The sequence below is a fragment of the Nuphar pumila genome, chromosome 1 (genome assembly GCF_984573655.1).
Source record: "Nuphar pumila chromosome 1, dmNupPumi1.hap1.1, whole genome shotgun sequence".
Classification (NCBI taxonomy): Eukaryota; Viridiplantae; Streptophyta; class Magnoliopsida; order Nymphaeales; family Nymphaeaceae; genus Nuphar; species Nuphar pumila.
Genome location: NC_143249.1, coordinates 11,165,219 through 11,624,493, shown reverse-complemented (window position 1 = coordinate 11,624,493; position 459,275 = coordinate 11,165,219). Strand labels below are relative to the sequence as shown.

Sequence of the window (459,275 nt, the reverse complement as noted above, 5' to 3'; positions counted from 1 at the left end):
ATTGCACTAAAAAAAATGAACCTACAACACATATACACGAAAATGAGATAACATACAAAAAAAAGGAGAAAACAAATATACACAAAAAGAGAGTACATAATTAAGTAAATTATATTATCGTACTATTTGTTTAAGGTTTTTATCTACTAAATATGTGTTTGGCATAGAATTGTACAACCTGAAGTCATTTTTCTTCATGTCCATTTTCCAAAGAACCCAATGCTCGTTGCCCAATTTAAAGGAATTAAAAGTTGCAATATAAATCTAGTGTAACATTGTTGTGCACATGAAAATTTATTTATAAGTACGCAAACTTGTGTAAAAACATACCGCGTGAGCATCAAAGAAATGATATGGCAAGTCACTGCTCTCCAAGCAGTCAGTTGACCCACCTTGTCGCCCTTTAGTTGCGACCATTTATTGTGAATAAACAAAGTTTACCGGTTAGTTTTTATTAATCGGTAGTAAAACAATATAAACATCCCTTTTATAACTCATTGAGAAGTATGGGGTAAGGTAAAGGGTCTTTGACAAATTGTCTTTTTTTCTGTCTTCGTTGTGAGCCACTTGAATTTTTTCTACAAATCTTGCTAGATGCTATATAGTAAATCCAGTGTGGTAACAAAAGAACAAACAAAATTACGTGCAAACTTAACAAAAAATAAACAAAATAACATGCAAAATTAAAACTTACGTCACTTGCCAAGAGAGTTTCTTTGCTAAACTCATACTCTTTTGGCTCTAGGGTGTTCTCTTATATAGTTTTTCCTTTCTCATCAACTTATTCTTAACCATAAAATAAATTGTATACGATTAATATTAAACATACACACATGATTTGAGATATTGTTTATACCTCATGTACGATTGATTGTTCCTTGCTCTTCAAAACGTAAAGCTCTTTGAATTCCTTTATTTTATTAGAACGTATATGACTATACATCTTAAACTACCTAGATATACAAATAAAGAAGTAACTAATTAAAAAACACTGGATATACACATAAAAAAACAATTAATTAAAAAATATTGAAAATACACATAAAGAAGCAATTAAATAAAAAACACTGAATATGCACACAAAGAAGCAATTCATTAAGCAACACTGTATATATATACAAAATGTTATTTATGATACTGCTTGTTGTGGCCATCCTCACCACATACACTACACTTGTATGGCATAACATCACTGTGCTATGTTCTTCGTCTATTAACCTTAGGTTGTAGTGCTTTGCGAGCCACTTTTGGTGGATAGACAACTACAAAAGTAGGTAGAGCGATGTGTGAGACATTATCCGCCATCAAGAAGAATAAATATTGATTATATGCATCTCGATACGATGAACCACTTATTGCAATAATCTTATGGTAGGTTGCCCTGATACAAAATGCATGTGATTGCATGTTTGCAAGAAATCTCACTAACCTGCCACTCTTTACAAGAGCACAAGTACCTCTAAAGATCAACACTGTAACCGTGAGATCGGTCGTAGGCTTCATGTCAATGTCAGAGGCAATGCACTACTTGCATACATATTTGTTGTCTTTTTCTTGAGTTTCTCTAGTTTTTTTTTTTTGACACTCGACACTACAATGCCTGTCATATGTTGCCTGCAATCTTTCTTTTTTCAAAAAGTTTCATCAGCATGAGACAAAACTTTTCAATATGTAAAATTAGGGGCTTGTCACATATAGCGAATATCCATGAATTGAAGCTCTCCGTTACCATATATTTTCACTTGAAAGTGACATTTAGCCCAATGTTTGGGATCCACATCAGTGGCAATATAATTGGATGTAACTATGCTTTGTTCCTTAACTTTGTCAAGAAAATAATTGCATTATTATTTCGTGACAGCTCGAGCTGCACTCTACCAAAGTGTATTAAGTGGTAAACCAAAAGTCTTTTAAAAGTTCTTCATCAAATGCTTCATGCAAAATCCAACATGACATGTAGGACATGTGTGATGGACAACATACTTTAAATATGGATGCCTATCTGAGATAATTATCAATACTCCTCTATCTCTAAACTCAAGTATATGAATTCGTGCTTTAATACCTCTAGAAACCATGTCCGTGAATCTTTGGACTCCTTATTAACAACTGCAAATGCTATTAAAAATATTTCACTACATGGATCAATACTATGAGCTTACAACAATATACTTGCATGTCTTCTTTTTAGGAATGTGCCATCTACCATAAGAACTGATGGGCATCATTTCAAAAACCCATCTATGCTTGGCCAAAAGGATAATAATATGTACTTAAATCGATCTTTCCGATTAATCTTAATATACCCTAGTGATCCTCAGATAGCATTCATCAGATGATCCAAATAGGCGGGAAGCATCTTGAATGACTGTTCGAATGAACCATATAATGTAGCCTTAGTATGTTCTTGCTCATGTCATGTGTGTTTGTAAATACTTCCTCGCGATTGATGTCATTCATGATTTCTCTTAAAGTTATTTTCTTGTTATCCTATATGCATTTGTGAATAACACTTGAAATCTACTTGAAAGACATTTTCTCCACTACAAGGTTACCCGATGATCCACTACATGTATGCTAACTATCATACCTCTTCACTTGAAAGAAACCTACTCCGTGTACCTTTATAAAATGGATCTTACTGAGGCACTCAACTATCATATAAGCGTTCTTCTTCGTGCATATGACAATGACTATGTTATTACAGTTCTTTAAAAATTTTGCTCTATAGTTATTCTTGATTACATGGTCTTTTTAAAACTTTTTGCATAAAGCAATTTCTCGATCGTTTGAGTGTGTTAATAGTCATTGTAATTATTCACAATCATTAAGTCTTCCATTACACAATTGCTCATACAAATCAAATGTCTCTGCTTTAACAATTTTCAATTGTTCTTCATTGTATGAGAACCCATTGAACGAGAACGAAAGGTTCACATTTTTCAATGTCACTGGTGCATCGCTTTCACTATCTCCTATAAATGTGGTATACTCATAATCATCGATATTATCTGATTCTGCACTATCAACGTGATCATTGCTATCACTAATTGATTGTTCGGTTTCACAAACTATATCAAATACTATTGTATCTATCGCTTTATTTGTTTCTATGTATGCATCATTCCTGCATTTCAAATATTCAAGATTAATCATAAAAATATCACATTCATCATCATATCTACATCTCAATCATAAATTATATCAAAATTACAACTTGTACCTAGCATTGTCGTATGCTTGAAAAGGCTACATGTCATTTAGATTACTCAGATGAAGATCATTGACACTGGTTTGCTCATGTAGTTCTACATCCTTTGTAGCGATCTGTTGATCATATACAACATCAATATTGTCTACTGTTTGGGATAGTTGGATAATTGGCAAAAGAGTTAGATCGATAGATGATGCCTCGGATAAATGCACATTCTCCACATGATTCACATAATTTCATTGATCAACTTCTCGTTGTTTAACCGCTCCTTCATTAACTTTGCATACTTCCAAGTAAACATCACCACTAAATAACATTGATTCTACATCCTTATCCTCAACATCTATCCATATTTCTTGGTTGTTTAAGTTTACAAAATAACTATACCAAAAGCTTAATAAGCCTGCGGCATATCCAGTTTTATAAGACATCAAAACCGTAAATTTCTTAAAGGTAATATTTTTGGAGACCTTTCAGACGCCACCATTGAAACATAATTAATTAAGTATATAGTAAGTTGTTAATTATTATTACTTAATTAATTGCATTAATTTTGTAGAAAATAAAAAGATAATTTCCTAGGTGCATGGGACTATTGATTTATTTACAAATTAGGGATTCTGGCATTTGAAAATAACCTACAAGTGGGTCGGGCAAAATTGTCCCGCTTGCCTACAACAACCATGATAATGTACTTTAGCCCTTTTAATGCTTGTGCACAGTGAATCCTAGTTCCAGTACATAAACACAAGAACAACAAATATTAACTAAAGGACAAATAAACAATCATAAATCATCTACAACAATATATATTTTTATGAAAAAATCGTAAACATAGTAAATCCTAAATGCAAGTCGATCACAAGGATAATAACACAACCTCGTAAGAAATACACATGGGGATACACAAGTATATATTGTATGAAACTCATATTTCGAAACTGTAGATGGGAAAGTTGATCACAAGGATGATACCACGACCTCTTTGGAATGTAGTAATCATCACAAGAGTTCTACAGAGAAGTTCTTTGAAGACAGAAATGAGAAGAAGAAACCCTAGAACAAATAGGAGTATATATATGATTCGACAAAATCACAACTATTAAGAAAATTCGCATATAATAAAAATTTTGCAAATACGTAAGTAGCATATTTAAGATTTTGTTGGTTCCCATTAAGTGTAGTTTCATAGATAAATTTATGTAAACATATGTTATTTGTGAGAGATGTTTCACAAATATTTTTATGTAAAAATATTTATTATATGTGAAAGAGTATGATATTTACAATTTTGGATGGTTTCAGTTTCATCAAGATTTTGCAAATAAATTTATGCAAGTTCTTGAGGTCTAAATTCACATAAAAAAGCTTGCAATTCTGGATTTAAGTGAGTGTTGGACATATTCTATGGGCATTATAATTTTATCTAAAAATGCATAAATTCGCAATTGTGAAGGGTAAAAGTGCCCTAACGATGTCGAATATTTGTGATTGGACCTTAGAAAAATATAAAAAGTTATAGGGTTTTTAGGGAATCACATCAAATTAGCCATACATTGCAGTCATTTTATGTTTAAATTACTAGCTCCACCTTTGCCTGAAACACAAAATCCCATGTATCCACTTAGGGGTGTCAACCGTTCGGGTTTGGTTAGGACCTAGGTGGTACAAGACTTAGACCGAGTTTTTTTGGGTATGGTATCAGGTCCACTATAAGAAAAACTATATCCAAACCCGATAAGAATTACATAAACTAGACCCAGACCATATCTAGTAAAACCATGTTTTTTTATCATTTTTATATTGAAAAATTGTGTCTTAATCAGAACTCGGGTCGGGTCCGGGTTTGGTATAAAAATTTCACAAACTATGCCCGGGTCCATGTATTAATCGAACCTTCGGGTCTGGACCTGAATCTTAATCGGGTCTTATTATTTATCACCATACCGGACCCTATAAGGTTTGATTCGGGTCAGGTCCTGGAAAACTTGACCCGTTTCCCCTATATCCAGCAAGACACTTTTTAGGTGTTCCGCCATTTCTCCTGGAGCAGTGGTGTTCGGGGCATCTGGCACAAAAAAAAAGAGCGAAACACCTAGGACTAAAACTAGCGTTGTCTAAGACATCTCCATGCCCAACCAGTAGTGTCCAGACAGATTTGTTCTACATTGTTATGCCTGCACAATAAAAAACCGTTACCATCAAGCTGCCCAAGTATGACAAAATTTCTCAATAAACCAAATTGCCTAACGTTGAAGTTGAGTAGCACCAACTTTCCTGCTGCATAATTTGAAGAACAATTGCACAAAATTGGCCAAATTAAATGACGAGTGTTACCTAGGATACGACATTACGGGCATATGGATTGATGCAAGTTGTCGAATTGCATGCCAAAAAAGGAATTTAGTGACAGTTACAAATGTTGCTGAAGTTAGAGGGCAGATGAGGTGCAATGGAATTTCACACTCAACTGGCAGATTATCAAGTTCAACAGCACAATCAAAGTGTGAAATCACATTGCACCTAATCCTCCTTCCTGAAGACAAGGTACTGTTTAGAAAAGTTTAGACTGCCGTTATTTTTTTTTTTCACACGATTTTGCATGCCTCGCCCGTACTGAACACACATACATACGCATGCACAAACTTATAGAGAAGAGCGTAACAGTGGATGCGCAGTGACAAAAAAATTGTGCGCAATTGAATGTGCCTCGTTTGTCCGATAGTTCGATGCTTATAAAGCATCAACTGTCGCACCTCTTTTCTATATATAATTTATGGATCAAGTGTAACCTCGAGCGCTGGGCGTCGGACGCGGTCGGTTGGACCCAGCGCGCCCAAGTTTTTTTTGTTTAGTGTACTACAGTTTTAGCGTGGTCTAAGACCGCCGCGAAAAGTATAAAAAGCATAAAAAAAGTGTACCAATGATCGCAAACACGATCAACAACACGCTTTCATCGGAAAATCCTCAAACACTTTATCTGATGATACACCCTACCCTATAATTGATTTATTTAAATACATAAAATATTCTTAGATCAGCCAGGTCTAATCGGCTATATACACAAGAAAAATCATATCTCAAACCCGCATTCAATAAAGCATTGGATGATATTAGCAATGTCACCCAGCCTTCACAACCACAAACCCCGCCCCTTTCTCCTATAGCTCAGTACAAGCCGAACCCACAGAGAGGTGTGGTTTGCGGTTGTGAACGCTATGTGACATTTTAAATCCGCTCTCCTTTTCTTTGTGGTCCATGAAGGGGTGATCAAATGCTGCCAGCCTCAATGACGATGGGTGCCTACTATCAAGACCTTTAGGGTACGTTCGGGTGCCACAACTCGACTGGATTTAGAATCAGAATGATTTCATATCATTTTGATTCTAAATCCCAGGGCAACCCATGAGATTTGAAATCTCACGGGTTGCCTGGTTGAACATGAGATTTCAGGTTATTAGAATCGCTTTCTCAGGTTCCCGTGAGAAAGCGATTCTGAAGGATCCAACGGAACGTCCCCTTAGATTCAAAGACAAGTTCCCGTGAGAAAGCTATTCTGAATGATCCAACCGAACGTTCCCTTAGATTCAAAGACAAGTGCAAAATCTAGTGCCAAGTTCCCTTAATTCAAAGATAAGTGAAAAATCTAGTGCCAAGTGCAACCACCATTCATCCCAATGATTAGCTATGCTTATGGTGGTCCTCCAGCAGTCCTCAAGGGGAAAGGATTGACGAGCCGTCCCTAAAGACTGGTGCTATTATTGATTTAATGCAACAGGTTCTTCGGATTAACCCTTCTTCCATGTGAGTATCAATCTCCTCTCATCTTTTTTTTTTATGACGATGAACCCTTGCTTAAGTGAGGAAAACCCCGAGTGGGTAGGTGGCCCACCTCTGAAATCTCCTCTCATCTATATTCATTCTTTCATCCGCCTCCCCTCTCGTCACTCTGAGTACTAGGCGTCTACCCAAAGCTGGTTTTAGATGAGTGGGACTCAAATCCAAATATGGGTATCATAGAGTTGGATAAATTGAATCCACCAAAACTGTGTCTGGATCACAGTCGAAACACAAACATGGTCATCAATTTAAGTGGGGGAGAGCCCTTACCACTTACCCAGATCTAGATCCGATTATCATCCTTAGTTTCGGATTTTATTAGGTTCGAATCCACTGCTTCTATTGGTTCATTTGGATATCAAACCCAAACCGGTGACGTTCAGTCATTTGACATCCCCACCAGCCCGCCAGCCGTTCGTAATAACCGTTTCAGTTATAACGCCACCATCCATCTCCGAGATGAACGTCTAGAAATTATGGTTCAGTTACACCACCAAACATGTTGCCATCACCTACAGGTATGGAAAATATCGTTAGATATTCGAAAATATCACAAACACCGTAATATTTATCACCCATTTCAATGGTCACAATATCGTGACACATTTAAGATATCGCGATAATATATATTTTTAAATATCACACATTGATCACAATATTTCAGTTTTATTGACTACCTCGGAGAAACGATATTTATATGTTTCTATGTATTATTTTAATCTATTTAGTTCAGACGATATTTTAAATAAAACGCAAGAAACGTAAACTCATGATTCAAGATTCTCACCGCCCATTCAAGGGCTTGACCGTAAAGATGCTCCATCGCTTCTCAGAACCTACAAAGAAAAGTACCAAAGAACAAAAAAACCAATCGTAGCCGTCCATTTTACAAATGGACGGTTGAAATGTTACTGACGATTTACTCGCTTGTCCGCTCGCCACAGGTGTCTCGTTTTCGATCCCCCTCGTGGAGATCATCGCTCGTAATCGCTACCTCCTAATTTTAATCCGCTCCCTGTGATCCCACCAACACTCTCTACTGATTTCCCTCCGTCTCTTCTGCTCCCGCGGTGAGTTCCATCATCGATTCTACTCCCACGAACCGATTCGATTGCTAAAATCACACGAGGTTCTCTATCGAAGTTAATCTAATCCACTCTCTTGTTGAATTTTCGCTTTCTCTGATCGTGAAATGGTTTGTGATTTCAGATCAGGTTCTTGTTGTTTCTGGAGAAAGAATGGCGTCTTCGATTCTCGCTACGGTCTCCGCGCCACCATCGTTATCAATGGCTGCTCGTGAGAGCTTAAAGGTTGATTCCCAGTTTGTAGAATCGAATTTCTTGATGTTGGTATTCGAATTCTCAAACTCGTTTGGTCGTTTATATCTTGCAGACGACGAAGGCGTCGTTGGTGACACCGGGGCACAGCGCTTTCGGAAAACCAAAATCGATCAGCCTTAAAAAGATGCTGGTAAAACACAACTATACAATCATACCAATTTGGATCAACTGCCCCTTTGATTTATTTTTGCATAGTTTTGGTTTATTAATTCTGGGTGTTTTTGTGACGACTTTTCTTTCTCTTATTTCAATGGGTAGTATATACACTTAGTTTTGAATCCACCCACTTATCCAGAAAAGTGGGATAAATGTTCTGCTTTGTGACTTGATGGTGTAGCTTATCCTGCTTATCCACAAAAATTCGATAACTTCGGATGTTTTGTTGATTTGTGCGATGAAATAGACGATCTTATGATGAATTTTTTGGATAATTGGTGGCATCCATACACCACTACTGGTGATCTGTATTATTGATATCCCGTGCTAAGAGCTCTCAATATGTTGTGGATGAAAAATATGAAAAAGGGTGGTATATATGCACTGAGCTTCCAATTTTTTCCCTCTGTAGAAGAAGGAAAGTAGAAAACAAATTCGTTACTTGAATGTTTAGCTAATCTGTAGCTAGTTTTATTCATTTTCTTGTTGGTCTTTCTGATGGGAAAATATCTTGATTCACTGGTTATGCAACTTTGCAAAAGTAAAAAGAGGGACGAGGAAAGTGGATCTCTATCAGCATTTCCACTAAGAATAAAGAGAAATAATGTACACAACAAGTAGGACTGTAGGAGTCATAACGAAGACGCAGAATCACAAACCGCTCTAGCATTGGGACGCAGCACTATTGCAGCATCGTGGCTTATATGGTTGTTTTCTAGCGTGCTTATAGAAATGCATGATTAACGGTAGGCATAGAGGAAATTTCGAAAGGAAGTTATTCAAAAGTTATGGCTAGGGTTTCAAGAACAAGAAACAAGAGGTTTAGTACTGTTATGCATGTGAAAGAAAGTAGGATCATTTAATGACAAGTTAATTTTAAAGAAGCTGAAAGAGAAGATGATGGATAACATGTTTGATGGACATGAAGATGGAAGGTCTTCAAACGTAGCATAATGGATCTAAATCTTGTCTTTATCCAGAAGAATCAAGGTTGATCCATTCTGAGTTCAAGCCTTGACCAAGTGAAAAGGAGAAGGGTCTGATGTGGCTCTGTCTGCCTTATTGGCAGCAGCAGTAACGCACTGGGCCTTTGGTCAGTATTCTTCTAGCCTTTGTATATGATAAGAGAATGTTCTTTTATCTTTTCTCAATAATTATGTAGAGGAGCATGCATATGTGCCTTAAGTGTGGAAACTCAGATATTAAGAAAGTTCCTCAGAGGGACGTGGTCTTCTGCATGACAATAAGTTCCATTTCACTTAACAAGAGTCTTTGACTTTATGCGGTTTTTGAAATCGCTGTCTGAAAGCATTTTTGAGATGGCATTTTTGAGATGAATTAAAATAAACAATTGAATGGAGCATACATTTTGTGATATATTTCTGTGTTACAGCCTTACTTGTGAAGGAAAAGGTTCTTGTTAATTGTGGCCATCTCATATTAAAGTTTGCTTGGCTTCTTTGTAGATCCTTGTGAGGAGACTATTGTTTGTCTTAAGTGTTACCAACTTACCATGAATGACTTCTGCACTTTTAACCTTTTCCCCAGTCTTCTGGCAGAATAACAATGACAGTTGCTATTAAATTTTCTCGATTTGAGGGGGTCACAATGGCCCCACTGGAGTTTCTGAAGCATTCAAAGCATACACAAGTGATCTGAAGCAGACATAAGAGAATGTTCTTTTATCTTTTCTCAATAATTATGTAGAGGAGCATGCATATGTGCCTTAAGTGTGGAAACTCAGATATTAAGAAAGTTCCTCAGAGGGACGTGGTCTTCTGCATGACAATAAGTTCCATTTCACTTAACAAGAGTCTTTGACTTTATGCAGTTTTTGAAATTGCTGTCTGAAAGCATTTTTGAGGTGAATTAAAATAAACAATTGAATGGAGCATACATTTTGTGTAACGCCCCAAAATTTCAACTTGTAAAATTTTGAAATCATTTAGAGAAAACCTTTCAAAGTTCAGGATTTTGATCTTTTAAATCGTAAGCGGAAGCAATTTTCTTTTAGAGAGGAAAACAAGTTGACAATTATGGGCACGTTAGCTTACAAACCAATCTTACTTACAGAGAATAGCGAGGATGCCAGCAGAAAGAGGGTAATCTCGAGTCATATTGCATCGCGCCATCGGTTGTCTGTAAAGTCCTACTTGACACCTGCACATGAAATGGGTCAATTTCATAACAAACTGGTAGGTGAACAGATAGACAATGTAGAATAAAATAAAGTACGACATTCATGAGATAAGCAGTTTATTTCATTGAAAGAATAATAACATTTGTAATTGCGAGAAATTAAATCTGAGCAACATATGCAAGAACATCTAAACTGAAGGAAAGACACAACACACGATGTAAACAACATTGTGTGCAGTTAACTAGCATGGTTAGCTAATTAATACAAGTAAAGAACATGCCATCATCCGTCATATTCATCTATATGTATGCATGCATGAAAATATCAGTTGTTCTTATCTCAAGATTCAACTACTTTATTTAATTCATCCAGAGTCCTCGTGCGACTTTTCCTTACCTCGGGAGGTTGTGTCACTGCCTGCGCCTACTAGTGTAGGTGATGTAGGGCTCGAGTCGCAGTGCACGAGCGAGATCCGTTGCATAAATCTATAAAAGTGTGAAAACTTAGAAAGCTATAGTCATTCTAAAGAACAGAAAGGGACAGGGGTACAACCCCTATCAGCCTATTAATAATTAGCGAAGGGACAGGGGCGCAATCCTTACCCGCCACTCTGATTATAACTAAAAAGGAAAGGGGGCAGGGGCGCTGTCCTGCCCGCAACAAAGGCGGGGGTAGGGACAGTGTGCCCCTGCCAGCCTAAAGATAACAAAGGGAAGGCGGCAGTGATACACACCCTGCCTACCGACAAGACAAACGGAGGCAGGGGTTGCACCCCTGCCTTCAGAAATATGACAGAGGTAGGGGACTACACCCCTGCCTTCCGAAAGTTGAGCGTCGGCAGGGGCCTCGACCCTACCTAATGGGAACATACGACAACAGGGGCGCACCCCTGCTTGCAGGGAAGACAAGCGGCAGCAGGGGCATGCCCCTGCTTAACAGGAAGAACCACGATAGCAGGGAGCCGAGCCCCTGTCTGTTCGGAACAGGGACAGCAGGGGGAGGGCCACAACAGGGGCCACCGACCTCCTGCCGACCCGGGAGTACACAGAAGACAGGGGGAGAAGGGGGAGAGCGCGGCAGGGGCCGCCGACCTCCTGTCAGCTTTTCGTCAACCACAGAGGAAGAGGGAGGGCATGATAGGGGGTCGCCGACCTCCTGTCGGCCTTCAACGAGCTAACCGAGGGAGAGGGAGGTTCCGACAGGGGGCCGCTGACCTCCTGACAAGCTAATAAGGGGAGAGGGAGGGTGCGGTAGGTCCGCTCCCCCGACGAGCTAACAGAGGAAGGAAAGGTAAAAGGAGAAGAACAAAGGAAAAAGAAGAAAAAAGGGGAACATGTTAGATTTTGAATCTCCAGGTCCTTCCACGCGTGAGAGCTGAAAAACAGAGAGAGAGAGAGATAGAGAAAGGGAGAGAGAAGTTGGGAGAAACCGATGCCCATCAGTCCTAGGGTCGGCTGCTGTGTATTCCTTTATATTAACATGTGATTACAAAAATAATTAGGGTACTAAAATACCCTCATTACAATAATCAGTATTATATAATGCCATTAATGAAGAAGTGGATGTCACGGGTCTGGATCTTCAGATCCATGACCCGTAACCAGAGAAAACACTTCTTTTCACCCTCCCTCAAGTTGTGCATGATCTTGAATCATGAACAACTTGCCTTTTAACGTCCAAAATCTGTCTTTTGTCAATCCTTTTGTAAATATATCCGCCACTTGATCTGTAGTTCAAACAAATTCAGGCTCAATCTCTTTCTCTTCTACCTTTTGCCTCACAAAATGCTGGTCTATTTCAATATGTTTGGCACGACTGTGATGGATTGGATTAAAAGTCATACTAATGGCACTCTGGTTGTCACACAAAAGAAGTGATCGAGATATCGATTCTCCGACTTCTGTCAGTAGATGTCTAACCTAAGTAGCCTCAGCAGTGGCGGCTGCCATTGACCTGTATTCAGCCTCTGTACTGGATCTGTAACGCCCCAAAAATCCAGGACTTGTAACTTTTTAGAAAAGTTTAGAAAGCTTTGAAATCATACAATAATCAGAGTTTAAATAATACTTCAGCGAAAAATGATATTTTTAAAACCACAAGTCAATGGACCTTGAGCACATTACAGCGTAAACTTTCCTTTTGTCAAATCCCGCACAACTATTGAAATCAAATGGTTTAGAAACGGAGTTTCAATAATTGAGAATTCGTTTGTTGAAACCAAGAAGAAGCTTACTAAAACAGTTTTATTAACTCACGGTGTAATAAAAGAGAAATTTTGAAACACACTTTATACCAAATTTACCAACATGTCCTCAGGAGCGAAACATCAGGGAAAGAGCTCTATCTTGACCTCATCACGCCATCGTGCCATCGCAGACTGTATTACCTATCCAAAACCTGTCCATAAAATGGGTCAGTTTCACTAAAAACTGGTAGGTGCACAGACAGGACAATATTGAACATAATTAAGCAAAATAATTTAATATGTCAAGTAGACAGACAATTATATAGCAATTTAATTTCAACAGATTCACAGAGCAACTATCATGAGCACAATGCTAAAATTATTACAAGCATTTTACTGACACAAGTAGGCTAACTATTACAAGCAAAGCACTGTACAAGAAAGTTAACTAGCAAAATACAATGCTTCATCAACCACACACACAATTCCATAAGTATTGAACCTGTTGTACCCTATAACTTTCATACGTGCATAATTGAACACATTGTGTGATCAGATTTAAATTATTTTTCGATATTAACTGGCCAAGCGGGTACGCACAAGGCACGACTCTAGAAACAACCTAGACTGATCCGTGGGTTTATTATGCTATGTATTTTATGATAACCCGGATAGCTGACTGAGTCCGCACCTAAGGGGACGGTCGGTGACCAAGAGAGAAATCCCCAAAGCAGCATAAACAATGGATGCATCCCAAACATGGAGAGCTACCACCTAGGATAATTATGGTAGTCCCATTCCCCTAACTCCAATGACTGGGGAAGCCGAGTCTTTTGCTCGTAACTGCCATTAATGGCCTGTCCATCGAAGTTTTGTACCTTCCTGTCCTCTCTCCTGACAAGAGTCAACGATTCGAATGAGTACATCAGGGGTAGTTAACTGAAGACCCATTCTGCATACTCTGGTCTTTCGACCAACTCGAGTATCTTGCCGGTGAAGGCGAAAACATCACTTATTTAGGTGATCACAACATTTTGTTATTTGCACTCATCGAGGTTGCCACAACCTACTTATCCAATCATCGCAACGTAAGAAGACGTACTTGTCAAAAAGTACGGTCGTACTTGTCAAAAGTACGACTACGATGAAAGAGAAATGGTTCCACAAAAGAAACCCCAACAGATCTTATCTGCAAAAGAATTAATACAACACAACATGGCAAGATAAGTCTTGAATTCACTTCAACAACATTTTTCATATTTCATAATGCAAGGTCATCTCGGATCTCTCGTCCGATCAACAAAGTACTTAACATGTTGTGCATGTCTAAAAGTACGCTATACTGAACCAGGGAGGTGTGTGGGCTTCTCAAAAGGAACACCCAACACAACTTCATAACGATCCAAAGAATAAAGGAGTGCTCATTTGACACGATTCATCCTTAAAAGCCATAATGCCACATTAAGTCATTCACGCAAGACACAACACTATCAAACTTACATCCAAAATTTATCTTAGTATCGACATGTGACACTAGATTGATAAATAAAGAATGGGTCCTTCAACAGAACCCCACTCATCCATAGACTCATGCCCCTGATCGGGGTTATTCGAATTGGGTCGCAACTCAAATCGGGGTTATAAAATATTTCTCCCAAGTGTGTGGACCTGGGAGGGCCTATACGTGACTTCGAAATCCGACAAGACTTAAAACTTAACTTTGCAAAAGTTGTGCACTTTGAAGAGCGCTGGGTTTGCAGAAGGAAATCCTCTTTAAAAGAACTATAGCGCACAAGTGCAACTTCTAGTATTTTGAAAACAAGTGATAACAGGATAGGCACAAGACTACATTTATGTAAGTACATAATTACCATGAGTGTGAGCATATGCAGGTTATAACATGTCAACAAACAACTCTCGACTTGCGATGCCGCACATCGAGGGAAAAACACATAAGTAACACACGAGGTGCCAAACCATACCTTGACCACTTAGATAGGCAGACACATAAGGTCATAAGTAATACATGAGACACGAAGTCGTACCTCACTCAAAGGAAACGTGCTGGCAAAAATATATGCAAGCAAACGAGAGCATAGGTATTGCACGAAGTACGAAACCACCCCTCAAACTCATAAGCAACTATGCAAAATAATGATCGAAGAATGAAATTGTACCTCGACCTATGAGCATACAAACATGATAATACGCAATGCAGAAGCAATGTAACTCTAAGCATATCTAGCATGGCATCTTAATCATTTCAACTTAAATACATTCATCAATTGCCCTTTGTGCGACTTTACCCTACCTCGGGATGTCGTGCAGCTGTGTGCGTCTACGAGTGTAGATGATACGAGGGTCAGGCCATGGAGCGCGAACTGGACCCGTTGCGTAAATCTGCAAGAGTGTGAAATATTCAATTATGCTAATATAATTAATGGTGCGACCGAGGCATTGGTAGAATTTGGCGACAGGGGACCTCGGCCCCCTTCCTGGCCAAACAACAAATGGCAGGGGCCTCGGCCCCTACCCGACAACAACTGACAGGGAGTAAAACCCTGATTGTTGATGACAGCGAGGCGGTAGGGGACGAGCCCCTGCCGACGGCACTAAGGCGGCAGGGGGCAAGCCCCTGCCGACAGCAGCGAAGCGACAGGAGGAATAACCCCTGCCATCGGCAGCGAATCGACCGGGGGGACAACCCCTGCCGATAACAACGAAGCGGCAGGGGTCGCTCCCTTGCTGACGGCAGCGAATCGGCAGGGGTCGAGCCTTTGTCGACGGCGGATCGGCAGGGGTCGAGCCTCTGCCGACGGCGGATCGGCAGGGGGTCGAGCCCCTGCCGACGGCAGCGGATCGGCAGGGGTCGAGCCCCTGCCGACACCGGCGAATCGGCAAGGGTCGAGCCCCTTGCCGTCAGCATAGAAGCGGCAGGGGTCACGCCCCTGCCGATATCACCGAGCTGGCAGGGGGCTAGCCCCTGCCAAAGAGAGAGGAATCGGGGCGTCAGGAGCCATCAACCTCCTGCCGACCCCTACGCAGGTCATGGCTGAGGGGAAAGTGACAGGGGGACGACCGACCTCCTGTCGGTCGCCCGATCTCCCACAAGGAAGAGAAAGGGGCTCCGCAGGGGCCATTGGCCTCTGCCGGCACTCCGACGCACCCCAAAAGAGAGAAGGGGACGACAGGGGCCCTGTAGGCCCCCTGTCGGGTCTCCAATGGGCAAGGAGGGAGGTGGGAGGGCGCGGCAGGGGCCGTGCGCCGCCTGCCGGCGTCCTGGCGAGGTGACAGAGAGGGAGATGGGAGGGGGAGGAGGAGAAGGTGGAGTGGCGTACCTGGGAGGCGGTGGCCGGCGTCGGCGTGGGGCGCAGCGACGACAACGGTGGCGAGCGCAGAGAAGGAGGAGGCGGGGTCGTCGTGAGGGGATCGAGGGCGGGGCTGGTGGCGTGCGCAGGGAAGGTGGAGGCGGCACAGGGGTGGCGAAGGGCTTCGAGAGGGAGGCGTGACTCCCCTCGCCCTCCCACGAGGAATTTAAAGGCCCCAGGGGGCGATGAAAGGGGAAACCTCGGTGGGTTTCCCCAATCCACCCGAACACAAAGGGGGGAAAGGGGGGGCGGCGCTCGGGAAGAGGATTTAAAATCCTCTTCCTGAGTCAGGTTATTAAAACCCTAAAGAAAAGGGGCCCGGGTCGGGTCCGGACCCGACCCGGCCCGGGTCCAAAACAAGTTTTTTTTTTGCGGGTTTTACATCCTACCCCTCTTAAAAGAATTTCGTCCGCGAAATATCATTAAAAGATTATCTGCATCAATCTGGTTTTTAGTTAATCGTTGTTAATGAGGATACACTTTATGTGTGAGTGATCTGAAACACGTATGCTATTAAAGTAATCAGGATAGCACATAATAAATTCCTGAGAAAGGTTCGAAGCCAACAACTCGACCGAACAAAATGTGGGTCATTTTGTTAATAATTTATGTCTTCGCAAGAGTGTATACGGAGTCTCAAAAAGGGTTTGGCAGAAGACTGTAAGAATTTTATTCATCACCTTCTACTAGATTCGATACGAATGAAGAGACACAACAAGATATTGCTCTAGTTTGTTTACGTTCCTTGAACGGAGGTTTCTGTACTTTATCATAATCAGGTTGTCGTTCGTTACCCTTACTATTTCTAACAGACTCTATGTCCGGAATAGCCTTAACTTATCCCCATAACTCAAGGCCTTACATGGCCAGTTGTCTTATCTTCGCTTAAGTTATCATTCGTAGAATGACCCTAACTTTCATAGAAGACAAAAACATAACCTCGTAACAAGATCTAGAGTCAGCAAGGATCCAACTTTCTAATCTAAAACCAATATATAATCATGCTACAAAAGAAAGCCAAATTTAAAGATTCATAACTAGCTATATCAAATGCTCTCAAAAGAACATCGAAACACACCATAATTCTCTACGAAATCAAAATCTACAAGTTTCACGCTGGATCACCTGGTCTGGGAAATGTACGACCTCACAAGGAATTACCACCCTAGAAGGTTTACCTGGTCTTGGACAATATACTTCCTCACAAGAATTCACCGTCTTTGCGGCCACCCGATCTTGGACAATGTACTTCTTCACAGAGATTCACCACTCTAGTCGGATTACCTGATCTTGATCATACATACCCTCGCAGAGAATCCTTTGCGGACAAGGTCCTCAACTGGTACCCAAATCAGTGATGCATACATCAAAACAAACCACTGCTCTCAGGGTCGATAGCCACCAATAATAGGCACAAGCATATATATATCCTCAATGAGCATCACATCACTTCGTCAGGTATTCAATTCATGAAATCACCCATTTCACCAATATGGTTCCATGAACCATAGCTCACTTAAACATATATCGCATACTTTCAAAATTTGAGGTCACATGCATTTCAATCATATCATACAAAAGCATATTATCCTATGCATTATATCATTGCCACCAGGAGCATTTCATTATCCAAATCTAACCTCAAAGCATGAGTTCCATACAATGTGATCATGTATATAACAAGGATCCACTAAAACTCAAGATACGTAACTTCTACGCAGTTCGAGTTATGCACACAGAATTCAAATTCTATATGCATCTAAGACAACCAAATCATGACACCATCATATGCATACATATTTTTACCTCAAAGCACATCGCATTCGACCATATTAGTGTGAAACATACATACAGATCTGCAAGACATTTTAGTCCAATATGATATCCATCAATCATGCTATACAGGTATGATATATTCTCACAAACAATCATAATGCAACTCCCTGCAACACCGCTACGTAGGCATGATGTATCATAAAAACTAAGTGTTTGTAGTCATGAGGTGTCATTCCTCTAAATAGTCTAACTAATGATTTGTAGGCGTATAAGTCAACCACCTAAAAGTTAATCATTTGTAGGCGTAACAAGTTAACTACCCAAAAACTAATCAGTTGTAGGCGTAACATGTCATTTACCTGCATAAGCATCATAATCATAAGGGTCTGGGTTAGACAAAATTCATACGTAATTTCATTAATAAACTTTTACTTGACAGGATCCGTACTGGAAAATAAAAAGTCTTACCCAAACTTATTAAAGTGTATATTTGCTAATTCTCTACCTAACCCGTCATGACGAAAATAAACATGGTTCCCTACTTTCATTACTACTAGTGAGGCAGCTTCGGTTGTTGCTGACTTTCCTTCGCGGTTCGCTTCTTCAGATCTGCTTCCTTCTTGCGACAAACTCTGGCGAAATGCCCCATCTTTCCGCAATAGAAACAACCTCCAGTGTCTCGAGGGCATAGTTGTCCCGGATGACCATAATTACACTTCGAGCATTTACGACTAGACGATCGATGTAGTTTAATTCCTTTGCCTTGCTTTTGTTTCTTAGGTGGGGATCTTTGCATTGCATCGTTGGCAAGTCGGCATTTGCTAACTTCCTTACTACCAACTGACTTATTGTTTTGAATATCTTTAACTTGCTTCCCTTGCTCCAAGCCTTGTGTGGCCAGATGCCACCTATCGTACTTTCGCTTATGGCAGCATTCCTTCCCTGAATGGTCCACCTTACCACAGAAAGAGCAAACAATAGAATTTCGGGGGTACAATAGATTTGGGGGAACTTGATGGTTATCCATGTTAAAATGTAGACTGTAATATATATATATATATATATTATTTAATATTATTATATTTTCTTTTATTATTTTCTTTTTCTATTTTTCTTTATTTTCTTTTTTAGCATCTAGTTCAATAGAAACTAGATATTTGATCCAGTCAAGTTCCTGTTGGAACTTGACTGTGCAAATAGCTGTTGGACTGTAGTCCAACAGCTATAATAAATGCTGTTGGACTATAGTCCAACAGCTATAATAATAAATGTTGTTGGACTGTAGTCCAACAGCTATATTAAGAGACGTTGGAATCCAACGTCTCTTTTGGAGAGCTCAAAATGAGCTCTCCTCTCTCTTCCACTTTTTTGTATATATAGGGGTGAACCCCTTCAATGTAAACCATCCATGCTTCTTAAGCATTTTGTTCATGAATAAAGTATTATTTATTTTTCAAGTGTTCTTCCTTTTATACCCTTTCAAGGGTAATGCTTGTAGTGTCTCCAATAGACACTTGTTTGTGAGTTATTTGTGCATTTGTTGAAGACACCATTTCATTACATGGTATCAGAGATACGAAATCCTTAGATCTTGAAGTGCTTCCGCCTTGATTTCCGTGCCACATTTACAAAAGGTGTTTCATCACCTTGTTCTTGGCTCAAGAAGATTTGTTTGAAGAAAGGCGAACTTGTGTTACAAAAATTTTTTGGTTTTGTATCCTCTCTTATTCCTTTGTCTACTCTTTTTCTTTTCTTTTTATTTTTCTCTCTCTCTCCTCCTATTTATTCCTCTCTTACCCTTGTAAAAGATGGATGACAATGATAAGATCACCATCATTCCTATGAAGCTAAATGATACTAACTATGTAATGTGGGCTTCGATTATGAAGCACCACATTTGGGGAAAAGGTTTATAGGGTATAGTGGATGGTTTCGATTTGGAACCTAAACTATCTCTTACCAAGAAAGAGGGTGATAAAGAGGTTCCTCTAACGGAAGAAGAGAAGAGTAAGGCGTTAGCCACTTATGAAAAGAAATGGAAAGAATGAAGGATAGGGCATGCAAAAATTATGTCATGGCTCATCAATAGCATAGACATTAAAAAATGCTCTAGTCTAGCTAAGTTTGAGCATGCCGATAAGGCTTGGGAATACCTCAAAAACATGTATTCCCTTAAAGATATTGCACATGTATGCAATTTAAAAGATAAAGTTCGGACAATGACTCAAAAAGATAAAACTATTCGAGAATATTATAATGAGTTGTCCGAACTTTGGGAAGAGTTGGCTCTTCTTGAGCCCAAATGGCATTGTGCCGAAGACATCGAGCTTCGCCAAAAGCAACTCGATATGGAACATTTCTATCAATTTGTGAATGGTCTAAGGCCGGAGTTTGAATCCACCAAATCGGCCCTTTTACATCATGGAAAAATTCCTTCTATTGTTGATACTATAGAAGAGCTCACTATAGAGGAAAATAGACTTAGAAAAAGTACTCCAAAAGTTGATGATGACTCCGTTTTAGCTGTATCTAGACCGGGGAATCATACTCGTACTTACAAGCTGCCTCATTTTGGAAGGCAAAACGGCGACTTTGATAAAAGAAAATTATTTGTCATCATTGTCATGAACCGGGGCACTATAGGCCTCAATGTCCAAAGTTAAAAAGAAGAGAAGAAAAAAGAGTTGCATTTGTTGAATCTGAGTCAAAAGATCAAGATGCACCTGTGTCTATGGCTCAACTGATGGAAATCCTTCAACCTCTTCTCAAAGGGGTATCCTCCTCAACCGAAGCCTCAACTGGAGCGGCGGTTGCATATTTCTCCGGTCCAGGTAACTTTCCTTGGCTTTTAGATTCTGGTGCTTCTTTTCATATGACCCCAAATGTTAATAGTCTATCCGAATGTCTTAAAAATAACTCAAGTGTGTCAAAGGTTTTTACAGCCGATGGCACATCTCTTGAAGTAAAAGGAATAGGATGTTTTGAAAATCTTCAAAATTCCAAAAGATTTTTTATCCCAGAAGTTAGATATATCCCTAAACTTAATTTGAATCTCTTATCTGTCTCGCAAATATCTGATTATGGATGTAATATCTCCTTCTCTTCTCATGGTTGTTGGGTACAGGATCGCCAGTCAGGGAAGTTGATTGGGGAAGGCCATAGAGAAGGAGGATTTTATTACATGGACTTTTTGGAATTATCCAAGAATGCATTTTATTATAATATTCAGAAATTAGAATTGGATTTATGGCACAAAAGGCTTGGCCATCCTCATATGTCTAAAATTCAATATTTTCCAAGTTTGGAAAAATTTTGTAATTCTGAAAATTTTTCTTGTAAAGACTGCATTCTTGGCAGAATGAAAAGGTTACCATTTCTTAGTAGAACTTTTGTTTCCTCACGACCGCTTGAGTTAATACATTCGGATGTTTGGGGCCCCGCACCAGTTATTTCCAAAGGTGGTTATACATATTATGTTATTTTTGTTGATGACTTTTCTAGACATACTTGGATTTATTTTCTTAAACATAAATCTGATGTCTTTGCTAACTTCCAAATATTTCATAAAATGGTTAAAAATAAGTTTCAAAATGATATTTCTGTTTTTCGCACTGATTCAGGGGGAGAATTTATGTCCAACGAATTCAAAGACTATCTCAATTTACATGGTATTACACATCAAAGATCATGTCCACACACTCCAGAACAGAATGGCCTAGCCGAACGCAAACATCGGCACATTATGGAAACTACTAGGACATTGCTAATTGCAAATCAAGTTCCAAAAAGTTTTTGGGCTGAAGCGGTCCTAACTGCCACCTACCTCATTAATAGGATGCCATCTTCCTCATTAAAGAATACAACTCCAATAGAAAAGCTTATTAATTTAACTCCAGATTATTCTAGATTAAGAGTCTTTAGATGCAAATGTTTTGTTTTCACCAACAGAAATGACAAACTCTCTCCTCGTGCAATCCCATGTGCCTTTTTAGGATATGCTGATAATAAAAAAGGCTACAGGTGTTTCGATTTTCAAAATGACAAATTATATGTGTCAAGAAATGTATCTTTTTTAGAAGAAGAAAGCTTCTTTGAATTTGAAAAATCCAAGGATGTCACTGAATACTCGTTTTTAATTGATCCAACTTCAAAATCCAATGAATGCGATGTTGGATGTGACCTTGACAATGATCAAAGTCCTATTGTTGTTGAAAATGATGATAATGAAGAGCAAATCCATAGGGATGTTAGTCTACAATATTCTAGACGTAGAGAGCAAAATCTTCCATGTGCATTACAAAAATACTCTGAAGTCTCACCTAGAAGAACGTCTAGAATCTCTAAACCTCCAGAAAAATTTGTGTCTTATGAATCTTTTTCACCCACGTATGGGGCCGCCATTACATTAATACAATCATATGTTGAACCATCATCCTATTCTCAAGCAAAAAATCATATAGAATGGATAGAAGCCATGAAAATAGAATTGGATGCACTAGAAAAGGCCAATACTTGGACGATACAAGATATTCCTCCGGGTAAGAAACCTATAGGTTGTAGGTGGGTATACAAAGTCAAAATCAAAAGTGATGGGACCCTGAAAAGATATAAGGCTCGTTTAGTAGCAAAAGGATATGCCAAGAGTATGACATCGATTATAAAGAAACATTTGCTCCTCTGGCCCGTATGGCCACTGTTAGAACTTTAATAGCCTTGGCCTCCATTAAAACATGAACTATCTTTCAATTAGATGTCAAAAATGCTTTCCTGAATGAGAATCTCGTTGAAGAAGTATACATGGAAGCCCCACCTGGTATTAGTATCCCTAAGGGTAAAGCTCTTCGTCTAGAAAAAGCTCTTTATGGTCTTAAACAGGCTCCAAAAGCCTGGTATGACCGATTTAGTCATGTTATGCTTGATATTGGTTTTCAACCTTGTTTAACTTACACTGCTTTGTTTGTTAAGAAATCTGATGCAGGCATCATTATTCTTCTTCTCTATGTGGACGATATGATAATCACCGGAGGCGACAAACAGGGAGTTGCAAATATCAAATCTCTTCTTAAAACTCACTTTGAAATGACTGACTTAGGTTTATTAAGATATTTTTTAGGCATTGAAGTTGCTTATTCCCCTCGGGGGTATTTGATATCTCAATCTAAATTTGCTCTTGATATCGTTTCCTGACAGGCCGAGCCTACAACAACCATGATAATGTACTTTAGCCCTTTTAATGCTTGTGCACAGTGAATCCTAGTTCCAGTACATAAACACAAGAACAACAAATATTAACTAAAGGACAAATAAACAATCATAAATCATCTACAACAATATATATTTTTATGAAAAAATCGTAAACATAGTAAATCCTAAATGCAAGTCGATCACAAGGATAATAACACAACCTCGTAAGAAATACACATGGGGATACACAAGTATATATTGTATGAAACTCATATTTCGAAACTGTAGATGGGAAAGTTGATCACAAGGATGCTACCACGACCTCTTTGGAATGTAGTAATCATCACAAGAGTTCTACAGAGAAGTTCTTTGAAGACAGAAATGAGAAGAAGAAACCCTAGAACAAATAGGAGTATATATATGATTTGACAAAATCACAACTATTAAGAAAATTCGCATATAATAAAAATTTTGCAAATACGTAAGTAGCATATTTAAGATTTTGTTGGTTCCCATTAAGTGTAGTTTCATAGATAAATTTATGTAAACATATGTTATTTGTGAGAGATGTTTCACAAATATTTTTATGTAAAAATATTTATTATATGTGAAAGAGTATGATATTTACAATTTTGGATGGTTTCAGTTTCATCAAGATTTTGCAAATAAATTTATGCAAGTTCTTGAGGTCTAAATTCACATAAAAAAGCTTGCAATTCTGGATTTAAGTGAGTGTTGGACATATTCTATGGGCATTATAATTTTATCTAAAAATGCATAAATTCGCAATTGTGAAGGGTAAAAGTGCCCTAACGATGTCGAATATTTGTGATTGGACCTTAGAAAAATATAAAAAGTTATAGGGTTTTTAGGGAATCACATCAAATTAGCCATACATTGCAGTCATTTTATGTTTAAATTACTAGCTCCACCTTTGCCTGAAACACAAAATCCCATGTATCCACTTAGGGGTGTCAACCGTTCGGGTTTGGTTAGGACCTAGGTGGTACAAGACTTAGACCGAGTTTTTTTGGGTATGGTATCAGGTCCACTATAAGAAAAACTATATCCAAACCCGATAAGAATTACATAAACTAGACCCAGACCATATCTAGTAAAACCATGTTTTTTTATCATTTTTATATTGAAAAATTGTGTCTTAATCAGAACTCGGGTCGGGTCCGGGTTTGGTATAAAAATTTCACAAACTATGCCCGGGTCCATGTATTAATCGAACCTTCGGGTCTGGACCTGAATCTTAATCGGGTCTTATTATTTATCACCATACCGGACCCTATAAGGTTTGATTCGGGTCAGGTCCTGGAAAACTTGACCCGTTTCCCCTATATCCAGCAAGACACTTTTTAGGTGTTCCGCCATTTCTCCTGGAGCAGTGGTGTTCGGGGCATCTGGCACAAAAAAAAAGAGCGAAACACCTAGGACTAAAACTAGCGTTGTCTAAGACATCTCCATGCCCAACCAGTAGTGTCCAGACAGATTTGTTCTACATTGTTATGCCTGCACAATAAAAAACCGTTACCATCAAGCTGCCCAAGTATGACAAAATTTCTCAATAAACCAAATTGCCTAACGTTGAAGTTGAGTAGCACCAACTTTCCTGCTGCATAATTTGAAGAACAATTGCACAAAATTGGCCAAATTAAATGACGAGTGTTACCTAGGATACGACATTACGGGCATATGGATTGATGCAAGTTGTCGAATTGCATGCCAAAAAAGGAATTTAGTGACAGTTACAAATGTTGCTGAAGTTAGAGGGCAGATGAGGTGCAATGGAATTTCACACTCAACTGGCAGATTATCAAGTTCAACAGCACAATCAAAGTGTGAAATCACATTGCACCTAATCCTCCTTCCTGAAGACAAGGTACTGTTTAGAAAAGTTTAGACTGCCGTTATTTTTTTTTTTCACACGATTTTGCATGCCTCGCCCGTACTGAACACACATACATACGCATGCACAAACTTATAGAGAAGAGCGTAACAGTGGATGCGCAGTGACAAAAAAATTGTGCGCAATTGAATGTGCCTCGTTTGTCCGATAGTTCGATGCTTATAAAGCATCAACTGTCGCACCTCTTTTCTATATATAATTTATGGATCAAGTGTAACCTCGAGCGCTGGGCGTCGGACGCGGTCGGTTGGACCCAGCGCGCCCAAGTTTTTTTTGTTTAGTGTACTACAGTTTTAGCGTGGTCTAAGACCGCCGCGAAAAGTATAAAAAGCATAAAAAAAGTGTACCAATGATCGCAAACACGATCAACAACACGCTTTCATCGGAAAATCCTCAAACACTTTATCTGATGATACACCCTACCCTATAATTGATTTATTTAAATACATAAAATATTCTTAGATCAGCCAGGTCTAATCGGCTATATACACAAGAAAAATCATATCTCAAACCCGCATTCAATAAAGCATTGGATGATATTAGCAATGTCACCCAGCCTTCACAACCACAAACCCCGCCCCTTTCTCCTATAGCTCAGTACAAGCCGAACCCACAGAGAGGTGTGGTTTGCGGTTGTGAACGCTATGTGACATTTTAAATCCGCTCTCCTTTTCTTTGTGGTCCATGAAGGGGTGATCAAATGCTGCCAGCCTCAATGACGATGGGTGCCTACTATCAAGACCTTTAGGGTACGTTCGGGTGCCACAACTCGACTGGATTTAGAATCAGAATGATTTCATATCATTTTGATTCTAAATCCCAGGGCAACCCATGAGATTTGAAATCTCACGGGTTGCCTGGTTGAACATGAGATTTCAGGTTATTAGAATCGCTTTCTCAGGTTCCCGTGAGAAAGCGATTCTGAAGGATCCAACGGAACGTCCCCTTAGATTCAAAGACAAGTTCCCGTGAGAAAGCTATTCTGAATGATCCAACCGAACGTTCCCTTAGATTCAAAGACAAGTGCAAAATCTAGTGCCAAGTTCCCTTAATTCAAAGATAAGTGAAAAATCTAGTGCCAAGTGCAACCACCATTCATCCCAATGATTAGCTATGCTTATGGTGGTCCTCCAGCAGTCCTCAAGGGGAAAGGATTGACGAGCCGTCCCTAAAGACTGGTGCTATTATTGATTTAATGCAACAGGTTCTTCGGATTAACCCTTCTTCCATGTGAGTATCAATCTCCTCTCATCTTTTTTTTTTATGACGATGAACCCTTGCTTAAGTGAGGAAAACCCCGAGTGGGTAGGTGGCCCACCTCTGAAATCTCCTCTCATCTATATTCATTCTTTCATCCGCCTCCCCTCTCGTCACTCTGAGTACTAGGCGTCTACCCAAAGCTGGTTTTAGATGAGTGGGACTCAAATCCAAATATGGGTATCATAGAGTTGGATAAATTGAATCCACCAAAACTGTGTCTGGATCACAGTCGAAACACAAACATGGTCATCAATTTAAGTGGGGGAGAGCCCTTACCACTTACCCAGATCTAGATCCGATTATCATCCTTAGTTTCGGATTTTATTAGGTTCGAATCCACTGCTTCTATTGGTTCATTTGGATATCAAACCCAAACCGGTGACGTTCAGTCATTTGACATCCCCACCAGCCCGCCAGCCGTTCGTAATAACCGTTTCAGTTATAACGCCACCATCCATCTCCGAGATGAACGTCTAGAAATTATGGTTCAGTTACACCACCAAACATGTTGCCATCACCTACAGGTATGGAAAATATCGTTAGATATTCGAAAATATCACAAACACCGTAATATTTATCACCCATTTCAATGGTCACAATATCGTGACACATTTAAGATATCGCGATAATATATATTTTTAAATATCACACATTGATCACAATATTTCAGTTTTATTGACTACCTCGGAGAAACGATATTTATATGTTTCTATGTATTATTTTAATCTATTTAGTTCAGACGATATTTTAAATAAAACGCAAGAAACGTAAACTCATGATTCAAGATTCTCACCGCCCATTCAAGGGCTTGACCGTAAAGATGCTCCATCGCTTCTCAGAACCTACAAAGAAAAGTACCAAAGAACAAAAAAACCAATCGTAGCCGTCCATTTTACAAATGGACGGTTGAAATGTTACTGACGATTTACTCGCTTGTCCGCTCGCCACAGGTGTCTCGTTTTCGATCCCCCTCGTGGAGATCATCGCTCGTAATCGCTACCTCCTAATTTTAATCCGCTCCCTGTGATCCCACCAACACTCTCTACTGATTTCCCTCCGTCTCTTCTGCTCCCGCGGTGAGTTCCATCATCGATTCTACTCCCACGAACCGATTCGATTGCTAAAATCACACGAGGTTCTCTATCGAAGTTAATCTAATCCACTCTCTTGTTGAATTTTCGCTTTCTCTGATCGTGAAATGGTTTGTGATTTCAGATCAGGTTCTTGTTGTTTCTGGAGAAAGAATGGCGTCTTCGATTCTCGCTACGGTCTCCGCGCCACCATCGTTATCAATGGCTGCTCGTGAGAGCTTAAAGGTTGATTCCCAGTTTGTAGAATCGAATTTCTTGATGTTGGTATTCGAATTCTCAAACTCGTTTGGTCGTTTATATCTTGCAGACGACGAAGGCGTCGTTGGTGACACCGGGGCACAGCGCTTTCGGAAAACCAAAATCGATCAGCCTTAAAAAGATGCTGGTAAAACACAACTATACAATCATACCAATTTGGATCAACTGCCCCTTTGATTTATTTTTGCATAGTTTTGGTTTATTAATTCTGGGTGTTTTTGTGACGACTTTTCTTTCTCTTATTTCAATGGGTAGTATATACACTTAGTTTTGAATCCACCCACTTATCCAGAAAAGTGGGATAAATGTTCTGCTTTGTGACTTGATGGTGTAGCTTATCCTGCTTATCCACAAAAATTCGATAACTTCGGATGTTTTGTTGATTTGTGCGATGAAATAGACGATCTTATGATGAATTTTTTGGATAATTGGTGGCATCCATACACCACTACTGGTGATCTGTATTATTGATATCCCGTGCTAAGAGCTCTCAATATGTTGTGGATGAAAAATATGAAAAAGGGTGGTATATATGCACTGAGCTTCCAATTTTTTCCCTCTGTAGAAGAAGGAAAGTAGAAAACAAATTCGTTACTTGAATGTTTAGCTAATCTGTAGCTAGTTTTATTCATTTTCTTGTTGGTCTTTCTGATGGGAAAATATCTTGATTCACTGGTTATGCAACTTTGCAAAAGTAAAAAGAGGGACGAGGAAAGTGGATCTCTATCAGCATTTCCACTAAGAATAAAGAGAAATAATGTACACAACAAGTAGGACTGTAGGAGTCATAACGAAGACGCAGAATCACAAACCGCTCTAGCATTGGGACGCAGCACTATTGCAGCATCGTGGCTTATATGGTTGTTTTCTAGCGTGCTTATAGAAATGCATGATTAACGGTAGGCATAGAGGAAATTTCGAAAGGAAGTTATTCAAAAGTTATGGCTAGGGTTTCAAGAACAAGAAACAAGAGGTTTAGTACTGTTATGCATGTGAAAGAAAGTAGGATCATTTAATGACAAGTTAATTTTAAAGAAGCTGAAAGAGAAGATGATGGATAACATGTTTGATGGACATGAAGATGGAAGGTCTTCAAACGTAGCATAATGGATCTAAATCTTGTCTTTATCCAGAAGAATCAAGGTTGATCCATTCTGAGTTCAAGCCTTGACCAAGTGAAAAGGAGAAGGGTCTGATGTGGCTCTGTCTGCCTTATTGGCAGCAGCAGTAACGCACTGGGCCTTTGGTCAGTATTCTTCTAGCCTTTGTATATGATAAGAGAATGTTCTTTTATCTTTTCTCAATAATTATGTAGAGGAGCATGCATATGTGCCTTAAGTGTGGAAACTCAGATATTAAGAAAGTTCCTCAGAGGGACGTGGTCTTCTGCATGACAATAAGTTCCATTTCACTTAACAAGAGTCTTTGACTTTATGCGGTTTTTGAAATCGCTGTCTGAAAGCATTTTTGAGATGGCATTTTTGAGATGAATTAAAATAAACAATTGAATGGAGCATACATTTTGTGATATATTTCTGTGTTACAGCCTTACTTGTGAAGGAAAAGGTTCTTGTTAATTGTGGCCATCTCATATTAAAGTTTGCTTGGCTTCTTTGTAGATCCTTGTGAGGAGACTATTGTTTGTCTTAAGTGTTACCAACTTACCATGAATGACTTCTGCACTTTTAACCTTTTCCCCAGTCTTCTGGCAGAATAACAATGACAGTTGCTATTAAATTTTCTCGATTTGAGGGGGTCACAATGGCCCCACTGGAGTTTCTGAAGCATTCAAAGCATACACAAGTGATCTGAAGCAGACATAAGAGAATGTTCTTTTATCTTTTCTCAATAATTATGTAGAGGAGCATGCATATGTGCCTTAAGTGTGGAAACTCAGATATTAAGAAAGTTCCTCAGAGGGACGTGGTCTTCTGCATGACAATAAGTTCCATTTCACTTAACAAGAGTCTTTGACTTTATGCAGTTTTTGAAATTGCTGTCTGAAAGCATTTTTGAGGTGAATTAAAATAAACAATTGAATGGAGCATACATTTTGTGTAACGCCCCAAAATTTCAACTTGTAAAATTTTGAAATCATTTAGAGAAAACCTTTCAAAGTTCAGGATTTTGATCTTTTAAATCGTAAGCGGAAGCAATTTTCTTTTAGAGAGGAAAACAAGTTGACAATTATGGGCACGTTAGCTTACAAACCAATCTTACTTACAGAGAATAGCGAGGATGCCAGCAGAAAGAGGGTAATCTCGAGTCATATTGCATCGCGCCATCGGTTGTCTGTAAAGTCCTACTTGACACCTGCACATGAAATGGGTCAATTTCATAACAAACTGGTAGGTGAACAGATAGACAATGTAGAATAAAATAAAGTACGACATTCATGAGATAAGCAGTTTATTTCATTGAAAGAATAATAACATTTGTAATTGCGAGAAATTAAATCTGAGCAACATATGCAAGAACATCTAAACTGAAGGAAAGACACAACACACGATGTAAACAACATTGTGTGCAGTTAACTAGCATGGTTAGCTAATTAATACAAGTAAAGAACATGCCATCATCCGTCATATTCATCTATATGTATGCATGCATGAAAATATCAGTTGTTCTTATCTCAAGATTCAACTACTTTATTTAATTCATCCAGAGTCCTCGTGCGACTTTTCCTTACCTCGGGAGGTTGTGTCACTGCCTGCGCCTACTAGTGTAGGTGATGTAGGGCTCGAGTCGCAGTGCACGAGCGAGATCCGTTGCATAAATCTATAAAAGTGTGAAAACTTAGAAAGCTATAGTCATTCTAAAGAACAGAAAGGGACAGGGGTACAACCCCTATCAGCCTATTAATAATTAGCGAAGGGACAGGGGCGCAATCCTTACCCGCCACTCTGATTATAACTAAAAAGGAAAGGGGGCAGGGGCGCTGTCCTGCCCGCAACAAAGGCGGGGGTAGGGACAGTGTGCCCCTGCCAGCCTAAAGATAACAAAGGGAAGGCGGCAGTGATACACACCCTGCCTACCGACAAGACAAACGGAGGCAGGGGTTGCACCCCTGCCTTCAGAAATATGACAGAGGTAGGGGACTACACCCCTGCCTTCCGAAAGTTGAGCGTCGGTAGGGGCCTCGACCCTACCTAATGGGAACATACGACAACAGGGGCGCACCCCTGCTTGCAGGGAAGACAAGCGGCAGCAGGGGCATGCCCCTGCTTAACAGGAAGAACCACGATAGCAGGGAGCCGAGCCCCTGTCTGTTCGGAACAGGGACAGCAGGGGGAGGGCCACAACAGGGGCCACCGACCTCCTGCCGACCCGGGAGTACACAGAAGACAGGGGGAGAAGGGGGAGAGCGCGGCAGGGGCCGCCGACCTCCTGTCAGCTTTTCGTCAACCACAGAGGAAGAGGGAGGGCATGATAGGGGGTCGCCGACCTCCTGTCGGCCTTCAACGAGCTAACCGAGGGAGAGGGAGGGCCCGACAGGGGGCCGCTGACCTCCTGACAAGCTAATAAGGGGAGAGGGAGGGTGCGGTAGGTCCGCTCCCCCGACGAGCTAACAGAGGAAGGAAAGGTAAAAGGAGAAGAACAAAGGAAAAAGAAGAAAAAAGGGGAACATGTTAGATTTTGAATCTCCAGGTCCTTCCACGCGTGAGAGCTGAAAAACAGAGAGAGAGAGAGATAGAGAAAGGGAGAGAGAAGTTGGGAGAAACCGATGCCCATCAGTCCTAGGGTCGGCTGCTGTGTATTCCTTTATATTAACATGTGATTACAAAAATAATTAGGGTACTAAAATACCCTCATTACAATAATCAGTATTATATAATGCCATTAATGAAGAAGTGGATGTCACGGGTCTGGATCTTCAGATCCATGACCCGTAACCAGAGAAAACACTTCTTTTCACCCTCCCTCAAGTTGTGCATGATCTTGAATCATGAACAACTTGCCTTTTAACGTCCAAAATCTGTCTTTTGTCAATCCTTTTGTAAATATATCCGCCACTTGATCTGTAGTTCAAACAAATTCAGGCTCAATCTCTTTCTCTTCTACCTTTTGCCTCACAAAATGCTGGTCTATTTCAATATGTTTGGCACGACTGTGATGGATTGGATTAAAAGTCATACTAATGGCACTCTGGTTGTCACACAAAAGAAGTGATCGAGATATCGATTCTCCGACTTCTGTCAGTAGATGTCTAACCTAAGTAGCCTCAGCAGTGGCGGCTGCCATTGACCTGTATTCAGCCTCTGTACTGGATCTGTAACGCCCCAAAAATCCAGGACTTGTAACTTTTTAGAAAAGTTTAGAAAGCTTTGAAATCATACAATAATCAGAGTTTAAATAATACTTCAGCGAAAAATGATATTTTTAAAACCACAAGTCAATGGACCTTGAGCACATTACAGCGTAAACTTTCCTTTTGTCAAATCCCGCACAACTATTGAAATCAAATGGTTTAGAAACGGAGTTTCAATAATTGAGAATTCGTTTGTTGAAACCAAGAAGAAGCTTACTAAAACAGTTTTATTAACTCACGGTGTAATAAAAGAGAAATTTTGAAACACACTTTATACCAAATTTACCAACATGTCCTCAGGAGCGAAACATCAGGGAAAGAGCTCTATCTTGACCTCATCACGCCATCGTGCCATCGCAGACTGTATTACCTATCCAAAACCTGTCCATAAAATGGGTCAGTTTCACTAAAAACTGGTAGGTGCACAGACAGGACAATATTGAACATAATTAAGCAAAATAATTTAATATGTCAAGTAGACAGACAATTATATAGCAATTTAATTTCAACAGATTCACAGAGCAACTATCATGAGCACAATGCTAAAATTATTACAAGCATTTTACTGACACAAGTAGGCTAACTATTACAAGCAAAGCACTGTACAAGAAAGTTAACTAGCAAAATACAATGCTTCATCAACCACACACACAATTCCATAAGTATTGAACCTGTTGTACCCTATAACTTTCATACGTGCATAATTGAACACATTGTGTGATCAGATTTAAATTATTTTTCGATATTAACTGGCCAAGCGGGTACGCACAAGGCACGACTCTAGAAACAACCTAGACTGATCCGTGGGTTTATTATGCTATGTATTTTATGATAACCCGGATAGCTGACTGAGTCCGCACCTAAGGGGACGGTCGGTGACCAAGAGAGAAATCCCCAAAGCAGCATAAACAATGGATGCATCCCAAACATGGAGAGCTACCACCTAGGATAATTATGGTAGTCCCATTCCCCTAACTCCAATGACTGGGGAAGCCGAGTCTTTTGCTCGTAACTGCCATTAATGGCCTGTCCATCGAAGTTTTGTACCTTCCTGTCCTCTCTCCTGACAAGAGTCAACGATTCGAATGAGTACATCAGGGGTAGTTAACTGAAGACCCATTCTGCATACTCTGGTCTTTCGACCAACTCGAGTATCTTGCCGGTGAAGGCGAAAACATCACTTATTTAGGTGATCACAACATTTTGTTATTTGCACTCATCGAGGTTGCCACAACCTACTTATCCAATCATCGCAACGTAAGAAGACGTACTTGTCAAAAAGTACGGTCGTACTTGTCAAAAGTACGACTACGATGAAAGAGAAATGGTTCCACAAAAGAAACCCCAACAGATCTTATCTGCAAAAGAATTAATACAACACAACATGGCAAGATAAGTCTTGAATTCACTTCAACAACATTTTTCATATTTCATAATGCAAGGTCATCTCGGATCTCTCGTCCGATCAACAAAGTACTTAACATGTTGTGCATGTCTAAAAGTACGCTATACTGAACCAGGGAGGTGTGTGGGCTTCTCAAAAGGACGCAGTCATCTGGAATGGCTACTAGAACCTCTTGTGACAGTGTTGATGTAATATAAGCAACAAGCGCTTGGTCTCTTTTCATCCAAGCCACAAATTCAGGATTTCTAACATATACGGTAGTAGATTCCCCTTTGTTGTCCCTTTCTTCTTGTGATATGAACTCTGGAGGAACTGAAATAGATCCATCCAGATGTCCAGAAAGATCCTGACTCCTAATGAAAGGTATGATTTGCCTCTTCCAAGTCAAGAAGTTACCATTATTTAATTTTTCAGACACGAGTTGGCTGAGGAAACTTGAAGAAAGAACTGACTGGCTAGGAAGTGAATCCATGTTTCACAGAATTAAGAATGTATTCAGCACAATCTGCTTACACCTGCAGTTTTTTTTTTTGCAGGAACTAATTCAGATCGATGGCTATCAGACTGCAGAAACTAATTCAGATTGCTAATATGAAACAGAAATTGAATGTCAATCAGATTTCTGATTTGTATATGAAATGGAATATCGGATATGAAAATCCCCTTCAAAAAAAATCAATGTGAATATGAATTCCTACTATGTATTGACACAATGAGAATGTATCAGCTTGATCAAGGATGCAGCTGAATCAAAATAGGGCCCTGCGTGATTAGATCACGCTGCTATCAAGAGCGATAAACTCGGTATGTGAGTGACAGAATGAGGAAAGTGTAGGAATGAAGAAAAAGTATTTTCAACTAGGAATTTGGGTCGAAAATCTGGGCTGAGTTACTCAAGGGACAGAAAGAAAACTGTGGGAAAACCGAGGTTCGGCCAGCACCAAAGTAAAAGAAAAATAAAAAGAGACGAAAAGAAAACTGTGGGAAGAAGAGATAAGATCTGATTATCTTCAGATCTGATTGATATCAGATCTGATTGAGAAGAAAAGAATGTGAGGAGACCAAAGATGGGTCAGTCGTGAACCAAAAAAAAATGAAATAAGGGGACTGAAGAATATTTTCTTGACTTAGAAGAGGAAATCGAGAAGGGATAGATCTATCGGACGTACCTTTGAGATCGATTCCAGTTTCAACTGAAGCGTGGCTCTGATACCATGTTAGATTTTGAATCTCCAGGTCCTTCCACACGTGAGAGCTGAAAAACAGAGAGAGAGATAGAGAAAGGGAGAGAGAAGTTGGGAGAAACTGATGCCCATCAGTCCTAGGGTCGGCTGCTGTATATTCCTTTATATTAACATGTGATTACAAAATTAATTAGGGTACTAAAATACCCTCATTACAATAATCAGTATTACATAATGCCATTAATGAAGAAGTGGATGTCACAGGTCTGGATCTTCAAATCCATGACCCGTAACCAGAGAAAACACTTCTTTTAAGAACATACCTGGTTTGGAAAATGTACGACCTCATAAAGAATTTCCGCCCTAGATGGTTTACCTGGTCTTGGACAATACACTTACAGGAATTTATTGTCTTTGCGGCTACCCGCTCTTGGACAATGTACTTCCTCACAGAAATCTACCGCTCTAGCCAAATTACCTGATCTTGATTATACACACCCTCACATAGAATCCTTTGCGGACAAGGTCCTCAACAGAAAGTCAAAACTATATATTCTTAACTGGCTATATCATTCAATATTAGATCATCACAACTCACCATAACACTTTATTTAATCAAAATTCACAAGTCTCCCGCCGGATCACCTGATCTGGGAAATGTACGACCTCACAAGGAATTATCGCCCTAGATGATATACCTCATCTTGGACAATACACTTCCACATAGGAGTTCACCGTCTTTGTGGCTACCCGCTCTTGGACACTGTATTTTCTCACAGAGATCTACCGCTCTAGCCGGATTACTTGATCTTGATCATACACACCCTCACAGAGAATCCTTTGGGAACATGTTCTCAACAAGGTACCATATTTAGTGATGCATGCATCAAAACAAAGGACCGCTCTCACGGTCGATAGCGACTAATATGGGCACAAGCATACATATCATCAATACGCATCACATCACTTTATATGGTACTTAAATCACAAGATCACACATTTAACCAACAAGGTTCCATGAATCATAGTTCACTATTGAACTTAAACATTTATCGCATGCTTTCATAATTTCAGATCACATGGCATCTCAAAGCATATTATCCAAGGCATCATATCATTGCCACCATTGCCCCCAAGAACATTGCATTTCGAAAATAGAACCTCGAAGCATGTATAAGCAAAGCATGAGTTCTCTGCACACGTGAACATGCCAATATCATAACACGAAACAACTAAACCTCAACATACATAACTCTTACGTAGTTCGAGTTATGCATGTAGGATTCAAGTTTATATATCTCTAAGACATTCAGATCATTGCATCATTTTCATAAGATTCACAATTCTTACATTAAATCACATTCGATTATATTCAACGTGAAACACATACATATACCTCCTAAGTAATTTAGTTAGACATTCATGATACTCTTTAATTATGCTATACATGTATGATATACTTACTCAGACAATCATAATATGATTATTCACAATGAAACTATGTAGACGTGATATATCATTCACCTAATAAGGAAAATCTAATCATTTGTAGGCGCGATATGTCATCCACCTAATAAGTCAACACTAATCATTTGTAGGCGTGAGGTGCCATTTACCTAAATGCTAATGTAAGCATCACAATCATAAGAATCTCGGGGGCATAAAATTTATACGTGATTTCATTGATAAACTTTTGTTTGACAAAATCTGTACTTAAAAACAACAAGTCTTAACCCAAGACTATGAGAGTGTCTATTCACTAATTTTCTACCTAATCTATCATGGTGAAATAGACACAGTCCACCACTTCTCGTTGTGACTACCATTTGGTCAAGCAGACAGACAAAACAAGGATATTACTTTTAGTTTAAGCATGCAAATCAAACATAAAATACTTACAACGCGATGAGATGCTCGACGGTCAAGATTCACCTCTTTCTTAACTGCTCTGATACCAAGTTGTAACGCCCCAAAATTTCAACTTGTAAATTTTTGAAATCATTTAGAGAAAACCTTTTAAAGTTCAAGATTTTGATCTTTCAAATCGTAAGCGAAAGCAATTTTCTTTTAGAGAGGAAAACAAGTTGACAATTATGAGCACTTTAGCTTACAAACCAATCTTACTTACAGAGAATAGCAGGATGCCAGCAGAAAGAGGGTAATCTCTGTTAAAATATGTTTCTCTATCTTGTAATCTGATACATATTTTATACATAAAAAAGATACTACATATATATATATATATTATATATATGTATATGCATTATCTTATATATATATATATAAAATATGTATTTTCTCATTATTAGCCATAGGGGTAGCTTAGGTATTTCCTGTATTTTTGCGCATATTCACATTACGAATATGCATGTAATTTTTACTAATTTATTCTTTTTATTTTTTTCCTTTTTTCTTTTTGAATTTTTGACCTACCTTGGGGGGCCAACCATATAGACTTTGGGCCCTTCCAACGGTCATAATTGTGACTGTTGGAGGGGCTCCAACGTCTATATGTTGGCCCCTCCAAGGACTCTTGATGTATATAAATAGGGGCTCTCCCCTTTATAAATTCCATGGCTTTGAGTCAAAGCCCAAGCTCCTAATAAAGTTCAAATATTTATTTTTATGCCTTTAGTGCATTTGTGAGAGTTTGTGATTTTGTGCTTTTATGCACAAAGTGTTGTAAGTGTTCTCATTGTGCATATGTGCTATTATTTATCAAGAATATTGAAGTCTTGATCATAGTATCGTGTTGAAGATACTTTTACATGGTATCAGAGCCTTGTTTAAAGAAGAAAGATTGTGTATTTCTTCATTTTTGAGTGCTTCAAAAAACGTGCCTTCAAGCTATTGATTTTTGGAGTGGATCATCCTCTTCGGGCAATATTTTAGAAGCTCCCTTTATCAAGAAAGACTTGAAAAACCCTTTAGGTACGTATTGTTTTTCATCATCTCGCCTCTCTAATAGGTGAAAAAGACTCCCATTTTTCTCTTGGGTTCAAACTCAATGGGTTCAACTATCATGTTTGGCCCAGAAACATGGAAGCTCACATCAAAGGAAAAGGGCTTTGGGGCTATGTCCAAAGCTTGATTCCCGAACCAGAACCCAAGATAACCTTACTAGAAAAGGGAGAGATAAAAATTCTTGAAGGTGATGAAAGAAACTAGGCTCTTGAAGAATATACGAAAAATCATGAAGAATGGGAAATGAGGGATTTTAAAATCCTCTCTTGGATTTTTTCATCCTTAGAAACAAGAATTAATGCAAATATCATCAAGTTCAAAAAAGCTTCTCAAGCATGGAAATATCTTGAGAAGATGTACACCTCTAGAGACTTGTCCCATAAGTACTATCTCAAAAAAAGGGCGCTAACGCTTCAACAAAGGGAGATGAATATAAGAGAGTACTTTGCCCAGCTCTCTTCTATTTGAGACGAGCTTGCTATGCCCGAACCTAAGTGGAGTGGAGAAGCCATAGAGCTTCGCCATAGAGCTTCGCCATAAACAATTGGAAGAAGATAGATTTTTCAACTTTTTGAATGGGCTTAGGCCCGAATTTGAACAAATCTGATTTTCTCTTTTATCCACTTTCACTTACCCCTCTCTTGAAGATGTAATTACTAAACTTAGTGGGGAAGAGACTCGGATGGGTATAAGCAAGAACAACCCAAGTGTTCTAGCTACACCTTCCAACAATGAAGAAAATGAAGGTGTTAATGCCGTCTCAAGACCGGGGAGCAATTTAAGGACATACAAGTCCCCTCACTTCAAGAATCAAAACTCAAGTGGTCAAGGAGCAAAGAGGGACTATAGCAAGCTTACATGTCACTTTTGTAAAGAGCCGGGGCATATTAAACCTATTTGCCCAAAATGAAAGAAATTTCTTGCAACGGCTATGTTAAAATATTATGTCTCTTTTAACTGTAAACTGAAATACCCATCAGGGGTATTTCAGTCCTTTTACTCAATAGGTGTCAGCCACCCTAATGGGCTAACATTTTTACTTTTTCTTTTTTTATTTTATTTTTGCCTTTTACACCTTTTTCTTTTTACACTTTTTTTCTTTTTGACTGTTGTGAAAGGGACAACTCCATATAGCTGTTGGAGCTGCCCCAACAGTCACAATTGTGACCGTTGGGTGCAGCTCCAACAGTCATATTGAGCTGCACCCTGTGCCTTTTTTTTTGCATCATAAATAGGCGTTAGTGGCCCTTGTAAATAAATGCTTTTTTGTGAGTGCATATGCAATAACAATGCTTTTGTAAAGCCCCTCTTGGGAACTTATGAATTGAAGTTCATTTTGTTTCATGCTTTTGTGCATGTGTATCCGTGCCTTCGTGCACTTGCGAGTGTTCTCCTTTGTGCACTCTTTGTATTTCTTGTATTGTGGTGTTACACATAATCTCTTTTTATAGAGATTTTCACATGGTATCAGAGCAAGGTTGTTTGGAGAAAGAAATTGGTGTGATTCTTCTCAATATCAAGTGCCTCGGAAAACGTGCCTTCAACTTTTTGGTGATTGGAGTGAAGACTCTTCTTCATTCAATATTTTAGAAGATTACTACAACAAGACAGATTTAAATTCTTATTGTGGTACGTATTCTTTTCTTTCTTCTTTCCTCTTTAGTGGGTGAGAAAGACTCCCATTTTTCTCTTGGTTTCAAGCTAAATGACTCAAATTATCATGTGTGGGCCGGAAATATGAAAGCTCACATCAAAGAGAAAGGGCTTTGGGGTTATATTCAAGGCTCGATTCCGGAACCAGAGCCTAAAATTACTTTGGTTAAAGAAGGGGAAATCAAAATCCTCGAGGGAGATGAAAGAACTAATGCTCTTGAGGAATATAGTAGGAAACATGAGGAATGGGAAATGAAGAATTTTAAGATCTTGTCTTGGATTTTCTCTTCTGTTGAGACAAGGATTAATGCCAACATTATAAAGTTTAAAAAGGCTTCTCAAGCATGGGAGTATCTTGAGAAGATGTATACTTCTAGGGACTTGTCTCATAAGTATTATCTTCAAAAGAGAGCATTAACTTTTGTTCAAGGTGATATCTCTATAAGAGAGTATTTTGCGGAATTCTCTTCCATTTGGGACGAGCTTGCCATGCTTGAACCCAAGTGGAGTGGAGAAGCTATAGAGCTTCGTCACAAGCAATTAGAAGAAGACCGATTCTTCAATTTTTTGAATGGGCTAAGGCCCGAGTTTGAGCAAATAAGATCTTCTATCCTATCCTCTTTTACCTCTCCCTCTCTTGAAAATGTCTTAACTAAATTAAGTGGAGAGGAAACCCGTATGGGCATTAGCCAGCAAAATCCTAGTTTGCTTGTAATGTCCACAAATCAAGAAGAATGTGATGGTGTTAATGCCGTTTCTAGACTCGGTAACAATTTAAGAACATATAGACCTCCTCATTTTAAGAATCCAAATCAAGGTAATCAAGGAGGAAGAAGAGATTATAGCAAAATCTCGTGTCACTTTTGTAAAGAACCGGGTCATATCAAACCGGTTTGCCCAAAATGGAAGAAACATCTAGCAATGGCAACTACATCTCAACCATCCAAAGAGGAATCTTCAAAAGAATCTCTATCTCTCAATCAAATTGTGGAGGCTCTTCAACCTCTTCTAAAGGGAGCTATTTCCGGTGCCGCCGTATCCACCTCTTCTCCTCCAGGTAAAACTTCTTGGCTCTTAGATTCGGGTGCATCCTTTCATATGACCCCAAACATTTCATCTCTTTCCGAGTATTCTAAAAATGTGTCACCTTCTTTTGTTTCGACCGCGGATGGTACTTCTCTCGAAATTAAGGAAATTGGAAATTTTAAAACCCAAAACTTCTTTATTCCAAAAATTAGACTTATACCAAAATTAAATTTAAACTTGTTTTCCGTTTCTCAACTCACGGACCTTGGGTGTAACATTCAATTCTCATCCCATAAATGTTTAATACAGGATCACCGGTTCGGGAGATTGATTGGGGAAGGCTCTAGGAAAGGAGACTTGTACTATGTGGACTTTCTTCAAATTCCTAAAAACACCTTTTGTAATGTGGCCCAACATAAAGACATAAATGTTTGGCACAAGAGACTTGGCCATCCCAACATTACCAAGTTATCTTATGTATATTTTGTTAAAGATCTTTGTAAAAATACTTTCTCTTGTAATAATTGTATTCTTGGAAAAATGAGAAGTATACCTTTTGAACCAAGAAATATGTTTAGTACTAAACCTTTTGAAATTATTCACTCGGATGTTTGGGGATCGGCACCTGTTATATCCAAAGGTGGTTTTGCTTACTATGTGATTTTTGTGGATGATTTCTCACGATATTGTTGGATATATTTTCTCAAACATAAGCATGGAGTTTTTTCATGTTTTAAAACATATCATATGATGATCAAAAATCAATTTAATAGTAATTTAAAGATATTTAGGACCGATTCCGGAGGTGAATATCTCTCTAATGAGTTTAAGAAATATCTTGAGGATTGTGGCATTGTCCATCAAAGATCGTGTCCTAAGACCCCACAACAAAATGGTTTGGCCGAAAGAAAGCATAGGCACATCATTGAAACCACTAGAACCCTTCTAATTTCCCAAAATATTCCTAAAAATTTTTGGGCCGAAGCGGCTCTTGCTTCCGTCTATCTTATCAACCGACTTCCATCCAAAAATTTAGATAAAATTTCTCCCTTTGAGATTCTATATGAAAAAGAGCCCGATTATAATAGGTTGAGAGTTTTTGGTTGTAAGTGCTTTGTTCTTATCGATAAAAATGATAAACTCTCACCAAAAGTCATTCCTTGTGCTTTCCTTGGCTATTCGGAAACTCAAAAAGGATTTCGATGTTATGACTCTAAGAATGATAAATTATATGTTTCAAGGAATGTAACTTTTTTGGAAAATGATAGTGGTTTTGAAAAAAATGAATCTCATTTAGAAAATGCCGATTACTCCTTTCTTTTTGACCTTTTATCTAAGGATGATGATATCTCTAGTGATGATGAATCAACATATAATAGTGAAAATGAAATGGTTGTGATCAACAATAACTCTAACCCTTCTACCCCTCAAGAAGAAAATGTATCTAGAGAACCCATCAGTTATTCTCATAGAGATAGAAGCACCTTTAGGAGTGCTATTGAACTATATAGTGAACCTAGTGAGACTATTTCCATTCATGATTCTCATCTTAGGAGAACTGAAAGAACTAGAAGAACTCCCTCTGGATTCGTATCTTTTGATTCTTTCTCTCCTAAATATCGAGCTTGTTTGAGTGCCATTCACTCTTATTTTGAACCAAAATGTTTTGGAGAAGCCAAACAATGTACTGAATGGAGAGAAGCCATGGAGACTGAACTCAAAGCTCTTAAGAAAGCTAACACTTGGGAATTTCAATCTCTTCCCAATGGCAAGAAAACTATAGGATGTCGATGGGTGTTCAAGGTCAAGACTAAGAGTGATGGTTCTCTTGAAAGGTATAAGGCTCGTCTTGTAGCTAAAGGGTATAGTCAAGAATATGGGATTGACGATGAAGAAACATTTGCTCCAGTAGCTCGTATGGTTACTATCAGATGTCTTATCACCATTGCTTCAATTCGAAAATGAATATTTACCAAATGGATGTCAAAAATGCCTTTTTAAATGGAGATCTTAATGAAGAAGTTTACATGGATGATCCACCTGGTATGGAAATCCCTAAAAATAAAGTTCTTCGTCTTCGTAAAGCTCTTTATGGACTGAAACAAGCACCCAAGGCTTGGCACGATAGGTTTAACAATATAATGACTGAAAATGGTTTCACTTCATGCTATACTGACACTGTATTGTTTGTTAAGAAATCTGATGCAGGGATTGTTATATTATTGTTATATGTTGATGATATGTTAATAACATGTGATGATATTAAAGGAATCAAGAGCATTAAATCTATTCTGACTTCAAAATTTGAAATGTCAGATTTAGGATTTTTGACATATTTTTTGGGAATTGAGGTTGCCTATTCTCAGAGAGGCTATTTTCTGTCTCAAACTAAACTTGCTTGTGAGATTCTTGATAGATCAGGAATCACAGATGACAAGGTCTGCGAAACTCCTGAAATAGTAGGTTCAAAGATGAAGATTGATGATGGGATTCTCCTAAAAGATCCCACACCTTACCTATAACTGGTTGGATCCCTAACGTATCTTAGCATTACCAGGCCTGATATTTCTCATGCAGTACATGTTGCTAGTCAATTTCAACATGCACCTACTACAGTCCATATGAGCGCCATCCTTCGCATCATCAGATACATAAAGGGTACAGTAAACAAGGAAGTATTTCTATCTTCTACGTCTGAATTAAGTTTAATTGCTTATACTGACTCTGATTGGGGAGGTGACACAAATAACCGTCACTCCACCACTGGTTTCTGTATTTTTTTAGGTGAATCATTAATCTCTTGGAGATGCAAGAAGCAGCAAAAAGTATCGCTTTCATCCACCGAAGCTGAGTATAGAGCCATGGCATCTACTACCATGGAGATTGTTTGGATTTGCAACTTGTTGGAAGATATGAATATTCAAGTTCAAGGGCCCACAAAATTATGTTGTGATAATAAAAGTGCAATCTAGATTGCCAAAAATCACACATTTCATGAGCGCACGAAGCATATCGAGATGGACTATCACTATGTTCGTGAAGAATATTTAAGAAAAACCATTGACCTTCCTTATTTAAGAATATTTCAGAATATCAATTGACAGACTTCTTCACCAAGGCGTTGTGTTCTCCAAGATTTAACTTCCTTCTTGGCAAACTTTCGTTTATGACACCCTGAGTTTGAGGGAGAGTGTTAAAATATTATGTCTCTTTTAACTGTAAACTGAAATACCCATCAGGGGTATTTTAGTCCTTTTACTCAATAGGTGTCAGCCACCCTAATGGGCTAACATTTTTACTTTTTCTTTTTTTATTTTACTTTTGCCTTTTACACCTTTTTCTTTTTACACTTTTTTTCTTTTTGACTGTTGTGAAAGGGACAACTCCATATAGCTGTTGGAGCTGCCCCAACAGTCACAAATGTGACCGTTGGGTGCAGCTCCAACAGTCATATTGAGCTGCACCCTGTGGCTTCTTTTTTGCATTATAAATAGGCCTTAGTGGCCCTTGTAAATAAATGCTTTTTTGTGAGTGCATATGCAATAACAATGCTTTTGTAAAGCCCCTCTTGGGAACTTATAAATTGAAGTTCATTTTGTTTCATGCTTTTGTGCATGTGTATCCGTGCCTTCGTGCACTTGCGAGTGTTCTCCTTTGTGCACTCTTTGTATTTCTTGTATTGTGGTGTTACACATAATCTCTTTTTATAGAGATTTTCACAGGCTATGCCATCTCAACCGGAGGAACAATCATCATCGTCAAATGGGTCTCTTTCTTTTCAACAAATCGTAGAAGCTTTACAACCTCTTCTCAAGGGGGGCATTTTCGGAGCCGCTATGTCTTCTTCCTCACCTTCCGATAAGACATCTTGGCTTCTAGATTCAGGTGCATATTTTCACATGACTCCAAGTGCTTGTTCTCTTTCTGAGTTTTTCAAAAATTCTTTTCCATCTTTTGTCTCAACGGCGAATGAAACACCTCTTGAAATTAAAGGAATAGGCAATTTTGAAAAACAAGATTTCTTTATTCCAAAAATTTGTCTTATACAAAAATTAAATTTAAATTTACTTTCGGTCTCTCAACTCTCAGACCATGGTTGCGATATAAAATTCTCTTCTACAAATGTTGGATATAGGATCGCCGGTTTGGGAGGTTGATTGGGGAAGGCTCTAGGAGAGGAGACCTCTATTATGCTGATTTTCTTCAAGTTCTCGAGAATCAATTTTGTAATGTTGCTCAAAACAAAGATATTCATGTATTGCATAAGAGACTGGGACATCCCAACATTGCTAAAATCTCTTATTTGCCTTTTATTAAACATCTTTGTAAAGAGGATTTTTTATGTAATGACTGTATTCTTGGAAAAATGAAAAGTATACCTTTTTCATAAAGATCCATGTTTACGACAAAACTCTTTGAAATTGTTCATTCCGATGTATGGGGTCCGGCTCTTGTGATATCTAAAGGAGGACTCTCGTACTATGTGATTTTTGTGGACGATTACACTAGATTTTGTTGGATATATTTTCTTAAACATAAACATAAATGTTTTCAACATTTAAAACTTTTCATATGATGGTTTTAAATCAATTCAATAGAAGTTTAAAAATTTTTAGATCCGACTCTGGTGGCGAATACCTTTCAAACGAATTCAAAAATTATCTTGAAAGTTATGGTATCCTCCATAAAAAATCCTGTCCTAAAACCCCACAACAAAATGGGTTAGCTGAACGAAAGCATAGGCATATCATTGAAACAACTAGAACCTTGCTCATTTCGCAAAATGTTCCAAAGAAACTCTAGGCTGAGGCAACTCTTGCATCGGTCTATCTTATAAATAGACTTCCATCAAAAAATTTGAACAAGATTTTCCTATTTGAAAAATTGTATGAGAAAGAACCTGATTTTAGCAGGTTAAGGGTTTTTGGATGTAAATGTTTTGTTCTTACTGATAAAAACGACAAATTTTCCCCAAAGGCCATTCCTTGCGCCTTTCTTGGTTATTTCAAAGCCCAAAAGGGTTTTCTAGGTTATGCTGTTAAAAATGACAAATTATATGTTTCCAGAAATGTAAGCTTTTTAGAAAATCTTAGTGGTTTCAAAAACCTTGTATCTAACGACGAAAACGTAGATTATTCTTTTCTATTTGATCTGTTAACTGAAAGTGATGATACTAGCGATGATGAGTCAAATCAGAATGACTCAAGTGATAATGAAACCAAGGAATCCAGTCCTATGTCCTTTCCATTTCCTAAACATGACGATGATGAACCTCCTAGGGATCCCATTATCTATACTCATCGAGATAGAAACACCTTCAGAAGTGCCCTTGAAAGATATGATGATGCTAGTAGGACTGCTCCTCAAGGTGAGGAGAACCTTCGTAGGACCGAAAGACATAGAAAAACTCCTTCTAGGTTCATCTCGTATGAATCCTTCTCACCAAAACATAGAGCCTGTCTAAGAGCCATACATTCTTACATAGAACCTAGAAATTTCGAGGAAGCACGAAAATGTCCTGAATGGATAGACGCCATTCATTCTTACATAGAAAAACTCTGCTTATGGAGGTGACCCAAATAACCGTCACTCTACCACTGGTTTTTGTGTGTTCATAAGAGACTCACTGATTTCGTGGAGATGTAAGAAGCAACAAAAGTTTCTCTATCCTCCACTGAAGCTGAATATCATGCCATGGCAACTACTACTATGGAGATTGTGTGGATTCGTCAGCTTTTGGAATATATGAGAATTGTCATAGAAGGGCCCACCGAGTTATGCTGTGATAACAAAAGCGCCATCTACATTGCCAAAAATCATACTTTTCACGAGCGGACCAAACACATTGAGATGGACTGTCACTATGTTTGAGAAGCTTATCTAAAAGGAGTCATATATCTTCCATATGTAACTTCAGAATATCAGTTGGCAGATTTCTTCACCAAAGCGTTGTGTGCTCTATGCTTCAAATTTACATTCCCTGTATTAGATTAGAACGTATGAGCATGCATATTTTCTATAAATGCTGGTTTCATATAATTTTGCTTTTATTTATCAAAAATCCACGAATGGGAACACGAATGGTACGTGCACCGTTCTAATAGGAGGTGATTAAACCCTAAGTTGACGATTTGCATCAATGGCCATAGTCAAGGTGTGAACAAAACTTAGGATTTTCATCCTTTATGGAATAACACTGGATCTCTTTTAAAAAATCATCATATTTTATTAAATATTTTCTTTCTTTATCAGAGTGTAACTTAAAATTAACTCAAAATATATATCAATGGCCATAGTCAGGGTATATTGAGAGTTAATTTCATTCTAAACTTTATAAAGACACCAAAATATGTTTTATTCTTCATTTGAATTTAAATATGATTATTATATAATACATTTCATGGCCATAGTCAGAAATGTATTATATCTTCAATCTTATTTCAATTCCTTTAAAGAATGAAATATGCTTTTCAAAATCCAATTTCAAATTCTTTTAATTTATTCATCATTTAGGATAGAATTACATCATATTTTCAAAAATTCTTTTCATATTATTTCCGAATCCAAGAGATTTTGAGAGGTATTTTTCAATATTCTTCTTCATTTCTCAAACCAATCTTCAATTTTTTATTCAAATTCATCTTTCTATCTCATTTTAAAATTCAAAATTCAATTTCAAAGTCCAATTCGACTTTGAAAATTCGAATTTACTTTTATATTCAATTTCTAATTCAAAATCCAAGTTTCAAAGTTCAATTCAATTTTGAAAATTCAAATTTGTCTCCATTTTCAAGATTCAATTCAATCCCATATCCCAGATCGTATTTCAAAGTTCAATTTAAACTTTGGAATTTCAAGATTCACCTTCTGATTTCAAAGATTCAGGTTTAAAATCAAGTTTGTCCTTTACAACAACAACAACAACAACTACGCCTTCATCACAAAACAATTGGGGTCGGCGATATGAACCACCAAAGAAAATCATTTTGGGTCTTCCACATGAATCCTTCTCCTCCAATCATTTCTATCCAATGCCATGTCCTCGGTGAGGTTCAAAGCATTCATATCCTTTCCTATCATTTTCATCCAAGTCTTCCTAGGCCTACCCTGACCTCTATTAACTAATATATATTCCCATTTCTCCATCTTTCTAATTGGAGCATCATTAGGCCTTCTCCGAATATGTCCAAACCACCGTAAACGATTCTCTCTCATCTTATTTTCAATGGGTGCAATGCCTACCTTCTTACGTATCTCCTCGTTCCGAATCTTATCTTTTATTTTTCAAAATCTCTAAAGTTCTATCTAAAGATTGAGTCTTGATTCTCAATTCAAAATTAAGGTTTTGAGATTGATTCTGAATCTCAAAATTCGATTTTTCCTAAGTTTAAAGCCCACTATTAAATTCAAATCTGGATTTCCAAAATCCAGATCCATCTTCAAAGTCCCATTTGGATTTTCAAAATCCAATTCCATTTAGGATTCCAGATTTTGGATTCAACTCCGTCTTAGATTCCAGACTTCGGATCCAATTCCATTTAGGATTCCAGATTTTTGATTCAACTCCGTCTTGGATTCCAGAATTCGGATCAAAATTCCATCTAGGATTCCAAATTTCAAATCTAGTTCCTTTTCCAAATCCTATTTCCAAAAACCATTTTTTTTCTTAAGTCTAAATTCAAATTCAAGTCATCTTTCATGTTCTGAAATTAAGAATTTCTTTTTCAGAATCGATCCATTCAAATTCAAAAATCCATTTTCCAAACTCTGATTATTCCACGACTTGGAATTTCAAGTCTTTTTTTCTAAATCTCTTTTAAATTCTAAGTTAGATCCGAAGTCTAACTTTTTCCAACTCAAATTCAATTCTTTGAATCATTTCTTCACTACATCATCAAATTTATCTCAGAATCACTTGGAAAATCTCAAAATTTCTAAATTATTTTTTTCAAAAGTATACATCATTGCATTTGCATTGCACAAGCATGATTCTTTGTGCATTTAGACTTAGAATAAATTCTTAGACAATATTTAGGCAAAGCAAAAGGCATAAATTCGATCATTAGTTCGATTACCCATGATAAAGGCGCCAGAAACGGTCGAACCTCATACCGACGAGCGAATCCCATCTCTCCATTTTTCCGCGATTTTTCAAAACGGAGGCGAGTAATTTTAAAAAATATTTTCAAAATTAAGGTCAAGTGAGACCTTTGCAAAAGAGTTCCTCTCTCTTCTTTTCTACCTTTTATTTTCTTTTCAAAAAGGGAATGAAGGTTAAAAAGGCAAAGAGAAGGAAAAGAGAAATACAAGAGAATTTTTTTTTCAATGATCACACAGGGGCGTGCCCCTGCTTGCCAGGAAGAGCCACGACAACAGGGAGCCGAGCCCCTGCCTGTCCGGAACAGGGGCAACAGGGGGGCCACAACAGGGGCCACCGACCTCCTGCCGGCCCCCGGGCGTACACAGAAGACAGGGGGAGAGCGCGGCAGGGGTCGTCAGCTTTCCGACAACCACAGAAGAAGAGGGAGGGCACGACAGGTGGTCGCCGGCCTCCCGACGAGCTAACCAAGGTTGAGGGAGGGCGCAACAGGTGGTCGTCGGCCTCCTGCCGGCCTCCCAGCGAGCTAACCGAGGGAGAGGGAGGGCGCGGCAGGGGCCTGCCGGCCTCCCGACAAGCTAACAGGGGAAGAGGGAGGGCGCGGCAGGTCCGCCCCCCCCCCCCGACGAGCTAACAGAGGAAGAAGAGGTAGAAGAAGGAGAAGAACAGAGGAAAAAGAAGAAAAAGGGGGAACGCACCTGGGAGGTCGCCGGCGGCGACAACAGCAGCGAGCGGGACAAGAGCGAGGCGGAGCTGTCGTCGACCGACGTTACACACACAGAGAGAGAGAGAGAGGAGATGCGACGTCGGCTCAGTCGCACGCAGGGAGGGTGGAGCCGAGAGAGGAGGAGCGCAGGGGTGAGAAAACCCTCCCTCTCTGCGATTTTTAAAGAGGGTCGGGGGAGGCACGAAAAAGGGAAACCCCAAAGGGATTTCCTTACTTGCAGAGGGGAAATGGGGAAAGAACAGACGCAACTGCGGGGAAGAAGGTTAAAAAGACCCTCTCTCCCTGCGTATTACGTTATAACCCTAATGGGTTAACGGGTCCGGGTTGGCTCTGGATATGACCCAAATCCGACTTTTTTTTGCGTGGGTTTTGCATTTTGTGATATATTTCTGTGTTACAGCCTTGTGAGAGAAAAGGTTCTTGTTAATTGTGGCCATCTCATATTAAACTTTGCTTGGCCTCTTTGTAGATCCTTGTGAGGAGACTATTGTTTGTCTTAAGTGTTACCAACTTACCATGACGATTTGAGGGGGTCACAATGGCCCCACCAGATCCTATTCTTGGAGTTTCTGAAGCATTCAAAGCAGACATAAGAGAATGTTCTTTTATCTTTTCTCAATAATTATGTAGAGGAGCATGCATATGTGCCTTAAGTGTGGAAACTCAGATATTAAGAAAGTTCCTCAGAGGGACGTGGTCTTCTGCGTGACAATAAGTTCCATTTCACTTAACAAGAGTCTTTGACTTTATGCAGTTTTTGAAATCGCTGTCTGAAAGCATTTTTGAGATGAATTAAAATAAACAATTGAATGGAGCATACATTTTGTGATATATTTCTGTGTTACAGCCTTGTGAGAAAAAGGGTTCTTGTTAATTGTGGCCATCTCATATTAAAGTTTTCTTGGCCTCTCTTTGTAGATCCTTGTGAGGAGACTATTGTTTGTCTTAAGTGTTACCAACTTACCATGAATGACTTCTGCACTTTTAACCTTTTTCCCCAGTCTTCTGGCAGAATAACAATGGCAGTTGCTGTTAAAGTTTCTCGATTTGAGGGGGTCACAAAGGCCCCACCAGATCCTATTCTTGGAGTTTCTGAAGCATTCAAAGCAGACACAAGTGATCTGAAGCTTAACCTTGGTGTTGGAGCTTACCGAACTGAAGAACTTCAACCCTATGTTCTTAATGTTGTTAAAAAGGTCATTATTTACTCCTGATATTCTAGCTTGTATTTTATATTAAAATAACAAAGAACGATGTCCCCAAAAGTATAGAAGCCTCTTATTTTCTTTTTGCGTAAGACACACAGGGTCGTTCATTATTTTAGCTAGTAAGATAGTATTGATGGCCATTAGCATAATTTCCTTTTGCTTTTCCACCCATTTGAAGGCAGAGAATCTCATGCTGGAGAGAGGGGAAAATAAAGAGGTATGTATGGACTTTTGTCGTACAAAATCCGTCACATCATCATTTCAATTATAGTTGCTTTGTGATTTGCTAAAGTATACTGGATCTGCAGTATCTTCCAATCGAAGGTTTGGCCGCATTCAACAAGATCACTGCAGAATTGTTGTTAGGTGCAGACAATGCTGCCATCCAGCAAGGAAGAGTATGCATTGATATACATAATTTGGAGCTTATCTAAAAATTTGACACAAAAGAAGAACAAACCAAAAGGAATGCATCTTTGATATGTAAGTGCTGTTGCAGGTTGCAACAGTACAAGGCCTTTCAGGAACAGGTTCTCTTCGATTGGCTGCAGCATTCATACAACGATATTTTCCTGATGCAAAAGCACTATTATCTTCTCCAACTTGGGGTATGCATTTTCATTGACTTTTTATTTTGTGCAGCTTGTTTCCATGTTTATAAATCTTTTTTTCTTTTTCTGAACAGGCAACCACAAAAACATTTTCAATGACGCTAGAGTTCCTTGGTCTGAATACCGATATTATGATCCCAAAACAGTTGGCTTATATTTTGATGGGATGATTGCAGATATCAAGGTGAGATAGAAATGTCAAAATTTTTGTGTTCAAGCTAGCACATTCAAGTTCTGATGGTTTATGGTTAACTCAGCTAAGTATCAATTATTTTGAAATCAAAATTCTCATAAAAAAAGTTGAAAAACTGAGAATGATGATCAACGAATCATCCTGAAAGATGCTGGTGAAAAGATCTTTTTACAAGGATCCTTTCCCTTACCATTGTACATATATCTGGCCTTGCTTTACCAGCATTTACACACGTTGGCTTATTTTTCATTGAGAGGATGGTCTTGGATCTATCCTAAACCATAATTTGATTGCTGATGACATCACTTTTGGTTTTTCTCCTTCAGGCTGCACCTGATGGGTCATTCGTGCTTCTTCATGGTTGTGCTCACAACCCAACTGGCATTGATCCAACTCCTGAATAGTGGGAGATCATTGCTGATGTCATCCAAGAAAAGAATCACATCCCATTCTTTGATGTTGCATACCAGGTAAGTCAGCTATTAGAGATTCAACATTTGGAGGTTTAGGATATAATGATGACCCTGAATTACAAATATCTGTAGGGATTTGCTAGTGGAAGCCTTGACACAGATGCCTCTTCTGTAAGATTGTTTGTAGCTCGGGGTTTGGAACTTCTGGTTGCTCAGTCATACAGCAAAAACTTGGGCCTATATGCAGAAAGAATAGGAGCGATAAATGTTGTATGCTCTTCCTCCGATGCAGCAGCAAGGTGAAGCAAACAAAACTATTTTTCTTGTCTTTAATGCAGATACAAACACAAACGCTTGTTTGTGTGTATCCACTGCCTATGTACAGATTATATGTAGGGCTGCAGCGGAGCTGAGCGTGCTCAACCCTGTGTTGTTCGAGCTCAGCTCAAAACTTACAAACCCTGGCTGGAGCTTGTCTTGAGGTTGAGCCAAGCTTGGGCTTGAGTGCTATATATATATATATATATATATATATATATATATAATGTTGAAGGAGAGGTCCTGGTCTCAAAGCCATGACCTCAACTTTAACAACAAAGGGGCCACTACACCAAATACATTTTTAGTGACATGTCAAACAGTACTTTGCATATACTTGCTAAATGAGCTTAATCATCCCTTAACGAGCTTAAACTGGTGTTTGAGCTCGGTCTTGTTTATCTAATCAAGCTTATGTTTGACATGAGCTTGGCTTGTTTTAAAATAAACAAGCTCAAGCAACTCGGTTCATTGTGCACCCCTAATTATGTATCATGCATATGTTCTTAACACCCACACACAGAGTCTAAATCTCTATGAGACCCATGTTGATAAGGTCCAGAATGTTAGATGGCTTGGACATGGTAAATGCTGCATTGCATGGTCTTGCTGTAACTAAATATGCTGTTCTTATGTGAACTATCTGAGATCATGATTGGAGCCTAATAAAACGGTTCGATTGTTAGTGTTGAGATGGCAGAGTCAGTTCATAACCTCTCTAGAGCCTCTTATCTGGCTATTTTTGCCAAATTGTTATAGTGAGCACAAGAAAGTCTGCAGTTGGCAAAGTTTCTCATGGAGGCAGATGTAAAGCCTACCATTGGTTTTGGCTGTAAGTGCTGCAGGCATGCTGTCTTGCTTTGTTTCTCTATTCTGATGACTTTTCAGTGTCGTTGAGTATAAACCTAGATTAGATTTCATGGGCAGGGACAACCTTGACCATGATATGACCAAACAAATGATATCATCTCGAGCCTGGACATTTATGTCCTTGAAGAGGAATGTTACCACATTGAATCAAAGCCTAAAAGAGTATTTTTACCAGAACAATAAACATTAGGTAGCTTTGAATTAGATGAGTTTGGATAATCTGGACTAAATGCTTTTCCTAGATATTAGTTGATTACATACACTTCTTTTCTCTCATTCTCCTTTGTGCGCAGGGTGAAGAGTCAATTGAAAAGGCTTGCAAGGCCGATGTATTCAAATCCTCCTGTTCATGGGGCTCAAATTGTTGCCAACATTGTTGGAGATCCAACCTTATTCAATGAATGGAAAGCAGAAATGGAACTCATGGCTGGACGAATAAAGAATGTGCGACAGAGACTTTATGATAGCCTAATGGAAAAGGATAAAAGTGGAAAGGATTGGCCATTCATTCTTAAACAAATTGGCATGTTCTCCTTTACGGGATTGAACAAAAATCAGGTAAAATCAACTCAACATTGTTTTTGAGTCACTAAATAAAATGATACATGACTAAAATTATGTATATTTGAGATCTCTGGGACTGTTAGATCCCTAATTACATGGTTCTTGGCCATCCATTGTACTACTGAAAGCTGGCTACAAGGACAGATTTTCAGGATCAGCTTGCATATGCTGGAAATGACAAGCTCTTCTAATTCACCTGTCTTTGTCATCTATCTGACTGGTTTTCTCGGATTGATCAGAGTGACAACATGACTAATAAGTGGCACGTGTATATGACCAAAGATGGAAGGATATCATTGGCAGGATTATCTTTATCCAAGTGCGAATATCTGGCTGATGCAATTATTGATTCTTATCATAATGTCCATTGACATTGGTGGATCACAAGTTTTATACTTGTCGGCGGCTATGCTAGAGATGTTGAGTTTGGCACTTTATTAGGGATTATGAATAAAGAGCAGGATTGGGTCTGTATGTTGAACTTTGCACATTATTGTTCTGATAATTATCTTGAAGTTATCCCTTTTGAACTTTTGATATTTATCACCCAAGGGTGGATTTTTGTTGCACGGTGTTTAATTTTTTTTTAATGAGATTGCCTTAAAATTTAAGTTGGTCATATTCTCCTGGATTGCTTCCTTAAAAGTTCATGTTAGGTTTAGTTATTGCAGGTTTTGCTGAAGATTAGTTCTGTAAAACATGCTCTGGGCGTGTTTCTATTTATGATTCATGAACCATGTGGTTGGTTAAGAAATCGCCATTTCCTACATAATATTAGCCAACCTTTAGATGCCACTTGCATGACCGCTTGTGTAAGAAATAAGATGCAGCCTACTTGTCTTACCTCCATATTTTGGTGCTCAGAGTTTGTGGCTTCTCTATCATGTTATGCCTTAAGAACATCTGAAACTCCAATTCGTTGAACAACGTACATAACTTCATTGGCATAATAATTTATTTCAGACTTCTGAACAATCGTTATGTAAGATACCTTGAAGATAATTATGAAACAAATGCTAAGAAATATTATCCCTGAATGAATTCCTTTCTGTGACTTAAAATCCTACCTATCAAACGCCCCATTTTCCTATATTAGCCAAGCAGAGAGATTTTCAGATGGTGGATCTCAAAAGTGAATTCCTTTTCTTAAATCTGGTGCTCATGGGGATACGGGAGCTGTTAATATGACGTAAGTGCATTCCCAGACTGAAAGAAATTACCAAGAGTAAGAGAAGTTAAACATGACTTGTCTTGGCATTCCTCTTAATTGGTATCCCTTCTTCACGACTCAAACCTATACAGGAATGCTTGTGCACATCAATGATCTGTACAAAGTGAAATTTAGCAAACCTCAACTAAGTTTTAAGCAATGTCAGCCAACCAAACTAGCTTTACTAGTTGCAAAATTTTCTTTTGTTTGAAAAGGCTAGTTTTCTGATATAATCCAATGCAATAATTCAAACGAAGAAAACCAGAAGAAGATTGACGAAACTAACCGTGAACCATCTAGGGTAAATGTTCAGGGGCTGGCAGTGGATCTAAACTCAGTCTCAAATGCATCTTCATGGAAACCTATAACAGCATGATTCCTTACCCAAAAAAGGTGGTCAAAGCTCTGCCAAATTCGTCCATCAGATCAGTCATTTTTCTGGAAATGTTCCAAACTTCCAAATGGAGAAAATTCTCTCTTTGCTCTTTCTATGGGTTAATGCAATGAAATTCTGGACTGGAAATCGAAAGATGGTGAACCCCATCACTGCTAGTTCCAGCCGCCTAGCACTGAAAAAGGTCAAGAGATGGTCTACGGTGCATCACTAGATCATATCCCCACCTCATATTAGTAATATTAGATCATAACTGGTGTATACTTTTTTTTTTTGGGATGAAGGGATCCTTGCAACAAGGGGGGGTTGGAACTGCCTTTTGACAGGATTCCCTAAAACTTAAAATCTTCACTATTTTCTCAATGTCTAGAATTGTAAATGTTAGGTATTAAAATGATCATTTTAACATTTGCATGTGCGGACCTCTTGAGATATACACATTCCTTCTCTGACAGACTTTACTATTGATTTTCAACCAAAAAATTTAAGGATTCACATGATTTTATCGGCCGTTTACAACAAAAATTTGAAAAAAACAATAAAAAAGAACAGATTGGTGCGTTAGCTTTTCAACGCCACTAAGATTGCCTCGATCTGATGAGCGATTTGAGAGAAACATTCTATGAAAGATAAACTTTTTAGACATATCACCCTTTAACTAAAAGGTAGATCAATTTTTTTTTCAGACTTCGTGAAGTTTGCATAAAATATATGCAAACCTCCTTATATACGCAAAAAAAATTGTGCAAATCTACCTTTTAGTTATATAGTGCGATACATTTGAAAAGTCTATTTTTCAGAGGTGTTTTTTCCAACTTCTCATCAGATCAAGGCGATCTTGATAGTGTTAAGCTAACATCGCAATCTATCTATCATTTTTTTTATTTTTTCAAATTTTTGACATAATTAGCCAAAAAATAACATAGAACAGATGAAAAAGGCATAGCCGTATGGTTCATCTCTTATTTTAGGAACTCATAAATGGGAACCCTAAAAGGGTTTTCGATTCTAACTCAAAACAAGAAAATTAAAGGCTTGTGAATCAACTTTTCATTGACTCTAAACACACAAGTTTTCAATGTAAGATCAGAGAGATACAAGTACGAGAACAAAAAAACTTATATATATATATATATATATATATAAGAAGTCCGTACATGCAAAGAGTAAAAAAGATTTTTTAACACCCAACATTTGCGGTTTTGAACATCGAAAAGATAGCAGAAATTGTAGAGTTTTTAAGAAAACACATCATATTTATCGTACAATAGTAATTTTTCGTAAAACCCCAAACCCCACACCAAGAAATGTATCCAGTTTCAGCCTCACAAGCAAAGGATGGACACCCATGAGTTTCGAACATGTGACTTTCTGTCAACTTGGTAACATTTATAAGTCGCCAATTATGGATGTTTGTACCAACAGGGCCTCCGCTTGTCTGGCAGGAGCAGTTAGTGCACGGCACCATGTGTTGGGACTTTGCAAGTTCGAATCCCAATGGTATTTGGTTTTATAACTGGTAGGGGTTTGCCTAACTTCGCTTTCTCTGTCGAAAAAATTTATGAATGCGTGTACATGGAAAACACTACACTAACCCAGCCCGTTGTTGTCATCAAAAGGACGTTGAGCTCCATGCAACTTTTAACTTTCAGGTAACGCTTTCCAGTTCATTACCTGGATTTTTATATATTAAAATAACAAAGCATATTTCTTATTAATTAAAAATTAGAAACTCCTTGTGTCTTATTTTTCAACAAATTTATGAACTCGTGTGGACTTTATCATGCCAGTCATTGTGACAGCTTTCAACCAGTCATAGATGATATTTTGATTTTCTCAAAAAAAAAAAAGATAAATCAATAAACAAAAAAAAACACAATAATATATTGCCAGAATCCAACATATGTCGCAATTTTTTCAAAAAACTGTGCTAAACTTGTTAAAAAATCAAATATATTTTTTTCTCCCTCATGTTTTTCTTTTTAATGAGGCAGTAAATTTGCCTACCCAACGCAATGACTAGACAATTTGTAGTGCAAAATGTGCAAGTGGAATGGATTACATCATTGCATTTATTCACATAGTTGTACTTAATTATCCAGCAACCAAAGCGCATTCACTGACAGAAACAAAAGAACAAAATGCAATAGAGGCAAAAATGTTCACACACAAAAATATATTTCATATATTTCAGGTTTAATTCCTTCCAAGCAACATTAGTTCATACTGTGGGAGGATTACTGGTTCATCTTTAGGAACCCGGGAATGGTACAGCTGAATCAACCTTGACTTTGTCTAGTCTGACCGTTCCAAGAATATATTCTGGCAGTTCATTCTCCTCCTTGGCCTGAAAGAATATCACAATCCAAAATGCACGTCAATAATCTCAAGATTAATACAGTCCACGTGGCATAAAAATACGGATCAATACATCGCATGATGGTGCTCACTCGTGTCTGGTAATAGCGATCCAGGTTTGGTTAGTCTAGGATTGATTTGTATGTGACAAAATCATATACTGGCCATCTTTATTTTGGTTACAATGGTCTCCCAATTTTTATTTCCTCTTGATGAAAATTTTCCTTTTTCATTCTAAGGAAAAAAGAAGTTAGGGGGTGTTTGTTTCATGCCCTCTAAAAGAGGACCTCTTCCCTGAAGTGGGTGAAACAAACGTCTCCATGGCAGATATGAGGTGAGGATCCACATAATATATTCAAAAAAGTCTCTTTCCCATCAAAATGGAGACACTGGCCCGCCACAGAGAAGTCTCTTCCCTAACGCGCTTTCTCGCCTGGGCATCCCTTTTATAGGAAAGTGGCTTCCCTTTGGTGGGGGCAAACTAAACACCCCTTTTAAGTTCATGCATGGAATTAGTGGACTCTATTGATGACACCCCTAATTGAGGGGATTAGTTATGATGTGTCACTGATTGTTTCTGCAAGAACAGTGAAAACTTTGGTCCCATTTCTGGACAACAATTTTCATGTACGAACAACAGAGACATATGACATTGTAAAACCCACAGTTAAAAAAAAAAATTAATTGTATTGGACCCGGACCGGGTCGGGTCCGTACCCGACCCAGGCCCGTCATCAGTAGGGTTTTAAAATAACCCGACTCGAGAAGGGGATTTTGAGAAAACCCCCTTCCCGAGTGCCGCTCCCCGCCTGCGAAATCGAGCGGATTAAGGAAACCCACCGAGGGTTTCCCCATTCATCGCCCCCCCTGTGCCCTTTAAGAGCAGCGTAGGAGGGCGAGGGGAGGCACGCCTCCCTCTCGCAGCCCTTCGCCCCCATCGCGCCGACCTCCTCCTTCCCTGCGCACGCCACCAACGCCGCCGTCGCTGCGACCCTCGCCGACGCCGGACACCGCCGTCAGTCTCCTCCCAGGTTAGTACCCTCCCTCTTCTCCTCCTCACCCCCCGCTCTGTCAACTCGCCGGGAGGCCGACAGGCGGCGCATGGCCCCTACCGCGCCCTCTCGCCTCTCCTGTGCCCATCAGAGGCTCGACAAGTGGCCTACAGCCCCCCTGTTGTCCCCTTTTTCTCTGGGGGTTCGCCGGAGTGTCGTCAGGGGACCAATGGCCCCTGCGACACCCCCCATCTCCCCTGTGGGTGATCAGGTGACCGACGGGAGGTTGGTTGCCCCCTGTCACCCCCGTCCCGATCTCTCTCTCTGTCGCCAGAGGTTGGCCCCCTGCCGCCTCTCGGCTGTCGGCAGGGGCTGGCCCCTGCCACCTTATTGCTGTCGGCAGGGGCTGGTCCCCTGCCGTCTCATGGCTGTCGGCAGGGGCTCAGCCCCTGCCGCTTCGGTGCCGTCGGCAAGGGTTGGCCCCCCTGCCGCTTCCATGCTGACGGCAGGGGCTGCCCCCCCTGCCGCTTCGGTGCTGACGGCAGGGGCTGGCCCCCCTGCCTCTTCGGTGCTGTCGACAGGGGCTGGCCCCCTGCCGTATTGTTGCTGTCGGCAGGGGCTGGCCCCCCTGCCGCTTCGCTGCTGTCGGCAGGGGCTGGCCCTCTGCCGCCTCGTTGTTTTGACTTCTAAAAATTTGAAAACTTTGAAAAGTCAAGTTTTAAAAGAGTTGAAATTTTTTTGGAAAGAGAGAGAGAGAATCCTCCAAGGAGGAAACTCTCCTTCCCCAGCCCATCTAGGGAGGGCTGGAGAAGGGGGAGGGCATCACCTCCCTCTTGGCCTATTTAAACATAAAAAAAAAGAAAGAAAGAGAAAGGAAAAAAGAAAGAGGAAAGAGAGAGAGGAAAAGAGAGGGAGAAGGAGGAAGAAGATGAGGAGAGTTGCTCCAGCCCTCCACCCACGTTTTTCAACCTTCACCTTTATTTTTTTTCTTCATTGGATAGTCAAGGTATGGGTTTTCTCTATTGAATCAAGTGAGAAATTGATATAGATTGGATTTCCATGCAATAATTTGATGGAAATCCATGGAAAAAGTGTTTATATCTATGTTTTTGCAAAAACACATGGAGGATGATGCATGGATCTTCCTCCATGGTTGTACTCTTGATATTTTCATTCTTTCATGCAATAAAAATTCTGTATTTGCCAAAACAGAAATTTTATTGGTAGTAGATGTGCGTATTTAGAGGTTTCTTTTGGTGGATATCGATTTCCACGGATATACTTGTGATCCTTTCAATCGTTCCTCACATAAAAATTTTGGTACATGTTTTTCTTTGTTGAAACAGATTTTTTTATCATGATCCAAATAGCATGTGTAGTGCTTGTTTATGTTAGATTAATGTCTATGTAGAATTGTGGAAGGCATGCAAGTTGTTTCTGATTTTCAGCGTGTACTTCTCTTAAATAGTTGCATGATCATAGTATGAATCCGCATGTGTATCTTATACCGTGAATGCTTATGATTATTACTCTTGATCATGTGCATGTATAACTATATAGGAATACATATGAAATATGTATGCTGCTAAATGCTTAGATTAAAATTTGTCCAAGTCTACCGTGACCCCCCCTGAATGGTTTATCCTTCTAACCGTGATGTACAATACTTTTCAGCAACTTCTGCGGTATTAAACTTGTGAACTGCTTTCATTCCTAAAATCATTGGATATTCCATGTCCATGCTCCTGGCAATTAATTGTAATTGATACATTGTGACTTTGTCCTTCTCTTTGTAAATGCACCAAGACATTCTGAGTTCTTTGCTTTGGTAGGATTTGTCATCCTTTTCTGCGTATGCTACAATCATATGTCATGCTGGCAAATCACTTGAACCTTTGCTGACATTTGACATCGGCGATCATGTAAAAGAATGCACATCTTCATATCTTGGACTTGGTTCTTGCTATGTCCCTGATTTTGCACATTTGTGTTATGTTCTAAAGTCTTGATCCCTTGTTTTTTTGTTTCTTTTTCTTTTTCACAATTTGACATTCCATTGTTCTAATAGTACTATCAAGTCTTGACTTGGTAACTTTTGTTAGAGATTTAGGAATTTAGTGTCTATATTTTGCACACATTGTCATATTTTCTGTATTGACAATTTGACTAGTCAAATATCCAGATGTGTATCCATGTATTGTGTCTGTCTTCGAATCACCCATTTCCCTCTCCAGGTCATACTGATTTTCGGAACTGCTCATCTTTTTAATGGAAAAAGGAGTTTCTAGCTGTAATATCTGCTTTTGACTAGCGTTCGAACCTGTCACATGGGTGCGGGTGCAGGTGCGACACGGGTGCGGCGCAATTTTAAAAGTTTTGGACACGGGGACTCGGCTATATATATATAATATCCTGTGTGCATATATGTGGATATTGTCCTCTAAAGTTTGGCAACAACATGAGTGTTTTTATAAACTTTGCAAATTGTACTTTTGCCCTTGCAGAAAGGGGGGTCCTAGGGATCCCCTCGGCGCGGGTCCCGCTGTGCGGTCAGCGAGCGGGGGTCCAGGGGGGACCGTAAGGGGGCAGCACCCCCCGGGATTTTTTTTCCCTGGGGATTATGTTTGAGACTCATGTTATATATATATATTTTAAAAAAATATATAAAAAGATCATTTTTTTTTGTTTTTTACCCTAAAAATGGATAATTTTTGGACTCAGTCAACGTTGACCGAGTCCAAAAAAGGATGGACTCGGCCTCAACTCGTTGACTGAGTCCGACTCGGCGTTGACCGAGTCTGGGCCGTGTCCGAAGCCGCACCCGTGTCGAGGCGTGTCAACTGGGGTGCGGCGCCTCCCTAGCCGAGTCCGTGTGACATAGGTTAGAACCAATTATTCTGAATATTGTATAGTTTTTTGATAATTTTAGTTTTTTTGGTTTGTTATAAGTATTGAGTGGTAAGAAGAGCATAAGAACAAGAGAGATCTGTATAATGAGAAGTGTTTCATCTATCTATTGTAGCTTGTTTGAGCTTTTAGTTACTTGACAAAATACTTTTTTTTTTTTCCTTTTTCTGATTACTCAGAGAAAAAAAAACATCAACAACCCTTTTGTTTTTGGGTGGTTTCGGCTGGCTGGCAGCCAGCCGAGGGGCACTCGGCTGACTGCGAGGCCAGGGCAAGTGGTGCATGGGCCGTGTGGTACCTTGCCAAGCTCAGCCGACCCAGTCGACTGGGTGCTGGACTATATTTTACAAAAACAAATATGATGAATGCTATTCCTTAACTATCCAGACTTGTGGACAAATGACAGGTCGATTGAATCTTTATTCATGTACAATATGGCTCATATGGAAGCTTAGCTTAGCATATTATTTTTTCAGAATACTGGCTAATCGTGTTAGACATGGCTCTTTGCACACAGGTGAATGGATATGCTAACATGCTTAGGCTGGATTTGTTATGATTGATTGAGATATCGTTGCCTAGTTGAGGTGGAACTGTAAAGGCCCCGGGTCTCTGAGAAGATTTCTGCAATTGTTTAAAATAATAATAATAATAATTTTTCCCACTTTTTTCAAGGGTATGAGTTGGGGTTGTTATATATATATATATATATATATATATATATATATATAGAGAGAGAGAGAGAGAGAGAGAGAGAGAGAGAGAGAGAGAGAGAGTAATGCATTCCTTAGGCCCCCTTTTTCGTAAGGCCCCTTTAAAAATCGTAGTTTTAAGTATATTTTCTTACATCTAACACTGTAGATGTGATCTATAGGTTTTGTTTAGTGGGAACCGGCTTTTGGATCGCCGGAATCTGACCAGTATACAGGTTTTTCCGGTGATCCAAAATCAATGGCTATGAAGGCACTAGTTTTTTCAGGCTTATAAAAATATGTTTTTTCTTTGAAAAAAGATGATCCAAGAGTATATTTCCACTAAATCGAGCATGCTAAACACATCTAATGGTTCAGATCTATCATAAAGCACTTAAAACCTACGGGACAGAACGAGAAATGGGGCCTAATATGTTCAGTTCTCATATATATATATATATATATATATATATATATATATATATATATATATATATATATATATATATATATGTGTGTGTGTGTGTGTGTGTGTGTGTGTGTGTGTAAGCCTCATTGTGAGTGTGACAGGAAGGGTGTACGTAGGGTGTGCTTGAGTGCCTTGTACATTTTTGTATGTTTTTGTTATTAATAAAATTGTTTATTTTATTTATTTCTTGGTGTTTTTATGAATGTACCAATATGTTCTCAATATTTTTGCCTATGTTTATGCTTCAGTTCGTTTTTGCTTTTCATTTGGCTGTCTCGGATCCCGTGCCACTTTGTAACTGTTAAAATGTACCTATTATATATATATATATATATATATATATATATATATATATATATATATATATATATATATATATATATATATTCTGTTTATTACATCAATACCCGATAGGGGTATGTTTGTAATTTCACAGTTGTTTTAGAAAACAACTATTTTTTCCTTTTTGATCAAATGTAATTTTTATTATTTATTTTTTTATTTTTATTTTTATTATTTTTGAGGACCAAAAGGGGCTCAAACATAGAAGTCGTTGGAGCCCGACCGTTGGGGGCTCCCAACGACTCTATGGGAGCCCCCTTTTGGCTCTCCTTTTGAGGCCCTTTGGCCCTCCTTTTTCCTCCTCCTTCTCTTGTATAAATAGGGGTGATCCCCTTGTGTATTTTCTTCTTGGAGAGCTCCTCTCTCATTTCAATAAGAGGCTTTGTATATTGTTGCCTTCTTAAAGGCTTGTGCTTGTATTGTCCCTTCGTGGACTTGTGATATTTTCTCTTTTATTCATTGTTGTATGTGCTTGTATGCACTCTTTATATTTCCGCAATATCTCATTACATGGTATCAGAGCCACTCGATTCTTGAAGGAAAGGTGTGGTTCGTGTATCTCTTATTTTGGTGGACATCTTCTCACTTCTTGGCAACATCATGGAGATGGTATCTTCAAGAGAGGCTACTTTAGGCTTGAAGGCTCCCATAAGCTTTGGACAAACGGGTCTAATGTGACCCGGCTCATTGCAATAATGACAAACAATCATTTTTCTTCCTCCATTGTAGTTCCCTTGTTTCCCAAAATGAGGAGGCTTATAGGTTCTAACATTGTTACCCGGTTTGGATACGGCAAGGACTTCATCAACATGCTTACTCATGCCAAGCCTTGTCTCCTCTTGAGTGATTTCGGCAATAGCATCCTCAATAGGAGGAAAAATAGATCTATGGAGAAGTGAGGATCTCACTTGCTCAAATTCGGGGCGTAGCCCAAAAAGAAATTGAAACAATCGCTCTTGTTCCATTTGTTTTTGTCTTAAATCAACATCTTCCATAGAAACCCACTTTGGCTCTAAAAGAGCCAATTCATCCCATAGTGGGTTAAGGGCACTATAGTAGTCTTGAATGCTAGAATCACCTTGCTTGGTGGTTCTAACTTTTTCTTGCAAGAAGTATGCTCTTGCAAGATCCTTTTGGGTATACATACCCCTCATAAAGGACCAAGCCTCATTGGCTCGACGAAATTTAGCTATATTAGCACATACCTTAAGCTCCACATTGTTCATAAACCACGCAAGGATTTTTGCGTGATTGCTTTCCCAATCTTCTACTTCCTTTTGATGATTTTCAATGGCCTTGAGACGAGCATCTCCCTCAAGAGTTTTTTCTTGATCTTCTTCCATTTTTGTGAGCATAAGCTTCGGTTCCGGAACGGTCCCCATGACATAACCCCAAAGCTTCTTCCCTTTGAGATTATTCTCCATTGCCGATGCCCACATCATATAGTTCTTTCCATTGAGTTTGAAAAAAAGATCAAATTGCCGACCATGGATGTGAAATATCTTTCTCATCTAATGGTTGCTTTGTGCAGGATCTCCGGTCCGGGAAGCGGATTGGGCAAGGCCATAGAAAGGGAGACCTCTATTATATGGACCATCTTGATCTCCCTACAAATTTTTTTTGTTCTTATGTCCAAGAAAAAAATATGGAAACTTGGCATAAAAGACTTGGTCATCCAAGTTATTCCAAAATGTATCTCTTTCCTTTTGGAAACAAATTTTGTAAGGAAAAAGAAATTAATTGCAAAGATTGCATTTTTGGAAAAATGAAGTCTATTCCTTTTCCAACTAGATCTTTTTTCTCATCAAGGCCTTTTGAATTGGTGCATTCGGATGTTTGGGGTCCTTCTACGGTTATGTCTAAAGGGGGTTATTCATATTATGTTACGTTTGTTGATGACTTTACTCGGTATGTTTGGATTTATTTCCTTAGTCATAAGTCGGAAGTATTTACTTTCTTTAAAGATTTTCATAAAAAGGTTCAAAATCAATTTCAAAGTAACATATCTATTTTAAGATCCGATTCCGGTGGTGAATACTTATCTCACGAATTCCAAAATTATTTAAGCCAAAATGGCATTTGTCATCAAAAGTCATGTCCTAGGACTCCCCAACAAAATGGCCTAGCGGAAAGGAAACATAGGCACATTATAGAAACCGCTAGAACATTGCTTGTGTCTAGAAATATTCCAAAAAAATTTTGGGCGGAAGCCGTTCTTACCTCAACCTATCTAATCAATAGAATGCCCTCCTCTAAGTTAAAAAATGCTTCTCCCTATGAGAAACTCTTTAAGTTTTCACCCGATTTTAATCGACTTCGTATTTTTGGTTGCAAATGTTTTGTCCTACTACATAAAAGGGATAAGTTATCTCCCAAAGCAATTGAATGTGTATTTTTTGGATATGGTGAAAATAAAAAAGGGTATAGATGTTATGATTTTAAGAATGATAAACTATATGTTTCAAAAGATGTAACATTTCTCGAAGACGAAAACGGTTTTGATAAAATAGAAGAGACAAATGAAATTGATTATGTATTCTTATATGATCTTATTGATGACATACAAGAAGATTCACTTGAAAACATAGATGACACTCACGAGGTATCCCCTCTTGACATAACACTCTCAAATGATAATAATTCAAATACAAATGTTCATGATAGCAATGCCAATATAAATGTTTACTCAAGAAGAAATCAAGAAAAACCTATTAGTGCCCTAGAAAAATACTCTCAAATTTCCGAATCCATTGAGGAACCACAAGTTAGGGATTCTTCTAGAATATCAATACCCCCAAATAGGTTTGTCTCCTATGACTCTTTAACTCCCAACTATCGGGCATGTTTGATAACTCTACACTCTTATTTTGAACCAACCCACTATAATCAAGCTAAATCTATACCTCATTGGGTTGAAGCAATGCAAGTTGAACTAAATGCTTTAAAAAAGGCCAATACTTGGGAAGTAGTTGATCTACCCTCACACAAAAAACCTATTGGTTGTCGTTGGGTCTTCAAAGTTAAAACTAAAAGCGATGGCTCGTTGGAACGATATAAAGCAAGATTGGTTGCTAAGGGATACTCCCAAGAATATGGTATTGATTACGAAGAAACATTCGCCCCCGTAGCTCGTATGACAAGTGTCAGAACCTTAATAGCTGTCGCATCAACCAAAAAATGGCCTATTTATCAACTTGACGTAAAAAATGCTTTTTTAAATGGAAGTTTAAGTGAAGAAGTTTATATGGATCCACCACCCGGAATAAATATTAAGCAAGGTCAAACACTTCGGCTTTTAAAGGCATTATATGGTCTTAAACAAGCTCCTAAGGCTTGGTATGATCGTTTTAGTGATATCATGATAAAATTAGGATTTCATTCTTGTTATACTGACACTGCTCTTTTTGTTAAAAATGCAGGTTCTAGTATCGTAATTTTGTTGCTTTATGTTGATGATATGATTATCACTGGAAATGATCAAAGTAGTATTATTAATGTTAAAAATATGTTAAAAGATAATTTTGATATGTCTGATTTAGGTTTTCTCAGATACTTTCTTGGAATTGAGGTTGCATATTCTCCTAGAGGATATATTTTGTCACAGATGAAGCTTGCTGCAGATATATGTTCTAAGTCTGGGATTTCTGATGATAAGAAGGTAGAGACTCCCGAGGTTATTAATGCCAAGTTACGGTTAGAAGATGGGGTTCTTCTGGAAGATCCTACACCGTACCGACAACTCATTGGGTCTCTTACATATTTAACCATCACCAGACCAGATATCACTCATGCGGTTCACTCAGTCAGTCAATTTCAGCATGCTCCTACAACCGTGCATATGAGTGCGGTTCTCCGAATCATTCGCTACATTCGGAATACCATCAATAAAGGGCTATTTCTATCCTCCTCTTCCCCTTTGAATCTTCTTGCTTATACTGATGCAGATTGGGGAGGTAATCCCAATGATCGAGTCTCAACTACTGGTTTTTGTGTCTTTTTAGGGGACTCATTAATTGCCTGGCGATGCAAGAAGCAGCAAAAAGTTTCACTCTCATCCACTGAAGCTGAGTACCGGGCAATGGCAACCACAACAATGGAACTTGTATGGCTTCGCAGTTTGCTTAAAGATATGGGAGTTGATATTACTGAAGCCTCCAAGCTGTGTTGCGACAATAAGAGTGCCATCTATATCGCAAGCAATCATACTTTTCATGAACGTACGAAGCATATCGAAATGGATTGCCACTATGTTCGTGACGAATTTTTACGAGGAACTATTGCTCTGCCATATGTCACTTCAGAATATCAGTTGGCAGACTTCTTCACCAAAGCTCTTCCAGCTCCTCGGTTCATGTTTCTTCTCGGCAAACTTTCCGTCCTTCCCCCGTAAAGTTTGAGGGGGGGTGTTAAAATGTACCTATTATATATATATATATATATATATATATATATATATATATTCTGTTTATTACATCAATACCCGATAGGGGTATGTTTGTAATTTCACAGTTGTTTTAGAAAACAACTATTTTTTCCTTTTTGATCAAATGTAATTTTTATTATTTATTTTTATTATTTTTCTTTTTATTATTTTTGAGGACCAAAAGGGGCTCCAACATAGAAGTCGTTGGAGCCCCCAACGGTCACAAATGTGACCGTTGGGGGCTCCCAACGACTCTATGGGAGCCCCCTTTTGGCTCTCCTTTTGAGGCCCTTTGGCCCTCCTTTTTCCTCCTCCTTCTCTTGTATAAATAGGGGTGATCCCCTTGTGTATTTTCTTCTTGGAGAGCTCCTCTCTCATTTCAATAAGAGGCTTTGTATATTGTTGCCTTCTTAAAGGCTTGTGCTTGTATTGTCCCTTCGTGGACTTGTGATATTTTCTCTTTTATTCATTGTTGTATGTGCTTGTATGCACTCTTTATATTTCCGCAATATCTCATTACAGTAACACGTGTCTTCAAAGATTATGTTTTCATGCTCGTGTACCAGGCTAACTAATGCAATATTCACAATTTCTTGGCTGATATATATGTATATTTGTTTGTCGCTATCTATCTATCTATATACATATATATATCTATATATCTATATATCTATATATCTATATATATATATATCTATATATATATATATCATGAGTTGTGTTGTTCGTATGGACAGCTCAATAATCAGATATCATGACAGGGCATATAATCTACGCATTAAAGAAAAATGCTAGTTATAATAAAATGGAACCTGGAAAAGATACACTAACACGCTTGTGTATGTGTGTGTGTCTAAAGTAAGGCTGAAGTAAAAAGAAACATAACATCAAACCTCCGACATTTTACCATGAAATAGGCAAGCATAAATCTGCTTTTCAGATGAAATTTCATTCAAATAAGTTAGTGGAGTGACATGCCATTCCACCAACAGCCCACAAGACTCACCTTTGCCAGCAAAGGATAAGCAGCTCAGAATCATTAAGCAAAATAGTACATGATTTACCTTTTTGCTGGGTGGTAGAAGTTCCCTTTAAAACCAAACTAAGAAAATCAAATTCCCAGATGTTCCCAGTAATATCAAGGCACACATAGAGACTAAAACACAGAGTAACAAGAAACATGCATATGCATGCACCTGGAAGGTGTCAAAGTCAGTCTACTGGCCACAGCTCATGATTATTAAGTATTAAAATACTTGTTTAGTTATAAAAAATAAAAGAAAAAAGAAAGGCAGGACGGTCAATCTCAGAAATCAAGTACACACCTCAATGAGAATTGCAAGATCAACAACTAAACTCGTAACATATCCAAGAACTAAACTGATTATACTCCTTGCAACAGATGAAGATCCGATGTCCACATCTATCTGCACATTGATTGATTTCATACACATGTTAAGAAATAAAAAAGCATGGAATAACACAAGAACATATATGTTAAGAAATCAAATAACTAAACATGACGGTATAAAGAAGGATACCCATCAAGCAGCAATGAGAGGCATTCAAGGGCAACAATTTCTACACTCTGTAGATGCTCAGCCAAAAGAAAGATATTTATAACTAAGGGCACATACACTTGGTCATTTTAAGACTCATGAGAATCATTCCCTCATTGGAGGAGTCACAAGCTCCAAACTGTGACTCCAACTCTCACATTATGTGAGATAATGAATCACATTTGATTTGTTCTCATAGCCCCATTTTTCTCATGGTAGCAATGACATGAGAAAATGGGGCTTGTGAGAATCATTCTCTCACAAATGTGAGAAATTATTCTCACAAGCGGCCAAATAAACATGTCCTAAAAGTCTTTTCCCAGTTATCTAATGGACAGAAATGAAATGAGTCTAAAGTTAAACCACCAATCAATGTAACGACCCCAACTCATACCCCTTTAAAATGCATTTTTTTTAAACCATTGCGGAAATCTTTCTAAAAACCCGGGGCCTTTACCGTTCCACTCCCAATTGGATAACCAAACACACCAGAATAGAGTTTACACTTATCACACATACCAAACCAAACCAAACCAAACCATTATTCATTAATTTGAATGAAAGAATGCTTAAGCAATAATTGCAAGAGACATATCAGAGTTATTTAAATGACATAAAAGTAAATAACAAAAAACTATAATAACATGGAAAAAAAATTAATTAACCTTGGATTCGGGTCGGATTCGGACCTGGACCCAACTGAGGCACCACCTTTGTTACCATTTAAAGGACGATGAGGCCGAAGGGGGGGAGGTTCTTGAAACCCCCTTCCACCCCGACTCCTTTGTCCCCATCGTCTCTCCCGACTCCCATCTCTCTCCTCTGCATTGCCGAGCACCGCCACTGACGTCGGCGACCTCCCGTCTTCGGTGAGCTCCTCTCCGGCCGCCTCCCCAGGTACGCACCATCGCCCCTCTCCTCCTCTTTCGCCTGTCTCTCTCTCTTTCCCCCTCGTTTCTGCGTTACGCAGGGAAGGGGCGCGAGCCACCTCCTTGCTGCCCTAGATCGCAGGGGAGGGGCAAAGCTCCCTTCCTATGTCGTGCAGGGTAAGGGAGGGGCCGATTCCCCTCCCGGTGCCCTTTGGTTGCAGGGGTGGGGCTGAGCCCACCTCCCTGCATCTCCGTACGACAAGTGAGGGGCTGAGTCTCCTCCCTGCTCCCTGTTCCTCTAAGAAACCGACAGGGGCCTTTGGCCCCTGTCTCGTTTTCCTGTTAAGCAAATCGACAGGGGCCTTTGGCCCCTGCCTCCACTCCCAAAAGCCGTAGGGGGGTTGTTGGCCCCTGCGCCTCTCTTTCTCTCTGCTCATTTTCCTCGCAGGGACCATCGGCGCCTGCCCTTTTTTTTGCTTTTCCAGCAGAGGCTGAAGGCCCCTGCTCATTTTTCTGTTCCAGCAAGGGTCGAAGACCCCTGCCCTTTTTGTTGTTCCAGCAGGGGCCATCTGCCTCTGCCTTTGTACCTTTCCAGCAGGGGCCATCGGCCCCTTCCCTTTGTACTTTTCCAGTAGGGGTCGATGGCCCCTTGCCTTTTTAAATTTCCAGCACGGGCCGAAGGCCCCTGCCTTTTTAAAATAACCAGCGGGGGCTGATGGCCCCTGCACCTGTTCTTTTTGCGGCAAGAGTCGTTCGGCCCTGCCCCAGCCCTATGTATTGGAGAAGTTGGGTCTTCTCCTTATTTTTGCTTTTGTCTTGGTTGCATGTTAATATCGCATATTTGCAGCTACGATGGATCCCGCTCGCGCTCCGTGACCCGAGTCGTCAATCGTGTACACCCGCAGACGCCAACAAACTTGCAACTCTCCGAGGTAGGGAAAGATTGCACGGAGGACTTGGATAATTGAAATAAGTTCAATTAAACTAAAAGCGATCATTAACTAAATATATATATATATATCTATATCTATATATCTATATATATATATATATATATATATATTTATACGAGTATGCACTTAACTCAAGGACGCAGTTGTGAACACCCCATATTTTCCAAAAAAATCCAAAAAATTCTCTTTTTACCCCTGGCTACATCTTCTGAATAATCAGGTTAATTTTTAATCAAATTTCCATTCATTTCTCGGATTTGCTGGAATCCAGACTCAATTTTTATATCTAAACCAATCCTGGACCCAAATCAGATATCCGGATCCAATTCTGATCCTGGTTTTTCTATTCTTCAAAAAATAAAAAAAATCGATTTCTTTATATTTTCTCAGAGATTTGTCTCAAACTCAGGGTCCGTTCTCAATTCGAGATCTCAATTCTAATGTTTTATCAAAATTTCTGGATCCAAATCCATTTCTGAAATTAAATCGGATATTTTTCACAAAAGCACCCTTTTGCTAAAAAACCCTTTTTGAGAAAAACTTTTTGAAAGAGCCTTTTATTGGAAAATTTGAAAAAAAAAAAACCCAAAGAGCCCCTTTGAAAAACCTGCAACGGTTTTCCGTTGCGCTCGATACTCTCTCTCTCTCTCCCCCCGAAGCTCTCGATCCTTCCTCCATCCTCTATTTAACAAACCACAGAAGGGCCTTCTCAGATCACCCGTTATCACCCCAACACCCTTCTCTCTCCTTCTCAGATCATCCATCTTCACCCCTCCACCTTCCTCTTTCACAATCGCTTTTCATCCCACCATCGCCATATCGACGCTTCTCTTCTTCTTCTTCTTCCCCTTCTCTTCCTCTCTTCTTCCTCAATCATCCGAAGGTGGTCAACTCCGTGCAACTTTATACAAAAACCCCTCTTCCTTCCCAATCGAAGCATAGACCGCGACCGCAGAGAGCATCAAAAGATCATCTCTATCCTTCTGCAATCGGATCTTCCATCAAATCACAGTAGGTAACCCATCTTCTTCCCTTCTCTTTTATATTGTTTATCTCCTTTCCGGTTTCACATCATTCTTTATTAAAGTTCTCATTTCCGAGTTTCCTTCCTTTTAATCTTCCGTAGAAATTTCATTTTGTGTAACGCCCCAAAATTTCGAAATTGTAAACCTTTTTTTAAAATGGTTTAAAAGGCTCGAAAATCCTTTTTATTTCAGAGTTTATTTATAAAATCAGCGGAAGCATTTCTTTTAAAAGAAAAGAGGGCAAGTCGATAATCTTGGGTACGTTAGCTAAAAGAGCAAAAAGACAAAGGCATAACTTGCAAATATCTAGATGAAAACATTCGTATTATAAATAGTTTTTAAGTTGTACAAAATTTGGATTTCCTTAAGAAATCCGTAACAAAAACCCAAAACGATCAGGACAAGAGTTGCGAGTGGTAACAATGGATCCTGAAGACATCTCGCAATCGCGTCATCGCCTGCTAAGCACCTAATCATCACCTGTACCGATAAAATGGGTTAGTTTCGTGAAAAACTAGTAGGTGCACAAGTAGACAGAAAAGTCTGAAAGAAGCACAAATAATTAACTATGTGTGACGAGTAACTAAACAGTGCCGTCAGGGGACCAAAGGCCCCTGCGACACTCCCTCACCTCTGTGGGTCATAGGGAATCCGACAGGAGGTCGGTTGCCCCCTGTCACACCGAGCTCTCTCTCCCTGGCAGGGGTTTGCCCCCTGCCGCCTTTCGATCTCCGGTAGGCAGGGGCAATGCCCCTGCCGTTTCCTATTTCCCGGCAGGCAGGGGCTCGCCCCTGTCGCCTCTTGGCTTCTGGGAGGGCAGGGAATATCCCCCTGCTGCCCTTGATCCTCGGCACGCAGGGGGCAGGACACCCCCCTGCGGCTCCGTGTTTTTGCCAGGCAGGGGTCGAGGCCCCTGCCATTTGTAGGTGCTTCTGGCAGGGGCCGAGGCCCCTGCCGTCCCTTGATTCGTCAGGCAGGGGCTGGGGCCCCTGCCATTCCCCATTTTCGTCAGGCAGGGGCCAAGGCCCTTGCCATTCTTTTTGTGCCAGGCAGGGGCCGAAGCCCTGCCATTCCCTGTTCATCAGGCAGGGGCTGAGGGCCCTGCCTTTTGTTGTTCTGTCTGGAAGGGGCCGAAATCCCCGGTCACCTAATCCTACCCTTGCTCCCGTCGCACCAGTAAATTAAATTATCATAATTGAATACTCACACTTTTGCAGACTTCGCATCGAACCCCGCTCTGGCTCCGCGGCCTGAGCCTCGTATCATCTACACTCGTAGACGCACGCAGCTGCACGACATCCCGAGGTAGGGGAAAGTCGCACGAAGAGTTTGTATGAACAAAATAAAATAAGACTTCTAAGATAGAATAGTTATTTTGCATACCTGCTTATCTGAAGAAGTATTGGCTGGTCAGAGTTTTACTCTTTTTGATCCTTTTGAAATTGCATGCTTAATGTAAATTCTTTGGGTAGACTCATTCTAGAAAGAATCAAATAGTTTTAATTGGCATACCTGTTTACTTGTAAGATTACTAAACTCGTGATTGTCTGTTCTGCATGCCTATTCTGTTGGAACTGCATACTTAAGGTAGACTTTATGAATATACTCATTTATGGAGAGAAAACCATTGAAATTGCTATTGTAACCGAACCTTAAGGCATGCACGGTATGAATTTTATGTGAGGTCATGGAGTATCTTGAAGTGGGAATCAACACTTTATTGTTTTGATGTGATATTATCGGCCTCTACAGACCAATTGCTCAAAAGAGCAATACATGTTATGTATGAACCAAAAGAATCATAAAACATTATATGTTGCCCTCTCATCGTAGTCGTACCTCTAGGGAGGTACAACCGTACTTTTGGACAAGTACGTCCCATGTGGGTTACGATGGTTGGAGGATGAGGTTGTAGCAACCTCGATGCATGCAATTAGCACAATGCTGAGATCACATAAATGGTGACCTTTCGCCTTCACAGGCAAGATGCTCGAGTGGGTCTAATAGACCAGAGCATGTAGGATGGGGCGGCGGTTAAGAAACCCCCGTCGTACCCATTCGACCTTCACGGTTCATCAAAGAGAGGATGGATGGTACAAAAACTCCGATGGACAGGTTGTTAACAACCACCCCACGGGCAAAAGACCCGGCTTCCCCAGTCATCGGAGTTAGGGGAATTGGGATTACCATAAATTATCCTAGGTGGTAACTCCCAGGTACTTCTGCAGAAGTTGGATGCATCCATGGGCCACGAATGCCTTCGGGGATTTACTCTCTTGGTCACTGACCGTCCCCTTAGGAGCGGACTCAGTCAGCCATCCGGGTTAATGAAAACACCTGACATAATAAACCCCCGGATCGGTCTCGGCTGTTTCTACGTTTCGCGTCTGTGCGTACCCACAGGCCAGTTAATATCAGAACTTAAACAATATCTTCATAAATAGTTGTAGATGATTGAGACTTGCACTGCTGGAAATGCTTCAACTAACAACTCTTTGCACATATTACACTTGTTAGAATAGATTACAATTGTATTGATTGCTTCAATATCATAACTGTTTATCTCATGAATGTCCTGTTTTATTTTCATTCTACTTATCTGTTCGTGCACCTACTGGTTTGTTATGAAACTGACCCATTTCATGGGCAGGTGAGGAGTAGGACTTCACTGGCGGCCGATGGCGTGGTGCAACATGGATCAAGATTTATCTTCTTTCTGCTGGCGGCTTGGCTCTGGGTCTTTTTTGGAGTTTTCTTTAGATTTATTGAACTTTGGAACAAAATGCTCATTTTGTAATAAACTGCAGATTTTTAATCTATTGCCTTATTTCTTCAATTCCTTTAAGTTGTTGTACATGTGAATGATGGTTTTTCAGCTAACGTACCCAGGATTGTTGACTTGTGCTCCTTTCTAAATGTCTTCCGTTGTCGTTTTTAAAAGTTAAAACTTTAAATCTTTGAAAGGTTTTTCGATAATGTTTTCGAAATCACATGTTGAAATTTTGGGGCGTTACAAGCTAGTTGAGTTCGTTCCTAAGGGGACAGCCATTAGCCGAGAGAGGATTCCCCAAAGGCGTTCGTGGCTACGGATGCATCCTACTTCTGCAGAAGTCCAAAAGATCTACCACCTAGGATAATATCTGGTAGTCTCATCCCCTAACTCCGATGACTGGGGACACCAAGTCTTTGCTCGTAGAATGGTTGTTAACAACCTGTCCATCAAAGTGTGTGTACCAATCCGTCCTCTCCCTTGACAGACAACAAGAAATCGAATGGGTGTGTCAGGGGTTACTTAACCAACGACCCATTCTACATGCTCTGGTCTTTTGACCCAATCGAGCATCTTACCTGTGAAGGCGATAATCAATCAATCTGTAATGTGGTTTACCAATGTGCTCATAGACTGGTCGAGGTCGAATGACCGTCTCAACATCCGTCGTATTACTCGCACGCCATGCATGTCTATGAGCACGTTACGAGGAAGGGTTTTAGGTCCTTAATAGGAGCCTCAACAACATGATTTGCAAAGATATAATATCATCATTCTAAACTTTTGAAATGGCCGATACCATGTGCCATCTTATAGCATGTGATTTTCTCGAATCTCACATTCGTTATCGTAGTGTCAATATGCAACACAAATTTTGACACTGATAACGATAAATGGTAAAGGCGGATTTCGCATGAGAAAATTACGCTCACAAGCTTGCTCGAGTCCCGGATGTTGGGTAATCTCGAGCTATGTCAGAAAAGCGAACTAGAGTAGAGGAACTACTCCTTCTGAATGCTTGATTCAGGATGACCCGCTATGATGCTTCAAAACCAACATTTGTTTGCAAAACCGCATGTTCGATATAAAAGGACTCCTTTCATCCAACGAGGTAGCAAGTTTTTAAGACAGAAAGTAGCAAATGTGAAAGCAAAAGCCTGGGTGCAAAGCACGACGGCAAACATAGAACAAGTAATGCGAAAACAACGGACAAGGATCGCGAAACCACGTCCTTGAGCTAAAGACAGAAAGCAGGAAATACCAAAGTAATAGCCTGGGCGCAAAGCGCAACGGCAAATTAAAGACAGAAAGCAGGAAAATGCGTAAATAAAAGCCTGGGCGCAAAGCACGGCGGCAAATTAAAGACAGAATGTGAGCTCTCGACGACGACGATCCGCATAACTTTTCTGCCGGCTCTGGGCAGTACGGAGTCACTCCCGAATCAACTGCACTTGCTGAGTGTAGTGTTGTAACACTACCAGAGAATCCAATCTTCGCTCGCCGACCTCGTCCCAGTAGAGAGGTGATCGACAGGGCTTCCTGTACAAGGCCTCGTAAGGGGCCATCCCGATGCTAGCGTGATAACTGTTGTTGTACGCGAATTCTGCCAGACTGGTATGAGAATCCCATTCTCCTTTCCAATCCAACATGCATGCACGTAGCATGTCTTCCAAAGTCTGAATCGTGCGTTCAGACTGCCCGTCGGTCTGAGGGTGGAAAGCGGTGCTAAACTTCAATTTTGTACCCAAGGCTGACTGCAATTGTCCCCAAAACCTTGAGGTGAATCTAGGGTCGCGATCGGAGATGATGGACACTGGAACACCGCGCAATCTTACAATCTCCCGAACATAGAGGTCCGCCAGACTGTCGAGTGACTGACTGAGGCGAATTGGAAGGAAATGTGCCGATTTGGTAAGTCGATCGCCGATCACCCAAATCGCATCATGCTTTTTTTGAGTCTTCGACAAACCAACGATAAAGTCCATAGTGATGTCTTCCCATTTCCATTGTGGGATTTCAATCTGCTGCATTACTCCGCCAGGTCGTTGATGCTCGATCTTAATCTGTTGACAAGTCAAACACTTGGCGATATACTCGGCCACGTCTCGCTTCATTCCGCTCCACCAATAACCTCGCTGCAGGTCTTTGAACATTTTCGTGCCTCCTGGGTGGATCGTGTATCTGGACTTGTGAGCTTCCGCGAGAACCTCGTCTCTCAAAACAGGATCATTTGGGACCCAGAGGCGATTCTTACGCCATAAACTTCCTTCAGACAAAAGGGGGTATCAGGCTGTTGTGCTTGAGCCTTCAGCTTTACGTATTGCGCATCAATCCTTTGCGCAACAAAAATCTTTGCTAAAAGCTCAGGTTGGGCCACTAGACTGGAAAGTCTGATAGAATGCTACGTGACAGCAAATGGTTTCCAAGAAACCAGTTCCTCAAAAAGCTTCCAATCAGCGTATAATTGATTGAAAGAAACACCGGAAGCCTTGCGGCTGAGAGCGTTAGCCACGACGTTTGCCTTCCCTGGATGGTAGGAAAGGGTGAAATCGTAATCCTTTAAGAATTCTAACCAACATCGTTGCCTCATATTCAACTCTTTCTGCGAGAATAAGTACTTAAGGCTCTTGTGATCCGTAAAAGCCTCGAACTGTTCCCCGTATAAATAGTGTCGCCATATCTTCAAAGCGAAGACCACAGCTACTAACTCCAAATCATAGGTCGGGTAATTCTTCTCATGGATTTTGAGTTGGCGCGAGGCGTAGGCGATTACTTTCCCATATTGCATCAGGACACATCCCAAGCCTGTTCCTGAAGCGTCCGTATAGATCACGAAGCCGCCTTGTCCTGAAGGCAAGGCCAAGATAGGAGCGGTAGTAAGTCGCTCCTTCAGCATCTGAAAACTGTTTTCGCACGTATCGTCCCACACGAACTTAGCCTCCTTTAGCAATTTTGTCATAGGTAGAGAGATTTTGGAAAAGTCTTGGATAAATCTTCGATAATATCCACCTAATCCAAGGAAACTTCTGATGTCACGAACATTCCTCGGTTGTTGCCAATTTAGTACGGCCTCCACCTTGGCAGGATCTACGGATACGCCTTTCTCAGATATAACATGACCCAAAAACATAACTTCCTTGAGCCAAAACTCGCTTTTGGAGAACTTAGCGAACAAACACTCCTTCCGCAGGGTCTCCAAGATTATGATCAGATGTTTGCGATGTTGATCCCAGGTCTCCGAATACATCAGGATGTCATCGATGAACACAATTACGAAGGTGTCTAAAAAGGGTTTGAACACACGGTTCATGAGGTCCATGAAGACTGCAGGAGCGTTGGTGAGTCCGAAAGGCATGACAGTAAACTCGTAAGGCCCATACCTGGTTCGAAAAGCTGTTTTGGAGATATCATCTCCCTTAATTCTGAGTTGATGGTACCCAGATCTAAGGTCGATTTTAGAGAATACCCTAGCCTTCCTTAGCTGATCGAAAAGAACAACGATGCGAGGCAACAAATACTGATTCTTTATTGTGGCCTGATTGAGCATTCGATAATCAATGCACAATCGCAATGATCCATCCTTCTTTTTAACGAATAGGACAGGAGCTCCCCAAAGCGAGACACTGGGGCGAATGAAACCCAAATCCATCAACTCCTGCAATTGCTTCTTGAGCTCCTTGAGCTTCTCGAGCTCGGCTGGCGCCATACGATATGGAGCTTTAGAAATCGGCGTGGTACCCGGTAGCAACTCGATGTTGAATTTCACTTCACGAGGCGGGGGAAGTCCTGACAACTCCTCTAGGAAGACGTCTGGAAAATCACGAACAACCTCCAAATCTCTGATCGAAACTTGCGAATAGCCAAGAAAGGCACAAGGAATGGCCTTAGGAGAAAGTTTGTCATTCTTATCAGTAAGAACAAAACATACACCCAAAGACCCTTAACCTGCTATAATCAGGTTCCTTATCGTATAATTTTTCAAAAGGAGAAATTTTGTTTAAATTTTTCGATGGAAGTCTGTTTATGAGATAGACAGAGTTAAAGGCTGCCTTAGCCCAGAGATTCTTTGGAATGTTTTGTGAAATGAGTAAAGTCCTAGTTGTCTCAATGATGTGTCTGTGCTTTCGTTCGGCTAACCTATTTTGTTGAAGGGTTTTCGGACAAGATTTTTGATGAAGGATACCAAAATTTTCAAGATAACTTTTGAATTCATTTGAGAGATATTCTCCTCCAGAGTTGGACCTAAGGATTTTTAGGCATCCATTGAATTGATTTGAAATCATCATATGAAAACTTTTAAAAGTTGAAAAAACTTCATGTTTATGTTTAAGAAAAAAAATCCAACAAAACCTAGTGTAGTCATCCACAAAAATCACATAGTATGAAAATCCTCCCTTTGACATCACAGAAGCCAGACCCCATACATCGGAATGGACAATTTCAAATGGTTTTGTCGTAAACATGGATCTTTGAGGAAAAGGCAAACATTTTATTTTCCCAAGAATACATTCATTACATAGAAAATCACTTTTACAAAGATGTTTAATAAAAGGCAGATATGAGATTTTAAGAATATTGGGATGACCCAATCTCTTATGCCATACATGAATATCTTTGTTTTGAACAACGTTACAAAATTGACTCTTGAGAACTTGAAGAAAATCAACGTAGTAGAGGTCTCCTCTTCTAGAGCCTTCCCCATATCCAACATTTATTAGAAGAGAATTTTATATCGCAACCATGGTCCGAGAGTTGGGAGACGAAAATAAGATTTAAAATAAGTTTTGGGATAAGACGAATTTTTGGAACAAAAAAGTCTTGTTTTTCAAAATTACCTATTCCTTTAATCTCAAGAGATGTTCCGTCCGCGGTAGAGACAAAGGATGGAAAAGAATTTTTAGAAATATTTGAAAGAGAGCAAGAACTAGGGGTCATGTGAAAGGATGCCCCGGAATCTAAAAGCCAAGATGTCTTACCGGGGAAAGAGGATGACATAGCGGCTCCGGAAGTGCCTCCCTTGAGAAGAGGTTGCAATGCCTCTACGATTTGTTGAAGGGAAAGAGACTCACTTGATGATGAGGGTCGTTTTTCTGCTTGGGATGCCATAGCCGTTGCAATCAATTTTTTCCATTTAGGACATATAGGTTTGATATGTCCTGGTTCTTTACAAAAGTGAGAATTCAATTTGCTATAATCTCTTTTGCCATACCGATCATTTCCTCCTTGACCTTGGTTCTTGAAATGAGGAGGTCTATAGGTCTTCATGTTATTCCCCGGTCTTGACACGACATTAACCATTTCACCATCTTCTTGAGTGGAAGAGGTAACAAGAATGCTAGGATTATTCTTGCTAATCCCCATACGGGTTTCTTCACCACTTAGCTTGGTGATTACATCTGCAAGTGAGGGAGATGTGAAAGCGGAGAGAAGAGAGGACCGAACTTGTTCAAATTCGGGTCTAAGGCCATTTAAAAAATTGAAGAACCGGTCTTCCTCAAGTTGCTTGTGCCTTAATTCGATAGCTTCTCCACTCCATTTTGGTTCAAGGATGGCAAACTCGTCCCAAATAGAGGATAATTCGGCAAAGTACTCCCGAATGGTCATTTCATTTTGTTATAGGGTCAAAGCCCTCTTTTGGAGAAAGTACTTGTGGGATAAGTCTCTTGAAGTGTACATTTTCTCAAGATATATCCAAGCTTCGGAAGCTTTTTTAAATTTGATGATATTGGCGTTTATCTTGGTCTCAACGGATGAGAAAATCCAAGATAAGATCTTGAAGTTCTTCATTTCCCAATCATCATGCTTTTTAGAATATTCTTCAAGAGCCTTTTGTCTTTCATCCCCTTCAAGGATCTTAATATCCCCTCCTTCAATGATGGTGATTTTGGGTTCCGGTTCCGGTATGGATCCATGAATGTAACCCCAAAGCCCCTTTCCTTTAATATGGGCTTCCATATTACCGGCCCAAACATGATAGTTTGAGCCATTAAGCTTAAACCCAAGAGAGAAATGGGAGTCTTTTTCGCCCATTAGAGAGGAAAGAAGACAAGAAATAATACGTACCTCAAATATTTCTCGCGTCTTTCTTGATTGGTTAATACCTATATGTGATGTAGGTAACACACACATATTGAAAATGCATATGAATGAATTATGACATGCATATGTTTGGGTGTATGATTGCATAAGTGCACATGCTTTTGGCACTATTGGCCTAGTGTTACGAATGAAACACTAATTTGGTTTTATTATGTGGTGCATTGATGGCCTAAATGGACATCACCGGCCTCGAGAGCCGTGGGTTGGGTTTTCTTTTATTTATGTTTTCAAATGCATCACTTAAACCACATAAGATGGTTTGGCACATTACTACACTGTTCTAGTGGTTTATACGGGTTGGAGTCCCGAATGGGTCCCCGCAAGAAAGGATGCGGGTTTTTCACTTTACTTTTGCATATGGTGTTGCAAACTTAAAGAATTAACTTCAATAAAATATAATGAATAAGAACAGTGTAATATACATTCTGGGATATCTCATCTGGAGTATGAGAATCTTGGATATCCGATCTTGGGGAGACTGTGAGGATATAAAAACTCCGTGTGCTGTAAAATTGTCCCCCGAACCCGATATTGAGGTTCTTTCTCCTGGCCACGGTTTTAGGGAGAGTCCGCCACTTTACCCGGGAGTGGTGTGTTTGACACAGTTGTTGTTATGGTACCAAGGAAGTGACACTTGTGGGCGTGGGGTGTCCCTTATGTCCCCGACATTAGATGTGGTGGTTGGGCTATCTAATGGAAAGTGGAACTGTGAGGACCCCAGATCTCTAGGAAGGTTTCCGCATAGAAAAAAAAATATTCCGCATTTTCAAAGGGTATGGATTAGGGTCGTTACAAAAGTTGTACACATAGGTGTATATATTTAGCTATATATATTATATTGTTGTAATAGGTAATATCCAATAGAGGTATTTTTGTCATTTCACTTTTTATGTAATAGGTTGTGCCCATTAGGGGCACATTAGTCTTTTTATATTGTCTTTTAATTTTTAAGAGCTCCCCAGCGGCTCTTTATGGCTTCTCTTCTCTACATAAAGGGGATTACTCCCCTCTTTGTAACATGCTTGTCTCAAGCATTTTATGAGCAATATATTTTATATTTTTTAGGTGTTGATTTTTTTCCGTTAGTGGCGTTGTTTTGTATTGACCCATAAGTGGTCCTTTGCTGTTCATATGCTTGTATGTTAGTAAGCCCATAAAGGGCATCCATTTAAGGATTATTTCATTTCATTACATATAATACAAATCATATCAAGACCCAAGCTCAAACTCGAACCTATTAACCCATATGGGTATACTTTTTCAGTCATACCCAGATCCGAACGTGAACCAAATCAAAACGGGTCTACTAAAGGCCCGACCCAATACATACCCGAACCCGTTAACTCATATGGGTCCACAATTTCTAGCTGTAAGCCTATATCCTTTCAAAACAATAGAGTCCCAACCATAAGAGAGAGAGAGAGCAAGGAGAAGAGAAACTTCATTAACCTTGAAATGAGAAGAATACAACCATATAAGGGGACCCTCTACCCCACTACAGGACAAAAAACCTTTGACTATGCACTACCTGATAAAGTACAAAAATACCCCTAAAGGAATGCTATACACATATAAATACATAAAGGGGCAACACATAAGAATGGAAATATAATATGATAAATGTCTCAACACTCCCCCTCAAACTTGACATGATGCAAGTGAAATCATTTGAACTAAAATGTAAAGGAGCAAGACTCCTAGTGAACACATCTGCAATATGATCCTCAGAGCCCACATGCTCAAGTGAGATAACTCTTCTTCATAGGCCCTCCTTGTAAAGTGACAATATATATATATATATATATATATATATATATATATATATATATATATATATATATAAGAAGGGATATATACGTAAGAAGGTAGGCGTTGCACCAATTGAAAATAAGATGAGAGAGAATCGTTTACGGTGGTTTGGACATATTCGGCGAAGGCCTAAAGATGCTCCAGTTAGAAGGATGGAGAAATGGGAAAATATATTAGTTAAAAGAGGTCGGGGTAGGCCTAGAAAGACATGGATGGAGGTGATAGGAAAGGATATGAATGCTTTGAACCTCACCGAGGACATGGCATTGGATAGAAATGATTGGAGGAGAAGGATTCATGTGGAAGACCCATAATGATTTTCTTTTTTGGTTCATATTGCCGACCCCAATTATTTTGGGATGAAGGCATAGTTGTTGTTGTTGTTGTATATATATATATATATATAGAAAATCATGCGTATCATCAAACATGTAAAGTGTCATGTGCAAATCAGACACTTTTTGCACTGCTGATTGCCTGCACGATTAACGGCACAAAAAAATTACGCTTTTTTTTGTTTTTAGCGGCGGTCAAGAACCTCTGCTAAAGGTCAAATTTTTGAAAAAACTTTGACGCGCGACGCTCATTCGATGCCAGGGGCGTCCGACAATACGCTCCACTCTATATATATGTATACATATAGTGATGGAAAACATGCTAAATGGTTTTTTTCGGCATTTTCGGTGTTTTATTCGCTATTCCGACCCCATAGATGTGTTCAGCATGATCAATTTACTAGGAATTGACACCTGGATTATGTGTTTTCGATAAAAAATGATATTTGGAGCCAAAAAAATTACAAAGATTTTGGACGTTGATTTTTCAAACTTTATAAAATCCCACTCGTGTGCTAGAAACAAAACTTCAAGAGCTGATCCCTATAAAATCAAGTACATAGATCACATATGTATGGTCAGAGTTTAAAAATAAAAATAAAAATAAAAATAAAAAGTGTGAAAAACATTTAGCGTGTTTGCATCACTCTCTCTCTCTCTCTCTCTATATATATATATACAAAGTACAAAGGGTTGAAAGACATAAATATCCAAAATATAAAGAGCAAAACTGGGAGGGAGTAAAATACCCTAATGTGCAATGTAACACTTCAACAAGCATGACAAATGAGCATATATCAAGACAAATTTTCCTTATACACCTTATAAATTGTGATTTTGTTTTAGCAAAGACTTGCCACTCCAAGTCCTAGATAAAGCAGGGATAAGCAAAAAACAGATACATTTACAAAAGACGAATAATCCAAAATTTAATGATCTTCAATAGAAAGCCCGCAGAGCTACCAGAAATTTGTTCATCATTGAAGTATAATACCACATAAAGTAGCATCTGGTTGGTGTTCTTTTATTGCTAAAATACAGAGTCAGTAGAATCAGACATTATTGGATGAACATACCAAGAGTTTAACAAGGTACCTCAAGAAAATTGTCCTGTCGAAGATACTTGCATGTCACTGCTCTCCCTAGGAGACAAGCTTTAGTACCAACTGCACGTTTAACCATCCAATATCCCTGGAAATTTTTAATAAAAAGTCAAGAATTGCACTGGGTAGGAAGGAAACAGACAGAAGTCGCATCTTATGTTCAATTTTTTATTATTTGCATATTACCAAATGTAATAATCTAAAGCTTTTTTTTTTTCCTTTTTTATTGACCCAACCATTCTTTTAGTCCAGTGTTGTATTATTTTAGTCACCAACACAGAAAAAAGATTGACAATTTGGAATCCAAAATGGATGCTAGAAACGCAGTAGCCAAAATGCCAACCTGGTAAGTTGAATTGAGTTTGCAAGCAGTTCATACCTCCACAATGCTAGGAATCAGTTTGAATCTAGAATTCCGGATTGCATCAGTTCCATCCACAAATTCAGACAATAAGGAACCTTTTCTTATCGGCCTCTCAGTTACATAGTAGAGCACCAAACTATAATTCGGTTTTGCAGGAACCTGTCAAAACAGATCCAGCAGAGCCACTATTTATGAATATCACAACATGATTTCTTGCAATGCAGATCAAATATGAACATGGCCCTGAGAATGAAGATAAACAATATAGTTTTTATGATTATATATAGAAGTCATGCCATCATATCTGAAGCACTAAAAGATGGTAGACCTCCAGCTGAGTGGCTTCTCTGTCCTCAGTAAATGAACACTGCCTCCCAAATGTCATACCTCGCAAAATCACAAGGTATGTGAACAATATATGCAATATTTCAAAGTCATAGACTTTCGGATCCAGGATCCATATGTAAATATTATCATATTTGAAATATATATATATATATATATATAATATAATAAATTAATAAAGAGATTAATAAAAATATGTAAGGGATCCACAGTTGGATCCATTCGGACCCAGCCTATGGGTCCACTTCGCAATGGTAGCGGGTCCAAATTTGCGGACCCTAATAACCATCGAATCTGCAACGGGTCCCGGGTTCGGACCTGAGTCGCGTCCCACGTAGCAGGTAAGTAACGAAAAAAAAAGGAAACTCTTAGACCCGGGTCGGACCCGACCCGGATTCGTAACCGGTAGGTTTTTTTTTTAAAACCCGATATCGGCTGCAATTTTTAAAAGGGGGAAAGAAAGGTAAGAATCGTGCCTAGGGCATGATTCTTGCAGATTACTGAAAGGGAAGAAGGGGGGGGGGGGGGGGGGTCGGTTACAACAGGCGTAACCGAACCCCGCGCCTCTCGGCAAGAGGGAGGGGGGTTTCGGCGATAAAAGGGAAGTGGAGAGGGGGTCTCACCCTCTTCCCTCGTCTCTCTCTTTCTCTTTTTCCCCATCTCTCTCTCTCTCTCGCTCCCTCTCTCTCTTGTGTGGGCGTGCATCAGAGAGGTGGAGGTCGCCAGAAAGCTGCAGCCACCGTAGGCTACGACAGGTACCCCTGTCACGGCAGCAGCGAGGGACGACTTTAGCCGACCCTTCTTTAGCAACGATTGAACCTGCTAATCGCCGGAGATTCGCCAAAGAGGTACAGGATCTCTCTCTTGAAATCGAGTGAGGAATGAAATATGGACCGGATTCCATACAATATTTTGAGGGGAAACCCCACCTTGAACTTCCTTTTTTCTCTTTTGGGCTTTCGATGGATCGAATCACATGGAGTTAAGAACGTAAAAACCCTAAGGGGATTTGTGTAGTGGGTGGGTAAGTCTGCCTTAAGTTTAGAAACATCTGGATTTGGTTAAATCAAGACTCTTGAGGGTGTGCTGTTTGAACGTCATTGAGTTATATTTTCTTCTAACATACTCATTTTTTTTTTATATATGCTTTCTTGATAAGTATCAATCCTTGGGTTGTGCATTTGTATGTACATAATATATATAACTGTCCTAATCTGCATATCCTTAAGAGGAATTCCTTCCTCTATCTGCATATAAATCATTTCTGTAAATATGACTCTTTAAATCTTAATGTGGGATAATATCTAGTTAACATTATTGCAAAGCAGCTTTCTTGTTGTATTATATGGGAAAAGTTGGCGTACCTGTTTTAGTTTATGCATAAAATTTTCAAATTTGAATGACGCTCTCCGTCCACTTAGTATAAAATTTAGCTGCATGAGAATTATCTATCTTGACATATGGGCGATATTTTTTTTTTGAGGATTTGAAATACATTATGTTTATGTGCTTTCTGTTTTTGGTCTTAGCTTACTTTTGCTGGGATATCCACATCGACTAGAAGATCTCAGATAAATGTGCATGCGTTGGGCAGATGGTTTAGTTGAGAACAAATCATGTCAACATCACAAAAGATGCCCTTTAGTTTGATGTATTTCGACTGGGCCTTGTTATCTGTGTCATACCATGTTTGCAGACAATCTGTTTCCAAGTTCTCTGTCCTAGAAAGATTGTACATGGTTTACTAAGATTGTGGTGTATGATTGGTGATTTGTTGACTCGTATCTTGGGTGACTATCCTACACAACCTTTTTTCTTTGTTTATCCAGTAACCAGTGCTAGAAGCTTCTGTTTGGTAAGCCAACATGGTCTTGGTCCAGGCCGCCCAGTGTTCACCAATGCTACTTAGACCATGTGCCTAATATTCATATTATTGTCAACCTTCAAAATTCTTGGAAAATGCTTTGGTGCTTGAGGAGTTTTCTATTTCGTTCTTCACAAGCAGCATTTTAACCATCATGCCAATACATCTTTGAAACAAGCCATAGATCGGCATGTAGGTTTTGAAATGAACGCAACTTGAACCAGCTGTGTGGACTCTCATAGCAGTACCAAGAATATCCTTGTAGCATTCTGTTTTGAAAAGATGGTTTAGACTTTGTTGAGCAGTAGCCTGAAATCTGGAAATGAACTGATTATTCTTTAGGTTGTCTCCATTAGTGGAGACAATTTATGCCACCAGGCAATATATGGTTATTTCAAAATTTTAACACACACGGCATAAATCTAGATCTATCTGTAAATTGTGATCCACTTCTAATGCTATCTATTTGGTGCAAGTGCTGTGCATTTTTATCATAATAAAAAGCAATCTTAGGACACCAAATCTATCTTGATTTATGTTTATGTATTTTGTTCATGCCCATTTACATTGTGATCAAGATACATAGGATAGCTTATGCTGCGTTACAAATGGTAACACTTGGCTGTTTTCTCATGCATGAGTCAACATGGAATTGAAGTATGTCTACATGCGAGTAGTTGTATGAGTGTGCACATAGCTGTTGTACGTGTGTATTGCAAGGAAATCATGCATACAAATACTAAAGGAAATCATGCATTTAACATGAATATGCGAATCCGAGGGAAACATGCAATGGATATGAGATTGTGAATTCATATGCATGCATATGCTTATCATTGTGTTGTGCACATTTTTAATTGGCATGCATAAATGTACATTGTGAAACATTCAAAAGTGATGCATTGTGGTATGGTATTCATGGTTTTTACATATGGTGCATCGATGATCGAAAGGAATCATCGTGGGCCTGATGGGCCTTGAGCTTTGTGTTGCTCCTTCTTTAATTGTTTAAAATGTATCGCAAAAATCACATTTATAATATGGTTTTAATTGCGCTGTTTTATTGTTGCCACGGGTAGTAGATCGTGAAGAGCTGCGTATGCTGATTTGCGAGCTTATCTTTGCATGTTGATTTTCAAGTTTATGTTATTCAGTCTGCATGCTGATTTACAAATGAAAAGAGATGAATTAATAACGAGATAAAAGAAAATGAATAACATTATAAGTTATGTTTCCTTGATGTCCCTTCTTTAGTGTAGGGAATCTTGGAGGATGCGGTTTTGGGGAAACCGTGAGGATACAAAAACTCCGTGTGCGTTGTTGTTGCCCCTGAACCCGATATTGAGGTTCATCTCCTGGCCACGGTTTTAGGAAGAGTCCGCCACTTTTCCTGGGGGTGGTGTGTTTTGACACAACTGTTATTGTTTTGGTATACCAATAAAGTGGCGCCAGTGGATGCTGTTTTCCATGGTGTCCCCGACATTGGATGCTGTTTTCCAATGTTCCGATGGATGGTGCTGTTTCCTGATATCGGTCGAGGGCTAAGTTTGGAACCCGATAATAAAATACAAATTATGCGTGAAGCTACTCCGGGAACCCTACTTGACCTCGGGGATTGTACCCGTTTGGTGTATCCGCGGGCAATGGAAATTAAAAACAGGAACTTAAAAGTTGTGTGCATTTAATAGGACATGCATATGAAAAGAGGGAAGCTTAAATGAAAGATAATAAAGGGTTCATGCATTGCACATAAATTATGCACATTCTTGCTATGCATTAGATCATGTATGTTTATCTGTTCCCTTGGTTGTTATATGTTGATCATGACATGATGTTGATCTCTTTTGCATTTAATTGCCTTATTGATTAAATTTTAATCAATGTTACTTCTTTCGTGTTCCCTCATGCTTAATGTTTAGTTTATTTCTCCATGGATGGTTCATTGTCTTATGAATTGCTTATAACGGTATTCCTCAAAAATATTACATGGATCTTATTTATGTTCTTTTTTTTATTTGATTCATTAAGGAAACCTGTACGCAAAATTCTTCGAATTTCTGACCCTCTATTTTATTGGTTTTTCCAAGATACAGGTGATCAGTGAAATCGACTCGCTTCTGAGGGGATACGAGGGTCACAATTGCTTCACTTACGGACATAGTGACTCTACTTTTGTTTATTTTAGTTCTTATTTCCTGCAAGTTGTTATTTCACTTTTGACATTGAGTATGTGACTCTTATTGATTCATTAATAAAAGAATTTAGTTGGTTGGTTATGGATGATAAATGTAAGTTTATTTGTGGTGTGTGGCCATCCAACTGAAATTGGAACTGTAAGGACCCTGGGACTCTGGGAAGTTTTCCGCAACTCTTAAAAAAAAAAAAATTCCGCAATTTTTCAAAGGTATGAGTTGGGGTCGTTACACTTGTTCTATGTGGCATTCCTGAAGTCACATCCAATACAGGAACTAAAAAAACTAAAGGAAACACTTTCAATTCAATATAGTGATTTTGGAAAAAAATTCAATTCGAAAGTTGCATAACATATCTGTATTAAATTATGTATCGACATTTGTATTTTCGTATATATTTATATTCATATATATATAGATATATATATACATATATACTATGTAAATATGTATATATATATATGAATATAAATATATATAATTTGTTCACCCAAAAGGGTATTTCTGTAAATTCCTGTTTTGCGCATATTCCACTTTGGAATATTGCTTGTAATTTTTTAATTTTTCCTTTTTTCTTTTCTTTTTCTTTTCCTTTTTCACTTTTTTCTTTTTGTCTTTTATGCCACATAGGGAGGCTCCCCAAAGAGTCGGTTGACGACCTAAAAGCAAATGCAGAAACCGAGGTAGAGAGAGAGAGAGAGAGACGACTGTATGAAACAATAGAACTCGTTCTTTGATTAGGGCTCATCTCTATGTTAAAAAGAGAGAAGCCAAAAAGGAGAAATTACACATAAGCCCCTCATTAAAATAAAAATTCAAATAGCCTCTAGTTTAGGAAAACTTAACCATAAAACCTCTTAATCTCAACACTCCCCCTCAAGCTGGAGCATAGATATCGATCATGCTCAGCTTGTCACAATAATGGGAGAAACTAGGCCTCGCAAGGGCCTTGGTAAAGACATCAACAACTTGACCTTCGGAAGATACATGATCTGTGCAAATATAACCAGCCTGAATCAAGTCACCTACATAGTGACAATCAACTTCAATATGTTTAGTCCTTTCATGAAAAACTGGGTTGTTGGCAATATATGTAGCAGCCCTATTGTCACACACCATCACTATAGGTAGGGATACGTTCACCTGAAGTTCAGTCAAAACTGATTTTACCCACATGATCTCAGTTGCGGTCTGAGCCATAGTTCGGTATTCTGATTCGGCACTCGACATGGCTACAACAGTTTGTTTCTTACTTCTCCAAGTAACAAGATTTCCTCCCACAAAAACACAGAATCCAGTTGTTGACTTTCTATCTTCGATGGACCTCGCATAATCTGCGTCAGTGTGAGCAACAACGTCCAAGGAAGGATTTTGTTTAAATAACAGTCATTTACCAGGAGATAATTTTAAGTACCTGAGAACCATCATAGTTGCATCCCAGTGAGCTTTGGTAGGTTTATCCATGAATTGACTAATTTTACTCACGGCTAATGAAATGTCAGGTCTAGTAACGGTCACATATAACAACTTACCCACGAAGGATCTAAAACTGGTACTATCCACATATTCAGATTTCTCATCGAACATATGAGTTTTGGGATCCATAAGAATGTTAGCTGGCTTCGCTCCTAGCATTCCAGTCTCTTTTAATAAGTCCATCACATACTTTCTTTGTGACAAAACTAAGCCCTCTTTGTTTCTTGCAGCCTCAATACCCAAAAAATATCGAAGGGAACCAAGATCTTTAGTAACAAAATATTCCTGAAGATGATCCTTTGTTGCGGAAATATCTTGGGCACTGCTTCCTGTTAATATGATGTCATCGACATATACCATCATAATCACAATTCCAGATCTAGTTTTCTTGATAAACAAGGAGTGGTCTGAGGCTGACCTGACAAATCTAAAATCCGACATTACCTCAAATAATTTTTGAAACCATGCCCGAAGACTCTGCTTCAGGCCATAAATAGCCTTATTCAACTTGCACACTTTCTGACACTCCCCCTGAACCTCAAAGCCTGAGGGTTGTTGCATATAGACTGTTTCATGTAAATCTCCATACAAAAAAGCATTCTTGACATCTAACTGAGACAAGGGCCATCCATAGTGCACTGCAACAGAGAGAACGAGACGAATAGTGCCAAGACGAGCGACTGGGGAAAAAGTTTCAAAAAAGTCAACACCAAAGTCTGAGTATAGCCTTTTGCAACCAATCGGGCTTTGTACCGTTCAATTGACCCATCCGAGTTATATTTAATGGTATATACCCATTTGCAGCCAACAATATCTGCATCAGTTGGAGGATCAACCAAGTCCCAAGTGCCCCTAGAGCATAGGGCATCCATCTCATCCTGCATAGCCTGCATCCATTTGGGGTCGAAGAGAGCCTGACTGTGATAAAGCGGAACAGAGGAGGCAGACAAAGCCGAGATAAAATTCTTCATAGATGCCCCAAGATTAACTTCAGATCAAGCTGAGAAATGGGATGAAGGGTTCATTGTCTTTTCCCTTTTCGCAAAGCAATAGGAAGATCCTCATCAAGAGCAGAAACTTCAGTATGCTCAAAGATACTTACCTCAGGAGAAGGAGATACTGGGGGCATGGAGGTAGGTGGTAACCTGTGAGTATACACTATAGGAGGGTTTCTGTATCGAGACTCCCCAGAGGATGGAGCCACAGGCTGTGGAGTGAACGACTCTAAAGGAAACGGAGGAATTGACAAAGGAAAGACATCACCCTGACTCTCATGTAACCTTGGAGTAGTACTCGTGAAATATGGAGTAGACTCAAAGAAGGTAACATCCGCACTGACATACTCTTTATGGGATATAGGGTCATAGCAACGATATCCTTTTTGATTCTTAGGATACCCAAGGAAAACACATTTAATAGACTGTGAAGCAAGTTTATCTCGTTCAGGACCCAACTTATGCACAAAGCACACACATCCAAAAACTTTACGGGGGATAGGAAAAAGAGGAGCCTCAGGACGGAGAATTTGGATTGGGACCTGTTCTTCTACAGAACTTGAAGGCATGCGGTATATAAGAAAACCAACAGTCAAAACTGCATCTCCCCAGTATGGCGCAGGCATATTGGATTGAATCATTAGGCACCGAGCGACATTGAGAATTTGTCTATGTTTCCTCTCAGCCACACCATTTTGTTGGGATGTATGAGGACATGTAAATTGAGGTTGAATCCCTTTATCAGAATAGAATTGAAGCAAGTCTTTGGATTTGAACTCAAGAGCATTATCAGTGCGAACAATTCTAACACACGTCAAATTGAGTTTTTATTTCAACAATCAAAGATTTAAGAATGACAGGGCCTTGAGACCGATCTTTTAACAAGAACACCCACGATAACCTTGAGAAGTCATCAATAATGACCAAATAATAACGACACTGAGACCTACTAGGAATCCTACTCGGACCCCATACATCGACATGAAGGAGGTCAAACAATCTTTGACTCGATGGACTTTGACTAGAGGGAAAAGAGCTTCGGCAATGTTTTCCCAATTGACATGTTTCGCATTGAAAAGAAACTGAGGGAGGTATATGAGGAATGACTCGACGAAGTTTTGGCACTGGAAGATGACCCAGACGATGATACCATAATAAAGGACTCGAGGAAGACGTAACAACAGAATAGACAGAACCCACTGGTTGATGTAGATAATACACACCACCTTCCTCATAGCCACCACCGATACTCTTCCCCGTAAGAAAGTCCTGAAAAGTGCAACCCATAGGATAAAAAATTACCCTACAATTCAGTTCTTTTGTCATTCGACTGACAGATAATAGATTCTGTGGAAAAGGAGCATAAAGAACATTTGACAATTGAAGGGTAGGAGAAATAGACATGTTTCCCTGCCCTACAATTGGGGAAGAACTGCCATCAGCAAGGACTACCCTTTTTTTATCTGAGACAGGTTTTAAATTTAAAAAGTTACACGAATTCCCACACAAGTGACTGAATGCTCCTGAATCAATGATCCACCTACCACCTTGGCCAAGAAGGCCATTTCTTGCCGAGCCTGCAACCTCTGCACCAGAAGGCTTCGATGCAGATGAGCATAAGGCAAGGAGCTCATCACATTCAGCCCTGCTAAGAGTTACAGAGTCATTGGAATAATTTTCACCTGGTTTAGCCCTTTGAGCCATAAGATAAAATGATGGGCTTGATTAAAAAGAACAGGTACAACCACACGCGCACACAGTTTGCTGAAAATCCAGATCTGATTCACAACCAGCTATACAACCGACTATATCTAGTTTTAATTTCACAGATAAACCCTGAGATTCATGACCATCGTCTGTAATACGACGACTACTCAGACCCAATATATCACATCCACCTTAACAAGAAACTGCTATAGGCAGCATATCACACCCACGACAGGCAGCATACCACGACACCACCAGAGATGGCACTAAAGATCTGCTCCACACTCCGCAGATCAACGACAGCTGATGGCCTTCACCGAAATACCTTGAAGCTTCAGCACAACTTTCTTCCAGACTTGACGTCAAACATAATTCCAGATCAACGTCAAAAAAAACTTTCAGCAATCCAGATCTCCACCTGATCTGGTTCCACGATTATTAGATTTTTCTCTCCACCTTCACGCGACTTCAACCTTCACGCTATCTCATGGTTGGGTCTTCAAACAGTTTCCAGATCTGGCAGCAGACAACTTCAACTACAACAGAAGGAATATCAGATCTGAATACGATCTGATTTTGAGAAATCTGACTTCGATAGAGAATATCAGATCTGAAGGAATATGCAGGACCATGACTTATATAAGAATCCCTATAGTTTTTTTTTTTCGACAACCAGAACATTAAAGGAATGGCGATATAAGCAGATTAACATATGTTTCCACAACACTCCTGCTACGGCTGAAAAAAAATATCACGACACAGCCTGCTGCTCACGCCTGCTGCTTCCACGAACAGAAATTGCTATTAACATTATGTTTTCACAACACTCATGCTACGACCAAAAAAAATCACGACACAGCAGAAATCACGCCTGCTGATATTCATGTTCTGAAAGTGAACAGCCAAATAAGATCCGAGAAGAACTCGGCACCCAGATTCACAACCAATGACATGTTATTTCTGGAAGAGAAAAACAAAATTCACGACTCAACTACAGCTGGAAAAAAATTTCACGACTCAGCAGGGAACTTGGCAACCATATTCACGACCCACGATAACAGGCGCACGCAGAAGTATAGAATCACGACATCCAGAAACTTTCGGTTGTTTTTTTTTTCTTCAGCAACAAGTAAAAACTTTTCATATCCAGATCTTAATGACACACACTCATCGTGTCAAAGATCTATCATCAGAGAAAAAAAGAGCGAGACACCTGTTTCCACCTCTTTCAGTTTTATTTGATTTTTTTTTGTGTTGTGTAGATCGATCATGCTCCTGGGATCTACTGCTCTGATACCATGTTGACGACCTGAAAGCAAATGCAGAAACCGAGGCAGAGAGAGAGAGAGAGAGAGAGAGAGAGAGAGAGAGAGAGAGAGAGAGAGAGAGACGGCTGTATGAAACAATAGAACTCGTTCTTTGATTAGGGCTCATCTCTATGTTAAATAGAGAGAAGCCAAAAAGGAGAAATTACACATAAGCCGCTCATTAAAATAAAAATTCAAATAGCCTCTAGTTTAGGAAAACTTAACCATAAAACCTCTTAATCTCAACAGAGACGTTGGGGAGCCTCCAACGGTCACATATGTGACCGTTGGGGGCTGGGGGCTCCCAACGACTCTCTTGGGAGCCCCCTTTTGTGGCTCCCTTTTATGCTTATAAATAGGGGTTTTACCCCCTTGTATTCTTCATGGCTTTGAGTCAAAGCCCAAGTGCTCAATAAAGTGATTTCCATTATTTTTATGCCTTTGTGCATTTGTGAGTTTTTGTGAGTTGTGCTTTTTATGCACAAGTGTTCTAAAGTGTTTTTATTGTGCATGTGTGCCGGATTGATTATCAAGAATATTAAGGTCTTGATATTAGTATCTTGTTTGGAGATACTTTTACATGGTATAAGAGCCTCGTTGAAGAAGGAGGATCGTGCATCTCTTCTTTTTTGAAGCACCTCGAAAAACGTGCCTTCAAAGTTATCGAAGTCTTAAAGTGGATCATCTCCTTCGGGCAATATTTTGGAGGCATCTTTTGTCAAGAAAGATTTGAAAATCCTTGGAGGTACGTGTTATTTTCTATCTTCTTCCCTCTCTAATGGGTGAAAAAGACTCCCACTTCTCCCTTGGTTTTAAACTTAGCGGTTCAAATTATCATGTTTGGGCCGGCAATATGGAAGCCCATATCAAAGGAAAAGGTCTTTGGGGTTACGTTCAAGGTTCTATATCGGAACCCGAACCCAAACTTACAATCATAGAAAAATGAGATATTAAGATTCTTGAAGGTGAGGATAGACAAAAAGCACTAGAAGACTATTCAAAAAGACATGACGAATGAGAAATGAAGAACTTCAAAATCTTGTCTTGGATTTTTTCATCCGTTGAGACCAAAATCAACGCCAACATTATTAAGTTCAAAAAGGCCTCCGAAGCTCGGTTGTACCTTGAAAAAATGTATACTTCAAGGGACCTATCTCACAAATACTACCTCCAAAGGAGGTCTTTGACCCTTCAACAAAATGATTTGTCTATTCGAGAATATTTTGCCGAATTGTCATCCATTTGGGACGAGCTTGCTATGCTTGAACCAAAATGGAGTGGAGAAGCAATCGAGCTAAGACACAAACAACTAGAGGAGGATCGATTCTTCAATTTTTTAAATGGACTTAGACCCAAATTTGAGCAAATTCGGTCCTCTCTTCTATCCGCCTTTACATCCCCCTCTATTGAAGATGTTATCACCAAGCTAAGTGGTGAAGAAACCCGCATGGGGATTAGTAAAAATAATCCTAGCATCCTTGCTACTCCTCAAAATGATTATGAAGCAGTTAATGTTGTGTCAAGACCCGGGAATAATATGAAGGCCTACCGACCTCCTCATTTCAAAAATCAAGGTCAAGGAGGAAATGAACGATATGGCAAAAAAGACTATAGCAAATTAACTTGCCATTTCTGTAAAGAACCCGGGCATATCAAACCCATTTGCCCCAAATAGAAAAAATTTCTTGCCGCGGCTATGGCATCCCAACCAGAGGAACGACCTTCTTCATCAAATGAGCCTCTTTTTCTTCAACAAATTGTGGATGTTCTACAATCTCTTCTCAAAGGAGGCACTTCTGGAGCCGCTATGTCATCCTCCTCATCTCTCGGTAAGACATCTTGGCTCCTAGATTCCGGAGCATCATTTCATATGACTCCAAATTCTTGTTTTCTTTCTGATTTTTCAAAAAACTCTCTTCCATCCTTTGTCTCAACGGCGGATGGAACACCCCTTGAAATTAAAAGAATAGGTAGTTTTGAAAAGCAAGACTTCTTTATTCCAAAAATTCGCCTTATACCAAAACTAAACTTAAATTTACTCTCGGTTTCTCAACTCTCGAACCATGGTTGCGATATAAAATTCCCTTCTAATAAATGTTGGATACAGGATGGCCAGTCCGAGAAGTTGATTGGGGAAGGCTCTAGGAGAGGCGACCTCTACTATATTGATTTTCTCAAAATTCCCAAGAATCAATTTTGTAATGCTGCTGAAAACAAAGATATACATGTATAGCATAAGAGATTGGGTCATCCCAACATTGTTAAAATCTCTTATTTACCTTTTATTAAGCATCTTTGTAATGAAAATTTGGAAATTTTGTATGTAATGAATGTATTCTTGGGAAAAATGAAAAGTCTCCCTTTTCCTCAAAGATCCATGTTTTCAACAAAATCTTTTGAAATTGTTCACTCCGATGTATGGGGTCTGGCTCCAGTGATATCTAAAGGAGGATTCTCATACTATGTTATCTTTGTGGACGATTACACTACATTTAGTTGGATATATTTTCTCAAACATAAACATGAAGTTTTCTCGATTTTAAAAACATTTCATATTATGATTTTAAATCAATTCAATGGAAGTTTAAAAATTCTTAGAACCGATTCGGGTGGCGAATATCTTTCCAATGAATTCAAAAGTTATCTTGAAAATTATGGTATTTTTCATCAAAAATCTTGCCCTAAAACCCCACAACAAAATGGGTTGGCTAAACGAAAACATAGGCATATCATTGAAACAACACGAACTTTGCTCATTTCACAAAATATTCCGAAAAGACTCTGGGCTGAGGCAGCCCTTACATCAGTCTACCTCATTAATAGACTTCCATCAAAAAATTTAAACAAGGTTTCCCCATTTGAAAAATTATATGAAAAAGAACCTGATTATAGCAGGTTAAGGGTTTTTGGATGTAAATGTTTTGTCCTTACTGATAAAAATGACAAACTCTCCCCCAAGGCCATTCCTTGTGCCTTGGTTATTCCGAAACCCAAAAAGGTTTTCGTTGTTATGATATTAAAAATGGTAAGCTATATGTTTCCAGAAATGTAAGTTTTTTGGAAAATATTAGTGGTTTCGAAAAACTTGAATTCAATGACGAGAATATAGACTATTCTTTTTTGTTTAATTTATTGACTGAAGATGATGACAGTAGTGATGATGAGTCAAATCAGAATGACTCAAGTAATAATGAAACCAATTCTATGCCTCCAAATGTCAATGAAGAACCACATATAGATCCCATAACCTACACTCATAGAGATAGAGATTCTTTCAGAAGTGCCCTCGAAAGATATGATGATGCTAGTGGGTCTACAACTCAAAGCGAGGAAAACCTTTGTAGGACCGAAAGACAAAGAAAACCCCCTTCTAGGTTCATCTAATATGAGTCTTTCTCACCTAAATATAGAGCCTGTCTAAGCGCCATTCACTCTTACATAGAACCTAGAAACTTTGAGGAAGCACAAAAATATCCTGAATGGATAGTTGCTATGAATAATGAACTTGAAACTCTAAGAAGAGCAAAGACATGAGAATTTCAAGTTCCTAAAGATAAGAAAGCAATAGGGTGTAGATGGGTGTTTAAGGTTAAGACTAAGACTGACGGGACCCTCGAGAGATACAAGGCTCGTTTAGTTGCAAAAGGATACAGTCAGGAATATGGGATTGATTATGAAGAGACCTTTGGCCCAATAGCTCGAATGGTCACCGTCCGATGCCTTATAACCGTTGCCTCAATCAACAAGTGGAACATCTATCAAATGGATGTTAAAAATACTTTTTTAAACGGAGAAGTTTATATGGATACTCCTCCTGGAATGAAGTCTCCTAAAGGAAAAGTGCTTCGCCTTCATAAAGCACTTTATGGTTTGAAACAAGCCCACAAGGCTTGGTATGATAGATTTAACTCAGTAATGTTAGAAAATGGTTTTTCATCATGTTTTACTGATACTGCTTTGTTTGTTAGAAAATCTAATACAGGGATTGTTATTTTACTTCTATATGTGGATGATATGCTTATAACTGGTAGCGATTCTAAAGGAATTAAAAGCATAAAGTCAATTTTTAAAGGATAAGTTTGAAATGTCTGACTTGGGTTTTTTAACTTATTTTTAGGGTATTGAGGTGACATACTCTCATAGAGGATATTTTTTGTCTCAAACTAAGCTTGCATCTGAGATTATTGACAGGTTAGGTATTACAGATGATAAAGTTTGTGAAACTCCTGCTATAGTAGGAGCTAAAATGAAGATTGATGATGGTGTTCTCTCCGATCCAACTCCCTACAGACTTGTAGGATCGTTAATGTATCTGAGTATTACTAGACCAGATATCTCACATGCAGTACATACGACAAGTCAATTTCAGCATGCACCAACTTCTGTTCATATGAGTGCTGTCTTACGTATCATAAGAAACCTTAAGCGTACTCTTAATAAGGGAATCTTTCTATCATCTTCTTCTGAGTTAAAATTAATTGCTTATACTGACTTTGATTGGGGAGGTAACCCAAATAACCGTCACTCCACCACTAGTTTTTGTGTTTTCTTAGGTGATTCCTTAATCTCATGGAAATGTAAGAAGCAACAAAAAGTTTTCTTATCTTCGACTGAAGCTGAATATCGTTCTATGACAACTACGACCATGGAAATGTAAAAGTATCTCCAACAAGATACTAATATCAAGACCTTAATATTCTTGATATTGAACCCACCACGAAAGCACAATAAGAACACTTTAGAACACTTGTGCACAAAAAGCACAACCCACAAATAACTCACAAATGCACAACGGCATAAAATAATGGAATCGATTTATTGAGAACTTGGGCTTTGACTCAAAGCCATGGAAAAATACAAAGGGGAGAACCCCTATTTATAACATCACTAAAGGGGGCCTTGGAGGGGCTCCACCCATAGTCGTTGGAGCCCCTCCAACGATCACAAATGTGACCGTTGGAGAGGGCCCAACGACTATGTTGGTGGGCCCCCCAAGGTACCTTTTAGGTACACATCCAAAAAGAAATAAAAAGATCAAAAGAAAAATAAAAATAAAAGAAAAATAATTACAGTCACATCCGAAAAGTGAATGTGCGCAAAAATAGGGAAAAGACTAAACTACCCTTATGACAAAATAAATAGAAATATATATTTTATATATATATTTGAGTAGATACATATACATATATATTAATATATGTATATGTATTACCATATATATATAAAATATATATATATTACATTATATGATTAATGTACATAATTTAACACCCCCCCTCAAACTTAGGGCAGGATGACCGAGAGTTTGCTAAGAAGGAAGTTGAAGCGCGGAGCACACAAGGCTTTAGTGAAGAAGTCTGCCAACTGATACTCGGACGTGACATATGGAAGGTCAATGATTCCTTGGAGATACGCCTCCCGAACATAGTGACAGTCCATCTCGATATGTTTAGTCCGCTCATGAAAAGTGTGATTTTTGGCAATATAAATCGCACTTTTGTTGTCACAGCAAAGCTTGGTAGGCCCTTCAATTTTGATTCCCATATCTTCCAGCAACTGATGAATCCAAACAATTTCCATGGTAGTAGTCGCCATGGCCCGATATTCAGCTTCAGTTGATGATAGAGATACCTTTTGCTGCTTCTTGCATCTCCATGAGATCAATGAGTCTCCTAAGAAAACACAAAAACCAGTGGTGGAGTGACGGTTATTTGGGTCACCTCCCCAATCAGAGTCAGTATAAGCAATTAATTTTAACTCAGAACAGGAAGACAAAAAAACTCCCTTATTAATAGTGTGCTTTAGGTATCTCACGACACGCAAGATAGCACCCATGTGAACAGAAGTTGGTGCATGCTGAAATTGACTTGCCGTATGCACCGCATGTGAGATATCTGGTCTGGTGATACTTAGATACATCAACGAGCCTACTAGTTGCCTGTAGGGAGTAGGATCGGAGAGAGGAACACCATCATCAATCTTCATTTTTGCTCCTACTATAGCAGGAGTTTCACAAACTTTATCATCTGTAATACCTGACCTGTCAATAATCTCAGATGCAAGCTTAGTTTGAGACAAAAAATACCCTCTATGAGAGTATGCAACCTCAATACCCAGAAAATAAGTTAAGAAACCTAAATCAGACATTTCAAACTTATCCTTTAATATGGACTTTATGCTTTTAATCCCTTTAGAATCACTCCCAGTAATAAGCATGTCATCCACATAAAGTAACAGAATAACAATCCCTGCATTAGACTTTCTAACAAACAAAGCAGTATCAGTAAAGCATGATGAAAAACCATTATCTAACATCACAGAGTTAAACCTATCATACCAAGCTTTGGGAGCTTGTTTTAAACCATACAGTGCTTTCCGAAGACGAAGCACTTTCCCTTTAGGATACTCCATTCCAGGAGGAGCATCCATATATACTTCTTCATTTAGATCTCCGTTCAAAAACGCATTCTTAACATCCATCTGATAGATGTTCCATTTGTTTATTGAAGCAACAGTTATAAGACATCGGACGGTGACCATCCGAGCAACGGGAGCAAAAGTCTCTTCATAATCAATCCCATATTTTTGACCATACCCTTTTGCAACTAAGCGGGCCTTATATCTCTCAAGAGACCCATCACACTTAGTTTTGACTTTAAACACCCATCTACACCCTATTGCTTTCTTATCTTTAGGAAGGTCTTAAAACTCCCAGGTTTTTGCTTTCTTTAGGGCTTCAAGTTCATTGTTCATAGCAACAATCCATTCTGGGTATTTACGTGCTTCCTCAAAATCCCTAGGTTCTATGTACGAGTGAATGACGCTAAGACAGACTCTATATTTTGGTGAAAAAGACTCATATGAGATGAACCTAGAAGGGGGTTTTCTTGATCTTTCGGTCCTACGAAGATTCCCTTCACTTGAAGGGGTAGATTCACTATCATATCTTTCGAGGGCACTTCTAAAAGTACTCCTATCTCTATGAGAGTAGGTTATAGGATCTCTATGTGGTTCTTCATTAATGGGTTGATCAGTATGAGTTTCAACATTTAGATTTGTTTTATCATCGCTAGTATCATCATCTTCAGTTAATAAATCAAACAGAAAAGAATAATCTATATTCTCATCATTAGTTTCAAGTTTTTCGAAACCACTAACATTTTCCAAGAAGCTTACATTTCTGGAAACATAAAGTTTATCACTCTTAACATCATAACAGCGAAAACCTTTATGAGTTTCAGAGTAACCAAGAAAGGCACAAGGAATGGCCTTAGGGGAGAGTTTGTCATTTTTATCAGTAAGGACAAAACATTTACATCCAAAAACCCTTAACCTGCTATAATCAGGTTCTTTTTCGTATAATTTTTCAAACGGGGAAATCTTGTTCAGGTTTTTAGATGGAAGTCTATTTATGAGATAGACAGAGGTAAGAGCGGCCTCCGCCCAGAGTTTTTTCGGTATATTTTGAGAAATGAGCAAAGTTCGTGTGGTTTCAATAATATGCCTATGTTTCCGTTCAGCTAACCCATTTTGTTGGGGGGTTTTGGGACAAGATTTTTGATGAAGAATTCCATAGTTTTCAAGATAGCTTTTAAATTCATTGGAAAGGTATTCGCCACCCGAATCGGTTCTAAAAATTTTCAAATTTCCATTGAATTGATTTAAAACCATCATATGAAATGTTTTGAAAGTTGAAAAAACTTCATATTTATGTTTAAGAAAATATATCCAACTAAACCTAGTGAAATCATCCACAAAGATAACATAGTACGAAAAACCTCCCTTGGATATCACCGGAGCTGGACCCCATACATCGGAGTGAACGATTTCAAAAGGTTTTGTTGTAAACATGGATCTTTGAGGAAAAGGAAGACTTCTCATTTTCCAAGAATACATTCATTACAAACAAAATTTTCATTACAAAGATGCTTAATAAAAGGCAAATAAGAGATTTTAACAAAGTTGGGATGACCCAATCTCTTATGCCATACATGAATATCTTTGTTTTGAGCAACATTACAAAATTGATTCTTGGGAATTTTAAGAAAATCAACATAGTAGAGGTCTCCTCTCCTAGAGCCTTCCCCAATCAATTTCCCGGACTGGCGATCCTGTATCCAACATTTATTAGAAGAGAACTTTATATCGCAACCATAGTTCGAGAGTTGAGAAACGGAAAGTAAATTTAAGTTTAGTTTTGGAATAAGATGAATTTTTGGGATCAAAAAATCTTGTTTTTCAAAATTACCCATTCCTTTAATTTCAAGAGGGGTTCCATCCGCGGTTGAGACAAAAGATGGAAGGCGATTTTCAGAATAACTAGAGAGAAAACAATGACTTGGAGTCATATGAAACGAAGCACCAGAATCAAGTAGCCAAGATGTCTTACCAAGAGAGGAAGAAGATGACATGGCGGCTCCAGAAGTGCCTCATTTGAGAAGAGGTTGAAGAGCATCCATAATTTGATGAAGCGAAAGAGGTTCATTCGATGTTGAAGGCCGTTCCTCCGATTGGGATGCTAAAGCCGCGGCGAGGAATTTCTTCCATTTAGGGCAATTGGGTTTGATATGTCCCGGTTCTTTAAAAAAATGGCAAGTTAATTTGCTATAATCTCTCTTGCCATATCGATCATTTTGCCCTTGATTTTTGAAATGGGGCGGTTTGTAGGTCTTCAAATTATTACCGGGTCTTGACACGGCATTGACCACTTCATAGTCATTTTGAGAAGGTGTAGCAAGAATGCTTGGGTTATTTTTACTAATCCCCATACGTGTTTCTTCACCACTTAGCTTGGTGATGACATCTTCAATAGATGGGGAGGTAAAAGCCGATAGAAGGGAGGACCGAATTTGCTCAAATTCGGGTCTAAGACCATTTAAGAAGTTGAAGAAACGATCTTCCTCAAGTTGTTTGTGCCTTAACTCAATAGCTTCTCCACTCCATTTTGGTTCGAGCATAGCAAGCTCGTCCCAAATAGATGATAATTCGGCAAAATATTCCCGAATAGATAAATCATTTTGTTGAAGAGTCAAGGCTTTCTTTTGGAGGTAGTATTTGTGAGACAAGTCTCTTGACGTATACATTTTTTCAAGGTATAACCAAGCTTCGGAGGCCCTTTTAAATTTGATGATGTTGGCATTGATCTTGGTTTCAACGGACGAAAAAATCCAAGACAATATTTTGAAGTTCTTCATTTCCCACTCATCATGCCTTTTGGAATATTCTTCAAGGCCTTTTGTCTATCTTCTCCTTCAAGAATTTTGATTTCCCCTTTCTCTATAATAGAAAGCTTGGGTTCGGGTTCCGATATGGATCCTTGAACATAACCCCAAAGACCTTTCCCTTTGATGTGGGCTTCCATGTTGCCGGCCCAAACATGGTAGTTTGAACCACTAAGTTTAAAACCAAGGGAGAAGTGGGAGTCTTTTTCACCCATTATGGAGAAGAGAAGATGAAAAATAAAGCGTACCTTAGCGGATTTTCAACCTTTTCTTGACAAAAGTTGCTTCTAAAATATTGCCCGGAGCAAGTGCTTTACTCAAAAACTTCACTAGCTTGAGGGCACGATTTTCGAGATGCTTCACAAGAGGCGAGATACACGACCTTCTTTCTTCCAACGAGGCTCTGATACCATGTAAAAGTATCTCCAACAAGATACTAATATCAAGACCTTAATATTCTTGATATTGAACCCACCACGAAAGCACAATAAGAACACTTTAGAACACTTGTGCACAAAAAGCACAACCCACAAATAACTCACAAATGCACAACGGCATAAAATAATGGAATCGATTTATTGAGAACTTGGGATTTGACTCAAAGCCATGGAAAAATACAAAGGGGAGAACCCCTATTTATAACATCACTAAAGGGGGCCTTGGAGGGGCTCCACCCATAGTCATTGGAGCCCCTCCAACGGTCACAAATGTGACCGTTGGAGAGGGCCCAACGACTATGTTGGTGGGCCCCCCAAGGTACCTTTTAGGTACACATCCAAAAAGAAATAAAAAGATCAAAAGAAAAATAAAAATAAAAGAAAAATAATTACAGTCACATCCGAAAAGTGAATGTGCGCAAAAATAGGGAAAAGACTAAACTACCCTTATGACAAAATAAATAGAAATATATATTTTATATATATATTTGAGTAGATACATATACATATATATTAATATATGTATATGTATTACCATATATATATAAAATATATATATATTACATTATATGATTAATGTACATAATTTAACAGGAAATTGTATGGATTCATCAGCTGCTTAAAGATATGGGGATCACCATTGAAGGGCCCACTAAGGTATGTTGTGATAACAAGAGTGCAATATATATTGCCAAAAATCATACTTTTCATGAGCGGACTAAGCACATTGAAATGGACTGTCACTATGTTTGTGAAGCCTACTTAAGAGGAGTCATCGATCTACCTTATGTCACTTCAGAATATCAGTTGGCAGATTTTTTCACCAAAGCCTTATGTGCTCCAAGATTCAACTTTCTCCTCGGCAAACTATCGGTCATCTTGCCCTAAGTTTGAGGGGGGGGAGTTAAATTATGTATCGACATTTGTATTTTCGTATATATTTATATTCATATATATATATATATAATTTGTTCACCCAAAAGGGTATTTCTGTAAATTCTTGTTTTGAGCATATTCCACTTTGGAATATTGCTTGTAATTTTTTACTTTTTCTTTTTCCTTTTTTCTTTTCTTTTTCTTTTCCTTTTTCTCTTTTTTCTTTTTGTCTTTTATGCCACATAGGGAGGCTCCCCAAAGAGTCGTTGGGGAGCCTCCAACGGTCACATATGTGACCGTTGGGGGCTCCCAACGACTCTCTTGGGAGCCCCCTTTTGTGGCTCCCTTTTGTGCTTATAAATAGGGGTTTTACCCCCTTGTATTCTTCATGGCTTTGAGTCAAAGCCCAAGTGCTCAATAAAGTGATTTCCATTATTTTTATGCCTTTGTGCATTTGTGAGTTTTTGTGAGTTGTGCTTTTTATGCACAAGTGTTCTAAAGTGTTCTTATTGTGCATGTGTGCCGGATTGATTATCAAGAATATTAAGGTCTTGATATTAGTATCTTGTTTGGAGATACTTTTACAATATGATGTCATGCAGCACGAATATCATAGATTGAGAAACATTAAGCATGGAAAAAAGATGGTGTTCAAGGCCAATACCTCTAGATTGATAACAAGGATGAATGGGAGTTTTTTTACGGCTTCTGACTGCATCATAATACAAAAAATTAGTAACCAGAAATAAAATAAGCAAAATTTTGAACTAAGCTAACAAATATAAATTTATAGTTAAAAATTGTTAAGGATAGGATATTGAAATCCAATTCCAGCAAAACACAGGCCATATCAGTGAATTGAGTAATTCAGTCAATTTGCAGATGCACTGAAAACTGGTTTACTTTTGGTATACTTGTGCTCTTTGAAGCACATCCATAGAATGAGGAAAAAAACCCAGTTTGAGCTGTTTTTCACAAATCACTGTTAGATGACATGCAGGGGAAATTCCAAGAGACATTCTTGGATGCCTCTCAAGGCTCATTGGAATTTGGATCTAGTTCTTGAAAACTAAATAACTAAAAGAACAATACAGTACTAGCTAGTATTTTGTCGCTTATAGGAACACGTCGTGGGTTCCACTTCAAACAACTTTCTAACGGTCATTTCTTTGTTATTTGATCTTTATTCATACACTTTTTGGATCGTGAACAAACAATAGACATACAACTACCACATGTCTAGCTTAACCAGGTTAATGATTGTGCTCTACTAAACAGCTCAATGAATAGAGATTATCAGGATACGGCAAAATCAGAGTACTTCCAGAGTCATTTGCACCCTCCTCTTTCAGCACAGTTATTCTTTTGGGTTTTCTTTACCTGATTCTGTGCTTATTCTGCTCTTCACTAATTTTCATGGCCTATTCCCTTGTTAAATCTTTCTACATACTGATGTCATTACAATGGTTATCATATTAATTTGTTTCTTATTTAAATACCAGCCCAATATTATTGTTTCGGGATGTGATATTTCTGCTGTTAATCAGATCTATTTTCGTGTGATCCTTTAAAAAAAGAAAAAAAAGGAAAAGGAAAAAGGAAAAAAATCCCAATGGGTATCTATTTTCGTGTCATATTTGTAGAAGGAATAGAGGAGATGCACCGAACCCTAGGTAGAGAGAGAGAGAAGAGAGAGAGAGAGAGACAGCTGCACAGTAATAGAACTCGTTAATTGTTATTAGGGATCCCCTCTATGTTAAATAGAGAGAGATAAAAAAGAATAAATTACATCTAAGTCCATCATAAAATTAAAAATTCAAATAACCTCTATTCTAAGAAGACTTAATCTTAAAACCACCTAATCTCAACACTCCCCCTCAAGCTGGAGCATAGATATCAATCATGCTCAGCTTGTCACAACATTTTGAGAAATTTGGTCTAGCAAGAGGCTTTGTAAACATATCTGTAACCTGGTCTTCCGACTTTAGATATTTGGTAGTGATATGGCCAACTTGAACCATATCTCTTACATAGTGGCAATCAACCTTAATGTGCTTTGTTCTCTCATGAAAGACAGGATTGTTCGCTATGTATGTTGCAGCCTCGTTATCACACATCATGGTCATAGGAGAGGAAACCTTCACCTGAATATCATGAAGAACAGTACAAACCCACATCAATTCAGCAGCTGTTTGGGTCATAGCCTGATATTCTGATTTTGCACTCGACCTAGAAACCACATTTTGTTTCTTACTTCTCCAAGAAATCAAGTTGTCTCCCAGAAACACACAGAATCCTGTGGTAGATTTTCTATCAACTACAGATCATGCATAGTCAGCATCAGAATAGGCCACTATCTCCAGAGTTCCACCTTTCCTGAACAATAACCCCTTTCCAGGAGAAGATTTTAGATATCTGAGAATCATTATAGCTGCATTCCAGTGTACCTCAGTTGGTTTGTCCATAATCTGGCTAACTTTGCTTACTGCTAAAGTAATATCCGGCCAGGTCACAGTTACATACAGTAGCTTCCCTACTAGGGAGCGATAACTTTTGCTATCAACCGGTTTTGACCATTCTTCAAACAACTGAACTTTATGGTCCATGGGAATATTTGCTGGTTTAACTCCCAACATTCCTGTTTCCTTTAATAAGTCATGAACATACTTCCGTTGAGACAAAACCATCCCTTCACGGCTCCTAGCAACTTCTATACCCAGGAAATATCTAAGTGGACCAAGGTCTTTTGTAACAAAGTGTTTCTGAAGATGAGCCTTTGTGGTTTAAATATCGTTCATATTGTCTCCTGTAAGAATGATGTCATCCACATATACCACCATAACAACTATGTCTGAGTTAGTTTTCTTGATAAATAATGTATGATCTGCCGCTGACCTATTAAAGCCAAAGCGTGATATCACTTCAAACAACTTTTGAAACCATGCACGAGGACTTTGTTTCAAGCCATAGATCGCCTTTCTCAATCTACACACCTTCTGACACTCCCCCTCAACCTCGAAGCCTGGAGGTTGTTGCATGTAAACGGTCTCAGATAGATCCCCATATAGAAATGCATTTTTCACATCTAATTGGCACAAACTCCAACCATGCTGAACCGCTACTGAGAGAACAAGACGAATGGTACCCATTCGTGCAAAAGGAGAAAAGGTTTCAAAGAAATCAATACCATATGTCTGAGTATACCCTTTTGCTACTAATCTGACCTTGTATCTTTCAAGAGAACCATCAGATTTGTATTTTATTGTATATACCCATTTACATCCGACAATGTCAGCATCTGCTGGGGAATCAACTAGATCCCATGTATGCTGAGATACTAAAGCATCCGTTTCTTCTTGCATAGCCAGCTTCCAACGATTATCAAGTTCTGCCTGTTGATAGTTCAGAGGAATAGTTTCAGCAGATAAGGCTGAAATAAAAGTTTTCATCTGATTTCCAATTCTGGCATCGGAGACAAAATGAGATATAGGATATAAGGTACATTGTTGTGTCCCCTTACGTAGAGCAGTAGGCCTGTTATCATCATCATGAAGATCACTATTGTCAGTAGAATTTACCTCAGGGGAAGAAGAAGATGAAGGCACTTGCGGAGGTGGAGCTCTATGCACATATACCAATGGAGAATTATTAAATCTGGAAGAGGATGAAGTTTGGTTCGGTAAGGAGGGCACCAATTCCAAAGGAAAAGGAGGTATAGGTAATGAAAAAGACTCAGCTGGATCAACCTGCAGCGGGGAATCGGTACTAGAGTAATATGGATTGGATTCCAAGAAAGATACATCCACACTGACATACTCTCGGCAAAAAATAGGATCATAACATCGATATCCCTTTTGATTTTTGGGATAACCTATAAAAATGCATTTTGTAGCTTGAACAACTAATTTATCACGGTCAGGACCAAGTTTGTGTACAAAACAAACACATCCAAATATTTTGGGCGACGAAAAGAGTGGGGTATTAAGTTTTAGGATATGTAATGGAATTTGATCACCCACATAAGATGAAGGCATGCGGTTGATCAGATAACAAGCAGTGGAAATTGCATCACCCCAGAATAACGCATGAACATTAGATTGAATCATAATGGTCCGGGCAACATCAAGCAGGTGCCGATGTTTTCGCTCAGCCACCCCATTTTGTTGAGATGAATAGGCACAGGAAGTTTGGGGTTGAATGCCATGATCTTGGTAAAATTGTAACAGAACTTTTGATTTAAGCTCAAGAGCATTATCAGTGCGAACAATCCTAACAATAGATTCAAACTGAGTTTTTATTTTCCTAGTAGGAATCTTACTAGGACCCCATACATCTGCATGAAGAAGTTCAAAAACTTTATTACTAGACTGACTTTGACTCGAAGGGAACGAACTTCGATGATGCTTGCCCAGTTGACATGCTTCACACTGAAATGATGTAGTGAAAGGAAATTGAGGAAAGACCGAACGAAGCTTTGACAATGAAGGATGACCAAGACGACGATGCCACTGAACAGAACTGAATGAGTGTTCCACTGCAGTATAAACATTACCCACTAGATGATGTAGGTAGTAGACTCCATTTGCTTCATAGCCTCCACCAATCTTCTTCCCCGTCAGCAAATCCTGAAAATGACAACCCATCAGATCAAATATTACTCTACAATTTTGTTCTTTAGTAAGGCAACTAACAGAGAGTAAACTTTGAGGAAAGTTTGGAGCATGAAGAACATTTTTCAACTGTAAGGAGGATATAGAAATATTTCCCTGACCAACAACCAGGGAGGAACTCCCATCGGCTAATGAGACTCCTCGTAATATCCTTTAGATCTAAAAAAACGAGTGAATTTCCACACAAGTGTCTGGATGCACCAGAGTCAATAATCCACTTACTGTCAGTCGGATGAAGATGATTTCATGTTGAGTAGGCAACACCAGCTACAGGAGAAGTGGAACTCAAAGGGCGAAGAGCTATCAGCTCATCATATTCAGCACGACTGAGGGTGATACTTTCACTTGCAAAGATATTATCATGTACATTTGTTGCCTCGTGAGTAGTAACATTTGCTTTAGGAGCATATGACTTTGACGAAGAAGGGGTTGGCCGACCATGTTTATCCCAACAACGATCTTCTAAATGTCCAAATTTTCCACAGAATGTACATTGAAGCTTTCCTCTACCTCCCATACCTCGTTCACGACCTCGTCCTCTGATATTCTGAATATTTCCACGCCCATAACTAGAGGAGACAACTAGAGCAGATGACTGGGTCACAGGCTGAGATTGTGGAAGAGAGATCGCAAGTCTACTTAGGCGATTGTATGCATCAATAAGAGTAGGAACATCTGATCCAGTCAACATTCGAACTTTTGCAACAGAGAATTCTGAAGATAAGCCTGTAAGAAACCTAACAACCATAGTCTGTTCTTGATGATCCTTCTATTTCGAAAAACAAAGAGGCCTGTGAGCATTGAGACTTTCAAACGCAGCTTTTACTGATGCATAGTACTGTGCCAAGGTCTGATCTCCCTGCTGTAAATTACATATCTCCTGTTCGACTTGCAGGATACGACTCACATTAGTCTCTTGTGAATACGTATCTCGAAGATTGTCCCACATTTGTTTGGCTGTATTATAGTAAATTAAACCATCTGCAATATGGGGTTCAACACTATTCATGATCCACAGCATAACTATGCCATTATCTTCATCCCAAGTAACATATTTTCCCACTTTTTCAGTGGGTTCGTCTTCCAACAAGATATGTTTTCTACGATGTCCAGATACCGACATCATAAAAGTTCTGGACCACCTGGCATAGTTAGTTTCATTCAACCTTACAGAAGAGCCGTACGAAAAAGGATTGGTAAATGCCTTATACTCCCCAATAAGTTCCATTTTGGAATCACATTTCGAAGTTTCAGTCATACTGAAGATATAATTCTATTTCAGTAGAGAGAGAATCTGGACAGGCTTCAAGCAACACAGGGAATAGCGTGTGTTGCACTCACACACATCAACCGATAAGACAACCAGCAGCTGTAAAAAAAAACACCACGATAGAAATGAACAACAACCCACAACAAGAATATTTTCCCAGCACAGCAGGGAATCAAGCCTGTTGTTTCCACAACAATAATGAACAGCAGCCCACAACCATGAATGATAGTTTTAATTGTTTTTCAGCATAGCCGGGAATCACGCTTGATGTATCCATATTCAGAACTAAAAATACCAACTGAAATAAAACAACCAGCAAAAACCAGGGAATCACGACAACTGCTGCTCCCAGGCATATATAGCTCGACAGCCAACAAGAATATCAGTCCTTCAGGGCACGGTTAAACAACTCAGTCATCTCTCAATCACATGCCACAACACATATTCAGATTGCTGCTTCTCCCAAACAGCAGGAAATCACGGCAAAAAAAAACTCACGACAAATGAGATTGCTGCTCCCAAACAGTAGGAAATCATGGTAGGTAATCACGACAAATAAGATTGTTGCTTCTCCCAAACAGCAGGAGATCACGACAGGAAAACTCGGCAAAAGAAAATCACATCAGGAAATAAAAATCCAAAAACGAGGAGCTACCAGACCAGCGACACGCATCCACATCTGCTTCCTTAGATCTGATGACAGATCTGAGTCATGACCATGGTCAAATCCCAGATCTGTTATCAGATCTTACACAGAAAAAAAAGACAGCTGACCTGATTTGAATATATATTGTTTTTTCGTTGGTGTAGATCAATCGTAGATTGATCACGATCGATCATGCTCCCACGATCGACTGCTCTGATACCATGTAGAAGGAATAGAGGAGATGCACCGAACCCTAGGTATATATATATATATATATATATATATATATATAGAGAGAGAGAGAGAGAGAGAGAGAGAGAGAGAGAGAGAGACGGTTGCACAGTAATAGAACTCGTTAATTGTTATTAGGGCTCCTCTCTATGTTAAATAGAGAGATCAAAAAGAATAAATTACATCTAAGTCCATCATAAAATTAAAAATTCAAATAACCTCTATTCTAAGAAGACTTAATCTTAAAACCACCTAATCTCAACAATATTTATTTGATTATATTCTTAAACTTGAATTATTGATGAATAAAGTTATTTTAGTTTGGTTGATGGTTAATGTAAGATCCATTGTGGTTTGGATTGTGTTATGTCTGTAAGGCCCTAAATCTCTGGGTATAGTTTCCAGAAGTGTTTAAAAAAAAATTCACTTTTCAACGAGGATGAGTTGGGGTCGTTACGGATTGTTGGAGCCTCATGAGTTTATCAATTGATTATCTGGTATATATGCACAGTACAGTGATGTAAATAATCAAAATCAACCTGAACTTCGGGACCAATCATTTAGGGTTCATTTGGATGACACTGCTAATTGGGTGAGGATATGGTTTTTAACCAAAGATCAACACCATGTTTAGGAGACAATACAAACTCAATCTCCAAAGATCCCAATCTGGTTGTGGTGGTGGTGAGTGGTGTGGGGCACTTGGACAAGTTTGGCTTGAGGATGAGTTTATTACAAGCGGAAGGGACCAATGCAGAACATGTAGACTAAGCTTTCAAGAAACGTCAAGACAAGGCCAGAAGTGGTCAAAATATAACAATATCTTCAAAATGGCATAACTTTTAATCCAATTACCCGGTCAATGAAAATTTATGTTAAACCATGTGTTCTGGAAATGGGGAATTAGCATGTCTTATTAACTGATGTGCTAGAGATAGAAGGATGAGATGCAGCAGTTATTTGCACAGAAGCAGATCAAATGTTAGGTAAGAGTGCCCAAAGAATGAGATAGGTAATTGTTCCACTAAGTTGAACACAAAACATAGTTCAACTATACGTGAAAGAAAAATACAGACTGGTTTGTACGCCATAGGAAATCAACTAAAACAGGTCCATTCAATCATATATTTCTTCATATAAAATTTTTTCCACTAACATACATTCTTAGAGAAGTACATGAATGTTTGAATCCACTCTATGAAGACTGAAACAACCATACAGCATCCATTAATTGTTAGTCAAAACAGGACATTGGAACTAAATGCTTGCCAACACGATTCAACAGTAAGAGAACATTCATCATGTTGAGGATATCTGCAGATCAACTAAAAAAAGTCCCATTCTACCAAATGCTGTTCATATGAATGGTTCTCTTCTCATGTACATTCTAAGAAATCATACATTAATATTTCAGTACACAATACATTTAAGACTCAACTGAAAGCGTATTTATTACATGAATTGTTAATCAAAACAAATGGATATTAGAGCTAAATGTCTGCCTCCACATTTGAACAGCAAGAAAATAAAAATAAATATCATATTGAGGATATTCTCTTAACCTGGACAAGACAATTAGGATGCAATGCTATTTCATCAATCTTATTCTCAGCCTTGAGCCAATCAACTGCAAAAAGCTTCAAAAGTGAATCGCCGCCAGGAATCTGTTAAGAGGAAAAAAATGACATGCTTAATACAAACCTAATAGTAAGCCCAAGAAAAAACACTGTAGCAGCTAGGAAGGAAATTTGGACAACAAAAGCATATATGAGCTAATATGATGTCAAACAAGTTATTGTATGATTGAAGCAAAGCTTGTGTCCTAATTGTTAAGATTAATGTATCCTTTTTGTATAATATATATATATATATACGTATATATGTATATATTGTTAAATTGTACATATACCTATGTCACATGGGTGCGGGAGCGGGTGCAACATGGGTGTGGCGCAATTTAAAAAATTTTGGACACGGGGACTCGGCTATATATATATATAAGACTCTGTCAAAGTTGTGCCCATTAGGGGACACGTGATGAGTTGTGAAGCTTGATTTAGGGTTTTTTTCCTTACAGGAGGGGGGGGGGGGGGAGGGGTTCCCCCGGCACGGGTCCCGCTGCGCGGTCAGTGGTCCAGGAGGGGCTGCCCCTAGCGGGGGGTTATAGGGGAGCAGCGCCCCCCCCCCTCGAATTTTGTTTTTAAATTATGTTTTTAAAAAAATTCAAAAAATGGACCAAAATGACCCTTGGTGCATTGACCGCACCCAGGGTCGGGTTGACCGAGTTCGAGAATGTAACGACCCCAACTCATGCACCTTGAAAATGCAATTTTTTTTTTAACAAGATGTGAAAATATTCCCAGAGATCTGGGGCCTTTACAGTTCCACTCACCGCTGGATAGCCACACACCATAATTATAACGACCCCAACTCATCCCCTTTGAAAATGCAATATTTTTTTTTAAAAAACAGAGCGGAAAACTTCTCAGAGACCCGGGGTCTTCACAGTTCCAATTCTAACTGGATAGCCAAACACCACAAACGAACTTGCAATTATCATCCATAAAACCAAACCAATATCTTTATTCATGAGTTAAGAATTAATCTCAAAAACAGTGTTCCACTCAACAAAAAGTAACGTAACCACTGACGTAAATAAGTAAATGAAAAGAACACTAGACTGAAAGACCAAAAAGAAAGAGCCACTCTGTCCACAAATGAAGCTGTCAAAAACTTACCTTGCGTACGCGGGGCGCGATTTGGGTTCGGATCCGAGACCCGGGATCCAACCGCGAGTTGGATCCGTGACTCGCCTGGGATATGGATCCGCAGGTTGGATCCAATTGCGGATCCTAGTGTTTCGTTTATTATTATTATTTTTATAATAATATTATTATTATCTATTTTTCTTTCTTTTTCTAATAGGTTTATATATATATATATGATATTATAAGTATATACCCTTTATGGATCCTGGATAAGAAATGTGGATCCTAAGTGATCTTATTTTGGATCAAAGTAGAGTTTTAACTGGACCCAAATATTACCGATGTAAAATTGACAATGAAAATTAAGGATCCGATATCCAAGATCCAAATAAAGTAATATGAATCCAAACATCGCCTAGGCTATTACGGATTCCCAATAAAGTGTTATAGGTCCAATATACAAATTTTCTCATTAACATTTGATTTAAACTTCACGGACCCGCTGAATTCATCCTGGATCCAATATCTAATATAACCATCATATTGATGATCCAATATCAGAGATCTGATCCATTTGCCTAAAATCCATTAATGGTTATCCAATAAAAAATGTTCATGATTTGATATCTAAGATCCAAACATGATATCGAAGGTTCATACTGGATATTAGGGACCCAATCATTGAAGATCCAAATAGGATTCCCAAGATCTAAATATGAATAACAATTATAAAAATAGCTTTGGACATAAATTGTGAGTTTATGTACCTAATAAAATTCACGGGTATTACAGTTATGGTGTAGATGATAAATGTAAGATCCCTGATGGTTTGTTTGGTTATCCAATTGGGAGTGAAACTGTAAAGGCCCCGGTCCCTAGGAAGATTTCTGCAATGGGTTAAAAAAAATTCTGCATTTTTAAGGGGTATGAGTTGGGGTCGTTACATTAAATAGGGACATGCATGCAAAAAAACTCTGAGAATAACTTAATAAGTTATTCATGCATGTGCATTGAATCATGCATATTTATTGTTCTTCATTATTTCATGCATTCATGCTTATTCTGTTTCGGATGATACTTGTTTAAATGCTTGAATGGTAAGTTGATTATGGAAATTGTTGTTGTGATATTCCTCTAAAATTATGCATGAATTTGGTTTATGCTATTTCCTTACTGTTTGAATTTTTAGAGGAATTCGTACAAAGGACTCTAGTTTTTACTTGTTTTCAAAAATCTGTTTTACAAGACCGTGGACTTGCTAACTAGAGACTGCGAGCCTTGCATGACATGTTCTGGGTTCTTGACATAGTGACTCCTTGTTACAGACAATTTTATTATTTCAGCTTATATGATGTTTATTCAATTAAAGATGATTATTCTCCTTTGATTCAATGCACTATCAGTCTGTGGTTTGGTATATTAAATTTGTGAGACCCCGGATCCTTGGGTTTATTTCCGTAATTGTTTAAAAAAAAAAATCTACTGTTTTTACGAGGATTAGTTGGGGTCGTTACAATAGCGCTGGTGTAGAGCCAACTGTTTTTGTCTTCTACTGAGGTAGAAGGGATATCTCCCCTATATTGTTGAACTCTCTTATATTAGTGCTAATGATGTTTTCCTTCTTGGTGTACCTTCTTTACTCATCTCTATTCTATCCTTTTCTTATTTTGATATGATATTAGATCCATATTTAATCAGAGTTGTTTGAAGTTGAAGAAAGGTGTGATGAGACTTTATTCTTGGGTTTTTGTTCATGCACATACCTCGAGGAGATGACATCAGCATCACCTCCCTTGTAATGAAGTATGCAGAATTACAAGAACAAAGTGCAAAAGCACAAACAAGTCCAAGAGTGAACAATTACAAAGGCACACTATAAGCACAAAAGTGCATAAGCAAAAGTTCACTATGGGGTAATACAAAAGTGCCTACAAAGGGCAACACCAACAAGTAAAATAATAGGATTTTATTAATAACATGCTTAAAAGCATTAAAAGGAATAGGGGGAACACCTCACCTATTTATATACAACAATTTTGAGCCTCATATCATGAATACATATTTTTTTATGGTACATATTTGCCTACAAAGGGCAAACACCAACAAGTCCTAAAGTAATCACGGATACTCATGTCCCCTTGTTTGATGGTACATATTTTTTCTTGAAGAAAGAATTGCCTTGCAAGATCTTTTTATGTATACATACCTTTCATAAAAAACTACGCCTTATTTGCCTTGCAGAACTTAGCGATGTTGGCACATATTTTGAGCTCAACATTGTTCATAAACCATGCAAGAAATTTTCCATGTTTACTTTCACAATCTTCTATCTTGGATTGATGGTCTTTGTTGAGAATAGGTGGTTTTATGTTAAGTCTTTTTATATTAGAGGCTATTTGAAATTTTGTTTTTTATAATGGGCTTAGATGTAATTATTCCGTTTAGCCTCTCTCTATTTAACATAGAGAGAAGCCCTAATAATAGTTAACGAGTTTCTTTTCCAAACAACCGTCTCTCTCTCTCTCTCCCTACCTAGGGTTCGGTGCTTCTCAAATATTCTTGAACATGGTATCAGAGCACTGATCTCGGGAGCGTGATCAATCTGCAATCGAGCTACACCAACGAAAAAAAAAACATTGGAATCAGGTGTGTATTATAATTTTTTTTTTAAGATCTGTCATCAGATCTAAGAGCCATCGTGGGTGCGTGCCTTCAAGTCTGGCAGGCGTAACCCTTGAGCCCTCGATTTCCACCATCGAGTTCCACCAATCTTCTTTGAAACAGCTGTCGTGTTTTTTTTTGGGTTTGGGAGCAGTGAAAATCTTTTTTTCATATGCTGCTATTGGTGATCGAGCTCGAGATCTGCTGCTATTGGTGATTTTTGTTTTTTTTGAAGTAATGAAATTCCTCTTTGTGACTGTCGTGCTTTATTTTTCTGGGAGCATCAGCTGTCGTGATTTACAACACCTGTCAATATGATTTCAGATGTGATTTTGTTTTATGCTGTGAAAGAAGCATGTTCAGTTGTGTTCAAATCGAGGCAGCATGCGTGATTTCTTGCTGTGTTGGAAAATATCCATGTTTATGTGCTGTGTTGAAAAAAAAAATTGTTCCTGGTTATGTGAAAGTGCTTCTGCTCTCGTGGGATTCTGTGTTGGGCAGCAGGCGTGATTTCCTGCTGTGTTGAGAAAAAAAAAATGTCACTCGTTATGTGAAAGTTTTCTGCTGTCGTGGGATTCTGTGTTGGGCAACAGGCTCGATTCCCTGTTGTATTGGAAAATCTCCATGTTTGTGGGCTGCTGTCCATTACTGTCTTTACATTCTGTGTTGGGTACAGTTGCTGGTTGACATATTGGCTGACACGTGATTCAAAATTTTTCTGTTCAAGTGAGTGTATTTGTTTCTTTTGCAGCTGAAATAGTATAAAATCTTCAGTATGGCTGAAACTTCGAAGTGTGATTCCAAAATGGAACATATTGGGGAGTATAAGGCTTTTGCCAACCCCTTCTCGTACGGCTCTTCCGTAAGGTTGAATGAAACCAACTATGCCAGGTGGTCCAGAACTTTTATGATGTCGGTATCTGGACATCGTTGAAAACATATTTTGTTGGAAGACGAACCCACTGAAAAATTGGGAAAATATGTTACTTGGGATGAAGACAATGACATAGTTATGTCATGGATCATGAATAGTGTCGAACCCCATATTGCAGATGGATTGATTTACTATAATACAACCAAACTGATGTGGGACAATCTTCGTGATACATACTCACAAGAAACTAATGTGAGTCGTATCTTGCAAGTCGAACAAGAGATATATAATTTGTAGCAAGGAGATCAGACCTTGGCCCAGTACTATGCCTCTGTCAAAGCTGCGTTTGAAAGACTTAATGCTCACAGGCCTCTTTGTTGCTCGAAGCAAAAGGATCATCAAGAACAAACCATGGTTGCTCACTTTCTTACAGGTCTCTCTTCAGAATTTTCTGTTGCAAAAGTTCAAATGTTGACTGGATCAAATGTTCCTACTCTTGCTGATGCTTACAATCGTCTGAGTAGACTTGCGATCTCTCTTCAACAATCTCAGCCTGTGACTCAGTCATCTGCTCTTGTTCTCTCATCTGGTTATGGGCGTGGAAATATTCAGAATATCAGAGGACGAGGTCGTGGACGCGGTATGGGAGGCAGAGGAAAGCTTCAATGTACATTCTGTGGAAAATCTGGACATTTAGAAGATCGTTGCTGGGATAAGCATGGTCGGCCACCCTCTTCTTCATCAAAGTCATATGCTCCTAAAGCAAATGTTACTACTACCGAGGCAACAAATGTACAGGATAATATCTCTGCAAGTGACAGTAGTATCACCCTCAGTCGTGCTGAATATAATGAGTTGATAGCTCTTCGTCCTTTAAGTTCCACCCCTCCTGTAGCTGGTGTTGCCTATTCAACCGGAAATCATCTTCATCCGACTGACAGTAAGTGGATTATTGACTCTGGCGCATCCAGACATTTGTGTGAAAATTCACTTGTTTTTTCAGATATAAAGGATATTAATGCTCATCGAGGAGCCTCATTAGCCGATGGGAGTTTCTCCCCGGTTGTTGGTCAGGAAAATATTTCTATATCCTCCTCATTACAGTTGCAAAATGTTCTTCATGCTCCAAACTTTCCTCAAAGTTTACTCTCTGTTAGTTGCCTTATAAGAGAACAAAACTGTAGAGTAATATTTGATCCAATGGGTTGTCATTTTCAGGATTTGCTGACGGGGAAGAAGATTGGTGGAGGCTATGAAGAAAATGGAGTTTACTACCTACATCATCAAATGGGTAATGTTCATGCTGCAGTGGAACACTCATTCAGTCCTGTTCAGTGGCATCGTCGTCTTGGTCATCCTTCATTGTCAAAGCTTCATTCGGTCTTCCCTCAAATTCCTTCCACCACATCATTTCAGTGTGAAGCATGTCAGTTGGGAAAGCTTCATCGAAGTTCGCTCCCTTCAAGTCAGAGTCAGTATAGTAATAAAGTTTTTGAACTTCTTCATGTAGATGTATGGGGTCCTAGTAAGATTCCTACAAGGACTCGGTGTCATTACTATCTTGTAATTGTTGATGATTTCTCTAAGTTGTCATGGGTGTTTTTAATAAAGGAACGATCTGAAGTTCCAAGTATTATCAAATCCTTAATTCTTGAAATAAAAACTCAGTTTGAATCTATTGTCAAGATTGTTCGCACTGATAATGCTCTCGAGTTTAAATCAAAAGGTCTGTTACAATTTTACCAAGATCATGGCATCCAACCCCAAACTTCCTGTGCCTATTCATCTCAACAAAATGGGGTGGCTGAGCGAAAACATCGGCACCTGCTTGATGTTGCCAGGACCATTATGATTCAATCCAATGTTCCTGCGTTATACTGGGGTGATACGATTACCACTGCTTGCTATCTAATCAACCGCATGCCTTCGTCTTCTGTGGGTGATCAAATTCCATTACATATCCTAAAACCCAATACCCCACTCTTCTCCTTCTCGCCCAAAATATTTGGATGTGTTTGTTTTGTACACAAACTTGACCCTGACCATGATAAATAAGCTGCTCAAGCTTCAAAATGCATATTTATAGGTTATCCCAAAAATCAAAAGGGATATCGATGTTATGATCCTATTTCTCGCCGAGAGTATGTCAGTGTGGATGTATCTTTCTTGGAATCCACTCCATATTACTCTAGTACTGGTTCCCCGTTCCAGGTTGATCCAGCTGAGTCTTTTCAATTACCTATACCTCCTTTTCCTTTGGAATCCGTGCCCTCATTACCGAACCAAACTTCATCCTCTTCCAGATTTCATAATCCTCCATTAGTATATGTGCGTAGAGCTCCACCTCCGCAAGTGCTTTCATCTTCTTCATCCCCTGAGGTAAGTTCTACTGACAATAGTGATCTTCATGATGATGATAAAAGGCCTATTGCTCTACAAAAGGGGACACGACAATGTACCTTATATCCCATATCTCATTTTGTCTCCGATGCCAGAATTGGAAATCAGATGAAAACTTTTATTTCAGCCTTATCTGCTGAAACTATTCCTCTGAACTATCAACAGGCAGAACTTGATAATCGTTGGAAGCTGGCTATGCAAGAAGAAACGGATGCTTTAGTATCTCAGCATACATGGGATCTAGTTGATTCCCCAGCAGATGCTGACATTGTCGGATGTAAATGGGTATATACAATAAAATACAAATCTGATGGTTCTCTTGAAAGATACAAGGTCAGATTAGTAGCAAAAGGGTATACTCAGACATATGGTATTGATTTCTTTGAAACCTTTTCTCCTTTTGCACGGATGGGTACCATTCGTCTTGTTCTCTCAGTAGCGGTTCAGCATGGTTGGAGTTTGTGCCAATTAGATGTGAAAAATGCATTTCTATATGGGGATCTATCTGAGACCATTTACATGCAACAACCCCCAGAATTCAAGGTTGAGGGGGAGTGTCAGAAGGTGTGCAGATTGAGAAAGGCGATTTATGACTTGAAACAAAGTCCTCGTGCATGGTTTCAAAAGTTGTTTGAAGTGATGTCACACTTTGGCTTTAATAGGTCAGCAGTAGATCATACACTATTTATAAAGAAAACTAGCTCTGACATAGTTGTTATGGTGGTATATGTGGATGACATCAATCTTACAAGAGATGATGTGAAAGCTATAGAAGCCACAAAGGCTCATCTTCAAAAACACTTTGTTACAAAAGACCTTGATTCATTCAGGTATTTTCTGGGTATAGAAGTTGCCAGGAGCCGTGAAGGGATGGTTTTGTCTCAACGGAAGTATGTTCTTGACTTATTAAAGGAAACAGGAATGTTGGGAGCTAAACCAGCAAATATTCCCATGGACCATAAAGTTCAGTTGTTTGAACAAGGGTCAAAACCGGTTGATAGCAAAAACTATCGCTCCCTAGTAGGGAAGCTACTGTATGTAACTGTGACCAGGCCAGATATTGCTTTAGCAGTAAGCAAAGTTAGTCAGTCTATGGACAAACCAACTAAGGTACACTGGAATGCAGCTATTATGATTCTCAGATATCTAAAATCTTCTCTTGGAAAGGGGTTATTGTTCAGGAAAGGTGGAACTCTGGAGATAGTGGTCTATTCTGATGCTGACTATGCACAATCTGTAGTGGATAAAAAATCTACCACAGGATTCTGTGTGTTTCTGGGAGACAACTTGATTTCTTGGAGAAGTAAGAAACAAAATGTGGTTTCTAGGTCGAGTGCAGAATCAGAATATGGGGCTATGGCCCAAACAACTGCTGAATTGATGTGGGTTCGTATTGTTCTTCATGATCTTCAGGTGAAGATTTCCTCTCCCATGACCATGATGTGCGATAACAAAGCTGAAACATATATAGCGAACAATCCTGTATTTCATGAGAGAACAAAGCACATTGAGGTTGATTGCCACTATGTAAGAGATATGGTTCAAGCTGGTCATATCACTACCAAATATCTAAAGTCGGAAGACCAAGTTGCAGATATGTTTACAAAACCTCTTGCTAGACCAAATTTCTCAAAATGTTGTGACAAGCTGAGCATGATTGATATCTATGCTCCAGCTTGAGGGGAAGTGTTGAGAATAAGTGGTTTTATGTTAAGTCTTTTTATATTAGAGGCTATTTGAAATTTTGTTTTTTATAATGGGCTTAGATGTAATTATTCCTTTTAGCCTCTCTTTATTTAACATAGAGAGAAACCCTAATAATAGTTAACGAGTTTCTTTTCTAAACAACCGTCTCTCTCTCTCTCTCTCCCTACCTAGGGTTCGATGCTTCTCAAATATTCTTGAACAGTCTTCAATGGCTTTTATGCGAGCATTTTCTTCTAAAGCTTTTTCTTGACCGCCTTCCATCTTGGTGGGTTTGAGTTGAGGTTCCAGAATAGAGCCCATCACATATCCCCAAAGCATCTTGTCTTTGAGGTTATTTTTCATGGCGGATGCCCACATCATGTAATTGGTACCATTCAACTTGAAAGAGAGATCAATCTTTTGCTCATTCTCCATTTTGGCTTAGTAGAAGAGGGAAGAGGGATTATGGAAGAACACAGAAGAACCTCTCCACTTGAGTTACCGTAAGCACCGCACTCCCCGAATCACGATCATTTAATGGTCACACTTCAAGAGACCAAGAGCACAATGACTTTGATACCATGTAATAAAGTATGCAGAATTACAAGAACAAAGTACAAAAGCACAAACAAGTCCAATAGTGGATAATTACAAAGGCACCATATAAACACAAAAGTGCATAAACAAAAGTCCACTATGGGATAATACGAAAGTGCCTACAAAGGGCAACACCAAAAAGTAAAAGAATAGGATTTTATTGATAACACACTTAAAAGCATTGAGAGGAACAGGGGAAACAGCCCTCCTATTTATATACAAAAAACAAAAGGGAGGCCATTGGGAGCTCCCTTCATAGAGACGTTGGGGAGCTCCCAACGGTCATATTTATGACCGTTGGGGCCCCAACAACTCTATGGAGTGGGGCCCCCAATGGCATGGAAATAAATAAAAAAAAAGAAAAAGAAAATAACAAAAATAAAGACAATAAAATATAGTTGTTTATAATAAACAACTATAATTACATAGGAAAAGACTAAAATGCCCCTGTCAAGCAAACTAATACAATACAGATTATATATATATATATAAATATGTATATATAATTATATACATACATATATATATTTTAACACCCCATATCATCAGTCAGATCTTCATTGTTTGAGGTAGGGCTTTTGTAAAGTTTGATTTTAAGAGTCCAAAGAATCAAGAATTGTGGACATCAGAGTTATATGGGATTTTCTACGATTTTTCTTGAATCTTCTGGAAATATCCCCAAATAGTGACCATATTTGGATTTCTGACTATCCTGATCAGATTGATAAATTTTGGTGGCCTTAGTTTGATGTAATATAGTCGTTCTTATGTGGGGAAGCTTTTAGAAATATTTTTTGACAAGATTTCGTGTTTTGGTGAAACTTTGAAGTGATTTTAGTGGTCTATTTGGGGCAGTAGTTGAGTTTTTGCTTATTGGTCAGTAGAACTGCTGTAACCTCTGTGTTGACATCAGATTTCAACATTTCTGATATTGGATATCTGCTGTGGATGATTGGGTGTTATGAAGTTGCTCGGTATATGTTCTTGAGTTGGGGATTTTATTGTTGAGCCTCATATCATGATACTCTTAATTGTATTTGTCGAGTATTCTTCTTGGATTGCTATAACAGTGTCATAAAGACTAGTCTTGGTTGTTTGGCTGTTGCTATTACTAGTTTTGTGCAGGTATTTAATTTGTAGTTGTATTCAGATTCAAAGATTCAAAGAATAAGCATAAAGAAAGAAGCAAGCAAAGACGGAGCAAACTTGAGCTTCATTGCTTGACCACAAAGGAATAATAGTTACAACATATAGGGACATCCCCTTTATGGCTACACTAGAAGACAAAAATAGTTGACTACAACCCTATTACTAAATTACAAAAGTATCTCTCTATAATAAACATATTTACAAAAGTATAGAGCGTAGCACAAGACTAAGTAATACAAGTATTACATTCCTCAACACTCTCCCTCAAACTTGGGATGATGAAAACACAATCATTCCAAGTTTGAAAAGAAATGGTTGGAATGTCTTCAAAGGCAAACTTTTGGTGAAACTATCTGCTATCTGACTAGCCATTCCAATGTATGACAGCGAGATAATGCAGTCTTTTGGCAGCTGCATTATTTCTTTTGGGGTGACAGACTCACCCTCTCTGATCTGGATTTGAGGTCACTCCTTTTAGCTAGCCAAATTAGAAGGAAAAGAAGGATATGATTTCTGAATTGGCGCTGGTGGCTACTACAAACGTGGTGGGAGATATGGCTGGAACACAATGGGCAGATCTTTCATGGGATGACAAGGATGATTTAGGTGATACACCTGTCAATTTGAAGAGGCGTTCTAGCTTGGATGAGGCTGAAATGGCCCAACTGTGCACTTTCTACCTTGGATCCTCAGATGCTGCGATCGTTTCTTCAGTCCATATAACCATGATCTATTCTTGCTCCCTGTTTTGGATTTCATCTGTTTATGCAGGTTATGTACTCTGCTCCTTTTGGGTGACTCCTGGTCACCACTGCCTCTTAATATAATACTTCAAATTTTTTTCGTAATACTTAAATATTCAAAAATCATGTTTTTCACCGAAAAGACATGATTTAATAGTTGATTCCTAGCAAATGGAGCATGCCAAACACATCTGTAGGGTCGAATTTGCAAACAAAATGTAGAAAATGCCTACTTCACACTCTAGTTCTTATATTTGCACTTCTCATATTCCAGTGGCCCATACATATATATACATTCATAACCCTTAACATAAAGCAATAAAACATAAATATCATCTAAAATGCAAATTCTTGGGCAACAATTTTAAACCATTATGATTAAAAAGATTAAAACATAAATCTATGTTGAAAAATGAAATGCAATATAATCAATGACAATCTTAAAAGAAAAAGCACACAAGTAAATAAAAAATAAACAATCAAAACAATCAAAAGAAATAGATATGGACACTGTTTGATCATGTCCTCCAAGTTATGTCATAAGCACTTCACTTAAAATGCATGTCTCATGTTGACACGACAGTACCAATACACTACAAGACTTCATGGACATGGTCAAACATGTGTCGAACAAGGCACATGTACCTGTACATCAAATTACTGGCTTGTTCATCAAAGCACAACCAACTACTCGGTTTCACACTTGTTTGCAAACTCGCAGTGGTTCCTCTTACACCATCTCCAGTTTAAGGGGGAGTAGACAACATTTTAAATAAGTTACAGTTCGGACTATTTAGCCATTTTTTCAATTCCTTTTGATGTGTAACCCATAATAAAGAGGTTGGTGGGCACTGTATTATGAAATGTTGAGCAAAATTATAGATTGAAAGATTAGGCTCCTTCTTTGGTTTCTGTTCTCTCTCCTTCACTCGACCATCACTTTGTAGACCCACCAAGCCAACCCCATCAGACATGATCCTACCGGATCAAGAGTGGTGCATTGGCAAGCTAGTTCATGTTTGCTAGCTGGCCAAACACAAAAATATGAGACAAGATCTGGCTTATGAGTCAATCAGGATGGGTCCTATGCACCATCACCACTGCCAAAAACAGTGGATTGATATGGTTCGACACAATGTCATTAGATACTACACAAAGAAACTAACAAAGACAGAATGTCCATGTAAACCTTCATAAAAAAACATGACAGCCATTATAGAGAAAGCAGCCAGGAACTGTGCACAATAAATTTCTCACATGTATGGGCAAGCATTTGCATGCAAATAAAGATCCATCCTGACTTCTCATTTCATAATTAGTTCTCGTGGAGAGGTAAGCTAAGAATAATCTATTCATCAGATCCATCCTGACTTCTCATTTCATAATTAGTTCCCATGGAAAGAGAGTCCTGTTTTACCTTGGAGAAATCATTCAAGTATGTTTTCCCTCTTATCATAAAGCCATGCCCACTTATATCCATCCAACAATTTGAGTCAGATTGGTTTTTTCCTTGCTGCATAGACCCATGAAACTGACTTGCATCAATGTTGATTGGACTGGCCAGAAGATCTAGTTCATTACTTGCACCAGGAGCTGCAACCATGATAAGCAATAAGTAATTATTCAATGTGATTACTTACTTACAAAAAGGTATGTCAAGATTCACAAACACCAAATTTTGCTTCAATAATCTGATGATCTAAACCAGAAAAACAAACAATCAAGCAAGAAAAGAGGAAAACCTATTTTATGCCCGACAGAACAGAGGTCACGTTCTAATCATAAGTAAAATTCTTTGGATTCAAATATGATGTACTGACAACAATGAATAACGGTTCATTCCTAAAATGATTGGTCCAATGGTTTCAAAGAAAATCCAGTACACGCTAACCAAATGATTTGTGATGAATCTAGGTACCCATTGTTAAAGTGCAAATTATGTACTCATAATCTTGTATCTATTTGTGTATTAGGGGCAGTTTGTATATTTGTATTTCTTTAGGGACAGACTTGTACTTTGTTAGGTTATAAGTGCCTTCTTGTTCATACTTATTCTTTTGTAATAACCCTCTGACATGAGGGCATTTTCTTCCAGATTACATAATTTGTACGGCTTGAGTTAATAATACTGTTCTTTTCGTTCTTACAACACCCTTGCTCGCATAAAATGGTATCTGAGTGATGGATTGACCTGGTACTCTGTGCGTGATTTGCTGAGAGAATTGCCAACTAAAGGAAGACATTTACTCACCCTGCGGTTTGTTGTCAGCCACAACCTCGACAGTTTCAGATTCTGCTGAGGTGAAGTCCTCATATCTTATCCCTGGGAGTCTAATAAGCCCTCTAGGCTTAGGTGCTGCTCCCTGGTCATTTTTAGTGCTTTTTATAAGGCATTAGCTTCGCGATAGGAGGGTGGTCTGCTGAAAGGATCGTTTTTCTTCATTCCATGTTTTCAATCCATATAGAAGAGCAATACAGGTGCTTCCTACCTCTTTTCACTTGATTTGGTCTCCTCCACTGTTCAACAACTGTTGTCTAGATCTGCGACCTTTTCTGCATAATAAGAGCCTGTTTTTGCTGGGTTCTCAGTATTATTACACTGTGTAGCTGTTTCATTTGACACTATGTCACATGGGTATGGGTACATGTGCTGGTATGTAGGGTACAACACGGCGATTTCAAAAATTGTGGGTACGGGGGCACGACTATATATATATATATATATATATATATATATATATATATATATATATATATATATAAATTGTTTGGACTTTGGATTGGGTTGGACCCAATCCATCTTGTATATATTATATATATTGAGGAGATTGGGGGTGTGGATGATATTTTTGGGAGATAGGGGGTGTGGGCGATTTTTTTTTTAAAGAAAGGAGGGGGCAGCTTGATATTTTTTTTATAAAATAAAATGTTATGTTCTTTTTCTTTCTCTCTCCAGCACACCGACAAAAGAACAAGAAGAGGAAGGAAAAGAAGAAGAAGAGGAAGCCAGGTACGCCTCTCCCTCCACCACTTTCTTCCTCCTCCTCCTTTGTTTCTTCTGTCTCGCTCTCTCTGTGTGTGAGGGGGAAAACCAGAGAGAGTGAGGAAAATAGAGAGGGGGGGGGGGGGGGGGGTAAACGAGACCAGAGAGAGGGGGTATTGTGGTGAGGGTGGGACCAAAATGGTCCTGCCCTTTTGACCTTGGTTTGAACAAGGTCAAAAACCCTAAAAAAACAAGTTTGGGTCGAATCTGGGTTGGACCAGACCCGGATTAGTGCGGGACCCGACCCAGGGCATACCGGCATTGAGTCCGGTACCAGTATCTGTGTCGACATAGGTCGACACCTCATATGGCGTGTCCATGTTACATAGATTTGACATATTCTTTATGAACATGTGCTGTAACACCCCAAAATTTCAAATTTGCGAACCTTTCAGAAAACAGGCAAGAGACTAGAAAAATATCTTTCCTTCAGAGCTTGTTTATGAAATCAACGAAAGACTATTCATTTGTCAAATTCAGAAAGGCAAGCTGACAACTTTGGGCATGTTAGCTAAAAGAACCAAACTCACAAAATTCGGATATTCCAAGAAAAATCCGTTACAAAACCCAAAACGTTCAGAACGCGAGCTAAGAGAAGGAAGAACAAAGCCTTGAAGCAATCTTGCCATCGCCCGTGGTGTACCTAATTATAACTTATACCCACAGAATGAGTTAGTTTCGCAAAAAACTAGTAGGTGCATAAGAGAGACTACAATAAACTGAATTAAGTACATTTAATTCAGTATGCTAAGCAGTTTAAAAAAGATAAGCAGTTAAACAGGTAAGCACTGCAACAAGGTAAGCAGTGCAAACTGGTAAGCGGTGCAAGCAGGTAAGTAGTGCATGCGGGTAAGCGGTGCAAGCGGTAAGCAGTTCAAAGCAAGTAAGCAGCGCAACTGTCAAACGCAACATGACAATTCATTTGATCGTAAGCTGTGAACTACCATGCAACAAGCTTGTTCTCGTTCCTAAAACGGGGTCTCTGCATCTAATCATCATCAGGTCCTCGTTTGTCACTCTCACTACTTCTAACAAACGCTTTGTCTTGAATCACCTTAAACTATTCCCATCTCTCAAGGCCTTACGTGACCAACTGTCACCGGTTATGACTCACCTAAGGCGTCATACTTTCTCAGAAAAACCCTGTAACGACCCCAACTCATACCCCTTGAAAATGCAGAATATATTTTTTTTAAACAATGCGGAAAACTTGTAACGCCCCAAAAATCCAGGACTTGTAACTTTTAGAATAATTTAGAAAGCTTTGAAGTCATACGATTATCAAAGTTTAAATAGTACTTCAACGGAAAATAATATTTTTAAAACCACAAGTCAATGGACCTTGAGCGCATTACAGCGTAAACTTTCCTTTGTCGAATTCCGCACAACTATTGAAATCAAATGGTTTCAAAATGCTGTTTCAATAATTGAGAATTTGTTCATGGGATTTTACAACTCGTTATATTTGTTGAAACCAAAAAAAAGTTTACTAAAACGGTTTTAGTAACTCAAGGTTTAATTAAAAGAGAATTTTTGAAATACACTTCATACCAAATTTACCAACATGTCCTCAGGAGCGAACGTCAGAGAAAGAGCACTATCTTGATCTCATCACACCATCGTGCGATCGCAGACTGTATTACCTATCCATCACCTGCCCATAAAATGGGTCAGTTTCACTAAAAACTAGTAGGTGCACAGACAGGACAATATATTAGAATGTGGAATATGGATTGGATATGGATCCGATATCGGATCCATATCCATTCACGAGTTTTGCTTTAGTTGTATTATAATGTAACATGTGTTACTTATAAGGGGCACTTTTGTCCTTGTAAAAGATAATTGTAACCCTATACTAATGAAGCACTAGTGCAGCAACCAAGACAGTTTTTGGGCTGCCGATTTCTCAAGAAGAGTTCTCTCTTTCTCTCTCTCTCTCTCACGTGTTTTCACATGGTATCAGAGCACGCTGTATTTCTGGGTAAAAAAGGACCTTCCTCAGGGACGTGAAAAGCCAAATCTCCTTCCTCGACATCAGTCCACGTGCACTAGCCAAGATCTGCTGTAGCAAAAGCCGAGTTCTCCTTGTTCCTTTCAGAACACGTGAATCTGGTCTTCCTCAGCGACGTGAATTAGTTCACGTGAATAAGCAACTGCTGGTCACTTCTTCTTCTTCATTCATTCACAGTTGGTCACTTCTTCTTCTTCATTCATTCACAGTTTACACAAAAAGGCTGAGTTCGTTTCTTCTGGAACCAATTTCTGTCATAAGCTGCGTCACTTTATTCTTTGTTTTCAGCCACATTTCTGTCATAAGCCTACAAATGGATACTTCAGGCAATGTTGGTATTTCCTCCAATTTCCTGGGGCAGCTGGTTTCAGAAAAACTGAATACAAATAACTATTTGACTTGGAAAAGGCATATTACCCCTTTTATTCGCAGTCAAGATCTTTCAGGTCACTTGGATGGCTCCACTCAAATACCTCCGGAATTTGTCACCACCGAAGAAAAAAAGGATGGAGAAATGTCAAGCACCATTCGCAATCCTGTATTTACTGCTTGGATGAAACGTGATCAGACTCTCGTCGCGTATATCACTTCCACACTGTCGCAAGAAGTTTTGGTTTCTATCCCTGATGATTGCACATCTAAAGTATTGTGGGAAACTTTAGCTCAAACCTACTCTCAGATATCAGAGGCTAAGGTGCTGTTTCTCAAGCGTGAATTTCAGCTTTTAAAGAATGGAGCAATGACCATTATTGAATTTTTAAATCAAGTCAAAAGCATCACAGATCAATTAGCCATTGTTGGATATCCAGTGTCCGATAAAGAAAAGGTGCAACAAACACTGAATGCCCTGGGATCAGAGTATCATGTACTTGTCACTTCTTTATTATGCTTGCCTTCGTTGCCCAGTTTTGAGGAATTACGTGCTAAACTCTTCCAATACGAGATGTCTTTGAAAAGCATATCTGATGCTTCAGCAGGGCAATCATCTACGCATGAGATTCTTGTCATAGGGACGTTTGCTGATCATACACGGGGAGGGCGTGGCAGAGGCAAGGGAAATCCAATCCAAGGTGGACGTGGGATACTACCTACACCAAATTCTAATACCAATTTTTCAAAGAATGTTCCCACATGCTATCAGTGCAACAAGCGAGGTCATATCAAGGCCAACTGCTGGTTCAATCCACAAAATCAGAATAAAATGCAAAACACCAGAAATGTGGGTATATCAGGAACTGCAGGTACGTTTCGAGTTAGTGAAGATGCTAAGGATCTCCTTCTATCTGCTATGGCCAACTTGAATCTGAAGCAAAATGATGATGGAATATGGTATGTTGACTCTGGGGCAGCAACCCATGTCACTGGTAATGCAGGTAAGTTCTCTACTCTGACTCCCTATTTTGGAAAATCTAATACTGTAACCGGAGATGGGACTCACCACCCTATTTCAAACATAGGCAATGTTGTTATTCCTTTGTCTAAGTCATCTATTCCTTTATCTGATGTTGTTCATGCACCAAATATAAAGAAAAATATTGTTTCTATTTCCAAGCTTGTTGATTCTACCAATTCTTCTGTGGAATTTACTCCTACTTCTGTCTTTGTCAAGGATCTTCAAACGAAGAAGATGTTCGCTAAAGGAGAGCGACGTGGAGACATGTATGTCTTTAATGAAGATCCAACCTCCAGTGTCCTGAAGCCCCAGTCTGATCTCGTCTCCAAAAGTGTCCTAAGTACATCCAAATGTAATGAGTCAGATCTCCGGCATTCTCGTCTTGGTCATTATAGTCAAGTCTTTATTGAAAAGTTAGTGTCCAATGGTCTTCTTTCGAAGTCTGTTTCACCTTTATTGAGGAATAAAATATGTCCCAATTGTCAAGTCTGCAAAAGTCATGTACTTCCTTTTCATCAAATAAATAAAAGAGTTTCTATACCCTTTGAGATAATATGTTCAGATGTTTGGGGCCCAGCTCCTAATCCTTCCTCTTCTGGAAGTAAATATTATGTATCCTTTATTGACAGTTTCTCTCGTTTTACCTGAATATTCTTTATGAAACACAAATCAGAGGTCTTTTCCATTTTCCGTCACTTTCATGCCTATGTTAAAAATCAATTCTCTCAAAATATCTAAATTCTCCAATGTGATGGAGGTGGTGAGTATTCCTCTAAAGAATTTTTAGATTTTCTCCAAGATAATGGGATGCATCGTAGAGTTTCTTGCCCGTACACTCCACAACAAAATGGAATTGCTGAACGTAAACACAGACATATTGTAGAAAGTGCAATGAGTATGATGCATGGGAGTAACTTACCCATTAGTCTTTGGTCTGAAGCCTTTCACACTGCCACTCATATGATAAACCGCCTTCCTATGCCTATTCTTGAAAATCAATCTCCCTATTATGTTCTCTTTGGTGCACATCCCGATTATAATGAGTTACGAGTTTTTGGATGCACATGTTACGTTCATATTGACAAATCCATGAGGACTAAATTCCAAGACAAAGCCTCTATATGCCAATTTGTAGGTTATGCAGATGAACACAAGGGTTACAGATGCTATGATCCTACCAATAAGAAGATAAAAATTTCCAGAAATGTTGTTTTTGATGAAAATAATTTTCTGGGAAAAGAAACAGAGGCCAATCGTAAACCTACTGGTGCAGTTGCTAATTGGTATGATCCATGGCTTAGTGCTGAACTTATTTCACATGCTGCTGAGCATACTATTCTGTCTCCTGAAAGCATACATGGTGAGACAGTTTCAGATGATGCATCACAAACAGAGTGTCTAAGATACAAAGGAAATGTGTATACCAGGAGATCTAGAGAGCAAACGAATGTACCTGCTGAAGAACACATTGCATTGTCTAATGACAGAGAAGCACCAAGAAGATCAGGCAGGATAAGGCATCCTATTGAAAAGTGGGTTAGTTATGACAACTTTTCTATGGACTTTCAGATTTTTTTATCCCAGATTGAAAAACACGATGAACCACTTGGTTTTCATCAATCTATCCAATCCCACGAATGGATTGAAGCGATGAATGAGGAGATCGAGGCACTTCATGAATGTCGAACATGGGAGATAGTTGGTCGTCCTCCAGACAAAAATTTTGTTGGTTCCAAATGGGTTTATAAAATTAAATATAAACCGGATGGTAGCATTGAACGGTACAAGGCGCGTCTTGTGGCCAAGGGTTTCACTCAAGAATATGGTCAGGATTATGATGAGACATTCAACCCAGTGGTGAGAATGAGAACTATTCGCATTATACTTGGCCTGGCAATTGAACATGGGTGGATCCTCAGTCAGCTTGATGTTAAGAATGCATTCCTTCATGGGGACTTAAAGGAAGAGGTCTATATGGAGCAACCTCAAGGTAATGCAGAGGGAAGCCCAAAAGAATATGTATGCAAGTTAACCAGAGCTTTGTATGGATTGAAGTGAGTTTCTAGGTCATGGTTTGAAAGCTTTTCCTTAGAAATCCATAAACATGGTTTCTTTCGTTCCCAACTTGACCATTCTTTGTTCATATATAGGAACGGTACCACTATGGTTTTCTTACTCATATATGTTGATGATATTGTTATCACTGGTAATGCTCCAGACCACATTCAGCGAATTAAAGTTCTATTGAGTATGCAGTTCAAAATAAAAGACCTTGGGGAGCTGAGAAACTTTCTTGGAGTAGAAGTAGACAGACAAGGTGATAAAATGTCATTAACTCAACATAAATACACTCTTGATCTTCTGGCTAAAGCAGGAATGACAGATTGTAAACCTCTACCCATACCCAGTGTTGTTAACCAAAGGCTCAGTATTTGTGATGGTGAGTTATATCCTGATGCAGTCAAGTATCGGAGTTTAGTAGGTATGCTACAATACCTTACCTTCACTAGACCAGACATTGTGTATTCTGTCAATCAAGTATCTCAATTCATGCATGAACCAAAGACTGGTCACATGGATGCTGTCAAACGCATCCTTCACTATCTAAAAGGAACGGTGGGTGATGGACTCACATATACTCAATCTTCATGGAAATCACCAAAACATGACATACTGGCCTATACAGATGCAGACTGGGCAGGGGATCCAGATGAGAGAAGGACTGTTTCAGGATACCATGTTTTTATTGAGAGAAATCTTGTCTCATGGAGTAGCAGAAAACAGAAGGCTATGGCAAGATCTAGCACAGAGGCAGAGTATAGATCTATGGCAGCTACCACAGCAAAAGTGACCTGGATTAGGCATCTTCTTACAGAGATGGGAGAGGATAACTCAAATTCGACACTTATGTGTGATAATAGAAGTGCTATACAAATTGCATTCAATCCTGTTCATCACAGTCAGACTAAACATATTGAAATCGATCAACATTTCATCAGACAAAAGATAGCCGACAAAGAGATTGAACCAGTTTATGTGCCTTCAGAAGACCAAGTTGCCGATATGTTTACAAAAGGTCTTACAAGTCACTGTTTCTGGTATCTGAAGAACAAGTTGCACATGGTTCAACCCTATGCACAACTTGAGGGAGGGTATTAGAATGTGGAATATGGATTGGATATGGATCCGATATCAGATCCATATTCATTCACGAGTTTTGCTTTAGTTGTATTTTAATGCAACATGTGTTACTTATAAGGAGCACATTTGTCTTTGTAAAAGATAATTGTAACCCTATACTAATGAAGCACTAGTGCAGCAACCAAGACAGTTTTTGGGCTGCCGATTTCTCAAGAAGAGTTCTCTCTTTCTCTCTCTCTCTCACGTGTTTTCACATGGTATATATAGAACATAATTAAGCAGAATAATTTAATATGTCAAGTAGACAGGCACTTAAATAGCAATTTGCTTTCAGCAGAGTCATAGAGCAAACTATCATGAGCACAATGCTAAATTATTACAAGCATTTTACTGGCACAAGTAGGCTAACTATTAATGGCAAAGAACTGCATAAGAAATTTAACTAGCAAAATACAATGCTTCATCAAACACACACACAATTCTATAAGTATTGAACCCGTTGCACGCTATAACTTTCATATGTGCATAACTCAACAAATTGTGTAATCGGACTTAAATTATGTTTCAATATTAACTGGCCAAGTGGGCATGCACAAGGCACGACTCTAGAAACAACCTAGACTGATCCAGAAGTTTATTATGCTATATATTTTATGATAACCCGGATAGCTGACTGAGTCCGCACCTAAGGAGACGATCGGTGACCAAGAAAGAAGTCCCCAAAGCAGCATAAACAATGGATGCATCCTGAACATGGAGGGCTACCACCTAGGATAATTATGGTAGTCCCCTTCCCCTAACTTCGATGACTGGGGAAGGCAAGTTTTTTGCTCGTAACTGCCATTAATGGCTTGTCCATCAAAGTTTTTGTACCTTCCCATTCTCTCTCCAGACAGAAGTCAGCAGTTCGAATGAGTACATCAAGGTTAGTTAACTGAAGACCCATTCTACATACTCGGGTCTTTCGACCAAACTCGAGTATCTTGCCGGTGAAGGCGGAAACTTCACTTATTTAGGTGATCATAACATTTTGTTATTTGCACTCATCGAGGTTAACACAACCTACTCATCCAATCATCGCAACGTAAGAAGACATACTTGTCAAAAAGTACGGTCGGACTTGTCAAAAGTATGACTACGATGAAAGGGAAATGGTTCCACAAAAGAAACCCCAACAGATTTTATCTACAAAAGAATTAATGCAACACATTTTGCCAAGATAAGTCTTGAATTCATTTCAACAATATTTTGCATATTTCATGAGGCAAGGTCGTCTCGGATCTCTCGTCCGATCAACAAAGTACTTAACATGGTGTGCATGTCTAAAAGTACGCTACACCGAAAAAGGGGAGTGCGTAGGCTTCTCAACAGGAATACACAACTTCATAACGATCCAAAGAATACAGAGGTGCTCATTTGGCACGATTTATCCTTAAAAGCCACAATACCACATTAAGTCATTCACATAAGGCATATCGCTATCGATCTTGCATCCAAAATTTATCTTAATATCAACATGATTTGCACAACACGTGACACTAGGTTTGATAAATGAAGAATGGGTCCTTGAACAGAACCCCACTCGATCATAGGTTCATGCCCCCGATCGGGGTAATTCAAATTGAGCCGCAACTCGAATCGAGGTTATAAAACATTTCTCCCAAGTGGGTGGACTTGGGAGGGCCCAAATGTGACTTCGCAATCCTGCAAGACTTGAACTTAACTTTCCAAAAGTTATGCATTTTGAAGAGCATTGGGTTCGCAGAAGGAAAGTCCCTTTTAAATAACTGCAATGCACGAGCACAACTTCTAGTGTTTTGAAAACAAGTGAAATCAGGATAGGCACACGACTACATTTATGTAAGTACATATTTACCATAAGTGTGAGCATATGCAGGTTATAACATGACGACAAACAACTCTCGACTTGCACTGCCGCACATCCAGCGAAAAGCATATAAGTAACACACAAGGTACCAAAACCATACCTTGACCACTTAGATAGGCAAACACATAAGGAAATAAGTAATACATGAGACACGAAGTCGTACCTCACTCAAAAGAAACGTGCAGGCAAAAATGTATGCAATCAAACAAGGGCATAGGTATTGCAAGAAGTATGAAACCACACCTCAAATTCATAAACAACTACACAAAATAATAATCGAAGAATGAAATTGTACCTCGACCCATGAGCATGCAAACAAGAAAAATACGCACTGTAGAAGCAATATAACCCTAAGCATGTCTAGCATGGGCATCTTAATTATTTCAACTTAATTAGGTTAATCTATTACCCTTTGTGTGACTTTACCCTACCTCGGAAAGTTGCGAGGTTGCGATAGTCTCTGAGCGTAGGCAAGCACGAGCCACGAAGGGTGAGCAGGGTCCACTGTTCAACCTGCGATGCTTAGAACGTTAGCAATATGCCCTAATACAAATGAGAAGCGGGTCCAGTAAGACCTGCTGTGGTACCGGACCCTAAATACAAGGGTGGGCAAGGAGCTCAGCTCCTTGCAGAAGAGGGACAAAGGCAACAAGGCAGGGAGCTCGAGGTTCCCTGCTTGCTGGGACAGAAAAGGGTGGAGGAACAGGGGGAGTAGAGCCCCTTGTCAACAAAGCATATGGCAGGGGGGGGGGGGGGGGGGGGCGAAGCCCCTCTGCCGACAAAACAAGAGAGACAAGGGGAGCGGAGCCCCCCTGTCAACGAGGCAAATGGCAGGGGCCTCCTGCCGACAAGACAAGAAGGACAGGGGGGAACAGAGGCCCCCTGTCGACAAAACAAACGGCAAGGGGGGTTGAGCCCCCTGTCGGTAAGACAAGAGGGACAGGGGGAACGAAGCCCCTTGTCGACACCACGAACGGCAGGGGGCTCTGCCCCCCTGTCGGAAAGGAAAGAGGGACAGGGGGAGCAGTGTAACGACCCCAATCCATACCCTTTAAAAATGCGGAATATTTTTTTTCTAAGAGTTGCGGAAACGTTCCCAGAGATCTGGGGTCCTCACAGTTCCAATTTCCATTGGATAGCCCAACCAACACAAACGAAGTTGCAACCATCATCCATAAGAACTAAACCAATTCCTTTATTTATGAGTAAGAAAGAATTTCAAAGACAAGGTTTTATTCAACTGAAAATAAAGTGACAACTGGAAAGAAGCAAGAAGAATTTAAGAAAGAGCCACTCTGTCCTCTGTTGAAACCGTCAGGCTCAAGTATGACTCTCATCCATTCCCAGTACACAGTTCAACATCACTGTTCACCATATCCTGTGAAAAACCAACAAAGTAGGGTGTCAGAACCGAAATTCTGAGCACAACTACTTCTAAAGAAACCAGGTGAGACAAAGAACATGGATAAGATTTCATGCAGTGATTTGAGTGAGTGCAGATATAAAATTTGCAGCATTCAAATATCCATACCAACCAACAATTGCATATGCTCACCAGTCAAGAACAGTAAAGCAATACCATATATCAAGAACTAAATAACCAAACATTGCAGCATGATTTCAAGAAGTAAATCATACGCTACCACCAAATCATGTCATGATATAGAGAATGATTCAAACATGCATGGCCTAATGCATAACAGAAAAATGCATGATTATGTGCAATGCATGATTTCTTCTGTTATCTTTTCATATGCATGCCCTATTAAATGCACGCAGCTTTAAGTTCCTCCTTTTAATTACCGTTGCCCGCGGATACACCAAACATGTACAAACCCCGAGGTCAAGTAGGTTCCTAAGGTAGCTTAACACACAATTTGTATTTTATTACTGGGTTCCAACTTAGCCCTCGACCGAATCACCTTCGGAACATTAAACCTCCACATCTAATGTTGGGGACACAAGGGACACCCCACGCCCACAAATGCCACTTCCTTGGTACCATAAACAACAGCTGTGTCGAACACACCACTCCCGGGTAAAGTGGCAGACTCTCCCTAAAACCGTGGTCAGGAGAAAGAACCTCAATATCGGGTTCAGGGGACCAAATTACAGCACACAGAGTTTTTGTATCCTCACAGTATCCCCAAGACCGGATATCTAAGATTCTCATACTCCGGATGAGATATCCCAGAATGTATATTACACTGTTCTTATTCATTTTTATTTAAAGTTAATTCTTTAAGTTTGCATCACCATATGCAAAAGTAAAGTGAAAGCCTGCATCCTCTCTTGCGGGGACCCATTCGGGACTCCAGCCCGTATAAACCACTAGAACAGTGTAGTAATGTGCCAAACCATCTTATGTGGTTCAAGTGATGCAATTAAAAACATATGAGAAAGAAAACCAAACCCACAGCTCTCCAGGCCGATGATGGTCCATTTAGGCCATCAGTGCATCACATAATAAAACCAAGTAGTGTTTCATTCATAACACTAAGCCAAAATGCTAAAAGCATATGCACTCATGAAATCATAAACCCAAACATATGCAGATCATTGCTCATTCATATGCATTTCCACTATGTGTGTGTTACCTCCATCACATACGGGTATTAACCAATCCATGGTGTCTTTAAGTGTGTGAGTGCACCATTCAAGTATTCTTACCCAAGAAGAATTATCAATAACTGGATCATGCTCACATTCATGAGTACCATAATCAGAACAATAACAGTTACATAACCTTCTTAGAAATAACATTCCAACCTGTTCTTGACACATAGATAGGTGTGTGTAGGTTTTAAGGTTTTCCGTTATTAATGTCAGAATTTAAATCATAAACAATGTTTATAAATTCTGGAACATATTTTCATTAAGCCTGATTCCTACCAGTCAAGTAAAAGCATAACCCTCCATGGCAAATGTTTCCATACAATCCAATACACAAGCTTTTAAATAACACATGAAACTCTAGACAAAAGTATAATGTTTAGCTAGAGACGACAAAGCAAGATACATTACATACAAAATTCCAGTTTTATGCGTCCATCCTCCCTAAACAGTGTAACATGAACACTATTATACACAACTGAAAATTTTTCAGGTTATGTTTCAATGATCCCACGCTGCATCTTACAAATTTTGAGCTTAACCACACTCAAGCACCAACTTATGCCAATAGACAACCTACAACAAATATTAGGTAATGCATCTCAAATGAACCATATCAGATGGTAAGACAAGCAAAAAGAGAAAAGGAAATTAAAAGAGGGAAAAGAAAATTTGTTGGAACGAAATCATTCCATTATTTTCGCACAATAGAGATGTTGAGGCTGCTATAGGCAACTCAACACTGTCACTGGTGCTTCTATGGGGCCCGAAATGAGAAAAACCGAAAAGGAATCAGAAACAGAAAGAAAATGAAAAAGAGGAGTTTCTTACCTTTTTCAGGATCCTAAAGAGGGAGAGTCTTCAGTAGCTCGTAGAGGAAACGCCGGAAGGATGAAATGGATGAGATGACTGCAGGGAAGATGTCTTGCGGAGATGTTCTTCTTCTCGTTCTTGCAGGGATTTTGATAATGGATGCTTCAGAAAAAAAGAAACTCGATAATGGGATGGACGCCAAAGAAGAAAAGGAGATAATCGATGTTACTCGGGATGAAGTCGATGCCCCCGAAGAGGCTTGGATGCCTCTTTTAAAAGAGGGAATGGAGGGCTCGAGAAGAGGAAGATCAGTTGAAGATGGATGGAGGAGAATCCAGATTTTGTTGCAGATGTGCGATGGAGAGAGAAGGGAGAAACACGCGGGAGGAGTTCGTTAGGAATTCTCCCTTTTTCCAAAAAGGGGTTTCCTTTTTAGTATTTTTTTTGAAAAATGGTTAAGAGTGAGGTTTTTGGAAAAAGGGCTTCAAAAAGCTCAAAAATCCTTCGTTTTTCTTGTAGGTTTTCCCAATTTTTTGGTTTTTTATGTTATTTTTCTATTTTTTGTATTTTTGGAATAAAATCCTAAAGTTTTATGAGAAATCAAAGGTTAAAACTAATTTTTTTTGGTGTTTTTGTAAAAATATTTACAAAAAGCTATTTTGAGAAAATTTCTTCAGCAAATGCATTAGGATCCGGGTTTTGAGAGAATACGGATTTAAAACACTGGATTCGGATCCGAAATTGAATTTGAATACATCAATATGGAATTTAATTCAGAAAATCTGAAGAATGACTGAAATTTAGCTTTGAGATCGCCTTGATTTTCTCAGAAGATGGAGTCAGGGGCAAAAAGAGTTATTTTTACAAAACTTTGAAAAGTTTGGGGTGTTCACACCCACCCTTCCATAGAAGGTCCAAAACATGATCATGATCTAAAATCGCTAAAGATCTGATTCTCACATCAGGGTTTAACATGTAATCATGCTAAAGCAGAAAGCCATAACTATAGACTCATAAGTGGCAATCCCAAAAAATCTCGAAAGATCATCACAACTCACCATAACTTTTTATAGTAATCAAAACTCATAAGCTCCACGTCGGATCGCTAGGTCCGAGAAAAAGTACGACCTCACAAGGAATTACCACCCTAGAGGGTATACCTGGTCTTGGACGACACACTTCCTCACAAAAGTTCACCGTCTTTACGACTACCTGCTCTTGGACAGTGTACCTCCTCACAGAGATTCTACCGCTCTAGTCGGATTACCAGATCTGGGAAATGTACCTCACAAGGAATTACAGCCCTAGAGGGTATACCTGGTCTTGGATGCCACACTTCCTCACAGGAGGTCACCGTCTTTGTGGCTACCAACTCTTAGACAGTGTACCTCCTCACAGATATTCTACCACTCCAGCCGGGTCACCTGGTTTTGATCATACATACCCTCACAGAGAAACCTTTGGGAACCTGGTCCCCAACAAATGCCATATTTAATGAAAATCATTGCGATACACACATCAACACAAATGACCGCTCTCAGGGTCGATAGCCACTATTACAATCAACAAGATTAACGCCGAATCACCTTGTCTGGAAATTCCGCCCTAGATGGTATACCTGGTCTTGGACAATACACTTCCTCACAGGAGTTCACCGTCTTTGCAGCTACCCGTTCGTGGACAGTATATATCCTCACAGAGAATCTACCACTCTAACCGGTTACTTGGTCTTGATCATACACGCCCTCGCAGATAATCCTTTAGAGATTAGGTCCTCAACAAATACCATACTAAGTGATACCTGCATCAATACAATCGACTGCTCCGAACAACTGACCGCTCTTGGGGTCAGTAGCCATAATATGGGCACAAGCATGTATATCAGCAATATACATCGTATCACTTCACATGGTAAAACAAAACACAAGATCACCCATTGCTCCAATAAGGTTCCATGAACCATGAACATATTATTGCATACTTCCAACATTTTTTATCACGTGGCATATCAATCACATCACACAAAAACATATAATACTACACATCGTGTTATTGCCACAAGGAACATTGCAATCCTCAAATAGGACCTCAAAGCATACGTAAACGACATATGAGAACATGCAGATATGGCAATCCAGCTAATTCTATAGGCGAAGAGTAACTAACTCTATCCGACAGCCAAACAAAACAACTGAATAAGAGAAACACTCATAGCAATGCTCGCAATACATACAATTACCATCAAATGGATCAGTCCATCAACAAATAGTTAAATTAATCGTAAGGCATAAATCATTGCATCACAAGCCATTCATAAGCTATATATGATAAGCAATCATACGGCAACAGTTATATCACAATATATAAGCAGCTTATAAGACAAGCGGCCACATCAATCCTAGTTGCCACCAGTTCGTAGATTACGAGCTATATGCAATCACATCAATCATAAGAGACACAAGCCAACAAGTGCTACGTTATAATAAGCACCACGCAGTTCGACCAAGGGGTAAAACAAGCAATTAACCAGTGTAAACAGACTTTATGTTTCGATATTACTGGCCTGCGGGTACGTGATGGTGCATGAAATGCACATCATGTTAGCAAGTTTTTCATGTATTTTGTAATGAGTTTAAGGTTTTAAACCCATGTTTAGATACATTTTGATAGTAAGGGGTTGTGGTTCGAATTTCAGAGAAATCAGAGTTAAAATGAGAGAGTTATGGCTATTTCAGTGTTCGGACACGAATTTCGAGGTGGATCGGATCCATATCCGACCCAATTAGGCTATTTGGACTTTGGATCAACCTTTAGAAAGCCCAAAATCCAACCCACACGCATATCCATATCCATTTCAAAAAACTTTTGCAGAAAACCCCTCAGAAAGTGGCCCATAGGAATTAAATTTTTTATAACCTTCTTTCTGAAAACTATCAAAAGTATAAATTATAGTTTCCAGCAAACCCTAGGCGTCTTTGGCATTGGGATTGGCGCCTCCTATAGTGATTCTACTCCAACACCTTCTCTTACCTCTCATCCCACCTCACTTCAATCGAAAATTGTGTTTTTGCTTGGAAATCAAGCATTAATCCATTTCTCTTTCAATTCCCTTTCATTTCTTTAGTATCCTTGCTGTGTTTTCTCACCGTTTTCTGTATTTTTGCAGGTGTAGCAGAGGTGGAGACTACTAATCTTGATTGGTAGTGCGAAACACCCCATCAAGGTGAGCCGGCCCTACCTCCATCCGGTTTTCTAAACCCTCCGATCGCGAATCGGCACCCATTCCATCTTCGATGGATCTCCAACGTGTTGCAGCTGCAAAAGTACTGTTCGTGGTGACATTCCAGCATTCTCGAACCGTTCGGGACGTCAAGCCAAGGCAACTGTCCGCTCTCTTCTTCCCCACGATCGTCGGATCGCCCGAGAGGTAGATCTTCTTCTCCCTTTTCTTCTAGCTAAAGCCCAATCCGTATATGTGGTTTTCTTTTATTATTTCTGTGTGTTTTCTTTATTTTTATTGTTTCAACCTTAGAATAACATTCGTGCATAGACCAGCACGTTAGATCTAGGTTTTGATTCATTGTTTTTATGTTCGAGTATTGATTTCCATTGTTTTTCAATCAAAACGTGTAAATCGGCTAGAGGTTCTTCTAGCCGATTTGGATTTTCTTATCCAGCGTGTTTGTCTGTGTTATTTCAACAGAATAAGCATTTAAAAAGTTTAGTTTGATTTATTTTGGGCGTTGGGTCTAGATCAAAAGACGTTTTTCCTTGAAAACCAATAAATCGGCTAGATCCATTCTAGCCGATCTTGGTTCATTTTTAATTTTAGCCTTTGATCGGTGTTTCCAGTTGTGAGTCTGCATTTTTGTTGCTTTTACAGCATTACAAATGGTGTCTTGGTCGATTTTAGTATCTTAGGATTGTTCTACATAGGATTTTAATCGTTTGTTGTTTTGGTGATTTAGTCATATTGAGAAAAATACAAAAATTAAGTTTTCGTGTGTTCTTGATTGTAGTGTCCAGCCGTAGTATATTAGATAATATGTTTATAATTGCAGTAGTGTAATTAGTTGATTTTAGTTAGGTGTTAATTTAGTTTCATTACTTTCATAGTAGTTTTAGTGTAGTTTTTATTTTGTCAATTTCGTATTTTAGGAGTCTTCTTCCCCAAGGAGGGGCGACAACCATTAGAGCTCAATTCGAGCTCTAGGTTGTTTTTGGTAGATTGTTAGAATTTAGGTAAGTGTCTAGGTGCATTGTATTAGAGTTTACTTAATGTTAGACGTTTTAGAGTAAAATTTTAGTAAGTGTATTAGATTAGGTAATCAAATTTAATTAGCTATAGTTAGTAGTTGTAAGTTTTAGCACGTTTTTGGTTGTGTTAGGAAAGCTAATTTGAATTAGAAGAGTAATTGCTCCAAAAAGAAAAATGTTTTAAGAAAAATTAATTGCTCCAAATTCGTTGGATCCTCTTTAGGCAAGTTTGAAATTGTTTTCAAGGAAGGAAAGGCAAGATAATATCAATATTTTTTAAGAAAGTTGAATTAAAGTTCAAATCTTTTCTAAAAAGGAGATCACATTTTTGATAAAGGTATTTATATCTTTTCAATCATTTTTGGAAAGCCAAATTCGTTGAGACTATCTTGATTTGGATATTTTCAAATTGCCTACTTGTTTAAATTAGCCTTGAGAGATTTTCAAGAAGGTAACTGTTCCTAGTTGGACGGTTTCCTTTTTCTTACCTTTTTAAATTTGCCATTCAAGGCAAGTATTTAGGGTGGAACGATTTTTGGAGTTAGTAAATTTTCCTAGCTTCTCTTTGAGCAATTATTCTTTCTTAATCCTCTAACCGTCCATATTTAGTGAGTCTAGATTTAGACTTATTTAATTGTGTTAAGTATATTAACCTTAGTTAGGAATTAGGTTCTTAATTAACTAAGTTTTAATTAGGTTTTATATTAGGCGTGTAATTAAGGGAGTCATTAGTGTTAGTGGTAATTAGGTATTAACCTTTAAGTGTTTAAATTAGTCATTGTTTAAAATAGTTGACCTAATTTAGTCAACCTAGTTGACCCAATTAGGTGAGTCGTGTCCTTAGTTTAAGCCTAACCGAGTCAACCCAGTTGAACCTAGTCCTAGTCAAACCCTTAATCATACCTCATTAGTGTAGTTAGATAGTTGATCTGAGTACTAATCCATATTAGATTTAGTATAAGATAGATAGTTAATCACTTAATCGTCTAGTTAGAGTTTAGCATTGTTTGTTTAATGTGTGTTTGCTAATTATTTTTTTTTGTTGTTAGTAAGTCAATTAGTTTAGTTGCAGTTAGTTTGTATTCATTACATTCCTTCATTCCTATAGTTAAGTGCATTTTTAAGTACATTAGTTGCATTCACATTATTAGTTCATTTAATTTTTAGTCATAAAGTGCATATCATATTTCGTTTATATTTCATTTCGCATCATTGCATTTAACATCAGCATACAATCTGTCATTTAGTGTCATTTAGGTTGCATTAGGTGTAATTTGCATTATTTAGTGTTTAAATAGATTTATAAAGTGAATAGTGCATTCAAAACAAAACCCGATTTTTGCCCTATCGCAATGTCGTCATTTCATGTGCAAAAATTTCGGGTTTTTACATTTTTATTTTTCTATTCACTTTATTAGTGTGTTAACTGCCTACATACCAAATTTCAACTCGATCCGAGTTCGGTTGGTCTGATTTTTAAGCGTTTTGTGAAAACCGCTTTTTCTGGTTTTTAAATTTCGGGACTTGCGATATCCTGATTTTTCCCAATTTTGAAACGCTTATATCTGGAGTTCCAGATATCGTTTTTTCATTCTGTAAAAACTGTCAGATTATTCAATCTGTTAGTTACAGAACAAAACAAATTTCGGGAAAATCGGACTTCGTTTGCTCTGTCAAACAGTAGTTTTCCAAAGAGCTGTCAGAAATCTATTTTACACTAGTTAGGGGCATCTTGGTAATTTCAATCTTTTCAGTATTTTCGTACTGTTTTCAGTATTTTCTGCATATTAGGATTTGCATCTGCATCATACAACATTGTTAGGCTTAGGTTAGTGGATTTTTGAATTAGTTTTGTAGAATAAGATGGGGTTGTACAGCCACCTGTGAGTGTAGAGAGAGAGAGAGAGAGAGAGAGAGAGAGAGAGAGAGAGAGAGAGAGACGGCTGCACAATAGAACTCGTTAAATGAGATTAGGGCTTCTCTCTATATTAAATAGAGAGAGGCAAAACAGAAAAATTACATCTAAGTCCTTATAAAAAAAAATATTTCAGAAAACCTCTAATATATGAGAACTTAACCAAAAACCACCTATTCTCAACACTCCCCCTCAAGCTGGAGCATAGATATCTATCATGCTCAGCTTGTCACAACATCTGGAGAAATTTGGCCTAGCAAGAGGCTTTGTAAACATATCTGCAACTTGGTCTTCAGACTTTAGGTATTTTGTAGTGATATGACCAGCTTGAATCATATCTCTTACATAGTGGCAATCAACCTCAATGTGCTTTGTTCTCTCATGAAAGACAGGATTGTTTGCTATATATGTTGCCGCTTTGTTATCGCACATCATGGTCATTGGAGAGGAAACCTTCACCTGGAGATCATTAAGAACAATGCGAACCCATATCAATTCAGCAGCTGTTTGGGCCATAGCCCGATATTCTGATTCTGCACTTGACCTGGAAACCACATTTTGTTTCTTCTCCATGAGATCAAGTTGTCTCCCAAAAACACACAGAATCCTGTGGTAGACTTTCTATCTACTACAGATCCAGCATAGTCAGCATCAGAATAGGCTACTATCTCCAGAGTTCCACCTTTCCTGAACAGTAACCCCTTTCCAGGAGAGGATTTTAGATATCTGAGAATCATTATGGCTGCATTCCAGTGTACCTCAGTTGGTTTGTCCATGAATTGGCTAACTTTGCTTACTGCTAAAGCAATATCTGGTCTGGTCACAGTTACATATAATAACTTCCCTACTAGGGAGCGATAGCTTTTGCTATCAACAGGTTTTGACCCTTCTTCAAACAACTGAACTTTATGGTCCATGGGAATATTTGCTGGTTTAGCTCCCAACATGCCCGTTTCCTTTAATAAGTCAAGAACATACTTCCGCTGAGACAAAACCATCCCTTCACGGCTTCTAGCAACTTCTATACCCAGAAAATACCTGAGTGAACCAAGGTCTTTTGTAACAAAGTGTTTTTGAAGATGAGCCTTTGTGGCTTCAATAGCTTGCACATCATCTCCTGTAAGAATGATGTCATCCATATATACCACCATAACAACTATGCCAGAGCTAGTTTTCTTTATAAAAAGTGTATGATCTGCTGCCGATCTATTAAAGCCAAAGCTTGACATCACTTCAAACAACTTTTGAAACCATGCACGAGGACTTTGTTTCAAGCCATAAATCGCCTTTCTCAATCTGCACACCTTTTGACACTCCCCCTCAACCTCAAAACCTGGAGGTTGTTGCATATAAACGATCTCAGATAGATCCCCATAAAGAAATGCATTTTTCACATCTAATTGACACAAGCTCCAACCATGCTGAACAGCTACCGAGAGAACAAGACGGATGGTACCCATCCGTGCCACAGGAGAAAAAGTTTCAAAGAAGTCAATTCCATATGTCTGAGTATACCCTTTCGCGACTAATCTGGCCTTGTACCTGTCAATAGAACCATCAGATTTGTACTTTATTGTATATACCCATTTACATCCAACAATGTCAGCATCTGCTGGGGAATCAACTAGATCCCAGGTATGCTGATAGACCAAAGCTGTCATTTCTTCTTGCATAGCCAGCTTCCAACGATTATCGAGTGCTGCTTGGTGATAGTTCAGAGGAATGGTTTCAGCAGACAAGGCTGAAATAAACGACTTCATTTGATGTCCAATTCTGGCATGGGAGACATAATGAGATATGGGATATAAGGTGCATTGTCTTGTCCCCTTTCGTAGAGCAATAGGCCTGCTATCATCATCCTGAAGATCACTATTGTCAGTAGAACTTACCTCAGGAGAAGAAGAAGATGAAGGCTCTTGCGGACATGGAGCTCTACGCACATATACCAATGGCGGATTATTAAATCTGGAGGAGGATAAAGTTTGGTTCGGTAAGGAGGGCACATATTCCAAAGGAAAAGGAGGGATAGGTAATGGAAAAGATTCAGCTGGATCAACCTGCAGCGGGGAACCGGAACTAGAGTAATATGGAGAAGATTCCAAGAAAGATACATCTGCACTGACATACTCTCGGCGAGAAATAGGATCATAACATCGATAGCCCTTTTGATTTTTTGGATAACCGATAAATATGCATTTTGTAGCTTGAGCGGCTAATTTATCACGGTCAGGGCCAAGTTTGTGTACAAAACAAACACATCCAAATATTTTTGGTGAGAAAGAAAAAAGTGGGGCATCAGGTTTTAGGATATGTAATGGAATTTGATCACCCACAGAAGACGAAGGCATGCGGTTGATCAGATAGCAAGCAGTGGTAATCGCATCACCCCAGTATAAGGCAGGAACATTTGATTGAATCATAATGGTCCTGGCAACATCAAGGAGGTGCCGATGTTTTCGCTCGGCCACTCCATTTTGTTGAGATGAATAGGCACAGGAAGTTTGGGCTCTGATACCATGTAGAATAAGATGGGGTTGTAAAGCCACCTGTGAGTGTAGAGAGAGAGAGAGAGAGAGAGAGAGAGAGAGAGAGAGAGAGAGACGGCTGCACAATAGAACTCGTTAAATGAGATTAGGGCTTCTCTCTATATTAAATAGAGAGAGGCAAAACAGAAAAATTACATCTAAGTCCTTATAAAAAAAAATATTTCAGAAAACCTCTAATATATGAGAACTTAACCAAAAACCACCTATTCTCAGCAAGTTTAATATTTTAGTTAATTGTTTTCTCATAATTAGGATTTGTCTTATTAATTTCTTGAAAATTAGATTTAGTTTCATTTATAGCTTGCATCATTAGCATAAGTACTAACTATTTATTTTCCTTTGTTTTAGGTTGAAAAGCATACTCATTTCCAGGGTTTAGTGTTCAAGTGCGAAGATTGGATAACTGGCGAAAGGACCAAAATACCCTTGGCATGCAACTGAAGATTGAATTGCTTTTTCAATTTATTTTAATGTTAAATTGTAGTTGTATTAACTTTGTAATTGTAGATTGAGATTTGTGATTAATAAATTAAACTTTTGAGAAATATTCTGAGTAATTCCTGTTCCCTGAGGATTCGACCCGCACTTACCACTTCGTAGAAAGTCGGTTTTTATTTACTTTTGGTTGACGATTTTCCAAAGCTTTTATTGAAAATTATTGTTTTAAAAATATCATTTACAAAAGATCAACCAGTACGCGCAGGCAAAACGTAGAAACAACTGAGCCTAGTTCGGGCATCTGTTATGTAAAAGTATCTCCAAACAAGATACTAAGATCAAGACCTTAATATTCTTGATAATCAATCCGACACACATGCACAATAAGAACACTTTAGAACACTTGTGCATAAAATCACAACTCACAAATGCAGAAAACTATTGGAATCACTTTATTGAGCACTTGGGCTTTGACTCAAAGCCATGAGAATACAAGAGGGGGAAACCCCTATTTATAAGGGAGCAAAAGGAGCAACATAGGGGGGCTCCCAAGAGAGTCGTTGGGAGCCCCCAACGGTCACATATGTGACCGTTGGAGGCTCCCCAACGACTCTTTGGGGAGCCTCCCTATATCGCACAAAAAAAAACAAAAAAGAAAAAACGAAAAAGGAAAAAGAAAAAAGAAAAAGAGAAAAAAAAAGAAAAGGTAAAAATACAAGCATATTCTAATATGGAATATGCATAAAACAGGAATTTATAGAAATACCCTTTTGGGTGAATATATATATTTATATTCATATATATATATATATATACATATATTAATAGTATATATGTATATGTATCTATATATATATGAATATAAATATATACGAGATTACAAATGTCGATACATAATTTAACACTGTTATTCTATGTATTTCCAATAACCCGAATAGCTAGTTGAGTCCACTCCTAAATTGACGACTTTAGCCGAGAGAGGATTCCCCAAAGGCAGGTAAGCAGTGCCACATATGCATCCAATTTCTGCAGAAGTGTTGAGCTAACTATTGTAGCCCCTTTCCCCTAACTCCAATGACTGGGGAGGCCAGATCATTGCCCGTGAGGCGGTTGTTAACAACATGTCCATTGAAGTTTTGTACCGCTCTGTCCTCTCCCTTGACAGACAACAAGAAGCGAATGGGTGCGTTAGAGGTTGCTTAACTAACGACCCATTCTATGTTGTGGTTTTTAAATCACTCGAGCAACTTGCCTGTGAAGGCGAATAGTACCATTTTATGTGATTATAATATTGTGCATTTAGCACTGTTCGAGGTCGCACGACCGTCTCATTCGATCATCGCAGTACTAGCGTGTAGTGCAAGAATACAAGTACTCTAGGATGAAAGGGGTATAGCTCCTCAATAAGAGCCTCATCAGAAGTGTTTCATAAAGATGTAATGCTTCTCAAACTATACTTTGACATTCTTTATCTTTTGAAACAACTAGCAGCTTGTGCCAATATTTGGCATGCGATTTTCTAGAATCTCATCCGCTATCGAGGTATCTACATGCCTCGCATGACTCGATACCAGCCTTGATAGACGGGATATGGGTTTCTCAACAGAATCCCCGCTAAGAAGTTCGTTCGAACCCCAATTCGGGATCACCCGAGAAATGCTGAATAGACGAATAGAACCAGCCAATCACATCCTTCCAAATGCTTTGATTTGGGCAGTCTTTGAGGCTTTTGCGCAACTCCCTAAATCTCAAATCTACTATTCAAGATCTGTGTACACGAAGAGCCAGGATCCTTGCGAGGTATCCCTCTCCTTAGACGAGGATGTATCGCTAGCTCCCGACTGAACTCTTGTCGCAAGAGGGAGAGTGGTAGATGTCTCTTGCATCCTCCACGAGGATGCCTTAAAAGCATATGCAATGAGCGAAAACCTGAGTGTCATCTGCAATAGCAAGGCAGTAACAACACATATGCAAAAGCAAGAGCCTAGGCGCAAAACAAATCGGCAAGGTAAAGACGGTAAACAGAAGTACAACGCAAAACCTCGGCACAATGCGCGACGACATGTAAAGACTGTAAGCAGGAGTACAACGCAAAACCTTTGCGCAATACGCGATGGCAAAGTAAAGACTGTAAGCAGGAGTGCAACGCAAAAACTTTGCGCAATGCGCGACGGCAAAGTAAAGACTGTAAGCAGGAGTGCAATGCAAAACCTTTGCGCAATGCACAACGACAAAGTAAAGACTGTAAGCAGGAGTGCAATGCAAAACCTTTGCGCAATGCGCGACGACAAGGTAAAGACTGTAAGCAGGAGTGCAAAAGGGCTCGACGCAATGCACGACGACAAGTAAAGACATGACAGAAAGTAAAGGACAAGGATCACGAAATCGCGTCCTTGAGTTAAGTACATACTCGTATAAATATATATTTGTATATATATATATAGTTATTTAATGGTCATTTTTAGTTAATTGAACTTAATTCAATTGTCCAAGTCTTCTGTGTAATCTTTTCCTACCTTGGAGAGTTGCGAGCTTGCTGGCGTCTACGGGAGTAAACAATTGACGACTCGGGTTGCGGACCGCGAGCAGGATCCATCGTACGAACTGTAAAAACGACAGTCTTAACATGCTAACACAAAAAATAGAAGGCCAGGGACACTGTCGTCGTCTTGACGTGAAGGAAGCAAAGGCAGGGGCATCGTGCCCCTACGCACCTACTATCAGTGCAAGAAGTAGGGGCAGGGGCTGTGAGCCCCTGCTAACCTGCTGTTAGCAAACAACGAGGAGGCAGGGGGTTGCACCCCTACCCTCATAAAGCGAGGGAAGGCAGGGATGCACTCCTGCCTGACCAAGTAGAAGACAGGCAGGGGGCTTCGCCCTTGCTTGTTGAACATGCACGGAGGCAGGGGCTTGGCCCCTCCCTGAAGAAATGCGAACAGGCAGGGGGCGAAGCCCCTGCCTGATGCCAGAGAAGAGCGAGGCGAGGGGGCTTTCCCCTGCCTAAAGAGAGAGGAGGCACAGGGAGGGGGATCGACCCCTCCATTGCCGCAATAAGGAGCAAGGAGGGGCTCGACCCCCACCCCTGTCAAAACAAAGAGCAGGGAGAAGGCTCAGCCCCTCCCCTGCCGGAAAAGCAGGGAGGGGTTGGGCCCCTCCCCTGCTAAAGGTGGTGCAGGGAGGGGAGCTCGACCCCTCCCCTGCCATAACAAGAAGCAAGGAGGGGGCTCGACCCCCTCCCTTGTCGTAACAGGGAGCAGGGAGGGGGCTCGGACCCTCGCCTGCCATAACAGGAAGTAGAAGGGGCCTCGACCCCCTCCCCTACCTACAAGGGTGCAGGGAGAGACTAGACCCCTCTCCTGCAACCAAAGAGCATCGGGAGGGAGCTCGGCCCCTCTCTCGCTGAAAAGAGTCGCAGGGAGGAGGCTTTGCCCCCCCCCCCCTGTGATTTAGGGCAGCAGGGAGGCGGCTCGACCCCCTCCCTGCGCAACAAAAAGGTTAGGGATAAAGAGAGGGGATCAGGGAAGAGACGAGAGAGCAAAGAGGGGAAAATGGCGTACCTGGGGAGGATGCCGGAGAGGAGCTCACCAGAGAAAGGAAGTCATCGAAAGGAAGGGGTCGTCGGTGGCGGTGCTCGGCAACGCAAATGAGAGAGACGAGAGGGCGAGAGGCGGTGAGGGGGGTTTCGTAACCCTTCTCTTGCCTGCCTCGTTGTCTCTTAATGACAGCGAGAGGCGGTGGCCTCGGGTCGGGTCCGGATCCCACCCGAATCAATTCAAATTTTTTTTTCTGTGTTTTACATGTGCAACTTCAATCTGTCACAAGAAAGCATCTGAATCTGTGTCTGTTGTAGTATTGAAAAAAAACCCAGAAAGATAGTGAAAGAGCTCTTGAACAGTATGAGATGGGAAAGTGAAAAATGATAGAGTTTTATCTTGGCTCATGAGCAACATGGAGGTTTCTATTTGCACTAATTTCGTTTAATTAAAAGAGCCAAGGATGCTTGGAATTCTTAAAAGTATTTCTATTTGCACTAATTTCTAGAGTTATCGGAAGCTTCTTAGATAGGTGGGAAGCTCGCTTCCCAGAAACTCGCTTCGGAAGCACGATACTCCTCGCTTTCGAAACTTGATTAGAACCTCGATTCCCCCACGCTTCTCCTAGGCTTTCCACACACTTTATTTATTCATCTTATATGTTCTCTTACTCAGCTTTTCATGTTTTTTATGTGTTTTCTCTCACTCTTCTCACTCACTTCCATGTGCTTTCTCTAAATTGGTAATCATCATTTTTAGATTTTGTTAAAAATTTATTTCTTACACTAAAAGAATCATGAAATTTAATATTAGTTACTTTTATTTTAGTTTTTATTTGTGTTTCATTATTATTCACATTCAATTATTATATTTCTTTTTTTCATTCCTCGCTTCCCGCTTCCTATACATTTTAAAATGCATCGCTTCTCGCTTCCGCTTCCCGTATCGTTTCTCGCTTCCGCTTCCTAGTCTGGCAACCTTGCTAATTTTTGCGGTCAATCTTATCTTGTTCCTCTCCTTCAGGTATTTCTTCTTGGATACTTGATTCAGGAGAATCTTTTCACATGACTTCTAATTTGTCTCTGCTATCCATCTATGTTTCAAAACCTAAACCGATTCATATGCATATAGTTAATAAAACATATTTAAAAGTCAAGCATGTAGGTATGTTAAAAGAGAGTTCCTTGAGATAGAATATTCTTTGTGTTAGGCATGTTCCAGGTCTCAATCTGAACCATTTAGTTGCATCACAAATATCATACTTGTTAAAATGTAAAACTGTACATATATGTATATATAAAAATATTATATTATTATATATATATAAATACATTTTTAATTTCTTTCTTTTCTGTATTTTTTTCCTTTATTTTTATTTTTTGTCTTTATGTCATCTAGTTCAGTTTGAACTAGAATGACTGTTGCTAGTCAAGTCCTGTCCAGACTTGACTAGAAATAGAGCTGTTGGACTGACACAGTCCAACAACTCTTAATAGAGCTGTTGGACTGACACATTCCAACAGCTCTAAATAGAGCTGTTGGACTGTGCCCAACAGCTCTATTGAGTCCTCTTTCAGTTGTGTATATAAAGGGGTGCAGCCCCTCTTGTATTTTACTCCAATGCTTCTTAAGCAATTGGTTTTTCATATCAATAAAGAATACATTTTTATTTTTATTTTGTTTCCAGTTATACCCTTTTTTAAGGATTATGCTTTAGTGTCATTCTTGACACTTGCTCTTGTTAATCAAAGCTCGTGTTTCGAAGATCCCCATTTCATTTCATGGTATCAGAGCCGCGGAAGTACTAAATCTTGAGGAAAAGCTGCCTCAGTTTCTGTGCCCGTTTGCAAAAGTGTTCGCCACTTGAAGAGAAGTGTTTTATCACTTTATTGGAGAAGATTTCACATCTTGTTGTATTGTTTTTTTTTTCTTTCTTTCTCATTTTCCTTTTTGTTTCTCTTCTATCCCTATTCTTTCTCTCCTTGTAATCGATGGATGACAATGATAAAGTCACCATCATGCCTATGAAACTAAGCGATACGAACTATGTAACATGGGCTTCAATCATGAAGCACCATATATGGGGAAAAGGCTTATGGGGGATTGTGGATGGTTCCGATTCGGAACCTAAGCTATCTCTTACTAAAAAGGAGGGAGATAAAGACGTCCCTCTATCGGAAGAAGAGAAAATCAATGCTATTGCCTCATACGAGAAGAAATGGAAAGAATGGAGAATATCTCATGCGAAGATAATGTCATGGCTTATCAATAGCGTTGACATTAAAAAATGCTCAAGTCTTGCCAAATTTGATCATGCCGATAAGGCATGGGAATACCTTAAGAATATGTATTCCCTTAAAGATATTGCACACGTGTGCAACCTCCAAGAAAAAGTTCGAATGATGACACAAGGAGACAACTATTCGTGAATATTACAATGGGTTGTCCGAACTTTGGGAAGAACTTTCCCTTTTAGAACCAAAGTGGCATTGTGCCGAAGACATCGAGCTTCGTCAGAAACAACTCAATGTTGAACATTTTTACCAGTTTATCACTGGATTAAGGCCGGAATTTGAAACCACTAAATCGGCCCTACTTCACCGGGGAAAAATTCCTTCTATTGTTGAAACTATTGAAGAGTTAACAATGGAAGAAAATCGTCTCCGGAAAGGTTCTTTAAAAATTGAAGATGATTCTGTTTTAGCCGTGTCTAGACCAGGGAATCATGTTCGATCATATAGGCCTCCTCACTTTAACCGACAAAATGGTGACTATGATAAGAAGAAAGTTATTTGTCATCACTGTCATGAACCGGGACACTACAGGCCACAATGTCCCAAACTTAAGGAGCTGAGAGAAAAAAGAGCTGCAATTGCTGGATCGGAGCCTAAAGATCAGGATGCAGCAATTTCCCTGGCCCAACTAATGAAGATCCTTCAGCCTCTCATCAAAGGTGTCTCTTCCTCATCTGAAGCTTCAACCGGCGCAACAGCCTCATCTTTTTCTAATTTAGGTAAAATTTCTTGGCTTCTTGACTCTGGTGCATCTTTTCATATGACCCCAAATAATCAAAGTCTATCCAAATGTGTTAAAAATAAAACAAGTGTGTCAAAGGTCTTTACTGCTGATGGGACTTCTCTTGAAATAGAAGGAATAGGAGATTTTGAAAAAATTTATAAAACAAAAATTTTTTTTATTCCAGAAATTAGACATGTTCCCAAATTAAATTTAAATCTTTTATCTGTATCTCAAATTTCTGATTATGGGTGTAATATTTCTTTTTCTTCTCATGGTTGTTGGGTACAGGATCGCCAGTCAGGCAAGCTGATTGGGGAAGGCCATAGAGAAGGAGGACTCTATTACATGGATTTTTTGGAAATGCCGAAGAAAGCTTTTTGTTATAATATTCAAAAAATAGAGTTGGAACTGTGGCATAAGAGACTTGGTCACCCACATATAGCCAAAATCCAACATTTTCCAAATCTAGGGAAATTTTGTAACTCTGAATCATTTGATTGTAAAGATTGTATTCTCGGCAAAATGAAAAGATTACCATTTCAGAACAGAACCTTTTTCTCTTCAAGACCACTTGAATTAATACACTCGGATGTTTGGGGTCCTGCACCAGTAATTTCTAAAGGAGGATTTGTTTACTATGTTATTTTTGTCGATGATTTCTCCCGACATACGTGGATGTACTTTCTCAAACATAAGTCTGAAGTATTTTCATACTTTCAAACTTTTCATAATATGGTTAAAAACAAATTTCAAAATGATATTACTATTTTTCGCACAGATTCAGGGGGAGAGTTTTTATCCACAGATTTTCAAAATTATCTTAAATTGCATGGCATCACACATCAAAGATCTTGTCCTTATACACCTCAACAAAATGGACTGGCAAAACGAAAACATCGCCATATTATAGAAACCACTAGAACTTTATTAATAGCAAATCAAGTCCCTAAAGACTTTTGGGCAGAAGCTGCCTTAACTGCCACCTATCTCATTAATAAGATGCCATCTTCTTCGTTACAAAATATCACTTCCATTGAAAAACTTATGAACATTTCTCCAGACTACTCTAGATTAAGAATATTTGGGTGCAAATGTTTCATATTTACTGACAAAAATGATAAACTTTCCCCTCGTGCGATTCCCTGTGCCTTTTTAGGATATGCTGAAAACCAGAAAGGTTATAGATGTTTTAACTTCAAAAATAATAAACTATATGTGTCTAGAAATGTTTCCTTTCTTGAAAAGGAGAGCTTCTTTGATTTTAGAAAATTAAAAGACGTCACTGAGTACTCCTTTTTGCTAGATCTAACATCAACATCTGATGAATATGACCTTGATTGTAACTTTGATGATGATCAAAGAATTATTGATCTTAATGTTGAAAATGAAGAAGTTCATAGAGATACTAGTATTCAATATTCCAGGCGACAAGAGTCTAATACTCCATGTGCACTTGAGAAATATTCTAACATTCCAACTAGACAATCATCCCGAATCTCGAGGCCTCCAGAAAAGTTTGTATCATACGAGTCTTTCTCACCCACATATAGGGCAGTTATTGCATTAATTCAATCATATGAAGAACCATCCACATATTTTCAAGCAAAAAATGATATCAAATGGATAGAAGCCATGAAAGCTGAATTAGATGCACTTGAAAAGGCTTCTACATGGAATATTCAAGATCTTCCTCCAGGGAAGAAAACTATAGGATGTCGATGGGTTTATAAAATTAAAACCAAGAGTGATGGTACTCTTGAAAGATATAAAGCCCGTTTAGTAGCCAAAGGTTATGCCCAAGAATATAGGATTGATTATGAAGAAACCTTTGCTCCGGTGGCTCGTATGACTACTGTCCGAACCTTAATTGCCTTAGCTTCTATCAAAAAATGGTCTATTTTTCAAATGGATGTCAAAAATGCTTTTTTAAATGGAAAGCTAGTTGAAGAAGTATATATGGAACCTCCTCCTGGTCTAAGTATTCCTAAGGGTAAAGTCCTTCGCTTAGAAAAAGCTCTTTATGGACTTAAACAAGCACCAAAAGCTTGGTATGATAGGTTTAGTCGTGTTATGATTGATATTGGTTTTCAATTCTGTTTAACTGACACTGCTTTGTTTATTAAGAATTCTGATGCAGGGATCATTGTGCTTCTTCTCTATGTGGATGATATGATCATCACCGGAAGCGATAAACTGGGAGTTGAAACAATCAAAACACTTCTTAAATCTCATTTTGAAATGACTGATTTGGGCTTGTTGAGATATTTTTTAGGCATTGAAATTGCTTATTCTCCTAGAGGATATTTATTATCTCAGACTAAATTTGCTTTTGATATTGTTTTCAGGTCTGGTATTACTGATGATAAGAAAGTTGACACTCCAGAAGTTGTTAATGTTAAAATGAAGATTGATGATGGAGAACTTCTTGCAGACCCTACTCCTTAAAGACAGCTTGTCGGGGCACTTTCCTATCTATCCATTACCAGACCAGATATAGCACATGTTGTTCATACAGCAAGTCAATTTCAACATGCTCCTACTTCTGTTCATATGGGAGCAGTCATGCGTATTATCAGATACATCAAGTCCTCTCTTTCACGAGGACTTTTCTTATCTTCCTCATCTTCTCTTGATTTAATTGCATATACTGATGCTGATTGGGGAGGTGATCCCAATAACAGACACTCAACCACTGGCTTTTGTGTCTTTTTAGGGGAATCATTAATCTCGTGGAGGTGTAAAAAGCAGCAGAAGGTATCTCTCTCATCCACCAAAGCTGAATACAGAGCCATGGCAACCACGACCATGGAAGTAGTTTGGCTCCGACGACTGCTTGCTGACATGGGAGTTGAAGCAACAAAGGCTTCACAAATGTGTTGTGACAACAAAAGTGCGATCTACATTGCCAGTAACAGAACATTCCACGAACGCACCAAACACATCAAAATGGATTGTCACTACGTCAGAGAGGAATATCTACACGGGATAATTGATCTGCCATATGTCACTTAAGAATATCAGTTAGCAGACTTCTTTACAAAGCCTCTCGCTGCTCCCCGATTTCACTTTCTCTTAGACAAACTTTCGCTCATTGTACCGTAAGTTTGAGGGGGAGTGTTAAAATGTAAAACTGTACATATATGTATATATAATAATATTATATTATTATATATATATAAATACATTTTTAATTTCTTTCTTTTCTGTATTTTTTTTCCTTTATTTTTTGTCTTTATGTCATCTAGTTCAGTTTGAACTAGAATGACTGTTGCTAGTCAAGTCCTGTCCAGACTTGACTAGCAATAGAGCTGTTGGACTGACACAGTCCAACAGCTCTAAATAGAGCTGTTGGACTGTGCCCAACAGCTCTATTGAGTCCTCTTTCAGCTGTGTATATAAAGGGGTGCAGCCCCTCTTGTATTTTACTCCAATGCTTCTTAAGCAATTGGTTTTTCATATCAATAAAGAATACATTTTTATTTTTATTTTGTTTCCAGTTATACCCTTTTTTAAGGGTTATGCTTTAGTGTCATTCTTGACACTTGCTCTTGTTAATCAAAGCTCGTGTTTCGAAGATCCCCATTTCATTTCAATACTATGATTGCGTTAGGATGTTGGGTGTAGGATCACCAATCAAGGAGGAAGATTGGGGCCGACTGGAGTTGCCGATCTGTATCAGATGGAATTTTTTTATATCTACTAGTGCAACAACCAACTGATTGTGTTGCATCAGACATTGAGCATAGATTGCTGTTTTGGCACATGAGGCTAGGACATCCTAGTCCTAAATTTTGTCATTTTATTCTATTATGCAAATTTTGTAGTTCAGCTGATGTCATTAAGATTTTTTGTGTGATGATTATGCTCTATGAAAGATTAGAGTTTTACCTTTTAATTCTAGTTCTATAGTTTCTGCACATCCATTGCTATTTTGCATACTGATGTCTAGGGACCAGCCCCCATTGCATCAAAAGGAGGATCTGTTTATTATGTAATATTTGTAGATGACTACTCGACATCTACTTAGGTTTATTTCATAAAGCACAAAACATCATCAACATCAGTACACCGCTGCCTTTGGTACTTCCTCGAAACAGAAGCTGTATATTCATTGCGATGACACTAATGATAAAGTAGTTGATACTTTAAAAATCTTAAATTCAAATTTGTGAGACATGTGGAATATGATTGAGTGATTCTGCACATACAGAAGCTTGGTTGGAAAATTCACATACTTAACCATCACTCAGCCAGACATTACTTTGTGCATTTTTGGGGTGATTCTCTTTTCTCATGAAGGTACAAGAAGCAACAAGCAGTTGTACTTTCATCAAAAGAAGCCGAATACAGAGGAACAACAACTGCAACAATAGAATTGGTGGTGGTTGAGATGTATACTAATGCATATAGAATTACTCTGGCACCATTCTCAGCCATCATACCTTTTCATGAATGGACTAAATGCATTGAGATGGATTGTCATTATACTCGAGACAAATATCTTCAATATATCTTTACCATATGTTTCTTCCAAATATCAAATTGCTGACTTCTTCACTAAATCACTCAAATCCATGATTTCAGTTTCTACTTGACAAACTCTTGGTTATTCAACCTTGAGTTTGAGGAAGAATGTTAAATTCTGAATTGTCAATTCGCAATCTTGTATCTCTTTGTATGTTAGCCGCAGTTTTGCATTTTGGTATTTCTTTAGTGGCAAACTTGTAATTATTTGTTAGATCAGAATTGCCCTTTTGTTCATTTTTATTCTTTTGTAATAACCCCATGATACGAGGGTATTTTCATCCAGTTTCTTTAAGTTGCATGACTTGTATCTGTCACCTTTATAAAGGTGTTCTATGAGTTAATAGTGTTCTTTTCCACTCTTGCAACACCCTAGCTCTCGTAAAATCCCCATTTTACCAAAACTCTGTACCAATGTGGTAATTGAGGTAACATAGAGATTGAGGTAACAGAGTTAACACATTGAGTGGAGTGATTCAATAACTACAAATAACTAGAGCATTTCTTCTTTTTTCTTTTTACATATCTGAGAAAAGGAGTTTGTGAACATTTACTGATTCATTTAAAATTCCACTGTCATAAGGCAACAAAACTGTGATTGAAGAAGCTAATCAAACTTAAACATCATTTATAAATAAATACAAAAATAACAAAGTTGGCACAAGAAAATAAAAAAAAAAACTTCAAATAGGTCTAACACCAAGGAACAGGAGGAACCTGCGGCTATGGCCCTAGAGTCATTCTTCAGCTTCAATTTACCATCCTGGTCAGGACGAAAATTGAGGGTCATATTTCAGATCATAATGTTTCAAAAATGCAACCCATTACAGGAAATCCATCAACCAAAGGAAAAAACTGTAAAAGTGCTTGTAATGCCCGAAAATGTGTCACATTTCTTGTAAGTTCTCATATACATCATTTCTTCAAAGATTAAAAAATAATATAAAACCACCTTGCTGATATCTAGTTCCTCATCATCACTATCTTCCTCTTCTAATTCATCAGCAGCAATTGCATCATAAAATTGTTCATTATCTTCCTCAGTAACCAGCTCACCACTAATATAATTGGAGACTTTATTTTGCAGAAATGTTGAAGCAGATTCAAGTGTAAGTGCAGGATTTGCACCAAAATATTCTCTTAAACCTGTACACAACATGGTTTAGTAACCTTTTAACAAGTGATAGAATTATAGCAAAAAAAATCTTCAAAAAGTAAGTTTTGCTCTGGATCTTTATTTCATTGAGAAAAAATTCAAAGTTTCCACCTAGCAACAGAAGATATTTTTAACCCCTTTCTTGCTACTATTGTATAAAATCTTTTAGGTTAGCCTTAATAAGTGTTGTGAAAAGCGTTGAGGCGTAGAGAGGCGCTCCACCAAAATTTGAGGCGAGGCGTAAAGCGTAAGCCTCAATTTTTTTTAAACTTAAAAAAGATTATAAAAAATATCTAAAATTATAAATAAATAAAAATTGCTTTATTGATGAAACAACAACCAACAAGAAATAAAAAATCTCAAATAAATAGAAAAAAAATATGAGATTAACATGTAAAGGAAATAGCATCCTAATGAAGAAAAAAAGTATGCTTTATCATGATAGTATTCATTATCGACAAAGAATTTCCACAAATATGAATAGATAAGAGGAAGTTAAACTTTTACAACCTGCTACCTGGCAGAGTACAGCATATTCAATTGTCCTCTCCAGCTTAGAGAAGTAATGTCTATTTGCAAATCCCCAACCACTAGGGTGTACTTCAATCATTTGTGTCACAAGGCACTTAGCATTATTTGGTTCTACTGATGCCTTTAGCATTTTAATCTCCCAAATTGAGGCTACATAAAATAACAAATAAAAAAGAAGAGTCAAAATTATAAGGCTACAATTCTTTTACTTACGTAGGGTAAAAAGAAATTAGCTCTAATGCAAATATATATAATTTTCTAAAGAGTATAGGGTGTAACATATCTATGCAAGCATACAATAAAAATTGGCACAAATCCTACAAAAATCCTACAGAAGGTAATCATGATGCTGTAATGGATCACAAATCTGAAAGGGTTGTTTCAGATTAACATACATAAAAAAATAAGATATAAAACACATGCAAACAGGAAAAAACAATGAAATTGAGGTTGGCACAAGGTTATTCTTGTCTTTTCCTACATATTTATATCAAGAGATATATCTATTCTAGATACAGAAAAATAGCTTCATTCTAAAAAGTAAATGTATGTATATAGTATTAAAAAGTTAACTCTCCTTTATGTGTTCAAAATCAAATGTTCGCTTTGAGTTCAAAGTACCCTCTAATTTTTTATTAATGCAGCAGAATATTAGTATAATTAAAGATATGTATGAAGGAGTAGTAACCAATGTCCGCACTTGTGGAGGGGTGACAACCAATTTTCCTATAACGGTTGGGTTACATCAAGGATCTGCTTTAAGCCCTTTCCTATTTTCTATAGTGATGGATGAGCTTACGAGATCAATTCAAGAAAATGTGTCGTGGTGTATGTTGTTTGTATTAGAAAGTGACTTTGAATACATTGGGTTCAATAATGAACCCATACACATGCACACGAAGTGCGAATATACCCACTCAATGGAACAACACAAGCACATCATGTGCTAATACATAAACCCATAAAAGGGGTAAATATGACTTAAAGTCATAAGTTGAATATTATTGAGGAAAAAGGAAGAAAAGGGTAAAAACCCTATACAATGGAGCATAAGCTCCTACAAGGAGTGAAGGAATTACAAGGGGGAGACCCCTATTTATAACACAAGAGAGGAGCCACCTAGGGGGCTCCCAAAGGAGTCGTTGGGAGCCCCCAACGACTCTTTGGGGAGCCTCCCTAGGTGGCGCAAACCACAAAAAAGAGAAAAATAAAAAAGGAAAATTACAAGTAAATTTACAAACATATTCCAAATGGAATATGCGTAAAACTGTGAAATGTCTAAACTACCCCTATGCCTATAAATAGAGAAATATATATTTTATATATATAATTAGGATAATACATATGCATATATACCATATATAATATGTATTATCTTTTATATATATAAAATATATATAATATTACAAATGTTGAATGATACATTTTAACAGTTTGCTGATGATATTGTTTTGATTGATGAGTCTAGAGTTGGGGTTAATGCTAAGTTAGAATTATGGAGACAAACATTGGAAGCAAAAGGTTTTAAGTTGAGTAAGAGTAAGACAAAATATATGGAATGTCGGTTTAGTAAGCAACGAACTAGTGATGGGAGTGTAGTGAAACTTGGTGAGCAAGAAATACCGGTGGATGATTGTTTCAAATATTTGTGATCTATCATTCAAAAGTATGGAGAAATTGATGGAGATGTAAATCATAGGATAAAGGTTGGGTGGATGAAATGAAAAAGTGCAACTGGAGTGTTGTGCGATCGTAGAATGCCATTGCGGTTGAAGGGAAAGTTTTATAGGATGACTATTAGGCCCGCTTTACTATATGGTTCGGAATGTTGGGCTGCCAAGAGACATCATATTAAAAAAATGAGTGTAACTGAGATGCATATGCTTAGATGGATGTGTGGAAATACAATAAAAGATAAGATTCGGAATGAGGAGATACGTAAGAAGGTAGGCGTTGCACGCATTGAAAATAAGATGAGAGAGAATCGTTTACGGTGGTTTGGACATATTCGGTGAAGGCCTAATGATGCTCCAATTAGAAGGATGGAGAAATGGGAAAATATATTAGTTAAAAAAGGTCGGGGTAGGCCTAGGAAGACATGGATGGAGATGATAGGAAAGGATATGAATGCTTTGAACCTCACCGAGGACATGACATTGGATAAAAATGATTGGAGGAGAAGGATTCATGTGGAAGACCCAGAATGATTTTCTTTTTTGGTTCATATCGCCGACCCTAATTGTTTTGGGATGAAGGCATAGTTGTTGTTGTTGCAGCAGAATATTTTGAAATCAGTATAAAAGTAAAAAAATCTTTCTCAGTATTATCCGTCTATTGCCAATCATGTCAGCTAGGCTTATAATACATGCCTCATCTGATCATCCTTTTTCCTTTTTTGATAGTCAATGATAAGCTGATCTTTCATGTGCAACTCATCATATTTTCTTTTTAAAGAGGAATTCATTATATTCATGATGATAACATGTTTTCTGAATTTAGAGACCAAGAAAGACTTCTTGAAGCCATGAAATGTATTTTTATCTGCAGGATTATAGCTCTTTTAGTACATCTAAGTGTACTTGTTAATAAAGCTTCATGTCCCACTTATGCAAGGCAAGAAGGCTGATTATCAGCTTCTTGTGTCTCAAAAGCATTTTTGTCATCTGACTCTTCTTCTTTTTGATGTTTAGTATTAAGATCTCTCTCCAGATGTGATGACTCAGAAAATATTTGGATTGATGCATGATCTTAGCACAAGTTCTATTAGCGCATGAACAAGGATTGAGTAAACTATGAGAGCGAAGCATGAAAGTATAACAAAAACTTATTGTTAAAATGTACACTCAAAATCAATATTGTAAGTATAAATATATATACTTATATACATAGAGATACGTATACATATTTTATATGTATACGTATCTCTATATATAAGTATATATATTTATACATTTTTATCTTTTTTTTACCCGAAAGGGTATTTTTGTCATTTTACATTTTGCGCATATTCCATTTGGAATATGCTGTAATTTTTCCATTATTTTTTGTAATTCTTTTAATTTTTATTTTTTCTTTTTTGCACTCTCAAAAAGTGCATTGGGGGTCTCCCCAATAGAGTCGTTGGGGAGCCCCCAACGGTCACAATTGTGACCGTTGGGAGCTCCCCAACGACTCCTTTGGGGAGCCCCCTCTTGCCTCCTTCCTTCTTGTATAAATAGGGGTGTTCCCCCTTTGTATTTTCTTAAGCTTGAGAGACTCAAGCATTTGCTTTTATATATTGAAATACATGCATTATTGCATGTTTATTATTTATACACTTTTTGTGTATTTTGTTCAAGTGTTGTGAGAGTGCTTTCGTGCACTTCTTTTATAAGGTTTTTATGCTTGTTTATGTATTGTCTCTTCGTAGACAATTTCACATGGTATCAAAGCTCGGTTGTTGATTGGAGATCGTGAGATCCGCATTTGTTCGAGTGCCTCGAAAACCGTGCCTTCGGATTTTTTTGAGATTGAAGTGGTGGATCTTGCTTCTCAAATATTTTAGAAGGATCTTGTGCTAAGAAGAAGTTGAAACATCGTATTGGTACGTCTTTTTTCTTCTTCTCTCTACGTCTTAATGGGTGAGAAAGAGTCTCACTTTGCCCTTGGCTTCAAGTTGAATGGGTCCAACTATCATATTTGGGCCGGGAATATGGAGGCCCACATAAAAGGAAAAGGATTGTGGGGTTATGTGCAATGAACAATTCCGGAACCGGAACCCAAGATAACCATAATGGACGGAAGTGAAATCAAGATTCTTGAGGGAGAGGAAAGGATCAAAGCTCTTGAAGAATACTCAAAGAAACACGACGAATGGGAAATGAAGAATTTCAAGATTCTTTCTTGGTTCTTCGCATCCGTCGAAACGAAGATTAATGCCAACATTATCAAATTCAAAAAGGCATCGGAAGCTTGGCATTATCTCGAGAAGATGTATACATCAAGAGACCTATCTCATAAGTATTACCTTCAAAAGAAGGCCCTCTCCCTTACTCAAGGTGAAATGTCTATTAGGGAATATTTTGCCGATCTTTCCTCTATTTGGGATGAGCTCTCTATGCTTGAACCAAAATGGAGTGGAGAGGCAATTGAACTCCGCCACAAACAACTTGAAGAAGATCGTTTCTTCAATTTTTTGAATGGGTTGAGACCGGAATTTGAGCAAATAAGGTCATCACTTCTATCCTCATTTACTCCTCCCTCTCTTGAAGATGTTCTCACCAAATTAAGTGGTGAGGAGACTCGTATGAATTTATGTAAACAAGGACCAAGTGTTCTTATGGTTCCTTGTAATTATGAAGAAAATAATGAGGTTAATGCCGTATCAAGACCCGGAAATAATGTAAAGACCTATCGTCCTCCTCACTTTAAATTCCAAAATCAAGGAGGAGATGGTGGACAAAGAGGGAAGCGGGACTATAGCAAGACTATATGTCACTTTTGTAAAGAACCGGGGCATATCAAGCCGGTATGTCCCAAATGGAAGAAGCTCCTTGCTATGGCCACCACCGGCGCACCACAAAAGGAAGAGGCATCATCAAGTGGGTCACTCTCGTTGAACCAAATAATGGAAGCCCTTCAACCCCTTCTCAAGGGAGCTACATCCGGTGCCGCCGTGTCTACTTCTTCCATTCCAGGTAAAGTCCCTTGGCTTTTGGACTCAGGTGCATCCTTTCATATGTCCCCAAACATGTTTTCACTTTCCGATTATTCAAAAAATGCTTCTCCATCCTTTGTTTCCACTGCGGATGGAAATTCTCTTGAAATTAAAGGAATAGGTAATTTTGAAACTCAAGATTTTTTTATTCCAAAAATTAGATTTATACCTAAACTTAATTTAAATCTTCTTTCTGTTTCTCAACTCTCGGATCATGGTTGTGATATTAAATTTTCATGTGATAAATGTTTAATACAGGATCGCCTGTCCGGGAAATTGATTGGGGAAGGCTTTAGAAAAGGCGATTTATACTACATGGAATCTCTTCGAGTTCCAAAATCTTTTTGTAATGTTGCCCGAAACAAAGATATAAACATGTGGCACAAAAGACTTGGTCATCCTAATATCACCAAGTTGTCTTACTTACATTTTGCAAAAGACCTATGTAAAAGTTCATTTTCTTGTAATGACTGTATTCTCGGAAAAATGAAAAGTTTACCTTTTGAGCAAAGAACTATGTTCTCATCAAAACCCTTTGAAATTGTTCATTCCGATGTTTGGGGACCGGCACCTGTCGTCTCAAAAGGAGGTTTTTCTTATTATGTTATTTTTGTGGATGATTTCTCTAGATATTCATGGATCTTTTTTCTTAAATTCAAACATGAAGTCTTTTCATGCTTTAGAACTTTCCATTCGATGATCAAGAATCAATTTAATAGTAACATAAAGATTTTTAGAAGTGATTCTAGAGGAGAATATCTCTCCAATCAATTTAAAATATATCTTGAAGATCAAGGAATCATTCACCAAAGATCTTGTCCTAAAACCCCTCAACAGAATGGGTTGGCCGAAAGAAAACATAGACATATTATTGAGACCACTAGAACCCTTCTTATTTCCCAAAACATACCAAAAATTTTTTGGGCTGAAGCTGCTCTTGCTTCTGTTTATCTGATAAATCGTTTGCCTTCTAGATTATTAGGAAAAATATCCCCTTTTGAGATTTTATATAAACTTGAACCAGATTATAATAGATTACGAGTCTTCGGGTGTAAGTGTATCATACTTACGGATAAGAATGACAAACTCTCTCCCAAGGCTATCCCCTGCGCTTTTCTTGGCTATTCTGAAACTCAAAAGGGATTTCGGTGTTATGATCTTCGAGAAGATAAGTTATATGTCTCTAGAAATGTAACTTTTTTGGAAAATGAAAGTGGATTTGAAAAAAATGTTTCGCAACAAGAAAATTTTGATTATTCCTTCCTTTTTGACTTATTGTCTAGTAATGATGATATATCTAGTGATGATGATGTATCATCAAACCATGATGAGGACATTGAGGGTAATATCGAAGAGCATAACCAACAAGAAGGCAGGAGTTCAAGTGATCCAATAACATACTCACGTAGAAACCAAGACACCTTTAGAAGTGCTATTGATCAATATAGTGAACTTGTTCCTGTTCTCGATCACCGTAGATCTGAGAGGAATAGGAGACCTCCAACTCGTTTTGTCTCCTTTGATTCCTTTTCACCCCGATATAGGGCTTGTCTTAGTGCCATTCATTCTTATTTTGAACCTAGAAACTTTGAAGAAGCTAAAAAATGTATAGAATGGCAAGAAGCTATGCAAAATGAACTTAATGCTCTTAAAAGGGCTGAAACTTGGGATTTCGAAACTCTACCCATAGGAAAGAAAACTATAGGTTGTCGATGGGTTTTTAAGGTTAAAACTAAGAGTGACGGATCCCTTGAAAGGTATAAAGCTCGCTTAGTTGCAAAAGGATATGGGCAAGAGTATGGAATTGATTATGAAGAAACTTTTGCTCCTGTAGCCCGAATGGTTACAGTTAGATGTCTCATTACTATTGCATCTATTAAAAATTGGAACATTTTTCAAATGGATGTGAAAAATGCTTTTTTAAATGGTGATCTTAACGAAGAAGTATATATGGATGCCCCACCAGGCATGAAGATTCCTGAAAATAAAGTTCTTCGTCTTCGAAAGGCTCTTTATGGATTGAAACAGGCTCCCAAAGCCTGGTATGATAGATTTACCAGTGTAATGTTGGAAAATGGTTTCTTCTCATGCTATACTGACACTGCTCTATTTACTAAGAAATCTAAAGCAGGGATTGTAATATTATTGCTCTATGTTGATGATATGTTAATTACAGGTGATGATGTTCAAGGAGTCAAGGGTATTAAGTCCGTCTTGACTTCAAAATTTGAGATGTCAGACTTGGGTTTTCTGACATATTTTCTTGGAATTGAGGTTGCTTATTCGCAACGTGGTTATTTTTTATCTCAGTCTAAACTTGCTTGTGAGATTATTGACAGATCCGGGATTTCTGATGACAAAGTATGCGAAACTCCTGAAGTTGTGGGAGCAAAAATGAAAATTGACGATGGTGTTCCTTTAACCGATCCTACCCCTTACAGGCAGCTGGTAGGTTCGTTAATGTATCTTAGTATTACTAGACCTGACTTATCACATGCTATACACATCGCCAGTCAGTTTCAGCACGCTCCCACAACCGTTCATATGAGTGCTGTTCTTCGCATCGTCAGATACTTGAAGGGCACAATAAATAAGGGAGTATTTCTATCTTCTTCTTCTGATTTAAAATTACTTGCTTATACTGACTCAGATTGGGGAGGTGACCCTAGTAACCGTCACTCCACCACTGGTTTTTGTGTTTTCCTAGGTGAATCTTTGATTTCATGGCGATGTAAAAAGCAACAGAAAGTCTCTTTGTCATCCACTGAAGCCGAATACAGAGCCATGGCATCCACTACCATGGAAATTGTATGGATTCGACAACTTTTGGAAGATATGGGAGTACCTATCCGAGAACCAACAAAGCTGTGATGTGACAATAAAAGTGCAATCTATATTGCCAAAAATCACACCTTTCACGAGCGAACAAAGCATATAGAGATGGACTGCCATTATGTCAGAGAAGAATACTTGAAGAAGGTCATTGATCTACCATACGTGACGTCTGAGTATCAACTTGCGGACTTCTTCACAAAAGCTCTTTGTTCGCCTAGATTTCATTTCCTTCTGGACAAACTTGCGGTTATCACACCGTAAGTTTGAGGGGGGGTGTTAAAATGTACACTCAAAATCAATATTGTAAGTATAAATATATATACTTATATACATAGAGATACGTATACATATTTTATATGTATACGTATCTCTATATATAAGTATATATATTTATACATTTTTATCTTTTTTTTACCCGAAAGGGTATTTTTGTCATTTTACATTTTGCGCATATTCCATTTGGAATATGCTGTAATTTTTCCATTATTTTTTGTAATTCTTTTAATTTTAATTTTTTCTTTTTTGCACTCTCAAAAAGTGCATTGGGGGTCTCCCCAATAGAGTCGTTGGGGAGCCCCCAACGGTCACAATTGTGACCGTTGAGAGCTCCCCAACGACTCCTTTGGGGAGCCCCCTCTTGCCTCCTTCCTTCTTGTATAAATAGGGGTGTTCCCCCTTTGTATTTTCTTAAGCTTGAGAGACTCAAGCATTTGCATCAAATTGATGATTAATAAGAGACAAACATGGAAGTGCAAAAAAAAAAATATAATATGACCAAAATATCTTTGCCAAAGTTACTTGGAACATATTATACAAATCCAGAAAGATTGAACCTGGGGTGACACCCAATATTTGAACCAACCCTTGAAGAGATTTGTTTTGCAGCAAGTAATCCATTTAGGGTAGAAAGTGAATCAATTCAATGATTAACTCTGTGTAACCTGATCTTATTGCACTGTGTATTTGCATTTTTACAATATACTTTTTGAGGCACATAACAGCTAAGTTAGGCAACTGGTTAATGCTGAAGATTAGAGGGATCTCCAAATCTGTGATCTCTAGCAAACAAACTATGTTGAACCACACACACACACACACACACACACACACATATATATGTTAAAATGTAAAATTGTACATATATGTATATATAATAATATTATATTATTATATATATATATATAAATATATTTTTAATTTCTTTCTTTTCTGTATTTTTTTTCCCTTTATTTTTATTTTTTGTCTTTATGTCATCTAGTTCAGTTTGAACTAGAATGACTGTTGCTAGTCAAGTCCTGTCCAGACTTGACTAGCAATAGAGCTGTTGGACTGTGCCCAACAGCTCTATTGAGTCCTCTTTCAGCTGTGTATATAAAGGGGTGCAGCCCCTCTTGTATTTTACTCCAATGCTTCTTAAGCAATTGGTTTTTCATATCAATAAAGAATACATTTTTATTTTTATTTTGTTTCCAGTTATACCCTTTTTAAGGGTTATGCTTTAGTGTCATTCTTGACACTTGCTCTTGTTAATCAAAGCTCGTGTTTCGAAGATCCCCATATCATTTCATGGTATCAGAGCCGCGGAAGTACTAAATCTTGAGGAAAAGCTGCCTCGGTTTCCGTGCCCGTTTGCAAAAGTGTTCGCCACTTGAAGAGAAGTGTTTTATCACTTCATTGGAGAAGATTTCACATCTTGTTGTATTGTTTTTTTTTTTCTTTCTTTCTTTCTCATTTTCCTTCTTATTTCTCTTCTATCCCTATTCTTTCTCTCCTTGTAATCGATGGATGACAATGATAAAGTCACCATCATGCCTATGAAACTAAGCGATACGAACTATGTAACATGGGCTTCAATCATGAAGCACCATATATGGGGAAAAGGCTTATGGGGGATTGTGGATGGTTCCGATTCGGAACCTAAGCTATCTCTTACTAAAAAGGAGGGAGATAAAGACGTCCCTCTATCGGAAGAAGAGAAAATCAATGCTATTGCCTCATACGAGAAGAAATGGAAAGAATGGAGAATATCTCATGCGAAGATAATGTCATGGCTTATCAATAGCGTTGACATTAAAAAATGCTCAAGTCTTGCCAAATTTGATCATGCCGATAAGGCATGGGAATACCTTAAGAATATGTATTCCCTTAAAGATATTGCACACGTGTGCAACCTCCAAGAAAAAGTTCGAATGATGACACAAGGAGACAACTATTCGTGAATATTACAATGGGTTGTCCGAACTTTGGGAAGAACTTTCCCTTTTAGAACCAAAGTGGCATTGTGCCGAAGACATCGAGCTTCGTCAGAAACAACTCAATGTTGAACATTTTTACCAGTTTATCACTGGATTAAGGCCGGAATTTGAAACCACTAAATCGGCCCTACTTCACCGGGGAAAAATTCCTTCTATTGTTGAAACTATTGAAGAGTTAACAATGGAAGAAAATCGTCTCCGGAAAGGTTCTTTAAAAATTGAAGATGATTCTGTTTTAGCCGTGTCTAGACCAGGGAATCATGTTCGATCATATAGGCCTCCTCACTTTAACCGACAAAATGGTGACTATGATAAGAAGAAAGTTATTTGTCATCACTGTCATGAACCGGGACACTACAGGCCACAATGTCCCAAACTTAAGGAGCTGAGAGAAAAAAGAGCTGCAATTGCTGGATCGGAGCCTAAAGATCAGGATGCAGCAATTTCCCTGGCCCAACTAATGAAGATCCTTCAGCCTCTCATCAAAGGTGTCTCTTCCTCATCTGAAGCTTCAACCGGCGCAGCAGCCTCATCTTTTTCTGATTTAGGTAAAATTTCTTGGCTTCTTGACTCTGGTGCATCTTTTCATATGACCCCAAATAATCAAAGTCTATCCAAATGTGTTAAAAATAAAACAAGTGTGTCAAAGGTCTTTACTGCTGATGGGACTTCTCTTGAAATAGAAGGAATAGGAGATTTTGAAAAAATTTATAAAACAAAATTTTTTTTTATTCCAGAAATTAGACATGTTCCCAAATTAAATTTAAATCTTTTATCTGTATCTCAAATTTCTGATTATGGGTGTAATATTTCTTTTTCTTCTCATGGTTGTTGGGTACAGGATCGCCAGTCAGGCAAGCTGATTGGGGAAGGCCATAGAGAAGGAGGACTCTATTATATGAATTTTTTGGAAATGCCGAAGAAAGCTTTTTGTTATAATATTCAAAAAATAGAGTTGGAACTATGGCATAAGAGACTTGGTCACCCACATATAGCCAAAATCCAACATTTTCCAAATCTAGGGAAATTTTGTAACTCTGAATCATTTGATTGTAAAGATTGTATTCTCGGCAAAATGAAAAGATTACCATTTCAGAACAGAACCTTTTTCTCTTCAAGACCACTTGAATTAATACACTCGGATGTTTGGGGTCCTGCACCAGTAATTTCTAAAGGAGGATTTGTTTACTATGTTATTTTTGTCGATGATTTCTCCCGACATACGTGGATGTACTTTCTCAAACATAAGTCTGAAGTATTTTCATACTTTCAAACTTTTCATAATATGGTTAAAAACAAATTTCAAAATGATATTACTATTTTTCGCACAGATTCAGGGGGAGAGTTTTTATCCACAGATTTTCAAAATTATCTTAAATTGCATGGCATCACACATCAAAGATCTTGTCCTTATACACCTCAACAAAATCGACTGGCAGAACGAAAACATCGCCATATTATAGAAACCACTAGAACTTTATTAATAGCAAATCAAGTCCCTAAAGACTTTTAGGCAGAAGCTGCCTTAACTGCCACCTATCTCATTAATAGGATGCCATCTTCTTCGTTACAAAATATCACTCCCATTGAAAAACTTATGAACATTTCTCCAGACTACTCTAGATTAAGAATATTTGGGTGCAAATGTTTCATATTTACTGACAAAAATGATAAACTTTCCCCTCGTGCGATTCCTTGTGCCTTTTTAGGATATGCTGAAAACCAGAAAGGTTATAGATGTTTTGACTTCAAAAATAATAAACTATATGTGTCTAGAAATGTTTCCTTTCTTGAAAAGGAGAGCTTCTTTGATTTTAGAAAATTAAAAGACGTCACTGAGTACTCCTTTTTGCTAGATCTAACATCAACATCTGATGAATATGACCTTGATTGTAACTTTGATGATGATCCAAGAATTATTGATCTTAATGTTGAAAATGAAGAAGTTCATAGAGATACTAGTATTCAATATTCCAGGCGACAAGAGTCTAATACTCCATGTGCACTTGAGAAATATTCTAACATTCCAACTAGACAATCATCCCGAATCTCGAGGCCTCCAGAAAAGTTTGTATCATACGAGTCTTTCTCACCCACATATAGGGCAGTTATTGCATTAATTCACTCATATGAAGAACCATCCACATATTTTCAAGCAAAAAATGATATCAAATGGATAGAAGCCGTGAAAGTTGAATTAGATGCACTTGAAAAGGCTTCTACATGGAATATTCAAGATCTTCCTCCAGGGAAGAAAACTATAGGATGTCGATGGGTTTATAAAATTAAAACCAAGAGTGATGGTACTCTTGAAAGATATAAAGCCCGTTTAGTAGCCAAAGGTTATGCCCAAGAATATGGGATTGATTATGAAGAAACCTTTGCTCCGGTGGCTCGTATGACTACTGTCCGAACCTTAATTGCCTTAGCTTCTATCAAAAAATGGTCTATTTTTCAAATGGATGTCAAAAATGCTTTTTTAAATGGAAAGCTAGTTGAAGAAGTATATATGGAACCCCCTCCTGGTCTAAGTATTCCTAAGGGTAAAGTCCTTCGCTTAGAAAAAGCTCTTTATAGACTTAAACAAGCACCAAAAGCTTGGTATGATAGGTTTAGTCGTGTTATGATTGATATTGGTTTTCAATTCTGTTTAACTGACACTGCTTTGTTTATTAAGAATTCTGATGCAGGGATCATTGTGCTTCTTCTCTATGTGGATGATATGATCATCACCGGAAGCGATAACCAGGGAGTTGAAACAATCAAAACACTTCTTAAATCTCATTTTGAAATGACTGATTTGGGCTTGTTGAGATATTTTTTAGGCATTGAAGTTGCTTATTCTCCTAGAGGATATTTATTATCTCAGACTAAATTTGCTTTTGATATTGTTTTCAGGTCTGGTATTACTGATGATAAGAAAGTTGACACTCCAGAAGTTGTTAATGTTAAAATGAAGATTGATGATGGAAAACTTCTTGCAGACCCTACTCCTTACAGACAGCTTGTCGGGGCACTTTCCTATCTATCCATTACCAGACCAGATATAGCACATGCTGTTCATACAGCAAGTCAATTTCAACATGCTCCTACTTCTGTTCATATGGGAGCAGTCATGCGTATTATCAGATACATCAAGTCCTCTCTTTCACGAGGACTTTTCTTATCTTCCTCCTCTTCTCTTGATTTAATTGCATATACTGATGCTGATTGGGGAGGTGATCCCAATAACAGACACTCAACCACTGGCTTTTGTGTCTTTTTAGGGGAATCATTAATCTCGTGGAGGTGTAAAAAGCAGCAGAAGGTATCTCTCTCATCCACCGAAGCTGAATACAGAGCCATGGCAACCACGACCATGGAAGTAGTTTGGCTCCGACGACTGCTTGTTGACATGGGAGTTGAAGCAACAAAGGCTTCACAAATGTGTTGTGACAACAAAAGTGCGATCTACATTGCCAGTAACAGAACATTCCACGAACGCACCAAACACATCGAAATGGATTGTCACTACGTCAGAGAGGAATATCTACACGGGATAATTGATCTGCCATATGTCACTTCAGAATATCAGTTAGCAGACCTCTTTACAAAGCCTCTCGCTGCTCCCCGATTTCACTTTCTCTTAGACAAACTTTCGCTCATTGTACCGTAAGTTTGAGGGGGAGTGTTAAAATGTAAAATTGTACATATATGTATATATAATAATATTATATTATTATATATATATATAAATATATTTTTAATTTCTTTCTTTTCTGTATTTTTTTTCCCTTTATTTTTATTTTTTGTCTTTATGTCATCTAGTTCAGTTTGAACTAGAATGACTGTTGCTAGTCAAGTCCTGTCCAGACTTGACTAGCAATAGAGCTGTTGGACTGACACAGTACACATTCCAACAGCTCTAAATAGAGCTGTTGGACTGTGCCCAACAGCTCTATTGAGTCCTCTTTCAGCTGTGTATATAAAGGGGTGCAGCCCCTCTTGTATTTTACTCCAATGCTTCTTAAGCAATTGGTTTTTCATATCAATAAAGAATACATTTTTATTTTTATTTTGTTTCCAGTTATACCCTTTTTAAGGGTTATGCTTTAGTGTTATTCTTGACACTTGCTCTTGTTAATCAAAGCTCGTGTTTCGAAGATGCCCATTTCATTTCAATATATATATATATATATCTATAGAGAGAGAGAGAAAGAGAGAGAGAATGTGGATTATCTGTTAAAGTATATATATATGTTACTATATATATACTTACAGTTTTGTGTATGTACATATATTAATATGGAGGAATGTAAATGTTCCCTTGTGACTTTGTAAAGTTGTGTCTAGAGTCTGTTTTGCTTTTGTTGAGTCTGATGTAAGCTGCCCGGTTCAGGTGAATCAATACCACGAAAGGACAACTCGTATACTTGAACTGTAATAGCCTGTAGGCGAAATTGTGAATGAATTAAATGCGTTGAGTTTTCTTTTGTTCACACTCGTTGTGATTGCTTCTTGTGATTGCAATTCTTCTCCCTCAATTCTCTTTTGCTCTCTTGCACTCTGATTACAAGCTTCCGCGACTGGCAAGCGAGCAATAAGTAGGCTTGCGGCGGTAAGGAAGAACCGTCGTGCCACGCTGGCCTATTGAAGAAAATAGGCCCATGACAAGTGGTACCAGAGCCCGTTCTTGTACTGGGGAAGGGACTCCGGAGTCGGTGTCGACAGACACGCCGACAGACTACGATTTGTGAGCAAGACATCGTGGCGCCTTATCAAAACTTGCGCAACACCAAAGGTAAAGCAGTTGCCGAAGTTGAGGAGATGGGTTCACCTCGGGGCCAAGAGGAGATGACTGCAACTGTCAACAGGCTGGTGGAAGATGTGACTTTGCACGAAGAAGCGATTTCACACGCAGTTGAATCATTCGGTGGACTGAATGATATGGTGGCGAGCCTGCAAGAGCAGATGATCTTATTGATAGGACAGGTCACTTCGTTGACAACTATAATGGTCGACTTGCAGACTCAAGTAGGAGAGCTTCAGTTGAAGAACCACACATTTCAGCTGTCTGTGACCCTAAATGGGGAAAATGGTGAGAAGCCATCAAGGATTGATGTGCCAAAACCAACAAAGTTCAATGGTTCTCGAGACATCAAGGCCATTGAGAATTTTTTGTTCCAAGTAGAAGAATACTTGGATATTCAGAATGTAATCGTTGAAGATCTTAGTATTAAGGCTGCAGTCGCTCTACTCGATGGAGATACTATCGCTTGGTGGAAGTGAAAGCGCAGTGACATGGAGAGGGGTCAATGCGTGATAGACACCTTTGACGACTTCAAAATGGAGTTGTGCAACTACTTCATGTCGAGGAATGCGCAGAAGCAGGCGTACCGGATGGTTGGCGAGCTTAAACATATTGGTTCATTGCAAGACTATGTCAGAACGTTCCAGAAGCTTATGTTGGAGGTGCCTAACATGCTAGAAGATGACAAGCTCAACTGGTTCATTGTGGGACTTCAACCATGGGCACAGTCTAAAGTGAAAAGAACCAACCCCTGTATTTTAGAAGATGCATATGTGGCGGCCGAGCGCTTAGTTGACACTCAGCGCAAGCCTTTCATCCCATCAACCAAAGTCGTGAAGAAGCCTGACCATGGAGGAAAGAAGGACGAGCGACGCAACAACAAAGGTGAGGCGTCGACACGCCATCAATCCGGCAAGAAACAAAACTACACCAAGAATAACAACAACAAAGGTGCAGTTGTGACATGCTGGTTCCGTGGAGATAGGCATATCGCTAGGCAGTGACCAAAGCGCCTCGTGAAGGACGACATGCATGCCAATGCTGCGCAGGCAGAATGCAGCGACTATGCAACCACGGATGGGGGCCATGCGATTGATCAATGCAGCGAGAAGTTGTGCAGTTGAGAACATACATGTTAGCAAAGAACTGAGTATCTCAAAATCATTACGAATGGAAAATCTACTTCAGCAATAGTAGACTTCGGGGCCACACACAACTTCGTCTTGCGGAAAGAGGCAGAGCGGTTGGGCTTGAAGCCCGGGCCAAAACAGAGGACCATCAAAACGGTGAACTCTGAGGCCAAGCCCATCCTTGGTGAAGCAAGAGATGTGTCTATCCAAGTGGGGAGTTGGGCCGGCAAAGCTAACTTCTCTGTGTTGCCCCTGGACGATTTTAAGATGATTTTGGGTATGGAGTTTGTACGAAGCCAAAATGTTATGATGTTACTAAAGTTTAACATGTTGACGATCATGGGGTGAAACCTGTCCCACACAGTGCAGTGTCTTACGCAGAAAGGCAAGTCTTCAGTGTTATAGGTAATGTAGTTAAAGAAGGGTGTTAAGCATGGGGAGCAGACATTCTTAGTTGCTGCGCACACAAAAGAAGGGAAGGTGGAAGGAGCAGTGCTGCCGACCCTAGCCCCACTATTGGAGGAGTTTCGGAGGGTGATGCCTCCAGAATTGCCGAAGCGTCTTCCGCCAAGATACGAAGTCGACCATAAGATTGAGTTGACCTCGGGAGCGAAGCCTCCCGCAATGGTTTCATACCACATGGGGCTAGCTGAGTTGAAAGAGTTGCACAGGCAGTTAGACGAGATGTTGGATGCAGGCATCGTTCGTCCCTCGAAAGCCTTATTTGGCGCCCCAGTCCTATTTCAAATGAAACATGATGGCTCTAAACGGTTATGTGTGGATTACCGTGCTTTGAACAAGGTTACGGTGAAGAACAAGTACCCATTGCCATTGATAGCGAACTTGTTTAATCATCTAGGCAGTGCCCGTATCTTTTCCAAGCTAGATCTGCGATCGGGTTACTGGCAGATGAGGATTGCTGAAGGTGATGAGCCAAAGACAACTAGGATCATCCGTTATGGTGCTTACGAATTCTTAGTAATGCCATTCAGATTGACGATTGCTCCAGCCACGTTTACAACTTTAATGAACTAGATCTTCTACCCCTACTTAGACAAGTTCGTGGTACTCTACCTAGATGATATCGTGATTTACAACAGCAACATGGAGGAACATGTCGGGCACTTGCGAACAATGTTTTAGGTGCTGAAGGAGAATGACCTCTGTGTCAAGCGAGAAAAGTGCCTCCAGGAAGAGATCAACTTCCTTGGCCACGTTGTGGGGGCATGGTGTACTGTACATGGATGGACAAAAGATAAGGGTCATCTAGGAATGGGTTCCACCAAGCAAAGTTCCAGAGTTGCGGTTATTCCTTGGTTTGACAAACTACTATCGGCGTTTTATTGAAAGCTAGTCCTTTATTGCTGCGTCCCTCACAGATTTGTTAAAGAAGAATCGGGTATGGCTCTGGACAGGAGCATGCCAAGATGCCTTCGATGGCTTAAAGAAAGCCTTAGTGAGGGAGCCAGTGTTGCGACTGCCGGATCACTCAAAACCCTTTGAAGTCCACACAGACGCCTCAGACTTTGCCATCGATGGAGTTATTATGCAAAAGGGTCATCTGATTGCATATGAGAGTCGCAAGCTGAAGGATGCAGAGAGGCGTTACACGATACATGAACGTGAGATGACCGCCATTGTGTATTGCCTCAGGACCTGACGACACTACCTCTTGGGTGCCCAGTTCGTCGTCAAGACGGACAATGTTGCCATGAGCTATTTTCAGACAGAAGAAGTTGACGCCTAAGCATGCTCGGTGGCAGATGTTTTTGGCTAAGTTCAACTTTGTCTTGGAGTACAAGGATGGAAAGACCAATGTTGTGGCGGATGCCTTAAGCCATAGGGCTGAACTGACAGTTGTGCACGCGGAGCCTTCTGAAATGCATTTAGAGGGCGCATTGCTGAGCCGCATCCGCGAGGGTACGCAGTAGGATCCGACAGCACAACACCTTGTTTCTCTGGCGCAGGCAGAGAAGACTCGACGATTTTGGCTACAGGACGGCCTCCTGATGACAAAAGGGAGACCCATCTTCATGCCGCGATGGGGAGGCCTCTACCGAGAACTGCTTAAGGAGTGCCATGGTACACTATGGGCTGGTTATCTTGATCAGGAGCAAACCTTAGTACTCCTTGAGCGCGGCTACTATTGACTGCAGATGAGAGACGACTGTTAAAACATATGTAATAATACCATAATACCCGATAGGGGTATTATGGTCATTTCACAAAGTACCCCATAGGGGTACTTATTTTGTTTCTCATATTTCACTATTTTTTATTTTTATTTTTATTTTTATTTTTTGTATTTTTTGGATACCGAAAAGGGGCCCCACAATGGAGTCGTTGGGGCCCCCAACGGTCACATATGTGACCGTTGGGGGCTCCCAACGACTCTATTGGGAGCCCCTTTGGTCTCCTCTTCTTATAAATAGGGGGAACCCCCCATGTATGTGGTATTGCTCTTGAGAGCTCCTCTTCAATAATAGTGATATTATTTTTCATGTGTGTAGCCTTTTTATAAGGCCCTTCGTATATCCCTTAGTGGATTTCCTCTCTTGTGCTTGTTGCACTTGTCCGTGTGGGACATAGTGAATGCTTTAGCATTCTTGGATTCTTCCGCATATTTCATTACATGGTATCAGAGCCATACGGTCTTCTAAGGTAAAATCGTGTATCTCTCTGCTTCCTTTTTTCTCTCACACCTCCATTTTGTAGCAATGGAAGTCAAGATCGATCTATCATTCAAGCTCAATGGGAAAAATTACATGATGTGGGCATCCGCAATGGAGAATAATCTCAAAGGCAAGAAGCTTTGGGGTTATGTAATGGGAACCGTTCCGGAACCCCAACTTAAGCTCACAAAGATGGAAGGAGATCAAGAGAAAGCACTTGAAGGCGATGCTCGTCTCAAGGCCATTGAAGATTATAATCATCAAATGGAAGATTGGGACAGCAACCATGCAAAAATCCTTGCATGGTTTATGAATAATGTCGAACTTAAGGTATGTGCAAATATTGCAAAATTCCGCCGGGCAAATGAAGCTTGGTTTTTTATGAAGGGTATGTTTACCCAAAAGGATCTTGCAAGAGCTTATTTCTTGCAAGAAAAAGTAAGAACCACAAAACAAGGCGACATGAGCATACAAGATTACTATAGTGCTCTAAATCCTTTGTGGGATGAATTGGCTCTTTTAGAGCCTAAATGGGTATCTATGGAGGATGTGGTTCTAAGACAAAAATAAATGGAACAAGATAGATTGTTTCAATTTTTATTTGGGCTTCGTCCCGAATTTGAACAAGTGAGATCCTCACTTCTCCATAGATCCACGTTTCCTCCCTTAGAAGAAGCTATTGCCGAGATTACTCAAGAAGAGACTAGGCATAGCATGGGTAAAAGCATAGAGGAAGTTCTTGCTGTATCTAAACCCGGCAATCATGTTAAAACATACAAACCACCTCATTTTGGTAAGCAAGGGAGTGGTGGAAGAAAAATGATTATATGTCACCATTGTTATGAGCCGGGACATATTAAACCCGTTTGCCCAAAGCTAAATGGGGCATTCAAGCCAAAGGTGGCTTCCGTTGAAGAATCCACCACCAAAGAAGATGATGGCAAGAACGGGGATCTCAAAGACACTCTTGGACAAATCTCCTTGGCTCTTCAACAAATCTTAAAGGTCACTTCTTCCACCTCCGGTGCCGCCATTGCCTCATCATCACCTCCCGGTACGTACTCTTGGATTTTAGATTCCGGAGCTTCTTTTCACATGACCCCTCATGAAAATGCATTAACCAATGTGCACACCAATTCAAAAATGTCTTGTGTCTCTACGGCCGATGGAACTTTTCTCAAAATAAATGGTGTTGGAACTCTTGATTCTAAAAATGTTCAAAATTTCCTTGTTCCAAAAGTTAGAATAGTTTCAAAATTAAATCTTAACCTCTTTTCCGTTTCTCAAATAGCCGACCATGGATGTGAAATATCTTTCTCATCCCAAGGGTGCTTTGTGCAGGATCTCCGGTCCGGGAAGCGGATTGGGCAAGGCCATAGGAAGGGAGACCTTTATTTTATGGATAATTTAATGCTTCCAAATACCTCATTTTGTACTTATGTCCAAGACAAAAATATTGAAACTTGGCATAAAAGGCTTGGACATCCAAGTTACTCTAAAATGTATCTTTTTCCTTTTGGACACAAGTTTTGTAAAGAAAAAGATATCAATTGCAAAGATTGCATTTTTGGCAAAATGAAGTCTACTCCTTTTCCTATTAGATCCTTTGTGACAACAAGACCTTTTGAATTGGTGCATTCCGATGTTTGGGGGCCATCTCCGGTTCTATCTAAAGGTGGTTATTCATATTATGTTACTTTTATTGATGATTATACTAGATATGTATGGATTTATTTTCTTAACTTTAAATCGGAAGTTTTTAACTTCTTTAAAGAATTCCATGCAAAAATTCAAAATCAATTTCAAAGTCAAATATCCATTCTTAGATCCGATTCGGGTGGAGAATACTTATCAAATGATTTTCAAGCATATCTAAAACAACATGGCATTTGTCATCAAAAATCTTGCCCAAGAACTCCTCAACAAAACGGTCTAGCGGAAAGAAAACATAGGCATATTTTGGAAACCACTAGATCCTTACTCATTTCTAAAAATATTCCTAAAAATTTTTGGGCCGAAGCCGTGTTAACCTCCACCTATTTAATCAATAGGATGCCATCTTCAAAATTGAATAATATCTCTCCTTATGAAAAACTTTTTAATATGACACCCGACTACAATCGTCTTCGGATTTTTGGGTGTAAATGCTTTGTTCTTTTACATAAAAGAGATAAATTGTCACCTAAAGCAATAGAATGTGTTTTTTTAGGATATGGTGAAAATAAAAAAGGCTATAGATGCTTTGATCATAAAAACAATAAGTTATTTGTCTCCAAAGATGTAACCTTTTTAAAAGATGAAAATGGATTTGACATATTGGAAAAATCAAATGAAATTGATTATATGTTTATCAATGATCTTTTAGAAGATTCAAATGATGACTCTTTGAGTCATCCGGAAATTTTAGAAAATACTCATGATTCTCATGATGATGATGTATCACCAACTAATGGTGACAATATCCAAGTATACACTCGGCGTGAGGAAGCCCAACCTATTAGTGCTTTAGAAAAATTCTTGCGGCTTAATGAACCCCTAGAAGAAACCTCCCTTAGGCGTTCTTCTAGAGAATCAATTCCACCTAATAGGTTTGTCTCATATGAAACTCTTTCACCTAAATATAGAGCTTGTCTAATAGCCTTGCATTCTTACTATGAACCCTCCCATTATAATCAAGCAAAAAGTATACCTCATTGGGTTGAAGCAATGAAAGTTGAACTAGATGCTTTAAATAAAGCTAAAACTTGGGAAATAGTTCACCTTCCTCCAAATAAGAAAGCTATAGGATGTCGATGGGTCTACAAAGTCAAAACAAAAAGTGATGGTTCCCTAGAGCGCTATAAAGCTAGATTAGTTGCTAAGGGATACTCACAAGAATATGGCATCGATTATGAGGAGACTTTTGCTCCCATGGCTCGCATGACAAGCGTTAGAACTTTAATTGCGGTAGCATCATCTAAGAAATGGCCTATATTCCAATTAGATGTTAAAAATGCCTTTCTTAATGGTCAGTTGAATGAAGAAGTATATATGGATCCTCCGCCGGGAATCAGTGTTAACCAAGGTCAAACCCTTCGGTTATTAAAAGCCTTATATGGTCTTAAACAAGCCCCTAAGGCTTGGTATGATAGATTTAGTGCTATCATGTTATAATTGGGATTTCGCTTATGTTATACTGAAACTGCTCTTTTTGTTAAAAATGCAGGTAATAGTATCATCATCCTTCTGCTTTATGTTGATGATATGATCATCACTGGCAATGATCAAAGCGGTATTCTTAAAGTTAAAAATATGTTAAAACATAATTTTGATATGTCTGATCTGGGTTTTCTCAGGTACTTTCTTGGCATAGAAGTTGCATACTCTCCTCGAGGGTATATACTGTCACAGATGAAGCTTGCTGCAGACATATGTTCCAAATCTGGGATTTCAGATGATAAAAAGGTGGAGACTCCCGAGGTTATCAATGCTAAACTACGACTGGAGGATGGAGTTCTGCTGGACGATCCTACGCCCTACAGGCAACTCATAGGCTCCCTCACCTATCTGACTATCACCAGGCCCGATATTGCTCATGCTGTGCACTCTGCAAGCCAATTTCAGCATGCTCCTACATCTGTGCATATGAGTGCTGTGCTCCGGATCATTCGATATATTAAAAATACTTTGACTAAAGGGCTATTCCTATCCTCAATCTCTTCCTTAGATTTACTAGCTTATACTGATGCTGACTGGGGAGGAAACCCAAATGATCGAATCTCAACTACTGGCTTTTGTGTATTCCTAGGAGATTCGCTAATTGCTTGGAGGTGCAAGAAACAGCAGAAAGTCTCATTGTCTTCTACTGAAGCAGAATACAGGGCTATGGCAACCACTACAATGGAGCTGGTGTGGCTTCGAAGTCTTCTTCAAGATATGGGAGTCGAAATTACCGGGGCTTCGAAGCTTTGTTGCGACAACAAAAGTGCTATCTACATTGCCAGCAACCACACTTTCCATGAGAGGACGAAACATATTGAAATGGATTGTCATTATGTACGTGATGAATATCTTCGTGGGACAGTAACACTGCCTATGTCACTTCAGAATATCAACTTGCTGATTTCTTCACCAAAGCCCTGCCTGCTCCTCGCTTCTTGTTCCTCCTTGGCAAACTTTCGGTCATTCCCCCGTAAAGTTTGAGGGGGGGTGTTAAAACATATGTAATAATACCATAATACCCGATAGGAGTATTATGGTCATTTCACAAAGTACCCCATAGGGGTACTTATTTTGTTTCTCATATTTCACTATTTTTTATTTTTCTTTTTATTTTTATTTTTTGTATTTTTTGGATACCGAAAAGGGGCCCCACAATGGAGTCGTTGGGGCCCCCAACGGTCACATATGTGACCGTTGGGGGCTCCCAACGACTCTATTGGGAGCCCCTTTGGTCTCCTCTTCTTATAAATAGGGGGAACCCCCCATGTATGTGGTATTGCTCTTGAGAGCTCCTCTTCAATAATAGTGATATTATTTTTCATGTGTGTAGCCTTTTTATAAGGCCCTTCGTATATCCCTTAGTGGATTTCCTCTCTTGTGCTTGTTGCACTTGTCCGTGTGGGACATAGTGAATGCTTTAGCATTCTTGGATTCTTCCGCATATTTCATTACAACGACGTGGAGGGGTATCTGCGAACATGTCTCATCTGCCAACAAGATAAGGGGACAAACCAGAAGGATGTCGGTCTCCTTGAGTCTCTACCAATTCCAGAACGTCCTTGGGATAGCATCTCCATGGACTTTATTGTTAGTCTGTCAAAGGTAGAGGGCCTCAGTTCCATATTGGTTGTGGTGGATCGTTTCTCAAAGTATGCCACCTTCATCCCAGCTTCGAAGGAGTGCCTTGCAGAGTTGTTTGTAAAGCATGTGGTGAAATACTGGAGCACACCAAAGAGCATTATGAGTGATCGCGATGCTCGCTTCATGGGCAAGTTCTGGCGTGAAGTGTTTCAGCTACTTGACTCTCATTTGCTGTTTTCAACAAGCTTCCATTCACAAACAGATGGGCAAACCGAGCGCATCAATGGGATACTTGAGCAGTACCTTAGGCACTCTGTTAGTGTCAATCAGAAAAATTGGGTGAAGCTCCTTGACGTGGCACAATTCTGTTACAAACTGTAGAAAAGCGAGTCTTCAAGCCACAACACGTTTGAGATAGCCACGGGGCAGCAACCACTGACCCCGCACACTCTTGACGCGCAAGAAAAGGGAAGGCCATTCTTCGCCTATCAGTTTGTTCGAGACTAGCATGAGCAGAATGAGTCGGCGAAGACAAGCATCGTCGGCTCACTGAGTTTCAAGTTGAGGACCAAGTGTTGCTGAAGTTATATCCAGGTCGCACAAGCATCTTCCGCGGGCGGCACCGCGAACTGCTCAGAAAGTATGAAGGACGGAGAACTTAAATGAAAGTGGCTTTTCCAAGTGTTTGCAAGTTTGAAATTTTAGGGCATTACAACTTGGTATCAGAGTTAAGGGAAGCAAGGATTCTTGACCATTGAGCATCCGCATCGCGCAGAGTATACTTTTTCTCTTGCTTTGTAAGTGTATTTTTGCCTTTTAAAGCTAAGTGGCTTGACACGTTCTGCTTATGTACCAACATTGTTCGGTTTTTATAAACTACTCGTGTTAAGCATGAATAGTACTTATGTTATGGCTTCTATCTTGAGCTCCCTGAAATTTCTAATTATTGGTATTCCTTGTTTACTTTAAGGATGGTAAGGAACTCGAACGAAGAGTCTGCTGACGAATGGTCAGATCAACGGGGATTCATGATGGATTCTCTAAGTTTCTTGGCAGCGACTATGCGAGACCAGATTCGTTCTCAAAGGGAACCAACACCTGTTCCTGAGCTGAGCCCGTATACCGCAATGACGTATGAGAAATTTCTGAAAATTGACCCCCCGACCTTCGACGGCAAGCCCGACCCAGACATGTCCGATAACTAGGTGAAGGATGTGGAACGAGTGTTCGAGGTCTTGTCAGTGCCCGATAACAAGAATACGTTATTTGGGACCTTCAGGTTGAAGGAGAATGCCCGCAGTTGGTGTAACGCCCCAAAATTTTAATCCAGATTTGTGAGGATTTTTTTTTTTTATATATATATATATATATATATATATATATAGTGGAAACAACTAATAATTCCAGGGTTAAGCATTTCAGAACGATACAGGAAGGTAAAAGCAAACCACACCATTTATTTTTATTTCAATAATAATAGAATCAATCATTAGAGTTTCTACATTATAAGTCTCAAACAGAATCACATCTGAAAGTAAGTAGGACCGCTCAGGAACAAGTAAATCAAGTCTCGATTGATGCCCCATCCCGCAATCGCTCATAAACTCTATTCTTCTCCTGAAAATGATAAAGATTATAGGAATTAGATTACCACGTCTAAGTAGGAAAATTGTACTCTTAATGCAGGTATATCATGAATCTAGTAATGTGATGTGGTTATCGTGTGTGAAATTTCAGCTCATTAAGAAGCACACAAAGAAGACTATGTAACAGCAGCAACAAGCATATATCTATGCAGGCAAACAGATGATGCAACAGTCATAATTAAGCAATTAACGCCTTTTATGCAGAGACAACAATTTAGCAAGGCATTAAGCAACTAAAGCTGCAACAATAATAACAGTCATACTTAACATTCATGTAGCACTCACAATATGAATTTGATTATCTCACATCTACCCATTTCAAGATTTCATTCCATCACAAGCTTAGAACATGCTAGAAGAATATAAACATGTCTCCCTAGTGACTCCACTCACTGTGATACCTAAAATGTTCCAATTGATGTTTATTTTTTCTTATCCCGCGGGTACACACGAGCCGAGACAACCATCACAGAAGAGAACGTTCGGGGGTATATTATTCAAAGTTGTTTTATTAACCCGAACATTCTAACTGTGACTGAAATCCCAAGGGAGCAGCCAGTGACCGAGAGAAACTCCCAAAGGCCAAAACCAAAACATGATGCATCCCTAACTTCTGCAGAATAACAAACAACTACCACCTAGAACACATTGGCAGTCCAGGTCCCCCAACTCCGAGGACTGGAGACCAACGAGTCACTTTAGCTCGAAACAGTTAAACACATGTCCCCGGAGTTTTGTACCACCTACCCTCTCCAAAGTAAGCTCGAATCTGAGTGGGTTAAATTTTTTTTTTTTTATTTAATTATTTTCCCGAAGTATTGGGCGTTTTCCCCATCTACCTCGTACTACCAGAGTAGTAAGTTCCCAACCTTAGTCATGTTGCCAAGGTACACATCCCAATTTTTCTCTTCATATTGATTGTACAAACCCACTCAGAGTGCTCCGGTGCCTTTAACCCAGTCAAGCACGAATGACCCGGTGTCTTTAAACCAGTTGGGCAACAATATTTTATTTTCATTTTCATGTGGATTCACATCATAACTTCGATGGTCTATGCAAGACCCTCAATACACTGGCTGGACATTCTTATGTCCACAACAAACCGACCCATAGATTTGGCTATCAAATCATTATTATTATTATTTATTTATTCTTTAATAGCAAATTGCCACAAGATATACAACTTATTTGGCATTTGATACTTTCAGCAAATATGTAGGGTCAGACAATAGTACTTCAGAAAAATATACAGTTTAACATGAATATGAACATTAGAGAATAAGTATCTTAATGGCCAATTGAATCTTCTAGATGATATACACGTAATGGGCATTAGAACATTTTAAGGAATATGCAATTGAACATCATAAACTATGCAACTTAATATGCAGCTAAATATCAATTTAATTTACAAGTTACTATGCAGTTGAACACCAGATTTGCATGCAACTTAATACAACAACAAACAACAACAACAACTACGCAGTTGAACACCAAATTTGCATGCAGCTTAATATCCAACTAAATATCAATTTAATATACAAGTGACTATGCAGTTGAACACCAGATTTGCATTCAACTTAAATATATGGCTAAATATCAATTTGATATACAAATTACTATGCAGTTGAACACCAAATTTGCATGCAACTTAATATGCAACTAAATATCAATTTAATATACAAGTGACTATAAAGTTGAACACCAGATTTGCATGCGGCTTAAATATACCGCTAAATATGAATTTGATATACAATTTACACATTCCATCGTTTTGGTTCTTTAGTTGGCACCAGTGTTATTAAAAACGCGCCTCAAGGCGCAAAAAGCGTGCCTCGCCTCAAGGCGAGGGACTTCATGCCTTGAGGCGCATGGGTAAAGCGCAAAACCTATGAGGCGTGCGCCTTATAGGCCTTGAGGCGCATGTCTCGAGGCGAGGCGCGCCTCAGAATGAGGCGTACACGCCTCAATTGATTTGGTTAAATGAGGGTCAAAACCCTCATTCGACCAAAAACTAGGGCTTAAAGAAAGCCCGACCAACTCTTTTATGTTATTTTTTTACTTTTTTTCTCACCCTATCACTGTTTTTTTTTTCTCACGACCTTCTCTCCCTCACGACAGAGCATTCTCTCTTGTGGTGGAGACCAGAAACAGGTACAGGTTTTCTTTTCTCTCTCGTTCTCCTCTTCTTCTTCTTCATATCTCTTCTCTCCTCTCTCACATGATACATCATTCTCTCTCTCTCTCTCTCGTGTGATACAGTCACCCCTCTCTCTTTTTCATTTTTGCTTTTTTCTCAACCCTGTATCTGTTTTTACCCATCTTCGTATAGTTTAATGTTGTATCACGTGAGAAACTTGAGAAACTTTTTCAACTCGCAGCTTCACATTCATTTGTCTAGTCGAGAAACTTGAAATCACAGACGTGAGATATGAGGAGATACATGTTGTCTGGTATGACTGCATGACTCCATGCATATTCTACCAGCCCCTTTGAGTTGAAGTATGAATCTGTTTCTGGGTTCCCCACTTGCATCATGACTCAGGTCAACAACATTAGTTGCTAGCTAGCTAGTTAGTGGTAACAAACCAACGCTTGCACCTACATGTGTTGCTTTATATATGTGCCATTGAACTATGCTTTCTTTTCTCTGTCTATTGATTTAGAACGCATGTATTCACATACATTGAGGTCGGAGTTGCAACTTCAGTGCTTACTACATGTGTAATATGGTAGGGTTTACTTAGCTTTGCCCATTATATGTTATCATTCACATTGAATCTTTGCCCATTTACTTAGCTTTGCCCATGATCTGTTTTTATTCACATTGAATACATTGTTAGTTTTTTCTATATTCTCCTTTTAGTGGCAAGTAATTCAAATTGGTTCCTAAATAAAAAAAATTAAACTAATAATTTTCTAGTTCTCACTGACTTCATGTGTTTGTGTTTTCACTAGTTTTCAATTTATATATATTGATTCTTATTGAATATGAATCTATTTTTTGTGTTAATATATATTTTGTTATATGTATTTTTGCAGTTGAACAATGGAAAAAGATGTAGGATGGGATTTTTTATTTTTTGTTGTTTAATTAATGTTACTTTTACATGTTAATCTCATATTTTTTCCGTATTTATTTGAGTTTTTTTATTTTTTGTTGGTTGTTGCTGTACCGCCCCAAAAATCCAGGACTTGTAACTTTTTAGAAAAGTTTAGAAAGCTTTGAAATCATACAATAATCAGAGTTTAAATAATACTTCAGCGGAAAATGATATTTTTAAAACCACAAGTCAATGGATCTTGAGCACATTACAGCGTAAACTTTCTTTTTTGTCCAATCCCGCACAACCATTGAAGTCAAATGGTTTAGAAACAGAGTTTCAATAATTGAGAATTCGTTTGTTGAAACCAAGAAGAAGCTTGCTAAAACAGTTTTATTAACTCACGGTTTAATAAAAGAGAAATTTTGGAATACCCTTCATACCAAATTTACCAACATGTCCTCAGGAGCGAAACGTCAGGGAAAAAGCTCTATCTTGCTCTCATCACGCCATCGTGCCATCGCAAACTGTATTACCTATCCAAAACCTACCCATAAAATGGGTCAGTTTCACTAAAAACTGGTAGGTGCACAGACATGACAATATTGAACATAATTAAGCAGAATAATCTAATATGTCAAGTAGACAGGCAATTATATAGCAATTTAATTTCAACAGATTCACAGAGCAACTATCATGAACACAATGTTAAAATTATTACAAGCATTTTACTGGCACCAGTAGGCTAACTATTACAAGCAAAGCACTGCACAAGGAAGTTAACTAACAAAATACAATGCTTCATCAACCACACACACAATTCCATAAGTATTGAACCTGTTGTACCCTATAACTTTCATACGTGCATAACTGAACACATTGCGAGCATGTTTAACTTATGTTTCGATATTAACTGGCCAAGCGGGTACGCACCCTGTCCTCTCTCCTGACAGGAGTCAGCGATTCGAATGAGTACATCAGGGGTAGTTAACTGAAGACTCATTCTACATACTCTGGTCTTTCGACCCACTCGAGTATCTTGCCGGTGAAGGCGAAAACATCACTTATTTAGGTGATCACAACATTTTGTTATTTGCGCTCATCGAGGTTGCCACAACCTACTCATCCAATCATCGCAACGTAAGAAGACGTACTTGTCAAAAAGTACGGTCGTACATGTCATAAGTACGACTACGATGAAAGGGATATGGTTCCACAAAAGAAACCCCAACAGATGTTATCTACAAAAGAATTAATACAACACAGCTTGGCAAGATAAATCTTGAATTCACTTCAACAACATTTTTCATATTTCATGATGCAAGGTCATCTCGGATCTCTCGTCCGATCAACAAAGTACTTAACATGTTGTGCATGTCTAAAAGTACGCCATACTGAATCAGGGAGGTTTGTGGGCTTCTCAAAAGGAATACCCAACACCCAACTTCAAAACAATTCAAAGAATATAGGAGTGCTCATTTGACACGATTCATCCTTAAAAGCCATAATGCCACATTAAGTCATTCACACAAGACACAACACTATCAATCTTACATCCAAAATTTATCTTAGTATCGACATGTTACACTAGATTGATACATAAGGAATGGGTCCTTCAACAGAACCCCACTCATTCATATGCTCATGCCCATGATCAGGGTTATTCAAAATGAGCCGCAACTTGAGTCAAGGTTATAAAACATTTCTCCCAAGTGTGTGGACTTGGGAGGGGCCAAATGTGACTTCGCAATCCTGCAAGATTTAATCATACTTTGCAAAAGTTGTGCATTTTGAAGAGCCCTGGGTTTGCAGAAGGAAATCCTCTTTAAAAGAACTATAGTGCACAAGTGCAACTTCTGGTGTTTTGAAAACAGGTGATAACAGGATAGGCACAAGACTACATTTATGTAAGTACATATTTACCATGAGTGTGAGCATATGCAGGTTATAACATGTCAACAAACAACTCTCGACTTGCGATGCCGCACATCGAGGGAAAAGCACATAAGTAATACATGAGGTACCAACACCATACATTGACCACTTAGACAGGCAAACACATAAGGTCATAAGTAGTACACGAGACACAAGGTCGTACCTCACTCAAAGGAAACATGCAGGCCAAAAATGGATGCAAGCAAACAAGGGCATATGTATTTCAAGAAATACAAAACCACACCTCAAATTCATAAACACTACGCAAAATAATAATCGAATAATGAAATTGTACATCCACCCATAGAAAGGTACAGGCAAGTATACATGCAAGCAATTTAGGGCATAAGTATTGCAAAAAGTGCGAAACCACCTTCAACACGTAAGCAAATTACTCGAAGAGTAAAACCGTACCTCGACTCATAAACATGGAGACAAGAATAATAAGTCACGCAAAAGCAGTATAAATCTAAGTACAACTAGCATAGACATTTTAATTATTTCAACTTAATTAGATCTTATTGCCCCTTGTGCGACTTTACCCTACCTTGGGATGTCGTGCAACTGCGTACGCCTACGCGTGAGGATAATATGACGGTTGAGCCGCAGAGTGTTAAAATGTAAAACTGTACATATATGTATATATAATAATATTATATTATTATATATATATATAAATACAATTTTTAATTTCTTTCTTTTCTGTATTTTTTTTCCTTTATTTTTATTTTTTGTCTTTATGTCATCTAGTTCAGTTTGAACTAGAATGACTGTTGCTAGTCAAGTCCTGTCCAGACTTGACTAGCAATAGAGCTGTTGGACTGACACAGTCCAACAGCTCTTAATAGAGCTGTTGGACTGACACATTCCAACAGCTCTAAATAGAGCTTTTGGACTCTGCCCAACAGCTCTATTGAGTCCTCTTTCAGCTGTGTATATAAAGGGGTGCAACCCCTCTTGTATTTCACTCCAATGCTTCTTAAGCAATTGGTTTTTCATATCAATAAAGAATACATTTTTATTTTTATTTTGTTTCCAGTTATACCCTTTTTAAGGGTTATGCTTTAGTGTCATTCTTGACACTTGCTCTTGTTAATCAAAGCTCGTGTTTCGAAGATCCCCATTTCATTTCACAGAGCACGATCGAGACCTGTTGCGTAAATCTGCAAGAGTGCGAAACATTTAATTAAGCTAATCTAATTAATGGTCCGATGAGGACATGGGTAGGTTTAGGCGACAGGGACGAGCCACTGCCGAAAACAGCAAGGCGGCAGGGGCCCTCGGCTCCTTCCGACAGAACAATAAAATAGCAGGGGCTTCGGCCCCTGCCTGACGAGGAAGCGAAGGGCAGGGGCCTCTGCCCCTGCCAAACAAGGTCACGCATGGCAGGGGCATCGGCCCCTACCTGACAAAACAGCTGACAGGGGCCTCGGCCCCTGCCTCACGAAGGTAACAAGTGGCAGGGACACTGGTCCCTGCGTGCCAGCTCAGAATGGCAGGGGTTTCGGCCCCTGCCAGACAGAATAATGAAGGGCAGGGGTATCGACCCCTACCCCGCAGAATAGAGAACGGCAGGGGCCTCGGCCCCCTTGCCTGAAGAACATGATATGGCAGGGACCTTGGCCCCTGCCTGACAAAAATAGGGAATGGCAGGGGCCCCAGCCCCTGCCTGACGAATCAAGGGACAGCAAGGGCCTCGGCCCCTGCCTGCAGAACCAACAAATGGCAGGGGCCTCGACCCCTGCCTGACAAAACCACGGAGCCGCAGGGGTGACAAGCCCCCTGCGTGCCGAGAAACAAGAGGCAGCAGGGGGGATATCCCCTGCCCTCCCAGAAGCCAAGAGGCGGCAGGGGCGAGCCCCTGCCAGCCCAGCAAAACAAAGGGCGACAGGGGCATCGCCCCTGCCAGCCGGAAAAACAGGAAACGGCAGGGGCATTGCCCCTGCTCACCGGAGATTGAGAGGAGGCAGGGGGCTAACCCCTGCCAGAGAGAGGGCTCGGGACGGGGGTGACAGGGGGCAACCGACCTCCCGTCGGTTTCCCTATCACCCACAGGGGTGAGGAGGTGCCGCAGGGGCCATTGGCCCCCCTGCCGGCACTCCGGCGAACCCCCACAAGAGAGAAGGGGACGACAGGGGCCTTGTAGGCCCCCTGTCGGGTTTCCAATGGGCAAAGAGGGAGGTGGGAGTGCGCGGCAGAGGCCGTGCGCCGCTTGCCGGCGTCCTGGCGAGGTGACAGAGAGAGATGGGAGGGGGAGGAGGAGAAGGTGGAGGCTGCATACCTGGAAGGAGAGGAGGCGAGGTGGCTGGCGGTCGGCGGCGTGCACAGGGAAGGAGGAGGCGTCGGTCGGGGTTGCCGGCGAGGTTGTCGCCTGCAGGGAACGAGAAGGGGGGCGGGGCATCGTTCCTCCCCTCCCGCAATGCTCTTAAAGAGCTCGGGGAGGGGCGACAAAAGGGGAAACCCCGATGGGTTTCCCAATCGGGCCGAAGGCGCGGTGGGGGGAATGCGGCGCACAGGGGGGTTTTGTTTTAAACAAAACCTCTCCTGCGTCAGGTTATGAAACCCTATCGCAGGCGGGCCCGGGTCGGGTCCGGACCCGACCCGGCCCGGACCCGACCCGGCCCGGGTCCGATAATTTTTTTTTTTTTTGAAAAACGTGGGTTTACATCCTACCCTTCTTAAAAGAATTTCGTCTGCGAGATATTTATTAAAAGATTAACTGCGACAATCTGGTTCTTAGTTAATCGTTTTTAACGAGGATACACAATATGTGTGAGTGATCTGAAACACGTATGCTATTAAAGTAATCAGGATAGCACATAATAAATTCCTGAGACAGGTTCGAAGCCAACAACTCGATCAAACAAAATGTGGGTAAATTGTTAATAATTTATGTCTTCGCAAGAGTTTATACGGAGTCACAAAAAGGGCTTGGCAGAAGACTGTAAGAATGTTTATTCGTCACCTTCTACTAGATTTGATATGAATGAAGAGACACAACAAGACATTGCTCTAGTTTGTTTACGGTCCTTTAACGGAGGTTTCTGTCCTATATCATAATCAGGTTGTCGTTCGTTACCCTTACTAATTCTAACAGACTCTATGTCTGGAAAAGCCTTAATTAATGCTTATACTTCAAGGCCTTACATGGCCAGTTATCCTATATTCGCTTAAGTTATCATTCGTAGAATGGCCCTAACTTTAGTATAAGACAAAAACATATCCTTGTATCAAGATCTAGAATCAGCAAGGATCCAACTTTCTAATCTAAAACCAATATATAATCATGCTACAACAGAAAGCCAAATTTAAATATTCATAACTGGTTATATCAAATGCTCTCAGAAGAGCATCAAAACACACCATAATTCTCTACGAAATCAAAATCTATAAGTTCCACGCTGGATCACCTGGTCTGGGAAATGTACGACCTCACAAGGAATTACCGCCCTAGAAGGTTTACCTGGTCTTGGACAATATACTTCCTCACAGGAATTTGCCATCTTTGCGGCTACCCGATCTTGGACAGTGTACTTCCTCACAGAGATTCACCACTCTAGTCGGATTACCTGATCTTGATCATACATACCCTTCACAGAAAATCCTTTGCGGACAAGGTCCTCAACAGGTACCGAAATCAATGATACATGCATCAAACAAACGACCACTCACAGGGTCGATAGCCACCAATAAAGGGGCAAAAGTATATATATATCATAAATGAGCATCACATCACTTCATATGGCACATACATCAAAAATCACACCTTTCACCAATAAGGTTCCATACTTTCAAAATTTGAGGTCACATGCATTTCAATCATATCATACAAAAGCATATTATCCTATGCATTATATCATTGCCACCAGGAGCATTTCATTATCCAAATCTAACCTCAAAGCATGAGTTCTATACAATGTGATCATGTATATAACAAGGATCCACTAAACCTCCGGATACGTAACTTCTACGTAGTGCATCTAAGACATCCAAATCATGGTACCATCATATGCATATATAATTTTACCTCAAAGCACATCGCATTCGACCATATTAGTGTGAAACACACGCACAGATCTATAAGATATTTTAGTCCAATATGATATCCGCCAATCATGCTATACAGGTATGATATATTCTCACAAACAATCATAATGCAACCCTCTACAACACGGCTATGTAGGTGTGATGTATCATAAAAACTAAGTATTTGTAGTCGTGAGGTGTCATTCCTCTAAATAGTCTAACTAATGATTTGTAGGCGTATAAGTCAACCACTTAAAAGTTAATCATTTGTAGGCGTAACAAGTTAACTACCCAAAAACTAATCAGTTGTAGGCGTGACATGTCATTTACCTGCATAAGCATTGTAATCAAAAGGGTCTAGGTTGAACAAAATTCATACGTAATTTCATTAATAAACTTTTACTTGACAAGATCCGTACTGGAAAATAAAAAGTCTTACTCGAACTTATTAAAGTGTCTATTCGTCAATTCTCTACCTAACCTGTCATGATGAAAATAAACATGGTTCACTACTCTAATTGCTACTAGTGAGGCAGCTTGGGTTGTTGTTGCTGACTTTCCTTCGCGGTTCGCTTCTTCAGATCTGCTTCCTTCTTGCGACAAACTCTGGCGAAATGTCCCATCTTTCCGCAATAGAAACAACCTCCCGTGTCTCGAGGGCATTGTTGTCCCGGATGACCATAATTACACTTCGAGCATTTACGACTAGACGATCGATGTAGCTTGATTCCTTTGCCTTGCTTTTGTTTCTTAGATGGGGATCCTTGCATTCTATCCTCGGCAAGTCGGCATTTGCTAACTTCCTTACCACCAACTGACTTATTGTTCTGAATATCTTTAACTTGCTTCCGTTGCTCCAAGCCTTGTGTGGCCAGCTGCCACCCGTCGTACTTTCGCTTATGGCAGCATTCTTTCCCTGAATGGTCCACGTTACCACAGAAACAACAAACAATAGAATTTCGGGGGCACAATAGATTAGGGGTAACTTGATGGTTATCCATCTGTTTATCGCACTGACCCTGAAAGGTGTTCTCGCAAGCCACACTATGACTCAGGTTCTGAACCATAGATTGGAGATGCATAACGGCTCCAGTCAAAACATTTATTGCCTCGCTCATCTCATTATACGACATCTAAATCGAAGCTTGATATTTTAATCAAATTAAGTACAAAACAACAAAATCAATAGTACTTATTGTGCGATGCAGATGTCGGATGGTCAAGAATCACTATTTTCCCTGTCGCTTTGATACCAAGTTGTAACGCCCCAAAAATCCAGGACTTGTAACTTTTTAGAAAAGTTTAGAAAGCTTTGAAATCATACAATAATCAGAGTTTAAATAATACTTCAGCGGAAAATGATATTTTTAAAACCACAAGTCAATGGATCTTGAGCACATTACAGCGTAAACTTTCTTTTTTGTCCAATCCCGCACAACCATTGAAGTCAAATGGTTTAGAAACAGAGTTTCAATAATTGAGAATTCGTTTGTTGAAACCAAGAAGAAGCTTGCTAAAACAGTTTTATTAACTCACGGTTTAATAAAAGAGAAATTTTGGAATACCCTTCATACCAAATTTACCAACATGTCCTCAGGAGCGAAACGTCAGGGAAAAAGCTCTATCTTGCTCTCATCATGCCATCGTGCCATCGCAAACTGTATTACCTATCCAAAACCTACCCATAAAATGGGTCAGTTTCACTAAAAACTGGTAGGTGCACAGACATGACAATATTGAACATAATTAAGCAGAATAATCTAATATGTCAAGTAGACAGGCAATTATATAGCAATTTAATTTCAACAGATTCACAGAGCAACTATCATGAACACAATGTTAAAATTATTACAAGCATTTTACTGGCACCAGTAGGCTAACTATTACAAGCAAAGCACTGCACAAGGAAGTTAACTAACAAAATACAATGCTTCATCAACCACACACACAATTCCATAAGTATTGAACCTGTTGTACCCTATAACTTTCATACGTGCATAACTGAACACATTGCGAGCAGGTTTAACTTATGTTTCGATATTAACTGGCCAAGCGGGTACGCACAAGGCACGACTCTAGAAACAGCCTAGACTGATCCGGGGGTTTATTATGCTATGTATTTTATGATAACCCGGATAGCTGACTAAGTCCGCACCTAAGGGGACGGTCGGTGACCAAGAGAGAAATCCCCAAAGCAGCATAAACAATGGATGCATCCCAAACATGGAGAGCTACCACCTAGGATAATTATGGTAGTCCCGTTCCCCTAACTCCGATGACTGGGGAAGCCGAGTCTTTTGCTCGTAACTGCCATTAATGGCATGTCCATCGAAGTTTTGTACCTTCCTGTCCTCTCTCCTGACAGGAGTCAGCGATTCGAATGAGTACATCAGGGGTAGTTAACTGAAGACTCATTCTACATACTCTGGTCTTTCGACCCACTCGAGTATCTTGCCGGTGAAGGCGAAAACATCACTTATTTAGGTGATCACAACATTTTGTTATTTGCGCTCATCGAGGTTGCCACAACCTACTCATCCAATCATCGCAACGTAAGAAGACGTACTTGTCAAAAAGTACGGTCGTACATGTCATAAGTACGACTACGATGAAAGGGATATGGTTCCACAAAAGAAACCCCAACAGATGTTATCTACAAAAGAATTAATACAACACAGCTTGGCAAGATAAATCTTGAATTCACTTCAACAACATTTTTCATATTTCATGATGCAAGGTCATCTCGGATCTCTCGTCCGATCAACAAAGTACTTAACATGTTGTGCATGTCTAAAAGTACGCCATACTGAATCAGGGAGGTTTGTGGGCTTCTCAAAAGGAATACCCAACACCCAACTTCAAAACAATTCAAAGAATATAGGAGTGCTCATTTGACACGATTCATCCTTAAAAGCCATAATGCCACATTAAGTCATTCACACAAGACACAACACTATCAATCTTACATCCAAAATTTATCTTAGTATCGACATGTTACACTAGATTGATACATAAGGAATGGGTCCTTCAACAGAACCCCACTCATTCATATGCTCATGCCCATGATCAGGGTTATTCAAAATGAGCCGCAACTTGAGTCAAGGTTATAAAACATTTCTCCCAAGTGTGTGGACTTGGGAGGGGCCAAATGTGACTTCGCAATCCTGCAAGATTTAATCATACTTTGCAAAAGTTGTGCATTTTGAAGAGCCCTGGGTTTGCAGAAGGAAATCCTCTTTAAAAGAACTATAGTGCACAAGTGCAACTTCTGGTGTTTTGAAAACAGGTGATAACAGGATAGGCACAAGACTACATTTATGTAAGTACATATTTACCATGAGTGTGAGCATATGCAGGTTATAACATGTCAACAAACAACTCTCGACTTGCGATGCCGCACATCGAGGGAAAAGCACATAAGTAATACATGAGGTACCAACACCATACATTGACCACTTAGACAGGCAAACACATAAGGTCATAAGTAGTACACGAGACACAAGGTCGTACCTCACTCAAAGGAAACATGCAGGCCAAAAATGGATGCAAGCAAACAAGGGCATATGTATTTCAAGAAATACAAAACCACACCTCAAATTCATAAACACTACGCAAAATAATAATCGAATAATGAAATTGTACATCCACCCATAGAAAGGTACAGGCAAGTATACATGCAAGCAATTTAGGGCATAAGTATTGCAAAAAGTGCGAAACCACCTTCAACACGTAAGCAAATTACTCGAAGAGTAAAACCGTACCTCGACTCATAAACATGGAGACAAGAATAATAAGTCACGCAAAAGCAGTATAAATCTAAGTACAACTAGCATAGACATTTTAATTATTTCAACTTAATTAGATCTTATTGCCCTTGTGCGACTTTACCCTACCTTGGGATGTCGTGCAACTGCGTACGCCTACGCGTGAGGATAATACGAGGGTTGAGCCGCATAGCACGATCGAGACCTGTTGCGTAAATCTGCAAGAGTGCGAAACATTTAATTAAGCTAATCTAATTAATGGTGCGATGAGGACATGGGTAGGTTTAGGCGACAGGGACGAGCCACTACCGAAAACAGCAAGGCGGCAGGGGCCCTCGGCTCCTTCCGACAGAACAATAAAATAGCAGGGGCTTCGGCCCCTGCCTGACGAGGAAGCGAAGGGCAGGGGCCTCTGCCCCTGCCAAACAAGGTCACGCATGGCAGGGGCATCGGCCCCTACCTGACAAAACAGCTGACAGGGGCCTCGGCCCCTGCCTCACGAAGGTAACAAGTGGCAGGGACACTGGTCCCTGCGTGCCAGCTCAGAATGGCAGGGGTTTCGGCCCCTGCCAGACAGAATAATGAAGGGCAGGGGTATCGACCCCTACCCCGCAGAATAGAGAACGGCAGGGGCCTCGGCCCCCTTGCCTGAAGAACATGATATGGCAGGGACCTTGGCCCCTGCCTGACAAAAATAGGGAATGGCAGGGGCCCCAGCCCCTGCCTGACAAATCAAGGGACAGCAAGGGCCTCGGCCCCTGCCTGCAGAACCAACAAATGGCAGGGGCCTCGACCCCTGCCTGACAAAACCACGGAGCCGCAGGGGTGACAAGCCCCCTGCATGCCGAGAAACAAGAGGCAGCAGGGGGGATATCCCCTGCCCTCCCAGAAGCCAAGAGGCGGCAGGGGCGAGCCCCTGCCAGCCCAGCAAAACAAAGGGCGACAAGGGCATCGCCCCTGCCAGCCGGAAAAACAGGAAACGGCAGGGGCATTGCCCCTGCTCACCGGAGATTGAGAGGAGGCAGGGGGCTAACCCCTGCCAGAGAGAGGGCTCGGGACGGGGGTGACAGGGGGCAACCGACCTCCCGTCGGTTTCCCTATCACCCACAGGGGTGAGGAGGTGCCGCAGGGGCCATTGGCCCCCCTGCCGGCACTCCGGCGAACCCCCACAAGAGAGAAGGGGACGACAGGGGCCTTGTAGGCCCCCTGTCGGGTTTCCAATGGGCAAAGAGGGAGGTGGGAGGGCGCGGCAGAGGTCGTGCGCCGCTTGCCGGCGTCCTAGCGAGGTGACAGAGAGAGATGGGAGGGGGAGGAGGAGAAGGTGGAGGCTGCATACCTGGAAGGAGAGGAGGCGAGGTGGCTGGCGGTCGGCGACGTGCGCAGGGAAGGAGGAGGCGTCGGTCGGGGTTGCCGGCGAGGTTGTCGCCTACAAGGAACGAGAAGGGGGGCGGGGCATCGTTCCTCCCCTCCCGCAATGCTCTTAAAGAGCTCGGGGAGGGGCGACAAAAGGGGAAACCCCGATGGGTTTCCCAATCGGGCCGAAGGCGCGGTGGGGGGAATGCGGCGCACAGGGGGGTTTTGTTTTAAACAAAACCTCTCCTGCGTCAGGTTATGAAACCCTATCGCAGGCGGGCCCGGGTCGGGTCCGGACCCGACCCGGCCCGGGTCCGATAATTATTTTTATTTTTATTTTTTTTGAAAAACGTGGGTTTTACAGTTGCTTCATCAATAAAGCATTTCTTATTTATTTATAATTTTAGATATATTTTATAGTTTTTTTTAAGTTTTAATAAAAAAAAAATTTGAGGCTTACGCCTCACCTCAGATTTTGGTGGAGCGCCTCGCTACGCCTCAACGCTTTTCACAACACTGGTTGGCACAGAGTCCATCTATCACACTTACCTTCAACCAACAACAGAGAGGAACTTAAGCAACTATTACTATATGCAAGAAGAACTACTTAGATTAAGCCATAAACTGCGAAAAATAAAAGTTTTTGGTACAACAAATTTTATATTCAGCACAAAAGATTTGCACGGAATAAATCCTGAAATTCAAGAGAATATACCCCCTGCCAAATCATGCAGTTCCAAAGGTTATAGTATACACAAGACTAACTCGTAAAGTTTACAGGAATGTATATACAACTTAAATCATAAAATTTCAATAAGTAGAACAAAACTGAATCATGAAATCCAAAGAGACATACACAGGTATAACCCATGAATTTCAATAACATTGGGGACAGGATCAGATCATGACTTCTCTACAATGCATAAAAGTCTCTTTTCCACATGCCGACCCTGCTTATATCCATAAAACAGATTAACTTATAGACTTAATCTTGTTTGAGATTCTAAGAAAATTTTATATTCACAACAGATTTGCATACTCGTTACCGGTTATTTAGGCAAGACTAACATGCTCAACAAATAAGATTACAATAGTTCTCGGATGGTACACACGGTAAAAAAATTTTATTTTCTCCTTTTATATATATATATTTTTATAATAAATCTGAAACCCCCAAATCGTAGATTTGGGGTTTTCGGTTTGGGGTTGACAGACGACCCCAAATCAGAGATTTTCCCCTTTTTTTTCGAGATTAGGGTGTCCCGACAACCCTCATCTCATGCTCGACCCATAGCATACCCGAAAAGAACCAACAACCTACCTTTTCCGGCGAAGATGTCGCGGCAGCCACGAGAGGAGGTCGGTCGGCCTTGACAGCACCACCACTGGAGAGGTCGGCTTCTCCCGGCAAGGGCTTCGAGCTACAGGCCGGAGCTCGGAGGGCGATCCGTAGGATAGAGAGGCAGCGGAGAGTGAAAGACGAAACCGAGAGAGAGGGAGATAGAGAGAGAGGTAGCGAGAGAGTGGGAGGAAGACCGAGAGAGAGATGGTTCAGCTGAATGGGAGAGGAAGGAGGCGAGATATGGAAGGGTGCCACGAAAATCGGAAGGGGATCCGTTATCCTCACCTTCTCCCGGCGGCTACGCATTGCCCCCTCCTCCTCCTCTTGCGATTTGGCTTTTGTTAGGGTTCTGAACCCTAACACGTCTTTTATCGGGCCAGCACAGAGACCTCATACTTAACTTTTTTTTTTTGCGTGATTTGGTTTTTAACGCACCGACGGGTGTGAGTTTGGTTCGACTGAACCCGAACCCGTGACCCGCCACAGTTGGATCCATGCTGACTTAATGAAGTGGGTCCGCAGGTCGGGTCCAAATGGATCCAACGCGGATCCACACGTTAGCTTTTACTTATGTAATATATTATATATATATATATATATTTATGATATTCTATATGGATTCTGGATCCGGAACTTGGATCCCCGGTTCTAAATTAAGAATTTTCGCATAAAAATTTGATTAGAATGAAGAAATAATGTGGGTTTTACATCCTTTTCCCCTAAAAAGAATTTTGTCCTCGAAATTTACCTGCAAGTGCTTACTCGAAAAGATTGGGGTACTTCTCCCGCATATTCGCCTCAGGTTCCCACGTGCTTTCATCAATGCCATGGTGCTGCCATCTCACCTTAATGAAAGGGATGCTTTTTATCTCAAAACTCGCTCGCTTCTGTAAAACCCCATTTAAAAAAAAAAAAAAAAACTGTTTGGACTCGGGCCGGGTCGACCCGACCCGGGCCCCTTTTTATTTTAGGGTTTTAAGTAACTCGACGCAGGATCCCGAGCGCCGCACCCCCCCCCCCTCTTCTCCCCCTTCGTTTTCGGGTTGATTGGGAAAACCCACTGAGGTTTCCCCTTTCATCACCCCCCCCCCCCTCGAGCTCTTTATGAGCATTGCTGGAGGGCGAGGGGAGGCACGCCTCCCATCTCGAGCTTCCTCCCCCGCGCCGGTCTCCTGCCCTGCTGCGCCCGCCGCCGGCCACCACTCCCAGGTACGCCGTTCTTCCATTTTCTCCTCCCTCTTTTCTTCCTCACCCCCTCCCTGTCACCTCGCCGGGAGGCCGGCAGGCAGCTCACAACCACTGTCGCGGCCTCCCACCGCCTCCCTGTGCCATCGGGGCCCCAACAGGTGGCCTACGCGGCCCCTGTCGTCCCCTTCTCTCGCTAGGGTTCGCCGGAGGGCCGACAGGGGTCCTGGAGCCCCTGCGGCACCCCCCTTCTTTTTTTTGTTTTTGCTGCCACCTTGTGGCCTTCGGCAGGGACGGGCCCCCCCTGCCGTCCAGTGCTGTCGGCAGGGGCTCAACCCCTGCCACTTCTTGTTGTCGGCAGGGGTTGGCCCCTGCCGTCTTGTGCTTCCGGCAGGGGCTCAGCCCCTGCCACTGTGTGCTGTTGGCAGGGGCTCAGCCCCTGTCACTTCTTGCTGTCGGCAGGGGCTGGCCCCCTGCCATCCATTGCTGTCGGCAGGGGCTCAACCCCTGCCACTGTGTGCTGTTGGCAGGGGCTCAGCCCCTGCCACTTCTTGCTGTTGGCAGGGGTTGGCCCCTGTCGACTTGTGCTTCCGGCAGGGGCTGGCCCCCTGCCACTGTATGCTGTTGGCAGGGGCTCAGCCCCTGCCACTTCTTGCTGACGGCAGGGGTTGGCCCCTGCCGTCTTGTAAAATCCCATTTTATTTGGACCCGGGCCGGGTCGGGTCCGGACCCGACCCGGGCCCCTTTTTATTTTAGGGTTTTACGGTCCCGTTTGTTCGCTAAGTACTCTAAGTGCGAGTTTTGGCTGGAGGAGATCATGTTTTTGGGACATGTCATCTCCAAGAAAGGTGTGTCCGAGGATCCAGCGAAAGTAGAGGCCGCACTCAATTGGCAGCAATCGAGGAATGTTCGTGACATCCGGAGTTTTCTTGGATTAGATGGATATTATCGAAGATTCATCCAAGACTTTTCTAAGATCTCTCTACCCATGACGAAGCTCCTGAAGAAAGAAGCTAAGTTCGTGTGGCACGACATGTGCGAGAGAAGTTTTCAGATGTTGAAGGAACGTCATACAACAGGCGTGATCTTTCTGTCGTGGAAACAGCAGGCGTGATTCCCTGCTGTGTTGGAAACTGTTTTGTGAGCTGCTGTTCTTTCTGTCGTGGAAACAGCAGGCGTGATTCTCTGCTGTGTTGAATAATTCTTCCTGTTTGTGGGCTGATGTTCTTTACTGGTTGTCATATTTCCTGACGCGTGATTATACCACTTGTTGTTCAAGTGAGGTAATCTGTTTTTTTTTGTTGAAATAGAATTACATCTTCAGTATGGCTGAAACTTCGAAATGTGATTCTAAAATTGAACATATTGGGGAGTATAAGGCTTTTGCCAATCCCTTCTCGTACAACTCTTCTGTAAGGTTGAATGAAACCAACTATGCCAGGTGGTTCAGAACTTTTATGATGTCGGTATCTGGACATCGTAGAAAACATATTTTTTGGAAGACGAACCCACTAAAAAATTGGGAAAATATGTTACTTGGGATGAAGATAATGACATAGTTATGTCATGGATCATGAATAGTGTCGAACCCCATATTGCAGACGGATTAATTTACTATAATACAGCCAAACTGATGTGGGACAATCTTCGAGATACGTACTCACAAGAGACTAATGTGAGCCGTATCCTGCAAGTTGAACATGAGATATATAATTTGCAGCAGGGAGATCAGACCTTGGCTCAGTACTATGCCTCCGTCAAAGCTGCGTTTGAAAGACTTAATGCCCACAGGCCTCTTTATTGCTCGAAGCAAAATGATCATCAAGAACAAACTATGGTTGCTCGCTTTCTTACAGGTCTCTCTTCAGAATTTTCTGTTGCAAAAGTCCAAATGTTGACTCGATCAGATGTACCTACTCTTGCTGATGCATACAATCATCTGAGTAGACTTGCGATCTTTCTTCCACAATCTCAGCCTGTGACTCAGTCATCTGCTCTTGTTGTCTCATCTGGTTATGGGCGTGGAAATATTCAGAATATCAAAGGACGAGGTCGTGGACGAGGTATGGGAGGCAGAGAAAAGCTTCAATGTACATTCTATGGAAAATCTGGACATTTAGAAGATCGTTGCTGGGATAAACATGGTCGGCCAACCTCTTCTTCATCAAAGTCATATGCTCCTAAAGCAAATGTTACTACTCTCGAGGCAACAAATGTACAAGATAATATCTCTGCAAGTGACAGTAGTATCACCCTCAGTCGTGCTAAATATAATGAGCTGATAGCTCTTCGTCCTTTGAGTTCCACTCCTCCTGTAGCTGGTGTTGCCTACTCAACAAGAAATCATCTTCATCCGACTGACAGTAAGTGGATTATTGACTCCGGTGCATCCAGACACTTGCGTGAAAATTCACTTGTTTTTTCAGATCTAAAGGATATTACTGTTCATTGAGGAGTCTCATTTGTAACGCCCCAAAATTTAAACCCAGATTTTTGAGGATTTTTTTTTATTTTTTTTATTTTTTTTTATTTTTGAAGCGGAAACAACAAATGATTCCAGGGTTAAGCATTTCAGAACGATACAGGGAGATAGAAGCAAACCACACCATTTATTTTTATTTCAATAATAATAGAATCCAACATCAGAGTTTTTACATTATGAATCTCAAATTAAAATTTCCAATCTGAAAGAAAGTAGGATCGCCAGGGAACAAATAGATCAAGTCTTGGTCAGCGCCTCATCCCGCATTGCTCATAGAGCTACTCTGTGCCTGAAAATGATAAAAGTTATAGGAATTAGACTACCACGTCTAAGTAGGAAAACTGTAATTATTCTTGCAAGTAGATCATGTGTCAGGTGTGAGAGGTGGGTGTCGTGTTTGATTTTCAGTATAAACATAAACACATAAGGAAGTTGATGCAACAACAATAACAGACTTATATCTAAGTAGAAAGGTAGATTACGTAACAGTTCTACTTAAGCACGAAAAGCATTTTATGCAACTATAACAATTAAGCAAGTAAAATATTAAGCAATTAAAGCATATTCTGTAACAGAACTTACGCTAACATGAATAACATCTATATAACATCCATAATATAAATTCAATTAACTAATATATGCACAGTTTAGGATGTCGTTTCATCATAAGCACCGAATATAAAGCATGCTGAAAGAGTATGCAGATGTCTCTTTAATGACTCCAACACAGTGATACCTAACTGTTCTAGTTGGTGTTTATCTTCTCTTATCCCACGGGTACACGCGGGCCAAGGCAACCATCTCAGAAGAAAACGTTCGGGAATGTATTATTCAAGGGTATTTTATTAACCCGAACATTCTAACTGAGACTGAAAATCCCAAGGGAGCGGCCAGTGACCGAGAGAAACTCCCACAGACTCTTAGTTAGGGCTTTCAATACCAAGGTCAGGAAAAACCAGGGTTACCGGAAGCGCCTAGCTAAAAGGGGAAGCGCGGTTCCCCGAAGCGCGAAACCTCGCGCTTCCGAAGCGTGGGGGGAAGCGTCCCCCTTTTTTTGGGAAGCGTGTTTCCCTTTAATGGGGGACGCACTTCCCTTTAATGGGAAGCGCGCTTCCCATCACGCTTCCCCCTCGCTTCCCCCACGCTTCCCCTTTTTTTTCAATTTTTTGTATTTTTTATTTTTTACGCTTCCCCCTCGGTTCCGAGACGCTTCCTAGGTCGCTTCTGAGACGCTTCCTAGGTCGCTTCCGAGACACTTCCTGAATCGCTCCTAAGTGGTCCCACGCTTCCCCGCTTCCTAAAATTTTGAAAGTGCCTCGCTTCCCGCTCCCGCTTCCCGTATCGCTTCCCGCTCCCGCTTCCTCAATTGGCAACCATGGGAAAAACCCAATTCGAACTAGGGTTTCGATTGAAAAGGATATAGCTTTAACATCTAAATTTCAAACTAATTAACTAATCCTAGAATGAGGAATGAATCATCAACAAAACACCCAATCGGTTAAAAGAAAGAAAGAAAGAAAAAAAAAACAAGAAACAGTCCCCCCCCACGATCATAAATCCCCATCCTCTACTCGAATAGGGTAAAACACGAAAACCCCCTAATCATGGTAGTATCTATTGTAAAAAACCCTCCCAATCATCCCGAAACATAAAATACTTACAAAAATAAGCACAATAACCTACCATTATCCGGCGCGGGTGTTGCGGCATCCACGAGAGGGGTCGGTCGGCCTGGACAGCACCACCACCGAAGGGGTCGGCTCTTCTCTGCAAGGTCTTGAGCTGCAGCCCGAGATCGGGGGGTGATTCGAGGGTTAGGAAGAGAGTGAGAGAGAGAATGGGACAGCGAGAGAGGGAGAAGGAAGGGTTCGGGGTCCCCCCCTTGTAGGTGGGTGGCCTTCCAAAAAGGAAGGAAGCCCGGTGGCTACGGCTTCCCCCCTCCCACTCTCCAAATGTTAGGGTTCAAAAGAACCCTAACCTTCGACTTATCGGGGGGGTTTCCCCTTCATTTTTATCGGGCAGCCCTCTTGTCGCCCCCCCCCCCCCTTTGTATCCTTTTTACAGGGTGTGGGCCGGGTCCGAGTCTGACCCGCGACCCGCACTCGGGATCCAACCACATGTTGGATCCGGGTCTTATAAAAAAAAATGTGGATTCATAATTGGATCCAAACCCCACTTATATATTTATTTTATTTATTTTCTTATTTAGGTATTTTAATATTTAAATAGGTTTATCTTGTATAATATGGGTTCTGGATCCGAAACTTAGATCTGTGCCCAGATTCGCCCATTTTACGCCTAAAATACTAAAATTTTTAAAGGTAAAAATTGCGGTTATTACATCCTTTCCCCCTTAAAGAAATTTCGTCCTCGAAATTTTACCTGTGGGTGCTTACTCGAAATGGTTGGGGTACTTCTCCCGCATATTAGCCTCGGGTTCCCACGTGCCTTCATCAATGTCATGGTGTTGCCATCTCACCTTGACGAGAGGAATGGTCTTTGATCTCAAGACTCGCTCGCTTCTTTCCAATATCTCCACTGGTTTTTCTTCCATTGTTAAGTCTTCCCTTATATCTACGTCCTCATACTGGATGACATGTGACGGATCTTGGAGATATTTTCTTAACATAGATATATGGAATACGTTATGTATCTGAGCATACCGGGGAGGTAGGGCTATACGATAGGCCGTTTCTCCAATTCGTTCCAAAATCTCAAAAGGTCCGACATATCTGGGACTCAATTTTCCTTTCTTACCAAAACGAAACACACTTTTGGTGGGTGATACCTTCACAAAGACCCGATCCCCCACCACAAAAGTGAGCTCTCTGCGCCTCTGATCTGCATAACTCTTTTGTCGACTCTGGGCTGCGAGCAGTCTATCTCTTATCATCTTGATCTGTTGGGTGTAATGTTGTAACACGATTGGTGATTCTACTGACCGTTCACCAATTTCATCCCAATACACAGGTGATCTACATGGTCTTCCATACAGGGCTTCGAAAGGAGCCATGCTGATACTCGTATGGTAACTATTATTGTAAGCATATTCGGCTAAAATAACATGCTTGTCCCACTCACCTTTCCAATCCAGCATACATGCTCGCAGCATATCTTCTAGTGTCTGGATAGTCCTCTCTGATTGTCCGTCAGTCTGGGAATGAAAAGCGGTACTCAGCTTCAGTTTCGTACCCAAGGCCTGTTGCAACTGACCCCAAAACCGAGAAGTAAAGCGAGGATCTCGATCTGATATAATAGAGACCGGTACTCCATGTAGTCTAACAACCTCTCTGATGTATAAGTCTGCTAAGCTCTCGAGGGATTGATTTATTCGTATGGGTAGAAAGTGAGCCGATTTAGTCAATCGATCCACTATTTCCCATATAGCGTCATATTGTTTCCGTGTTTTGGGCAAACCCACCACGAAGTCCATGGTAATTTCTTCCCATTTCCACTGTGGAATCTCCATTTGCTGCATCATCCCGCCAGGCTTCTGATGTTCCACCTTGACTTGCTGACAAGTCAAACACTTCGAGACATAACTTGCGACCTCACGCTTCATTCCATTCCACCAATACCCTCGTTGTAAATCTTTAAACATTTTTGTACCTCCTGGGTGTATGGTGTACTTGGACCTATGTGCTTCACCCAATAGTTCTTCTTTAAACTTGGGATCACTAGGGACCCAAAGTCGCTTTTGCATCCATATACTGCCATCTTCCTTGAGTGAGAAGTGTGAATTTTCTTGTTGGGCTAGTGACTTCAGTTTCTCATACTGGGGATCCTCTTTTTGACCTTCAATAATCTTTATAAGGATCTCCGGTTGGGCAGATAAATTAGATAACTTGATATTTCCCACGATATCTGAGGACAGTTTCCAATCAATGAATTCTTCCACCAAATTCCACCATTTTGTCTAAAGACTAGACAAACTGCAACTAGCTTTGCGGCTGAGAGAGTCAGCTACCACATTTGCCTTTCCTGGGTGATAGGAAATGGTAAAATCGTAATCCTTTATAAACTCCAACCATCGTCGTTGTCGCATATTCAACTCTTTCTGGAAAAACAGATACTTGAGACTTTTGTGATCAGTAAATACCTCAAATTGTTCCTCATACAGGTAATGTCGCCATATTTTCAAAGCGAACACTACGGCTGCCAATTCGAGATCATGAGTTGGATAGTTTCGTTCATGAATCTTTAATTGGCGAGAGGCATATGCTATCACCTTATCATTTTGCATTAAAACACATCCCAACCCAGTACCTGATGCGTCTGAGTAGACTACAAAACCACCATGTCCTGAAGGTAAAGCCATCACTAGTGCGGTGGTAAGCTTCTTCTTTAAAATTTGGAAACTCTCCTCGCACTTATCCGTCCATTCGAACTTAATTCCTTTCCTCAGAAGCTTGGTCATGGGCATGACAATCCGTGAAAAGTCCTGAATGAATCTTCTATAATAGCCTGCTAATCCTAGAAAACTCCTGATATCACTGATATTCTTCGGTTGACCCCAATTTAATACAGCTTCAACCTTAGCCGGGTCCACAGCGACACTGTCTCGTGATATGACATGGCCCAAGAACATGACCTTCTCGAGCCAGAATTCGCACTTGGAGAATTTGGCAAACAACTGGTGTTCCTTTTGAGTCCCCAATACAACTCTCAAATGTTCTCGATGTTGCTCTATGCTTTCTGAGTATATAAGTATATCATCAATAAAGAAAATCACAAAAGTATCCAAGTACGCTCTGAATACTCGATTCATCAAGTCCATGAATGCTGCGGGAGCATTCGTTAGTCCGAATGGCATAACTACGAACTCGTAGTGACCGTACCTTGTTCTAAAGGCTGTCTTGGGAATATCATCATCCTTGATCCGAAGTTGGTGATACCCCGATCTAAGATCGATTTTTGAAAACACCTTAGCCTTTTGCAATTGATCGAACAAGTCTTCAATGCGAGGTAGGGGATACTTATTTTTGACTGTTGCTTGATTCAACATCCGATAGTCTATACACAGCCCCATATAACCATCTTTCTTCTTTACAAAAAGAACTGGTGCTCTCCATGGTGACACGCTCGGTCTAATGAAACCTTGCTCCATCAACTCTTGGAGTTGTTTCTTCAGCTCCTCCAACTCTACTGGGGCCATACGATAAGGCGCTTTCGAGATCGGTGCTGTCCCAGGCACCAACTCGATATGAAAATCCACCTCACGCGGTGGAGGTAGTCCAGGCAATTCATCTAGAAACACTTCCGGAAATTCACGAACCACTTCAAGTTCTTCTAATGGTGTGACCTTCGACTCGCAGGAGAATACATTTACTAGGAATGCCCGGCACCCTTGTCGCATATACTTCTGAACCTTTAATATAGATACAATTCGGCCCTTCACTGTAGGTCTAGAGAGCCGAAACTCAACCTTTGGCAATCCTGGTCGGGACAAAACCACTTTCCCTTGGCGACAGAGAACATTGGCATAATGTTCCTATAACCAGTCCATCCCCAATATGACATCATATTCAGTCATATCGAGCAAGATTAGGTCAGCAGGTAAGCTCTGCCCTTCAAGTACAATTATGACATCAGGGATGTAGTTTACACATATCGAATTATATCCTATCGGATTGTACACATATAATTCATGTTTCAGAGATTCTGTATGTGCACCTAGTAATTTCGCAAACTCTATAGATATGAACGAATGTGTAGCACCACAGTCAAATAGAACAAGTGCAGCACAGCCATTGACAAATACCGTACCTTGTACCAGATTTCCTTTCTCCAACTCCTCCACAGTGGTGGCATATACTCGTCCAGGCACCCTCTTCTGTGCATTTTGCTGTAGTGTCTGCTGCGGCTGAGATGGTTGATGTTGCTGCCCTCCTCCGGCATTACGTTTCTGCATATCCGCCATCTTCTTGTGGCACTGACGGGCATAATGACCCATCTTTCCACAGTAGAGACATGCTCCGGTGTCTCTAGGGCAAGGTTGTCCATAGTGGGACCGGTTGCACTTCTGGCACACCCGATTTTGTCCCTATTGCGGCGAAGGACGATTTACACCATTGTACTTCCGCTTCTTGTAAGGTGGCTGGTACTTCTTGCCACCATGGTGCTGCGGCAGACCGGCTCCCCGTTTCCCCGGTGTGTCCTTTTGACTCTTCCTTGATCTCTCCCATTCTTCATTCAGCATAGTAGCCACTTCAATGGCTTGTGCGAGGGTGGACGGCAGATTTATCATCACTCGTGGTCGTAATCCGTCCTTGAGTCCGCGGACATACCTAGTTGCTCTGGCTTTATCATTCGCGAACAAATTTGGGCAATAACGCTCCAAGGTCCGAAATTTGGTAGTGTATTCCACCAAATTCATATTTCCTTGAGTAAGCTCCAAGAACTCCTGATGCTTCTGATCACGAGCGTACTGGGGGAAATATGTCTCTAAAAATGTCTGCTTGAAATCTTCCCATGGAATAGTATCCACTCCGGCAAAGTGGATGGTTCGGGTGGTGTCCCACCACTTCTGTGCATCTTCCGTCAAGCGGTAAGTGCCGAAGTCTGTTTGCTTATCATCAGGAACAGACAGAACCCGAAAAGCTCGTTCTATCTCTGCGATCCAACTCTCGGCTAGTTCAGGATCGGCCTTGCCTGAGAAGGTAGGCGGGTTCAACTTCAAGAACTTCTCAAACGTGATTATGCTCGTGTTATGCCTTTCACTTATGGCTGCGGCTAATTCCGCCTGGTGGCGCATTTGGGTGTCCATGGTTTGAGCCAGATTACCAAGAGTTTCCATCACGAAACCCCTTTGGTCCTGCCATTCGTTCGCCGTGCTCGAACTAGCTTGGGATCGACGATACATCTAATAATCATTCCAATACACACAGTTTTACTATCTTTGAATTGTGGTGTTCCAAAAATCATTACATGTATATATCTACACTTATACAGAAAAACAATGCAATTTTCATGGTTGATAAAGAATTTTTACTTACAGAGCGCTTGCAGGGAGTGGCACGACCATGATCCTTGATTTATTGTTCCCAGGCTCTGATACCATAACTGTAACGCCCCGAAATTTAAACCCAGATTTTTGAGGAATTTTTTTTTATTTTATTTTTTTACTTTTTTTTGAAGCGGAAACAACAAATGATTCCAGGGTTAAGCATTTCAGAACGATACAGGGAGATAGAAGCAAACCACATCATTTATTTTTATTTCAATAATAATAGAATCCAACATCAGAGTTTTTACATTATGAATCTCAAATTAAAATTTCCAATCTGAAAGAAAGTAGGATCGCCAGGGAACAAATAGATCAAGTCTTGGTCAGCGCCTCATCCCGCATTGCTCATAGAGCTACTCTGTGCCTGAAAATGATAAAAGTTATAGGAATTAGACTACCACGTCTAAGTAGGAAAACTGTAATTATTCTTGCAAGTAGATCATGTGTCAGGTGTGAGAGGTGAGTGTCGTGTTTGATTTTCAGTATAAACATAAACACATAAGGAAGTTGATGCAACAACAATAACAAACTTATATCTAAGTAGAAAGGTAGATTACGTAACAGTTCTACTTAAGCACGAAAAGCATTTTATGCAACTATAACAATTAAGCAAGTAAAATATTAAGCAATTAAAGCATATTCTGTAACAGAACTTACGCTAACATGAATAACATCTATATAACATCCATAATATAAATTCAATTAACTAATATATGCACAGTTTAGGATGTCGTTTCATCATAAGCACCGAATATAAAGCATGCTGAAAGAGTATGCAGATGTCTCTTTAATGACTCCAACACAGTGATACCTAACTGTTCTAGTTGGTGTTTATCTTCTCTTATCCCACGGGTACACGCGGGCCAAGGCAACCATCTCAGAAGAAAACGTTCGGGAATGTATTATTCAAGGGTATTTTATTAACCCGAACATTCTAACTGAGACTGAAAATCCCAAGGGAGCGGCCAGTGACCGAGAGAAACTCCCAAAGGCCAAAACCAAAACAGGATGCATCCCTAACTTCTGCAGAAGAACAAAGAACTACCACCTAGGACAAATTGGTAGTCTGGGTCCCCCAACTCCGAGGACTGGGGACTAACGAGTCACTTTAGCTCGAAACTAAAAATTATGTCCCCGGAGTTTTGTACCACTTACCCTCTCCAAGGTAAACCCGAATCTGAGTGAGCAAATCTTTTTATTTAGTTAACCTTTCAGGGTGTAGGGGCATTTTTCCCTAAACCCTGCTACTACCACAGTAGTAGATTCCCAACCTTAGTCATTTTACCCAAGTGTATGAATCAACCCCATCATTTTCCATATTGTTTTCATAAACTCACTCAGAGTGCTCCGGTGCCTTTAAACCATTCAAGCACAAAAGTTAATATTTAATTTTCTTACCAATATAATTGAATCAAACCACGTACCTACATTAGGTACCTAACCCGTATCGCCCATTGAGCAAGGTTTCCCAAACAACCCCCCTAGTAGAAAGGGATAACCATGACTTAATCATTTACCCATTTAGGTTACCACTAGATTATTTCCTTTCTATTCACAATGCTCCAAGGAAAAGAAATTCACATACTCGGAGTACGGGCAATATACAATGTCAATACATAACATTTCTTTGATATGTCTCACTCATTTTCTACATGAAGAGATCAAGGAATTATCTTAAGAATTTAAAACTATCATTGGTGTATAAATGCTACTCTAAGGTAGAAGTTGGAATGTAAGAGAACTTGCAGTTTTATGTGGAATCTAAGCCAAAAATAACAAAGACTGTAAAACCCATTCAGCCTATTTTTGTAATACAAACACAAGAAAGTTCGTGCACAAGAGAAGTGACAACTAGGTATTATTCAGCTAGCATACTGAAATTCAAAAATCCAACATGAACCACTCAGCCATTCTACTGTATCCCACAAGTTAACTAAGTGATGCACAACATGCTGGGTTACACAGAAATATAAAAGACAGAACCAGAATTCATTCAGCCGCATGAACTAAACACATTTTTTTTTTCCAGTTCAGCCACCATACAGCCTATACATCAAACAAGGGTTTCAGCCATTCTACTGCATTTTATAGTATTGTTAAATATCAAACAGCATGTTGTGTTACACAGAAATAAAACAGCAGCTAGACATTCATTCCGAACCCATGGTGTGATCAAGATAACTCAGCTGAACCCCCAAAAGAAAAAAAACCGAAAGCAACTACCTGTTAAGTTCTTCCACAGGTTAAATCGTAGGGTCAATCACCACCCCTAAGTATACCAGGTGCACACGGTAATGACCCAGAAATGATAAACACAATTAAACGATTATTTGAAGGTTTGATATATTCATCATTTAATTATCCAAAACAATTTTAGTGATGATTCATACAATATCAGAACTAATTTGAAACTGTCATACACATTTCAGGCTTGAAAGTATTAAAAAAAAACACACAGACTCTTAGTTAGGGCTTTCAATACCAAGGTCAGGAAAAACCCAATTCGAACTAGGGTTTCGATTGAAAAGGATATAGCTTTAACATCTAAATTTCAAACTAATTAACTAATCCTAGAATGAGGAATGAATCATCAACAAAACACCCAATCGGTTAAAAGAAAGAAAGAAAAAAAAAACAAGAAACAGTCCCCCCCCCCCCACGATCATAAATCCCCATCCTCTACTCGAATAGGGTAAAACACGAAAACCCCCTAATCATGGTAGTATCTATTGTAAAAAACCCTCCCAATCATCCCGAAACATAAAATACTTACAAAAATAAGCACAATAACCTACCATTATCCGGCGCGGGTGTTGCGGCATCCACGAGAGGGGTCGGTCGGCCTGGACAGCACCACCACCGAAGGGGTCGGCTCTTCTCTGCAAGGTCTTGAGCTGCAGCCCGAGATCGGAGGGTGATTCGAGGGTTAGGAAGAGAGTGAGAGAGAGAATGGGACAGCGAGAGAGGGAGAAGGAAGGGTTCGGGGTCCCCCCCCTTGTAGGTGGGTGGCCTTCCAAAAAGGAAGGAAGCCCGGCGGCTACGGCTTCCCCCCTCCCACTCTCCAAATGTTAGGGTTCAAAAGAACCCTAACCTTCGACTTATCGGGGGGGTTTCCCCTTCATTTTTATCGGGCAGCCCTCTTGTCGCCCCCCCCCCCCCTTTGTATCCTTTTTACAGGGTGTGGGCCGGGTCCGAGTCTGACCCGCGACCCGCACTCGGGATCCAACCACATGTTGGATCCGGGTCTTATAAAAAAAATGTGGATTCATAATTGGATCCAAACCCCACTTATATATTTATTTTATTTATTTTCTTATTTAGGTATTTTAATATTTAAATAGGTTTATCTTGTATAATATGGGTTCTGGATCCGAAACTTAGATCCGTGCCCAGATTCGCCCATTTTACGCCTAAAATACTAAAATTTTTAAAGGTAAAAATTGCGGTTATTACATCATTAGCCGATGGGAGTTCCTCCCCGGTTGTTGGTCAGGGAAATATTTCTATATCCTCCTCCTTACAGTTGAAAAATGTTCTTCATGCTCCAAACTTTCCTCAAAGTTTACTCTCAGTTAGTTGCCTTACAAAAGAACAAAATTGTAGAGTAATATTTGATCCGATGGGTTGTCATTTTCAGGATTTGCTGACGGGGAAGAAGATTGGTGGAGGCTATAAAGAAAATGGAGTCTACTACCTACATCATCCAGTGGGTAATGTTCATGCTGCAGTGGAACACTCATTCAGTCTCGTTCAGTGGCATCGTCGTCTTGGTCATCTTTCATTGTCAAAGCTTCGTCCGGTCTTTCCTCAAATTCCTTCCACTACATCATTTCAGTGTGAAGCATGTCAGCTGGGCAAGCATCATCGAAGTTTGTTCCCTTCGAGTCAGAGTCACTCTAGTAATAAAGTTTTTGAACTTCTTCATGCAGATGTATGGGGTCCTAGTAAGATTCCTACTAGGACTCAGCGTCGATACTATCTTGTTATTGTTGATGATTTCTCTAAGTTGTCATGGGTGTTTTTAATAAAAGAACGATCTTAAGTTCCAAGTATTATCAAATCCTTAATTCTTGAAATAAAAACTCAGTTTTAATCTATTGTCAAGATTGTTCGCACTGATAATGCTCTCGAGTTTAAATCAAAAGTTCTGTCATAATTTTACCAAGATCATGGCATTCAACCCCAAACTTCCTGTGCCTATTCATCTCAACAAAATGGGGTGGCTGAGCGAAAACATCAGCACCTGCTTGATGTTGCCTGGACCATTATGATTCAATCTAAAGTTTTTGCGTTATTCTGGGGTAATGCAATTACCACTGCTTGTTATCTGATCAACCGCATGCCTTGATCTTCTGTGGATGATCAAATTCCATTACATATCCTAAAACCCAATACCCCACTCTTCTCCTTCTCGCCCAAAATATTTGGATGTGTTTGTTTTGTACACAAACTTGGTCCTGACCGTGATAAATTAGTTGCTCAAGCTACAAAATGCATATTTATAGGTTATCCCAAAAATCAAAAGGGATATCGATGTTATGATCCTATTTCTCGCCGAGAGTATGTCAGTGTGGATATATCTTTCTTGGAATCCACTCCATATTACTCTAGTACTGGTTCCCTGCTGCAGGTTGATCGAGCTGAGTCTTTTCCATTACCTATACCTCCTTTTCCTTTGGAATCTATGCCCTCATTTCCGAACCAAACTTCATCCTCTTCAAGATTTAATAATCCTCCATTGGTATATGTGCGTAGAGCTCCACCTCCGCAAGTGCCTTCATCTTCTTCTTCCCCTGAGGTAAGTTCTACTGACAATAGTGATCTTCATAATGATGATAACAGGCCTATTGCTCTACGCAAGGGGACACGACAATGTACCTTATATCCCATATCTCATGTTGTCTCCGATGCCAGAATTGGAAATCAGATGAAAACTTTTATTTCAGCCTTATCTGCTGAAACTATTCCTCTGAACTATCAACAGGCAGAGCTGGATAACCGCTAGAAGGTGGCCATGCAAGAAGAAATGAATGCTTTAGTATCTCAGCATACATGGGATCTAGTCGATTCCCCAGCAGATGCTGACGTTGTTGGATGTAAATGGGTATATACAATAAAGTACCAATCTGATGGTTCAATTGAAAGGTACAAGGCCCGCTTAGTAGCAAAAGGGTATACTCAGACATATGGTATTGATTTCTTTGAAACCTTTTCTCCTATTGCACGGATGAGTACCATTCGTCTTGTTCTCTCAGTAGTTGTTCAACATGGTTGGAGCTTGTGCCAATTAGATGTAAAAAATGCATTTCTATATGGGGATCTATCTGAGACCGTTTACATGCAACAACCTACAGGATTCGAGGTTAAGGGGGAGTGTCAGAAGGTGTGTAGATTGAGAAAGGCGATTTATGGCTTGAAACAAAGTCCTCGTGCATGGTTTCAAAAGTTGTTTGAAGTGATGTCACACTTTGGCTTTAATAGGTCAGCGGCAGATCATACACTATTTATCAAGAAAACAAACTCAGGCATAGTTGTTATGGTGGTATATGTGGATGACATCATTCTTACAGGAGACAATGTGAAAGATATTGAAACCACAAAGGCTCATCTTCAAAAACACTTTGTTACAAAAGACCTTGGTTCACTTAGATATTTCCTGGGTATAGAAGTTGCTAGGAGCCGTGAAGGGATGGTTTTGTCTCAACGGAAGTATGTTCTTGACTTACTAAAGGAAACGAGAATGTTGGGAGCTAAACCAGCAAATATTCCCATGGACCATAAAGTTCAGTTGCTTGAAGAAGGATCAAAACCGGTTGATAGCAAAAGCTATTGCTCCCTGGTAGGGAAGCTACTGTATGTAACTGTGACCAGGCCATATATTGCTTTAGCAGTAAGCAAAGTTAGCCAGTTTATGGACAAACCAACTAAGGTACACTGGAACGCAACTATAATGATTCTCAGATATCTAAAATCTTCTCCTGAAAAGGGGTTATTGTTCAGGAAAGGTGGAACTCTGGAGATAGTGGCCTATTCTGATGTTGATTATGCAGAATCTGTAGTAGATAGAAAATCTACCACATGATTCTGTGTGTTTCTGGGAGACAACTTGATTTCATGGAGAAGTAAGAAGCAAAATGTGGTTTCTAGATCGAGTGCAGAATCAGAATATAGGGCTATGACCCAAACAGTTGTTGAATTGATGTGGGTTCGTACTGTTCTTCATGATCTTCAGGTGAAGGTTTCCTCTCCTATGACCATGATGTGTGATAACAACGCTGCCACATATATAACAAACAATCCTGTCTTTCATGAGAGAACAAAGCACATTGAGGTTGATTGCCACTATGTAAGAGATATGGTTCAAGCTGGTCATATCACTACCAAATATCTAAGGTCGGAGGACCAAGTTGCAGATATGTTTACAAAGCCTCTTGCTAGACCAAATTTCTCAAAATGTTGTGACAAGCTGAGCATGATTGATATCTATGCTCCAGCTTGAGGGGGAGTGTTGAGATTAAGAGGTTTTATGTTTAAGTTTTTCCTATACTAGAGGTTATTTGAATTTTTAGTTTAATGAGGGACTTATGTGTAATTTCTCTCTTTGGCCTCTCTCTATTTAACATAGAGATTAGCCCTAATCATGTTTAACGAGTTCTCTTATTTTGCAGTCATCTGTCTCTCTCTCTCTACCTAGGGTTCTGCGCATCGCATCTAATCTTCTACTCCATAAATGTAGGCACATGAACTTTTCATGTATTAACATCCACACACATGAACATCACCCGAATATAGAAATTAAATGTTCAGGGCTGCACACATTCATATCGTGTAAGCACCTGTACCAAAGCAATAACATATTAACAAAAATCAAATATTCTCATGTGTTACCAATTCTACAACACAAACATTGATGCCCTGGTACCTTTAAACCAGTCAGGCATACAACATTTAAGTTTAAGTTTTCTATCAGTTTTTTTTTTGCTATTGTGCACAAGTTAACCACCCAAGTACCTGCATCGGGTATCCAATCCAATATAGCTCATTTGGCAAGGTTTTCCCAAGTACCTGCCTCGCGAGAAGGGACGTGTCCATTTGTCACTAAGTGCACCATCATATGTTTGGAACCAATATAACCTCATTCCTCAAACACAGCTAACATGTTGCATACAAGCAATTCAAAACATACCTTCAAAAAGCAGTTAAACACACCTCTCTTTAGTTTAAGTTTTCTTGACATACCCAATTTCCTTTGTCCACAATTCATCGGACTCAAGTACCCCCCTTTGGTACTTATGTGTTAGGTAAAAACCCAAATGGTTTACTTGAAATCATACCATATAATCCCAATGGTGTTATAACTGGTTTATACACGTATCAGTTTTATGCACAACATACCAAATAAATTCAATGAAAGCTTAATCTGTTTCTAAACCAACTGTTGTTGATCAGTAAGTAATATATATAGCAGCATAATCAATGCTAATAGTAATAGTAGATGTTACTAAGCAGATTGCAGTCTAATCAACGATAACATAATCGTGTGTATATATTTTTGTTTTTACCAAGTAACATAATCAAAGATCCGAACCCTGCTTGCACCGATTTTTATGATTCGTGTATTCTCAATTATGTAGGTGACAAAAACATTAGTGTGGATTTGATTTTCAGTTTGGAATATTTTTAAACATATAACATAATAGAGAAACAATCTGGTTCTAAGAATTTCAACACAGTCAAAAGAAAAATCTGCAACCTGGTTACATCTATATTGAAGAATTTTGCACTTCGTATTCTACAAGACCTGTCAGACATTCAGACTATGGACAACCTACTTTTTAGTGAAATCAATCAGTCAATTTCCCAGTCAGACAGAGTCATTCAACTCACCACAATTTGATTTCCAACACCCGACTACAATATAAAGTGATTGCAGTCCGAAATGGTTGAACCAAACCATGAAAAAGAAACCATTCTAGACTGTAACAGATTGATACCCGAAATATGGAAAAGAAACATATTATGATAATTTGAACAGGTCATAACATTAACTATTTTTAAGACATATATACCTGAAAAACAAACTCTATCTTTCTGTTGTTTTTTTTCTTTTCTTTTCTTTTTTCAGAAAATAAAATAAGACATGAATCAAATTTACGTTTGACAAAGCTATGGGGGTTTTCCCCAAATCTTGAATTACCCAATACTAAGATCGTAAACCACCAATCTAGGGTCACCCAACACTGCCATCAGAAAACCCCAAATTTTGGGCTTATCCGTTACCACAAGCGTAACCTTTCCCCAGATTTTGTTTATATTTGTTTTTTTTTTCTTTGCAGCCGGTTCCACATGGTTTCAAAGAAACCGAAACCCCCATTCAATTAAAATGGGATTTCTGACAGCTGATGACCCTGCCGGTCTCTAACAGGGCACACGAAATGCCCGATTACTCAAATGAAGCTTTCGGCAGCCATGGTCATCGTTGGTTTTCCAGCAACCCTTAACCCCACCTATTCTTCGAATACGGGTCGTACACGATAACCCCTGAATCTGGTTCGTAACCACCAGAAAATCCAACATCTTTCCATCTTCGATTTTTTCCCTTTTTTTTTGGCAGCCAAGAACCCCATCTGGGAAAAACCCGATTGTGCGATATCAGGGGTTTCTCACTAGACCGTCCCAATCACAATTAGATGCAATCAATACCAACAAAAAAAGAAATACAGAAACCTACCTTTTTCCGACGACTGGAGGAGGTGGTTGCCGCGGTTGGGAGGTCGCCGACATCGATTGCTCCACTGCGAGGGAGCCAGTGTCGATGGTCGCCCGACGTTGTCAGCACACCACCGCACGCCGAGGAAGAGAGGTCGAAGAGTGTACTAGAGAGAACCGGCGTGGAGGCTCTGTCGCATGCAGGGAGGGCAAAGCTGAGAGGAAAGCAAGAGAGGAGAAACTGGGAGGAAGATGGGAGGCAAAGGGTGGAAGAGAAGGGGTTTGAGACCCCTATTTGAGGACGATGGTCCCCGAAAAGGCAGGTGCACACCGTCCCCCCGGCTGTAATAACCGCAATTTTTCCATTAAAATTTTTTATGTTTTAGGCGTAATATAGGCGGATTTGGGCACGGATCCAAGTTTTGGATCCAGAACCCATACCTAAGTGACACCTCTTACACATATAAATAAACCTATTAAATATCAGTATACGTAAATAAGAAAACAAATAATATATATATATATATATATATATATATATATATATATATATATATATATCATTAGGTAGGGGTGTTGGATCCAACTACGGATCCACATTTTTAAACAAGACCCGGATCCAACACGTTGTTGGATCCCGAGTGCGGGACGCGGTTTGGACCCGGCCCACACCCTGTAAAACGAAAACGGGTGAGGGTTAAAAAGGGGGCAACCCGATAAGGGTTGCCCGATAAACATAACCCTCCCTCGATAAATCTCACGTTAGGGTTCTTTTGAACCCTAACACGCTGAGAGTGAGAGAGATGGGGAGGTGGGGGAGCACAGCGCAGCCGCCGGGGGGGGGGCACCCTCCTACAAATAGGGGACCCCCAAACCCCTCTTCCATCTCTCTCTCGCTATCTCTTTTCTCTCTTGTTCCCCCTCTTTGTTGCATCTCCAACGAGCCTTGCGCGTTCCCTCCCCCACAGCCACCGACGCCGACGATCGTCCCCATCGGCGACCCACGGCCAAACACCATTGTTGGCCGACGTTCCCTTCTCTGGTAGCCTTGACAGCGACCCCCAAACAGTGTCAGCCTCCTCCTCTCGCAAGACAAGGTAGGATTCTGATAGCTTTTCTTGACGAGTATCGCATGAATCTGGGTGGGATGCGGGGGTTTTGACATGAAAAGAATATAGGATTTCCTGTTTTTCTTCTTTAGGGTTCTCATCTGTCGAGAGATATGAGTGGGTTCCGTGAATGGCAACCCGAGTTGTTATTTTAGGGATTTTCGATTCCGGTTTTGTGGTTGCCGGAAATACTCAGTGAAAAAAAAAAGATTTCGGGGTACCTTTCGATTTCTGCAAACCGAGTTGACTTCGACAGTTATGAAAATCCAAGTGAATGGAGGCAGGGAATCCGAAATCCCAAATCTGCAATTTTGGAGATTTCAGTTTTTCCTGACAGAAGGGTTTGGGTCCCTGTTAGGAACTATAAAAGAAAAAATGTGTGAATCGCGTACACGTGAATACTTAGGCTTAAACCCATGAACAATAATGCAGTTCATATTATAGTTTTATTTCAGTTCTCTTTTGGTATCTATCTGGTAGTTTCTGATGTGATGGTCTTATTAGTATTGTTTGAGATTTAGAAGTGCTGCTTTTATCGATGATAAGTTGTAAAGTTACCTGAATGTAAGTTTCTTAGTCAAACCCAGCCTTAAACCTAAAATGTTTCATCCTTTACAGTAACATTAACTTCATCGTATGACTGATATTTAGCTTCTCAGTATACTCTGTGCATTTATTGAATTATAAATGTTATGGTAGACTAGTATAAGAATTTGGTAGTTCCGGTTAAATAAGCTTTTGTGATCTCAAGGATCATGCAAATATGTGTTGCCTGTGCATGTTAATGCATAAAAGATATTCTTGCCCACATATGAACTATTGTGTTCTTTCCTTTAGAAAAAAAAAGGGATTAGCAGTCTGCATGTTTTTTTTTATTATTGGGCTAGATTGTTTTCTATATTATTTGCAATGTCACGTCATTACTTGTATGATCTGTTACTTAATTCCTGCATATGAATACCAGCAGTATGTGTCGAAGTCTGTATTCAGAGATACTTTGAACGGTTATGTGTCGTGTTCTGCAGTATGGATATAAGTTGAAAATCTTATTTCCTGTAAATAAAACGAGCAACAAATGTTGTGATTCTACATAGATTTGTTGTACTTAAATGTTATTTCTTTTTACATACTAATACAAACATAAGGTGCTTGTGTTCTACGTTTGGATGATCTTCAAAGTGCTATTCCTGCCATTGAATGTGTGCCAATAGGTTATTTAAGAAAAGATTTCTCTTATATGGTGGAACATTAAAATTTTGGCCAGTATATATTAGATTGATCTGTTGGTTGTCGGATGTATGCTCTGAAGGGTGTGTTCTCGAATGTAAACCCGTAATCGAACTGTGGTTTAGGTGGCAGGTTACGTGAAAAATCTAGTTTGCAAATTCGATGAAGTAAAATCTAGAATCCCTTTATAGGATATGCCTTGTAACATGATCATGTCTTACGTAAATTGTTTAAAGCACATCTGCATGCTATTGTGTTTCACACAGGTTGCTAAAATACTATTGTTTTCGGGGGTCAAGAAGTGCGTATGGGCATGTTGTTTGTGGCTGAATCCAAAGCATTAAATATGTTTTGATTAGTTTTCTTTTTGTGAATATATAATGGACTCTCATATTGGAATGCTTAAGCTATAACATATTTGGGGTATGATTCGATGGTTATATTACCACGTGTTCTGAATGGTTCATTTGGGAAACCCTGCCTAATGAGCAATATGGGTTGAATACCCGATACGGGTACTCGGACCATCAACTTGTGGGCTATGGCAATAAAACTAATGAAAAATTTAATATTAAAGGTTGAGTGCCTGACTGGTTTAAAGGTATTGGGGCTTGTGTGCTGGACTGGTTTAAAGGTACCAGAGCACTCTGAGTGGGTTATGCAATGAATATGAAAAAAAAATGGATGTATGTGTACCTTGGCAAAATGACTAAGGTTGTGAACTTACTACTATGGTAGTAGGAGGTAGATGGGGAAACACCCCCATACTTCGGAAAATTAATTAAATGAAAAGATTAACCCACTCAAATTCGGGCTTACCTTGGAGATGGTAGGTGGTACAAAACTCCGGGGACATGTTTTTTGTTTCGAGCTAAAATGACTCGTTGGTACCCAGTCCTCGGAGTTGGGGGGGGGGGAAGGGCGGACTACCAATATGTCCTAGGGGGTAGCTCTTTGTTCTTCTGCAGAAGTTAGGGATGCATCATGTTTTGGTTTTGGCCTTTGGGAGTTTCTCTCGGTCACTGGCCGCTCCCTTGGGATTTCAGTCACAGTTAGAATGTTCGGGTTAATAAAACAACTTTGAATAATATACCCCCAAACGTTCTCTTCTGTGATGGTTGCCTCGGCCTGTGTGTACCCGCGGGATAAGAAAAGATAAACATTAATTGAAACATTTTAGGTATCACAGTGAGTGGAGTCACTAGAGAGACATGTTTATACTCTTCCAGCATGTTCTGAGCTTGTGATGGAATAAAATCCTGAAACGTGTAGATATAAGATAATCAAATTCATATTGTGATTGCTACATGAATGTTATGCATGACTGTTATTATTATTGCAGAATATGCTTTAATTGCTTAATGCCTTGCTTAATTGTTGTCTTTGCATAAAAGGCTTTAATTGCTTAATTATGATTGTTGCATCATCTGTTTGTCTGCTTAGATATATGTCTGTTACTGCTGTTACATAGTCTTCTTTGTGTGCTTCTTAATAAACTGAAATTTCACATACGACAACCACATCACATACTAGATTCATGATATACCTGCATTAAGAGTACAGTTTTCCTACTTAGACGTGGTAGTCTAATTCCTATAATTTTTATCATTTTCAGGAGAAGAGTAAAGTTTATGAGCGACTGCGGGATGGGGCATCGATCAAGACTTGATTTACTTGTTCCTGGGCGGTCCTACTTACTTTCAGATGTGATTTTGTTTGAGTCTTATAATGTAGAAACTCTGACAATTGATTCTATTATTGTTGAAATAAAAATAAATGGTGTGGTTTGCTCTTACCTTCCTGTATCGTTCTGAAATGCTTAACCCTGGAATTATTAGTTGTTTCCGCTTTATAAAAAAATAAAAAATCCACACAAATCTGGGTTAAAAATTTTGCGGCCCCCTTCCCCTTTGGGATTTCCCCTTACGGGGGTTAGGGTTCACTTTGAACCCTAACCACCTTCGTTTTATCGGGAAACCCGTATCCGGTTGCCTTATATTACGTTTTATTTTTTTCATTTTTTTTCTTACGTATATGGGGCGGTGCTTGGGTCCGGGTCCAGGACCCGAGATCCAACCATGAGTTGGATCCGAGACTCACATGTGGTGCGGATCCACAACTTGCCCGATATATGGATCCGCATGTTGGATCCAGATGGATCCAACTGTGGATCCATTTATTAACTTGGGTATATATATATATATATAAGTTATGTTTATTATTATTTTTTTATGATATTATACATAAATATGGACCCTTTATGGATCCTGGATCCGAAACTTTTCTCTTTATTACACGATTGAAACTATGGATCCAAATGATATAATTTGGATCCAAACGTTCAATAGATGAATATGGCTCCAAAATAAACTATTATGGATCCTAAATAAAGTTTTTTCCTTTAAGATCTGATTATAAATTCGCAGATCCACATAATAAGTTTTGGATCCAAAATCAAATCTAACCATAGTATCAAGGTTCCAATATCAAGGATCTGAACCAAAAAATTAAAATCTACTATTAGGTATTTATCTGGATCCAATTATAGAAAATCCAAATAGTATTTTAAGGAACTGTCATCGAAGATCTGAATAGGACATCCGAGATCCAATTAGATATAAAAAAAAATTAAAGTATCCTTGTAGCAACTTCTGAATGTGAAATTCAAGTTTATTTATCTAATAAAAATCACGGGTATTACACTGAGTATCATAAAAGATGAATGAACCAAGTGGAGGAATGAAAAAAAGAAGCAAATCATTGTTAAAAAGGAGGAAATTAAAGAAATGCATAACACAAGCTTAATTGCAATAAGCTATAGCAGTTAAACAGAAATGTATGGTTCATACAATCTACTAAGAGAAAAATATGCTAGTGCTTATAAGTTGCAGAACAAAGAATCCAGATTAGATTGAAAACAAGAAAATCTATATCAATCTTTCCATAATAAGCAGTTAGGAGACGTACGATTAACTTTTGTTCGATGATATCTAGAATTTGGAGGGCACTTCTTGTGAACTACAGGAAGCTGTAAAATGGCTGCATTTATAAATAATGTCATGATTAGGTTGCATGTTAAGCAGTTTATTTTGTTACATAAATAAACAGCAGAAGGATTCCACAACAATAATTTACATATCTAAATTTTGTCTACACAGTTCAGTTATGGTTTTATGTAGTTAAAGATTGCCAAGAGTCAGAATGTCTACAGTTGCTATGTTTCAGCTGATTAAGCAGGAAATTATCATCATCATCATCTCATACCCAAATTGAGTTCACTATACTGGCTAGATTCTTCTCTTTGGGCAATGAGCCCACTCCTGTCGTGCTATTTGTCATGCTCCCAAGTATATGGAAGCATACTGTTGTAAAATGCAATGAACAAACATTCTCATATTTGTAACTAAAGAAAGAAATCCACAATAAAATTTCACATGGACTTGCACACATATTCATATACAAGCGATAAGTATGTGATTGCATGTTATATATGTAAGATGCACAATTTAACAAACAAAAACAGTTTTGTACGTCCAAACAAAAAAATTATATATATATAATAATAATAATAATGTTTTATTAGACACATAAATGTATAAACATGCTTACTTAATAAATTTGCAGATTTTTAAAGTAAATAATTTTTTGTTTGCATATACACACATACACACCTAACTACGTGAATCAGTTCATTCTGTATGCCCAACATACAGCATTGATGTTGATAGTAGCCATCTTAATAGTAGAACAGTTTTGATCTCCAAGAAAGGGGAGTATTAAATGAACATAATTGTTTCATGTAGAAGCCCAAAGTTAATCCATTCCATGCTACACATGAATCAGGAAGATTGCATGGGCAAACAGCATCTGGAAAGGAAGTAAATACAAAACAATGAAAAAATAGCTTACTGTATGCATCTTGCCCTCGAAACCAACGCCTAGAAAATACAAAGTCATGCATTTTGGGCCACCCACAACAATCAACACTGATTGAAAAGAAAGAGCATGATAAGATAATCTCCCACACTTTGTTGTAAGCAATCAGAAAGAAAGAAGATACATCAAGCAGAATCATGACAAATATGAAGAGCCTACAACAATTCCACATAGCCAACTAAAATGTATATGATGAAAAGAAAAAAATAACTTGAAATCATCCATGAAAAAAGACATAGACAGATTCAATGTTTTTAAAATGTTGAACAAACCTTGATGAACAATGGCTGGTTTTATTCTCAATAGTATGCAAATAAAATTATTTCTTGGATTATTAAAGTAAAAAACTTTTCTTCTTTTTTATCCTCACATGTTTTTAATTTTTATCCCTTCTGGGAGGATTCAAATTACTCATAAAGTATGCATTGAAATAACCTTTAACTTGCAAAGAATTGGCAACTAAATTCACCACTTAATTTTGAAACATTAAATGTAGTAACATGTGACCGATAAGAATATCGCCATAGCCAAAATCATTCCCAGCAATTCCTCAGGAAGTTTCCTCATCAGAAAATCATGATTAATTGGTAAAAAAGTTGGTGTAAACACCCCAAATTTTCCTCATCTATTCTCAAACAACCCTTCTTGGGCAGTGCCTGTAATAACCACAAATTTTTAGGCATTTATTTAAATATTTTATAATATAAATTTTTTAAGCGATGTGATTTGGGCCTGGGATCCAAGTCGTGGATCCGGGACCCATAAAGGGGTCTTTATATATATATATTTATCTCGTAAAACATATATGTACTTACATAAGTGCAAAAAGTTTAATTAGGCGAATTATTCAAGAGATAGCTACGTATATAATGTATATATGGGCTTGGGATCCACATTTCGGATCCAATACCCAGATAGGATCAATCCGTGGATCCATACCAAGTGGGAGGCAAGGGTCCAAAGTTGCGGTCGGGTTTCGATCCCGAGCCGCAGGTCGCAGACCCGGACCCGGACCCGGACCCGGCCCTCTCGTTAACACACACAAAAAAAAAAGAAGCTCTTAGACCCGAGTCGGACCCGACCCGAATCCGTAACCCGATAGGGTTTTTAAAACCCGATATCGGGCTGCAGCTTTTTAAAGAAGGGGAAAAGCAAGAATCGTGCCTAGGGCACGATTCCTGCTATTACCAAAAGGGGAGAAGAAGGGGGTCGGTTACAGCAGGCGTAACCGAACCCCGCGCCTCTCGACAAGAGGGGGGTTTCGGCGATAAAAGGGAAGTGGAAGAGGGGGTCTCTCTCTCTCTCTCTCTCTCTCTCTCTCTCTCTCTCTCTCTCTCTCTCTCTCTCTCTCTCTCTCTCTCTCTCTCGTCGGCAAGGAGGTGCCGCCAGTCTCATCTCCGGCGAAGCCAGCTCCCTAGCTACTGTCACCGGCAACCTCTTTCTCTCACGGCAGCAACCCCAAACACCGATTCAAAGGTACGGGTTTTTCTTTTGGCTTGAATAGGAAAAAGAACCTAAATTCGATTTAGGTATTGTTTTTAGGGAATCCAAGAAAAAAAAATATATATTTGAATACTTGTTTTCTATGTTTGAGCTATGGGAAAACTATATCTTCTATAGTGTGGGTGTAGTTGGTTCTTCCTGTTGTTTTTCAGTTATAACTCTTTTCTGAAATCGTGGGAAGGTGGCATTGTTGTATGTCAGGATGCCACATTTGTTATTCACTGAACCTCATTTATGTGACCCATCTATTTCCCATAATGACCCCCCTCCTGCTTGGATTTCAATTTTTGTGCCTACCTTGAGTGTGTGATGAAATTGGCAGAAGCTGGTACGCAGGTTGTTCCTTTTGTTTTTTTTTTATATAAACATTAACATGCCCGGTGTGTCCCATTCGTTGCCAAGCCAGAGTTTGGTTGGTGTCACGAATTTCCACATCCCCTTCAATTTCTTTATTTGCACATGAGCTATATATTATTTGCCATCGAAGTTTTTTTTGTTGTGAATATTGTGTTTGGATGTTCCTTGATATATGGATGCTGAGGGGGGAGGATTAAGTTACTGGAATCCTAAACCATGGGTTTGAGGATTAACAATATCACATATTTTTTCACTTTCCTGGGGTGTACAGATAAGAACCCTGAGATCCATAAAGACTTGTATGATTTGGTTTTATCTTACACAGAGAAATATTCCTTGGCAGATTATGTACTGGCGGTTGTAATAACTTCTGGTGGTAGTTTTGATGACTAATTGAGGAAATTTTTACAATATGCAACTGTAACCACAGTTTAAGCTTCTTTGTGGTTCTGTGAAAATAAACCTTTTTAACTAGTTATTTTTCTTCATCCTTTTTATGATATCGAAGTTATTCAGTAATTGGGTTTACTGCTTTTTGCCTTACCAGGGGCTCTGTATCTGAGTGCTCCTGCCGTTCAGCCTTTTTATTTCTTTCCCACTCATTTTGTCCTTCTACACTTACCTTGTTCTTCTAGAGTGCTTCGAAGGGATTCATGTAACCAAACTTCCAATAACTGCATACTGTTCTGTGAGTAGAATCATGCATTTACAATCCTTGATTTCACCTAGTTATTGGTTTGCACTTCAAAGACTCAGAGTTAATTCTTTTCTGGTTAGCGTCGATTTAAAGGAGAAAATTTCACGCATGAGATCTGTCATAAAGATTCTTTGTGAAAGCCACTTGGACTGGGTGTTGTTGGCTTCATGGTTCAGTTTTGTTTTCTGTACACTGATTTATTTTGGTATGGATATATATATTCATGTGTTAAGAGCCCAGTTGATGGTTCAACAGCATGTTTGACTTGTCGATCAACATCATGTTTGGTTTATGTTATGCTTACCGGGTGATTTTTTTTATGCACAAAACTATGCAAAGAACGAGATGATCACATGCTTATACTTAGAAGACCATGCTTAGTTCAAATGTTATGGCACAACTGCTCCACATACATGTGCATTATACATTGTAATTTAAATGATTCATTAATGAAAGCACACATTTGACGTGAATACAGGCATTGGACATGAATGTGAGCATTGAATGGAAGCATGCATTTTTAACTTGGATATGTGCGAACTCAAGCATACGTTTATAAATTTATTGTTTCATGCACAAAAATTTGCATACACGAATGTGCACTGAAAGGCATGTGAAAAATAATGCATGGAGGCATGCGATTGATGATTTTTGCTTATGAATGCATTGATGGTCAATTGGATCATCAGGGGTTGGGTGGGCCTCGAGAACCAGTTGTTCTCTGTTTTAGTTATGTTGATGCATTGTAACAAATCAAATGTGATATTATTGTTTTACCGCACCGTTCTATGTTGTCACGAGCTATGGTCCCGTGAAAAGCTTAGCATGCTGATGTGCAAGCTTATGTTATTAATTCGGCATGTAAATTTGCAAATGTAAAAGAAATGAATTAATAATCAGATAAAATAAAGTAAAGAACAATTTAATTCATTTTTCTCCTTGATGTCCCTGCTTTAGCGTGAGAATCTTGTATGTTACGGTTTGGGGGAAACCGTGAGGATACAAAAACTCCGTGTGCGTGTTGTTGCCCCTGAACCCAATATTGAGGTTCTTCTCCTGGCTACGGTTTTAGGGAGAGTCCGCCATTTTTCCTGGGGGTGTTGTGTTTTGACACAGCTGTTGTTGTTTTGTTATACCAATAAAGTGGCGCCAGTGGATGCTGTTTTCCATGGTGTCCTCGACTTTAGATGCTGTTTTCCAAGGTTCTGATGGATGGTGTTGTTTCCTGATATCGATCGAGGGCTAGGTTTGAAACCCGATAATAAAATACAAATTGTGTGCTAAGTTACCCCGAGAACCCTACTTGACCTCGAGGACTGTACCAGTTTGGCGTATCCGCGGGCAATGGTAAATTAAAAAGATGAATTTAAAGATTGTATACATTTAATAGGACATGCATATGGAAATAGGGGAGCTTAAATGAAAGATAATAAAGGGGTCATACATTGCACATAAGTCATGTATATTCTTGCTATGCATTAGTTCATGCATGTTTATCTGTTCACTTAGTGGTTATATGTTGATCATTGCACGATGTTGATCTCTTTTGCATTTATTTGCCTTATTGATTAAAATTTGATCAATATTACTTATTTCGTGTTCTCTCATGCTTAATGTTTAGTTTATTTCTGCATGGATGGTTCATTGTCTTATGAATTGCTTATAACAGTATTCCTCAAAAATATTACATAGATCTTATTTATGCTCTTTTTCTTATTTGATTCATTAAGAGAACCTGTACGCAGAATTCTTCGGATTTCTGACCCTCTATTTTATTGGTTTTTCCCAGACTCAGGTGATCAGTGAAGTCGACTCGCTTCTGAGGGGATACGAGGGTCACATTTGCTTCAAACTGCTTCATTTACGGACAGAGTAGCTCTACTTTTATTTTTTTTAGTTCTACTTAAATCCTACAGTTGTTATTTCACTTTTGACATTGAGTATGACTCTTATTGATCCATTAATAGAAGAATTTAGTTGGTTGGTTATGGATGATAAATGTAAGTTTATTTGTGGTGTGTGGTTATCCAACTGAAATTGGGACTGTAAGGCCTCGGGTCTCTGGGAAGTTTTCTGCAACTCTTAGAAAAAAAAAATCCGCATTTTTCAAAGGTATGATTTGGGGGTGTTACAGTGCCAACCCTGTTAGGTCAGTGTAGGAGTCAAACCCCGAGTCAGTTTCAGAAAATCTCCACTTTTCCCATTTCACTAGGAAAATAATCATTTTACCCCTATATCATCCAGAACCCCAGTCAGTCGGAGTCAACCAAGCTCATTGGTCAATTCAAAACAGTAAGAATGTCAGTCATTTCAAGCTCATCTGAGCTCACAATGAACAAATCATTTTCATTTCTGACAATTCCTGCAAAAATGGGATCATTTCTTCAGAAATGAACTCATTTCTCACTCAAATCCAAGCCAATTGTCTCTGAGTCAGTCATATTCCCCAAAGTCTAGCTTGAGCTCACCAGGAGTTCAAGCACTCCAGTATCAGTTCAAAACCCTGTCCGAGTGTCTAGGAGCCCATTTTAGCTCATTTCAGTTGTTTCAGCTGAAATTGAGTTGAGTTCAATCAGTTGAGCTAGTGTTCGAGCTTTGATTTTAGTTCATGTCAGTATTACTGATCTTTGTTTTAGCTTAAGCCCAGCTCAGATTCGTAATTCACTTCACTCCAGTGACCATTCCGTACCATTTCTCTAAAAATGACAGCTTTTCTTGAAAATTTAGTCGGAAAGGTCAGTTGAGTTAGTGCGTTGTCAGTCCAGTTGAGTTCTGAAACTCTAAAACCTAGCTCAATCTAGTTCATCTCAGTTCAATCCAGCTCAAACCCTAACTTCCAGTGTCACTCTAACTCGGTAGAGCCTGAAAACTATTTCTCGAACCATGTTGCAAATTTTGTAAAATTTGACACTTTTTGAACTGGTACAACTACCAATCGGGGTTTAATGTCCAAAATTCTTCGTTCAGGGTTAGCATTTCGCATGGCATTTCATGTCATTTTTCATCATTTCATATCATTTCTCAGCATTTCATAACATTTCATCATATTTCATTCTATTTTCGAAGTCCAAAACTCCAGTTTTATAAATTTCAATCGAGATTGAGTTTTAAAAGTTTTCAGAAATCAATTTCAAACCCTGGGTTTCCAAAATTGATATTTTTACCCCCGAGAGTCTAAATTTGAAAATATTTTCTCAAGAAAAATAATCTGGATTTATTTCAAACTCAAATTTTCAAATTCTACGTTGGATTTACTTCGCAACGAGGTATTGAACTTCAAAATCCGAGCTCATTTCAAAACTGACAAAAATAGCTCGTTTCGTTTGAAAATTTTCTAAAAGGCTATTTTACCCCTCTAATCTTCAAAATGAATTTCAAAATTGGAATTTGGACCCGCTCTGAGATGGCCCATCCATTTGCAGTTTTCTTTTAATTTATATATAAAAAGAAAAAAAATTATTATATTTTCTTAATTTTCTTTTTTTATTTTTATTTATTTATTTTACCTAAGGTGGGACCCACAAGGGGGTCAACCCCGTAGCCCCCTCTCTTTCATTTCTTCCCTTACTTCCTCTTTCCTTTTCTTTCTTCCCCTCCTTTCTTCTTCTTTCTTCTCCTTCTTTTCCTTTTTTTTTTCTTTCTTTCCTTTCTTCCTTCTCTTTTCCTCTTTTTCTTTCTTCCTTTCCTCTCTCCTTGTCCACTCACGTAGACCTCTCCAGCCCCCCTCCTTCTTTGTTCCCTCTCTTTCCTTTTCCTTCCCCTTTCCTTTCTTCTCTTCCTTTTCTTTCCTTTCTTTTCTTCCCTTCCCTTCCCTTCCTTCCTTGTTCTCTTGCCCAGCCCATACGTAAATCCCTCTCTACAACTCCCTTTTGATGAAAAAACTAAAAAACTTAGGAAGAATGAGGATTCTTCCCTAAGTTAAAAACCAAAAAAAGAAAGAAAGAAGGAAAGAGGCATTCACGCCTCTTCGTTACTCAACGCCTCTCTCTCTCTCTCTCTCCTCAACACAGCAGGATCCTCTACACCTCCACCTTGGCTCAAGCAGCAGCTCCTCCACTTTGAATCACAACTCCAAGGTGCAGCCCTCTCAACTGTGGAAGAGGGCCGGTCCAGCCACCTCCGAGCAACCGCAACAGCCCTTCCATAGTCAGCAACCACCATCCTCTTTGCAGCCACAAGACTAAAATCACCAAGGCAACGCCCTTTTGCCTAACAAGTGCCACTACCTCTTTATCGATACAAGGGTGATGTATGGACCTTCCTTGTGACTTCGAATGGTAGAAATAAGAGGACCCACTGGCTACTTAAATGGTGAGATTCCTCCATCTAATGGATGACATTTCTCATTTTGAAAGCAATATCAAATATAGATGATCATGCCTCCTTGAAAATATTTTCCTCATACTGTGTTGTTGAGTTCACGTTTTAAACATAGCATCATTTTTTTTTATTTTTTTGTTTTGTATCTTATTCATCTTGCATGCTTAGGTTAGATTTTATTAGGCATTCCATTGATAGCTTGTCAATCATGATTTTATGCATATGAGAATATCATTATTTTATGTTTGAATGTATTCAATAAATCGTGATCTTTTTAGGGTGGATGCATACGTTTATCAGTGGTCATCTAAAAAAAATGATCTTTTGAGATTCGTATTCTGTCCAAAAAAATGAAATATTGAATCGGATTCCGAACCAGGTTTTGAACCCCCTGAAAATTCCAGAATTGTTTTTAGCAGACTTGTCGGCCTGAGATCTCCTAGATGGGATATCCGAATCTCCCCCTAAAAATTATAGTAGATTCACGGTGGAATCTACCAATTGTCTGAAAAAATTGAGATTTTTATAAGTAGATTTGACCTCTGTTAAAAATCGATTTTCCCAGACCCCTGGGAAAACCTCGATTTTTCTTTGTCAGGGTATAGACCGACCCTAATGTGCTGTGTCCGCCCTAATGCAAAAACTTTTAACATGAAGGTTATTCCTAACCCATTCCCCTCTCATTTCCCAAAATTTGGGAATTTTTGGAATTGTCCAAGTATTTTTCCTGAAATTATTTTTTGTCTGTCAGATTTCAATATCCGAAAATTTAAGAGATCCAAGTCTCTGATAACAGTGTGCCCATTTCCAAACCGTAACCCGAATCCCAATGTTGTAAAAAGATGAAATTTGTCTGTTTGTTAGGGACATTTTCCTAAAATTTCAGTCATTTTCCCATCTATCTGATATTTTTCCCACATTTTCTCCCGAAACCTGTCTGTCTGCCCTAAATCCTAGAGTCGCCGGATTCTGATCCGACTTGCCGGAGCTGTACAGCTCCGACCATAGGTCAAAACCAGAAGACAAGAAGACTATTTTCGGTACTTTCAGACTTTTGGGTGCCGCCCGCCATTGGTGGGACACGACTCGGAACATCCAGTTCTCAGCAGATTCGCTTATTCCTTGGGAGTCCTTCAAAAAGGCTTTCTTAGAGAACTATTTTCCTCATGCTAGGGAGAGGAAAAAGGTGGAGTTCTTGGAACTTTGCCAAGGCTCGTCAAGTCTGGTGGACTACATCTCCAGGTTCCAGGAGTTGGAGCGTCATTGCCCCAACTTATTTGTTGATGATCGGGAGCGGGCGGGGAAATTCATCCGCGGATTAAAGGAAGGACTCCGACCTAGGGTCCTAAACAGCATGCCATCAACTCTCTCCGCAGCTGTTGCTGCTGCCACTCTCCTGACCGAGAATTGGGAACGCTCTAAGAGCACCCAAAGCAAGAAGCCACCCATTGCGGGTAACGATCAAAAGAGATATCACTCTGGCAGTCAAACCAAGCGACCGCCCTCTTTCGTAAACAAGGAAGGTGGAAGAAAGCCATATCCTCCTTCCAAACGTCAGCGTCCTCAGGGCAACCCTCCCGCCCGGCAGCAGGCGGGCGATGTCTGCCCCAAATGCGGACGACCTCACCCCGGGCAAGCATGCCCTCTTCTTACAGGCGAATGCCTGTACTGTGGCAAGATGGGCCACTTTGCACGCGAGTGCCGCAAGAAGGCAGTTGACGACCTCAGAAGGAATAGTGGAGCACCTCTGCTCCCCCGACCACCGCCGCAACAACAGCAACATTCTTACCAGGCGCAACAACCACAGTCCAGCGGCCAGAAGAAAGCACCGGGACGCGTTTACACTGCCACGGTCGAACAGTTGACCAAGGGCGAACTTGTGCAAGGTACCATCTTGATTGCTAACCAAGCAACTTTCGTACTCTTTGATTGCGATGCCACTCATTCTTTTATTTCTGTAAAATTTGCTGAACTCTTGCACGTACCTGTAAGTTCGTTAGATAATACTCTCAACGTCTTTAACCCGATTGGGAAGAGCACTATTTGTGCGACCTACGTGCTAGCTTTGGACGTAGTCTTGGCAGATCGACATTATCCAGCCTGCACTATCCTTCTAGATATGACCGAATTTGACGTCATCCTAGGCATGGATTGGCTGCACAAGTACCATGCCAAAATCTTTTGCCATGAAAGCAAGATTGTGCTATCTCCACCAGGGATGCCTAAGGTGGAATTCAAGTTCGTGAAGGCGGTCCGTGCAAGCAAGATGATTTCTTCGCTAAAGGCACAACATTACCTGAGAAGGGGATGTACTGCCTTTTTAGTCAGTGCCGTCCAGTCCGAGTCGACGCAAGTTTCGATTAGAGATCTGGAGGTGGTCCGGGATTTTCCGGACGTCTTCCCAGAGGAGCTGCCAGGACTTCCCCCACCACGAGAGGTTGAATTCAACATCGAGTTGCTACCAGGTACTGCGCCAATTTCTAAAGCTCCATACCGTATGGCGCCAACCGAGCTCGAGGAACTCAAGAAGCAGTTACAGGAGTTGATGGATCTAGGATTCATTCGCCCCAGTGTCTCGCCTTGGGGAGCTCCTGTTTTATTCGTTAAAAAGAAAGACGGATCATTGCGGTTGTGCATCGACTATCGAATGCTCAACCAGGCCACGATAAAGAATAAGTATCCGTTATCGCGTATCGAAGATCTGTTCGATCAACTGCGGAATGCCAAGATTTTCTCAAAGATCGACCTTAGGTCAGAATACCATCAACTCAGAATTAAGGGAGATGATATCTCCAAGACGGCTTTTCGAACCAGGTATGGGCATTTCGAGTTTACTGTCATGCCTTTCGGACTCACCAACGCTCCTGCAGCCTTCATGGACCTCATGAACCGTGTGTTTAAAGCCTTTTTAGACACCTTCGTCATCGTGTTCATTGACGACATCCTGGTGTACTCGGAGACCTGGGATCAACATCGCAAACACCTGATAATCATTTTGGAAACCTTGCGGAAGGAGTGTTTGTTCGCTAAATTCTCTAAAAGCGAGTTTTGGCTCAAGGAGGTTATGTTTTTGGGACATGTTATATCCGAGATAGGCGTATCCGTAGATCCTGCCAAGGTGGAGGCCGTACTAAATTGGCAACAACCGAGGAATGTTCATGACATCAGAAGTTTCCTTGGATTAGCTGGATATTATCGAAGATTTATCCAAGACTTTTCCAAAATCTCTCTGCCTATGACAAAGCTGCTAAAGAAGGAGGTTAAGTTCGTATGGGACGATTCGTGCGAAAACAGTTTTCAGTTGCTGAAGGAACGACTTACTACCGCTCCTATCTTGGCCTTGCCTTCAGGACAAGGCGGCTTCGTAATTTATACTGACGCTTCCGGGATAGGCTTGGGTTGCGTCCTAATGCAGAACGGTAAGGTAATTGCCTACGCATCACGTCAACTTAAGATTCATGAGAAGAATTATCCGACTCACGATTTGGAATTAGCAGTTGTGGTGTTCGCATTGAAGATTTGGCGACACTACTTGTACGGGGAACAATTCGAGGCTTTTACGGATCATAAGAGCCTCAAGTACTTGTTTTCACAGAAGGAACTTAATATGAGGCAACGACGGTGGCTAGAATTTCTCAAGGATTACGATTTCACCCTTTCCTACCATCCAGGAAAGGCGAACGTGGTAGTTGATGCTCTCAGCCGTAAGGCTTCTAGCGTTTTCATCAACCTATTATACGTGGGTTGGAAGTTGATTGAGGATTTGGTCTCATGGAAACCGTTTGCAGTCTCATCAAATTCCATCAGTCTTTCTAATCTGATAGCTCAACCTGAGCTATTAGCCAAGATCCTTGCTGGGCAAAAGACTGATGCGCAGTACGAGAAGCTGAAGGCTCGTACACAGCAAACCGATACTCATTTCCGACTTAAGGACGATGGAAGCATTTGGCTCAAAAATCGTCTTTGGGTCTCAAATGATCTCGTTTTGAGAGACGAAATTCTCGAAGAGGCCCATAAATCCAAATATACGATTCATCCAGGAGACACGAAGATGTTCAAAGACTTGCAACGCCGGTATTGGTGGAGCGGGATGAAGCGAGACGTGGCCGAATACATCTCTAAGTGTTTGACTTGCCAGCAGATTAAGATCGAGCATCAACGACCTGGCGGAGTGATGCAGCAAATGGAGATCCCACAATGGAAGTGGGAAGACATCACTATGGACTTTATCGTCGGTTTGCCAAGGACACGAAGAAAGAACGATGCGATTTGGGTGATCGTTGATCGACTCACCAAATCGGCTCATTTCCTTCCTATCCGTATTAGTCAGTCCTTAGACAGTTTGGCGGATCTCTACATTCGTGAGATTGTGAGGTTGCACGGTATTCCGGTATCGATCATCTCCGATCGTGATCCGAGGTTTACCTCGAGGTTTTGGGGACAACTTCAAATCGCGTTGGGTATGAATTTAAAGTTCAATACCGCTTTTCACCCTCAGACTGACGGACAGTCTGAACGCACAATTCAGACTTTGGAGGACATGCTGCGTGCGTGAATGATGGACTGGAAGGGAGAATGGGATTCTCAAACCAGTCTGGCGGAATTCGGGTACAATAACAGTTATCACGCTAGCATCGGGATGGCCCCTTACGAGGCCTTGTATGTAAAGCCCTGTCGTTCGCCTCTCTACTGGGATGAGGTTGGCGACCGAAGGATGGAATCTCCTGTAGTGCTACAACACTACACTCAGCAGGTGCAGATGATACGAGAGCGACTCCGTACTGCACAGAGTCGGCAGAAAAGTTACGCGGATCGTCGTCGTCGAGAGCTCACCTTCTCGATAGGAGATATGGTTTTTGTTAAGGTATCTCCCACAAAGAGCGTTTTTCGTTTTGGGAAAAAGGGAAAGCTAAGCCCTAGATTTGTCGGACCGTTCGAGATCCTGGAACGGATTGGTGAAGCAGCTTATCGTGTGGCTTTACCTCCTCAGTACGCTCAGATCCATAATGTTTTCCACGTATCCATGCTTCGGAAATACGTTCACGACCCATCACACATCATCCATTATGATGATGTAGACATTCAGAAGGATTTGTCTTTCGAGGAAAGACCAGTCGAGATCGTTGATCGTCGAGAGCAAGTGCTTAGATCAAAGACGATATCTCTTGTAAAGGTGCGCTGGAAGCACCATGGAATAGAGGAATGTACTTGGGAGCCCGACTCTGATATTAGGGAGAAATACCCTGACTTGTACATTGATCGTTAAGTTCAAATTAATTTCGAGGACGAAATTATTTTAAGGAGAGTTGGATGTAAAAACCAGTTAAAAAAAAAAATTAAAAAGATCGGACCCGGGTCGGGTCCAGACCCGACCCGGATCCAACCCGTGCCAGCCCCTCGAAAACCCTTTTCGAGGGGACTGGCAGCCCACGGCAGGGGGCTTCTCCGGCGACACAGGGGGCGGGCCCTGTGTGCGCCCCCTCCCTATTAAAAGACGAGAGGGGAGAGGGGAGGGCCTACGAGCCTCCCCCGACCCCCGACTCTCTCTCTCATCTCTCGTCTCTCTCCCCTCTGCCCTCTCTTCCCCCGACTCTATCTCTCTCTCTCTCTTTGCCGACGTCGGCCAACACCCTTCACGGCGCCACCCTCTTCGGCCAACCCCCTTCCCGGCGCCACCCTCTCCGGCGAACCCCCCCTTCACGACAGCCCAGGTAGCCCCCTCTTTTCCCCCCTCTTTTTCCCCCTTTTTCCTCCCCCTGATTCGCCGGAAGGCATGCAGGTGGCCGGCGGCCCCTGCCGAGCCTTCCTCCTCCTTTTCTCGACAGGCAAGGCGCTCCGCCCCCTTGCCTTCCTCTTTTCTCGACAGGCAAGGGGCTCTGCCCCCTTGCCTCCCTCTTTTTTCGACAAGCAAGGGCGCTCCGCCCCCCTTGCTTTCCTCTTTTTAGCAAGCAGGGGGCGGAGGCCCCTGCCCTTTTTGTAAAAACCAGTTAAAAAAAAAATTTTAAAAAAGATCGGACCCGGGTCGGGTCCAGACCCGACCTGGATCCAACCCGTGCCAGCCCCTCGAAAACCCTTTTTGAGGGGACTGGCAGCCCACGGCAGGGGGCTTCTCCGGCGACACAGGGGGGGGCCTGTGTGCGCCCCCTCCCTATTAAAAGACGAGAAGGGAGAGGGAGGGCCTACGAGCCTCCCCCGACTCTCTCTCTCATCTCTCGTCTCTTTCCCCTCTGCTCTCTCTTCCCCCGACTCTATCTCTCTCTCTCTCTTTGCCGACGTCGGCCAACCCCCTTCCCGGCGCCACACTCTCCGGCGAACCCCCCCTTCACGGCAGCCCAGGTAGCCCCCTCTTTTCCCCCCTCTTTTTCCCCCTTTTTCCTCCCCCTGATTCGCCGGAAGGCCGACAGGTGGCCGGCGGCCCTTGCCGAGCCTTCCTCCTCCTTTTCTCGACAGGCAAGGGGCTCCTCCCCCTTGCCTTCCTCTTATCTCGACAGGCAAGGGGCTCCGCCCCCTTGCCTCCCTCTTTTTTCGACAAGCAGGGGGGCTCCGCCCCCCTTGCTTTCCTCTTTTTAGCAGGCAAGGGGCGGAGCCCCCTGCCCTTTTAATTTTCTGGCAGGGGCCATCGCCCCTGCCCTTCTCCTTAAGAGAGGAGGCAGGAGCCGAAGGCTCCTGCCCCACCCCTCGGAATCCCAGCAGGGACCATTTGGCCCCTGCCCCTCTTTTAACCGACAGGGGCCAGAGGCCCTTGTCTCTTTTTTTTTGGCGAGCAAGGACTCGGCAGGGGCCTTTGGCCCCTGCACTCTCCCCCTATGCATTCCCTTGGCAGGGGCCTTCGGCCCCTGCCCCTTTCTTTTAAGAAGGCTGTCAGGAGCCGAAGGCTGTCAGGAGCCGAAGGCTCCTGCCCCTCCTTTTGAAGACTTAGCAAGGGCCAAAGGCCCCTGCCCCTCTTACTATTATCACGGCAAGGGCCGAAGGCCCCTGCCCTCCTTTAGATATCCAGCAGGGGCCGATGGCCCCTGCACCCATCTCCTTTAATGGCATGGGTCATTGGACCTTACCCCGTTCTCTTTCGTAACGGTAGGGGCCGATGACCCCTGCATTGAGTTGCGGAGAAACCGAGCTTTCTCCCTACCTATATTCATTTTATACATGCTAAACTACGTACTTTTGCAGTGTTACGCAACGGAGCCCGTTCGCGCCCCGCGAACTAAACCGACGATCACTTACGTTCGTAGACGGCTTCATTCTCGCAATACTCCAAGGTAGGAGAAGTTGCACAAGGACTTAAATGATTAAATCAAGCTTAACTAATTAATGATCGAAAGGACTTAATGATATATTTATATACTTATATGTATATAAGTACACTTTTAAATCAAGGACGCGGTTTCGCGATCCTTGTCCTTTGCTTTCGCATTTCAGTTTGCCGTCGCGCTTTGCGCCTAGGCTTTTACTTTCGTATTTACTGCTTATTGTCTTTTAATTCAAAAACGCGGCTTCGCGGTCCTTGTCCTTTTGCTTTCATAGTTACTACTTACTGTCCTTTAATTCAAGGACGCGGTTTCGCGATCCTTGTCCCTTGCTTTCGCAGTTCCTGTTTGCCGTCGCGCTTCGCGCCCAGGCACTTCTTTTTTTCGCATTATTGTCTTTTGTTTTTGCCCTGCCATAGACTCAGTGTACTAGGGAGGAATACCTATTCCTCTTTCTACCCGATATGTTTTGGGAGAACCCTTGATCTGGGGCAAGATCAAGTTCTTAGGTGATGGGTTCATTTGTGAAGTCCATTACCAAAACCAGTGTCGTGGCTTACATAGCACCCAGACACTGCGTCATCGGATGTCAGATTCGAGAAAATCACATGCCTTATGTTGGCAAGTTGTGTGTCGTTTCGAAAGATTTGATATGTTAAAATAGTTTTTAAAAACATTATATCTTTGTGAAACACACTCCTGAGGCTCCTATTAAGGATCTGTATCCCTTTCCTCGTAAGTGTACTTCTTGAACATGCGAGACATGTTAGTACTACGAAGATTGGATGAGAGAGTCTTATGACCTCGATTAATGCTTAGTGCAGGTTGTTGAAAACACATATAAGAGTGGGATCGCCTTCATAGGCAAGATGTTCGTTTCGGTCTAATAGACCAGAGCATGAAGAATGAGGCAACGGCTAAGAAACCCCATCGCGCTCAATTCATCCTGGCTTCGTCAAAAGAGAGGACGAAGGGTACCAACTCCGATGGACAGACCATTTATGGGTTTTCAAAAAGGGCAAAAGACCCGTTTTTCCCCAGTCATCGGAGGTTAGGGGGAGGGATAGGGGCTACATAAGTTAGCCTAACACTTCTGCAGAAGTTGGATGCATCCCTATCAGGCCTTGGGGACTTACTCTCTCGACCATCGGTCGTCTCCATAGGAATAGGATTCAGTCAGACAACCGAGGTATATTAAAATACTTAACATAATGAATACTCGGCTTGGACTCGACTGTTTCGACTCACGTGCCATGTATGTACCCGCATAGCCGGTTATCAAGTAATAACTAAATTGAGCATGCACACCCTTTTCAGTTTGTTGTACTTAGCTTATTCCCCCAGTCTATCTGCTTAGTTTGCTCGTTACTACCTGCTGCATAAATTAACTATGCCTAATTTAGTTCTTTGTCTTTGTACTCTCCTGCTAGTTTTTCACAAAACTAACCCATTTCATGGGTACAGGTGACGATTAGGTGCATCAGGCGATGTTGCGACTGCGAGATGATTTAAGGATCCACTGTTTCTGCTCGTAGTTCTTCTCCTGGACATTTTGGTTTTTGATACGGTTTTCCCTTGAGGAAACCCAAATTTTGTACAAACTTGATACTCTCTTTAAATAGAAGAAATGGCTTCCTAAGTATTATTGCAGATCGTCCATGGTAAACCCTTGTTTTCTCGCTAACGTGCCCAAGGTTGTCAAACCTGTCCTTTTTCTTTTAAAAGAAATTGTTTCCGCTGATTTTAGAAATAAACTCTGTAAAGAAAAGGAATTTTTCCAACTATTTTAAGGAATTTATAAGGTTCGAAATTTTGGGGCGTTATAGTATTTCTCAAAACTCAAAAGGATTTCCCAATTCCTCAATGAAATTCTCTTTTAAAATTCATATTCATTCATTCATATCATTCAAATTACATTATTTTCAAAGTCATTTTCCCAAATTCAATTTCAGAAAAATCAGTTTTCTCAAAAAATTCCAAGTCTTTCTCAGGATCTGATTTTCTCAGAACTCTGAATTTTCAAGTAAGATTTCAAAGTACTTTCCAAGATCAAATCAAGATTTTCTAAGATTTCCATATTCTGAGTTTCATTTCAAATCCCAAAATCGATTTTCTTAGAATCCAAGATTTCCTGAGAATCCATTTTCCATTTCAAAAATCCTTTTCCAATGAATTTCCTGATTTTCTAAAGATTCTCAAATCCATTTTCTTAGAAAAAGCAATTCCAAATCTTAAAAATCGATTTTCTTAAAGTTCAAGTTTTCCTGAGAATTCATTTTACAATGCCAATTTCTGATTTTCAATAAAATTCAATGATTTTCCCAAGTATTTCTCAAGCATTTTCCAAGCACATTTCAATTTTCCAAAGCAAACATCATATTTCTCAAACTTGCATATTTTTCAAATTCCATAGCACATGCCTGATTCTCTGTGCATTCTAGGAAAATAGAACATGATTTAGATAATTTAACTTAGTCAAAGTGAACAATTGATCCCGACAGGCGGATCTCATTTCACGAAATTTTCCCGCAAATTTTTAAAACGGAGGCGAGTAATTTTCAAAACCAATTTTCAAAACTTTGGTCGAGTTTGACTCGCGGAATCGTTTATCTCACTCCCGCAGAGGGAGGGAGAGGGAAAAATTTTGCGATGATAACAGTCGGTCAACCTCAGTGTTTGGATTTTTTGATTTTTTGACAAATCATGATTAATTGGCATGATAAAAAATCATGATTAACTAAGTAGTCAAAAGTGCTACTCGGGGCTTAGGTGCTAGTGTAAAACACTCGAAAAAAAAATATAACTTGGATTCGGGTCGGATCCAGACCCGAACCCAATAGAGGCACCGCCTTCTAAAGACAACGAGGCAGGGGGGTTCAAATACGAAACCCCTCTCCTGCTCTCTCGTTCTCTCTGCACTCTCCCCCGACCGCCTCTCTCTCTCTCTCTCTCTCTCTCTCTCTCTCTCTCTCTCTCTCTCTCTCTCTCTCTCTCTCTCTGCACCGCCTCCCGTCTCCGTCCCCTGTGCTTCAACCGCCGGCGACCTCCGAGCTTCGGTGAGCCACCCTTCCCTGGCACCGTCTCTCCCCGACCTCGTTCGTCGGCACCCACCTGGGCAACCCCCCAGACTCGTTGTCGGTTGCGCCTCGCCAACCTTTGCCGCCCTAGTCCCAAGGGCTCACCGATGGCCTCTCGGTCGGCACCCTCCGTTCTCGCCCTACGTCCGGCCACCTACGGCTGGCAACCCAGGTGCATACCCCTCTACCGCCTTCTCTTCCTCTTTTCTTTTCTTCCTTCCGTCGACCGACAGGGGCAAAAGCCCCTGCCTGTTGGTCTTTTACTGCAGGGCCACTTTGCTGACAGGTCGGTAGGGGTAAAACCCCTGCCGCCTGTGAGAAGGGTTCTTGTAAAACCCACGTTTTTCATAAAAAAAAAAAAAAATTATTTTATAAGAATGATTCTTGTAGATTCATAAACACTAGACTAAGTCCTTTGCCTATAGAATCTCATGAGAAAAGAAAAAATCATACAACATGCCCATTAAGAAAATATTATAAATATATAATAAGACTCATATTACAGCAAGTTCTAGCGTACACAAATGAGAAACACGGTTCTTGAATCAGATACATATTTGTATCAGATTAAGCATGCTGGACACGGGTTTAAATCCTATCAAAGATTTACAAACTGGATTGCATAATAAATACCCAGATTTATTATCGAACACAGTTTTGTAACAGATTTGTCATATATAAATATATAGAATATGTGTGTGTGTGTGCATCGGTCATACAAGCATGCTTTTGCTAGGGGAAGAGGGGTTTTAAAAATCTGAAATACACATGTCCAGCATATATCAATATTACATAGGTTGATTATGGGAACCTAAATCAGATTCATGGTTTCCTTTGAAAATATCATATAAATCAGATTTATGCACTTTTCAATATTCGAATCAAAAGAAAAAAAAAACGTACCTCAAAAATCCACGTTTGAGGGTTGCGGCTATCGTGAGAAGGCGAGCGATTCCACCGGCCTCGACTGCTCCGGTATCGGTGATTGTTGCACGCAAGGGAAATGACAGGAGAAGGGGGGCTGCCGTAGCCTGTGGTGGCTGCAGCTTTCCGGCGACCTCCACCTCTCCGATGCATGCCCACACGAGAGAGAGAGGGAGAGAGAGAGAGACGGGGGAAAAAAGAAAGAGAAAGACGAGGGAAGAGGGTGAGACCCCCTCTTCCACTTCCCTTTTATCGCCGAAACCCCCCTCTCTCTTGCCGAGAGGCGCGGGGTTCGGTTACTCCATCTGTAACCGCTCCCCCCTCCTCCCTTTCGATACAGCAGGAATCGTGCCCTAGGCACGATTCTTGCCTTACTTTCCCCCTTTTAAAAACAGCAGCCCGATATCGGGTTTTTAAAAAAAAACTACCGGGTTATGGATCTGGGTCGGGTCCGACCCGGGTCTAAGAGCCCCTATTTTTTTTTTAACAAGAGGGCCGGGTACGGGTCTGCGACCTGCGGCTCGGGATCCAAACCCGACCGCGACTTTGGACCCTTGCCTCCCACTTGGTATGGATCCAAATGGATCCAATCGTGGATCCCCTAAAAATACTCATATAATATATATTTTTATATATATTTAATCATGTATACGTATATATAGGGTATTTTACCTATATCCATATGGATCCTATCTGGGTATTGGATCCGAAATGTGGATCCCAAGCCCATATATACATTATATACGTAGCTATCTCTTGAATAATTCGCCTAATTAAATTTTTTGCACTTATACAAGTACATATATGTTTTACGAGATAAATATATATATAAAGACCCCTTTATGGGTCCCGGATCCGCAACTTGGATCCCAGGCCCAAATCACATCGTTATGAAATTTTATATTATAAAATATTTAAATAAAAGCCTAAAAATTTGTGGTTATTACACTACCTGTTCCGGCGCTCAGAGGTTGCTGTCACGAGTGGAGGGTCGTCGACGACATTGGTGGTTGCGGATGGTCGAGGTTGTCGACAGGGATGGGAGCGAGCGAGCGAGAGAGAGAGAGAGAGACGAAAGGCTTGCCAGTGTGGGGTCTCCTCTGACGAGCCGAGGAAGTTGAGGGAGTACGTGAGGGAAGGAGGAACATCAGCTTGGGTTGTTGGGAGGTCGATGGCGACGACATCGACGGCGAGAGGGAGGCGGCACTGCCATCGACCAACATCGCATGCAGAGAGAGAGAAGATCCAGCGTCGGCTCAGTCGCACGCAGGGAGTGCAGAGCCGAGAGAGAGGCGAGAGAGGAAGAGCGCAGGGATGTTGCAGAGGAAGAGATGGTTGACTCTGCTGCGAGAAGGAGGTCACCGGCGGCATTGGTCGCTGGCGACGACGGCAGCAAGTGGTCGGAGCAGTCGACCGGAAAGAGAGTGAGAGATAGGCAGCGGGAGGAAAAACGGAGATTAGAGACGGTGGGTGTGAAGCAAATAGGGAGGCGAGAGCAGGAGGTAGAGAGGCGAGGTCCTCTCCCCCATTTAACGAGAGGCGACCCCCGGCGGTTGCGCTCCGGCCCACCCCCTCCCATGTGATATCAGTTAGGGTTTACACTGAACCCTAGCTTCCTTTCTCTCTGTTTTTATCAGGCAACCCATATCGGGTTGCCTTTTCTTTTTTTTTATTACACAGGGTGCGGGTCGGGTCTGGGTCCGACCCGCGACGCTGGATTCGATCGTGATTTGGATCCGGATGTTTAGAAATGTAGATCTAGGTCGCGCAAATAACGGTGGATCCATGGGTTGGATCCATTTGGGTCCAACTGTGGATTCGACAAATTTATTTATTATTATTTCCTTATAACAATTAATCTTAGTTATTTATTTATTTAGTATTATTATTATATATATACTTTATTACCCATTTATATATTTCTTTTGGATCTGGGTAACAGATCCTAGGCCCAAATCACGTTAATTATAAATATATGTATATATATATATAATTTCTAGGTAACTGCATAAAATTTGCAGTTATTACAACGGCTCCAGTAAGACCTGCAGTGGTACCAGACCCCAAAAACTAGGAGAGGCAAGGAGCTTAGCTCCTTGCACTAGAAGGACAGAGGCAGCAAGGCAAGGGAGGAAGCAGAGGCTCCCTGCCAAACTATGTCACATGGGTGCGGGTGCGGGTGCGGGTGCGGGAACGGGGATTCGGCACTTCCAAAAAAACCGGGTGCGAGGGTGTGGCAGGGGCAAAAATGAAATATATATATATATATCATGTACAGTGTATATGTATGAATGTATGGTAGTTGTTAAGCTCCATGACATTTATGCCCAACTTGCTTTTTACAATTTTTTTATCTTATATGGTTGTCCCCAAAGATGAAAGTGATGAGTTGTGGAGCCCGATTCATTGTTTTTACCCTTGCAAGAAGGGGGTCCGGGGGCTCCCCCCGGAGCAGGTCCCCCAGGGGGGCCGCCCCTGGCGGGGGGGGGGGTATAGGGGGGCAGCGCCCCCCCTAAAGATTTTTTTTTAAAATTACGCAGCCCATTTCATAAGGCAAAAAACTATTTTTAAAAAAAAATCCCCAAAAAAGGACAAAAATGACCCTGGGTGCGGTCAACGCACCCAGGGTCGGGTTGACCGCACCTGCACCCGCACCCTCGTCAATGCGGGTGTGGCACCCTACTAGCCGAATCCCAATGACATAGCTGCCAAACCCACCTCAATAGGAAACAGGGCAGACCCCCCCCCCCCTGACGGGAAGCAATAGAAGAGCAGGGGGAGCTTCGCCCCCTGGTGGAAAGGACAAGGCAGGGGGGCAAAGCCCCCTGCCGAGGAGGACAGGAAGGGAGGGGCCTCGCCCCCTTGCAAGAAAATGCAAGGCAGGGGGGTGAAACCCCCTGCAGCAACACATAAGAAGGCAGGGGCTCGCCCCCTACCTGAAAACATAAGGCAGGGCGCTCTCCCCTTGCCGGAGAACATAAGAAGGCAGGGGGATCGCTCCCTACCGGAAAACACAAGACGGCAGGGGGTTCGCCCCCTACCGGAAAACACAAGGCAGGGGGGCAAAACCCCCTGCCAAAACACATAAGAAAGTAGGGGGCTCGCCCCCTGCAGGACAAACATAAGAAGGCCGGGGGCTCTCCCCATGCCGGAAAAACATAAGGCATGGGGGGCTCGCCCCCTGCCGGAAGACACAAGGCAAGGGGGTGAAACCCCTGCCGGAAAACGCAAGAAGGCAGGGGACAAGAACCCCTGCCGAAAACACAAGAGGGCAGGGGGCGAGACCCCCTGCCGAAAACACGAAAAGGCAAGGGGCTCGCCCCCTGCCGGAAATCGCAAGGCAGGGGGCAAAACCCCCTGCCGGAAATCGCAAGGCAGGGGGCAAAACCCCCTGCCGAAAGGCACCAAAAGGCAAGGGCTCGCCCCCTGCCGGAAATCGCAAGGTAGGGGGGCGAAACCCCCCTGCCGGAAACCACCCCCCCATCTGCCGAGGCCGCAAGCGGAGGGGTTCCCTCCCCCCCTCTCATGCGGGAAACAAGAAGACGAGGGAGAGGGGGACTCACTTGGAGGTCGCCGGCGGAGGCAGACGGCACTGGACGGAGGCGAGTAGCGGGTGTCAGTGACGGCGGGTTTCACAGATGGCGAGAAGGAGGGGGAGCCGGAGAAAGGGGGAAATCAGGGAGAGGAGAGGCAACGGGGAGGGGAAAGCATTTGATGCTTCCCCCTCCCCCCTGCTTCATTTATAAGCAACAAAAAGGGGGAGTGGGCGCCGCTCGGTAGGCCCTTACGGCCTATCGATAGCCCTCCTCTTTACGGGGATCGAATCCGACCCAGGTCCGAAATGATTTAAATTTTTTTTTCCGGTTATTACATTCGGCCCCCTGCCTTGATCTAGTGACCGGTAGGGGCAGAGCCCCTGCCTGTCTCATTTTCAGCATGGGGTTGCACCCCCTGTCCTATTTTCGGTTGAGGCAGGTTCGGCAGGGAGCCTCTGCTCCCTCCCCTGCCTTTTCTGTCCTAGCAGGCAGGGAGCATGAGCCCCCTGCCTTTGTGGCTTTTTGTTGGCAAGGGTGAGGCCCCTGCCTCCTGCACCCTTGCAGGCAGGGTGCAGTGCCTCTGCCCGTGCCTCTGCATCTATGGTGTCTGGGAGCAGGCCTCGCTGCCTCTGGCACCCTGGTCAGCAGAGTGCAGAGTTCTTGCCTCTGCAGCCTGCAGGCAGGAAGCCTTGCTGCCTCTGTTGCTCTTCTGCATTCTGCAGGGAGTTGAGCTCCCTGCCTACCCTCGTATCGGGGTCCGGTATTGCTGCAGGTCTTACCGAACCCACTTTTCATTTGTATTTTGGCATGCTAACCTTTTTAGCATCACAGGTTGAACGGTGGATCTTGCTCGCCCTTCGTGGCTTGAGCTCGTGATTACCTACGTCGTTGGCATATGAGGACCGCAACCCCACAAGGTAGGGGAAGATTGCACGGAAGACTTGGACAATTGAATTAAGTTCAATCAACTAAAAAGGACTTTTAAATAAATATATATAGAAATATATATATTTATATGAGTACGCATTTAACTTAAGGACGCGGTTTAGCGATCATTGTCCTTTACTTTGCCGTCGTGCATCGCCCAAAGGTTTTGCGTTACACTCTTGCATACAGTCTTTACTTTGTCGTTGAGCCCAGGCTCTTGCTTTTGCATGTGTTGTTACTGCCTTGCTATTGCACATGTTCAAAGATTTGCAGCGCAGATATTGGTGGAGTGGAATGAAGCGGGACGTAGCCGAGTACGTTTCAAAGTGCTTGACTTGCCAACATGTTAAGATCGAGCACCAGCGACCAGACACAATGATGCATCAGATGGAGATTCCATAATGGAAGTGGGAAGACATCACGATGGACTTTATCGTCGGTTTGCCGAGGACGCGGAGAAAACGCGATGCGATTTGGGTGGTCGTGGATCGACTCACTAAATCAGCGCATTTTCTCCCTATACGGCTCAGTCAGTCACTAGACAACTTGACAGACCTCTATGTCAGGGAGATTGTGAGTATGTCCACTGTCCACGAATGGGTAGCCGCAAAGTCGGTGAACTCCTGTGAGGAAGTGTATGGTCCAAGACCAAGTATACCATCTAGGGCGGTAATTCCTTTTGAGGTTGTACATTTCCCAGATCGAGTAATCCGGCTAGAGCGGTAGAATCTCTGTGAGGATGTCCACTGTCCACGAACGGCTAGCCGCAAAGACGGTGAACTCCTGTGAAGAAGTATATGATCCAAGACCAGGTATAACATCTAGGGCGGTAATTCCTTATGAGGTTGTACATTTCTCAGATCGGGTAATCCGACTAGAGCGGTAGAATATCTGTGAAGATGTACACTGTCCACAAACAGGTAGCCGCAAAGACGGTGAACTCCTTTGAGGAAGTGTATGGTCCAAGATCAGGTATACCCTCTAGGGCGGTAATTCCTTGTCAGGTCGTATATCTCCCGGACCGAGCGATCTAACATGGATCATGTGTTTTTGCTTACCATAAAAAGTTTTGGTGAGCTGTGACGATCTTCTGAGATTGTTTGGGATAGCCACTTATGAATCTAGAGTTTTGGCTTTCTGCTTTAGCATGATTACTTGATGAACCCTGTTGTGAGAATCAGATCTTTACCGATTTTAGATCATGATCATATTTTCGACCTTCTATGGAAGGGTGGGTTTTTCTGAGAAAGTATGACGCCATAGGTGAGTCATAACCGGTGACAGTTGGCCGCGTAAGGCATTGAGAGATGGGAATAGTTTAAGGTTGTTCATGACAAAGCGTTTGTTAGAAGTAGTGACAGCGACAAACGATGTCCTGATAATGATTAAATGTAGAGACCTCGGGGTTAAAGATAAGTTAGAATTATGGAGACAGACATTGGAAGCAAGAGGTTTTAAGTTGAGTAAGAGTAAGACCGAATACATGGAATGTCGGTTTAGTAAGCAACGAAGTAGTGATGGGAGTGTAGTGAAGCTTGGTGAGCAAGAAATATCGGTGGATGATTGTTTCAAATATTTGGGATCTATCATTCAAAAGTATGGAGAAATTGATGGAGATGTAAATCATAGGATAAAGGTTGGGTGGATGAAATGGAAAAGTGCAACTGGAGTGTTGTGCGATCGTAGAATGCCATTGCGGTTGAAGGAAAAGTTTTATAGGACGACTATAAGGCCCGCTTTACTATATGGTATGGAATGTTGGGCTGCCAAGAGACATCATATTCAAAAAATGAGTGTAGTTGAGATGCGTATGCTGAGATGGATGTGTGGAAATACAATAAAAGATAAGATTCGGAACGAGGAGATACGTAAGAAGGTAGGCGTTGCACCCATTGAAAATAAGATGAGAGAGAATCGTTTACGGTGGTTTGGACATATTCGGCGAAGGCCGAATGATGCTCCAGTTAGAAGGATGGAGAAATGGGAAAACATATTAGTTAAAAGAGGTCGGGCTTAGCATACTGAATTAAATGTACTTAATTCAGTTTTTTGTAGTCTCTCTTGTGCACCTACTATTTTTTTCGCGAAACTAACCCATTTTATGGGTACAAGTGATGATTAAGTACACCACGGGCGATGACGCGATGACAAGATGGCTTCAAGACTTCTTCCTGCTCTTAGCTCCATCTTGGGCACTTTGGGTTTGTAACGGATTTTCCTTGGGATACCCGAATTTTGTGAGTTTTGGTTCTTTTAGCTAACGTGCCCAATGTTGTCATCTTGCCTTCTGAATTAACGAAAGAATAGTCTTCCGTTGATTTCATAAACAAACTCTGAAGGAAAGAGAATTTTTCTAGTCTCTTGCCTGTTTTCTGAAAGGTTCGCAAGTTTGAAATTTTGGGGCGTTACATATATAATCAAATAAAATGACTTCGTCCAATTTATAATTGATTAATATTCACTGCCCTATTCTCCAAATCTGCAAAATTCAACACCTCATATCCAGGCTATGAGAAATTAAGATGCAAAGAATGCATTAAGCAACCTATATCTCACTACCATCATATTTTTAAAATAACTTGATTACAATCTCCTTGTGAAGCCATATTATGACAATTTTAATCACCAACATCAAAAGGTAGAAATTGTGTGAAGCATACTAAACTTGATCATCATCACAATCATCAAAAAGGGTTTTCTACATCTTTGCAAATGTTTAAAAGAAAAAAAAAACAGAATGGTGATGAACAATCACCTACAAAGGCATAAACAACAACTACGCCTTCATCCCAAAACAATTGGGGTCGGCGATATGAACCAAAAAAGAAAATCATTCTGGGTCTTCCACATGAATCCTTCTCCTCCAATCATTTCTATCCAATGTCATGTCCTCGGTGAGGTTCAAAGCATTCATATCCTTTCCTATCATCTCCATCCATGTCTTCCTAGGCCTACCCCGACCTCTTTTAACTAATATATTTTCCCATTTCTCCATCCTTCTAACTAGAGCATCATTAGGCCTTCGCCGAATATGTCCAAACCACCGTAAACGATTCTCTCTCATCTTATTTTCAATGGGTGCAACGCCTACCTTCTTACATATCTCCTCGTTTTGAATCTTATCTTTTATTGTATTTCCACACATCCATTTAAGCATACCCATTTCAGCTACACTCATTTTTTTAATATGATGTCTCTTGGCAGCACAACATTTTGTACCATATAGTAAAGCAGACCTAATAGTCGTCATATAAAACTTTTCCTTCAACCGCAATGGCATTCTACGATCGCACAACACTACAGTTGCACTTTTCCATTTCATCCACCCAACTTTTATCTTATGATTTACATCTCCATCAATTTCTCCATACTTTTGAATGATAGATCCCAAATATTTGAAACAATCATCCATCGGTATTTCTTGCTCACCAAGCTTCACTACACTCCCATCACTACTTTGTTGCTTACTAAACCGACATTCCATGTATTCTGTCTTACTCTTACTCAACTTAAAACCTCTTGCTTCCAATGTCTGTCTCCATAATTCTAACTTAGCATTAACCCCAGCTCTAGACTCGTCAATCAAAACAATATCATCAGCAAACAACATACACCATGGCACATTTTCTTGAATTGATCTCGTAAGCTCATCCATCACTATAGCAAATAGGAAGGGGCTTAAAGCAGATCCTTGATGTAACCCAACCGTTATAGGAAAATTGGTTGTCACCCCTCCACAAGTGCGGACATTGGTTACTACTCCTTCATACATATCTTTAATTATACTAATGTACTTGAGAGAAACACCTTTCTTCATCATTGTCCACCAGAGAACGTCCCTAGGTACTCTATCGTATGCCTTCTCCAAATCAATAAAAACCATATGCAAATCGTTATTCCTCTCTCTATTTCTCTCGATAAGTTGTCTAAGAAGATGTATAGCTTCCATTGTTGATCTTCTATGCATAAAACCAAATTGATTCTCCAATATCATGACAACCTTCCTCAACCTAGACTCAATCACCCTCTCCCAAAGTTTCATAGTATGACTCATGAGTTTTATACCACGATAGTTTGTGCAATCTTGTATATCACCCTTATTCTTATATAAAGGCACCAAAGTACTCTTCCTCCACTCATTTGGCATCTTATTTGTCCGCCAAATCTTGTTAAAAAGATTTGTCAACCATTCTAAACCTTTCTCTTCAGGCATACCATCTGGGCCAACTGCCCTTCTTGATTTCATTTTCTTCAAAGCCTCTACAATTTATTTCTTTTGAATCTTGCGCATGAAGTCATGATTTATCTCATAAAAAGGAATGGAGAAGTCTCCAAGATCCTGAGCATGACTTCCATTAAATAGCTTATCAAAATAATCTTTCCATCTCTCCTTAATCTCCTCATCTTTGACTAAAACCCTTTGCGTTTCATCTTTGCTACATCTAACCATACCCAGATCCCTCGATTTTCTATCTCTTATCTTTGCAAGCCTATAAATATCCTTCTCGCCCTCTTTGGTATCCAACTTGTCATAAACCTCCTTATATACCTTATCCCTCGCGTTTCGAACTACTTTTTTAACTTCCTTCTTTGCTATCATATACTTCTCCAAATTCTCATTATCACGACTCTTACTTAGATTTCTATAACACTCTCTTTTAACCTTAATAGTTAATTTGACATCCTCGTTCCACCATGATGTATCCTTACCTAGTGGTGCACCGCCTTTAGACTCACCCAATACCTCCTTAGCCACCTTTCTCATGCCACCTGCTATCTTATTCCACATTGATTCTGAATCCTCCTCGAGACACCAATCAGCTTCCTTAACTACCTGCTCTGCAAACATTCCTTGTTTAGCTCCTTTCAGTGCCCACCACTTAATTCTAGGATCTATCCTATGTCTATCTCTTTTGCGTCATTGTCTAATTCTAAGATCTAAAATTAAGACTCTATGTTGTGTAGCTACACTCTCTCCCGGTATAACCTTACAATCGATGCAACAACCCCTATCTCTCTTTCTAAGTAGGAAAAAATCTATCTGACTCATATTAACCCCACTTTTAAATGTTACTAGGTGAGACTCCCTCTTCCTAAACCAAGTGTTTGCTAAGATCATATCATAGGACAAACCAAAATCTAAAATCCTTTCTCCACTTTCGTTTCTTTCTCCTATACCATAGCCTCCATGGATACTCTCAAATCCATCTCTACATGTCCATTAAGGTCACCGCCGATGAAAAACTTTTCTCCATAAGATATCCCTTGTACTACTCCATCTAAATCTTCCCAAAATTGATGCTTAATGGAATCATCTAAACCTACTTGAGGTGCATAAACACTAATAATATTAATAATATCCGTACCTAATACTAATTTAATAAGTAAAATCCTATCACCCTTCCTACGGACCTCAACTACATTATCTATAAACTCACGACTCATAACAATCCCTACTCCATTCCTATTCCTATTTATTCATGTATACCAAATCTTATATCTCCAAGGTTCTATCACTTTTGCTTTCTCACCTACCCATTTGGTCTCTTGTACACATAAAATATCAATCTTTCTCCTACACATAACATCTACTAACTCTACCAATTTACCAGTTAAAGACCTTATGTTCCAAGTGGCTAACCTAATTTTATGGTCTTGGACTAACTTCTTTACCCCGCACCCGTCCAAGAAAGTGAGGAAACCCTTATCTATTTGACACCACACCCGGGCGCCGGTGTGACGCGTCGCTTCTGGGCGACGACCTAGCAACCCTTGCCCATTTATCACTGCCTCCGAGCCTATAGAGTATAGCGCGTTGCTCAGTAGGGAACGCCCCAACGAAATTCTCATATTGGTTCATATTCATAGGGTATGACTTAAGTTTTTATGTTGGTTGTCACTGGCCTACCGCAACCATCCTCCTTTATCCGGGCTTGGGACCAGCAGTGTATAACTAAACAATTATACAAAGGCATAAAAAATAGAAAAAATAAAACAGAGAAACAAAATCCAGCAGCTACAACAGAATTTCAGAGAAAAGAACATAATAGAATTCTGCTACAAACAGGTCAATTCGAGAAGCTTAAGCACCAGTACTATAGAAACAGAGCATTGCGGCGGGGTAGATAACTTTGTTCACAGTACAATCCCTGTTTGAATCCCTGCTAGATAAAACGTGAAGTGCCTTTTTTTGTTCTGCTACCATAGCTTATAGAAGCAATGAAACACTCGATGCATGACAAAAACCACCATGCTCCTGATTGCAAGAGATCAACTTGGTCATAATGGTCATTCCCCACAGTGAGACTTGGTCTAACAATTTAAGAAGAAAACCCTAAAAAATCTGTTTTTGAAGCCATTTCTGACAATTTATCACTATCTTCTTACCTTTTTGGGGGAAAAAATAAGACTTTTCGAGTGAATCGCCAGAAATCGCGATTTACATCGTCCAATTTAGTATGAAATCGGTGCTTTTCCCTCGCCTGATCCTCTGGCTGTGATTCATTGCTGATTTGAGCCAGGAATCACCGAGGACAGCTACACTGAGAATGATTGCTTTCATTTCATGTCAAACTTTTATAGCTTCAATGTGCTGCATTTATTTCTCTTTTTCCTTTCTCATTTAAACCAAATGCCCTTCTAAATTTCTGTTTATACTCTATTTCTTGTCTTCATAATTAGTGCTTCCTTGCCCTCGTTTCATTCATCACTCTTTCTCCACATGTCAACACAGCTCACTCTTATTTGTTTTTATCACAGTTGAAAATAGCTAGCAAGAATCAGCGTCACTCTTTAAATAATGTTTGACAATATAAGTTAACATTTTTTCTTATTTTTTATCCTTACATATGCATTTAGTATTCAAAAAATGAGTGTAGCTGAGATGCGTATGCTGAGATGGATGTGTGGAAATACAATAAAAGATAAGATTCGGAACGAGGAGATACGTAAGAAGGTAGGCATTGCACCCATTGAAAATAAGATGAGAGAGAATCGTTTACGGTGGTTTGGACATATTCGGCGAAGGCCTAATGATGCTCCAGTTAGAAGGATGGAGAAATGGGAAAATGTATTAGTTAAAAGAGGTCGGGGTAGGCCTAGGAAGACATGGATGGAGGTGATAGGAAAGGATATGAATGCTTTGAACCTCACCGAGGACATGGCATTAGACAGAAATGATTGGAGGAGAAGGATTCGTGTGGAAGACCCATAATGATTTTCTTTTTTGGTTCATATCGCCGACCCCAATTATTTTGAGATGAAGGCGTAGTTGTTGTTGTAGGAAGCTTCAAATTGCTTACATGCAGGCCTGGGTTAACTTTTATCTTGCAAAGAATTGCTAACTAAATTCACCTCTTTAATTTTGAAATCTTAAATAAAGTAGCACCAAACTGATCACACTGATTGCTTTCATTTCATCATGTCAACCGTTTCTAACTTCAATGCAATGCCTTTATTTCTCATTCCTTCCTGATTTAGACCAAATGCTCTTCTAATTGCTGTTTCTAGTCAACTTCTTTGTCTTCTATTCTTTCATATCTCAAAAGATGGGGGTTTTCTGGGTAGCCTTATTGCTCTCATTTTACTTATGCCATTCTCTATTTCCAGATGTCAAAACTGCTTATAATTATCTGCATTTATCACTGCTGAAAATAAACAACAATAATCATAATCACTCTACAAATTGGTCCTTTCTGAATGAGTTTTTTTGCTCATTATTATCAAAATTTCTGTTTCTACGCAATCATGTGATGATTCAACAGCTAGGAAAAATTCAAATTGATGGTGAAGACCAACACATTCCTTTAGATGATAATTGTGAAAGGATACTATTGGAGATCAGATTGGAAATCACATTGAGGAGAAGTAGGAAGCTAGAGAATGCACATGCAGGTAGCCTTGAAGGATGAAGTTGATTACACGTTATACAGCTGTTGCAGAAAGGGCCGATGCCCGATGGTTACTGATGAGATTGAGTGATCTTTGATATGACATCTCTTGGCCCACCAAGGTCTAATGCTTTTACCCTGCCTCAAGCATTTCTGGTTTTTTACCAAAATAGAACATTTGAAGCCTCATCACCCTTCAGAATTATGAAATCAAATAATTGATGTATACATAGTCACAAATATTGGTATTGGCTATATCTCGGCGAGGCTATTTCTTGCGATATTATAGGTTTGGTGATAAATCTTGAGGCTTAAAAAATATAAACAATAACAAAAATAAGTAAGAAAATATCATGTTTAGACAAAAAATACATAGATAATAAAAGAAATAAGTAAAAAATGTAAAATAAAGAAGAAAAATATATTTAAAATGTAGAAAATAAATAAAAACAGTAAAAATAATCAATAATGTCGTGATAATATCGTGATATTATCGTGATAATATCGCGATATTATCGTGATAATATTGTGATATTATCAAATTGGTGATATTTACTTATACTATCGTTTGCCAAATTTACAGCGATAATATCACGATATTTTGAAAATATCGCTGATATCTGTGACTATGATGTATGGCAAGAAAAGGAATGGCAAGGCATAGAAACCTGCTAACCACCTGAAACAGATAAATTAGCATAAAGAACATGGAGGGAGCATACCCAGCTTGATACTTCTGATTGTATGTTCCATAAACAACATCAAAGTGCCCATCCATTGAATCAACCAGTTCCAAATGATCTGAAACTGTGTCCCACCTGCCAAGATAGCATTTAGAAGACAAAGCCCACATATGAATTGTTAGATAAATATTTAATGAAAACTTACTCATATCTCGTGTGTTTGTCAAGGCTATAGACCATTTCAAATACTATGTCCAAGCTGGCATCAACAATGCCAACAGACTTTAAAAGAGTACTTTTACCACTCTGCAAGTGCACAGAAAAGAACAACAATAAGCCCATTGGTATAATTAAGAAAGACAATCAATAATAAATTATATGGGCTACCTTCAATTTTTTCAATAGACAGGCAATGAAATTACAGCCATAATAAAGAGTGGTCTCCCACTATGGACAGAGAAAAACTTTAAAAAACTCGTGTGTGGCTTGCATGCTTTTACTTATCACTGCAATAAAATTTCATCAACCTACCTTGATGCAAGGAGAACAAATAGCTGATGTCTTTACAAAGGCTTTGTCTATCTTTTGCAATTGGTTGACAAAGGGCAAGCAAACTGTCCATGGTGCTAAACCATGTTCAGTTTGAAGGTGTGCATTGAGAATCAACCCCTTACATTTTTGTTTGTATACTTGCAACATGTATTTTGTGGTGTATGTGCTAGTAGGGCTGGTAAATGAGTCGAACAAACCGAATACTGAGTGTTTGGGCTCCACTCGTTTACCAGTGGACCAGCTCAGACTCGGGTTTAGTCGAGCCGAGCTGTTACTGTAATGAAATACAAGTGCCAAAAAACAATGTCACAAAGTGACTACAAGAAGACACAAATACATAAACAAGATGCCACAAATGGACCAAATACAATGTACCACAAAAGGGAAAACACCACACACACACAAAGTGAGAAGAGAACTTAAAAATATAAGTCACAATATATTATGAAATGCTTGAAAAAGCATTAAAGAGAGATGGGGAAAGACCCCATATTTATACACACAAAAGGGACCCAAGGGGGCTCAATAGCGTCGTTGGGAGCCCACCAACGGTCACATTTCTGACCGTTAGGGGTATCCTGTTAGAAAGTATGCGGAAATGAATTACAAGAATGCATTCATAAGGTCCAACATTGGACAAACACAACCCCATAATGTAATAACCACAAAATTTTAGGCATTTATTTAAATATTTTATAATATAAAATTTTTAAGCGATGTGATTTGGGCCTGGGATCCAAGTCACGGATCCGGGACCCATAAAGGGGTCTTTATATATATATTTATCTCGTAAAACATATATGTACTTATATAAGTGCAAAGATTTTAATTAGGCGAATTATTCAAGAGATAGCTACGTATATAATGTATATATGGGCTTGGGATCCACATTTCGGATCCAATACCCAGATAGGATCCATATGGATATAGGTAAAATACCTTATATATTCGTATACATGATTAAATATATATAAAAATATATATTATATGAGTATTTTTAGGGGATCCACGATTGGATCCATTTGGATCCAATCCGTGGATCCATACCAAGTGGGAGGCAAGGGTCCAAAGTTGCGGTCGGGTTTGGATCCCGAGCTGCAGGTCGCAGACCCGGACCCGGCCCTCTTGTAAAAAAAAAAAGAAGCTCTTAGACCCGGGTCGGACTCGACCCGGATCTGTAACCCGATAGGGTTTTTAAAACCCGATATCGGGCTGTAGCTTTTAAATAAAAAGGGGAAAGGCAAGAATCGTGCCTAGGGAACGATTCCTGCTATTACCAGAAGGGAGGAAGGGGGTCGGTTACGGCAGGCGTAACCGAAACCCCGCGCCTCTCAGCAAGAGGGGGGGTTTTCGACGATAAAAGGGAAGTGGAAGAGGGGGGTCTCACCCTCTTCCCTCGTCTCTCTCTTTCTCTCTTCCCCCGTCTCTCTTTCTCTCTCTCTCTCGTGTGGGCGTGCAACGGAGAGGTGAAGGTCGCCGGAAGGCTGCAGCCACCAGCAGCCACCGTAGGCTACGGCATCCCCCCTTCTCCTGTCCTTTCCCTTGGGTGCGGCAACCACCGACGCCAGCCCTAGCTGTTGTTCCCAGCCAACAATGCCATCAACGACCTCTTTCTCTCACGACAGCAACCCCAAACACCGATTCAAAGGTACGGGCTCTCTCTCTTGAAATCGAGTGGGGAATGGAATATGGACCAGATTCCATACAATATTTTGAGGGGAAACCCCACCTTGAATTTCTTTTTCTTTTGGTGGATCGAATTACATGGAGTTAAGAACGTAAAAAAAAAAACCCTAAGGGGATTTGTGCAGTGGGTTGGTGAGTCTGCCTTCAGTTTAGATACATCTGGGATTTTCTTGGTACCTTTTTGGGTGGGTTTGAGTTCTCTAGTGTCGGTTTTATATAAGGAGGCTATTGAAATCAATTTTGGGGCTGATATGCTTGTTTAGCAAAAGTTTTCTCCAGGACCGATAGTCCAGTAATCTGATTTTCAGTTTTCTGTGGTATCGAGTTGCATATGTTTGAGATTGTGTGGCTGGTTTTAGCACTGTTGTAGCATAAGTGGTGCTATTACTGAGTTTTGTGGCTATGTGCAACACTTGGTTGAGGCATCTTTTGTTTCATGTATGCTTCTTGATATCGGCTGTTTATACCTTTACTACAAAAAGGTTTTTTGTTGTGTGCACAATTTGTTATATGATTTCTATTATGTTGGGAAGCCTTTCATGATGTGTGATTGGGAAACCTTTCCTGATTTTGGTTTGCTGGGGTGGAGGAGTTTGATATGTCTATTGTTTGCTTATGAGAATTGGTAACTTGTCCTCAGCATAGTGGGTTGCTATCAGGAGTGCTTTAGTCCATCGTACTTAAAATACCTTGATAAGTACAGAGAAAATATACCTCAATTGAATAGTAACAAAAATTTCATGGCACCAATATGCATTTGAGATTTAGAAAAATTTTTTATTAGTTTTGTGAGTGTTCGGTGGGCTGGCTGTCAGACCAGCTGAGTATTGATCGGCTGGCCAGGTCAGGCTGGGTCAGACCCACCCTGAAGTCGGCTGGGCACCTGGTAGTCCAGTCGAGTGGGTCGGATGGACGTGCGGGGTTCTGTCAGGCCCAGTCCAGCCCTCGGCTGGACTGGTGCAGGCCTTGACAGACCTGCCAAGTGGGATATATATATATATATATATATATATATATATATATATATGTTTTTTTGTGCGTTTAAAAGCTGCAGACTTTGCAAGGCGCATGTAATTCAATATTTTTATTCACATGTGTTAACTTATATGATCTACTTTAGCTTTTTATTATTTCAGGGTTTGGGTTCAAATGCACGCGTACTCAAAAAAAAAATATAGGAATGTGTAAGGTCATGGGATTTAATTTCCAGATTTCGTTAAGTTTGGTTGAAATATCTTTATGCATGCAATAGAATGAAATTTGCACATGCTTGCATTTAGTATGTAATGGGTTACCCGAACTGGTATTGCATAATTGAATTTTCATGTGCATGAAGATAATGAAATTGATATGTTATTACATGTTCATAATGGCATGAGTGTTTGCATGGGTTGATGGGTTTACACTTGGTTTTATGCATGCTCGAGAATGACCCTGCACACATGTCTAGGCTGTTTATAACATGCATGTTCATGGTAGTAATGCATAGTCGTTTCTTATGCACGTAAAGACCAGAAACCATCATGCCTTGCATGTAGTCAGTGACATGATTCATAAATAGAAGCATGCAATTAACCTGGATATATGTGAACTCGTGCATATGCTTATGAATTTATTGTCTCACACACATCTCGAAAGTTTGCATACACGAATGTGCATTGAAAAACATGAAAAAAAGTAATGCATAGTGGCATGTGATTGAGGATTTTGCTTATGAATGCAGTGATGATCAAATTGGATCATCAGGGGCTGGATGAGCCTCGAGGACAAGTTGTTCTCTATTTTTGATATTTTGATGCATTGCGCAAATCAGAAGTGATATTATGGTTTTTACTGCACTGTTCCTTGTTGCTACGGACTATAGTCCCGTGAAAAGCTTAGCATGCTGATGTGCAAGCATATGTTATTAATTCTGCATGTTAATTTGCAAATGTAAAAGAGATGAATTAATAACCAGATAAAAGAAAGTAAAGAACAGTGTAATTCATATTCTCCTTGATGTCCCATCTTTATTATGGGAATCTTGGAGGTTGCGATTTGGGGGAAACCGTGAGGATACAAAAACTCCGTGTGCGTAATGTTGCCCCTGAACCCGATATTGAGGTTCTTCTCCTGGCCACGGTTTTAGGGAGAGTCCGCCATTTTTCCTGGGAGTGTTGTGTTTTAACACAGCTGTTGTTGTTTTGGTATACCAATAAAGTGGCGCCAGTGGATGCTGTTTTTCATGGTGTCCCCGACTTTAGATGTTGTTTTCCAAGGTTCTGATGGATGGTGTTGTTTCCTGATATCGATCGAGGGCTAAGTTTAGAACCCGGTAATAAAATACAAATTGTGTGTTAAGCTACCCCGGGAACCCTACTTGACCTCGGGGACTGTACCCGTTTGGTGTATCCGCGGGCAATGGAAAATTAAAAAGAGGAATTTAAAATTGTGTGCATTTAATAGGACATGCATATGGAAAGAGGGGAGCTTAAATGAAAGATAATAAAAGGGTTCATGCATTACTCATAAATCACACATATTCTTGCTATGCATTAGTTCATGCATGTTTATCTGTTCACTTGGTTGTTATATGTTGATCATTGCATGATGTCGATCTCTTTTGCATTTAATTGCCTTATTGATTAAATTGTGATAAATGTTACTTGCTTCGTGTTCCCTCATGTTCAGTGTTTAATTCTGCATGAATGGTTAATTGTCTTATGAATTGATTATAACTGTATTCCTCAAAATATTACATGGATCTTATTTATGCTCTTTTTCTTATTTGATTCATTAGGGAAACCTGTACGCAGAATTCTTCGGATTTCTGACCCTCTTCTTTTATTGGTTTTTCCCAGACACAGGGGATCAATGAAATTTACTCGCTTCTGAGGGGATACGAGGGTCACATTTGCTTTAGACTGCTTTACTTACGGGGTTCATGCATTACTCATAAATCACACATATTCTTGCTATGCATTAGTTCATGCATGTTTATCTGTTCACTTGGTTGTTATATGTTGATCATTGCATGATGTCGATCTCTTTTGCATTTAATTGCCTTATTGATTAAATTGTGATAAATGTTACTTGCTTCGTGTTCCCTCATGTTCAGTGTTTAATTCTGCATGAATGGTTAATTGTCTTATGAATTGATTATAACCGTATTCCTCAAAATATTACATGGATCTTATTTATGCTCTTTTTCTTATTTGATTCATTAGGGAAACCTGTACGCAGAATTCTTCGGATTTCTGACCCTCTTCTTTTATTGGTTTTTCCCAGACACAGGGGATCAATGAAATTTACTCGCTTCTGAGGGGATACGAGGGTCACATTTGCTTTAGACTGCTTCACTTATGGACAGAGTGACTCTACTTTTGTTTTCTTTTAGTTCTTATTTTCCTGCAAGTTGTTATTCCACTTTTGACATTGAGTATGAGACTCTTATTATTTCATTAATAAAAGAGTTTAGTTGGTTGGTTATGGATGATAAATGTAAGTTTGTTTGTGGTGTGTGGTTATCCAACTGAAATTGGAACTGTAGGGACCCCAGGTCTCTGGGAAGTTTTCTGCAACTCTTAGAAAAAAAAATTCTGCATTTTTCAAAGGTATGAGTTGGGGTCGTTATGAAGTGCTTGAAAAAAGTCACAACATATTATGAAATGCTTGAAAAAGCATTAAAGAGAGATGGGAAAAGACCCCATATTTATACACACAAAAGGGACCCAAGGGGGCTCAATAGCGTCGTTGGGAGCCCACCAACGGTCACATTTCTGACCGTTAGGGGTATCCTGTTAGAAAGTATGCGGAAATGAATTACAAGAATGCATAATGCATTCATAACGTCCAACATTGGACAAACACAACCCCATAATGGGGAATAACACAATGGTCCACTAAGGGACACCACAAGAAGCCTACGAAGAGGCATAAATTACATAAACTTTATTGAATGAGGGCCTAAAAGGCCATTCCTTACATGGGGGAATACCCCTCTATTTATACACAAAGGAGTGAAAGAAAGAGTGAGAGTGAGAGAACATTAGGAGGCCCAAAAGGGGACTCGTTGGGCCCCCAACGGTCACATTTGTGACCGTTGGGGGTCCAACGACTCCTTTGGTTGGGACCCCCAATGCAATGCATTAAATGCATTTTACAATAAATGAAAAAAATAAAAAGGAAAAAGAAAATGTAAAATAAAATACATGTAAAAGATGTAAAAAGACTAAAATGCCCCCTAATGGGCAGAATTACAAAAATACCCTTTATCGAGTATGATGAGATAAATACATATATATGTATATATATACATATATATGATTACATATATTTTAACACACCCTCAAACTTTGCGTGGGGATAACGAGAAGTTTGAAGATACAAAACGAGGGTTCCAGTCTTCAAAAAAATCTTCAATGAAAGTCACCAACATTATAACACATGAAAGAACTTTGCATCTGTCAGCCTTTAACTGTCTTTAATGATCATCCCCAAGCTCCTTTCACGATGTATCATAGATGCTTCACTCATCCCATCTTGAAGATCCTGTGGAACAAGCCAAAAGAACTTCAAGTAAAAAGTACCTTTGTATCTTAATCAAATAAGAGATATCAAAAAATGCATAATAGACCATAACATTGATTAAGAAGGACAATGATTCAAAAGATAATTTATGCATTTTGATTGAGTATTTATGCAAAACACGACTTAACCTTAAACATTGATAAAACACACTAAGTTCTTGAAGAAAGATAAGTGCACAAAGGCCACACTAAGAACATTCGACCAAAAATATCTCCAAGAACCATGTAAAAATGCCTTTAAAGATGTGCACTTCAAGTACCAACACCACAAAGGAATACGTGTGCAAAGACACACCAAGAACACTTGAATAAAAGTACCCAAAGGTACAAAGGGGACACCCACACATGCAAAAGATTGAATTTCTTAGAATAGGTGAGCACTAAGGCTCACAAAATCATTCTTATAAAGGGTTTTATCAATATTTGGAAGTAAGGAGTGTGTGCACGGAGAACACTCGTATGTGCACAAAGACACACAAAATATGAGATTTGTATTAAGATCAAGTAAAAAAATTCATGTATTAGAAATATATCTAAGAAGACAATAAGAACAAATTGCTCTCAAGGGAAGTGTACAAGAGCATACGAAAGAAAGCATGTTTAATACACATAGATCACCAATAAGAAGACATTTTATCAACAAAAGATGAGTTAATGATTTCTCTCACATCTTAGAAAGAAGAAATTCTATGCCATATGTGAACTTGCAAAAAATGTCCACCCAAGAATCAAGAGTGAAAGATATTTTAGTATATCCCAATGGCTCTAGTGGGGGGGGGGGGGCTTTTACATATTTAAAATGAAAAATAAAAAAATGAAAATAAGAAAAATAAAAGAAACTAAAAAAGACCCTATTAGTAATGCGTATTTACATGAAAAGAAAAAGACTAAATTTCCCCTAGTGGGCATTGCAAAGGGTAAAGGGAAAAATATATATATGGTATACATATACCATATATATATATATACCATATATATATATATATATATATATATATATATATATATATATATATATATTAACCCCCCCCCCCCTCAAACTGACGGTGAGATCACCTAAAGTTTACTTATAAGAAAGAAGAACCTAAGGGATGGTAAATCTTTGGTAAAGAAATCTGCAAGCTGGTATTCTGAAGTGACGTATGGAAGTTCAATAGTGACCCGTAAAAACTCATCTCGAACATAATGAGAGTTAATCTCAATGTGTGTTGTCCGTTCATGAAATGTATAATAGATAGTGTAAGATCTCATGTTTTTGGATCTTAGTCAATTCATGAAAATTTCGAAATTTGGCTAAGTCTGGTAAGAAAATCGTTTGAGGCTCGAGGTTTAGACCGATGTCTTAGAGTTTGGGTTTGACCCAAGTCTCATCGACAAGGTCTAGACAAGCCAATCGAAGTGTAATAATCGAAAAAAAAAAATTATGTTTGGATCCGGGCCGGATCCGGATCCGACCCGGGTAAACAAGTCGGCTGCGTGCTTTTAAAAGCACGCAGCGACGAAGGGGGGGGAGGTTCTGGAAACCTCCTTCCCCCTCTCGTCTCTCGGTCTCTCTCGTCTCCTTCCTCTGCGTTGCCGACCCGCCGCCACCTGCGACCTCCCTCCGACGCCGACGATGCCGCCGCCGGCGACCACCAGGTACGCACCTCCCCCTCTTTCGTTCGCCACTCTCTCTCTCCTCTCTACCTCTCCCGTCTCTCTGCTCCATCTGTCACGGCAGGGGAGGGGCCGAGCCCCTCCTCCCTGCCTCCTGTTACGGCAGAGGAGGGGTTCGCCCCCTCCTCTCTGTTCCTTTTGATCGGCAGGGAGGGGCTGAGCCCCCTCCTTGCCCTTTTGATCGGCAGAGGAGGGGCTCGCCCCCTCCTCTCTGTTCCTTTTGATCGGCAGGGAGGGGCTGAGCCCCCTCCTTGCCCTTTTGATCGGCAGGGGAGGGGCCGAGCCCCCTCCCTGCCCTTTTGATCGGCAGGGGAGGGGCCGAGCCCCCTCCCTGCCCTTTTGATCGGCAGGGGAGGGGCTGAGCCCCCTCCCTGCTTCGTGTTACTTTAGGGGAGGGGTATCCCGTTTATCGAGGCCGGTATCGAGTCATGCGAGACATGTAGATACCCCGATAGCGGATGTGATTCGAGATAATCACATGCATAATGTTGGCACAAGGTACTGTTGTTTCAAAAGATAAAGTAAAGTAGATAAACTTTATATCTTTGTGAAACACTCCTGTTGAGGCTTCTATTGAGGAGCTATACCCCCTTCATCCTAGAGTACTTGTAGTCGTGCACGACACGTCTAGTACTACGATGATCGGATGAGACGGTCGTGCGACCTCGAACAACGCTAAATGCAAAATGTTGTAATCACATAAATGGCCTCACATTCGCCTTCACAGGCAAGATGCTCGGGTGGTTTGAATACCACAGCATAGAATGGGTCGTTAGTTAAGCAACCTCTAACGTACCTATTCGCTTCTTTGTGTCTGTCAAGGGAGAGGACAGAGCAGTACAAACTCCAATGGACAGGTTGTTAACAATCACCCTACGGGCAACGATCCGGCCTCCCAGTCATTGGAGTTAGGGGAAAGGGGCTACATTAGTTAGCTCAACACTTCTGCAGAAGTTGGATGCGTCCGTGGCACAGCCTCCTTTGGGGAATCCTCTCTCGGCTAAAGTCGTCCCTTTGGAGCGAACTCAACTAGCTATTCGGGTTATTGAAAATACATAGAATAACAGACGCCCGAACTAGTTTCAGTTGGGTCTACGTTTTGCCTGCGCGTACCCGCAGGGGAGGGGCTGAGCCCCCTCCCTGCTCTTTGTGTTGACAGGGGAGGGGGTCGAGCCCCTCCTCCCTGTGTCTCCTTTCAGCAGGGGAGGGTCAACCCCTCCCTGCTCCCTTTTGACAGCAGGGGAGGGTCGACTCCTCCCTGCTCCCTTTGACAGCAGGGGAGGGTCGAACCCTCCCTGCTTCCTCTTTTGGTCAGGGGAGGGGTCAATCCCCCTCCCTGTGCCCTCGTCGTTCAGGGGAGGGGTCGAGCCCCCTCCCTGTGCCTTTTCTCTCTTTAGGCAGGGGCATCACCCCTGCCTCTGTTGTTCTTCGGCAGGCAGGGGCAAGGCCCCCTGCCTCCCTCTTTGTATGTCGTCTGGCAGGGGCGAAGCCCCCTGCCTCCCCTTCGTTGCTGACAGGCAGGGGCTCTGGCCTTGCCTCTCTTCTACTTTGTCAGGTAGGGGCGCAACCCTGCTTGCCCTCGCTTTATGAGGGCAGGGGTGCAACCCCCTGCCTCCTCGGAGTCCGCTGACAGCAAGTGAGTAGGGGCTCGCAGCCCCTGCTTCTGCTTCTTGCACTTATAGCAGGTGCGCATGCGCACGATGCCCCTGCCTCTGTTTCCCTTACGTCAGGGCGGCGATAGTGCCTCTGACTTTCTATTTTGGTATTAACTTGCTAAGATCGTTACTTTTGCAGCTCGTACGACGGATCTCGCTCGCGCTCCGCGACCCGAGCCGCCAATCGCGTACATCCGTGGACGACAACAAGCTTGCAACTCTCAAAGGTAGGGGAAGATTGCACAGAAGACTTGGACAATTGAATTGAGCTCAATTAACTAAAAAGGGACAATTAAATAAATATATATGCATATATATATCATATATATTTATATGAGTACGCATTTAACTCAAGGATGCGGTTTCGCGATCCTTGTCCTTTACTTTGCCGTCGTGCATCATGCAAAGGTTCTGCGTTGCACTCCTACTTACGGTCTTTACTTTGCCGTTGCGCGTTGTGCCGGGGGTTTGCGTTGCACTTCTGCTTACCGCCTTTACCTTGCCGTCGCGCTTTGCGCCTAGGCTCTTGTCTTTGCATAGTGTTGGTATTGCCTTGCTATTGCAGATGACGTGCAGGTTCTTGATCTTTGCGTATGCCTTTAAGGCATCCTCGTGGAGGATGCAAGGGGCATTTACCCCTCTCCCTCTTGCGACAAGAGTTCAGTCGGGAGCGAGCGGCACATCCTCGTCTAAGGAGAGGGATACCTCGCAAGGATCCTGGCTCTTCGTGTGTGCAGTCCTGCAGAGTCGACTTGAGATTTCAGGGAGCTGCGCAAAAGCATCGAAGACTGCTCCAAATCGAAGCATTTGGAAGGATGTGACTGGCTGTTTCTGCTCGCCTTTTTGGCATATCTCGGGTGATCCCAAATTGGGGGTTCAAGCGAACTTCTTAGCGGGTGTTCTGTTGAGAAACTCGTATCCCGTTTATCGAGGCCGGTATCGAGTCATGCGAGTCATGTAGATACCCCGATAGCGGATGTGATTCGAGATAATCACATGCATAATGTTGGCACAAGGTACTGCTGTTTCAAAAGATAAAGTAAAGTAGATAAACTTTACATCTTTGTGAAACACTCCTGTTGAGGCTTCTATTGAGGAGCTATACCCCCTTCATCCTAGAGTACTTGTAGTCGTGCACGACACGTCTAGTACTGCGATGATCGGATGAGACGGTCGTGCGACCTCGAACAACGCTAAATGCAAAATGTTGTAATCACATAAATGGCCTCACATTCGCCTTCACAGGCAAGATGCTCGGGTGGTTTAAATACCACAGCATAGAATGGGTTGTTAGTTAAGCAACCCCTAACGTACCTATTCGCTTCTTTGTGTCTGTCAAGGGAGAGGACAGAGCGGTACAAACTCCAATGGACAGGTGGTTAACAACCACCCTACGGGCAACGATCCGGCCTCCCCAGTCATTGGAGTTAGGGGAAAGGGGCTACGTTAGTTAGCTCAACACTTCTGCAGAAGTTGGATGCGTTCGTGGCACAGCCTCCTTTGGGGAATCCTCTCTCGGCTAAAGTCGTCCCTTTGGAGCGAACTCAACTAGCTATTCGGGTTATTGAAAATACATAGAATAACAGACGCCCGAACTAGTTTCAGTTGGGTCTACGTTTTGCCTACGCGTACCCGCAGGTTCGTAATTGTTGAGAATAGGTGGTTTTAAGTAGAGTTATTTTACATTAAGATGCTTTTTGTAATTTAGTTCTTTATAATAGGGTTGTATTGTAATTAGGACTTTAAGCCTCTCTCTCTATTTAACATAGAGAGAGGCCCTAATATCGATTAAGGGTTCTGAGGTTTTTCTTTGCAGTCGTCTCTCTCTCTCTCTCTCTCTCTCTCTCTCTCTCTCTCTCTCTCTCTCTCTCTCTCTCTCTCTCTCTCTCTCTCTCTCTCTTTTCTCTCTCTCTCATCCTCTACATGGTATCAAAGCCATACCGACCGTGGGAGCGTGATCGACTGTGACGTGGGAGCGTGATCGTGGGAGCGTGATCGACCGTGACGAGGGAGCGTGATCGAGTCTGATCAAGGCTCGATCGATCGCGGAGGCCATTGTGATCGTGATTCAATACCTAATCAGATCGTGATCAAGGCCACCAGATCTGTCAACAGATCTAATGAGTAAAAAATAAAAAAATAAATACCTAATCAGGTCAGCGATGTAAAATGTTTTTTTTTTATCTGTTGACAGATCTGATCACGCTGCTGGTCGTGGATGCTTGCTGTGAGTTCGCAGCTTCTTGTTTTTATCGTTTCATGACTACCTACTGTCTCGGTGGTATTTCCTGTCGTCAGTTTCGTGGCTACCTGTTGGGAGTTGATTGTTGTTGGTATAGTGTGCACTGAACATGTCGTGAGATATTTATATAGTTGCTGTTGGGAGTCTGGTTACTGTTGGTGATTCTACATATGGTTGGGGCCCTGTTTTGTGTATCTTGATATCGTGGCTGTGGGGAGTTTGATTGGTGTTGGTACTATTTGCATTGAAAATGTCGTGATTTCAGGTCGTGACTTCCTGCTTATTTTTTTACAGCAATCCAACTCTTAGTGGTGTTGCTCGTGAGAAAAAAAATGAATGACTTATTGTCAAACTGTATATGTCTGGGGAGCTGCCCCTGTTATGAAAAAAATATTGCTGCATATGCAGAAGTCGTGTTAGCTGTGATTCACTGAAGTGCTGAATTATCTTTTTGTTTGTGGGCTGCTGCTCACTACTGTTGTGGGGTTTTTTTTTGTTGTTGTTCGTGAGTGAACAACTGCTGGTTGGAATATCAGTTGGCGTGTGGGTGTAACACGCGGGGTTTTTTTTTGTTTAGTGTGGAGACTGTCCAGTTTTTTTTTAACCTGCAGTATGGCTGAAACTTCGAAAGATGATTCAAAATTGGAACATATTGGAGAATATAAAGCATTTGCCAATCCCTTTTCGTACGGCTCGTCTGTAAGGTTAAATGAAACTAACTATGCCAGGTGGTCCAGAACATTTATGATGTCGGTATCTGGACATCGTAGAAAACATATCTTGTTGGAAGATGGACCCACTGAAAAGGTGGGAAAATATGTTACCTGGGATGAAGATAATGACATAGTCATGTCATGGATTATGAATAGTGTCGAACCCCATATTGCAGATGGTTTAATTTATTATAATACAGCCAAACAGATGTGGGACAATCTTCGAGATACATACTCACAAGAAACTAATGTGAGTCGTATCCTACAAGTCGAACAGGAAATATACAATTTACAGCAGGGAGATCAAACCTTGGCCCAGTACTATGCCTCCGTAAAAGCTGCTTTTGAAAGACTTAATGCTCACAGACCTCTCTGTTGTTCGAAACAAAAGGATCATCAAGAACAAACTATGGTTGCTAGGTTTCTTACAGGTTTATCTTCAGAATTTTCTGTTCCAAAAGTCCAAATGTTGACTGGTTCAGATGTACCTACTCTTGCTGAGGCATATAACCGTCTAAGCAGACTTGCTATATCTCTTCCACATTCTCAGCCTGTGACTCAGTCTTCTGCCTTAGTTGTCTCATCTGGTTATGGACGTGGAAATCTTCAGAACATCAGAAGACGAGGTCGCGGCCGAGGTGTGGGAGGCAGAGGAAAGCTTCAATGTACATTCTGTGGAAAATCTGGACATTTAGAAGATCGTTGCTGGGATAAGCATGGCCGACCAACCTCATCTTCATCAAAGTCATATGCTCCTAGAGCTAATACTACTTCTCTCGAGGCAACAAAGGCACAAGACAATATTTCTGCAAGTGACAGTAGTATAACCCTCAGTCGTGCTGAATATGATGAATTGATAGCTCTTCGTCCTTTGAGCTCTACCTCTCCTGTTGCTGGTGTTGCCTATTCAACCGGAAATCTTCTTCATCCGACTGACCGTAAGTGGATTATTGATTCTGGTGCATCCAGACATTTGTGTGGAAATTCACTTGTTTTTTCAGATCTAAAGGATATTAAGGCTCAGCTTGGAGTCTCATTAGCCGATGGGAGTACCTCCCCGGTTGTTGGTCAGGGAAATATTTCTATATCCTCCTCATTACAGTTGAAAAATGCTCTTCATGCTCCAAAATTTCCTCAAAGTTTACTTTCTGTGAGTTTTGTAAAAGAACAAAACTGTAGAGTAATATTTGATCCAATGGGTTGTCATTTTCAGGATTTGCTGACGGGGAAGAAGATTGGTGGAGGCTATGAAGAAAATGGAATCTACTACTTACATCATCCAATGGGTATTGTTCATGCTGCAGTGGACCATTCATTTAGTCCTGTTCAGTGGCATCGTCGTCTTGGTCATCCTTCACTGTCAAAGCTTCGTTCGGTCTTTCCTCAGATTCCCTCCACCACATCATTTCAGTGTGAAGCATGTCAGCTGGGCAAGCATCATCGAAGTTCGTTTCATTCGAGTCAGAGTCAGTCTAGTAATAAAGTCTTTGAACTTCTTCATGCAGATGTATGGGGTCCTAGTAAGATTCCTACTAGGACTCAGTGTCGATACTATCTAGTTATTGTTGATGATTTCTCTAAGTTATCATGGGTGTTTTTAATAAAGGAACAATCTGATGTTCCAAATATTATCAAATCTTTAATTCTTGAAATAAAAACTCAGTTTGAATCGAGTGTCAAGATTGTTCGCACTGATAATGCTCTCGAGTTTAAATCAAAAAGTCTGTTACAATTTTACCATGATAGTGGCATCCAACCCCAAACTTCATGTGCCTATTCATCTCAACAAAATGGGGTGGTTGAGCGAAAACATCGTCACCTACTTGATATTGCCAGGACCATTATGATCCAATCTAAAGTTTTTGCGTTATTCTGGGGTAATGCAATTACCACTGCTTGTTATCTGATCAACCGCATGCCTTGATCTTCTGTGGATGATCAAATTCCATTACATATCCTAAAACCCAATACCCCACTCTTCTCCTTCTCGCCCAAAATATTTGGATGTGTTTGTTTTGTACACAAACTTGGCCCTGACCGTGATAAATTAGCTGCTCAAGCTACAAAGTACATATTTATAGGTTATCCCAAAAATCAAAAGGGATATCGATGTTATGATCCTACTTCTCGCGGAGAGTATGTCAGTGCGGATGTGTCTTTCTTAGAATCCACTCCATATTACTCTAATACTGGTTCCCCGCTGCAGGTTGATCCAACTGAGTCTTGTCCATTACCTATACCTCCTTTTCCCTTGGAATCCGTGCCCTCATTCCCGAACCACACTTCATCCTCTTCCAGATTTCATAATCCTCCATTGGTATATGTGCGTAGAGATCCACCTCCGCAAGTGCCTCCATCTTCTTCTTCCCTGAGGTAAGCTCTACTGACAATAATGATCTTCATGATGATGATAACAGGCCGATTGCTCTACGAAAGGGGACACGACAATGTACTTTATATCCCATGTCTCGTTTTGTCTCCGAAGCCAGAATTGGAAATCAAATGAAATCTTTTATTTCAGCTTTATCAGCTGAAGTTATTCCTCTGAACTATCAACAGGCCGAGCTTCATACTCGCTGGAAGAGGGCTATGCAAGAAGAAATGGATGCCTTAATATCTCAGCATACTTGGGATCTAGTTGATTCCCCTGCAGATGCTGACATTGTTGGATGCAAATGGGTATATACGATAAAGTACAAATCTGATGGTTCAATTGAACGGTACAAGGCCAGATTAGTAGCAAAAGGGTATACTCAGACATACGGTACAAGGCCAGATTTCTTTGAAACTTTTTCTCCTGTTGCACGAATGGGTACCATTCGTCTTGTTCTCTCAGTAGCTGTGCAGCATGGTTGGAGCATGTCCCAATTAGATGTGAAAAATGCATTTCTATATGGGGACCTATCTGAAACTGTTTACATGCAACAACCTCCAGGATTCGAGGTTGAGGGGGAGTGTCAGAAGGTGTGTAGATTGAAAAAGGCAATTTATGGCTTGAAACAAAGTCCTTGTGCATGGTTTCAGAAGTTGTTTGAAGTAATGTCAGGTTTTGGCTTTAATAGGTCAGCAGCAGATCATACACTATTCATAAAGAAAACTAGCTCTGGCATAGTTGTTATGGTGGTATATGTGGATGACATCATTCTTACAGGTGATGATGTGAAAGCTATTGAAGCCACAAAGGCTCATCTTCAAAAACACTTTGTTACAAAAGACCTTGGTTCACTCAGGTATTTTCTGGGTATAGAAGTTGCCAGGAGCCATGAAGGGATGGTTTTGTCTCAACGGAAGTATGTTCTTGACTTATTAAAGGAAACAGGAATGTTGGGAGCTAAACCAGCAAATATTCCCATGGACCATAAAGTTCAGTTGTTTGAAGAAGGGTCAAAACTGGTTGATAGCAAAAGCTATCGCTCTCTAGTTGGGAAACTACTGTATGTAACTGTGACCAGGCCGGATATTGCTTTAGCAGTGAGTAAAGTCAGTCAGTTTATGGACAAACCAACTGAGGTACACTGGAATGCAGCTATTATGATTCTCAGATATCTAAAATCTTCTCCTGGAAAGGGGTTATTGTTCAAGAAAGGTGGAACTCTGGATATAGTGGCCTATTCTGATGCTGACTATGCAGGATCTGTAGTAGATATAAATCTACCACAGGATTTTGTGTGTTTCTGGGAGACAACTTAATCTCTTGGAGAAGTAAGAAGCAAAATGTGGTTTCTAGGTCGAGTGCAGAATCAGAATAGCGGGCTATAGCCCAAACAGCTGCTGAATTGATGTGGGTTCGTACTGTTCTTCTTGATCTCCAGGTGAAGGTTTCCTCTCCTATGACCATGATGTGCGATAACAAAGCTGCAACATATATAGCGAACAATCATGTATTTCATGAGAGAACAAAGCACATTGAGGTTGATTGCCACTATGTAAGGGATATGGTTCAAGCGGGTCATATCACTACCCAATATCTAAAGTCGGAAGACCAAGTTGCAGATATGTTCACAAAACCTCTTGCCAGACCAAATTTTTCAAAATGTTGTGACAAGCTGAGCATGATCGATATCTATGCTCCAGCTTGAGGGGGAGTGTTGAGAATAGGTGGTTTTAAGTAGAGTTATTTTACATTAAGATGCTTTTTGTAATTTAGTTCTTTATAATAGGGCTGTATTGTAATTAGGTCTTTAAGCCTCTCTCTATTTAACATAGAGAGAGGCCCTAATATCGATTAAGGGTTCTGAGGTTTTACTTTGCAGCCGTCTCTCTCTCTCTCTCTCTCTCTCTCTCTCTCTCTCTCTTTTCTCTCTCTCTCATCCTCTACAGTAATTATCGAAACATAAGGTCTGTTCACACTGGTCGTTGAGTCGTGAGCTTCTCTTGCACTACTGCTTCTCTTGCACTACTGATTCGCTTGCACTACTGATTCGCTTGCACTACTGCTTCGCCTGCACTACTAATTCGCTTGCTTGCTCGATAGTTCAATATGCTACTCGTTGAGCTGTGTACGTCTGTCAAGGCGTTACTCTAGTTGGTTAAACTGCTTACGCAGTTCTTTGCGGAGTAATAAGGAGTTTCTCATACTAGTTAAATGCTTATAATAGTAGCATTATGCCAGTTGCTACATATTAGCATGTGACTTGCTTTATCCCTTGGTCGAACTGTTTGGTGCTTATTGTAGCGTAGCACTTGTTGGCTTGCATCTCTTATGATTGATGTGATTGCATACAGCTCGTAATCTACGAACTGGTGGCAACTAGGATTGATGTGGTCGCTTGTCTTATAAGCTGCTTACATATTGTGATATAATTGTTGTCGTATGATTGCTCATAAATGGCTTGTGATATAATGGTTTATGCCTTACGATTAATTTAATTACTTGTTCATGGACTGAGCCATTTTATGGTAATTATATGTTTTACAAGCATTATTTTACAAGCATTGTTATGAGTGCTTGTCTTATTCAGTTGTTTTGTTTGGCTGACAGGTAGAGTTAGTTACCCTTCGCCCATAGAATCAACTGAATTGCCATATCTGCGCGTTCTCATGTGCCGTTTACACATGCTTTGAGGGCCTATTTGAGGATTGCAATATTCCACGTGGCAATCATACGATGCGTAGGATTATATGCTTCTGCGCGAAGTGATACAATGCATATTGCTGATATACATGCTTGTGCCCATATTGTGGCTACTGACCTCGAGAGCAGTCAACTGTTCGGAGCAGTCGATTGTATAGATGCGTGTATCACTGAGTAGGGTGTCTGACGAGCACCTGATCTCCAAAGGATTATCTGCGAGGGCGTGTATGATCAAGACCAGGTACCCGGCTAGAGTGGTAGATTCTCTATGAGGATGTACACTGTCCACAAACGGGTAGCCGCAAGGACGGTGAACTCCTGTGAGGAAGTGTATGGTCCAAGACCAGGTATACCATCTAGAGCGGAATTCCTTGTGAGGTTATACATTTCCCAGACCAGGAGATCTGGCATTGATCTTGTTGTTGGTATTAGTAGCTATCGACCCCAAGAGCAGTCTTTTGTGTTGATGCGTGTATCGCAATGATTTTCATTGGATATGGCATATGTTGGGGATCAGTTTCGCAAAGGTTTCGCTGTGAGGTTATACATTTCCCAGATCGGGTGACCCGGCTAGTGTGGGAGATCTCTGTGAGAATGTACACTGTCCACGAACGGGTAGCTGCAAAGACGGTGAACTCCTGTGAGGAAGTGTAGGGTCCAAGATCAGGTATACCCTCTAGGGCGGTAATTCCTTGTCCGGTCGTATATCTCTCGGACCGAACGATCCGACGTGGATCTTGTGTTTTCGCTTACCATAAAAAGTTATGGTGAGCTGTGAGGATCTTCTGAGATTGTTTATGATACCCAACTATGAATTCATAGTTTCGGCTTTCTGTTTTAGCATGATTGCATGCATGACTCAGATATGAGAATCAGATCGTTAGTGATTTGAGTTAGTGATCATGTTTTGGACCTTCTACGGAAGGGTGAGCTTCTCTGAGAAGGTATGACGCCTTAGTGCATCATAACCGGTGACAGTTAGCCGCGAAAGACTTTGAGAGATGAGGATAGATTAAGGTTGTTAAGGACAATGCATTTGTTAGAAGTAGTGAGCGAAAAACGATGTCCTGATGGTGATTAGATGCAGAGACCTCGTTCTAGGAACGAGGACAAGCTTGTTGCGTAGTAGTTCTCAACTTAGGATCAAATGGATCGTATGCTGCGTTGGTTAGTTGCACTGCTTACTTGCTTTGAACTGCTTACTTGCGTTGAACTGCTTACTGTTTGCACTACTTACGCATTTGCACTGCTTACTCGCTTGCACTACTTACTCGCTCGCACGCCTTATTCGCTTGTACTGCTTACGTGTTTGCACTATTCACCTGCTTGCATTGCTTACCTGTTTAACTGTATATCTGCTTTAAACTGCGTAGCCTACTGAATTAAATGTACTTAATTCAGTTCCTTGTAGTCTCTCTTGTGCACCTACTAGTTTTTCGCGAAACTAACCCATTCTATGGGTACAGGTGTTTATTAGGTACACTACGGGCGATGGCGCGATTGCAAGATGGCTTCAAGACTTCTTCTTCCTGCTCTTAGCTCGCGGCCTGGACGCTTGGGTTCGTATCGGATTTCCCTTAGGATATCCGAATTTTGTCAGTTTTGGTTCTTTTAGCTAACGTGCCCAAAGTTGTCAGCTTGCCTTACGATTTATCAAAGAAAAATCTTCCGCTGATTTCATAAAAAAACTCTGAGAAAAGAGATATTTCTAGTCTCTTGCCTGTTTTTCTGAAAAGGGTTCGCAAGTTTGAAATTTGGGGCGTTACACGAAGTGTGGCAAAGAGTTTTAATTTCAACTTTTAAATTCAAGCGAAATTCGGGTTATTTTCAGGCGAAATTCGGAATTTGATATTCATGTAATATACCATTGGATGCGCCTCGATATTCTGAGCGCAATGGTATTTTACTTTTCTAAATTCGAGTTCCGGTTGGCCCGGAAATCGCGATTTTCTAAAATTTTAGCAGTTTGTTGAAACGGATCCGAAATTGGATCGGATTGCATCCAAGGCCTAGGATCCAATTTTTTATGGATTTGGGTCCTAGCTAGGTCCTAGAAAATCTGGAGTTGATCCAACTCTTAATCCAAAATTTTTGTATGAGTATGGGTTTGGATCTTGGATCTTGGATCTTAATCCGAATCCAAATCCAAGCCCAACATTTTTTTTTACTTTAAATTCAGCTAGGAGCTTTAAATTGAGGTTATTATCATATAAAAAGTCTCCATGGTCAACATGACCAATTTTGGGAACCTTTGAATATCTAAGAATAAGTAAATTCAAAAAGATAAATTTATTAATTTAATTATTTTTATTAATTTCGGGATTTGGATTAAGAGGGTTTAGGATTAACCCTCTTCCCTAATTAATAGGGGTCTAGAGGTTTCCATTTCCTTTAGAAAAAGAGGGTCAAAAAGTCAAACAAAAAAATATTAGGTAAAGGAGTCCAAAAATCTGGAAACTCCCTAGAGAGAGAGACCTAATTCTGGAAACTCCCAGCTTTATTAAAAGAGAAGGGAGGGGGGGGCAGCCCTTCTCCCTCATTTTCACCCTAGAGAAAAAAGGGGAGAGAAGAAAAAGAGAGAGGAGAGAGAGAGAGGGGAGAAAGAAAGGGAGAGCGAAGGAGGTAGAAGAAGAAGATTGGAGGTATCGTAGCTCAGCCCAAACGCCTTCCACAGCCTCTATTCATATTTTTCCTCTAAAGGTACGGGTACTCCTTCTTGAAACGAATGAGAAATCGGGTAAAGATTGGATTTCCATGCATCTTTTGATGGAAATCCATGGAGGAACAGTGGATCCACGATTTCCACTGTTACCCATTCGTATATTTTGTATTTTTACTGTTTCTTAACAAAAAAAAGATATATAATAATACATATCAAGCAATTTTTGCATAGCGCCTATGCTGTCGTTTTTTACAGCAAACACAGGCCCAAATTGGGCCTGTGTATATGCAGTTGGACCCAGCCGACAGGGTCGGCTGGGCCGGACTTACTCTTTTCAAAAAAAAAATTTATATATATATATATATATATATATATATATATATATATATATATATATATATATATATATTAACAAATAGTCCTGGCATGTGTTGATGCATTAAAAAAAATGTGTTAAGATGTTGTCTGGTGTGTTGTGTAAAACCCAGTTTTAACAAAAAAAAAAAAGAGATCGGACCCGGGTCGGGTCGAGACCCGACCCGGATCCAACCCGTGCCCAACCCCTCGAAAACCTTTTTCAGAGGGGCTGGCAGCCCACAGAGGGGGAGGGGATCTCCGGCGACACAAGGGGCGGGCCGGGCCTTGTGTGCGCCCCCTCCTAATAAAAAAAGCGAGAGGGGAGAGGGGAGGGCTTACGAGCCTCCCCCGACCCCCGACTCTCGCTCTCACCTCTCGTCTCTCCACTCTATCTCTGCTCTCTCCTCCCCGACTCCATCTCCTCCCTCGTTCCCTCACTCTCCCTCTCCAGCGAACTCTCCTCACGGCAACCACTCGCCGACGAGCCCCTTTACGGCGACGACCTCTCCGGCGAGCCCCCTTCACGACACCACTCCTCGGCAGCCCAGGTAAACCGCTCTCCTCCTCTATTTTCCCCCCCTTTTTCTTCCTCTGGTTTGCCGGAAGGCCGGCAGGTGGCCGGCGGCCCTTGCCGAGCCTTCCTCCTCCCTTTTCCGTCAGGCAAGGGGCTCCGCCCCCTTGCTTTCCTCTTTTTAGCAGGCAGGGGGCTCCGCCCCCCTTGCCCTCATCTTTTTAGCAGGCAGGGGGCTCCGCCCCCTGCCCCTGCCCTTTTTACTATTCCGGGGCCTCTGCCCTTCCCTTTCATGTAGGGGCCGATGGCCCCTAACCTTCCCTTAAGAAAGGAAGCAGGAGCCGAAGGCTCCTGCCTCACCTCTTGGAAACCCAGCAGGGGCCAATGGCCCCTGCCCCTCTCTTGATCGACAGGGGCTTCTGGCCCTGTCTCTTCTTTCTGTCGAGCAAAGGCTCGACAGGGACAGAATTTATGCTTGTATGCCTATTGTCTCTTCGTAGACATTTTTACATTGTGGAGCTTTTGTGCACATTTCTTTTGGTGAAAGTGTAATGAATTTAGATATTGATTCTTTTGTCGAATCATTATAAAACATTGTAAGTGCTTATGGCACTTTGTACGTTTCCGCATATCTCATTACAATCAAAGAATATTAAAACTTGTTGTATGGGATTTAATCCCAATTCTATAATTTTTCAAGTTCTTTTTTAATAGCTTTTCCTTGGATATTTTGTTAAAGCTCTCTTTGCGAACCATTATGGTTCTTGTGATGTCTTTGTTAAAAGCTTGATTATCTTCTCTTGATTATCCCAAGATGATTTCTTTATGTCATTGTGTTTGTCCACTTGCCATATTAAAGAGTTATATGATGCATCATTTCTTTATGTCATTTTGCCTTTTATGGCACTTTTTTTATCCATTACAAGTTATATGATGCATCAATCCTTTTATGGCCTTATTGTTATATTAGAGATGGTTGTTGAGGTGAGTTATGGGCACCTTATGTCATTTTAGTTTGTCCACTTGCCATATTAAAGATGGTTGTTGAGGTGAGTTATGTGCACCTTGGGGACTCTAAAATGATTTGTTATATGACCTCTAATTATGAGTGTGTCACTCGTTTTTTTCTCTTTTGGCCATTGATCTAGTAGATGCTCTCATTTATATGTAAATGTGATGGATATTTGTAACCTCAAATGTTTTAGGTATATTAAAATCAAGGTTTTTGGGATTATTGCCCAACCTTTTATTGTTTATGAATCTTATGAGTGTGTTTGCACATTTGTGTTTTGTGCTTTTGTGCACAAGTGCTCTTGGTGTGTGTATATTCACACATTTATTCCAAAATATTATTGTTATGGGTATTCTTTTTGAAGAATATTGTTCTATTGATTCAAGGTTTTATTTATATGTTTGTCATTATAAGTTTTATTGCCTCAAAAGTCTTCTCCTTTTATAACTTTTATCTAAGTGTCATCATATGTAGACAAGAATTTTATTACACCTTTAAGTATTGGTAGCCCTGTGTTGGCTTTATTCTCTTGGTCTAGTAGTTGAACACACTTGTCTTGAGTGTTATTATATGTAGACAAGGCACGTTGATTCACACCATGGTGTGTGATTTTAGTCTATGTTGGCATTTGTGTCCTTGTTCTAGTCGCTGAGATGTATGCCCATGGTTGACTTCTTTCACTTATTTCAAGTGTCATTTTATGTAGACAAGAGATGTATTGTGGTTTAGCCCATGGTTGGCTTGATACTCTTGTTCTAGAAGCTGAACATACTTGGTCTTAAGTATATTTTTACGTAGACAAGAGATGTTTTTGGTCCATGTTGGCGGGTATTCTCTTGTTCTTGTCGTTGATGCACTTGTTTCAAGTATTATTACATGTAGACAAGAGGTTCTTTTGCACACCTTTGTGTGTGTCTTTGGCCTTTAATGGCATTATATTTATTTTTGATCTATTAGCTTATACACTTGATTTATGGGTTTTTGAAGGACTAATGAGGTAGTTGCTTGTAATGGATGAACTATTGTTGAAATTTATGAAATTTTATTCATATGTTGCTTTCTTTTAGATACAAGTGAATCATATCTTTGATATGCATATTTTAAAATCAAATTGATATTTTGGCATTTAATCTATATATTAAGTGCTTATGGTTTTTTGCCACTTTTGTATTTGATATGCAAAATGAGTTTTTTGTCATTTGAGTGAGATTTTTCTAAATGTGTAAGGTTCTCTACTCAAATAACACTCATTATTTTGCCTCCTAAATGGATTTAAAACCTTTTGAACTCTTGTGTTCATTTTGACTAAAGTATGTTTGGAGCATGTTCATTAATGATTTCTTTAAGTGTTAATTCATTTTATGATAGTATATGCATATGCTCGTTATGGCCTTTTAGGCCCTCATTCAATAAAGCATATGTAGTTGATGCCTCTTCGTAGGCTTATTGTGGTGTCCCTTAGTGGACCATTTTGTTATTCCCCATTATGGGGTTGTGTTTGTCCAATGTTGGACCTTATGAATGCATTATGCATTCTTGCAATTCGTTTCCGCTCACTCTTTAACATGATATATGATTTTGAAACTTTGGTTTTCTAAATTTTCTTTTCATGCTAAAGTAATTATCCTATCATGTGCTTCAAGTTTCTATGCATAAGTTATAATTTTGCACCATTGTTTTACGGGTGAGTCATCCGATATGGTTTTGATTAACCTTGTTAGGAATGTTCCATTTGAGTAAAGTGCAAAGATATTGTTTACTTGTTCTTTGTTGTTATTCCACAGGATCTTGGAGATAGGATAAAAAGAAGTACCCTGGATGGATCGGGAAATGTGTTCACCATTAGAAGGCAATTGGAGGAAGGCATTTATAAGTTTCAATAGCATCCTTATCAAAGCCTCTTGGAGTCTTGCGACTTTTTTCAATCTTTTCGTTTCCCCGCAAAGATTGAGGGGGGGTGTTAAAATATGTGTACTCGTACACATATATGTATGTTGAAATATAATCCTTAAATGTACATATATATATATATAAAGATACGTATACATATATATGTATACGTATCTCTGTTTATATATATATAAATATATATATTTTCTCTTCCTAAAATACCCTCAAGGGTATTCTTGTAATTTGTCATTTTACGCATATTCTAATTGGAATATGCATTGTAATATTTCTTTTATTTTTTTTTTTTCTGTTTTTTATTTTTTGTTTTTCGTACCATATTGGGGGCCTCCCAATAGAGACGTTGGGAGCCCCCAACGGTCACAAATGTGACCGTTGAGGGCTCTCCAACGTCTCCTTTGGGAGCCCCCAAGGTGGTCCCTTTGAGAGTGTATAAATAGGGGCTCTCCCCTTTGTATTTACCACTTCTTTAAGGAGCATTTGCTCCATTGTAATGGGTATTACACCCTTTTCTCTTCAATAATATTAACTTATGCCTTATAGGCATTTTGCCCCTTTTGTGGGTTTACGTGTTAACACATTATGTGCTTGTGTTGTTCCCTTTAGTGGGTATATTCGCACTGTTAAAATGTATCTAATATATATATATTGTATATTACATCAATACCCGATAGGGGTATTTTTGTAATTTCACATAGTTGTTTTAGAAAACAACTATTTTTTCCTTTTAATAAATGTAATTTTTATTTTTATTTTTATTTTTAAAATTCATTTTTTATTCTTTTTGAGGACCTAAAGGGGCTCCAACATTAGAGTCGTTGGAGCCCCCAACGGTCACAAATGTGACCATTGGGGGCTCCCAACGACTCTATGGGAGCCCCGTTTTGGCTCTCCTTTTGAGGCCCTTTGGCCCTCCTTTTTCTTCCTCTCCCTCTTGTATAAATAGGGGTGAACCCCTTGTGTATTCTCATTCTTGAGAGTTTTCTCTCTTCTCAATAAGAGGTTTTTTATATTGTTGCCTTCTTAAAGGCTTGTGCTTGTATTGTCCCTTTGTGGACTTGTGATATTGTCTCTTTTATTCATTGTTGTAAGTGCTTGTATGCACTCTTTATATTTCCGCAATATCTCATTACACGCACTTCATGTGCATGTGTATTGGTTCATTATTGAACCTAATGTATTCAAAGTCATTTCTTTACACTCTCTCGACCATCGGTCGTCTCCATAGGAATAGGATTCAGTCAGACAACCGAGGTATCTTAAAATACTTAACATAATGAACACTCGGCTTGGTCTCGGCTGTTTCGACTCACGTGCCATGTATGAATCTGCATGGTCGGTTAACAAGTAATAACTAAATTGAGCATGCTCACCTTTCAGTTTGTTGCACTTAGCTTGTTTCTCCAGTTTATCTGCTTAGTTTGCACGTTACTACTTGCTGCATAAATTATTTATGTCTAATTTAGTTCTTTCTGTTTTTGTGTTCACCTACTAGTTTTTCGCAAAACTAACCCATTTCATGGGTATAGGTGACGAATAGGTGCACCACAGGCGATGACGTGACTGCGAGATGACTTCAGGATCCACTGTTTCTGCTCGTAGTTCTTGTCCTGGACATTTTTGGTTTTTGTTACAGTTTCTCTGAAGAAAATCCAAATTTTGTACAAACCTGACACTCTCTTTTAATAGAAGAAATAGTTTTCTAAATATTATTGCAGATCGTCCATGATAAATCCTTGTTCTCTCGATAACGTGCCCAAAGTTGTCAAACTTGTCCTTTTTCTTTTAAAGAAATTGTTTCCGCTGATTTTAAAAAAAAAATAAACCCTGTAAAGAAAATGAATTTTTCAACCATTTTAATGGAATCATAAAGTTCGAAATTTTGGGGCGTTACATGTTCTCTTTTGGGCCGGGCCACGGCAGGCCTAGCTGACCCAGTCAGCTGGGTGGTGGCCTATGGTTTCGGGCATTGGAAAAAAAAAATTGTCTGTGTATACTGTGGTTTCCTGACAGCATACACAGGCCCAAACAGGGCCTGTGTATATGCTGTCAGACCCAGCCGACAGAGTCGGCTGGGCTGGGTGACTTAGATAAGAAGAAACAAAAAAAAATGTATTTATAAAATAAATTATGTAGCTATGGGTTTGTTGGGCTGTTTAACAAAGAAAAAAAGGAAGAAGATAAGACAAGTTCTTTTTGGTATGTACCCAGGGTTCAGCTGGCTGTTAGACCATTTGAGTTGGGCTCGGTTGGCCTGACAGGCCGAGCCTGGGTATGGGTCTGTAGTGGCATAAATTAAAAAGGAATAAGAGGATATATATATATATATAAGGTGAGATATGTATAGAGTTTAAACATTTCTGTTAAACTCCTATGTTGTTGTATGTTGTCCAGCTTCGACAGGCTACATAGGCCCAGACTGGGGACTGTGTACATGCTGTATGCTGTCCAACTTCGACTCCTATGCTGCTGGGACTGTGTACACGCTGCCATAACAATCCGGGTGTTGGCTGGACATGGGATGGATGTTGAAGTACTGACAGACATAAATTTTTCCTTAAGGCATGCATGCCACAGTTAAGGATAGACACATATAGATATGCATTGATTGAATCAAATCATGTAACAGCAAGCATGCACTTATTTAAAATCTTGCATTTGACTGTCACGTAGAAACGGTGGTAGTTGTGGATGTGCCTATGATTATTAAAAACAAACCCATTTCATTGTTGGCTACATACACGTGAAAATAAATATATGTTGATGTTTCTTTTAATGTAATAATGCATTTACCAGTGGGCAGCATGCATATGTGACTCTTGTTAAAGTTTGCAACTAACATTAGTAGATACACTGTAACGCCCCAAAAGTTTAACCCAGATTTGTGTGAATTTTTTTTTTGTATAAAGCGGAAACAACTAATAATTCCAGGGTTAAGCATTTCAGAACGATACAGGAAAGTAAAAGCAAACCACACAATTTAGTTTTATTTCAATAATAATAGAATACAACATTAGAGTTTTCATAACAAAGATTCCAATTTGAAAGAAAGTAGGACCGCCAGGGAACAAATAGATCAAGTCTTGGTCAGCGCCTCATCCTTCGTCGCTCATAAAACTACTCCTTGCCTGAAAATAATAAAAATTATAGGAATTAGACTACCATGTCTAAGTAGAAAAACTGTATTTTTTTTTCTTGCAAGTAGATCATCTGTCAAGTATGTGATGTGGGTGTCGTGTTTAATTTTCAGCCTATACATAAGCACGTAAAGAAGTCTATGCAACAACAATAACAGACATATATCTAAGTAGAGAAGTAGATTATGCAACAGTTATAATTAAGCAAGTAAAACATTTTATGCAACTATAACAATCAAGCAAGTAAAGTATTAAGCAATTAACGCATATGCTGCAACAACAATAACAGTAACATGCATAACATCCATGTAACATCCACAATATGAATTCAATTATCCCATCTCTACACATTTCAAGATTTCGTTTCATCACAAACTCAGAATATAAAACATGTTGAAAGAGTATGAAAATGTCTCTCTATTATATTCACTCACTGTGATACCTAACTGTTCTAAATAGTGATTATTTTATCTTATCCCGCGGGTACACACGGACCGAGGCAACCATCTCAGAAAAGAATGTTCGGGGATATATTATTCAGGAGTATTTTATTAACCCGAACCTTCTAACTGAGACTGAAATCTCAAAGGAGCGGCCAGTGACCGGGAGAAACTCCCAAAGGCCAAAACCAAAACAGGATGCATCCCTAACTTCTGCAGAAGAACAAAGAGCTACCACCTAGGACATATTGGTAGTCCGGGTCCCCCAACTCCGAGGACTGGGGACCAACGAGTCGCTTTACGCTCGAAACAGTAAAACACATGTCCCCGAAGTTTTGTACCACCTACCCTCTCCAAGGTAAGCCCGAAACTGAGTGGGTTGGTTTCATTATTTAATTTCTTTCCCGAAGTACAAGGCATTTCCCCAAACTTCATTCTATTGCCTTAGCAGTAGATCCCAACCTTGGTTATTTTACCAAGGTGTATAAACCATCGCAATTCTTTTCTATATTAATTGCATAAACCCAAACAGAGTGCTCCGATGCCTTTAAACCAGTCAAGCACACAAGCCCCGATACCTTTAAATCAGCCAGGCCAAAGGAATTAAATTTAAGTTTCTCATTAGTGTTATGATCATTGTCCAGAATGCTTCGGTACCTTTAAACCGTCAAGCACCAAGTAACTGTATCAGGCATTCAACCCATATTACCCATTAAGCAAGGTTTTCCAATGTAATACCCCACTAAGTTAAACTATCTTTTATATGCTATAGCATATTAAATGACATAATTAACAGCATATTGTAATATCAACTGAACAAGACATACAAGAGAATGTATCTCAAACGTCACTAAGAAGCACATGATCGAATCCGAGAAAGCATATGAATTCCACTCAAACAAATCACAGCCAACATACTTTAAACTATGACAAGGAAGCTTATGAGACTGCAACATATTTAATTTCACACAACATCATGCATACAATTGTATAAGCTTGTACATGATCACAAGTACTAAGACCTGATCACAACCAATAAAATAATAGGAAAATCAGACTTAATAGCAATCCGCAAAATAACGTATTACTCTAGTATTAAAACCGTCAAATTAATATAACATCTCTAGACTATCACACTTAGAGATTTGCTATTTTAACAGAAACACACATTTCTGATCAGCTGTTTCAACCTTGAAAACAAGCAAACCAGATTTTTATTTTTCTTGAAAGCCATGTAGCATAATCGCATAACCACAATCTGTTTGAATCTGGTTTTACTATCTGACTATTCACAAATATATTGGAAAACATAGCAGAACCATAAGTTGTGCAGATCCGATGCAAACTTTGAACAATCTCAAATAATAATTGTAACTTCTACCATAGATCATGAGTTTTGAACATTTATTCCATTCACCCGGTTGATCAATGCATACACAGAAACATGAATCATTCATCAGTGATTTCATCACAGTTCCCAAAACCAACTATTCAGGAAGATCCCAAATTCAGTGTCTATCGAACACCCTAGGGTTTCAAACCCTGACCATTTATATGATTACCAGGAAATCCTTAAAGTATACATACTTTAATGATATACATATGTGTAAGACCATAAATGAACACATGTAATCAGGGGAATTCAATTATGATAAAAATGAATAGAAATCAAGTCTGATAACTGGTAGTTAAAAACATAGGTGTTCAGACTTAATGTCGGTTAATAACAGCACAGGAATAGATAAATGACTAGAAAGCAAATCTAATAACAGGTTAGGCTTTACTAAATTAAACAGACTCAATTAAGCACCACATGAGTTTGATAAACAATGCTATGTGGCATTAAATGAAAAAAACTCAAAGGATCGGCTAACAGCCAATCGCATAACCTACCACGTTCTGCTAACCTGCTGCTAAAAGAATTACTATTATAAAAGAATCACTATTATTCATGAACCCCTTCACTGTTAAAATGTATCTAATATATATATATATATATATATATAATATATATTCTGTATATTACAAAATACCCGATAGGGGTAGTTTTGTAATTTCACATAGTTGTTTTAGAAAACAACTATTTTCAGTTTTCATTTAAATGTATTTTTCTTTTTTTATTTTTTCCTTTTAATTTTTGTATTTTTTAAATAACAAAAAGGGGCTCCAACATAGAGTCGTTGGAGCCCCCAACGGTCACAAATGTGACCGTTGGGGGCTCCCAACGACTCCATGGGAGCCCCCTTTTGGGCTCCCCTTTTGAGGCATTTTGCCTCCTCTTCTCTCCTCTTCCTTTTGTATAAATAGGGGTGATCCCCTTGTATATTTTTCATTCTTGAGAGCTTCTCTCTCTTTTCAATAAGAGGCTTTGTATATTGTTGCCTTCTTAAAGGCTTGTGCTTGTATTGTCCCTTCGTGGACTTGTGATATTGTCTCTTTTTCATTGTTGTATGTGCTTGTATGCACTCTTTATATTTCCGCAATATCTCATTACATGGTATCAGAGCCACTCGATTCTTGAAGGAAAGGTGTGGTTCGTGTTTTTCATATCTAGTAGATATCTTCTCACTTCTTGGCAACATCATGGAGACAAAAATTGACCTTTCTTTCAAGCTCAATGGAAAGAATTATATGATGTGGGCATCGGCAATGGAAAATAATCTCAAAGGGAAGAAGTTTTGGGGTTTTGTCATGGGTTCCATTCCGGAACCTAAGCTTATGCTCACGAAGATTGAAGAAGGTCAAGAAAAGGCTCTTGAAGGAGATGCTCGCCTCAAGGCCATTGAAAGTCATCAAAAGGAAGTGGAAGATTGGGAAAGCAATCACGCAAAAATCCTTGCGTGGTTTATGAATAATGTGGAGCTTAAGGTATGTGCTAATATAGCTAAATTCCGTAGAGCCAATGAGGCTTGGTCCTTTATGAAGGGTATGTATACCCAAAAGGATCTTGCAAGAGCATACTTCTTGCAAGAAAAGATTAGAACCACCAAGCAAGGTGATTCTAGCATTCAAGACTATTATAGTGCTTTAAACCCACTATGGGATGAATTGGCTCTCTTGGAGCCAAAATGGGTTTCTATGGAAGATATTGATTTAAGGCAAAAACAAATGGAACAAGAGCGATTGTTTCAATTTCTTTTTGGGCTACGTCCCGAATTTGAGCAAGTGAGATCTTCACTTCTCCATAGATCTATTTTTCCTCCTATTGAGGATGCTATTGCCGAAATCACTCAAGAGGAGACAAGGCTTGGCATGAGCAAGCATGTTGATGAAGTCCTTGCCGTATCCAAACCGGGTAATAATGTTAGAACCTATAAGCCTCCTCATTTTGGGAAACAAGGAAACTACAATGGAGGAAGAAAAATGATTGTTTGTCATTATTGCAATGAGCCGGGTCACATTAGACCCGCTTGTCCTAAGCTTATTGGAACCTTCAAGCCTAAAGTGGCTTCTCTTGAGGAAACCACCACCAAAGAAGATGAAGGCAAGAACAATGACATCAAAGAAACTCTTGGACAAATATCTATGGCTCTCCAACAAATGCTAAAAGTTTCTTCCTCCACATCGGGTGCGGCTATTGCTTCATCATCTTCACCCGGTACGTACTCTTGGATCCTTGACTCCGGAGCTTCTTTTCATATGACCCCTCATGAAAATGCACTTATTGATGTTTGCACCAATTCAAAGGACTTTTGTGTCTCTACGGCCGATGAAACCTTTTTAAAAATTTCAAGTATTGGCTCTTTTAAAGATTCACAAAAATTTTTTGTTCCAAAAGTAAGAGTTGTTCCTAAACTAAATTTAAACCTATTTTCGGTTTCTCAAATTGCCGACCATGGATGTGAAATATCTTTCTCATCTAATGGTTGCTTTGTGCAGGATCTCCGGTTCGGGAAGCGGATTGGGCAAAGCCATAGAAAGGGAGACCTCTATTATATGGACCATCTTGATCTCCCTACAAACTTTTTTTGTTCTTATGTCCAAGAAAAAAACATGGAAACTTGGCATAAAAGACTTGGTCATCCAAGTTATTCCAAAATGTATCTCTTTCCTTTTGGAAACAAATTTTGTAAGGAAAAAGAAATTAATTGCAAAGATTGCATTTTTGGAAAAATGAAGTCTATTCTATTTCCAACTAGAACTTTTCTTTCATCAAGGCCTTTTGAATTGGTGCATTCGGATGTTTGGGGGCCTTCTCCGGTTATGTCTAAAGGGGGTTATTCATATTATGTCACGTTTATTGATGATTTTACTCGGTATGTTTGGAATTATTTCTTTAGTCATAAATCGAAAGTATTTACTTTCTTTAAAGATTTTCATAAAAAGGTTCAAAATCAATTTGAAAGTAACATATCTATTTTAAGATCCGATTCCGGTGGCGAATACTTATCTCACGAATTCCAAAACTATTTAACCCAAAATGGCATTTGCCATCAAAAGTGATGTCCTAGGACTCCCGAACAAAATGGCCTCGCGGAAAGGAAACATAGGCACATTATTGAAACCGCTAGAACATTACTTATTTCTAAGAATATTACAAAGAAGTTTTGGGCCGAAGCCGTCCTAACCTCAATCTATCTAATCAATAGAATGCCCTCTTCTAAGTTAAAAAATGCTTCTCCCTATGAAAAACTCTTTAAATTTTCACCCGATTTCAATCGTCTTCGTATTTTTGGTTGCAAATGTTTTGTCCTATCACACAAAAGGGATAAGTTATCTCCAAAAGCAATTGAATGTGTTTTTCTAGGATATGGTGAAAATCAAAAAGGGTATAGATGTTATGATTTTAAGAATGATAAATTATATATTTCAAAAGATGTAACATTTCTAGAAGAAGAAAACGGTTTTGATAAACTAGAAGAAACAAATGAAATTGACTATATATTCTTATATGATCTTATTGATGACATACAAGAAGATTTTCTTGAAAACATTAATGATTCTCGTGAGGTATCCCCTCTTGACATAACACCCTCAAATGATAGTGATTCTAATATAAATGTTCATGATAGCGATACCAAAATAAATGTTTACTCAAGAAGAAATCAAGAAAATCCTATTAGTGCCCTCGAAAAATACTCTCAAATTTCTGAATCCACTGAGGAACCACAAGTTAGGCATTCTTCTAGAATATCAATACCTCCAAATAGGTTTGTATCCTATGATTCCTTAACTCCCAACTATCGGGCATGTTTAATAACCTTACACTCTTATTTTGAACCGGCACACTATAATCAAGCTAAATCTATACCTCATTGGGTTGAAGCAACGCAAGTTGAACTTAATGCGCTAAAAAAGGCCAATACTTGGGAAATAGTTAATCTACCCTCACACAAAAAACCTATTGGTTGTCGCTGGGTCTTCAAAGTTAAAACTAAAAGCGATGGCTCTTTAGAACGATATAAAGCTAGATTAGTTGCTAAGGGATACTCTCAAGAATATGGCATTGATTACGAAGAAACATTCGCTCCTGTAGCTCGAATGACCAGTGTTAGGACTTTAATAGCTGTTGCATCAACCAAAAAATGGCCTATTTATCAACTTGATGTAAAAAATGCTTTTTTAAATGGAAGTTTAAGTGAAGAAGTTTATATGGATCCGCCACCCGGAATAAATCTTAAGCAAAGTCAAACTCTTCGGCTTTTAAAGGCATTATATGACCTTAAACAAGCTCCTAAGGCTTGATATGATCGTTTCAGTGATATCATGATAAAGTTAGGATTTCACTCTTGTTATACTGACACTGCTCTTTTTGTTAAACATGCAGGTTCTAGTATCGTAATTTTGTTGCTTTATGTTGATGATATGATTATCACTGGGAATGATCAAAATAGTATTATTAATGTTAAAAAATAATTTTGATATGTCTGACTTAGGTTTTCTCAGATATTTTCTTGGAATTGAAGTTGCATATTCTCCTAGAGGATATATTTTGTCACAGATGAAGCTTGCTGCAGATATATGTTCTAAGTCTAGGATTTCCGATGATAAGAAAGTAGAGACTCCCGAGGTTATTAATGCCAAATTGCGGTTGGAGGATGGGGTTCTTTTGGAAGATCCTACACCTTACAGACAACTCATTGGGTCTCTTACCTATTTAACCATCACCAGACCAGATATATCTCATGCGGTTCACTCTGTTAGTCAATTTCAGCATGCTTCTATAACTGTGCATATGACTGCTGTTCTCTGAATCATCCGCTACATTCGGAATACCATCAATAAAGGGTTATTTCTATCCTCCTCTTCTTCCTTGAATCTTCTTGCTTATACTGATGCAGATTGGGGAGGTAATCCCAATGATCGAGTCTCAACTACTGGTTTTTGTGTTTTTCTAGGAGACTCTTTGATTGCCTGGCGATGCAAGAAGCAGCAGAAAGTTTCACTATCATCCACTGAAGCTGAGTACCGGGCTATGGCAACCACGACAATGGAACTTGTATGGCTTCGCAGTTTGCTTAAAGACATGGGAGTTGATATCACTGAAGCCTCAAAGCTATGTTGCGACAACAAGAGTGCCATCTATATTGCGAGCAATCATACTTTTCATGAGCGTACAAAACATATCGAAATGGATTGCTGTGAACACCCCAAATTTTCCAAAAAATTCTAAAAATTTCCCTTTTTACCCCTGGGTCCATCTTTGAATAATCAGGTCAAATTTTTTATAAAATTTCCATTTATCTTCGCTGGAATCTAAACTCAATTTCCATCTCTAACCCATTTTCTGAAAGATTTTTCAAAGGATAAAACTCTCAAAAACCCTTCTTTTGTAAATATTTTCAAATTTTGCAAAATATTTTCAAAAATCCTTTTATTTTCTCGTAAGTTTCAGAGATTCATCTTAAAAAAAAAAGGAGCCTATTTTGGAAAAACCAATAAAACCGAAGGGGGGGGTGTTGAAAAAGAAAAAGAAGGAAAAAAACCCTAAAGTCGGCCCCCTCACTCTCGCCTCTCTCCCCTTCTCGGCTCAGCCTTCACAAACCTTCTCCGGAACCTTCCATGGCCATGTGCAATCTCCAACAACCAACCTCCATCGCCCTCCATCTTCCGAAGCCTTCCTCCACCATCGATGCCTAACGGCCTCCCCTTCTGGAGATCTCTCTTTCCTCTTTAAAAAGGGTCACGAAAGACCTCTTTTCCCCATCTGTTTCCACCCCTCCACAGCCTCTTCTCTCTTGCACACGATCCATGTTCTGCCCCTTTCTTCTTCACCTCTTCTTCGTTTCACCCTCCTCATCGGCCTCAGCTGAAAGAAGTTGACCGATCATCCCAGCAACTAGGGTTTGAACCGCCCTTAAGGAATCTCAAGCAACTGGTCTTCTTCCTCAATCGATTGAGGGAGCCAGCCTTCTCTGTAGCAGATAACCAAGAATCTCAATCCACCATTAAGGAAAAGCTTTATCCCCTCTCAAATCGGAATCAACTTCATCTACGGTAAGTGATTTTTCTTTTTTTTTCTCTTTCTTCTTTTCTTTTCTTTCTTCTTCTTTTTTTTACCTTCTTCCTCATAGCATCCTGGGTGGCATCGAGTTGCCTATAGCAACATCGATCTATCAAAATGCAATATTAATGGAGTGGCCTGACTCCGACATTTTTTTTAGTTTTTCTTCTTTCTTTGTTGAATTCCTGTAGTATTATATATGTCGACATTCTGATACGGCACACTATGTCTCTAATTCATGTCCTGTTTCTTTTTTATTTTCTTTTTCCTATCTCTGTTTCTCTCTCACGTCTGATTTCTGGTTTTCTTCTCAATAATTGATTCATATTTCACTTGTCTACTGATGGTCAAGTTTATGCTTGTTTTGATCACATTTTAGTTGTCCAATCAATGGCCGGCTGATGATCACAATAGTTTGGATTTCTTATCCAGCCGTGAACAACCTTCACCATGATCTCTCGATAGTTAGTGTGCTTCGTTTATTCGTTCAATAAATCTATTTTGTTTAGATTCTTGTTTTACCGTGGATAGCTCATTTTCACGCCTTTTAAAGCCTTTTATTATCTCCTTAGATGGCCCGTTCATGCATCATGTCAGTCATAGGTTCCAGCATCTGTTTCGACGTTCTAGCTCTCTTTTTTCCCTTTCCTTTGAAGCTAATTCGTTAACACTCAAGACTCTCAGAGAAGTAGCACCAGAAGCAGGAGGAGCCAATGTGGCTCTCTGGGATCTCCTGTGAAAAGCCCTTGACACCCATGATTGTGAATTGGAGAGGTTTTCAACATGAGCATTTATTATTTGGGGCATTTCATTTTGCCTTTGATTCATGTCATCACCAATCCACGTATGGTAATTGTGACCCAAGGGTCATTACAGTTCGGAAGCAACGAGTTGTGTTATTGGGTTCTACTTGCATTACTGATGTTACAGGTCTTTTTTTTTTTTTTTCTTTATGCTTGACTCCTAAATCAGGTGCCATTCAGGAATTTGTTTGGGTAAAGTGTAGGATGCATTAACGTTGACTGTTATTCACATTGCAACAATGTTAGTTTTGTGCTAGCTTGAGAGAGAAAGAGATTAGGTGTTCGATATGTCTGCTATTATGCATCCATGCCTCTATATGCCAAATTGCAGCCATTAGTTTTTATTTCAAAACAGTTGTAGGTTAATCTCTAGCTCAGTTTTCTTTTTGTGTAAGATATTCTATAGTTCTTGATTTTGTGAATCTCCAGTTCTTAGTTATCGTCTATGAGTTCTTCCTCAGCATTCATCTTTCCTTTTTATATTCTTTTGTGACTGATAATGTGCTGAGTGCCCATACTTCATAGTCGACAGTACAGGACCAAGAGGAAGTGGGATTCATCAATAGATAAGTAGGGTGTATATGCTCCTGGAACGTGTAATTGAAGGTGATTCGTTTACCTGTATTTCGCTATTCATCAAGTAACGCTTGAAGGTCACTTGTGTCATCAGGTAAGGGCTTCTGTAACTATATGTTTGTGCCAGTCCTTGGTTTATACACTTCCCATCTTTTTCTTTTTTTTTTCTTTTTTCTATGGATTTCACATAACATGTTTGTTTTGTTTTCCCTAATGTCTTGGTGTACATAATCTGAATGGTCCTATCAGCAAAGTTACTGAACACACTACTTAGATTAACAAAGCTCTTCAAACAAAGATACCCACAATGTCGAAGGCCTGATTGGTAGTCCCACAAAAAAAAAATCCTTATACGAAACCCACCTAGAAAGGTTTTGATGATGTGCTGAAACCAGAAGATCTTCATGTAATTTTATAGGAATGCAATCTACAGTTTCAATCATGGGTAGTCTGGGTAACTTAGATGTATAACGTGGAGTCATGTCCTGTATTAAACTTTGGCTATGCCATTGCCTTGTATTAATTTTTTTAGGCTCTGTTGTATATTTTCACATTCATCATGTGGATTTCCCATTATTATTATTTTTTTTTTTTTTTGGATCACGGTCTTCATATTTCTCCATGGATTTTCTATTAATGTTCATCTGTGTTTTATTACCTCCGCAATATCTTCTTGTATATATATACTTTCTGTATATATGTTGTCTGTATATATTGTATCACCCATCGCACCGTATTCATAACTAGCATCTCCTACAGCCCAGCCACCAGTTTTGGTCCCTCTGCTGTTGTACCTACAGCAGGTTTTGCTACCGCTGTTATGAACCAATTGTCATATCAAGCCATCTTCATCAAGCACTCGTTGTTAGCTTTTCCAACCCCTGTAGCAACCACACCAACTTCAGTTTTCACTACCAACACTTACCATTCCCATGTTCACCTTCATCACTGTGCACAGCAACTTAGGAAGTATATTGATGGTCAAAATAGTTGTATGACGTGTAGTGTTAGTAGACAAATCGATATGAGTATAGGATGAGGTCTAGTATGCATCCCAAAACCTTCAGCTTATGGTTTCTCAGGTAGAGTTCTGAATGGTAGGTTGGCAGCAGTGGAGAATAGCATGAAATTAATGGATTGCACCCTCTGAGAATTATTTAAATTCTCTTGCTCATGTGAACTCTCAGAGACCTCCACCAACAACACTTTATTTTCCACCATGTCCCTACCAATTGCCAACACTTTTCCTGCGCACATCACCTTCAGCATGCTCACAGCACAGCCGTGCGTTGCTTCACATTTCCACTTATATCAATCATTTACCTACTGCAAACACCAGCACCTTCACGGCATATTTTACAGTTGTACTCACTTGCTCCAGCTCCACATCCTGACTAGTATTGGCTGCACAGCATGCATCAGCATCACCACCTGTACCAGCTACAACCTCAATATATCCTTCACACTTCCTGTTTATCTCCAGCAATTACCACCGCATTACATACCCTGCACACTGCACTATTCACCATACCCCTTTCCTTTTTAAGCATCTTCATGTTCTACTCCCTCACATGCTAACATAAAATCCTGTTATATCTTCTTCAACTCCTACTCCCACTTACCTGCCACTTGTGCACCAGCACATCACATTTCATTTGTATGCTCACTGCTATAGTCCCCTTTGCAGCTCCGGCAACACCATTACACTCAGGACATTGTCATCTCCTACGTAACTCCCAACTCATCACTTCTCCAACCTATTGTACCCCCACCCCATATGCTCACAGCAGTGGCAAACACTGTTGTGCTTCATTACCTTTTCATGCATCTTCCTCATTATCGCCACTTCCACTGTCCCTTCATACCTAGTATATCCACCTTACACAGCACATTCATTCCATTTACCCCTGTCACTGCACTTACACCTATGCTATCACTGCATTTCATCTATCACTATATCCACCTTACTGTATTCACTGCACTTAACATGGTTGCGTCTTCACAAACTTACATTTAGCTGCATCTTGCTGCCCCAGCCACATTTGTACATATTTTACACTGGCATCTTACATTCATACATTCACTTATAAGTTACATCCTCACTAGCCTTGATACCTAGTATATTTACCCTCAGCACTATACTCCTTGCTGTTATATGTTTCTCCAGTGTATTCATTCCCATCACTCTTGACATAGTTAGACATATATTTCCTGCAATTGATCCAGTGAAGTTTTGCTCCCCACATTACATTACACATACATTTCTCTATCAACTTAGGCATTGTACTTAGATAAATATATATGCTCTCAATTCATACAATAGGCCTTAGGTCTGGCATCCTCATCAACTTGGGTATTTCCATTATGGATTAGATATAGTCATGTGCATTTCTCACTAGGTCTAAATCTTGCCTTTAGTTATATATATTACATTTTATTCATGTACATGCATATTCTCACATGCATTTTTTATATAAACCTTCTCATACACATGTTAGTTCTCACATAGTATCTTTCGTTTTCTCATATATCTTCTGCATCTTGCTTCATGCTAAACTTGTTTTGCAGGGATGTATGAAAAATGTTGATTCTCTCTCTTAGAATAAGACTTTATTATTTCAATTTTAATTTAATATTTGTAATAGCTAGAAGATAATGAGAATTTCATATTTCCAGCTTAGAATAGAATGAATGAGCATTGTAAATATCATAAATTGTTTATTTTCATGTTTTTGCCTTTATTTCTCAAAATATCACAAATGGGCCCACGAATGGCACGTGCACCATTTCGTAAGAGATAATTAATCCTAAGTTGACGATTTACATCAATGGCCATAGTCAGGATGTAAACAAAACTTAGGATTTTTACCTTTTATAAAATAACACTGGATCCACACTGGATCCTTTTCAAAAATTCATCATATTTTCTATAAATATTTTCCTCTTTTATCAGAGTTTAATTTAAAATTAATTCAATATATATACCAATGGCCATAGTCAGGGTATGTTGAGAGTTAATTTCATTTTAAACTCTATAAAAGCACCTAAATGTATTTTATTCTTCATTTGAATTTAAATGTAGATTATTATATAATACATTCAATGACCATAGTCAAGGATGTATTATGTCTTCAATCTTGTTTTAATTCAGTTAAGGAATGAGATAGCTTTTCAAAAATCCAATTTCAAAATCCTCTAAATTCATTCATCATTTAGGATAGAACTGTATCATGTCTTCAAAATTTTCTTTTCCAAAATCCAAGTGATGTAAATATCTTCCTCAATCTATCTTCAATCCTTATCAAATCTGATTCATCCTTTCATTTTTCAAAATTCTATTTTATTTTTCAATCTCAAAGTACAATTTAACTTCGAGATTTCAAAATCATTTTATATTCAAATTCAAATCAGATTTCAAAGTTCAATTTCACTTTGAAATTCCAAATTCATTTTATATTCAAAACTCCAATCAAACTCAAAGTGCAATTTAACTTTGAGATTCTTGATTCATCTTCTAAATTCCCAATTCAAAAATTCAAGGTCTAATTTGACTTTAAAATTCATTTGCATATTCAAAAATTATAAATTTCATTTTCCAAGTTCAATTTAAACTTGGAAGTTCTTGATTCATCTTCTGAATTTAACAAACTCCAAAAACCATTTTAGGGTCCAGAATCCCATTCTACATTGGATCTCAGACTTCAGATCCAACTCCATTCTAGGATCCAGAATCCAATTCCACTTTGGATCTCAGACTTCAGATCCACTTCCATTTTAGGATCCAGAATCCGGTTCTACTTTGGATCTTAGATTTCAGATCCAAATCCCTTTTAGGATCCAGAATCCAACCCCATTTCCCAATTCCAACTTTCAAATCCAGTTCCAGTTCATTTCCAAATCTCAAATCTAAAATCCACTTACGGATCATATCTGGATTTCTTAAATTCATTTCTGTACCATTTGGATTTCTCAGATTCACTCCAAAGTTCCAAAGTTCCAAACTTCAAGTTCAATTCCATTTTAAGTATTCATTTCAAAGTCCAAGTTCAACTTCAAAGTCCATTTCTGACTTTGAAGCCTCATTTCCTCTTGTTATCATCTGCAAATCATTCTCTTTCCAAAATCAAGATTTATTCTTCCAACTCTGATTTACTTCAAAGACTTGGAAATTCTCTGATCTATCTCAAGTTTTAAGTCAGATTCAATCATCTTTTCACTCTCTTACCAAGTTCATCTCAGAATACTTGGAAATTTTCGAATCATCTTTTCAAAAAGAACATACATCCTTGCATTGCACAAGCATGATTCTTTGTGCATTTTAGACTTAGGATAAATTCTTAGATAATATTTAGGCAAAACAAAAGGCATAAATTCGATCCTTGGTTCGATTACCCCTGGTAAAGGCGCCAGGAACGGTCGAACCTTGTACCGACGAGCGAATCCTGTCTCTCCATTTTCCCGCAATAATTTTCAAAAACGGAGGCGAGTAATTTTCTAAATGTTTTCAAATAAAGGTCAAGTGAGACCGCGCGAAATCTTTCCTCTTCTCTCTTTTTCTTTCTTTTCTCTTCTCTCTTTCTTTCCGTCTTTTATTCTCCTCCCTTCAAAAAGGAGGAAATAAGGGGTTGGAAAGAAAAAGAGAAGGAAGAGAGAGAGAATATGACGAGAGGAAAATTTTTGCGATGATCACAATTGCCACTATGTCCGTGACGAATTCTTGCGAGGAACTATTGCTCTTCCGTATGTCACTTCAGAATATCAGTTGGCGGACTTCTTCACTAAAGCTCTTCCGGCTCCTCGCTTCATGTTTCTTCTTGGCAAACTTTCCGTCATCTCCCCGTAAAGTTTGAGGGGGGGTGTTAAAATGTATCTAATATATATATATATATATATATATATATATATATATATATATATATATATATATATATATATATATTCTGTATATTACAAAATACCCGATAGGGGTAGTTTTGTAATTTTATATAGTTGTTTTAGAAAACAACTATTTTCAGTTTTCATTTAAATGTATTTTTCTTTTTTTGTTTTTTCCTTTTAATTTTTGTATTTTTTAAATAACAAAAAGGGGCTCCAACATAGAGTCGTTGGAGCCCCCAACGGTCACAAATGTGACCGTTGGGGGCTCCCAACGACTCCATGGGAGCCCCCTTTTGGGCTCCCCTTTTGAGGCATTTTGCCTCCTCTTCCTTTTGTATAAATAGGGGTGATCCCCTTGTATATTTTTCATTCTTGAGAGCTTCTCTCTCTTTTCAATAAGAGGCTTTGTATATTGTTGCCTTCTTAAAGGCTTGTGCTTGTATTGTCCTTTCGTGGACTTGTGATATTGTCTCTTTTTCATTGTTGTATGTGCTTGTATGCACTCTTTATATTTCCGCAATATCTCATTACATTCACGTCTTAACAATTTATGCATTAAAATAGTAACTGACATAATTAAGAAATCATAAAAAGTATTACAGTGTACAACCAAGAGTCGAACCCCCAAATCGATTGGATTTGAGATTTTCGGGTTAGGGTTAGGCAAGTACCCCCCCCCCCCCCCAAATATGAAATCGCAGCCGCCCGGAACCCATTTCCTTTCAAGATTTTGAATCTAATACTTGGTCCCCATTTTTTTTTTTCTCATAGCAGTGGGAACCCCCAAATCAAAGATTTGGGGTTTCTGACGTGGGATTTACTGAAATCCCCAACTGTCACAAAACCCCTCGTGATTTGGGGAATTTTCGATCCTCCACTCACACACACCCCGAGCACGCGAGCTACCTACGTAGAAGAAAAAAAACAGTAACCTACCATTTTCCGGCGAAGATGTTGCGGCAGCCACGAGAGGAGGTCGGTTGGCGTCTCCTAGCAAGGCTTCGAGACGCAGGCCGCAGCTTGGAGGGCGATCCGAAGGATAGAGAGGCAGAGGAGAGTGAGAGAGAGAGAGAGAGAGAAAATGGGATAGCGAGTGAGGGAGGAAGAGGGGTTCGGAGGTCCCCCTTTGTAGGAGGGTGGCCTTCCGAAAAGGAAGGAAACCCTACCCCTTCCCGGCGGCTGCGCTGTGTTCCCCCACCTCCCTTCTCGTCGACCCGCTGGCTTTTTGGTTTTTGTACCTTTTTGTTGTTTTGGGGGTGGACACCCTTCTGGCTTGTATAAATGAAACTCTTTTTTTTATGAATGTACTTTTTATTCTCTGCTCACTACTTTGGCTTAGAAAATGAACTTGTATTTGCGATGAGTCTTTTTGCTAACGTACCCAGAAGAATTGACTCGTGTTTTTAAAATCCTTTGGTATCTTCGAAAATCCTTGCTGCAAACTCTAATTTTTTTTAAGGTATTTCTATGCAAACCTTTTTCTCTCGAGTCGAACTTTTGGGGCGTTACACATAGCGAGATCTAGAATATGGTTTCAAATCCCCTCACCTCCATAGAAAGGGGACGGACAGAAAATGAGAGGCTTGGATGATATAAAAAAAAATGGGAAAATCCGACACACAAGTAAGATATTATACATCACAAATATTCAATATTGTAAGAGGAAATCAAACATAAGCAGACATTCAAAACATGCCAACGTCAGAGAGATCCGGAATTAAATTACAAAAGGAAAGAAAAATTGTTGGAACTGATACGTTCCATTGATTTTGCCAAATATAGGCCGATACTGCAATAAGCAGATCGGCACTACATATGAGTCTTGCAGAAGGATGTCTCAATGAAGAAAACGATAGATGAGAAGAGAAGAATGCGTGAGAGGATGAAAGAAAGAGGAGAGAAAAAAAAATAGAGAAAAGAGAAAGATGAAGATATTTACTCACAGCTTGATTGATCAGATGGTGTTGCTTCTTCTAGAGACTTTGATCGAGAAGGAGAAGATGTGGCTGGCAAATAGATTGAAATCCTTCGTTCTGAAGAAAAACCGATGGAGTTGCTGGGTTGTAATGGGTATATGAAGGTTAGATGATCGACACCAGAGGAAAAAGATGGATTTAATGGATTTTTGCAGGGAAAAACTCGATGAAAAAGATGCTGATAATGGATGAAGTTGATGGATGATGTCGAGAACAGATGCAGGCGTCAAAAATGGATGTCGAGCCCTTCTCCTTCACGCCTCTTTTAAAGAAGGGGAAGAAGCTTCAGGAACCCGTTCGTTGAAGATGGAGGGTAGAAAACGAGAGGGTTTGTTTGAAATCGACGGTGGGGAGCCATCCTGCGAACGAAGCTTCCAGAGGAGGACATGCGCAGGAGGGGGCCGTTTGCATTTTCCCTTTTTTTCCAAAAAGAGGATTCTTTTAAAGAAACTTTTTGTAAAAATGGTTTTTCAAATGAGGTTTTTAGCAAAAACAGCTTTAAAAAAGCTTGAAACCATTCGTTTTTCTTGTAGTTTTTCAAAAAAAAAAAATTTTTTGATTTTTTTTTTTAAAAAATCTAAAGTTTTACGAGAAACCAAAGATTAAAACTAATTTTTTGTGTTTTTGTAAAATATTTACAAAAGGGAGTTTTTCTGAGAACTCAAGGCGATTTTGAGAAAAACTCTTCAGAAAGTGGATTTATGTCTGGATTTTTAGGAAATATTCGAGGTTTACAACCTCGAACTGAGAAATATAGGGTTAGGGATTCAACAGAGTGCCAGATGAATTGCCCGAGCCATTTTAGGACCATTTTTGGTATTTTTGTAATTTTAATTTGGAGATCGGACAAAGGGGCTCAGATTTGGGTTTAAAACACTGGGTTCGGACCCGAAATCAATTTTGAATGGATCAATATGGATTTTAATCCAGAAAATCTGAAGAATGACTGAAATTTAGCTTTCAAATCGCTTTGATTTTCTTAAAAAATGGGGTCTGGGGCAGAAAGGTCATTTTTACAAATCTTTGAAAAATTTTGGGTGTTCACAGGTATGCACATGAGAGAACGTAGAAACACCCGGGGGTTTGTTATTCTATGTATTTTGATACCCCGGACAACTAGTTGATTCCGTTCCTAGGGGAATGGCCAGTGACCAAGAGAATTCTCTAGAGGCATTCGTGGAAAGGGATGCATCCAACTTCTGCAGAAGTCCATGGGATCTACCACCTAGGATAATTTTTAGTAGTCCCGTCCCCTAACTCCGATGACCGGGGACATCGAGTCAATTGCTACTCAAAAATCATAGTTGTTAACAATCTGTCCATCGGAGTTATTGTATAATCTCAGCCTCTCTCTTGATGGGACCAAAGAAACGAATGGGTATGTCAAGTTCTATTTTAACTGACCCATTATACATGCTCTGGTCTTTCAAACCAAATCTAGCATCTTGCCTGTGAAGACGATTATCACCATTTATGTGATTTCCTTTTCATCATTGTGCATTTGTAGGCTACGAGGTTACCATAAACCTTTCATCCAATCATCGTAGTACTATCATACTGTGCATGTCTGATAGTACCGTTATGATGAGAGGGGTATCGGTTTCTCAAAAAGAAACCCCAACACTAACTAGGTGTAAAGCCCGTTAAAAAAAAAATCGTCAGACACGTGCCGATGTCGGTCTGCAGTAGCGGACCCGGATTGGATCTAGGCCCGACCCGAACCTGCGACCTGACTTCTCGAAGAATCGAGAGCGTGCGTCTTTTAATAACATAGGCTGTGAGGCGAGGGAAAAACCCTCGCCCCTTCTCTCACATCTCTGCCTCTTGTCTCTGTCTCCTCCCCTTCCTCTGCGGCCACCGGCGACCGTGCCGACGACCTTCACCTGCGGCAACCCTCACCGGAACTCCGGTGAGCCCCCCTGTCACTGCCTTTCTCCCTCTCCCCCGTGTTTTCCTTGCTAGCCTTGCCGACACCCCCCTTCTCCGGCCACATGACACTGGAGACCCCGAGAGCATCCTCTCTATCGTCCGCTCCCCTCTCTATGTGCTAGCCCTACTCCACCGCAGCCTTTCCCCTGCGAGTCCCAGCGACTACCTCCTCTCCTTCCTTCGTCCATTTTCGCCCATCGAATGAGGTCTCAACGCCATCGCCCGTGCCATCCATGAACTCCCCCATCGCCACGGTCTTCCCGGGTAAGCCTCCCTTCCCCCCCCCCCCCCTTTTCCGTTTGTTGGGAGTGGACCAGAGCCACCATCATGGGTGGCTCTGGGTCTACCAGGAGGGAGGTACCAAGCACTTCTCCTCGTTGTCTTCTTCTTCTTCTTCTTCTTCTTCTTCTTTTTCTCCCCGTCTTCGCAACGGAGGGGTCAGGCCCCTCCCTGCTGTCCTGATTTCACAAGGGAGGGGTCGAGCCCCTCCCTTGTGCCTTGTTTCCGCAGGGGAGGGGCTGAGCCCCTCCCTGCCTTTTCGTTTCCATAGGGTAGAGGTCGAGCCCCTCCCTGGTCCCTCTGTTTGCAAGGGAAGGGCCGAGGCACTCTTTGCTCTCCCTTTCCCGTGTTCAGCGTGTCTGCTGCCCCTGGCTTGCTTGCTCACTCGTTTGGCTGTTGTGCCAGCTAGTGGGTAGAGCTTTCGATCCAAGTCTTCCTGCAAAATGGTTACCATAGTTAGCAAAACTCCATTGAAAACACATTATTTTCAATAAAACTTTGAAAATGAAAAAAAAATTAAACTCCATATTTTTCAAAAGATCGGCAAAAAAACGCGTTCTTTTGAGAGAAGTGTTTAGAACATAAAAAATTATATTTGAACAAAATACTTTAAAAAAAAACTTAATTATGGATCTAGTTGGGTTGGATATAATAATGATTAATCTTGAATATGAATCTCATTGTTTCTGTATGCTAACTTGTCTTTCATAAAAAGTTGTCATTATATAAGTCCATTTTTTACCCTGTTTTATAAGATTAAAACTAAATTAAGCTTGTATGTATTGTTTGCCGAATTTGTTTTTCGACAGAGAAAGCTGGGGTTAGGCAGACCCCTACCAGTTATACAACTATACCATAGGGATTCGAACTTGCAACGTCCTAACACAAGGTGACGTGCACTAACTGCTCCTGCCACACAAGCGGAGCCCCCGTTGTGGTATTGTTTGCCAAATTTTTTTTAACTTGTTTTTATATTGTTTTTTCAGCGATCTTTTTTAGTGTGAAACCTTTCAAATAACATATTCAATATCTAATGATTTTTTGTCGTATTGCTAACTTTGATTGTGGCTAGAATGGGGAGATTTTTTTTTCTTGCAACAGCAAAAAAACAATCAAGATTTGAAACATTATTCTGAATATGAGAATCTTTTTATTTTCTTGAAAGGCAATGGTTAGAATCCCATTTAACGAGTAAATCTCATGTTTCGTCGGTTAAGAACATGAAAATCATCAAGGTAAACGATTCTAATGGATTAGAATCTCGAAAACAACACAAAATAAGGATAGATCATCTTCTTGGGTCGACCTTGGGGTTCTTGGATGAGAATGCATGGTTAAAACCATGAAAGAGGGGCGACAATGCTAAAACTCATTGAAAAAGAAAAAAAACTAATAAAAATTATGAAAAAACATTAAAGGAACTCACCTTGAGGGTTGCAGTTGCAATGGAGAAGAAGAAGTGCTAGAGAGAGGAGAGAGAAGCTCCAAGAACTTAAAAGGTGAAGAATAGGGGGTCAACCCCCTTATGGGCTTCTTTATATAGAATTTTTTTTAGGTTTTCTAAAGAGTTTTAAAAAAAAATGGACTTCTAAGGGGGGGGGGCGATTTTTCTTAATTGGGTTTGACCTTTTGACTTTCCTAATTAAGCCCCTAACTAACCTAAGACTCCTAATTAGACTTCTAAATGACTTAGAAAACCTCCAAATGTGACGCCACCTAGTGTGGGCCGACATTGGGTTTTTAAAGCCTAATTTTTAAAACTTCGAAAATCACTAATTAAAAACTAAAACAAAATGGAATTTTGAAATCACGTTGGACTCTTCTAAACCCTTAACCTAACTAGGACACTGACTAACCCTAGTCTAACCCTAACCTTATCAAATGTGGTGCCACCCAGAGTGTGCCCCACTTGAATTTTCAAAAACGCTTTGAGAGGTTTTTCAAAAGATATTCAAAAGTAGATTTTGAGATTGAAATTTTTGAAATAGCACAGAGTTCTGACTAGGACAGAACTCCTCCAGATATGGTGCCAACTGAGTGGGCCCCACATCAGAGTTATGAAAATTTTGAAATAAAGACTGAAAATAGCTTTAAAAAGAGGTTAAAATCAACAAATAAGATTCAAAGTTTTAAAAATAGAGTTCTAAACGAACTGAAATTCTGGACCAGAGTCCTAAACCAATTACGACTCTGAGATTTTAGATTTTAAAAGCCAAATGAAGGAGTTTTTGAAAGATTTTATCAGAACTGGTAAAAACAAGTTGAAAAATGAAGTCAAGATTAAAGTCCTACTGTAACGCCCCAAAATTTTAACCCAGATTTTTCCAGGATTTTTTTTTTCTTCTTTTGAAACCAACAAATGATTCTAGGGTTAAGCATTTCAGAACGATACAGGAAGGTAAAAGCAAACCACGCCATTTATTTTTTTTTTATTTCAATAATAATAGAATCCAAATAGAGTTTGTCACATAATCAGTCTTAAAACAAAAATTTCAATCAAAAAGCAATTAGGACCGCCAGGGAACAAATAAATCCAGTCATGGTCTGCGCCTCATCCTGCTTCGCCCATGGACTACTCTGTGCCTGAAAATGATAAAAATTATAGGAATTAGACTACCACGTCTAAGTAGAAAAACTGTAATTATTCTTGCAAGTAGATCATGTGTCAGGTGTGATGTGGGTGTTGTGTTGGAATTTCTGTCTAAACATAAACACATAGGGAATCCGATGCAATAGCAATAATAGACATATATCTGCATAGAAAGGTAGATTATGTAACAGTTATACTTAAGCACAAAAAGCATTTTATGCAACTACAACAATTAAGCAAGGTATTAAGCAATTAAGGCAGAACTTACACTAACATGAATAACATCTATATAACATCCATAATATGAATTCAATTAACTAAGGTATGCACAGTTTAGGATGTTGTTTCATCATAAGCACCGAATATAAAGCATGATGAAAAAGTATGCAAATGTCTCTTTAATGACTCCACACAGTGATACCTAACTGTTCTAGCTGATGTTTATCTTTTCTTATCCCGCGGGTACACACGGGCCAAGGCAACCATCACAGAAGAGAACGTTCGGGGGTATATTATTCAAGGTTGTTTTATTAACCCGAACATTCTAACTGTGACTGAAAATCCCAAGGGAGCGGCCAGTGACCGAGAGAATCTCCCAAAGGCCAAAACCAAAACAGGATGCATCCCTAACTTCTGCAGAAGTTCATAGAACTACCACCTAGGACCAATTGGTAGTCTGGGTCCCCCAACTCCGAGGACTGGGGACCAACGAGTCACTTTAGCTCGAAACCAAAATTATGTCCCCGGAGTTTTGTACCACTTACCCTCTCCAAGGTAAACCTGAATCTGAGTGAGTAAATCCTTTCATTTAGTTAACCCTTCAGGGTGTAGGGCATTTTCCCAAACCCCGATACTATTACTGTAGTAGATTCCCAACCTTAGTCATTTTTCTCCAAGTGTATGAATCAACCCCATCATTTTCCATATTATTTTCATAAACTCACTCAGAGTGCTCCGGTGCATTTAAACCATTCAAGCACAAAAATTAATATTAGATTTTCTTACCAATATAATTGAATCAAATCACGTACCTACATTAGGTACCTAACCCGTATCGCCCATTGAGCAGGGTTTCCCAAACAACCCCACCACTACTAGAAAGGGATAACATCGACTTACTTAATCATTTACCCATTTAGGTTACCACTAGATTATTTCCTTTTTATTCACCATGCACCACGGAAAAGAAATTCCCCTACTCGGAGTATGGGCAATATACAATGTCACTACCTAACATTTATTTGGTATGTCTTACTCATTTTCTACGTGAAGAGATCAAGGAATTATCTTAAGAATTCAAACTATCATTGGTGTACAGCTGCTACTCTAAGGTAGAAATTGGAATGTAAGAGAACTTGCAGTTTTATGTAGAATCTAATAACAAAGACTGTAAGACCCATTCAGCTTATTTCCGTAATACAAACACAAGAAAGTTCGTGCACAAGAGAAGTGACAACTAGGTATTTTTTTCAGCTAGAATACTACAACAACAACTACGCCTTCATCCCAAAACAATTGGGGTCAGCGATATGAACCAAAAAAGAAATTCATTTTGGGTCTTCCACATGAATCCTTTTCCTCCAATCATTTCTATCCAACGCGGTGAGGTTCAAAGCATTCATATCCTTTCCTATCATCTCCATCCAAGTCTTCCTAGGCCTACCCCGACCTCTTTTAACTAATATATTTTCCCATTTCTCCAACCTTCTAACTGGAGCATCATTAAGCCTTCGCCGAATATGTCCAAACCACCGTAAACGATTCTCTCGCATCTTATTTTCAATGGGTGCAACACCTACCTTCTTACGTATCTCTTCGTTCCGAATCTTATCTTTTATTGTATTTCCACACATCCATCTAAGCATCCGCATCTCAGCTACACTCATTTTTTGAATATGATGTCTCTTGGCAGCCCAACATTCCGTACCATATAGTAAAGCGGGTCTAATAGTCGTCCTATAAAACTTTCCCTTCAACCGCAATGGCATTCTACGATCGCACAGCACACCAGTTGCACTTTTCCATTTCATCCACCCAACCTTTATCCTATGATTTACATCTCCATCAATTTCTCCATACTTTTGAATGATAGATCCCAAATATTTGAAACAATCATCCACCGATATTTCTTGCTCACCAAGCTTCACTACACTCCCATCACTACTTCGTTGCTTACTAAACCGACATTCCATATATTCAGTCTTACTCTTACTCAACTTAAAACCTCTAGCTTCCAATGTCTGTCTCCATAATTCTAACTTAGCATTAACCCCAGCTCTAGACTCATCAATCAAAACAATATCATCAGCAAACAACATACACCACGGTACATTTTCTTGAATTGATCTCGTAAGCTCATCCATCACTATCGCAAATAGGAAAGGGCTTAAAGCAGTTCCTTGATGTAACCCAACCGTTATCGGAAAATTGGTTGTCACCCCTCCACAAGTGCGGACATTGGTTACTACTCCTTCATACATATCTTTAATTATACTAATGTACTTGAGAGAAACACCTTTCTTCATCATTGTCCACCAGAGAACGTCCCTAGGTACTCTATCGTATGCCTTCTCTAAATCAATAAAAACCATATCCAAATCTTTGTTCCTCTCTCTATATCTTTCAATAAGTTGTCTAAGAAGATGTATAGCTTCCATAGTTGATCTTCCAGGCATAAAACCAAATTGATTCTCCGATATCATGACAACCTTCCTCAACCTAGACTCAATCACCCTCTCCCAAAGTTTCATAGTATGACTCATGAGTTTTATACCACGATAGTTTGTGCAATCTTGTATATCACCCTTATTCTTATATAAAGGCACCAAAGTACTCTTCCTCCACTCATTAGGCATCTTATTTGTTCTCCAAATCAAGTTAAAAAGATTTGTCAACCATTCTAAACCTTTCTCTCCCAAGCATTTCCAAGCCTCGATAGGTATACCATCTCGGCCAACTGCCCTTCTTGATTTCATTTTCTTCAAAGCCTCTGCAATTTCTTTCTTTTGAATCTTGCGCATGAAGTCACGATTTATCTCATGAAAAAGAATGGAGAAGTCTCCAAGATCTTGAGCATGACTATCATTAAATAGCTTATTAAAATAATCTTTCCATCTCTCCTTAATCTCCTCATCTTTGACTAAAACCCTTTGCGTTTCATCTTTGATACATCTAACCATACCCAAATCCTTCGATTTCCTATCTCTCATCTTTACAAGCCTATAAATATCCTCCTCGCCTTCTTTGGTATCCAACTTGTCATAAACCTCCTTATATACCTTAGCCCTCGCGTTTCGAACAACTTTTTTAGCTTCCTTCTTTGCTATCATATACTTCTCCAAATTCTCATTATCACGACTCTTACTTAGATTTCTATAACACTCTCTTTTAACCTTAATAGCTAATTTGACATCCTCGTTCCACCATGATGTATCCTTACCTAGTGGTGCACCGCCTTTAGACTCACCCAATACCTCCTTAGCTACTTTTCTCATACCACTCGCTATCTTATTCCACATTGATTCTGAATCCTCCTCGAGACACCAATCAACTTCCTTAACTACCTGCTCTACAAACATTCCTTGTTTAGCTCCTTTCAGTGCCCACCACTTAATTCTAGGATCTATCCTATGTCTATCCCTTTTGCGGCATTGTCTAATTCTAAGATCTAAAATTAAGACTCTATGTTGTGTAGCTACACTTTCTCCTGGTATAACCTTACAATCGATGCAACAACCCCTATCTCTCTTTCTAAGTAGGAAAAAATCTATCTGACTCGTATTAACCCCACTTTTAAATGTTACTAGGTGAGACTCCCTCTTCCTAAACCAAGTGTTTGCTAAGATCATATCATAGGACAAACAAAAATCTAAAATCCTTTCTCCACTTTCATTTCTTTCTCCTATACCATAGCCTCCATGGATATTCTCAAATCCATCCCTACTAATGCCTACATGTCCATTAAGGTCACCGCCGATGAAAAGCTTTTCTCCATAAGATATCTCTTGTACTACTCCATCTAAATCTTCCCAAAATTGATGCTTAATGGAATCATCTAAACCTACTTGAGGTGCATAAACACTAATAATATTAATAATATCCGTACCTAATACTAATTTAATAAGTAAAATTCTATCACCCTTCCTACGGACCTCAACTACATTATCTATAAACTGACGACTCATAACAATCCCTACTCCATTCCTATTCCTATTTATTCTTGTATACCAAATCTTATATCCCCAAGGTTCTATCACTTTAGCTTTCTCACCTACCCATTTGGTCTCTTGAAGACATAAAATATCAATCTTTCTCCTACACATAACATCTACTAACTCTACCAACTTACCAGTTAAAGACCCTATGTTCTTTTTTTTTTTTTGTTTATGTTCAGCTAGAATACTGAAATACTAAAATCCAACATACCAAAACATAACATTTTTATGTGTATCACAATACAGGCCGAAAATAATAAAACTGTAAGCCCATTTCACCTATCTCAGTTATACATCACAAGAAATTCAAGGTACTAGATCACCCAATCATTACAAGGTATATATATATTTTTTTTTGAATAATTAAGTATAGTATAACATGTTGGGTTACGCAATAGACCAGTAAATCCAACTAGACACTGTTCAGCCATATTAATTTGAGTATCATTTAACATTACAGTTCACTAGATTACAGCATGTACAATAGCTATCGGTTCAGCCAATTACCGTACTAAGTATAGCATAGCATGTTGAGTTACACAAGAAACCAATAAATCCAACTAGACACTGTTCAGCCATATTAAATTAAGTATCATTTAACATTTCAACTCGTTAATTTCAGTATGTTGTATTATGCTAAACATAAACAACAAAAAAAAAAAGAACAACTAACAGCCTAAACATTCCTCCATGGTGGGAACCAAGATAACTCGGCTGGACCCAAAAACAAAAGCAGCTATTTGTTAGGTTCTCCCACAAGTAAAATTAGTAAAATCAATAACCCTACACATATCCATACACACAGTAGTAAGACATTAATGCTACCCGTACAGAAACTATTAATTTAAGGCATGCTGTATTCATTATTCCAGTATACAAAATGATTGCAGCTATGATTCAACGCAATATCAGATCCTAATTTGACACAGTCATACACATTTTCAGACTTGGAAGGATTGAAGAAAAACCCACAGACCAAGGTCAAGAAAAACCTAGTTCAAACTAGGGTTTTTTGATAAAAAAAAAGAGATAGATTTTTCCATCTAACTTTCGGTCAAAGTATCTAATCCGAGAATGAAGCAAAACACCCAATCGGAAAGAAAAACCCAGTTTCCCCCAATCTCCGATCTTATTGACTGTCCGGCAACCAAAACCCCCCTTCAATCAGTCGTTTTGGGTTTTTGACAACCCACACCCCACTCAATCCATGATCGACCTGAAGAAAAATTAGAGAAACCCTACCATTTTCCGGTGAAGTTGTTTCGGCAGCTACGAGAGGGGTCGGTTGGCCTGGACAGCACCACCACCGGAGAGGTCTGTTGCGTCTCCTGACACGGCTTCAAACAGCAGGCCCGAGCTCGGGGGAGGGGAATCCGAGGGTTAGAGAGAGAAGAGAGAGAAAGGGGATGGCGAGAGAGAGGAAAGAGGGTTCGGGGTCCCTCCTTTGTAGGTGGGTGGCCTCCCGAAAAGGAAGGAGCTCCTCCTCCTCCCGACGGCTGCGGTGTGCTCCCCCACCTCCCATCTCCTTATGTGTTAGGGTTCGGCTGAACCCTAACACCCGATATCTCAGGGGAGAGGGTTTTCCCCTCTCAAAATTTTTTTATCGGGCAACCCATATCGGGTTGCCCCCTTATTAACCCCTCTTTTAATTTAACAGGGTGTGGGTAGGGTCCGGGTCCGACCCACGACCTGCGATGCCGGATCCGATTGCGGTTTGGATCCGGGTCGCATGAATAGCAGTGGATCCAGGAGTTGGATACACTTGAGTCCAACAATGGTTTTAAAAAAAATATTATTATTACTTATTTATTTATATTATATTACTAAAATACTCAATTATGCACATTTTTCTTTTGGATCCAATAACGGATCCCAGGCCCAAATCCACACAATTCTTTAAGTTTTAGTGTAAAATTTGTGGTTGTTACACCTACCTCAACCGAAACTCTAAAATAGAGTTCTGAATCAACTGGGACTCTACAAAATGGACTAATTTTGGAAAACCAAGTGGAAAAGATCAAAATGGAAGTAAAAACAAACTCCAGAATAGACTTTTAACTGGATTAGGACTCTGGGACAGAGTCCTGATCGGACTAAAACTCTAGATTTTTTTTTGGTATTCTCTGAAAAACAGATGAAAGAACTTGCAAAAATAGTAAAAATAATGACAAGTATTGAAATCAAACCGACTTCTGATCCAACGAGTCCTAATTGTACCAAGACTCAGAATTTTGGATTTTCTGAGAAAACAAATGAGAGGATTTTGAAAAACAAGTAAAAACAAGATAGAATTGAAGTCCGGTTCAGAGTCCTGATCTAATTAGGACTCTGAAGAGTCCTAATTCGACTAGAACTCTGAAATTTTTTTATTTTCTGAGAAGCAAATGATGAGATTTAAACAAAGCATTTGAAAACCAGTGAAAATGAAGTGAGAAAACAAACTTTGGATAGAGTTCTGATTCGATGGGGACTCTGGGATAAAATCCCAGAATTTTGAAATTTCATGATAAAGGTATAACAATTTTGATTCATGAAGAGATAAATAGAAGGATTTTTGAAAGATTCTCTCAAAGTTGAAATCGGGGTCAGAGTCCTGATCCAACTGGGACTCTTTGAATGGAGTCCTGGTTCAACTAAAACCCTGAGTTTTTGACTCATTTTGAAAGATTTTGAAAAAATTTGATTAAAAATACACAGAATACCACCGAAAGATAGAGTCCTGATTCGATTAGGTCTCTGAGAAAGTCTTAATCCGGTTAGAACTATAGAATTTTGGCTAAAATGCAAGATTTCGAAAGTCAGATGAGAAGGTTTTGAAAACAAGTGAAGAACATGAGTAACACACGAAATCAAGATAGAGTCCTGATTCGATTAGGACTTTGAGAAAGAGTCCTAATTCGACTGGGACTCTAGAATTTTGGCAAAAAACAAAGGATTTTAATAAGTTTTCTTAAAAAACATATAAAAAGGGTAGTAAAAGATAGAATTCTGATCCGACTAAGACTCTGAAAAAAGAGTCCTGATTCAACTAGGACTCTAAAATTTTGACCAAAATGACAGAAATGTGCAAGGATATGACCACAACTGGTTTAAAATCACAATGGAGTTTTGAAAAGATTCAAAAAGATAGAAATATAGAGTCCTGATCCAACTAGGACTCTGAAATTTTTGAGATTTTTTATAAATAAAAGAATCCAAAAGCAACATCACCTAAATGGGTCTCATTTGAGAATTGAAATCAATTGAAATTGAGTTTCAAATGAATCCAGATTGTTTTCTGAGTAAAATGTTTCAAAACATAAGATTCTGGGGGTTGGCAAATGGCAAAAATGTCGATTTAAAACCCAGATTTTGAAATTGATTTCGAAAGAAAGGTTTTTAAAACTTGAATCTGGATTTAATATTTTGAAAACGGGAGTTCTGGATCTTAATAATGAGATAAAATGACATGCAATGCTATGCAATGCAATGAAATGATATGTCGAATGCATGCAATGATATGCAGTGATATATGAAATGTAAACACTGGATGAGGGTGAAAATTTGGGGTGTTTACACTTTCTATTTCAAACATGATTTTCCGCTGAACCTCTATTTCAAACTCTGATAAATGATTGATTCCAAAGCTTTTAACCTTTTTCAAAAAATGTTTCAAGTCCAGGATTTTTGGGACGTTACAACTTTTGGTACCAGAGCGACATCTGCATCGCACTGTGAGCATTATTTCTCTTAAATTGTTTTGTATTTATTTTAATTATAGAAATATGTTTTTACTTAGATGTCGTTCAATAAACTGATCAAGTCAATAGACGCATAACCGGATCAGTTGAACGACTCCAAGCGATGGTCCAGAACCTAGATCATAGGATGGATAGGTTGGTTTGCGAAAGCACCATTCTAGAGCAAGGTGTTAGCCCTAAAGTTCTTTTGGGTCTGATGTGCCTTCGGAACCCCGATTATTGTATTTTATGTGGAAAGGTGGGTCATTCTGTCGAAGAATGCCACCTTAATCAATGTTGCGATAAAAAGTCGGCTGAAGATAGTAATGATAACAAGCATTGACCCGCTAAAAAACAGAAACTTGGTGAAGAAAACGAGTCACAACGATCGTCATACCAGAAATGCCTGAGATGCAATTATGTTCTTTGTGGACAGCCATGCCCCCAAGACACTGGTGGTTGTTTATATTGCGAAAAGATGGGTCATTTCGCCCGAATTTGTCGTTAAAAGGCGGCAGATTCTGATAGTTTTTGTAGTTGTGATTTTTGGAGAACTTGTTGAAACCTAAATGAGAACTATTCTATTAAATTTAATTCAATTTAAACTTATGGTTTGAATTATTCTATGTTTGGAATGTGTGATGGTTGTGTATATTAAATTTGTAATGTGCCACATGTCCCTAGTATATCTTTCTGCAATGTTTTAAAATTATTTATTCGTTTAAAAAAAAATTCTGCAAAATTTTTTTAGGGCAGTTTGGGGTGGTTACACTACCACTAATTAAGGAAAATCATTGGCTCTTGAGTGGATCCTTCCATTCATAGGAGAATAAACTTCACTTCATCTCCTCCTCTCCCACGTTCTTGCACTTCTCTCCTCACTGTTAGGCCCTTAGTCACCCCAAATTATGCCCAAAATATCCTAAACTACAAGCTTAACCCATCCTGCACCATCCTAACCCTTTTCCCTCTTATTTTGTACTCAAATTCATCAAAAAACCTTAGTGATCCTAACACGAGCTCAAGCCAAGACTGAGTCAGCTGAGCCGAGTCCAAGCTGACTCATGCTTGAAAAAAAGGTCTTTCAAAGCTGTGCCGACATTATTCAAACTCCAAACCTTTGGAATACAAGCCATAATGCCTGACCACCCTTCCAAAGCCACTTTTTCTGACATAAATTACATATGTATTATATATATTATCCTTTTATGAGTTCATATGAGCCGAGATGAACACCCTTTCCTCGTGCTCGACTCGTATATGGTAAATGAGCAGTTTGTGGCTCAGCTCATCATCTAAACAAGACGATCATGAACAAGTTCAGGACGAGCTGAACTACAAGTTGCTTGGTTAATTTCTCAGTCCTATGTGTTAATGTTTTGCATTGATAGCATTGCTAAGGATATTATTGTGTTCCAAGTTAGAAAAGGGCTGATTTCATAAGGGTACATAAAGAGTGGCAGTATTATCATTACAAGAATACATAGGACATCCAGTAATCCTCATTAGTGGCTGTTTTCAAGAACTCCTATCTTCTTTCTTCTTCCTGACCTTCTACATATTGTTTATATTATGCACAAGCTCCCAGGCCAAAGTTGACATGTATGACAAGCATTTGGCCGCATTTGAAGGCAGAAACTTCAAATCTAGAGAACTGTAAGGGTTGCTGTAGGAACTTAAGCCCAAAGTGGCCTCCTTTCAGTTATGCTATAGTCATATAGGTAAATCCTGAACCATGTTAAGATTGCCAACAATATTCAAAGTCGTCATCTATTCTGGTGTATAGAGAATTAGATCACATAAGAAACCAGTATGTAACCACAACAATTATGTCATTTGGTGCTCCATATGGCTGACTTCTACATTGTTAGTCATCTTTGGGTTGATAGCCTTCATAAAATCATCTTATCTAACAGTAAAATCATGAGCAATAACACCTTGTTATAATCCCAACTAATCATCATGGAGCATCTGGACATGTCCACGACCTAGGACAGCAAAATACAGCTATATATAAATTCATTTCAAGTTTTTTTTAGCCTTCTGCATGGATCATACCAAAAATTACAATGTCCAAGTCACAGGATAGACAAAATATTTTGGTACCTTTGAGCTGGACATATCTTCAAATATTCTGATACCTGCAATTTCAAAGGAAATTGATCAGAACTGACTTAATTTATCCAATAATGCAAATAAAAAAATGAACAAATTTACAACATCGATGTCCATGCACTCTTTGGATTTGATTACTATTTTTCATGCTATAGCAGGACAATGCTTTGTAAGGAAATAGACCCCAAATGGAACTTCAAAAAGAAACTTATAAAAGATCTTTCTCAATGAACACAAAGGTTTATTCAACACACTCACAAGAACCGAAATATTCAAAAGAGTGCACACACCAAGAGAGAAATATATCTCATTAAAATGGGATAAACCCACACAAAAAGTTATATAAACAAGTAAAAGCCCATATTTATAGGGCTGAAAAGGAGCTTAGAGATCCAACAACTCCAATTAATGTTGTATGCTTTATTGACTTTTCAGTCAATAAAGGCATAAGCGTATTTGAATGTCCTAAAACAAACAATGCTTTATGCTTTACTGACTTTTCAAGTTAATAAAGGCATAAGCCTATTTCAATGTCCTAAAACAAAAAATAAAAGTTATTCTAACTAGCCTAATTCTAACTAAACTAAGAAGCTAAACTAAATGATAAGATTACATATGATAGAGTTAATCTCACATATGAGATTAACTATGAGATTACAATTTTAACACTCTCCCCTCAAACTTATGGTTGGACAACCAATAGTTTGTCTAAGAGAAAATGGAACCGGAGAGCAGCAAAGGGTTTGGTAAAGAAGTCGGTCATCTGATATTCTGATGAGACATATGAGAGATCAATGGTGTCGTGTAAAAATTCCTCTCGTACATAGTGGCAATCCATCTTGATATGCTTCGTTCATTCGTGGAGTGTCCGGTTTCTGGCAATGTAAATAGAGTTTTTGTTGTCGCAACATAGTTGTGATGGTCCCGTAGTCATAACACCCATGTCTTGAAGCAATCTTCTTAACTATACTACTTCATAGCGGTTGTAGTCATGGCTCTGTACTCAGCTTCAGTTGATAAAAGAGAGATTTTTTGTTGCTTCTTGCACCGTCAAGAAATCAAAGATTTTTCTAAAAACATACAAAGACCAATAGTTGAGTGTCGATCATTGGGATCACCCCCCATTCTGCATCAATATAAGCAGTTAGTTGTAATAAAGAAGCAAAAAAAAAAAGTCCTCTATAAACCGAGGTTTTAAGATATCTGATAATTCGTAATACTGCTCCCATATGAACAATAGTGAGAGCATGCTGGAATTGACTTGTTGTGTGGACACCATGTGCGATGTCCGTTAGTGTGATGGAAAGGTAAGATAATGCCCCAACAAGCTGTCTGTAAGGTGTTGGGTTCTCAAGTGGTTCTCCATCATCAATCTTCATTTTGGCATTTACAACTTCATGAATGTCAACATGCTTTTTATCTGTGATTCCGAACATGTCAATAATATCAAGAGCAAATTTCGATTGAGTTAGTAAATAACTTCTAGGAGAATAGGACACTTCGATTTCAAGAATTTTTTTTAAGAAACCCAAGTCACTTATTTCAAAATTGTTTTTGAGAAATTTTTTGATGTTGTCAACTCCATGTTTATCACTTTCTTTGATGATCATGTCATCCATATAAAGTAGAAGAATAATAATACCTACATTAGATTTCTTAATAAATAAAGTTGTGTCAGTAAGATAAAATTGAAAACCAAAAGCAAGCATAACTAAATTTATCATACCAAGCCCTTGGGGCTTGTTTAAGTCCATATAAGAGCCTTATGTAAATGAAAAGCTTTTCCTTAAGGAATCTTAATGTTAAATATGTATATGTAAATGGATATATTTCATGTATTGTATTGTACCACTGTACTGTATTGTACCACTGTACTGTATTGTACCACTTGTACAGCATACTGTACTGTATTGTACCACTGTACTGTATTGTACCACTTGTACAGCATATAAATATCAATGGAAAGGGGAGAAGATCCTATTGCCGCCCAACATTTTTTTTTCTCTCTTCCCTCTTACCTCTCTCTCTATCTCTTGCTACGATAGTAAGGTGACTCCCACATCTGATTTCTCACATGGTATCAGAGCCAAGGGCGTGGTAATCACGATCATCTGGAAGGCCCCTAAGGACCTTGACGTGCGTTTTTGGGCGTTCTCAAGGAAAGTGTTTTTTCCATCTTTTCTCTGTTGTTTCTCCGTTGAATCACTATATTTCGACGTCGTTTCTTCATTTCCTCATATCGTGCATCTTTTCCTTCTTACATATTCTGTTATCCCCAATTTTATCAACCCTAATTTCTGTTTTCCCCAAATTTGGGAACCCTCATTTCTCAAAAGTGCCTCTTTTCTTAAACTTCTTGTGATTTCTTATCTATTTCTTGCAATATAGTTGATAAATCGTACATTCTGCACGATTAACTGAAAAATCGTGATTTCCAAAACTCAAAAATTTATGTCCGTACGGTTCTGTCCGTACAACCGTACGGTTCTGTCCGTACAACCTACGAATTTCTGTCGTGCTGTTTGATTCATCCTTGATCTTCTTCCTTATGGATTCTAAAATCAGCCCCGGATTTCTTTCTCAACTTGTTTCTCACAAATTAACTCATGATAACTACTTACTTTGGAAACGCCAAATTCTGCCGTTTATCCGAAGTCATGGTCATTCCGGGCATCTGGATGGGGGATCACCCGCCCCACCTATGACTATTACGCAAGAGGTAACTGGTAATGATGGGAAGGTGAGTTGCATTGCTATTCCAAATCCTGCGTATGATGTTTGGTTTCAGAAGGACCAATCTGTGGTTGCCTATTTGACTGCCATGTTATCTGATCGTATATTACAAACTATCTCTGACCATTTTACTGCTGCAGAACTATGGAGACATCTTGCTCACTCTTATTCATAGGTTTCTGAATCACGTGCACTTCAACTGAAATGGCAGTTCCAATCTATGCGAAAGGGAACTAAGACCATTACTGAATTTCTAGGGGATATCAAAATTATCATTGATCAGTTGGCCGCTATTGGATATCCTGTTTCTGACAGAGATGTTGTTCAACAGGTATTGGGAAGCCTTGGGCCCCAATATCGTATGTTTTGCACTGCATTACAGGTTGCCTCTACACTTCCATGCTTTGAGGATTTACAGGCCAAACTCCTACAGTATGAAGTTAGTTTGACTCAAGATCATCTTATTGATGATCCTCACCCTGTCATGTTTACATCTAGGTCTACCTCATTTCGTCCACCTGCTGCTCATATGGGCCGTGGAGGACTCCTTCCTACTCCTACTGCTCCACCTGCCACTAGAGGTACCCGTGTCCCTACTTGCTTCCATTGCAACAAGCGTGGCCATGTGAAAGCAGATTGTTGGCACAACCCACAGAATCGCAACAAGGCAGGGAGGCCAGGACCAAGAGCTGGACAGATGAATGTTAGACAGTTTCAGGGGCAGCCGCAGGGAAATTTTCGAGCACATCAGGGTACTGATCAGGGACAGAGTGCAGGGTTGCCACATGATGTGCAACAAATTCTGATGACTGTATTTAACAACATGAATTTGCGTCAGAATGATGATAGAGTTTGGTATATTGATTCTGGAGCAGCCGCACATGTTACTTCTGATGCAGGTAAACTTTCCAACATGGTCCCTTATATTGGCACTGGCACTATTGTCACGGGAGATGGTTCCCACCACCCTATTTCTCATACTGGAAATGCATCTCTCTCTTTGTCACAATCTACACTACCATTGAAAAATGTCTTACTCACTCCTGCCATTGAGAAAAACATTTTATCTGTTTCTGAATTGGTTGATGAAACAAATTCATCCATGGAATTTACTCCGTCTTCTGTTTGTCTTAAGGACCTTCGAACCAAGAAGATGCTCGCTAAGGGTGAACGACGCGGAAACATGTATGTCTTCGAAGCAGCCCCCGGGACTTTGAAGACGTCATCTACCGTGACTCCATCTTTTCCTGCTTATTTGAGTCAGTCTTCTTCTGTTATGCAATGTAATAAGCCAGTTTCTTGGCATCGTCGGTTAGGTCATTGTAGTCAAGGGTTCCTTGACAAATTGTCTTCTCAGGGTTTTATTCCCAAAGTCAAATTAGATCATAAGTGTCCTAGTTGTAATGTCTGCAAGAGTCATGTACTTCCCTTTCAAAGTATCAATAAAAGAGCTTTCAAGCCATTTGAAATTATTCACTCTGATGTTTGGGGCCCAGCTCCTGTTTCATCTCTATCTGGCTCTCGTTATTATGTGTTATTTCTTGACTCTTTCACTCGTTACACTTGGATTTACTTTATGAAATCTAAATCTGAAGTGTTCAAACTTTTCAAACAATTCCATGCTCTTGTTCAGAACTTTTTCAATTCAAATATCACTTATTTCCAGTATGATGGTGGTGGAGAATACATATCTCATGATTTTAGTGAATATTTAAAGGACCATGGCATCACACGTAACTCCTCTTGTCCTTACACTCCACAACAGAATGGAGTAGCAGAACGTAAGCATCGGCATATTGTTGAAACCGCGTTAAGTATGATGCACAATATTGATATTTCTTTCTCTCTTTGGACTGAGGCCTTTCACACTGCAGTGCATATCATTAACAGGTTGCCTATGGAATTATTAGGAGATCAGTCTCCTTATTATTTGCTTCACGGTTCTCACCCTTCTTATGATGATTTGCATGCTTTCGGATGCATTTGTTATGTCCATGTGGATCATTCTTTACGTAACAAGTTTCAGGACAGAGCAGTTCAGTGCAGATTTCTGGGATATGCCGATGGGTATAAAGGATATAGATGTTATGATCCTATTTTGGGTAAGATTAAGGTGTCTAGAAATGTTGTTTTTGATGATGACCATTTCAGCACTTGTGATACTTCTCAGGTATATGAGCAAACTACTTATGATCCATGGCTTTGTGATACTTTGCTATATGACTCTTTCAGAGATCCTGTTGTTGATGAACCAATTCAGTTTGAAGCAGACAACTCCATCATCCAGGATGCACCTTCACGGTTTTCAGGTTTGGTTTATGCCCGTCGAGGAGCCCCTCCAACTCCATCTCACGAGGCTCCCCCTCTTCGACGATCCACACGTGAAAGGCATCCTATCCATCGTTGGGTTAGTTACAACAATTTTTCTCTTGACTTTCAGTTGTTTCTAACCAATGTGGCCAAAGAGAAAGAGCCGTCTACTTTCCATCAGGCAGCCCATTCTCGAGCTTGGGTTGAAGCTATGAACGAAGAAATGGCAGCACTTCATGAATGTCATACATGGGATATTGTTCCTCGACCTGTTGATAGAAATGTTGTTGGTTCCAAATGGGTTTACAAGATCAAGCGTAAACCAGATGGTAGCATTGAAAGATATAAAGCTCGCCTTGTTGCACGCGGATTCACACAACAATACGGGCAAGATTATGAGGAAACTTTTAGCCCTGTTGTCAAAATTGGCACCATTTGTGTGATCCTCACTTTGGCACTTCAGCATGGTTGGTCTCTTAGCCAGTTGGATGTCAAGAATGCGTTCCTACATGGGGACTTGAAGGAAGAGGTGTATATGGAGCAACCTCCTGGATATAGTGAACATGATGCGGCTACATGGGTTTGTAAATTGAGAAGGTCTCTTTATGGTTTAAAACAGGCATCTCGGTCTTGGTTTGAGAGTTTCTCCATGGAAATTCAGCAGCATGGCTTTTCTAAGAGTATACTTGATCATTCTTTATTTATGTATAAGAATGATCATGTTACTACTTGGGTTCTTATATATGTTGATGACATCATTATCACTGGGAGTGATGATGCACATATTGCCTTGGTCAAGTCTTTACTCATGGCCAAATTTAAGATGAAGGACTTAGGCCCATTGCGATACTTCTTGGGAGTTGAAGTCGATAGGCAAGATGATCGACTCACTCTAAGTCAACACAAGTATACTCTTGACATTCTTCACACCACTGGTATGATTAATTGTAAACCTCTCTGCACCCCATCTGTCTTAAATCATAAGTTTAGTGCAAAAGAAGGCCAATTATATCATGATTCCACTTTATATCGCCGCATTGTTGGTATGTTGCAATATCTTACATTTACAAGACCTGACATTGCTTATGCTGTAAATCAAGCATCTCAGTTTATGCATGCTCCCACTGATTGTCATATGGAATGTATTAAGCGTATTCTCAGATATCTGAAAGGGACTATTGGAGATGGATTGCTCTATCACAAAGATGAAAGCTTCACTACAGGACACCGTTTACTTACATATTGTGATGCAGATTGGGGTGGGGACCCTGATGAGCGTAGGTCGGTTTCAGGATATTGTGTTTTCATTGGCCCAAATATTGTCACTTGGAGTAGTAAGAAACAAAAGGCCATTGCTAAATCCAGCACTGAGGCAGAGTACAGGGCAATGGCAGCAGGGACAGCTGATGTCACTTGGGTACGGCATCTTCTTCAAGAGTTGAATGAACCCATCTCTTCCTCTCTGCTTTTATGTGATAATCAAAGTGCCATTAATATTTCTTTTAACCCTATTCATCATTGTCGCACGAAGCACATTGAGATTGATCAGCATTTTGTTAGACAAAAGATTGAAACAGAAGAAATTGAGGCTTCGTATGTCAGATCAGAAGACCAAGTGGCAGACATCTTCACCAAAGGATTGGTTAGTCATCAATTTTGGTTACTTAAGGGCAAGTTGAGCATGATTGAAGATCATCCTCAACTTGAGGGAGGCTGTTAAATATGTATATGTAAATGGATATATTTTATGTACTGTATTGTACCACTGTACTGTATTGTACCACTTGTACAGCATACTGTACTGTATTGTACCACTGTACTGTATTGTACCACTTGTACAGCATATAAATATCAATGAAAAGGGGAGAAGATCCTATTGCCGCCCAACATTTTTTTTTCTCTCTTCCCTCTTACCTCTCTCTCTATCTCTTGCTACGATAGTAAGGTGACTCCCACATCTGATTTCTCACACTTAATACTAGGTGGAGGTTCCATATAAAGTTCTTCAGCTAGACTACCATTAAGGAACACATTCTTGACATTCATCTGAAAGACATGTCATTTCTTTATAGAGGCAAGAGCAATCAAAGTTTTTGCAGTGGTCATTCTAGTGATTGGTGCAAAAGTTTTCTCATAGTCTATTCCATATTCCTGAGAATAGTCTTTAGCAACTAGCCGGGCCTTAAAACGTTTAAGAGTGCCATCACTCTTGGTTTTGACTTTGTATATCCAACGACATCCTATAGGTTTCTTTCTTGATGAAATATCTTGAATAGTCCACATATTCGCCTTTTCTAAGGCAGTTAACTCTGCTGACATGGCTTCAACCCATTCGGGATGTTCTTTTGCAGTATCATAATTAGAAGGTTCTATGTAACAGGGCAATATATGCTTGTTACTTTGGCGAAAAAGACTCGTAGGATACAAAATTTTCAGGTACTTTTAACACCCTAGATGATCTTCTTGCTTCTATATGATCTTGTGTTTTAGTATATTTTTCTAGAGCATAAGGTTGCTCTAAGTTACCACATCTGAAGTATTGAACACATTCTGGATGAGATGATTCAGTACTTATCACATTTTGATCTTCTTAATCAACATCTTCCTTATCAATCTCTGAAACTAAGTCCAGTAAAAAGGAATATTCATCGATTTCTATAGAGTTTTTAATTTCAAAAAAACTTTCATTTTCTAAGAAGGATACATTTTGTGACACATATAGCTTTCTAGTTTTAAGATCAATGCATCTATAACCTTTTTGATTGCTTGCATAACCAAGAAACACGCATGGAATAGCACGATGTGAGAGTTTGTCATTTTTGTTGAAGAAAACAAAACATTTACAACCAAATACCCTTAACCTTGAATAATCTGGGACTTGTTTAAAGAGTTTTTCAACATGTGAAATATTGCTTAAAACTGAGGATGGCATTCTATTAATGAGATATACCGCGGTTAGACTGGCTTCGACCCAAAAAAAAAATGGAAAAAGATGAGTGACGAGTAGGGTTATTGTTGTTTCTATAATATGCCTATGTTTTCTTTCTGCTAAGCCATTTTGTTATGGGGTACATGGGCATGATCTTTGATGTGAAATACCATGTAAATTTAAGTAATCGTTAAAATCTTTTGACAAAAACTCTCCCCCCGAATCAATGCGAAAAATGGAGATATCATTCTTAAATTGATTCTTAACCAGTTTATGAAATATTTGAAAATGAAAAAATACTTCAGATTTATGTTTTAGAAAATAAATCCAAGTATGTCTTGTAAAATCATTTACAAAAATGACATAATATGAAACAAGCCTCGTAACGCTCCGAAAATTAACCCAATTTTTTTTTAGAAAATTTTTTGAGGTTGCCACAACCTCATCATCCAAACATCGTAACACCAACGTGACATACTTGTCTAAAAGTACGGTCATACATGCCTAAAGGTATGACTACGATGAAATCAACGAAGAAGATACAGAGAAGAAGATAGAGAGAAGAGAGGAAGGGCATACCTTCAAGGTTGCCAGCGTCGATCGGACCAGAGGGAGGAGGTGTCGAGGTTTGCGAGAAGGGGCGTCGGCGCGAGGAGAGCGAGGAGGAGGAGAGAAGGGAGGCTCGTCCACCCTCCCCTCTTGCAACGCTCTTAAAGAGCTCGAGGAGGGTCGATATTCGGGGAAACCCTCAAGGGTTTCCCTTATCCTGTCGAGGGGGTGGAGCGGCACGGGCGGGGTGCGGCACACAAGGGAGAGGGTTTTGTTTTAAAACCCTTGGCCCCTGCGTCAGGTTTTAAAACCCTAACGAGGACGAGCCCAAATCGGGTCCAGACCCGACCCGACCCGACCTGAGTCCGATAATTTTTTTTTTTCACGTGGGTTTTACACTATTACGAAACCCCATAAGGTGTTATAAGTCCAATATAGAAATTTTCTTATTAAGAACCTGATTTAAACTTCGTGGATCCACTCCATTGATCCTGGATCCAATATCAAATTTGATCATGATATTGAAGATCCAATACCAGAGATCTTATCCATTTAACCATAATTTATTATTAAATATCAATTTAGTGACCTGATATCTAAGATCCAAATGGAATATCGAAGATCCGAACAAGATATTATGGATCCGATATTCAAGATCCCAACAAAATATATGAGATCCAAATATAAATAAACAAATAAAACAACAAAATATCCTTGTTCCAGCTTAGTACATAAATTTCAAGTTTCTTTATCTGATAAAATTTGCGGTTATTATATCTTTTCCCCCTAAAAAGAATTTCGTCCTCGAAATTCATATACAAGGAATATACAAAAAGATTGGGGTACTTTTCTCGCATACTGGCCTCCGATTCCTATGTGGTTTCGTCGGTACCATTATATTGGCATCTAACCTTGACGGTATATAACGTTGGCGTGATATTCAAATAACTCGTCCATATACAATATGTCCTCATACTTAGCCATATCGAGTAGGGTCAGGTCAGCGGTAATTTCTTCACTTCCAGTATTATTTGTGAGTTTGGTATATAGTTTACACATATAGGATTATATCTGTTAGGGTAATATATGTCTAATACATGCTTCATTGGTTCAATGTTCACACCTAGTAAAGTCTCCAGATATAAAAAAGTATGGCACCATAATAAAAAGAACAGGTGCAGCGTAACCATTAACACACGTCGTACCTTGCACCAGATTACTCTCCTCCAGGTTCTCAGTGGTAGTTGCATAAACACGTCCCGACACCCTCTTCTGGATGCTTTGTTGTTGTTGATGTTGCTGAGGTAGAGGTGATTGTTGTCGGGGCTGCTCTCCTCCGACATTCCGCCGTTGCATATCCGTTGTCTTTTTGTGACATTGATGGTCATAATGGTCCATCTTGCCACAGTAAAGGCAAGTGCCCGTTTCTCTGGGGCAGAGTTGCCCGTTGTGGAATCGGTTGCATTTCTGACACACTTGATTTTGATTTTGATTCTGATCTCATTGGGAATGATCTCCCTCGTGTTGTTTCTGCTTCTTTGGTGGTGGTTGATGCCTCTTAACACCCTGATTACTAATTCCACACTGACCAGAAGGTCTGCTTTGATCCTTCTTGGACTTTTCCCACTCTTCATTCAGTGTGGTAGCTGCTTCTATAGCTCGGTGGAAGGTGGACGGTAGATTGATCATCACCCAGTATCGCAGTCCGTCCTTGAGCCCACGAACATACGTGGTCGCTCTTGCTTTGTCATTGGCGAACAAGTTAGGGCAATAGCTCTCCAAGTTTCGAAACTCGGTGGTATAGTCGACCAGGATCATGCTTCCATGGGTCAGCTCCAAAAACTCTTGTTGTTTTCGATCACGAGCATGCTGGGGAAAATAAGTCTTCGGGAATGCCTCCCGGAAGACTCCCCATGGAATAGGATCCATCCCGGAAAAATTGACTGCCCGGGCGGTATCCCACCATTTCCTTGCATCGCCCTTCAGGCGATAGGTGTCGAAGTTCGTCTACCGATCCTTAGGTACTGGCAGAATGGGGAAAGCTCGCTCTGTTTCTTCAATCCAACTTTCGACAATCTCAGGGACAGCCTTTCCAGAAAAAGTTGGCGGGTCCAACTTGAGAAATTTCTCATAACTACGCTGGTATTAGGACCCACGTTGACGGCCACTGCTAACTCGTTCTGATTACGTAGCTGGGTATCCATTGCCTGGGCTAGATTATTAAGGGCTTCCATGATGAAACCCCTTTGCTCCTGCCAATCATTAGCCGCACTCGTACTGGAGTTCACTTGGCGATACATCTAGTAAAATCTTCAATACCGCACACATTTTTATAATTTATAAATGGTATTATTCCTACAATTATTATAAGTACATATACACATATACCGTATATATACTTTAAAAGAATATGCAAGTAACATAACCAATAAAATGAAATATACTCACAGAGCGCTTGCAGGGTTATTGTACGACCATGATTTATAATTTATTGTTCCCAGGCTCTGATACCATAACTGTAACGCCCCAAAATTTAACCAGTTTTTTTTTTAGAAATTTTTTTTTAGGCAGCAAAAATATTTAAATTTAAACAAGCTTAGCATTTCAGGCGCATCACAGGAATCCTCAAAGCAATTACCATCTACTTCATTTTTAATAAAAGTTTAAAACATAATATCAGAGTTCGGAAACTAAATGACATAATTACAATAACCAAATTAAAATTTAACATCCCGAGAACACAATAAATCGTGCATCCTGATCCGCACACCATCCCGCAACTGCTCTTTGACTTTTACTCTTCGCTTGAAAAATATTAAAATAATTTATATTAGACTACAACCAGTCTGCGTAGGAGAATACTATGATTTGAAACTATGGATCCAAATTACCATACATGGATCTAGACCACTATTATGGATCCAAATATAAAAATTCAAATTGGATCATCGCCATATTTAAATCTATGCAATATTGTGGATCCGAACGTTGCATAGACTATTACGAATCCCCATAAGGTGTTATAGGTCCGATATAGAAATTTTCTTATTAAGAATCTAATTTAAACTTCGTGGATCCACTCCATTCATCCTGAATCCAATATCAAATTTGATTATGATATTGAATATCCAATACCAGAGATCTGATCCATTTGACCGCAATCTATTATTAAATATCAATTTAGTGACCTGATATCTAAGATCCAAATGGAATATCAAAGATCCGGACAAGATATTATGGATCCGATATTAAAGATCCCAACAAAAATCCGAGATCTGAATATGAGTAAACAAATAAAACAACAAAAATATTCGTGTTTCAGCTTAAGTATATAAATTTCAAGTTTCTTTATCTGATAAAATCCGCGGTTATTACACCCCCTTCAGATATAACAGGTGCAGGACCCCATACATCTAAATGCACTAACTCAAAAGGCCGAGAGGAGACAAAATTTCTTTCTTGAAAGGGTAATTTCTTTATTTTTCCCATAATACATTTTTCACATTTAAATGTTTCAGAATTACAAAAGTTTTCCATATTTGAAAAAAATTAAATCTTGGATATGCTAAGATGACCAAGTCTCCTGTGCCATAGATTCAAGTTCATTTTCTGAACATTACAACAAAGCATATTCTTGGGAATTTCTAAAAAGTTCATGTAGTATAAGCCTCCTTCTCTATGGCCTTCCCCAATCAGCTTCCCTGACTGTTGATCCTGCACTCGACAACCACGAGAGGAGAAGAAAACGTTATATCCATGGTTAGATAGTTGAGAAATAGACAAGAGATTGAGATTTAATTTGGCAATATATCTAATTTGTGGAATATGAAATCCTTTTAAGTTTTGAGAAATTGTTATCAAAATTCCCTATTGCTTCGATTTCTAATGATGTTCCATCGGCAGTAAAAACATTAAATCCATTTGAGTTATGACATTCAGATAATATTTCAACATTCAAAGTCATATGAAAAGAAGCACCTGAGTCAAGAAGCCATAGAGTTTTACCTAGATCGGAGGTTCTCACAGAAGAGACAACAGCTCTTGTAGATGAAGATGCTCCCTCGAGTAGTGGTCCGAGTGCTTCCACCAATTGTGCAAGAGACATACTCCTAATGGAAGTTTCGCTTGATTCTTGTGGTGATCCGACAGAAGCAACCTTATTCTCATAAGGTCTTTTTAATTTTGGACAGTGAGTTTTCACATGTCCAGATTTACGACAATAGTAGCAAATAAAGCGAAACTTTAATATGAGAAAAACAAATGGACCCGGGTCCGTTTTTTTTTTTTTTTAAACACTGGGTTTACATCCTACCCTCCTTAAAATAATTTCGTCCTCGAAATTAGATTGAAATTATCGCTCCAAGTACAAGTCAGGGTATTTCTCCCTAATGTCAGAATCTGACTCCCAAGTACATTCTTCTATCCCATGGTGCTTTCAACGCACCTTGACAAAGGATATCGTCTTTGACCTAAGCACTTGATCTCGACGATCCACGATTTCGATTGGTCTTTCTTCGAAAGTCAAGTCCTTCTGAATGTCTACATCATCATAATGGATGATGTGGGACGGGTCGTGCACATATTTCCTCAATATGGATACGTGAAAGACATTATGGATCTAAGCGTATTGAGGAGGTAAAGCCACACGGTAAGCTGCTTCACCAATTCGATCTAGGATTTTAAATGGTCCGACGAATCTGGGACTTAGCTTCCCCTTTTTCCTAAACCGAAAAACGCTTTTTGTGGGAGATACCTTAACAAAAACCATATCTCTCGTCGAGAAGGTGAGCTCTCGACGACGACGATCCGCATAACTTTTCTGCCGAATCTGGGCAGTAAGGAGTCGCTCCTGAATCAACTGCACTTGTTGAGTGTAGTGTTGTAGCACTACCGGAGAATCCAATCTTCGCTCGCCGACCTCGTCCCAGTAGAGAGGTGATCGACAGGGCTTCCCGTACAAGGCCTCGTAAGGGGTCATCCCGATGCTAGCGTGATAATTGTTGTTGTACGCGAATTCTGCCAGACTGGTATGAGAATCTCATTCTCCTTTCCAATCCAACATGCATGCACGTAGCATGTCTTCCAAAGTCTGAATCGTGCGTCCAGACAGCCCATCGGTCTGAGGGTGGAAAGCGGTGCTAAACTTCAATTTTGTACCCAAGGCTGACTGCAATTGTCCCCAAAACCATGAGGTGAACCTAAGGTCGCGATCGGAGATGATGGACACTGGAACACCGTGCAATCTTACAATTTCCCGAACATAGAGGTTCGTCAGACTGTCGAGTGAGTGAATGAGGCGAATCAAGCATTCAGGAGTAGTTCCTCTACACTAGTTCGCTTTTCTGACATAGCTCGAGATTACCCAACAACCAGTACTCGAGCAAGCTTGTGAGCATAATTTTCTCATGCGAAATCTGCATTCACCGTTTATCGTTATCAGTGTCAAAATTTGTGTTGTATGTTGACACTACGATAATGAATGTGAGATTCCAGAAAATCACATGCCATAAGTTGGCACATGATATTGGTCATTTCAAAAGTTTAGAATGATGACATTACACCTTTGCAAATTATGTTGTTGAGGCTTCTATTGAGGACCTAGAACCCTTCCTCGTAACGTGCTCATAGACATGCATGGCATGCGAGTAATACGACGGATGTTTGATACGGTCATTCGACCTCGACCAGTGCTATGAGCACATAGGTAAACCACATTACAAACTGATTGATTTTCGCCTTCACAGGTAAGATGTTCGATTGGGTCAAAAGACCAGAGCATGAAGAATGGGTCGTTGGTTAAGTAACCCTTGACACACCCATTCATTTTCTTGTTGTCTGTCAAGGGAGAGGACGAATAGGTACACACACTTCGATGGACAGGTTATTAACAACCATTCTACGAGCAAAGACTCGATGTCCCCAGTCATCGAAGTTAGGGGATGAAACTACCAGATACTATCCTAGGTGGTAGATCTTTTGGACTTCTGCAGAAGTAGGATGCATCCGTAGCCACGAACGCTTTTGGGGAATCCTCTCTCGGCTAACGGCTGTCCCCTTAGTAACAGACTCAACTAGCTATTCGGGTTATTCAAAATACATAGAATAATAGACGCCCGAACTAGTCTCAGTTGTTTCTACGAGTCGCGTTTACGCGTACCTGCAGGCCAGTTAATGATGGAACATAAAGTAACTTGTGCACTCTACCTAATAAGCATAAAATTGTTGTTTTTTTTATGCTTAATGATTTTAATTTATTATTAAATGTTTTGATATATCGTGCAACATGTGCCAGTTAGACTTTCACTTATGCTAATAAACTGCTCATGTTAGCTCAGTAACTGTTTAGTTACTCATTATGCATATTTAATTATTTATGCCTCTTTTAGACATTTCTGTCTACTTGTGCACCTACTAGTTTTTCACGAAACTAACCCATTTTATGGGTACAGGTGATGATTAAGTACTCAACAGACGATGTCGCGATTGCGAGATGTCCTCAGGATCCACTGTTTCCACTCGCAGCTTTTGTCCTGGTCGTTTTGACTTTTGTTACGGGTTTCTTAGAGAAATCCAAATTTTGTACAAACTTGAAATTGTTTATGATATAAATGATTTCATCTGGATATTTGCAAGTTATGCCTTTGTCTTTTATGCTCTTTTAGATAACGTGCCCAAGATTGTCGAACTGCCCTCTTTTCTTTTAAAGAAATACTTCCGCTGATTTTATAAATAAACTCTGAAAAGAAAAAGGATTTTTCTAGCCTTTAAACCGTTTTCAAAAGGTTTACAAGTTCGAAATTTTGGGGCGTTAGAGAGAGAGAGAGAGGTAAGAACAAATTCTTAAGGGAAACAGCTTTGTTTGCTATGAAAACACATGGGCAGAACATGAGCAGGCATTCATTTCAGCCATTCATTGGAAATTCCCCAATTCCATATGAAGATGACCTTTTCCCACTGTTCTGGGTGAAATAAACAGGCCTTTAGGACATACCTAATCAGACAAATATGTACTTGTTATGCAGTCATCATTCACTGAAAATCGGTATAGGTACCTCCCATTATTTCACTAAATTACAAACATCTGTGTATGATCTAAAAAATATCATATGTGCATATAGAGAAAAGGGGAATACCTCCTGGCATTAAAAAAAACAACCATGAGAAAACTATATCAAATATTATTAGTGAAAGGAAAAAGGCCTGCAATGTCAACATTCTTCATGAATTAAATACACATTAACCAAGTAGCAAAATAAGACAACCATAAAAACATGTGCAATTTGTGTAAACAGGATTTCGATAAGGCACCCAAAGTCAACCAAACCACAACTACATGGTCAAAAGGAGCTCAAAAAATATACACATACAAATTCTCCCAGACTAATTAAGTCAACCAGGCATGCCAGGCGCAAAGTGGAAGTCTGCCAGCGGCACAAGAGAAAGTTCCACCAGAATGGATAATAAAGACGAGCAAATGAAAGAGCATAAGGAGTCACTCATAAGATGGGGAAGGAGAAAATTCCATGATCCGATGGATGCATATTGCATATGTTTTATAAGAAATGCTTGTTCATAAGCAAAAGCACATAAACCAGTTTCTTGCATATTCATCTTAAATACAGCAGAAATATATATGCTTCCATATGAGGCCATCCTAGGAACAACACACAGCAAGCGGAGAAGCTATTATGCATCAGAATATAGAGTTGACAGCAACATCAGAAAGAAATTTTAACAAAGATTGGTAAAAGAAAAGAGGTACCATTTGTAGTATGGATACATTTCCATTTATGTGCTCCAATGGCATCATCAACATCCCCATCTAAATATTTGGTGGGTTGAATGCTGTTTGCTAGATAGTAAGACTGACGGAGAAGTCTTTCAGGACCTACAATCATTACATAGGTTTTGAAGAACAATGATTAAATCTTGCATTGGAAAGCTACAGAACTCACAGCAGACACTCATTAACAAACCTATTATACCAAAGCAAGAACTAAGTTGAATTTGTGTAGACAAGGATGCAAACGATTAGAAGAAGAGATCTACAGATTCTGCATTGACATCAACAATAAGATAATGGGCCACGCAGAGAATCTGTCTTTTGTTCAAGTTAATGTGCCTTTGTTTGATCTTTAAACCAACATGGTTCAGATTGCACTCAAACAAATTGATGAGAGCAAGATAAATAAAACTCATGTGCACGTTGCCAATGGAGAAATAAAGAAATAATTTAGTAATAGAGGAAATTAGAGTTGTTAAGATAAGTCGTCCTCTTAATGGTTTAGTTTTACTCAAGGTTGTTTTTGTTAAAATGTACTCATCAATTATTGTAATTAGATATATTTTATATATATAAAAAGATGATACATATACATATATGGTATATATGTACATGTATCTTCCTAATTATATATATATATATAATATATATTTCTCTATATTAGCGGTAGGGGTAGTTTAGTCATTTCACCTATTTTTACGCATATTCCATTTTGAAATATGATTGTATTTTTCTCTTTTATTTTTCTTTTTTTATTTTCTAGATTTATTTTTTTGTGGTTTGCGCCACATTGGAGGACTCCCAAAAGAGTCGTTGGGGAGCCCCCAACGATCACATTTGTGACCGTTGGGGGCTCCCAACGACTCCTTTGGGAGCCCCCTATGTGGCTCCTCAAAGGCTTATAAATAGGGGCTTTCCCCCTTGTATTTTTTATCTCTTGTAGGAGCTTTTGCTCCATGGCAATGAGTGTTACACCCTTCTTCTCTTCAATAATATTAACTTATGCCTTATAAGCATTTTTGCCCCTTTCATGGGTTTATGTGTTGGCACATTATGTGCTTGTGTTTTGCCCTTTAGTGGGTGTATCCGCACTTCATGTGCATGTATATTGGTTCATTATTGAACTTAATGTATTCAAAGTCGTTTCCTTACAGTTTTTGGTATTTTCTAAATAATGAGGGACCCATATGTGAATATATTCATTTGGCTAATCTCTATTTAAACAATAGGTGATTAGACCTAAATATACTTTTGATGTATTTTCCTCTCTCTCTACCTCGGTTCCTGTGTAATCTACATGGTATCAGAGCAATCAACCTTGGGAGCGTGATCTCGTGTTCTGCGCCAAGTTCGAGTGATTATGTGAAGAAAAAAAAAGGTGTGATCGATCTCTGTTTTGAAAAATAAGTGATACAGATCTGATAACAGAACTGAGGTCTGCCAAATGTCTTGACTCAGGTCTGTAATCAGTTCTAATGGTTACGGTGAATCTATATATCCATGTCGACAGGATCGTGTGGCGACAGGTACGGGTGATGTACAAAAGTCATGAAACTGATTTTTTTTCGTTAGTTCAGATCTGATAGTGGATCTGAGTGGGGTAGAGAATAACGATGTTGTTCAATCGTGGATCTGGCTGTCGAGATTTTTTTTTGTAGTTGTATGTTGTTCAATCGTGGATCTGGCTGTCGAGATTTTTTTTGATGTAGTCGTATGATGTTCAATCGTGGATCTAGCTGTCGAGATTTTTTTTGAGGTAGTCGTTTGTTTGTTTTTGGTTTAGTCAAATTTGGATCTGATCACAGATCTGGTGGTGTCGTGAATCCTGCGTCGTGTGGAGTAGTTGGTCTGAGATTTATTCATATCAGATCATCGATTAAAAACAAATTTGTGGACCTGGATCGATGTCGATCTCAGATCTGGTGTCGTGATTCTGCACTGTCTCTGGTGTCGTTTTAAGTTTTACAGCGTGTGAAACAGACTGTATGGACTTGAAGTATTCAGATTTTTTTTTATAGTGGAAAGTAAATCTAAACGATTTTTTTTGGGAATCTACCAGATTTACAAACTGTGATAAATTCTGTTTCACGTGAATGTTTATTGCAGCAGTGTCGTTGGCAGTATTTCTTGAGTTAGTGTCATTCATTATGGGTGAAGTTCTGAAATCCGATTCTAAGAATGAGACTATTTGTAACGCCCCGAAATTTTAACCCAGATTTTTGAGGATTTTTTTTTAATGCGGAAACAACTAATAATTCCAGGGTTAAGCATTTCAGAACGATACAGGAAGGTAAAAGCAAACCACACCATTTATTTTTTTTTCAATAATAATAGAATCCAACATCAGAGTTTTCACATTATGAGTCTCAAAATAAAATTTCCAATCCAAAAGAAAATAGGACCGCCAGGGAACAAGTAGATCAAGTCTTGGTCAGCGCCTCATCCCGCGTCGCTCATAGAACTACTCTGTGCCTAAAAATGATAAAAATTATAGGAATTAGACTACCACATCTAAGTAGGAAAAATTATACTCTTAATGCAGGTATATCATGAATCTAGTACGTGACGTGGTTGTCATGTGTAAATTTTCAGCCTATTAAGAATCGCACAATTAAAACTATGTAGCAGCAGTAACAGACATATAGACATATGACTAGGCAGGCAAACAGATTATGCAACAATTATAATTAAGCAATTAAAGCATTTTATGCAAAGACAACAATTAAGCAAGGCATTAAAAAATTAAAGCATATTCTGCGACGATAATAACAATCGTGCATAGCATCCATGTAGCAATCACAATATGAATTTGATTATCTCGTATCTACACATTTCATGATACAAACCCAGAACATGCTGGAAAAATATAAACATGTCTCCCTAGAACACCATTCACTGTGATACCTGAAATGTTCTAATTGATGTTTATCTTTTCTTATCCCGTGGGTACACACGGGCCGAGGCAACCATCACAGAAGAGAACATTCGGGGGTATATTATTCAAAGTTGTTTTATTAACCCGAACATTCTAAATGTGACTGAAATCCCAAGAGAGCGGCCAGTGACCGAGAGAAACTCCCAAAGGCCAAAACCAAACCAGGATGCATCCCTAACTTCTGCAGAAGAACATGGAGCTACCACCTAGGACATATTGGTAGTCCGGGTTCCCCAACTCCGAGGACTGGGACCAACGAGTCATTTTAACTCGAACAAATAAACACGTCCCCGGAGCTCTGTACCACCTACCCTCTCTAAGGTAAGCCCGAATCTGAGTGGGTAAATCTTTTTATTTAGTTAACCTTTCAGAATGTAGGGGCATTTTCCCAAACCTTCTACTACCATAGTAGTAGATTCCCAACCTTAGTCATTTTACCAAGGTGTATAAACCAGAGTTACCAGTCGAGGAAGCGGGAGCGGGAAGCGATACGGGAAGCGGGAGCGGGAAGCGAGGCACTTTCAAAAATTTAGGAAGCGGGGAAGCGTGGGACTACTTAGAAGAAAATTCCGAACCGTCTCGGAAGCGACCTAGGAAGCGAACCGGAAGCGACCTAGGAAGCGAACCGGAAGCGAGGGGGAAGCGAAAAAAATGAAAAAAATGGGGAAGCGAGGGGGAAGCGTGGGGGAAGCGAGGGGGAAGCGTGAAGGAAGCGTGGGGGAAGCGCGCTTCCCATTTATGGGAAGCGTGTTTCCCATAAAAGGGGGACGCGCTTCCCATAAAAGGGAAGCGCGCTTCCCATAAAAGGGGGACGCTTCCCCTCACGCTTCGGAAGCGCGACGTTTTGCGCTTCCGAAGCGCGCTTCCCCTTTTGCCTAGGCGCTTCCGGTAACTCTGGTATAAACCAACCCAATCATTTTCCATATGGTTTACATAAACCCACTATGAGTGCTCCGGTGCCTTTAAACCAGTCAAGCACAAAAGTTAATATTAAATTTTCTTACCAGTACAATGGAACCCGACCATGTAAGATCTCGTGTTTTCAGATCTTAGTCACTTCATGAAAATTTTAAAATTTGGCTAAGTCTGCTAAGAAAATCGTTTGAGGCTCGAGTTTTAGACCAAGGTCTTAGAGTTTGGGTTTGACCCAAGTCTCATCATCAGGGTCTAGACAAGCCAATCGATGTGTGGCAAAGACTTTTAATTTCAACCTTTAAATTCAAGCGAAATTCAAGCGAAGTTCGGGTTATTTTCAGGCGAAATTCGGAATTTGATATTCATGTAATATATCATTGGATGCGCCTCGAAATTCTGAGCGCAATGGTATTTTACTTTTTCAAATCTGAGTTCCGGTTGGCCCAGAAATCACGTTTTTCTAAAATTTTAGCAGTCTGTTGAAACGGATCCGAAATTGGATCGGATTGCATCGAAGGTGTAGGATCCAAATTTTTATGGATTTGGGTCCTAGTTAGGTCCTATAAAAATCTGGAGTTGATACAAGTCTTAATCCAAATTTTTGCATGAGTATGGGTTTGGATCTTTGATCTTGGATCCGAATACGGATCCAAATCCAAGCATAACATTTTTATGACTTTAAATTCAGCTGAGAGCTTTAAATTGGGGTTATTAGCATGTAAAAAGTCTCCATGGTCAACATGACCAATTTTGGGAACCTTTAAATATTTTAGAATAAGTAAATTCAAAAAAATAAAATTATTAATTTAATGATTTTTATTAATTTCGGGATTTGGGTTAAGAGGGTTTAGGGCTAACCCTCTTCCCTAATTTAAAAAGGGTATAGAGGTTTCCATACCTTTTAGGGTAAGAAGGTCAAAAAAGTCAACCAAATGTTAATTAGTAAAGGAGTCCAAAAATCTGGAAACTCCCTAAAGTGAGAGACCCAAATCTGGAAACTCTCTAAAGAGTTTTCAGCTCCTAATAAGAGAAGGAAGGGGGGCAGCAGCCCTTTCTCTTTCATTTGGCTGTAGAGAAAAAAAAAACAGGAAAAAGAGGGGAGAGAAGAAGAAGAGAGAGAGAGAGAGAGGGGAGAAAGAAAGGAAGAGTGAAGGAGGTAGAAGAAGAAGGTTGGAGGCATCGGAGCTCAGCCCAAACGCCTTCCACAGCCTCTATTCTTTTTTCCAAAAAGGTATGGGTACTCCTTGAACCGAATGAGAAATAGGGTAAAGATTGGATTTTCCATGCATCTTTTGATGGAAATCCATAGAGGAACAGTGGACCCTCGATTTCCATTGTTACCTATTCATATATGCTGTATTTTTATTGTTTCAGAAAAAAATATATAAACAAACAAAAAGAGGTAGATGATAGATTTATTAAATAGTTTTTTTTTGTAACCTGTATGTTGACGTTTTGACAGCATACACAGGCCCAAACTGGACCTGTGTACATGTTGTTGGACCCAGCCGACAGGGTCGGCTAGGGCTGGGTATTTTCTTTTAAAAAAAAAATAGAAAAAAATCAATTTTTGCGTGATCAGTTGTGCTGTTGTTTTTTACAGCATACACAGGTCCAAACTGGACCTGTGTACATGCTGTTGGACCCAGCCGACAGGGTCGGCTGGGGCTGGGTGTGTTCCTTTCAAAAAAAAAAAAGATATGAATTAATTCAGTGGGCAGTTTTGCAAAATCTTTTGCATGCTGTTGTTTTTGACAGCATACACAGGCCCACACTGGACCTGTGTATACGCTGTTGAGCCCAGCCAGCAAGGTCGGCTGGACTGGGCATGGCTGTATAAAAAAAATATATATGCATTAATCAAAAATCAATTTTTTTCGTAACATGTATGTTGTTCTTTTTGACAGCATACACAGGTCCAAACTGGACCTGTGCACATGCTGTTGGACCCAGCCGACAGGGTCGGCTGGGCTAGGCATTGTCCTTTCAAAAAAAAATAAGATTTTAAAATTTGTTTTGTTTTAAGTATCGGTTGTTGGATTGGCTGGCTGGCAGCCAGCCGAGTGGCACTCGGCTGACTGCCAGCTGCTGGCCAAACCGATAGGCCCAGCCAAGTGCTTGGCTAGGTGTGTGGTTGGTTTTGGCAGGGCTGGGGCAGGCCCAGTCGACCCAGTCAGTGGGTGCTGGCTTGGGCCTTGGCCTTGAGAAAATTTTGTTTGTACTATATACAGAAAATTTTCTGTATAGGTGGGACTTCCTGACAGCATACCCAGTCAATGTATTGCAAAGATCCTGTTTTATTAATATTTCAGCTTTATTGCATTGTTCTATATGTTTCCACAGGCCGGAGTCGTGTGATGGCTCTCGCGAGATAGAGGCGAGCTTTTATCTTTCTTTTTGCATATGACATTGCAAAATTTAAGAAATTAATTTTTAATAAAAAGAAATAAAAAAGCACAGTGTAATATACCTTCTGAGATCACCCATCTGGAGAATGGGGATCTTGGAAATCCGGTCTTGGGGAGACTGTGAGGATACAAAACTCCGTGTGCTTAATTTGGTCCCCTGAACCCGACATTGAGGTTCCTTCTCCTGGCCACGGTTTTAGGAAGAGTCCGCCACTTTACCTGGGGGTGGTGTGTTTTGACACAGTTGTTGTTTTTGGTACCAAGGAAGTGGCACTTGTGGGCGTGGGTGTCCCTTGTGTCCCCGACATTAGATGTGGAGGTCTAATGTTCCGAAGGTGATTCGGTCGAGGGCTAAGTTTGGAACCCAGTAATAAAATACAAATTGTGTGCTAAGCTACCCTGGGAACCTAACTTGACCTCGGGGTTTGTACCCGTTTGGTGTATCCGCGGGCAACGGTAATTAAAAAGAGAAACTTAAAGCTGTATGCATTTAATAGGGCATGCATAAGGAAACAAAAAACTTAAATGGAAGATAATAAAATGATTCATGCATTGCACAAAAGTTATGCATTTTCCTGTTATGCATTAGATCATGCATACTTTAATGATTCCCTTAATCAATACATGATGGTAAGTGTTGAATGTTTATTTCTTGTTGCATGCTGAAGTTTTAGTACATGCTACTGCTTTACTGTCTTTGAATGTTTAGCATTTATGATTGTTGCATGAATAGATTCTCAAATGCTATAAACTGTCTTGTATGTATTTCCCTCAATTGTTGCATGATATCTCATCTTAACTCTTTATCTTACTTGTTTCATTAAGAAGTAGTTGTGCTCAGGATTTCGATTCTGACACCCTACTTGATTGGTTTTTCGCAGGAACAGGTGATCGACATGGCCTCCCATACAAAGCTTCGTATGGGGACATCCCGATGCTCGCATGATAGTTGTTGTTATACGCGAATTCCGCCAGACTGATGTGGGAATCCCACTCTCCCTTCCAGTCCATCATAAAGGCTCGAAGCATGTCCTCCAAGGTCTGGATCGTACGTTCCGACTGCCCGTCAGTCTGAGGGTGAAACGCAGTACTGAACTTCAACTTTGTGCCCAAAGCCAGCTGAAGTTGCCTCCAAAACCTTGAAGTGAATCTAGGATCACGATCGGAGATAATTGAGACCGGAACACCGCGCAGCCTCACAATCTCTCTGACATAGAGATCATCGAGACTATCCAACGATTGGTTGAGACGGATAGGTAGGAAGTGAGCAGACTTGGTGAGTCTATCGACGATCACCCAAATCGTGTCATGCTTCCTTCGCATCCTCGGTAGGCCGACTATGAAGTCCATGGTGACATCTTTCAACTTCCATAGAGGGATCTCTATCTGCTGCATGACCCCACCGGGTCTCTGGTGATCGATCTTTATCTGCTGACACGTCAAACACTTCGAGACATACTCAGCCACGTCTCGCTTCATACCGTTCCACCAATAACTCCGTTGTAGGTCCTTGAACATCTTCGTGCCGCCAGGGTGAATGGTGTATCTAGTCTTGTGGGCTTCCGCAAGAATTTCATCTCGTAAGACCGGGTCATCAAGAACCCAAAGGCGGTCCTTCAACCATATACTTTCATCCTCCTTCAGACGAAAACTTGTATCTGCCAGTATCGCTTGAGCCTTCAACTTCTCGTAGCGTGCATCCGTTTTCTGCCCATTGATAATCCTCACTAGTAGCTCAGGTTGAGCAACAAGGTGGGATAAACCGATTGAACCTTGATTGGTTGCGAAAGGTTCCCAAGAGTCTAGGTCTTCGACCAACCTCTAACCAGCAAATAAGGCATTAATTGAAACTTCTGGTGCTTTGCGACTGAGGGCGTCAGCCACGACATTCGCCTTTCCTGGGTGGTAGGAGAGGGTGAAGTCGTAATCCTTGAGGAATTCTACCCAACGCCGCTGCCGCATGTTCAATTCTTTCTGCGAAAATAGATACTTAAGGCTCTTATGATCGGTGAATGCCTCAAACTGCTCCCCATACAAGTAGTGTTGTCATATCTTCAGTGCGAAAACCACCGCAGCTAACTCTAAATCATGGGTTGGGTAGTTCTTCTCGTGAATTTTAAGTTGTCGAGAGGCGTAAGCGATCACCTTCCCATTCTGCATCAGCACGCCCCTAGGCCTGACCCAGAGGCGTCAGTATAAATCACGAATTCGCCTTTACCAGAAGGTAAGGTCAAAATAGAAGCACTGGTAAGTCGCTCCTTCAATGACTGAAAACTCGCATCGCACTTCTCGTCCCATAAGAATCTAGCCTCTTTCTTCAGCAACTTCGTCAGGGGTAACGCAATTTTTGAAAAATCCTGAATGAATCTCCTGTAGTAACCTGCTAGTCCAAGAAATCTCCTGATATCACGTGCGTTCTTTGGTTGCTACCAACTGAGTACAACCTCAACCTTTGCAGGGTCCACGGACACTCCTTCCTTAGAAATAACGTGTCCTAGAAACATCCTCGAGCCATAATTCACATTTAGAGAACTTGGCATACAAATGTTCCTTTCGCAGGGTCTCCAACACGATGGTTAGGTGTTCCCGATGTTGCTCCCGATTTTCTGAGTACACCAAGATGTCGTCGATGAACACGATCACGAAGGTGTCCAAAAATGGCTTGAACACCCTATTCATTAAGTTTATGAAAGTTGTTGGGGCATTGGTCAATCCAAACGGCATGACTGTGAACTCGTAATGTCCGTATCTTGTCCGAAAAGCAGTCTTAGGGATATCATCATTCCTAATTCTGAGTTGATGGTATCCAAATCTAAGGTCGATTTTCGAGAAAACTTTAGCCTTCTGCAACTGATCGAACAAGTCTTCGATACGCGGCAATGGGTACTTGTTTTTTATTGTGGGCTGGTTGAGCATTCGATAGTCGATGCACAGACGCAAGGTCCCGTCCTTCTTCACGAAAAGCACAGGAGCTCCCCAAGGAGATACGCTGGGGCGAATGAATCCCTGATCCAAGAACTCCTGCAACTGCTTCTTCAGCTCCTCAAACTCAATTGGTGCCATTTTGTAAGGTGCTTTAGAGATTGGCATCGTACCTGGTAGCAATTCAATATTGAATTCTACCTCACGAGACGGTGGAAGTCCCGATAGTTCTTTAGGAAAAACGTCGAGATAATCGCGAACAACATGCAGCTCACTGATGGGAATAGGCATTGGATCCGATTGGATAACACTAACCAAAAAGGTAGTGCATCCCTTACGCAAGAAGTTCTGCGCCTTAAGCGTCGAGATCATCCGGCTTGCTCGAACAGGTCTGGAAATTCTGAATTTTACTATCAGAGAGGCTAGAGGTGATAAAACGATCTTTCCATCACGGCAAAATATCTTGGCATGATACTTATGCAACCAATCCATGCCAAGGGTGACGTCAAATTCTGTCATCTCAAGCAAGATAGCACAAGCAGGCAAGTGCCGCTCTGCCACAACTACGTCCAATTCAGGTATGTAAGTAGTGCAAATTGTGTTCTTCTAAACGGGGTTATACACGTCTAAAGCGTTGTCAAGAGGTTTTACAGTTATATACAATTGTTTTACGAATTTATCTGAAACAAACGAGTGTGTGGCACCACAATCAAAGAGTGCAAAGTTGCTTGACCAGCAACAAGAATGGTACCTTGAACGAGATCCCCTTTTGTCAATTGTTCGACCGTGGCTGCATAAACTCGACCCGACTCCCTGACACTGCTTGGTTGTGCTCGTTGTTGCTACTGATGAGGCGATCGAGGAGGCTGAGATACATTGTTGGTTCGTTTGAGGTCATTTGCAGCTTTCTTTCGGGAGTTGCGTATGAAATGGCCCATCTTGCCACAGTACAGGCATCTGCCAGTGTCCCGCAGACAAGATTGTCCTACGTGAGGCCTCTTGCACTTGGGGCAATTATCTCGAGACGGTTGTATGGGCGGTGGATGGCCCTGCTGTCGTTGGCGCTTTGCCGGAGGGAACTGTTTCTTCCCTCCCTCAGTCTTCACTGGTAATGGTGGTCGCTGCCCTAGGCCGCCGAAATAGGTCCTCTTTTGATGACCACCTGTCACAGGTGGCTTTTTTGGCTTGCACACTCTTTGAACACTCTCAATCCTCGTTCAGTAGAGTGGCTGCTGCTACAGCTGCAGAAAAAGTCGTGGGCATGCTGATGAGAGCCCTATGCCTTAGTCCTTCTTTCAATCCACGAATGAACTTCTCAGCCCGCTCATGATCATCCTCGAACAGGTGAGGACAGTAGCGCTCCAACCGTTGAAATTTGGCGATATACTCATTCAAACTTAAGCTGCCTTGGCACAGCTCCAGAAATTCCACCTTTTTTTCCCTCGCATGTGGAGGAAAGTAGATTCCGAGAAAAGCCCTCCGGAAGGCCTCCCAAGGAATCACCTCAGCACCTGGGAACTGCATCTCCCGGGTAGTGTCCCACCACTCGTGAGCATCATCCTTCAATCGAAAGGAGCCGAACATCGTTTTCTTATCGTCAGGAATGGACAACACTTGGAATACCCGTTCCACCTCTTTGACCCAACTCTCTGCCAAGTCAGGGTCAACCTTGCCAGAGAAGGTAGGAGGGTCAAGCTTCAGAATTTTTTCATATGTGGCGGTTGGTGTATTCCCAACAAGAGAACTCGGATCCTGCTGGGGGCGACCCTGGTTACGAATTGCCTCTGCCAAGGAGTTGAGGGTATCCATCATGAATCCCCTCTGCTCACGCAACTCATAAGTCATGTTGTTGCTTGAGTTCCCCGTCATCCTTAAAAAGCAACCAAGGTTAAGAGTCAAAAAATACTGAAGAAGCACAAGAAGACATAAGTATAGGAGTAAAGGCAAAATATAGGTCTTTATTACGAAAGTCATTTATTTTTAATCCAGCTGTGCTGGTACATAAGCAAAAGTTCTATTCTGTAATGAAAAATGAGTTCCAGACTCCAACAAAACATAGTAGGTGCTACCTCCCTTTAGGGACGGCTAGAGTACTTCCTAAGATATTCCCTTCTATTGCCTGTGCGCCTGAATCTGCGCTTAGGGGTGAAGGGAGGTGGTTCTCCGTAGGAGATCTACTGCCCGCAGAGGGGCGTCGCCGGAATATATTCCGGTGAGCCAGGACTATAACTTGACGAATCAGTTGCAGGCGTGTATGTGGGTGATACACCGCCCACTGGGTCTGCTGGAGGTAGTGGTTGCTCGCCTACAGTCGAAATTGCGATCATGCCATCGTGCTCGGCCTTGCAGAGGCAGGCATCCATGGTGTGCCCTGATTCTCTACAGAATACGCACTCCTCTGCTAACTCAGGGGGAACAAAATCTCCCGATGACTCTTGTGGTGTCTGCTGGTGCATCCGAACATGCAAAGGCGCGAATCCACTTTCTCGAGCATACACCTCCGCCCACGTTGCTGCCAAGGGTATTTGGTAGGCGATCGGTAGTGGGAAGCCTTGCTCATCCGTAAAAATGGGTATAGGAGGGCGGTTAGCCCAGTAACCAGCACTGAACATCCCATGTTCGCCCCTCTCCCTTACGGAACGACCACGCACCTTACGCGTGCCCGTACCGTGACTAGCACTAGAACCAGCAAATAAATCCATCTATCTGACGGTACTACGAATAAAAACAAGAATAAAATTTAGTCTAAACATGTTATAAAATATCAAAGACTTACTTACAGCGCGATAGGATGCTCAATAGTCAAGATTCACCTCTTTCTAACCTGACTTTAATACCAAGTTGTAACGCCCCAAAATTTCGACTTGTCATTTCGAAAACATTATCGAAAAACCTTTCAAAGATTTAAAGTTTTCACTTTTAAAAACGACAGCGAAAGATATTTAGAAATGAGCACAAGTCAACAATCTTGGGTACGTTAGCTGAAAAATCATCATTCACATGAACAATAACATAAAGGAATTGAGGAAATAATGCAATAGATTAAAAATCTGCAGTTTATTACAAAATGAGCATTTTCCCAAAGTTCAATAATCTAAAGAAAAACTCAAAAAGACTCAGAGTCAATCCGCCAGCGGAAAGAAGATAAATCTTGAGCCATATTGCACCACGCCATCGGCCGCCTGTGAAGTCCTACTCCTCACCTGCCCATGAAATGAGTCAGTTTCATAACAAACCAATAGGTGCATGAATAGATAAGTAGAAATAAATAAAGCAGGACATTCATGAGATAAACAATTATTATATGGAAACAATCAATACAATTGTAATCTGTTCTAACAAGTGTAATATATGCAAAGAGCTATTGTTTGAAGCATTTCAAGCAGTGTAAGTCTCAATCATCTACAACTATTCAAAATGATATTCTTTAAGTTCTGATATTAACTGGCCTGTGGGTACGCACAGACGCGAAACGTAGAAACAGCCGAGACCGACAGCCACGAGATGGTAGGGGTTGAGCCCGTGCCGCAGCAATAAGGTGGCAGGGGCCAACCTCTGCCGACAGCCGAGAGGCGGCAGGGGGCCAACCCCTGCCGACAGAGAGAAAGAGATCGGGACGGGGGGTGACAGGGGGCTATTGGTCCCCTGCCGGCACTCCAGCGAACCCCTAGAGGGAAAAGGGGACGACAGGGGCCCCGTAGGCCACTTGTCGGGCCTCCGATGAGCACAGAAGAGGCGGGAGGGGTTGTGCGCCGCCTGTCGGCCTCCCGTCGAGGTGACAGAGAGGGGGGTGAGGATGAGAAGAGGGAGGGTACTAACTTGGGAGGAGACCGACGGCGGTGGTCGGCGTCGGCGTGGGTCGCAGCGACGGCGACGCTGGTGGCGTGTGCAGGGAAGGAGGAGGTCGGCGCGATGGGAGCGAAGTGTTGTGTGCCTCCCCTTGCCCTCCTGCAGTGCTCTTAAAGGCCTCAGGGGGGGCGATGAAAGGGGAAACCCCGGTGGGTTTCCCTTATCCTGCCGAAATCGCAGGCGGGGTGCGGCCCACAGGGGAAAGGGTTTTCTCAAAACCCTTTCTCCTGTGTCGGGTTTTCTTTTTTAAAACCCTATCGATGACGGGCCCGGGTCGGGTCCGGGCCCGGGTCGGGTCCGGACCCGACCCGGCCCGGGTCCGATACAATAAATTTTTTTTTAAACTGTGGGTTTTACACTCCAGCTTGAGGGGGGGTGTTAAGATAGGTCGTCCTCTTAATGGTTTAGTTTTACCCAAGGTTATTTTTGGTATTTTCTAAATAATGAGGGACCCATATGTAAATATATTCATTTGGCTAATCTCTATTTAAACGATAGGTGATTAGACCTAAATATACTTTTGACGTCTTTTCCTCTCTCTCTCTCTCTCTCTCTCTCTCTCTCTCTCTCTCTCTCTCTCTCTCTCTCTCTCTCTCTCTCTCTCTCTCTCTCTCTCTCTCTCTCTCTGTTTCTGTGTAATCTACAAGAGTGATAATACACATGAACAAGTAATTCACAGTCATGTAAATAATGCATTGGGATGACCTTGCACAGTAATAAATTTTGTAAAACTAAAATGAAGTGCTGAATTTAAGCAACCAAAAAACTTACAACCTGCAACTCTGGTAGAGGCCATTGAAATAGTCAACATATGTTAATAAGAAAAAAACTAATTTTATATAAATAACTATATCATCATTATAAGTTCCAACCATATCAAATAGTTTCAGTTAGCATCCTCATATTCTGGATGATGAACATACCAAGCAGGCAGAAAGACAAGATAATCAGTAAACCCGTTGAGAATATTACTCAAAAATAGAATGTGAGCAGCTGGCATAACTGCTTATAAACATATGATATTTCATAAAACATGCTTAGGATAGAAGTCAAGGTGAACTACCAAAATACCTCTTCCAATCTTTATAAGTTTTTGTGCATAACGCCGGACACGTGGTCGATGACCTTCGAGATTGAGCCTTACATAAAAAACCCAAAAACATTATCAATCCATAAATAGAAATGTGCCACACAGACATTTCCAAATAAGGACTCAGATGAACTGAAGATTTCATTCAAATTTATATTGTTCATCTATCTCAGAAAACATATTTTACTCGGTGTCAATGCTCAGTTTTCGTCGGCTACTTCCCTTCGAAAGATCAAACTCAGCCTGTACACAGACAATATAATTTGCACAAGTAAATTCAAGGATATTCCTAGCTCTAGGCATGAAAATTTCAGCAAACAGAAAAAAATAATTATAGAATTCAGAGGATTGAGAATAAGTTCTACAAAAATTCTAGGCATGAAAACTACAAGTGATGAAATGTTCTAAAATAAAATAAAAAAACATTCCACATTTCTGTATTTAGACTTTAAGGAAAAAATTCCAAAACAATCAGAAAGGCATAACATGATGTATTAAAGAGTAGTAAAAAATCTTGGAAGAACCTTCAAAAACTATAGAAAAGTTGTCTTTACCTTTACAGTCAGAAGCCAATCATTTTTTCTTTTATGTGTGCCGTTGATTAAATTCTAGATAAAACAACTGCTGGAAAGACTTGTGGGTTGATAAGATGGCCACTATATCTGTATTTATGGAAGTCTTAATGGAAGTTCTTCTTGTTATGTCACAGAAATGGGACATGATGCAGATATGCTTTGGTATGACAGGGCAGTTCCCAAAAATTATGATGAATGGACATGGCCATATAAACACACGTATGTATGTATTATGTATGTATGTACATACTTATATGTAAAATTCTTAACCTAAACCAATAAAACATGAATATCATCTCAAGTGCAAACTCTTGAACATCAATTTTAAATCATTATATCTAAAATGTTTAAATAATAAAACTAAGAGAAAATTGAAATGTAATGTAATTGATCACAAATTTAAAAAAAAACAAGTGAATACAAAATAAGAAACCAAGACTATAAAAAAAAGTAGATAAAGCTAATGGCTTAATGTTAATTGTGTGCGACATTGGTTTGACTATCATGTCCTGTCAAGACAGGATATGCATACTAAGTGAAGTGTTCATGTGACATAGGGTTCTTCTATCTTGATAAAAAATGCACATTGATTTATCAGGTACTATGGAAACAAGTGTCCAAGTATCTATATATGTACATTATGCATCACTCTAGGGCTAGTTTCATCTTTTTCCACCTGTTGTGACATTGTAATAATTGTTGACACTTGTTTGTACTCTTCCGGCCTGGGGTTACTTAAGTGCATATGCGACAATCTTTTCGCTTGCTTTTATTTTATTTATTTTTTACATCATGTTTTACAGTGCAATGCATATGTTCAAAATAAGAATACAGTGAATTCTTACAATTCTGTGGTTCTCACCCGTGTGATTAAGCCTAGCTGTTCACCATGTGGATCTCCAGTGATCCTAGTGCCCAAGAAAGATGGAGGTTGGAGGATGTGCATTGACTATCTCAATAAGATCACAGTAAAAAACAAGTATCCCTTACCTCAAATCAATGATTTATTGGATCAGTTGCAACGTGCACAGTATTTCGTGAAACTGGACTTGAAATCTGGTTACCATCAAATCCAAATTGGAGAAGAGGAAACTTGGAAGACAGCCTTTAAGACAAAACAAGGCTTGTTTGAATGGATGGTAATGCATTTCAGACTCTGTAATGCCCCTGCCACCTTCATGCGCCTTAGGAATGAGGTACTACATCCTTTCATAGAAGAATTTGTGATTGTTTATTTGGATGATATTTTGGTTTATAACTTTATAATAGGTGTTGGGAGGAACATATTAGCCACATCACCAATGTCCTTGAAGTACTACAAACACAACAACTAAAATTAAATGGTAAAAAGTGTGAGTTTCTAAAGCGCTCTTTGGTGTACCTCAGATTCGTGGTAAGTGAGAGATAATTGAAGATTGACCCTACTAAGGTCAAGGTCATCACTGAGTGACCTAGACCTAAGTCTGTGACAGAGGTGCGAAGCTTTATGGGAGCGTGTCAATATGTTTGAAAATGTATCCGCCATTTTTCTCAAGTTGTTGCACCATTGCATGCTCTAACTAAGCTAATCAAAAGTTTGAGTGGTCAAAGAAGCATGAAAACACGTTCAGCTGTTGAAAAGAAAAATCTGTAAAGCACTCTTGTTAACCCTGCCTAATCTACAAAGACCCTTTGAGATCGAAGCTATGCCTCTGGTTATGCTTTGGGAGCAGCGTTAATGCAGGATGGAAAGCCAATAGCATCACTTAGAGTTGTTCAAAGGTGTCAAGTTCAATTATTGGACCTATGATAAAGAACTATATGCTCTTCATCAAGCTGTGAAACATTGGTGCCACTACCTGCTAGGGAGAGAGGTAATTGTGCACATAGACCATAAGCCTCTACAGTTCATTTAAACTCAAACAAAGTTGTAACAGGCCAGACACATGAAGTGGATGTCCTACCTACAACAATTTAACTTGGCAATCAAGTACAAAAAGGGCATCACCAATAAGATGGCAGATATGTTATCCAGACCCCAGGTGCTAGTAATTTCTTCCCTATTAGTGGCTATGCAGATTCAGCCATTGTGCCACTCAAAATATGCAAAACTATATGATGACAATGCATATTTCAAGGAAGAGCTTGAAAATTTGAGAAAGGGGGAATTGACTAAAGTTGTATTGAAAGATGGCCAACAGTAACGAGGGATACAATTATATGTACCACGAGCTGCTGACCGGGTGCAGTGGATTCGAGAGGCCCATACTTCCAAGATAGCAGGACACTTTGAAGTTGAGAAGACAGTTCTCAATTTGAAGAGGTATGTATACTGGCATAAGATGCAGCATGATGTTGCACAATTTATAAGGGGGTGTGTTATATAGCACCTCAAAGCCTTCTAATAGAAAGTTAGGCCTGTATACACCTTTACATGTGCCTAGTAGGCCTTGAGAGAGCATATCCATGGACTTTTTATGAGGTTTTTCCAAGTCCAAATGAGGCCATGACAACTTGTTCGTAGTAATTGATCGGTTCAGCAAGATGGTCTGTTTGATTCCTTGCAAAAGACAATTACACATGAAGAAGTAACCAGGCCATGTTTTCAGTATGTGTGAAAGAATTTTGGTCTACCTACTTCTATCATATCTAATCAAGGCAGATTCCTGAATTATTTCTGGAAGTCACATTGGGGGATGATGGACACGAGGCTAAAGCAAAGCACTGCTTTTCATCCACAAACAGATGGATAGACCGAAGTTGTTATTAGGACTATGGTGCACCTTCTAGGACATTCAACAGGGAAATTCATAGTCCTACTCAAAAAATACCTTTTGAGGTCTGCATGTGATACCTTCCAAAAGGACCTTTTGATTTGGAGTTCTCTATAAGTAATGAGTCATCGACAGGAAAAAAAAAGAAGACCTAGCTCGAGCTCGCAGATTTCAAGAGAAGATACATCAACAAGTTGAAGTACAGTTGAAGAGGTCATAATATAAATGTAATATCGTGTATTTTTTATACTTACTCAATTTATGATTTTGTCAAAATTTGGGCTAAGTCTGGGGAAAAAATCGTTTGAGCCTCGATTTTAGACCGATGTTTTTTAATCTGGGTTGAGCCCAGGTCTCATCGACAAGGTCGAGGTGAGCTAATCGAAGCATAAGAAAGAGTTTTATTTTCTACCTTTAAATTTGAGCAAAATTTGGGTTATTTTCAGGCAAAATACGGAATTTGATATTCGTGTAATATGTCGTTGGATGCATCTCGGAATTCTGAGCGCAACGATATTTTACTTTTCTGAATTCGAGTTCCGGTTGGCCCAAAATTTGCATTTTTTCAAAAATTGCATTTTTTCAAAAATTGAGTAGTTTGTCGAACTGGATTCGAAGTGGATCGGATTAGATCCAATGCATATGATCTGAATTATTATGGATTTTAATCTTATTTAAGACCCATTTTAATCTGGATTTAATCCAAATCTTGATCCAATTTCGTTTTGGGTAGGGGTTTGGATTTTGGATTCGGATCCAGACCCAAATCCATGTCCAATAAAAAATGTAGTTGCAAATTCAATTTAATATTTAAAGCTTTAAATTATAACTAACTGGAGTTAGAAAGACTCCTAAGGTAATTAAACCAACTTTGGAAATTCGAAATTATTTAATTAATTATTATTTATTTATTTAAATTAGATTAATTCCGAAAATTTGATTTAGGGCTGATTAGGACTTCTTAAAAGAGTCCTCATACTTACCTAAGAAGACTCAAGAAGGATTAAGAAAGGATTTTAGAAATTTGAAAAGTTTTGAAAAAAAGTCAACATAGAGGAGTTGGAAAAAATTGGAAAGGAGAGAGAGAGAGAGAGAGAGTTCCAAATTTTTTTGGAAACTCTCCTTCTCCAGCCCTTTTAGAAAGGGCTGGAGAAGGATGGGGGGTGTCACCCCCCCTATCACTCTATATATATAAAAAAAATAGAGAAAGAAAGAAGAGATAAAAAAAGAAAGGAAAAGAGAAAGAGGGAAAGAGAGGGAGAGGAAAGAGAGGGAGAGGAAAGAAGAAGGACCTTCCTCTCCAGCCCATCCGGTCTTTTCCACCATTGTTTCTCATTATTTTTCTTCATTTTTTGAAAAAGGTACGGGTTCTCTCTTTTGGATCAAGTTTGAAATCGAATGCCGATTCGATTTTCTATGCAACATTTGGTGTAAATCCACGATTAAAGAGTGAATCCACATGTTCACTCTAGAATACATGGATGAGGATCCATGGATCCTCTTTCATGTGTGTTTTTTATTCTTTTCACATTTTCAAAAGAGTAAATTTCTGTACGTATTAAAACAGAATTTTTATTAATAGTAGAAGTGTTTGCACATAGATCATGCATTTTCCTGCGATGCATTAAAACATGTGCATTTTACTTATTGTCTCAATCATTACATGATGATGAATGTATGTTAATTACTTTCTAATGCATGTCGAAATTCTTGACTGCTTAGTTCTTGCTATATGCTACTACTTTATTGTTCATTCCTGCTTAGCATATGTAACATGTTGCATGTATGATTACTTAAATGTTGAAGTTTGTTATATCTGCACTCACTCAAACTATTACATGAAATCTTATCTATATTCCTTGTCTCATCGGGTTTCACTAGAAGTAGTTGTGCTCAGAATTTCGGTTCTGACACCCTACTTTATTGGTTTTTCACAGAAACAGGTGATCAGTGAGGTTTAGCTAGCTACTGAGAAGTCACGAGAGTCACACTTTGTTCTTGACAGCTTCACTAGTGGATGGAGTGGCTTTTTCTCTTTGTCTTTTAGTCCTACTGTCTCTTTCCTTTTCGTTTGTTTTAATCAGTTGTTTCGTTATTTTCTGTTTAGTAAGCATTGTCTTTGAAAATGATTCTTGATTCATAAATAAAAAGGTTGTTTAGGTTCTTATGGATGATGATTGTAAGTTCCTTTGTGGTGTTGGGCTATACAGTTGGAATTGGAACTATGAGGACCCCGGGTCTCTGAGAAGTTTTCCGCACTATAAAAAAAATCATATTTTCAAGAGGTATGAGTTGGGGTCGTTACAGTTCCGACGTGCACGGGATTGGCTAGAGTTGATTTTGGAATTGGTTGAAACTTTATTGACAATATTTGATTAAATAAATGAAATTTAAGTTCATGGTTTAAATTGATTTTATGCCTGAAATGGTTGATGGGTTGTGAATATTAAATTTGTAATATGCCTCTGGTTCTTAGGAGGTTTACCACAATTGTTAAAAATAAAAAAATCGCATTTTTCGAAGGTCAGTTTGGGGTCGTTACATACATATATGCAATTTTCATCTGCATTATATAAATAAAATAGGCATGTAACTTTCTTGTCTTGAGTTAAAACCGAAAACCCCTCTAGGGTTCCTTCTTTTGAGTTTCAAAACCAAAATACAAACATGCTCTGCAAACTGAAACAACCAAACAATCTATCTTCCAGAGGACGTTTCTCCCCAACTTCTCATCAGAACAAGGTGATCTTAGTGGTGTTGGAAAGCTAACGCCCCGATCTGTCTCTATCCTTTTTATTGTTTTTTTGTATTTCTGGGGCAGGTGGCCGAAAATTAGCATAGAGTAATTAGGATTGGCATAGCCACGCATGTGCATATAAAACAGCAATCATTTTATATTCATCATGATAATGCCGAAATGGCTTCTGCAGTTTGAAAGTATTGGCCCTAAAACCTTCTCTATGGGTCCATACATTCAGATCCATAATCAGTAAGGCTTTACCTAAAATAGGTTCCAGCTTTATATCCTGGTGAATATGTCTATTGTCCCTAACTATCTGAAACCTAAGGTTCAGTAATAGCAAGAAGAATAAAGAGCAACCTATGCAGACCAAAATCAGAGCAAAATAGAGATATATCAATTTTGAATATTATATAAATCAACTTAAGAATTTGCAGTTCCTTGATGCACACAATACCTCAAACCAAATGCAAATCATTGCAATTATGAAAAAGAAAATCCTTCAGTAAAACCATGGTATATGACAAAAGAACCTGTTGCTTTGCCTGTTCAAAGGCCTCCATCCATTTCTGTGCATCACCAGCACTAGCGCAAGCAATCTTGCAAAAGAAAGAATATGAAGAATAATTATCCATATAAGAATATGAAGAATAATTGTCCATAGCTATTAAGACATTTCATAAAATAAAACCTTTATGTTAAATGGAAAAAGCAAAATACAAAAATGTCATTATTTTACAGAATCATAAATTGTTCACGTTAAATCCTGTCAAGTCATATGATACATGATTCTATACGCATGCACACAAGCACACATATAATAAATATAGAATGCTATAAAGATTGCACTATATCTCTTAATACAACACAATAAATCATAGTATCACATGTCCATATAATATGATACATCTCCCCCCTTTCCCCCACCGCTCATAAGAAAAAAGGTGAAGGGGTGCACTAAAACATATCAATTGTATCATAAGATATAGTGATGGTATCATATAAGTGTTGTACATTATGTTTTGTATCATAAGGTACATTTTTGGTTTTTTCCATTAAAACAGATAATTTAATTTAGATTTTTTCACTTTTAATAACAAATTTTTTATTAAATAAGACTTTGTTAAGGTCCTATTCACCTTATTCAAAGGAAATTTTATTTTTTTCTAAACTATTATCAAGAATATCTAGGACCAAATTAAAAGATGAAAGGAAGAAAGAAAGAAAATTATGCAAAAAGGACACATTTAATTCACTTTTTATGTATACTTTAAAACTTTTATTTTTGTTACATTTTTTATGTTTAAACTTTTTTATGCAAAATCCAAAATATTTTCCATGTAACTTGCAGTATGACACGATAAAATACAATAAATCCATAGCTTAGAACCCTCAGGTATGCCTTATGATAGGATTTTCATATTGTTGCTTACACACAAATATATACACATGCATAATACCTACATGTATATAGTACGGATGTACTGTAAGTCATCATCCAAAAGAATATGTTTATATTGTAAATCTGTAAATAAAACCTATTACAGCATATATATATATAGAGAGAGAGAGAGAGAGCAGCCGTGAGCCCTAATTCCTCAACAGTGAGGGGCAGCACCATAAGAACTGTATTTATACCAGAATACCAATTACCCTAATCAGGGTAAATACAAGATAATAACTGAAACAGAAAAATAGCACAACAAATACCACATAGAGATATTCCAACTAAGATACAGATTTGCCACCAGTTAGTAATATTACAGCTTAAATGACAAGATTACCCAGAGTGACAATCATCCTTAACAGGACCCTCAAGTTCTCCATCATCTTTGAACATGTATAAGTTGTCCTCAAGAAACATGTCGTGCCCTTGATAAGCCTTTTATAAAAATATCTGCTACTTGAAGTTTTGAGCCAACAAACATTGTTTCTGCTGAGAAATGTAATACACTGTATGATTTCGATGTGTGCTACCTCCCCATGTATATTTCATTATTTATAGGTGTATTATTGTACTTTTCAACTTTCTGTTGTAAAGTCAAAGATAGGATTCTATCTTAGTCTGTTTTCAGATTGTTTGTTAGTGAGAGGGGTCATTCCCTTATATTGTTGTAACCTGGCTTGATGAAAGTCTTTTTCACGTTCACCTCTCATATGTTTTCTCTCTTGTGAATCCTCTTCTTGCTTTGATATGGTATCAAAGCCATATCTAATCCAAGGAAGGGTTTGAGATCGTTGTTAAGAGTGGAAATGAAGCTTCATTCAGCCTTGGCCAAGTTCTGCCATTGGAAGTCATGCTGCTTATGTCATCAAGGGTACCAGACATCCATTTTGACTGGTGGAGTTTCAAGATTTTGAGTTGTCCATTTGCTATATCTCGATTTTAGATTGCATATAAATAAAATATCATGATGATCAGAGCTATATTGGATTTGTTATAATTTTTTGAAGATTTTATGGATATCGCCTACTCTTAGACCAATTTTGAGAAATCTGTTTGGTTTGATCTATCCATTAGGTCGTTTTGGAGTAAGGAAGACATTGGGTGGGATTTGGCTGTCGGTTTTGGCATTTTGGGTCAGTTTTGATGAGGTTTTGTGGTCTCTATTATTGGCAGTAATAGTAATTTTGAGGGTTTGAAGCAATCTGATTGTTGTAGCTATCTCTTTTGTATAGTATTCAATGTTTAAGGGCCGTGGGTAAATGCAGCAGCAGATTCATCACTTGCAGCTTTTAACTCAGTCAGCCTCACCCCCTCTTCTGCTCCCACTTTCTCCTCTAGCACTGCTTACGCAGGTATCTCTGATGGTTCCTTTTGGTGGCTGATAGACTCAAAGAGCATCATGTCGATATGACAACTCACGAGTTTATCCTAACCAACTGTTATCCATGCTGTGGTATTTTTCGCACTATGGATGGGTCATTCATGTCTGTTTCTAAAGTTGGATCTAGTACTTCTAATTTGTATCCTAGAAGTAAATTGAATATTTCTCAAGTGTATCATCTTTCTTGTTTTGCTATGAATCTTATTTATGTTGGTCAACTAGATAAACTTAATGTAATGTCATCTTCTCTTTTGTTGATTGTGTTATACAAAATTAGCTATTATAAGAGGAAGATTAAGATTGGCCACAGGAGAGGAGATCTTTACTATTTGGACTGTCTAAATATGAGTCCACTAAGGAGATATGGAGTCAGTCTAGGTGCTACTATCATGGATGAGTTAATTTTGTGGCACTAGATGTTAAAATATAGTATGCGTATGGATCTGGATCCAGATCCATACGCACGTTAAATGAAACACATGCACAATACTGTTTCATTAATGGCATTCTTGTAATACTTCTGTAATTAAAAGACTCATTGTATATCTGCTCTTTTTTATGAAGCTTAGGGCTTGGAGGTCGAGCTATCGTGCGCCGCTCCAGCCATTGTGCATCTCCCTCTCACTCTCTCTTCTTGTTTACTGTTCAAGTTGAACCATACACACATACGAAATCTCATATGGTATCAGAGTAGTGGTTGCAGAATCCTATCAGAGGCGTGCTCAGCGAGATCTGAAGAAAGAGGTTTTGATTCATCTTTCCCCTCTTTTATTCTCCTCTCCTCCCCTTCTCTGCAACTCGTTCTTTTTCTGCTAGTTCTTTTTCTGATTGAGGCAATCTCATCTCCGTCTCGGTCCCAGAACTAAACAAGTTCGTAAACTTCTGCTACTCATTTTTTTTTCTTGATTCTCGTTCATCATCTGTCTATCTTTTTCATCTTTAAAATTGCTTCATCATTAACGTTTGTCACTCTTTCCTCGACATCAACGACTACAGCCACATTGCAGCCATCATTTCTAAGTGTTCTCCACTTTGATTGCAGTTTGTTTCATTCATCTTTGATTGGAGTCTCCTCTTTGATTGCAAACAATCTCTTTGATTCCAGAAGTTTTTCCTTTCCTTTATTGATGTTTTAGTGTTCTCTGTGCAACGCCTATAGGCAGATTATAACAGTTTACAATCTCGATTCTGAATCTGCAAAAAAAAAAGGAATTTCCTTTCAAGATATTGGTAGCACAGGTACATGCCTTGTTGAAGTTCTATTGATTGATTAAGTGATCTCAAATCTGTTTGTTTATTTTCATTCTTTTTGTTTGCTTATTCATTGTCCCATTGATATGGATTACTCCTCGTCATCCGGTCCCTCTGCAAATTTCTTGAGTCATCTCGTTACAGAAAAACTTACTCATTCTAATTTTTTGATCTGGAAGAGGCAAATCCTTCCTTTTATACGGAGTCAGGATCTCGATGAACATCTGGATGGTTTAGTTCTTATACCACCACGGCTTATTTTGCAGGAAACCAAGGATGAGAAGGGTGACACAATTACCATTTCTATTAAGAATCCAGAGTATACAGCTTGGAGGAAGCGGGATTAGTCTTTGGTTGCTTATATTATGTCAACACTCTCTTAAGAAGTGTTGGTTACTCTTTCAGATGATTGCACTGCGGCGGATCTGTGAAGCAAGTTGTCTCAGACATACTCTCAGATATCAGAAGGTCGAGTTATGTACTTAAAAAATGAATTTCAAACTTTGAAGAAAGGCTCCATGAGAGTCATGGAATACATAGGCCGCTTGAAGAGTATTACTGACCAATTGGCGGTTATTGAAAGTGTTATTGTAGATAAAGACAAAGTTCAACAACTTCTCAATGGATTGGGTCCTGATTTTGACATGTTTACCACAGCTTCATCATGCCTTCCTCACTTGCCCACCTTTGACGACCTTCAAGCGAAACTTCTCCATCATGAGATGATTATGAAACAAAAGGGGGAAGGAAATGAATCAACTCGTTCTCATTCATTTTTGTCCATGGACACTTCTGTAGGTTTTGGACGAGAGAATGGAGGGTATAAAGGAGGCAAAGGCCGTGGACGTTTTGGGCAAGGAGGATGTGGTATCTTGTCTACACCTAATATTTCAGGAGCTTTTAATACAGGGAATCAGAGGAGAGTGCCCACTTGTTTCTTATGTAACAAAAGAAGACATGTGAAAGTTGATTGTTGGTTTAATCTACAGAATAGAGGAAAAGTAAACAAAATTGAGAATAAATCAGCTACTATTGTAGACACGAAAGCGTCATCCACAGATGTGCAACAACTTTTGTTATCAGCATTGTCACAGATGACGATCAAGCAAAATGAACAAGGCGAATGGTATATTGATTCCGGTGCTGCCACACATGTTACGAGTAATGCGGGTAAGTTATCTCACTTATTGCCTTATTTTGAAAAAGGTAGTATAGTTACGGGAGATCGAATTTATCACTCCATTAGTCATACTGGCAGTGCACATATCCCTATGTCAAAGTCCTCACTTCACTTGTCCAATATCCTTCTTGCTCATAATATTAAAAAGAACATTGTTTCTGTAGCTAAACTTGTTGACGATATGAATTTTTCCGTCGAATTTACTCTCTCTTCTGTTTATGTTAAGGATCTACGAACGAAGGAGACGTTCGCTAAGGGGGAGCGACAAGGAAACATATACGTCTTCAAGACGATTCCTTCAGTGTCTTCGCCTTCAGTCTCAGTCCTCCAGTTGAAGTTGTCCAAGCATTCTTCAGTGTCTTTGCCTTCAGAGTCTTTGTTTTTTCCTTCATTGGAAGATTTTAATTCATCTCATTATAATAAGCCAGATATTTGGCATAGTCGTTTGGGACATTGTAGTCGGGGTTTCGTTGAAAATCTTGTATCTGATGGTCTTCTTCCATAGTCTAGTTTATGTTCATTTTTTTATAATAATAATAAATTTTTTTCATGCGAACTCTGCAAAAGCCATGTTCTTCTGTTTCATATTATTAATAAAAGGGCTTCAAAGCCGTTTGAGATTATTTGTTCCGATGTTTGGGGACCTGCACCTATTCCTTCTCTTTCTGGCAGTCGTTACTATGTTATCTTTATTGATTCTTATTCCCGTTATACTTGGATATATTTCTTGAAACATAAGCATGAAGTTTTCCAAATATTTCGGGAATTCCATTCGATGGTCAAAACAAAGTTTGTTTGTGATATTGTGCATTTACAATGTGATGGTGGAAGAGAGTATTCATCGAACGAGTTTATTGCCTTTCTTCGGGATAAAGGAATAAGTCGACAAGTTTCTTGCCCTCATACTCCTCAACAAAATGGGGTTGCGGAGAGGAAACGCAGGCATATTGTCGAGAGTGTGATGAGCATGTTACATGATAGCAATGTGCCCGTTAGTCTCTTGACAGAAGTTTTTCACACATTTGCTCATGTCATAAATCGTCTTCCTATGGCACTTCTGGATCGGAAATCTCCCTATTATATTTTATTTGGGCAACATCCTTCTTATGATGAGTTGCGTGTTTTTTGTTGTGTATGTTATGTACATATTGATTCATCTCTGCGAAATAAGTTTCAGGACAAGGTCGTCAAGTGCAGATTTGTTGAGTATGCGGATGAATACAAAGGCTATTGATGCTATGGCCTTACTACAAAACATATTAGGACCTCCTGAAATGTTGTTTTTGATGAACAAAATTTTCAAGTCAATGACTCTGCAGAGTTACCATCTCGAGAAGTAGAGGTATATGATTCATGGATGAGCGCAGATCTTTTTGTTAATACAGGAGAAACATGTCAGACAAATTGTCCTTCCTTCAGCTTGAGTAGGGAGTTGAATGACTCACAGATGCATGTTAAATTATCTCCAGTTGAGCCACTCCCAGTAGAACGCTTCTCTAGACAGATATACACTAGACGGGACAAAAATACAGAGCCGAGGAATGTGGAAAGCATCGCCAATGATCTGGCTCAAAGGCCGTCACGCATTAGGCATCCTATTTAACGATGGGTGAGTTATGAGACCTTTTCCCTTGATTTCCAATTGTTTGTGTCTCAGCTCACAAAACAGGATGAACCCACATGTTTTAATCAAGCTCTTCAATCCCGTCATTGGACTGAAGCTATGAATGAAGAAATTGAAGCACTTCATGAATGTCAGACTTGGGAAATAGTACCTCGACCAGAAGGAAAGAATGTAGTTGGCTCAAAATGGGTTTATAAAACAAAGTATAAGCTTGAAGGAAGTATTGACAGATATAAGGCACGACTTGTTGCTTGGGGATTCACACAACAATATGGTGAAGACTACGATGAAACTTTTAGTCCGGTAGTCAAAATGGGTACTATTCATGTCATCATATCCCTAGCATTCGATCGAGGATGGAGCCTTAGCCAGATGGATGTTAAAAATGCATTCTTGCATGGAACTTTAAAGGAAGAAGTGTATATGAAGCAACCTCCTGGTTATGCCGAGAAGGATACTACTGCCTAGGTGTGCAAACTAAGGAAATCTCTGTATGGGTTGAAACAGGCGTCCTGTTCTTGGTTTGAAAGTTTCTCTATGCAATTTCAAAGTTATGGTTTTAGAAGATGCTCTTTGGATCACTCGCTCTTTATTTACCAAAAGGTAGACATTGTTATACTTCTTCTTATATATGTTGATAACATTGTGATTACTGGGAGCTCAGATAATCATGTGCAAGACGTGAAGCAGTTTTTAATTAAAACTTTCAAGATGAAAGATTTAGGGGAGTTAAGGTACTTTCTTGGTGTGGAAGTTAACAGACAACAAGACACATTGACACTCATGCAATAAAAATACACTCTTGACCTTCTGGAAAGAGCTAGGATGACGAATTGCAAACCAGTCAGCACTCCTAGTATATTACATCAAAGGTTGAGCTTTGAAGATGGTCATCTTTGTGTCAACCCTACAAAGTATAGAAGCCTCGTGGGGATGTTACAGTACTTGACCTTTACCATACCTGATATAGTTTATGCTATCAATCAGGCATCCCAGTTTATGCATGCTCCAACGGAGAGTCATATGGAAGTTGTGAAGCGCATTCTACGTTATTTAAAAGGAACTATAGGAGACGGACTTGTTTATCGCAAGAACGATAATTTGCATAGAGAACATGAACTCATCACTTATACAGACACAGATTAGGCAGGGGATCCAGATGAGAGACAATCTGTCTCTTGATATTATGTATATATTGGACACAATTTAGTGTCCTGGAGCAACAGAAAACAAAAGGCAGTGGCACAATCGAGTACAGAGGCTGAATACAGGTCGATGGTTGCAGGCACGGCAGAAGCTACATGGATTAGACACTTATTGAGTGATCTTGGGGAGACAATTATTCGATCATTTCTTCTATTTGACAATCAAAGCGCAATAAACATTGCATGTAATCCTATCCATCATATTATAACGAAGCACATTGAGATTGATCAACATTTTATACGGCAGAAAGTCGAGATGAAGGAGATAGAACTACGTCATGTTCGAACAAAAGATCAAGTGGCAGACTTGTTTACCAAGGGGTTAACAGGACGTCAATTTTGGCTATTGAAGAGCAAGTTGTACATGCTCCAAAATCACGTACAACTTGAGGAAGGGTGTTAAAATATAGTATGTGTATGGATCTGGATCCAGATCCATACGCACGTTAAATGAAACACATGCACAATAATGTTTCATTAATGGCATTCTTGTAATACTTCTGTAATTAAAAGACTCATTGTATATCTGTTCTTTTTTATAAAGCTTAGGGCTTGGAGGTTGAGCTATCGTGCGCCGCCCCAGCTATTGTGCATCTCCCTCTCTCTCTCTCTTCTTGTTTCCTGTGCAAGCTGAACCACACACACATACGAAATCTCATACTAGAGACTATGTCATATTTTCAACTCTAGGTTGCAGCATTTGGTGTCTACAAGGAGTTTAGATGGATCTAATATAGTTGTATTGAGTCGTGTACAAGAGTGTGAGAATTGTAGATTGACAAAGAGTCATGTCTTGCCATTTGGATCTAGTGATACAGAGTCTGATAGTCCTTTTGATCTTGTGCACTCGGATGTGTGGGGTCCCTCACTAGTTTTGTCTAAAGGTGATTATGCTTAATTTGTCACCTTTATTGATGATTGTAGAAGATATATTTAGATTTATTCTTAAGAAATGAAAGTAAACTTTTTGAGATTTTCAAAAAATTGTGTTATGGTAGAAACTCAATATGTTGTTAAGATTAAAGTTCTTTGTATTGATTATAGAGAAGAGTATATTAGTCACATGTTTGAGAGTTTGCAGGAAAAAAGATAGATCACCAAAGGTCTTGTCCTCATACCTCTGAGCATAATGGAGTCACTAAAAGAAAGAAATACGCATATATTGGAGATCACTAGAGTCTTGCTTTTGGAGGGTGTGTACCTAAGATCTATTACAGAGATGCAATGTGTATGACTTTTTACCAGATTAATCATGTCATCCGGAGTTCTCGAGTATATCTCCTTTTCAAATATTGCATGGTGTTGCTCCAAATTATAAGATGATGAAAGTATCGAATGCACCTGCTTTGTACTCTTGCCTAATCAATATAGGATAAGCTTTGACATAGGGTTGTAAAATGTTGTTTCTTAGGATCTCCAAATGGGCAAAAAGGTTATAAGTATTATGATTATGTTGGGAAAAAACTTTGGATATCTAAGAATGTGGTATTTCATGAGGGCATACCATATTTAAGGCAATTTAAAGACAGATAAAAGTGAGATTGATTTTCTTTCTTGGTGCCACTTCCAAAGAATAAAAGAGTTGATAAGCATATTGATGTATAGGGAAGGAAGTTCATAACAAAGATAATAAGTTTGGACAAGCCTACTCTAGAAGGCATGAGAATGTTGATGAGATACCATTCTTGAAATCAAATATAGTCGAAGGAGACAGGGAACTTAGAGGCCAGTCTTGATCCCCTTCCAGCTGATTCTGAGCACTCAAGTTTAGAATCATCTTCCCTTTATTCTCCTTCTCCCTTTTCTCCCCCACAGGTAAGTCAAAGCTCTGGAGTTCCTATTCCTCCTTATTTTGTATAGTATTTTTTCCCTAAGCATCTCATATTTTTTGCCTTAATTCGTTCCTTTGTTGAGCCAATTATTATGCAAAAACAACTTTTAAAGGAGTGACAGCAAACAATAGCAAGAGTTAAATGCAGTGGAGAGAATTCATGCATGGGATCTTAGGAAACTTTCACCTAAAAAGAACGTGGTTGGGTGTAAATGAGTCTAGAAGATAAAGATCACATAAGGGCTATAGTCAGCAGTTTGTGATTGACTTTGCTGAGACGTTCGCTCTAGTTGCTCGTATGACCACCATAAGGACTTTGCTTGTTGTAGCTACCATATGACAGTGGAACTTGTGACAATTGGATGTGAAAAATGTCCTTTTAAATGATAATTTAGATAAAGAGGTATACATGAAGTTGTCTCAAGGTTATGCTGATTCAAAAGAGGGAGTATGTAGGTTGAAAAGGGAATTTTATGTGTTTAAGTAAGCACCAAGAGCATGGTTTGAAAAGTTTAGTTCAACAGTTAAGTTTCTTGGATTTGAGCAGAGCTACCATGATCATACTTTGTTTATATCATCTTCCTGAGGAAAGTGCATTTTGCTCTCATATGTGGATGATATGATTATTACACATGATTATTTGGAAAAAGGAGAAGATACCAAATGGAAATTGGCGAATATCTTTGAAATGAAAGACTTGGAAAACTTGAAATATTTCCTTGGTTTGAAGGTTGCATACTCAAGAAAAGGGCTTTATTTGTCACAACATAAGTATACAACTAATCTTGTTATAAAAGCAAGGTTGGGAGATGATTCTAAGAAATTTAATTCTCCTATAAAAGTAAATGTAAAGTTGAGGGACGCATATGGAGTTGAGTTAGAAGATCTTGTTGTATATAGATGACTGGTTGGGAACTTGATATACTTGACTATATCTAGGCTAGATATCACTTATGTTGTTCATGTGGTTATTTCATTCATGAGCTCTTCCAAATCAATTCACCTTGCTGATGTGCTCAAGATCATTAGATATGTGAGAGACACTGTCATTTTGGATATTCTTTTCAGCATCTTTCTCTACAAATTTTTGAGGCTTTTGTGATGCAGATTTTGGAAGGTCCACTCGTGATCGTCTATCTACCATGGGTTTTTGTATTTTTATTGGGAGTTCCTTGATTTCATGGAAGAATAAAAAGCAGCAAAGAGTTGCCTCAACCACAGTTGAAGAAGAATATAGAGCTATGACTCAAGTTACAACTAAAATTGTTTAGACAAGGTGGTTATTGAGGGAGCTAGGAGTGCCTATATGTATAAAAAAATCCTTATATTGTGACAACACGAGTGTTATCCATATTGCAAAGAATTCAACATTCCATGAAAGGACAAAGTACACTGAGATAGATTGTCACTTTATTAGAAAAGTACACTGAGATAGATTGTTACTTTATTAGAAAAGCATATGAAGATGGGATTATTTCTCCGAATCATGTAGCTCTAATGATCAAGTTGCATATGTGCTCACCAAGAGTCTTGCACTCTTGCTCCTTTGCACTTCAAGTCATTCCTGTCCAAACATAGGATGATTTCTCTTACATCATCTTAAATTTGAGGGAGTGTTGAGAAATGTAACATACTGTATCATTTCTGTGTGTGTTACCCCTCCATGTATACTTCATTATTTATAGGGGTATTCTTGTACTTTTCAGTTTTCTGTTGTAAAGTCAAGGATGAGAGTATTTTAGCCCTTTTCAGATTGTTTGTTAATAAGAGGAGTTATTACTGAAAGTCTCTTTCATGTTCACCTCTCATATGCTTTCTCTCTATTGCATCCGCTTCTTGATTTGATAGTTTCAACTTCTTCAAATTCAACTCTTTTTTCTTTTCACAAAATGGTACTTTACTTGAAAATGTTCCACAAGATCCAATGCAAGCACACTTTCAGTATCACAATAAGATATTTATCTACACAAGTTCTGATTCATCAAACCACATCCAAACTATTTCTCAAATAATCTCTACAAGCACTCTATATTAATCCTAGGTATTGACACATGCTTTCCGTTTTTTAAGAGATTGAAACATGCTCTCTCTCTCTCTCTCTCTCTCTCTCTCTCTCTCTCTCTCTCTCTCTCTCTCTCTCTCTCTCTCTCTCTCTCTCTATATATATATATATATATAGGAAAACTGGAATATGTTTACCAACCAAATATGTTTGCTTGTATGAATCAAGAATTTCATAGGTTTTTTTTGCAAATCTAACCCTGCAGATGCATTCGGCTTTGTCCATTTGCTAGGAATCGACTGTTGGATCATCATAATCGGATCAAGAAATGTGATTTTTTATACTTGAATATTTATGAAAATTCTAAGCCGTTGATTTTCAACCCTTAAAAGATGCTTCTTATACGGCATAATTGGATGATCCAAGAGTCTATTTCTATAAAATCAAGCGTCTAGATCACATCCGTACGGTGAAATTTTCGGGAAAAAAGTAAAAAAAAAAGCAATGAAAATCTTGGTTCATACCAGTAAACATATTTGGTTGGTAAACATATTTTAGTTACCCTATATATATATATATATATATATAACAAGTTCTGCTAAATTATTATTCTCTTAACGGTTTTGAAGTGCCATGTTTGTGCTTTTGCATTAAATGTGATGTGCTTTTCAGAATATCACTAGAACTGAAGAATGAATTTTGATGCCACAAATTACCATGCAATTCAAGAATTGTTAGGGGTAAAATAATTTAGCGAACTTGTTAATGCCCACTAAAGGCTGAAAGTTCAAGCTTATCTCTCAAGTGGGTCCAGTGTTAGACCTAGCATTTCTGATATTAATTCCATCATAGTCAAACATCACTCTCTCCATTTCTTGGACAAAGGAGTTTAGAACATCTCTAATACTTATAAAAATATTGTGATACTCATGAGGTTTTCCTGAGCCAATATAAATGGCACTATTTTGGAACTTTGAAAAACAAAAAAATTTAATGGCATGCTATGTCACATGGGTGCGGGTGCGGGTGCGGGTGCGACACGGGTGCGGCGCAATTTCAAAAATTTTGGACACGGGGACTCGGCTATATATATATTAATATATATATATATATATATATATATATATATATATATATATATATATATATATATATATATATAAGACTCGGTCAAAGTTGTGCCCATTAGGGGACAGGTGATGAGTTGTGAAGGCATTCTGTACACTTTCTTCATACAGGAATAATTCACTTTTGGGCACTTTCTTCATACACTGTAATAATTCACTTTCTTCATACAGGAAAAAACCACAAAAACTTGAGTTGTGCCCATTCTGTACTTAAAACTTGAAAGTGTACAGGTTTTTTAGTTGTGATGGGTTTTTTCCTTACAGCTGTAGCCCAGAAAATTTCAAAAAAAAAAAAATTTAAAAAATTTCCAAAAAATGGACCAAAATGACCCTGGGTGCGTTGACCACACCCAGGGTCGGGTTGACCGAGTCCGAGCCGCACCCGTGTCGGTGCGTGTCGACGCGGGTGCGGCGACCTTGGAGCCGAGTCCGTGTGACATAGATGGCATGCAATATTATGACAGATTTGCAGGTAATGCCTCGCTAGATCCTTTTTCATAGTTAAGAGTTAAGACCATTGCTAAAAAGTAAGCAAAAGATTCATTAGAATTTAATTAGTAAATACCAAGTCCTGGTAAATTGCAGAAATCTTATTTCAAAGTTCTTTTGGTGACTTGCCTAGTTTTTTCTATTCTTTCTTGTGATCTGAAGGCAATGAGGTTCCATATTTTACTTTTATCTTTCTAATTCTCCTATGCAGTGGTGTTTTCCTTAAACTTTATTATGGCAGGTACAGAGAGTTACTGACTTTTGTACTCTTATCATGATAAATAACCATGAAAAAACTTTGAGATCCTGGCCAAAAACCATCCATATTGTCAAGAAAAAAGGAAATAAATCCATGAAAGCAAAGACATGAGCTTCCCAAAACAGTAACCGCAAAAGGATACATTTAACACCAGAAGAACCAGAACTTACTTCACCCTTCTTTGTTTCGTCCAGCCGGTTGTAAAGTTTCAGCACGTACCGATCCTAAGAATATGACTTCCACCATAAGTTATTTGGCAGTTAAACCAGTAACCTCAAAATAAGTAATTTGGTTTCAATGATTGCAAGTTCAATCACAAAAAAAATGGTTTCGAAATGTTGAGAAAATTAATAGTGAAGATTTACCTCACGAGCGACACTTTTACGCCCAAGATCTTCAACCATAAGAGAAGGGCCAACAACACCTTTCCTGATGGGTTTCTAGACAAGAAAAACACATGTTTAGATGCCATGCAACCAACTCATTGGAAATAAACAGATCATGTGTACAGGAGATTCAATATATAAATCCAGCATAAATACAAGACTGTTATATGTTACATAGAATATTCAACAGCGCCTTTCAATTGAAAAAGGACTCTAATAGGTCAAGAATTCTCATAGTGATTGATAATGAGCAAGCTGATTCTGTTATAAAAAATCATAAACAAGTACCACAAATATGGATGTGAATATTCATCCCGTTGGAGGTGACGACCAATTGCCTAGAGTGAGAAATCAAGCATGCCGAGAATTGCATTCTACGACAGATAACCTTGCTTCACCTACTGACTAGGGCTGCATGCGAAGACTTGATGAGGATGGGAGTGATAATAATAGCTGGATAATTAAATTTTTCCTCCAAAGTACAAGGCTTCACTAAATTTAAAAGCACATTTAAGAACACACATTCACTGCACAATAGGATGGGAAAATTCTAACCAAAGAGAATGATTTGCATTGATAGAAGGAGATGGATGAGAGTTGATGATGGAGCTTTGCAACGTTAATGAAACATCATTTTTAGCCGTTTCGATATGCTATTGATATATATTGATGATGAAGCTTCGCAGTACAAAGGAAATGTCTTGGATATGCTTTAAATACATATTGATGATGAAGCTTTGCAATGCAAAGGAAATGTCATATTTAGTAATTTGGATAAGCTTTTATATACATAGATATGAACAGACAGGCATGCATATGCTTGTATGCATGCATGTATATATGTGTGAACTATGCAAATATATATATATATATATATGTGTGTGTGTGTGTGAACTTACGCATTGTTTGTAAGTGTGTCATTCATTATTTCTGTCATCTAGTCCAGAAGCTCGTAAAGAAGTTGATGTTTGGCATCGTAAATTAGGCCATTGCAATTTTAGCTTTCTTGATGTTTTATGTAATAAAAGTTTGATTGATGTTAAAAGAAGAAACTCTTCTTCTTGTGTTAGTTGTCGCATTTGTAAGAGTTATGAACTCCCTTTTTCTAGATCTAATAAAGGAACTTATTTCTCATTTGAACTCGTCCATTCTGATGTTTGGGGTCTTTCTCCAGCTATGTCTTTCTCTAAATCCAAATACAATGTTGTTTTTGTGGATGATTTCACTCGTTTTACCTGGATATTTTTCTTAAAAACCAAGGACCAAGTTCTTCCTACTTTTCGTAGATTCAAGTCTTATATCGAAACTTAATTTTAGCCCTACGGAGTGATGGTGGTGGTGAATACATATCAAATCAATTCACACAGTTTTTACACTATAATGACTTCAGCGTGAGTTGAGTTGTCCTAAGATCTCTCAACAAAATTGAGTTGTTGAATGCAAGCACACGTCATATCGTGGAAACAGCCCTGGCTATAATGTATGATGCAAATCTTATGGCTGGTTTGTGGTCGAAGGTGTTCCATTTAGCAGTCTACTTGATAAATAGGATGCATTTATCCAAGTTTGGACGAGACTCTTCCTACTTTTTGCTATATAGAATGCACCCTAATTACACTCTATTGCAATGACGGTGTTTTGTTCATATTGATGGTACATTGAGAGACAATATATCTCCCAAGGATATCATGTGTCAATTCATTGGATATGATGATGAATATATGAGATACAAGTGCTTTGATCATGCTGCCAATAAAATCCGTGTTTTGCGTCATGTTGTCTTCCATGAAAATGTGTGTGGGAATGTGATGTCGCCCTCTAACAGCACCTGAATTACAAGCAACACTGCTGCTCCTAACTAACAATGTTCAAGCATGTGTACAGTGTAAGGAAATATGCACACTAGCCACTTGAAGGTTATACAAGATTACAAACATATAAGTGAACATGCACAAGTACTATATGTGTAAAACCCGTAATTTTTAAGGATTATTAATAAATAAAGAACTCATTTTTTTATCTCCAAATTAGAAATGTGTTTCTAACTTTTGAATTTTATTTATTTATTTATTACATATTCATTTGTTCATTCAAGTCAATCATGGTATAATTTGCATTTATAGAACTATTTTGGGCTATAAATCACTATTTATATATATACATATATATATTATTTTAAATATATTTTTTATAGAGTTTGTAAATTATTTGAGTCTATTTGTGTGTTATTTGGCTCTTGGTAATGATTTATAGGCTAACTTGCTATTTTTGGCTGATCTTGTTTTAGTTGGCATTTTTTCAGTTTTTGGCATTTGCGATCGCACACAAAGGGTTCGTTGTATTACTTGGGTAGCGGTCTTTGCAGACTTCAAAACTCTTCGGTCTTTTGAGTCTCGATTCATTGTTCTTCACATTATTAAAGTAAGATACCTTAACTGAACTTATAGAGAACATGTTTAGGCACTAATTGTATAAGCATGACGTTGCACTGAATATCTAAATGAATTGTAAATACAAGTTATGCTCACACACTTCACTTAGTTGTGGATATCTAGGACTCTTGTGATTGTAGTTCAGAGATCATGCTTGTCATGATTGTAGTTAGCGGAATATGGAGTGTGTTTGTTGCAGGTACACTTGTGTGTGAGTTTGAATGCATGTGCACTTATGAATATATAATATACACGCAATGTGTGTCATCATAATTTGGTTTGCGCATAGTATGTTGTTTTGTGTGTTTGTATGAATTTGATACATGGTACACATATAACTACTATGGACATGTATAAGTCGTGTTTGATGCATACTGTGAATGTTATATATATATTGTCTTATCATATGATAGACTCATTTATTCTTGTATAGAAGAAAGCATGCGAATGTTATAAATTGTTTTGAACTTGTATGTCTTGTTTGCTTGATAAATATATGTGTATGATGTACGGTAGGATGGTCAATGAGATTTTAACCAACCCTTACACAATTACATCTAAGGTGATATATCGATTCATGTGGTGAAAAATGCATATGACTTTTATCGTGTGTGTAAATCTCGAACTACGTAGGAGTTATGTATGTTGAGGTTTAGTTGTTTCGTATTATGAAATGTGCATGTTCACGTATGCATGCATAGAACTCAAGTTTTGTTTACGCATGTTTCGATGTTCAATTTACGGAGTGCAATGTTCTTTGTGGCGATGATATGATGCGTAGGATAATATGCTTATGTATGATATAATTTAAATGTCACGTGAAATAAAATTATGAATGCATGCGCTAAATATTTAAGTTCAATAGTGAACTTTGGTTCATGAAGCCTTATTGGTTAAATGTGTGATTTTATAATTTTAATGTCATATGAAGTGATGTATAGTGTGATGCTTTGATTGTATATATGCTTATGCCCGTGTTGATGGCTATCGACCCTAAGAGTGGTCAATTGTATTGATGCATGTATCACAATAGTTTTCACTGGATATAGTACCCGTTGAGGAACTGTTCCCAAAAGATTCTCTGTGAGAGTGTGCATGACTAGATAAGGTAGTACGGCTAGAGCGGTAATCCTCTATGAGAAAATGCATTGTCCAAGAGCGGGTAGCCCGCGAACACGGTATATTCTTGTGAGGAAGTGCATTGTCCAAGACCAGGCATACCATCCGTCTAGCGCGGTAACTCCTTATGAGGGTGTACATTTCTCAGACCAGGTGATCCGGCGTGGATTTTGTAAATCTTTATTATGAATAAATGAAATAATATGATGAATTGTGATGATCTTCTGAGTTGATTGAGATAGTCAGTTATGAAACTATAGATTTGGCTTTTCTATTATAGCATAGTTATATATTGAACTCAGATATGATAATCAGATCCTTATTGAGTTTAGATCTTCACGTGAGGTTATGATTGTGACGCTTATGTTAGCATATAGGTGAATGACACATCACGCCTACAAATGACTAGTTTTGACTTATTAGGTAAATGATACATCACGCCTACATAGTTTCATTGCAAATGATTGCATTATGATTGTCTAAGTAAATATATCAGACCTATGTATCATGATTGATGTGTATCATGAATATCTAACTACATTACTTATAAGGTATGTGCGTGTGTTTCACGTTGGAATGGTCAAATATGATTTGACTTATTGTTTATAAGAATTATGAATGCATATGAAAATGATGCAATAATCTAAATGTCTTATATATATATATATATATATATATATATATATATATATATATATATATTATGCGATGACTTGAATGAATATAGATTATGCTTTATTACGTGAGTTAAGGTTGAATAGAATATTAAGTGATTGAAATGCTTTTAAATGTTTTATGTTCGAATGCTTGAAATGAATGACTCATACGACGTTGTTCCCTTGTCTATCATTTGATGATGGATGAATAATATATTTTTACCTTTAAATGCTTGATATGTTTTCTTTAAGTGTGAGTTTGGGTTGTTTTACCAGACTTTAGCGAGTCTGACCCCGTTTTATGGGGGACAGTTAATGCAGGTAAAGTATGATGAGTAGTTGGAGCGAAGGGTTGGTTCACTCTTACCTTGCGATTCTGGTATTCATGATCTTTTCATTTTAAGTACTTGATCATGTAGAGGCTGAAGTATTTTTTCATACTCTGATTTGAAATGAAATTAAAACTCTTCATATTTAAGTATTATATTGTACGTGGTTTGAAATGTGTATATCCCTACATTTTGATTTGATTGTTATCTTTAATGCAACCGCGCCCAAAGTCTTAAACGTTTTTAAAAATCGTTTTGGCATTATAAGATCTGATTTACTTATGCTTATAAAAAGAAAATTATTTTCGAAATTTCAATATTTGAACTATAATAAGGTTGAAATTTGTGGGGCGTTATAATATGGGACAATACAAAGATCAATAAGATATGAAAAGTACTCAAGAAGTAAAAAAAATATACTCTTATTGATAAAATGCTTCAAAAGAAGCTTAGGATACAAGGGGGAACAACACTTATATTTATACACAAAAAGGGAGAATAGGGGACCTGGGGAGCTCTCAAAGGAGTCGTTGGGAGCCCCCAACGACTCTATGGTCAATTTGACCATAGAGCGCCTTGGAATCCCTTAAAATTACAAAGAGGAAAAAAGAAAAAGAAAATAAAAATAACTGCTTTAATAAAACAGTTTATTACATGAGTGAAATCACTAAAATGCCCCTGTAGGGCATATACCTATAAAAGTGAAAATAAACATATATATATACACACATATATATAATATAGATATGTGTATATATAATCTTAACACCCCCCCCCCCCTCAAACTCAAGGTGTAGACACCGAAAGTTTGTTGAGAAGAAAAAAAAGCGTGGAACAGCAAAAGGCTTAGTGAAGAAGTCCGCAAGTTAAAATTCTGAAGTGACAAAAGGCAACTCAATAGTTCCTTGCAGGAATTCATCACGAACATAATGGCAGTTCATCTCGATGTACTTGGTGCGCTCATGAAAGGTGTGGTTGCTAGCAATGTAAATTGCGTTTTTATTATCGCAGCACATCTTTGAAGGGTTGGAGATGTCAACACTCATATCCCTGATAAAATTTGTTAACCATACAAGTTTCATAGTTGTAGTTGTAATAGCTCTGTATTCTGCTTCAGTAGAAAATAACAAGACCTGCTGCTTCTTGCATCTTCAGGCAATCAAAGATTGTCTTACAAAGACACAGAAACTAGTAGTTGAGATTCTATCATTGGGATTTTCTCCCAATCAGCATCAATATAAGCAAGTAAATTTAACGATGAGGATGAGGATAAAAAGAGCCCTTTAGTTATGGTATTCTTGATATATCTGATGATTCTTAACACAGTACTCATGTGTACAGTTGTAAGAGCATGTTGAAACTGACTAGCAGATAAGTGAGGCACCCAATTAGTTGTATGTAAGGTGTGGGATCTTCGAAAAGACTTTCATCTTCAAGTCTTAATTTAGCATTCACCACTTCAGGAGTTTCCACCTTATCATCTGAAATGTCAGATTTAGCACATATATCTACAACAAGTTTCATTTGAGAAAGTATGTACCCTCTGGGTGAGTATACAACAATTCATAAAAAATATCTTAAGAATTCTAAGTCAGACATATCAAAATTATCTTTTAACACATTTTTAACATTACTAACTCCATTTTTATCGTTCCCTATTATAATCATATCATCTATGTAAAGTAAAAGAATAACAATGTTAGTAATTGTATTTTTCACAAAGAGAGCAATGTCAGTATACCATGAACAAAAACCCAAATTAATCATGACATTACTGAACCTATCATACCAGGTCTTGGAAGCATGCTTAAGACCATACAAGGCTTTTAAAAGTTTAAGAGATTTTCCTTTTTCAATGTCAAATCCCGATAGAGGATCCATATAAACTTCTTCATTTAGTTTTTCATTAAGAAATGTATTTTTAACATCTAATTGATATATAGGCTATTTTTTAGTTGATGTAACGGCTATTAGGATCTTAACACTAGTCATTCTAGCTACGAGTGCAAAGGTTTTTTCATAGTCAATATCATATTTTTGTGAGTATTCTTTAGCTACAAACATTTCTTTATATCTTTCTAAAGTTCCATCACTCTTGGTTTTAACTTTGAAAACCTATCGGCACCAAATAGGTTTCTTGTTGGGAGGTAACTTAACTACCTCCCAAGTTTTTGCTTTCTTAAGAGTATCTAGTTCTATGTTCATGGCTTCAATCCAATGAGGAACATTTTTAGCTTCATTGTAGTGTGAAGGCTCATGGTGTGAGTGTAAAGTTATTAAGCAAGTCCTTTAATTAAGCGATAGTGTTTCATAAGACACAAACCTATTTGGTGGAATAGATTCTCTACTAGATCTTCTAAGAGAAGTTTCTTCTAAAGATTCATTGTATTGAGAAAGTTTTTCTAAGGCACTAATAGGATTATTTTGCTCACGCCGAGTATAAACTTGAATGTTTTTAGAAGAATTATCAACTATGTCATCACTACTTGGTGATGTTCCAATATTAGAATTTTCATGATGTATATCATCTATAAATAAGGAATAATCGTTAGGATGTATATCTTTCCTTAGGGAGAGATTATACAAAAACATATAGTCAATTTCCTCCGTATCATAACTTTCAAAACCATTTTTATTTTCTAAGAATGTCAAATCTTTAAAAACATAAAGTTTATAATTTTTAAAATCAAAGCATCTATATCATTTTTTATTTTCAGTGTATCCAATGAAAACACACTCAATTTCTTTTGGAGATAACTTATCTCTTTTGTGTAAAAGCACAAAGCATTTACAACCAAAAATTCGTAAGCGATTGAAATCAGATTTTATTTTGAGAAGTTTTTCATAAGGAGAGGTATTTTTTAAGGTGGATGATGGCAACGACCACATCGGAGTTAGTGTGGTAGCGACAACTACTAAAGAACCTAGGACTTCACATTGCTGAACCCTCCAGACTATGTTGTGACAACAATAGCGCAGTCTATATTGCAAGCAATCATACATTCCATGAGAGGACAAAACATATTGAAATGGGCTACCACTATGTTCGGGAAGAATTTCTGAAGAAGACCATCACATTGCCCTATGTTCTCTCAGAGTACCAACTAGCGGACTTCTTCATTAAAGCGCTTTCGTCACCTCGATTTCATTTTCTACTTGGCAAACTATCGGTAGTTCCACCATGAGTTTGGAGCCAATGAGACACAGATCAAGGACCGGGTCAGTGACCATGGCTCGGTTATAGTCATAGGCTCGCAAGAATGGCACCCACCTTGACTAGAAAGCAGAAGTTGTCTTGAGCTATGTAACAAATACCAGTGATATTTTGAGATGTCGTTATAAATTGTAAAATATGACGATATTAACATGATATTTATACATTAAAAATATTAAAAAAATTAAACTTGGAACAAATCCAGACCCTGACTTCCTCTTAACAAAGCCTTTATAATTAGGCCAATTATTGAGCCAAGCCAGTTAGAACCATCTACAGGGCCAAGCACCTCATAGGTAGGGTTGTTGATGTGTCAACCATCCGGCCTATTTGGCTGGCTCATATTTTTTTATAAAAACACAAGAAAATAAATTTTTCATTTTTTGTTTTTAATTTAAATTTTTTTTATTTGTAAAAATAAAATAAAGGTGTTTCTCTCAAGTACATTAGTATAATTAAAGATATGTATGAAGGAGTAGTAACCAATGTTCGCACTTGTAGAGGGGTGACAACAAATTTTCCTATAACCGTTGGGTTACATCAAGGATCTGCTTTAAGCCCTTTCTTATTTGCTATAGTGATGGATGAGCTTACGAGATCAATTCAAGAAAATGTGTCGTGGTGTATGTTGTTTGCTGATGATATTGTTTTGATTGATGAGTCTAGAGTTGGGGTTAATGCTAAGTTAGAATTATGGAGACAGACATTGGAAGCAAGAGGTTTTAAGTTGAGTAAGAGTAAGGCCGAATGCATGGAATGTCGGTTTAGTAAGCAACGAAGTAGTGATGGGAGTGTAGTGAAGCTTGGTGAGCAAGAAATACTGGTGGATGATTGTTTCAAATATTTGGGATCTATCATTCAAAAGTATGGAGAAATTGATGGAGATGTAAATCATAGGATAAAAGTTGGGTGGATGAAATGAAAATGTGCAACTGGAGTGTTGTGCGATCGTAGAATGCCATTGTGGTTGAAGGGAAAGTTTTATAGGACGACTATTAGGCCCGCTTTACTATATGGTACGGAATGTTTGGCTTCCAAGAGACATCATATTCCAAAAATGAGTGTAGCTGAGATGTGGATGCTTAGATGGATGTGTGGAAATACAATAAAAGATAAGATTCGGAACGAGGAGATACGTAAGAAGGTAGGTGTTGCACCCATTGAAAATAAGATGAGAGAGAGTCGTTTACGGTGGTTTGGACATATTCGGCGAAGGCCTAATGATGCTCCAGTTAGAAGGATGGAGAAATGGGAAAATATATTAGTTAAAAGAGGTCGGGGTAGGCCTAGGAAGACTTGGATGGAGATGATAGGAAAGGATATGAATGCTTTGAAACTCACCGAGGACATGGCATTGGATAGAAATGATTGGAGGAAAAGGATTCATGTGGAAGACCCTAAATGAATTTCTGTTTTGGTTCATATCGCCGACCCCAATTGTTTTGGGATGAAGGCTTAGTTGTTGTTGTTGTTGTTGTTTGTTGTTGTACAAAACAACAAACCACCCATAAGTTTTTCTCCATGTTGGGTATATGATTCATTACTACGACAACCCACTATGACCAATTACCACCACAACAAATCAAATTCCTAAAATCGCATCCCAATCAAAATACAGAAAGAGAGAGAGACAGCTCTTGCAATCAAGCAAAAGTATCAAACAAGAAAAGAAAGGAGAAAAAGAAAAGAAAAACAAAAAGGAGGTTGGTGAGGCAAAGGATGACTCACGTGATCTGGGTACTCTTGGGGATCCCTCTTAAACATGAAGACATGCTTCCTCTTCACAAGCAGGAACCTCAGATGGCAAAACTCATGCCCAATGGAGTTGGTCCCCAGATGGTACACCCACCCCGAGTACTCAAACAGTTTCTCCCCTGAACCTCCACTGCTGCTGCTGCTGCTCCTGGTCCCGCTGGTGCCGTGTTCTTCCACACCATCACTGCTCGCCATCTTCTCTGCCATAAACCCACCACCGAATCGATCGAAACAAGAACTACCCACAAAAAATTATGACCCCTGTTGCTCTCAGGGAGGCACAAGGCCCCAATCTCAACCACCCCAAGATCTCGCAAGGGTTGAGGTGAGATCGGACGGCTCTCCTCTTCCCTGGCAAGTGGCAACCGTCAAAGAGCGGCTAGTTCAAGCCTCCCTTTCGATTGAATTAACGGGGTTTCAGAATTTCAGACTATAACTTAATAGCACGAACTGCGTTTCGAGGAAGAAGGCCAAAAGTAGAATTCGGTGGTTTCAACCGTACGATTTCGATATGGACGATTCAGATGTGATTTTACTGAAAACAGGTAGTGACTGCCCCTATATTATCGCGTTTCAAGAAAATTAAGTGGAATTAAGCGAAGTTAGTTTAGGGATTTAATTATCAGGTGTGTGATCAAACACCTGGTTGCCTTGAACCAATACCAGCGGTTATGGATGAAACGGGTCGGGTTGTTCTTGACCCGATACTTGATCCATCTTTTTAAGGGTTTGGGACCCAGATCTGGTTTTGATCTGTGTCTGGAATGCTGGATCTGATGAAAATGTGTAAAATTCTATTATTTTAGTGCAGAAAAAGTTTAATGGGTTCGGTTAGACTCGATTAGGATTTGGATTAGACATATTTACTTACCCAACTTTAACCTGGATCTGAATAGATTCATTGAATATATTTTTAGAATGTGACCTGGACTTGAATGTATACTACCTGGCTATGCTATGATATTATGGATCGGATCTGGTTTGGGAATAGGTCAGAGCTTAGACTGATCCAGATTCCTACTTGAGAGTGGGGATCTGTTGTCTACAAGCGAGCCATGTAGAGTATTTTTCTCATTGTTTTTAGATATCTAAACTCAAATGTGTTTAGGTGTATGACACTTTATCCGAAACTGGATCCAAATTCTGTATCTATTTAATACCGTTCAATTAGATTAAATTTAATTCACTTTTTTTTTACTCGTAAATTTAATATACTTATTTATACGTCCAGCCCCATTTCGTTGAAGTAAAAAAAAAGGTAAAGATTTGGTTTTATTGGGAAAGGATGTAGACTTCAAGCTGGATTTGGATTAAGAGTACAATACCAGATTTTACTCGATTAGGTCATTGGTGTAATAGAAATTTTACTGAAATCGACCAAACTACATTTTACTGAAATGGACCAAACTAATTTGCTAGGTACCATAGTGACAACAGTTTGAAACAGCTGTTAAAATTCTTGACAAATACATATTTTTAATATTTCTCATTTTTTTTATCTATAAAATGTCAGCAAAATAAATAAATTGAAATTCTAGGAGAAAGATAAGTAAGAAGGAATAAACATTTGAAAAGAATGTAAAAAATATAAAACCCATATTTTCTCAAGCTTTGTCAGATAAAAGCATAAATACTGGCTAAAGCCACGATATTTTCATTAATAAAAGTGGCATCTTGGCCATTTAAACTGGTGATAAAATTTCACAATACAACAACTACGCCTTAATCTCAAAATGATTGGGGTCGGCGATATGAACCAAAAAAGAAAATCATTATGGGTCTTTCACATGATTCCTTCTCCTCCAATCATTTTTATCCAATGCCATGTCCTTGGTGAGGTTCAAAGCATTCATATCCTTTCCTATCACCTCCATCCAAGTCTTCCTAGGCCTACCCCGACCTTTTTTAACTAATATATTTTCCTATTTCTCCATCCTTCCAACTGGAGCATCATTAGGCCTTCGTCGAATATGTCCAAACCACCGTAAACAATTCTCTCTCATCGTATTTTCAATGGGTGCAACGCCTACCATCTTACGTATCTCCTCATTCTGAATCTTATCTTTTATTGTATTTCCACACATCCATCTCAGCATACGCATCTCAGCTACACTCATTTTTTGAACATGATGTCTCTTGGCAGCCCAACATTTTGTACCATATAGTGACATTTTCTAAAATTTCACAATAATTTAGAAAAATATAGTGACATTTTGTCGCTATAGTCGATAAATTGGAATATTCCAAACAACAAGTCAAAACACAGGTTCTTGATATTTTTGAGGTGCACAAAGTACAGGAGAATTGGAAGTCATGAGCAACACATTAAGTCATATCCTAACGGTGTTTTCTTCCTTCTTGGAATAGATAATAATGCACAAAGTACAGGAGACAGTTTTCAACAGAGTTACACGCTTAGGATTTTCTTTTTTTTGTTACGATGCGGAGGGGGAGGTGTGTTTTAGATTTTTTATTTTTTTGATAGCGAGGAACCCTTGACGAAGCAAGAAAAACACAGGGCCCTGCTTTACTTGGCTCACCTCTGAAAGCTACAGAGACATTCGGGTGGCAGTGGGGTTTGATCTAGTACTTTTATCTCAGCACTCTCACAACCACCCTGTTGGCCACGCCGGGGCCTCTGCAGTGTGTCTTCAATTTTTAGTAGATTATTTTAACAACCATGAGGGCTCAACACACCGAGAGGGTGTTGTGTGTTCTCTCCCGAAGATGAATGGTTTTCTACAGTGCGTGTTCGGGGGTTCGAATGAGCACCACGTATATAAGCATATGTAGCCAGTATCCTCGTGTGTGTGGACATCACTTAGCATCAGAGTCTAATGCAATTAAAAAGACTTAAGTACCCTTATCTCACCATAAAACGATGGTTCGAGAAAATGACAAAAATGTCTTTCATTCAAAAAAGGGAGTTCTGATCTTAACTCTTTAAAAAGTCCAAACGTTCCGTTTTCGCCTTAAGCAGTAAACTCCTATGCTGCCAACGGATCACCCTTTGATGACGCACCATCTACTGTAACAAAAGCTCCTTGACGACGCACCCTTTACTATCGCCGGTTGTCGTTGGAGCACCCTTTGCCATTGTCTGCTGTCGGCGGAGCACACTTTGTCGTCCTCCTAAGTCCAGATTGTCGCTTTCTCGTTCGTGCCTTGTCTTACAAAACATTTTCGGGTTCGTTCCTACCTCATGGAGATAACTATAAATTGATCGACGGGTTCGATCATTGGTGGTCGTCATAGGAGCATTTGTCAGCCATCTCTTTTTTTGCAGTGTTCTCTTCTTCATCATTTTCGTTAGGCAGTATGGAAAAAAGTAACGACACACAAGCATTCCAAGAAGTGTCATTAAGGCATCGTGAGTACCTTTCCATGTCATCATGCTATTGTTGAAGAACGTATGTCGTCGTGAGTTGCCATTAAGGCGTTGTTTTATTATTGTAGATGTATTTTGGATGGTAGGAAAATTAAAGATATTTGTAGGGTTGTGGGACCTGTTAACAAGAATGCTTGTTTATAGAAGTGAGGAAGGGCCTTTACCCCATCCGGTATCGTCCATTCACTCAGTATATGCAATGTAACGCAAATCGTAGTTGTAATAACATAATACCGATTTGTGAGATATTATATTGTTTGTTAATATCAATTTGTAAGCTATTATGTTGAATTTTCATAGCGATTTGTAATATATTATGCGATATGTATATCGATTTGTAAGATACTATGTGTTTTGTAGTTTCAATTTGTAAGCCATTATGGTGAATTATCGTATCAATTTGTACTATATTATGCGATATGTATATCGATTTGTAAGATGTTATGTGTTTTCTAGTATCGATTTGTAAGATATTTGTAGTATGATTTAAAAATGTGTGCATGCGAAAATACATTGTTGCGCACCTGCGGTGGCAATTTGCGTATTCAAATCGCTACAAATTTTAGCGATTTTTATTGAAATTTCTTCACAGCGTCGTACATATAATTAAAGCGCTCTAACGTGAATCGCTATCGTCAACACATATACGTTAAATCGTTTCTTTTATTGCCATGGTAAATAACAATTGGATGCATACTATAAGCAAATACTGTGATTCATTCAATCGTTTCTTCGACTTGCTTAAGTAATCTATATCCGTTGTTATATGCATCTTGAGTAAATCGTAATAAACGTATATGTTGGCTAACGCAAATTGATATCTTGCTTATGACAGTGGTGAGCTTATCATCTGGTTGCAGTGAAGATGATGTATCTCAATCAATGGAAAGTTATGGAGAAATGAAAATTTGTACTAATGATGCAACTGAAGAAGTGAACATGTGCACTAATAATGCACATGATAAGAAGGTTGCAGGCATTGGATTCACTCTTGACTTGAATCTTCCAGCAGAAGGAATGCAATTCGATAATGAGGTAGACGATCATGACAGTACACTTGACTTTGTTCCCGTAGTAGGAATGTAGTTTAATAATGAGGAAGTTGCATATAAATTTTACAATGATTATACATTAAAACTTGGCTTCAGTGCTAGAAGCTATTCTTGGTCAAAAAATGCACAGGGTGTCATGGTGAGAAAGACATATGTTTATTCTAAGGAAGGTTGGAAGAAGTCAAGTGAAAATTTAACAAGGAGGAATCCATATTCAAGATGTGGTTGTCCAACAAGAATGGTATTAAGAAGACTTTTGAATGGGAAATATGTAGTTCGTATTTTAACCAGTGATCATAACCATGAATTAACAACTTCATATTTGAGTCCTATGTTAAGGTCATATCGTAAAGTAACTGAAGTGCATGCTGCAATTACTGAAATAGCGGATAACGCCGGTATTGCACCAAGAAAAACATATAATTTATGCTCTCACATAGACGATGGTCGCGAGAATGTTCCATTCACACCTATGGATCTAATAAACCACTTCAGAAGGAAGAAGACATTTAACATGAAGGAAGGAGAAATATGTTATTTGGTTGATTACTTACAGAAGAAATCAAACAATGACCTTGGTTTCTTTAGTGCAATGCAACTGGATGAAGATGGATATGTTGTGAATATGTTTTTGTCAGATTCAAAGTCAAGAATAGATTATGAATGCTTTAATGATGTGCTTATTTTGGATACGACAGTGAAGATTAATACTAAACAGTGGTCATTTGTGCAGTTTGTCGGAGTGAACCATCACTCACAGAGTTGCATATTAGGCGACACATTTTTGTATGACCAGACCAAGGAAAGGTTTGAGTAGTTGTTCAGAGTATTTACACAGGCAATGAATGGGAAGCACCCTGAAATTATACTTTTAGATGGTGATCACACAATTGTGGCTGCAGTGTCTCATGTATGGCCAGATGCACATCATCGCCTATGATTGTGGCATATCTTTCAAAATGCAGCAAAGAGCATATGACACGTTTTTAATTAGAAGACAAGGTTTGATAAAAAGTTTACAAGGTGTGTACTTGAGAGCGTAGCCGAGGTCACATTTATGTCTGATTGGGAGGAAATGATTCAGATGTGCAACCTTGAAGATTGTGTGTGGTTAAAAAATTTATATGCAGACAAAGAGAAGTGTGCATTGGCATATGGAAGACAATACTTTTGTGCAGGTATGATAAGCACACAAAGAGCTAAATATATGCATGCCACACTAAAGTAAACCCTGTATTCATGTTTAACAATGTTTTGCTTCATGGAACGACATGAATTATTTGTAGACGGTCTTAAACAGAATTAGCTTGAACAAGATGTGAAATGCTTTAATACATGCCATGTAACTTTGGGCATGAAAGTATTGATGTGAACTGCAGATCTGTATACACTAACTATATTTGAATGGATTAAGGAGGTTATACAAGTCATGAATTGCAACATAGATGGACGTGTGCAAACCGAGAATATGCATAAATATCATATTGTATGAGAGAGCGAAAAGCATTCAAAAAGGTAAGAAGTACATGTTACGTACAATGTTGACAACGAAACAATTGAATGTATGTGCAAAATGTATGAATTCAAAGGTATTTTATGTCATCATGCATTAAAAGGCACTTAATCAAGAGAAGATATAAGAAATACATGAGTCATATTTAATGCATAGATGGACGAGACAACCAAAGATTGAACTGCTGCATACAGATAATGTTAGTCAATCTAGTGTTGATGAGAAGTGTCACATAGCCTCCCGTTACCAACAAGTATGTAGGTCACTTATGCATATTGTAGATTTGACATCGAAAAGTGAAGAAGCCTATGTATGCATGAGAAAAGTGTCAAGGAAGTTACTTGAAAACGTGCAATTAATTCACCATCAGTCTGTTGCAGCTCATGAAGACCAGTCTAAGAAAATGGGAGCGAACAACGAAGGTGAAAATCATGCTTCTCTTGACCCGCATGAGAAGTTGCGCCGAAGCGTAAACATCATCTTCAACAAGTCAGGAGTCAACATTGTAGATTATGATAGAAAAAATCACCTAGTGAAGGGTATCAAAAGAAAACATGTCTCTGATCATAGTCATCGAAGGACAAAGGGTGCACTAGAATTGGTTGGCAAGAAAAGGTCTAAGAAACAACCAACCCCTAAGCAAAAGCAACCAATCCCTTTGCATGAACAAGTATGTAATATATTATTATATTGCTTCCCATGTATTTTGCATTACGTGCAACTTATCAATATTTAACTTGTATAATTTCCAACATGCAACAATACCCTATAGACGTGCACTCCAATGTTGTGGCCTTCAATCCTCCTGACCAATTTTAGTGAAACTAAGGCATCAATTTTACAAGTCTTTTGGTAGGTAATCAATGTTGGGAGGATGTTTGCATTTCTTGTTAAACTCAATATAGTGTCTTATATTGTTATGTTTCATGACAGGCTCAATTCAATTCAACTGCAAGCAATGTAACACAAGAATCGCGTGTGAATTCTTCAGCTACATAATTGTATTTGATTGTCTTTCCTGCATGTTCGACCATTGTAATATATATCCTTCACATATATAAATCGTAAAAGCAAATCACGATAGAACAAAAACTGTTATTCTATGAAACTTAAAGAATTTTGGTTATAAGTCGATTTGTATTTATCAAGTTACTATGATTTGTAGTCTATTAATAAAAATCTTTGCGATTTATTTTTCCTTCCTCTTTTTTGTCTTTTATCAGTCATTGTTTAAATCGCGATATAACAATTTGTTTCAGCTTTATGTCCATGGTTGTATAAATCGTTACAGTGAAATTGATTTGCAACTGCTAAACCGGTATCAAGTTGTAAATCGATTTGTAGTTTACCAAAAACCATCGTGTCGATTTGTTTTTCCTTCCTCTTTTTTATCTTTTATCAATCATTGTGTAAATCACTATATAACATATCGTTGACATAGACATAGCCCGTAAAAGCATATCGCGATAGGACAAATCGTTTCAGCTTTATGTCCATGGATGTAAAAATCGTTATAGTGAAATCGATTGCAACTGTTATTAAATCGGTATCAAGTTGTAAATTGATTTGTACTTTACCAATAAACATCATGTCAATTTATTTTTCTTTCCTTTTTTTTATATTTTATCAGTCATTGTGTAAATCGCTATATAACATATCGTTGACATTGTCAAAGCCCGTAAAAGCAAATCACGATATAACAAATTCTTTCTGCTTTATGTCCATGGCTGTACAAATCGTTACAGTGAAATCGATTTACAATTGTTAAACCAGTATCAAGTTGTAAATCGATTTGTAGTTTACCAATAAAAATCGTGTCGATTTGTTTTTCCTTCCTCTTTTTCGTCTTTTATCTGTCATTGTGTAAATCGCTATATAATATATCATTGACATAGACAAAGCCCATAAAAGCAAATCGCGATAGGACAAATTGTTTCAGCTTTATGTCCATGGTTGTACAAATCGTTACAGGAAAATCGATTTGCAACTATTATCAAACCGGTATCAAGTTGTAAGTTGATTTGTAGTTTATCGATAAACATCGTGTCGATTTGTTTTTCCTTCCTTTTTTTGTCTTTTATCAGTCACTGTGAAAATCGCTATATAACATATCGTTGACATAGACAAATTCCGTAATAGAAAATCGTGATAGGACAAAAGTGTTTAATCCTTTTATCAATGTTTGTGCAAATCGTTTAAGCCTTTTACTAGTCATTGTGTAAACCGCGATGGTACAAATTGTTTCAGACATAAGAAGAAGAATAAATAAGTAGGAGAAGAAAAAAAATGACATAAGAAAAAGAAGAAGAAGAGGTACACGTGCGTAAAACCCTAATCTATGTAAAACCCTAATATAGATCAGTGTAAAACCCTATTCTATGTAATAGCCTATCCGACCCGTTCTCCAGGTCTACATCTCTAATCTATTTAACCTATCTTGCTCTTTTATGCGGCAGCGCAATTTCTTCTTCTTCAATCCCTTTTTTATCCTGCGTCTTTATCTTCTTCTTCTTCTTCTTCTTCTTCTTCTCCTTCTTCTCTTCTATATTTTTCATTCTTTGTTGTTCTTCTGTGTTTCTTTTACCCGCGTTGATATCCTAGTTGTTTCACATCGTGAGGAAAGATCTGGATAATCTTCAAGGATGATTATGGTGGTTATCTTCTTTGTATATACCCTTCGCAGTTAAAAAAAATATCTACCTAATCTTCAATATACTTTATGACAAATATGCTACAGTCATGTGGATTCATCTTCTCTGCCTATTGGCATCCTTACCTTATGCAGCTTTGTCAGCTCTGCCTCCATACTTCTCTCTAAAGTAGTGCACAAGAGTGGTGAGGAAAATGGTGCAGTGGGTTGCAATTACTAATGAACTCGTTTGCTGGCAGAAAATGCATCCACAGCCGCACCTAGAATCGCTTTGTAGCTGAAAATGAACTCAACGATGAACATGGGTTTCATGTTGGTGATGAACGTGGGCTGCATTATGAATATTTTTTGTAAATGAATATGGTTGTAAATCATGTGGATTTGTAGTTATGAAGTTACCGCGACAACGATATGTCTTTGTTTTTGTGAACGAAATCGATTTGTATGAAGTTTACTCGATTTGTATTGTTGAACTTATCTCGATTTGAACTTTACTAATTCTAAATGGGACGTCGGTTTGTACCGTTGAATTAGTTATTGTGTAAATCGTTGTAGTATATATCATACAAACTTCTATAGCACGTAGCCTTCATACGATCAAATCGATTAAGCCATTTATCAAATTTTGTGCAAATTGTGACAGGAAGACCGTAAAAGCAATCACGAACATTGCAACGATTTGTTCACTGTACACAATGCTAATTGCTTTTATGATTTTCATTTACAAATGACGAACATTACAATGATTTGTTCACCATACACAACGCTAATCTCTTTTGCAATTTTCATTTACGAAGGGAGAACATTACAATGATTTGTTCAGATAGACAAAGTTCGTAAAAGCAAACCCCGATAGGACAAATACTAGTTGCAAAATGATGTTTATGTCAGAGACAACGATTTTCCTTTGCTACAAATAAGAGTCTGACTTATTCGCTTGTTTAGTAAAATTGAAATTTTATTTCAACCCAAAGAGAGTTACATAATTTGTATATAGTCTTACAAAATTTATATACAAAATTCTACAAAATCTGTTAGAAATCTTTGTACGTCATATTACTCCTGGTGGGGTCGTGTCGTTCGTTGCCTTGTAAGTATTCTTGCCGAATGAGTTTTTTTTTTCTTTTGCAATTAGAAACTCCATCAATTTTTTACATAGTTATGTGCAAAATCCAAGTATATCATCCTGCAATAAAAAGGTAACGTCACACCAATATATAAATTGAATCCCCAATAATAGAGGATAATAAAACATGTTTAAGTGTAGAGCATACAACGGCGAAATGAGGTTCTTGTCCATTGTACATTGCTTAAATATATTTCATTACAAATATGCCACAATCGACGCCATTATTTTGTAAAGGAGCAAGGTGTGCACAGAGCAAGCTCCACTCGCCAATGTCGACACCCAAAACGTCTTTGAGGAATCCTGTCTGTGGTTAATGCAGAATCAAGTAAATTCATGACCATCGTACAAGATACGATACACTTATAGATAAACACTTACCAAATGCATAATGTCACGTTGTATGCCATTGTGAAAGTCCAATAAGTTGTAGCACCATAGTTGTTTTTACCATAAAGCCATCACGTATAAGACCCAATGCTCAGAAGTTTTCTAGAGTATAGGAATCAATAACTGCAAATCGATACAATATCTCACAAATCGATAGTATAAATCGTGTTACGACTGTTAGGCCTAAACCTTGGACAAGACGTTTCTTCACTTACCTTTTCACTTGACCAAAAGTCTCTGCAGTGATCATTGTTACCCTAACATGGTAGTGCATCTTAAAATCCAGTGGAGTATGGCATTCGGAAGACGTAAGTCTCTTGAACGAAATAGTGATAATAGTAAAGTTAAAACATGAAGCAACAAGTGTAAATAAAAAAAGAAAATAAACAAATAAGATAACCGATATACCATGAAATAAGAGGTGATGATGCGTCTAATATTGCTTGTTATGTTGCTTTTCATATACATAGGGAAATCGGATATAGCCTGTTTGCAACAAGTATGAACTTGTCAACATACATACCCATGGCATACATAAATATATAACTGATAGTGGTTTCATACGTACAAAATTACTGATAGTCTTCCCTTCTACAAATTCTTCTTGTAGCGGATTGATGTTCTCTTGGAGCTCTTTGCAGAGTTTTTGGGCACCTTTTTTGTGGATGTTCCACTGACATTAGCAGAATATTCAATAAATGACATTGAAATTTCTTTCTACAATATGCAACACAAATCGAATATATGCTATAAAAGAGGCAAATATTGAAGAAACTCGTCATGAGGTTTAGACAATATACTCCTGAATTGCCATCGTTGGTCGTGTAGTTGTCGTCGTATCCTTCATCGCCATCGTTGGTCGTGCAATTGTCATTGTCTCCTTCATCGCCATCGATGGCCGTGTAGCTTTTGTCATCTCCTTTGTCAGCATTGCTGGACGTGTAGCTTTTGTCATCTCCTTTGTCACCATCGCTGGCTATGTATCTGTCGTTGTCTCCTTCCTCGACATCAATACCTCCTTTGCGACGAAGCAAGTTATATGTTCACTTCACGAACACATTATTTTTAAAAGAAACACTGATTCGTCTGTTTCTTAATCACAAAGCAAAGCAAAGTGACACCCTCTTGAACTTGTGCGACGTGTCATTCAGATATAAAGGAAACATTGTTTCACATACTGCCCATTTTAAAAAATCGTGCACAAATTAATTACATCGCACATTAATTAAATGAATAAATGTCATTTCATCTACCTTTTACTGGTTACAAGACAATCGGATCAAGCAAATCATGATAGCACGTAGCCTTCATACGTATAAATCATTTCAGGCTTTTATCGATCGTTATGTAAATCGTTAAATGCGATTGGAAAACTCGTAAAAGTAATTCATAATTTCTACTGTATACAACGCTAAACGATTCTTCAATTTTTATTTATGAAGGGCAAACACATTGTGACCACATTTGTCTCCCCATATTCTGCACATGCTCATAAAAGCAAATCACGATATGACAAATCATTTTCGTTTTATGTCCTTGACTGTACAAATTGTGTCAGAACACTTTTTCTAAAACAACAAATCATTGTCTTTTATACAATGTTTTGTCATTGTTACCAAGCCAGTTGGTATCAAGCAAATCGTTGTACATGTACTGTATCTGAATCGTTATACCAAATATTGTCCAAGAGTGATTTACACAATGATGTCTGTATCGTTAATGTTAACTCGATTTTTTCTTTACTATGTCTAAACATTGTGTCAAATTTTTTGTTGTTTTTCTTTTTTACATTTTATGAATCTGTAATTGTGTAAATTGCAATAGGATAAATCGTTCACATAGACAAAGCTCGACAATGCAAATCGCGATAGCATAAATCGATTTGCAATTGTTACTTAAATCGCTATTGATTTGTATTTATGAAGTTACCTCGATTTTACTTTATCTAGTCTGAACATCATGTCGATTTGTTTATTATTTTTCTTTTCTTCCATTTATGAATTAGTAATTATGTAAATCGTGATAGGATATATTGTTCACATTGACAAAGCTCGTAATAGCAAATCGCAATAGAACAAATATTGTTAAATTATGAATCTTAAAGTATTTTGGTTGTAAATCGATTTTGTATTTTTTAAGTTACCAATATTTATAGTTTACAAATAAGCAACGTGGCAATTTGTAAATCCTACATCATAAAACCCTAAACCCTAAAACCCTAAACCTTAAAATCCTAAACCCTACAACATAAAACCCTAAATCCTAAATCCTAAACCCTAAAATCCTAAACCTTAGACCCTACAACATAAAACCCTAAATCCTAAACCCTAAAATCCTAAACCTTAAACCCTACAACATAAAACTCTAAAACCCTACAACATAAAACCTTAAACCTTAAACCCTACAACATAAAACCCTAAACCCTCAAACCCTAAACCCTAAACCCTAAACCCTAAAATCCTAAACCCTAAACCCTACAACATAAAACCCTAAAACCCTATAATATAAAACCCTAAACCCTACAACATAAAACCCTAAACCCTAAAACCCTACAACAAACAATTATAATTGGTTGCAAGACAATCAGTATCAAGCAAATCGTGATAGCACATAGCCTTCATACATACAAATCGTTTCAGGCTTTTATCGATCATTATGTAAATCGCTAAACGCGATTGGAAAGCTCGTAAAAGTAAATCATAATTTCTACAGTACACAACGCTAAACGGTTCTTCAATTTTTATTTATTAAGGGCAAACATATTGTCATGCTCATAAAAGCAAATCGTGATGCGCCAAATTGTTTTCGCTTTATGTCCTTGGTTGTATAAATCATGTCAGAACACTTCTTCTAAAACAACAAATCGTTGTCTGTTATACAATGTTTCGATACTGGTACCAAGCCAATCGGTATCAAGCAAATTGTTGTATATGTACTTTATCCGAATTGTTATACCAGATAATGTCCTAAAGCGATTTACACAATGATGTTTGTATCGTTAATGTTAACTGGATAGCATTGTGTTACTAATATAGCATTGTGTAAATCGCGATAGGACATCATTCACATAGACAAAGCTCATAAGTGAAAATCGCGATAGGATAAACTATTTCTGTTTTATGTACATTGTTGTAAATATCGTGATAGAACACCTTATATAAAACAGTGATAGCGATTTGCAACTTTTACTTAAATATTTATATCAAGTTGTAAATCGATTTATAATTTACTAAGTCTAAATGTCATATCGATTTGTGTACACTTGTGTAAAACCTTAATATAGATTTGTGTAAAACCCTATTTTATATAAAACCTTACTCGACATGCTTGAAATGCTACAAAACACATGTTGGCAACTTCTTCATTTGATTCTTCATCGAAAGAAGAGTCACTATCATCCCAACATGCTTGAAATGCCTTTTTCTTCTTGAATTGGTCCTTGGTCTTGATTTTGAGAAGAGGACAATCTTTCTTGATGTGTCTTGCCTTTTTATAGTTAAAGCACTTGACTTCATTAGGATTGAAAGAATCCACTTTCTTTACCTTTCTTCGAAATCTTCCATTTTTGATGAATCTTTTGAATTGCCTTGTAATGAGGACAATATCTTCATCTTCATCTTCATCTTCTTCTGAAATTTTAGAGTCAGAAGTAGCCTTAAAAGCAAGAGATTTCTTCTTGGGTTCTTCTTCTTGTCTATCTTGAAGTTGAAATTCATATGCCATTAAGTTACCAACCAAATCCTCAAGAGTGAGAGTGTTTAAATCATTTGCTTTCTCAATTGTTGTGGTTTTTCTCTTCCATTTAGGAGTTAAACACCTTAGGATTTTTCTGACTAAATTCACTTGTGAATATTCTTTTCCAAGGTATTTTAGAGTGCTAGTAATATCGGTTATTCTAGTTACCATGTCTGATATAGATTCATTTTGTTTCATTTTAAACAATTTAAATTTATGAACTAAAGAAGCAATTTTAGATTCCTTTACCTTTGATGTACCTTCGTGAGTCACGAGAAGAGTACGTCAGATTTCATTTGTTGTAGAGCATTGAGAGATGCGATTGAACTCTACCTTGTCAACGACACAATACAATGCATTCATAGCCTTGGCATTAAGTGAAACAATCTTCTTTTCTTCATCGGTCCATTGACTGAAATCAGTTGATGGCATTTGGTACTTTTCTGAAACAACTCTTCAAATTTCGAGATCCATGGATTGTAAGAATATTGTCATTCTCACTTTCCAGTATCCATAGTTTGTTCCGTCGAAGAGAGGAGGACGAACAGAGGAGCATCCTTCTTTGTGTTGAGATGATGTTGTTGCCATGGTAGATGATGATAAGATCAAAATATAGCAAACCTGCTCTGATACCAAATGAAAGTGCAGTAGGATCAAAGCAACAAGCACTAGAGGGGGGGTGAATAGTGCTTTTAAATATCGTCTTCAGAATTTTGACGGATTTTGCAATTCGCAAAGCAATCACACAAATAACAAAAGAATTTATCCTGGTTCGGTCTTTCCCGACCTACATCCAGTCCCCAAGCAAAACCCGTTTGAGATTTCTATTGTCAACTTTGTGTAAATACAAGATCATACAGACCAAATCCAGTCCTACTTTCAGTAACACACCTACTGAAAGCAAACAACTCCTTTAAACCAAGGAGTCCTTTCCTTTTACAGAAAAATGAAATAAGTAACAACTTACAAACAACCTCAAGGTGGGCGACCTCCTGCCAGAAAAAAAGAGGCAGGGGGTCGCCCACCCCCTGCCGGAAAAAAATGAGGCAGGGGGCGACCCCCTCTACTGGAAATAAAAAATGAGGCAGGGGGGTGACCCCCTGCTGAAAAAAAAAGAGGTCGGGGGGCGGCCCCCTGCCGAAAAAGCAGGGGGCGACCCCCCTATCGAAAATAAAAAATGAGGCAAAGGGGCGACCTCCTACCGGAAAAAAAAAAATGAGGCAGGCCCTGCCGAATAAAAATTGAGGCAGGAGAGGTGACCCTCTGCCGAAAAAAAAAGAGAGGCAAGGAGTCACCCACCTGCCCAAAAAAAAAAAGATGCAGAGGAGCGTCTCCCTGCCCGAATAAAAAAATGAGGCAAGGGGGGCGATCCCCTACCGAAAAAAAAAGCAGGAGATCCCCCCTGCCGAAAATAAAAAATGAGGCAGGGGGCGACCCTCTGCTGAAAAAAAAATGAGGCAGGCACACCCCTTTGCCGAAAAAAAAAAATGAGTCAGGAGGGGCGCCCCCCCCCCCCCTACCGAAAAAAAATAAGGCAGGAGGGGCGACCCCCTGCCGGAAACAACAACAACAAGGGGCCGACCACTTGTCCAAATAAAAAAATGAGGCAAGGGGGGCGACCCCTTGCCGAAAAAAAAAAGGCAGGGGGTCGCCCCGCCCCCCCTGTCGAATTCTCCGAGCAAAAATAAAAAAAACACAAACAAAGAGGGTTTTACCTTAGGGGTCACGACAACAGTGGTGACGGTCGACGAAAACCGGGAGAGGGGCCCAAATCCAAGGTAGCCAGAGAGAGAGATGGGGCGGTCGACAAAGAGCGGGAGTGGTGCAGTCGCCGATAGCCGGAGAGAGGGATGGGGCGGTCGACGGAGAGCATGAGGGGGCGGTCGTCAGTAGCCGGAGAGAGGGAGGTGTTGGTTGCTGGAGAGAGGATGGAAACCAGCTCGGTACGGGAGAGAGAGAGAGAGAGCGCGACGCGGGTGAGAGTAAAAAAAAATCAATTTTGTGCCCTAGAGGGGTTTTACATCGACATATGGGCAACAGAAATATTCTGTCGCTACTCCGTAGCTAAGTAGCATCGCCATTTAGCGACAAAATATTTTCGTTGCCCACTCCATCGCTAAGTAGCGACGGGAAAACTTTCGTCGCTAAGTAGCGACGGGAAAACTTCCGTCGCTACATCCATCTCTAATGGTGACTGGTTTTGTGACAAAAACTTCTGTCGTTAATCCATCGCTATTTAGCGATGGAGTGAGTGATGAAAATATTTTTGTCGCTATTTTCGTAAAAATTTCGCAAGTTAGCGACGACTGGTCTTCTCTCGCTAATCCATCACAACTTTGCGACGAAAAAAATTCGTCGCAAAGTTCCATCGCTAACTAACGTTTTTCTTGTACATGAGCCGAGAGTGCTATATTATAATGCTGCTATCTTGGTTTTGAGATACTTAAAATCCTTTCCTGGTCATGGAATTCTACTATCTGTCAAAAGAGAGCTGAAATTGTCATCTTACTATGAAGCAGATTGGGCTAGTTGTCCAATGACTCGAAGATCTATAAGAGGATACTTTGCCATGTTGGGTTTTATCTCCTTTTCATGAAAAAGCAAGAAACACGCCATTGTTTCGCAATCATCTGTCGAAGTAGAATACCAGTTTATGACGGTTGCAACATGCGAATTAGTTTGGTTAAATGCACTTTTAGTAGATTTTAGAATTATTCATGAAAGCCCAATGATACTGTATTGCGATAACCAATCCGCCATTCACATTGCAGCAAATCCAGTATTTCATGAATGGACTAAGCATATCGAGCTCGATTGTCATCTGATTCATGAAAAAACTGCAATCTAGAACCATATGCCCTAAATATGTTTCAACAAAATTACAACTTGCAGATGTGTTCACAAAGGGGTCCACGCTATCAGTTTTAATTTCTTATACACAAGCTAGGAGTCATGAACCTACATTTTCAGCTTGACGGGGAGTGTCAAAGAGATAATGATGAAGCATAATAGCATATAAACCAATAAGATTACACATGATCTAATAGTGATCATCTCTTACCCACCTTGTTGTACATTAACCATTTGTAACCATTTTGTAACTCCTTTATGTTTTTCACTCCCTATAATAAAGGGATGTCAATATTTAGAGTCTATATATGTAATCACCATCCGATCCAATGAAAGACGTCAAACGTCAAGTTTTTCTTGGGTTATTCATTTGTATAAATGCTAACAAATTCGCGACATTAAAATGCAGATGGCAGCATGATGGGGAGTTCCATGTCAAGAGTCGATGAGCCTATGGGCACTACCCCACGTTGAAATACTTGTAAAACTCAACCACCCTGTAACCCTAACTTCTAACCACTGAGTACCGTCCATAGATGAGATTGCTTACAAAAATGATTGAGTGATTCAGTGGTCTTCATAATGGGGACCAAAAACTCTTCTCAGTAAGGTGTCTCTTAGTGCTAACAAAACAGTAGTATGGATTAGAATGAAAGGAAGGTGCATCCAAACCCCATTGTCCCACTTTGATTATGGCATTGTTTGAATTATTGTAGCCATAAGGCCCCACAAGACTAGCAAGCATTTATATGCAATTATTAATTGAACCGCGTTTAACAGGGCTGAAGTACATAAGGCGGAGTGGTTGTGTCTTCATAAAAAAAAAAAGAAACTCCATGTGAATGAGCCATGTGGTTTCCACATGGTAGCCTTAGACCAAATTGTACATGTGGTAGAAGATGGTTTGTCCAAGAAAAACTAGTTATTGCGAAGACTAAAGAAATTGAAAAGCAAATTATTGTTGTCAATCTAAACTCACATTAGTATTTTTTTTTACATATATCTGCAAGAAATCATCATCTTGGTTTGGATGTCCGTTACGGCCCGAGAGTTATGTTGACTGCGGCCCCGTTCAGTGTCTATGGTGTAAAACTCTATTACTCCCCCAGCTTCTTGTTCGCTTTGGCCTTGTAGCAACCCAGCTAACTAGTGCAGAACCCTTGTTGTGACAATGACAACAACATGCTCTTAATTCTATGATATCATTATAAAGTTAACTCCTTTCGTATGTATGATATGTCAAGGTTATAATATACAAAATAACTTGACTGTGCCATTGATACATGCAATCTAGTAGTAACTAGAAAATGCTATCTTTTCATTTTTTTAAAAATTTTGGTGGATTACATGTTTTTTAGTAGACAGCATGTTTTGAATCATGTGTTTGCAGCATGTAAGTAGGTTTGCCCATAAAGGTCCCACGCACCTGGTTAGGTGTCTGGGTTTAAGACATTCAAGTTGAAGGTTGTCATGACTTTGATAACCCCAGTATGCATCCCTTGTCTTATGGTAAAAGCACCAGGCTTCCTAGTGAGGAGGGCGGCCAAGGGGTTTTAACCGATTGGGGTCAGGGGGTACGGCAGAACATCCATTCCTCTCAGGCCCCACTACCTCAGGGCTGCAATTGGGTGGGCCAGATCATGTTAACAGCCGAATCCAAATCTGAAATGTAAACACTAGATCCAAATTCGAATTTGGTCCCAAATCAGATCCGAGGCGGTTAAATTGAATCTGAATCTGAAATACATGTGGTAATACTGGATCTGAAAAAAAAAAGAATAAAACAATGCATGCATTTTTACAATTTTCAAATAACCTCCAAGCTTTTTCACCCTAAGCAAATACTTTTTTGCTACCACAATTAGTTTAATCATGGAGTTGACATTGACTATAAGATTAAATTGTCATGTTACCTCATAAAACAATGTATGCATTTTTTTTTCGTTTATTGCAATGCAAGCTAGGCAAGCATTTGAATAGGCTTTATTGTTTGAATATTGAGACGAATAAGCCTGGACAGGTGGAGTTATGGAGTTGAAAACAAAATAGGCTCTAATTATTTTTGCAAGCATATACCTTAGTCATTCAAATATATAATTCAATGGAGGTTATTTGTTTAAACTAGGTTAAAAGTTTGGGGTATATGAAAAATGAATATTTTTTATGATATATTAATTTAGGCACCTGATGTATGGTGAATTCAAGTTTAGGCACCTTTTAAGAAAGGGTTAAAATTTGCTACAATCTTTTGTATGCACAAATGACTCGGCAAACTTCAACTTGTTTTTTGTAGAACAAACTCTATAGATGTGATGTACATCCTCTTTTCAGTAGGAATCAGCTCTTGAATCACTGAATTCTGACCTGCATACCAGTTTTTCTGAATGGATATAAAAGCATTGATTTTTTCTAACTCAAAAAACATGTTTTTCCATTCCCACACATCTGTAGGGTTAGATTGAGTCAAAACAACAAGACTTGATATTCTAGGTAGAATATAGGTACAATTGACAGTATTAAATAGATACCTTTTTAGAAATTACTCAAAAACCAGTTCAGCAACTTTTACCCTCTAAAATAACATATTTGCTTCTAGATGCTCTCTCTCTCTCTCTCTCTCCGGACGTATAATACAGCAATCCCTTTGCAACCAAATAGTTATGTACCAACTTTTCAAAAAATTAACCATCAAAACCACCACTTATTTGCCCAGAAAAAGGTCCAAAGTCTCATTTTCTAGTGGTAACTAGAGGGTGAATAGAAAGAAATTTTGATTGTTATATGAGGAATTTCTTAAAAGGTCAGTCAGCGTTTATCTTAAATATTTGAAACGTGATGTGCCTAAAAGTAAATTTGTCATACATTAGGCGCACATATGTAAATGGCCTATAAAAATAATGATTTATAAACAAACTGACTTGTGGAGAGAAGTGCAGTACAGACTTCCTCGTATAAGTTTGGAGTCTAACAAACTTCCTCATCATACCTCTCCCCCAATGGAAACCTCTCATACCTCTCCAATAAAAAAAAATTGGTATTTTTTGTTACTGTACACATTATCGATTTATGGATCATGAATTTTGGATAGAAAAAATGGTATTTAAAGCTTCAAAAATTTATGAAAATTATAAGCCGTTGATTTTGAAACCTATAAAAACTTATCTATGCATAGGAATCAAATGCTCTGTGAACTGATTCCTATAAAAACAAGCATATAGATCACATTATACCATGTGAATTTTGAAAAAAACACCAAAAATCCAATAAAAAGTCCATTGGAAAGGTTTGTGAGGGTTTTCCATTGAAGAAGTTTTCATTTCCATACTTTTTGTTGGCTAAATGATAATTGCAATAATTTTGACACCGGTATTTAAGACACCATTGTCAGTGTGTATTATTAAGATCGTAATAAGAATCGATGAGATGGAATCATTGAAGTACGTCCCAGTCTACTGACCAACATTTAAATCAAGAAAAAATTCCGACCTTTTTCTTTATCATTTTTTATCTGCAGATCCTGCAAAAAAAGGTAATTAACGCATAACAAATATAAGAAACAAGAATAGCGATGTTAAAAAAGATTGCTGATAAAAGCATAATTATCACAATAAAATCATGTTAGTACACTATATTTTGAAGCTATTAGCCTAAAATAGTTTTTTCGCAATATTTTCCAAATATCGCTAATGCTTGTCGCCATGAGTCCATCTCACATGTATATATCAGATGAGGCAGGCAGCAGGCTCATTTTACATGTAAAAAGTTATTAGCCTAAATTATGTAATAACATTGGAGGTCAGGCACATGTACGTTAACCCGTTTGATTCGGGGACAATGCTGGACAAGGACACCCTGTTCTGCCCTGACCATGTCCAGACATTACAAGGTATCCTTGTCCAGTGTTTGCAGTGATCAGATTTAAATTTTATTGTCCATGTGTTCACCGTTGGATTCATCATTGCGGGCAAACATTAACACAAATGTTTAAAATTTGTGTATATTGATAAATTAAACAAATTCATATTTTAGGTATAAAAAATAAATTCTGATTTAACATGCATTCACTTAACAAATTATAAAAATTAAGGATTAAAATGAAAAACTTCTAAAATCTAAGCATACCAAAAAAATCGGATCTAGCATGCATTTACTTAATAAATTATAAAAATAAGAATTAAAATGCAAAACCCCTTAAATCTAATATACCTAATAAAAATTTAAATTTAGCATGCATTCACTCAATAAATTACAAAATGAGGAATTAGATTGCAAAACCCCTAAAATCTCACCATACTCAGAAAAATATCGAATTTACCATTCACTTAATAAAATTGAAAACAATATGAATTCAAATCCAAAACCCCTAAAATCTCATGACACTAATCTTTCTTTGTGCAACCATATGAATTAAAATGCAGTGTTTTTAACAATAAAACAAACTCCTAAATTACTAAATCAGAAAAACAAAAAAAGGGAGAAAAAAAAACAAAGGGGCCATTTTCCGTTGTTGAAGGAGATGGAGTAGAGGTGCCAGAGAAACCTTATTGGGGAAGAAGAAGCAATTATTTAAGGTTTATCAGAACCAATGCTACGAGTTTTTCTGGAATCCAATGAGAACTTCATAAAGTCGATCAGTATGAGTTTTATGATGAATTGGACTGGGAAGTCCAATGAAAAAAAGGAGACTCATTAGCTCATTATTTAGTAAGAATTGGCAAAATGATGAAATCCATAAAAAATAATCAATAGGCTCTAGAAGGAATCCTGGAGGGCCTTATGAAAATTTAGAATTCTGATGCTTTGATGGAACAAAAGATTCATAATACCACTGTTTGCCCCTACTACCTGAGCGAGTGCCTCCACCTTCTCTGTGCAGACTATGCCTCCTATCACCCCTTCAAATGCTCCCCCTCCTCCACCACCACCTTCAAGAACCACACCATATGCTCCTCCTTCGTTCCCTCAAAGCAAATTGTCACTATGATCCAAAGGAGGCGACACTAGATGACACATTCTTCTTGCTTTGCTTGGCATGTTAGTATCATTTGTCACTTAACATAGTGACTAGTAAATAAGAGAAGACGTAGTAGTTGAAACCCACTGTAGTATCTCACTATGATACCAATTGTCACAGGCTAAATTGAAAGTTTGTTCGGCATTTAAGGTGAGTTCTAGACAAGCCTTGAAGTAGGAAGAATGTTGAAGAAGTCTTGAGAGCAATGCAAGGTGTTGTACTGTGAGCGACACTGCAGAAGGAAAAATAATAAAAGGCCACAGCATGAGAGCATTGGCCAATCAATGTCGAAGCACTTGAGAGGCCCATCGAGGTGTGAGACTCGTTGGTGAAGAAACAACGATAGTTTTTGTAACGACCCCAACTTATACCTTTTGAAAATGCAGAATATTTTTTTTTTAAGAGTTGCGGAAAACATCCTAGAGACCCGGGGTCTTCACAGTTCCAATTCCAACTGGATAGCCCAAACACCACAAACGAACTTGCAACCATCATCCATAAGAACCAAAACAATTTCTTTATTTATGAATAAGAGTAAATTTCAGAGACAATATTTTATTCGACTGAATATAAAGCAACAACTGAAAAAGCAAGAAGGATTGAAGTAAAAGAAAGAGCCACTATGTCCCCTATTGAAGCTGTCAAGCCGAAGTATGACTCTCATCCATTCCCAGTAGCCAGTCCAACCTCACTGTTCATCATTTTCTGTGAAAAAACAACAAAGTAGGGTGTCAGAACCAAAATTCTGAGCACAACTACTTCTAAAGAAACTAGGTGAGACAAAGAACATGGATAAAATTTCATGTAATAATTTGAATGAGTGCAGATATAACAATTTGTAGAATTTAAATAACCATACATGCAACCAGTTACATATGCTAAGCAAGAAGAAGCAGTAAGGCATGAGCATATACAAGAACTAAGTAATAAGATCTTTCAACATGCTTTTTAAGAAGTAAATAACATACGCTCACCATTCTATCATGATTTAGAGAAGAATTCAATTATGCATGATCTAGTGCATAGCAGAAAAATGCATGATTATGTGCAATGCATGATTTCTTTTGTTATCTTTCATTTAAGTTTTATTTTTTCGTATGCATGCCCTATTAAATGCACGCAACTTTAAATTCCTCGTCTTAATTACTGTTGCCCGCGGATACACCAAACGGGTACAATCCCCGAGGTCAAGTAGGTTACTAGGGTAGCTTAACACATAATTTATATTTTATTACTGAGTTTCAACTTAGCCCTCGACCTAATCACCTTCGGAACATTAGACATCCACATCAAATGTCGGGAACACAAGGGACACCCCACGCCCACAAGTGTCACTTCCTTGGTACCATAAACAACAGTTGTGTCATATACACCATCCCCAGGTAAAGTAGCGGATTCTCCCTAAAATCGTGGCCAGGAGAAGAAACCTCAATATTGGGTTCAGGGGACAAAATTACAGCACATAGAGTTTTTTTATCCTCACAGTCTCCCCAAGACCGTATCTCTAAGATCTTGATTCTTCAGATGGAAGATCCCAGAACATATATTACATTGTTCTTTATTATGTTTTTAATTTACCTCAATTCTTTAAGTTTGCAATACCATATGCAAAGGTAAAGTGAAAACCCGCATCCTCTATTGCGAGAACCCTTATGGAACTCCAGTCCGTGAGGACGATTAGAACAGTGTAGTAGTGTGTCATACCAATATGTGTGGTTTAAGTGATGCAGTCGAAAACATATGTGAAAGGAAAACAAACCCACGGCTCCCCGGGCTGATGATGGTCCAACTAGGCCATCGGTGCATCACATACTAAAACCAAGTAATGTTTATTCATAACACTAGGCCAATAGTGCCAAAAGCATGTGCACTCATGCAAACATAACCCAACCATATGCATGGCATTTTTCAATCATATGCATTCTTATTACGTGTGCTACCTCCATCACATACATGTATCCACCAGTGGATTTCTCCTGCGAGCGTGTGTGCATGCGAATAAACCCCTCAATTTTGCATACTTATGTTAAATGAGACATCAATAATCTAGTAGAAGCATGACTACCCATTTTACATGTATAATCATAACATTGCTCATTTTCAACCAAATTTGCATCCATTTAAAACTCACACTCTTCCTGTCAAAGTGAGCATCATATCACTGCAGGAGGTAAGAAGGAATTATATATTATATTTTTTTCTTTCTTTTTTTGTCTTAATAAACAAATCCAGCCCAGACAGTAATACTCTCGATGCCACTACATATTGAACAACATATTAAAAAGCATATAACCCCATCAGTTATTCATATGATAACCAAATGAATATACCTTAGTCAAATCATGCATCTAACATTAAATAACGAGAATTTTCACTAGAATTATACATAATACAACGAAATATCCATTTAAAACTTGGTTCAACAGCCACATATGTTGATTTCAGAAGAACAGGTTCACAACTAGGTATGACAGGTAAAGCATTCCGGTTTAATTTCATTGTCTAACTATATTATGTACTGTATTTACTTGTCATTTATTACTACATTATGAAATTTGACTAACAGAAGGTAAAATCTTGATTTTCTGAACATCAGCCAATGCAAGGCATGTCAGATCATAACATAGCCACTTAAAGTTTACACTGAGAGGCATATCCACAAGGAAAGGACATATTCAGTCCTTTAACAGATCGAATGTAAAGAGAAAGTAAGAAAATATGTCGTAAATACACAAGTAAATAAATCATGATTCATTTCACAAGAACTACAAGTTTGACCTTATTGAGATACCCCCTTCCTATATATATATATATATATATATATATATATATATATATATATATATATATATATATATAGGTTCATAACATGAACAAAACCCTTCTGTTAGGAAAATCCGAAATCCACCATTTTTCCCCCCAAAATAGATGCAATCGGCCAACATATATTAACACATGTATGCTATGATTTTTCTGAATGAAACAATCATTATCAACCCACCAATTCTGTAAAGAAAACCCCCAAAACTGAGTTTATCGAATCCAAGAACCGAAAACTCCCAATCTGGGATTACTCAACATCAAGAATCTGAAACCCAAGCTGGATTATTCAACAACAATAATCGGAACTCAAACTGGGTTTACCCGATACTACAGTCGAAGACCTTTCGATTTCAAGGGCCAGACTCGAAAATCCCCAAATCTGGGGCAAACCGACACTAAGAGTCGAAAACCCCCAATTCTTGGCGATACCCGATACTAAAAAATCAGAAAACCCCATCCCTATCCTTCTTTCAGAGTTCTGAAATTCTCAAACTCTAAGGGTTAGGGATTTCCAGCACCATGAACCCCTTCTCTCAAAGAATTACACGAGATCGAGACCCATCTTTGATCCCTCGCCCAAAATCGTTAGAAACACCGTACCTTATTCAGTGATTTTTCGGCGATCAGAGGCTGCCGTGGCAGGAGGATGCACACTACAAGAAATCTGTGGATTAGCGACGACCTAAATCCGTCGCTAATCTGACGCTAATCCATCGTTAAAAAGTTTAGCGATGGATTAGCGTCAGATTAGCGATGGATAGCTTACATCGTGAATTTTTTGACGCTAATTAGCGACGGAATATATCTGTCACCTGTTTCGTCACTAATTTGTGATGGATTAACGAATGCCAAAATCCGTCGCAAGGTCGTCGTTACTCTACGGAGGTTGGTTTTGCGATGGATTTCTAGTTGTCGCTAAATTCAACGTAAATAGTGATTAGCGATGGATATATCCTTCGCTAATCCGTCACAAAAAAAGAAAAAAATTATTTAAAAATTAAATATCGAGAAAAAATTTCTCGTGATACAATTTATATTTCCTATACAATTTATATTTTCTGTGAATAAAAAACAAAGTACACATCAAAATACATATAAAAGGAAACAAAAACAATTAATCGATCCACTATAAAATTTGCAAGTTCTAATTATTTACAATTCAACATTTACATTTTTTAAACAAAAAGAAAGTAGAACAAATTCAACACATAAATTTAATCATCGCCAAGATTTTGTGCGTCCTCTTGTTCAGTGTCTCGATCTGTCCCTTCAGCTCCACTACGCTGATTATCGCCAGCAACCTACACGAGAAAAGAAATGTCAGTAGTGATAAACAAAATATACTGAAATAAATTATACTCTATATGTGATTCTATCATGCTCATATGTGTTCTAAGGCAGTAAAAAAACTTTATACATGATTCTATCATGCTCATATGTGTTATAAAGCAGTAAAAAAAACTTTATATGTGATTCTATCGTGCTCATATGTGTTCAAAGGCAGTAAAAAAACTGTATATGTGATTCTATCATGCTCATATGTGCTCTAAGACAGTCAAAAAGCTATATATGTGATTCTACTATGCTCATATGTGTTCTAAGGCAGCAAAAAAACTTTATATGTGATTCTATCATGCTCATATGTGTTCTAAGGCAGTAAAAAAACTGTATATGTGATTCTACCATGCTCATATGTGCTCTAAGGCAGTCAAAAAGTTGTATATGTGATTCTACCATGCTCATATGTGTTCTAAGTCAGGCAAAAAACTATATATATGATTTTATCATGCTCATATGTGCTCTAAGGCAGTAAAAAAACTGTATATGTGATTCTACTATGCTCATATGTGCTCTAAAGCAGACAAAAAATTGTATATGTGATTCTATCATGCTTATATGTGTTATAAGGCAGTAAAAAAACTTTATATGTGATTCTATCATGCTCATATGTGCTCTAAGGCAGTAAAAAAACTGTATATGTGATTCTACCATGCTCACATATGTTCTAAGGCAGTAAAAAAACTTTATACGTGATTCTATCATGCTCATATGTGTTATAAAGCAATAAAAAAACTTCATACATGATTCTATCATGCTCATATGTGTTCTAAGGCAATAAAAAAACTTTATATGTGATTCTATCATGCTCATATGTGTTCTAAGGCAGTAAAAAAACTTCATACATGATTCTATCATGCTCATATGTGTTCTAAGGCAGTAAAAATTTTTTATATGTGATTCTATCATGCTCATATGTGTTATAAAGTAGTAAAAAAACTTCATATTGATTCTATCATGCTCATATGTGTTCTAAAGCAGTAAAAAAACTTTATATGTGATTCTATCATGCTCATATGTGTTCTAAGGCAGTAAAAAAACTTCATACGTGATTCTATCATGCTCATATGTGTTCTAAGGCAGTAAAATTTTTTTATATGTGATTCTATCATGCTCATATGTGTTATAAAGTAGTAAAAAAACTTTATATGTGATTCTATCATGCTCATATGTGTTCTAAAGCAGTAAAAAAACTTTATACCTGACGGGCACCAGAGCTCATGTTGAATGCAGATGAAGTTCTTCTGTCCTGAAAAAAGTTGCACAACTCATTACGGACAATGTTGGGAATGACTTCATTTAAAAAGTACTGCATTTTGTCCTCAAGACGCTGACAGACACCATCCCAAGACATAGCAGGGTCATTAGGACATTGAGAGTTGATGCTGGCGGGAGAACTCTGTGGGCCCGAGCTGTAGGAGGCAACGACTGGTATGATGTTCATGTTACTGTCAAACCAGAACACACGACCCTTTTTGGGTTCATCGGTTGCAGTCACCCATGCTGTAGGATCAAAAGGTGAATGCTGAGTGCAGTCATCGCCATATCGCTATACCATTTGCTGCTCGTATGACTCCTACAATGTAATGATTAGAATATGAATTAAGAATTAAGAATTACAATATTTATGATAACGTAATTCATAGTAACTTGTCTATTACAATGTTTATTAATAAAATAAATACATACCGTTGTCGCTCTCACCTTCTCTGATACGAACTCTCTCGTGGTCTTACATTTATGTGTTTCAACAAACACATTCTTGTATGGCACAATGCCTCCTTTTTTTGCTTCCTGCGAAGTGAAATGATAAAAGATTTAGTTAACAAGTTTACAACAACACTTATAAAATTGACAATATATATATATTGATGAGTTACCATTTTCTTCTGGTGGCTCCCAAAAGTCTTAGATCTACCTGTGTGTAGATGGGCTTCGGGCATTTTCGCTCGATTTTGTGTACCCTTCGCTGAGCGATTTCGAAATGCATCTCCAGTCCACTTGTCGCACATTGCATCCCAAATATCTGACCTGATAGTAGGAGGTCCATGACCCTTCCACTGCAGTGGATCATCTATCCCCGCCAGATGTTTTTTTTGCTGCAGTCTTCATATTGTGCAGCATGTCTGCAAATCGATTGACAGCCACCTTCTGCCATACCATCCTTGTATCATGTTCCTCCACCGTATTCGCGAAGCGATTCGAAGCTTACAAATATTTTCAGAAAGTTAGTAGACATGACTATAATAAAAAATTAAATATGAAATACATTAACTATGACAAACAACTGTATATCGTGAATGAGGACCATAATCTTTCTATCACCTCTTTTGGATACTCTTTCTATTGAGCGACCGGTCCTGGTAGATGTTGAAGTAGTGAATTTCTAATTTCGCGTACTACTTCTTGTGGCTCGAACCTCGTGCTGCACATGAATTGGTACACAGTAAATATCAATGTATAATATTTATAAGATATGCATTAAGTGAAAATGAAATACTTACGACTGATTATCAATATACACTATTTGAATGAGTCTTCTTGTGCCAGACTGAGAAGACTTTGCATTCTGTGTTGGCTCCTGACTTGTATGATCAACTCGTGTAGGTGGGTCATGTACAAACGAAACATCATCTGTAAAAAAATATGTTAGAAATTCTTAGAATGCATATTTCAATTAATCAAGTATCCAATTAGTTAAATGATATACCTATCGAAGGAGCCCGTGAAGATAAAGGCTGAGCCTAGCTACCACTGGATGAACGATCACTGTAACCTCCACGAACCATATTCTAACAAATAAAAAATGTCATGCAATATATTCAAATTGTTTCAAATCATTCACATCAAGTATTTCAATATATTAAAATCATTCACATCGAGTATTGCAATAATATATTCAAAACATTCAAATCATTCACATCAAGTATTGTAATAATACATTCAAAACATTCAAATCATTCACATCATGTATTGCAATAATACATTCAAGACATTCAAATCAAGTATTGCAATAATACATTCAAAACATTCAAATCATTGCAATACATTTCTATACATTCAAAACATTCAAACCATTCACATCAAGTATTGCAATAATACATTCAAATCATTCACATCAAGTATTGCAATAATACATTCAAAACATTCAAATCATTGCAACACATTTCTATATATTCAAATCATTCACATCAAGTATTGCAATAATACATTCAAAACATTCAAATCATTCACATCAAGTATTGCAATAATACATTCAAAACATTCAAATCATTGCAATACATTTCTATATATTCAAATCATTCACATCAAGTATTGCAATACATTAAAAACATTGTAATACATTCAAATAGAGGTTTGTATTAAAAGATTTTGCTCACTAGCTCAAGAATTCTTCCTCATCACTTGTTTGACTTTCATATTCTTCTTCTTCTTCTTCTTCTTCTACTTCATCTTCTTCTTCATTGTTTGCCCATCCACTTGGTATATCATTTAGATCACATTCTTCTATGAATGTTTCATCGACCAATGGCGATATGACATGCATATCATGCGCAACATCGTGACCATAAGAGAAGTCATAGATATCATCTGATTGATAGTAATCACTCTCTTCAGTTAACTTGTCTTCTTGTAACTGATCACACTCGGGGTATAGTTTGGACTTTACCGTGCAAACTGCCTACCATCCATTTCTATATGACTTTTTTATACTCGAATATGAAGTATAACAAACTTGTTGAGCTTGCGAGGCTAATATGAATTGTTCATATGTTCCAAACATTGATTTATGATTAACTTCCACAATGCCTGAGGCTTTGTCGACTCTTGTTGCAGTTGGATCAAACCAATGACACTTGAATAAAGTTACCCTATTATTTATGCCTAAGTAAGTCAACTCCATTATTTTCTCTATAACACCGTAGTAATCATTTTCATTTTCACCGTAGCTGCTACCCTTGACACACACACCACTATTCATCATTGATTTGTTTATACCGTAGTCTTTGTATAGAATCGATAACCATTTACGATGTACCCATTGTAACATTGCACAACTTTGGTTGGACCATTTTGTAAATCACATATTCCTTGATCTTTAATATCACCGTGGCGAACCTACACACAAACATAAACAATGATCGTGATCACGACCAATTAATTAACTTAGTGTTGTTTACAAGTACATAATTTCTGTGAGCGTCCTTACCAACTCTTTCAACCACTCCACAAACTTAGTTTCACATTCTTTTTATACTTCTGCATCAGTGAGATGTGAAAATTCTCTTCGCAACTCCATATCAAAACGTTTGCAAACCACAAATACTTATATTACCAAACCATGTATGCACGTATATCACATAAAATGATTTAAAATTGTATTACGGCTACATATACTTACTCGATGTATGGGTCAATCACTGAGCAATTAAAAAGAATATAGATGTGTGTTGCGTCTTCCTGTCGATCTGCCAAGAGTCTTGATCGACAACTACCAAATGCATGCCCAAGTGATTGAAATATCGACAGTTTGTTAGGTACAGTTACTTGTTCTCCATCATTGTTACGAGGCAAACATGTGTAACATGTTGGAATGTGAGGTTCAAAGTACATTGATGAGAAATTTGAAATCTCTTCTAAAGTGTACGCCTCACAAATAGAACCTTTTACTCTTGCTTTATTACGAACCTTTTTTTTGAGGTCAAACATGCATCTGTCAAAAATATACATTTCAAAATTTAAATATCTGTCATTGAAGAGACAAATATAAGAAAACATATACCTTTCAAAAGGGTACATCCACCGATATTGCACAACACCACCAACCCTTAGTTCATATGGCAAATGTATGATCAAATGTTCCATAATATCAAAAAATGCTTGCGGAAAAATCTTTTCTAGCAGACAAACAGTAGTGATGACAGAGTCCTCGAGATTCTTTACATCAAATACTACGACTTTCGATGCGCACAATGTTCTAAAAAATCCACTCAACTCAGACAATACCCCTCATATAGGTTTGTCTAACATATCATAGATTGCTAGGGGTATCAATCGTTGCATAAAGATATGGCAATCATGGCTCTTCAACCTATATAACTGTCCATCGTCAATCTTCACAACCTGAGCAATGTTAGAGACATGTCTATCTGAAAATCTCAACTGCCTCAACCACTGACACACCTGCTTTATTTGATCAGGTTCAAGCACGTACCTTGCCTTTGGTTTCAGTACTTTGCCATTATACTCTTTGAGTTTCAATTCTTGTCTTTTACATATTACTTTTAAATCCATACGGGCCTTCGGATTATCCTTTGTTTTTCCTTTAACATTCATTACTGTATTGACCACATTATCAAACACATTTTTTTCCACATGCATCACATCCAAATTATGTTGTATCAATAGAGTCGGCCAATATGGTAGTTCTCAAAAAATAGATTTCTTTGTTCAATTGTGATCCTTGCCAAATCCAAGAAAGGGCGTCAGACTACGGGCATCTGTTAATACATCTGGAAAGTATTGCAATCTTCTTAAAATCTCTATGCCAAACAATATTGTGGGTGAACCTTCCATTTCAGTTGTCTCTGCTCGAAACACGTTCCTTTGTCGTCGTAACAGATGGTCGCTGGGTAGAAATCGACGATGACACTCAAACCAGCAAAGTTTCCTTCCATGTGTCAATCTAAAAGTTTTTGTATCCTCCATGCAGTACACACATGCCAACCTCCCATGTGTGCATCAACCAGATAACATACCATATGTAGGGAAGTCACTGATTGTCCATAGATTAACGACCTTCATATTGAAATTTTGTTTTTTATGGGCATCATATGTGGTAACACTGTCATCACGCGGTACTTTTAGTTCATCAATCAATGGCCTTAAATATACATCAAGATTTTGGCTAGGTGAGGTCGAACCAAGGATCAATAGAGACAAGAAAAGATTTGGACGCTTCATACACAAGCTTGGTAGAAGGTTGTGTGGAGTTACAAATACTGACCAACATGAGTATGGAGTTGATCTACCCCCAAATGGATTAAATCCATCTATACATAGAATGAGTCTAACATTTCTCACTTCCATTGCGAAGTTTTGATGAGTACGATCAAAGTACTTTCAAGCTTCCGCGTCAACAGGATGCGTGATCTTGTCTTCATCATGTCGAACTTTATTTGCATGTCATCTCATGTGTTAAGTTGTCCTTGAAGACATATACAATCGTTGCAATCTAGGAGTGATAGGAAAGTAGCAGAGCGACTTGTATGAAACTTCCTTTGATCTCGTGCTACCATTGCCTCTTGTCTTTGGCTTGAACCGAGGATGCCCACATGACGGGCATGATATGTTGTTTTTTTGATCCTTGAAATACAACATGCAGTGATTTGGACAAGCATCTATCTTGTTATACCCCATACCTAGAGCGTTGACCATAACTTTCGCATGATAGAAATTTTGTGGCAATTTCTCATCTTTGGGCAACATACTATTCACAATCATGCACAAACGGTCAAAACATGATTGACTCAAAGTATACTCGGACTTCAAATTCATTAGTTGAAGAACTGCAGACAAGATAATGTGACTCTCGCAACCGTTCCAAAGTGGCTCATCAACATCTCTAAGTAAGCCATAAAATCTACCAGCTGCATCGTTTGATGATTCTCCATCTACTGCAGTTCTTACATCACTAGGACCCACAGCAGAACTGAGTTCTGTTCCTGCGGCATCAAATATCAAATCCATATATGGATTATCGTGCACCACATTCACCCGTGTATCAAAATTATTTCTAAATTCTTCTCCATGAAACGTCCAATTCTGATAATCACTCACAATACCCTTCCTGTATAGGTGATGTCTAACTCCATGAGGTTCTACAAATCGATTATTCTTACAAATCTTGCAGGGACACCTAATCCGACTTATGGAATTTATTGTACTGACACTTACCGTTGCAAATTCAATAAAACTTTCAACATCATCCATATATTCATGTGATAACTCATTGTCAACTATCCTATGGTACATCCATTCATGGTTTGCAGTCATTTTATCGTATGATGTTATGAATAGTATCCTAACCAGTTAAAAGAGAACCGTCAAAATGCTATGATAAAGAAAATATCAAATTTATCATGCAATATATGATGTCATACAATCACAAGAATTATGATGCATGCATTGATAACTTAATATTTTCATGTGCAAAATATTCATAACACGATACATTCATTTAAAGCATACTTTCATTATACAATTTCACATGGAAGTCATAATTAAATTGAAAGTAACTACATGCAAGCATGGATACAATTACATCAAACATTGCAATACATGGAAATCATTCATATAAAAAAAATGTCAAACATGTACCTAAAACAAACACACTTCAATATCTCGCTAACTACTACCATGCCTAGCATGGAATCCGTACTCCAAAAATAAGAACACTTCTATTCTCATACATTAAAATCATGCTCAGCATGATCTCCAAACTCCAACAAAGCAGTCCTAGATATCAACAACTAAAGGAGTGTGTGAACAATAAAGTGTTGCATCCAATTAAATAACATGTGATGCACTTGCATCACTTACTCACCACGGGTATTTACCCGATTTGCATTGTTTTTGTCACTTATTTAATACGGGTGGCAGGGCACAAGCGGGTTCCATTGAGAAATCTGCAAGAGACACTGTGTTAAAATGAATTCACTCCCTGACGAAAAAAAATCGAGGCAAGGTCGCCCCCTTGCCGGAAAAGCAGGGGGGCGACCCCCTGCTCGAATAAAAAAATGACAGGGGGCGACCCTCTGCCCGAATAAAAAAATGAGGCATGGGGGCGACCCCCGTCGGAAAAAACAAATGAGTCAGGGGTCGCCCCCCTGCCGAAAAAAAAAGAGACAGGGGGTGACCCCCTGCCCGAATAAAAAAACGAGGCACGGGGGGGACCCCCTGCCAAAAAAAAAACCATGCAGGGGTCGCCCCCTTGCCTGAAAAAAAAGTGGCAACGAGGCAGGGGGGTCGACCCCCTACCGGGAAAAAAATGAGTGGCAGGAGGGCGACCCCCTGCCGGAAAAGTAGGGGAGCGACCCCCTGCTCGAATAAAACAATGGGGCAGGGGGGTCGACCCCCTGCCTGAATAATTAAACAACGAGGCAGGGGGGTCGACCCCCTGCCAGAAAAAACAAAACGCGGTAAGGGGTCGAGCCCCCCTGCCGACAAAAACAAACTAGGCAGAGGGTCAACCTCCTGGCGAAAAAAACAAAACGCAAGGCAGGTGCCCCCCCTGCCGCAGGTAAAAAAAACTGGTATTTACCTGCGGTGGGCGAGGGGCGACGGGCCGGGCGGCGGACCGAGGAGCGACAGGCGGTGGCCGGCGGGCCGGGGAGTGTATTAGGCGACGGAATAAAGGAAAATGGGCTGGGTGAAACGGGGGGCGACGGGCAGCGGAATGGGGGGCGACGGGCTGAGGAGTGGCGGGCCGGGGAGTGCATCGAGCGACAGAGGGTTGCGTCGGCCGAGCGGAAGAGACGAAACAGGAAAGAGGAAAAGGGGCTCTGATTTGGGATTTACGCGAAAATTAGCGACGACTTAATTCCGTCTTAACTTCATCGTAAATTTATATGACCCCTTAGCGACGAAATATTTTTGTCACTAACGTTGTCGCTAAGTAGCGACGGAAAATCATCCGTTGTTAATCGTTGCGTGTGTTGCGACAAAAACGGGCCGCCGCTACATAGCGACGGATGTAGCGATAGAAGGTTTGCCATTGCTATATCCGTCAATATTATAAATCTTAGCGACAGATAAGTTTCCGTTGCTAAGTTGCGACGGAAAATATCCGTCGTTAATTGGCATTTTTCTTGTGGTGGCAGGCTGGTATCGCTTCTCTATGCAACCGTGGCAGGTAGACTCGTTGTGGCCGGTGATGGCAACAAGTAGCCGAAGCTTTGTCGGTGGTGGAGCTCCCTTCCGGTGCGCACGAAAATGAGAGGAAGAGATGAGAGAGAGAGAGAGAAGAAGTGGGAGGAAGAAAATACCGAAGTGAAGGGGATGCTTTCCCTCTTTAACGGGACGCTCCCCTTCTCTTCCTCCAGAAGAGTCGGAGGGGTCGGTTACGCCATGCGTAACTCCCCCCTTCCTTTCTTGCGCTTTGCCTTGTAATCGGGCCCCCTTTAAACAAAATGTCGGGTCCGGGTCCGAGCCCCCCGCCCGACTCGCGATCCACGATGCCGCTGGATCCACCTTTAGCGTGGATCCGAGTCGCTCGTGAATGATGGATCCTCAGTTGGATCCTCGTGGGTCCAATTGTGGGTCCGACCCTCTGTACCAAGATTATTTTTTTATCTTATAATTAATATTAATTATTTTTTTAATTTAAAATTAACATTATACGTATAATTTAACCCCCATTTTGTGGGTTATTTACGGATTCAGGTATCGGGTCCAAACTCTGCTATTAGGGATCCAAATCCCAATTTCGATCCGGGCTGGTTATAAGAGTGGATTCGTCTGAAACTATTTATTGTTTTCCTTATTTTATTATGATTATATATATATATATATCAAAATATATATGGATATATGGATCCAAAAGGTGGATCCCGGACCCATCTACGTACCATCTTACATAGTTATCTCTCAAATTATTTAATTAATTAAAAATTATTGCACTTATATATATATAAGATTATACGAGATAAATTTATTGGTAAAGATCCCTTTATGGGTTCCGGATCCAAGACTTGGATCTCAGGCCCAAATCACAATGTTATGAAATTTGTATTATAATATATTTAAATAAATGCCTAAAAATTTATGGTTATTACAATTCTCGAAAGATATAACCATACATGGAGCCACAAAGGTAAAGCAGTTTGACAGACAATCACCAACCAGCGGCAACAAGGCGTGGGCAACCTGCAAGAAAAACAAACAAGAGCACACACTAAGCACCAACAAACAATACAAAGACAAAATGTCCAAGAAGCAAATTGTATTAACAGGCAAGCCAAGCAGAACTTAAAAGGAGGTGGCAACGATGGGACAATCTTGGACAATGAGCTTTCGAAGGGAGCTCTACTTATCAATGAGTCTCTTCTATAGGTACTAGAGGTGCTACACCATAGATAAGAAAAACCCGAAAAACAATTGAGGAACCATAAAAATTTCCAATGGCTGATAGCATGCATGTTGGCAATGGGTTAGTGGGCACCACTAGTACACTACTCCCCTAGGCTGGTTGCATGGCCATAATTTCTCATCGAATCATGCAAGGCTTTTGGTTGGCTATTACAATGGCTAAAGAAACACAAAATAACATACCTATGGTGTGACACTTGGGTGCCAAAATATGTTATACGAACCTCCCAGACCCTACCTATGGGTATGGGGGCAATTTGCACACCACCAAGGTTGGATGCTCAAACACCCAAAAGGGGGAAAAGGGGCGTGTGCTTTTCTTTTGTGTCTTCACACTGCCGTTTCATGGGTAAGGGCAGAACACCGCGAGACGCACCGTCCGTGGTGTCTACACGCCCCATGTCTGCGTGGATGCATGGGCCCCACGTGGTGAGCGTCCAACAGACGGGGTGTCCTGTGTTGGACATTTTGGGTTACGGGTCCAACCCACAGTCTGACCCGGTTTGACACCCTCTTAGTGGGTCACGTAAGTGGCTGATTAATGGAGATAGTGGGTGGGAGTTACGTGAATGTGGAGAGACCACATTCACGTAACTGCCCAATTCCTCCATTATATAAGGGGTTAGGGGTTACGAAGTTGATGAGGATTCGTAACATATCCCTGCCCAAATTCAGTTCTGCATTCAGGCTTAAGCAGAATAGGGTCCTGCTCACCGTCAACATAAGGCCTGGGCTCATTGTGGGCGTCGACAGGCTGAGGAGAACGCCGAACCTCCTACACGATCAATGGCGAATCTAGGTACGCTCCGTGTCATCTTTTTTTCACACGGTATCGCCCAACATTGGGTTATGGGCCCACGACACGCATTTCCGCTGCGCGTGGCGGTGTAGGCCGTTTCGGCGTTTACGACATTGGTGGATTCGCCGTGGGGCGACAACCACCGGTAAGCGGCTGATCATATCCTTATAAAAGAAAAGAAAGGATGATCGGAATATACCAGTGGCCGTCGGGCTGCAGGGTTGATCCGTTGTTGCCAGGATGGTCGCTGGAACCATCGCCTGAAAAACCCCCATAGCTGTCGGCTGGCAGATGGCGAAAGGGTTACTCTGCTTTTCCTTTTCAGTCATCGGGCAAGTTGTTTTTGCCGGAAAACAGCAGAGCTGTCAGTGGCAGTCTTGTCGGCGCCCAGGTTTTCCCACCTCATCATCGGTGTTACCAGTAAACCGACGTCGACTATAAAAAAAAATATTTAAACCCTTACCTGTCGCCGGGGAGGGGGTGGGTTTTCGCCGGGGCTGTCGCCGAATTAGACCATCGTCGTGGGGCGATATGCCGGCTGAATCATCCGTCGTTCGCCGGCGATCTAGCCGGCACTGCAGTTCCGGCCGTGCCCTTCAGCCATCGGACGGCAAAGCCGTGGATCATCGTCGTGGGGCGACGTCTTTTAACGAGGGGGGCTGCCGCAGGTTGCCGGGGTCCGGCGTCAGTCGCTGTTACGGCGACGTGGGTCGCCGTGGAACCGAAAAGGGCGGAAACCCTTTTCGTTTTCCCTGAAATTTCAAACAGAAACCCATCAGGTTTCTGTTTAATTTCTATCAGGGGACCGGATCGGGTCCCGAGTGAAGACCCGATAGCAGGGCCCGATCCAAACCCGAAATGGATCGGGCCTGCTATTATTTTTTGGATCTGACCCGGACCCATAATGGGATCGGGTCTGGGTCTGATCCGAAAAGAATCGGGTCTCCATTTAGGATCGGATCCGATCCGGATCCATTTTAGTATGGGTTCGATCTGGACCCATTTACAGCCGGGTCCAACCCGGTATCAGGTTAGGACCGGGTCATACCCGGTATCTGGTTTGGACTGGGTCGTACCCAGTATCCGGTTTGGACCGGGTCATACCCGGGTCCATGAAGGACTGGGTCATACCCGGGTCCATTTTGGACCAGGTCTAACCCGGGTTTTAGTTCGGGCTGGGTCCGACCCGTATTAAGTATGGGTCGGGTCAAACTCGGATCCCATTTGAAACTGGGTTGGATCCATAAAAGCAAGATCCAAACACTAATAAGACTGAATCGGATCAGGAACCTGATCCGACCCCTTCCAGAACCGGTTTGGAGCCGTTTTTGACCGGTTCTTTCCAGTTTTTCACCGGTTCTGAGATGCTGAGACCCTGTTTTCATAAATATGTAAAAATACAGGGATTTTGGCATACAGTTATAGGGTCTTATGAACTTTTGTTCATATTAAGTATCAGTTTATAAGGTTCTGAACCGGTACGGACCCTTAGATGACCGGTTTGGGGCGGATTCAGACCGGTTCAGAGTGTTTTTAGACCGGTTCCTACTCGTGAACCCTAGGTTTTACCCATATGAGCATGCTTTTGTTATTTTTCATTCTTTATAAAGTATTTATTTTGAATAATGCATGACTTATGCATGTTAATTCATGTATTTAGTGTTTGTTAAGTTGTGCATGATAATTTTTAGCATGAATTGTAACTAAATTCATGAAAATTAGTTTATGCATATTTGTTGAAGTATGAATTGATATTAAGTCATGAATATACATGCATTAAAATGTGTGCATGGGCGTGCTCCATAATACGAATAGTTTTTTTCGGTAAAAGATTTTGATTAACCGATTCATGTAATCACCAAAGTGATCTGAGTCGTGTTAATTAAGGATTCTTTGGATCGTATTAAGATTCGTAATTATGATTGTGTGTGAATTTATGAAACATCGATTCTACCCAAAGGTAGGTCGTTGTGTTCCGAATTTACACAGGGTGTGATAGTAGATGTGCATTCCAGCCCATGAAGCATGTTCGTACCCAAAGGTACAGTGCTGAATTGCCTCTGGATTCATGATCTAATAGTTTCACCAACTGAAGTCAATTCTATGAGAATTGAAGAGACAGAGTAATTATGAGTATTATCGTTTTCACCAAAGTGAAACGATAATGGCTCAACTATGCTTGTCTTAGAAAAGGTGAAAATAAAGAGTCTCACTTTTACCTTTTCAACACGAGTCTCGCCTGAGCAATAATAGTAATATCTTTCCATTTTTCGTTCCTTGATTTATCAGGTTCCTTCCATATCGACGGTTCAAGTAGTATCCCTATCTTAGATGGATCGAATTTTTCTGATTGGAAAGAAATTGTGTTATTCACTTTGGGCTATATGGATTTAGATTTGGCCCTTAGAATTGACGAACCTCCCGCTCTTACAGAGCAGAGTACAGCCGATCAGAAGGCTGCCTCTGAGAAGTGGGAGCGCTCGAACAGACTTAGCCTGTTGATTTTGCAATATCGGGTGGCTAAGAACATTCGAGGCACAATTCCTCATTGTAGGACTGTGAAGGAATTTCTGGGAGCCATTGAGGCTCAATTCGTCACTTCTAATAAGGCAAGGGCCAGTACTCTCATGTCCAAATTAGTGTCTATGAAATATGCTGGTGACAGTCACATCCGACAACACATTTTGGAAATGAGGAATATTGCGACTCAACTGAATGACATGAAGTTCGCCATCTCTGACTCCTTTTTAGTCCATCTGATCTTAACCTCGTTACCTACTGAGTATGGGCCCTTTAAAATCTCCTACAACACACATAATGATGAGTGGTCTTTTAATGACCTCTTGAGTAAGTGTGTTGAGGAAGAGGAGAGATTGAAGGGTGAGAGGGTGCCAAGTGCACATATGGCCTCTCATAAGGATAAACAGAGGTCGAGGCCAAAAAAAAGCTCCTTCAAAAGAAGAATCAGAAGAAAGCCACTTGGGAGAGTTCAAACTCTCAGGCGAAAGCCAAATCCCAGTTAGGTGGCCCTTCTATAAAGTGTTTCTTCTGCAAAAAGAAAGGGCATAAGAAGGTGGACTGTTTAAAGTTCAAGAAATGGCTCAAAAATAAAGATAATAAGTCATTTGTTTCTCATGAGTGCAATCTAATTCATGTTCCATTGCATAGTTGGTGGATTGATTCTGGTGCCACGGTGCACATTGTCAATTCTTTGCAGACATTTCTGAACAAAAGGGAACCAACAGAGCATGAAAGAAGCATCTTCTTAGGAAATAAGATGTGTTCGCATGTCAAGAACGTTGGGACCTGCATAATTGTGTTGGAGTCGGGATTCATGTTGGATTTGGTCGATGCATTTTATGTTCCATCTTATAGTCGGAGCCTAATTTCAATTTCAAGACTTGACAAGTTTGGTTTTGCTTTTAAATTTGAAAAATCTGAACTTATTATTATGAAAAATTCAATGAATATAGGTTCTGCATATATGTGTGATGGTTTGTATCGATTAAGAACCAAACTCCAAATTCAGGAATCTCACTTCATTGAGAACCCAATGATTGGCAATAAACGTGGTCTAAAGGATAATCAATCCTATTTGCTTTGGCATCGAAGATTAGGACATATCTCGAAAGATAGAGTCCAAAGACTCGTAAAAGAGGGAATCCTTGGATCCCTTGATTTTACGAATATAGAGCCATGTGTTGACTGCATAAAGGCTAAGCAGTCTAACACATATAAGAAAGATGCCAAACACAGCAATGGAAAGTTAGAAATAGTGTATATGGATGTCTGCGGCCTTTTTTCACCGTGTTATACGGGTGAAAAGTATTTTGTCACCTTTATAGACGATTACTCACGGTATATGTATCTCTACTTATTATCTGAAAAATCTGAAGTCTTTCAAGTTTTTAAGGACTTCAAGAAAGAAGTAGATAAACAAACCGGTGAAGTTATTAAGGTTGTCAGGTCAGATAGAGGTGGCGAATATTATGGTCGTTTCACTGAGATGGGACAAAAGGAAGGTCCATTAGTGCGGTTTCTAAAAGAGGAAGGCATTATACCTCAGTATACCATGCCTGATAGTGCTTACCAGAATGGTGTAGCTGAAAGGAGAAACCATACGCTTAAAGAAATGGTTTGAGCGATGTTGAATCACTCAAACCTTCCTTTGACCTTGTGGGGTGAAGCTCTTAAGACTGTAGTGCATATTTTGAATAAGGTTCCTACGAAGGTTGTTCAAAGGACTCCTTACGAGTTATGGACATGTAGAAAACCTTCTTTGTCATATATGCACATATGGGGATGTCCAGCAGAAGCTAAATTGTATAACCCACATATAAAAGTTTTTGATCCTAGGACAACTAGTGGTTTCTTCATTGGTTATCCAGAAAGATCGAAAGGCTTTAGGTTTTATTGTTCATCTCATACACCACAGATAGTGGAAACAGATAAAGCAAGATTTCTTGAAAATGGTTCTGTTGGGATAGATGCATCTCAAAATATTGATTTTGAGGAAATGCAGGATTCAGGTTCTACGCCTGCTGAGGATAATGACCCAATTTTCTCTATCATTGTTTCTTCGAGTAATGTAAGAGAAAGTCCAGTCAATGAACATCAATCCCAACTAGATCTGGTTGTTGATGAGGATATACAACAACAACAGGATACAGAGGCTCATTTTGAACCACCTGTAGCGCCTGTATGGAGGTCCACCAGAATTAGGAAATCTGCTATCCATCCGGACTATGTGGTGTATTTACAAGAGTCAAATGATTTCATAGACATTGATGAAGATCCCTTCACATTTGCAGAAGCCATTAAAAGTGAAAGATCAACACATTGGATCAATGCCATAAAAGAAGAGCTTGACTCTATGGCAAAGAACCAAGTGTGGGATCTTGTACCTCGACCTGATGGAGTTAGACCTGTTGGTTGTAAATGGGTTTATAAAACCAAAACAGACTTTAAAGGTCATGTGGAGAGGTACAAGGCTAGGCTTGTTGCAAAAAGTTTTCACACAGATAGAGGGCATTGATTATAATGAGACTTTTTCTCCTGTCTCAACTAAAGAATCATTGAGAATAATCATGGCCCTCGTAGCTCATTTTGATTTAGAGCTGCATCAGATGGATGTGAAAACTGCCTTCCTGAATGGGGATCTGGATGAGGAGGTATACATGCAACAACCTCCTGGTTTCAGTATAGATGACTCAAATAACTTAGTTTGCAAATTGAATAAGTCAATTTATGGACTTAAACAGGCCTCCCGCCAGTGGTATAAGAAGTTCAATCAGGTAATAATGAACTTTGGATTCACTAAAAACATTGTTGATCAGTGTATTTATATTAAGACTAGTGGGAGTAAGTTCATAATTTTGGTTTTATATGTTGACGATATTATTCTTGCAACTAATGATTTGAGTCTTTTACATAAAACAAAAGATTTTTTTTTCCTCTCATTTCGATATGAAAGACATGGGTGAGGCCACTTATGTCCTTGGAATCGAGATCCGTCGTAACAGAACTAAGGGTGTCCTTGGCCTATCTCAGAAATCCTATATCCTTAAGGTTCTTAAAAGATATGGGATGGAGAATTGTTCTCGTAGTTCGGCACCTATAGTAAAAGGGGATAAATTGAGCTTGAAGAACTGTCCTCAGGATGATATTGCAAAGGCTCAGATGGATGCTGTCCCATATGCTTCAGCAGTTGGGAGTTTACAGTACGCGCAGACCTGCACTCGACCTGATATAGCATTTGCTGTGGGAATGCTTGGTAGATATCAGTCAAATCCAGGCATTGCGCACTGGAAGGCAGCGAAGAAGGTCATGCACTATTTACAAAGAACGAAAGACTATATGTTGACTTACAGGAAAGCGAACCACCTAGAGGTCGTTGGATACTCTGATGCAGACTTAGGAGGGTGTATTGACAGTAGAAAATCTACTACTCGATACATTTTCCTTCTAGCGGGTGGTGCTGTCTCATGGAGAAGCGGAAAGCAGTCTACCACTGCTGCTCATACCATGGAGGCGGAATTTATTGCTCTATACGAGACTACGTCACAAGCCATTTGGATAAGAAACTTCATTATGGGTCTTGGTATAGTGGACTATATTGAGAGACCACTAAAAATCTTTTGTGATAATGAAGCAGCCGTGTCCTTTTCAAATAACAACAAGAGCTCAACATCGTGTCAACACATGGAGTTAAAATATTTTGTTGTTAAAGAAAGGACTGAGAATCATCTGGTATGTATTGATACAATTGGGACGAAGGAAATGACTGTAGATCCCCTTACTAAAGGTCTAGCACCGGGATTGTATTCCCAACATGTAAAGGGGATGGGTCTTTTTTATTCCTTCTGATGTATGACAATACATTATGTAATCACATTTGTGTTTATGTTTTGATTCTCTAAGGTTTTGAGTTATTGTTGATTTTGCATAAAGAATCTCTCATATGGGTTAGAGAGAATAGCAGAATAACAATATTAAAGGACCAATAGAATAGGTGAGAGACCAACCTATTCATAAAGGTAATTTCTTTACATGCCTAAGCACTGAAAGTGAATTGTAGTGTAGTACAAGGAAATATGACATTTCATAAAGGGGTGTTCATATCCTTGACTCATACGATTCATCCTTGTGATAAAGGGTGGCATGTGAACCCACATGAAGAATTAAATCGAGATAACGGTATACACCTCGATTTAGTACACTTTTGGTGTCAATGGGTCAAGTGGGAGAATGTTGGACATTTTTGGTTACGGGTCCAACCCACAGTCTGACCCGGTTTGACACCCTCTTAGTGGGTCACGTAAGTGGCTGATTAATGGAGATAGTGGGTGGGAGTTACGTGAATGTGGAAAGACCACATTCACGTAACTGCCCAATTCCTCCATTATATAAGGGGTTAGGGGTTACGAAGTTGATGAGGATTCGTAACATATCCCTGCCCAAATTCAGTTCTGCATTCAGGCTTAAGCAGAATAGGGTCCTGCTCACCGTCGACATAAGGCTTGGGCTCATTGTGGGCGTCGACCGGCTGAGGAGAACGCTGAACCTCCTACACGATCAATGGCGAATCCAGGTACGCTCCCTGTCATCTTTTTTTCACAGGGTATCGCCCAACATCCTGAGGATTCAAACACCTCCTCAACGATATGGCACAACCATGTGATTAGATTTCACGGCATGATCAATTCATTTATGTCTTACATAATTTATTTTATCTATTTTTTAAGGAGTTAACGTGTGTTACATCCTGATTGTATTTACAGTCGAATTAGCAAACCATTTTTTTCTCATATCTAACACCATGGATGTAATCTACATGTTATTATTAGCGAGAGATCGTAACACCCATTTTTTCCATCTTATAGCCAACAAAAATATGCACCGCAAACAAATCTAATGGCTCCTTAAGATGATGGATCCAGAGTGACGGGTCAAAATATGATCTTTAGAGAAGCTTCTGATTTCTTCAATAAGTTGTTCACCAGGAGTAATACCAACACAAATGCTTATGATGGACCGATAGAGCCTTGTGTCAATCCTAAAGAAAATTCCAGTCTTCTCACCCCAGTTACTAAGAAAGAAGTAACTTTAGCAGTCTTTGATCGTGATGGGTGATAGCGCCCCTGGACATGATGGGTTTTCAAGTAGCTTCTTCACTTACTTCTGGTCCATCATATAGAAATTTGTCTGTGTAGCCATCAGAGATTTATTCTCTAACGGTAAAATCCTTTCGAGCATCAATGCCACACATATAATTCTCATTCCCAAGGAAGAGGGAGTCCATTCCCTCTCAAGGTTTAGGTCTATCAGTTTATGTATTTTTATTTATAAAAGTATAACCAAATTATGGTTAATCGCATGCATGTCCCCTATACTTCAGTGCAGGTTATCTGGTTAACTCCACTCGACTTCAGGACGGAATTCAGGACTCCGTCTCGTTAGGTCAGACCTGTACCTTCTCAACGAAGTAGTCTTAAGCACCCGATTCACCCTCTTGCAAGGTGGATCTGGTGCAAAAATCACTACCCAAGGGCTGCATTAAACCTCCTGCTTGCGTGTGAAGGAAGATTATAATCTCAAGATCGTCTGCAGCATATGGGGTTCTCTCTAGCCAATCGCTGCTATTTCTGCATTAAACCTCTCATCTTTTTGTCTCATGTTCAGTTGCTCAAAATTCATGGAAGCTTATCTGTAGGATGTTCAGAACATGGTGTCTACCATATGGTTCTGTTCAAAATGCGTTACAGAGATGGGGGGCGATGTCACCTGTTGGCCGCCCTCTTGTTCATGGACTCATGGGTTAAGGAGAGAGTAGAGCCCACTCTCTGCTTAACATATGGTCAAACTACCATCTGTTGGCTGTTTGTAAACTGGTATCTGTGATGGGAGTTAATAAATTTGGGATGAGAAGTGACTTTGTTTTTACCTTAAAGCATGGAATTGACAGCTACCCAAATCTAGGATTTGGCCGCTGCCACTTCATGAAATGTCACTTCCCATCTCAGCTACTCGTTTCCAAACAGGGCCTTTCCAAGTCAACCAATGTTTGGAGGGCAGGGGCATAGCAAACGGGTACTTGAGCAGCTCATTCAAAATCTATATCCATTTGATAGATTTATTGTTGGTCTTGTTCCAAGATCTCAATATATATGAATCCTTCATGAATTCCTCCGACGTAAATATGTAAATAATTGTTTTCCTTTCAATAAACTGGTAGGGGTCCGCCTAACCCCAGCTTTTTCTGTCGAAAAAAAAACTGTTTTTTTTGCATTGCCGGAATCTGATCTATATACAGGTATTTTCGGCAATTAAAAAATCAACGGCCATAAATGTATCAGTTTTTTCAACTTATAAAAACGTATCTTTTTTGTCGAAAAAACATGGTCAGAGGGTCAATTCCTACTAAATTGAGCATACTAAACACATCTTGTAGTTCATTATCATCAATACTAAACACATCTACTAGGTCAGATTGAGTCAAAACATCTTGTAGTTCCCAACTGAATTGCAGGTACAAAATATCCTTTTTTTAAGGTGCAATATTTTCATAATAGGGTAATGTTTTAAAAATATCACATTTTTAGCATTAGGCCTTCGAAGCTATCACAATAATTTTATAATATCAGCCATGTTTGTGACCATACTGACAATTCTTGTGAGATTTATGAAAATATCGTGAGAAATTAACCGAAAGTTAAAAACAGTAATTTCTCGCGAGTTTTTCATCAAAATGTGATATTTATTTTTTAACGGCTATTTATCATGAAAAAACCACGTGGTTTTTATTTATAACTATTTTTTATTTAGTTTTTCTTGCAAAAGTTTTAATTTTTTATATTTTAAATTTATTTTTATTGTCGAGATTTTGCCAAAAAAAACATGAAATTTTAAAAAATGTTTTAATGTCTTGCGAGTTTTTGGCTGCCGATATTTCCCAGTTTTTAACTTTTGTCACTATGTTTGTGACATAGCTTTTTATCAAGGTTATACCATCACACACTACATGTACGTAGCCAAAGAGTAGCTCAAGGAACTTGAACAAATCTATAGCATATTTAGAAGTTACAGAGACACGAATCTAATCAATAAATAAGCCTTGCTAGTAACTCCAATCAAATCATAGGCAAAGGGACCATATTCTGCACTGTTTATCGGCTACATCATTTTACACCGTTTCTACTTCCCGTTTGCGTCAAGAAAATCATGGCAAATATCGTGAACGTAGGTGTTCCTAAAATGAAGGTTATGATATTTGTTATGTTTTTGACTTGCGTACCCATTTGCTCTTAAAATAAGCTGCGCTTGTTTGAAGGTGCAGGCAAATTTTGTTCATTTTGAGCACAATCGCTCACACAAGCTGCAGATGGATGCGGATAAGAACCAGCAGCTAGGGGTGCAAGATGGATGGATATGGGCTGCATCTTGTTAGATACGAATTTTAATCCAAAAATGTACAATGTAGGTCCGAATCAAAATTCAGGTCCGGTAGGATTTGACATGGTAGGATTGAATTCAGATATCAAATACAGGACCCAATTTAAAAAAATAAAAACTAAGCCTTTTTTAAGTGTAAAAAGTGAAATCAGATATTCATCCAGATCAGGATTAGATCTCATCTAAAATACTGATCTATACGGGAAAGAAATCTGATTTAGCAAGTCTGAATCCACATTGGGAAACCACCAGCCTTCCCCTTCAAGATAAAAAATACCACAACATCCACATTGGTGGCTTCTTTAAGTTTCATGACAATTGAATTGAATGATGAAAGAGTTTTTGAACAAATTCTTCTTCCAGAAGCACCTCACTGCCCTCCTTTCAAAAATACTAATCTTCAAACTCGTGCACGCATTGCTGGACGAATCCTTGCCCACAATGTTCTACCCAAAACTGGTTCTTTTGATTATTATTCCACAGATCTATCTACGGCTCTTTATGTTTTATTTGAGAATATTTCTGTCAACTGGGCCAATGTGTATTTTACAAACTTGTGGAAACAAAAACCATTTCTTCCTTATGGTTGTCTTTTAACCCGTATTTTTAGACATTTTAAAGTTCCTTTAACAAATGAAAAGTACATTGAGCAAAAAGAGTTCTTTGATCAAACAATTTTTAAAAGAATAAAAATTAAATATCTGCCTCCCTTAAATGTTGATCAAACTGAACCATCTGATCCTAATGAATCATCTATTTCTGAACCTTCACCTTTTGCGACACCTTCATCTCATGCAAAAAGAAAGAAATTTTCGACAAATCAAGACCATGATGAAGTTATGCAGAGACTTGAAGCTTTGGAGTTGCATCAACACACCTTTCGTGAAGATGTGACTCAACAACTTGCTTCAATTCAGAAGGATGTAACTGCCATTAAGGATTTGCTAAACTCTCTTTTCTGATCTTTGATCTTTGAAAAACTTACTTTATGGGTTGTAATATTTTAAACTTATCTCTATTTCTGCTTATGCTATTTTTGCCCTTACTCTTTTTGATTCTGACAAAGGGGGAAAAAAAGATAAAGATAGCATTACTTTGAAATTGCAGGGAGATCTTGAGAAAAAGATGATAGCAATTACATTACAGGAGATCTTGCATGAGAAATGCAAAATTAAGAGAAAAAGAAAGCTTTGAATGAATGTATTTCTAAATGCAAGAAGAAATGATGAATGGAAATGCAAACCAATCAATATGTATTATATGTGTTTTAAATGTGCTAACTTTTAATGTTTTGCACCATATTGATAGGGGGAGTAAAATCTCCATCTATGCATCTAAATGCTTCATCTTTGATTAAGTTTGTCATCATAAAAAAGGGGAAGATTGTTACGACAATGAAGTCATACATGATACTTCAAGTACAAGGTTTTGATGATGAGCAAGTGGAATCAACTGCATTTCAGCTAAGGCTATGAAGAAATTGAAGAATTCAGTGAATAATCCTTGAAGACTAGTGTGCAAATGTTTAATTCATTAAAAGTCTTAGATTCTTGTAAGAGCCTTACTTAGAGTGTATATTTAGGTTGCATTTCACCTTAAAAGTCTTTAGAAAAACTTTTCTAAAAGAAACTCTTTTGAAAATCTTTTTAGAAAACTCTTTTCTTAAATTTTCATGTTTATTAGTCGACCAATAGACTTATCAGTCGACTAATCCTTTCGCGACATATTTTCTAAAAAAAAAGTCATTCTTGTCAAATTAGTCGACCGAAGGTTTTATGAGTCGACTGGACAGAATGTCTGTTTTCTGGAAAATTAGCAGCAGTCGACTAATGGTTTTCCAGTCGACTGAACAGAACATGTGTTTTCTGGAAAATTAGCAGCAGTCGACTAATGGTTTTTCAGTCGACTGAACAGAACATGTGTATTCTGAAAAATTTAGCAGCAGTCGACTAATGCTTTTTATCAGTCGACCGAACAGAATGTTTGTTTTTCAGAAGTTTTCAGTAGCAGTCGACTAAAAGGTTTTTCAGTCTACTGATGATATTTTCAGTCGACTAACTTTTCTCAAGTCGACTAAGTTTCAAAAGTTCAGATTTTCAAACGGCTCGATTAACAGATCAGTCGACCGACGATAACTGTCAGTCTACTAATAACTAACTATTAGTCGACTAACTGATGTTTCAGTCGACTAATTTTGCCGTTTTTCTGAAACTTCAAAAAGGCGTGTCTTTTCATTTTTCAAACGTTTTGATCGTTCGAAATGGACCGTTCTGACACCCTTTCATACTCTCAACGTATGGAATCTTTTAACTATAAATATGAGTGCAATTTACACTCAAAAACAACAATTCAATCGATTTGAATCTTGCTTTTCAGTCCTATCCATTCAAGTATTTGTTTTGTCACTCACGTGATATTTTCACTTCAGTTTTTCACTCAAATCACTTTGAGAGATAGTGAATTCGTGAGTAGAGTGTTTCAACAACCTCAAAAGCCAATTGCATCTCATTTGCATTCAAAGGAAGGCTCATAGGTTGTATTGTAAGTTGTTATTTCTTTTGTGTAAAAAGAAGGACTCCTTGGTGTAAAGGAGTTGTTTGCTTTCAGTAGGATTGTTACTGAAAGTGGGACCGGTTATGGTCTATGTGATCTTGTAGTTTACAAGGTTGATAGTGGAAAATCTCAAGCGGGTTTTGCTTGGGGATTGGATGTAGGTCGGGTTTGACCGAACCAGGATAAAATCTTGTGTTCTTTGTGTGTTTGCTTTGAGATTTGCAAAATCATTCAATATTCCGCAGAAAGTTTTAAAAGCACTATTCACCCCCCCTCTAGTGCTTGTTGCCTCGATCCTAGTGCACTTTCATAACTGTTTGGCGCATTTGATTGTTATGGTCAGATGTTGAAGTCTCTCCCCAACTTGGCTGGCTGAGGAGGTGCATAACTGCATTTCTTTGCTACATGGCCATGCATCTTACCATATATAAGAGAGAGAGAGAGAGAGAGAGAGAGAGTAATTCGAAATTCAAAAAATTAATATGGAGGACCAAAGGAGACACATTTGTCCATTGGGGATCTTCAAACAAAGTCCACATTTACCACAAGTTTGCTTGTACTAGAAGTCCCCATTTCAAATCATACCAACTGCCATATGTCCCACCACCACAACACTCACATCACATCTTTTTCCCCACATTTTCCTTCCATTGGCATGTGCACACACCCTTGACTTCAGTGGTGGGCCTCCTCCTTCAATCCCTCACACACACATTGATACACTTTTTTTTGGCATGCCAAACAGGGAAGTCATATTTTTAAAATCCAAGATTTTCTAAGTTCAAAATACAAGGGGTATTTTGGAGAATACAAAATTCAATGAAATAATTGTAAGGCATTAAAAGTTTCCTTTTCAAATGAATAAATGGCGCTTGGAAAGTAAAAGGCCTCAATTAAATCCTACATTACAACCGCTCCCACCAATTTTTTTTTTTTGACGACGACGAACCCTCGCCCAAGCCAGGAAAACCCCCGGTGGGACCCCACGACCACCCTGCCTTACGTATTCCAGTGGGGTTTGATCTAGATCCTTTATCTCAGCACCTTCACAACCACCCGATGGCCATGCGGGCGACAACCGCTCCCACCAGTTACTTGCAGGTCAACACAGTAAATGGAATTGCAGACAAGACATACCTTCATTTCCTTTTTTTTTTTGGTTTTTCCTTTTTTGCACTTTTTTGGTGTTTTATGGCCAATGAAAACACCCCCATCACTGGCCATAAAACACTTCTAGAGCATTTCGAACTGTGGTCGTCCCATGTCAGGTAACAAACCTTAAGCAGAACTCTCGTGGGCACCTTTTATTATCATCAAAACTTTACATCAAAGTAATCGTTGGGGAAGAGAATTTTTCTTACTTCCTGTTTACTTTTTATGAACAGTTTAGAATACAAAATAACGCATTGCTTTCACTAGGATTTGCTTCCATACATAGCTGTACTTTCTCTATATTGCAAAAACGTATGCAATATGCTAGATAAGTTGGGTTTCAAGATAGGTTGGGTTTCAAATGGAGAATTGCATAAACTTGGATTTAAGTTCACTTGTTCCAAGTCCAACCGAGTTACATCATTGTTCAGAGTTCATATGAGATCTGCTCAAGTCAATCCAAGTTACTAGTCAAGTCAAACTAGAACTTTATTCGTTTAGGTACCTGAGCAACTCTTGCTCCTTAATGTAGACCCGAAATGTGCTAGTACACTGCACTAAAGTAGAGAGAGAGAGAGAGAGAGAGAGAGAGAGAGAGAGATGAAAACCAGATAGAATTCCCTTGTTCTAAAAAGTGGCACATGCAAAATATAATCATTCATTTATAATAAACACTTGAGCAAACTGCTTATAAGAATGCCAAAAAATACAGAAGTAGAAAAAAATAAGACAATAGTATAGCAAAGTTGTAAAGTAATAAAAAATTCTCAACAAAACAACGTTCATTACAAGGATGGATTTGGCGTATTGGCCAATTGAATAAGGCCAGAATTGTTGGGTTAGCTTCCATGGTTTCAAGACTGCAGTACTGATTCAGAAACTATACTAATAGTGGACCGTAATCAACAGAGCCTCACATTTTGATCTTTGGTAATAATATAGCAGCAAAGGTGTCATTGGTCAATATTGGAGGGTGGGGGTATTTCGGTCACTTGATGAAGGGCAAGGCTTGTGGGGCGGTTTCCATGAACTCAAAAAACTGGAGCCTTTTCCATTCCCTCTCCATGCTCTCTCCCCTCTCTGCTGCAACTTTTGGCAACTACCACATGATTGTATCTGCCCCAAAGGATAAAGTGTTCCTCTGTTCTCCTCTCAAAATGGTTGCTCTCTTATTTTAATCTCTCCCTCTCTCAAAACTCAACCCTGGTAAAAAAAAAAGGAAGAACAAAATCTTACAGAGAAGAAAAAGAAAAAGAGTGAAGAGTCTGAACAATCTGCATCAAACCATTTTTCTTTTTCCCTGAACCTCTCTGTACCACTTACTTCCCTCAATATGTCCTCATTGGTTCAAGCTTTAGTCCATGTTTTCACACAAGTGAATCCTTTTTTCTCTTCTACCAAAGAAATGAGGGGTCCCTTCTGTTTCTGCTTCTTCTTTCTCTCCCTGCCTTTGTCAATCAGCTATGCTAGACTTTCCCTTCTTTCATCACCCATTTCTCCTCCTTCTCTCCCCCCTCAGAATCCTCAGAATCCAATCATTCCCCAACCTAAAAAGCCCATTTCTCTATCCCCCACAATGATGGCTGCTGTTGCTCCATCAGGTGACTCATAAGAATACCATATTTTCTTTTCTTTCTTTCCTTTTTCTGTTTTTGAAGAAGGTCATTTTTCTTTGGACTGCTTGTTGAATTTCATACTGAAACAGGCTTTGAGATTGAAGGCGGGGATGAAGAGAATCACAGATTGCCGGAAGAATTGATGGTGGTCATCATAGTTGTTCCTTCTATTCTTGGTCTGATCATAATTTCATCACTCTGTATTTGGATTGCTCGCCGGTGTGCTGCCCGGAGATCGGGCTCGAAAGATGTACAGAATTCTGGTAGTTCTGTTCACACTGAAGAGAAGCAATTCTTGTCTTGATACGAGTCTTTAGCTTTCAGGATCTGTTCTTAGACTTTGTTGTGTTTCTGTAGATATCTCAAAGAGGGGAGCTAGTTTGGTTCCTATGCTAAGCAAATTTAACTCCTTGAAGATGAATGACAATAAGGGATCTGTTTCTGTGATGGAGTATGCTGTCCTTGAATCAGCAACGAACAATTTCAATAGCAGTAACATACTAGGTGAAGGAGGATCTGCGTGCGTCTATAAAGCTCGATTCGATGGTAATTTCCTCGTTGCGGTGAAGAGATTAGATAATGGTGCGTCTGATTGTCAACGAGAATTCGAGGTATTCCGGTTGATACCCGTGGTTCTTCTCGAGCTTCAGTGATCGTAGTCTGAATTTCTGAAGTCATCTGATCGTTTTCCTGCTCATTTCTTGTTTATTTGGTTTTGCAGAATGAGGTTGATTTGATGAGTAAAATTAGGCATCCAAATCTTGTTTCTTTATTGGGTTATTGCATTTATGGTGAAACCAGGCTTCTTGTCTATGAATTGATGCAGAACGGGACATTGGAATCACAATTGCATGGTACTTATCTTCTTTCTGTTATTGAATTTGAAAGAATATGCTTCTCTGGTGTGATTAAATTGAACAAGATGGAAGAAGCAGCTTTTTGAAATTATGCTTTGATTTACTTTTACCAGGACCATCACATGGATCAGCACTAACTTGGTACATTCGTATGAAGATCGCCCTCGATGCAGCGAGGTCGGTGTTTCCGTCTTCTTTGATCCTTACTCTTCATATTTTGCATTCACCAACTTGATGTTGATAAACTTCTGGTGATGAAACAGAAGCCTCGAGTATCTTCATGAACACTGTAACCCCCCTGTGATCCACCGTGATCTGAAGTCTTCTAACATTCTTTTAGATTCCAACTTCAATGCCAAGGTTCATTCACGTTGTCAAGCACTCATTAAATATCTTGTTTATGGTCTTAGCTCTTTACTTCTATCTCCACTTCCTGATGTCCTCTGAATGTGTTTTTATGCAGCTTTCAGACTTTGGTCTTGCAGTCACTGTTGGAAGCCAGAATAAGGCCAATATCAAGCTTCTAGGAACACTGGGGTACCTCGCCCCGGAGTATCTTTTGGATGGTATGATTTTCATTTCCTTGAAAGCAACCCATATCGATTAATATGCAGGATACAAGAATTATGTTTGGTGGTTCTTTTGCGATTTTCTCTCAGCAAACTGCAAATTCAATCTATTTTGTTCAAAATTTTGAAGATGGAAGCAACACTTTCATGGTTTAGAATGACTTGTTCAAGTCTAGTATCCCTCTGTGGCATTTCTATAGAACAAAGGAAACAATTAATTAGCCACAGAAACTTGAATTTTATTTGGAGATTGTATTAAAAACATGATTTGTATCGACATTCCCAATCTGCAATTATGCTAATGAAAATAAGGTGTTCATCTATCCTCTCCAGGCAAACTAACAGAAAAAAGTGATGTCTATGCCTTCGGAGTCATCCTGTTGGAGCTACTTCTGGGTAGGAAACCAGTGGAGAAGATGGCACCCTCTCAGTGCCAATCCATCGTCACATGGGTAGATTTCATGTTTGTTGTGTTTGGGTTTTAGGAGAACAATAGCTGAATTTTTTAATACAATAGGATCGTTTGGGTTTTAGGAGATCATAGCTGAAATTTTCTGTACAAGAGTATCATTGCACTAACACTCAATATGTGATGCTAAATTGCTGATGCAGGCTATGCCTCAGCTTACTGACAGAGTGAAGCTCCCAAATATCATTGATCCTGTCATTAGAAACACCATGGATTTGAAACACTTGTACCAGGTTCGCCGATCTAACAAAGCTTTTTCTTACTTCCGAAAAGGCAAACACTACATGCCTACTTATGCTTAGAGAGCTAGCAAATTATGGTTGTGCAGGTTGCAGCTGTTGCTGTTCTTTGTGTGCAACCTGAGCCAAGTTATCGGCCGCTGATAACCGATGTCTTGCACTCCTTAATCCCTCTTGTGCCACTTGAGCTCGGAGGAACTCTGAGAGTTCCCGAGCAGGCCATCCGCAATTCAGATGCGAAGAAGCCTTGAGCTTCTCTAGACTGCTAACATTTGAAATGCAAGATGATGAAAATTCCATATCCCTTATTGCAAGCCATCAGCTTATCTCAGAGTTTTCAATTTTAAGAAAAAGGTTTACCGTTCACATCATTGTCAAGAGTTTCTCCCTCAACTGCTCCTGGTCATGCATTTATTTCCTATATGTTGAGGAGGTAGTGTGATAAAGGTTGGCATGGGGGCTTATCCATTCACATGAATCACTGCTTCTTGTATCACAGCTGTAAATTGAAGCAAATTGGTTTATGCACTTTTTTATTTTTTCTTTCACCCTTCTTGAGTGCCTCTGAACAGTTGGAAATTTTAAAGGACTAGGAGATTTTGTCATCTACTTTTGGTACAACCTCTCATACTGCGTTTTATCAGGAAGGAAGAACTCGATATCAGTGAAAAGGTATCTTTTATGACTATTGCAGTACAAGCCTTGTTTTTTCTTTTTTTTTTTGATAGGCGAGCTGGGGTCAGGCAGACCCCTACCAGTTATACAACTATACCATCGGGTTTTGAACTTGCAACGTTCCAACGCATGGTGATACCAGGCAACGGACCCCCCTTGGTGTGCAAGCCTTGTTCTTTTTACTTGGCTCTCTCTTTCTTTCTCTCTCTCTCAAAGACTTGTGATCTTCGAAGTCCTTAGGACCTCTCTGCTAATTTGGCATCAATACCTACTGCATCGATACCTACCATTCAAAGGTCAATTGAAGCCTGAGTTTGCGTTGTGCTGTGGATTACGTTAGCAAATGATATTGATCAGGCTGAACCCTTCTAACTATTTTTTTTTAATATTTACACGGAAAAACAGCCCCCACGAACAGAGACTTAGCCGCTCTGGCTTTGCCTACCTTATGGTCACTGTTCTGGCAGCATAAACCCCGTGAGCTTACTCCTTGCCCCTAGGGAGTCACCACACTTGGGCTTGCACAAGCGATGATGCCCATGAGATTTGAACCTAGACTGCCTGCCTAGGCCCAATCCCACTACACCAAACTCCTTTGGGGCTAACCTTTTAATTATTTACGTTCTCTTCTATGCATCAATCCAAATATAATATACATTCAAAATGGTAATATGTAGAGAACTGCCCTTACCATGCCCTTCCTGTCCAATGATAAGTCGTTGAATGTTAAGTTGAAGAAGGATTTGAATTCATGAACTTGGTCATGTTTCATGTGCTATCCAAACTTAATCAAGAGGGTAATTTTAACCTCATGATATTTGCAAGTTGCAGCTTTGCCAACCTGTAGTCCAAGGTAGGGGTGTCAACGGTTCGGTTTTTCTCGGACTCGACCCAGACAAAATCCTATAGGTTCTGGGTATTGTGACAAATAAGAAGACCCGATTAAGACTTGGGTTCGGACCCGAAGGCCCGATTAATACATGAACTCGGGTATAGTTTGTAAAATTTTATACTAGATCTGGGCCCGACCCGAGTTCCGATTAAGGCCCATAAATTTTCAATGTAAAAATGATAAAAAATATTATATTACCAGGTATGATCTAAGTCTAGTTCATGTAATTCTTATCAGGTCTGGGTATAGATTTTCTTATAATAGACTCGAGTCTGAACCTGATACCATATCCAAAAATCTGGTCCAAGTCTGGTTTCACCTGAGTCCGAACTAAACCCGACCCGTTGACAACTAAATTGGGCAAAGTCAAATTAAAACTATCTCAATGTGACACTTATTGGCCTTTAACTGGATGTCCAAACTACAACGGTGGTTTCTCAATGCTAAATAAAAAAAAGCTTAGATCGACCTTGACTTTACAAGTCATTCTGGAACTAAGTCAGCATGTTTTGCTTTCTTTCTTCCTGTAAATCAATTGAAAAGACGAGTTATTTGATGATGATGAGAGAGAAAAAGTGGACCTGATTTAGAGCAGTTCGGTTCTACTCAGACCATGTGTCATCCCCCATTCGTACTTTTAAATCTTATGATTCTAGATGTTTTGATCAAATATGAGCCTATAGATAAATTTAGCAAGGTGGATTTAATAAAAATCAACCCTTGAATCTTATTTTTTCAACAAAAATAATAATTTTTAAATCACAAATATTTATATTTTGTCAATAGATTTGTTGAAAAACGTGGTTGGATATATTCTAAAAATAACTTATAAACTTTATAAAATTCAAATACTATAAAAAATATTATCATTTGAGTACGACATTCCACATGTGATTGTAGAGAAATAAACATATGCAATTCGAATATGTCTGATGGGTATAGACTCTATCCATCAGTTTAGGGCTGCCAATAGGTCAGGTTTGTCTCGGATATCTGATCAAAAACCTGAATATCTAGGTATGGGCATAAAAATTACTGATCCAGATGGTTTTGGGGACAACCCAAACCTCACCGTTTAACATGTTGGTCAGGTTTGAGCTAGCATCTTTTGCCGGATATCTGATCTGACTCAACTAATCAGAACATTTTTTATGTATTTTTATATAAAAAAAATCTAAATACTCTCTAAATTATGTGGGTCGTGTTTGGGATTCCATTTTCTCGACCCAACATAATCTGAATCTGGGTGATTATTATTTGAGCAGGTTTGGGGTCAGCTGATGAGTCTCATAAGGATGTACACATGCTGAGCTCGAGCCAAGCCTGGGCTGTTCGAACTCGGCTCAGTTCAAAATGCCTTTGTCCAAGTTCTGAGCTGGAGCCCAGCTGAGCTTCAATGGCATTCCAAAAAAAATTGATCTTTTAAAAAATTTGGAGTGGGATTAGAACCCAAACCATTCTCAACGTTTCACAAGTGACCCACCACTAAGCCAAAGCTTGTATTATGTTCTTTGAGACCGAAAAGTTATATACAATGTTAAAAATCCTCTAGATTAATGAATCCGAAGAACTTAAAAACAAGATTCGAACTCGGCACCTTTTGAGGAAAAACTAATGCCCTACTCATTAAGGTAATAATCACTTTTTTATATTTTTTGAACATATTAAATATATAGTTGTATACCAGCCTTAAAGCATGGACGAACTTCGGCCCGAGCCTCGGTTCGTTGTGCATCTGTAGAGTCAGATACCCAAGCCAATTGACAGCCCTATCACCCCATTTCCTAATAGCTACCCAAAAATATACCTTAATAGGACACAAATTTAAAAAAAAAAAATGGTTGGACACCATGGACATGAGACATAGCTTCAACTAAAGTAATCTATAGGGACCGATCTATTTAAAGATATGCGGACCTACCCACTGGCCCTCATAAAAAACAGGATATATATATATATATATATATATATATATATATATATATATATATATATATATATATATAGGCAGGCAAGCTGGGGTTAGGCAGACCCCTAACAGATATCTCTTAAGCCCCTTATGACCGAGGGATTCGAACCTGGGCCTTCAGCTTGGCACAGGAGCCCGCTTACCACATGGGATACCACCTAGTAGTGGTAGAGGATAGATCAGCTATTTAAAGGTATGGCTGTTTGGCAGTTTTCAGAAAAAAAAACAGAAGCCTATGAAAGGAACTTCAGAAATATGAGGCCTTAATATCTTAATATTATTTTAATACTTTATAAATATAATTCAGTAAAAATATATTTATATATATTAAAATATAAAAATAATAGTTTTTTATTGAATAAAACATTAAAAAATTATGTTTCGCCATATTCTACTTTTTAAATTTTTTTTGAACTTTGCGTGCTGAACTCGAGTCACGTGTCGGGTCACACCAGCATCTTTGTGACATAGTTCTCCTGATAGGTTTCCCCTTTCATTTTTAGTTGAATGTGTATTTCATTCTTCGTTGTTTTTGGTTATTGTTGCAACACTATGGTGGTGGTGATTTGATTTCCACATTGGGCTTTGGCTCCTCTTCTCGGTGAAGGTAATAATGCCCTACTCATTAATGAGAGAGAGAGAGAGAGAGCATGTGCCTTGTGAACATTCCATCTCCTACTTAGACAATAAAAATAAGGAAAATTTTCATATACCCCCTTAAATGTTTCAGTCTAATTCATTGGCACACAGAACATTTCAAACTTTTCGAATGGCCACCAAAGTTTTTACTTGGTTTATCAAATGGCCCCAATCATAAATCAACATTGGGTTGTTCTTGGGTTAACTAAACTCAAATTGTAAAGTTATCATTTTACTCATGTAACTAGCAAAATAAAATTATTAATATACGGGCTGCCAACTAAAGCGGCTGACCTCTCTAACAAAAACAAGCCTAACCACTACACTATGAAGTTTGTTGTTGGTAAAATATATATATTTAGATGTTACAATTAAATGCATTATTTTAATTAAATATTTTAAATAAATGTCAATGATGGCGATAATGGTTCTTTATTCTAAATGAAAACCTTAAAACTCACATAATTATTATCATAGCATAGCTAATTGATTTTGATTCTTGAATTAGTAAAACTTTTGTCAACTATATATAACCACATTGGCTTTTATTTCAAATAAAAATGCATTTAGTTTGTGTTCAGATGTTTATGTTTATGGGATCAACTATTAAGGAACCAAATAAAACCAATTGCGTTATTGTGGGTCGAGTAATTATCACAATCTAAATACATAAATGTTTTTTGGAAAATTTTTCAAGCTTTATGTTGTATTGGTTAGAGTCATGGTTTTTGTTAGGAGGGCAATGATTCAAATATCAGTGTAAATTATAATTTTTTTGTGTTGACAACCCTCCACACGATCAAACTTACTTTGATGTGAAACACTCTACCTATTATATGCACCACAAGCAAACCCTTCCTTTCAGGAAGTCATAACGTGCATTTCATGTGCAGTTATTCACACCAATGACTAATATAAGGAGTTGAGTATGACTTTGCAACTTATTTGCTTTTAAAACGCATATGATGATCCATGTAATCATGGGGGAAATTTTCTGAATAAGACCCACCTTTTACCTCATATTTCATACCAAGTACGAACTTTTCTTAAATCACAAATCCAGGCCTACTGTTTCACAAAAACTGTCAAATAGGGATCTTGGGTTAACCTCCAGTTAGTAAGAATAAACGCTTAAAAATGTTGGTTAAAGTTTCTGTTTTACCCTTACTAAAAATAGATTATTACCCTTTTAAACACAAAAATAAACTTACTCTTACGTGTTAAACTTCTCCTATGAAGTGTATTTTCATCATTTTAGAAACTTAACTCAGGATAAGTGGTTCAAGGAAACGGTAGATCCTTATTTGACCATTGTCTATAAATGATGATTTCTCTATAATGGATCTCTTTTCATGGTCTAGAATTGTCTGTATGTTTCTCCTTTTTATATTATTTTCATCAATAATTTGCCATTTTACAGCCTAAGAATATCATTGAGTTTCATATATTTTGAGCTTCTTCCATACAATGGAATAACAGTGGATGATCACTATTTGGATTAGGACAATCTAACGCAGGTTGATGAAAGGGATTTATGCCCTTTCTTTCACAAGGCAAAGGTCAGGCTAAGAGATACCACATCTTAATCTTCCAACATATGTAGAGAACCCTCCCTCAGTGAGTGGCTGTTCTCATTTAGTTGTCCATGTAAACTCCCTCAAGTAACGACATCCTACTTTCATTTGTTAGGCTTGTAACCATGTTACTATGATCATGACATTCTTCTTACAAATAGAGATGGCAGTGGACCCTGCTCCATCCCAAAAACAGGACCTCCATCTCCTCGTGGGTTTGTATTTTAACCTCCATCCCTGTTTCATGTCCTTTATCCCCCGTCCAAATGGGGCAAGGCGGGGCAAGGCTCCATTTCTCCTCGGTCTATTGTCATTCCTTTGAAGGATTGGGGACGGGATGGGGCGGGGCGGGGTAAGGCGGGGATTGGGACTGGGCGGAAGAAACCGTAAGTCCATCCTGGCCTCCATCCCTGCACGGGTTTTGATTTTAACCTTCATCCCCGCCTCTATCCATGTTTCATATCCTCCATCCCCAGTCCAAACTGCGCGTCCCCCCTCTACTTACAAACCTAACATCAAGAAAATAAATGTTGATGGAACAACTCAACTTCACCGATGTTTAGTCATTTCATTGACTTGACAATATATATTTGTTGTTTATAATTTATTTAGTAATGAGGATGCCTTACATGGAGATTTCTTTAGTAGATAATTTATATTATATGACTAGGCAACAAAAATTTCTTCGTTACAAGCATTTACAGTACCTTTGTCTTTTTTGCTAACGTTTGTGCATGACACATGGGATAGCGCCTAGTTGCGGTAATTCAAGTAGCCAAGCTCACCAGGAAAGATTAAATAATGGGATGTCTCAATCAAATTGTTCAAGCATAAACGAACTAAGCTGCTCTCAACCACAGCAAGAAAATTGATCTTTAGCCATGGCTGTAGTAATCATGGGTTAACGACCAAAAAGATTTAGCCAAGGCCGTTTCTGAAGGTTTGGCAACTAAACTATTTAGTCACAGCTTGAGGAAAACCATGGCATATATATATATATATATATATATATATATATATATATATATATATATATATATATATATATATATATATATATATATATATATATATATATAAAGAGAGAGAGAGAAAATCGGGTTCCTCCTAAGAATGGCAGTGGACCAGAAAAATGGGGCCCTGTCCGGCCTCGCCCCATTTGGACCGGGGATGGAGGACATGAAACGAGAATGAAGGTGGGAATGGACTTACGTGTTCCACCACCCCGTCCATGATCCAGTTAGTAAATTAATTAAAATACCTTATGATGGTTAGACCTCCTTCTTTAGGGATGACAGTGGATTGGGAGGAAACGGGGCCTCACCCTGCCTCACCCCATATAAAATGGGAATGGAAGACATGAAATGGAGGAGGCGGGGATGGAGGTTAAAATCAAAACCCGTGCGAGGATGAAGACAGGAATGTAGGTCATTATTTTGAGATGGGGCAGGGGTGGAGACCTTGTCCCCCGCATCCACCCTGGTCCACTGTCATCCCTAGTTCCTCCTACTATCCATCCATCATGGACAATGCTGATTTTTCATGTTTTAAGTCATATTTTGTAAATCAGGCCTTATAGATGTATTCAACATATTTGATGTGCTAGGAATCCACTGTTAGATGAGACAAAAAGGACCAAAAAATAAAAAAAATAGAAAATCAAAACTTTCAATTCCCTCCTACCCGAGTAGGAAGAACCGAAAGAATCAAAACCGTCAATTCACTGTATGTATTTTTGATGGGCGAAAACCGAACTAATACCCTGCATCCCTTTGTTCTTGCACGTGATCAATGACATACGTTATTTTTTTATTTTTTGTGAAAAATTCTTTCTTTTTGGCAAAAAGGGTCTTTAGTTGTGGTCAACAACTGCCATTAAAGCACATTTTCCTGCAAATTGGATACTCGTTAAGTATTAGTTTTTATTTGACATTTACATTGTTCATCCTTTATATATATATATATATATATATATATATATAGAGAGAGAGAGAGAGAGAGAATTATGTTGGTCCCTTTTTCATTACATCATTGACACTGCAAAATTCATAGTTTTAGGTGTTTTATACTAAATTTGAACGGTTAGATGTGTTTATCATTGTTTACTCAATAGAAAGCATATTTTGATTAAAGAGGTGAAAAAAATCAATGGTAGGTATTGTACTAAAATTTGATGATAAAATATTTATATTTTTACATGAAATCAAATCCATACAAAGCTTGTTTCTTAATAAATAAGCAATGATCTCAAATTTACATAAAATACTTATAAGCGGCGCACAATGGTTCAAAGTAATGTTAAACACTTTACTTGTGTGTTACTCTCTCTCTCTCTCTCTCTCTCTCTCTCTCTCTATATATATATATATATATATATATACCTCTCATACGTTGCATTTGCACAAAAAAATTAGAGTGGTTGCGATTGCCACTAAAGCATCTTCCTTGATGCACTTAGCAAGTGTCATTGATTGCCTGCTAAATCAACAATGTGCGCCTGGTCAATTTTTGTTGAACACTTTAAGTACCAAATATTATACCTTCTCACATATATAATTATATTTTTTTTTTCGGTAGACCCCCTACCGCGTTCTATTTTTTTCGGCAGGGGGTCGCCCCCTGCCACATTTGGTTTTTTTCGGTAGGGGAGCGACCCCCTGCCGCATTTTTTTTTCGGCAGGGGGTCGCCCCGTGCCGCATTTTATTTTTTCTGGCTGGGGGTCGACCCTCCTGCCTCGATTGTTTTTTTCTGGCAGGGGGGGCGACCCCTGCCGCGTTTTGTTTTTTCTGGCAGGGGGTGTGGACCCCCTGCCTCGTTGTTTTATTCGAGTAGGGGTCGACCCCCTTGCCTTGTTGTTTTATTTGGGCAGGGGTCGCCCCCCTGCCTCATTTTTTTTTTCGGGAAGGGGGTCACCCCCGTGCTTCATTTTTTTTTCGACAGGGGTCGCCCCCTACCTCATTTTTTTATTCGAGCAGAGGGTCGCCTCCGTGCCTCGTTTTTTTTCGGCAGGGGGGCGACCCCTGCCTCGTTTGTTTTTTTTTTGTAGGGGTCGCTCTCATGCCTCATTTTTTTATTTGGTAAGGGGATACCCTCCTGTCATTTTTTTATTCGGGCAGGGGGTTGCCCCCCAACCCCATGCTTTTCCGGCAGGAGGGCGACCTTGCCTCGGTTTTTTTTTTCGGCTGGTGGTGACTTCATTTTAACACAGTGTCTCTTGCAGATTTCTCAACAGAACCCGCTTGTGCCCCGCCACCCGTGGTAAGTAAGTGACAAAAATAATGCAAATCGGGTAAATACCCGTGGTGATTTAGTGATGCAAGCGTATCACATATTATTTAATTTATTTGATGTAACACTTTACTGTTCACACACTCACTTAGTTGTTGATATCTAGGATTGCTTTGTTGGCATTTGGAGATCATGTTGAGCATGATTTTAATATATGAGAATAAAAGTGTTCTTATTTTTGGAGTACGGATTTCATGCTAGCCATGGTAGTAGTTAGCGATATATTGAAGTATGTTTGCTACAGATACATGTTTGACATTTGTTTGATATGAATGATTTCGATGTATTGCAATGTTTGATGTGATTATATCCATGCTTGCATGTAGTTACTTTCAATTTGATTATGATTTTCATGTTAAATTGTATAATGAAAGCATGCTTCAAATGAATGTATCGTGTCATGAATAGTTTGCACATGAAAATATTAAGTTATCAATGCATGCATCATAATTCTTATGATTGTATGACATCATATATTGCATGATAAATTTGATATTTTTTGGAAACTACCATATTAGCCGACCCTATTGATACGACATAATTTAGATGTGATGCATATGAAGAAAAATGTGTTTGATAATGTGTTTAATACAATAATGAATATCAAAAGAAAAATAAAGGATAATCCGAAGGCCCGTATGAATTTAAAAGTAATATGTAAAAGACCAGAATTGGAACTCAAAGAGTATAATGGGAAAGTAAAGGAACTAAAGGCAAAGTACGTGCTTGGACCTGATAAAATAAAGCATGTATGTCAATGGTTGAGACAATTGAGATTTCCAGATTGATATGTCTCTAACATTACTTGGGCTGTGAAGATTGACGATGAACAATTATATGGGTTGAAGAGCCATGATTGTCATATCTTTATGCAACGATTGATACTCATAGCATTTCATGATATGTTAGACAAACCTATATGGGGGGTATTGTCTGAGTTGAGTTGATTTTTTAGAACATTGTGTGCATCAGAAGTCGTAGTATCTGATGTAAAGAATCTTGAGGACTCTGTCATCACCACTGTTTGTCTGCTAGAAAAAATTTTTCTGCCAGCATTTTTCGATGTTATGGAACATTTGATCATACATTTGCCATATGAACTAAGGGTTGGTGGCCCTATGCAATATCGATGAATGTACTCATTTGAAAGGTATATGTTTTCTTATATTTGTCTCTTCAATGACAGATATTTCAAATTTGAAATGTATATTTTTTACAGATGCATGTTTGACATAAAAAAAATATTCGTAATAAAGCAAGAGTAGAAGACTCTATTTGTGAGGCGTACACTTTAGAAGAGATTTTAAATTTCTTATCTATGTACTTTGAACCTCAAATTCCAACACGTTACACATGCCCGCCTCATAACGATGATGCAGAACAAGTAACTGTAGCTGACAAGTTGTCGATATTTCAACCACTTGGGCTTGGGCATGCATTTGGTAGTTGCCGATCAAGACTCTTGACAGATCGAGAGCAAGACGCAACACATATCTATATTCTTTTTAATTGCTCAATGATCGACCCATACATCGAGTAAGTATATGTAGACGCAACACAATTATAAATTATTTTATGTTCTATACGTGCATACATGGTTCGGTAATATAAGTATTTGTGGTTTGCAGATGATTTGATCTGGAGTTGCGAAGAGAAGTTTCACATCTCACTGATGCAGAAGTATAAAAAGAACGTGAAACTAAGTTTATGAAGTGGTTGAAACAGTTGGTAAGAACGCTAACATAAATTGTGTACTTGTAAACAACACTAAGTTACTTAATTGGTCGTGATCACAATCATTGTTTATGTGATGTTAAAGATCAAAGAATATGTGATTTAGAAAATAGTCCGACCAATGTTGTGCAATGTTACAACGGGTACATCGTAAATGATTATCGATTCCATACAAAAGATTACGCTATAAACAAATCAATGATGAATAGTAGCGTGTGTGTCAAGGGTAGCAGCTACGGTGAAAATGAACATGATTACTATGGTGTTATAGAGGAAATAATGGAGTTAACTTACTTAGGCAGAAATAATAGGGTAACTTTATTCAAGTGTCATTGGTTTGATCCAACCGCAACAAGACTCGACAACGCCTCAGATATTGTGGAGGTGAATCATAAATCAAGGTTTGGAATATATGAACCATTCATATTAGCCTCGCAAGCTCAACAAGTTTATTATACTTCATATCCGAGTACAAAAAAGTCAGATAGAAATGAATGGTGGGCAGTTTGCAAGGTAAAATCCAAACTATACCCTGAGTATAATAAGTTACAGGAAGACAAGTTAGCTGAAGACAGTGATTACTATCAATCAGATGATATCTATGACTTCTCTTATGGTCACGATGTTGCGCATGATATGCATGTCATATCTCCATTGATCGATGAAACATTTATAAAAGAATGTGATCCAAATGATATACCAAGTGAATGGGCAAACAATGAAGAAGAAGAAGAAGAAGATGAAGAGGAAGAAGAAGAAGAAGAATATGAAACTCAAACAAGTGATGAAGAAGAATTCTCAAGCTAGTGAGCAAAACCTTGTAATACAAACCTCTATTTGAATATATTACAATACTCGATGTGAATGATTTGAATGTATTGTAATACTTGATGCGAATGGATGAGTTGTATTGCAATACTTGATGTGAATGATTTGAATTATTTGAATGTAGTGTAATACTTAATGCGAATGATTTGAATGTATTGCAATACTCGATGTGAATGATTTGAATTATTTGAATGTATTGTAATACTTGATGCGAATGATTTGAATGTATTGCAATACTTGATGTGAATTATTTGAATGTATTGTAATACTTGATGCAAATGATTTGAATGTATTGCAATATTTGATGTGAATGATTTGAATTATTTGAATGTATTATAATACTTGATGTAAATGATTTGAATGTATTGTAATACTTGATGTGAATAATTTGAATGTATTGCAATGATGTGAATGATTTGCAAGTATTCTAATGATTTGAATTATTTGAATATATTGTAATACTTGATGAAAATTATTTGAATGTATTGTATGCCATTTTTTATTTGTTAGAATATGGTTCATGGAGCTTACAGTGGTCGTTCATCCAGTAGTAGCTAGGCCCGACCTTCATCTTCACGGGCTCCGGTGATAGGTATATCATTTAACTAATTGGATGCTTGATTAGTTGAAATGCGCATTCTGAGAATTTTTAGCGTATTTTTTTACAGATGATGTTTCGCCTGTACATGACCCACCTACACCAGTTGATCATACAAGTCAGGAGCCAACACAGAATCCAGAGTCTTCTCAGTCTGGCACAAGAAGACTCATTCGAATAGTGTATATCGATAATCGACCGTAAGTATTTCATTTTCACTTATTGAATATCTTATAAATATTTTATATTGATATTTACTGTGTACCAATTCATATGCAGCACAAGGTTTGAGTCACAAGAAGTAGTACGCAAGATTAAGAATTCACTTCTTCAATATCTACCAGGACTGGTCGCTCAATGGAAAGAGTATCCAAAAGAGGTGATAGACAGATTGTGGTCCTCATTCACGGTATACAGTTGTTTGTCATAGTTAATGTGTTTCATATTTAAATTTCTTTTATAGTCATGTCTACTAACTTTCTGAAAATACATATAGGCTTCGAATCGCTTCACCACTACGGTGGAGGAACATGATGCAAGGAAGGTGTGGCAGAGGGTGACTGTCAATCGATTTGCAGACATGCTGCACAATATAAATACTGCAAAAAAAAAAAACATCTGACGGAATAGATGATCCACTACAGTGGAAGGGCCATGACCCTATTACTATCAGGAGAGATTATTGGGAGAGAATGTGCGACAAGTGGGCGGGGGATGTATTTCAAAATCGCTCTGCGAAGGCTCCACAAAATCGAGCGAAAGTGCCCGAAGCTCATCTACACACAGGTGGATCTAAGACTTTTGGGAGCCACCTGAAGAAAATGGTAACTCATCAATATATATTATCAATTTTATAAGTATTGTTGCAAACATGTTGACTAAATCTTTTTTCATTTAACTTCGCAGGAAGCAGAAAAAAGAGACATTGTACCATATAAGGATGTGTTTGTTGAAACACATAAACGGAAGACCATGGGAGACTTCATATTAGAAAAGGCAAGAACGACAGCGGTATGTATTTATTCTATTAATAATCATTGTAATATACAAGTTATCATAAACATTGTAATTCTTAATTATTAATACATACAGTAAACATTATTTTGTAGAAGGCATATGCGCAACAGATGATAGAGTGATATGGCGATGACTCTACTCAGCATCCATCATTTGATCTTGCAGCATGGGTGACTGCAGCAGGTGAACCCAAAAAGGGTCATGTGTTCGGGTTTGGGAGTAATATGAACACCTCACCTGTCGTTACTTCCTCTAGTCACGACTCACAGACTTCTTTCGTCGATATAAGCTTCAAGCATCCTTTTTTTTTCGGTGATGATGTACGTCAGATCGTTAAGGACACAATGCGTGACTACTTTCATGAAACCATTGCCGACGTTCTCCGAGCTGAGTTCAACAGTTTTTTGCAGAACAGGGAAACTTCGATTGCAGGTGCCTCTCAGGTATGAAAGTTTCATGCGATATATTGCATGTCGTTAGATTTCATATAACTTTGATTGCCTTAACTTAGGTGCATTGAATATAATTTATTTTAGTATAATATTTTTACTGCCTTTAAACACATATACAACACGAGCATGGTAGAATCACATATACAACTTTTTACTGCCTTAGAGCACATATGAGCATGGTAGAATCACATATAGAGTTTTTTTTACTGCTTTAGAACACATATGAGCATGATATAATCACATATACAGTTTTTTGCTTTCCTTAGAACACATATGAGCATGATAGAATCACATATAAAGTTTTTGTCTGTCTTAGAGCATATATGAGCATGATAGAATCACATATACAATTTTTTGGCTGCCTTAGAACACATATGAGCATGATATAATCACATATTCAGTTTTTTGACTGCCTTAGAACATATATGAGCATGACAAAATCACATATATAGCTTTTTCCTGCCTTAGAGCACATATGAGCATGGTAGAATCACATACAAAGTTTTTTTTACTGCTTTAGAAGACATATGAGCATGATATAATCACATATACAGTTTTTTGCCTTTCTTAGAGCACATATGAGCATGATAGAATCACATATAAAGTTTTTGTCTGTCTTAGAGCATATATGAGCATGATAGAATCACATATACATTTTTTTGATTGCCTTAGAACGCATATGAGCATGCTATAATCACATATTCAGTTTTTTGACTACCTTAGAACACATATGAGCATGATAGAATCACATATATATATTTTTGCCTGCCTTAGAGTGCATATGAGCATGGTAGAATCATACATAGAGTTTTTTTTACTGCTTTAGAACACATATGAGCATGATATAATCACATATATAGTTTTTGCCTACCTTAGAACACATATGAGCATGAAAGAATCACATATAAAGTTTTTGCCTGCCTTAGAGCACATATGAGCATGATAGAATCACATATACAGTTTTTTTGACTGCCTTAGAGCACATATGAGGATGATATAATCACATATTCAGTTTTTTACTGCCTTAGAACACATATGAGCATGACAAAATCACATATACAACTTTTTCCTGCCTTAGAGCACATATGAGCATGGTAGAATCACATATAGAACTTTTCTGACTGCCTTAGAACATATATCAACATGATATAATCACATATTCAATTTTTCGACTGCTTTAGAACACATATGAGCATGATAAAATCACATATAAAGTTTTTTGCCTGCCTTAGAGCACATATGAACATGATAGAATCACATATAAAGTTTTTTTGACTGCCTTAGAACACATATGAGCACACTATAATCACATATTCACTTTTTTGACTGCCTTAGAACACATATGAGTATGATAGAATCACATATACAACTTTTTGTTTGCCTTAGAACATATATGAGTATGATAGAATCACATATACAACTTTTTGTTTGCCTTAGAGCACATATGAAGCATGGTAGAATCACATATACAGTTTTTCTGACTGCCTTAGAACATATATGAGCCTGATATAATCACATATTCAATTTTTTGAGTGATTTAGAACACATATGAGCATGATAGAATCACATATAAAGTTTTTTGCCTGCCTTAGAGCACATATGAGCATGATAGAATCACATATAAAGTTTTTTTGACTGCCTTAGAACACATATGAGCATGCTATAATCACATATGGAACTTTTTGCTTGCCTTAGAGCGCATATGAGCATGGTAGAATCACATATAGAGTTTTTTTGACTGCCTTAGAACACATATGAGCATGATATAATCACATATAGAGTTTTTTTACTGCCTTAGAACAATGATCGTACAATATAACAAAAATAACTTATTTTTTGAAATACCCTGCAACTTTTTTAAAGTTTTTTTGTTTCAGTTACGAGAAATTCATAGAATGGGTTATAAATTTTAATAAAATATTTATGAAGTTTCTACGTTTCCATTAAAGAAGTTAAAAGATTTGGTGATCAAGACTTGGTTAAGTTAGTTTTTAAAGTTTTAACGGGTTTCAGTTACACGAAGTTCACATGTTTGATTATAAAAACTTCGTACTGCATATATGCAAATTTAGTTAAATATTTATAAAGTTTCAATAGCTTTCAATTACGAAAAATTCTCAGATATAATTATGCAAATTTCTTACGGTAAAGACAAAAAAGGTACAAATATACTGTTTGTGATACCCGATAAATGTAAGATATATTGTGCGAACTCCCATAGTTCACTCGTATTAAGAGAATAATAATCCTATAGATTTAAAATTTCCCTCTTTTTCTCTCTCCACGTCCTTCTCTTTTCCCTTCTTTCTCTCCCAAACTCGCCAGGGTTTCTGATTTTCTTCTGTCTTCTTCCTCTACCGCACATCCCTCTCTTCTCCACACTCTTTCTTATGTCAATCTCGTTTTGATTTGCTCAGAGAGAGAGAGAGAGTCCACGCGTAGTAGAAGAAGAACGCTCTTGCGATCGGTTGGGTTAGGGTTAAGGTTTGAGATGAAGATGAGGACAGGGCAATGGGTTCAGATTCCCCAGAACTACGATGCCTATCCGTCCCTCTTCTCGTTCCTCTAGAGCAATTCCAAACTCTCGGTTGCTCCCGGTGTAGGACTGGTGTACAGAGTTGTATCACGATGTTGCTGAGCTTGAAGAGAGGGTACCTGACTTCATCTTGAGCTACTCCTCTCGTTCTGAGAGGATCTGGGGGGATATCAGATGTATTAGGGCTGATTCTGGAAACCGGCACGGACGGCATCATCGCGGTAGTTTGGCTCCTCCATCTACCGATATCTGTCATCCTCGTGTCCGGATTCTGAGGGAGCATATAATCTCTGAAGGGGTATGCGACTTCGTGGACTTCTAGAGTGAATTTTCCGCCTAATTGTTGGTTGCCGTGCTTGCAAGCGATGCATGCCATTTTGTTTGGATCTTTCTTTGACTGGTCTTGGGAATCTTGTTATTGTATTTTATTTATCATTTTATATGGATTTTCCCCTTTCTTATTACATAGATTATAAAGAGGGAAGGGTGAGGGGTGCTTACGGATGAAGGGAAATCATACACAGTGCCGGGTTCTCCACAGGTGCAGTTATTTTATGCAATACCACCAGAATAAATCTCGCGACAAGAATTGCAGGTCATAGTTGTCGTTTTCTTTAACTCTATTGTTTCTGTAACATCATCAGATGTATGTTGTGAATGCGTGCCATGTTTTTTTCCTTTTTTGGAATCCTTGATGTACTTGGAACTGGTATATGTACATCAGCTTTTGGGATAATTATTGCAGGTTATGCTTCACACCATGATTTGGTATATCGATGCTTTTCGTGACAATCTTAACCGCTAATATTTTAATACTGTTACACTAGACATATTGTGTTCGGCCTGAAACGGTTGCCTCATTTTTTTATTTTCATGTATCATATTGTTAAAATTGTCTTGCTTTTTCTTTGTAGAAAGGGGTGGATCCATCAGTCTACAAAATTGGATGTTCCCAGGCCATGAAGAATAAATGGGTGGAGATGGGGAAACTTCAATCTCCAGAAAGGTAACATGGCCTGCAAAATGGTCTTTATCAAACTTTTATTTTCCATTGGATTGTGTGCTTCCTTGCATGGCGTGTGTCAATAGAATATCACTTTCTTCATATAGGGAAAGGAGTGGAGTTAATGAGCAAATAATTTCTTTGAAAGTGATTGTCCACTGAAGGAATGAAATAATATCCAAGAATCTGAAAGGTTATGAAGGTAATAAGGTGGACCTGCATTTTGGAGAGATAATGAAAGAAATGATCGGATCCGCTGTTTGTTCATTAGCTTATTGTTGGTTTTCATTCTAACAATGATATCCTTATTTATACTCTGTGTAGTTAATGAATAATGGCTGGGAAGCTATGAGAACTGGAACCAACAAAAATCCATGAGCAGCTCATGAGGGATAGTATATCAGGACAAAAGAACCATTTGGTTATGTAGCTAGGTATCAGCTTGGAAAGTCATTGGATTTTACTTCAGAATTTTGTCCTGTTCTTTACTAGCAGAGCTGTAGTGCAGTGACCACAGTCTATCGGTTCTTAGTTTGGGTTAGCAATTTTCTTGGTCTCTATTGGCTAGTTGTTGCTGTGGAGGTTGTATTCTAATTGACTTCAAATTTTCTATTTTCCCTGACCCACAATGGTTGTGGTCTCTGTCTTGAAAATCAATGTGGTTATATGAGCTGATTAAGTAGTGTTTTTCACTGTGTAAGGTTTAATTTTAATCACTTGTATCAACTAAATTATTTGGTTCTTGGATAATCATTTAAGCAAATATGACTTAATCTGTAGGTTATGTCCAAAACCTGAGGACTTTTTTTCTTGGAGAATACATGATTCAAATGTTGATTGCTAACTAATGGACTATGTTAAACACATCTGCATTGTCAGATTGAGCGGAAACAACGTATTATGAGATTCCAGTTAGATTGTACATGCAAATAATTGTGGAAAATGTATTCCATATATAGCCTTTACTTTCACACTATTAAGTACATTGTACTTTGTAATAAAAAAGGGCATGACTGCATATATATGTTTGTATTGATTAGTGTTGTTTAGTTTAGTAATTAACATGTTTTTTATCTAATTTTTTTCGTGCACAATTCTAATTTTATGTAGTTTGGTGTACTTTTGAACATAGATTTTTAAATTCCTTGATACACAACAAAACATTCTAATCTAATGGATGTTTTCCACTGAAAATACTAAATATAGCATGCATATTGTCAAGTTCATAAAAAATCATTGAAATATTTAGAAAATCAATGAGTAGTAGAATTCATGAGAGAGAAAGAGAGAGTGGAGTATATCTACCTAGACCAACTCAACAGATTGCAGGACGTGCTAGGGCCATTGAATAGTGTACATCCAACAACACTTAAAAAAATGAGTTTTTTTTTCAAAGAATTAACCTTACAAATGTATTCCACATATGTAGGTTAGTGAGAATCAGCTCTTAGATCGTCCAATTACGATGTGTAGGCATAATCTTATGAGCCTTAAAAAACTAATAGCCTATAATGTACGATATTTTCTTGGCTCATAAAATCACATTTTTTTCATCCAAAAAATACAATCCAACAGGGGATCTCTAGCATTTGGATCATACTGAATCCATCCGTGAGGTCCAGTTGGGTCAACGTGACCTGCACATATGTTTTCTAGCTCATTCTAATGACCAGTCGACATTACCAAATGTTTTATATATATATATATATATATATATATATATATAGAGAGAGAGAGAGAGAGAGAGAGAGAGAGAGAGATGCAAACGTCCTAAATGAAACATGCTAAATGGGGTTTTCAGGTTTTTATAGTTTATTTTTAAAATCTGACTGTGCAAACATATTTACATATTTGATTTTATACAGATCAACTCTTGGAGTATTTGATTCCGACACATGGGTAGGTTTTTATAAGGTTTGAAAAACCAACAGTCCAAAATCTTTGTAAATAAAGTTCTAAATTTAGCAATCTTTGGATAGGAATGGATTTCTTTCCGTTTCGTTTGTTCGTAGTTTGGTAAATTGAAGAAATTAGGTTTGACTAATCAATATGACTTTGAATTTATTAGGGATTCTATCTTTTATTTGGTTTGAGTTTGATGAATGGAAGAAGTTAGGGTTAGAATTCTATTTCCAAACCTCCTTGGACTACAGACCTAACTTTACTCCATTCTTATTCTTGTATACTTATTGACTTCGTGAATCATAACAAGACAAGTACTTTTGTTGGTGGTTCATATATGTATTGTATGCCCAATAGTTTAAGAATAAGGTTGCCATGACCGTCACAACTAGAAGCTGACCACTTTTTAAAAATATTTGAGTGATATTCGCTTCTTGGATTGCTGACATAGTGATATTTCCTTGTGTTCCCTCTCATCCTTACCTCCTTGTTATGCTTATCATTTATTTTTGTCTACGACAGCTATTGCTGCTCTGTTTTCTGTTTTCCAGACTCAATTCATATTGAGAAATAGTTGCTTCTCTTAATCAATATGGTTCTCATTCATACCCCAAAGATGTCAGTTTCTCATGCAAGTGTTTTATAGCTTCGAGCAATTTAAAAATGATAAGTGTTGAATCATGGTGATTGCTATCCTTTTGCATTTATCATAATTTAATCAATTTCTTGCCATTTTATGATGCCACAGAGCCATATGCCATTTTTTCAATTTTTTAAACTCCCGAGATTTTTCAACTTTTGAAAATCTATCCGAGATAATAAAGGTGACTATGATCTGGCCTAGATAATGTCCTAACTTTTTTTATATTCTGTTCTATTTTATCTGTTTATTGTATTCATTCATCTGATAACTAAAATATAGGAAACAGCTTTTTTGTTTTGTTTTAATTTTGTCTGTTTAACCTTTGAGGTCAGTTCTGCTTATACACACACACATGCTTGGTGATTCTGAAATCTTTATCAAGCACTCTGTTGTCCACTTCATTCAACTTGTCATGTCTAACTGTAAGAAGAAACATCTTTTCATATCTTCTCGGGTATTACAATTTGTAATACTGGTAACATGATAAGCTGATTTGCTTAATAGTACTAGTAATCACTATGACGGCATTGCGACTATTCAAGATACACAAATATGCACTATGAAGTTCGGTAGCATGAATAATTCACTCCAATGAATTTGATATTGTTTTTTATATCCCAAAGCCATGGAATATGTATTTATCAGTTCAACTGTTTGATGCCCTGTTTAGGTGGTGAAAACTTGAAAGACTGAATAGTTTTGATCAATCACCATGGTTGAGAAAGCTTGATCTCTAACATTACAGGTGAGTAGACTTTATCTTCATTATTGCCAACCAAATATTGAAGTTTTACCAGCCACTTATGCCTTTTTTTGTTAATAGTCTTATTATTTGTTCCTAAGGCCTTTAATAGTTGAAAAATTATGGAATAACAAACTTGAAATGAGAATTTTAAACAGCACATTTCTTGCTCAATTTTTTCTCACAAACTAATGATTTGTTGAGAGATCAAGCTTCTCTGCGCTGTAAAGCCATTGAAACTTCTACAGCCTGTATGAGTTTATTATTTTTGTACTATAGCAGGGGAATGCTTTTGTCAAATCTCTTAAATATGCACTTCCATTTTCTTTTCACTTACCTCAGTTGATATGTTTCTGGACTCTATCAACATGACTGCCACCAAGTGTGCCGTATGGTTCTAAGTCCATCCACGAGAGTTCTGAGAATCTTGATTCCAAAAACATAACTGGTCTGAAGTTGTAGCTGATATGTGACAGAGATAACCATGTCTGGTTCCTTGTTTACCTATTATTACTGATCACTATAGAGCACAATGGCTACCGTGCTGTGCTGCTATCAAGTTCACGTCCGGGTTGGTAGTAATGATTACTGTAAATATTAATATATAAGCTTGTATATATATATATATATATATATATATATACATTTTTTAAGCAAATGGGTATTAGTGACGGTTAAGGCCATTGCTAGCACTCAACTTTATTTTTTTTAAAGGAAGACCAATGGTGACGACCATTGCCTTTGCTAAGGGTCTCAACTTCTTGTGACAAGCTCGGCTGTCACTAAAGGCTGTTTTGTGACAGGCAAGGTCGTCGCTAGTGGCAATAGGTACCTCCACCTCTTGCGTTGCCACTGGGACCTTAACAACGGCTTTGGCCGTAGTTAGTTATCAATCATTTTGTGCAAAATATGATGAAGTGTGAGTGTGAGTAATAAAATATGTTGTTCATTTACTTATAGTAGTTCAACCTTTCACAATATGGATTTTGATGAGGGAATTGAGTGGGATTTTTATCGCCAACAAATACTTTGACTATGGCTAGTATTAGAAGATAACCCTACGAAAAGAGATAAATAGAAAATAATATCACGGTATACATAATGTTGCTTTCAACACGTACAAGTGTGAAAGTGTGAGGGACAAGAAATGATGTTCATCAACAGATACTTTGATGATGGATGATATTAGAAATTAACCTCATAAAGAGAGATAAATAGCAGGTTTAAACTACCCTTGTAAGACAAAGAACAAGTGTGAAAGTACGAGTGACCATATATGATGCTCATTTACGTATAGTAGTTCAACCTTATATAAGGCATGTGGGCTTTGACTATGCTTGAATTTTAGTGAGCAAATTGATTGGACCTTTGATCTCCAACAAGTACTTTGATGACGACTAGCACTATAAAATTAACCCTACAAAAAGATAAGTAATGCGCCTACACAATGACTATCTTCAACAATAACAACGAGTACTTTTTGGATATACATATAATGCTGTCACCAAAAAGAACAAGTAAATGCGTGAGTGATTAGATATAATATTTACCAACAAGTACTTTTTGGTGACTTATATTAAAAAATAACCCTACAAAAAGAGGAAAATAGAAAAATTACAAAATGATGGAATAAAAAGACAAAACTACTCCTGTGGTTGAAAACATATCGAGGTATATACATAATGCCATCTTCAATAAGAACAAGTGTGAAACTATGGGTGACAAGATATAATGTTTATCAATAAATACTTTGGTGATGGTTAGTATTAAAAAAAAACAAGATATGATGTTCAGTAAGTACTTTGATCATGACTAGTCTCAGAAAGTGATCGTACGAAAAGAAAAAAAGTTGGTATACACAATGGTGGTTTAAAAGACAAAACTATCCCCATAAAAAAACAATATTCAGGTATATGTAATGTCGTCTTTAACAAAAATAATACTAAAACTACGAGATGGCATCTAGTATTTGAAAATAACATTACATGAAGAGATAAGATACGAGAATAAACTATTCTACTTTTAGTGGTTTAACCTTTAACAAAATAATGCATGTACGTTTGAACATGCCTAAATTTTGATGAGCGAATTGAGCAGGCCTTTGATATTAATGATGGCTAGTATTAGAAAATAACTTGTACAAGTGACCTGGCCGATGCCAATCCATTTCACCCCCAAGATTTGTGGTTTCGGCTGGCCACCATATCACCGTCCAGTGCCCAGAGGCGTCTCACGTTGGAATGTGGCAAGTTTTCCTTGGTGGAGCTTGTTTTCAGCATACAACATTCCAGGAATGAAAACATGGGCGTTGTGGATAGCTGACACTGGGGGTGGGCATTGGCCCAGCCCACTAATGGATCGTTCTGTTGACCTGGTCTGGCCAGGTTTTGACCGGGTTCTTAATGGGCTTGGGTTTGAAGTCAAGCCCATGGCTCGGCCCATTGGCCCAATGTGCCAATTTGAAACGGGCTGGGTTGGGCCCTGGCCCGATCTTAAAATGCATAAATTCTTGACTGAAACTATGTGTTAATGAGAGAATAGCAAGTTTGCATGCATCTAATTCTTAATTAGTGCAATTAATTAGGTAAATAGTAATAATTAACAAATAACAAGTTTTCATTGGACTAATTAGGTAAATAGTAATAGTTATCTAAATTAATTTTTATATTATTTAAAAATTAATAAACAACTCACTCTCATCGATCCGTTGGAATGGCCTGAGCACAGCCTTCGTATATATACCTGGGTTTAGGCTCGGTACCTAACGTTTCCGGGCCTAAAATTCGGCTTGGTCCATCGGCTGCCTTTCCTCACCTGCCATGTTTCTGCGTATATCACCATCCACCGTAAAATAACCAAAGCAAACCCAAAGGTGCCGGTTGTGCTCCGAATCTCATGTGAGTATTTTAGTAATTTAACAACAGCCTATGTGGAGTGTAGCTTCGAATTGCCAACTCATCACCACACCGTGTTCGTTTCTCAACCTTTGTCCTCGTCAAGAGCCCCGTTTTAAAAAGCTCGGTTTTTGTTAGTTAAACCGATTCCAGGGAACCAAAGTCGGCAATTAAAGAGATTTGAACTTGAGATCTTTGTGTTAAGATACCACAACTCTAGCTATCCTATGTCACTCTCTCTATAAGTGGTGTCAAGACGGTAATCTTTTCTTATTTCTCACATTTTCTTAACTGGATGACCACGTGATTCATTTTCTGATTGTAAAAAGGCACAAATCAAGCTCGTAACTTTTGGACATGAGAAAAATTTTCTACAAAAATATTTTGTCTTTGCTTTCCACTACGAGAAAACAAATTTCAGCTACTTTCTCATGGGGGCAGCATTCTACTTTCTAGCTAAAGCATAAAGTCATAAACCTTTTACCCTATACGTAACCGATCCGATATATTAACCGGTTCGTACAAAGATCCAAATCGGCTCATTCACCTCGAAAATGATAAAATCAGTAAAGAAAGGTGGTTTAGGGTTTGCTTCGCCGTTGTGAAAAAGTGATCGCAACGAAACCGTCGCACCTTCCCTATAAAACGCCCACCATCGATTCATAATTATTCCACCAATCCTGAACTAGAATAAGCAGAAGCCATTTCTCTCTCTCTGAAAAAGTGTATCTGCCGATGTTCTACGATCTCAAGATTGCCTCACAAATAGATTCAACAAGTTGTCGATGGCGTGTTTTCCTAACTTGCCCATATCCGGTCGGAGAAAACGGAGCTCGACGAAATCCAACGGGAAGGACGCCATGACGGTGAAGTTTGCGTCCGCTAACCTCGTTATAGGCAGGGTTCACATCTTGAAGTGTTTTAAAAAGAACAACGTAATGTACTTTTTAAGATGTCTCGTCGGTTGTACGAGATTCTTGAAGTTGCGATTTTGGGAAAATCGATAAGATACAAAAACTCTGTGTGCATTGTTGTTGCTCCTGAACACAATATTGAGGTTCTTTCTTCTGACTACGATTTTAAGGAGTTTTCGTCACTTTGCTTGGGGGTGGTGTGTAGACACAACTGTTGTTTTGGTATACCAAGAAAAGTGTCACTTGTGGATGAGTGATCTTTGCTGTCCCGACATTAGAGGGGTGGTCTAATGTTTCGAAGGTTGTTTCGGTCGAGGGCTAAGTTTGAAACGCAATAATAAAATATAACTTGTGTGCTAAGTTACCCTGGGAACCCTACATGACCTAGAAAATTCTTACTCGTTTGGTGTATCTGCGAACAATGGTAATAATAAAAAGTAAAACTTAAATGTGTGTGTGCATTTTAATAGAGACATGCATATGAAAGAAAACTTGATTAAAGATAATAAATTATTTATGCATGTACATTGAGATTATGGATTTTCTTGTTATGCATTAGATCATGAATAGTTATTTGTTTCTTTACTTGTCTTGTATGATTAATTGCAAGATATTGCATCATGTTGCATGATAAATGTCTTTACTACTTATGAAATTATGAAAAGTGTTCTAGTAGCATTCCTTTTAATTATTGCATGAATCTTATATCTACTCTTTATGCTTATTTGTTTCGTTAAAAGAATTCATACGCAGAATTTCTTGGATTCTGACACCCTACTTTTGATGTTTTTTGCAGCCTCAGATGTCCAGTGAGGTGACTTGCTCATGAGAGGAGCTACGAAAGGATCACACAACTCTTTGACAGACTTCGATGGATAATGGGGATCTTTCTTTTTATTTTCCTTTTATGCACTATGATGTTCTTATTTAATTGTCTCATGATTCAATCATTTCTTAATTAATAAAATTGACTCAGTTTGTGTTTGGATTGAAAGATAGGGTGTAAGATCCCTTGTGGTTGGTTGGGTCATCCAGTTGGGAATGGAACTGTAAAGGTCTCGGGTTTCTGAGAAGATTTTTATAATTGATTTAAAAAAAAATTCATACTCTTTTAGGGGTACGATTTGGGGTTGTTACAACTCTTGTATGAGAAAAGAATATCGATCTATAAATAATATCTTCTTTAAAAAGAATAAGTGTGAAAGTGTTATTGACAAGATAAGATGTTCATCAACTAGTATCAAAAAATGATCATGAAAAGGGAGAAAGTGACATATTCAACCAGTTTGAATGTGAAATTAAGTGACAAGATACAATGTTCTTCTACCTATAGTTTCAAGTGTCTAGCTTTTAACAAAATAATGTATTGTATAGTTTTACCGAAATAACTAATTGTCCTATTTCGGTAAGTGCAAACCCAATTGTTGTTCAGTTAGCACTGGCTCTGGTTGGGTAGGCTCCTGACTCATTGACCGCCCCATTTTTTTTTTACAGAGAAAGCTGGGGTTAGGCAGACCCCTACCAGTTATACAACTAATACCATTGGGATTCAAACTTGCAACGTCCCAACACAAGGTGACGTGCACCAACTGCTCCTGCCAGACAAGTGGAGCCCTCCGTTGGTATTGACAGCCCCATTTAGTATAAGGCCTCCTGCTTAACTGTGTTTCTTCTTGGTAAAGCCTACATTTCAGCCAACTTCTAAGTTCAGTTATTAAATGGGCAAGGCTCATCATGTAAGTATGGTGAACTAGATATTGGAGGAAAAGCTTTACATGCCGAGAGATGCAATTGATTTGAATTGGATCCAGGCCCGAATACAACAGAAACTTATGATCTGAATCTGAATGCAAAACTGAACAAGCCTAATTTGATGAATTTGAGGCTAATCTGGCAACATATTCAAATTTTATTTCAAGATCCATATCGGAGTCTAGGGGGTTGGCATAGTGGGGTGTGGGGCCTTAGCTGTCAGACAGGCAGTCAGCATTCGATTTTTTCGGGTGTCACCCCCTGTGCAAGCTGACGCCCAGCATAAGCCCTGGGGTGAGGGTCCTAGCCTCTATGATGGTGACCTTAGGTATGGCAGGTTGAACCAGTGCAACCAGGTCTTCAATCCCATACACTGTTTATTTGAGCAATAAATAAAAAAAAATATCCGTATCCAAGAAAGGAGTGATGGATTTGTACAAGTTACCTGGCCGATGCCAATCCATTTCACCCCCAAGGATTGTGGTTTCGGCTGGCCACCATATCACCGTCCAGTGCCCAGAAGCGTCTCACGTTGGAATGTGGCAAGTTTTCCTTGGTGGAGCTTGTTTTCAGCATACAACATTCCAGGAATGAAAACATGGGCGTTGTGGATAGCTGACACTGGGGGTGAGCATCGGCCCAGCCCACCAATGGATCGTTTCGTTGACCTGGTCGGGCCAGGTTTTGACCTGGTTCTTAATGGGCTTGGGTTTGAAGTGAAGCCCATGGCTAGGCCCATTGGCCCAATGTGCCAATGTGAAACGGGCTGGGTTGGGCCCTGGCCCGATCTTAAAATGCATAAATTCTTGACTGAAATTATGTGTTAATGAGAGAATAGCAAGTTCTTATGCAACTCATTCTTAACTAGTGCAATTAATTAGGTAAATAGTAATAATTAACAAATAGCAAAGTTTTCATGGAATAAATAGTAATAGTTATCTAAGTTACTGTGTAATAATTTTTTTTTATATTATTTAAAAATTAATAAACAACTCAGGCTCCATGACGTTTATCTTTTCTTATTTCTCACATTTTCTTAACTGGATGACCACGTGATTCATTTTCTGATTGTAAAAAGGCACAAATCAAGCTCGTAACTTTTGGACATGAGAATTTTTTTCTACAAAAATATTTTGTCTTTGCTTTCCACTATGAGAAAACAAATTTCAGCTACTTTCTCATGGGGGCAGCATTCTACTTTCTAGCTTAAGCATAAAGTCATAAACCTTTTACCCTATGCGTAACCGATCCGATATATTAACCGGTTCGTACAAAGATCCAAATCGGATCATTCACCTCGAAAATGATAAATCAGTAAAGAAAGGCGGTTTAGGGTTTGCTTCGCCGTCGCGAAAAAGTGATCGCAACGAAACCGCCGCACCCTCCCTATAAAACGCCCCCCATCGATTCATAATTATTCCACCAATCCTGAACAAGAATAAGCAGAAGCCATTTTCTCTCTCTCTCTGAAAAATTGTATCTGCCGACGTTCTACGATCTCAAGATTGCCTCACAAATAGATTCGACAAGTTGTCGATGGCGTGCTTTCCTAACTCGCCCAAATCCGGCCGGAGAAAACGGAGCCCGGCGAAATCCAACGGGAAGGACGCCATGACGGTGAAGTTTCCGGCCGCTAACCTCGTTATGGGCAAGGTTCACATCTTGAAGCGCGGGGAGACGTTGAGATCCGACGCTTCTGCGAAGGAGGAGAAGCAGCGTCTGGAGGACGACGATCTGTTCCTGTGCTCGACGGAGAGGATCGGGCCAGACCCGGAGTTGGTGCCGAAGCAGATGCGGCTGCCGGATATCAAGACGAGGGTTTTTTCGGGCGAAAGTTCGGGCCTATACGCGGGAACCGTGTTCGAGTCATCTCCGTCACCGAACTCCCTGCCTCTACCGGCGTTTTGCAGGAAGACAAAGCTTAGATCGGAAGATCTGGCGACAAAGGATCTGCGGAGGATGCTGCAGCTCGATTTCTAGAGGTTTCTGTTGATATTTCGCGTGGTTTAGGGAGGATGAAGAACGATGCGATTCTTGGAGGAAAGATGGAGGTTTGGGTTTTATCGCAGGCGGATTTTGCGCGATCTGCTGCGGTTTAGTTGATGAAATTTCTGGTTTTGTTTTTTACACCCTTTTCTCTCGCCACGTTCTCGTGCTCGAGTTCCTTTATTTTTTCAAGAGGAAGACTCGGGATGAGATTCAATAGGGAGG

General features: G+C 39.2%; 3 protein-coding genes, 1 long non-coding RNA gene and 1 pseudogene across 5 annotated transcripts; 4 read left to right on the top strand and 1 right to left on the bottom strand.

Moving 5' to 3' along the window:
- Positions 1-27,383: 27,383 nt before the first annotated feature.
- Positions 27,384-53,849, top strand: LOC149847970 (aspartate aminotransferase P2, mitochondrial-like; annotated as a pseudogene). The gene is made up of 12 exons (XR_016432503.1): positions 27,384-27,454; positions 27,594-27,694; positions 27,777-27,854; positions 50,095-50,289; positions 50,480-50,518; positions 50,610-50,699; positions 50,801-50,909; positions 50,987-51,096; positions 51,432-51,575; positions 51,651-51,817; positions 53,000-53,264; positions 53,415-53,849. The product of XR_016432503.1 is annotated as an aspartate aminotransferase P2, mitochondrial-like (transcript).
- A 3,074-nt stretch (positions 53,850-56,923) lies between these two features.
- On the bottom strand, positions 56,924-377,193 carry LOC149847969 (ENHANCED DISEASE RESISTANCE protein (DUF1336)). Its single transcript, XM_090011056.1, has 22 exons — positions 376,752-377,193; positions 367,253-367,327; positions 367,058-367,111; positions 353,625-353,690; positions 347,211-347,266; positions 347,005-347,072; positions 332,884-333,009; positions 316,592-316,626; positions 258,110-258,210; positions 257,944-258,039; positions 226,718-226,794; positions 225,776-225,847; positions 160,801-160,971; positions 160,087-160,280; positions 159,852-159,897; positions 125,416-125,591; positions 112,743-112,844; positions 105,028-105,075; positions 83,959-84,102; positions 83,572-83,667; positions 68,383-68,484; positions 56,924-57,221 (listed from the first exon to the last, which is right to left on the bottom strand). Exons 1-22 carry the CDS (start codon positions 376,983-376,985, stop codon positions 57,126-57,128), a joined length of 2,235 nt encoding a protein of 744 aa, XP_089867182.1. The 5' UTR covers positions 376,986-377,193; the 3' UTR covers positions 56,924-57,125.
- A 51,283-nt stretch (positions 377,194-428,476) lies between these two features.
- On the top strand, positions 428,477-431,769 carry LOC149847968 (putative receptor-like protein kinase At1g80640). The gene is made up of 10 exons (XM_090009939.1): positions 428,477-428,862; positions 428,967-429,140; positions 429,235-429,488; positions 429,599-429,731; positions 429,848-429,911; positions 429,998-430,094; positions 430,198-430,300; positions 430,637-430,755; positions 430,916-431,005; positions 431,101-431,769. Exons 1-10 carry the CDS (start codon positions 428,595-428,597, stop codon positions 431,260-431,262), a joined length of 1,464 nt encoding a protein of 487 aa, XP_089866065.1. The 5' UTR covers positions 428,477-428,594; the 3' UTR covers positions 431,263-431,769.
- A 15,362-nt stretch (positions 431,770-447,131) lies between these two features.
- On the top strand, positions 447,132-451,622 carry LOC149847967 (uncharacterized). Its single transcript, XR_016432497.1, has 3 exons — positions 447,132-447,512; positions 447,684-448,220; positions 451,433-451,622. It is a non-coding gene; the product is annotated as an uncharacterized LOC149847967 (long non-coding RNA).
- A 6,978-nt stretch (positions 451,623-458,600) lies between these two features.
- On the top strand, positions 458,601-459,044 carry LOC149847966 (uncharacterized). The gene has a single exon (XM_090002862.1). The coding sequence runs from the start codon at positions 458,601-458,603 to the stop codon at positions 459,042-459,044; it is 444 nt and encodes a 147-aa protein (XP_089858988.1).
- Positions 459,045-459,275: the final 231 nt, after the last annotated feature.

What these genes read in the sequence shown, in the direction of transcription:
- LOC149847968 (XM_090009939.1), top strand. Translation starts at nt 428,595, where the DNA reads ATGTCCTCATTGGTTCAAGCTTTAGTCCATGTTTTCACACAAGTGAAT. An exon ending in ATCGCCCTCGATGCAGCGAG is followed by an intron (nt 429,912 to 429,997) that starts GTCGGTGTTTCC and finishes GTGATGAAACAG; the next exon opens with AAGCCTCGAGTATCTTCATG. An exon ending in GCCAATCCATCGTCACATGG is followed by an intron (nt 430,756 to 430,915) that starts GTAGATTTCATG and finishes TTGCTGATGCAG; the next exon opens with GCTATGCCTCAGCTTACTGA.
- LOC149847966 (XM_090002862.1), top strand. Translation starts at nt 458,601, where the DNA reads ATGGCGTGCTTTCCTAACTCGCCCAAATCCGGCCGGAGAAAACGGAGC.
- LOC149847969 (XM_090011056.1), bottom strand. Translation starts at nt 376,985, where the DNA reads ATGGCAGAGAAGATGGCGAGCAGTGATGGTGTGGAAGAACACGGCACC. An exon ending in CTCTAGGGCCATAGCCGCAG is followed by an intron (nt 125,592 to 159,851) that starts GTTCCTCCTGTT and finishes TCATGGTTGCAG; the next exon opens with CTCCTGGTGCAAGTAATGAA. An exon ending in ATCTTGCAATTCTCATTGAG is followed by an intron (nt 57,222 to 68,382) that starts GTGTGTACTTGA and finishes ATATTCTTTCAG; the next exon opens with GCCAAGGAGGAGAATGAACT.